We start from the raw sequence: 576,716 nt of genomic DNA, 5'->3' as shown, positions 1-576,716 counted from the left end.
ACTCCATCTTTTGACGGCTCTGTTCCTTTCCAGGTCTTCAAGCTACAGTTTGAGAAGACCGCAGCAGTGAACAACTGGAATGCGGAAGATAAAGTTGCTGCACTGTTCGTGGCATTGAAGGGGCCAGCAGCGGAAATCCTAGAGAATCCCGAAGGAGAGCGGAACAATGATGAAGCATTGATGGCTGCTGTAGAAGGACGATACGGAACTGAGCATAGGAGACAGATATACCAAATGGAGTTGCTGAACCGCTTCCAGAGACCTGGTGAAACATTGCAAGAGTTTGCGTCGGATATTGAAAGGCTAGCACATTTAGCAAATGCGGACGCACCCGTGGAATATACTGAAAAGGTAAAAATCCAGAGTTTTATAAATGGCATACGGGACGCCGAAACGAAGCGAGCTACATATGCGAATCCAAAAGTAACATTTGCTGAAACGGTATCGCATGCTCTAATTCAGGAAACAGCGTCGCTTCTGTGTAAGCCAGTTTTCAAAGCACGCCGTGTGGAAGTAGAAAGGCCAGAGTGGGTAGACACAATTTTGGAAGCACTGAAGGGATCTCAACAGAAGAATGCCGGAGTTATTAAATGTTTCAAGTGCGGCAACTCAGGTCACATTGCACGTCATTGCGATCTTGGTCCTAATAGTTCCAACAATGTGGGTGGCCGTAAACGCAAAGCTGGCGGAAATGAGCAAGAGCGTGTCGAATGTAAAGAACGAAAACTTACCCCGGCTATTGAATGTCCTGTGATATCTGTGTCGCAAATTGGTAGAAAATCGAGCAGTCTTACCGTCAGAGGGAATGTGGATGGCCACGAACGAATACTGACTGTAGATACGGGTGCATCTCATTCCTTGATCCGATCTGACTTGGTCAACAGGAGAGTAAAACCGTTACCTGGAGCAAAGTTGCGTACGGTCACTGGCGAGTATAACCAAGTTCAGGGAGAAGTGATATGTGAAGTATTGATTGGGAAGGTCATGGTTCTACACAAATTTGTTGTGGCGGAGATTGTTGATGAAGTTATATTGGGAGTGGATTTCGTGGTTGACCATGACATCAAGATCGATATGCAGAGAAGGGTGATGCGTTATGAGAAACAACATGTGCCACTTAACTTTAGTTTGGAAAAAGGGTTCAGCAGTAATCGGGTACTGGTGGAAAAGACTCGACAAAGACCACGGAAGTCAAAGGCAAATGTTGATAGATCGAATGGGCCAAATAAATCAAAATCAAAAATACCTGCGAGAGAAACACTGGCATTGACAAAACCTAAAAGACGCAGGAAAACGAAGCAACGAATTTCCGAGAAAGAATGCGAGTGTAGTTTCAAGCCGGAGTGCACTACTGTTGTGAAATGTGGGAACGATACCGATTATGCAAAGCAAATCCGTCTAGCGCAAGCTCTACGAAGTGGTTCATTGACCAAACAACAGAGTGTGAAGGAACGGCCCAGGGTAACGAGTAGTAAGATGAAACACTGGCATGACAAGAACCTTAATTCGGAAGGTTTCTTGGCGGGAGATTTGGTAATGTTAAACAACCCTCACCGGCGGAAAGGTGTTCCAGCCAAAATTCGGTGCAGTTGGGAAGGCCCGTACAAAGTTGTGAAGATCAGTGATACCATCTACCGCATACAAACCACTGGGAAAACACGGATTAGAAGAGTGGTACATTTGGAGATGCTAGCGGCAGTTAGATCGGGAGATTTGTCTGATCGGGACGATCAGACTTAGGTGGAGGGCAGTGTCACGGATATTAACATCACTAAGATATACCATCACTAAGGCGATGCCAAGGCCACGATAAGCAGTATTTACGTCAATAATCAAATCATGTATACACATATATAAGGCAGCCGAAAGATGTCACACACAGATGCATTTACTTATACGCCTATGTATGCGCGAGAGACTGTAAACTACAAACATTCACATCAATAATCCAATCATTATGTATCTACATAAACGAATAAATAATTGCGTCTACACATATGTACGTATACGAGCAGCGGAGCGGCAATGCACAAACACATGCATATATCTTATCTGAGTTGTCACAAGAGAGAGCAATAATTTGTGCACGTAGTTGTGGCTGGCGATTTTGTAGCCGAAACTAACTAGTAACTTCTGGAAATCGAAGAGCCTAGAAGTATGCAGCGTAAACTATAAAAGCGGGGCAGGCGAGTAAGAAGTAATTCAGTTTGATTTGAGTTGTCAAGCAGTTTGATTAAGACGATATCTAGCGAGCAATAGCAGTGTTATTTGAGTTATCAGTCAGTTTGGTTATTAAGCCAGCGAGTAGCAAAGTATAAGTGTTATTGTGAAGTACTTTAATAAAGGCCATTTTTCCATTATTCAATATTGGAGTTATTTATTCAACATTTTAGTGATTCGAACTTAGCAGAGGATTTGCAAGTAAATTCGTTACAGTATTAATGAGCGTTTCTTCTTTGGTTTTGCCCCAAGTGCTGCCGGAAAGAGATTTGAGGATTTCATCAGGGCTCTGAAATTTGGGTACAATTGCGGTTGCATGCTCTCCAAAATGTAGATCCAAGATTTTAGGGTGTAAGCCAGTCGGTAGCGTAATGCCGATGTCGGGATCAAATAGATTATACTGCACTGAGTGGTGGGTGACAAACGCATCCATTTCCGCTCTCGCGATCTTTTCTGTGGACGTTATTTCCAGAGCAGGTCTGCAGAGAAGATCTTGCTGTGTATTTGGTGTCTTGGATCGCTGCAATGCGGATGTTAGGCCGCTTTATGACATCAACTATCTCCGAAACTTCCCAGTCAACGCACTACAGTTTAGCTGCAGAATTCTGAAGTGCAACGGAGGAGATGTCGTCACTCTGAGGGTAAGTGATAGGTGATTACGTCTGAGTTGAGGGAGGTCAGGAAGCAATTGCTGTTGGGACTGGATGTACACGGGTAAACATTTGGGTACCCGGTGTGGTTGGGTTTGCGGCCTGGCAGAATGGCGCGAAGAAACCCGTCTGGGTTTTCCGTCTCTGAGACCAGAACATCTAGGAAAGTAGCATCGACCAAGGCAGGAGCTGCATTGGGCAGATGTCGCGAACATATATATTCTGTGCTGGCAAACGGTGTAATAGGTGGTAGGGACCTAAGAGTCTGTTTCTCTAACCTACTCGAGTGCTAGTCCCGGAAAGAGAGGGAGAAGAAGACCGGGGCGGGCGCTGATGCTCGGAATTGCTACCGACTCTACTACGGAGATCGTAGTTATGAGTAGGAGCGGCCGTATGAGCTGTTGGCGCCATGGGGCCCGAGCAGCAGCGGGTACTTGTTGTGGCTTGTTGAGTAGCGGGACAGCTAGAAGGTAGTGGGGCACTAAGGCGTAGGCTACGGGACGCCTTGGGCGTAAACAGCAAGGAGCCACAAAAATTTATAAAAGTTACAATGACTTCGGGTTTTGAGGTCTAGCCAAGAACGTCCTGTCCGATGCAACCGTCCCTTGCACGTAACATACTGACAAGAGTGTGACCGTTCTAAAAAGATTATTTTCCGACAAACACAGCAAAACCATTTCTCTGGACCGTGGTCAGGTACAAGTCCCGGATTGGGCCGATATCCTCCCGGAGCAGGAGAATATGGCGCAATCCCGCTGCAAGGATCTGCTGGGATGATGACAATTTGTGGGAGGGACGCACCAAATTAAATGGGGTTACACTGAAAAAAAATCGTTTTGCGTTTTCTTCATTTATAACGAAATCCAATGTGATCGATTATTGGTGCCTTAACCTAAGGATCGTGAAAATTTCATAAAAATGAAGACAACGCAAAAAATTACAAACATGTTCCACAAAAAGTAAGTCCCTTAGTCATAACGTATCCAAAACAATGAATAAAATCTACAAAAAGTTATTAAAAACACCAACTCAAGTATTTTTAGGTTATGGATATGGCAAGAAACCAAAAACCAATTGGTTGGCCATGATATGGTAATGGCGTTAGCGTTATGGTATGAACCCATTAAGGCCAAATTAAACTTCGCTAACCCTAACGCCATAGTCGTAACCATACCCATATCCATATCCATCTCCAATGTGATTGATTAATGGTGCCTTAACCTAAAAATCGTAAAAATTTCATAAAAAGAAGAAAACGCAAAAAATTACAAACATATTCCACAAAAAATAGGTCGCTTAGTCAAAACGTATCCAAAATGATGAATAAAATCTACAGAAGGTTATTAAATTCTCCAACTCAAATATTTTTAGGTTATGGATATGGCGAAAAAACAAAAACCAATTTGTCGGCTATGGTATGGTTATGGCACCATTAATCTATTATATTGATTTCCATAAGGTAGCTTCGATCAGCTGTTTTATCTGCTTATGGTTTTATGGATACAAGTCACAATTAATTGGCCCTTTAATCGATTACATTGATTTCCATTAGGTAGGTTTAATTAGCCCTTTTATCTGGTTATGGTTATATAGTTATAAGCCACCATTAATTGGCCCTTTACGTGAATGCATAAGATATGAAAAACAAAATTGTGTCTCGGCCATAAGTGTCATCTTTGAAATAAGTAAAGAAAGTGCTCGCGAAAAGAAACTTTTTTCTGTAGAGAAATTTTGCATTCCTTAAGTATTCTAAGGTAAAGTAAAGAATTACTATATAAAATAAACCATGCAATGGAGATTTCTTCAGATCCATATGAACTAAAACTATATCAGATGTTCAAAAGTTGTGATAAAGACCAATGTGGTTTTTTGGATGAAGAATCATTACGACGTTTATGTGGCCTCCTAGAGCTTCAGGACAAAAGTACAGTGCTTATTACTGATTTATCTGGAAACGGCCGTGTATCTTTTGATAGGTTTAAAGAAGCACTGTTAAATTTTCTGGGAGCTGAGCTAGAGTTGGATACAATAGAGCGACAAATACATGTGGACACATTCATGCGCAGCGCGAATTTTATACCTACAACCAAGGTCATCAATAGCTCTACCGCTACCAGTAGTAGCTGTTTGGCGAATCAAAAAGGTAAACAAAAATATCCTCATATTTCTAATAGACTCAATACAACCTTCGATAAAAACGTTGAACAATAGGCTTTTTAAAAAGACCCGCAACAAATAAAAAGAACCAACTGCAATTCACGATTTCGGGCAAAATATGGAAAAATGTAGGCTAGGTTTTCCATTACAGATCCACATTTGTTCTAATGGAAAACAAAGAATATATTCCATTGTATATTGAAATAGTGAAAAGGACTCTCAAAATTAACTATAGATGGCGCAGGGGTTTTGGATAAGCTCTTTTATTTTTGGCTTGTATCATTGTTTCCCTCCTATAATAATGTTGTAGTGATAAGGACGCGCCCGAAGGCCTTGGGGAGTGTTATCGATGTTGTTGGTCCTTTGCCGGAAGCAGATCCGGTACGTTCCGGTAACAAGCACCATCTCGGGAACGATTTTGTATGACCACATGCAACCTTCTAGGCCTTACCTAAGTATGTAGATGGTGTTCTGGGGATTTTGGCAAAATTTGGCTTTGATATGTGCCACCCTGTGGCACCCTTTGTTTAATTCTTCTTGGTTTGGATGTTGCGTTCCTAAATTCCACCGATGCCTGCCGACCAGACATAATTTGTGGTCCACCTTTTAAGACTTTGGGGAAGAATAGACCCTTCCAGGTCTTGCAGTAACGTGCCATGGTTGACGGTATCAAAAGCCTTTGACAGGTCTAACGCAACGAGTACTGTCCTATCGTGGGGGTTTTGATTTAAACCGCAATTTATTTATTCATTACTACGACATTTTAAGCCTAAAACTTAGACAATTTATAAGTACATTTTAATAATAATAGGATTTCTATAATTTGTGATTACATAGCTTAATTATGTATGTTGGCGGAATGCAATAGATTCCGATCAACGCATGTGACTCTCAGACTTATAAGGCACTTTTACTGGGAGGTTGGAAAGAACGTATTTCCAATCCTGTCCTGTTCCAAAACTTAAGATCACACAGTTTTAATATTTATGCTGTCGGAATGCATTTTAATATGCTAACACAAAAGCTAGCAGCTCAGCAGAATGAGCCACTCTTATCGGACGGTTGGAAAGGACGTGTTTCCAATCAGCTTTTATATAAACATAATTAATTTTAATACATTATTGTTTTATTATTTTTGTGGGAATAGACGTGATTCTCATGGACACTCCAACTGTTTGTCTGAGACGATTTTTTCGGGAACTCTTCCCCAATTTGATTGCGAGCGATATATTTGACCTTATGCAAAAGTCCTCTGTGTCTGTTTGGATGAGTAACATGAAATACAGATACAAAATATTGTAACGAATTTACTTGCAAATCCTCTTATTTGCCCTTCTGCTAAGTTCGAATTACTAAACTGTTGAATAAATAACTCCAATATTGAATAATGGAAAAATGGCCTTTATTAAAAAACTTCACAATAACACTTATACTTTGCAACTAGCTTGCCTAACAACCAAACTGATTGATAGCTCAAATGAAACTCATTCTTCATGCCTCAGCCTGTGCCGCTTTTATACTCTTCGGTTTCCTCGTTCACCCATTTCTCGTAAGGTCTAGTAATTTCGTGAACCTGATGCTTGTTTATGAGCTATATACACGTATATTTGCAATTTGTATCCATCCATATGCGTGTGTATATGTGAGCGGCTGATGATGACATGCGCTTGTGAATATCTCTCTCTGTTGCCCCGCATGTATGTGTGCAGACATAATGATTAATTTGTTTACGTACATACAAGTGTAGCAGCTTGCTTCATTGTGTTGTGGCTTTATTTACTTAGTATCAGATTAGTGATGGGAGTATCACTTAGTGTCACTGATATTCGCCACACTGCCCTCCACTTAAGTCTGATCCTCCCGATCAGACAAATCTTTCGATCTAACCGCTGCTAGCCTCTCCAAATGCCCACTTTCATTTTGGTTCGTGGTTTGCCAATGGTTTGTATGCGGTACACTACATCCGTTTTACACTGATCTACACTGATCCGTTTTACAACTTTGTATGGGCCTTCCCAGTTACACTGCAATTTCGGGGACAAACCTTTTTTTCGTTGTGGGTTGTATAGCAGCACCAAATCTCCTTCCTGAAACCCTTCCGAATTAATTGCTTTATCAGACTCCGACTAGCTTTCAGCGTGAACGGTTGTTGATTTTTTTTTTCTGTGCTCTCAATTCGTTTGACCTACACTAGTGCATTAACACACATAGGTAACAGTTACCTCTATTCTCTTGCACATAATTTTTTCAAACAACACGTGCTAAGGGTTTCAAGTGCTGGTGTAAATTTTTCATCATGGCCCGCCGGGCCTCTAACCTGGGAGACAACAGGTTTGCCCTGTTGGCAAATAGTCCGCCCTCTGAAAAAAAACGAAAAAATGTTAGCGAATTTCCTTCTCTACCTGATCCAGTTCAGGCTAGAACAAATCCAAAATACATTGTGGTATCCGCAATAAACGAAAACAAACCACTTACACATTTCTCATGCTTTGCAGTTGAAAAATCGCTCCAAATCATAAGCAAAGATATCATCAGCGTATCAGAGCGTAGAGATGGAAGCCTCCTGCTCCTTGTGGAAAATATACAGGTAGCCCAAAAATTCCTAGCAGCTAAACAATTAGCAGGAATTTGTGAAATAAAGTGTAAGTCTCACGAGAACTTAAACTTCGTAAAAGGTACAGTCTATGCTCCTTACCTAAGCCACGTGCCAGAAGATGAAATTGTGAAAAACTTGGAGCCCCAAGGGGTGGTCTCCGTGTACAAATTTAAAAAGTTCGACGATAAGTCAAAAGAGAGTGTTGTGGTGTTACTAACCTTTGATTTGTATAAATTACCAGAGTCTATCGATTTCTCGTGGCATAAAGTGAAAGTTAGGGAGTACATCCCCAGCCCCATGCGCTGCAAAACATGCCAGTTATTAGGACACACAGCAAAGTACTGTAAAAACGATCCCTTATGTGTAAATTGCAGTTTACCTCTCCATAGCGACAAGAATTGCTCACGCACAAAGTGCGCCAACTGTGAAGAGGAGCACCCCTCCAATTCAAACAAGTGTTCCAAATTTATACAACAGAAAGAAATTCTGAAAATAAAAATTCGACAAAAATGCACACTAAAGCAGGCAAGGTCACAGTACCTCGCACAATTCCCACAAACTTCATCACCCACTTCTTATGCTGGCGCAACCAAAAATCACCCTACAAAATTAAATCCACCATCCGCTAACAAAACTAGCACTCCTCCAGTAACCTCCAATCTCAAAGATATGCCAGGTACTTCTAGCACCCTATCTAAAGAAAACAATAGATTCTCCTTTACTGATCTCAAATCCAAAGAAACAGCAGCTCCATCATCATCCGATAGCAACAACACCACAACCACCACCTTCTCCAACACCTCAGCAACACCAACTTCCCAATATATTAGAAAACCAACAACAGTTAACATCATCTCGAATGAAAGCATAACCTTAACAACCGCACTATCACTGTTCGAACGCGACAACACCACTACAACTACCTCCACAACTACCTCCACAGACTCACCCTCAATATCAACAACTGCAAACAACGAAGCTAGTTGGGCTCAGTCAGCACCATCTACCTTCTCTCCCATCACAAACCTCACTAAACAACTTTTAGAACAAAACGACTATTACTCAACATACCCGGGATCTTCGGACTCGGATGTTGAGATGTCGAAATAACCCCCTCCTCCCCTTTTTCTTTTTTAGTTTTAGTTAAAACCTTTGCTCATTTTTACCAAATGCACTTTGGCATATTGCAATGGAATATGAAAGGACTTTTCAATAACTCACACGAATTAAAACTCTTAATCAAAGAGCACTCACCATCATCCATAGCGCTGCAGGAAACGCACCTACCATGCAACAAAACCGCAAATATCTCGAATTCGTATACATACTATTTCCACAATTTACCCCATAACACCTCTGGCAAACAAGGCATCGCGGTCCTTGTCAAAAAAGCCATCCCACACAAATATATCCCTGTTCAATCGCGACTTTGTTCAATCGCTATTGAAATCGATTTAGGCTTCCGATTTACTATGGTGTGTGTATACATCCCTCCACAGCAAACATTCAATCTGGATGACTGGATAACAGGTGATTTTAACTCGTGGAGTCCGCTATGGGGTTCAGATGTAACAAATCAGAGAGGAAGGACACTAGAGGATCTAATTCTCACAGAGAACCTCGTCGTCCTGAACGACAATGCGCCAACCCACTTCTCGTCGCACAAAACTCTAACTAACGTAGATTTTACAATGTGCTCGGCCGCAATTGCCCCAAAATTCACTTCATCAACATTAGAGTGCTTACACGGTAGTGACCACTTCCCTGTAATCACAAAACTCACGGTCGGCAGCTCAACCTCAGCTCGCCCCAAACCGAAATTCCAAACCGATGAAGCAGACTGGTCCAAATTTCAAACAATAGCCTGCCAAACCATTGTCGAAGCTAAAAAGTCGAATAACGTCAACAAAGAAGCAGCTACTCTGCACAGAGCCATTCGTACAGCTGCGCACTTTTCAATCCCGCAAACACATTCAAAGTTCCTAAAAAAGATTGTCCCATACTGGTCTAGTACACTCTCCACACTAAGGTAACATAAAAAGAATATGTGGTGCATTTATCGTAAAGGCCGAACAGAAGCCAACTTGTTGAACTATAAAAGAGCCAATGCTCTATTTAAAAGAGAAATGAAAGAAGTCAAGCGCAAAAGCCTCGAAGAGCTTACAGAATCCATAAACCCTTCCTCCAACCCCAGAAAAGTTTGGACCGACATCAGAATATTTACAGGCTCAAATGATTCACACTTCATCAAATTTATAGAAACGAACAGTGGGCCCATTTACGAATCAGATAAGATTGCAAACCATTTCTCAACTTTATGGTCAGATTATTCGAAAGACTCGAACTTTCACAAAGATTTCACGGACCAGAAATATGATATTGTAAACGAAGAATATCATATGCCTTATTCATCGATTAATAAACAGATTGAATGTCTTGTAACAACTTTTGAATATGACCTCACAATTGGCACCATGTCTGGTAAAACACCTGGCAGAGATAGAATATCTTATCCTATGCTCAAAAACCTCCCTATCCAGGTCAAAGAAAGAGTTGTCGACCTCTACAATAGTATAATCGATCAAGGTGTTATCCCTCAGATGTGGAAACATGCAGTTGTAATACCAATACTCAAAAAAAAAGGACTGCGTCACGGAGGTTTCTGGATATAGACCGATCTCTCTCCTTGCCTGTTTAAGCAAGGTACTAGAACGAATCGTCGCGAAGCGGATCATGTGGTTTGCACTTAGAAATAAGTGCATTAGCTCACACCAGACCGCGTTCAAAGAAAAGCAAGGAACAATGGACGCGCTCCTAGTTTTTGACAACTTTATCTCTAACGCTGTATCAACCAAAAATCATGTTTTCACGCTTAGCCTCGATTTGGAAAAGGCCTACGACAGGATTGGAATTCATCTAGGTCTGAGACAACTCGCCAGATGGAAAGTCGGCTCTAAAATATACAACTTCGTTAAAACATTCTTATTGAACAGAACATTCTCTGTTAAAGTTAACAATAGTTATTCAAATACGCGTAAGCTATACAACGGCATACCACAGGGCTCGCCCCTATCCGTTGTTTTATTTGTTATAGCATTTGATGAAATTAATAGTATATTCACTAAGTACAAAAGGATATCTCACGTTATCTACGCTGATGATGTGCTTTTATTCACAAAATGCAAAGAACACTCTAGTACAGAAAGATTTTAATGACATCCTTGTAGACATTTCCATCTGGTCAAAGTCGTCAGGTGCCTCTCTTGCACATGAAAAATGTAAGATATTCCACATTTGCAGAAAGCACATCTGCCCACCTATAAGTTTAAGCTTAAATAATGTAAATATTGCCAATAGTTCTAGTCTAAAATTCCTTGGAGTTATTTTTGATAAAAAGCTTACGTTTAAGGACCATTGTAAATATCTAAAAGAATGTCTAACAGTACGTCTTAATATTATAAAATATCTTTCGTCCAAGCACTGCTTGGTACACACTGCAACACTAATAAATATCACAAAGGCACTAATCGTATCAAAGATAGACTACGGACTAGCCATTTACGGACATTGCTCAAAAAGTAACCTAAAACTAGTTACCCCACCGTACCACACAGCAGCTCGAAGAAGCATCCGTGCTTTTCCTACGTCACAACTAAATTGCGTACTAGCAGAAGCAGGACTTCCATCTATAAGTGAGCGAGTAAAGCACAGCACGCTAAAACTCATCCCGAAGGTACTGTATGGCAATAACAGTTTGATTTACAATTTATCAGCAGCCGAAGCCAAAAGAAAGAGGCAACTAAGGCAACCCTCCCCGATAGCAAAGTGCGTGTTGTTGGTCAGAGAGCTGGGCTTAAACTCCACCCCTATAAGGCCTAAAAATAACAAACCTCCACGATGAATGGCACTTCTTATACACTGACGCCTCGAGATTAAATTCAGTCACTGCGTTTGCGGTTGTCGATGCAAACGAGAATACGTTAAAGGCAGGACATCTGCTTCCATTTTGCTCTCAGTATACACAGCTGAAGCCCTAGCGATATATTTAGCAGTGCAATATGCATCTGAAACCAAACAAAAATATATAATATGCTCTGACAGCCTATCCGCAATAAACATGTTAAATAACGCAAACAATAAATCTGATATTGCACTATCGGTTCGATCGATGTAAGCTGACAAAACAGAAATGATAAAAATTATGTGGGTTCCGGCCATGTCGGTATCAAAGGCAATGAAGCAGCGGATCAAAGGGCAAAGTTGGCCACAAATGAGCCATTGATCTCTTCCGAAGTAATGCTGGCTCCAGACTTCAGACGGCTTATTGCAAATCATCTTGGAGCAACCAAATTGAGTGAATGGCAAAACTTCAATCACCACTACAAAAATTACAACATAAGTGGAGAAAACCCAGTTTTTCCACAGAAAGTTTTATGCAGCGACTTAAAAGCGTTTATACGTCTGCGTATCGGCCACACTATAGTAACTCACAGCCATATAATTAAAAGAGAAACACAGCCGCAATGTCCGTTTTGTGCTACCCGGACATTGTCTGTAGTCCATCTTCTAGACGAATGCACAAATTTACAGAACGCTCGTGCCGAAGTTTTTGGAAACACCACTCCATCTAACTATTTGCGAAATATGGAACTAAAGAACATACAAACAGTAGCTAAATTCTTAAAATTGTCAAATTTGAAAAAAACTAGTTTAAAAAGACAAATAGATATAATATGTACACATATGCATATATGCATATGTAACTACCATTAATGATATAAGATTTAAGTAAAATACTAAGTAGTCTTAAGAAGAGCCGAAGGTCTGTGTTACTTGTGCTCCTTCTATTGTAATTTGGTGATTTATCACCTCTTTTCTATATAATAATAATAATAATAATAATAATAATAATTGCTTTATCGTACCTCGCTTTGCCTTACAAGATCGTGTATCTCTCTCAGCTCTTCTTCCAATACACCAGTGGATTTCTTGACATTCCTCTCCGCATCGCCACCTATCCCATACTTAAAATCAGCTGGCAGTCGAAGGTCATTGCCAAAAATTACTTTTGCAGGGGTTTGGCCCGTTGTCTCATGCACTGCTGATCGGTAAGCCATCAAGAATAATGGTATGCGGGTATCCCACTCCTTATGGTACTTGTCTACTACTTTCCTTAAATGCTCCTCCAAGGTTCTATTGAAACGTTCCACCATACCATCGGACTGAGGATGCAATGCAGTTGTCCGTGTTTTTCGAATCCCCAATGATTTACACATTTCTTGGAACACAGCTGATTCAAAATTCCTGCCTTGGTCAGAATGTAACTCCATTGGTACACCATACCTTGCAACCCATTCGTTTTTAACCACTTCTGCTACTGTTCCTGCTTCTTGGTTTGGGATTGGGTATACCTCTGGCCATTTACTGAAATAATCCATAACCACCAGTACGTACTTGTTTCCTCGGTTGCTAGTAGGAAATGGACCTGCGACATCCATAGCGATCCTTTCAAATGGTGCACCTGAAATCTACTGCTTCATCTGGCCATGACTTCGTGTTTTGGGCCCTTTCGCTCTGTTGCATACCTCGCAGTTGGCAATCCACTCGGTGACCGACCGACGGCAACCAACCCAATAGAATCTCTGCTTAATTTTCTCGAGCGTCTTCGTGATTCCAAGATGACCTCCACTTGGACCATTATGCAGCTCGTTGAGCACGTCAGGAATCCTCTTTCTGGGAACAACTATCAGTTTCTTGCATTTACCATCCTCACTTTCCCATACTCGATGAAGGCAACCGGATATCAATTCTAAACTGTTCCACTGTGCCCAATATGACTTCGCAATGGGACTCTCTGCTGACATCTGTTTGGTCTTTCGTTTCGTTCGAGCCCTTGCATAACACGTGACAGATCTGTATCTTCTAGCTGGCACTTTCTTAGCTGTTCCTTGTCCCATTCATCTGTACATGTTATAGTCATTAGCCGAACATCTATAATGTCTTCTTTAGCCTCGGCCTTTGAGCAGTGCTTGCATTCCAAACTACAAGGTCTTCGTGACATTGCATCAGAATTTCCATGGGTGCTACCTTTTCGATGCTCAATGAAAAAATCATAGCTTTGTAGTCGCTCGATCCACCGTGCCAATTGTCCTTCCGGATTACGGAACTGCAGAAGCCATTTCAACGCTGCGTGATTTGTCCTGACGCGGAATCGCTGGCCGTAGAGGTATTTGTGGAAATGTTTAATGCACTCTACCAATGCCAACAGCTCTCTCCGTGTAACGCAATAGTTCCTCTCTGGTTTTCCAATTGAACGGCTGTAATATGCAACTACCTTCTCCTGTCCATCGTGCCTCCTATAGCATATCCGCTCGCATCTGTATCTAGAATAAACGTTGCTCCTGGAATCGGATATGCCAACATTGGGGTAGTGCACAAACGCTCTTTCAATGTTTGGAAAGCTACTTCTTGCTCCTTCCATTCAAAAGCTTTATTTTTCCTTGTTAGCTCGTGTAGACTATGGGCTACGCTGGCAAAATTTGGTACAAATCGGCGGTAATATGTGCACAGCCCAACGAAACTTCTCAATTCATGCACATTCTGTGGTCTTGGCCAATCCTTTACTGCCTCTATCTTTTCATTCGCTGTACGGATACCTTCTGTCGTTACCTTGTGACCCAAATAATTTACTTCCTTTTTAAACAGCGCACACTTTTTGGGACTTAACTTCAGACCAGCGCCAGCTATTCTCTGGAAAACTTCATCTAAGTTTTTAAGATGTTCATCAAAGTTCTTGCCCAATACGATGATGTCGTCCAGGTACACCAAGCATATTTTCCAATGTAGTCCTTTCAATACCTGATCCATGAGTCTCTCGAAAGTAGCTGGTGCATTACATAGTCCAAAGGGCATTACTGTAAATTGCCAAAGACCATCTCCGACGCTGAAGGCTGTTTTCTCTTTGTCTTCTTCCTTCACCTCCACTTGCCAGTACCCGCTTTTCAAGTCCAGTGTGGAAAACCATTTCGTACCAGAGAGCGAGTCCAGAGTGTCGTCAATTCTTGGCAATGGGAAGCTATCCTTTTTCGTAACGTCATTCTACTTCCGGTAGTCCACGCAAAACCTCATTTTTCCATCCTTCTTCTTTACAAGTACTACCGGTAAGCTCCAGGGACTAGCTGATGGTTCGATGACGCCGCTGTCGCTCATTTCTTGTATAATTTGACTCACAACTTCCCGCTTCGTCAGTGGAACACTGCGTGGAGCTTGACGTATCGGCCTCGCGTCTCCAGTGTCAATTTGATGTTTCACAACATTGGTGCGGCCTGGTTTGGAACCATCCTGGTCAAATATATTTGCGTACTTTAGGAGCAGTTGCTTTGCCTTACTATGATAATCTTCCTCTAGCCCCTTCGTCCATGCCGTGATGTCATTTGAAAGATCAGTATTACTAGATGAAACGTGTTCCTGGAGCTGTTCACAGTTAATAACTACTTCGGCCTCTTGACATCTTCCCAAAATAGCTCCTTTGGTCAAATTGAATGGTGACTTGAACTCATTGAGTACTCTTACCGGAATACATCCATCTTGTTTTGTCATAGCCAGGGTTTTTCCTACAAGTATGTTCAGTGCTGATTTATTTGCTGCTTCGAACCCACTGCTTCTGATTTTGGTGGTATTTGCTGACTCTCTTCCACCAGCACTCGTTTACTGCTGTAGCCTCTCTCGTAGCCGAAATTAAGTGGCACATCCATGTTCTTATATCGCATCGTCTTGCTTTGCATTTCGATTTTGATGCCTTGGTTGATTAAGAAGTCCACTCCAATTATGATTTCATCAACAATACCCAGCACTATGGAGCTGTGCTGTACAAAATTAAAATCTCGATCGCGCTCAAGATGTTTTTATAAGGCGGACTTCATAAAACTCAACGAATTGATTGCTACTCATGACTGGTCAGATCTTTATTCGAGTAATGACATCGACTCAGCGACTTCATTATTTTACGGTATTCTTGATGGCTTCTTTGAAAGCTGTGTCCCCCTTCGATGTGTTAGTGCTGGAACAAGTAAACCACCTTGGTTCACAAGACAACTTATTAGACTCAATAATGTTAAATCTAAGCTTTATAAACGTTTCAAGAGATCAGGATCGTCTGCCGATTTTTCTAAATATTCGGTTGCTCGTTGCAACTTTCATTGTCTAAACCAACAATGTTATAAGTTGTACTTAAGCAGTTGTAAATTTCAATTTTTCAACAATCCGAAAAGATTTTACAGTTTTGTTAATTCCAAGAGGAAAACATCTGGTTTTCCAGCTACTTTTTCTTTTGGTTGCAAGAATGCTAGTTCTGATAATGATATTGCGGAATTATTTGCAGAATTCTTCAGGTCGACCTACTCATCTAAACGTTTTCAACCCGGTCAACACTCCTACAACTTGGAAAGTTTTAATTGCATTCCTAATCCAGTAATTGATAAGAATACTGTCCTTCAGAGCCTTCTCGGTTTGAAACCTATTTTTTCTCCGGTTCCAGATGGTGTTCCTAGTTGTGTACTCAAATACTGTGCAGTTAACTTATCTGAGCCGATACATAAATTATTCCAATTATCTGTGGAATCTGCCACTTTTCCATTGATTTGGAAGAAATCATTTATTATACCTTTACACAAAAAAGGTAGTAGGTCTAGTATCGAGAACTATAGAGGTATAGCTAAGCTTTCAGCTATTCCCAAAACATTTGAGCGAATAATTACATGTCAACTTCAACACATGTGTAGCTCCATATTATCGCCCTGCCAGCATGGGTTTGTGCCGCGTAGATCAACTACTACCAACTTGCTAGAGTTTACTTCTTTTGTAATGGATGGATTTTTAACAATAGGCAAACGGATGTGATCTATATCGACTGCAGTAAAGCGTTTGACTCTGTCAATCATGAGCTTTTAGTTTACAAACTTGATTTACTTGGATTTCCGAAGCATTTACTTGCATGGCTCGAAAGCTATCTCGCGAATCGGACTCAACAAGTTTTGTTTAAAAACAGCCTTTCTAGGTTGTTTGATGTAACGTCTGGTGTGCCTCAGGGTAGTCATTTGGGTCCGTTACTTTTTACCTTGTTTATAAATGACTTACCACAAACTCATAAATTCCCGAACTCTTATGTATGCGGATGATGTTAAACTTTGTTACTCATACTTGCCTTCAGAGTCTTCCCGTGTGGAGTTTCTTCAGGCAGACTTGGACTCATTTCAATGTTGGTGTACTGCAAATTTACTAGTTTTGAATTGCTCGAAGTGCGAACTAATGACATTTCACCGAGTGAAGCCAAGTTTGACATCGTATACGTTAACCAGCACGCCTTTGGAGCGTATATCTATCGTAAGTGATCTAGGCGTTCTTTTTGATCCTAAACTGACTTTTAATACGCATATTTCATCAATGGTAAGCAAAGCAACGGGTATACTCGGTTTTGTGAAGCGATGGGCTAAGGAGTTTAATGATCCGTATCTGACTAAGACCCTCAACACATCGTTGGTACGACCAATCTTAGAGTATTGTTCGTGTGTCTGGTGCCCAGGGTATCAAAACTTTATAAAGCGTATTGAGTCAGTACAGAAGCAATGCATTATATTTGCACTACGTGGTCTTAACTGGGATTCTAGTGTGCATTTGCCACCATATAAAAATAGGCTTCTCCTTATAAATCTGCCAACTTTAGAAAATCGAAGAACTTTACTCGGGGTAATGTTCATTCACAAGCTCACTATGGGCGAGATCGACTCATCTGATCTTGTTAGTCGACTAAATTTTGCTGTTCCTGGTAGAACGTCCAGGCACTTTGTGCCTTTTTATTTACCACTTTGCCGGCAAAATTTTGCCAAAAATAATCCACTGCGAAGTTGGTGTTCGCACTACAACAACTTGTATAACTGCATCAGTTTTGAATGTTCGTTTTCCGAGTTGCATAATTCAATACTGTCACGTCTGGCCTGATATCTTGTACTTTCTTTCCTATGTCTGGTTGAATTTAAATATTTTTAATTCTAACATTAATTTTATGTTTTATATATCTTAGTAGTCGACCACATTGTGTCTGTGTCCAAATAATTAAATTAAAATTAAAATTGTGTAGTACCATGACGTTCCCAATTGCTACTTCACATTCTACTTCTCCAATTACCTGGGTGTCCTCTCCCGTGGCTGTACGTAATCTTGCTCCAAGCAATGGTCTTATCTTCTTGTTGACTAAATCTGATCGAATGATGGAATGGGATGCACCCGTATCTACAGTCAGTAAGATTGCTTGACCTTCTTCCAATTTGCGAGATAGAGATTATGGGCTGTAGAGATATGGGCTGTCGCCCCTTGCGGCTGACTCTCTTTAGTTTAACGATTGAGTGGACTTGGAGATTTGCTCATCTCCTTCAGCTCTACGTTTACGACCACCCACATTGTTGGAACTGTTAGGGTTGGTGTTGCAATGTCGTGCAATATGACCTGGGTTGCCGCACTTGAAACATTTAATAACTCCGGCATTTTTCTGTTGTGATCCCTTCAGTGCTTCCAAAATTGTGTCTACCCAATCTGGTCTTTCCACTTCCACACGATGAGCTTTGTATGCTGGTTTACTCAATAGTGAGGCAGTTTCCTGAGTCAATGCATGTGATACCGTCTCTGCAAATGTTGGCTTTGGGTTTGCGTATGTGGCTCGCTTCGTTTCGACGTCCCGTATGCCATTTATAAAGCTCTGCATTTTTACTCTTTCGGTGTATTCCACGGGTGCGTCGGCATTCGCCAAATGTGCAAGCCTTTCGACATGTGACGCAAACTCCTGCAAAGTCTCATTAGCTTTTTGGTAGCGGTTTTGCAACTCTATTTGGTGTGTCTGCCTCCTGTGTTCGCTTCCGTATCGCCTCTCTAGAGCGCTCATCAATGTTTCGTAGTTGTTCCGCTCTCCCTCGGGAATAGTCTGTAGGATTTCAGCAGCAGATCCTTTCAATGCCACGAATAGTGCAGCAACTTTATCTTCAGCACTCCAGTTGTTCACTGCTGCGGTCTGCTCAAACTGAATCTTAAAAACCTGGAAAGGAACAGATCCGTCAAAAGATGGAGTTTTTACCTTCGTATTGCTTGCTGAAACAACTGGGCGAATTAGTTGCAACTCCTGTATATGACCTCGCAATGTTTCAATCTCGGCATCGATTTTGTTCTCAAATTGCAAAATTTTTGTGTCTTGCGCCACCATCTTCGAAGAAATACGGCCTTCTTGCTCTTCCAGTTGTGCAGAGATCTGCGCTGATATTTGTGCCGACATTTCGGATATTCGTGCCTCTTGTGCTTCAATCTTCGATGTTATACGGTTCTCCTACGATTCCATCTGTGATGACATATACGTTTTCTGTTCTTCCAGTTGAGTTTCCATCTTGGATGTAATTTGTGTCGACATTTCTGAAATACGCGTCTCTTGTGCTTCCATCATGGATGTTAAACGTGTCTCCTGCGATTCCAGCTGAGATGCCACTGTCGATGTTTGAGCAGATATTGCAGCCAATATCATGTTCAAGTATGTGCTCGTAACTGTATGCGATGTTTCGTTTTTCTCTTCAATTTTTGTTGTCTCGTCGACATCAAGATGAAAGACATACTCTTCCACGTTAATTCCTTCTGCTTCCATTGCCTCTCGTAGTCGTGCCTGAAGTTCGAGTTTAATGCCGGTTGTATTCAATCCACGGCTCTCCAACTCCTTCTTCAGTTGCTGGATCTTCAATTCACTGAACTTTGCCATGTCCTTGTTGTCCTCTGGAATTTATTCAACAATTCCTCTTCTGACACCAATTGTAACGAATTTACTTGCAAATCCTCTTATTTGCCCTTCTGCTAAGTTCGAATCACTAAACTGTTGAATAAATAACTCCAATATTGAATAATGGAAAAATGGCCTTTATTAAAGTACTTCACAATAACACCTATACTTTGCAACTAGCTTGCTTAACAACCAAACTGATTGATAGCTCAAATGAAACTCATTCTTCATGCCTCAGCCTGTGCCGCTTTTATACTCTTCGGTTTCCTCGTTCACCCATTTCTCGTAAGGTCTAGTAATTTCGTGAACCTGATGCTTGTTTATGAGCTATATACACTTATATTTGCAATTTGTATCCATATGCGTGTGTATATGTGAGCGGCTGATGATGACATGCGCTTGTGAATATCTCTCTCTGTTGCCCCGCATGTATGTGTGCAGACATAATGATTAATTTGTTTACGTACATACAAGTGTAGCAGCTTGCTTCATTGTGTTGTGGCTTTATTTACTTAGTATCAGATTAAAGATGGGAGTATCTTTTAGTGTCACTGATATTCGCCACAATATTTTATCTTATTGGAAGGGTTTTGCAATATTCTAATAAACTTGTTTTGAAACTGTTAAAGTTTTCACAATTTTTCACATGATTGGGAAGTTCATTAAATTATTTCAGGCCTTTGTAAAATAAATTTTGCTTGTCCATTTCTATTTTGAATCGAGGTAATCTAAAATTATTATTTTCCCTGATTATGTAAGAGTGGGTTTCATTCACATACACACGTTTTTCCCTTAGGTTGACTGGTAATTTAGCATGCTTGATATAAAATACAAATTTCATACTATAGTAAAATATCAGTTATTTCACCCAAGCGGGTTAGGGGGTTAGAATATACCCGCGGTAGGTATGCCTGTCGTAAAAGGCGACTAAAAACCAGATTCAAGGGGTTGTGTTTAGGCAACGTTTTGAGGTTGCCAGCGCAATATATAGCTTCTCCAAACCCAATTGTAAACCTCACCTTCGAGCGGCGAATCCCGTTTCATTAACAGATGAGGCTCTGGCGACCCCAGGCCCCTCATGGAACTTGGGGGGTGTGGAGGGATGGCCTGAAGGTTTAATGTGGCCATATAAATCGTTGCCGAGATGGTCGGGCTAGCACTTTAATGAAGATGTGTTACCGGAGCGTGCCGGATCTTTATCCGACAAAGGACCATCACATCGATAACACTCCCCAAAGCCTTCGGGGAGCAACCTTATCGCTACAACAACAACAACAACAACAACAACAACAACAACAACAACAACAACAACATCAGCTGTTTCACACTCGACCGGTTTAGTGCATCAATCATACTCGTTACTCTTTTCTATATATATAAAAACAAGTGTACATTTTGATTGTCACTCCATAACTCGAGAACGGATAGAAAGATTGCCATACCATTTTTAGTTTGGTATATAAATTTGCCTATATTAGTATTTACGATCGTTTTTTTCTGGAAGTAGACCAGAGACGGACTGTGACTGGGATTAGGACTAGGACTGGGACTGAGACTCGGAGTGGGACTGGGACTGGGACTCGGAAGGGGATTGGAACAAAATACATACCACCCTCTGGGACTGGAAATAAGGGATGAAGAAGAATAAGAATAACTTGAGAGAAGAGACAAGCGAAAGGAGAGAAGGAGACTGAGAAAGAGATAGAATGAGACGAAGATGGAGATAGATGAAGCGAAAAAGACGGAGGGAGGAGTAAATAAAAGGATTAGGAAAAGTGTAGAGGGGGGAGCGCAGAGTTAGACGGAAAAATCTTATTAAAATGTATGCAGATATACCAAATTTAGGACAGAACAACGCCTGCCGGTTCTGCTAGTTCAATATAAATCTCATAGCTTTCTTTGGCATAACTTGAACCTGTCTACTTGTGTTTCATTGGCAATAAAGAATATTGTATGGCAATATAAGAAGTGCGGTTTTATAATGGATCTATACACTTTCAACTTATATTCTTACTAATAAGTTTACATGATCTCTTCCAAAATCCAATTTTTTGCCCATTTTGGCAACAATATAATCAATATGATCCGCAAACCTCAGTTTATTGTCAATTTTAACTTCCCCAATGCTCGCATTCATTATTTTTAGATCTAAATTAAGTGATTCTTTATTGGTCGTCCTTGATAAAACCATGAACCATGTTTTTTTAACGTTAAGCTTGAGTTTATTAATGCAAAGCCATCTATATAATGAGTCCAAATCTTCTTGCATTTTGCTCCTTGCTATTGAAATGCCCGTTTCATTTACTTCAAGTAGCGCATCATCTGCAAACAACCTGATTTTACTATATTTCAGTGCTGATGATTGTGGGTCTTAGTCCACTTAATATTGTAAAGAATTTACTGCGAATCCTCTTATTTGCCCTTCTGCTAAGTTCGAATCACTAAACTGTTGAATAAATAACTCCATTATTGAATAATGGAAAAATGACCTTTATTAAAGTACTTCACAATAACACTCAAACTGTGCAACGAATAGCTTGCTTAATAACCAAACTGATAGCTTAAATGAAACTGACTTTCAAAATAATACTGCTATTGCTCGCTAGATATCGTCTTAATCGAAACTGCTTGACAACTCAAATCAAACTGAATTCCAGCGCCTCTACAATTGTCGCCTTTTATACTCTTTGATTTCAACCTTCGCATCTTCTAGGCGCTTCCAGAATCTACTAGTCCAGCAGCTCTCAAACTTCTCAGCTGTAACTACAATTGCACAATTTTATAGTTTTTCTCATTGCATACTTATAGGAGTATCTCAGATATATGCATGTGTTTGTGCATTGACTCTCCGCTGCTCGTATACGTACATGGTAAATATGTGTAGACGCAATTATTGTTTCGTTTATGTAGATACATAATGATTGATCTATGGATGTGAATTCAAGGCACTGCTTAGCATCGGCTTAGAGATGGCAGCACTGCTTAGTTTTGCTAATATTCGTAACAATATAAATACACCAATATTGTTTGTACTTTATAGAAAATTCACCACTATTTATTTTTGGTAAATAATTTTTACTGAAGATGATTTCTAATTGAAATCGAAATATCGACAAAATAAATAAATACAACATATATGGTATAATTAATTGCATTTTTATACTCAGTTGAGCAGAGCTCACAGAGTAAGATTTTGGACAATGGGCGTGGCACCGCCCACTTTTACAAGAAGGTAATTTAAAAGTTTTGCAAGCTATAATTTGGCAGTCGTTGAAGATATCATGATGAAATTTGGCAGGAACGTTACTACTATTACTATATATGTGCTAAATAAAAATTTGCAAAATTGGATGAAGAACACGCCCACTTTTTAAAAAAAAATTTTTTTTAATTCAAATTTTAACAAAAAATTTAATATCTTTACTGTATATAAGTAAATTAAGTCAAAATTCAACTCCAGTAATGATATGATGCAACAAAATACAAAAATAAAAGAAAATTTCAAAATGGGCGTGGCTCCGCCCATTTTCATTTAGTGTGTCTAGAATACTTTTAATGCCATAAGTCGAACAAAAATTAACCAATCCTTTTAAAATTTGGTAGGAGCATAGATTCTATGACGTTAACTGTTCTCTGTGAAAATGGGCGAAATCGGTGGAAGCCACGCCAAGTTTTTATACACAGTCCACCGTCTGTCCTTCCGCTCGGCCGTTAACACAATAACTTGAGCAAAAACCGATATATCTTTACTAAACTTAGCCCACGTACTTATCTGAACTCACTTTATCTTGGTATAAAAAATGGCCGAAATCCGACCATAACCACGCCCACTTTATCGATATCGAAAATTACGAAAAATTAAAAAAATGCCATAATTCTATACCAAATACGAAAAAAGGGATGAAACATGGTAACTGGATTGGTTTATTGACGCAAAATATAACTTTGGAAAAAACTTTGTAAAATGGGTGTGACACCTACCATATTAAGTAGAAGAAAATGAAAAAGTTCTACAAGGCGAAATCAACAGCCCTTGGAATCTTGGCAGGAATACTGTTAGTGTTATTGAATATATAAATAAATTAGCAGTACCCGACAGATGATTTTCTGGATCACCTGATCCACATTTGGTCGATATCGCGAGAACGCCTTCACATATACATCTAAGGGCCACTCGCTTTTAAAACCCTCATCAATACCTTTAATTTGATATCCATATCGTACAAACACATTCTAGAGTCAACCCTGGTCCACCCTAATGGCGATATCTCGAAAAGGCGTGCACCTATAGACCTAATGCCCACTCCCTCTTAAAATGCTCAGTAACACCTTTCGTTTGATACCCATATCGTAAAAACATTCTAGAGTCACCCCTGGCCCACCCTAATGGCGATATCTCGAAAAGGCGTCCACCTATAGACCTAATGTCCACTCCCTCTTAAAATGCTCAGTAACACCTTTCCTTTGATACCCATATCGTACAAACATTCTAGAGTCACCCCTGGCCCACCCTAATGGCGATATCTCGAAAAGGCGTCCACCTATAGACCTAATGCCCACTCCCTCTTAAAATGCTCAGTAACACCTTTCGTTTGATACCCATATCGTACAAACATTCTAGAGTCACCCCTGGCCCACCCTAATGGCGATATCTCGAAAAGGCGTCCACCTATAGACCTAATGCCCACTCCCTCTTAAAATGCTCAGTAACACCTTTCGTTTGATACCCATATCGTACAAACATTCTAGAGTCACCCTTGGTCAACCTTTATGGCGATATCTCGAAAAGGCGTCCACCTATAGAACTGAGGATTACCCCCTTTTAAAATACTCATTACCACCTTTCATTTGATACCCATATCGTACAAACATTCTAGAGTCACCCCTGGCCCACCCTAATGGCGATATCTCGAAAAGGCGTCCACCTATAGACCTAATGCCCACTCCCTCTTAAAATGCTCAGTAACACCTTTCGTTTGATACCCATATCGTACAAACATTCTAGAGTCACCCCTGGCCCACCCTAATGGCGATATCTCGAAAAGGCGTCCACCTATAGACCTAATGCCCACCTCCTCTTAAAATGCTCAGTAACACCTTTCGTTTGATACCCATATCGTACAAACATTCTAGAGTCACCCCTGGCCCACCCTAATGGCGATATCTCGAAAAGGCGTCCACCTATAGACCTAATGCCCACTCCCTCTTAAAATGCTCAGTAACACCTTTCGTTTGATACCCATATCGTACAAACATTCTAGAGTCACCCCTGGCCCACCCTAATGGCGATATCTCGAAAAGGCGCCCACCTATAGACCTAATGCCCACTTTCTCTTAAAATGCTCAGTAACACCTTTCGTTTGATACCCATATCGTACAAACATTCTAGAGTCACCCCTGGCCCACCCTAATGGCGATATCTCGAAAAGGCGTCCACCTATAGACCTAGTGCCCACTCCCTCTTAAAATGCTCAGTAACACCTTTCGTTTGATACCCATATCGTAAAAACATTCTAGAGTCACCCTTGGTCCACCTTTATGGCGATATCTCGAAAAGGCGTCCACCTATAGAACTAAGGATTGCTCCCTTTTAAAATACTCATTACCACCTTTCATTTGATACCCATATCGTACAAACACATTCCAGAGTCACCCCTGGCCCACCCTAATGGCGATATCTCGAAAAGGCGTCCACCTATGGACCTAATGCCCACTCCCTCTTAAAATGCTCAGTAACACCTTTCGTTTGATACCCATATCGTACAAACACATTCTAGAGTCCCCCCTGGCCCACCCTAATGGCGACATTTCGAAAAGGCGTCCACCTATAGACCTAATGCCCACTCCCTCTTAAAACGCTCAGTAACACCTTTCATTTGATTCCCATATCGTACAACTAGAGACACCCCTGGTCCACCTTTATGGCGATATCTCGAAACGGCGTCCACCTAGGGAACTAAGGATCACTCCTTTTCAAAATACTCATTAACAGCTTTCATTTGATACCCATATCGTACAAACATATTCTAGAGTCACCCCTGGTCCACCTTTATGGGGATTTCTCGAAAAGGCGTTCACCTATAGAACTAAAGCCCATTCCCTTTTAAAATACTCATTATCACCTTTCATTTGATACCCATATCGTACAAACACATTCTAAAGTCAGCCCTGGTCCACCTTTATGGCGATATCCCTAAATGGCGTCCATCCATAGAACTATGGCCTACTCTCTCTTAAAATACTCTTTAATACCTTCCATTTGATACACATGTCATACAACCACATTCCAGGGTTACCCTAGGTTCATTTTCCTACATGGTGATTTTCCTTATTTTGTCTCCATAGCTCTCAACTGAGTATGTAATGTTCGGTTACACCCGAACTTAGCCTTCCTTACTTGTTATTACTAATATATATGTGTGGCCTAGAGCTCGGAAATTCTTCTTGATATAATTTTTTCTCACATATAAAATATTTTATAGCACTCAACGCCAAAATGTATGCTAGCGTATTTTTTAAGAATTTTAGAATGAATGAAAATTTTTAATTGTTATAATTTCAAAACCGAAATATAAAAACTAACAAGAAAAATTCATTCAACTTCTTCAAAGTAGCTTTATATAAAGTCGAATAAAAATGTAACTAATATTAACATCATAAATTAAAATAACATAACCCTACAATACTCCCCCTTCCAGAGATTTAATATGAAATACGTTAAAAGTAACTTTCTTTTTAGTTTTTGTGTTAGGAAAAGTTGTTTCAATGAAAGCTGGTTTTAAACGATCAATAGGAATGGATTTAACTTCATTATTTATAATAACTTTAAAATATTTAACGTCTTTTTCTACAACTCTATAAGGCCCTTCATAAGGATGCTTAAAGAATGTTTATTTACAAGACAAACAAAAACTAAACGGCAATCTTTTAAATTCTTTGGAACAAAAACTCTAGTAGAATTTTGATGATGTTGCAGATTCGATTGAACATTTTCAAAATGTTTGCGCAAACTATTTAAAACATCCGATGAACTTATATTCTCTGAACTTGAAACAATAAGATCCCCGGCAAACGTAAATTTGGACCATAAACCATTTCTGCTGGTGTAGCCGAAATATCTTCTTTGAAAGTCGATCGCAAACCCAGAAGTATTATCGGTTACTCTTCATACCAATCTTTAGCACCATTTCTACCCATTATAGAGGATTTTAACTGCCTATGAAATCGTTCTACCATCCCATTGGCTTGAGGATGGTAAGGAGACGTCGTTATATGATGACTTCCAAGCAATTTGGGCAGTTCTGAAAACAAGTTCGATGTAAACTGAGCTCCCTGATCAGTGGTTATTTCCGAAGGAACTCCAAAACGTGAAATATATTCATGAAGAAACTTCTTTGCTATAGTATTCGCAGAGATGTCTCGTAACGCAAATGCCTCTGGCCAACGCGTAAACCTATCAACAATAGTAAATATATATCGATGTCCTCTAGGAACAGATAAAGGGCCTACAATGTCTAAATGAATATGTTCGAATCTACTCTTAGGTATTGGAATTTTGCTTACTGGTAATTTTGTATGACGATAAACTTTTGCCTCTTGACAATTTATACATTCTTTGGACCATAAATTTATTTGTTTGTTCATATTTGGCCAATAATATTGCTTAACAATCAATCTACGGGTAGCCTTTTTACTTGGATGTACAATTCCATGTAACATAATAAATACTGTTTTTCGTAAACTGTTTGGAATAAATGGTCTGGGATTTTCACCTGAATCTTCGCACCAGATATTGAAATTTTAATTAGTTTAATTAGTTTAAGATTATGGCAATTATGACTAGCAATTATTTCGGTCAAATCACTATCTTTTTGTTGTGCAATACATTAAAGTTTAGGTCGAAATTCTTAATTGCTTTTATTTCAAAAGTTCGTGATAATATATCAGCTACTACATTATCTTTTCCTTTAATGTACTGTTTATCGTTTTTAAACTGCGCAATAAATTCGAGATGCCTCGTCTGTCTTTGACAGCTTTTTAGAAAAGAAACCTATTGGCTCTGATTTGCCATTAAATTGTTGCTGTATGACACCACCAATCGCTGTATTTGATGCATCAACATTCAAAGAAAGTTTTGCATCTTTATTAAAATGATTCACTAATATCGTAGATGCAAATTTTTCTTTGATACATTCAAATGCTTTAGTTGATGTGTCGTCCCAAATTAATGCTTTGTCCCGTTTCTTATTCGTGTTATTAATTAAATTATATTGTATTTGTATATTCAGCAAGATTCGGAATATCTCGATGATAATAGTTTATCATTCCAATAAACTTTTGAACCTGTTTCAAAGATTTTGGAAGCTCAAAACTACGAATTTCTGCTACTTTTTCATCTGATGTTCTAATACCAGAACCAGAAATGTTGTGCCCTAAAAAATCTATATTACTAACTCCAAAGATACATCTGCTAGGTTTAATGTTTAAACTGTGTTAATCCGTATTCCGATAAACGCTCGAAAAGTATGCGCAGATCCCTTAAATTTTCCTTTTCATCCCTACTTGCGATAAGCAAATCATCAACGTATGCAAATACAAAATCTAGACTACTTACAACTTCGTTTATAAACCTTTGAAAAGTTTGGGACGTATTTCTCAACCCAAAGGGCATACGTAAGAACTCAAACATACCGAAAGGTGTCGTTATTGCCGTTTTATATATGTCTTCCTTGTCCTTTGGTATCTGATGATACGCTTTTACTAAATCAATTTTGGAAAACACGTTTTTGTTGCGAAGATTCATATTAAAATCATCGATATGAGGCAAAGGATAACGATCGGGTACTGTTGCTACGTTCACCCTACGAAAATCACCACAAGGACGCCAATCATTGACATCCTTCTTGGGTACTAGATGAAGAGGAGATGATACGGATGAATTTGTTGGCCTACAAATTGCAGATTTTAACAAAAAATCGAACTTGGCCTTTGCCACTTTGAGTTTTATAGGATCTAACCGCCTGTGCTTAGAAAAAGGAAGGCTTCCTTCAGTTACAAGCCTGTGTACCGTAGCATGCTTAACTGGCTTCATATATCAGAGATGGGAATTCTTTCAATATTTTTGAATATTGGTTATCAACAGAAAAAATTTTGGGAAGAGGGACGTTGCATAACCGTGATATAGTATTTACAGAAAGACTTGTCAACGGATCAACTAAACCTTTGTTTTTAATATCAACAAGTAACCCATATTTACATAAAAAATCCGCACCTATGATTGGTTTAGCAATATCCGCAATTAAAAACTTAAATGGAAATTCGAGCCGTAAACTTAAATTTATATTTAAAAGTTTTGTACCGTAAGTCGAAATTGTAGTACCGTTAGCCGCTGTTAAAATTATGTCAGATTTCTTACTACATGCAACTTTTGAAACCGGCAAGACTGAAATGTCTGCCCCACTATCAATAAGAAAATTAAATTTATTATCTTTGTCAAATATAAACAAGTGACGAGTTGAAACTTCTAAGTTTCCGTTGTTCGTCGGCGCAACAACGGAAGACTTTAGTTTTTTGAACTATTTTTTGAAAAAGCGCATGGCTGTTCACATCTCCTAGCCTTACTTCCGAATTTATAATGATTCCTGCAGAGCTAATTAGAAGCATCTCGGGATTTTGATCGGTATCTAGATGGACTTCTACCTAGCGGGATCTGCAATAATTCTGACTAATTTTTCAAAGTTTTTACAAATAACGTTATTGGTCTGAACAAAACTAGTTATGATTGCATTATCTCTTTTAGAATTTTGAAAACTGCTCACGGAAGCTATTTCATTCTTACTAATAACTTCCCACACATTATCTGTTAACTTCGTAAGCTCATTGGTATCGCTTGAGTTAGAACTGGTTCAAATAATGTTTAAATTTTTAGGAATCTTGTTCATCCATAGTTTTTTCAGGACCTCTTGGCTGAAACTGGTACCAGAATGAAGTACCAGAGACCGATAAAACTCCCATTTATGAGTCAGATAAAACTTTGTCTAATTTGGCATTTTCACTTAAAGAATCCCTCTCTATTAAAATTTTCTTTAAATCGGAGAATTTATTATTTTCAGGTGGATTCTGAATAAAATCTAGTATAGTCATAATGACTTTCTTGCGGAAGTGAAGCTATGACATACTCATATTTAGTAGTCTCCTGTGTAATATTTTTTCTGCTAAACTGCATCTCAGCATGGATGAACCATGCTTCAGGGCAGTTCGTCCAAAATTGAGGAAGCTTCACTGAGGTGGCGCATATTTCACTATTCTGATTCGCATATGGATTTACAAGGTCATCTAGAAAAGTAGGACCTTGTAAATCGATAAGTGAATCATTTGTATTACGTGTCGGTGTAGATGTATGTGTGTTATGAGGTGGTGTGTGATACATAGTATTAAATTTGCTACTCAAAAATCTCTGGAAGAAGCCCTTTACAATTTATGAAACCCTAATATATTGTAACGAATTTACTGCAAATCCTCTTATTTGCCCTTCTGCTAAGTTCGAATCACTAAACTGTTGAATAAATAACTCCAATATTGAATAATGGAAAAATGGCCTTTATTACAGTACTTCACAATAACACTTATACATTGCAACTAGCTGGCTTAACAACCAAACTGATTGATAGCTCAAATGAAACTCTACTTTCAAAATAATACTGATATGGCTCGCTAGATAGCGTCTTAATCAATACTGCTTGATAGCTCAACTCAAACTGAATTCCAGCGCCTCTACATTTGCTGCCTTTTATACTCTGATTTCAACGTTCGCATCTTCTAGGCGCTTCCAGAATCTACTAGTCCATCAGCTCTCAAACTTCTCAGCTGTAACTACAATTGCACGATTTTATAGCTTCTCTCATTGCATACTTTCAGGAGTATATTAGATATATGCATGTGTTTGCGCATTGATTCTCCGCTGCTCGTATACGTATAATCGTTTATGTAGATACATAATGATTGAATTATTGATGTGAATACACTTCACTGCTTAGCATCGGCTTAGAGATAGCAGCACCCCTTAGTTTTGCTAATATTCGTAACACTGCCCTCCACCTAAGTCTGATCGTCCCGATCAGACAAACCTCTCGATCTAAACGCTGCTAGCATCGCCAAATGTACCACTCTTCTATTTCGTGCTGTCCCAATTGATTGTATGCGGTAGATGACATCACTGATCGTCTTCACAACTCTGTACGCGCCTTCCCAACTGCACCGATATTTGGATGGAACACCTTTCCGCCGGTGAGGGTTGTATAGCAGTACCAAATCTCCCTCCCGGAAACCTTCCGAATTATTTTCCTTGTCGTACCTGTGTTTCATCTTACTACTCATTATCCTGGATCGTTCCCTCGCACTCTGTTGCTTGGCCAATGAACTACTTCGTAGAGCTTGCGTTTGACGGATTGGCTTCGCATAATTAGTATCGTTCCCGCGTTTGACAACAGTAGTGCGCTCCGGCTTGAAACTACCCTCGCATTCTTTCTCGGAAATTCGTTGCTTCGTTTTCCTGCGTGTTTTAGGTTTTGTCAATGCCAGTGTTTCTCTCGCAGGTTTTTTGACTTTGCTTTATTTGGCCAATTCGACCTATTAACCTTTGCCTTTGACTTCCGTGGTTTTTGTCGAGTCTTCTCCACCATTACTCGATTACTACTGAACCCTTTCTCCAACTTGAAGTGAAGTGGTATATCCTGGTTCTCGTAACGCATCACCCTTCTCTGCATATCGATCTTGATGTCATGGTCAACCAAGAAGTCCACTCCCAATATGACTTCATCAACGATCTCCGCCACAGCGAATTTGTGTAAAACCATGACCTTCCCAATTAGGACTTCATATATCAATTCTCCCTGGACTTGGTTATACTCGCCTGTGACCGTACGCAACCTTGCTCCAGGTAACGGTTTTACTCTCCTGTTGACTAAATCAGATCGAATCAAGGAATGAGATGCGCCCGTATCTACAGTCAGTACACGCTCCTTGCCATCCACATTCCCTCTGACGGTAAGACTGCTTGATTTCCTTCCAATTTGCGACACAGGTATCACAGGGCATTCAATAGCTGGATCTAGTTCTCGATTTTTCCATCTGGCACGCTCTTGCTCATCTCCTCCAGCTTTGCGTTTACGGCCACCCAAGTTGGAACTACCAGGACCAAGATCGCAATGACGTGCTATGTGACCGGACTTCCCGCATTTGAAGCATTTGATAGCTTTTTTACTCCGCTTTTGCGATCCTTTCAGTGCCTCCAATATTGCGTCTACCCACTCTGGTCTTTCTACTTCTACACGGCGTGCTTTGAAAACTGGCTTACACAGAAGCAACGCTGTTTCCTGAATCAGAGCTTGCGACACCGTTTCTGCGAATGTTGGTTTTGGGTTTGCGTATGTAGCTCGCTTTGTTTCGGCGTCCCGTATGCCATTTATAAAGCTCTGAATCTTTACCCTTTCAGTGTATTCCACGGGCGCGTCCGCATTCGCTAAATGTGCTAGCCTTTCAATATCCGACGCAAACTCTTGCAATGTTTCACCAGGTCTCTGGAAGTGATTCAGCAACTCCATTTGGTATATCTGTCTCCTATGCTCAGTTCCGTATCGTCTCTCTAGAGCGCCCATCAATGCTTCATAACTGTTCCGCTCGTACTCTGGAATAGTCTGTAAGATTTCCGCTGCAGGACCTTTCAATGCCACGAACAGTGCAGCAACTTTATCTTCAGCACTCCAGTTGTTCACTGCTGCGGTCTTCTCAAACTGAAGCTTAAAGACCTGGAAAGGAACAGAACCGTCAAAGGATGGTGTTTTTACCTTTGGATTGCTTGCTGAAACAGCTGGGCGATGTAATTGCAACTCCTGTATAAGACCTCTCAAAGCATCCACCTCGGCTTCGATTTTTTCCTCAAACTGCGTTATTTTCTCGTCCATACGCGCTTCGAGTTTTGATGATATACGCGCCTCCTGCGCTTCGAGTTGTACTGTTATGCGTGCCTCTTGTTCTTTCAGTTGTGTTTCCATCTTTGATGTAATTCGTGTCTCTTGGGATTCCAGTTGGGATGCTATACTTGTCTTTTGTTCTTCCAGTTGAGATGCCAGTTGAGATGTTATATCTGTCTTTTGCGATTCCAGTTGAGACGCCACTGTCGATGTTTTTGCAGATATTGCAGCCAAAATCATGTTCAAGTCTGTGCTCGTAACTGTCTGCGTAACTGTCTCTTCCATTTTTGTTGTTTCCTCGCCATCAAGATGAAAGTCATACTCTTCCACGTCAATTCCTTCTAATTCCATTGCCTGTCGTAGTCTTGCCTGAAGTTCGAGTTTATTGCCGATGGTATTCAATCCACGGGCTTCCAACTCCTTTTTCAGTTGCTGGATCCTTAATTAACTTAACTTCGCCATGTCCTTGTTGTGCTCTGCAACTTTGGAATTTATTTAAAAATTCCTCTTCTGACACCAATTGTAACGAATTTACTGCAAATCCTCTATTTGCCCTTCTGCTAAGTTCGCATCACTAAACTGTTGAATAAATAACTCCAATATTGAATAATGGAAAAATGGCCTTTATTACAGTACTTCACAATAACACTTATACTTTGCAACTAGCTGGCTTAACAACCAAACTGATAGCTCAAATGAAACTCTACTTTCAAAATAATACTGCTATGGCTCGCAAGATAGCGTCTTAATCAATACTGCTTGATAGCTCAACTCAAACTGAATTCCAGCGCTTCTACATTTGCTGCCTTTTATACTCTCTGATTTCAACGTTCGCATCTTCTAGGCGCTTCCAGAATCTACTAGTCCATCAGCTCTCAAACTTCTCAGCTGTAACTACAAATTGCAGATTTTAACAAAAAATCGAACTTGGCCTTTGCCACTTTGAGTTTTATAGGATCTAACCGCCTGTGCTTAGAAAAAGGAAGGCTTCCTTCAGTTACAAGCCTGTGTACCGTAGCATGCTTAACTGGCTTCATATATCAGAGATGGAAATTCTTTCAATATTTTTGAATATTGGTTATCAACAGAAAAAATTTTGGGAAGAGGGACGTTGCATAACCGTGATATAGTATTTACAGAAAGACTTGTCAACGGATCAACTAAACCTTTGTTTTTAATATCAACAAGTAACCCATATTTACATAAAAAATCCGCACCTATGATTGGTTTAGCAATATCCGCAATTAAAAACTTAAATGGAAATTCGAGCCGTAAACTTAAATTTATATTTAAAAGTTTTGTACCGTAAGTCGAAATTGTAGTACCGTTAGCCGCTGTTAAAATTATGTCAGATTTCTTACTACATGCAACTTTTGAAACCGGCAAGACTGAAATGTCTGCCCCACTATCAATAAGAAAATTAAATTTATTATCTTTGTCAAATATAAACAAGTGACGAGTTGAAACTTCTAAGTTTCCGTTGTTCGTCGGCGCAACAACGGAAGACTTTAGTTTTTTGAACTATTTTTTGAAAAAGCGCATGGCTGTTCACATCTCCTAGCCTTACTTCCGAATTTATAATGATTCCTGCAGAGCTAATTAGAAGCATCTCGGGATTTTGATCGGTATCTAGATGGACTTCTACCTAGCGGGATCTGCAATAATTCTGACTAATTTTTCAAAGTTTTTACAAATAACGTTATTGGTCTGAACAAAACTAGTTATGATTGCATTATCTCTTTTAGAATTTTGAAAACTGCTCACGGAAGCTATTTCATTCTTACTAATAACTTCCCACACATTATCTGTTAACTTCGTAAGCTCATTGGTATCGCTAGAGTTAGAACTGGTTCAAATAATGTTTAAATTTTTAGGAATCTTGTTCATCCATAGTTTTTTCAGGACCTCTTGGCTGAAACTGGTACCAGAATGAAGTACCAGAGACCGATAAAACTCCCATTTATGAGTCAGATAAAACTTTGTCTAATTTGGCATTTTCACTTAAAGAATCCCTCTCTATTAAAATTTTCTTTAAATCGGAGAATTTATTATTTTCAGGTGGATTCTGAATAAAATCTAGTATAGTCATAATGACTTTCTTGCGGAAGTGAAGCTATGACATACTCATATTTAGTAGTCTCCTGTGTAATATTTTTTCTGCTAAACTGCATCTCAGCATGGATGAACCATGCTTCAGGGCAGTTCGTCCAAAATTGAGGAAGCTTCACTGAGGTGGCGCATATTTCACTATTCTGATTCGCATATGGATTTACAAGGTCATCTAGAAAAGTAGGACCTTGTAAATCGATAAGTGAATCATTTGTATTACGTGTCGGTGTAGATGTATGTGTGTTATGAGGTGGTGTGTGATACATAGTATTAAATTTGCTACTCAAAAATCTCTGGAAGAAGCCCTTTACAATTTATGAAACCCTAATATATTGTAACGAATTTACTGCAAATCCTCTTATTTGCCCTTCTGCTAAGTTCGAATCACTAAACTGTTGAATAAATAACTCCAATATTGAATAATGGAAAAATGGCCTTTATTACAGTACTTCACAATAACACTTATACATTGCAACTAGCTGGCTTAACAACCAAACTGATTGATAGCTCAAATGAAACTCTACTTTCAAAATAATACTGATATGGCTCGCTAGATAGCGTCTTAATCAATACTGCTTGATAGCTCAACTCAAACTGAATTCCAGCGCCTCTACATTTGCTGCCTTTTATACTCTGATTTCAACGTTCGCATCTTCTAGGCGCTTCCAGAATCTACTAGTCCATCAGCTCTCAAACTTCTCAGCTGTAACTACAATTGCACGATTTTATAGCTTCTCTCATTGCATACTTTCAGGAGTATATTAGATATATGCATGTGTTTGCGCATTGATTCTCCGCTGCTCGTATACGTATAATCGTTTATGTAGATACATAATGATTGAATTATTGATGTGAATACACTTCACTGCTTAGCATCGGCTTAGAGATAGCAGCACCCCTTAGTTTTGCTAATATTCGTAACACTGCCCTCCACCTAAGTCTGATCGTCCCGATCAGACAAACCTCTCGATCTAAACGCTGCTAGCATCGCCAAATGTACCACTCTTCTATTTCGTGCTGTCCCAATTGATTGTATGCGGTAGATGACATCACTGATCGTCTTCACAACTCTGTACGCGCCTTCCCAACTGCACCGATATTTGGATGGAACACCTTTCCGCCGGTGAGGGTTGTATAGCAGTACCAAATCTCCCTCCCGGAAACCTTCCGAATTATTTTCCTTGTCGTACCTGTGTTTCATCTTACTACTCATTATCCTGGATCGTTCCCTCGCACTCTGTTGCTTGGCCAATGAACTACTTCGTAGAGCTTGCGTTTGACGGATTGGCTTCGCATAATTAGTATCGTTCCCGCGTTTGACAACAGTAGTGCGCTCCGGCTTGAAACTACCCTCGCATTCTTTCTCGGAAATTTGTTGCTTCGTTTTCCTGCGTGTTTTAGGTTTTGTCAATGCCAGTGTTTCTCTCGCAGGTTTTTTGACTTTGCTTTATTTGGCCAATTCGACCTATTAACCTTTGCCTTTGACTTCCGTGGTTTTTGTCGAGTCTTCTCCACCATTACTCGATTACTACTGAACCCTTTCTCCAACTTGAAGTGAAGTGGTATATCCTGGTTCTCGTAACGCATCACCCTTCTCTGCATATCGATCTTGATGTCATGGTCAACCAAGAAGTCCACTCCCAATATGACTTCATCAACGATCTCCGCCACAGCGAATTTGTGTAAAACCATGACCTTCCCAATTAGGACTTCATATATCAATTCTCCCTGGACTTGGTTATACTCGCCTGTGACCGTACGCAACCTTGCTCCAGGTAACGGTTTTACTCTCCTGTTGACTAAATCAGATCGAATCAAGGAATGAGATGCGCCCGTATCTACAGTCAGTACACGCTCCTTGCCATCCACATTCCCTCTGACGGTAAGACTGCTTGATTTCCTTCCAATTTGCGACACAGGTATCACAGGGCATTCAATAGCTGGATCTAGTTCTCGATTTTTCCATCTGGCACGCTCTTGCTCATCTCCTCCAGCTTTGCGTTTACGGCCACCCAAGTTGGAACTACCAGGACCAAGATCGCAATGACGTGCTATGTGACCGGACTTCCCGCATTTGAAGCATTTGATAGCTTTTTTACTCCGCTTTTGCGATCCTTTCAGTGCCTCCAATATTGCGTCTACCCACTCTGGTCTTTCTACTTCTACACGGCGTGCTTTGAAAACTGGCTTACACAGAAGCAACGCTGTTTCCTGAATCAGAGCTTGCGACACCGTTTCTGCGAATGTTGGTTTTGGGTTTGCGTATGTAGCTCGCTTTGTTTCGGCGTCCCGTATGCCATTTATAAAGCTCTGAATCTTTACCCTTTCAGTGTATTCCACGGGCGCGTCCGCATTCGCTAAATGTGCTAGCCTTTCAATATCCGACGCAAACTCTTGCAATGTTTCACCAGGTCTCTGGAAGTGATTCAGCAACTCCATTTGGTATATCTGTCTCCTATGCTCAGTTCCGTATCGTCTCTCTAGAGCGCCCATCAATGCTTCATAACTGTTCCGCTCGTACTCTGGAATAGTCTGTAAGATTTCCGCTGCAGGACCTTTCAATGCCACGAACAGTGCAGCAACTTTATCTTCAGCACTCCAGTTGTTCACTGCTGCGGTCTTCTCAAACTGAAGCTTAAAGACCTGGAAAGGAACAGAACCGTCAAAGGATGGTGTTTTTACCTTTGGATTGCTTGCTGAAACAGCTGGGCGATGTAATTGCAACTCCTGTATAAGACCTCTCAAAGCATCCACCTCGGCTTCGATTTTTTCCTCAAACTGCGTTATTTTCTCGTCCATACGCGCTTCGAGTTTTGATGATATACGCGCCTCCTGCGCTTCGAGTTGTACTGTTATGCGTGCCTCTTGTTCTTTCAGTTGTGTTTCCATCTTTGATGTAATTCGTGTCTCTTGGGATTCCAGTTGGGATGCTATACTTGTCTTTTGTTCTTCCAGTTGAGATGCCAGTTGAGATGTTATATCTGTCTTTTGCGATTCCAGTTGAGACGCCACTGTCGATGTTTTTGCAGATATTGCAGCCAAAATCATGTTCAAGTCTGTGCTCGTAACTGTCTGCGTAACTGTCTCTTCCATTTTTGTTGTTTCCTCGCCATCAAGATGAAAGTCATACTCTTCCACGTCAATTCCTTCTAATTCCATTGCCTGTCGTAGTCTTGCCTGAAGTTCGAGTTTATTGCCGATGGTATTCAATCCACGGGCTTCCAACTCCTTTTTCAGTTGCTGGATCCTTAATTAACTTAACTTCGCCATGTCCTTGTTGTGCTCTGCAACTTTGGAATTTATTTAAAAATTCCTCTTCTGACACCAATTGTAACGAATTTACTGCAAATCCTCTATTTGCCCTTCTGCTAAGTTCGCATCACTAAACTGTTGAATAAATAACTCCAATATTGAATAATGGAAAAATGGCCTTTATTACAGTACTTCACAATAACACTTATACTTTGCAACTAGCTGGCTTAACAACCAAACTGATAGCTCAAATGAAACTCTACTTTCAAAATAATACTGCTATGGCTCGCAAGATAGCGTCTTAATCAATACTGCTTGATAGCTCAACTCAAACTGAATTCCAGCGCTTCTACATTTGCTGCCTTTTATACTCTCTGATTTCAACGTTCGCATCTTCTAGGCGCTTCCAGAATCTACTAGTCCATCAGCTCTCAAACTTCTCAGCTGTAACTACAAATTGCAGATTTTAACAAAAAATCGAACTTGGCCTTTGCCACTTTGAGTTTTATAGGATCTAACCGCCTGTGCTTAGAAAAAGGAAGGCTTCCTTCAGTTACAAGCCTGTGTACCGTAGCATGCTTAACTGGCTTCATATATCAGAGATGGAAATTCTTTCAATATTTTTGAATATTGGTTATCAACAGAAAAAATTTTGGGAAGAGGGACGTTGCATAACCGTGATATAGTATTTACAGAAAGACTTGTCAACGGATCAACTAAACCTTTGTTTTTAATATCAACAAGTAACCCATATTTACATAAAAAATCCGCACCTATGATTGGTTTAGCAATATCCGCAATTAAAAACTTAAATGGAAATTCGAGCCGTAAACTTAAATTTATATTTAAAAGTTTTGTACCGTAAGTCGAAATTGTAGTACCGTTAGCCGCTGTTAAAATTATGTCAGATTTCTTACTACATGCAACTTTTGAAACCGGCAAGACTGAAATGTCTGCCCCACTATCAATAAGAAAATTAAATTTATTATCTTTGTCAAATATAAACAAGTGACGAGTTGAAACTTCTAAGTTTCCGTTGTTCGTCGGCGCAACAACGGAAGACTTTAGTTTTTTGAACTATTTTTTGAAAAAGCGCATGGCTGTTCACATCTCCTAGCCTTACTTCCGAATTTATAATGATTCCTGCAGAGCTAATTAGAAGCATCTCGGGATTTTGATCGGTATCTAGATGGACTTCTACCTAGCGGGATCTGCAATAATTCTGACTAATTTTTCAAAGTTTTTACAAATAACGTTATTGGTCTGAACAAAACTAGTTATGATTGCATTATCTCTTTTAGAATTTTGAAAACTGCTCACGGAAGCTATTTCATTCTTACTAATAACTTCCCACACATTATCTGTTAACTTCGTAAGCTCATTGGTATCGCTAGAGTTAGAACTGGTTCAAATAATGTTTAAATTTTTAGGAATCTTGTTCATCCATAGTTTTTTCAGGACCTCTTGGCTGAAACTGGTACCAGAATGAAGTACCAGAGACCGATAAAACTCCCATTTATGAGTCAGATAAAACTTTGTCTAATTTGGCATTTTCACTTAAAGAATCCCTCTCTATTAAAATTTTCTTTAAATCGGAGAATTTATTATTTTCAGGTGGATTCTGAATAAAATCTAGTATAGTCATAATGACTTTCTTGCGGAAGTGAAGCTATGACATACTCATATTTAGTAGTCTCCTGTGTAATATTTTTTCTGCTAAACTGCATCTCAGCATGGATGAACCATGCTTCAGGGCAGTTCGTCCAAAATTGAGGAAGCTTCACTGAGGTGGCGCATATTTCACTATTCTGATTCGCATATGGATTTACAAGGTCATCTAGAAAAGTAGGACCTTGTAAATCGATAAGTGAATCATTTGTATTACGTGTCGGTGTAGATGTATGTGTGTTATGAGGTGGTGTGTGATACATAGTATTAAATTTGCTACTCAAAAATCTCTGGAAGAAGCCCTTTACAATTTATGAAACCCTAATATATTGTAACGAATTTACTGCAAATCCTCTTATTTGCCCTTCTGCTAAGTTCGAATCACTAAACTGTTGAATAAATAACTCCAATATTGAATAATGGAAAAATGGCCTTTATTACAGTACTTCACAATAACACTTATACATTGCAACTAGCTGGCTTAACAACCAAACTGATTGATAGCTCAAATGAAACTCTACTTTCAAAATAATACTGATATGGCTCGCTAGATAGCGTCTTAATCAATACTGCTTGATAGCTCAACTCAAACTGAATTCCAGCGCCTCTACATTTGCTGCCTTTTATACTCTGATTTCAACGTTCGCATCTTCTAGGCGCTTCCAGAATCTACTAGTCCATCAGCTCTCAAACTTCTCAGCTGTAACTACAATTGCACGATTTTATAGCTTCTCTCATTGCATACTTTCAGGAGTATATTAGATATATGCATGTGTTTGCGCATTGATTCTCCGCTGCTCGTATACGTATAATCGTTTATGTAGATACATAATGATTGAATTATTGATGTGAATACACTTCACTGCTTAGCATCGGCTTAGAGATAGCAGCACCCCTTAGTTTTGCTAATATTCGTAACACTGCCCTCCACCTAAGTCTGATCGTCCCGATCAGACAAACCTCTCGATCTAAACGCTGCTAGCATCGCCAAATGTACCACTCTTCTATTTCGTGCTGTCCCAATTGATTGTATGCGGTAGATGACATCACTGATCGTCTTCACAACTCTGTACGCGCCTTCCCAACTGCACCGATATTTGGATGGAACACCTTTCCGCCGGTGAGGGTTGTATAGCAGTACCAAATCTCCCTCCCGGAAACCTTCCGAATTATTTTCCTTGTCGTACCTGTGTTTCATCTTACTACTCATTATCCTGGATCGTTCCCTCGCACTCTGTTGCTTGGCCAATGAACTACTTCGTAGAGCTTGCGTTTGACGGATTGGCTTCGCATAATTAGTATCGTTCCCGCGTTTGACAACAGTAGTGCGCTCCGGCTTGAAACTACCCTCGCATTCTTTCTCGGAAATTCGTTGCTTCGTTTTCCTGCGTGTTTTAGGTTTTGTCAATGCCAGTGTTTCTCTCGCAGGTTTTTTGACTTTGCTTTATTTGGCCAATTCGACCTATTAACCTTTGCCTTTGACTTCCGTGGTTTTTGTCGAGTCTTCTCCACCATTACTCGATTACTACTGAACCCTTTCTCCAACTTGAAGTGAAGTGGTATATCCTGGTTCTCGTAACGCATCACCCTTCTCTGCATATCGATCTTGATGTCATGGTCAACCAAGAAGTCCACTCCCAATATGACTTCATCAACGATCTCCGCCACAGCGAATTTGTGTAAAACCATGACCTTCCCAATTAGGACTTCATATATCAATTCTCCCTGGACTTGGTTATACTCGCCTGTGACCGTACGCAACCTTGCTCCAGGTAACGGTTTTACTCTCCTGTTGACTAAATCAGATCGAATCAAGGAATGAGATGCGCCCGTATCTACAGTCAGTACACGCTCCTTGCCATCCACATTCCCTCTGACGGTAAGACTGCTTGATTTCCTTCCAATTTGCGACACAGGTATCACAGGGCATTCAATAGCTGGATCTAGTTCTCGATTTTTCCATCTGGCACGCTCTTGCTCATCTCCTCCAGCTTTGCGTTTACGGCCACCCAAGTTGGAACTACCAGGACCAAGATCGCAATGACGTGCTATGTGACCGGACTTCCCGCATTTGAAGCATTTGATAGCTTTTTTACTCCGCTTTTGCGATCCTTTCAGTGCCTCCAATATTGCGTCTACCCACTCTGGTCTTTCTACTTCTACACGGCGTGCTTTGAAAACTGGCTTACACAGAAGCAACGCTGTTTCCTGAATCAGAGCTTGCGACACCGTTTCTGCGAATGTTGGTTTTGGGTTTGCGTATGTAGCTCGCTTTGTTTCGGCGTCCCGTATGCCATTTATAAAGCTCTGAATCTTTACCCTTTCAGTGTATTCCACGGGCGCGTCCGCATTCGCTAAATGTGCTAGCCTTTCAATATCCGACGCAAACTCTTGCAATGTTTCACCAGGTCTCTGGAAGTGATTCAGCAACTCCATTTGGTATATCTGTCTCCTATGCTCAGTTCCGTATCGTCTCTCTAGAGCGCCCATCAATGCTTCATAACTGTTCCGCTCGTACTCTGGAATAGTCTGTAAGATTTCCGCTGCAGGACCTTTCAATGCCACGAACAGTGCAGCAACTTTATCTTCAGCACTCCAGTTGTTCACTGCTGCGGTCTTCTCAAACTGAAGCTTAAAGACCTGGAAAGGAACAGAACCGTCAAAGGATGGTGTTTTTACCTTTGGATTGCTTGCTGAAACAGCTGGGCGATGTAATTGCAACTCCTGTATAAGACCTCTCAAAGCATCCACCTCGGCTTCGATTTTTTCCTCAAACTGCGTTATTTTCTCGTCCATACGCGCTTCGAGTTTTGATGATATACGCGCCTCCTGCGCTTCGAGTTGTACTGTTATGCGTGCCTCTTGTTCTTTCAGTTGTGTTTCCATCTTTGATGTAATTCGTGTCTCTTGGGATTCCAGTTGGGATGCTATACTTGTCTTTTGTTCTTCCAGTTGAGATGCCAGTTGAGATGTTATATCTGTCTTTTGCGATTCCAGTTGAGACGCCACTGTCGATGTTTTTGCAGATATTGCAGCCAAAATCATGTTCAAGTCTGTGCTCGTAACTGTCTGCGTAACTGTCTCTTCCATTTTTGTTGTTTCCTCGCCATCAAGATGAAAGTCATACTCTTCCACGTCAATTCCTTCTAATTCCATTGCCTGTCGTAGTCTTGCCTGAAGTTCGAGTTTATTGCCGATGGTATTCAATCCACGGGCTTCCAACTCCTTTTTCAGTTGCTGGATCCTTAATTAACTTAACTTCGCCATGTCCTTGTTGTGCTCTGCAACTTTGGAATTTATTTAAAAATTCCTCTTCTGACACCAATTGTAACGAATTTACTGCAAATCCTCTATTTGCCCTTCTGCTAAGTTCGCATCACTAAACTGTTGAATAAATAACTCCAATATTGAATAATGGAAAAATGGCCTTTATTACAGTACTTCACAATAACACTTATACTTTGCAACTAGCTGGCTTAACAACCAAACTGATAGCTCAAATGAAACTCTACTTTCAAAATAATACTGCTATGGCTCGCAAGATAGCGTCTTAATCAATACTGCTTGATAGCTCAACTCAAACTGAATTCCAGCGCTTCTACATTTGCTGCCTTTTATACTCTCTGATTTCAACGTTCGCATCTTCTAGGCGCTTCCAGAATCTACTAGTCCATCAGCTCTCAAACTTCTCAGCTGTAACTACAATTGCACGATTTTATAGCTTCTCTCATTGCATACTTTCAGGAGTATCTCAGATATATGCATGTGTTTGCGCATTGATTCTCCGCTGCTCGTATACGTACATGGTACATATGTGTAGACCAGGCATCGGCATTTAGTGGCACAATTGTGCACACTCAATTCACACGTATTCTTATTCTCTTTAGTTTAGTAGTCACTGAGCATTTGGCGCAGCAAAATCGATTGTGTGCGTCGCTTGCAATGTTGACGAATGTTATTAGCAAGCAACAAGCAAAGATCGTTTGTTAATTTTTTCAATGCGCACAAGCGAAAAATATTTAATGTTGACCAACCCTTTTGCGCAAATACAATGTATTTAATTGTATAAACCTTTTGCTTCCCATTGTGCGCGTTAAAAATACAATAACAAACGATCTTGTCTTGTTGCTTGCTAATAAGCGAATGAACTAAGCAACCCGATGCATCAAGTTATGTGCGCGATTATCGCGCCCTCACTAACACATTTGCATTTCCAAAATGCCGATGCCTGGTTTATACAATTAAATACATTGGCGCATATTCATAGTCGAAATAAAAGAGGGTTTAAATTTAGTTGCGGCTTTTTTGACAGATAGCTCATAGAAAATTATGTCAAAAAGCTGAAACTAAATTTAAAACCTATTTTATTTTGACTATGATTATGCAACATTGTATTTGCGCAATGGTCAACATTAAATATTTTTCGCTTGTGCGCATTGAAAAAATTAACAAACGATCTTTGCTTGTTGCTTGCTAATAACATTCGTCAACATTACAAGCGACGCACACAATCGATTTTTCTGCGCCAAATCCTCAGTGACTACAAAACTAAAGAGAATAACAATACGTGTGAATTGAGTGTACACAATTGTGCCACTAAATGCCGATGCCTGGTATAAACCTTTTGCTTCCCATTTTGCGCGTTAAAAATATAATAACAAACGATCTTGTCTTGTTGCTTGCTAATAAGCGAATGAACTAAGCAACCCGATGCATCAAGTTATGTGCGGGATTATCGCGCTCTCACTAACACATCTGCATTTCCAAAATGCCGATGCCTGGTGTAGACGCAATTATTGTTTCGTTTATGTAGATACATAATGATTGAATTATAGATGTGAATTCACGTCACTGCTTAGCATTGGCTTAGAGATAGCAGCACCCCTTAGTTTTGCTAATATTCGTAACAATATCAATTTAATTTAATATTTCTTATATTGAAATATTAAAATCAGTTAATATTATATTGATTTATAAATACATATACAATTATATTAAATAAATACTACCCTGCAGGAGAAGTATCTAACGTAAAAGTAAATTTAAGTTGCTTACCAATCAACTAGAGCTGTATATTTACTGTAAATTTTCATATACGCGGACTAACTATTTTTGTTCAACGATGGCCGGAATCCGGACAATTATGGTTACCTCTGCATGAGATGCCAACCATCTACTAACTAACTACTTTTCAACCAAAAAATAGCCAATGGCTACTTTTTGACTACATTTAAACCAGCTGGTAGTTAGTTTGTTTGAAACTATATATAAGCTTATCAGAAAGATGGTAGCTTCTTAGTATCTACTAAACATCAGATTTAAACCCACACCTTTAAACCAGCTAGTACCTAGTGTGTTAGATACTACATATAAGCTATTTAGAAAGATGTTAGTTTATTAATAGGTGCTAAAAACCAGATGTAAACCCGTTATTAAAAAAGTAATTTTTTTTATAAAAATTTACATTTTATTTATTAAATTCATTTTCATTGATATTTATAAAAACTAAATATGTATATGTATAAACGTAAAAATAAAAATTCAATATATTTACTTACAAAAATAAATAAATAAATTTTTTTAATGTATTAAGGTTTTGTTTAACCGTAGTAATAATTGAAAATAGATATATATATATTTGTAACGTAAAAAAATCCATTATATTTACTTACTAACATTAAATAATTCATTTTTTATGAATCTATTTTTTGACAAACAGTAGTAATATTTGAAAATGTATAGGGCTTATTCCATTTCAAGACACCCGGTCCGCGCAGGACATGATTTTTGATTTCGATGAAATTTTAATATGTTGTTCTTTGGTCAAAATAATGAAACACGGGCTATTTTTTGTTTGCCTCAAAAAAATTTCTTTTCGGATTTATCGGCAATTGAATTCCATAAAATGCAATCGGTATTTTATTCAACTATTTTTTCAATAACTTTGTCAAAAATTAACCGATTCTCATGACTTTTTCTTTGAAATTTTTGTAATTATATTTACTTTTATATACATAACTTTATAAACAATAGCATATAACTTCGTAAACACTTTCTTTTATTCTAATTTTAGTTATTATCATACCTATCGTTACCCTAATATAGAAAGGACCTAACACATATTTTATTGCTTTCAAATTTAATTTTAAATTTCAAATTTAATTTAAAATACATTCCTATGGCTCATTCCATTTCAAGACACCCGGTCCGCGCAGGACATGATTTTTGATTTCGATGAAATTTTAATATGTTTTTCTTTGGTCAAAATAATGAAAGACGTGTTTTTTTTTTTTGCCTAAAAAATTTTTTTTTCGGATTTATCGGCAATTGAATTCCATAAAATGCAATGGGTATATTATTCACCCATTTTTTCAACTGTCAATAACTTTGTCAAAAATTAACCGATTCTCATGATTTTTTCTTTGAAATGTTCGTAATTATATTTACTTATAGTTTAAAACAAATTTTTGTTTAGTATTTAGTAAAAATTTATGACTTTTTTCAAAAATTAAGTTCTCAAAAAACGTTATATTTTTTTTGCTTAAACTTTTTCTATATTGAACAATTCATATTTCAACTTGGCTAAATGCCTATTAGCCAAAACTTGTTGTTTTCGAGATATGAATTTTTTGAATATTAAACATTTTGTCCCCCACTTATTGATGCAATGTTCGTTATTACGTATGTAATAGAAATAGGCTGCAGTTATTACTTTTAATTTTGTATAAATGTATATCAATTGTATGCTGATTTGTATTGCATCAATATATGGCGAAATAAAGTTGAATATTCAAAGATTCATATTTCGAAAACAACAAGCTTTGGCTAATGGATATTTACCCAAGTTGAAATATAAACTGCTCACTCGATATAGAAGAAGTCTAAACAAAAAACAGTAACCGTTTTTTTTGAAATATTAATTTTTGAAAAAAAAAAGTCATAAATTTTTACTAAATACTAAGAAAATAATTTTTTTTTAGCTATATACAATTGTTATAAATTTATACAAAATTAAAAGTTATAACGAACATTTCAAAGAAAAAATCATGAGAATCGGTTAATTAATTTTTGACAAAGTTATTGTATGCTGTAATGCATTGCATCACTAAATGGGGGAAAAAAAGTTTAATATTCAAAAATGCATATCTCGAAAAGAACAAGTTTTGGCTAATAGGAATTTAGCTAAGTTGAAATATGAACTGTTCACTCAATATAGAAAAAGTTTATGCAAAAAAAAGATAACGTTTTATGAGAACTTAATTTTTGAAAAAGTCATACATTTTTACTAAATACTAAACAAAAACTTTGTTTAAAACTATAAGTAAATATAATTACGAACATTTCAAAGAAAAAGTCATGAGAATCGGTTAATTTTTGACAAAGTTATTGACAGTTGAAAAAATGGGTGAATAATATACCCATTGCATTTTATGGAATTCAATTGCCGATAAATCCGAAAAAAAAATTTTTTAGGCAAAAAAAAAAAACACGTCTTTCATTATTTTGACCAAAGAAAAACATATTAAAATTTCATCGAAATCAAAAATCATGTCCTGCGCGGACCGGGTGTCTTGAAATGGAATGAGCCATAGGAATGTATTTTAAATTAAATTTGAAATTTAAAATTAAATTTGAAAGCAATAAAATATGTGTTAGGTCCTTTCTATATTAGGGTAACGATATGTATGATAATAACTAAAATTAGAATAAAAGAAAGTGTTTACGAAGTTAATTCGGTGTTACGCTTTTTCTCCGCAGCTTTTCGTATAGATACTTTGTGAAAGTATCTTTTTTTTGTTACAGCAAATGCACGCCGGAGTTCAGTGGTTGGATCCGGACTATCAATTGCAGCCGTATGCAAAAAACATTATTGTTAATTAATAAGGCTAATATGTAAATAAAAATTACGTTACCTAATAAAGTATCGAAACACTGCCGATATTCCTCTAGTCCTTGCTTTCCGTGGATTCCATCTATGCTAATGGCGATGATGACTTCGGTGCTGAATACGTTATCTATTTTTTTTGTCAATTTCCTCTTCAGTAGCGTTTTTAGCGCTTTGATCTGCCAAAGAAATGAGACAAATTTATTATGTAAACAAAAGGGTGGGACTATTCAAAAAAAATTTTTTTTATTCGACAGTTATAAAAAATTCGAACAATATTTATTCAAATTATTTATCCGTATATTCGAATACTAATAAACAATTATTCGAATAGTTTTTGTTTTTATCGGCCTATTGATAAATGATTAAAAGTTCGATTCGAGCTCAGGCCAGAACAATAATTTTTTTCTAATGATAATTATTGTTATTTTTTAATTTTTCTAAATTTGAAAAATTGTATTTTGTTTTTTGAATAGTAAGTAGAACGCGTACTGATGATGAAGGCTTAGCACTCTTCAAAATGGATCTATCTGCGCAGCTATGGCAGGTTGTCTGAAAAATTTTCTACTTAAAATTCCAAAAACAAAATACAATTTTTCAAATTTAGAAAAATTAAAAAATAACAATAATTATCATTAGAAAAAAATTATTGTTCTGGCCTTGAGCTCGAATCGAATTGAATTATTCGAATAGTTGACAACAACACTACTGCTCTGCATACATTTGTACATGCACGCCCCAATTCTAGTGTGGTAACAACATTCTTCACCACGGTAACGAAATCATGTGGCAACTTTTACACCCTTTTGGTATTCTACTCGCGAAAGTAGCCGGATAATTTTTTACCCACAAAAGTAGGTGGTTACATCGAAATAACCACACAACAGCTGTTGTTTAGAAAAAGGCGAAACTGAAAAATAAAAAATTGTAAGCGCAAATAAGTAAAGTTAGTAAAAGAATAAAAGTGTTGCCTCTTGCTATACATATGTATTTGTTTACATTATGTACTTTCACAGAATAAATTACAATATACATATCTTTGAAGAAACTTATTATGCATAATATGCATATACATACACATCGTCCGGTTATTCGTTAACCTCGTATATACAAGTGAGACATTTTCGGTAAAGCGAACACGGTTACCACACCATGTTTTCATTTGGGACCAAAATTAATCGAAAAAAGGACCAAATTTTTGTTTTATTATATTAGTATTAAATACAAAATTTTAGGATGTTTCTACATAAAATTTTACTAAACATAGTGAAGAATTTCCTTTAATTCAAGCTGAACAAAGAAATATATGTGCATGCAACCAAAAAGTGTTTCTATATTTTGACATAGGATAAGTCTATGTCTTTCACCAACCAAACGTTGTGAACCTAGTGTTGGTCACAAAGCTCTTAGTTCTAGAATTATGTTGTTGATTGCAATGAAATAAAATATATAGTGCAGTTAGGTTTTAGTAAGAAGTGGTTCAAAATTTGCGTTCTGGTGTTGCCGAACTATGTATGTGGAAAAATCAGTAAATCATAAACGAAACTAGGCAATTTTGTTAGTACTATTTTTATAGATGCTTACTTTCTCCCTTAACGTTTAAACTTCATATCAGAGCCTATATTCAGTAAGTGTGAGTTTTGATCCCAGGTCTCAGGGGTTCTGTTAGCACCTACGGGAATAATTTTATACAAAACATTTCTTCCGAAATCAAATCTCTTTTGCATTTGCTTCCTTCTGTTTTCGAGTTAAAATATTTCTTGTGCCAAGATACTAAATTTTCAATTACCTCGTGTGGGTTAACACCACAATAGTCCTGGAATTCCTTGAACTCATTGAGCTGGGTGAGAAAGATTTAAATATCAACTTGCCAAACGAGAAGTAATGCATAGAATTTCTTTGTATAAGTTTTGAAAGTGTTAGGCTCATGGCAGAGTATACGCTATAAGCTATGCTAGCCGAGAAGTAATTTTTATTTTATATTATTACGAATATACTAAACAAAGGGGTACTGCCATCTCTAAGCCGATCATTATGTCTACACATATGTACGTACACGAAGCAGAGAAGCAGCGCACAAACACATGCAGATATCTTATCTGAGATATGCAATTATAATTGTGGAAGTGTCGCTCACAAGCACACGCGTATATGAGCTATACACGTACATCTGTAGTTATAATTATAACAGATAACCAACTAGTAGATTCTAGAACAGAAGCGCCTAGAAGATGGAACGAGGAAATCAAAGAGGCCTCAACAATAGAGGCGCTACAATCAGTTTTGATTAAGAACGCAATCTGTCGGGCAATAGTAGAGTTAGTTTCATTAAAGCTATCAATCAGTTGAGTTAAGCAAGCTATCAGTAAGCGAAGTATAAGTGTTGTTGTGCAGCACTTTAATTAAGGCCATTTTTGCATTATTGAAGATTGGAGTTATTTATTCAACAGTTTAGTGATTCGAACTTAGAAGAAGGTTGAAAATAAGAGGATTTGAAGTAAATTCGTTACAATATATATATTTTACATAGTGTTGTATAACCGGTCGAGATATCTAGCCGTTATTAATATTATTATAAAAAAAAAGAGTTTTTTTTTATTAGTCGGTTATTTCATCAACAATTAAGGACAATGTGTTTGCCAACACTTTTCTTTTTATAGCCTGGCCTAAATTATATCTTAGGTGAAATGTTATTGTTCTGGTACATTTTATTGACTGAGCAATTTTTTATGGTGAGAGTTCCATTGCAGTAAATTCAAAATTATACGGGGGCTAACGAAAGTGTGGCGAATTTTTGGGCAATATTGTAAATTTTTACCTGAGTGAAAAAGAAAGAAAATTACCAATCGTGTCTACTGCCTAAAAAGGAGCAAAATTGAAGAAAAGGGACCAGCGGACCAAATGGGGTTGGAAGGGACCATTTTTGGTCCAAATGGGCCTAAGTGGCAACCGCGAAAGCGAAGAGAACTACCTTTCCAATTTCTCCACAGATACTGGTGAGTTTTTCGGTAATGACAGCGTTACCACTTAGGCCAGAATCGCGGATAAAAGAACTGGCAACGATATTCGGTTACATAATGTTCTGGGTACTATTTTACTGGTAACGCTCAGGATCGGGGCGGCAAAGTTATATACATATGTACATACAATGATTATGCAGATACATGTATAACTTACATAAACTGCTTTGTTATCTTGGCATATTTTTTCGTATATTTCTTTCAACTCTTCTAATGACTTCAAAGGAAAAGATTTCAGCATATCGTCCGAAATTGAATCTTAGTATATAATTTGCTTTAGTAATATGATGTGTTCTGCCAACGTCTGGATAATAATCTTGTTTTGAGTTTCTACAACGCCTAAATGAATACAAATTTTCATAGTTTAGAATATTTAGACACATATGTACCTATGTGATTATTATGCCTATTTTTTAAACGCATATGCATTTGCATGGAAGATTAAATTTGTGCGCTTATCTTTTCATACAAATTTTAAGCGAAAACGCATATGCGTGTAAAAAATAGGCATAATAATATAATGTTAAATGATCGTTATCAAATTACCTCTAAGTTCTTGTATTTCCTCGCGAAGCATTTTGGAGCCTATACATTTTTCGCATTTATTATTTTCTGAAAAAGAAATAAGATGTATATTCTTATAGATGTATGCATATAGATATAAAAAATGTAATGCCCTAAGTGAATAACTGAATAATGTTAGTTAACTGGGCACTGTAAAAATGGGTCTAAGTCGATTTTTAAAAACATGGTTGGAAAAAGTGAAAGTAATATGTATGTATGTTCTTCTGAATAAAGTTTACTTTTCGACTCATTGTCAATAGGTTGATGTATGAAACAATGGTACTAAAAGAAATTGATTTATATAAGGGAGACACATGAGTTTATAATCAATTTGTTGAATGCTGTATTTATATATAGGTTGCGAAGTGTCATAATCAGCGATACATATACCTAGGGATGAGAAAGAATCAACAGGCTCTGTAAAGAAGCTCCTAACGTTTACTAATTTCCTTGCTAGAATTACCAAACCTGAGTCCATCTCGAACCTGGTGTATTATGCTTACTGGTATATTATGCTTAAAACAGCAAAAGCTATTTGACATTTGCGTGCTTAAATGGAATTCATAATCAAAACCTATTATTTGTCCATTTACTTCTTTTAATTTGTGCCTTTTAGTAGGCTGCAAAGTGGGTTCGCGTTGTACTTTTTTAAATATTTGCTGTAAAATTTTAGAGGGTTTCTTAACGTAACTTTTAAGTTTTTGCAAATAATTTTCGAAATCATACCCCGAAAAATTGTATAAGGGTCCAAAATGCTTAACGTTTTCACTTAAATGAAGCAACCCATGCACATTATACGATACGCTGTCTTCGCCAACAATTATTTGAAAATTTTGAACAAAAAGTTGCAAAATCTTGTGAGCTACAGAAATATTTTTTTCCCAAGTCCTTGGGCAAGAAAGCATTCGACAGGCAATGTGGAGTAAAAGAAACTGGTGATAAAAATCATCGCAAACATTTTCTTTTAAAACTAAAATACCAGAGTACAGAAGGAATTGCTTGAACTCTGTGGCCTTCCAGTGTACAAGTTCATCGAAAGGTCGTGGCTTCCGAACGAATTCTTTGGGAATATATGCACCAAGCGATTTTAAATGTGCAGAAATATTTAATTTATTAGAGTTACTAATTCTTGCACAAATTTTATTGTCTACTAATCGCATCAGCATCTTTCTCATCACCCCAATATCCACGAGATGCATTGGATCCAACGGGATCTGATCAATCATATCTATATACAAAGTTTCGAAAGGAGTTTTGCTGTTTAAGAAAATTCGTTTGTGATGGTTAGGATATTTCCTAGAGTCAAAGTCGGCTCCACTTATGAGCTCGCCGTTCTGAAGAGAATATGTAAGCACGTTATTTATTTTTTTGGCAACTTGGACAAATCTCGAACATCCATGAGAAGAAGTGTGGCCAGGAATTCCACAAACGAAGGCCTTAGCGGGCGCATCACAAACGATGGCTCTGATTCAATTTTAATCGATTTATTTTGAATAACAAACCCATTTTCTAACAAATCTTTAAATTTAACCACGTCCGCAAGAAAACTTTGGATGCAGTCTGGCTTGGCTTTACCCAGATACACACCAATAAGGAAAACTGAGATATTTGGTATGTTCACCACTTTCACCAAAAACCGGCCACAACTGTGCTTGGGAACTGCGGTACAATGGAAGTCCGTCAATATTCATATCGAACACGATCTCTTCGTATGTCGAAATTATTTCCGAAGCTTTTGCAATCTGCTGCTCCAATCCAAAATGAATATAAAAACCAGGAGAAACTGATTTTATATCCACGGGAGATGCCTTTTCCTCGAAAGAAAAAGTGCTTAGAGGAACATCTAAATTTTCCTCATTTAAGATTTGCAAAAGTTCTTCGAAGAACTTTCGCGAGGGATTATATTTAAAATATAAGGCTTGTAGCTTATCTTTTAATGATTTTTTTGGCTCAGTGTTTTGAAGTTCACAGTGAAAATCATGACCGGAAAAATGAGGCACCGAATCACCAAATGCCGATGCAGCTGACGCTGTTACTTCATTTGTTGTATCACTCACTGTTAGCCTATTTAAGTAAATTTCTTTTTTGTTTTTTTACTAACCTACGCTGATTTCTAACACTTGCACCTTTTTTCAACATATTTTAGCTTTTAATACTCACTTTTTTATAATTGATTCAAAATTTTCGCAAATGCGCGTCACTTTTGCAAATTTTAATTTTCTTTTGTTTGCATAAAACAGCTGATAGTTGTCATGGCCATCCGTGTTGCCACATTCACATTTTAAATAACTTTACCAATTTTGGATTCCTCTGCATGACTTAGGGTGTAGTTAGACGTTCTTTATTCGCCAGTGTGCTTAAAGTGCTCTATTTCCTACAATTGCTATAAAATAACTATTTATAAGCTAGTTGTTTTTTTGCAATTGACTTTTTTTTTACTGCAGGGTATACATACATACATACGTATATATATAGAGATTCTTAATTTAAAAGATACAGCTCACCATTTGGATATCTCCTTTTAATGTCGGAAGAGCGTGCAGCTGATTATGATTTTGATGCTTCAACTTGTTTTGATTTAATGTTGGAGGAACGGTTACGTTGTTTGCTACGCTGCTTCCGACTTCAGAAGTACACCAATTATATTCTTTGAAGTGCGTGGAGTATTACTCAAATTTTCTGGTTGTTCAGTTTGAGGTTCGTTTTCTGGAAAATATCCCTGTTGTTATTGTTGTTATTGTTGACTGTTTGTTGCAATATTAGCATTCATTTTATTGGGTACACCACAGTTTTTGGATCTAATGCCGATGTATTAATCGTATCAGAAATAATATTATTATTGTTATTCTCTTGTAAGTGTATTGGTAATGCCTGTTTTTGTAGTAGATCTGGACCTGCGCGAGTTGCAGATGATGATGACGCTTGTTCCTCTTGTTGCTGTTGTGCGTAATCGTGCTGTTGTTTTTGTTCTAGTTCTAGTGAGCGCGGTGGTAGTGATAGTAGTGCATGTTGCTTGATATGATAATAAATGCGCTAAAATAAATTGTTCCTCACTTCTCTACAGCTCCAGCTTCTTATTTATTTTCATCTTTTTTTGTTTTTTTGAGAAATCACAAAGTTCGACGTCGACTGACGTACGGTCGCCAATTGTGGGTCTTAGTCCACTTAATATAAATACACCAATATTGTTTGTATTTTATAGAAAATTTACCACTATTTATTTTTGGTAAATAATTTTTATTCACATATATAAATTGGTTAGGTATTTCAATTATTTTATACGATGTTTAAGGATTAAGTTGAAACACGACTTTTCTAGTCTTTAGATTTACCGGAAGTGCCGACCACTATATTTATTTTCAAGGTTTTACAATATTTACAATAGGGTTGCTTAACTTCTATTAACTTAAGCTACATGTACATAATGAGTTTATAACTCGGCCAATCTGCCAAGAGATCGGCCTCGATAGTAGATATATCTACTTTTTTTCTTTACATACGCATGTCTAACTAATTTCTAAAGGATCTACTTCAGAACCTCCATCCTTAAAGTGATTAGGTTTTTCTAGCCACTGTTGGATGCGGTGAGCTTCCACAAGCCCGTCATATGGTAACTGTGTCAACAGACAGTTCTCAATATCGCGGACGACATATCGATCATTCCCTAAGACTTTATGAATAGCGTACGGTCCCTTGTATTTATGTATAAATTTCTTATTGACTCTGGCAGTCCTATCTATATTTCTTATCATCACATAATCGCATACCTCGTATTTCTTACAACTAGTTCCATCCTCGAGCTGTCGTTTCGAGTCGTAATCCTGTCTAGCTTTGATAGCGGCTGATGCTTGTGCACGGATGGATGCTAAATTTCGATCATCATCAGGACATAACTTTTCTTGAAAATATTCAGTAAACTCATCGACTATACAACTCCGTTGTTCAACTCCAAACAAAAGTCAGCTAGGAGTATCTCGACACGTGCTATGTACGGAATTATTCATAGCATATTCTACTTTTTGTAACTTCTTACACCAGTCGGCATGTTTAATCGGATCGGTGATTTTACCTAACATCATCTTGAGGGTTCTATTAACCCGCTGCACTTGGCCATTCGCTTGAGGAGAGGCGGTGGACTTTCACGTGAGCGATATTTCGCTTAGACATAAAATCATTAAACTCCAGGGATGTAAAGCACGTACCACGATCACTAATGATCCGTCTAGGCCGGCTATAATAGCTGAAATATTTTTCGAGGGCACAAGTTACTTCTCGTGTACTGGTCGAATTAGTTGGGTACAGTTTCACAAACTTGGTAAAAGCGTCCACCACAACTATAATATGTTTTCTGTTTGAATTTATAGACGGCAGGGGACCGAAGTGGTCAATATGGAGCGTATCGAACGGCAAGGGAGATTTAGGGATGGGATATAACTTCCTCTCCTTGGAGCGAGGAGGGGTAGCATACATAAGGCACTTCAAGCAATTTCGGATAAATATTTCTTCGCATGTTGGGAAACCAGTAATACGTTACTAGCTTCTCAATAGTCTTATCGACTGACTGGTGACCTAATTTTTCGTAAATCAGCCGTATTATATTAGATTCCATTTCGCCCGGAATAAACAACGTTTTCCTTCCATTAGGCTTGCATTTGTATATAAGGCCGTCAATCAGCTCATGGTCCTTCACTGAATCATTTTCAAGACGGTTTCGAAGAATACTTATATTTTAATCGCGTTCCTGGGCGATCTGAACTTGAAATTCAACTTCCTCAATGTTAAGGACGTGTGCAATTTGCGCTCTAATCAGAGCATCGACATGTGCCATAGACGTGCCCTTTCTATGTTGTATTTTATAGTTATAGTTCTCAAGTTCGAGAGCCCATCTAGCAATTCTAGGGTTAAGTTGTTTCTTTTCAAGAGACATGGTTAACGGATTACAATCTGTAATAATTTTGAACTGCATACCCTCAAGATAGGTTCTAAATCTCCTTATTCGGATTCGGCACTGGAAGCAGTTTTTGAAAAGTAACATATAGGGTGAAATTTTTTGTCATCCTGTCGCTGTAAGAGAACTGCACCAAATCCAATGGAACTTGCGTCACAATGTAACTCAGTTTCCTTCCCTCGGTGATAAATAGCTAATACTGGGCTATTAGTAAGGCGATTCTTCAATTCATTAAAGGCATTAAAGCAGTTTTCATCAAATTTAAAGTCAGTGTTTCTTTTCAGCAGATTCTGTAGGGGTTTAGAAATCTGAGAAAATGACGGCACAAAACGTCGAAAATATGAAAATAATTCTATACAAGACTGCAGCTGCTTTTGATTGCTAGGTATTGGGAAGTTAGCGATGCTTCGGATATGGGATCTGTTTGGCCGGATTCCCGATTGGGTCACTTCATACCCGAGATAATCCATTTCCCGGTATCCAAATTTGCTTTTATCTAGGTTTAGTTTTAGTCCTCTCAAATACAATGTTTCCAAAACGGTTTTCAATAGAGTCCTGTGCTCTTCAAAATCGACTGTGGCGATAACAATGTCATCCATGTATATTATTATTGCTCTACGGTATACTAAATCTCGGAAGACTGTATTAATAAATCGTTGGAATACGGCAGGGGCATTCTTTAAACAGAACGGCATTTTCAAATATTCGTATTGCCCATTAGGGGTCACAAAGGCAGTGTCTGGAATGGATTCGGGTGACATTTCCACTTGGTGAGACCCACTTTTTAAGTCTAGTACGGAGAAATATTTTTTATTTTCTAAGAACTCCATGCAATCGTCAATAAGGGGCAACGGGTAGTTGTCCCTAACAGTTATTCTATTTAGAGGTCGATAATCCACACACATACGAGTCTTTCCGTTTTTCTTTCGTACCAGGACAAGCGGATGCGTATGGCGAATTGCTTGGTCTTATTATTCCTTCCGTCTGCAATTCATTTACTATTGATTGCACGTTATTTCTTTCAGCATAAGACAGAGGAGCACAATGGAACGGCACATCTGTTGTCAGATGAATTTTCATGTGGTATTTAAGTGGTTCGACCTCAACGTCGTTCTTAACATAGCTATTCTCAATTAATAGTTTCATGCAACTATATTCTTTCTTTGAAAGTTTAGGATTTATATCAAGACAGTTATTATCTGTTGCTATATCCGAATCTATACTAAAGATATCTGGAATGTCAGTATCATCAGGTACCATATAAGGGGTTACTAGTCTTAATATTGCATACAGATCCAGACGCCGCAGCATTTGGTACATTGAAGGCGTTAGTAATATTTGTTTGCTTGTTGACAATTGGGCGGATGTCGTAACCTGGCAACAATTGCTTTTTTTTACTTATGTATTGCTTATTGACACTAATTAATTTGATGTTAAATAAGTCTAAGAAATCGCGTCCCAAAATAACCGGCAGATTCATGTGTTCATCAGATAGTATTTTCAATTCCATTTCTTTTATTTTATCATGAAATTTAATATTACATTTAATATTACAAAGATATTTAATTAGATTTCCACCGATAGCTTTATATTTGGATTTTATTTCCGTCTTCCTTTTTATCAGCTGTTTTGGGACCACTGGTTTCCTTATAAAACTAACCGGGCTGCCAGTATCAACGAGACAAAATAAATTATTAGTTTCTACCCTTTCATTTAACTTAAACATAACTCTTACGTAGTTATATGCAGCAACCGTGGCGAATTCCTTATCAGCATCGACATCAGCTTCAGCTACTGCAGCCATTTCGTTTGACTACCTTTTTGGGGTTCGGGCAAGCTCGATGCTTGTGTCCCATCTTCCAGCATTTGAAACATGACCCTTCTGGTCTTAGCGGAAATGGGCAGTTAGGTTTTATGTGCCCATGTTGAGAGTAGTTGAAACATAATGGTGTCACTTCACTTTTTTGCCTTGCCGTTTCGCTTGTTTGGCTCTTATGTGCATTTTTAGTTTGTGGGCCGCTCTGGACAAAATATTTATTTTGATAGCGGCTTATGAGTCCTTTTAGCCCTTCAATACTTCGAGCCGTCAGCAAGAGGTTAGCATTTGGCACTGCATTCCCAATTCCGTCGATGGCAAAGTCAATTATTTCTCCTTCTGAGATGTTGGCTCGTTTGGCAATTGCTTGCATGTGAAGGACATAGCAATGCAATGTTTCGTCCTTTTTTCGCCATTTTCTTTGGGACAGCATTTTCTATATTTCTTGTCGCGTGACGGAGAAATTAAATTCTTTCATAACTGCGCTTTTTAAGTCATCGTAGCTTAATGCCATTGTAGTGTTCAGAAACACTCATGCCGTGCCGATCATGCAATGTCGAAGGGCAAGTAATTTGAAATTTTCGTCTGCAGAGGTTGAATCGAGGATCTCCTCTAAGTCCCGGATGAAGTGGTGGACAGGGTATGCCACATCGTCCCCACTAAATTTCGCCAACGCATGCTCGATGTCAGCAAGATCTAATCTGCGTTTATTTTTTACCGCGGTGTAATTTTGCAATTTCTCGATCTGCTGCATTAATTTCAGCATTTCTACTCTTTTCTGGAGCAACGGTATATCCTCATCGACCCTACCCAACATCATTTTCCCAGCGTTAGTAGTATTCACATTATTAATGCCATTAGGAGTAAAGTCATCGGCATTGGTGACGGCATTGGTAGCGGCAGCGGCGGTAGTGGCGGCAGCGGCGTTAGTGGCGGTAGAGGCGTTAGTGCCGGCATTGGTAGCGGCAGCGGCATTAGTGGCGGCATCGGCGTTGGTGACGGCATCGGCATTGGTAGTGGCAGAGGCGTTAGTGACGGCATCGGCATTTGTGGTAGTACTGGCATTAATTAGGGCATCAGCTTTAGTGGCAGCTTCGGCATTTTTTCCAACATGGGCAGTGGTAGCGGCCTCGACAGCATCCTCATTGTGCACAATACTGCCCAGCAATTTGCGTAATTGAGTTTTGGTGGCCGATTGTGGAAAATTCACATGCGCTTCAGTGAGCACATTTATAATTTCCTATCTCGATTGGTTCATTTTAAAAATTTTGTATCTCACTTACTTTTGAGGGGTAACCCCACACCTGAAGTTATAAAATGGTTAGGTATTTCAATTATTTTATACGATGTTTAAGGATTAAGTTGAAACACGACTTTTCTAGTCTTTAGATTTACTGGAAGTGACGGCCACCATATTCATTTTCAAGGTTGCCCTCTATTTTCATATCGATAGTTTTACAATATTTACAATAGGGTTGCTTAACTTCTAATAACGTAAGCTACATGTACATAATGGGTTTACACATATAAAATATTGTATAGCACTCAACGCCCAAATGAATGCTAGCGTATTTTTTAAGAATGTTATAATGAATGAAAATTTTTGATTGTTATAATTTCAAAATTGAAATATAAAAACTAACAAGAACAATTCATTCAAGTTCTTCAAAGTAGATTTATATAAAGTTGAATATAAATGTAACTAATATTAACATCATAAATTAAAATAACATAACCATACAATGATATGTTTATGTCAATGTTGAACAAGATTGGTGCTAATACCGACCCTTGTGGTAAACCTATGTCCACTTGAGCCTCGGATGAGACTACTGACTCGATGGTTGTTCTTTGTTTCCGGTCTGATAAGAAGCTTCTAAACCACTGCAATTTATTTTCTCTAATACCAATTTTTTGTAATTTATCGAGCATTATATTCCTATCAATTTCTCTTCAGGTCAATGAAAACTGCTGCTATATATTTTTTAGACTCAGTTCTTCTTTCCAGCTAAATATGACGTAATTTAACGCTGTCTCTCAGAGTGCCTTTCTCGGAAACCGGATTGTTCCTTTATAAGGATTTTATTATTTTCCAAGTAATTAACCAGTTGATTTTTATTACAGAAGAAACACGTGTACGATACCGAATCTTTAATAACGCCTTCTGAAAGTAACATCCACTTTAGCTTGCTATCTGAACTATATTCGGTATACAGGGCTGTCATGGAATCCAATTGTTGTCGGAATCGAATTTAAAAACGACAAAAAAATTACTTTGGTGTCGTTAAATCCAATATTATCGGTGGTGTCCACTACCATTAGGAAAGCCTCTGTGTTTATGCGATAGTATGCAATGAAACTGAAAATACACTATAAATATTTAGAAACCCACATTAAGTAATATTTTTAATTACACTGTCTCTGGCTACTCAAGTGGATTGCTGTGATCTCTCAAAACTTTCCTTTTGGCCTTCTCGCAGCTTTCTTCTTCCAATAACATAAATGCTACAACTGCTGATGCCATTTTGATGTCAATAAATTTGTTTATTTCTGTTTAGATGCACAAAACAATTATTTTATAAAATTTTGCCATAAAAATTAACATCAAAATTGCCGGTGCACCGATAACACTGCAAAAGAGCTGATTCGAACATCGCTTTTATTTACATTCGAAAAGAGCAAAACCAATACGGTTTTATGACACCAATTTTAATCAATATTGGTTTTTAATTCCGACAAAACCCAAAACCGACTGGGATTCCATGACAGCCCTGATAGTCACCCATTGTTCCAGCTTGTGAGTGCAACCGGTATTTCAGTTTATTGAATTCTGTCAGTTCTTGGCCATACCATTTATTTCTTGACTTTACCGTACTGTTTTTTTCAAACGTTAGTACTCCCATACAATCCAGTAAACAAGCATTTATATAGTTGACCATGTCGTTGACATCCATGCTTTTTATTAAACTGAGATCGCAATTTCTTAGTAGAGTCTTCAAGTTATCGGCAGAATAATTCTCCCAGGATGTTGATGAAATGACTCTTCGTAACGGGTTTGAATTAGTATAATAATATAAAGTAATAGCGAATGAAATAGTTTCGTGATCGGATATTCTGTGGTCTTCAAGATTTATGCAGGACAGTATATCAGCGCACAGTGGCGCCTCTGCCGTTAAAGCGTGGCAAAAATCAAAAAAATCATGAAAGCGTTCGCTAAATCTAATACATGTTTCTAATACAGAATTTCCCAGGGATCAAGAATATACAACTGTTTTTTTCACAGAAAATTATAGTTTACCACGTAGAGCCGCTCAAAGTTGACCAATTTTCAACATTGGGAAAAATTTGAAATTTTTCTTCTTTTTCGTTTTATTTAAAATGGTTTTGTGAGTAAATAAGGCGGCCGGTTATCGTTTTCTTGTATAGCAATTAAAGATAACTTAATTTAGGATTGAAACAAAAAAAAATTGTTTTTTTTTTTGTTAAAAGTTGGCGGATGTATCTGTTTTTCGAAATGCCTATTTTTAGGCCCTTTTTAAAACTTTGATGGAAAAAAAATGTTAAAATATGTGCTCCGTCAAATTAACAGTAGTTATTTGTGAAATATTCAGTTACCTAAATTCACAAAGTCCACCTGCGTCCAGCTGCAACTTCACTTTTTACATCAAATAAGGTTAAACAACCTTGGGCATAAATACGCGCCTGAGCAGGTATATATAATTCAGTACGGCCGTAAGGTCGTTTTTCTTATTGGAACTTGTTAACAACATACATTTTTTTAGTTACGAATTGTATACCTGAAAATCATTTTAATAATTTGAGTAGGTATATAAAGCTATCCATCATACAATGCACATTATCATTCGTCTTTTGGAGATTAAAGAACTAAGTATTCTGTATGTAATAGAAATAGGCTGCAATGACCAAAATTTGCTTTAGTGCAAGTCAAAGGACTCCACTATTCAAGCCCTACGTTACGCTAATCTTCTTAGCTTCCTCAGGGGCAGACTGCATTTAATAAATAATAGTATAATACACCACAAACAACAACGTTGAACATGAAACATGAAAATAGAAAATTATAGAACTTAAAATTGAAGAACTTTTTGTGTAAAGAACACATTAAGATAAAAAACTTACAATTTATGTGTATAAATATGTAATTATAATTTACATAATGCACAGTTGTCATTAATAAATAAATTAAATTCAAGTCAAAATTTAAAATGTTTAGATACCCTTCTGTTTAGGTATACTTGTCAAATTGGACTTTGATCCATAAGTAGAAAAAACCAACAATTATAAACATAATAAATAAGCGGATGAAATGTCATCAGTGTCCTCTTTCCTGTTTACAGTTCGGCTTCTGTTTTGCATTATTCGCAAGCTTTCCAGTGTCAATCTGACTTTTCCTCTTTTTTCTTTGTCTAAGATTTTCGCATTGCTTATGTCAGCTATGTGGCCAGTGGCTGTTGTATGTTGCGATAGTGCTGTGCTGTTTTTGTTGTTTTTAATGTCTGCAGCATGTTCTTTTAATCTTAAGTTCTATAATTTTCTATTTTCATGTTTCATGTTCAACGTTGTTGTTTGTGGTGTATTATACTATTATTTAATAAATGCAGTCTGCCCCTGAAGAAGCTAAGAAGATTAGCGAAACGTAGGGCTTGAATAGTGAAGTCCTTTGACTTGCACTAAAGCAAATTTTGGTCATTGCAGCCTATTTCTATTACATACATATTCAAAAAGTGTTGACCAGCTTAATCAAATCTAAGAACTAAGTATTCTGTTTACTTAAATAAAGTGAATAGTATTTTTGAATATAGTTCACATTTTCATATTTAGTTAGATACACTCGAAGCCAATTCTAATATGTATCTAGAAAACTCGAAACTCTTTGCGGTGTTTAAATCTACAAAGTCAAGACGGGACTTCGTTGAGGCTATTATGAGAGAATTAGCGAGTGAAACAAGCATTAAAGAAAATGAAGATCTGGAAGAAAAAATTTGTTTACAATACATTATGATAGAAAGAAAATGGAAGGACGTCTATCGTGACAATTCAAAACTTCTAAGTAAGCATGATAAGTGGCTAGCTGACAAAACTTTTTTGGACGAAGAAACGCCTAGCACGTCAACCAATCCAACTAGAGGGAGACCAACAAAACCCATAGAAGAGTGTTCTACCTACACAAGGAAAAGGAAGCTGTCTGATACCTGAGAAGAAACTTACACCAACGGTGCATACAATTTTAGCACATGGAAAAGATTTAATAGAGTACCAGTGCTTACCATTAAGAGAATTGTCTGAAGAAGCTCAAGAATCTAAGAACAAGGACTACGAAAGATATAGATGTATGAACACCTGCAAAGTATCACGAGTTAGACAAAACGAAGACCTTTTCAACATGTTAGCTATCTCTTCTGATCCAGTCATATCATCTATGAGGTATGTAAGAACACAAAAAGATCTTACAGATGCGTATAGCTCAGAAATGGTTGCTTTGTTAGATATATGTTCCAGTGACGATGACTATGTTAAGATAAAATCAGTTTCTCACTTCTTATCACAACAATGAAAAAGAGATTTACTAATCAGTTTTGTTACTTTATTTAAAAATAAGATATCTATGTACAAGTTATTTTTTTATTTCAAATAAAAGAATTAATTTAGTATTTTAAAATATATACTTTTCGTTATTGCATTTCTCTAAAGTTTATCAAATTTATTTTAAAGCTTAGGCATTTCGCCTTCAAACGAGTATTAAATTTTTATACGAATCAATACGTCTATCGAGTTTGGTACAAATTGGTAAAGCGGTTACTAAGATCAAACTTTTTAGCATAAATGGGCAGTGCCACTCCCCTTTTCCAAAATTCGTTGGCTGTTTAATCTTTAGCTGAAATAAAATTTCATTGAAACACTTTCAATAACTTTTAGTTATTAATAAAATACATATTTGGCTTGTAAATTAAAAAAAAAAAACATGTAAAATTTTTCGATGAATTTTGAAGCACCTTGTTATTGTGGCACCAAAAACGGACATTTGAGTTTTATAAGAGTATTGCCATTTAAAAGAAACAATACGTCTATCGATTTTGGTAGTTATTGATTACGTGACTACTTTGATACAACTTTTTATCATAAGTGGGCAGTGCCACGCTATCTTATCAAAATCATTAGTTTATCTTATTTAATGCTTAAATACGTCCTTACAAGACAAATCTCATTTTATTTTTTTTATTTTTTTCTAAAAACATTTTCTTTTTGCATTTTTCTAAAAATGTTCGAATTTTTTTGAATCACCCTGTATCTGTGACATTCTGAGCTTTCACACAATAAAACTTCAAGTAATTAGCTTTCATTTGCATTTCAAATTTTTTCTTCATTGGTTCAAAAGCTATGATTTTTGCAAAGAAAAAACTCAAAAGGCGCCACTGTGCAGCGTTTGCATATAATAAATCTATTTTTGTTTGGGAAGTTTCCGCGACTCTTGTATTGAAATTTATTTTTTGTTTCATTGCGCTACGTGCACAAATTTCATTCAGTTTGTAGCTACTGGAGGAGTAAATATTTAAGTTTTTATTGAAATCTCCAATTAGAAGGGAATTCGTATCTGATAGAATCAAGGCGCGATAACCTCCGAAGAGATCTAAGGCCGAGCTTCTCTTCCAATTTGCGTCGTGTTCCTCTTGATTTTCCCTACAAATTGGCCGGACGGGACCTACATGTTTTATGCCGACTCCGAACGGCATTTGCAATGCAGATGAGTTTTCACTGAGAGCTTTTCATGGCAGAAATACACCCGGAGCGCTTGCCAAACACTGCCGAGGGGCGACCCCGCTTAGAAAAATTTTCTTCTAATTTAAAAACTTTATTTCTAAAATTTTGATGTTGCTTTTCTCGGGGTGCGAACCCAGGGCATACGGTGTGGTAGGCGGAGCACGCTACCATCACACCACGGTGGCTGATTCTAATACTTCTGTTAAAACGCTCGCTACGTGATTTAGAAATTCACTGTCGCTAGAACTTGGAGAATGGTACAACACACCTATTTGCCACTTAATGACCATTTGCTTCAATTTTACTATAGCGCACCATGCATTTTTATCAATTGATCCATTAAACCAGACTTTGTACTTGATTTCCTTTTTCAGTAATAAAACGACCCCTCCCGTATGTCTAATATGGGAGTCGCAACGAATTAGTGTATACGGTGCAATATTAATTTCAGAATCAAGAATATCAGAAGTTATACGTGTTTCTGAACATAAAACAATGTCCGCGTCCAGTTCTTCTATCATTTTTTTCGAGCTTCGCTTTATTTGCTAACAAACTACTAATATTCAAGTAGACACATATCAAATCAAAAACATTTATCACTGGGCTAGTACGTCTTGGTTGCTAAAAACTAACTCGTTGTTTTTCCAGTTTAAGCTTCCTTTGATAAACTGGGAAGTCATGATCATAATGTTATGGTCTATATTGAGATAAAACCTAACTGGTTATTGGCATCTACGCAATTGCCACATTTATTAATGGGTATGCTCTCCTTGTAGTTTTCTACCCCATGTTCTCCCAGACATTTACTACGTCTCTGATTCAGGGTGTAATTGGCAGCTATGTGGTTAAACCCTAAACATATGAAGCACCTTTTTACAGTTTGACCGTTGTAAACTGGGCAGCGATACCATCCAACAGTAATTTTCTTATTTCTCAGGATGACCTCATAATATTTATGCTCTATTTCTATAACTGCATTCACATGTTGCTCTCTATTTTCTTTGTTAGAGCGTTTAGTCTTAATGTGGTTGTGCCTCTTTGGCGGTGATGGTAATTGGGGACGCGCTGAATTTATGTTTATGTGCGTGTCTGTTGGCCCGCCGTATAACCTTGTCACCCGTAGAATGCATTATATATTGTCGGCAAAAAGCGCTCGCGTATTTTTTCGCATCCGACAGAACTTTATCGCCAAAGGCGATGGAAATTTTGTCATTGTGCTTAGACGGAATCAATAGAGACTTTACGGTGGACCAAAGCTTACCCACACCGGTAGAGAGGTTACAATACCTTAAATCCTCCTCACATTTCGCCCGCTTGTGTTCATCCACAAGCAATCTTATGCGTTAGTTTATAACCCTTTTTTGGGGCCGCCGGGATCGAGCTGTCTTATAAGGCCACGTTCTCTCGCTAAATTTGCGGCCTCCGCTGGAAAATGAGGCCGGATTTCGGTAATTCTTCCGGCGATAATAAAACGAGCCGAGGCGGATTCAATGACCTTGCGGAAAGCACGTTCCCCTCGGCGAGAATCAGTAGGGATAGGGAGGGCAGCAAAGCGTAATCTGTAAAGGATTTGTACCATCCCACTTTCCATTTTTAAAATTTATGAAAGTCCGGGTTTCGGTGACGATTAAGTCGGCGGTTCGCTCGAGCGAAATAAGTATAGGCATGTGGTCAGATGACAGTGTTACCATCGGCTGCCAGTTGACGCAGTGTACGAGTCCTGCGCTCACGATTGATATATCTGGCGAACTGTGACAGCTTCTACCATACGATTATTGTGCAGAACGTCGTTTCTTCTATTTGATCCGCCAACATCTCACCCCTTCTGTCCGCCTGCAGGCTTGAATGCCATAGATCGTGATGGGCATTGAAATCGCCTAAGATAATGCCATTATCGCCAGTGAGTAGTGCTCTGATATTAGGGCGGTATCCACTGGGGCAACAGGTGGTAGGAGGGATGTAGATGTTGATGATTTCTAGGTTTACATCGCCTGACTGGACAGATAAGCGGTGTCGTTCTAAGACACTGTCTCTGCGGCCGATGCCGGGATCAAATACATTATATTGCACTAGTAGTGTATGATAAACGCGAGACCGCCTCCATTTCCACTTTCGCGATCTTTTCTGTGGACATTATACTCAGAACAGGTCTGCAGAGCAGATCTTGTTGTGAGTTTGAATCGCAGCGATGCGGATGTTATGCCGCTTCATGAAATCTACTATCTCCGTGATCTTACCAGTTAATCCATTACAGTTTAACTGCAGAATTCTGAAGTGCAGCGGGGAGACGTCGTCACTCTAGGGATAAGTGACGGGTAACTACGCCTGAGTTGAGGGAGGCCAGGACTCAATTGCTGTTGTGGCCCTGGGAATGGACGTCCCTGGGTAAGCATTGGGGTACCCGGTGTAGTTGGGTTTGCGGCCTGGCAACATGGCGCAATGAAACCCGTCGGGGGGTTGCCGTCGCGGAGACCAGATAATCTAGGAAAGTGGCACCGTCCAAGGCAGGAGCTCTATTGGGCGGATGACGCAAATATATATATTCTGTGCTGGCAAACGGCATAAAAGGTGGGAGGGACTAAGAGTCTCTTTCCCTTACCTACACGATCGCTGCCGGAAAAGAGGGGAGAAGAAGACGAGGGCGGGGCTGCTGCTCGGCATTGCTATCGACTCTACTACGGAGATTGCAGTTATGCGTGGGAGCGGCCGTATGAGATGGTGGCGTCGTAGGGCGCGAGCAGCAGCGGGTACTTTGGCTTTCTGAGCAGCACAGCTGCTGGAAGGTATTGGGGGCTCGCTGAGGCGTAGACTACGGGACGCCCTTGGGCGTGAACAGCAAGGAGCCACAAAAGATTTATAAAAGTTACGAGTGTCCGATGCAACCATCCCTTGCACGTGACACACTGACAATAGTATGACCGTCCTAAAAAGATTCTTTTTCGGCTGACGCAGAAAAACCATTTCTCAGGACCGGGGTCAGGAGAAGGACCCGGATTGGGTTCGATACCTTCCCGGAGCAGGTGATTATGGCGCAGTCCCGCTTCAAGGATCTTCTGGGAGGATGACAATTTGTGGGAGGGACGCAACAAATTAAATGGGGTTACACTGAAATGGCAGCCCTTGGTCGGGAAAAATCCCGAGTCGCTCCAAAACATCGAAGCAGCCGCCTTGGGGTAGTATTGGGAATGTAGGTTGCTTTGATTTCTGTCCTTTAATTTTAGCCATCACCGTTCTCTAAGCGAAACCCTAAGGGTCAACATCGGTACTTTCCATTTGTTCCTTGAAGCACGCTACCTTTCTTTTTTATAGCATTTTTTAGTGCTGTTCTTTGGGATTTGTAGGTACTGTGTAGCTCACCATATCGTAGTGATGAGCGTGTGTCCTTGTTGTTGTTGTTGCAGCGATAGGGACACTCACCGAACAACATTACTTTTAATAAATTCATTATATTTCTGTTTAAAGAAATTGACATTGCTTTCTATTTTGACCTCATGTGGAAACATATAACTGGAGTCCCATATAAAATAGAGACTCCCTTGCAGCCGCTGTTCTTTGAAAACTATGTCGGAAGTCATTTGTATTTCGTAATTGTCGAAATTGTTACATATCCCGGACATACTTAGGTGCGACCTCTGAGCATGCAAGCATCACAAGCCAACGTGTTTCCAATCATCCCTGTTCCAACTTTTGTTTGACCTTATTTTCGTTGTACACCCTATAATTTTATTGTTATAATAATGCTGTCGGAATGCAAGTGATTCCGATCAGCAACAGCAAATATCGGCTGAAAGTACCGAATTACAGCGAAATTAGTTGCTGGAACGGTCTGAAGTTACAGGTGGCGACATATTTTCTTCTCCTTAGAGCCGGATGCATTGTATTTTTCTGATTCCGCTATTACCTTTTCGCGCTCCAGTATCGGATATGTCATATAAAAATTAAAAAAAACTTTATCTTATTGGAAGGGTTTTACCAGTAAACTTTTTTAAAAATGTTATTACTATTTGTATATATTTTTTTTTCCACTTCTGTTTTGAAAAGATGTAATCTAAAATTATTGTTTTCTCTGATCACGTATGAATGTGCATCATTTACATATACATATAAGCTTTTCGCTGACCTATGTTGGCAATCTACCGTGCTTGATATTAAATACAAATTTCATACTGTGGTAGAAAATAAGCTGTTTTACACTCAACCAGTTTAGTGCTTATATCATGTTATTAATTGGAGTATCATACCTCATGCTACGTATAAAGCTCATAGCTTTATTTTGCATAACTTGTAGCTTATCTACCTGAGTTTCATTGGCAATAAAGAATATTGTGGGGGAATATATGAAATGCGGATCTATGATGGATTTATACAGCTTGTATTTTCTACTGATAAATTTGCATGACCTCTTCCAAAAAACAATTTTCTTGCCTATTTTGGCAACTACATAATCAATATGAACATTAAAAATCGATATTATAAGATTCTCTGTTCATTGCTCTGGATAATATACCATAAAATGCGTTTTATTAATATTAAGTTTCAGCTTGTTGTTACAAATCCACCTGTATAGGGAGTTCAAGTCTTCCTGCATTTTGCTCTTAGCTAACATGATATCCGTTTCACTTACTTCGAGTAATGCGTCATAGGCAAACAGCCATTTTTATACCTTTCATGAAAATGAAATGGTATATTAATTTCGTCACGAAACCGAAAATTGTAAGTCCTTAAAGGAAAATAGATAGACCCACCATTAAGTATACCGAAATAATCAGGTTGAAGAGCTGAGTTGTTTTAGCCATGTCCGTCTGTCCGTCTGTCCGTCTGTCCGTCTGTCTGTTTGTATGCAAACTAGTCCCTCAATTTTTGAGATATCTTGATAAAAGTTGGTGAGCAGGTGTATTTGGGTGTCCGATTAGACATTTGTCGGAACCGACCGGATCGGACCACTATAGCATATATCCTCCATACAACCGATTTTTCAGAAAAAGAGGATTTTTGTAATATCTTACCCAATTTAACAGATTGAAGCTTCAAACTTCACCATATACTTTCGTCTATTGAACATATTGTTGCCTGAAAAAATGTATGAGATCGGTCGTATATATAGTATATATCCCCCACAACCGATTGTTCAGATAAGGAACTTTTCGTAATTACTGCCCTATTTTAAGAGCTAGAGGCTTCAAATTTCAGCGAATGCTTACGTATATAGCATATATTGTTGTCTGAAAAAATCATAAAGATCGGTGGTATATATAGTATATATATGGTGGTATATATAGTATATATATATAGTATATATATATATAGTATATATATTTTCGCAAATTTTAGCCCCATTTTAACAGATAGAAGCTTCAAATTTCACCGAATATTTACTTATATAGCATATATTGTTGTCTGAAAAAATCATAGAGATCGGTTGTATATATAGTATATATCTCATACAACCGATTGTTCAGATAAGAAACTTTTCGCAATTTCTACCCCATTTTAACAGCTATAAGCTTCAAATTTCACCGATTGCTTACGTATATAGCATATATTGTTGTCCGAAAAAATCATAGAGATCGGTTGTATATATAGTATATATCTCATACAACCGATTGTTCAGATAAGAAATTTTTCGCAATTTCTACCCCATTTTAACAGCTAGAAGCTTCAAATTTCACCAACTGCTTACGTGTATAGCATATATTGATGTCTGAAAAAATCATTGAGATCGGTGATATATATAGTATATATCTCATACAACCGATTGTTCAGATAAGAAACTTTGCGCAATTTCTGCCCCGTTTTAACAGTTAGAAGCTTCAAATTTCACAAAATGCTTTCGTATATAGCATATATTGTTGTCTGAAAAAATCATAGAGATCGGTGGTATATATATTATATACTTCATATAAACTGTCATATTGACCCCTTTTTTACGGCTAGAAGCTTCAAGATTCATCAAATTTCATCAAATAGTTACGTTTACGTCATATATTTTTGAAATACGTGATTCGTAGCCATAGTTTTTACATGCAGACCACAAAAAACGTGAAGCTTTGCATCCTCACACAGATTACCTACCTATTTTTATACCTTTCATGAAAATGAAATGGTATATTAATTTCGTCACGAAACCGAAAATTGTAAGTCCTTAAAGGAAAATAGATAGACCCACCATTAAGTATACCGAAATAATCAGGTTGAAGAGCTGAGTTGTTTTAGCCATGTCCGTCTGTCCGTCTGTCCGTCTGTCTGTTTGTATGCAAACTAGTCCCTCAATTTTTGAGATATCTTGATAAAAGTTGGTGAGCAGGTGTATTTGGGTGTCCGATTAGACATTTGTCGGAACCGACCGGATCGGACCACTATAGCATATATCCTCCATACAACCGATTTTTCAGAAAAAGAGGATTTTTGTAATATCTTACCCAATTTAACAGATTGAAGCTTCAAACTTCACCATATACTTTCCTATATTGAACATATTGTTGCCTGAAAAAATGTATGAGATCGGTCGTATATATAGTATATATCCCCCACAACCGATTGTTCAGATAAGGAACTTTTCGTAATTACTGCCCTATTTTAAGAGCTAGAGGCTTCAAATTTCAGCGAATGCTTACGTATATAGCATATATTGTTGTCTGAAAAAATCATAAAGATCGGTGGTATATATAGTATATATATGGTGGTATATATAGTATATATATATAGTATATATATATATAGTATATATATTTTCGCAAATTTTAGCCCCATTTTAACAGATAGAAGCTTCAAATTTCACCGAATATTTACTTATATAGCATATATTGTTGTCTGAAAAAATCATAGAGATCGGTTGTATATATAGTATATATCTCATACAACCGATTGTTCAGATAAGAAACTTTTCGCAATTTCTACCCCATTTTAACAGCTATAAGCTTCAAATTTCACCGATTGCTTACGTATATAGCATATATTGTTGTCCGAAAAAATCATAGAGATCGGTTGTATATATAGTATATATCTCATACAACCGATTGTTCAGATAAGAAACTTTTCGCAATTTCTACCCCATTTTAACAGCTAGAAGCTTCAAATTTCACCAACTGCTTACGTGTATAGCATATATTGATGTCTGAAAAAATCATTGAGATCGGTGATATATATAGTATATATCTCATACAACCGATTGTTCAGATAAGAAACTTTGCGCAATTTCTGCCCCGTTTTAACAGTTAGAAGCTTCAAATTTCACAAAATGCTTTCGTATATAGCATATATTGTTGTCTGAAAAAATCATAGAGATCGGTGGTATATATATTATATACTTCATATAAACTGTCATATTGACCCCTTTTTTACGGCTAGAAGCTTCAAGATTCATCAAATTTCATCAAATAGTTACGTTTACGTCATATATTTTTGAAATACGTGATTCGTAGCCATAGTTTTTACATGCAGACCACAAAAAACGTGAAGCTTTGCATCCTCACACAAATTACCTACCTATTTTTTATTTTATATTTATCTTAAAAATCGTTTAGATATGTTCAAATTTCACCAAATGCTTACGTGTATAGCATATATTGTTGTCTGAGAAAATCATAGATACCGGTGGTATATATAGTATATATCCCATACAACCGATTGTTCAGATAAGAAACTTTGCGCAATTTCTTCCCCATTTTAACAGTTATAAGCTTCAAATTTCACCGATTGCTTACGTATATAGTATGTATTGTTGTGTCAAAAAATCATAGAGATCGGTGATATATATAATATATATATGATGGTATATATAGTATATATATATAGTATATATATATTTTTTTTACGATTTCGGCCCCATTTTAACAGCTAGAAGCTTCAAATTTCACCAACTGTTTACGTGTATAGCATATATTGATGTCTGAAAAAATCATTGAGATCGGTGGTACACATAGTATATATCTCATACAACCGATTGTTCAGATAAGAAACTTTGCGCAATTTCTGCCCCGTTTTAACAGTTAGAAGCTTCAAATTTCACAAAATGCTTACGTATATAGCATATATTGTTGTCTGAAAAAATCATAGAGATCGGTCGTATATATATTATATACTTCATATAAACTGTCATTTTGACCCCTTTTTTACGGCTAGAATCTTCAAAATTCATCAAATTTCATCAAATAGTTACGTTTTCGTCATATATTTTTGAAATACGTGATTCGTAGTCATAGTTTTTACACGCAGACCACAAAAAACCTGAAACTTTGCATCCTCACACAAAGTACCTACCCGTTTTTTATTTCATATTTATCTTAAAAATCGTTAAGGTATGTAGATCTGTTCACTATATATTTCTTATCTTATACATCCGATTATTCGGAGATTACGAACGGGATAAGATTATTGTTCAGCCCCATTCATGAAAGGTATGAAGTCTTCGGCACAGCCGAAGACAGTCCCGTTCTTACTTGTTTTGTTTTAACGTCGAAGATATATCATTTATTTGAATCAACAGTTGAACTGAACAGACGTGTTTTTCGTTGCTCGTTGGTCTTGTGTTGGTGTTTTTCTACTTAAATTCTTACACCTGTCGTTTCTATAATGGGAAAGTGCTCTATATGTAGTGATCGGTGCTCACCGGGCGATTTTCTATTTTGTGGTGTTTGTCACTCCAAAATTCATATAAATTGCACAAATTTATCCGAAAGTGCAATTCATTTTATCAATAACAATAACAATAATAATATAAATATGACAAGTGCGTTACTATGTTTTCGCGCTCTAAAATACAAAAAGCGATAAAAAGTGTCGGTGCGCTGCAGAGTTTTCTTGACTTGCTAATGCCTGGAGAGAGGTATACGGATGAGGTGGACAATAAGAGAAGTGAAATCCGTACGCGCTCAAAGACAAAGGTCAGTACACTTGAATTAATCAAAAAAACTAAAACACAAGGCGAAACAATGCAAAATAAAGCACAAAACAAATCACATCAACCAGTGCATAAGGGAGTGAATTCAGGTGACAATGATAAGCCGTGTTCATCATATTTTTTAAATGCGAGTGATATTTACAATAACAATAATGTCTCACCGAGACAGCACTTCTGACAACAACTATAGCGGATGCTGTACCTAATGGTGCTGGCTCTCCGTCGAATGTGCTCTCAGATGCCAAAGCTTGTCTTAGCAATCGTCACAATGATACAAACATTGACTTGCCGCTTGCTGCTGGAACTCGCTCTTTCGCTGCTGCCGCTTGCGCTGCGCCTGCACAACCAACAAATGCGGGTAAATCTGCAAGGGAGAAGTCACATGCAGTTGTGAGAGGGAGCAATAATAATGCTGAGTTGGATGTTTTTGTCAAATTCAAATAGATTCACATATCCTCTTTTAAGCCCTCTGTCACGGAACAGCATATTATTAAATACATCTCTGAACATGCTCTTATCGATGCTGATAAGATTGGTTGCTTTAGGTTAGTTAAGAGAGATGTCGATGTCAACACTTTGGTCAGAGTTGCTTTTAAAGTACGAGTGCTATCTAAGACTACAGTAAATCCCTTAATAACGATCTATGGCCCTCTAATGTGACGGTTAAATCGTTTCACTTTTTTCAAAAAAAAAAAAAAAAAAAAATAGAAATCGTGCCGAAGACGTAGTCTTAGCGGTTCAACGCACCTAAATATTTATTTTCATAATGTTTCTGGCGTGAGAACAAAATCTAGTATGCTTTTTAACATGAGCTCACATTCTGATTACGATGTTTTCATTATCGTCGAAACTTGGCTCAAGTCTGATTTTTATGATGGTGAATTTTTCGACTGCAACCTATAAAATGTGTATCGCAAAGACCGGGACTACTCTAAAACTGGTCTCTCACGTGGTGGTGGTGTTCTGATCGCTGTGCGCCGTCATCTCTGCTCATCGTTAATGGATTTCAGCGATAAGAATTCACTACTTGATCAGCTCTGTGTCTCTGTTCTGCGCATCCTACATTCTTCGTGCAAGTCCGGATCATCTCATTCATTAATTCATTTTTATTGAGCATTTTACTTATATCTATTTATGTACAAGTTTCGCAATATTACAAACTGTGCAACACAAAGTTTAAACATAAATAAAATCTCTATAAATAACTTGTTGATAACATTATTGGCATAGTACACAATCATGTTGATGATCACTTCTGTATTTTAGGCGACTTTAATTTTAATAATTAATGGTCATGTGTCAACAATAGTTCAAATCTAATTCCTACGAATGTTTCCAGTACCTCTGAGGTGTATCTTATTGATAATTTCTTAAATTTCAATCTATCCCAGATGAATAGCTTCTCCAATCAGTTATCTAGAATGTTAGATCTTGTCTTCATTAGTGATAATATTAACTGCATGGTGGCTGAATGTATGGATCCACTATCTAGCTCTGGTATACACCACATACCGCTTACGCTTGCCATAGAGTTTTACATTTACGACAGCATTACTGCCGATAATGAGTCTCCTGGTTCTTCTTTTAGACGTGGCATTTTTGATCTCATTTTTCAGGAGGTCTCCTTGATTGATTGGGAAGCTCTTTTTCTGGATTATGATCTTTCTGAGAGTTTTAATGTTTTTAAAAATACCGTGAATCAAATCTGTATTAATAATATTCCGAGCAAGAAAAAGAGTTGTTATAAAATTCCATGGTATACTAAAAAACTAAAGCGACTAAAGAATCTGAGGAATAAATATTTTAAAAAGTTCAAATCTACCAAATTGTTGGCTCATAAACGTAAATACCTTTTTTGCTCCAATAAATTCAAAGCGTTAGGCAAGAGGCTCCACAGGTCTTTTGTTAGCAACTATTAATCTGACATCAAAGTAAACCCCAAGGCTTTCTGGAACTATGTTAAGGCTAAAAAACTTTGCACGTCTATTCCTTCATCAGTCTTTTACAATACGGAGCGAGCTTCTGTACCTTTTGCGGCGGCTAATTTATTCGCAGACTTCTTTCGCGCCAACTTCGTGGCACAGTCTGATCTCCCAACGGTTTTCCCCTCATTAGTGGATAATCCTATTAACTTCGGCGCACTGACGCTGTCGCTAGACGATATTGTTAATGGGATTCAAAATATAAAATTGTCTACCCAGATATATATTGACGACTTATCGTCTTATCTTTTTGAAAACTGTTTGGCTTTTGCCACCCCACTCCTGCTAATTTTTAACAAATCTCTCGAGTGCGGCGAGTTTTTAGATGCATGGAAGATGACCCTCATCACCCCTGTTTTCAAACACGGTAACAAAAACAATGTTGCTAACTATAGGCCCATTGCCAAATTGCCTACCACATCTAAAATCTTTGAATATATTGTCAAACAGAAAATGTATTTTGCCGTTAGGCGTCTAATCATAGAGAATCAACACGGTTTTGTGTCTGGCAGATCTACTGTGACGACCCTGTCGATTTTCTCTGAATTCTGCCTATCAGCTTTTAACAGTTGCCTTCAAGTCGATGCAGCATATACTGATTTTTCTAAAGCGTTTAACAAAATCAGCCATTTAATATTGATCTCAAAACTGGCCAGTGTAGGCTTCCACCCAATTTATTTTCTTGGCTAAAATCGTATATTGCCCAGCGGAACTGTGTAGTTGTGTTAGAAAATGCGCGTTCGAACTCTTTTGTTGCCACCTTAGGCGCACCTCAAGGTAGCATTCTTGGACCATTACTATTTATAATTTTTATAAATGACATTTCGGTCTGTTTTAAACACTCAAACTTTCTGTTATATGCTGATGCTTTAAAGGATAAGTTACAATCCGATTTGGACAATGTCGCTGCCTGGTGTAATTCAAACATTCTACCGCTAAACGTTAGTAAATGTTTTCACGTAACATTTTAAAAATCTCGTTATCCCATATTCACGTCTTATACCATTTGCGGTTCTCGCCTCTCGACTCTTACAGAACTGAAAGATCTTGGGGTAGTTTTCGACTCGATACATTTAAATTCTACAATTGCTAAGGCCTATTCTCTTCTTGCTTTTATCCGGCGTTTTAGCTCAAATTTTACGGATCCTTATACTCTTAAGATACTGTTCACCTCACTTGTTCGCTCCAAGTTGGAATATGCCTGTTTCATTTGGCGACCCTATCATGAGTGTCATATCAAGAGGCTCGAAAGTGTGAAAAAAAGCTTTGTTCGCTTTGCGCTGCGTTCTTTGAATTTTTCCGACCCGATTCCTTCCTACGAAGCCAGATGTGCACTCATCAACCTTCAGTCTCTAGAATCTAGAAGAGTCTTGCTGTCAATGACTTTTGTTTTCGACATTATCAACGGTTCAATCGATGCGCCAGCTCTCCTCGAGGGTATTCGATTCCATGTACCAAGCAGGCCGCTTAGAAAGTTTATTCGGACCCTCTATGCTTCTAATGCTCATGCCTAATTATATTATATTTTATTTTTTTTGTATTTTGTATTACTTTTGTTTATCTCTAGGTACTCTGTAAGTATATTTTTGTACTAGACTGTTTTTGTAATTTGTAACTGATCAAATTACTAATTAAATAAATAAATTAATTTATATATATGTTAAATAGGACCGGGGCCAAAGCCGATCCTTGTGGCAATCCAATTTCTGGCATTACCTCATCCGAGACAACCGACTGAGTGGCTGTTTTTTGTCTTCGGTTACCTAAAAAGCTCTGAAACCACTTCAGTTCGTTGCCACTAATTCCAACGTTTTCTAATTTTGTTATCATTATATTTAAGTCTTTAGTTTGAAATGCTCTCTCTAAGTCGATAAAAACCGCTAGCATACTCTACTTTTGATTTAGTTCTTCTTTCCAACTCGATATTACGTAATTTAAAACCGTTTCACAAGAGTTCCCTTCTCTGATACCGGGTTGCTCTTTAATTAGTATTTTGTTCATTTCCAAGTAACTAACGAGCTGATTTTTTACTACTGTTTCTAGAATTTTATCGATATTCGGCAACGTCTTGATCGGTTTAAGATCTTCTGCCATTATTGAATTTTTTACTTTCGTTAATGGTACCATTGTTGATATTTTCTATGCGTCAACCGCATAGAAATGCCTCATGTTTGACACCGAATCTTTAATTACTCCTGATAGTAAGTTTGTCCATCCGATTTTATTTTTTAACCTGTTAGCTACAAATATGACACCATCAACCCTTACTTCTTGGAATTTCAAACATGTGCTAACCGTGCATTGCATACTGTCGATACTATCAAAAGCTTCGATTTCTCGTTTTATATCAACAAAAACGGAGTTAAGTTCTTCTGGTGTTTCATACGTTATACCTTTTACAATCACTATCAGCATCTTGTCTCGCACTTCAGTTAAGTTTACTGCTTGCTTAATTAGGTGCTTCCACATTAATTTACTATCAGAGAAATTTAAAGCAATACTATTTTCCATATCCTTAATCTTTTTAATTTTGATTCGTTTTTAAAATACTTTGCAACCGTATTATATTCCGCAAAATTCACCAGAGGATCTGGCTTGTGAGTGCAATTGGATTTTTAATTTGTTAATTTCGGTCAGCTCATGATCGTACCACTTATTTCTTAACTTCACTATTTTGTCATGATTTGAGATGTTAAAAAACCTATGCAGTGTGATAAGCAGGAATTTATATATTCAACCGAGTCATTGACATGCATATTTTATATACGCAGAAATCATAGTTTGTCAATAAGTAAATGAGGTTATTAGCTTAGATATATGAATTAGCAGGTTGTTGTTGTTGTAGCAGTGCTTCGCCCATCCAATAGGCGCGATCCATCACAAATTGTCATCAATATCCTCTAACGGGAGTCCAAGCAAACTTGAATTTTCAACAGAGGCCATGATTCCACATGGCAATTGTAGAGATGGTTGGTGCCATGTGGTTGGTGTCTGTGTGCCAGTAAGACATACTTTATGTATGTGTGGGTTGATTCTGGGCAGGTAAGAGTTTAACCTGTTACAGTACCCAGACCGAAGTTGGGCTAGAGTGACGCGCGTCTCCCTGGGGAGAGTGCGTTCCTCTTCTGCGAGTTCTGGATATTTTTCTTTGAGAACTGAATTCGCCGGGCAATTTCTGGCATAAATGTCCGACGCCTCTTTATGGATATCACCCGGGAGGTGTGGCCTCTTCAATCAGATGTCTGTTTGGATGCCCAGGTTTCTGGGCATTCAACAGAAACTGTTTGTTCAGCATTTCATTTCTCTCCCTAATGGGGAGTACTCTCGCCTCATTGTGTATGTAGGTGGTGTTCTGGGGATATAAGAAGACAGCCTGTAGCGGTTCTGAGAGCGGTGTTTTGGCAGGCCAGTTGTGTTTGTTGTTGTATTAACCATAAAGACACTGAAGGTTTTGGGGAGTGTTATCGGTGTTGATGGTCCTTTGGGTACTAGCCCGACCATCTCGGGAACGATTAATATGACCACATTAAACCTTCTTGACCATCCCCCTAGTTCCACAAGGAACTTAGGGTCGCCAGACCCTCGCCTGCTAAATATATGTATGATACATTAATATTTGTAACAGGATTCCCCTCGCATATGTGAGGTTGTCAATTGTGTTGCGGAAGATTTGAAGCTATAAAGGTTTGTATTGCGCTCATCAACCCCTTGATTCCCAGGTCAGTATTTTCTTCCAGTGAGTAACTTTAAGCCTTGGCTTTGTACGTGGTACTGAGCGTCTATTTTTTTTACCCCAAGTGCTGCCGGCAAGAGATTTGAGGAATTTATACGGCTCTGAATTTTAGGTACAATTGGGTGTAAGACAGTCGATAGCGTAATGGCATCGTCGTGGATTTCCAATATGGTCGAAATTCGCCGTCTCCATGTTGTAAATAAGGTCGCCGATGATTTGGTCGGTGATAATGTCAGGCTGCACGGTCGTCAATTCTAAAAATTCGGTCGTCAGAGTTAAAAATTAGTAGTCAATAACCAAGAAAAAAAAAAACCAATTTGCGAAACCCTCTTAACATAAGCTTCAAATTTAGGGGCGGACTTAACCAACTTTGTTTTTGTATGGGGACCAACCCAGTCTACTGCACAGCACATGTATTCGGAAAATTTATGTCAAAAACATCAACTTTTTCTTTACAACTTTCATACGAATACTTGTGTGGGTGGGGTTTATGCATCAAGTTTCCGATTGATGTTCTGCACAGTATCGATATACTAAATGTAGCTATATAATGTTTCCAAATTTGCTATAACTTTGCCATTTTTAAGAGCTTTGTTAATTGTTTGAACAATTCATTAAGCTTTAATAAAAGCAAACAGTTTAGGCAAAACACTTTCTTCTTGTACATATTGTAACGAATGCTGGCTCTCTGTCGAATGTGCTCTCAGATGCCAAAGCTTGTCTTAGCAATCGTCACAATGACACAAACATTGACTTGCCGCTTGCTGCTGGAACTCGCTCTTTCGCAGCTGCCGCTGGCGCTGCGCCTGCACAACCAACAAATGCGGGTAAATCTGCAAGGGAGAAGTCACATGCAGTTGTGAGAGGGAGCAATAATAATGCTGAGTTGGATGTTTTTGTCAAATTCAAATGGATTCACATATCCTCTTTTAAGCCCTCTGTCACGGAAGAGCATATTATTAAATACATCTCTGAACATGCTCTTATCGATGCTGATAAGATTGGTTGCTTTAGGTTAGTTAAGAGAGATGTCGATGTCAACACTTTGGTCAGAGTTGCTTTCAAAGTACGAGTGCTATCTTAAGACTACAGTAAGTTCCTTAATAACGATCTATGGCCCTCTAAAGTGACGGTTAAATCGTTTCACTTTTTTCAAAAAAAAAAAAAAAAAAAAAAAAAAAATAGAAATCGTGCCGAAGACGTAGTCTTAGCGGTTCAACGCACCTAAATATTTATTTTCATAATGTTTCTGGCGCGAGAACAAAATCTAGTATGCTTTTTAACATGAGTTCACATTCTGATTACGATGTTTTCATTATCGTCGAAACTTGGCTCAAGTCTGATTTGTATGATGGTGAATTTTTCGACTGCAACCTATACAATGTGTATCGCAAAGACCGGGACTACTCTAAAACTGGTCTCTCACGTGGTGGTGGTGTTCTGATCGCTGTGCGCCGTCATCTCTGCTCATCGTTAATGGATTTCAGCGATAAGAATTCACTACTTTATCAGCTCTGTGTCTCTGTTCTGCGCATCCTACATTCTTCCTGCAAGTCCGGATCATCTCATTCATTAATTCATTTTTATTGAGCATTTTACTTATATCTATTTATGTACAAGTTTCGCAATATTACAAACTGTGCAACACAAAGTTTAAACATAAAATCTCAATAAATAACATGTTGATAACATTATTGGCATAGTACGCAATCATGTTGATGATCACTTCTGTATTTTAGGCGACTTTAATTTTAATAATTAATGGTCATGTGTCAACAATAGTTCAAATCTAATTCCTATGTTTCCAGTACCTCTGAGGTGTATCTTATTGATAATTTCTTAAATTTCAATCTATCCCAGATAAATAGCTTCTCCAATCAGTTATCTAGAATATTAGATCTTGTCTTCATTAGTGATAATATTAACTGCATGGTGGCTGAATGTATGGATCCACTATCTAGCTCTGGTATACACCACATACCGCTTACGCTTGCCATGGAGTTTTACATTTTCGACAGCATCACTGCCGATAATGAGTCTCCTGGTTTTTCTTTTAGACGTGGCATTTTTGATCTCATTTTTCAGGAGGTCTCCTTGATTGATTGGGAAGCTCTTTTTCTGGGTTATGATCTTTCTGAGAGTTTTAATGTTTTTAAAAATACCGTGAATCAAATCTGTATTAATAATATTCCGAGGAAGAAAAAGAGTTGTTATAAAATTCCATGGTATACTAAGAAACTAAAGCGACTAAAGAATCTGAGGAATAAATATTTTAAAAAGTTCAAATCTACCAAATTGTTGGCTCATAAACGTAAATACCGTTTTTACTCCAATAAATTCAAAGCGTTAGGCAAGGGGCTCCACAGGTCTTTTGTTAGCAACTGTGAATCTGACATCAAAGTAAACCCCAAGGCTTTCTGGAACTATGTTAAGGCTAAAAAACTTTGCACGTCTATTCCTTCATCAATCTTTTACAATACGGAGCGAGCTTCTGTACCTTTTGCGGCGGCTAATTTATTCGCAGACTTCTTTCGCGCCAACTTCGTGGCACAGTCTGATCTCCCAACGGTTTTCCCCTCATTAGTGGATAATCCTATTAACTTCGGCGCACTGACTCTGTCGCTAGACGATATTGTTAATGGGATTCAAAATATAAAACTGTCTACCCAGACATATATTGACGACTTATCGTCTTATCTTTTTGAAAACTGTTTGGCTTTTGCCACCCCACTCCTGCTAATTTTCAACAAATCTCTCGAGTGCGGCGAGTTTCTAGATGCATGGAAGATGACCCTCATCACCCCTGTTTTCAAACACGGTAACAAAAGCAATGTTGCTAACTATAGGCCCATTGCCAAATTGCCTACCACATCTAAACTCTTTGAATATATTGTCAAACAGAAAATGTATTTTGCCGTTAGGCGTCTAATCAGAGAATCAACACGGTTTTGTGTCTGGCAGATCTACTGTGACGAACCTGTCGATTTTCTCTGAATTCTGCCTATCAGCTTTTAATCAGTCGCCTGATTTCAAGAAAATTGGAAAAACATCGACAAAAATAGTATTAAAGATTTGCTACAAAATAACGAAATGAAATAACTTTTAAGCGATATCAAAGATACTATTCTAAATTTCTCTAAGGAAGAGTTGAAAAAGAAAATTGTTAGAGATGACTATAGGGAATTATTGGAACTAACGTCTATGTGTCTAGGAGTAAGTGATGGCATAAAGTTTCGTGTACCACGGCCTACTCATCATGCTCGGTGGGAGTCTAAGGCACTGTATTGCTTAAAAATCTATTGATTTTGTGAACAGTTTAAACTAACGGAGTATGAAGAGAATTCGATAGCAAGTATACGCGCGTTTATTATACAATTCTATGTTAAGCTTTGGTTTAACTGTACCAATCCCCATAGAGCACCTCTTCAAGACTTATCTTTTATTAAAGAAATTTATAAACACAGAAATGTTAATAAAAAAATATCTGACATTGCAATAAAAAAGTTTTGTAACCACCTATGGTACCTGTCTGAAGAATGCATTGCATTGGCATTGTTCGATGATGACGTCTCTTGTACCATGAAGAAAAATATTGTGGAAAAACTCAAAAGCAAGGACTACTGCGACAAGGAAACAGAAAATTTAAAGAGGTTACACTTAAGGCCCAGTGAAATCAATAAATTCATAGAAAAAGAACTACACGATTTTGTAACAGGAAATACAATTGATTATTTTGGTCGGTTTGGGATATCATCTCAATTTCTGGAGGTAGATCCACTATACTGGGGGATACAGAAACCTATAAAAAAGCTAATGATACTGTTATAAATATAAAAGTAGTTAACGACACAGCAGAACGGGGAGTAAAACTTATGGAAGAATATAATAGAATACTTACAAATGACGAACAAGAAAAACAATATTTATTACAAGTTGTAATTGATTACAAAAAACAATTTGAGTCACATAATAAATCATCATTAATTAGATCCTAGGAAATAATATCATATTATATATGTACGTGTCAGCTAGAGTTTCACAAGATATACCCACTCAGCATTTAGATGATTCAATTTTGAATTTCTCTACATATATGTAAATACAATTTGATTACTCTTTCTGACTAAATAATGAGTTATCATACAATGGAAGAAAAGAAAAAATTAAATATGAATACTTTTGATCATGGTATAAATATTACAAGGAAACCCGGTGAGAGCCGAAATGACATTTAAAAAATTTTTAAAATTCTCACTGCTCTCACATTTTAATTTTTTTATTTTGGTTTTGATTTCATAATAGAAGTATAACAAACTGTAATATATTTGGTAATTCTATACGACAGCATGACACTCTTAATACACGTCCAAAAATATCAAGAGGGGTATCAAAAGACGCGTTTTGGATCCAGGATCGCGAATCCGTAAGCGGAGGTTAAAAATTTTGGGTATGTCAAGAGATATTTGCAAAAGAAATTTGGAAAATTGTCATGTGGTTGTTGTAATTTTGGTGATTTATTGGTACCCACAAAAAAAATTGTGAACGTAAGTGTTTTGCGCGGATATAGTTTTGGTCTCCAAACCGGTATTGGACCCACCCAAGGTAATTTTTTATAAGCGCGGCTAAAGGCCGCCAATGCAGAAAGGTGTTCTGCGCAAAAATACTATAGATACCACCCTCCGTTTCGGAGCACTCCGGGGTCATTTTTCGGGTTTTCGTTGATATCTTTTGAACGATCTAAAATTTGTATTTGCCGGCTTCGGATTATTGTTGTCGAAGTCAATACGAGTCTTTTGACACCTCTCTCGGTATTTTTGGACGCGTATTACCAGTGCCACGCTGTCGTTAATATTTTTGAGTTCCAACATTAATATTATGATATTTTATCCAAAACCGATTTTTTTATGTGTGGACATAACTTTTTTTGGATGGGAAAGAAATCTCAACGGTCAACCGCATTCCAGAATTTTCAATTCAAGAATTGTATTGTGGTGTCCCGCAGAAAGAAGCATCAGGCCACGATCCTCTTCTGAGGAATTTTCTTCAACAAGTTGTTTAGAAATTTATCTGCGTCTGCGCGACGAGATGAAAACCCTGACTTACTTCCAAGGTGTACGGAAGAGATACATATCTACTAATAATAACAATTTGGTGTGATATATATCTGAGGAGATTAAGGTCTAACTTTCCATCCAATTCGAAGGCTTACGTATCTTGTATTCGTTTTTCTACGAACTGGCTCACCTACATACATGTTTTGTGCCGACCCAAAAATTTATCTGATAAGGCGGACGAACTTTTGATGCCAAGGTAATGCCGAGGGACAATCAATACCATTTATACAAATTTTCTTAAATATTTTTGAGGAATAGGCCAACACGCTAGTTCTACACCACGGCGACATACTTTGACCGTTCAGCCGGTAAATTCAGCCTCCACGAACTATCATACTCCAACTGGACGATGATGTTTAGCTAAGCTGCGAAGAGCTACTGCGTTTTTGCTGGCGTGGGCAAGTTATGGGAAGATCTCCACTGGGTTCGGAGAAGGAGGTGGCGGAAGACTTTGATCTCTCTTGGTGCCCGCTGTTGGCGTCAGTTATCGCGAAACAGCGTTAGCTGGAGTGACTTGTTACGCAACGGCCGCATCTCCTAAGCGGTTAAGCGCCAATTAAAAAATTGATCTTCCAACCGCGGGGAAAAGGACCAAAACAAACCAAAGAATTCCTCCTCATTTTTTTCCGCAGTAGCGAGGGCACTTGAGACTGCTGAACTCTTATAAAGTGAAGTTTCGGCATATTTAATGGTTAAAGACGTGTCAACCAAGTGAAGAAGGATGAATGAAAAATCAATAGTTTAAGAGAGTGATTTAAAATTTTTTTTAAAAATCAAAAAACTATCATGGCCGCCAAGAAGAGTAAATGGTTTTACCTGGTAATATTTATACCATGCTTTTTATTATCAAAAACTGAAAAGCATTTTTCGATCACTTTTTGGAATCATTTTTGAAGTCCTTTGATGATTAAATTTTAATATTTCATAAAAGCCAACAAAAAGAATAATCAAATACTAGTATCGCCTGTGCTCGAAACTCGACCAACGTGTATTTTTTTCAACTCAGTCTATGCATCAAGTGTTGGAAATATAGCAGACTGGTCTAACTTACTTAACTTTTTCTGTAAAATTTTGAATTTTATCTAAGACTTTGTACTTTTTGATTGTATTTTCTTAAATTTTCTATAAACTTTTCACATGTAATTATAACGTTTTGGTATGGAGCTCCTTAAACAAAAATATAAAAATTATGTAAAATCAAATGAAATTGACATAGAATTATGGTGAAATTACTTGAAATTAAGTGAAGTGAACAAACAGTTCCATATAAAAACGCAATAAGTGCACTTAGACTATGTTCCGGGTTTAATGTGATCATTGTGGAAATATGAAGATTCTAATCTTCGGATAGAGCACTTACATAATTTGTCCAAAGATGGCGCGCTTTTGTGCAAGAAAGTAAATATCGATATTTGGAGAGATTGTTGGATTTACAAAAAACTTTTTCTATTAATTATAAACAAATAGAATAATATTTGTTAACAAAAATAGGCCTATACACTGCGGCTGATCTATACGAATCGATTCATATCACTTTTATATGATTTTACGTATGCTAACTATGCGAAACCGCCTGTCAATTGTTTGTATGGACATTTTGTTAGCGTATTAATATATAGATAGTGGGTAATATACTGCCTATGCCATACGGCCACTATGATGCCGGTTGCCGTTTTGACCTAAAATCAAAAATGTTTTTGGGACCTTTTTTTGTTTCGTTTAATATACAACGTGAAACTTTCCGATTTAGTCAAGTTGCATTTAAATAATAATAAACCAATTTGACATAAGAGAATATATAATAAAATAAAATAAGAAATAAAATAAATTAGCATAAAAGGCAATATAAAATTATAAATAAATCAGTTAGTTTCAACAAAAGTTAACTCATTATTTGCGATTTCATGTTTTTTTGTAAATAACTAAAATAAAAAACAAAGAATCTGTTAAATAAAGACTTATGTATTTAGGTGTAAGTGAAATTTGCCACAAAAAATGGGCAGGTCAGAAATTAATTCTATTTAAGATTTTTTGGTACGCTACAAATTTTTTGGAACAATTATTTAGGATTTTGGTAGAGGCTTTATAGGTAAGTGGCAACAATGGGAAACCATGTTTTAATCTTTCACCGTGTAGCGCGTACGCTAATGTGGCTTAGAGCACTTACATAATTTATCCAAAGATTGCGTGCTTTTGTGCAAGAAAGTAAATATCCATATTTGGAGAGATTGTTGGATTTACAAAAAACTTTTTCTTGTGCCTTATAGCACTTACATAATTTGTCCAAAGATGGCGCGCTTTTGTGCAAGAAAGTAAATATCCAAATGTGGAGAGATTTTTGGATTTTAAAAAAACTTTTTCTATTAATTATAGACAAATAGAGTAATACTTGTTAACAAAAATAGGCGTATGCACTGCGGCTGATCTATACGAATCGATTAATATCACTTTTATATGATTTTACGTATGCTAACTATGCGAAACCGCCTGTCAATTGTTTGTATGGAAATTTTGTTAGCGTATTAATATATAGATGCTTACCATTGATGATCAAAAACTGAATATAGTTTTTCAATCACATTTTGGAATCATATTTGAATCAAATGTATTTACTTTAGGTGATCAAACATTTATAATCATTTTTAATTCAGCTTTCTGAATCTTTTCTGACTATATTTGTTGACTGAATAATGAATTTTATACTTGTTAAAATTTTACTTTTCATTGAAAATCTTATTTTTTTTCACATACACAAATTTTTTCAATCATGAAGTTCAGAAAAAATATGTACATATATAAAAATTTTATTAAGATATTCTTCAAGACAATATAATGCAAATGCTGCTCGTGACCGAAGATTTCCCCAACCACTTCTCCACCTTCGGCTTCCCTGAAAATATATAATAGTTGGACAATACAAAGGTTGTGAGCTATTTGAACCCCAGGTAAGTGAAACTCTCTTGACACATGTATCTGGATATGTCTTAACATCCCGTACCGTATCGCATTTTAAGATATTGACGATCATAAGTTATGTTGTGTGTTGTAGTCGCAGGAGGGTGTATATCGGTCAAGTTTGTTTGCGAGTGACCTGTGGTTCAAATAGCTCACTTCCGCATGCCTTCTTCCCCTGATGAAATATGATTATCGTGTAGTATCTTATTTTGTATGAGATATGAAGAATAAATGCATCATAATCGCATTCAAAAATGATTAAAAAATCTCAACCAAAAGGATTGAAATATGTTCACGGATATGATCAGAAAATGACTGTAAAAAGCAGTAAAATATTACTCTAAAACAATTAAAGCTCAATTTTAAAATGATATCAAATATGAATAAAAAGCGTTTCGAAATAGGAATCATAAATGATTATTCAAGAATAATCACATTTAAGGTACATTTTTCTCCCGACGATACATTAATTTTCGAACAGAAAATGCTTTTAAATTTGAACGTTTTTATCATCTTTGGGTATGATATTTAAATGTTTTTTGATCAAAATTTTCAAAAAATGCTGGCTGGGTATCATAGATCTGCTTTCAGTACTAATAAGATTAGTGCACTTAGTCATGAGCCAAAAAATTGTGTCTAAATGTGTACTTAGTCAAGTACAGACAAATACTATGAGCCGGGTGGGCGTGAGCTTAACACCTGCTAAGCGACCATATATGTATACGATAAGCGAGAGCACAACGGCCACTTCGTCAAAATCAACGACATCTCTTTTGGTTTGATTTCGATGGTCCAACAGTAAGGAAGTGTCGCACGCGCGCTTAAAACAGAGTACCAAAGAATGCGTGGGACACGGACGCCCTAATACTCATTTTATGGTTAGTCCACTAATAACCTTAACAGATGAATAATTGCAGCTCACTGCTGGGTATGTATTAGAGATATACGCCGCCGCCGCCGCCGATTTTGACCGTTTTTCGCACGCCGCCGCCGAATGTAAAAAATATCGGCGCGGCGGTGGCGGCGTCCGGCGCGTTACTATATTTTCTACTCGTTTAAGACTGTTTAGGCCATTTATTGCTCATGTCGAAAATTGGGGTTTGAAAAATCACTTAAGCTTACATTAAAAAATCTGTTGTTTATTTGCGAAACTATACAATAGCGTCTGAAATGTTAATTTTGATTTTCACACTTCATCCTTCAAGACCCAAGTCTCCCGTTTTGACATTTCCTAAAGTTGGCGGCCCTATCCAAAACTAGTACCTTGGAGTGAATCACATTGGTTATAGCCTGTCAGCCAAGTTTAAATATCACCTACCCGTTACGGCTCCTTTTACAAATGTGAATACGTAGGATCATATAGTTACCAGGTGAGGTTTTGTCCTTCGCGAGAACACTCGAAAGTGGTGAAGCGAAAGCTTTCCCAAGACAGCCGAACTAATGACCGTGTATGCTACTACCCCAACGTCGTGGACAGTCGAACTAGTCTGAAAATTTAAGCTACGCGGCCATCCACAATGAGCTCTTATATCATAAAGCCGGAAAACAGCAGTTAACATCCTTCAACCTAAAATCGGTCGACTTTCATTCTAAAATATCGTTTTGATTTAACGAATACTATTGAAATCAATGTTGTGAACATAAACGTCTACAAACTTTAGTCTACATTTTAAAAATTTTATCCAGAGTCCTTGTAAAATTTTAATTATGTAGATGCGCCGAGGATTATACAATTTTCACCCATGAGTTACGCAATGACATCCACTTAGACTGCTTATGATTTCGAGGGCGGCATCCTTGGCCAAATAGTCACTGCCTAACGTTTCAAGGTGTTTCTCTGGTGTAGCACGGCAGCATATCGCGACAAAAACATCCGTTAAAAAGTCTTCGGAGCTACTTTTTTTATACAGACAAAAGTGTGCCCATTTTATGTATCTCTATTTCTCTTCAGCAGACGCAGCAGTACCAACTCCAAAGACCGGGGTTAGATTCGAAGTCTGTCTGGAGTAGGTGAACGAGGGACAATCCTTCCGCAAAGAGCTACTCCTGAAAATTTTTGAACGGTGTGCGAGATCTTGAGGCAAAACCCCGGTATCTTTCCGAAATGGCCAACCCGTTGATTTCCTTAGATACATATAAACAAAACCTTTCTTAAATATTATTTTTTTTAAATAGAAAAAATCAAGCTCTTTAAACTAATAGCGTTTTCTTTTCTGAAATAAATTGTTGCCTAAGTAAATGGTAAAGCCTTAATAGTGTTACTCCTACCCCAGAAAATTGTCAACATTTATAGTGCCTACAAAGAACATTTCATCTCACCATATTCATTCATATCACAAATCACACAAGAAGATTGCGCATTGCGCATGTAAACATTAGATCATCTCTTTTTTATGGGCAATTCTTACGTAATTTTCCTTTAGCTCTTGTTTTTTTCTCCCTTTCTTTCATTCGCTCAAACAGTCAACTGTGAGGTAGATGCGCAGAACGAAGCAATTTTGAACTCGTGAATGCGCAATCTGGTAGGTGATCTGTGCACTCATATTAACAGAGTATGTGTGGAACTCAAGAGCGAATTGAGAGTTTCACAGAGTTGCACTGCCACACCGCCATTTTATACAGGGTAAAAGTGTAACGCTTTTGCGTTGCGAGCAGGCAACAATTTTCACAAAAGAACGAAATACCCCGTAAAGGCGTTGCCTGTTTTTTAGAATAGATCAACAACCCTTGCTCGGCGTACAAAAAGCGTAACACTATAGCCAGAAAAGAAAACGCTATAAGAACACCGGCGCATGCCGGCGCGCCGCCCACGCCGCCGCCGTCGGTATATAATAGAGTCTACGCCGCCGCCGCCGATAAAGTGATCGGCGTAAACCTCAGGTATGTATATGTTTTAAATATGTATTTTCAAAAAAGTTTATAATAAAAAAAAAAAATTTAAACAAACTAATTTTCGTATACTCATTATATACATATTCTTGGAGTAATGACACCGTTTTTAAGGCATAATTTATTTTATAACTTTATTATTATTTGACCAATTTTTGTTGTTTTAGATTTATTTGATAGTCAAATATCTCTGGAACTTACTAATAACACGATAAATTACGTTTCGCCCATAAAAAATGAAGTAGGCTTGCCCAAATTTAAGAAATTGTAAAAATTCGTCATTTTTCAAGATTTCAAGCTCTTTGCGCCACCTCTAACTCTTTTTCGATTGACCTAAAACTTTGTATATTCTAGTTTTTAGGCTATTCGCATATTTCTAGGGGTGAGATCGAAAATCGGAACACTTTGGAAAATAAGGGCCACCCTATTGACATGTATATTTGTAGTTTATAGTCTCTCGAATAGCCATATGCGTGTGTATATGTGAGTACTACTTCGGATGATGATTACATCCGTGTGTGAGTTATCTCTTCGTTGCCTTGTATGTATGTGGGTAAATGATGATTAATGTGTTTATGTAGCTTGCTTTAATGTTGTTGTGCCTTTATTTAGTAGCCTTAGGGATGTGAGTATCAATAAGTGATGCTAATATTCGTCAAAATATTATATATTGCAACATACTACTATCTGAATCTAAATTGAGCTATTATTCTCGCATAAATGCTAAGATATTTGTTGGATTGAAAAACATTATTATAGCGGGATTTTCGGGTGAAAGACCTTTAACGGTGTCAAAATCGTTTTCGAAGTTCCATACAAAAAACTCGAGATTGAAAGTCGACAACTTCGCAAAATCTCAGACCCACTACAATTTTTCTTATTTTTACCTCACGGTTAACGGTTATCAATTATCTCTAATATATAAAATTCTTGTGTCACGGTGTTAGAGGCTGAAGTCCTCCGAAGCGGATGAACCGATTCTCATGAAATTTTGTGAGCATATTGGGTAGGTCTGAGAATCGGCCAACGTCTACCTTTTTTTCGCTACGTGGCTAGGGTCTTGAGATCAAAACGTGGACCCGGGTTTCTACAATATGGATATCAAGTGAAAGCTGTTGAGTGCTATAGTACAGGATAATTTTCATACAACTGGGAGGCTAGGGTCTCGAGATATAGCCCAAAACTTGGATCCGGGTACCCCTAGAATGTGTTTCTACAATATGGATATCAAATGAAACTGTTGATGAGTGCTATAGTACAGGATAATTTTCATACAACTGGGAGGCTAGGGTTTGGAGATATAGCCCAAAACGTGGACCAGGGTCCCCTAGAATGTGTTTATACAATATGGATATCAAATAAAAACTGTTGATGAGTGCTATAGTACAGGATAATTTTCATACACCTGGGAGGCTAGGGTCTCGAGATATAGCCTAAAACGTGGACCCGGGTACCCCTAAAATGTGTTTATACAATATGGATATCAAATGAAAGGTGTTGATGAGTGCTATAGTACAGGATAATTTTCATACCCCTTGGTGACTAAGGTCTCGAGATATAGGCCAAAACGTGGACCCTGGTACCCCTAGAATGTGTTTATACAATATGGATAACAAATGAAAGCTGTTGATGAGTGATTTAGTAGAGGATAATTTTCATACCCCTGGATGACTAGGGTCTGGAGATATAGGCCAAACGTGGGCCCGTGAACGCCTAGACAATGTTCTTACATTGTGGGTATCAAATTGAAGCTGTTGATGAGTATTTTAGTACAGGGTAGTTTTCATACCTATTGGTGACTAGGGCCTCGAGATATAGGCAAAAACGTGGATCAGGGTAACACTAGGATGTGTTTTTACACTATGGGTATCAAATTGAAGCTGTTGATGTGTGCTATAATACAGACTAAGTTTTACACCGCTGAGTGACCAGGGTCTCGAGATATAGGCCAAAACATGGACCCGGATACCCCTAGAATGTGTGTGTAATATGGAAATCAAATGAAAGCTGTTGCTGAGAGCTTTAACGTAATTTTCATTGTGATATTCGATTTAGTCGCATCAACCTGGCAAAACTGATAAATATGCATGCGAAGCCGAAATAAAGACAAGAATTAATAATACCTACATACCTATTTACATACATCCTATTCGATTTGCCTGAAATTTCGTATATAAATTTGCCTATATTAGTATTTACGATGCTTTTTTCCGGGAAGTATACCAGACACGGACTGGTATTAGGAGTAGGACTGCGACTGAGACTCGGAGTGGGACTGGGACTGAGACTTGGAATGGGACTGGAACAAAATACATACCACCCTCTGGGACTGTCAGTAAGAGATGAAAAAAAAATGAGAAAAAATTGAGAGAAGAGAAAAGAGAGAAGGAGACTGAGAAAGAGATAGAATGAGGCGAAGATGGATATAGATGAAGCGAAAAAGACGGAGGGAGGAGTGAATAAAAATATTAGAAAAAATTGTAGTGAGGTAAGGCAGAGTTAGACGGAAAAAGCTTATTAAAATGTATGCAGATAGACCAAATTTAGGGCAGAACAACGTATGCCGGGTCTGCTAGTTTTATATAAACGGCTGCACTCTGAATGCATATGGTTTTACAAAATTTCAAATGCAGCTTTCCCTGTTTCCCAACTCAGTGGTCTAGACTTCATCTGCTTCCAACCGACGGTGTCAACTGAAATACTTTTAGGACTAGAGCGTCTTAGTTCAATCGCATAACTTGACCTAGTCCTTGGGTTTTTATTCGCCGCACTATCGTCATATCTGCGTAAAGCTCATAGAGCTCATCATTATACCTCCTTCGATACTCGCCGTCGGCATCACGACAGGACCATAAATCTTCCGAAGAACTTTTCTCTCGAACACTCCAAAGCCATCTCATTTTCTCTCGACATCGTCCATGATTCCGAGCCATATATCAGGACAGGCAGGCGACTTGTAAATCGTGATTTTTTTTCGCCGAGAGAAAAATTTAATTTTCAATTGCCTACTCAGGTCAAAGTAGCAATTGTTGGCAAGAGTTATACTCTGTTTGATTTCTGACATTGTTTTTGCTGTTTGTGCTGGTTCCCAAATATACGAAATTATTCATAGTTAAGAATTTATATCCGTGAACAGTGACATCTGCCGATTCGTTCTTGGATGCCAGCAAGTGGCCCAACAATCAGGGCTGTCATGGAATCCAAGTCGGTTATGCGGTTTGTCGGAATTACAAACCAATATTGATTTAAGTTGTTGTCATAAATCCGTTTTGGTTTTGCTCTTTTCGAATGTAAATAAAAGCGATGTTCGAATCAACTGTTTTGCAGTGTTAGCCGTGCACCGGCAATATTGATGTTAGTTTCATTGTAGGACGCTTAACTCGCCCGAGAGTTCTGCCAGTGCTGCAACTAGCAGCTAAGCTACGATTTCTAGCTGAAGGATGCTATCAAAGATCAGTTGGCAAGGATTCTAGCATAATTGTAGGTAGAAGCGCGGTGTCAACGATTTTAGATGATGGGCTTCGTGAAGCCCATCGAAATATCTGGCTGTTTTTGCATAAATTCAATCAAAATACTGTTTTGCATTGAATTTTTATGCTTCCTCTATTATGAATGAAAATATATGTAAATTTACATTTATTTTTATAAAATAAACCTTCATTTACTTACATTTCTAGAAAATATCCAACTGCAAGAGAAAAACAACTATGAACAAGTAAGGAAGGTTAAGTTCGGGTGTAACCGAACATTACATACTCAGTTGAGAGCTATGGTGACAACATAAGGGAAAATAACCATGTAGGAAAATGAACCGAGGGAAACCCTGGAATGTGTTTGTATGACATGTGTATAAAATGAAAGGCATTAAAGAGTATTTTATGAGGGAGTGGGCCATAGTTTTATAGGTGGACGCCATTTAGGGATATAGCCATAAAGGTGGATCAGGGTTGACTCCAGAATTTGTGTGTACGATATGGGTATCAAATGGAAGGTGTTAATGAGTATTTTAAAAGGGAGTAATCCTTAGTTCCATAGGTGGACGCCGTTTCGAGATATCGCCATAAAGGTGGACCAGGGGTGAACCTAGAATTTGTTTGTACAATATGGGTATCAAAAGAAAGGTATTAATGAGGGTTTTAAAAGGGAGTGGTGGTAGTTGTATAGGTGGTCGCCTTTTCGAGATATCGCCATAAAGGTGGACCAGGGGTGACTCTAGAATGCGTTTGTACAATATGGGTATCAAACGAAAGGTGTTAATGAGTATTTTTAGAGGGAGCGGGCCTTAGTTCTATAGGTGGAAGCCGTTTCGAAATATCGCCATAAAGGTGGCCAGGGGTGACTGTAGAATGTGTTTGTACGATATGGGTATCAAATTAAAGGTATTAATGAGGGTTTTAAAAGGGAGTGGTGGTAGTTGTATAGGTGGTCGCCTTTTCGAGATATCGCCATAAAGGTGGACCAGGGGTGACTCTAGAATGCGTTTGTACGATATGGGTATCAAATGGTTAATGAGTATTTTTAAAAGGGAGGGCCTTCGTTCTATAGGTGGTCGTTTTTCGAGATATCGCCATAAAGGTGGACCAGGGATGACTCTAGAATATGTTTGTACGATATGGGTATCAAATGAAAGGTGTTAATGATTATTTTAAAAGGGCGTGGGGCTTAGTTCTATAGGTGGACGCCCTTTCGAGATATCGCCATAAAGGTGTACCAGGGGTGACTCTAGAATGTATTTGTACGATATTGGTATCAAATTAAAGGTATTGTTACGAATATTAGCAACACTCAGGGGTACTGCCATCTCCAGGCCGATGCTAAGCAGTGACGTGAATTCACATCAATAATTCAATCATTATGTATCTACATAATCGAATCAATAATTGCGTCTACACATATGTACGTATACGAGCAGCGGAGAACCAATGCACAAACACATGCATATATCTTATCTGAGTACATGCATATATCTTATCTGAGTTGTCACAAGAGAGGGCAATAATTTGTGCAAGTATTACTCAAATGAGAAGTTATAAACGTAGTTGTAGCTGGCGATTTTTGTAGCTGAAACTAACTAGTAAGTTCTGGAATGGAAAAGCCTGGAAGTATGCAATGAGAAATCAAAAAGTATAAAAGACGCGACAGTAGAGGCGAAGGGAGAGTTTCGTTTGAGCTATCAATCAGTTTGGTTATTAAGCAAGCTATTCGTTGCAAAGTTTGAGTGTTATTGTGAAGTACTTTAATAAAGGCCATTTTGCATTATTAAATATTGGAGTTATTTATTCAACAGTTTAGTGATTCGAACTTAGCAGAGGGTTGCAAATAAGATCAGTAAAGATATGTCCATTTTTGCTCAAGTTATCGTGTTAAGGGCCATGCGGAAGGACAGATGGACAACTGTGTATAAAAACTGGGCGTGGCTTCAACCGATTTCGCCCATTTTCACAGAAAACAGTTAGCGTCATAAAATCTATGCCCCTACCAAATTTCGAAAGGATTGGTAAATTTTTGTTCGAATTATGGCATTAAAAGTATCCTATACAAATTAAATGAAAAAGGGCGGAGCCACGCCCATTTTGAAATTTTCTTTTATTTTTGTATTTTGTTGCACGATATCATTACTGGAGTTGAATGTTGACATAATTTACTTATATACTGTAAAGATATAAAATTTTTTGTTACAATTTTACTTTAAACAAAATTTTTTTTTAAGTGGGCCTGGTCCTTCTCCGATTTTGCTAATTTTTATTAAGCGTACATATAGTAATAGGAGTAACGTTCCTGCCAAATTTCATCATGATATCTTCAACGAATGCCAAATTACAGCTTGCAAAATTTTTAAATTACCTTCTTTTAAAAGTGGGCGGTGCCACGCCCATTGTCCAAAATTTTACTAATTTTCTATTCTGCGTCATAAGTCAAGTTTCATCGCTTTATCTGTCTTTGGTAATGAATTATCGCACTTTTTCGGTTTTTCGAAATTTTCGATATCGAAAAAGTAGGCGTGTTATAGTCCGATATCGTTCACTTTAAATAGCGATCTGAGATGAGTGCTCAGGAACCTACATACCAAATTTCATCAAGATACGTCAAAATTTAGTCAAGTTATCGTGTTAACGGACGGACGGACGGACGGACATTGCTCAATCAAATTTTTTTTCGATCCTGATGATTTTGATATATGGAAGTCTATATCTATCTCGCTTCCTTTATACCTGTACAACCAACCGTTATCCAATCAAACTTAATATACTCTGTGAGCTCTGCTCAACTGAGTATAACAAATGAAATCCAATGGCATTTAACTGATTGGTTGGTTTCCGATAGCACCTAAAACACCTAAAACCGACACTAACTCCAATTCGAACATTAAACCGATAACATTGGATTTCATGACACCAAAGTAATTTTTTTGTCATTTTTAAATCCGATTTCGACAACAATTAGATTCCATGACAGCCCTGAATATCTATACTTACATATTTGACACGATCTAATGAGGGTGTGAAATTTCCAAGAGGACTTCTTACTACCTGGTGGTTAACTTTAGATTTTTGACAAAAAATACACGATTTAGTCCATTTAGCTACATCTTTGGAAATTGATGGCCAAATAAAACGATTTCTGAGTAAATTTACTGACGATCACACTCCGGGATGAGCATGTCCATGCATACTTTCGAAGAGAGGTTTTCGAAATGTTGGTGTAATATACGGACGCATGTTTTTTTGTAAAGACATCGCAACAGATTTCAACATTAACTTCTGGAATTTTCATTTTTCTTAACTCAAGGCTAGAGTCCGCTGAACTTAAAAACTGTTCAATTCTGAATCAGATTCTTGAGCCAGAGCTAACGCTTTATAATCTAACGGCGATGGCATTACTATTTCAGCCACTCTAGATAAGGCGTCGGCTTCAACATTTTCTTTTCCGGAAACGTGGCGAATATCGACGGTATGCTGACCGATCTAAACTAAATGCCTTAACTGCCTCGGTTATGCCTTTTCGGGCTTTTGTAAAAACGCGTATATATGTTTTTATATAAGGAACTTAGTTTTGTTTTTTTTTTTTTTGTACGAGGAGGAAGCCAGTGTGGGACTTTAACCGCACTAAACCTCCTACCGTCTGAATACCATTTACCCCTCGGTACTACCGTCAAATATTCCGTCGGGAGGTAGGTTGAACACTAAGCTCTACGTCGCATACTACGCATAGTTAAAGCTGGAACTGGCACGCCCTGCTTACTACCTCAATATGCTTGACACATACCACTTCTACGAATATTTGCAAGCATACCTTAAACACTGTGTTTACAGTGCTTGTGGCATGTTTGTGCGTTTGGCTACTTGTATTATAGGCTATTTTTTGTTTTTTTTTTTTTTGTTTTTTTATATGTATATGGGGTATTCCATCCCATTTCGACCAATTTTGAACCCGACCCCTTTAGAGTTGGCTGAAAGTTTTTCTTCTTTTTCTAGCTTACGAAAGACGTTTTTGAGAATTTTTTCAAATTTTTTCATCCAACTCAAAAAAAGTTATGAATTTTTAAAAAAACACCGTTTTTGTTTTCAAAATGCTATAACTTTTTCAAAAATTGACCGTTTGGGATCTTTTTTTTTTAATTTGTTTTTAAATGTACTTTTCGGAAAAAATACAAACAAATTTTTAAAGTTTTTGTTTTTTTAATTTTTCAGTTTTTCGAGATTTTTCGAATTTCGCCATTTTTTTTTTTCATAAAAAACTTCAATCAATTCAGCAATTATGCTGCAATTATGGTAATGTACGATTAAAATAACCAGGATTAATGACTGACACAGTAAACATGTAAGCTTTCTATAAATAATGTAACATATATAAATAAAAGAATACTTAAAAATCATTTTCTTACATTTTTTTGTTATATAAATAAAATTGATAAAAAAAATTTTATTTTTGAAATTTTTTTTTTCAATTAAATAAAAAAAAATATAATAAAAAATCGGCCCACTCCGGGATTAGTGGGGATGATTGCAGAATTGATTGAAGTTTTTTATGAGAAAAAAAAAATCTCGAAAAACTGAAAAATTAAAAAAAAACTTTAAAAATTTTTTTGTATTTTTTCCGAAAAGTACATTTAAAAACAAATTTAAAAAAAAAAAAGATCCCAAACGGTCAATTTTTGAAAAAGTTATAGCATTTTGAAAACAAAAACGGTGTTTTTTTTTAAATTCATAACTTTTTTTGCGTTGGATGAAAAAATTTGAAAAAATTCTGAAAAACGTCTTTCGTAAGCTAGAAAAAGAAGAAAAACTTTCAGCCAATTCTAAAGGGGTCGGGTTCGAAATTGGTCGAAATGGGATGGAATACCCCATATATATAAATAAATTTTTTTTATAATATAATAATTTTTGCGGATGGAGAGTCTCGTACAGACTCTTAAAGAGAAAGAAGAACAGGAAGAGGCGCGAACCAAAATCTCACTACTGATTAAAGATCACACAACAAGAAACAGCAATGGATAGTAAATAAAAGACACAGTGGAACAAACGCGGAAATTTCTGAGTAAAAATGAGAACATTAAGATTTTGACGGAAACAAAACGGTAGCAATGTTAGAAGATGATTACAATAACAAAATGACAGAAATATTGAATGATTTATCAACATACAGGATTCAAAGACAAGATCCAACTACGAGACTACAAAACATGAACAACATGCTAGTCGACAAACTTTAAAATGGGATTTATTTCAAAGGCAGAAAAATATACCCTCAGTACAACCACGGCACTACCACCAAATATTTATGGACTCCCAAAATTGCACAAAGAAGGTACACCATTAAGACCGTTATGCTCAGCTATCGGGTCGCCCTCATATGGATTATGTAAATATATTGTGAAGATATTAAAAAACATAACGACGAACTCTATTTATAATATAAAGAACATAGTTGAGTTTAAAGAAAGAGTGAACAATACTTTAATTTGCGATGATTAGAAATTAATTTCTTTTGACGTGGTGTCACTATTTCCGAGCATACCGATACAGTTAGCACTTGAGGTTGTAAGAGAAAAATGGACAAAAATAGAGGAATTCACGAAAATACCCAAAAATTTGTTTATGAAAATCTTAAGGTTTTGTGTTGAAGAAAACAGATATTTAAGATTTAGTGATAAAATTTACATACAGCTTAAAGGAATGTCGATGGGGTCCCCTACATCACCAGTAATCGCGGATATAGTTATGGAGGAGTTACTTAACCGAAAAATAGAAAAACTTCCACGTGTACCAAGGCTACTAACAAAGTATGTTGATGATTTGTTTGCAATTATTCAGGAGGATGAGGTAGAAAGAACACTTAATGCATTAAATTCGTTTGATAATAATATTAAATTTACAATAGAACTTGAAAACGATGATAGATTACCGTATTTAGACTCCATCGTGATAAAACGCGGAAATCAATTAAATATAAAGTGGTATCAGCATCAGGACGAATCATTAACTTCAATTCAAAACACCCGAAGTCTGTGATAATTAATACAGCGAAAGCTGTGTACGAAGAATGTTGGATATATCAGATAAAAGTTACCACAAGGAAACCAAAAAAGAAATTTTCACTTTATTAAAGAAAAATGATTTTCCCGAAAACCTTATAAAGACATTTATAAGAAATATAAATAACAGCAATCAACAAAACGAAACAAAAAAACCTACAAATTTCAAGTCTGTAACCTACGTTCCCAATCTTTCAGAGCGTTTAGCAAAGTCTGACTGCTACAATAAAAATACGTATAAAATAGCTCATAAACTGAAAAACACATTAAAACATATTGTAACGAATTTACTGCAATTACTCTTATTTGCAATCTTCTGCTAACGTTCGTATCGCTAAACTGTTGAATAAATAACTCCAATATTGAATAACGGAAAAATGGCATTTATTAAAGTACTTCACAATAACACTTATACTTTGCAACTAGCTTGCCTAATAACCAAACTGACTGATAGCTTAAATGAAACTGATCTATTGCCCGACAGATAGCGTGCTTAACTGAAACTGCTTGTAGCGCCTCTACCGCTGGTGCTTTTATACTCCGTGATTTCCTCGTGGCATATTCTAGGCGCTTCCAGAATTTACATAGTCACCGCCATATAATTATAACTACAGATGCACGTATATAGCTTCTCATATGCTTGTATTCGTGAGCGACACTTCCACAATTACAATTGCATACTTTTGGGAGCATCTCAGATATCTGCATGTGTTTGTGCATCTCTTCTCTGCTGCGTGTACGTACATATGTGTAGACATAATGATATATTCGTTTATGTAGATACAAGTGACTGTCTGCTTTGTTGTTGTTGTGACTTCATTTACTTAGTATCAGAATTTTTTTTTTTTTTTGCGGGGAGGCTGAAAAATGCCTAATGCACCATAATTGCTGCCGTCGCAGCAACCGTGTGTCCGTAGACTAAAAAAAAGCCCCGTTCTGAAACCGTCGCCCACCACGGCACCACTTTCGCATTACTTCAGGGTGGCGTTCCATATTTCTCATTTTTTAAGAGCCTACTGTTGTCACTGCGTCCAGGTTCCCGATATTTGCTCTGAGTGTTCATGTAATCGCCACTGCTTCGCATGCGCATTTCTCTGCGCTCCCTCTCAGCATCCATCAGGCGTGTCATTACTATAAATGCCATTTTGCTCACTGCAGTCCAGCACTCTTTCCTGTTGCACATATGTGATACTAAATTTCTCGTGGTAGGTTCCTCCCCAAAGACTTCATGCAAGGTGAGTCTTTCTTCGCGGAAACGGGGGCAGTGGAACATGACGTGTTCTGCGTTTTCTAACTCCGTGGTACACATTGGGCAATGAGGATCTTCCTATCTATCTATCCTACGCTTCCATAAATACTCTTTGAAACCGCCATGTCCACTCATTATCTGCGTGAGATGGTAGTTCAGTTCGCCGTGCTTCGGCTCATTCCATTGAGCTACGTTCCAAACTAGTGTGAAAGTCCAACGCCCTTTACTCGAGGCCTCCCACCGTTCTTGCCACTTAGCTACTGTTTGTGTCCTTGCTCTTTTCTTGTCTTCTTCAGATGGTCGCTCGATATTAGTGTTATACAGATCGGCCATTTCGCTTGCCAGTAAGTCCACTGGGATTTTCCGGGTTAGAACCAGGATCGCGTCGTCGGACACCGTCCGATAAGCACTTGCTATTCTTAAAGAAGCAAGTCGGTACGCTGCTAATATATATTTTTGATGGGTCTGTTTAGATCCATACCACACTGGTGCTGCGTATGGTATTATTGAGCTGGTTACTGTGGACAATAGCTGACGTGTAGCTTCGCTCGGACCACCAATGTTAGGCATTATTCGCCTAAGTGATCCATTAACTTTGGTAATTTTCTCCCCCACCGCTCTGAAGTGCTCTTTGAAAGTTAACTTAGAGTCAATGTGCACTCCTAAGTATTTTAAGGAATCCTTTGAGGTGATTGGTGATCCCGACAGTTAAGACTAACTCGTTCGCCGACCGTTTGGAGCTTACTAATACCACTTCCGTCTTTTGGCTAGCCAACTCCAGTCCCCTATTGGTCAGCCATTCCTTTATTCTTGCTACGGCGTCATTACATAATGCTTGAAGCAGGTCCAGTTTATTGGCCACTACTACCACTGCAATATCATCAGCATATCCCACAATTTGCGTGTTTTCTGGTAAATCAATCTTTAGCACCCCATCATACATTACATTCCAAAGCGCTGGACCGAGAACAGATCCCTGTGGGACGCCTCCTGTGATTTTGTACTCTTTTGCTCCTTGATCCGTGTCAAAAAGAAGTACTCTGTCTTTAAGATAGCTACCTATTATTCTGCGTAGGTAAGCTGGAGTGCCGAAGCTTTGCAGCGCTGCCATTATCTGCATCCAGTTCGCAGTGTTAAAAGCATTCTTGATGCCCAACATAATCAGTGCACAGAACCTCCTTTTATTTTGGCCTCCAGAGATAGCTTCTCTAGCTATATTGACGACTGTTTGTATTGCATCTACGGTGGATCTTGATTTGCGAAATCCATATTGACTATTCGATAAGCCACCTGGTCTTTCTAGAGTTAGCTGTAGGCGCTCACTAATTATACGTTCGAAAATCTTCCCTAGGGAATCCTACATACAAAGTGGCCTATATGAGGATGGTTGGTCCGGCTGTTTACCACGTTTCAGCAATAGGACAAGTCATTGTCGTTTCCACGGGCGAGGGAACACGCCTTCTTGCATACAGGCATTACAAATATCAGTAAATAATGTAGCCCTAGTTGTAATCGCGGCTTTAAGAGCTATGTTTGGTACTTCGTCGGGTCCTGGGGATTTGTTATCAGCAACTCTTTTTGCAGCGTCCAGCACCTCTTGCTCTGTAGTTTGCGGAATTTCCGTACTTTCTATATCCTCGCTTGGATAAACCCAGCGATCTTGCGCCGCGAAAAGTGTTTCAACAATAATATTCATCAGTATCGGGCACGTAGGTTGCTGTGATATCGGTCCTTTAACTTTGGCCATCACAGTTCTATAGGCTGATCCCCAAGGATCTAGTTCGACATTATCCAGCAGTTCCCTAAAGCATAACTTCTTGCTCTTTTTTATGGCATTTTTAAGTGCCTTTCTTCGTGCGACATAGGTGCTGTGTAGCTCTGTATATCATGGTGATGAGCGTGCCCTCTGCGCTATTCTTCGTGCTTTGTGACATTTTCTACGCTCTTCCGCAATTTCGTCATTCCACCAATATACCGGAGTGCGCTGTGCTTTTCCGCGACTTCTGGGCATGGCAGCATCACATGCCATACATAGCAACTTAGTGATTTGAACCGACTGGTCTTCCGCATGCGATTCTCGTACTATGGCGTCCTTCCAGATAATGTCAAATATTTGTGGGTCGAAAAGGTGCTGTTTCCATTTCCTACTTTGTCGATGTCTTGCTGCTACCGTTCGTGGAGTTTCGAGCAGTCGCTGTGTGTGTAGACGTTGCTTATGGACCATTTTGCTCGTCTTGCTATTTCGCTGCTAGCGAAGGTGAGATCTATAATGGATCGTCTGGTACCTGTATCGAAGGTATATATCCCTGGTTCATTTAGGAGTTCTAGCCTCAAAGAAGTAAGGCTTTCGAGAAGAACTCTTCCTCTTTCGTTGGTTCGTCTACTTCCCCACATAGACTAGGGATGGGAGTATCACTTAGTGTCACTCATATTCGTCACACTGCCCTCCACCTAAGTCTGATCGTCCCGATCAGACAAATCTCTTGATATAAACCCTGCTAGCATCGCCAAATGTACCACTCTTCTATTTCGTGGTTTCCCAATTGCTTATATGCGGTAGATGACATCACTGATCGTCTTCACAACTCTGTACGGGCCTTTGCAACTGCACCGATATTTGGATGGAACACCTTTCCGCCGGTGAGGGTTGTATAGCAGTACCAAATCTCCCTCCCGGAAACCTTCCGAATTATTTTCCTTGTCGTACCTGTGTTTCATCTTACTAATTATCCTGGATCGTTCCCTCGCACTCTGTTGTTTGGCCAATGAACTACTTCGTAGAGCTTGCGCTTGACGGATTGTCTTCGCATAATCAGTATCGTTTCCACGTTTCACAACAGTGGTGCACCCCGGCTTGAAACTACCCTTGCATCCTTTCTGGAAAATTCTTTCAGTCGTTTTAGTTCGTCCATTAGGGTTTGTCAATGCCAGTGTTTTTCTCGCAGGTACCTTTGATTTGGCTTTATTTGGCCCATTCGATCCATCAACCTTTGCTCGATCTACTTTCCTTGACTTTCGTGGTCTCTGTCGAATCTCCTCCACCAGCACTCGCTTACTGCTGAACCCTTTTTCCAAATTGAAGTTAATTGGCACATCTTGGTTCTCATAACGCATCACCCTCCTCTGCATATCGATCTTGATGCCATAGTCAACCAAGAAATCCACTCCCAATATAACTTCATCAACAATCTCCGCCACAACGAATTTGTGTAAAACTATGACCTTCCCAATTAAGACTTCATAGATCACTTCTCCCCGGACTTGGTTATACTCGCCAGTGACCGTACGCAACCTTGCTCCAGGTAATGGCTTTACTCTCCTGTTGACCAGATCAGATCGGATTAAGGAATGAGATGCGCCCGTATCTACAGTCAGTACACGTTCTTTACCATCTACATTCCCTCTGGCGGTAGGACTGCCCGATTTTCTACTAATTTGCAACACAGATATCACAGGGCATTCAATAGCTGGATCTAGCTCTCGATCTCTACATCTTACTCGCTCTTGCTCATCTCCTCCAGCATTGCGTTTACGACCGCCCACATTGTTGGAACTGTTAGGGTTGGTGTTGCAATAACGCGCAATATGCCCTGGCTTTCCACACTTAAAGCATTTGACTGCATCATTATTCTTCTGCTGCGTACCCTTCAATGCTTCCAAAATTGCGTCTACCCAGTCTGGCCTTTCCACATCCACGCGATGAGCTTTGTACGATCGCTTACTCAAAAGTGAGGCTGTTTCCTGTGTCAGTGCATGCGATACCGTTTCAGCAAATGTTAGTTTTGGATTCGCATATGTAGCCCGCTTCGTTTCCACATCTCGTATGCCATTTATGAAACTCTGGATTTTTACCCTTTCAGTGTATTCCACGGGTGCGTCCGCATTTGCAAGATGAGCCAATCTTTCAACATCCGAAGCAAACTCCTGCAATGTCTCATTTGCTTTTTGGTAACGGTTTTGCAACTCAATTTGGAATATCTATTTTCTATGCTCGCTTCCGTAACGTCTCTCTACAGCGGCCATTAATGCTTCATAGTTGTTCCGCTCTCCTTCGGGAATAGTCTGTAGGATTTCGGCTGATGGCCCCTTCAATGCTACGAATAGAGCTGCAACTTTATCTATCAGCAATGATAAGCGCTCCTCTTGTGCTACCATCTTGGATGTAATCTGTGTCGACATTTCTGAAATACGCGTTTCTTGTGCTTCAATCTTCGATGTTATTTCTGACGGCATTTCTGCAATACGTGTCTTCTGTTCTTCCATCTTGGATGTTATACGGTTCTCCTGGGATTCTAGTTGGGATGCCATATTTGTGGATATTTGTGATGACATTTCTGTTATGCGTGTTTCCTGGGTTTCCATTTTTGCCGATATCTGTGATAAAAAAGCCAATATCGCATTATTCTCGCCGCTTGCAACTGGACTCGGACTTCCGTTCTTCTCATCAATTTTTGTTGTTTTCTCGTCCCCATCAGGATAAAAGACATACTCGTCCACATCAATTCCTTGCGACTCCATTACTTCTCGTAGCCGTGCTTGAAGTTCGATCTTATTGCCGGTTGTATTCAATCCACGGCTCTCCAACTCCTTCTTCAGTTGCTGGATCCTCAACTCACTCAATTTTGCCATGTCCAAGTTGTCCTCTGGAATTTATTTAACAATTCCTCTTCTGACACCAATTGTAACGAATTTACTGCAATTCCCTTTATTGGCAATCTTCTGCTAACGTTCGTATCGCTAAACTGTTGAATAAATAACTCCAATATTGAATAATGGAAAAATGGCCTTTATTAAAGTTCTTCAGAATAACACTTATACTTTGCAACTAGCTTGCTTAATAACCAAACTGACTGATAGCTTAAATGAAACTGATCTATTGCCCCATAGATAGCGTGCTTAACTGAAACTGCTTGTAGCGTCTCTACCGCTGGTGCTTTTATACTCTGTGATTTCCTCGTGGCATCTTCTAGGCGCTTCCAGAATTTACTTAGTCACCGCCATATAATTATAACTACAGATGCACGTATATAGCTTCTCATATGCTTGTATTCGTGAGCGACACTTCCACAATTACAATTGCATACTTTTGGGAGCATCTCAGATATCTGCATGTGTTTGTGCATCTCTTCTCTGCTGCGTGTACGTACATATGTGTAGACATAATGATTTATTCGTTTATGTAGATACAACCCTTCAAAAAACGCGAGTACTCCATAAATAGTGTAAGGAATACTCCTTTAGGAGTATAGGAGTGTTCCAAAACTAATCTGTATTCATAAAAAAAATGTGCTCCAATTAACATTGCGATGTCCTAGGAGAGGAGTAGGTGAACCCACTCTCGCTTTGTTTGTGAGTATTCCATAGAGTACATACGTGAGAGTACTTTCCAAAGTACTGTCACTGTAGTACTCCATGGAGCACCCACAGAGGATCATATGCCAAAGTACTAAAGAGGAATTGTGTCGGAAAGAATTAGCGGAGTGAATTTAATTTAAAAAGAAAGTAAATAAAGAGGGGCAATATAACTTTTATATTTTATACTACGAATATTCTTATGTTATTTAGCATTTGCGTGAATAAAGAAACTAATATTTCTCTTTACTATAGTATGTATACATAAAAGCAGTGCGCGGTTGCATTTTATCTGAGTTACCATAGTAAAATTTTATTATCAGTTATTTGTATGCAATATTTTACTTTTGGAAACTCTGTTCGATCGTCATCGTGTCATGATCACGGTCGTTAAAAAATGAGCAATGATCGGCTGATGGTGGTCCGCAAACGTATTGCAAAGGAGTATTGTTAGAGTACTCCAACATGAAGAAAATGGAACACGTAATCCAATAATTTTTGCAGGGAAGTGACTGTCTGCTTTGTAGTTGTTGTGACTTCATTTACTTAGCATCAGACTAGGGATGTGAGTATCACTTAGTGTCACTCATATTCGTCACAATATTTTTAACAATACGAAAGCTAAAATACCTCACACGGAAAAGAGCAATGTTGTGTATAAAATACCATGTAATGGCAATGAGGGTGAATCATGTGATCAAGTCTACGTAGGGACGACCAAGTCAAAATTATAAACAAGACTAGCACAGCACAAGTCAGACTTTAAACAAAATCCAGAGTCAAATACTTATAAAACAGCTTTAATGGCCCACTGTGCGAGTAGCGGCCACTCTGCCAATTTAAACAATGTAACTATTCTCCAGCAAGAGTCTAACTATAGCAAGCGCCTCACATTGGAAATGCTGCATATAATTAACATACGACTAAATTACAAAACCGACGTTGACGGCTCCGCCCACATATTTAGACATTCAATAACTAACAAATCGACAGTAGTAAGCTCCGCGTCAAACAGAGCGGACGTGTAAAACAAAATGTATGTAATTATTTTATTGTCAATATTTTAAGTTGGTATTATAAATAATGTTATATTTGTTATAGTTCCCTTGAAGATGATTACCGAAGATTGTAATCGAAATATATCGGAACACAAAATTAAAACTTTGTTGTTTTTATTTTAAAATCAACATTTGACCTCGAGCCGGCAAAACTATCTCTGAGTTTTTCTTTATATTTTAATTTTTTTTTAATTTTATTCCGTTTTTTCCCCTTAAATATTTTTTTTTTCTTTTTACCGTATTTTCCCTTTAATTTCAATAGGTTTTTGTTTTTTGTTTTGCCAACAATACGTATCGACGGCTTTTCTACCCATGTACGTACTTCCACCGGAGGCCTTGTCTCCAATCCGTGTGTATACCCTGATTACATGTGAGGCTACCTCGTTTACACTCCTACTCGTTGTTTCTACAGTTGGATAGGCCATTGGAGACAAGGTTTCGATATGTGTATGTTGACTGCTTCTGGTCACACGGTTGAAGAGGCCTTGTCTCCAATCCGTGCTTTATTCATTCACCTGGGACAGTATTCGAACGGTTGAAGAGGCCTCGTCTCCAATCCCCCGCCTGGTTTAGTATTATATTATCTATATTTTTGTCTTTTCTTATTTTATGATTCTGACGCCGCTAATTGTACGGAGGCCTTGCATCCAATACGTGCTCGGCTCGATCCCCTCCACCTTTGCAATTTGTTCTCCACCCACAAAACTCGACTGTTCAATCTTCGCTGCTGCGCCGGAGCCTTTCCAAACACCGCAGATATTTCATTATTTCCGCTAATACATCGCATGCCGCGGACCATTTTACCTTGCTTTGTAGCATGCATCCAACAATTGTTTCAGGAGTATAATCCTCTCCAAAAATGCTGCGTAGTTTGCATCTCGAGCTATAGAACCTAGGACACTCGAAAAATACATGGTGAACATCTTCTACTGTATCGCCACCAATGCGTCTACCCATAGAGATGTTGGCGCATTAAGCGAGGGATACGTTAAAAGTGTTGCACCAGATAATTGCTTTTTATAGTTTTGAAAAGCTTCAGTAAGTTCCGGGGACCATGGAATTTTCTTATTATAACCCTTTTTATTTACACTATATAGTGTATGTAATTTGGATTCTTACTGTGCGGCTTTAGGAATGAAACGGCGATAAAAGTTTAACATCCCTAAAAGTCGTCGCAAGTCTTTAGTTGTTTCAGGTCTTTGTAATTTTGTATAGCCTCAACTCGAGAAGGTAAGGGCTACAAGCCATTCATTTTAACTGTTAAGAAGCAACATTGTTTAATGGCACCACTTGTCTTTAAAGATCTGTCACTCCTTTGATACGTGGCAAACTCTTACTCGGCTTTGTATTCAGCTACTTAAATTCATTACTAACTGTTATTTTTCTTTGTATATACTTATACAAATATAATCTGTACATATATTATATTACTTTACTTCTCATCAAACCGCGTTAACTGTTAAGAGGCAACATTGTTTAATGGCACCACTTGTCTTTAAAGATCTGTCACTCCTTTGATACGTGGCAAACTCTTACTCGGCTTTGTATACAGCTACTTAAATTCATTACTAACTGTTATTTTTCTTTGTATATACTTATACAAATATAATCTGTACATATATTATATTACTTTACTTCTCATCAAACCGCGTGAATAAACGTAGCATATATTTTGTACGTGCTAAGTTTGCACTTGATAGCATTTTATTTCATCAGGTTATGGGCCCAGATTGGCTTAAGATGACCGAAGAAACAATCCATATTTTCCACCGACTAAACAACAGAAACTACAGGTTGTGGAAGTTCAATGTCGATGCGGTATTAAAAGGCCATGGTTTACTAGGAATACAAGGGATAACCAAATTCAACGATTCGGCATCCCAAGATCAGAAGGACATGGATGAAGCGCGACGGTAAAGCAATGGGAATTCTTATATCTTCCATTGAAAAGGATCAAGCAAACCATGTACTAACATGCACTAGCTCAAGCGAAGTCTACCTCAAATTAGCCAATATTCACGACAAACAAAGTGAGGTAAAAGTTATGTGCCTTTATGAAGAATATTTTTCGCTACGAATGCAGGAAGACGAGTCAGTCGCAGATCATGTGTCAAAGGTGTCAGCATTGGCAGCGGAAATAGAAGCACAAGGAGAAAAGTTATCCGAAAATATCAAGATGGTACGAATCATAAGCAGTTTGCCACCAAGGTTCCAAAACTTCAAAACTGTTTGGTATAACGTAAAAGAAGGCAGAACTATAGACAATTTGATGGCAAAGTTACAGCTCGAAGAAGATCAACTCAAGAAGAGTAGTGACGGAGCTGTAAGCGAAGCAGCTTTCAATGCAAAATCTGAAAAACCAAAAAAGTCAATTGCCGAAAGAAAGCGAACGTCAAAATGCAACTACTGCAATAAAATTGGACATTGGGAGAGAGAATGTCGTGCAAAGAAAAAACAATTTAAAAAACGTGAGGGCGACAAGCAGAGAGACAAGAACGGTGATGAAGTAGCATTTACTGCATCAACGTCAGATGTTTTGTTAGCGCCGTACCATGACGTGTGGATCGCAGACTCAGGTGCTACCGAACACATGACTTCACATAAAGAATGGTTTACCGATTTAAAATTGTCAAATTCCAAACGATTGTTTACATTGCAAATAATGAGAAATTGCCAATCCTAGGTTGCGGCGATGTAAAAATTTATGCTCTTGTATACAACAAATGGATACCTCGCGTTCTCACTAACGTTCAATATGTTCCTCAACTAAAACAAAACCTGTTTTCTACAGGCTCAGCAACAACAAAAGGGTTTTCAATGCTGATGGAAACTAAACGATGTGTGCTGATAGACAAAAATAAAAACATGTTGGCCGCCGGTATTCGTGACTCAAAATCAATTTAGAATGTTATTTAAGCAAAGAACTGATTATAAAGCAAATTCGGCAAAGATCAATACAATGCAGCAATGGCACTGCATACTTGGTCACATAAATACAGCAACAATCAAAAACATGTGTGACAGAGGTTTAGCTGATGGCATAAATGTGACGGAACACAACAATTTCTTCTGTGAAGATTGCAAGCGAGGAAAAATGCATCGATCTTCACATGGAGCTGCAATACGACGCGAAGCACGCAAGTGCGAATATTTTCATATGGATTTATGCGGCCCTATGTCGGAATCTGGTATCGGTGGAGTTCGCTATTTCATGTTGCTTAAGGATGAATGCACATGCTTCAGGTACGTTTATTTTTTATCCAACAAATCTGAAGTTCTTCAAAAACTTAGATGTTTTATTTCTATGTTACGCAACATGACTGGCGAATCGGTAAAATACGTACGGTGCGACAATGGTACCGAGTTTATAAATAAAGAAGTAGCTGAGCTGCTGTCAAATAACATACACCCCGGAGCAAAATGGCTTTATTGAAAGAGACAATAGGACTGTTCAAGAATCAGCCCGGACGATGTTGTTGGCCAGCGGACTAAACAAATTTTTGTGGCCTGAAGCAGTGAGAACGGCCTTATACATTCTTAATCGATCAGCACCGGCTAGTCGGGCAAAAACGCCATTTGAATACTGGTTTGGCAAGAAGCCCGATTTGAGTCACTTAAAGGTTTTTGGCACTGAATGCATGGTTTATCTGCCCAAACAACTAGGGAGGAAAAAGTGGGATGCTAAAGCAAAGAAAATGTATCTAGTTGGCTATGAACCTTCAGCAAAAATTTTCGTTTGTACGATCAGGAGTCAGCAAAAATAATTGTTAGTTCCGATGTTGTTTTTAATGAAAAGGCAATTAGAATTGGGTCATTTAGCAAAGATGACGAGGGTGATACGAGTAATGAAAACACTGAACAAGATGAAAACGTTTCATCGTCTTTCCAGCCGCATATGTCCAGCACTCCGAAGAATTCTATGAAAAAAGAGACTTCAGCAACCGATATTCCAAATACATCAAATGGTTCTACGTTACAAAGTTATGTTCCTGATACAAGAGAGCATAATAGGTATGGCTTGCGTAAGGAAGTTTTACCACCAGAGCGATTTGGATACGATTACATGGGCTGTTTAGCAACTATTTCAGAACCAGATTCATATGAAGATGCCATAAATTCGGAACACGCCGTGAATTGGAGAGCGGCAATAAATGATGAAATCAATTCCTTTGAGCTTAACCAAACTTGGGAGTTGGTAGAAAAACCCCGTGATAAAAATATTGTGGGATGCAAATGGGTGTTTAAAATTAAATCAAACCCAAATCAAAAACCAGTGTTTAAGGCGCGATTAGTGGCTAAAGGCTATTCACAATAACCTGGTATCGACTATAAAGAAACATATTCGCCAGTAGTGCGATATGATTCAGTGAGAGTGGCTATGGCGGTAGCAGCCTTTGAAGGCATGGAGATGATGCGATTCGATGTCAAAACTGCCTTTTTATACGGAGAACTCCATGAGGAGATTTATATGGACATCCCACAAGGCATCAATGTCTCTCAAGCTCAAAATCAAGTTTTTCGCATTAAAAAGGGTCTGTATGGGCTTAAGCAGGCATCTCGTAATTGGAATTCAAAGTTTGTGGAATTTCTGCAAACATTTAAAATGCAGCAGTCTAATGCTGACCATTGTGTGTTTCACGGCAATATTGAAAACAGTAAGATTATTTTGCTTCTATACGTTGATGATGGGTCGATATTATCCCAAAACAAATCCGCTTTAAATTTATTCATTGGAAAACTATCGAACGAATTTCGTATCACTTATGGTGAAAACAACTATTATGTTGGGCTTGAAATTTATCGCGATATACCAAACCAATCTATAAAAATTAGCCAACGTTCTTACATAAAGAAAATTCTTCAACGCTTTAACATGGATGATTCAAAAGATATTTCAACGCCTAGTGACGGTAACACATATCTATCAAAACGTAGTGAGGAAGCTACTGTAAAGTACCCATTCAAAGAAACTGTTGGCTGTTTGACGTTTGCTGCTACAGTATCCAGACCAGATATATCATATGCCGTTGGTGAAGTGAGCAAATTTACAGAAAATCCCAAAAACTCCCACGTACAAGCTGTTAAGAGGATTTTTCGCACCCTAAAAGCAACCATGGACTACTGTATAGAATATAGGTCAGGTAATTCTCTTAAATTTGAAGGTTATACTGACGCAGATTTTGCTCGTGATGTTGATACAAGAAGATCTACAACCGGCTATGCATTTCTATTAAACGACAGCGTTGTGACATGGAGAAGCCACCGTCAAAAGACTGTTGCGTTGTCAACAACAGAGGCCGAGTGCATGGCCGCCTGTGAGGGAGCCAAAGAGCTAGTTTGGCTTAAACAACTTTTGGCTGATTTTAGTTATAACCTGGATTCCCCTACGGCTCTCAATATCGATAATCAGGGCACAATTCGACTAATTGGAAATCCGGGATTACACCATAGTACAAAGCATATCGACATAAGGTTACATTTCATCAGAGATCTGCAAAAGGCCAAACTAGTTGAGTTCAAATGCGTCAACACAGAACTACAACGTGCTGATATATTTACAAAGCCACTGACAAATCAACGCTTTAGGAATAATTTGCAGCTCTTAGGAATGTCGCCAGTCAAACAATGAGTGAGAGTGTTAAGAAGCAACATTGTTTAATGGCACCACTTGTCTTTAAAGATCTGTCACTCCTTTGATACGTGGCAAACTCTTACTCGGCTTTGTATTCAGCTACTTAAATTCATTACTAACTGTTATTTTTCTTTGTATATACTTATACAAATATAATCTGTACATATATTATATTACTTCACTTCTCATCAAACCGCGTGAATAAACGTAGCATATATTTTGTACGTGCTAAGTTTGCACTTGATAGCATTTTATTTCATCAGTAACCAAGTATCCTAGAAACTGAACTTCGGGTACAGCAAAAATCGATGTTGACGTATTTATAACTAGCAGAGTACCCGACGTCGTTCGGGTATAAATAAAAGCAGGACTATATAGACTAATATATTAGCCAAATCCAAACCCCAATTTGTATGGGAGATGCCACGCCCCTTCTTCGCTATCCCCAATTTTTCCCGAGGGGGTAGGGATTAATCTTATATATCTCCTCATCTAATTTCAGTCGTCTAGCTTCAATACTTTCAGATATATTGACGTCGAAAAATTCCAGTTGTATGGGAGGTGCCACGCCCCTTTTTTGTTATACCCAGTTTTTCTGGAGGGGGTAGAGATTGGTTCCATATAACCAGTCACCTAATTTTAGTCGTCTAGCCTTAATACTTTCAGATATATTGACTACGAAAAATTCCAGTTGTATGGGAGGTGCCACGCCCCCTTGTCCAACATTTTTTTTATATAGCCTACCATAGATTGACGCACTCAGGGTATGTCATGGCAAAATTTCTTTCGATTCCATTCTGCGGTTTAGGCTGCAAGTCCAAACATACATACAGACATAATTTCACAAATATATAGTAGAGATAACTCCAAACTCTCGAAACCGATCAAATAGAGATTTAATATGTTTGACATGGCCGTCTATATTCTTCAATGCAATCAGAATATCGTCTATACATATATGCATTACAGAAATCTAGTCTTTGATTAACTTGGTTGATGAAGCGTTGGAAAGGTTGCGCAGCGTTACACAAACCGAACGTCATACGAGGAAGCTCAAACAATCCTATTGGAGTAACTATAGCTGCTTTTTAAACATCAGAACTCTCAACCGGAATTTGGTAATAAGCCTTAACTAAATAACCTTTCTTAAAACTTTTGTGCCATGAAAGAGAAAACCAAAGTCATGTATGTGGGGAACGGGATAACGATCTGGAATTGTCACAGAATTTAACCGCCGATAATCTCTACAAAGTCGCCATTCTCCATCAGGTTTGGGTACCATGTGTAATGGACTAACCCAACAACTTTTTGATGGCCTACATATGCCTTGCTTTAACATGGCATCGAACTCACGCTTACAATTTGTAGTTTCTCAAGAGATAGTCTACGAGCTTTAGAAGACATAGGTGGGTCAGATGTTTGAATGTGATGCGTTACAGAATGTTTAATAGGTGTATTTTCATCATGCGTTGTGGTAAGATCCTTAAATTCTTCAAGTAATGGATATATAACAGAGTGTTCAAACTTGTGTGACTTAGGTGGTAATAAATAACCCAATATGTGAAATCGCATTACTAATAGAGTTTGAGACGTTATCAATTATGCTATTATTTTTAACATTATTAATCCGTAATGGTTGAGAAAGTCGGCGCCGATAGGTTTCTTAACATCTGCTAATATAAAAGTCCACCGAAAACTTCTTTTTGGGTCCAAACTTAATTTTAATGTTGTGTTTCCAAAGGTTTTTATTGGAGATTGATTTGCAGCAAATAGCTCAAGAGATGGTCCATTCAACCTTTCAATGGAAAGAGCAGGGAACACAGAGACGTCTGTGCCAGTATCAATGAGAACTTCTGTGTTTAATGAATTTTCTCTAACAAATAGGCGACATACATCTTGGCCAACCCCATCCGTCACCTTAGACGAGGGGCCTAATGGTTTTCCGAAATATTTTTTGAACGTAAAATATAATTACAAGGCTGCACGCACTTTTTAGCACTCACCGAACTTACAATGGTAATAGCAAGAAGGCTTACTTTCTCTTGCTATTGAGGAATTCGTTTGCTTAACGCGTTTGTTGTTATTACGGCTATGACTTCGAGAGCGATGTGAAAGCAGCTTAACTTGCTTCGTCAAAGCTTCAATGCGTAATTCCAAATCATGCTTTATGTAAGGAGTCTTGGAAACACTATTTATCTCCCAAGCATCTGATGTATCAGATATTTTATTTACCATAAGGGCGAGTCTACTTAAACTTTCAGTATATACAGATAAAATTGTTAATTTCACGTAACATTGCAGAAGGCTTCCTGTCACCCATTCCCATGTCACGCAGCAGTTTATGTAATCGTTTTTCCTCCGAGATTGCAATGCTTCGTACATGTTGATTTCAGGTGGGTTTAGAATAAGATCGCTGACTTCACCAAGCACACTCGCCTCCATGGATCCTACAGTGGTGTGAAATTTTGTTGCATCTGATAATATTCCAACCGTAATAAACTGGCTCTCCACTTGCTTGAACCATAGAGCTGGATTTGTTCTCCAAAATGGTGGAACTTTAACGGACACACGTGCAACCTCTAATGTCGAAGTCGGCTCATCTAAAAGATTCCTTTGATATACGGGTGTTTGCGGCAGTGCTGATGGCGGCTGTTGTAGATCTGAAATCAACGAATCTCCTGCCCTATTATTGGCGTCACTTCCTCTATTCGGTGTATGAAATATGTTTCCTGTCTAGGGTCACCAACAAATTTTAAGGTTGAATTATTACACAATTTTTTCTTAAATAAAAACACGTTATTTACTATTTAATTGATGGTCCGTTCTTTAAAATAATTTTGTTCAACTAACTGAGAAAATTTTCTTCTATGACAACAAATGAATTGAATTTTTTTTAAGCGAATAATTGTTAAAGTAGAAAATTAACAAGTAGGTATGTCACAAAACCAATGGGATCTCGCAAAGGCCACACGTACATCTTTATGATTTTTCGATCTTCACCAGAAGGGTATTCCTATTTACTGCTCCGTCATGTAGCCCAGATTCGACCAGACTCTGGTCAATTATCCTCTTGGATATTTGAGAATAATATCCGTTCTGAATTTTATGTTTTATGTTAGCAAAACTCTACGGGTATTTTAGGAAATTTTCGTTATCCTGCGATTAACTTCTGCAAAAATTTGTCGGGCCGTTATTTTACTTGCAACATTGACTACAGTTTTAGAAGGCTGGATATGCCTTAAGGCATTAAATATCATTTTTTGTTTGCATTTGATTTCCTTCAAAATTTCACTGCTCAACTGTCCAGCTTTACGAAGACAAAAATTGAGTTTCGAATGTCAGGTTGCGGATTTTTTCCTATTATTGTAATTTATTCAAAACAGTAAGTTTAATGCATATACTATATTATATGTCATACTTACGGCAACACAAATTGTCGAATATTATTTCATTGAACAACTATTTCTAATTACTAGTCTCACTTTACTTACATTGGGCCAAGTAGTGTGTGCATTGTGTGAGATTACATTAATATTACGTCCTTTACACAACAGCAAAACAAATCGCAATGAGTAGGAAATAGGGTGAAAAAGGAATATAATGGCTTTTAAGGGAAATAACGGTATATTTTAAAAATATGCCCATAAAGCGTTTATCAAAAAAGAGCGTTTCTAATTAGCTGACAACAGCTGTACATATGCAAATATTGAGTTTCGCGTCTTGCCGTCTTGTGAAAAGTTTTATTCCTTTGCACTAACATATATATAGTCTGGTAGTGTAGTTACGTACCATCAATATATTTCATATTACGTTTAAAGGTTTAAGCATTTTATTTTAAGTACGTGTGGTCCTCAACCGGCGAACGCCGCACATTTGAATTTTTGCTTGGTTTAGACGCGAAAAAGTAAAAATTTTCAAGTAATTTTTTTTGAAATTTGAATGCAATTTGTTTTTAAAATGTCCACAGTATATAATGGTAATTATCATTTCTTATAATTATTGTTCTGCATTCATAATTATTGTTCATTATTCAATCTGCTTTCAAAATGTGAGTTGTTGATGAAGCGCTAAGTAGTACAATTTACAGAAGTGAAATATCGCGTGGCTTAAAGTTAAATAAAACTTTGTGGTGAAACAAAAGCTAAAATATTTGTTGGTTATTTAAAATCTACACGTAATTATCTTATTTTGCAAGTGTTCAAAAGTTCTTTGGTTGAGTATTTTAAATTATGAGTTTTTAATGTGCATTATTTTTGGGCTGAAAATATATAAAACTGTGAAAAGAAAAGCCTGCCAAAAGTTTGAACCACGCTGTACCACAATAATTTTTAAATTTCTACAATAATTCAATATTATTGCATATAACTCAAATGATTCTTCATCTCCGAAGGTCCCCCTTTTGATATAATGACGATCACAAAGAGGGAGTTGTATGAGGTGTGGGTTGCAGAACGTGGCCAAAAGGAAATGGATAAAGCCGTTTTAGACCAAGTGTGTACTGTTGTAGGGAGGGAGTAAATAGAGATGGGATTTTATGATAAATGCTGCAGTAAAGTTCGAATTTTTTTATCAAACTTTGTATGAGATGGATTCTAGTGAATTACATCAAAGTTAATTTTCTTGGAAAGTTTGCTTCATGGTTTGAAGAAGATAAGAAATTTAAATATACATAGGTATGTTCCATTGTGAACAAAAGAACAAGATAAGGCTATAAGAAAATTTGTGTATGGGGTAAATTCAAAATTTTTGGAGGGAGGGTGCAACCCCCCACCCCCTTTCGCCTATCCTCACTGAAGCGGTGTAAGGCACACAAACATATACACTTGGTTTGAATGAAATATATTAATTTTTCAGCGAGTTATTAATTTTTCGCGTCTAAATCATGCAAAAATGCCACTGTGCGCCGTGGTGTGGTGGTAGCTCCATCTACCACATCGAAGGTGCTTTGTTCAAATCCCGGGAAAACCAACATCGAAAGTTTAGATACAAATTAGCTGAGGCCCAGTTTCTCGGATGTAAATGGCGCCATTTTTTTATATACATATATATATATATATACATATATACACATATATATATATATATATATATGTATAGCACCAAGGACCATACATCCGCTTCCCCCTGCAGCCAGTTCTATGTACCGGAGCGACTCGGAATTTTTGTTCCCGACCAAGGTGTAGGTTACAATTAAAATTCTTTTTTTTTTTTTAAATGTATTTCAGTATTAACTAGGATTTTTTGTTGGGCTATTTTGACCATTTGTCGTTTGATGCAAATAAAACTTATTTCATCTTTCAACCCGTCGTTTCGCTAGTCTCTCTAGCTTTTTCAAGGGTGATCTCTGTATTTAATAACAAAAACAAAAAACAATACATTAATGTGAGAAACATGAGTTTCAAACATTATTGATCACAATATTACATACAAACAAATATCACAAACAAGAGGCAAAAAACCCTGAATAATTGTATTTTATAACACATAAAACATTACATAAAGCACTCACATAATTGGACTATTTTAATTTTTGTTAAAACCTTAAAACTAATTCCGGTACAATTTCATAGTGGTATCATTATCATACTAATTTGTTTATTGTTAGAGACAGAGGGTGTAGGCGGCAGCAACGTCATCTCTATCTTCCTTTTTATATTCAGTTGAGCAGAGCTCACAGAGTATATTAACTTTGATTGGATAACGGTTGGTTGTACACTGTACAGGTCGGGTCGATTTGTGGGGAGGCAAAAAAATCGCCCATTGCTCTGTGAAAATCATATTCTAGGGATCAAAACAAGAAACTTTGCCCAAGGAACCATACCTCTAAAACGAATTCTGATGTCCCCCCCCCCCCCTGTGGGTCGTAGGGGCAAATTTTGAAAAATCCCACTTTGAAATGCCTATGTTTTTTCTTTTTGGAGTTTATTTTTCTCTTTAGAAATTTATTTAGTCAGAACATATGTAAATGAAAAAATGAATTTAACTTAGTAATAGAAAAGAAATTTGAAAGAATTTTTAGAAATTAGCGTTTTTACAACCCCCTTTTAAAACCAAGGCATCACTGTGATTGAAATCTTGGCAGGAATACTGTTCGTGGTACTATATATATAAATAAATTAGCGGTATCTAACAGATGATGTTCTGGGTCACCCTGGTCCACATTTTGGTCGATATCTGGAAAGCGCCTTCACATATACAACTACCACAACTCCCTTTCAAAAGCCACATTAATACCTTTAATTTTATTCCCATATCGTACAAACACATTCTAGAGTCACCCCTGGCCCACCTTTATGGCGATATCTCGAAAAGGCGTCCACCTATAGACTAAGCCCCACGCCCTTTTAAAATACTCATTAACACCTTTCATTTGATACCCATATCGTACAAACATATTCTAGAGTCACCCCTGGTCCACCTTTATGGCTATATCTCGAGAAGGCGTCCACCTATAGAACTAAGCCTCACGCCCTTTTAAAATACTCATTAACACATTTCGTTTGATACGCATATTGTACAAACGCATTCTAGAGTCGTCCCTGGTCCACCTTTATGCCGATATCTCGAAAAGGCGACCACCTATACAACTACCACCAATCGCTTTTAAAACCCTATTAATACCTTTAATTTGATACCGATATCGTACAAACACATTCTAGAGTCACCCCTGGTCCGCCTTTATGGCGATATCTCGAAAAGGCCTCCACCTATAGAACTAAGCCCCACGCCCTTTTGAAATACTCATTAACACCTTTCGTTTTATACCCATATTGTACAAACGCATTCTAGAGTCACCCCTGGTCCACCTTAATGGCGATATCTCGAAAAGGCGTTCACCTATAGAACTAAGGCCCACTCCCTTTTAAAATGCTCATTAACCCCTTTCATTTGATACCCATATCGTACAAACAAATTCTAGGGTCACGCCTGGTCCACCTATGGAACAAAGGATCACTCCCTTTTAAAATACTCATTAACACCTTTCATTTGATTCCCATATAGTACAAACAAATTGTAGAGTCAACCCTGATCGACCTTTATGGCGATATCCCTAAATGGTGTCCACCTATAGAACTATGGCCCACTCCCTATTAAAATACTCTTTAATACCTTTCATTTGATACACATGTCATACAAACACATTCCAGGGTTACCCTCGGTTCATTTTCCCCTATGTTGCCACCATAGCTCTCAACTGAGTATGTAATCTTCGGTTACACCCGAATTTAACCTTCCTTACTTGTTGTTTATCGTTTTGTCTCTCCTTTGCAATGTTCTCAGGCTTTCCAATGTGTACCTGGCCTTTCCTCGTTTGTTTTTGTCTATTATTTTTGTGTTGCTTAGATAAGCTGCATGCCCAGTTTGTGTGGTATGTTGACATAATGCTGTGCTTTGTTTTTTCTTTCGTATGTCTGCTTCATGTTCTGCAAGCCGAACTCCTAGTGACCGTTTAGTTGTTCCTATGTATATTTTGTTACATTTTTCGTTTTAGCTGCCTTTACATGTTATTTCATATATTACGTTGTTTTGTTGGATGTTTTCAATTGGGCCTGTTGTTTGTGTAAATATCGTCGCTAATGTATGGTTTGATTTGTAGGCAAGTGCAATATTGTGTTTGTTGTTGGTTAGTGCTTTGCTGAAATTCTCTGTGAGCTTCGGTATATATGTTATGCTAAAGTATTGTTTCGTTTCTTTTGCTTTTTGTATTGTTGTTTTATTTCGTTCGTTTTTTATTTCCATTATAATATATACATATAGCTCTGATCAAAGTGATTTTTTCAGGAAATCTTCTATGATATATTAGAATAAATATCACCAAGTTTAACGATTTTATATTGGAAATTAAGGGAGAAATTGCCAAAAATCTTTCTATCTGAACGATCGGTTGTATGGGATATATGAGCCGTTTATTTTGAAAGTGGCATAAGTCATTTCCAACCCATGGTCTTAAATGCATTGTTATTTTTGAACGAATGCATATATAGATGGTTCTACAATTATAAAATAATAATAAGAATTGCATCTTTTGGATATTGGACTCTAAAAAACTGGAGGCGAGGAGAGATACCAACAAATTATCACTGAACCTAAACGACATGAAATGACTTATGCCACTTTCAAAATAAACGGCTCATATACTGTTACGAATATTAGCAAAACTAAGGGGTGCTGCCATCTCTAAGCCGATGCTAAGGAGCGCCTTGCATGCACATCCATAGATCAATCATTATGTATCTACATAAACGAATAAAACATTATGTCTACACATATGTACGTACACGCAGCAGAGAAGAGATGCTCCCAAAAGTATGCAATTGTAATTGATGAAGTGGCTCTCACAAATACACGCATATGAGAAGCTATATACGTGCATCTGTAGTTATAATTATATGACGGCAACTAAGCAAATTCTGGAAGCGCCTAGAAGATGCCACGAGGAAATCACAGAGTATAAAAGCACCAGCGGTAGAGGCGCTATAATCAGTTTCGATTAAGACGATATCTAGCGATCAATAGCAGTATTATTGTGAAAGTCAGTTTCATTTAAGCTATCAGTTTGGTTATTAAGCCAGCTAGTTGGAAAGTATAAGTGTTATTGTGAAGTACTTTAATAAAGGCCATTTTCCATTATTCAATATTGGAGTTATTTATTCAACAGTTTAGTGATTCGAACGTTAGAAGAAAAGGCAAATAAGAGGAATTGCAAGCAAATTCGTTACAATTGGTGTCAGAAGAGGAATTGTTGAATAAATTCCGAAGAGTGGGAATACAACTTGGACATGGCAAAGTTGATTGAATTGACGATCCAGCAACTGAAGCAGGAGTTGGAAGTCCGTGGATTGGCTACTTCTGGATATAAATCCCAGCTACAAAAACGACTAAGTGTAGCTATGGTATTTGAAGGAATCTACAATGCTGAGGAGTATGTCTTTCATTATGATAGCGACAAAACAACAACAAAAATGGAAGAAAAAAACGAAACACCGCAGACAGCGACGAGCACAACATCTGTACAAAGATCGGCAATGGCATCTCAGCTGGAGTCACAGGAGGCACGCATTTCAGAAATGGCGTCGCAAATGTCATCTCAATTGGAAGAACAGAAGACATATATGTCATCTCAACTGGAAGCGCAAGAGGCACGTATATCTGGAATGTCGATAAAAATTTTGGAACAGGTATCATCGCAGCTCTTTGCGAAACTGGAAGAGCAGGATGCAAAAATTTTACAACTCGAGGACAAAATTGATGCCGAGTTAGAAGCGTTGAAAGGTCTTATGCAACAGTTAAACTAAATCGCCCAGCTGTTCCAGCGAGCAATCCGAAGGTAAAAACTCCATTTTTTGACGGCTCTGTTCCTTTCGAGGTATTCAAGCTTCAATTTGAGAAGACGTCAGCAGTGAACAACTGGAATGCTGAAGATAAAGTTGCTGCTCTATTCGTAGCATTGAAGGGGCCAGCAGCCGAAATCCTACAGACGATTCCCGGGAGAGAGCGGAACAACTATGAAGCATTGATGGCCGCTGTCGACAGACGTTATGGAAGCGAGCATAGAAAACAGATATACCAAATTGAGTTGCAAAACCGTTACCAAAAAGCAAATGAGACATTACAGGAGTTTGCTTCGGATGTTGAAAGATTGGCTCATCTTGCAAATGCGGACGCACCCGTGGAATACACTGAAAGGGTAAAGATTCATAGCTTTCTTAACGGCATACGGGACGTCGAAATGAAGCGAGCCACATACGCGAACCCAAAGCCAACATTTGCTGAAACGCTATCCCATGCACTGACTCAGGAAACAGCGTCACTTTTGAGTAAGCCCGCATACAAAGCTCATCGCGTGGAAGTGGAAAGGCCAGATTGGGTAGACACAATTTTGAAAGCACTGAAGGGATTACAACAAAAAAATGCCGGAGTTATGAAGTGTTTCAAGTGCGGTAACCCAAGTCACATTGCTCGTCATTGCAGCACCGGTCATGGTAGTTCCAACTTGGCTGGTCGTAAACGCAAAGCTGGAGGAGATAAACAAGAGCGAGTCAAATGTAAAGATCGAGAACTTGCCCCAGCTAGTGAATGTCGTGTGATACCTATCTCGCAAACTGGAAGGAAATCGAGCAGTCTTACCGTCAAAGGAAATGTGGATGGCAAGGAGCGTGTACTGACTGTAGATACGGGCGCATCTCATTCCTTGATCCGATCTGATTTGGTCAACAGGAAAGTAAAGCCATTACCTGGAGCAAGATTGCGTACGATTACTGGCGAGTATAACCAAGTCCAGGGAGAAGTGGTATGTGAAGTCTTAATTGGGGAGGTCATGGTTCTACACAAATTCGTTGTGGCAGAGATCGTTGATGAAGTCATATTGGGAATGGACTTCTTGGTTGACCATGACATCAAGATCGATATGCAGAGAAGGGTGATGCGTTATAAGAACCAGGATATACCACTTAACTTCAGTTTGGAGAATGGGTTCAGCATAGGGTACTGGTGGAAAAGACTCCACAAAGACCACGAAAGTCAAAGGCAAAAGTTGATAGATCGAATGGGCCAAATAAATCAAAATCAAAAGTACCTGCGAGAGAAACACTGGCATTGACAAAACCTAATGGACGCACAAAACCGAAGCAACGAATTTCCCAGAAAGAATGCGAGGGTAGTTTCGAGCCAGAGCGCGCTACTGTGGGTAAACGTGGGATCGATACTGATTATGCAAAGCAAATCCGTCCAGCGCAAGCTCTACGAAGTAGTTCATTGGCCAAACAACAGAGTATGAATGAACGAACCAGGGTATTGAGTAGTACGATGAAACACAGGTACCATGAGAACAATAATTCGAAAGGTTTCTTGTCGGGAGATTTGGTACTGTTATACAACCCTCACCGGCGGAAAGGTGTTCCAACCAAATTTCGGTGCAGTTGGGAAGGCCCGTACAAAGTTGTGAAGAAGATCAGTGACACCATCTACCGCATACAAACCATTGGGAAACCACGAAGTAGAAGTGTGGTACATTTGGATATGCTGGCAGCGTTTAGATCGAGAGATTTGTCTGATCGGGACGATCAGACTTAGGTGGAGGGCAGTGTTACGAATATTAGCAAAACTAAGGGGTGCTGCCATCTCTAAGCCGATGCTAAGGAGCGCCTTGCATGCACATCCATAGATCAATCATTATGTATCTACATAAACGAATAAAACATTATGTCTACACATATGTACGTACACGCAGCAGAGAAGAGATGCTCCCAAAAGTATGCAATTGTAATTGTTGAAGTGTCGCTCACAAATACACGCATATGAGAAGCTATATACGTGCATCTGTAGTTATAATTATATGACGGCAACTAAGCAAATTCTGGAAGCGCCTAGAAGATGCCACGGGGAAATTACATAGTATAAAAGCACCAGCGGTAGAGGCGCTATAATCAGTTTCGATTAAGACGATATCTAGCGAGCAACATAGTGTACAAGTACAAGTGTGTTGACTTCTTTCTGACAGGCACTCGCTTAAGTGGGCATAACGGGAAAATATGGGTTGCCATTGTTGTTTCGGTTGAAAACGGTCAACTAGGGTTCTGTGCAGAGACGTAAAAGATTGAAACAGGGTTTATGTAGTCACAAAAGTGTTGCTCCTGTTCCACAGCATTTTAATTTTATATCATGGCGAAAAGTGTTGAGTTCAGAGTTATTGATTTTCATTAAAAGTTTAATTTATTATGGAGGGTTACTCTTTTAAGTGTAAAAAGCAGAGAAAACGTAGTTTTTCAAATTATTGTGACAAACTTTTTAATTTGAATTTCTGTACCCAAGTTCACTATATTTGTGTAATACAAGAATCTGGAGGTCAATTCCTTAACTATGAAAAACTGAAAAATGTACACTTATTGAAAACTCATTTGCACACACAATTTACACTTTGAATTTAGTTATATTTTTATGCACAAAATTTTGAAACTAAAAACAAAATTTTCATTTGTCAGAAAAAATAAATAAAAACAGCCTAATGTCAAAAAACCCTATCGAAATACAAACTGGCTTGTTTGTTTTTAATGAACTACGTTGTATTTTTCTTGTATTTCCTTAGTTTTTTAAATATAGTTCACACATTTATACCAGTACTGAAAACTTATTGGCTCCCTCGACAAAAAATATAAGAGAAAATACAAGAAAAATACATAGAAAATAAAGTAGTGTCATATAGGAGTTTGATTTGTTTGCACTTACAGCACCATTTTATTTGCAGGAGACTTTTACAGCTACAAAAATTAAGGCGGATTTACACAGACGCTTTGGTTGTGTTGCATTCATTAATTCATCTGTCGGGCAAAGTATCGAAAAATTTACATAAATGCTTTGGTTGCGTGCCTACGCTTTGACAACGCCAGACGAAAAACAATGAAACGCCGTACGTTATCTTTGCTTTGAAGCGATCACAGCGTTTATATAATTTTGCCCTTATGCATTTGTGTAAACAGCCTTAGAAGTGAAATTTTTCCATGTTACACGTGTGCCGCTTTATATTTTGACTCTAATTTAAATAAATTTTGCTTTCCGTATGTTTCCGCATTGTTGCAGGCTACAAAACTTCTAGTATTCTTATTTCCGCGGAAATATATGCAACTATTTCATCTGTAAACTGTGTAGTAGTTTTATTAAACTATCAAATGCAACTCAGCTTGAAGTACTCTTGCGTACCAAAAATGCAACTCTAGACCTGAGATTTGCATCAGGTGAGCGAGGCTGTTTGTAGTTTTGACGTTTATCGCCTAGCTGACACACTTGTATAGGTACACTATGGCGAGCAATAGCAGTATTATTTTGAAAGTCAGTTTCATTTAAGCTATCAGTTTGGTTATTAAGCCAGCTAGTTGCAAAGTATAAGTGTTATTGTGAAGTACTTTAATAAAGGCCATTTTTCCATTATTCAATATTCGAGTTATTTATTCAACAGTTTAGTGATTCGAACGTTAGAAGAAAAGGCAAATAAGAGGAATTGCAAGCAAATTCGTTACAATACTATATATAGCTCCGATCTAAGGGATTTTTTCAGAAAATCTTCTATGATATATTAAAATATATATCACCGAGTTTCACGTTTATATTTTCTAAATTAAGGGAGAAATGGCCAAAAATCTTTCTATCTGAACGATCGGGTGTATGGTATATAACTATATATAGCTCTGATCAAAGTGATTTTTTCAGGATATCTTCTATGATATATTAGAATATATATCACCGAGTTTCACGTTTATACTTTCTAAATTGCGGCAGGAATGACCAAAATCGTCTTATCTGAACGATCGGTTGTTTTGGGAGATATATAGTGGTCCGATCCTACCGGATCCGACAAATGTCTAATATAATACAAAAATACAACCTTGTACCAAATTTCATTGAGATATTTCAAAATTTGAGGGACTAGGTTGCGTTCAAATAGACAGACGGACGGACCGACAGACGGACGGACAGACGGACATGGCTATATCTACTAAGTTCGTCGCCCTGATCAATTCGGTATACTTAATGGTGAGTCTATCTTCTATATTTACAAAGATCGGACCAAAGTTAATATACCATTTCATGTTCATGAAAGGTATAAAAACTCGTGCATTTGCCAAGAGTGAAATGACGCACTCTCTTTGGCTGGGAGTATATGTATGTATCACTTCACAAACACAAAGTTGTTTTTGTTGGACCGCTGTAGCTTGGGTTTGGTCATCGAAAAGAGTTAATCTTGCATTATTTGGGGGTTTTCATACACTTTATTCTAAAAATAAAGGGCTTTAATTTGTGAAAATGGAAAAAATAAAAAGCGCAGGCTGTTTATTTGCGCCAATACTTTCTTAAAAAAAAATCCATAAAAACCGGTTTGGTATCTACTTCCCGATATTAGCCGTTCCAAACATTTCCCATATAAGCATTTTTTTATAATTACTATAGATACCCAGTAAAAACTGGCATAACCGGTTGTAAGCAAAGAACACTGGCTTCACTCCTGATAGAACTTCCGCAAGGTGACTCCGATTTAAAAACTTAGAGATGCTTAAGAACTCAAATCTATTTCGTTTTGTTAAAGATAAAAACATAACTTATAAAAATTATTTCATTTCGTTTGTAGTTACAAAGAAAATTCTTTTTCTAAAAACGGATTTCAGTTATAATTTATTTAAATCTATACATCTTTTTTGTTTAACAAATATGAAAGAACGAAAATTTTTGATGTTACAAAATTCAACATTGAAAAATAATATTTCGATACATATTTAAAATTACTAAAATTCAAAATAATAAATTTAAAAAGTTAAATTAAATTAGTAAAATTAATCCATTACTAATACCTTACAATACCCCCCTTCCAGAGATTTGTTGTTAAATAAATTAAAAGTAACTTTCTTTTTCGTTTTTGTATCATTAAAATATGTAATATCAACCATAGCTGGTTTCAATTGATCAATTAGAAAACTTTTCATTTCATTATTTATTTCTACCTTAAAATTCTTAACATATTTTTCAATAACTCTATATGGTCCATCATATGGATCTTGTAAGGAGCGTTTGTTTAAAACTCGAACAAAGACAAATTTACAATCTTTTAAATCTTTTGGAACCAAAATACCTGTAGAATTTTTATGATGTTGTAGATTTCATTTAACGTTGTTGAAATGCTCACGCAAACTACTTAAAACTTCTGATGAAGTTGTATTTTCAGAAGTTGACGCAACAAGTTCACCAGGTATCCTTAAATTTGGTCCAAAAACCATTTATGCTGGAGTAGTCGAAATATCTTCTTTAAAAAATGATCGCAAACCTAAACGTACTATCGGTAACTCTTCATACCAATATCTGATCCCATTTCTAGCCATTATTGAAAACTTAAGTTGCCTATGAAAACGTTCTACCATTCCATTAGCTTGAGGATGGTAGGGAGACGTTGTAATTTGATGGCTTCCAAGAAGTTTAGTTAGTTCCGAAAATAAATTCGACGTAAATTGAGCACCTTGATCTGTAGTTATTTTCAATGGAATCCCTAAACGCGAAATGTATTCTTTAAAAAATTTTTTGACAATAGTAGCCGCAGAAATATCCCTTAACGAATATGACTCTGGCCAGCGTGTAAACGTATCAATTATAGTAAAAATATAACGATATCCTCTTCCGACAGGAAGAGGGCCCACAATATCTAAATGAATGTGTTCGAATCTACTCTTAGGTATTGCAATTTTTGTAATTGGTAGTTTTGTATGACGATAAACTTTTGACTTCTGGCAACTTATGCACCTCTTAGACAACAAATTAATTTGTTTATTCATATTTGGCCAAAAATATCTCTTAACTATTAATGTACGCGTAGCTTTCGTACCAGGATGTATGATTCCATGTAATGTATCAAAAATAGTTTTCCGCAAATTTTTTGGTACAAATGGTCTAGGATTTTCTCCTGAAACTTCACACACTATGCTAAAACTCAACAAAGGAATTGCTATCAATGCAAGATTTTGGCAAGTTTGACCAGATATTAATTCTTTAAGTTCGTTATCTTGCTGCTTGCTGTTGCTCTCTTTGTTAAATTTTAAAATTTAGATCAGCATTTTTGATTGCATCTACCTCAAAAGGTCGTGACAAAGTGTCAGCTACTATGATATATTTTTCTTTAATGTACTGAATATCGTTAATGAACTGTGCAATAAACTCAAGGTGCCTCGTTTGCCTAGGGTTGCGTTCTGTTTTCGAATTTAAAGCAAAAGTTAATGGTTTGTGGTCCGTGTAAATCGCCCTTCTAAAAGGTATCTAAAATGCTTGATATTTATTATTAGCCATTTAAATAATTCTCGATCGAATGCGCTATACTTCTTCTCTGAATGACAACAATTTTTCGAATAAAAACCTATTGGCTCAGATGTACCATTAAAGTGTTGTTGTATGACACCACCAATTGCCGTATTCGATGCATCAACATTTAAAGAAAGTTTTGCATCTTTATTCAAATAATTTAATAATACCTTAGATGCAAACCTTTCTTTAATACATTCAAAGCTCTTAGTTGAAGTGTCGTCCCATATTAATGTGTTATCGCGTTTTTTGTTTGTTCTATTAATTAAATTATATATTCGTGTACTCACAAGATTTGCAATATACCTATGGTAATAGTTTACCATTCCAATAAATTTGTGTGCCTGTTTAATAGTTTTCGGACGTTCAAAATTACGTATGGCTACTGTTTTCTCATCGGATGGCCTAATTCAAGAACTGGAAATATTGTGTCTTAAAGAGTCAATATTGTTAACACCAAAAATACATTTAGTAGGTTTAATATTTAACACATACTCGGAAAGTCGTCCGAAAAGTACACGTAGATGTGTTAAATGTCCTTCCTCATTTTCACTCGCAATAAGTAAGACATCAATGTATGCAAATACGAAATCTAGACCGTTAATAAATCTGTGGAAGGTTTGTGAAGTAAAGGATAAAGATCAGGTACTGTAATAACATTCAATCTACGAAAATCACCACAAGGTCGCCAGTCGTTAGCACCCTTTTTCGGTATTAAACGCAATGGAGATGCTATTAAGGAATTTGAAGGTCTACAAATTCCAGTTTTTAATAGAAAATCGAACTCGGTTTTTGCCACTTTAACCTTAATTGGATCCAAGCGCCTGGGCTTAGAAAAAGGACGGTTTCCTTCAGTAACAAGTTTGTGGACCGTAGTATGCTTAACTGGTTTCGAGTAATCTGGCTCAGCTATCAATTAGGAAAAATTTTTAATAATTTTGTATATTTGTTATCTACTGAGAAAATTTTCGGAAGAGGAACATTACAAAAAGAAGAGATGGTGTTGACTGAAAGGCTTGCCAACGCGTCAATTAAACGTTTGTTGCTTATATCGATTTGTAGACCATATTTATACAAAAAATCAGCTCCTATGATTGGTTTCGCGATATCGGCTATCAAAAACGTAAATGGAAATTTACGCCTTAACTCTTGGTTTTACCATACTCAGACGTACGTTATCTTTCTAGGGTAAAAAAATAACGTTATCTTTCTAGGGTTAATGTATTTCGGTATAGTTTGTTTAAAATCTTTTCAAATCTTTTTGTTTTAACAAATTTCAAAGAATGAAAATTTTTGATGTCTATAATTCAACATTGAAAAATAACATTTAGATACATATTGAAAATTACTAAAATTCAAAGTAATAAATTTATCAAGTTAAATTAAATTAATCTATTACTAATACCCTACACAAAGGCTATCATTTTAGTGTAACCCCATTTGATTTGTTGCGTTCCTCTCACAAATTGTCATTCTCGGAGCAGCTCCAGTCTATACCCTCTTTCTCCTGAATTAAACCTTACCGCGGTGCTTGGATGTAGCTCTGCTGCATGTGCCAGAGGCCGCATCAACTGCCCCCTTTTGCTGGCGCCAAACGGCGCCTTCAGCTAATGCGGCCGCTCAAACTTTGGCCTTGGACGATGTCACCTTCACAGATATTCCGGGCTTAGCAATTGCAACTGTACGACTGGCGCATTCGTTGCACCGCGCTGCTAAAAAAACAAGTACCAGCATATCAACACCAGGTACACCAGCACCCGTTGGACAGCACACACAAGCCTAAATCCTTAAAGGCGTGTCCACCCATCTCTAGCCCCCAAATGTATGACATGTGTATCAAATGGAAGGTATTAAAGAGTATTTTAAGAGGGAGTGGGCCATAGTTGTATTGGTGGACGCCATTTAGCGATATCGCCATAAAGGTGGACCAGGGGGACTCTAGATTGTTTGTACGATATGGGTATCAAATGAAAGGTGTTAATGAGTTTTTTTAAAAGGGTGTGGGCCTTAGTTCTATAGGTGGACGTCTTATCGAGATATCGCCATAAAGGTGGACCAGGGGTGACTCTAGAATGCGTTTGTACAATATGGGTATCAAACGAAAGGTGTTAATGAGTATTTTAAAAGGGAGTGGGCCTTACTTAGTTCTATGGGTGGATGCCTTTTCGAGATATCGCCATAAAGGTGGACCAGGGGTGACTCTAGAATTTGTTTGTACGATATGGGTATCAAATGAAAGGTGTTATTGAGTATTTTAAAAGGGAGTGGGCCTCAGTTATATAGGTGGACGCCTTTTCGAGATATCGCCATAAAGGTGGACCAGGGGTGACTCTAGAATTTGTTTGTACGATATGGGTATCAAACGAAAGGTGATAATGAGTATTTTAAAAGGGAGTGGGCCTTAGTTCTATAGGTGGACACCTTTCCGAGATATCGCCATAAAGGTGGACCAGGGGTGACTCTATAATGTGTTTGTATGATATGGGTATCAAATTAAAGGTATAAATGAGGGTTTTAAAAGGAGTGGTGGTAGGTGTATATGTGAAGGCATTTTCGAGATATCGACCAAAATGTGGACCAGGGTGACCCAGACCATCATCTGCCGGGTACCGCCAATTTATTTATATATGTAATACCACGAACAGTATTGCTGCCAATATTCCAATGGCTTTTGATTCCGCCCTGCAGAACTTTTTCATTTTCTTCTACTTAATATGGTAGGTGTCACACCCATTTTACAAAGTTTTTTTCTAAAGTTATATTTTGGGTCAATAAACCAATCCAATTACCATGTTTTATCCCTTTTTTCGTATTTGGTATAGAATTGTGGCATTTTTTTCATTTTTCGCAATTTTCGATATCGAAAAAGTGGGCGTCGGATTTCGGCCATTTTTTGTATCAATACAAAGTGAGTTCAGATAATTACGTGAACTAAGTTTAGTAAAGATATATCGATTTTTGTTCAAGTTATCGTATTAACGGCCGAGCGGAAGGACAGACGGTCGAATGTGTATAAAAACTGGGCGTGGCTTCAACCGATTTCGCCCTTTTTCACAGAAAACAGTTATCGTCCTAGAGTCTAAGCTCCTACCAAGTTTCACAAGGATTGGTAAAGTTTTGTTCGACTTATGGCATTAAAAGTATCCTAGACATATTAAATGAAAAAGGGCGGAGCCACGCTCGTTTTGAAATTTTCTTTTATTTTTGTATTTTGTTGCACCATATCATTACTGGAGTAAAATGTTGACTTAATTTACTTATATACTGTAAAAATATTAACTTTTCTTTTAAAATTTGACTTAAAAAACTGAGTATAAAAATAATATCTGTATATCCGAAATTCAAGAAACAAAGCTAACTCTCAGATCGGACCTCCGAACTTGCGATGGCTGCAACAAACATCCAAAGAAAATATCGCACAAGAGGTAATGCTGGAGGCATTGCCTTTATCACCCATCACACCGCGCAATATATATATTTCTGCCCAACATCAGCCGCAGGGACAAAACCTTAGAAAGTCAAAGTTAGCCAGGTGATGTTGACCTAGAAATAATTAACATTGATATTTCTCCTGTCACCTGCTGCCCAAGTGGCTAACGCTCTGATATCAGCGCGCTACCAAATGGCCATCTTATTCTTGGCGATTTTAAACCACACCACCACCTCAGGCATTCCAGCCTACCAGTCGACACCAGCGGCAGGCAGCTAGCACAGCAAATAGACAATACGACGTTCTGCTCGATAAACGGCGATGCCCCCACTCGTCAGCGCAGTGCTCATAAACTGTTTCGAATGGCAGCCGATGCTTACTCAAGCATCTGACCACCTGTCACAACAACACGACCGTAGAGACCTTTATATTAGGAATCTTAACTTGGATATTATGCCACAAACGAACACATACATGCAAAATTTGACGAGCATTCGAAGAACTGCAATATCTGCAGGTGGTTGTAAACTGTGGTCAACCGTCAAACCGCCTGGGAAACCAGCTAACGAAGGTGAGTCATATTGACCGATATCACTCCTTTCGCCAGTAGCGACGGCATTGGAAACCGTCCTGCTTCCCCCTTTTACTGCGAATCTTCGCCAAGCCACCCATTAACATGGCTTCTGGAAAATGCATAGCACTACCACCGCGCTAAAGGCCATAAGCACTCAGAGAAATTACGGACTAAATCACGAAAACACCCATCATAGAACGGTGCTCGTGACACACGACATGTCAACAACGACGCGCTACTCCAAGATATAGAAGGTTTACCCCTTCCCCTTGTCTAAAAATATGAACCGCAACCTCAAGCGATGTGTGCGTATTATCCTTAGCTCAAGTATGCAATTAATCCGATTCATCATTTTAGAGCTATATGGATTTAAAAATTAAGGACAATAAGCATATACTTTTCTTTCACCTCCATTTGCAGAAATCGTCTTCCGTCCCACCATTCACAAAAAGTAGTTTTAAGTAAAAAGTGGAGTTAGCAGCTTTTACCGCATCGTCGACGATATCTTGAGTTCAGATAAGCTCGTGTACCAGATATGTATATCTAAATTTTTGCTTAAGTTATCGTTTTAATGCACTTTAAAATGTTCAGCCTTATCTGATAGATCACCGATTTTATCAAATAAAGTTTTATTTAAAAAGCATCGAGTACGAAATATTCGAACAGTAAAGTTTTATGAATGGTGGCCACCGTGGTGTGATGGTAGCTTGCTCCGCCTACCACACCGAATGCCCTGGGTTCACACCCCGGGCAAAGCAACATCAAAATTTTAGAAATAAGGTTTTTCAATTAGAAGACAATTTTCCTAAGCGGGGTCGCCCCTCGGCAGTGTTTGGCAAACACTCCGAGTGTATTTCTGCCATGAAAAGCTCTCAGTGAAACCTCATCTGCTTCACAGATGCCGTTCGGAGTCGGCATAAAACAAGTAGGTCCCGTCCCGCCAATTTGTAGGAAAAATTAAAAAGGAGCACGGCGCAAATTGGAAGAGAAGCTCGGCCTAAAATCTCTTCGGAGGTTGTCGCGCCTTACATTTCTTTATATTTTGTTTTTTTTTTTAAGTTTTATGAAACAGGCCATAGTGTCAAGTATACATTGAGATTAACTTACACAATATCTTAAATTCAAACTGAAAAATTGAGTTTAACTGTAGTTTAAACTCGCACTATAACCGATCCATATATAGTTGCGGATTTTTTAGACGTGTGTATATGTATTTCTCTCAGTGCTAGTAATATTTTATTAACTGTACATAAACCTATTGTTACTCTAATTTAATATTAACGCAGGTGGTTGAAGCTAAATTTTCACGTACTTACGTTTTTTAATATGTCTTGGAGTTCCCAGGCATTTCAAATAACAAAAACAAAGGCATGTTCATAAAGAGATAAAACAACAAAAAATGTAGGATTTTGTTATGCGTAGGTAGGCGACTGACAAATATCATAGTTAAAAGAAATAGGTATGCTGGGTAAATGTTTTGGTCCATTTGGCTTTGCCTATAAAATAACATACTTACATATGTATGCATGCACATGTGCGTGCTTAGAAAATTATCCTTAATATTTATCTTTGTTTTGCATATTATCTTAATATGTATTCAATTCCGAGTTTTGAAGAATCGCAGTTTAGGTAGCGAATACTACATACATTCAAACATACTGCGCTGCTTTACCTGATTAAATTGAGATAACTCATAAATAGGATCTCTACGGCTTAAAATATTTAGTTAGTTGTTTGGGCGCAAAGAGAATACAACACGTTTGAAAATAAAACAGCGATAGTGATTTTATTAGTGAAAGACCGTACATAGCAAACAAAATAACAATGGGCACTCTTTTTTTTTACAAGAAGAAAAATAATTTTGACGAATCGAGTGTGGACGCTTTGGCAAGTGTTTTAGGTAACAATTGCTCTTAAACTTTTATTTTACAACCATAAATTAAAAAAATAGTAATAATTACACATTTTCTCTTTCAGAGCGAACACTAATCATAAAAGACACTCCTAACGTAACAAAATTTTCGGATAGCGATCATGCCACATCCGATCGCGAAGTTTCTCCAAAACTTGTGGTGGGTTCAAAAAAATATGGCAGACGATCACGACCAACGGCACAAAGTCTTAGTAATAAATCAATATCAGATTCTGATGATGATATTGATGAACAGGATCATAGACTATGCGACATAAATTTACAACATGGCTCATCTTCTGTGAGTAGAATCATATTTCGAATTTTTTGTTTTGTAATTAATTTCGCCATAACCAGGTGCAACGGTCTTCTTCGCAAACTGACATTCCCAGTAAGGGAAGACGCCGTCTTCCCACAATTAATTGTGGTGGTAAACTCAAACGTTGTTCTTCTTTGCCAACACAACGGAGTTTGCAACACAAATTAGCTTCTACACCATTAAATTCAAATATACAAAGGCCAATACTTGGACGGGACGTTGCATTATCATCATTAAAACTAGCTTCTAGCAGTAGTGTGGAATCATTAGGTAACACATTTCAATAATAACTGATGTACATATGTATATTTATTTATATATGAACAATAGACTGGGCCAGGCCAAATTTGCAATAGCCGCCAACCCAAAACCTTAAGTAATATTTTTGTAAATCTAAAATTCCTTCAAAGTGTTTCTTGAAGCTACGGGGGTAGTTGCGAACTTTTTTCTAGACTCAGTCTAATGCGCATATACCAATAATTTTCTTTTGGTAATAGATTCACCGACATTCAAAGAAACTGAATCGCTGCCTGTCCATAGAATATTAGATATATTTGACCAAGCAGAACTTTTTAATGGCAAGGGTATTTTGTTAGCGCTTGGCTTTGATGATGATGAAGTAAATGTAGCTCAGTTGAATAAAGTTTTGGAGGAAGAATTACGCCATCTAGAGGATGGTACGCATTTACCGCTTGTACGTGCATATATGGCTTTGCAGATGTCTGAAGTATCAAAGTTGCGTCAACATATTCACCAATTGTATGATGAAAACAAAAAACTACATGCCAGTAACAAAGACGCGAATCATAGATTGACATTGCTGGCTGCTGAGATCGATGAACGCCACGCATCCTTGGAGGATGCGTCAAAGAAAGAAGTATGTAACTATAATCTTTTTTGATGGCATATTTATAAATCTCTTCTTCTTATTTAGATACGCTTGCTTGAACAGCGGCATGCTACATTGGTTCGTGAATTGTCAACAAGAATGGCAAATGATCGTGAAAATTGGAGCAGTTTTACATCTCGTCTTGAAACGAAAGTTAAACAGCTTGAGCAAGAGGAAATTAAATATAAAACAGAATTAGAACTTGTTCACAAAGAGAATGGCGATCTAGAAAATGAACAACAAAAAATGCAGAAACAAATAGCAGAGCTTTTAGAAAGGAATGTTCAGCTAAATTTGCAATTAGCAGAATTAAATAAGGATAATTTAGTTAACAATAGTCCTAATGATAAGAGAATAGATGAGGGCGAGGATGTCGCAAGGCTAGTCATGAAAGTTTCGGAGCTACAAATAGATAATAAAAACTTACGAGATAGGACTGATGAGCTTGTAGCTGAAATCGAAAGCTTGAATTTGGAGTTGTTGCGTACGAAATCGAATTTCAAAAAATATACATCTACAAATAACACGAATGCATCTACAGCGACAGATGTTGTCGGTGCGGTGTGGGATGATCCGGAGCAGGTAGCAAATTTGACTGCTACGAAGCGCCGCGGTGACTCACCAAGCAAATCACATATCACAGAAGAAAGCCCACGCTTGGGTAAATTGCGGAAATGCACCGACCATACAGGCAGTGAGACAAGTGATACAAGCGGTGAGTGGATAGCATTAAACTCAGAGCTACGTGAGTCGGAATCACTTCATAATATAGGAACCGGCAATGATGCAGACTATTTAGAGCAAATTACTCAACTTAAGAAGAAAATAGTCGAATTAGAGGCACAACAAAAGAGCAATCCAATACCTTCCGAAGGTGTTTCAATAAATGAACGCTGCAAAGAATTGGAAGCTAGCTTGGAGCAGATGCAACGTGCTTATGAAGAGTGCGAAGATTATTGGCAATCGAAGTTAGCAGAGGAACGGCAATTGTTTGAAAAAGAAAGACAAATATATGAGGAAGAACAACAGGAGAGTGATAAAAAATTTACGGAGCTTATGGAAAAAGTACGCGAATACGAAGAACAATTCAGCCGTGATGGTAGATTGTCACCAATAGAGGAGAAAGATGCATTGGAGCAGCAGTATGCTGATCTAGAAGCAGAGGCGAATGAGCTACGTGAAACAGCGAGAATAATGCTTGACGAAAAGTGCAACGAAATCGAAAGTTTACAAAAAGAGATTGAGGATTTACGTACAAGGTTGGGAGAAAGTTTAGAAATATTAACTGGAGCATGTGAATTAGGCAATGAAGCTATGGCAGTAAGTGCTTTACACATCAATCCGGAGAAGCAAAGTCCAGCAAGTTCACCAATCAGTTACCTGTGGCATCAGGGTACAATACAAGAGCCAGCTAAAGTATACAGTACTAATTTGACGTCAACAGAGTCTCCTACTCGTCAAAGTAATCGGTGAGTGCTTTTTTCTTGCTGATGGTTTAGATCACCCAAGTTATTATTTTACTATTTAAATTAGGACTTTGTTTAACATATTATCATTTCATTTACACTGCCATCTCTTTTCAAACAGATCATCCATTCTAATGCGCATGGAAACTAAAAATCTCCTAAAAACTCATTTCAAATCGATTAGATAACTTATTTACCAAATAGTATGAAGAAATATACGTATATAATATAAAAACAATGACGGACTATGACAGATGTAAATAATTTAAAAACTATTTATTTGTTTTTACATTAGGCTATTAATACACATAACTTGAAAAAAAAAATAAAAAATAATAAAACCTGCTATATATTTAAAAGTTACGTACTTATTTGGCGCTTAACTGTTTAAACGATTTGGTCACCCAACAAATGGCGCCAGTCCCTTCTATTTTTTGCCAATTGGAAATTCTAAGAGATCTTAGATTGTCCGTCTCTATCTTTCTCTACTTAGATAGGTGGGTTCCGATAAGAATGCATTTTAAGCTGGATCATCGTTAGATATCTTTATCAATATTCGCATAACATGTCCTAGCCAACGTAGTCACTGGGTTTTGGTTCTATGAACCATAAAGCTCAAACATGCACTTCAATCGCTAAATCATCTTCTTCGGGACTCTCCGTCGCCTACGCAAAGATAAAAATGACGGAAATAGATGTCTTTGCATAAGTTCATAATTCCTGCTCTTTGAAAATGATTTAATTGGAATGTTAAGTAAATCTACGCGAAATAAATCTGTGTTACACTATAAAAAAGTTAATTAAAAAAATTTTTTTATGCTACACTGACGTATTCAGAAATACTTCATATGAGTTTACTATGAAAATTGAATTTGGATGAATATTTTTTTATAGTAATGTGAACTAACGTTATATTTTAAACTGATGTAAGGCAAATTTTGTATTTTATAAACATGTCGGAAATATGTTTTTGCTTTTTTATTTTATAAATTTTCCTTATTGAAAAACATTGATTTATAAGTGTTAAATCAACAGGACGTATATTGTATTCCACTATAAATAAAGTTTATTTTTTCACTACACTGATATAATCGGATAAATTATTAAAAATAATATTTATATATAATAGTAGTAATAGAATATACTTTTCTAAGGATATGATCATGAAAAATATAATTCTTTGCAAATATTTCGATAAAATCTTCAAAATGTAGCTCACAGTTAATTCCTATCTGAGCTCAGAGAGACTAAATTAATGAGTCGTTTTTCCCAATTCATGTACGAAGTTCATTTTTAATTAACGTCGTTTGGGAGAACGATAGTTCACTTGTGCCATTGACAGGTATAAACGTAAAACAATATTTGAGTTGACAAATGTAGACAGAAGATTACTTTCTTTGATGAAACGGTACAAAAAGAACTCAATGATGCCTTTTCCTGTTTTGTGTGAAGATTTGCAAAATGTTTTAATTGGATCAACTCGATTCTTAAGGTGTCTGCCAAATCTCTCGCCAGTTTCAGTTCGATTTCTGCTGATTCCATGAGCATCAGTTCACCAAAGAAATTTAATCTCCCATAACCTAGCTTGTAAAAGGCAATATTGTGTACAAGTGCTCCTATTAGTTCGTCAGTAACAGAAAAGAAAGCTTCCGTGCGGAATTTTACTCTGGTCTCTGAATACTTTTTAGCTATCTCTTCGTATGTATCGAATGCTGAGGCGTAGACTACGGGACGCCCTTGGGCGTGAATAGCAAGGAGCCACAAAAGATTTATAAAAGTTACGAGGACGTCGGGTTTTGGGATCTAGCCCAGAGCAACCTGTTCGATGCAACCATCCCTTGCAGGTGACACACATGTGTCCGTCCTAAGAAGATTCTTTTCCGGCAAACGCAGCAAAACCATTTCTCAGAACCGGGGTAAGGAGAAGGACTCGGATCGGGTTCGATACCTTCCCGGAGCAGGAGAATATGGACAATGACAGAGAAGGTGCTGAACACTCTCCTCCTCTTCTGTACATCTGCAGCTGCGACAGTAGTCGAAAGTCGTTACCCCCATTCTAGCACCATGCGTACCTATTAAACAATGCCCTGTTAGAACCCTTATCAGGGACGATAGAATTGATTTGTTTAAAATCAGAAGCGCTCCTGTGCGCCCCTTGTCATATGAGGGCCAGGTTAGCCTCGATGTTTCAGACGATGATATGGCTGACCATAGTCCATTTGCAATTCTTATAGTGCTTGTGTTCACACGAAGCCTGAAAGTGGCCATGGGTATACCTACCGAATCATTTCCCGGAATGATATGATCGGTGGTGCCTCTTCTGGCCAGTTCGTCTGCTCTGCAGTTGCCTTCAATATCCCTGTGCCCAAGTACCCATATAAGGCTGCTACTGAAGTGCTGAGCCATCTCGTTAAGAGATCTGCGGCATTCAGTGACCGACTTTGCGTTATCGACGAATAAGTCCAGGGCCTTTAATGCGGCCTGGCTGTCTGAGAAAATAAACACGCGTTTACCATCCTTAGGCATAGACCCGAGATGATTCACAGCCCTGTGTATTGCCAGCATCTTCGCTTAGTAAACACTACAGTGATCTGGTAGGCGAAAAGAGACCTCTAGAACCAGATCCGGTGATCCGGCCTGCTCCCACCTTCCCGTCAAGCTTAGAACCATCCGTGAATATGTTGATGGCACCCGATACCGTATGTTGACTGGTATTCCAGTATTGTCGCGATAGTATATATATACTATAGTTTTTTAAGAAGACGTTCTTTGGCGTGAAGTAGTCAGTTCGTACCGGTATTGGGACTGGGGCGTTCGTGCCCAAGATTGTTGCGTTTCCACTAGATCCACTTGACCAGAGACCTGTTTCCCTTATGTGTAGAGCGGCTATGTCCGCTATTTCCTTCGCCACCGGGTCAAGAGGTGGAAGGTATAGCATTGTGTTGAGTGCTTCAGACGGGGTGGAGCCGAGAGCCCCGGTAATGCAGAGCTCCGAACTCCTTGCACCTTTTGAAGCATTTTAAGATAGGTACATTTAGCTAGTTCAGGCCACCAGACCAAGGCACCACAAAGAAGAATCGGGCGCACAATGGCTGTGTAAATCCAGTAGGCCATCTTAGGGGAGAATCCCCAGGAGGTGCCAATTGCCCTCTTGCAGGTGAACAGCGCGGCTGCTGCTTTCTTGGATCGCTCCACTATATGGTCAGTCCCTAATAGCTTCCTATCCGGAATGACTCCCAAATACTTGACTTGATCGCTAAACGCTAAAAACATACCACCAATTCTTGGCGGTGTTAGATTTAGTACTTTATACCTCCTCGTGAAGAGGACAAGCTCGGTTTTATCCGGGTTGACTTCCAAACCTGTGGCTGTGGCCCAGTACGAAATTTTGGATAGTGGCCATTCCATTAGGTTGCAAAGAGTTTGCGGAAATTTCCCCTATATGGTGACGAAGATGTCATCTGAATACGCGATCACTTGGTGACCTTCTGCCTCCATGAGGCGTAGTAGTTGGTTGACGGTAACCACCCAAAGTAGCGGAGAGAGAACGCCGCCCTGCGGTGTGCCTCTGCCGACCGGTCTGCGGATCACGCATCCACCTAGCTCAGTTTTAATCTGCCTACGCATAAGCAGATTGTATGTAAAAACTCCACCAGGCACGCGTCAACCCCCGATCGGTCAGCGCCGAGGTGATGGCCTCCGGGAGAACGTTGTCGAAGGCACCCGCTATATCTAGAAATGCCACCAGTGTGTATTCTTGAGGTCAAGTGACCTTTCGTTAACGGATACCAGTGAGTGCAAGGTCGTGTCAGTTGACCTGCCCTTAGTGTCAAGTTGAGGTCAAGTGACCTTTCGTTAACGGATACCAGTGAGTGCAAGGTCGTGTCAGTTGACCTGCCGTTAGTGTAGGCATGTTAAGCTTGCGAAAGATGCGATGGCTCAATCCTCCTCCTGATGTAGACCTCTAGGAGTCTTTCGAGTGTTTTAAGCAGAAAAGAAGATAAGCTTATAGGCCTATAATCATTTGGTTTAGAGTGGGACGCTTTCCCTGCCTTGGGGATAAAGACCACGTTGACTTCTCTCCACGATGTTGGTACCTAATTGAACCTAAGACAACCTATAAACATCCCTTTTATCCAGGGCCTTATAAGTTCGGAAGTATACTGCAGCTGAGCCGGAAAAATTCCATCCGGCGATTTATAGGGCTTGAATGTCTGTAAAGCCCAATCAATCCTTTGTCACCTGCGATTTCGCTTATTAGCTGATCATTAGGTGACCCTCCGCTAACAATATTTGAAAACAAGCCCGCGCTTGCTGGGAAGTGTGTATCCATAAGCAAGTTTATGGTTTCAGCGCTGGAGTCCGTCCAGTGCCCATCCGGCTTATTGCTGAGTTGGAGATTTCGATAGCACCTTCCTTAAGCGGGAGGCCGCGGATGTGGATTCAATCCTGCCGCAGAAATCCCTCCAGGAGGATCGCTTTTCATTTTGGATTGCTTTTTTATATATATTTATTTTCGTTTTATAAGCAGCCCTTGAAGATTAATGTCCGTCATGCTTGGCTTTATTAAAGGCCGCCCTACATGACTTCCTAAGCTTATCAAGATCGGACGACCACCACGGTGGTTTGTGAGTTTCCATAACCTTTTTAGTCCGGCAAGCCCTATCTAAAGCATTCCTACATTTTTGACTGAAATTATTTAAAAGCACGTCCAGCTCCTCGCTTTCTGGGGCTCCCAACTCTTCAGATAGCTTTTTACCTATTATCTTCTTATAGTAGCCCTTGTTCGTTCTTCTAATATTTTGTATGTACTTAGGACTTGTGTGCGCCTGCGATATAGAAAAGCTTATATATCTATGGTCAGAAAAGGAGTGCTCCTTTAGAACTCTCCATGAAACGATCAGGTCACTGAAAGAGTCTGGGACCAGGGTTATGTCAAGGACCTCTTCGCGGTTCCTCGTAATGAAGGTGGGGTCATTTCCCCCTATGGCATTGGCATCGCCTCCGAGTAGGATGAAATCATTTCACGAACTCCCTGAAATTATCCGGTGGTAGTGAGCCTTGCTGATCGTCCACTAGGTAGAAGGAAGTCAGCTTGAAGCTCCTCCATAGCACCTCGACGCTAACCGCTGTGAGATCCCCGTCTCTAAAATTGGGTAGAAGAAAAACATTAAGAGTAGACTTGGCCAATATACATGTGCGAGGCTTACCCTTTTCCTGAGCGCTATAGAATTTATACGCTGGCGTCCGCAGGCCACAGATCCTATTGCCAGTGATCCACGGCTCCTGGACTAGTACGATGTCTACCGCACCTGACGACAGGTGCAGTAGGAGTGCAGCTGATGCTGCTTTGCAATGATGCAGGTTAATTTGGAGGACCCTGATCATAGAATGTTTGCACTCTCCTCCGCGAGCGCCGCATCCGAGTAGCCATCCCCAAGAAGCTGACCCTCAGAGTACAACTTCCTGAGAGCCAAGCTTCCAGCCGAGCCACTACCTTCCTGGCCCTTGTCTACCTCCATCTCGTCTTCACTGCGTGCGAGATTGAAGGTTGACAAAGGCTTCGACATCAGCCTTATAAAACTTAAGGCTTATATTTTTGAAGCTGTAGCTTAATTTGAAGTCCTACTTTTTCAGCGCTTCGACGCTAGCGTTGTCGAGCAACAGGACTATCTGCATCGTGGCCCGTTCAGATTTCTCCACGTTGACCACCTTCCAGTTCTTGGTCGGTAGACCCGGGTTGTACTCCTGGAGCAGCTCCAGAATGTCAGATGGGTCCGTTGGCGTCTCTGGAACCAAGGCTTTTGCCCTTGGTCATGAGGGGATATCACGAGCCTCCACTACCTTGAGGCGCGCGCCCGGATATACCTCCCCTACGGCGGCTATATAGAGGTTTACCGACCTGGCGTCGTCACAGGCAATTAGCTTAAAATTGCCCTGGAACCACCCTGCATCTGTGTAAGATGGCGGTGGACCAGGGTTGTCTTTTTTAACCTTGACGGCCACCGTAGCGGGCGCGGCCTAGATCCACTTCCACTGCTGTTTCGGGATCCTGCCATCATCGCTGCCCTCATCTATAATGCCAATGATCTGCCGAACTTTGGCAATTTCGGCGAAAGACCGCGTCCAACCTCCCTGCGTCTTGGCCCTTTTCGGTGCCGTGGGGTTGGATTCATCCATGGACCGCTGGCGTTTCGAGGTTTCATCACTCTCGACCCAGTCCAGCCTGAAGTCCGGCAGGATTTGTTTCGCCCAGACAAGGTCACGCTGCGCCTTCGCCCAGTCCTCCGCAGCCACTTCTCCCTCCCTTATCGGAGGATCAGGGCCCTTTTTCCCTTGGCCCTAGAGCCGGCCACCCCCACATCCCGGGAGTGCCCAGCAGCCAACCCACCAGACGCTTGACGCTGAGTGGCAACCATTCTGGTGGGGGCTACGGGATGGGCGACAGCCGCCCCAAAGGCATCCCGGCCGGTAGCCCCTCCCCGAGAGGCACCGACCTTTGGACTCCCTGGGATGGATTCTCTCTCAGCCCTACCCCGCCTAGATTGGCTCTTGGCCCTATAGCCAACCCCACCCGCTTCCCTATTACCCCCAGCAATCGACCCACCTGACGCTTGTCGCTGGGTGGAAGGCCTTCTGGTGGGGGCCATAGGAGGGGCGGTAGCGGCACTGATGGCCTCCCGGTCAGTACCCCCTCCATGAGAGCTACTGGCCCTCGGACTACTCGGACCGGATCTCGGCCGCTCAAATCTGCCGCCGAAGCGTTACAAGGTGCCACCACTAGGCTCAGCCCCTCTATGAGGGAGTTAGGGTGCAAAAAACATCCCCAACAACACCCCCATCAAAGGCACCCATTTAGGCTGTAATTTATCTGTGTTTTTATGGCATTTAGCGCGCTAGTAGTGCTATGCATTTTGCGAAAGCCGTGTTGATGGGTGGTTAGGCGAATATTCGCCGTGAAAAGAGGAGTAAGCTAATTTCCAATGGCTTTGCTGCTGGCAAAAAGGTCGATATGACTCGCCTTCGCCTTCGTCAACAACAGGTTGAAAACGTGCGTTAGGTAGTTTATTGCCTCAGCGCCAAGGTTTTTTAGCATTGGGCTTTGCTTGTGGAGGTGATGGTAATGGGTGTTTATGTTTATGTGCCCATCTGGTTTTACGACGTGTGACCTTGCCCACTGAGGGATGCATTATAAATTGTCGGCAAAAGGCGTTCGCGCATTTTTTCGAATCATAAAGTTTTGTTGTTGTCACAAGAGACCCGGCAATATAATTTTAAAAGACATTATAATTATTTCCATAAAGATTTTGATACATTTGATTCGAAACTTGATGACTCTAGTTCGATTCTCAGCTCGGGAGAATATAATTTAAGGTAAAAATACAAAGACATCTGATGAAATCTTTGGCACGATGGAAATAACTGTAATGTCAGCCGATATATTTAATTATTTTCAGCATTTCCGTCATAATAAAGCATAATAATTTAATAAAAACAACTATATAACTCATTAAAATTTACAAACGTATAAGATGAAAAGACGATAAAAATTCAAGATCAGTCCTTAAAGTTACAAAAAAAAAACCGTTCCATTTTTTTTATTATGCACATTTTCTTTTTTTACACCACTGTAGCGCAATTCCTCTCCCCTTTTACCAGTACACCGTCACGTTTCAATTTGCTCACATATGAACTAAAAACTGGAAAGAAACGTAAACAACAACACGACGAGCAATCTGACAGCATGGAAAGTGTAAACGGAGTAGAGAACAGCCGATCAATGGCAGTGTTGCTGATATCACTCTCTACCCTCTACTACTCTCAAATAAACGAACTAAAATCTGTAATAGCAAGGCTTAGTACATAAAAAGGAGGGCCCAAATCGTAACATCTTTCTTTTTTCACCCAGATCATTTTGATATATAGAAGTGTATATCTATTTCGATTAGTTTATGCCGTTACGAATTACCGTTATGCGAACAAAGTTAATATACTCTGTGAGCTCTGCTCAGCTGAGTATAAAAACACAAATATGCAACAAAATAACCAAATAAACAATAACAGCACAAGAAAATTTTGAAATGGAACAAGGCAGTTTAGATGAAGTGAACTGTCCTTCGCTGCACAGTACTTCAAGAGAAGCATTCCAAGCTGATCTTCACCCAACTAAGAAACAGCTCAATACACAACCCGTTGGGGAAACCGCAAGTTAAAAAACAAGTAAGGGCGGGACTGTCTTCGGCTATGCCGAAGACTTCATACCTTTCATGAATGGGGCTGAACAATTTTATCCCGTTCGTAATCTCCGAATAATCGGATGTATAAGATAAGAAATATCTAGTGAACAGATCTACATACCTAAACGATTTTTAAGATAAATCTAAAATAAAAAATAGGTAGGTACTTTGTGTGAGGATGCAAAGTTTCAGGTTTTTTGTGGTCTACGTGTAAAAACTATGACTACGAATCACGTATTTCAACAATATATGACGTAAACGTAACTATTTGATGAAATGTTTTGAATTTTGAAGCTTCTAGCCGTAAAAAAGGGGCAAAAAAATACAGTTTATATGGGGTATATAATATATGTACCACCGATCTCTATGATTTTTTCAGACAACAATATATGCTATATATGTCAGCATTTGGTGAAATTTGAAACTTCTAGCTGTTAAAACGGGGCAGAAATTGCGCAAAGCTTCTTATCTGAACAATCGGTTGTATGAGATATATACTATATATACCACCGATCTCAATGATTTTTTCAGACAACAATATATACTATACACGTAAGCATTTGGTGAAATTTGAAGCTTCTAGCTGTTAAAATGGGGAAGAAATTGCGCAAAGTTTCTTATCTGAACAATCGGTTGTATGAGATATATACTATATATACCACCGATCTGAATGATTTTTTCAGACAACAATATATACTATACTCGTAAGCATTTGGTGAAATTTTAAGCTTCTAGCTGTTAAAATGGGGAAGAAATTGCACAAAGTTTCTTATCTGAACAATCGGTTGTATGAGATATATACTATATATACCACCGGTCTCTATGATTTTTTCAGACAACAATATATGCTATACACGTAAACATTTGGTGAAATTTGAACATATCTAAACGATTTTTAAGATAAATATAAAATAAAAGATAAATATAAAATAAAAAATAGGTAGGTACTTTGTGTGAGGATGCAAAGCTTCACGTTTTTTGTGGTCTGCATGTAAAAACTACGACTACGAATAACGTATTTCAAAAATATATGAAGTAAACGTAACTATTTGATGAAACTTGATGAATTTTGAAGCTTCTATCCGTAAAAAAGGGGCAAAAATGACAGTTTGTATGAAGTATATAATATATATACCACCGATCTCTATGATTTTTTCAGACAACAATATATGCTATATACGTAAGCATTTGGTGAAATTTGAAGCTTCTAGCTGTTAAAACGGGGCAGAAATTGCGCAAAGTTTCTTATCTGAACAATCGGTTGTATGAGATATATACTATGTATACACCCGATCTCAATGATTTTTTCAGACATCAATATATGCTATACACGTAAGCATTTGGTGAAATTTGAAGCTTCTAGCTGTTAAAATGGGGCCGAAATCGCAAAAAAAAATATATATATACTATATATACCATCATATATATATAATATATATCACCGATCTCTATGATTTTTTGACACAACAATATATACTATATACGTAAGCAATCGGCGAAATTTGAAGCTTATAGCTGTTAAAATGGGGTAGAAATTGCGAAAAGTTTCCTATCTGAACAATCGGTTGTATGAGATATATACTATATATACAACCGATCTCTATGATTTTTTCAGACAACAACATATGCCATATACGTAAGCGTTCGGTGAAATTTGAAGCTTCTAGCTGTTAAAATGGGGCTAAAATTGCGAAAATATATGTATATACTATATATATATACTATATATACCACCATATATATACTATATATACCACCATATATATACTATATATACCACCTATCTGTATGATTTTTTCAGACAACAATATATGCTATACACGTAAGCATTCGTTGAAATTTGAAGCCTCTAGCTCTTAAAATAGGGCAGTAATTACGAAAAGTTTCTTATCTGAACAATCGGTTGTGGGGGATATATACTATATATACGACCGATCTCATCAATTTTTTCAGGCAACAATATGTGCAATATACGAAAGTATATGGTGAAGTTTGAAGCTTCAATCTGTTAAATTGAGTAAAATATTAGAAAAATCCTCTTTTTCTGAAAAATCGGTTGTATGGAGGATATATGCTATAGTGGTCCGATCCGGCCGGTTCCGACAAATGTCTAATCGGACACCCAAATACACCTGCTCACCAAATTTTATCAAGATATCTCAAAAATTGAGGGACTAGTTTGCATACAAACAGACAGACGGACAGACGGAGAGACGGACAGACAGGCGGACATGGCTAAATCAACTCAGCTCTTCATTCTGATTATTTCGGTATACTTAATGGTGGGTCTATCTATTTTCCTTTAAGGACTTACAATTTTGGGTTTCTTGACGAAATTAATATACCATTTCATTTTCATGAAAGGTATAATAATCCACCTGTACTTATACTCGTATGTTATAACATAAATCAGAAATTAATTTCTAACAAACTGAAAATATTTCCAAGCCCACAAAAGCTTTGCATTTACATTTATTATAAAAGAATATAACAAAATAAAAAACTCTTTGACACGAGAGAACATTAAGTTCTACACAGTCACTCCTAATGAAGATAAACCACACAATATTATAATAAAATTGAATAAATGAAGACATTTTTAGTTATTTAAACGAACTCAACTTAGACATTAAGATTATTAAACTTTCAAAATACAAGAATGGAAACTGGCTGATTCAGCACGACTATAAGTCGAATTTATTAGAGTTTTACAAAGTTTTTTAAAATATATACTTAATTGTAAAATTAATTTTGAGAAATTGAAACCTATGCTGCCAACACAGTGTAGAAACAGTCAACGATATACACATTTGGCAAGAAATTGTAATATGCCATACCGTTGTGTTAAATGAGTTGAGTAACATGGCGCAGGTGAATGCAAAATTCCATAAAAAGAAAAAAAAAATACCAAAGAGTATGTTTATACTAATCCTGAAAGAAGCCTGTTAGTAAAAAACATAGGTATTCCGATTAGTTGCATAAATTGTAAAACTGAAGGTCATCCTGCAGTTGATGCCACACTAAACTAAAACCCTTTGTCGAGAGCAATGGCCGTGGATGAGTCCTCTCCTTCGTATGCCTCAATTCAAAACCCTTATTCTAAGGTACAAAAAAGAGTTCCAAAGCGAATAAAATTAAACAAGTTTCTGATACTAAATTATTTCATACCGTAGACAAAGAATGTAGCAGATTATTATCGCTTTCACAATACAAATAAAAAAAAAAAAATTATGATGAGAAGTCGATAGCACTATTTAGTCTACTAACCGAGCTAAGAATAATATGAAGTAAAAACCTGAAATGTATATTTTTAAATGTTTATTCCTTAATACCTCGATATAAAAGACTTTATATATATATATATGTAAGGCGCAATAACCTCCGAACAGATTATAGGCCTAGCTTCTCTTTCAATTTGCGTCGTGCTCCTTTTAATTTTTCCTACAAATTGGAGAGACTTCGGAATGCGGACTCCGAACGGCATCTGCAAGGCAGACGAGTTTTCACTGAGAAGCTTTTCATGGCAGAAATACACTCGGAGCGCTTGCCAAACTAGTTTCTAAAATTTTGACGTTACTTTGTCCGGGGCGTGACCCCGCATCGTCGCTGTGGTAAGCGGAGCACGCTACCATCACACCACGGCGGCCGCACATAGAAGACATTACTTTAATTTATTTCTAAAAAATCATAAGCCTAACATAATATTATTCATTTAGAGAATATTGCACCTAAAATTTTCAAAACAAACGATGAAGAAATTACATTTGTATCTTTATATCGCCCAAAATACTTACTGAAAACTAGTGACCTTAATATGGTGTTAAATTCTGTAAGTACAGGTAAAGTAGTCATTGGTGGATACCTAAATGCTCGTCGACCCTATTGGGGTATTCATATAATAACCCCAATGGCAAAGTTCTGAGTAATTGGCTTCAGCAATGTCCCAATAAAATTTCCTACAAGGATATCTAAAAGTTCAGCATCCTTTTTAGATATATTTTCTGTAACCCCATTTGTTGGAATTGATTTCGATGTGCCAAATGGGTATCGAGACTGTTTGAGAACACTTCCATTTGAATCAGATCAGCGCGATTGAATTAAATGTATTGCCAGATCATAACGTACTCAATTTTTAATTATCTGAGAGGTTTAATTATGACAAAATTGATGTAAACAGATTAAACGATGTGTAATTTCCCAATCAATCGTAATGCCACAGAAAAAGAAATCAATTTTAGGATCACAAATTTAAATTCTGCCATGGATGCGTCCGTAAACTTTTGCGCGATACCTCCTACCGATCTTGTATATCTTTCGATCTTTATAGACGCGTTGATCCGCAACGTAAAGCCACACTCGCAGATATATCTAGAAACATAACTAAAATTATTAAAGATCAAGTAATTAAGGCTAAGTTCGGGTGTAACCGAACATTATATACTCAGCTGCCAAATTACAGCTTGCAAAACTTTTAAATTCCCTTTTTTTAAAAGTGGACGGTGACACGCCCATTGTCCAAAATTATACTAAATTTCTATTCTGCGTCATAAGGTCAACCCACCTACCAAGTTTCGTCGCTTTATCTGTCTTTGGTAATTAATTATAACACTTTTTCGGTTTTTCGAAAAAGTGGGCGTGGTTATAGTCCGATTTCGTCCATTTTAAATAGCGATCTGAGACGAGTGCCCAGGAACTTACATACCAAATTTCATTAAGATACCTCAAATTTACTCAGACGGACGGACACGCCTAAATGAATTTTTTTTTTCGCCCAGATCATTTTGATATATTGAAGTCTGTATCTATCTCGATTAGTTTATGCCGTTGCGGGGTACCGTTATGCGAACAAAATTAATATACTCTGTGAGCTCTGCTCATCTGAGTACAACAAATACAATTGAACGTAAACAAATATTGGTCCAACTATTTTACGAAAATACGGATGAATAGCCAAACTTACAAATAAAAGTTCTGTGTGGTTTAAATGCCAAGCAGCAAGTTCCAGATTTAACAAAAAATTGTAACAATGATATCGATTTAGTTTAATAATTTGGGAAAAATTTAAAAAACGTGAAATCAGGACGGACAAGGCGACAGCTGTTTCGATTATACCTTGTAAATCTATTCAAAGGCTTTTCTCCCAGGAGTGGGATTTGAACTCGCACTCCTACGATGGTTGAAGTGTTACAAACGCAAGGTGCCACAAGGTTCCCTGCTCGGACCAATGTTGTACACCATCTTTATTGCAGACTTTCCAGACCCACCAACAAAAGGTCACCCCGCTTCCTGTGATGTAAAAGTCCGTATATACGCAGATGACATTTTAAAGTTGGGATCTCAAAGGCAAATTTCTAAAGCTAATGATGAAATGAACTTCTACCTTAACAAACTAAATTAATACTTCATAAAATAGAAAATATCAACACACTCAAAAGTGAATGCATGATTATTAAGAGATTGGGAAAAAACGTGTACCCAAATGTTAAGAATATGTAGTGGAATCAATCTAAACCCGTACTCTGGGGGTACATTCAGGAAAAGATTCTCAAATAAATATTTATATAAAGCTTGCAAAATCGCGCGAATCTATAGCTTCTTGATCGAAGCATCTGAACAATTTGTTAACGGTTTGTTATATGTAGATAATGAACTAATACAAAACTATTTACTCAAACAAAATGATATAGTATTACAGAAAAACACCTATCACCTTTGTATATAAAAATATTAAAACAAAAGAAAACGTATACTGTTAACCAACAAAAACTTGTATATAATGTTGTACAATTTGTGGCAATAACACAATAACATAAATAAACTAGTCAATCACTAACAATTTTTACATTTAACAGCAGATAATGATATTTATTTTGAGCTGTTTTTTGGAAAACATTACTTTTAAATTTGCATAAAGCTATGCTATTGGGGCTGATCACATTCACGACGGCGGTGTAGCCGCCACATCTGTCATATTATTTTTACACATGTTCTTATGAGCGTCGTTATTTTCGGCGCGACAGAGCAGCACGCACGACAATCAATCACGAAAGCTGTTGTAGCCAGATTAAACCTAATTCTAATTTTGGGAAGCGACAGCGAGTGGCGTCCTTTTTATTTTGTCAATAAAAACTAAAATAGAAGTAAATAACAGATAATAAAAGCTAAAATCATTATTTTGCGCATTTTTTAAACATAATTAATATTTTTTTTGGACCTTTCATTTTTCTGGCACAACAAAAATTTTAAAAACTGATCTAATTTTTTGTTAACACCGCTATACAAAAAAATTAAAAGTAGTCAGATCAGGTAATGCGACTTACGTTTTCTATACATTTGGATGCGCTGAATGCAAATACGCTATAAGAATTTCCCCAAGTGGTCATGGCATGGCTTTAACGTAAAACACGTAAAAAAATCACTGCAGATTGATTTTTAAATAATGTTAGGGCCAAGCCAAGACCTGCTAGGCTAATTCTGTTGGCGGATTGGGATTCGGAGCATCACAGTACTTGGGAGGGTGCCGAGAAAACGGTTACTCACTTCCTATGCGAGTGCCCAGCCCTCGCGAAATTCGGTCCCGAACTCTAGGCAATTATGTGTTGCCGGACTTAAGGGCGGTGTCAAACTGCCACATCAAGGACATCAGTAGGTATTTTGTTTTAACTAAGTGGTTTGAGTAAAACAATATGCTGGGTACATCAGCCTAAAAATATAATTGGTTCCAGGAGGAAGTGCATCAAAAACGCGCCTAGAGCGCTACTTGGGCCCGGCTTCACAGCCGGGCAGCACAGCAACCAACCAACCAACTTGGGAAAACATCCGCGTCTGTGACTTATCGAAAGTATGTATGTAAATGAAAAAAAAAAAAAAATGTGCTAGATTCATTTTTCTGGCTCAACTTTGTGTGATTGAATTATACATTCGTGGAAATGGCACTGCAAATTATTGGGGTTTCCACGTGCGTAGGAAGCTCTAGATTTAAGTAGAACCTAGAGAATCTAAAGGGTAATATAACGAGGCCTCTAACACAAAATCGGAAAAATTGCACATTCATGGTTCTGGTTAGTGGTCGACGGTATGTAAAATTTGAAACTCCTAGATAAATGCACCAAACTATTAGCCTAAAGAATGTCTGTTGGGACGCCCAGGTTTCTGCGTATTCGACAGAAACAGTTTGTTCAGCATTTCATTTATGTCCCTAATGGGGAGTACTCTCGCCTCATTGTGTAGGTGAGGGCATAAGAAGACAGCCCGTAGCGGTTTGGAAGCAGTGTTTTGGCGGGCCTATAATTTCTTCCAGTGAGTAACCTCGGCCAGCCAATTGCTTTGTAGGTAAGTGATAATGCAAGTGCTGTCGGCAAGAGATTTGAAGATTTTATTACGGCTCTGGATGTAATGTAAATGGAAATGTAGATCCTGATCGAACGTCACATCCAGTATTTTTGGGTGTAAGACAGTCGGGTGCGAAAGCCATCGACGTGGATGTCCAACATGGTCGCCATTTGCCGTGTCCATGTTGTTAATAATGTCGCCGATGATTTGGTCTGGAGACATCAGGGAGGTAGCTGTTTGTTTTATTACAAACTTCATCGATGTGTGGGTCTGGACTTGTGGCCACAATTGTGCAGTCATCGGCGTAGGATACAAGAGTGACTCCTTCTGGTGGCGAAGGTAGCTTCGAGATGTAGAAGTTAAACAAAAGCGGGACATAGGGTACCACGCTGTGCTACGCCTTATTAAATGCTTCTGGGTTTAGATGTGATGTATGCTAATGAATTGCACCCATGCTTGCCGCCCAGACAGATAATTTGCGGTCCACCTTTTGAGACTTGGAAGAAGGGAGGAACCTTCCAAGTCATGCAGAAGCGTGCCGTGGTTGACCGTATCAAAAGCTTTGTATAGGTCTAGCGCAACGAGTACTGTTCTGTGGTAGGGTTTCTTATTTAATAATTTAATAATGTGGCAGGTTGAAGTCAGTGATCTTCGCCTTTTTGCTTTTGGTGTGCTCTTGTTGACCTTGCGCGTTTATTTTTGTGTGTTTTATGGCTACGTGTTTGTTCCCTGTACCTGGGGATTGGTTTTGCCGTTTTTAGATCAGCTTTAAAGGTTCAAATATCTCGTCGGAGCTGGTACGTACATACATCCTATTTTATATGTAGAGATAACTAAATCTACACAAAAAAAAAAAAAAAATTAAAAATTGATGTGCAAAGAATTCGCAATGGTTTTTTCTTTGGACTATTAGAGAATACTTGCGACTATAACATATGTAAAATTTAGCCCGGATGTCGGCGGATGTATGTAACTTTTTTGTCCCTAAAGTTAAAAATATAGAGAAAAAATACCTTTTCTTCTTAATAACGGAATGTTAAATATATTGAAAATACTCTAATTGCGAAAGAATTACTATTAAAAAATTATACTTACCTTCGAGCTTAGAATCCATCAAAAAAATTATATAAAAGTGTTCACTTAAAAGAAATATGAAGCTTAATATTCAACAAGAATTTTGCAAATTAATCAATGCATTTTACGGCCACTCCTGCCTTCTTACTTCAATTACTCAATATATATGAGAAAAAATATCAAAAAAAAGCAAAAATCCCGTTATTTTGTTTGTTTTCTTTCATTTCTCATTACACTTTTCTTGGAATAAGAACTTTGTTTTTGTCCAGCTAGCTTGTTCTACACGAAACACTGTGCGCTGGTGAGCATTGCCGCCATCCTCTGCACTCTCGTTACTTTACTCTTGTTAGATTCGATATCGAGTGCTGTCCACCATACGGAGACGGCGTAGAAGAGTATGGGTCTCACCACTGCCGTATAGATCCAATGGACTATGCGTGGCTGGAGACCCCACCTTTTTCCGATTGCCGACTTACAAGCGTAGAGAGCCATTGTGGCTTTCCTGGATCGTTCCTCCACATTCCGCTTCCAGTCAAGCTTCCTGTCTAGAATAACTCCGAGATATTTAACCTCGGAAGAGAGTTTGATTTCCTTCCCGTCTAGGGAGGGTGGGTAAATTCCGGGATACTGCGTTTGCGGGTAAAAAGCACCATCTCAGTTTTTTCACTGCTGATGCTGAGTCCGCATTCCATAGACCAAGTGTTTCTTAGATTAAGAGCATTTTGCCAGAGTTCGCCAAGCACCGGGAGGTGTTTGCCGGTAACTGTCAAGGCTATGTCGTCGGCATATGCAATGACTTGGCATCCGGTGGGCTGTAGTATAGATAACAGAGCGTCCACCGTCAGATTCCATAGTAGAGGAGAAAGAACGCCCCCCTGGGGGGTTCCTATGTTGGTATACCTTATTAACGATGAGCTGCCCAGCTCAGAGATAATGATTCTCTTGTTTAGAAGGAGCTCGACGAATTTCGCAAGAGGCTCTTCCACCCCTAGTGAACGTAGAGATTTTGTGACCGCTGGTGGGAGAACGTTGTTGAAGGCTCCTTCTATGTCGAGAAAGATACCCAGCGTAAATTCTTTAAAGGTAAGACCCTTCTCTATCTTAGTAGTGATAGCATGTAGAGCTGTCTCTACGGATTTGCCCTTAGAGTAGGCGTGTTGGTTGTTGGAGATTAGTGCCTTATTTGCCGATCGTCTAATGTAGGCGTCCAGCAATCGTTCTAGAACTTTTAGGAGGAAGGAGGTCAGACTTATTGGTCTGAAATCCTTTGGACTGTTGCCCGATATCCTGCCTCCTTTGGGTATGAAGACTACTTTTGCCTTGGTCCATTCCGTGGGGATATAGACCAGGTTGAGGCAAGCCTTGTAGATTTTAGCTAGCAGCGGGCTTATAAGATCGCTTGCAGCTTGCAATTCAGCGGGAAATATTCCATCCGTTCCCGGAGATTTGAAGGGTTTAAAGGACTTGATTGCCCAGATAACTCCTTTTTCGCTTACAATGTGGTCCAGGGGTTGAAATGGCCCTGGGTTAGATTGCGTGTTTAAGATGTATGGTTGAGCTCTGCATCCTGGAAAGTGAGTACTGATCTGGGTTTCCAGAATTTCCGTACTAGAAGTGGCTCATTCTCCGCTCGTTGTGCGAATGCAGCTTGGAGGTATGGGGTTTTTGGAGAGGACCTTTCGTAGGCAATTGGCCTCTGAAACTTCTTCGATGTCATTGCTGAAGTTCTTCCAGGAGTCCCTTTTGGTCTTCTGGATTAACTTCTTAAAAGATTTTAAGGCGTCCCTATAATGGGACCAGATTCCCGTGCGCTTAGCCTCGTTAAAGAGTTTTCTGCTGTTTTTCCTCTGCTCGGAGATTTCTTGGTTCCACCAATAGGGTTTCTTTTTACCCCTCACCTTAATCTTCGGGCAGGCTACTGTGAAGGCAGCGTTACAAGATTTGGTGATAAGATCTACTGCTTCTTCTATTTTTTGACGATGAGTCTAGCTCACCGAGAGAAGCAAATGTTGTGTCTAAAGGAGGCGCTTCATCAGTTGTTAGCGGTAGGCTCGGCCTACCGTGAGAAGCGTTCTTTAGGAGAGTAGAGGATAGGACTATTTTATAAAGGTTCCAGTCCGTACGTCTCCTATTCCTGTAAGCCACCTTAGGCGGTGTACGCAAGAGCACAGTGAAAATGATATACATATGATTAGAGTAGGAGTTTTCGTTGGAAACTCTCCAATTTTTGACAAGGTCAGAGAATGCCCCAGAAACTAGAGTAACATCTAGAACCTCCTTCCTGTTTGAGGTGATGAAAGTTGGTTTGTCTCCAGAGTTGCATATATTAGATTGTTACTTATAATAGAATCAAAAAGAGACTCACCCCTACTGTTAATATTGGTAGAGCCCCAAGCAGTGTGATGTGCATTGGCATCGGCCCCAATTATTATCGGGAACTCTTTACTGTGGGCCTCCCGTACCGCTTTGCAGAGCCGGCCCTGCACAGAAGTTGGGTGATCGTGCGAGAGATATGCGGACATCAGCCAGATTGTTTGACCCTGTAGCTCGAGGCTAATACAGGTAAAGTCCTCATCGCTAAAAAGAGATAGTAAAATAAATACTAGATTTTTCTTTACTAGAATACAAGATCTGATTATACCTCTCACGGGCGGTGTCACTAGCCGGTAGTCCTTAGAAAAGAGTCCACAGACCTTGCTGCCAACGACCCAAGGCTCCTGGACTAGAACGACGTCCTCATACGTTGTGCTGAGGCGTAAGATTAGGGCAGCCGAGGCTGCCTTAGAGTGGTGCAGGTTTATCTGCAGTACCTGCGCGCCCGTTACGGTTCGTTTGCGTCATCGACGTCCATACTCTGCTGTTCCGCATCGTTGGATGCCTCCTCTACGATAATATCGTCGAATTCGGCATCCGACGGGTCGGATTCCAGCAGAAGCTGCTCGTCCATGCCCTTAAAGAACTGGCCCGCAAACTCAGATACCGAGAGTGTATCGCTCTCGGCATCCGGAGTGCTGCGTGCCAGTTCGATATCGGCCCCATGTCCACTCAAGGTGTTGCATGGGTTCGTGAGATTCGTTGTGGCAGTTGCGGGTTCGCTCGAGGCGGTATCCCCAATCACCAGATCCTCCGGCGCGGTGGCGGTCCCTTCACCAGTGCCATGGGTAGCAGATCCACTCGGGGTGTTTCTGTCTGACCCCTCGCCCTGAGGTACAGGCTCACCCTCGTCCGGTGTTTCCTCCTTCGTACCATCCCTTCGAATTTTCAACGTAATGGAGTAGAAGCCGTAGCTTAATACTCCACCACATTCGTCAAGCCAAGGGAGAGAAGCCTCGTTTATGAGGAAGCCAACATAACGCTGCTTCGCCCACGTCTCGCCGACCCGGACTATCCTCCAATCGCTCGAAGGTAGCCCTTGATTCGACTCCGCGATGGTATCCAGGATCTCGCCAGGATCCACTATGCCGTCTGGGACCCAGGCCCAAGCTCTCGGTCTGTTCGGAATTTCTTCCACACCGACCGCATCCAACCAGGCCACAGCTGTCATAGCGAATCTATGGCGAGTTTGTAGAGCTTGCACGAGCGTTCATCGGCGCAGGAAACAAGCTTGACCCTACCCTGCTACCAGCCGGCATCACGGATAGTGGGAGCCGGCCCCGGATACTTGGTCATGATGTCCTTAAATATCTTGAGAAGGCCGTTAAGGACATCCTTCCAGTTATCCGGGGTTATGTTCCCATCCAGTTAACCGCGATTCCAAACCGCCAGCGTAAAGTTGGCCTTAGCCGCCTCGCTGAAGGTTTTGGTCAGGGCAGGGGGAGTAGAGGTCGAAGGCCGGTGCCTTTTGGCATTTCCCATAGACCTTTGTCTCTTAAGGGCCGGCATCTTCGGGTCAGAAGGTAGTTTGGTGGCAGAAGAGGAAGGGGGGATGGGGTTGTTGTTGCTGCTCTTCTTGGCAGCAATAATCTTCCTGGCCCAGGCCAGAGAACTTTTTTGCTCTGCCGTCAACTTGTCGCTGGGAGAGTTGCCAAGTTTCTCAACGATTTTGACGGCATTGCGAATGTTCCGCTGGTTGCGGACCGAAGTCGGAGTTCGCTTATTTGCCTTGGAACCCTCAAGGGGTTCAGCCGGCTTACGAGGTAGCTTTGCAGCGGTGGAGGCAGTACTTTTGTCCGTGGAGGATTTAGTGCTGTTACCAGCCACCTGCTGACAAGAGGTGCCCGGTACGGGCGTGGGACGGGCCTCCTGTGCTTGCTCAGTCGAACGTTGCTTTCCCTCTTTGGGGCTAGCTTTGCCGGCTGCTGCGGATTTGGACTTGCCCTGAAGAGGTTTAGTTCTTCCGCTAGCTTGCACAGGTGGCCGAAGGTTTGTTTGTTGCCGTGAAGGCCTGGTCGGCGCCGTCTGTGCGGTTCCCGACGAATTGTGGACTTTTTTAATGCCTAATCCAAGGGCGGCATCTTTACCCATGCAGGGATCCGAGGCCAGGTTTTTGTTGTTCATGTTAATCTGGTTCGTCAGCTGCCTACTAAGGTGAGACCGTTCGGCAGCCTGAAAGTTAAGGAATAGGAGAAACAATGCGGTCGACTGCGATAGAGCCCCATACCGCAGCAAGTCGCCGTTACTCCCGGGGGTGGACCGGTATCCGGGAGGCTCCATAAGAAGACAGTCGGATGCCCCTGACTGCAAACCATCAAATGGGCACGGAACACCCTGGATTAGGGGTGGACCACCTTTTCAACTGGGCGTGGTCCAGTTCCCACCTTGAGACCACGTTTAAAAACCATTTCCATATGCCTGAGCTATTAAGGAGCTGGGGCACAAATGGAAATGATTCCTAAACTTAGCTAGCACTGCCCTGGAAGGGGAAACTGTTGTGCATATTACCAGCCGGCACCCTCTGAAAGGGTTTAGCCCAAGGATTTGTGCCAGCCTGGGCCTAGGTTTAAGATGGTTTAGCATGAACGATGGCATCTTCAACGTATTTGCCGGTGATGGTAATTGGGGACGCGCTGTGTTTATACTTGTGTGCGGGTCTGTTGGCCGCCGTCTGGCTTTGTCAACCGTATAATACATTACATATTGTCGGCAGAAAGCGCTCGCTCATTTTTTCGCCAAAGGCGATGGAAATTTTGTCATTGTGCTTAGTCGGGTTCGATAGGGACTTTACGGTCGACCATAGCTTACCTACACCGGAAGAGAGGTTACAATTCTTTAAGTGCTCGTCCCACTTCGCTCGAGTGTTTTCATCTACAAGCAATCTGATGCATTGGTTATATCCCTTATTTGGTGGTCGCCTGGGTCGTGCTGTCTTATAAGGACACGTTCTCTCGCTAGAGTAGCAGCCTCCGCTGGAACATGTGGCCGGGTTTCCGGGATTCTTCCGGCGGGAATAAAACGAGCCGAAATGCATTCAATAACCTTACGGAAAGCATGTCCCCCTTGACGAGCATCAGTCGGGATAGGGACGGCAGCAAAACGATTGTCTGTTTAAGTTTTGTAATCTGCCCACTTTCCGAAAACGATTTATACCTTATCATATTAAGTTTTTTTTTTTAATTAATCGTTTAATTAACATCAATAGCGATGGATACTTTATGAATGTGTTTTGTTGGGCTAGACAAGGATTTGACGGTTGACCACGGTTTACTAACACCCAGTTCTTTAGATGCTCCCCCATTTGGCACGTTTGTGTTCAATTACCAGCCGCATACTATCCAAGTTAAGATTCCTAATATGGGGGTCTCTAGGGTCGAGTTGTCGGGACAGGTCACGTTCTCTTCCTAAGTTTGCCGGGAAACGCGGTATGATTTCTGGTATTTTATCGGCCGGAATAAAGCGTGCAAAATCTGAAGCGATGACCTTGCGGAACGCACGCTCACCTTGCCGGACATCAGTCGGAATGTGGAGAGCAGCAAAAGATTGATTTGTGAAGGTTGTGTACACTCAGAAAAAAAAACTTCTGCCGATTGAAGAAAAATGAGAATGGGATGACACTTTAGAAATTCTTCCTCATTCGCATGGAATTTTTCCTCATTTTGAAGAAATTTTGGTATTGAAAGGAGTATGGGCAGGTGAACAGATGCTCAGGTAAGCACTCGATGCAGTTTCTGAGCCCTGACAAGGGAAAGGTCGTATTTTCTACTTGCTCTGCTAGCTACCTGCCTCTGGTGTCGACTGGCAAACTGGAATGCCAGAAGTCGTGGTGAGCGTTAAAAACGCCGATAATAGGACGGCTTTCACAGAGTAGAGCGCTGATATCGGGGCGATAGCCACTTAGATAGTAGGTGGCAGGAGTAATAACCCGTTACAATTAAGTTGCAGAATTCTGAAGTGCAACGGTATTCGGTAGAGATGGGTGGATACGCCTAGAATGATATAGGCTTTGTCGTGATTATAAATATTCTAAGCTGGCTTACGTGTGTGCTTGTCGGAAAAGGAGGGTGGGACGGTGGTTAAAGCTTGTGGTCAGCATTGCTACTGTCCATGCTACGTAGATTGTAGTCATGGGTAAGAGCGGAGGAGACGTTTGGCGCTTGCAACTGCGGACAGTTGATATGGCCTGCTGGTCAGCGTTGCTACTAGAAGCTGGCGGAGGTACGCTTGAGAGTGAACCGCGGTACGTCCTTGGGCGCGAACAGCAGGTAGCCACAAAGGTTTTGTAGACATATCGTCGGCGATGAACGTTGGGTTCTAACCCAGACGAACCCATCTTTTACACGTGACACACTGGCAAGAGTATGACCGTATGAGGTATTCCTTTTCCGACATATGCAACAGATTCAGAGCCTGGGATAGGGGGTAGGTTCAATACGTTCCCGGATCAGGAGGGACGTAACAAATTAAATGGGGTTACAGTGAATTTACAGCCCTGGTTGAAAAAACTCCGAATCGCTCCGTTACATAGAACCGGCTACCGTGTGAAGCAAGCTGTTTGTTTACTTCCAACACCTCCGCCTCGACGCCACAAAATAAATATCTATCAACGATTAAGATATTGCTAACTTCTTTGCACAATAATTCAAATCTAACTATTCCGCTGAATTAATTTCTTCGTCTAATGAATACCCGTATCCACTTAACTCACTTAACGCGATTAATATTCCAGCAATATCTCCAGCGGAGCTTTTTACATATTTAACGTCTTTGAAGGAATTTTACAAATACGGTCCTGACCTAATTCCTACATGTTTTCTTAAAAAATGCGCTGAGCACATTTATCAGCCCCTAACTGATTTATTCAACATGTCCCTAAAACATGGTGTTTTCCTGCTGCTTGGAAGTAGACTTTTCTAATACCCCTTCACAAAAACGGCATTAGGTCATGTGTAGAAAATTATAGAGGAATTGCAAAATTGTCTGCCACACCAAAGGTATTCGAAGCCATTGTTACCAATCAGCTAACATTTTCCATTTCTACACTGATTGCAGACTCCCAACATGGATTCTGTAAAGGCAAATCTACGATTACCAACCTACTTGAATTCACAACTTATGCTTCTATTTAGAGAAAATCTTCACACCGATGCTATTTACACTGATTTCAGTAAATCATTTGATAAAGTTTCCCACTCCTTGCTTATCTACAAGCTGGACCGACTGGGCTTTCAACCTGGTGTCACCCAGTCGATATCTTCGTATCTCTGCGGTAGAACGCAACAAGTAATTTTTAAAAATACTCGTGTTCTCTCTGGCTATTTATTAATGATATCTGTACCACAATAAAATATTCCAAAATTTTAATGTATGTTGATGATGTAAAACTTTTAGGTCCTATGCGTCTATTGAAGAACGTCCCTTGCTTCAAGCGGATTTAAACTGCTTAGTTGCTTGGTGCAACACGAATTCAATGCCGCTGAACCTCAATAAATGTAAATTCATGTGCCTCTCTCGGATATCTTTGCCAGCAGCCTCTTACGTAATTAATAATGTTTGTCTTGTATCAGTAAATTTTTTTGTTGACTTGGGAGTCACGATGGATGCTAAAATTAGTTTCAACCTTCATATTATGACTACTGTCAATAAGGCTATGTGTTCTATCATTCGTGAAACGATGGTCTAAAGAACTTAGTGACCCTTATGTAACCAAAACCCTTTTTACCACATTAGTTAGACCGTTATAGAATACGAATCAATAGTCTGGAATCCGCGAAATCAAGTTCATGCAGATAGACTTGAGTCAAGACAGAAGCATTTTTTACTTTTCTCTTTAAGGAATTTTTATTGGGACTCTGCGTATAATCTTCCCCCTTCTTATACTAGTCGGTTAAAGCTTATCAATCTTCCAGTTCTCGCAAGTCGTAGAGAAATGCTAGGCGTATTATTTATGGCTAAACTACTGAATGGACTGATTTCTAGCCCCTTTCTTTTGAACCAATATGCTAGAATCGTTAACTTATTTAACGATTTTATATATGCATGTATAATTTCCAATTGTTATGTATAATACTCAGCTGATTATTTTTATTCTGTAGCTGAGCAGTTTTCGCTCTCGACGCTAAACAAACATCCGCCTATCAACAACTTGGCAAAAACAATATCATGCGGATGCGCCCCTCGTGTCGGTTGGGCGGGCTTTGGAGGGTATTAATCCGTTGGGTTTATTATTATTATTATTATTTTAGGCCGATATTTTCTTCCATTTTGCGTCGTACTCCTTTTAATTTTTCCTACAAATTGGAAGGACGGGACCTACATATTTTATATTTATATGTGTTTGTGCACCTCCACCACTGCACCTATGCCCCCGTAATTTTCCGCTACTTTCACGTTCTCGAGGTCATTTTTTACCTCCCTTGATTTTAGCGTATTAGGGTTATTGGCCTGAGGACTCCTCTTTTTAAGGCGCATATACATAAATACACCTACGCTCCAGGACATTTCCCAAGCTGTGAGTGTAACACTGCTTCGCACCTTCGTTCATCTTCCTCTCGGTGAAAACCAGAGTCTCAGCGTTAGCTCCTTTTAGTATCCCCGAGTAAGCTGGAGTCTGATCGTTACGTCTTTTTAGCTTATTAGCATTTACGTCTTTATTTTTTAAGCCATTACTGCCTTTCTCTTCATTTATGAAAGCTTTTGAGGTACATGGCTTTCCAGTACTTATACTTCCATCTTCGTTCCGCTTTGCAGATTTTAAGGTCTGATTCCTGTCATTCCGGCTAATTCGCTTCCTGGTCCTGGCACTTCTGCCTTTTAAAAGCATACATGTCAGGTTCAGCCGATCGCTGCCTTTTGCTTTTTTGGGGCTTCTTCCTCTTCTATAGGTCGTAGCAAAATTTGTCTCAGAATTGTCTTCGACATTCTTCCACTGTCTCTTGGGCCCATGCTGAGCGATAGTTATCGTCGTTGGTTGGGCCAACCACTGGACATAATTCCTAATAATGTCCGTTATTGTGACGGGATTCTCTGAAGCTCCCTATCTCGTTGTTACCGTTCTAACGCTAGTTCTTCGTCCGTTCTGGTAGACCGGTAGACCGCTCCCTTTCCGAACGCACTAAGTGCACACTATCATCGCTATCCCCCTCCGAATCATCGCTAATAGCTATTCCCATTTCCCCGGTTGCAACGCCATCGCCTTTCCCTTCTCATCCTTACTTTGTTTAGAAGTTTTTGAGTTCATCTTAGTCGTACGACCACCCACCTTCCCGACACTGCTCAGCGGTGTAATGATAAAAAGGGGGATAAAAAACAACAGCGCTCCTTACAACAGTATTTTTTCATGTGAATGAACAAGCCGAAATAAGTTTCAACTGCTAAGTCTGAAGTTTTTTTTATATTTACAAACGCAATATAGTGCGCGATTTTTACGATGTTCGCTTTTGCATAAAAACTTATGAACATGGGAAGTTTCATTGCGACTTTATTTAGGTGCTTGGTTTTTTCATACTCTTTGTGGCTATTGGGAATCTTGACCTTTTATACTTCTTGCTTGTGTTGTTTCCCCCTCATAAATGGTACACGCTAAAAACCACCGCCAAGATATTTACGATTCTGCATCTTTTGTTGTACTTTGGGGTTATAATTTGTTTCAGGGGTTGGCCACGGAACACTTACAAACTTGCAAACTTTTTTTAAGCTAAATCAATTAAGCGTATACTATTACTCAGTTTTCTTCTTTCATCCTTCAGCAATAATCTCACCACATCAGAAACAACAATATTCTGTACTACTCCCATTGATACCATTGCGCCAATCCAAAAGCCTATAGGATCTAAACAATCTGAATCGGAAATTGATGATGTATCTTCTACGGCATCAGGGAAAAGTTCTGAAAGTCGCAGTTCTACATCAACATATAGTGCACGCCAATCACAAAGTCCCAAACAAATCAAAACATCACCCAGTACCGAAAACAGCGTATCGAGTTTAGGTATGAAGGAGGAACTTAAACGTTTGAAGTTCTTTGAAATATCTTTAAAGGAACAGATAAAGAACTTGTCTTTACAACGAGATGGATTGGTTATGGAGCTGCAACAATTACAAGAAGCACGTCCTGTTTTAGAAAAAGCTTATGCTGTAAGAAATTATCATACTTATTTATCGTTTTCACAACTTTAAAATTTTTAATTTATACTTTTTATGCCAGCGCACCCCACATCCAAGTATTATACAACGTGTAAATCAACTAGAGCTGCGAAATCGTCATTTACAAAATGCCATAAAGCAACAGCAACATCAAACTGAATCCCTACTACAACGTAAAAGAAATACTTTAGTTTAATTATGTGTACGATTTTTTGTGTGTAAAATCATTGTATTTCAGGCTCATGGCAGCAATACCAAATGGAGCTCAACGAGTTACACAATAGAATTGAAACACAGGGATCCATGATTGCAGAGCAAGTACAACGCTTACAAAGTGCTGATGTTATGGTTAAAGATTTGTATGTGGAAAATGCACATTTGACAGCTACAGTTCAAAGATTGGAACAGCATCGTGCACGCATGAATATGATGCATCAACAACGTCAAAATGGTTTAAACGGATTACAGTGAATGCCTTAACAATTTTAATAATACAACATGTTACACAAATAAGTTAATTTAATAGAACAATAGGTTCGTTGTTTTATGAATAGGTAGTTCATATTTATTGTATGTATACAAAAGCCTTTATGATGTCCACAACAATATTGTTAATGTAAAGAGATCAAATTTCGCACAATATCTCGTATGTGTGTGGCACCTTATATTCATACTAAAAAAGTAATAGAGGGAAGGGGCGTATTGAGATCAGAGATGCTCAACCAACTACACAAATCAGTTCGGGTTCGTTAACACACGAGAATTACTTATCAAAATAATTTTATTTCATTTAAGAGTTAAAATAACTTTGGGAACAAATTCAGGCAACGGAAGGCGTACATTTTCATACTGTTTTTGTACGTTCATACCTTATAAGACTTTGCTATTGGAGACACTGGAGTGAGTGAGTCTTCAAGTTAATCGCATGCGATTTGAGCAAGGAAGTTCTTATGGGATAGATACTCATATACAGCTTAAATTCTTAAATTATAAGTCAGCGATTGGTGAACTTCCCCTGCAATAGTTGTTGAGATCATTTGTTTCATTTTCATCATATTGAAGTACTTTTGCATAATGCATCGTTATAAAACGTTAACTCTGTGCAATGATACTAGTATGTTCCAAATCTAATGTAACTTAAAACTAATAAATAAATACAAAACGCGATATACCTCCAAGCTTCTCTTCCAATTTGCATCGCGCTACTTTTTAAAATTTCTTATAAATTGACGGAACGGGACCTACATGTTATATGTCGAATCCGAACGGCATCTGCAAGCATATGAATTTTCGCTGAGCAGCTTGCCAATGAAAGCTGCAAGAAAAAACTTTGTTCTAAAAATTTTCATGTTGCTAAAGAAATTTACGTTGCCAAAAATTTGCTAGGAACTTGGAAAATATTTTTCCTGGACGCAAATATAACATATTCTTGTTTTTAAAAGGTTTTATTTAGGTTGACTTGACAGGCTGCACGGCTGGCCGTTGTGAAAGAATTTTGTAATTAAAATTTAAGTCACTTCCTGATAAGCTACAAGCTTGAAACTTCCCACATAGCATATGGAAGATCGACTCCCTCTTATGAGTGAAATATGATTTATTGAAAAAGCAACAACAAAATGTAAAGCGATCACAAAAAATTATTAAAATAAGATTCCAAATAGACTCTTAAATGTCTCAAGAAAGAATCGCAAAAGCTTTAAAACACAACAAAAATATGACTCGAAAAATACTTAATACTGATTAGAAATATAGGTTAAAAGAGGGTCATCAAGTGTAGTCGCGCGTAGGGTATCATTTTCTCCCGACGAGGAAGTCTTTTCTGATCAGAAAATGAGCGCATATATGCTTATTTTGATCATGCTGGAGACTCGAAAAAGACTCTAATATGATTAATAATTTCAAAAAATGCTGGGTGGGTTGGAATATAGTTCAGAACCCGATGACAAAGCTAGGTGGCGCAAGGATCGAGATATTCAAAAAAAATCGTATTTGTAGTCCGATTTGGTCAATATTTGGAACAAATATTACATACAGTCCGGTAGAAGTGACATCAAAATATTTTGGAGCTGGAGGAGGGACAAGCTACGTGGCGCAGAGTCGAGTAAAGTCTTTGGAAGGATTATGTATTGATGACTCAGATTGTAACAAATTGTCAGGAAAGAGACTCATTTTTATGAGTCACTAAATGAACTAAATATAATGAGAAATAATAGGCAATTAAATAAAGACTAAAAACTTGAAAATAAAATAATTATTTTTTAATTTAAACGGTTTTATTGAAAACAATACTTAAATGAAATAATAATAATACTAAAAGCTAGAAAATAATTATTAATAATATTAATAACTAGTAATCACACTCCTCATCAATCTAGGGCGTTGATCAGACAATTAAATAAAAGCGTTGGACGCGTAAAATTTCTATTGATAGTCATATATAAGACCAACTGAACCTTAATCAGGTTATGCTACGCCTCACATTTTTAGAAACATAGACACATATTTCAGTTACATCTGAGTATAATGCGTATTGAAATTTAGTAGTACTAATTTTATGCGCAACAATTTCAGAGGTGTATTTAAAGTTTGACGCTTAGCAGTCCAGATAAAGTTTAAGCGTAAACGTGTATAGATGTAAAAAAAAACACAGCTAATATGATTTTAATATATTTCAATCATAATAAAGTATTTCACTGAGGAGTACATGGTGACTACACCCGAAAGGTCTAGCCGGTATTCCATGGGTGACTCAGAAACAAATCGAAAGCTGAATTTTCTTTATATGAATTGGTATTAGGTTTTGAGCATTATGTCTGAAGTACTCACGATTATTGCAGGGTTGTTTACGTCGTCGACGAAATTAGTTTATTTTCAAAATTACGATAAAAACATGAATCAATTAAACACAAATGATTGATTTATTCAAATAAATTAAAATTGAGAGGACGATGCATCATTGGTTGATATGCATGAGGTAATAAGTTTTTTAGATAATAGGTAGAAGAGTTTGTTAATACTTCCTGAGATATTCATGACAAACATGACATTAACGACGATGTATTTTATACTTACACACTTAATATAAGTATATGTCGAACATTCCATGGAGAATCATACATTTTCGCCGATTTTAGAATTGCTCTTGTTATTAATTTTCAATTACAATATATTTTACATTCATCACAACTCACCATATCGAGGAAAAAGATTTAAAAATTAGTATCAGTTTAAGAAAAAAGGAAAAACAAAATTGGAAAATCATATAAGCACCACCCTTGCTTTCTTAGCAACAGTTTCTTATTCCTGCATGATAAATAGGTTAAAAATGCAGATTGTTAATTTCTGGAAACGTGTCTGTACGTGTCCCGTGCAAACATTGTTTACTCTATTGTTTTTTTGGAATAACACATTTTTAGTTTTCTTTTTGTTATTTTAATAAACTTTGACCCAAGTAGTACCAAAGTGTTTTTGTTCAAATAATAGTTTCGTTCAAATTTTACATGACTGTGGGTCCATCCGGTGAACTTTAGCTGTTCCGTACAAACGCATGCCCCTTTATCGCGAAGTTCACGCGGGAAAGTGTTCGCCTTCACTTCTCTTGTTCGGGTGAACTTTTTCCGCCTATCGGCAATTTCGGGCGAAGAAAAGTATACTTCGAAACAGCTGATGTTCTATTGTGAATTAGCAGTGAACAAATAATTTACTTACAATTGTGTAAATTTTATAACCAAGCATATATTTCCTTAAAATACAACAAAAATAGATATAAAAAATTTATAACATAATGAATAGTATTGCAATTAGGTTGGTATTGATTGAGCGCGGGGAGAATATAAATGTGAAGGCGATTCGGAGGCAATTAAGGGACAGTTCTAACCCTTTGGAGCTTTATGATTCACTGTAAGCTAAAAATACTATTTTCAGCACTTTTGAATAACAAGTAAATTTTTTTTCAATTAGATTTCGCCAATATTACAGGCTAAACAAGCCGGCATTCTAATATTTGCTAGATATTCTTGCCAACTCCTTGCCACCATTGAAGCAAAAATTTGGAGATCCACCAATTGTAAAGTTGAGTACATGTCTTCGTTTTTTCGCATAGGGAAAAGGCGTTGGAAAGGACCATGAAGTGGGCCTTAGCCAATCTTGTTTCAGTGAGGTGCTCAACATTTTGGAACCGTTGCTTTGTCCACAATGGATAACTTGGCCGACTGATACGTTGTCATAAAAAATAGAATTTACATACTTAGCAATACAGGAATTTCACTTTTTCCACTCAGCTTCCGATTGTGCATTATTTATTGATTTATTTCTAATATTAAAAGTACATATAATTATAAGAGTACCAAATTTTAAAACAAAAAATTACTTACCTTTTGTTTTCCCCTTGTTCGCCTGTAAAATATAAGTGAACAAATTTGGGTTTCCCCGCTGTTCATTTCGCTCGAACAAAGAGTTGCCGATAAGGTGAAATCTTTTTCGAACACGAAAAATTGTTCGCCACCCTCTGCGATAGGGTGAACAAAAACTGTGAATATTTTCGGGGGAAAATAAAACTCGCGATAAGAGTGATCTTTATTTTGGATTTTTCGATCACATATACAACTATTTCAAAAGCAGGTATCTATTTTTGTTTAGACATTGCCCATGATTCAATCACAAGAGGTTTGCTCGACAGACACATTTTTTGACAATTGAAGCCATTTTGCTCCCAAATCGAATTGACTTTCGTTAACTGTGTTGTTTCTTTGCGAATTTTCGAAAAATAGTAGTAGAAATAGGAAGCAATCAGTTTACCTATACCCGATATGTACTGAAGTGCATAATTCTTTAGAACATTTTTTTAATTTTCTGATGAATTTATTAACTATGCCGTGATCTATTAGTGTGGGTGAACATAGGTTTTATGAAAAGTACGGACACCAAGGAATCGTGCACTTTCGTAAACCTATGAACATACGAAACCTAAACCAAATCAAAATTCATGGTTCAACATCAAAAACTCGACTAGTAAACCGATTCGCGTAAAAATGTCATTAGTAACTGAGCACGTTAACTTATTCATTCCGTATGTTCGGAACATACGTCTCCATTTAAGAATTTGTGGAATCGTTTTACATTTGGAATATTATGTATATACTTATTTGGAATATTCGGACCTCGTGAGGTAGTATCAAATGAACGCATTCCGAATATTCTAAATTAACGGTTTATCCGAAACACTTCCACTTAATACTTAACGGAAAAGAGCTTTCCGAAATTTCAGAATAAAAAGGTGAATACGACCTGTGTAGCAGGGCCGCCCAAAAGCTTAACTCTTCTGTCAAAGTCAAGGTAGGAATATAAAATTCTAAGACAATAAGCCATTTTCTTTTATTTTTGTTTTTGTCAGTTCATTGCGGCTGCTGAGTAGAGTATCACCTCGTCGGCTGCCTGTTCAAAATCGTGCTATCTCAAAATAGTTTTCAAAAATTTCCCAATTCAGGATTTGTCACAAAACAGCCCTATATTAGAGTTAGATTAAAGAACGCTTCATCTCAGAATGCTTTTCATTAACTCCCTCTTATGACAAAATGCATTGAACTTATGCTCATATAGAGAGTTTTTGAAACAAATTTTGAGATAGTGCATTTTTGAATAAAATCGTAACGTACGGCATTCTTAAAACAATTTCTGAAAGAATGACCAAACCAACATAACTTTGTCAATTCTCGAAATATTTAGTAGAAAATGAGTTATTTCCCCAAAAACTTTTGGCATTTAAAAATTTATTATCACTACTTATATACTACTAAAGATACTTTTCTACTACAATTTTCACTGAAGGGGATTGAATTATTCCCCATTTTCCTTACTTCGTAAAAGCAACCCGTCCAGATTTTCCAATTTGGGAGTGTTAAAGATCTGTCATCATTGGAGAACAAACCTCTAGTAATTGAATCATGGACATTGCCGTAAAAAGTTTGTCTACAAAGTTATAGCTTGTTTGAAAAAAAATTATAGTTTCTCTTTAGTTTAGGTCGAAAACTGTAAAAATGCTACGATTCGCCCAATGGGATGCTTCATATTGTGACGAATATTACCATCTCTAAGCTATTGCTAAGTAACGCAACACGCAATAGCACGCAACAACAGAAAAAAACATTGAAGCGCGCCACAAATGTACATGGTCATACATACAAGGCAACGAAGAGATATAGAGATATTACGCGCACACACTTGTGGTCATCAGCCGAAGTAGTGCTCACACATACACACGCATATGCCTAGGAGAAACGCATAAACTGCAATGTACATGTATATAACTCATAGCCAAGCAAGGGATACAATTGTTCTGGAATATTGTTTCGCGAAATGACTAGACCTTAGGAGAAATGAATGAGCGAGAAAACTGAGAGTATAAAACCAGCGCGAGCTGAGGAATCAGTTTCAGTTTGATTTAAACACGCTTGCAGTTGCGAAGTGAAGTTTAATTGTGAAGTATAATTGTAATAGTCCCAAAGCAGTCTAATAAAAACCATTTTGAAATACAGAATATTGAGTGATTTATTCAACAGTTTAGCGATTCGAACGTTAGCAGAAGGTTGCAAATAACCGGAATTTCCTTAAGTTCTTTACAATATATATTTTGTTTTCGACGATGTCCAATGCAAGTGTCCAATATTTGTTGATATTCATTTGATGGGGCGACGTTCGGAAACTTTATTGGTACTTCATTGCTCCTTCCCGGAGCAGGAGGGTATGGAGCAGTCCAGCTACAAGAAGCTGCTCCGAGGGTAACACTGGTCGAAAAAAAAAATCCCGAATCACTCCGTTACGTAGAACCGGCTGTCGTGGGAAGTGAATATAAAAAAACATACTTCAATATTACAAATAACAAGCAATATATCAAAGTTTTTTGCATGAAATGCAAAACGATATCTAAAAAGTTGGGACCGTCGTGTTTTATGATCCGTGTTTGAATTCCATTTTTTTAATTTTAATAGCTCTAAAATTGCGAATCGGCTAGGGAAAATACGTAATACATAATTTTTTATAAATAGTTTGACAGTTTCATATTTATCTCTTGAATGAAAATAGTTTTAAATACGAGCTCGTATAATACGAGAGCGCCTTAGTTTTTTTGATACTTAAAATTTGAGCGTTTTCTGAGCAATTTTTTAAAATACTCGAAATATTATAAAATCAATATTTCTTGCTATACTTTTGGAGAAAAAACAATAAAAATGTGTTTTTTTTTATGAAAATAACGTTGTGTTGTGTGTGTAGTCTTGGAGATATTTCTGAAAAAATAAAAATTTGTCAAAAATTAATTAGAAGAATTAAAGCTACAAATACGAAATACGCCACAATATTTGTGTTACCCCTTTTTTCATAAAGATTTTGGTCCAAATGTAACATTTAATCGGTTACTAATGGGTAAAATTGCTAACATTTTGTTTTATGAGCTTTTACGTAAATTTATTTCATGCAAAATATTAACCATTTTTTAGAAACCATATGTAAAATAATGTGTGTGCCTTTATTTTGTAAATTTTTATAAAAACTTTTTCCGAGCTCTAGGCCATGTATATGTATATGATCGACAGTCGATCAGGTGCCCTCAAGAGTTCCTGAAGATGATTTCAGTTTGAAATCGAAATATCGATAAAAATAAATTGATAAAAACAAATTTGACAAATATAAAATTTATATGTAAAATAAGCATTTTTGATGTTTCAATTTACATATACATGGCCTAGAGCTCGGAAAAAGTATTTGTAAATAGTTTATGATAGAAATAATGAATTCTTTCAAGGCTTATGTTCCAGAACAATTTTTTGTTCGTAACAACGTGAGGAATTATAATTTCGACGCTATACAAATATACAAACATTCTTTTATGTAAAATGACATGCAGCGCCCGATATTGAGATCTATTCATTTTTTAAAGCAAATATTTTAGATTAAAGAAGTACTGCATAAACAAGTGTTTATTTGGCGACCTTTTTTCTTTATAAGTATGTTTAAAGCTGGCTTGATGTCCGTGGATCATAAATTAAAACGGAAGTTTTATTTATTTTATTCCCAATATATATCGATTACACAGGGTAATCGTCTTCAGAGGAACTATAAAAAACATAAAAACACAAAGAATAATACAATATGTATAATATAAATTACGTAAAACAAGATTTTAAACAATATTTTAAATATAAGTACTTTAAACATTAATTAGGTACATACATGAGTTACCACGTCTTCACTGCTTATCTGTTCGTTATTAACGCCTCGATTCTCAGCGTTACCGGTGAAATAGTTCCCAGAACATTATGTAACCGAATATCGTTACTAGTTCTTTTATCCGCGATTCTGGCCCAAGTGGTAGCGCTGTCATCACCGAAAAACTCACCAGTGTCTGTGGAGAAATTTGAAAGGTAGTTTTCTTCGCTTTCACTGTTGCCACTTTGGTCCATTCGGACCAAAAATGGTCCCTTCCATCCCCATTTGGTCCGCTGGTCCCTTTTCTTCAATTTTTTATCTTTTTAGGCAGTAGCCACGATTGGTACTTTTCTTTCTTTTTCACTCAGGTAAAAATTAAAAATATTGCCCAAAAATTCGCCACACTTTCGTTAGCTCCCATATAATATTGAATTTACTTCAATGGAACTCTTACCATAAAAAATTGCTCAGTCAATAAAATGTACCAGAACAATAACATTTCACCCAGGATATAATTTATGCCATGCATTAAAAAGAAAAGTGTTGGCAAACACATTGCCGTTAATTGTTGATAAAATAACCGACTAATCAAAAAAACTTTTGTTTCATAATAATATTAATAACGGCTGGATATTTCGATCTGTTATCAAGCACTATGTAAATATATGAAAATAAAAATTGCTTCTCGCCTAGCACAGCTTATAACGAGCACTCTGTCGTGAGCCTAACACTTTTAAAACTTATACAAGGAAATTCTATGCATTACTTCTGGTTTGGCACGTTGATATTTAAATCTTTCTCACCCAGCTCAATGAGTTCAAGGAATTGCAGGACTATTGTGGTGTTTAGCTACGCAAGGTAATTGAAAACTAAGTATCTTGGCACAAGAAATATTTTAACTCGAAGACAGAAGGAAGCAAGTGCAAAAGAGATTTGATTTCGGAAGAAATGTTTTGTATAAAATTATTCCCGTAGGTGCTAGCAGAACCCCTGAGACCTGGGATCAAAACTCACACTTACTGAATCTAGGCTCTGATATGAAGATTAAACGTTAAAAAGAAAGAATCTATAAGAATAGCACTAACAAAATTGCCTAGTTTCATTTATGATTTACTGAGTTTTCCACATACATAGTTCGGCAACACCAGAACGCAAATTTTGAACCATTTCTTACTAAAACCTAACTGCACTATACATTTTATTGCATTGCAATCAAACATAATGCTAGAACCAAGAGCTTTGTGACCAAAACTTGACAAAGTTTGTTGGTGAAAGACATAGACTTATCCTATGTCAAAATATAGTACGATTTTTGGTTGCATCCATATATATTCGTTTGTTCAGCTTGAATTAAAGGAAAGTCTTCACTATGACTAGTAAAATTTTATATGGAAACATCATAAAATTTTGCATTTTATACTAATAAAATAAAACAAAAATTTGGTCCTTTTTTTCGATGAACTTTGGTCCCAAATGAAAACATGGTGTGGCAACCGTGTTCGCTTTACCGAAAATGTCTCACTTGTAGATGCGAGGTTAACGAATAAACGAGACGATGTGTATATGCATATTATGCATGATAAGTTTCTACATAGGTATATTGTAATTTATTGAGTGAAAGTATATAATGTAAACAAATATGTATAGCAAGAGGCAACACTTTTTTATTATTATCTTTACTTAGTTGCGCTTACAATTCTTTATTTTTCAGTTATGCCTTTTTCTAAACAACAGCTGTTGTGTGGTTATTTCGATGTAGCCGCCTGCTTTTGTGGGTAAAAAATTATCCGGCTACTTTAGCGGGTAGAGTACCAAAAGGGTGTAAAAGTTACTACATGGTGAAGAATCTTGTTACCACACTAGAATCGGGGCGTAAATGTCTGTAAGTGTAGGAGCAATTTTCGATGTCCGATTTGTAATTTATACGTATATTTGTCGGTGTGTTTATAATATGAAGCATTTCAAGTGTGAATACCTTTCGGTAATTGTCTTGAGCACGGTTGCCACTTTATTCCGCTGGTCCTTTTTTTTTTTTTAATTTTGGTCCTTTTTGGGCGAGCCGTCACGATTTTGGTACTTTGATTTAAAGTTGGATATGATTTTTAGGCGCGCTTATGAAAGCTCAGTAACATTTGTTTGGATTTTTACAGTATTTGTTTTTAATACTTCCGCTGTTACTATTATATCAATATGGTCATTGTATTTAATTAGCAGCTTTGCTCATATTGCTTTATACAATGGTTTTGTTATTGATATTAGAGAAAAATTGTAAGGTTTACAAACGGCGATGGTTACTAGGACTTGTTTCTGAATTTCACTTTTCGGGAGCTGAGCATTGAACTCGAATCTCCAACATTCATACCAGTGCCTTTAGCTACTCAGCCATATGAATGTCCCGTTGCTCGCTTTACAGTTGGTTTCTATGAATTGGTTTGGATATGATTACGCATATTGTCACTTGCGAAGCGAATATATTTGGCGAGTCGAACATATTGGCGAATTCACATCAAATTTGCATTGTGAGTGGCGAATGAACTTATTCGACTGCAATGTGTCATTGCCATTCAAACAAATTTAATTAGTTCATCCGAATTTGACGTTTCTGTCATCTGTTTTTATTATTTATTTGTGCACAAACAGAAATGTAAAAAACAAATTTATTAAATAGTAATAAATAAAGTTAAAAATGTTTTATAACGTTGAGCTTTTTTCCGTTATTACCCGGATTATTGGTTCCACGCCCGTTATCACCCGGATTATTGGTTCCAAAGGACTGTCCTGTCGGGTTAGCGGCTTCTTGGAGGTTCAGTAGCTCATTCACTGATCTCTCTAGCGCAGATAAACTTCGCTGGGCGTACGGTCCTCCTACAGTGGCTACGGTCTCGCTGCGGTTTGTAGAAACCTTTTTCTTAAGCTTCAACTTATAATCTAACCAAACCTAGGACAAATATATTGGTAAGTATGAACTGACACGCAGAATACAATTCAGTTACTACTAGAGGCCTGCACGGATACGATGGTTCGGGTTATAACTAAGTAAAGCTTCTGACAATTATCACATTGTCAGTTACTTTGGAAACTTGCATCGTGATACCGTACGGTTACTTTTGAAACTAACTGGTCAAGTATCTTATCGGGTATTATCAGAAAAATAGTAGGCGGTGGCTCGGAGCTAGGATCTAACCAAACCTAGGGCCCATCTCTGCACCCTTCACAATGTCAGTAACATACCCGAGTAGATACATTAGCAGGTAAAGCTGCTTTACTCGAGTCGATTTCCTGGTAAATTTTCTCAAACAAAGTGCCTACTTGTATATGATGGTTGAATTGAGTTGGGAGTCAAAAAAACCATCAGTAATTCGACTCGTGTAAAACAGCCTTAAGTATCAAAAGTAACTCCAGTCAGTAACCGTTCGATGCTACGATGCCACGATTCTGCGATGTATACTTTTGTATTATTCGTGCAGGTATATTCTTCTTACCTTGTTCCACTCGCGCCCGTTACGTATTGGAGGACCTATGGAGTTAAGATCCGTGGCGAAATGGTCCCACAATTCTGCCCTGCTCCTCCTGGTCTCTCCAAAATTCCCCATGCCTCTGGCGACGTCTGGATTATTTTCCATCAGCTCGACCAGCTTTTGGAATTGCTGCGGCGTTGTTCTTCTCATTCTGAAAACTTCATTTATTCAAACCAATAAATAACTCAATTTAATTTAATGAATTACTCATTTTTATTTATTTATTCAATTTATTTACTTTTTTCAATTGAAAACATTCAAATAAATGCCAATGCGTCCTTTTCTATTTTCAAGCGCGAACAAAATAAGCATTCGACAAATTTTGACAGATTTGGCGAAGCGAATATGATTTTTTCGCTTGTGGCAATTCGACAAATTCATCTTCGTCACTCATTCGACTTTTTTTTGCGAATTCGCTAGCGATTCGCATCTCGCAATTCGAGACCGCGAAATTCGACAAAGTTTTCATTCGCTTCGCAAGTGACAATATGCGTAGATATTTAGGCGCGCTTATGAAAGCTTAGTATCATTACTTCCGCTGTTACTATTATATCAATACTAGCAGACCCGTCAGACGTTGTTCTGCCCTAAATTTGGTCTATCTGCATACATTTTAATAAGCTTTTTCTCTCTAACTCTGCCCTCCCCTCTTCAATTCTTCTTAATCATTTCATTCCTCCTTCCTCCGTCTTCTTCGCTTCATCTATCTCTATTTTCGTCTCACTATATCTCTTTCTCAGTCTCCTTATCCTTCCCTCTTTTCTCTTCTCTCAAGTTTTTCCCATTCTTCTTCATCCCTTATTGCCAGTCCCAGAGGGTGGTATGTATTTTGTTCCAGTACCATTCCGAGTTCCAGTCCCACTCCGAGTCTCAGTCCCTATCTAAGTCCTAATCTCATTCCCAGCCCGTCTCTGGTCTACTTACCCGAAAAAAGGATCGTAAATACTAATATAGCAAATTTATATACCAAATTTCAGGCAAATCGAATAGGACGTATGTAAATAGGTATGTGGGTATTATCAATTCATGCTTTTTTTCGGCTTCGCATGCATATTTATCAGTTTTGCCAGGTTGATGCAACTAAATCGAATATCACAATGAAAATTATTTTAAAGCTCTGAGCAACAGCTTTCATTTGATATCCATATTACACACACATTCTAGGGTTATCCGGGTCCACGTTTTGGCCTATATCTCGAGACCCTAGTCACCCAACGGTATAAATTACTCTGTACTAAAGCACACATCAGCAGCTTTAATTTGATACCCATAATGTAAAAACACATCCTAGTGTTACCCTGGTCCACGTTTTCGCCTATATCTCGAAACCCTAGTCACAAATAGATATGAAAATGACCCTGTACTAAAGCACTCATAAACAGCTTCAATTTGATACCCATACTGTACAAACATATCCCAGGATTACCCAAGTCCACGTTTTGATCTCAAGACCCTAGCCAGAACGGGATAAAAATTATCCTATGTCTGTCTCCTGGTTCTAAGCTACCCCTCCACCAATTTTCAGCCAAATATGTTCATCCGTTCCTTCCTCTTCAATCACTCTTTATCTATTAAAAAAAAGCGCATAAAAATCTGTTGCGTATTTTTAAAGGTTTAAGCATTCAAAGGGACAGAAAAAGCGACTTTGTTTTATACTATGTAGTGATGTACATCCATACATACCTATAAACCTACGAAGGAAGTTAAATAACGCAGCGAATGCTGTATATGTACATATGTATGTGTCGCATCATCCTCACTCAAAAGCAATTAGCGCGAACAGTTCACAGCGAACAACCACACAAACACATTTTTTGGTAAAAATGTTACTTTTGTTTAAACAATTTGGCTGATATAAGAAAGGAATCAAGTATTTTTTTGATGCAGATCGAAGGTAAATATTTTAAAGTTTTACTGAAAAGTATATTTTTTTAAATCCATCCATCCGTTTATGAGTTATAGCTGTGTAAACAAAAATTTTATGATTTTTTGCTACATTTTGGAAATTTGCCACGCCCCTGTAATATATATTTTCAAATTATATTAACTGCACCATCTCACGTAGCTAAGCTTTCAAATGCAAAAAACCGTTTTAAAATCGGAGCATTCTGTGTGAAGTTATGTGCATACATGGCATTTAGCGACTTTATTTTATAAGATTTACTAGCAGAACCGGCAGACGTTGTTCTGCCCTAAATTTGGCCTATCTGCATACATTTTAATAAGCTTTTTCCGTCTAACTCTGCCCTCCCCCCTCTACACTTTTTCCCAATCCTTTTATTTACTCCTCCTTCCGTCTTTTTCGGTTCATCTATCTCCATCTTCGTCTCATTCTATCTCTTTCTCAGTCTCCTTCTCTCCTTTCTCTTCTCTCTTCTCTCAAGTTCTTATTATTCTTCATCCCTTATTTTCAGTCCCAGAGGGTGGTATGTATTTTATTCCAATCCCCTTCCGAGTCTCAGTCCCAGTCCCACTCCGAGTCTCAGTCCCAGTCCGAGTCTTAATACCAGTAACAGTCCGTCTCTGGTCTACTTCCCGAAAAAACGATCGTAAATACTAATTTAGGCAAATTTATATACCAAACTAAAAATTTCATGGCAATCTTTCTATCCGTTCTCGAGTTATGGAGTGACAATCAAAATGTACACTTCTTTTTATTTTTTTTTTCAAATTTTGAATTTTTTCTAAAAAAAAATCCTAACTCAAGAATGGCTAAACCGATTTGGGATTTCAAAATCAACTAACCATCATCTCTCCTTCCTGTATCTTTCCTAAAAATTTCATGGCAATCTTTCTATCTGTTCTCGAGTTATGGAGTGATAATCAAAATGTGCACTTCTTTTTATACCCAGTTGAGCAGAGCTCACAGAGTATATTAACTTTGATTGGATAACGGTTGGTTGTACAGGTATAAAGGAATCGAGATAGATATAGACTTCCAAATATCAAAATCATCAGTATCGAAAAAAAAATTCGATTGAGCCATGTCCGTCCGTCCGTCTGTCCGTTAACACGATAACTTGAGTAAATTTTGAGGTATCTTGATGAAATTTGGTATGTGGGTTCCTGGGCACTCATCTCAAATCGCTATTTAAAATGAACGATATCGGACAATAACCACGCCCACTTTTTCGATATCGAAAATTTCGAAAAATCGAAAAAGTGCGATAATTCATTACCAAATATGCATTAAGCGATGAAACTTGGTAGATGAGTTGAACTTATGACGCAGAATAGAAAACTAGTAAAATTTTGGACAATGGGAGTGGCACCGCCCACTTTTAAAAGAAGGTAATTTAGAAGTTTCGCAAGCTTTAATTTGGCAGTCGTTGAAGATATCATGATGAAAATTGTCAGGAACGTTACTCTTATTACTATATGTCTGCTTAATAAAAATTAGCAAAATCGGAGAACGACCACGCCTACTTTTAAAATTTTTTTTTTTTTTTAATTCAAATTTTAAAAGAAAAGTTAATATCTTTACAGTATATAAGTAAATTATGTCAACATTCAACTCCAGTAATGATATGGTGCTGATATGGGATCCGCCCTTTTTCATTTAATTTGTCTAGGATACTTTTAATGCCATAAGTCGAACAAAAATTTACCAATCCTTGTGAAATTTGGTAGGGGCTTAGATTCTAGGACGATAACTGTTTTCTGTGAAAAAGGGCGAAATCGGTTGAAGCCACGCCCAGTTTTTATACACAGTCGACCGTCTGTCCTTCCGCTCGGCCGTTAACATGATAACTTGAGCAATCTTTACTAAACTCAGTTCACGTACTTATCTGAACTCACTTTGTATTGGTGTAAACAATGGCCGAAATCCGACTATGACCACGCCCACTTTTTCGATATCGAAAATTACGAAAAATGAAAAAATGCCATAATTATATACCAAATACGAAAAAAGGGATGAAACATGGTAATTGTATTGGTCTATTGACGCAAAATATAACTTTAGAAAAAAACTATGTAAAATGGGTGTGACACCTACCATATTAAGTAGAAGAAAATGAAAAAGTTTTGCAGGGCGAAATCAAAAGCCCTTGGAATCTTGGAAGGAATATTGCTCGTGGTATTACATATATAAATAAATTAGCGGTACCCGACAGATGATGTTCTGGATCACCCTGGTCCACATTTTGGTCGATATCTCGAAAACGCCTTCACATATACAACTAAGGGCCACTCCCTTTTAAAACCCTCATTAATACCTTTAATTTGATACCCATATCGTACAAACACATTCTAGAGTCACCCCTGGTCCACGTTTATGGCGATATCTCGAAAAGGCGTCCACATATAGAACTAAGGCCCACTCCTTTTTAAAACACTCATTAACACCTTTCATTTGATACCCATATCGTACAAACAAATTCTAGAGTCACCCCTGGCCCACCTTTATGGCGATATCTCGAAAAGGCGTCCATCTATAGAACTTAGGCCCAAGCCCTTTTAAAATACTCATTAACACCTTTCGTTTGATACCCATATTGTACAAACGCATTCTAGAGTCAACCCTGGTCCACTTTTATAACGATATTCCGAAAAGGCGTCCACCTATAGAACTAAGGCCCACTCCCTTTTAAAATACTCATTAACACCTTTCATTTGATACCCATATAGTACAAACAAATTCTAGAGTCACCCCTGGTCCACGTTTATGGCGATATCTCGAAAAGGCGTCCACACATAGAACTAAGGCCCACTCCTTTTTAAAATACTCATTAACACCTTTAATTTGATACCCATATCGTACAAACAAATTCTAGAGTCGCCCCTGGTCCACCTTTATGGCGATATTTCTAAAAGGCGTCCACCTATATAACTAAGGCCCACTCCCTTTTAAAACACTTATTAACACCTTACGTTTGATACACATATTGAACAAACGCATTCTAGAGTCAACCCTGGTCCACTTTTATAACGAAATTCCGAAAAGGCGTCCACCTATAGAACTAAGGCCGACTCCCTTTCTAAACACTCATTAACACCTTTCATTTGATACCCATATAGTACAAACAAATTCTAGAGTCACCCCTGGTCCACCTTTATGGCGATATCTCGAAAAAGCGTCCACATATAGAACTAATGCCCACGCCCTCTTAAAATACTCATTAACGCCTTTCAGTTGATACTCATATCGTACAAACAAATTCTAGAGTCACTCCTGGTCCATCTTTATGGCGATATCTCGAAACGGCGTCCATCTATAGAACTTAGGCCCACGCCCTTTTAAAATACTCATTAATACCTTTCATTTGTTACCCATATAGTACAAACAAATTCTAGAGTCACCCCTGGTCCACCTTTATTCGTCTCCACAGCTCTCAACTGAGTATGTAATGTTCGGTTACACCCGAACTTAGCCTTCCTTACTTGTTATATATATAGATAGATGATCATATGTATGTAATTAGCGAGCTTTGCTCATATTGCTCATATAAGGCATAAACTACATATACAGTGTATGTGCCTAAATGGTGAATAAAAGGAATAGAAACAAAAATGCAATTCTTAGAGACCAATTGTAAAGCGAGCAACGGGACATTCATATGGCTGAGTAGCTGAAGGCATCTGTCTTTGCACTGGTATGAATGTTGGAGTTTCGAGTTCAATGCTCAGCTCCCGAAAAGCTAGCTGATGAAGAAGTGAAATTGAGAGACATGTCCTAGTAACCATCGCCGTTTGTAAGCCTTACAATTTTTCTCTAATATCAATAACAAAACCATTGTATAAAGCAATATGAGCAAAGCTCGCTAATTAAATACATAAAAAATATCGTGTTGGAAGCAAAGTTGAAGTATTTCTTGAAAGCGATAACTTTACAGATGCACAACGACTTGCGGTAAAAAGAAAAAATATTTTAGACTGTTAGATTGTGATTTTAAACCTGATATAGACGTTTTAGCATTTTGGGAAAAAGTAAACTTTTATAAAAATGGTATGAACGAAAAGTGTTTTGAAGAATTACTTGGTTTTTTATATGATTTACCGAGTCTGCCACATAGTTTGGAGGCCGCAGATCGAAAATTTATTGAATTGTCTCTTATTAAAACCAAATTACGAAAAACCCAGGTCCTCATTACGTTTGGTCGATAAAAGACATACGCTGGTCCTAGAAAAGTTATACAATGAACGATATAAAACCGTTTTTATATATTATAAACATGCATGCCTTAAGTTTTTAAATATATGGTGAAATCCGCCAAACTTTGGTTTTTTTGGAGAAAACAATTTTTTTTTGAAACATGGTATCACGCAAATATCTTTTTGTTAGGGACATTGAGAGGCAAATAAGACCTATAGTGCATCGCCATTACTCGTCATACATAATGCCTCAAAAAAATGTAGTCAAAAGATCGAGCAAAATATATATAAATTGAGGTCGCAATGTCAACACTTCTGTACCGATTTTATCGAAATTTTAACAAAATATGGAGATATATGCAGCTGTTAGCTATGTAAATTCTTTTTGATACACGAGACCCGGTTTTGTAGATATCGGTAAAAATATAAAACCGAATAACCGCCAAATATTTTTTACTGCAAAGTTTGCAACACATTTATTTTAACACCTTTCTACCGATTCTTTTGAAACTTTAAAAACATATAGATATGTGAACGAAGAAGGTGTGTAGGTAAACAAGTTTTAATACCCGAGATCCGGTTTTGGAGATATTGATAAAAATATAAACCCGGAAAACCTTAAATTTTTTTTACTTATTTAAACACTTCTTAACCGATTGTGTTGAAATTGTATAAGCTAGGCTTTTCGAGTCGTAATAAATAAATAAAAAAATAAATAAATAAATAAAATTTTATCAGGATGTACATATCTATGTGGGGTATATTTAGGTAAAATTTTGTTGAGTAATTTAATTGGTATTTGTGTGTTTTCTATAATCTTCCATTTTTCTTTTACAATGTCAAATGCCAGCAGTGTTGGTATAAAATATATAATGAGAATACATCAAAGGATATAAGTTTTTCACTGTCATAAATATAGGTGTTATTAATTTTGTTCTTTAAATTCCTGTGTATTTTTAATATTGTAGTCCGATTTTGCCGTTACGTGTTTTAAAATATTTGCAACATATTTGCATAGATTATGTGCTGGTGATCCGTTATCGAGCATATTGGTGTAAGTGATATTCCTTCCTTATGCAATTTCGGTAGTTCATAAATTTATATTATTATTTATTTAATTTATATTATACATGTATTATTTTTCGTGTTTTTATGTTTGTTATAGTTCCTCTGAAGACGATTACCGTGTGTAATAGATATATATTGGGAATAAAATAAATATAACTTGCGTCTTAATTTCCCTCACTAGGGTAAGCACCTTGTCGTTGGTGTGAGAGCTTAGCCGAACTCCATAGCGCCGGACTATGAGGCGGAGCTGTTTAGGACTGACATATACGCCGTTTCTCCTCCTAGGAGGGCGGCGGGATGTCGGTGACCAAGAACTGCCAACCCCCTAATACAGGGTGTTATGCGGACCGTGCCTATTGGACGATTTGCAGCCAGGGGATAAATTCGGCTGTATTCGAACGGAGCCTACCCGATACCGGGCCACTTTGGGAAGTATTTGTGTCCTTACCACAGTAAGGGGCGCTACTGTGGCGGACGGTTCTTTCCCCGTATATAATACTGGACCGCTGAGCCCGCCTTGTCGGGCAGGTGGTCGTACGACCAAGATGAATGACTCATTACCTGATTGTAATAAGGACAATGATAAGAGGAGGACTGAGGCGCAAGCCAAGGACGACAAATACGCATTAAGCGATGCGTCGGACTCGGGGAGCGAGATTAGTTGATTCAATGATCTCCGTGTTGGAGAAGCACATAAATGAAAACGGATTAGAAGAGTGGAGAAGGGTACGGAGCAGAGGAAGTAAAAGAGCTCTCTCGCAGTACCGTGCAGCCCTAAGAATTGTACAACGCTTGGGAGCAGTGGTCGACCCAACAGAAGTGGAGGTCGAGCGCTTGGAATGGGCCCATGAGGCGGTAGAAGTAGGTCGAAGGCAGTTCAAAAGGTTTGTTGCGAGAAACCCTCGGTTCTGCAACCGGTACGAGGAGGAAGAAGCGTCGAATGGCAGAATGGAGAGGCAACATTCGGCAGAAGGCGACAAGCTTGCTTTCAAGAGGCGGCAAGGACCCAGTCCTAGAGCCGCGAGGCAGGGCAGTCGCATAGACAAGACAAGTAGGTCCAAAGCTATAAGACAGATGGGCCCCAATAGCGAGGTAGTAACTACCTCGAAAGCTGCTAGTGAGAGGGAAGTTCGGAAGTAGCAGATAAGCCAAAGTGAGATAACGCTAAGCCTCCGGCTTTCTCGGAGGTGCTAAATGGAGTTAACGCTAAGACTCAGGCTTTCTCGGAGGTGCCAAAGGGAGATAACACTAAGACTCCGGATTTTCCCTAGAAGATGTGTGATGTAGCAAAGCAGTCACTGACTGTGGCGCTGGTTGATCGTAGCAGTCCTTTCGGACAAATGACAATTGAAAGGTGGAGATCTGTGGAAGGGGAGCTTATTAGCTTAATGCTTAAGATGATGCGGGAACAACCAAGTACGCCCCTTCCAACCTTTGATTTTGGGGATGGTATAATGGTGTGAAGATGATAGCGTGCGACAACATCGCGAGCTTGCGGTGGCTGGAGGAAATGGTTCCAAACCTCCAAAGGCAAGCACGAACGCGCGGTTTGAGGTGGTGGATAAAGCAAAAATCCCCATGGTACCAAAAGTTAAGGTATGGATACCATGCGTGATGAAGTCAGCGGATACACTGCGACTTCTGCAGAATCAGGATCCGAACATACCGACACAGGATTGGAAGGCACTTACTGTATCTCGGCCTACAGAGGAAGGTCAGTTCTACATCTTCCAAATAAACAAGCAGGCGGAGGATATTTTGTACACGCAGTTTGGCAAAATGTCCTATGGCACTGGCAAAATTTACATGCGACTCAGGAAAAGAAGTCCCAGGATAAAAATCCTAACACGCTAGAAGTGGGCGAAGTCTAAAAGGACCTCAAAAGCCTAAGGGAAAAAGACAGGTAGAGGTCCCCGACGTCACCACGAAGGTGTTAGAAGAGGGCCAACCGCCAAATGATGCTATGACTTGCACAGAGGAACACCCGGCACAACAGTTACGAGAGGCTGAAGGGGGCCTCGAATACTCTAAACCAAAAGGGCAAGGGGAGGAAGACGACGTCACGGCGAAGGAGCTGGAGGGGGACAAACAGCCCAATGGTGCTGCGAGTACTACAGATAAACCTCCAACACAGTAAAGTGGCGTCGAGCGAACTCCTCCTAACCCTTGAGGAGGGTTCGTTTGACGTGGCGCTGATCCAGGAGCCGTGGGTCTCATCGGCAGGAAAGGCTTCTGGACTTAGCGCGCGCGGGTTTGGCGTTTACTACGCGCAAACGGAAGGACGGGTGCGAGCTGTAGTAATGGTAAGGAAACACTGAGGACCTCGTAGCGGTGCCCGTTGAGCAAAAGAATAAGCAGGCATTTATCCTGGCGTCCTGCTACATGGCCCATGTTGCGGAGGTTCCACCGACGGAGTGCAAAAGGCTAGTACAGGAGGAAGGGCGCAAAGGGCGATTGGTCATAGGCGCAGATGCAAATGTGCACTACAATGCGTGGGGCGGAGCAGATACGAACGAGAGAGGCGAATCTCTATTTTGTTACATCTTGCAAACCAATTTGCAGATAGCCAACAGGGGAAATTCCCTACATACATTGGCCCAACATCCAGCAATGTTCTGGATATTACATTGAGCTCCGAGCGTGATATATCAAGGTATGATTGGATGGTTTTTGATGGACCATCCTTCTCCGCCCATGCGTATATCAGCTTCAGCATCCCCCTAAAGAGGGTAGAGAAGGGAGGAACTTTTAGAAACCCTAGGCCAACGAACTGGACTAAATTCCAGAAACATGTAGAAACAAAACTGGGACAACCCAAAAAGGTTGCCAATGTGGAGAAACTGGAGGAGTGGAATGAATTCCTAACAAGGACGCTTATGACTGCGTATAATAAAGCTTGCCCTCTAAGAAGATTCAGAGTAAAAGCAAAGCCGCCATGGTGGAGCAATGAGCTGAGTCTTCTAAGAAGATATGTAAAAGAAATATTTAAGCTCGCAAAGACCGCGGAAAGCGAAGCGTGTCGGGACGAGTACAGGGATCTACTGAGGATCTACAAGCGTGAAATTTCCAGGGCGAAGAGAATCTCATGGAAAAGTTTCTGTACGGACATAGAGTGCTCCAGCGAAACAGCACATAGTCCAGGGATTAATAAAGAAAGAGAACGGGGAATGGTCACGTAATAGTGAGGAATCCCTTGAGGTGCTTCTCGACACACATTTCCCATCGGGAGACGGTTTAGACGAGCCAGCAGACATCACTCACACTTCGATCACGGAGCGGGTAGTGTCGGGCTTGGTGACCGATACCAAGATCTAATGGGCAGTGAAAACGTTTTCTAAGTTTAAATCGCCGGACCCAGACGGTATATTCCCGGCCATGCTACAAGTTTCAAGTATGGCGGTCGGGGAATGGCTTAAAATAATATTCGATGGGTGCATAAGGCTGAATCATGTACCGCACTCTTGGAGAACTGCTCGTGTAGCTTTCCTACCAAAGGCGGGGAAAATCGGTCACGTGTACCCAAAGACTATAGACTCATTAGCTTAACATCATTTCTGCTCAAAACCTTTGAGAGGCTGATAGATGTGTACACAAAGTCCAACGTGGATGAAAAGCTGTTCTCCACAACACAGCATGCGTACACCAAAGGAAAGTTGGTAGACACCGCATTGCATAGGGTGGTGATAAGCATAGAGAAATCCCTGGAATATAAGGAGTATGCTTTAGGAGTCTTCTTGGACATTACCGGGGCTTTCAATAATGTTTCTAAATGGGCGATTATGGATGGTCTTAATTACATTAAAGTACATCCCGCCTTAATCAGATGGATCGGCTGCATGTTAAATTGCAGAAAGATTTCATCACAATGGAGATTGTACGAGGCCACGAAACCAGTGGACAGGGGCACGCCGCAGGGATGGGTGCTATCACCTCTGCTGTGGACGCTGGCCATCAACCAACTGCTCAGGCGATTCGATGAGGGACCCGTAAAACTTACGGCTTACTCAGATGGCGTTGCGATTGTAATAAGTGGAAAGTGCCTTCCAACGATTAGTTCTTTGATGGATCGGGCTCTTCGGGATATTCATACCTGGGCATCTAATGCGGGTTGAAAGTCAAGGCGGAGAAGACGGATATGGTCTTGTTTGCAAAAAGGTACAAGGTCCCAAATTGGACCAGGCCTAAGTTAGGAGGGGTGACGGTAAGCTTTCATGGAAGCTCAACTTCGAGGAGAGGGTCAAGAAGGCCTCAACGGCACTCTATGCATGTAAAAGAATGCTGGGGTGTACGTGCGGCTTATCGTCCTCTCTTTCTCATTGGGTTTTTACAGCGATTGTAAGCCCTGTTTTATACTACGAAGTTCTTGTTTGGTGGAAAGCCACACAAAAAACAACATACCTCAAAAAATTAGAGGGGGTATGCAGACTATCGATGCTTAGAATTACGGGAGCCCTGAAAACAACCCCGACAGCTGCACTGTATGCCATTCTGCACATTCCACCTGTAGACCTGGTAGCAAAGAACATAGCATTAACAACCGCAACCAGGCTCGGTGCCTCGGGGCAGCTTGAGCGCCGATCATATCGCCATAGTAGTATAGCGCATCAATAACGAGTCGAACAGACTACCTGATTCCCTATCTGCGCTTCGAGGGAGATGTTAAGGCCACAATAGAGGTGGACGGTTGGCGCAAGGGTGCGCAAATGGCGGACGAGGCGATACATGTGTACACAGATGGTTCCAAAGTAGTAGAAACTCTGGAAGAGAATAGCTTAAGCTGCAACCGTGTTAACTTTTATATTGACAGTCAAGCAGCAATTAAGGCAATAATCTCGCATAGCACAGCATCTAAATGCGTGTTAGAGTGTAATCAGTCTCTGGAGTGAATCGGGACAGGGAGAAACATACATCTATATTGGGTCCCAGGGCATATGGGAATAGATGGGAATGAAAAAGTGGACGAACTAGCTAAAAAGGGCTCATCCCTTGAAGCTTGCTCAATTACACTGGGCGAGTTTATGAGAAGGCGAGAGGTGCACATGATCGACCAAGCTGGAAAGGCGTGGGTTCAAACGCGGGGCTGTAAACTGTCGAAGATTATGTGTAGGTCTTACAACCTTAGACTAACAAAGTTGCTTCTATCATTAAAAAGAGAGGGCTGCAGGCTCATGACAGGTATTCTGACTGGAGACGGTCTTCTGGGATCACATGCCTTTAAATTAGGCTTGGTCAGTGATAGCAGATGTAGGAAGTGCGGGTTGGAGGAGGAAACTATCGAGCACATTCTTTGCTCGTGCCCTGCACTTGCCAGGCTAAGACTTCAGCTATTAGGAGTGATACAGCTGTCAGATCTAGAAGCAGCAAGTGGCTTAAGTCCTAGGAAGCTTCTAGTATTTGCCTAGAGGACGGAGTTATTTTATAACATAGGTCGTGGTTTTTGATAGGGGTTTTCAGTTTGGTCGTTAAAACAAACTTCTGGTAATACTACGGACTCAATCAGTCTATGTGAGGCCCTCGTGGACCGGCCAGTTCAACCTAACCTAACCTACGTTTTAATTTATGATCCACGGACAAGAAGCCAGCTGAAAGCATACTTACGAAGTACTGCATATTTATATGTATAAATACTTAATTAAAGAAATAGATTTTATACACGGGATTCCACTATGTTGACTGTATTGTAAAATATAAGGTATTTTTAAATTATACGTACCTATATTTTTATTATTTCCTTGTCTTTTATTATTATTGTTATTTTTTTTCTCAGACGTTGTGGCAGCGCACTGCCCTTAAGTGCCCCAATGAAACCAGGCTAATCCTGTTCATTTTTTTTAATACATCATTTTTTATTTTTATTCTAATTTTTATTTAGGTTTGTAATTTATAATTTTTAATTTTTATTGTTACCGAGTTTTTAAGAGGCAGTGGCTTTTTAAGCGTCGAGATCTAAAACTGCTCAGTTATAGAGAAACTCATCAGCTAAGAAATATTGATACACAAATACAATAGATCAAAAGTATACATATGATTTTTTAATTATGAAGAGAAGATAGAATCATTTTCGAACGAAACATCAGTTATTCTCGAGTGAGAGTTATAATCTTCACACAAACAAAAGTTCGTTTAGCTGGAAATTGCTTCTGCATTTTTTAAGAATTATAGGTTTATAATGCCTTTGAACTCGGCATGGAACATTCAAGTTTACTTCGTTCAAAAGAAATGGGCTTGAAATCGATTCATTTAATAGTTTAGTTATAAATATTACACCTAGCATTTCTATACGACGTAAAGGGTAGGAAGATTTATTAGTTTTAACCGATTAGTGTAAGGAGGAAGATTATAGGGATTCAAGGGGTTGTGTAGCGCAATTTATAGCTTTTCCAACCCAATTGTCAACCTCACCTTAGAGCGGCGAATCCCGTTTCATTAACAGACGAGGCTCTGGCGACCCCAATCTCCTCATGGAACTTGGGGGTGGGGAGAGAGGGATGGCCTAAAGGTTTAATGTGGCCATATAAATCGTTCCCGAGATGGTCGGGCTAGTACCTTAATGGTGCTTTGTTACCGGAGCGTACCGGATCTGTATCCGGCACAGAACCATCACATCGATAATACTCACCAAAGCCTTCGGGGAGTAACCTTAGCTACAACAACAAAAACAACAGGAAAATTATACGAAGAGTCCCATTGCAGATTTTTCATGGCGAAAAGTAAAAACTGCTTTTGAATTGATTCTAGCCTATCCACATGAAGTTGGTAACCCGGATTCCAAATTATCGATCCATATTCTAATATCGGCCTTACCAATAATGTAAAAAAGGTTTTTGTAATGTAAGGATCACTAAGCTCTTTTGACCATCTTTTCAGAAATGCTAAAACTCCTCTTGCTTTATTGACAGTGGCGTTAATGTGGGGGTTGAAACTAAGCTTGCAATTCATTGTAACTCCCACGTCGACAAAAACATCACCCCTTATAGAGTTTAGCTATTAGCCGCTGGTAATCAGCCCTATTCTTGAATCCATCGTAGAAAATCTACGAATCAATCGGTAAAACTTTTTTTGTTTGCGGAAGGTAGCTATCAGCACGGAGTTGGAAAAGATTTTGACTTTCCGATGTGTCAGACCACATTTTCCAAAGTTTTGAAAGATGCCTTACTAATTTTCCAAACGCGGCTATGACCACAATTGATATACTTAGATATGACCAACGAAGAGAAACGTAGCGTAAAAAGGGAGTTATACGAAAAATATAGGTTTCAGGGTGTAATCATGTTTTATAGTTTTTGCAATAATTGTCATTATTATAAGACCCTTAAAAATTAAAATAAATATTTTAGTAATTTAATTTTAATTTAATTCTTTTAAGCCTTCTTCCAAATCTGTGAAGCTAAGTTGCCGATATGCATACGTATTACAAAAGCATTACTTTTTTCCAGTAAGCAGGAACATTGTTGGCGAGTTGTGACAATTTTTGACCTATTATAACAATAGATTGTAATTAAATTAGTATACATATTACTTTTAATAATATACTTATATTTTATTTGTTTAATATCCCTTTTTATTCTGAATTTTTAATGATTTTACTTTTTCCCGCAAACTGATATGCGTCGTAGAAAATGTGTACGAATCTCTACGATTTCAACGTTCGAGTGTGTTCAGTGACGGCTTTCTACGAATTTCGAACTTACGATGGATTCAGTAAACGTACTTTCGTAGAATTTACGAAAATCGAGTATACGATGGATTCAAGAATAGGGCTGAATATAATATCGGAAGATTTGTTTTTATATAAAAATTTTGAAACTGGAAGTACAGAAATTTCTGCTCCACTATCAATAAGAAAATTAACCTTATTATTCCTGTCAAATATAAATAAGCGGCGAGTTGTAACTTCAAAGTTTCCATTGTTCGTCGCTGCAACAACGGAAGAATTTAATTTGTTGAACTATCGTTTTTTGAAAAAGCGCATAGTTGTTCACATTTGCTAGCCTTGTTTTCAAATTTATAGTGATATCTACAGAGTCAGTTAGGATTCTCGCGCGAATTGAGAATTGGACCTATATCTGAAGGGAATTTTCGATTCCTACTTATCGAACGGGACCTTGAATAATTTTGATATACCTTTTTTAAATTTCCGATAGTTTAATAAAAACAATTTTTCGAAATTTTTGAATATAAGGTTAGTCGTTTGTACAAAATTGGATATTATTGCATTTTGCCTTTTTGAATTTGGGAAACTGTTGACTGAAGCTTTTTTCTGACATAAATCCGGTAGAAAATGTTTGGTCCTATCTACACCTTTTCTAGTTTAAGTTCAGAAATTTACAACTCAAGTTCAGAAAATTATAAGTAGGGTGAAATTCTGAACTTGAATTGTAATTTTCTGAACATAAACTGAAAAAGGTGTAGATGATGACGTGTGCAGAAAATTGTGACAGAATTTTGCAGAAAGCTGGTGGAATCTATTACAAATCGTTTGGATTCTGTTTCTAAAAATGATGGCTACCATACAAAGTATTAAATAGCATTTACTCAGAATTTCTTACAAATATCTATGAAAAAGCATAATACTTTTGTGAGCAAATAAACGTGTATTTTGATGAATCTTTATCGGAACTTCAAAACACAAGAACAATTTCTACCATGAGAAAGCGAGACCACTAGGATAGGATAGGATAGGTATAATTAGTGAGTTTGACATGTTTTTGTTTTAAATTTTATTTTTACATAAACCCTCTGTAACATACTGTAGACCACAGGCAACATACCATTTAACCTTCGTAAATTCACGCAGCAATTATTTTTTCGTTTTGTTAAGCATTGTAGACTGTAGTCTACGTTTCATTCTTTCAACGAAACATGTGCTTGCTCATAAAGTACCGTTAGCCTTTTCAAAGTAAGTGATATTGTCGGTGAAGTGAAACATTTCGTACACTGTGCAAGTGCTAAATATAAATAATATCAAAAAAAAAAAAAAAAAAAAAATAGTTGTGGAGAATGTTGTGGATATCTTTTGTAAAAATATACAAGGTAAGAGTTCAGAGTTTATTGTGACGCTATTTGTTTTAGATATTCTTACTTACTTAATTGGCACTTAACAGTCTAAACGGTTATGGCCGTCCAACAAGGCGCGCCAGTCGCTCCTTCGCTCCGTCAACCGGCGCCAATTGGTCACACCAAGGGAGTTTAAATCGTTTTCCACCTGGTCCTTCCAACGGAGTGGGGGCCGCCCTCTACCTCTGCTTTCATAGGCGGGTTCCGATAGAAACACTTTCTTGGCCGGAGCATCATCTTTCATTCGCATAACATGACCTAGCCAGCGCAGCCGATGCGTTTTAATTCGTTGGACTATATTGATGTCTCCGTATAGCTCATACAGCTCATCATTAAATCTTCTTCGGTACTCGCCATCGCCAACGCGTAGAGGTCCATAAATCTTTCGAAGAACTTTTCTCTCGAACACTCCCAAAGCCGCTTCATCTGCTGTTGTCATGGTCCATGCTTCTGCCCCATATAGCAGGACGGGTACGATAAGTGACTTGTAGAGTATGATTTTCGTTCGCCGAGAGAGGACTTTACTTTTCAATTGCCTACCTAGTCCAAAGTAGCATTTATTGGCAAGATTGATTCTTCGCTGGATTTCAGTGCTGATGTTGTTGATAGTGTTGATGCTGGTTCCCAAATAAACGAAGTCTTTTACTATTTCAAAGTTATGACTGCCAACAGTAGCGTGGTTGCCAAGGTGCGTATGCGCTGACTCTTTGCTCGATGACGATGCTCGCTGATGTTTTAGATATATCCTCAGTATTTTGTCGGTGCGTGGTGTTTAGTGTTTGTGTCTTGTAGGCTACATTATGTGAAAAGAGGAAATATCTTGCATGAAAACCGTGACTGCGTTACTTATTATTTTTTTAAGATGTCTCGTCGACTACGATCTCTCACTGACAGCGAGATCGCCTGCGCCCTCCATGACGATTACGCAAGTGAAGAGAGCTTCGACTTTGATGATGATAGTTTGGCTGACCCTGACTTTGACCTAGATTTGATCTCGGATTTCGGAGAGCTGAATGAAGACTCTTTTGAAGGCGAATTTGATGTGGATGAATTAGTAGAGTACGTGAACGATGACGGCCGTAACTTCATTCTTGAAGAAGCGGTAGAGGTCGTCCCATTTCGGTCAGAGATCACAAGTACTTCAGCTCCTCCATCAAAGCGACAAAAAACTGAAAAGCTACCGTCACTTTGGAAGAAAATGAGTTCAGAGCTGAGCTCAGAGCAGCTGTCGTTTACTGGAAACGATTCATTGACATCTGATATCTTGGAGCTTGAGACTCCCATTCAGTTCTTTCTTTACTTATTTCGACCAGAACTTATAAAAAAATTTTTGGATGAGACGACCCTCTATTTGGCACAGAAAGATGTAAACAAAAGTTTTAGAGTATCTGAGATAGAAATCCGACAGTTTATTGGCGTCGTATATCGTATGTCACTTGTCCAGCTACCCAGTGTAACCAACCATTGGAGTTCCATCCTAGGCACAACTATAATTCCACAGGTTATGTCTTGTAAAAAATTTGAAAAGTTACGGCAAAATCTTCATTTCAATGACAATAGCAAATGTCTTCCAAGGAGCCACCCTGACGTTGACAGAATCTTTAAAATACGTCCCGTTGCGGACTCCTTGAAAGAAGCATACGCGAAAGTTCCAATCGAAAGAACTTTCCACCTTTCCTAATCGCTAATAACTTTTCTGATAATTTTCTTTCCACTGTTGCTCATTGTTGCCTGTCGGCTACACTCCCCTTTTTATAATAGTATCCATACAAAATAAATAATTTAGAAATAAAAAAATAAAAACCGACTTTTTATTCACGAATCTATCCGATTTAATTGAAATAAATTTATTTCGTGGTGATGAGTTATAGAGGGTTAACATCTAAAAAAATAAAAACATTGCAAATAACACGGGAAAATTATTTCGGTCTCTGGTGTCTCACTTTTTTCACAAAAAACTTGATTCTAGTTGTGTTTTTATGAACAAAATTTTGAAACTAAAAACAAAATTTTCATTTGTCCGAAAAAATAAAAAAAACAACAACGGCCGAATGTCAAAAAAACCTTTCTAAATACAAATTGCCTCCTTTGTTTTTAATGAACTAAGTTGTATTTTTCTGGTATTTAGTTAGTTTTTTGAAATATAGTTTACACACATACACCAGTACTGAAAACGTATTAGGAGGGAGGGCGACAAAAAATATAAGAGAAAATACAAGAGAAATACAGAGGAAATAAAGTAGTGTCATATAGGTATTGCGGAAAAAAGAATTTAGATTTGAAATTTGAATAAATAATGTATATCACTAGTTTGAATCATTAGCTTTCATGCCACTGAAACTTTTTTACTGAATACTTTTGTGAGCCACTGTCCGCCTAAAAACGTCGGAAGATGTATACAAATACGTGTTTTAAAATTAATAACAATCTTCTAAAGGCTGATATTAAAAATTTTACTTCTGTCAGGAGCTATGCGCAAAAACAACTGTACATCTTATCTATTGTGGTTTTTGTATACATATTTCATATTTGAAGCTAAATTTTAAATTTTCCCTACGGATTGATACCGAAGTCTCTGATAGTTTTTAAAAAACATGTATAAATTAGTTGTGACTACATTTATTATAAATTGTAAACCCAAATTCATTAATCAAAAATTTTCTTTTTTTAACATACATACATATGAACGAAAACATTCTTAACTCTCAATAAAATAAAAATACGAAGTAATATTTAAACAAGTAAATATATAATCAAATAACAAAATCCCTACAATATTCCCCTTTCTTTTAAATTCCTTGTTGTTTCTATTGCCATTTATCAGATGCCTTAAAATTGAATTCCGGCCCCTGCCGTTGCAAATGTAGATGTTGTTGGTTGTTGTTGATTCTTGTTCAAACTCCGACAATAATGAAACGCTGTCACCTTGCTCAACCAAGTGGTAGCTCACGGCACGCAATCTTTTAATTTCTCTTTCCTCCTGTTTTTTTTGTTATTATTTGAGACTTATGTAATTCACATCACATATCGCAACACACAGGACGAATATCGTTTCTCTAGTTCTTGGTGGGGCTATTTGAACACGATAACAAGTTGGATAAGCACATGCAGAAAAAAAAAAATTAAAATTGAAAGTTTATTTTTCATACATTTGTTTTTATTTTTAATTGCACTGCCGCAGGTAAACCATAATTGTTTATCACAGGAATCAAACTTCTATCATTCCATCATGGATTTGAAGTATGACGTTGTATCCACGTTTAATTTAAAAAATGTTGTTTTTATACACATATATTTTATTTTAAAATGCATTGTCTTCCACAAATCATTTTCACAGTTTTATTTTTTGACATATGTATATTTCTTAAAATTTTTAATTAAAATAATCACTGCTCTGTTGATATGCGTTCGTCAAATGTTAAATTGTAAACCCAGTTCGCCCTGCAGAACTTTTTTATTTTCTTCTACTTAATATGGTAGGTGTCACACGCATTTAAAAGTCTTGAAATCATATCAGGAATGCTGTTCGTGGTATTATATATATAAATAGATTAGCCGCACCCAACAAATGATGTTCTGGGTCACCCTGGTCCACATTTTGGTCGATATATCGAAAACGCCTTACATATACAACTAAGGGCCACTCGGTTTTAAAACCCTCATTAATACCTTTAATTTGATATCCATATCATACAAACACATCATTATGGAGTCACCCCTGGTCCACCTTCATGGCGACATCTCGAAAAGGCGTCCACTTATAGAACTAAAGCCCACTCCCTTTTTAAATACTCATTAACAGCTTGCATTTGATACTCACGTTATATAAGCACATTCCAGGGTTACCCTAGGTTCATTTTCCTACATGGTGATTTTCCCTTATTTGACAAAAGATGAAGGAAAATCGTTCCAAACAACGTCACCCTTGGTCTACAATTTGGTCGATATTTCCCAAACGTATGTGATATGGAATTAAAAACCCCTTATAAACCATCTACGAAACCCTACGAAGCCAATGCAGCTAAGCTCTCAGCTGAGTATGTAATGTTCGGTTACCGAACATGGCCTTCCTTACTTGTTTTTTGTCGTATATGTTTGTAATTTTTTGCGTTTTCTTCATTTTTGTGAAATTTTCACGATTTTTAGGTTAAGGCACCAATAACTGATGCAAATTTGATACTATGGCGTTATGACTATGGCAACTTTAACTCGGGCTTAAGTGAGGGGGAGGCTCGCCACCTTATTGCTGCCCCACCCCCTCTCCTCAGCCATGGCTCCAACCGACCCGGTTCTATAGCTGCGTAGCATGGTGCCTTTTGGTCCAGATTTTCCTCGCAGCCAAGGAACCGGCAAGTGCATAGCTGGTGCACCGCTCTCCGGCACCATACTTTGGTTTGCGAACACGGGAGGGCCGAAGTCGAACGAACGAGCCAATCCCACTTCCGGAGGGAAAGGGGAGTTCCGTCATGTCACTGGTCACCCTTTGCTTGCGGGAGCAACGGATCGCGCCTTTAAGGTTATCTCGTCCGTGCCCAAGCTAAGAGAGGGGGGGGGGGGGGCTCGCCGCTGTACGGCCAACCGACCCCTTCCCCTCAGTCCTGGCTCCGGCAGTAGAGTGATCCGCCTTATGGCCACCCGACCCTTTCGCCTCCGACCAGGATCCGGCCGTAGACCGATTCACCAGCTAAAGGGGCTACCGCCGTGCCGTCAAGGTGCACTTCCCCTCAGACCACGGAGTTCCGGCTGGTACAAATCCGCGCCCAGCCCTGCCGTCATGCAGGCATGGAGGCGGTGGTGTCCCGTTAGCGAGCCAGCACTAACTATAATTCATTCCTCGCAGGTCTCCCTCGCCGCCGCCATTGAGATAGCGTCCGTCTACAGGGTGCCGCCATAACCGACAGCTACGCCCGTAAGAATCCACCACTGCTAATCCTCCTTAAAATGGTAATAAAGCCCAACATTCGAATAGACAATTCTCCCCGGCTACGCCACTGGTACGAGCTCCGTCGCCCTATTGTTGCCGTCACTACCACCTCGCCATTCTGCTGTTGCTGTGCCGATTCGCCACTGCTGCTACTGGCTGATCCCCTAACATATTCCTGCCATATCAGGCCATCTCTCTCCAACCACTGTCTTGGTATGGAAAGCTGCTGTCCTCCTTATCCTTCAAGCCGCGTGTGTGTGTGTGTGCATTCGTCATCATAAATATTGTGTTCTTATTAACTGGGACCCTCCTCCGCAGATGACAGTGCAAAAACAAATACAGCAAGCATCAACACTGCCGGGCGGGTTGGGCGAACACACCATCCGAAACAACAAACACACCGGTTCCCAAAGGTACGACGTTGGATATCGACGTTCTCAAGAAAGAGGGGCTGATAGAGCAGTGCAACAAGCATAGGATGCACGTGGAAGGACACACCGTCGCCGATCTACGCCACGTTCTGAGCTCGTACGTGCGATCATAGCGTACACGAAAATCTAGTGAATATCTGCTGAAAGAGTTGGAGAGGGAAGTAAAAGGGGACGAAGGAAAACCAGCCAAACTATTATCACCGACGTTAAAAGTTATGGATATCACCCCAACACCTCCGACCAAGTCGATCCTTACCATATCCCCACTCGCATGCGCATAACAGAGAATATTTAAACAAGTAAATATATAATTAAATAACAAAATCTCTACAACCTGATAAATGCATCGTTTTTCCAGCATGGCTTTAAACGAATTTTATGAAATAATTCTATGGCCTTTATAATATGTTGTCAGACTTGAAGGTAATATGTATGCGGTGTCGAGTGGAAACAAGTTGCTAAATATCGGACACCCTAATGTATATGTCTGTAAGAGCTACCAAGTAAAAAGGATGATCTGTCGAAAATCTACTATAAAAACCAAAACGAACCGAGCCACCCTGTGAATCCGAAATTGGTCCAGATAAATATCAGAATTAAGACGCTGTTGTTGTTGCATTTGTATATTAAATTATTTTCTGGGTTCTGCATCAGGCTTCATTGGAACCTAGCTTTAGTTAATCCTTTTTATACAGTGGCGTAGTGAGGGGGGAATGGGGGAATCTTGCACCAGGCGCTACGCACAGGGGGCGTCAATTGGTCCGCAAAGCGCAACTTCCTGGATAATTTGTATTTTTATTATAACTAATTTCTGGAAAAAAATTTCTTTTTTTTTAATTTGGAAAAAAATTTCTATACTAAAAAATGCATGCATATATCCGGAACACTTGCGACAGGTTGTGGAATAATTCAAAGCATATATCGGTTTTACTCACGTTCAGCGTTACGATGTGAATTATTAAAAAATGCTTTAACAGAGACTGTCAAACGTGAATCTGAAACACGATGGAGCTCCAGAATATAAGCGGTTAGCGTTATCGTCGATGGGCTAGAGAAAGTAGTAGAACACTTAGAACATTTAGCAGAGGACACTAACACCACAAGTGACACCAGAAGCGAAGCTACAATTCTGTTGCAAAATATACTAAATTTTAGATTCATAACATTAGTTAATTTCTGGTATGAAATCTTAAGTAGGATTGATCGTGTGCAGCTCAGATTACAAAATCCGGGGATGAATTCTAGAGAAGCGTATCATGATCTTAAATCATTGGCGAAGTTGGAGACACTCTCTGCGAAGAAGCAATAGAAAAAGCGAAGTCTCTTTGTGAAAAATGGGATATTGAAAATTCCCGGAGAATCGGCTAGAGATGTTGGTCTTTCTGCAAATGTAAAATTTCTCTCGTTTGAAAGGTATTATCGATCGTCTCCAACAATAAATACGTATAAATTACACGACTAAATGACCTTAATTTTAAATTTTGATTTCTCTTAGACGTTGGAAATTTGTTAAACAAGGATAATAACGACTTAGAAAGAAATTGTAAGAGCTTGGGTGAATTTTATAATACAGATTTCGATGGAAGAGATCTTTTTATCGAAATATGTGACTTTACTTTGCAGTGTGTGTTATTACTTTGCAGTAGAAAAGAAGTGACCCTAAAACTCCGTTAGAATTACTTACTTTTATAATCTGATTTTTTTGATGATTGAAAAATATATTTTGCCCTGGGCGCAAGAAAACCTCACGTGCTCTGGATCACGATCAAACCCCATTGGAACGATCAGGATCAGTACTGTCAAAGTTGGCAGCACTAAACGAATGTGTACACATCATAGGGTGGCTGTTATTTTCAACCTTTTTTCTCCGAGTCGCTTCATAACATTTTACTAAAAAAGTTAAAACAAATAATCAAGCCAATAACTAGTATTATTAGTTCTTTAACCCATGCCACAAATGCGATACATTTTCCATGTAAAATTGTATGGGATTTTGCACTTAAAACAAGCTTGAGTAATAATGCTCATCAAAAGGGTCCGCAGTTAAAATACGTCCAAAAATGTCGAGAGGGGTACCAAACGAAGCGTTTTGAACTAAACAACCATCCTTCCAAGGTTGATATAAAAAATTGTACTTCTGTCAGGAGCTTTGTACAAAAAGCAATTGCGCATTATGTTGTGGTACTTGTATATTTCTAATAAAACATGTATAGTTTTTCTATCATGATTTAATATGAATATAATGTAATTTTTTTATAGCTTTAAGGTCTAATTAATGGTGACTTATAACCATAAAACCATAACCAGATAAAACAGCTGATAGAACCTACCTTATGGAAATCAATGTAATCGAACCATACCATAGCCAAACAATTGGTTTTTGGTTTCTCGTCATAACCTAAAAATATTTGAGTTGGTGAATTTAATAACTTTTTGTAGATTTTATTCATTGTTTTGGATACGTTATGACTAAGAGACTTATTTTTTGTGGAATATGTTTGTAATTTTTTGCGTTTTCTTCATTTTTATGAAATTTTCACGATTTTTATGTTAAGGCACCATTAATCGATCACATTGGAGATGGTTACGACTATGGCGTTGGGGTTAAGGAAGTTTAATTAGCCCTTTAATAATTTGTTTTCAGGTTTAAAGTTAAAATTTATGGGTTGCCGAGTAGAAAAAATATGTTAAATATCGCATGCCCTAGTGCATATGTCTGTAAGTGTTACCAAGTACAGAGGGTATGATGTCAACAATTTTCCACAAAAAACCAAATCAACAGAGCCACCCCGAATACAGATAGATATCAGGATCCCAGAGTTGTTGCATTTGCATGTTAAATTTCTATCCGTATCTGGATCCCGCTTCATTGGAACGCAACTATTTTGTTGTTACAACTATAAAATATCTGCTCAGCTATTTAGTCCAAAGAAGTATGACATCAAAGATGTTTTATTTATCTACTGAATTTACTTACTTTTTCTTCATACACAATATTGTTGAATTTATGTACTAAGTATATTTGAATTATTGACTAGGCATAGACTTGTATCGTTCCCTTTACGTATATGTATGTATCTGGGGTTCTATGTGTGTACTGAGAAGCACTCGAATATTAATAAAATATAGTTTAAAAAACTAGAAAACATGCTCTTAATTATTTAGTTTTAGTATCTACAATCCACTTAGATATTTGATGTTCATAGCACCGTAGCATATAGGTTCATGTCCCCGCTATTAAGTTAAGTTTACAACTCGTTTTGTAGCGAGTTATTTAACCACTGCCGATAATTGACGCTAGATTGGTATAAATCTCTGTTTTGCGCGCCTAGCCTAGAGAGTTACAAACAAGCATACATACAAGTGAAGATAATATAAGCGTGTTAAAATGGATTAAAATAAAACAATGTAAAATCATTTGATTTTGAATTTTTATTTTTTAAGAACTCAAGCTTATACTTCTTTTTACGAAACGTTATAACTTGAATTAATATTCTTATAACCAAGGAATTAAACCCAAAAAATAGTAACCGTTTAAAACCATTTCATTTCCAAAATGGTTTCCCTTATTTAAATTTGAAAAAGAACGAAATGAACACCGTTTCAAAGGCTGTGGTTGTTGTATTTTTAAAGATTTTGTTATAATGACCGTATTTTTCTTAACCCACAAGCTAAGTTTACTAAGTTTAAGCCTAAAAATATACAAATTTAATGAACCACAAAATCGCAAACTCGGTTTTAAAATAAAAATTCTTAAAAGTGAGGCGCCTAATTTAAATTTTTATTAGAAAAATACTAATTGTTTAGACTTTTTCTTTATACGTATTTATGTACATAAATACCTATTTCTTTGTCAACAAACTTACATTCGTATTTTTATTCTTAACCCGAAACCGAAATAAATGTTGGAGAACGAAATCAGAACCGAAAACGAAACAGTATAAAAAACCAACCCGCTATATTAATCGGTTTAATCCCTTGCTTATAACATTTATGTTAGTAATGTGGAGAAAGAAAAATTGCACTGATGATGGCGCACCGCCTAAATCGGTTTGTCTCCAGACGTAATTTTACAAGGGAGGACGGAAAATCTTTCCAATATATATTAATTATCCACCCTGTGGGAAAATCAACAAGTCAAGAAAAATTAATGCGTACAACTTACTGAAATACAGATTACTTTAAATGTTTACCTAAAGTAGGGTTCCTTTAGTAGTGTGAAAGGTAAAGTTACAATGGCACTAACTAATTGTTTCCTGTAATTAAAAACGTATAACAAGTTATAATCAAAAAAGCATTTCTTTAACTTATAGGCTAAAAATTTGTATTGATGTTAAGGGATATAGACGGCGCGAAGTGAAAACTAAATTGACACACTTGGAATAACACATATGTATTTAGTAGTTATTAGAAATTTTAAACAATAAGAACAATTTCATCTCAGGTTGTGCTGATAGATCTACCAGAAAGCCATTTCTTTCTTCGCATGTGGCAACAATACATTCCTTCTTATGAATCAAAACAACTCCATGAAATCAAGAACAGCCTAAAAATGTGGTATTAATGTTATAAACTTAAAACTAAATTACTTTAGACGCCTTCTGCGAAAAATACGGGACGAATTACCGAAAGAAGAAGGGAACACTTCTCTGCCCTCCTAAATGGAGAAAATGGAGAAAGCGAATTCCCGCGCAAGGATGATGAACCCGATCACGCAATCGACCCGGACGAGTGTATGCCTGACGCTTAGAATTTAAGTGTTCTTTGCCCAGGTCACAAGAATGGGGATCGTGCAAACTGCACCCACTATCGCGGAATAACCTTCTTAATGTCGCATATAATGTCGTGTCAAGTGTGTTGTGGGAAAGATTGAAACACACAGTGAATCGGCTGGTTGGACATTATCAGTGCGGCCTCAGATCTGGTAAATCTACCATGGACCAGAATTGCAAAATTAGAAACACTAACAGCTCAGTAAGAATTGGGAAGTACCTCCCTCAGCCGTTCGAAACTAAACGAGCTTTCAGACAGGGTGACTCCCTATCGCGCGATTTTTTTAATTTGATGTCGGAGAAAATAATAAAAGCTGCAGAACTTAGCGCAGTGTTCTCACTGAATCTTTCTGTATTTCTGCCTTTGTCCAAAGTGACACAAGAGTTTGTCAAATAATCTTGCACCCAATTTACTGATTTTTTTCAGAGTTACAGATCAAGAAAACCAGAGCCGGAATTTACCATTGCCGTATGTGATTCCTAAGAAAGCTGGTTCTACATACCTAATTTAATTTAAATATTACCTGGAAGGAATAGGTTATCGTTCGGTTTCACTTTAACACAAACACTTTATGACTACACACGATATATTAAAAATCATCGCAAAAGGTCCTTTGATTGTAAAACCATCCACAGTAGCAACACCTATATAAGAGAGCTTAAAATGTAGCTTATTACCTATGTAAGAAATTTCATCTAAATTATTATATATACAAAATTGTAAAGAAACCAACCACGAAAGGTGGGTAGCCTACTCAAAAATATGTCTATTTAACCACGTCGTTTTCAATCCATATCTAGCGTAAGTACTTCACAAAAAAAAAATCCCATTTTCTCGGTAGCCTCTACCGACTTGGAAGCCGAAGATCCAACACCAAAATTTTGGAAACAAGTTTTTTCAATTAGAAGAAAATTTGTCTAAGCGAGATCGGCCCTCGGCAGTGTTTGGCAAGTACTCCGAGTGTACTTCTGCCATGAAAAGCTCTCAGTGAAAACTCATCTGCCTTGCAGATGCCGTTCGGAGTCGTCATAAAATAAGTAGGTCCTGTCCCGCCAAATTGTAGGAAAAATTTAAAGGAGCATGGCGCAAATAATCTTTTCGGAGGTTATGGCGCCTTACATTTACTTTTTTCTATCGACTTGAACGGTAGCAGCGCATCGGTCCGTCCGTCAGCCTATCCATCTGAGGAGACATCCTCACATAATTTTTTGCTATTACTCATTAAAAAAAATGTAATGTGATGAAAATCAACATACTACTTCTTCTAACCGCGACTAATAGCATTTTATTTTCTGAAAGAAATGTTTACCTAAATAAATGGTAAACCCTTAATAGGGTTACTCCTACCCAGGAAAAGCGGCAACTTTTATAGTGCATGAAAGGAACTTAAGGGGCTATCCCGTGTATCAGCTGATTCGTACAAGCGCGTTGTCAATAATAAGTTTATTTATTGGTCTACAAATTTAACAATTATTTAGACTAAATATACATAACTAGCAGACCCGGCAGACGGTGTTCTGCCCTAAATTTGGTCTATCTGCATTCATTTTAATACGCTTTTTCCATCTAACTCTGCCCTCCCCCCTCTTCACCTTTTCCTAATCCTTTTATTCACTCCACCCTCCGTCTTTTTCGCTTCATCTATCTCTATGTTGGTCTCATTCTATCTCTTTCTCAGTCTCCTTCTCTCTTTTCTCTTCTCTCAAGTTCTTCTCATTCTTCTTCATCCCTTATTGCCAGTCCCAGAGGGTGGTATGTATTTTTCTCCAGTCCCATTTCGAGTTCCAGTCCCAGTCCCAGCTCCACTCCGAGTCTCAGTCCCAGTCCGTCTCTGGTCTACTTCCTGGAAAAAAGGTTCGTAAATACTAATATAGGCAAATCAAATAGGACGTATGTAAATATGTATGTGGGTGTTATTAATTCATTAAATTCGACTTCGCATGCATATTTATCAGTTTTGCCAGGTTGATGCGGCTAAATCGAATATCAGAATGAAAATTACTTTAAATCCCTCAGAAACAGCTTTTATTTCATACCCATATTACATACACATTCTAGGGGTGTCCGGGTCCACGTTTTGGCTTATATCTCGGGACCCTAGTCACCCAGCAGCATAAAACTTGTTCTGTACTAAAGCACACATCAACAGCTTCGATTTTATAGCCTTAATGTAAAAACACATCCTAGTTTTACCCTGATCCACCTTTTGACCTATATCTCGAGACCCTAGTCACCAATAGGTATAAAAACTACCCTGTACTAAAGCACTCATCAACCGCTTCCATTTTATACCCATAATGTAAAAACACTATCTAGGCGTTCACGGGCCCACGTTTTAGCCTATATCTCGAGACCTTAGTCACCTACGGGTATGAAAATTACCCTCTACTAAAGCACTCATCAACAGCTTTCATTTGTTATCTATATTCTATAAACACATTCTGGGGGTACCCGGATCCACGTTTTTGCTTATATCTCGACACCCTAGTCACCCACGGGTATGAAAATTACCCTATACTAAAGCACTCATCAACAGCTTTCATTTGATATCCATATCTATAAATACATTCTAGGGGTACTCGGGTCCACGTTTTGGCCTACATCTCGAGACCCTATGCGTCGATCGCACCCAAATCTATGTGCAAAACCACGTGAGGTATACGCAACTTATGTGAAAGTTTGAACAAAATCGACCATCGCACCTCTTCAAACACCGGCTACAAACTAACACACATTTTAGGCTTTCTTTTTATATATACTGTCACGGATATTAGCATCACTAAGCTATACCATCACTAAAGCGATGCTATAAGCTCCATTACTGATACTTAGCATAGACTTGACTTGACTTGAGAACTGTCACTTACAGTTCTGTCAAAACTTGGCAACACTTAACTTGACTTAGAAGTCTGTTGAATTTTGATTTTCTATCTAAGTTCTAAGTGACGTTTACATTTTGAGATGCCATTTGTTTGTTTCCATGTCATTTTGTCATAAAAATTGACATTTATTTAAAAGTAAATTTCAAACCTGATTATGATGCCAGATTGTATGCGCTAAGTGGAGTATAATCGTGGCTAAGTTGCCAAGTTTACGCCAAGTCAAGTCAAGTCTATGCTAAGTATCAGTAATGGAGCCTTAAAGCATGCTAAGCGATATTTACGTCAATAATCAAATAATGTATACACATATATAAGGCTGCCGAGAGATGTCACACACAGATGCATTTACTTATACGCCTATGTGTGCGTGAGAGACTGTAAACTACAAACATTCACATCAATAATTCAATCATTATGTATCTACATCAGGGCCTTTCATTTCATAGCACAATTGTGCCCTCTCAATTTACACGCATATCATTCGCTCTGGCGTCGTTAATTTAGTTAGTCGCCACTTAGCACTTGGCGTAGCTACATCGGTGTTGGATATCGGCTGATGGGTATCAAAATATATATGAATAATTATGCGCGATACATATGCTTGTTGTTAGCTCGTTGCTGGCTAGTAAGCGAATAAATGAAAAATCAATTCACCAGCACGATCATCGCGACGATTGCGCTCTCACTAATACAGGCGCACTTTCAATTTTGAAAAGCCCTGATCTACATAAACGAATAAATAATTGCGTCTACATATATGTACCATGTACGTATACGAGCAGCGGAGAGTCAATGCACTAACACATGCATATATCTGAGAAGTTTGAGAGCTACTGGACTAGTAGATTCTGGAAGCGCCTAAAAGATGTATAAAATTGTGGAATTTTAGTTATAGCTGAGAAGTTTGAGAGCTCATGGGCAATGCTAGTAGATTCTAGAAAAATGTGAACGAGGAAACCAAAGAGTATAAAAGGCGACAGATGTAGAGGCGCTGTAATTCAGTTTGAGTTGAGCTATCAATCAGTTTGATTAAGCACGCGATCTGGCGGCCAATAGTAGAGTTTCATTTGAGTTATTAATCAGTTTGGTTATTAAGCCAGCGAGCAGCAAAGTATAAGTGTTATTGTGATGTACTTTAATAAAGGCCATTTTTCCATTGTTCAATATTGGAGTTATTTATTCAACAGTTTAGTGATTCGAACTTAGCGGAGGATTGCAAATAAGAGGATTTGCAGCAAATTCGTTACAATACGATTATGGATTTATTGTACAGCAGCATACAAAGTGAACAAAATTTATATTATTTTTTCTGCCCGAAATTTGGTCTATCTGCATACATTTTATTAAGCTTTTTCCGTCTAACTCAGTCCTCATCCCAGTCCCCGTTCGTATCTGGTCTACTTCACGGAAAAAAGGATCGTAAATATTAATATAGACAAATTTATATACCAATTTTCAGGCAAATCGAATAGGACGTGTGTAAATAGGTATGTGGGTATTATTAATTCATGTCTTTATTTCGACTTCGCATGCATATTTATCAGTTTTGCCAGGTTGGTGCGACTAAATCGAATATCTAAATGAAAATTACTTGAAAGCCCTCAGAAACAGCTTTCATTTCATATCCATATTACACACACATTCTAGGGGTGTCCGGGTCCACGTTTTGGCCTATATATCGAGACCCTAGGCACCCAGCGGTATAAAAATTACTCTGTACTAAAGCACACATCAACAGCTTCAATTTGATACCCACAATGTAAAAACGAATCCTAGTTTTACCCTGGTCCACGTTTTGGCCTATATATCGAGACCTTAGCCCCCAATAGGTATGAAGACTACCCCGTACTAAAGCACTCATCAACAGTCTCAATTTGATACCCATAATGTAAAAACACATCCTAATGTTACCCTGATCAACGTTTTGCCCTATATCTCGAGACCGTAGACACAAAAAAGTATGGAAATTAACCTGTACTAAAGCACTCATCAACAGCTTTCATTTGTTATCCGTATTCTATAAAGACATTCTAGGGGTATACGGGTCCCCGTTTTCGCCTATATCTCGAGATCCTAGTCACACAGAGGTACTAAAAATCCCCCATATCAAAGTACTCATAAACAGCTTCCATTTTATACCCATATTGTACAAACACATCCCAGGATAACCCAGGTCCACGTTTTGATCACAAGACCCTGGCCAGAACGGGATAAAAAGTATCCTGTGTCCGTTTCCTGGTTCTAAGCTACCTCTCCACCAATTTTCAGCCAAATCGGTTCATCCGTTCTTGAGTTATAAATAGTGTAACTAACACCACTTTCTTTTATATATATACATCGCTTTAGAAACTTTAAAAATAACAGTATTTCTCCACTATTTAATGGATGTTATTATACATACAAACCTTCCCCCTCAATCACTCTATCAATTAAAAAAGACCGCATCAAAATCCGTTGCGTAGTTTTAGAGGTTTAAGCAGTCAAAGGGACATAGGGACAGAGAAAGCGACTTTGTTTTATACTACGTAGTGATATGTATGTGTATTATTAAATCAGTTGTCGGGATGGGCTGAGATGCCGAGCCACAAGAACTGATTATTAGTAATCTCGGAATGGACATGATTTTAAGTATGTGATGTATATATACGCCCACTAATCAGGGCTGCGATGTCTGGCAGGTTGGAAAGGACGTGATTGCAAAACACCCACCCGAGCAACGGGAATTGATTATTAGTGCTGTCGGAATAAGTAGGGCTGCGATGTGTGGGAGGTTGGAAAAGAGGTGATTCCAAGCCAGCCGCGCAAAACTACTGGAGCTGGCGATACGAGTGGGAGTAAGTCCGTTAGCGCAAAAAGTTCATTACACATACACTGGCACACCGTCATTTTATGCAGGGTAAAAGTGTAAAGCTTTTGCGTTGCAAGTAGGTAGACATTTTCAAACAATACCGAAATACCCCGTAAATGCGTTGCCTGCTTTATAGAATTGAACGAAAGATATTTGCACCCTCTGCTAAAAGCGTAAAACTTTTTCCAGTAAAGAAAACGTTATGAGTCTTCTGCTAAAAATGGCATAATAGATATACTGTAGCGAGTTTTGGGAAATCCCTTACTATTTTTCAGCTTCTGTTAACGTTCGAATCTCTGAACTGTCGAATAAATAACTGAATTATTTAGTATATAAAAACGTGTTTCATTTAGACTAATTTGGGGTAGTACTTCACAATTGCAATTATCGCTACGGTAAAAGTATAGTTGAGGGGTCAACTGCTAACACGCTACCAAAAATATCGCGAGAGGTGCCAAAGACGCGTATTGACCTCGACAACAATAATCCGAAGGCGGAAAAGCAAAATGTTATACCTGTCCGGAGATACTTGCAGTTGAAGTTGGCGATTTTCATGTGGTTGTTGTAATGTTGTAGTACCCACAAAGAAAATTGTGAACAAGTGTTTTGCGCGGATATAGTTTTGGTCTCCAAGCCGGTGTTGGACCCACCCATGGTAATTTTTTATAAGCGCGGCCCAAGGCCCCCAACGTGTTCTGCGCAAAAAGAATATGGGTACCACCCCCGGTATCGGAGGTAAAATAACTCCATTTTTAAATAATGTTCTCAACTTCGTAGTTATGTTCAGTTTCATAACGATATTTATTTATGAATAAAAACAGAAATTAAATCAATATATTTAGGAAGATTTTCACAGTTAATAAATTACAAATTTAAGGCTTGTAGACAAAACTATTTTAAATAAAAAACTTCCAGAACTCAACTCTTTGAAATCGTCAATTCAACTCCCAATTTAATTTTATTCTTTCACCCGGCCTTCTACTCAAAAACAATTATTTGACAATCTTTTCAATTGCATACAGTACTTAACTTAATTTATTAATATATTAAACAAGTGATTGAAACGTAATGTAGATTTGCATTATATCATCCTCCTTTGAAAAAGAAGGATGCGACAAAGTGATCAATTTTGTCACGTCCTTCTTGCTTATTCAACTGCAAGATTAATTGTTTTGAATGAACGGATATGCATTATTAAGGGGTACCTTCCCTTCCTAAAATTCGATCATTCAGGACAATTTGTGTTAAAACAAAAAAAAAAAAAAAAACAAGTAAGGAAGGCTAAGTTCGGGTGTAACCGAACATTACATACTCAGTTGAGAGCTGTGGAGACAAAGTAAGAGAAAATCACCATGTTGTAAAAAGAACCTAGGGTAACCCTGGAATGTGTTTGTATGACATGTGTATCAAATGGAAGGTATTAAAGTGTATTTTAAGAGGAAGTGGGCCATAGTTTTATAGATGGATGCCATTTAGGGATATCGCCATAAAGGTGGACCAGGTCTGACTCTAGAATTTGTTTGTACGATATGGGTATCAAATGAAAGGTGTTAATGAGTATTTTAAAAGGGAGCGGGCCTTAGTTCTATAGGTGGGCGCTTTTTCGAGATATCGCCATAAAGGTGGACCAGCGGTGACTCTAGAATTTATTTTGTACGATATGGGTATCAAATGAAAGGTATTAATGAGTATTTTAAAAGGGCGTGGGCCTAAGCTCTATAGATGGACCAGGGGTGACTCTAGAATTTGTTTTTACGATATGAGTATCAAATGAAATGTGTTAATGATAATTTTAAAAGGGAGTGGGCCTAAGTTCTATAGGTGGACGCCTTTTCGAGATATCGCCATAAAGGTGGACCAGGGGTGACTCTAGAATTTATTTTGTACGATATGGGTATCAAATGAAAGGTATTAATGAGTATTTTAAAAGGGCTTGGGCCTAAGTTCTATAGATGGACGCCTTTTCGAGATATCGCCATAAAGGTGGGCCAGGGGTGACTCTAGAATTTGTTTGTACGATATGGGTATCAAATGAAAGGTGTTAATGAGTGTTTTAAAAGAGCGTGGGCCTTAGTTCAATAGGTGGACGCCTTTTCAAGATATCGCCATAAAGGTGGACCAGGGGTGACTCTAGAATTTGTTTGTACGATACGGGTATCAAATTAAAGTGTTAATGAGTATTTTAAAAGGGAGTGGGCCTTAGTTCTATAGGTGGATGCCTTTTCGAGCCATAAAGGTGGGCCAGGGGTGACTCTAGAATTTCTTTGTACGATATGGGTATCAAATGAAAGGTGTTAATGAGTATTTTAAAAAGGAGTGGGCCTTAGTTCTATATGTGGACGCACTTTCGAGATATCGCATAAACGTGAACCAGGGGTGACTCTAGAATGTGTTTATACGATATTGGTATCAAATTAAAGGTATTAATGAGGGTTTTAAAAGGGAGTGGCCCTTAGTTGTATATGTGAAGGCGTTTTCGAGATATCGACCAAAGTGTGAACCAGGGTGATCCAGAACATCATCTGTCGGGTACCGCTAATTTATTTATATATGTAATACCACGAACAGTATTCCTTCCAAGATTCCAAGGGCTTTTGATTTCGCCCTGCAAAACTTTTTCATTTTCTTCCACTTAATATGGTAGGTGTCACACCCATTCTACCAAGTTTTTTTCTAAAGTTATATTTTGCTTCAATAGACCAATACAATTACCATGTTTCATCCCTTTTTTCGTATTTTGTATATAATTATGGCATTTTTTTCATTTTTCGTAATTTTCGATATCGAACAAGTGGGCGTGGTCATAGTCGGATTTCGGCCATTTTTTACACCAATACAAAGTGAGTTCGGGTAAGTACGTGAACTGAGTTTAGTAAAGATATATCGATTTTTGCTCAAGTTATCGTGTTAGCGGCCGAGCGGAAGGACAGACGGTCGACTGTGTATAAAAACTGAGCGTGGCTTCAACCGATTTCGCCCTTTTTCACAGAAAACAGTTATCGTCCTAGAATCTAAGCCTCTACCAAATTTCACAAGGATTGGTAAATTTTTGTTCGACTTATGGCATTAAAAGTATCCTAGACAAATTAAATGGAAAAGGGCGGAGCCACGCCCATTTTGAAATTTTCTTTTATTTTTCTATTTTGTTGCAACATATCATTACTGGAGTTGAATGTTGACATAATTTACTTATATACTGTAAAGATATTAACTTTTCTTTTAAAGTTTGAATTAAAAAAATTTTTTTTTTAAAAAGTGGGCGTGGTCGTTCTCCGATTTTGCTAATTTTTATTAAGCAGACATATAGTAATAAGAGTAACGTTCCTGCAAAACTTCATCATGATATCTTCAACGACTGCCAAATTACAGCTTGCAAAACTTCTAAATTACCTTCTTTTAAAAGTGGGCGGTGCCACGCCCATTGTCCAAAATGTTACTAGTTTTCTATTCTGCGTCATAAGTTCAACTCACCTACCAAGTTTCATCGCATAATCCGTATTTGGTAATGAATTATCGCACTTTTTCGATTTTTCGAAATTTTCGATATCGAAAAACTGGGCGTGGTTATTGTCCGATATCGTTCATTTTAAATAGCGATCTGAGATGAGTGCCCAGGAACCTACATACCAAATTTTATCAAGATACCTCAAAATTTACTCAAGTTATCGTGTTAACGGACAGACGGACGAACGGACGGACATGGCTCAATCGAATTTTTTTTCGATACTGATGATTTTGATATATGGAAGTCTATATCTATCTCGATTCCTTTATACCTGTACAACCAACCGTTATGCAATCAAAGTTAATATACTCTGTGAGCTCTGCTCAACTGAGTATAAAAAACCGGACTAACTTATTTATTATTTATTATTATTACTATGTTAATACTATATTAGGTTAATACTACATTAAGTAATTTACAAATAATTACCAACTTATATTCTAAACATTATGTTAATAATTCAAATATTAAATTCAATTTGTATTAGTAAGAGTTTTTTTATAATTTTTATTAATCCAACAACTGAATCTAACTAAAATTAATCTAAAATTATATTTTAGTCTATGCTAAAACTAAAATATAAGAATATTTATTTTATCTTATGTATTCTATTTTTATGTACTAATTTTTTCTTTTTAGTTTTGTCATCAAAAATTGTTACATTTACACCATCGATTTGTGGTATGGTATAAGGTCCCTGATATATGTTTGTGTGTTTGTCTCTAGGTTGTTTCTGTATTAGAACTTTATCATTTATATTAATAGTTAGGGGTTTTGCTATTTTATCGTAGGCATTTTTATTTCTAATTTATTTATTTCTTATTTGTTGATTAATTCTTTTGCGAGTACATGTGACTTTTGCATACGATATTTTACCTCTTTTGCATAATTTTCAACATTATAAATTGGATCTATATTTTCCTTTTTTAATTCATTTGGCAAAGTAACTTTACTACCAAATACTAATTCAAAAGGTGTAAACTGATTATCAAAAACAGTAATTGTTGTTGTATGATTTTAATAATCGGGGATTGCCCATATTGCTTTTTCAAATGTATGAAAACATTTATTTGAAGCAATTTTTTAATTTTATAATTTATTTAATAATTTGGGAAAAATTTAAACAACGTGACATCAGGACGGACAAGGCGACAGCTGTTTCGATTATACCTTGTAAATCTCTTCAAAGCCTTTTCTCCCGGGAGTGGGAGTCGAACTCGCACTCCTACGATAGTTGAAATGGTTGTAAACGCATTCAGCTACATCATGCCTGTTGTGTAGTTCTTCCCAATTGCCTTCTTTTTGCATATTTTAATCTTTTACACATTGCATACTTCGTATGCAATTATGTGTTAAAGCTATGCTTGGTACGGCGGTTTTCAAAGAAACTTTGGTTTTTGTTGCTGTTTTCGTTCTATTTATAGAACTACAACGAATTAACCAATTTTGTCTGTTTGTATGATTTTAATAATCGGGGATTGCCCATATTGCTTTTTCAAATGTATGAAAACATTTATTTGAAGCAATTTTTTAATTTTATAATTTATTTAATAATTTGGGAAAAATTTAAACAACGTGACATCAGGACGGACAAGGCGACAGCTGTTTCGATTATACCTTGTAAATCTCTTCAAAGCCTTTTCTCCCGGGAGTGGGAGTCGAACTCGCACTCCTACGATAGTTGAAATGGTTGTAAACGCATTCAGCTACGTCATGCCTGTTGTGTAGTTCTTCCCAATTGCCTTCTTTTTGCATATTTTAATCTTTTACACATTGCATACTTCGTATGCAATTATGTGTTAAAGCTATGCTTGGTACGGCGGTTTTCAAAGAAACTTTGGTTTTTGTTGCTGTTTTCGTTCTATTTATAGAACTACAACGAATTAACCAATTTTGTTGTTGTATTATGCAAAAATGTAAAATATTTTAAATAAACGTCCCATTCGGGAAATGAATCGTCAAGGTAAGCTCTTAAATATTCGTTAAATACACGATGATTCCTTTCAATAGTACCAACAGTTTCATGATGATAAGGTGTTGAAAAATTATGCTCAATTTTCAAAATTTTAGTCAATTCCGCAAAAATTTCATTTTTAAATTCTGTGCCTAAATCTGATTTAATAGATTTTATTATTCCATAAATTAAAATAAAACTTTGAAAAATTGCAGATGCAACTGTTTTTGCACTCTTATCTGGAATAGCTATTGAAACTAAATATTTGCTTAAATCGCACATAATGGTAACTGCGAACTTATTCCCATTATTCGACTCAGGCAAAGATCCTATCGTGTCTATAACTACTATATCAAAAGGCTTGCAAGGTGTTGATGTAAGCACCATATTTTCTTTTGTTTTGGGCTTAACTTTGTTTAACAGGCATTTTTCACAATTTTTCACAAATTTAGCATTATCGCGCGTCATATTTTTCCAAAAATATTTTGAACGTATTTTCGCGTATAACTTCTTATTTCCGCAATGGCCACCTGATATTGGATCGTTATGATAAACTGTCATAAGTTTTAATTTCGTGTCTTCATCAGTTACCGTCTCTACTGGCTCTGTCAATATAATTATTAAATGTTTTAAAATTTTATTCCCGGCTTCTTTAAAATTTGCAATAGTAAAATGATGAACAATATTAACATCTTTCTGCCATTCAATATTCTTAATATTGTGATTGCCGGCATTACGTTCCAGCCTCAAAAGTAGCTCATCTAAATTCGCTATTTTGTTAACAATCTCAAAATTGAGTAGCTCGAGCTTTTTATCTTTTAAGTGCGCACATATTTCTATATTACTAATATCACCATTCTTATCATAATTTATATTCGACTTTATTCTCGGGATTTTATTTGAAAAATTATAAGCAAATTTGTTGTAAACTTGTAATGTTTCTGTCTGTATTTGTCGGTTATCGGTTTGTATCTGAATTTCCTCTTTTTCCTTTGTCATTGACCTTGTTTGTACTGTCAATATATGTTTAGTCGAATTTTGTAACTCATCTATAGTTATACGAGAAAGAGCATCTGCACCTACATTTGCTTTACCTTTTATATACTCTATAGTAAAATTATACTCAGATAACTCTAAACGTATTCTAGAGGGTTTTGACGTAGGATCTTTTATATTAAATAAATAAACTAACGGCCGATGATCTGATCTAACTTTAAAATGTGTACCATAAACGTATGGTCTAAACTGCTTAACTGCAAAATATATTGCCAAAAGTTCTAATTCGATAATTGCTTTATTTTGTTCAGACTTGTTAAATGCTTTTGAAGCGAAACAAATTGGTAAATCGTTACCATTATGATCTTGACTCAATATCGCACCACACCCAATTTTCGAAGCATCAACTGTTATTAGAAATTCTTTAGTGAAATCTGGATATTGCAAAAGTTTTGGAGACATTAAACTTTGTCTTAGTTTCTGAAATGCCAGCTCACACGAAGTATCCCAATTAAATTCAACATTTTTCCGACTCAAACGATTCAAAGGTGCCGCTTAACAAGCAAAATTAGGTACAAATCTCCTATAATAGTTGGTAAATGCAACGAATCTTCTAACTGCGTTTTTGTCACGCGGCTTAGGATATTTTTTAATTGCCTCTATTTTTGAATCGTCGGGTAACAAACCCTTTGCTGAACATTTATGCCCCAAAAATACTACCCCAGATCTAAGAAAATTACATTTAGTAGGGCTAAGCCGCAGATTAAACTTTCCATATGTTTCTAAAACTTTCTCTAAATTTTTTAAATGATGGGACTCACTACATCCAATGATCGTCTATATACATAGAGGCTTTATTAGGTGCAATTCCGGAAAATGCTATTGACATCATTCTTGAAAACGAGTTAGGAGCAACATTTAGTCCAAATGGTAAAACTTTCCAACGAAAAGACCCACGATCTGTATTAAATGATGTTATATCTCTCGAATCTTTATGTAATGGAATTTGATGGGAACCCGAAAAAAGATCCAAAGTCGAAAAATATTTAGCTCGACCAAATATTATCAACACGTGCCAAAGGAAATTTATCTGCAATAAGTTTTTTATTGACTGCTCTAAAGTCTACACACATTCGAAATGCTTTTTGTTTAGTTGGGTCGTTTTTCGGTACTAATATCAATGGGCTGTTATAATTTGAACAACTTCCTCCAATTAAATCATTTTTTAACAAATTATCAACTTGTTTATTTATTTCAGTACGTTGTGAATATGGCAATCTATAATTTTTAATGTACGCTGGTGTTTTTTCCGTTAGTCTTATTTTTTGTTCGTAAAATTATTAATCGTCTTTAAGTCTGTTTTTAGAGCAAAACTATCTGAATATTTCAAACATAAGTCAAGTAATTTATCTTTTGCATACGAAGGTATTTGTTTTACTAAAACTGACTTAAGCTCTTCTAAAAAAAAAAAATGTAAGGCGCGATAACCTCCGAAGAGATCTAAGGCCGAGCTTCTCTTCCAATTTGCGTCGTGCTCCTCTTGATTTTTCCCTACAAATTGGCCGGACGGGACCTACATGTTTTATGCCGACTCCGAACGGCATCTGCAAGGCAGATGAGTTTTCACTGAGAGCTTTTCATGGCAGAAATACAATCGGAGCGCTTGCCAGACACTGCCGAGGGGCGACCCCGCTTAGAAAAATTTTCTTCTAATTGAAAAATCTTATTTCTAAAATTTTGATGTTGCTTTGCCCGGGAGTTGAACCCAGGGCATACGGTGTGATAGGCGGAGCACGCTACCATCACACCACGGTGGCCGCCAACTTACAACGCGACTTCAGCTCTTTTATGCGTTTTAAATCAACAGATGTTTCATATATGCGATAGATATCAAAATTTTCTATGTCCTCAGTTTGAATATTGAAGTTTTTAACATACTTCACTTCATCAGTAGTATTAATAATTTTTAAAATAGGATTTTTTCGTATCAATGACACATTTTGCGGTAAAAACAGCACTACAAAGTTCATGAGAATCGACAAAAACTGGATTTTCCGATTTATTCAGACTAAAAACACGAAAAACTTCACATCTTGGTGGAATTAGAAGAGTATCTGTTGAAGTGCTATGCAAAATTGAAATATTAACTCTTTCTCTCCCTAGTCCTATCGTTATTGTATCATTCGCATAATTTATTATACATTTGTTTGCTTTTAAAAAGTCTTTTCCTATTATACCATCCGAAGGAATACTAAAGTTGTCATCAACAACATGAATAGTCAGAGGAAAAAATATATTTGAAACTACTATGTTCGTACTAACTGTGCCTAAAGTTGTTACTGTATCTGTTGTTACACCTGTTATATTCATTACATTACTGTTATCTACTATTACGTCACTTGCTAAACTAGACATTTTTATAAGTGAAATATCTGCCTGAGAATCTACGAGAAAAGAACATATTTTATAAGAATCGCTACAGTTGCCTTCGTTGAAGTCAGAATAATTTAAATTTAGACAATATATTGATTTAAAAGTATTTAATCTAATAGCACCTGCTCCCTCAGTGTTCGCTCCTGAGAGGCTTCGACATTTAAAGAAGGAACATTGACTGAATTTCTGTTTTTAAACGCTGATTATTTGAATTACTGTGTCTGTAAATAAGACCGATTGTTATTTCTATTGTAACTGTTGTTGTAATTATTGGACCTATTGTTGCCGCCATTATAATTAGTATTTCGAAAATGTAGATTATTGTTAGGTCTAGTTGCATTACCATTGAATCTAAAATTGCTATTGTATCCGAAATTATTATTACCTCTAAAATTCCCGCGAAAACTATTAGATCTTATCGGACGTGACCGATACGTTAACACCTGCCGCTCTTTTACCTCCTGTTCACGCTCAATAATCATTTTAGCAACAACATCCTTTGAATCCTTAAAATTTGTTGATGCAAGGATAAACTTCACCATATCTGAACGGCTGTTCAACCTACAAACAGTAACAGTTTGCTCAATCGCCATCTCATGAGCTTTTGCCTGTGTCATACCTTCAATGATCAAAGAGCGTTCTAGCGAATCAGAAAGATCTTCTACTTGTTTTAAAAAATCAGTAAAATTATTATTGTTTACCCTTAAGACCGCAATTTTACCCGCAACAACCTTCGAGTTATCTGGCTCAATTCTGCTATGTAATGCGTCTTTAATCTGGCTAATCAAATCTATCTGTGGAAAGCAGAACACGTAGAAGGATGACACTAGAGGGACTGCGCATACAACAAAAACTACCAACAACGATTAACTTCAAAGAGGACGTTGATAATATTAATTGTGCCTATGCGACGTCAATAACAAAGAATGTCTGGAGGTGACAAGTGCAATATTGTTTTTAATGTTAATAGACGGTATTTTAATGTAGCAAATGTCGGTGTGATTTTTAATTATTGTTCTTATTTGTTTATTATTAATATGTGTACTTATATTTTTAAAGAAATGTGACAAAAACCACTGGTTTAAACAATGTAAGTGATTTAATATTGCACATTAATACCAATTATTGTATATGTAACATATATGTTTTTCGTATTTAATAAATAGATTCCCTGAGGAAGACACGAAAATGTGTCGAAACGCGTCGGAAATAAAAAAATAAACTTGTTTTATTTAATTAAATCGGCCTAAAAGCTCCAAATTCATATTAAATCTATTTCCGTTGGTAGAGCTTCGCGAGCTTTGCCTTCGAGTTTCGACTTTAAAAATGATATAAATATAGGAGTTAAAGATACATCAGTTAAATCTTTTACTAAATCAATTTTATCTATAAACGAGACAAGTGATAACGGATCACCGCTATAGTTTTCTCGAATAATCGAGGCACAAGTACTAATGAATGATTTCTTTTGCTCAAGAGTAGCCATATTTAAATAGTATTCGAAGTAAAATAAGAATTAGAATTTGAAGTTAGGTCAAAATTATAAATCGAACTAGAAGATGAAGTTTGCGTAGAATGATTTGTGTTATCAAACCCTAAAAAGTCTTCAAATAAAGAATCTCTATCTGCACTAAATTCTATTCTAGCATTTGAAAATGTGTGTGGACTATTAGAATCGTACATGTAAAAGAAAAACAAAACAAAAGCAAACTGTGATATCTAAATTGAATATTGAATATGTAATAGTAAAAGAATTTTCGTGTAATTTATCGTAATAAAATGAAATTTCCACTGAGCTTACAAAATTTTGAAAAAAAAACATTGTTTCGGAGACATTAAAATTTTAATACTATATATAACGTACGCACCGCTTCAAATAAATTTTTTTATATTACTGACGCATCGCTTTCAAGTCACATCTTTGAAAATTGTATCGCTTTATTTCAAAAATAACATATTCATTTTACGCACACACTGCTTTATATAAAAAGCTTGAATTAAATTAAAGTAAATTTTACCACGTGTGAATATAGGACAGTAGGGCAAAAGTAAATTTTCAAAAAGAAAAATTAAATAATTTGAATTCAATTATTTATTTCAATTATTTTGTTTTAATTTTGTCTTCAAAAATAAATAAAAACAAAAAGAAATATTTTAAAATTTTCATCAACACCAGCCCACTGTCATTAACACGTACACTTGTACATACATATGTTAATATATTTTAATATTTTTGAAATACAATTTTAATAAAATGTTAATTATTATTATTAATTAAATTTATTTCTTTTAATTTTTATTTCTTTTATTGTTAAATATTTAGATAAATTATATTAGTAATAGTTTGTATGTAAATATGTAATGAGTACATGTGTGATGGTAATTTAATAAATATGCAAAAGTGTAAATAATATAAATTAATAAAATTTTAATTAAAGAAAAAATGTATTTTATTTTTGCTAAACTACATGTTTCGCACACTGTGCGCCATACCCAATGCTGCAATCATTATTATTTTCGCTGTTGTTGTTGTTGTTGTAGTAGTGTATGATTTCCGCTCGTAATATGTTGTTTCATCGTTGTTAATATTCAGTGCTGACTTGTCCCATTCAATAGTTGACTACTCTGTTGCAGTTCAGTTGAGGGACATTATTGATTTCAGTAGCTTTCTTTTTCCAAAATTCTTCCACTAATTTTCACTTTCATTTCGTTCCACACTTGTTCACTGAATACGTTAATATTCATATTCATATTCCGGTTTCGTTTTGTTCCGCTCACGACTGTTTACTGAATATTTAAAAATTTTTTTTTTTTGACATTTCCATTTTCGTTTATTTCCGCCTCTTTTTATACCATGGTTAATATTAGTATTTCTCTCAGTTCCTCTTTTCGTTCACTTAATATATTAATATTAGTATTTCTCTTCGTTCCGCTTTCGTTCACTTAATATGTTAATATTAGTATTTCTCTTCGTTCCGCTTTTCGTTTTATTCTACTGTAAACAGTATTCACAGATTATTGTTACAGTTCAATGATAATTTTTTTATATATGAATATATATATATTTAAGTTTTCTAAAACGTGGATATTAGTTCATATATTAGCTCTTATTAACTTATTTATTTTGTAAAATCTTTATTTTCATAGATTTGTTTGTAAGTTTTAAAGTTAATTTTGTGTTTCGATAGAAGAAAACTTTTTTCAATTTTTTCTGCCTTTTTTTACGCCACAACACATATACATTTATTAATTTGCATTAATTCATTTTTGCAACTCTTCAACCTGAATAATTTTTCCTTCATAACTTTTCTTATTGTAGGGCTCCGGCCCACGGTCGCCATAAAAGAACTCCATTTTTAAATAATGTTCTCAACTTCGTAGTTATGTTCAGTTTCATAACCAGTGTTGCCAGGTGATGAAAAAAAAGAAGCTAGATTGGCAAAAAAAAAAAGGTTAGAAAAAGCTAAATTTAGAAAAAAAAGAACCAGCAATTTTTTTGGTTAATTCATAAAATTTTTTTTTATATTTTAGTTTACACATTTGTAAATAAAAACTTATAAATATAACTTAAACATAACTTCTTGTTTCAAAACATATCAGGTACATTTTCCTTGACTAGCACATGGAATTGCTTTAAATGATTGCATATGTGTATATACACAAAAAAAAATATTACAAACTAATTATTTATATAAAATATTCCCCGTCTGAAAAATCAGAAGAGCTTAAGTCTGCGTATAAAGTTTGGCTATTTACCATAGATATGAGATCATCGGTAATTTCAAAATCATTACAACATTTAGATAAGCGTTTTAACGCGCATCTAATATTAAGCAGCGCATTAAGCATTTTAATTTTTAGTTTGTTCCTTAATTCGGTTTTCAGAATTTTCATGCCACTAAAAATTCTTTCAACGTCCGCGTTACTGAGTGGTAATACTAAAAAACTAAATATGAATTCGACAAGTTCTAAAAAAGGTGGTTCGTTTAATGCATTTTTATGTTCTCGGACTTCCGAACAAATTCCATTGTGGAGTGTACATTTTTCCATTGTTTAGTTATAAGTTTTCGCCACTGCAGCTCTATTAATGCTATTTGACTTGAGGAATGACTATACTTCTCTTTTTCAAAGTAAGAAAATACATCTGGCTTTGAAACTTTCAACGAATTTTCAGCAGAAAAAGAATTAATCTTTTGTAGAGAACTCATATTATTAGGTATTAGGTGTTCACAGGACCTATTTAAATTATTTTATTTTAGAAATTATTAAAAATACATTCGGATTAAAAAAGGCTAGAAAAAAGTCACGAAGCTAAACCCAAAATTTCGAGGCTAAAGGCAAAAACAAAAGGCTAAATCTAGCATCGAAAAGGCTAACCTGGCAACACTGTTCATAACGTTATTTATTTATGAATAAAAACAGAAATTAAATCAATATATTTAGGAAGATTTTCATAGTTACAAATTTAAGGCTTGTAGACAAAACTATTTTAAATACAAAACTTCCAGAACTCAACTCTTTGAAATCCTCAATTCAACTCCCAATTTAATTTTATTTTTTCACCCGGCCTACTACTCAAAAACAATTATCTGACAATCTTTTCAATTGCATACAGTACTTAACTTAATTTATTAATATATTAAACAAGTGATTGAAACGTAAGGTAGATTTGTATTATAGAGGGACCCACGGGTAATTTTTCGGTTTTTCGTTAATATCTTTTGAACGAGTTAAAATTTTTATTTTATTTTGGATTATTGTTGTCGAGGTCAATACACGTCTTTTGACACTTCCCTCGATATTTTTGGTAGCGTATTAGTAGTCAACCCCTTAACTAGACTATTACCATCGCTACTTCACTAATAGCGTGTTTAAATCAAACTGATTCCTTATTCCTCGGCTTGCACTGCTTTAATACTCTTTGTTGACTCGTTCGCATATATCTCTTAAGGTCTAGACTTTTCGCGGGCAGCTATTTATTTATTTCTCCTGTTTGTATCTGATATTCGCGTTTTGTTTTCTAGTTATATGCGTGTGTATGTGTGAGTAACAAATTCTGCTCTTAGCTGTTCCTTACATGTATGTATGTATATATGTGAAATATTCTATTTTCTGTTAGCTTCGCTGTTTACATGTATGCAAGGCGAATTCAGTAGAGGTGGTGTTATCCCAACAGCTGATTGCTTCTTCTTGATAATTTTCCATACAAAGCCTTGTACAACAATATGTCAGTTAATCGAAATCAATGAAATTTTTCTTTTGACTTGACATTCTTCTGCACGGCGAATTGGTTCAATTCGCTTTGCCACCACCTGGTATTGATTCGCCTTGCATGTATGTGTGGTGCTTGCTTTGATGTTTTTAGGTACATACATACATAAGTGTGGCTGCTTGCTTTATTAGTGTTATGCATATATTTTGTAGCAGCACAGTGATGAACCGAAATGCTTATATTCGCCACAATGCAATCACCCCACTTTTTATATATGTATGTATCAAATATAGTTTCAAAATAAAATATAGTTCTATGATAATTAAATACTTAACCTTTATGAGCTAGAGATATACGATGCCGATTATAGTCGTTTTTTCCACGCAGTCGCCGAATGTCAAAAATATCGGCGCGGCGGCGGCGTTCGGCGCGTTACTATATTTTCTAATGTTTTAAGATTGTCTAGGTCATTTATTGTTCATTTCAAAAATTGGTCCGATATGGTCGAAAGGGGTATCGAGGGATGCGCATCACTGCCAGTTATAATATCCAGTAGCGAAATTTAACACTTTATAACCGTTCAAAAGAAAAAAGAGAAGAGAGAAAACAGGCGCTTTCAATGCCAGCTTAACACGGATTTTTCATCACCAAATTCACCAAGTTATTAAAACAAAACACTAAAAGAAAAGTTATATATTAAATTTATATGCTCCCTTTCCATATTTTTTTTCAAAAAATTAAAAAAAGAACAATGAATTTAAATAAAATGACCCAAGTCGAACATGTTTCCAAATTGTCCTCAAGTTGGTAAGAAAGCAAGTTACCCGAAAAAGGTGCCGATTTTTGAAAGAATAAGCGAAATAAATAAATAAATAAATGTAAGGCACGATAATCTCCGAAGAGATTTTAGGCCGAGCTTCTCTTCCAACTTGCATCGTGTTCCTTTTAATTTTCCCTACAAATTGGCGGGACGGGACCTACATGTTTTGTGCCGACTCCGAACGGCATCTGCAAGGCAGATGACTTTTCACTGGGATGCTTTTCATGGCAGAAATACACTCCGAGCACTTGCCAAACACTGCCGAGGGTCGACTCCGCTTATACAAATTTTCTTTTAATTGGAAAAACTTGTTTCTAAAATTTTGATGTTGCTTTGCCCGGGGCATGAACCCAGGTTCTTCGGTGTGGTAGGCGGAGCACGCTACCATCGCATGGTTTGAAAAATCACATTATTTGCTTAACTATAATATTGTAACGAATTTACTGCAAATCCTCTTATTTGCCCGTTTGCTAAGTTCGTATCACTAAACTGTTGAATAAATAACTCCAATATTGAATAATGGAAAAATGGCCTTTATTAAAGTACTTCACAATAACACTTATACTTTTCAACTAGCTGGCTTAATAACCAAACTGATAGCTTAAATGAAACTGACTTTCAAAATAATACTGCTATTGCTCGCTAGATAGCGTCTCAATCGAAAACTCAAATCAAACTGAATTCTAGCGCCTCTACATCTGCGGCCTTTTATACTCTCTGGTTTCCTCGTTCGCATCTTCTAGAATCTACTAGCATTGTCCATGAGCTCTCAAACTTCTCAGCTATAACTACAATTGCACAATTTTATAGTTTTTCTCATTGCATACTTATAGGAGTATCTCAGATATATGCATGTATTTGTGCATTGACTCTCCGCTGCTCGTATACGTACATGGTACATATATGCAGACGCAGTTATTGTTTCGTTTATGTAGATACATGATGATTGAATTATTGATGTGCATTCACGTCACTGCTTAGCATCGGCTTCGAGCTGGCAGCACTCCTTAGTTTTGCTAATATTCGTAACAATATAGCGTTTGAAATGTTAATTTTGATTTCCTAAAGTTGGCGGCTCTATTCCGTACTAGTCCCTTGGAGAGAATCATAATGGATATAGCCTATCAACCGTCTTTTAATATCACCTACACGATACGGATTCTTTTACAAATTTGAATACGTAGGCACATATTTTAACCAGGTTAGGCTTTGTCCATCGCAAGAACACTTAAAGTGGTGAAGCAAAAGCTTTCACAAGACAGCCGAACAAATGACCGGGTGTTCTACTACCCTAAGGTAGGGATAGTCGAACTAGTCTGAAAAATGAGGGCGGTCATCCTTAATGAGCTCTTATATCATAAGGCCGGAAACAAAAAGTATTGAAAACAATGTTTCGAACATAAGCGTCTGCAAATTTTGGCCTACATTTTAAAAATTTTATCCACGGTGCTTGTAAAGTTTAAATTATGTAGATGCGCAAAGGATTATACGCGTTTCACCCATGAGTTACGCAATTATATCCACTTAGACTGCTTTTGATTTCGAGGTCGGCATCCTTGGCCGAATAGCTACTCCCTAACGTTTGAAGGTGTTTGTTTGGTGTAGCTCGGCGGAGCTATATTAGAGCTTCTGGGAAAGGGACGACGAAAGTATGAGTCCGAAGTCGCAGTCCTATAGCTTCTGTGCTGGCATATGGTATAAGGGCAAGGAGGCGTGGTAGCGACTGGTGGTCGGGATTACTACTGTTCGCAAGTCGGGAATTGTAGCTCATGGAAATAGCCGAAAAAACTGAAGGCGCCCTTTGGCGCGATCAACAATAGCAAGCATTAATGATAATCGTTAAAACTGTGCCACGAGAGTGATGACTATTAGATAATTGATAGCAACCGTAAGTCGCCTTTCTGCGTGACCAGCATGGAACCAAAAATTATTTAAGAAATCGTGCCGACGACGAGTATTAGTGTTAGCCGAGAACATCTCCTTCAGTGAAACTACGCTACAAAAGTGTGACCATTTTAAGTATTTCTCCCTTCCTCCGCAAGGAGATATTCGTGAAATTTTTTGAACGATGCACGAGATTTTTCCGAAATGGATCTTTCCGAAATGGCCGAAAGGTCGATTTCCTTAAATATTTATAAACAAAACGTTTCCAAATATTATTTCTTTAAATTTTCGTATTACAAGCCTTCCTGATACTCATCCGCAACTTTATGATATTGTTTCAGGTCGTCAAACATACCAGTATGTTTCCATATTAGTTGTGGACAATGTGATACTCTGAAGTCCAGCCATTCAGCATGGAGGTTTAAGCCGATCTATTTCTCGGCGTGTCGGTCCCGCCGCCGCCGCCGGTATATAATAAATCCTACGCCGCCGCTGCCGATAAAGTGATCGGCGTAAACCTCTATTATGATCCCGGTAATCTACATATGTAGCAAATTCGGAAAAAAGTCAAATAAAATAAAAACTTCGAAAAAAAACCAGGGGCTGAGGTTGTTAATAGCTTCCTAATTATTAATTCTATGTCGATTAAGTGCATAAAATCATTTTAACTGTAGTTGAATTTTTAAACTGTTGTTATCCTCATCGCCACTTGAAAAAAAAACACCATCTATCAGCCAGTAGTCACATAGACACCATATGAAATGTATGGAAAATTGCATCATATTGTTGACTTAAATTTCTTGAAATATAACGATCAGTTGTATGGGATAGGTATATACTATATACATATAGCTCCGATCAAATTGATTTTTTCAGGAAATCTACTATGATATATTGGAATAAATATATTGTTGTTGTTGTTGTAGCAATGCTCGCCCCACCTAATAGCCGCGACCGATCACAAATTGTCATCAATATCCTCTAACGGGAGTCCAAGGAAACTTGCCGTTTCAACAGGGGTGGACCATAAGGAAAGGGGTGTTAGAGGCGTTGGTTCCACATTACAATTAAAGAGATGGTTGGTGTCATGTGGGGACACATTGCAAGCAGGGCATACATTTTGTATGTCGGGGTTGATTCTGGATAGGTAAGAGTTTAACCTGTTACAGTATCCAGAACGAAGTTGAGCAAGAGTGACACGCGTTTCCCTGGGGAGTATGCGTTCCTCTTCTGCGAGTTCTGGATATTTTTCTTCAAGTACTGGATTCACCGGGCAATTCCCGACATAAAGGTCCGACGCCTGTCTATGGAGTTCACCAAGGACCTGCTTGTGTTTTTCCGCTTCATACGGCTGGGTTCTCAGGTGCCGTATTTCCTCAAAATGCTTACGGAGATGACTCCTTAGGCCCCTAGGCGGTGCTGGTTCGTCAATCAGATGTCTGTTGGGATGCCCAGGTTTCTGGGTATTCAACAGAAACTGTTTGGTCAGCATCTCATTTCTCTCCCTGATGGGGAGTATTCTCGCCTCATTATGCAGATGGTGTTCTGGGGACATAAGAAGACAGCCCGTGGCGATTCTGAGAGCAGTATTTTGGCAGGCCTGTAGTTTCTTCCAGTGGGTGGTTTTTAGGCTTGGCGACCATATGGGTGACGCGTAGCACGTAATCGGCTGGCTAATTGCTTTGTATGTGGTCAAGAGCGTTTCTTTATCTTTTCCCCAGGTACTGCCAGCAAGGGATTTGAGGATTTTATTACGGCTCTGAATTCTTGGAACAATTGCGGTTGCGTGCGCACCAAAATGTAGATCCTGATCAAACGTCACACCCAAGATTTTGGGGTGTAGGACAGTCGGTAGCGTAGTGCCATCGACGTGGATGTTCAATATGGTCGACATTTGGGGCGTCCATGTTGTAAATAAGGTCGCGGAAGATTTAGTCGGTGACAATGACAGGTTTCGCGAGGCGAAAAAACCGGAGAGATCAGGGAGATAGCCGTTTATTTTATTGCATAGCTCATCGATCTTTGGGCCTGGGCCTGTGGCCATTATTGTGCAGTCATCGGCGTAGGAAACGATTGTGACTCCTTCCGGTGGTGAAGGTAGCTTAGATATGTAGAAATTAAACAAAAGCGGGGATAGGACACCACCCTGTGGCACCCCTTGTTTAATTCTCCTTTGTTTTGATGTTTCGTTTCTGAATTGCACCGATGCCTGCCGACCACCCAGATAATTTGCGGTCCACCTTTTAAGACATGGGGGAAGGGTAGACCCTTCCAGGTCTTCCAGTAACGAGCCATGGTTGACCGTATCAAAAGCTTTTGATAGGTCTAACGCTACGAGTACTGTTCTATGGTGGGGATATTGATTCAAACCGCAATTTATCTGGGTGCTAATGACATTTAGCGCGGAGGTAGTGCTATGGAGTTTTCTGAAGCCATGCTGATGAGGGGCTAGCTGCAAATGTGCTTGGAAATGAGGGAGCAAAATGGCTTCAAGCGTCTTTGCCACTGGCGATAGGAGAGATATCGGACGATATGACTCACCTACGTTAGCTGGTTTCCCAGGCTTTAGTAGCGGGACCACCTTGGCCATTTTCCATTTCTCGGGTATGACAAAGGTGGAAAGAGACAGGTTGAAGACATGCGCTAAATATTTGAAACCCTCTTTCCCTAGGTTTTTAAGCATCGGCATGGCTATGCCGTCTGGGCCCACTGCTTTGGATGGTTTAGCGCGACCAATGGCGAATGGCGTCCTCAACCTCTCTAGCGGTGATGGTAATTGGTGATGCGCTGAGTTTGTGTTTATGTGCACGTCTATTGGCTGTCCGTCTATCTTTGTCGACCGTAGGATGCATTATATATTGTCGGCAGAAAGCGCTCGCGCATTTTTTCGCATCCGACAGCACCTTATCGCCAAAGGCGATGGCAACTTTGTCTTTGTGCTTAGTCGGATTCGATAGGGACTTTACGGTGGACCAAAGTTTACCTACACCGGTAGAGAGGTTACAACCTCTTAGGTGCTCTTCCCATTTCGCCCGCTTGTGTTCGTCCACAAGCAATCTGATGCGTTGGTTTATATCCCTTATTTGGGGGTCGCCTGGATCAAGCTGTCTTATAAGGTCGCGTTCCCTCGCTAAGCTCGCGGCCTCCGCCGGGAAGTGGGGCCGGATTTCGGGAATTCTCCCGGCGGGAATGAAATGTGCCGAGGCGGATTCAATGACCTTACGGAAGGCACGCTCCCCTTGGCGGGCATCAGTCGGGATAGGGAGGGCAGCAAAGCTGCTGTCTGTTGCAGATTTATATTCTTCCCACTTTCCTTTTTTGAAGTTTATGAAAGTGCGTTTTTCGGTGACGATGAAGTCGGCGGTACGCTCGAACGAAATAAGTATGGGCAGGTGGTCGGATGCCAATGTTACCATCGGCTGCCAGTTGACGCAGTTTACGAGTTCTGCGCTCACGATTGAGATATCTGGCGAGCTATGACAGCTTCCTACCATACGTGTGGGGGCGTCTCCGTTAATTGTGCAGAACGTCGTTTCGTCTATTTGATCCGCCAACATCTCACCCCTACTGTCCGCCCGCAAGTTTGAATGCCATAGGCCGTGATGGGCATTGAAATCGCCTAAGATAATGCGATTGTTGCCAGTGAGTAAGGCCTCGATATTAGGGCGGTATCCACTGGGGCAACAGGTGACAGGAGGGATGTAGATGTTGATGATTTCTAGATTTGCATCGCCTGACCGGACAGATAGGCCTTGACGTTCTAAGACATTGTCACTGCGGTCGATGCCAGGATCAAATATATGATATTGCACAGAGTGGTGTATAATAAACGCGAGGCCGCCTCCATTTCCGCTCTCGCGGTCTTTCCTGTGGACATTATAACCAGAGCAGGTCTGCAATGCAGATCTTGCTGTGAGTTTAGTCTCTTGAATCGCAGCAATGCGGATGTTGTGCCGCTTCATGAAATCGACTATCTCCGTAATCTTCCCAGTTAGTCCATTACAGTTGAACTGCAGAATTCTGAAGTGCATGAGGGGTGACGCCGCCTCTCTAGGGGTAAGTGAGGGGTGACTACGCCTAGGTTGTGGAAGGCCAGGACGCGATTGCTGTTGTGGCCTTGGGACTGGGCGCCCTTGGGCAAGCATTGGGGTACCCGGATGATTTGGGTTTGCGACCTGGCAACATGGCGCGATGAAACCCGTCGAGGGGTTGCCGTCGCGGAGACCAGAACATCTAGGAAAGTGGCACCACCCAAGGCAGGAGCTGCATTGAGCGGATGTCGCAAACCTATATATTCTGTGCTGGCAGACGGTGCAAACGGAGGCAGGGACTAAGAGTCTGTTTCCCTGACCTGCACGATTGCTGCCAGAAAAGAGGGGAGGAGAAGAAGACGGGGGCAGGGGCTGATGCTCAGCATTGCTACCAGCTCTACTACGAAGGTAGTAGTTATGAGTGGTATCAGCTATTTGAGTTGTTGGCGCCGTGGGGCGCGAGCAGCAGCGGGTACTTGTTGTGGCTTGCTGAGCAGCGAAGCTGCTGGAAGGTAGTGGGGATACGCTTAGGCGTAGACTACGGGACGCCCTTGGGCGTGAGCAGCAAGGAGCCACAAAAGATTTATAAAAGTTACGTGGACGTCGGGTTTTGGGATCAAGCCCAGAACAACCTGTCCGATGCAACCATCCCTTGCACGAGACACACTGAACAGAGTATGACCGTCCTAAAAAGATTCTTTTCTGGCAAATGCAGCAAAACCATTTCTCAGGACCGGGGTGAGGAGACGGACCCGGATTGGGTTCGATACCTTCCCGGAGTAAGAGAATATGTAGCAGTCCTGCTGTAAGGAGCTGCTGGGAGGATGACAATTTGTGGGAGGGACGAAACAAATTAAATGGGGTCACACTGAAATGACAGTCCTTGGTCGGGAAAAATCCCGAGTCGCTCCGGTACATAGAACCGACTGCCTTGGGAAGCGTTGGAATAAATATCACCAAGTTTAACGTTTTTATATTGGAAATTAAGGGAGAAATGGCTAAAAATCTTTCTATCTGAAGGATCGGTTGTATGGGATATATATTATATATAGCTCCGATCGAAATGATTTCTTCATGAAATCTTCTATGATATATTGGAATAAATATCACCAAGTTCAACGTTTTTATATTGGAAATTAAGGGAGAAATTTCCAAAAATCTTTCTATCTGAACGATCGGTTGTATGGGATATATACTATATATAGCTCCGATCAAAGTGATTTTTCCCTTAGTGGGGAAGGAAACGGATCAGAGGGATTAAGAGAGCACAGTACCGTGCAGCATTGAACATTGTTTTTCGCGCCAAAAATAATGACACTCATAAGAACATATGTTAAAATAATATCACAGATGTGGCGACTACACCGCCGTCGTGACTGTAATCAGCCCTAATGGTTTCACATGTAACATAAATAAGCAATATAAGTGTGTTCGATATACATATTTGAAATAATTATGACAGTTTCAGTTCATAGTTTTTTGCTTTATTTGCTTTTCAACGAAATATTAGACATACATTTTTGGTGGAATGCTCAGCAATTTCTGGGTGGAGCTCAGCAAATTATAGATGGGGCTGGGCCCAATGGTTCCGCCATGGGATAAGTAAAAACCATAAATGTATTAGCACTTTAGCAATACTGCTGTTGTTATTTGGCGGCTCGAGCATACCCAAACTTTATATTCTAAAATTCAGGAAGCAACTCATCTATTAAATGAAATACCCTTTACATGCAATTTGCCAGTTAAGGATTGGTATTTCTCTTCTTTTTAAAATTTTGTCCTTATTTGTTTTGTGACGGACTTTTCCTTGACTTTGCCGGGGTTGGTCTCAGTCCGTCCAGGGTTCCTGGAAGTAGAAATTCCTAACGGTCCTTCTGAAAGAATAACTCTGTTTTGTTCGATACAAAACGTTATAAAAAATTATTTATTTGATAAAATTCTACTTTTCTACTCCTAGGCTGATTTCCTTGCTCTATAAGAGGTGACGGAGGTGATAAAGCCCTCGGCCAACCTCTGCGGTCGAATGGAGTGATAAGGCCTCCAGACGAGTATACTCTAAGTACAAATGAAGTGAGAAGCCTTCAGGTGTACTCTTGGTCGGTAGTGATAAAGCCTACCGACTCGTATGCCTGTCTCCTAATCTCTGAATTTCAATGCGAACTCGTCGCCCTTATATACTAATTTTTGCACGCAGGCAAACGGTTATTTTATAATAACAACTTTGAACTAATGGTATTAACAATATAAAACAACTGTTAATCCGGTAAATATTTCCTTCCCATGAATTTCCATGCACCGTAATGCTCCTTATTGAATACAATGCCTTTGTACTTGCTCATACTGTGCTTTCCAGGCTTTGGTTTATATATTGTGTGTTTGTATATTTGCTTGTGGTCACCTGATTCTAATGTTGTGTTTTGCTTTGCCCAATGCTTCTGCCTTCTGTTGTATGGCGTGCGTGGTGTGTTGTATGCTAGTGCGTAAATATGTATAACGAAATTTCAATTAGTAGCGGCGCTTATTTTGACGACTTGCTGCTGATCTCCGTTCACTTAAGTTATTATGTATGTTGTATTTGTAACTGGGTACATTGGATTTTGAGTGTGCAAAGGGTTGATCGACCGCTGCATTTTTATGTTTTGTGCGTATCTACTTTCCAAATATTTAATGCATGTTAGGGTGATCCTATATTCAAAGTTTATGTTTGCCAAAATGTAAATATTTGACTTGCGTGCAAAAGTGCGCAAGTATAATTTGCTCTTCAATTTAATAATTATAAATTCAATGTACAACATAATATATGTATTTAGGGCATAATTCATAAAGGTATACATATGTATATTTCTGGTGCTTCATGCAAAAAATATATATAAGTGATAAAAATTCAAGTATAAATTCCAAGTTATTTCCAAAGTGATAAAAATTCAAGTATAAATTCCAAGTTATTTCCAAATATATGTTATTTGCAAAAATATATAGATATGTGTATGTTGTGAGGATACAAAGTCCTCGGCTTTAGGGTCCTCACACTCCCCCCTCACCTTCCGCAATGAGACCCACCGTCACCAGGTCGGTGCGCGTGATCCGTACGCGGAAGTGGTGTTCGCTCATGCTACTTCGTCGTCGCTGCCGTCGCTGGCCATCAGGCTCAATATGTCGCTGTTTTTGTCGTTGAGGCTGCCGTTGACCCCGCTGGCCAGACGGCTTAATTTGTTGTTGTCGTCGTTGTCATCGTTGAGGCTGTTCGCATATCGCCCTTCCTGTCGGCAGTATGTGTGATGCCAGTCTATAAAATAAATGAAAAACTGGTGGATTTTCCTTAAGGTGTTCCCACCATGTGTGGTGGATTTAAAAAAAAAACGTGGTATATCATGCGCATAGTTAAAGAGTATGTTTACGGGATATTTATGTAATTGTGGTTAGAGTTTACCGAGTTTTTATTGGTTGATCCGACTTCCGGGTACTTCTTGATATGAAATTTCTTCGTGTATAATTTGACACTGTCTCGGTTGGGCATGTCCGTTACTACCGATTTCATCCGGATTGAAGTAGAATCTTACAAAATAGTCTGTAATTCCGCAGTTGTCTCGGGGTGTGTGTTCGTTTAAGGCTGCCATAGCGAACTGCCTTCCCAGGTGTAATCTTGTTCCATGCGCCGGTTCTCTGGCGATCTGTAATTTGTTTTCTGGAAATATTCGTACCTGATTCTCCGCAATGTTTTGTACTTGACCGTCTCTGTATGCTATCAGCTGTTGACTTGTACCTTGGTTCTCTCCGTGTTGTCTCTCGGTCTCTTCGCTGACTCGTGTGAGCGTACCGCAAATGGCTACCTCGCTGTTATTTTTCTGTTGTTGTACTTCGGGCTTGTTGTTTGCTGTTCGATTGGACGGTGTTGACGCGGTTTGATCTTCACTAGCGTCCTTTTTGTGTCTCTCTTTATGACTTTGCTTCCTGGATTCGTTGTTGTCGGCGGCGTCGGTTGCGTGGTATGCTTTCAGCTCACTTAGGTGGGCTGTCCTCCTCCTTCCTCTGAAGACTTTGTCTAGCTCTACGATCACTGGTGACACAAAGTTCATTACCCGGTGAGGTCCACTGTACCTTGGCGCTAGTTTGGCTGCAAAGTTATCTGCCGCTTTTGACAGCTGATGTTCCTTTACCAGCACTAGGTCGCCTATCGCCGGTCGCCATTGCCTTCTTCTTAAATTGTAATATTTCGCTTGCTCCATGGATGCTCTCTCTTGCTTCCGTCGTACCATCTCGAATATTTCTTTCATCCTCGTTGACTTCTCTCCTGGGTTCGATAATTTCTCACCTGTACCAAATGTCTGCTCATCGTAAAGGCTGTTGGGGATTCTCGGTTCCCTCCCTTGTACTATGTATGCTGGACTGTAACCTGTCGATTCACATACACTTTTATTCAATGCCAGCGTTATCTCTGGTAACAACTCATCCCATGTCTTCTGCTCTTTTCCCGTAAATTGTGATATCATCCTCTTGATGTTCCTGTTTGCCCTCTCCGTCGGGTTCTCCTGCGGTGTGTACGGTGCCGTTAATTGGTGTTTAACGCCAAGTTCCTCTAAAAATCTCTTAAAACGTCTGCTGATAAACTGTGCTCCGTTGTCCGTAATAAATACTTTTGGGACGCCGAACCGTGCCAAAATCCTCTCTCGAAATCCTCTTATTAAACATTCTGTCGTTGCCTTTCTGATTGGTATTACTTCTACCCATTTTGAAAATTTGTCTAAGAATACTAGTGCCATTGTGTTTCCATGCTTCGATCGTGGCATTGGACCAACAAAGTCTGCACAGACTGTTGCCCAAGGCTCCTCTGCAATCTTCGTTAGCATCTTGCCTGCGGCTGGCTGTTGACTCGGTTTGTAAATTTGACATGTGTGACACTGCTGTACGTACTTTCTTACATCCCTGAACATTCCTGGCCAATAGTAACGTGTTGTTGCTCTTGCTATCGATTTTCGGATGCCCATATGCCCTGCGCTCGGTGTGTCGTGGATCTCCTCTAGCACTCTGCGTCGCTGTGAAGTCGGGACACACAGCTTCCATGGCCCTGCATCTTCGCCATCCACCTGACTTCCTATGCGTCTGTACAACTTTCCTTCCTCGATAACGTACTCTGGGAATTTCTCCGGGGTCTTTCTTACATCTTCCATCTTTGCTTTAAGCCACTTGCACTCGTCTTTTCCGTCATCCACCGTCAACGTACCCAACTGCTCGTCCATCGGTTGCCTTGATAATGCATCTGCCACAACGTTCAACTTTCCTTTTCGATACTGTGCGTCGAATGAGTATTGCTGTAGTTCCAGCGCCCATCTCGCAATCCGACCAGTCGGGCTCTCTATCGCATTCAACCATTTCAACGCTAGGTGATCTGTTATTACTGTAAACGTGTATCCTTCTACGTACGGCCTCATTTTTCGTATTGCCCACACTATTGCCAAACACTCCTTTTCTGTTGGTGAGTAGTTCATCTCTGCCTTGTTTAACCTGCGGCTTGCGTATGCTATTACTCGCTCTTCGTCGCCTGAACCTTTCGTAAGTACTGCACCAAGACCAAAATCACTTGCATCCGTCTGTAAACTAAACTTCCTCGAAAACTCTGGACAAGCGAGTACCGGTGCCTGCGTCAGTGCTGCCTTGAGTGCTTCGAATGCTGATTGTTGCTCTTCAGACCACCTCCACTTACTACCTTTCTTAAGCATAGATGTTAACGGGTGTGATACTTGTGAAAAATCCGGCACGAATCTTCTATACCATGACACGACTCCTAGAAAACGTCGTAACTCTCGTATATTCTTCGGTGGTTGCAGTTCTTTGATGGCTGCTATCTTGTCTGGGTCGGTATGGATGCCTTCCTCGCTAACGACATGACCTAGATATTTTAACCTTTTCTTAAAAAACTCACATTTTTCCTGGTTTATCCTCAGGTTCGCTCTATGCAGCCTTCGAAATACTTCTGTTAAATGTGCAATGTGCTCTTCCAATGTTTTGCTTGTAATGATAATATCGTCGAGGTATGCAAACGCGTATGGCTCCAGTTCTGGTCCTATGACACGATCAAGTGCTCTCTGAAAAGTTGCTGGAGCTGAGTGCAAGCCAAATGGCATCACCCTCCATTGGTATAGTCCACGCCCAGGTACTGTGAATGTGGTGTATTGCTTGCTGCTTGCTTCCATAGGTATTTGGCAATATCCATTTTTCAAGTCGAGGCTACTAATAAATCTCGCGCTTCTTAATTTGTCCAAGATATGTTGTATACGTGGTAAGGGGTATGCGTCTGGTACTGATCTTGCGTTTAGTTGGCGGTAATCTACGCAGAGTCTCCATTTTCCATTCTTCTTCTTTGCCAAAACTATGGGTGCGCTGTGCGGGCTATTCGATGGTTCGATGCAACCTTTTTCGATCAGCTCGTCGACTTCCTTGTTGATAATTTCTTGCATTTTCGGATTCTTCGGATAGTACCTTTGCTTAATTGGACGGTCGTCTCTCATAACTATTTTGTGTGTGGCCACGTTGGATACTCCTGACATCTTTGCAAATACCTGTAATTCTTGGCTCTCTATCGCATTCAACCATTTCAATTTTTGGCGCCCGAGCAGGTTAAATAGAGCAAATTTTATGATAAACTTTCAAAGCATCAGAAACGAAGAGGGAAACAAGGTTCACACACTTCTGAGTTAATACGACGAGGATATAAAGCAAAACAATGGTAAAGGTATCGTGGGTATACTATCTCACTCGAGAGGATCTGGTAGCCTACAGCACGGAATTTGGGCTAGAGGATGGCGGAACGGTTGACGAGCTAAGAAAACGATTGGCGGCATTCATCCAAGAGGAGAAGGATAACGAGAATTTACGGGATCGATTCACAGAGTTGGCGATTCTGCACGCGCGGCTAACAAATCCACAAGCGTCAAAGACAAGCAACGAACTAAATTCACCAGGAAATGATAAACAGGCAAGTGGTGCACCCAATCAATTGGAGGTCGGACAACCGCCGGTACATTTTATTCAGCAGCCTGGTATGTACGCAACGACAAATTATATTCAACAGCCTGCCACATATGCAACGACCATGTACAGAGTAAGGAAGTGGGGATTAAAGTACGACGGAGGCAAAGATTCCCTAGGATTCATCGAAAGAGTGGAGGAGCTAGCAGATGGGTATGAAATCAACCGCAACACAATTCCAAAAGCGCTGCCGGAGTTATTGAAGGACAAAGCATTGGTATGGTACAGGAATAACAACCGGCATTGGCAGGAGTGGGACGCCTTCAAGAAGGACTTCCTGAAGTTCTTCCTAAGCTTCCGATACTTAGAGCAATTGGAAGATGAAATTCGTATGCGCGTACAACGACAAGGTGAGTTATTTAAAGATTATGTCTTGGCACTACAAGGAATCATGCGTCACGCGGGCTACACCGAGGAGCAGAAATTAACCCGCTCCTACAGAAACTCGCGCAAAGAGTACCAACTATACATAAAGCGAAGCGAGGTCAGCAATCTTGAGGAGCTGGTAAGTTTAGCTCAAGACTATGAAAATATTATTCCTGACAGGGAACCAATGCGACCAACCACAAGGCCATTCATACCACGGCGGCAAGAAGGTCAGTACCAGTGTCTCCAGGCAGAACAAAGACAGGAAGAGCGAGTGAACCAACAACAGCAGAGGTCAGAGCCACAACAAGAATATGTAGATACAAGAACGGCCTGCAGACGATGCGGAAGAGGTGGTCACTTCTCCTACGGGTGCCGAGGCATAAGAAGAGAATTTTGCTGGATTTGTGGTAAGATAGGCGTGCTCACTCGTGATTGTTGTAGGAAGCCACAGGGAAACGACCAGAGACCACATTGGAACCGGGGGATGGGGTCTTCGGAAGTGCAACCTCGGAGAAATTAAGCATGTTCAAATACACAAACGGCCGCATATTGGTAACAGCGTATGTGAACGGAGAAGCAGTAGCAGCGATTGACACGGGAGCGACGAGGAGCTTTATAAGTGATGCAATGGCGAGAAGATTAAAAACTGGCAAATTCAAGGAAGTAAAGACGCGAGTAAGAATGGGCGATGGCAGAGCAATAATAATCAAAGAAGCGGTAGATGCAGAATTAAGAATGGGTGGTAAAGTACAGAGGAACGAGATGCTAATCCTACCGGGACTGGGCGACGATGTGGTAATTGGCACGGACTATCTGGCGAAGGTAAACTTGGAGATGAGATGTGGTGGTAAAGAAATAACGTTGAGAGTAGACGAAGGGAAGCAAGAAGTAGTGACATGTACAACTATGGTCGAAACGAATAGCGAAGATTTCAGGGAACACGACCCAATGGCGGCGATAGCAACTAGCAAGACAGAGGATTCGGTGAGTAAATTTCTGAGCCAAGAATCAGGTGATCACAAACAAATGTACAAACACACAATAATTATAGCAACGGCTGGAAAGCGCAGGATGAGCAAGTACAAAGGCATTGTATTCAATAAGGAGCATTATGGTGCAGGGAAATTCATTGGAAGGAAATATTTACCGGAATAACAGTTGTTTTATATTGTTAATACTATTAGTTGAAAGTTGTTATTATAAAATAACCGTTTGCCTGCGTGCAAAAATTAGTATATAAGGGCGACGAGTTCGCATTGAAATTCAGAGATTAGGAGACAGGCATACGAGTCGGTAGGCTTTATCACTACCGACCAAGAGTACACCTGAAGGCTTCTCACTTCATTTGTACTTAGAGTATACTCGTCTGGAGGCTTTATCACTCCATTCGACCGCAGAGGTTAGCCGAGGGCTTTATCACCTCCGTCACCTCTTATAGAGCAAGGAAATCAGCCTAGGAGTAGAAAAGTAGAATTTTATCAAATAAATAATTTTTTATAACGTTTTGTATCGAACAAAACAGAGTTATTCTTTCAGAAGGACCGTTAGGAATTTCTACTTCCAGGAACCCTGGACGGACTGAGACCAACCCCGGCAAAGTCAAGGAAAAGTCCGTCACAGTTTATTGAACAATATATATCTACTATATCAATACATATTCTCAATATAGTGATATACAATTTATTTATTCAACAAATGTGTGAAAACTGCCCATTTTTTTGTTCTGTTTAAAATATTCTAAGAATTTACACAATTAATTTTATTGCGATCTTAACCTGCAATTAACGGCCAAAATTAAATTCAAAATGTATATTTTATGCATTCAAAAAGTTTAAAAAATTGCTGCGCACAGAAATTGGCTGTTTTTAAAAATAAAAATTTAGTTTAAACATTTTTGTCACATACATATATAAATTTTCCATTCAAATATACATACATACATATGTAAAAGTGTTTGAGTTTTGAAAATGTAGAAATGGTAGACAAATTTTCATACATATTCATATGAAAGAAAAATGTACATTTCAAAACCCATAGTTACTGAATAGGGCCTCAGGTCCGTTTTTCGCTCTTATTTGGAATCCAAATCTATAAATAAAGCTTTGGTTGTAAAGATGGAGATTCGGGCTATTAGCGAGCTTTGGGCAATTTTGGTCGTAGTGCTTTTGTTTAGCTATATTTTATTAAAATAATATGTTAAAAATAAACGATTGTGAGCACACAAAGAAATCTATTTGTACTATATTGTGAATATTTGCACTGCATTGCCAGTTGCTATTGTACGCTAGAGGCAGCGCAAGCTGTAAAGTTAATAGAACAGCTGATTTCTGTTGGTATTTGATAAGAGGCTTTTATATTGGTTGCGCAAGATGCGCATGGGTCAGGCTCGTATGTTTTATAACAACTCCGACCGGCATCTACAAGGCAGATGAATTTTCACTCAGAAGCTTTTTATGGCAGAAATACTCTGGTGCATAGTCATAGTTAAGATAAAATAGATTTTAAATTTAGTTGCAGCTTTTTGACATAAATTTCTATGACCTATCTGTCAAAAAAGCTGCAACTAAATTTAAAACCTATTTTATTTTGACTATGACTATGCGCCACTGTTTGCAGAACCACTGCCGAGGGGCTATTCCGATTAGAAAAACAGTTTTCTAAATTTTCGATATTGCTTTTCGGGAACTTGAACCCAGGGTCTTCTGTGTGGTAGGTGGAGTATGCATTTCGTAAAAAATAGATGCAATATCTAAAAAAATATACTTTTGAAAAACTAATTAGAAGTATCCTGCCAGGATATTTACAGGGAAGCCACTCTAAAAACATTTTGTATGCGCCAAATTGCATATTAAGTGTATTTTAACATCAAATTGATGGGTCGCTGTTTAGTCGGATTTTAAAGAAGACCTTATGGTAAAAGGCTTACTATGCATAGCATGAGCTAACAACCCTATACGTAAATCTACATATGCATTTTTCGTAAAGTTGTGTCCCAGAGAGATGGTTTCTTCTATAAAAACCCTATATAAGTCCTATTTCATATGACTTATCAGTTTAATAAATAAGGTTACAGGAGTAAAAAAATATAAGGTGTAGTATAGCGAATTGAAAATTAACTTACAATAATAATGGTGAGCGAATGGTACGACAATTTCCAGAATTGTCCAAATATTGATTTGTTCAGCAACGTGGTACTTAGTTAAATAATTCGATTGTCAAAATTGTAAAAAAGATTGCTTTCCAAATTATACCGGCGATTCCTGATTTTTGTGTGATTCTTGGTGTTGTGGGTTTAGTGAAGCAATTAGCGACATTAATGTGATGAAGATATATCGGCCGCTGTTATATTTGGTTTAAACTTTATTGGTGATTTAAAATTTGGTGGCGGCGTTTGATTAGAGTGTGATTGAAGAGTAAGATAATCTTTAGATGTCAAAGACTCCGTTGCGTAGAACAGCGTTTGTCTATGCGAGGGGTAAATTTGTTTTGTTGTTTGCAATGACACACTTTCCGCTGTTTGAGTTTCTAAAACAGTATTTTTTATTTTAATTAACTTTGTTGAAACTCTAGAACTAGTTGTTCCTGATGCGGATCGTTCTTCAATTCTAACATGTTCTTCATCTGTTTGGATTGATGCTTGTGGCATAAATACAGAAGGACTTGTAGTATGTGAGGCGGTTGTGAGTTTCAAGGGTTTTACTGTGAAATCATCTTCATCGTAGTAATAATCCTCCTCTTCTGAGAATTCCTGAAGATGAATAACAAAATAATGTTTATTGGGTATCAACTATTTATTTAGACATACTCGTATTTAAAATAATTTTTAATATTTACATACTTGACTAAGGATATTGCTGCCCATTTCTATAATAGCCAAATCCCTGATGTTGATACGTATGTTGTATTGACCACTTTGTCTTTGGTTATAAATAACTTTGGCGCCTTCATTAATTTTTGAAGACACGTCATCAGTAACCGGTTGTCCGGTGCTTATCTGTAGCAACAGCCACGATGCTAAGAAAAACCTTCCAGCAGCAAGTTTGAGCTCAACCAGTTCTGAAGTTTTCATTTGTGCTAGTATATATGTGTGTGATTATAAGTTAAGGTTTACGAATATGGTGTTTTAAATCCACTGAATGTAAAAAGCTACCAATTTATTATGCGTGCGCCCTTTGTGTTTGTCGCGTGAAGACTAAATCTTAAAGCGCATATGCAATTGGCTATATACCTTAAAAGCCGTGCCACAATGACATTTTTCATATCGATGCATTTAACACAAGCTTATGCATTCCAGTAACATCGCCACAATCAACAAAGATGTTTGCGTTTATAAATATTAAAGAACTTCAGACTTAGCAATTGAAGTTTATTTCATCTTGCCCATTCACATACATAATTTCGCGAAGCACTGTTATAAACATTCTCCTTATACAACAAAAATACTTGCTCCTTATACAACAAAAATACTTGTTCACTGCTACAACAACAACTTGCTAACATACATATTTTGTGTCGTATTCATTTGTTATATTGCAGTTTTTAATTGCGAAAAATGTTAGAAAAGTAACCAACGAGTGGGAAAAATAATATGCCAGCACCCTTAGCCAAAACAGAAGTTGCAAGCTGGCTACTTTTTCATGTTAGATGGCGCCAGTGTCGTTCAGTCTACTGTTCTCCATAAAAATACGTGCAATCTGCTCATAATGCATAAGATTGAGTAAAAAGCATCTATATGAAAAACTACTTATGTGACGGGGTTTTAAAAGACAAGACGTTCTATTATAGTGAAAAGCAGGGTAAGAACTACATTTGTTTAAAGCCGTAGTTAATAGCCAAATAAACTGCAGTAAAATGAAATTTCCGTAGCAGCAGTTCTCTCCGCATTTTTGCTTCCCTGCCAGGAATTTTCTTATAGATTTATCGTTTATCGCCAATAATTCGATTCGTTTTGTAGTTACTAAGGCGATATAACATCATTTCACAAACACAAAAATACTTGAATTGATTTTTTTCCAAACAAGCAGATATTAAGAAAATGACTACCGGTAACATTTTTCCCTCACTATAACAGGCACCTTGTCGTTGTTGTGAGGAATTAGCCGAAATCCATAGCGCCCGACTTTGAGGCTAAGCGGTTTAGGGCCTGCATCTACTAGGTTTCGCTGTCAAGAACTGCCAGCCTACTAATCCAGGGTGTTATGCAGATCGTGCCTATTACTTACTTACTTACTTAATTGGCGCTTAACCGTCTAAACGGTTATGGCCGTCCAACAAGGCGCGCCAGTGGCTCCTTCTCTCTGCCAACTGGCGCCAATTGGTCACACCAAGGGAGTTTAAATCGTTTTCCACCTGGTCCTTCCAACGGAGTGGGGCACGCCCTCTACCTCTGCTTCCATAGGCGGGTTCCGATAGAAACCCTTTCTTGGCAGGAGCATCATCATTAATTCGCATAACATGGCCTAGCCAGCGCAGCCGTTGCATTTTAATTCGCTGGACTATGTTGATGACTGCGTATAGCTCGTACAGCTCATCATTAAATCTTCTTCGGTACTCGCCATCGCCAACGCGTAGAGGTTCATAAATCTTTCGAAGAACTTTTCTCTCGAACACTCCCAAAGCCGCTTCATCTGCTGTTGTCATGGTCCATGCTTCTGCCCCATATAGCAGGACTGGTACGATAAGTGACTTGTAGAGTATAATTTTCGTTCGCCGAGAGAGGACTTTACTTTTCAATTGCCTACCTAGTCCAAAGTAGCATTTATTGGCAAGATTGATTCTTCGCTGGATTTCAGCGCTGATGTTGTTGCTAGTGTTGATGCTGGTTCCCAAATAAACGAAGTCTTTTACTATTTCGAAATTATGGCTGCCAACAGTAGCGTGGTTGCCAAGGCGCGTATGCGCTGACTCTTTGCTGGATGACAGTAGGTGCTTCGTTTTGTCCTCATTCACCATCAAACCCATCTTTACCGCTTCTTTTTCCAGTTTGGAGTAAGCAGAACTAACAGAGCGGGTGTTTAGGCCGATGATATCAATGTCATCAGCATATGCCAGTAATTGCACGCTTTTATAGTATATTGTTCCAGTGCGGTTAAGTTCTGCAGCTAGTATAATTTTCTCCAGCATCAAATTAAAGAAATCGCACGATAGGGGGTCACCCTGTCTGAAGCCTCGTTTAGTTTCGAACGGCTTGGACAGGTCCTTCCCAATTCTAACTGAGCTGGTGGTGTTCCTTAACGTCATTTTGTACAACCGTATAAGTTTTGCGGAGAAACCAAATTCAGACATAGCGGGATATAGGCAGATCCTTTTCGTGCTGTCGAAGGCGGCTTTAAAGTCGACGAAGAGGTGATGTATGTCGATTCTCTTTTCACGGGTTTTTTCCAAGATTTGGCGCATTGTGAAGATCTGGTCGATGGTAGATTTACCAGGTCTGAAGCCGCACTGATAAGGTCCAATCAGCCGGTTCACGTTGGGCTTCAATCTTTCGCACAATACTCTTGAAAGGACCTTATATGCGATATTAAGAAGGCTGATACCACGATAGTTGGTGCATTTTGCAGTATCCCAATTCTTGTGGACTGGGCAAAGAACACTTAGATTCCAACCGTCGGGCATGCACTCGTCCGCCCATATTTTGCTAAGAAGCTGCTGCATGCGCCTTACCAACTCCTTGCCGCCGTACTTGAATAGCTCCGCAGGAAATCCATCAGCGCCCACGGCCTTGTTGTTTTTCAATCTGGTAATTGCTATTCTAACTTCGTCATAATCGGGCGGGGGGACATATATTCCACCATCATCGATTGCGGGATCGGGTTCTTCATCTCTGCGCGGTGAATTGCTGCCTCCATTTAAGAGAGCAGAGGCGTATTCCCTCCATAATCTAAGCACTCTCTGGACATCAGTTACAAGGTCGCCGTTTTCATTGCCCCGGAGTTTGCCCCGGTTTTAAAACCTTCCGTCTGTCGCCGTATTTTATGGTAGAATTTTCGGGCGTTATTCCTGGTGGCTAGCAGCTCAAGCTCCTCGCACTCACGCCTTTCTGCTTCTGCTTTTTTCTTCCTGAAAAGGCGTGTCGCTTCCCTTTTCAACTCACGATAGCGTTCACACACTCCTCTTGTCGCGCTCGCTTTTAACGTAACCCTGTACGCAGCGTCTTTTCTTTCGGTTGCAACGCGGCATTCTTCATCGTACCAGTTGTTTTTTCGTGGCCGCCGGTAACCAATTTTTTTCTCGGCGGCAGTACGAAGTGCTTTGGAGATATGCTCCCACTGCTCCTGTATTCCTTCAGGATGAGTTGTGCTCTCATAGAGCAGGTGTGAGAGTCGAGTTGCGAAATCATTGGAAGTCTGTTGTGATTGAAGCTTTTCGACGTCTAGCTTTCCTTGTGTTTTTTGTTCCTTGGTTTTAGCCGCGTTGAGGCGGGGGCGTATTTTGGCTGCAACGAGATAATGGTCCGAGTCGATGTTAGGTCCTCGGATCGTGCGCACATCTAAAACACTGGAGGCATGCCGTCCGTCTATCACAACGTGATCGATCTGATTGCGAGTATTTCGATCAGGAGACAGCCATGTAGCTTGATGTATCTTTTTATGCATGAACCTCGTGCTGGATATGACCATGTTTCGAGCACCGGCAAAGTCAATCAGCCTCAGTCCGTTAGGAGAAGTTTCATTGTGTAGGCTGAACTTTCCGACTGTAGGGCCAAAAACACCTTCTTTGCCCACCCTGGCGTTAAAGTCGCCAAGCACGACTTTTATATCATGACGGGGGCAGCGCTCGTATGTGCGTTCTAATTGTTCATAAAAAGTGTATTTCACCTCATCTCTTTCTCCTTTGTTGGCGCATGGGCGCAGATGAATGATATATTAAAAAATTTTGCTTTTATTCGGATAGCGGCGAGACGCTCGTCCACAGGCGTGAACGCCAGCACTTGGCGGCAAGGTCTCTCTCCCACCACGAATCCGACGCCGAAACTGCGCTTATTCGTATGGCCACTCCAATAGATGTCACAATTTTTGATCTTCTTTCTTCCTTGCTTCGTCCAACGCATCTCTTGCATGGCGGTGATGTCAGATTTTGGTTTGACGAGGACATCAACCAGCCGGACATCTGCACCAATCCCATTCAGGGAGCCGACGTTCCAGGTGCATGCCCTCAATTCATTGTCCTTCAAACGTTTGCCATGGTCGTCATCAATAGAGAGTGTATTTATCCGAGGCTTGTTGTTATATTTCATTGGAGTATGGTTTTACGTGGCGGGTCCCAAGCCCAGCGCACAACCCGCTCAGCGGGGGTGAAAATATTACTTGGCACGTTTATATAGCGAGCCGCTTGCAGCCGCACCTAGAGGTGTACAGACGCTGCCGATGAGATCTCCTCCGGCTAGCCCTTGAACCGATTATATCAGAGTGGCGTAGCCAGGTTGTCGCCTTCTCGCATTAGCTCACCGCTAAACGGATGTTTAGGGGCTACCCAGAGGATACTTGGCCGCAAGCGACCGGCAGTAGTGCGCTGCTTGAACCGCATGCAAAAGTATCGCTCTGGCCATTCCCAGGTGAATGGCGGTCAGAAGCTTTCCCCACTTTCGTGGACTTCTACACACGGCTCCATCCTCCCTCCCTACTACTTACTTACTACTTAACCGTTTAAACGGTTATGGCCGTCCAACAAGGAGCGTCAGTCGCTCCTCTCTGCCAACCGGCGCGAATTGGTCACACCAAGGGAGTTTAAATCGTTTCCACCTGGTTCTACCTCTGTTTCCATAGGCGGGTTCCGATAGAAACACTTTCTTGGCTCGAGCGTCATCTTTCATTCGCATAACATGGCCTAGCCAGCGCAGCCGCTGCGTTTTAATTCGCTGGACTATGTTGATGTCTGCATGGAGCTCGTAAAGCTCATCGTCAAATCTTTCTTCGTGCCTATTAGATGATTTATATTCAGAGGGTATTTTCGGCTGTATTTGAGCGGAGCCTTCTCGATACCGGGCCGCATCAGGAAGTATTGAGATCCTTACCACAGCAAGGGGCGCTGTTGTGGCGCACGGTTTTAATACGCATTTTTAACATTCGACCACTAAGCCCGCCTTGAACTCAAACACTTTAAAACAAAGTAAAGATGAGAAGAAAAGGTCGATGGCGTCGCAAGCCGGGGAGGAGGAAATCGCTTCCAGCGATTTGTAAATCTGGGAGTACCCCAAGGTTCCGGTCTTGGTCCAATATTGTTCCTAATATACATCAATTCAATATTTTCCCTGCCATTTAAGGGCAAAACCACCGCGTTTGCAGATGATTTGGCCATTGCGTACAGTACAACTAGTGAACTTGAATTAATATGTGACATTAACTTTGATTTGCTTTTGCTGAGAGCTTGGTTTGCTTCACACAAACTACTTGTTAGTAATAAAACGAAACTTATGTATTTAAGCCATGTTGCCAAAGAACTACCTAGCTGTGGTATTATATTTCATGCCGAAGGATGCCTTCGTTTTAACTCACACAATATGGAGTGCACTCAGAATGTTGCGATAAGTTCTTTCGATTGCAATATTCAATGCAGTGACAACTGTTTCATAGTTGATGTTGACAATCGTGTGAATTGGTCTGCGCACATCCATACATTGAAACAGTTTCTATTCTACTAGGCAGTTCTATCGTCTCAAAAAGTGTTGAACTGTATCTACTTTAAAAACTGTTTACTACGGCATATTCCAATCGAAACTTCAATATGGTATCAGCAGCTGGGGTGACGCCTCGTCAAATAAACTGTCACCAGTTGCAATGATTCAAAAGGGAATTATTAGACGTATCTGTAGTGCAAACTATAGATCTCACTCTATGCCGCTTCTTAGGAGACTGGATATACTACCGTGTCGTCATTTGTATTTATATAAAGTCTTGAGTATTTTTTTATTCGTTCAGGTTATTGGAGAGCTTTCCCTCAGAAGTCTATAACTTACGGTAGGAATATACTTCCAATTGTACATATTCCGTATTCTAGAACGTCACACTTTAGTAGCTTTTATATCTACACGTCGCGCAAATTCTTCAACTCCCTTCCTAACACTGTACAGGTTATTAGAAATTTTAACTTCTTTCAAAAAACAGTTAAACTGTATCTGCTTGGACATAATCATTATGAACTGGAATCGCTGCTGAGGGCGATATTATAAAAAATATTATAAAAATTATTTTACCTGAAGTTCTTTTTAATAAATTTTTTAGTGTATTAGTAACTTTAATGTTTTATGAAAATATTTAATGTACACACGAAACAGCATATCATTATTTAAATTGGCATTAGTACTATTTTAATCTTAAAATAATAAATGTCATCTATCTACCTTTCTTAATCTATGTTATAGTTAATGTGTTGAATACAATATGGAAATTTAAAATATGTACATAGCATTAAGAAAATGATTACTAAATGAATGAATGAATGAATTATTCGGACGCGGATAGCGATGAAAGATAAGTCGCTAATGAGCTTGCTAAAGTAGCGGTCTACTAGCCTGGACAAAGAACTAACGTTATAACGGGAACAACGAGATAGGGAGCTTAAGAGAACCCTCTCAAAATATCGGACAGCATTAAGAACTATGCAACGCTTCAGTCCAGTGGTTGGCCCGACCAACGTTGAAATCGATCTCTTGGCGGTGGAGTGGAAGATTGTTGAAGACAGTTCATTGAGGAAGAAGCCCCGAGAGGTGAGAGGCAGCTATCGGCTGAACATGACAAGCCTGCTTTTAAAAGATTGCAGCATCCCCAACAGGCAGATGTCAACTGAAAGGTGGAGATCCGTAGAAGGTGAGCTGATTAGTATCATGCTCAAAATGATGTATGATGAACCAAAGAGACCGATACAAGTCTTCGAAACAGCTGGATCGGGCAATGGGGTTAAACTGATGACCTGCACCAACAAGGCGAGCTAAGAATGTCCGCAGAGAGTTGTTAAAGACCTTCAAAAAACAAGAAGGTTCAAGGTTGAAGGTGGTGCATGGTGAACTGATCCCCACGATACCAAAGGCCAAGCTTAACATGCTGCAGCGGCAGAACCCGAATATACCATCACGGGATTGGAAGGTACTTCATGTCTATCTTGCACTTACAGCTTGGGAAAATGTCCTGGGCGCAGGTAGTATTTTTGGGCGCTTTAAAGTCCTCAGGACAATAGCACAAATACGCTAAAAGCAGGAGAGGTGGAAAAGGAACTCGAGAACCTGAAAATAGTGGCAAATGGCAGGAGCATAGGCGTAGGGGCAGAGGTGTACAAGCAAATCACTGGCGCTGAGAACCTTAAAAAAACACAATATGCTAAAAGCAGGAGAGGTAGAAAAGGACCTCGAGGACCAGGAAGTAGCAGAAAAAGGCAAGGGTATTGGCGCAGAGGAGGTGCTGGAAGTGGACAAACAGCTCAATGATGCTGCGAGTCTAACAAAGCCGCTTCGAACAAGGGAGGGAGAAACGGACCTCCATACTCTGAAAACATCATGTTTATTGCTTTTTTTGTAGTTCTATTACACAATCTAGATCAAAATTTATAAAATTGTGTTTACCAGTTTCCAAATGTAATGCACGGTTGCACGAAACGAAAAACTGAGTTGATTCGAATATTGGCTACCTACCAACTTTGTTGCATGCATTAATCGCACGCCCGTTTAAGTTGTTCAATTTTCCGATATTGAATGGAAAAATTGATCAATAGTTGCGTTCTAATGAAGCCTGATCCAGATACATACCGATAGAAATTTAACATGCAAATGCAACAACGACGTTGTGATCCTGACATCTATCTGGATCAATTTCGGATCCACAGGGTTGCTCGGTTGATTTTGTTTATTGTAGAAAATTTTGACAATTACCTTCTTTACTTGATAGCGCTTATCAACTCGACACCCATACCTTTTTACCTTTCGACACTGTGTGCCCTTTGACCTATCAACTTTCCGACAAAATTTTGCTAAAAATAATCCCTTGCGTAATTGGTGCTCGTACTATAACGATTTGTATAATTGTATTAGCATGGAATACCCTTTTATTGCTTTGCATAATTCAATACTCCCATATCCGATCTGATTTTTAATTAAAAAAAAACAAAATTCCCTTTTTGTTTAGCGTTTAATTTAATTATTAAAGTTCTTATATATTTAATCTTAATGTTAGCTTTTAAATTTACAAATATTTCTTACCGAATTATATTATTTTTAATAGTCGACCGCGTGTGTCTATTGTTGACTTTAAATAAAATAAAATAAAATAAAATAAAATAAAATAAAATAAAATAAAATAAAATAAAGAACTGCTTAGGGCGACCCCGCTTAGAAAAGTCTTTCCTAATTGAAAAAACTTTTTCCTGAATTTTCGATGATACTTTTTCCGGGGATTGAACCAAGGATCTTCGGTGTGGTAGGCGGAGCACGCTATCACCACACCACGGCGCACAGTGGACTGGATTTGGCTTTCAGTGGACTTAGGGAAATGAAAAAAATATTATTTAATAACACAAAAACTTTGATGGGGATCGATTTTAAATCTCATTAGATGTTGTTTTTATGTATGAGTATTTTTTCATAAGGTCTCAAAAAAAAGTTATAGCAAATAAAAAAAAAATTTATGTATGGGAAAAATCACATTTTTACCGTTAACTCATTTTCCTCACATTTCCTCAAAACTTGATTAATTTATTTATATAGTTAGGGTTATATACTATGCAATGTCATAAACAAACCAGCAAAGATGCCGCACTCCGGAATTGTTGTATTTAATATCGAATTTGAAAAAAAAGTTTGATGACGTAGCGCTTTTGAAGTTTTTCGATTTATTACATTTCTCTCATATTTCGCTACCAGTGTTCGGAGTATTTAAAACTGTTACCTGAGTAAACGACTACGGCGGAGTAAAAATAAAATTTTCAGAGTATATTTTTTTCCTTTTTGAAAGCGGGCGAACAACTAACATCAAATTGATTTGGTGGCTTGGCAATCCCTTCGATTGTGTTGTCGTCATGAAAAGTTTCTCAGAAAAAAGTTATCTGCTTTATCAAATGCACATGGAGTCGACCTAAAACGTGTATGATTACCAAATAATGCTCCCATTAGCACACAACATTCTGGAAGAAAAGTGGGCTCTATCTCCCCGGATATATATCACGAAAAATATGATTATTATTTTTGGTTTATCATACATTTTTCGTACTCTTTTAATGACAGAAGGTTTCAAGACCGGGGCAGATTTCTGTAGGAATGATAATGGCGACTTGGAACTGGCGTACGGAGTGTGGGGGAAGACAAACCCGATACCCCGATTGCCGATGATGAAAAACACGCTCCGGCATCCAACTTTGGCGAAGGGAGAATGTCAATATTACGGCTAAAAAATCACAAGGTGCCAAGTATTGACGGGATACCCGCCGGGCTGTTCAAACATGGAGGCGAAGAACTGGTATAAGATAAAGAAGCAAAAAAAAATGTGGGCTTGCAGTAAATGTGGACAAGACGAAGTACTTGCTGTCATCGTGGCCTTTGTAGCACGTCACTGTTGACGGATTCAAAATTGGAGACTGTGAAGGATTTCGTCTATTTGGGAAGCAGCATTAAAAGCAAAAACAATGTCGGCCTAGGAATCGCACGGAGAATAACTCTTGCCAACAAGTGCTTCTTTAAGCAATTGAAAAGTAAAGTCCTGTCTCGACGAACAAAATTCGCGCTCTATAAGTCACTCATCATACCTGTCCTGATGTATGGCTCGGAATGATGGAAGGTGTCGAGAGAAGATGAGATGGCTCTTGGAGTATTCGAGAGAAAATTTCTCCGGAGGATTTATAGTCCTATCTGTGATGTCGACGGCGATTATCGAAGGAGGTATAATGATGGGCTATATTAGCTTTTCGCAGATATGCCAATAGTGCAGCCAATAAAAACAGAAAGCTTAGCTAGCTAGGTCATGTTATGCGGATGAACGAATACGCTCCGGCAGTTTGTAAACATAGGAAAGAGAAGACCTTCACTGAGTTTGGAAAGCCAGTTGGAGGAAGCTTTGACCTCGCTTGGTGCTTCCAATTGGCGACTGTTATAGCAAAACAGGGTTAGCTGACCTCACTGACTCAACGTACTTCATTTTTATATAATACTTCAAGGAGAGCAGTATGTTTAATTTTGGCAGTATTTACAGATCGCGTCCGGACAAATTTTTTGCTTGCATTTTACTCCTTCTATTCTGATTCAATACGAAAAATGTGAACAAACATGTCTTAAGATACGAACAATCATTTCGTCCTATCGTCACTTGTAAACAATCAGCTTTTCATACGTACATATGCATTGAAAACTTCAACCAAAAGATATTAGGTAGAAATACTATTTAGTTTTCAACTCGACCCAAATAAATCTTTAAGATAAAAAATGTAGTAGGAGGTAAGAGCGGAGCAAAAGACTCCGATTGGAATAAAGTCTGAACACTGGGTCGGCAATGAAACATGTTGTCAAAAGCGTGACGTCACGCCGAGAAATTTATTTCCCAGCCAACTATGATTTTTTTGCTCTCTCATTTTTAAATGCGGGATCTGTTTATTGGTTCATGATGCAATGTACTCGGTTTCATGGTTCGAAAAGGTTCACGTTTTTTTTTGTTTTTTTATTTTTTATTTTAGTATTGCGAATCACTTTTTAATTTTGGGTAGAATTTAAAAACAAAAATATTTATTTTTTTTTTAATGTTAGTATTGCGAATCACTTTTAATTCTGGGTAGTATTTAAAAAAAACATTTGACAATTCATATTATACATTTAATTTTTTTATATTTAAGTTATATTTAACAATCCAAAAAAGTTTCAAATCAAAAATTTAGCTATTCCAGCTTGTTTGTTAATTTTACTTTTTTTTGTTTATATGATGCTTACTATTCCAGCTTGTTCGCTAGTACCAAAAGAGTAATTAAAAGCAAAAAATTATTCGATCGGCCAATAGTCCATGAAATCTCCAAATATATATATAGGTAAAAAAAAAACTAAAAAAAAACAATTTTTATTATTTTAAGTAAATGTTGCGTTTCATATGTAGTATTTATATTCGTACCCAATTAAAATTGAGAAATTAAAATATTTAGTTTTCTGTATCATAGTCGAGGTTTTTGCCGTATGAGTAGTAGAGATTTCACTTCTTCGGATATTTCCTCATGCTTACTAGGTAATTTCGATCTCCTCGATGAAATAATCTGACCCATTTGACTAACAAATTATTTAAAATGTCCTCATTTGTGACTTTGCGGCTGATATTTCTTGCATTGTCTCGACGATATTCTCTAAAATCTTTATTTCTGGATTCAGCGACTTCCTCGGACAACTTTCCAATAGGAATGTTACCAAAATGCTCTATTATTGAAGCTCCATGTACTAAAATTTTATGCACACTTGAAGGCATGTAATACCATTCATATAGTTCGACGTAAACTCGAATGGTTTCTCTGGCGTACATGTTGAACTTTTGTACATCTATTGCACACCCACATGAAAGTGCCCATAATATTGTAGAGAATCTTTGAATGAGATATTCACTAACACCAGTTATAGAGGCGGTAGTTTTAATGTCAGCGAAAAATCGTCTAGCGCTTTTTCCATCATTCGTTGTACCGTGTCCTTGCTTTACCACGTCTACCAATAAACCAGTCTGATTTCTGAAAGAATCCTGTACTGCTCTCCGCTTTTCTTCCAATTTAGATTTATTATCTCCTTTCGCTATCCATGATTTAAAGTCTAATCGGTAAGATATATGAAGAATACACTCCGAACAAACCGAGTTCTCGCATGCAGAGTTGACATCCCATATTTGTAAATGTCAGTATCAACGTCTATATTAAAAATTAAAGTGAGGTCATTCATCTATTTTGGGGTAGCCTTACATATGTCACAACGTTGCGTGGATGTATCACTCAAAATTGATGAAGCTCTTCCATCAATCATGGTTAGTACTAATGAGTGACTGTCTTTAAATTTTTCACATTTTGTTTCCGTTAAATTGTCGATTTCGAATTGAATCGCACTCATTTCTTGAGTAATAGTATATTTGTTTTCTTGCACAAATTTGAAAGCTTGTGGGTTAGACCTTGATACATATTTTTATTGAGAAATAGTAAAGATTATTTATTTTAGTGAAGCCAAAATTGCTAGAAGTTGGAAAAAATACCTAGATGTTGTAATAAATATAATACAATACTGAGTGAAAAAGCACTCCTTATGTATAATGCTTGTTCTCCTTGAAGTAATTGTCAGCAGTTGTCTAGTAGCTTGTCGTTTTCTGTCAGATATATAATTAATTTTCTAGATGTTAGATTGTAACGCGATTGTTTGAACATATTTTTTGAAAATAAATTTACCTTCAGGAGAAGATTATATTTTCAGGTGTGGGGTTCGAAATAAACTTCGCCCATGCAATATGACAGAACTAGCAGCTTAAAATTAGTTAAGAAATCGGAGGAAAATGAACCGTATGACGCGAAACCAGATAATGACTGCACTATCAGAATTAAGCGTTGCATTTGATAAAGGAGCCACCTTAGTACAATTACGTGCACTAAATGAAAATATACAAAGTGGTACCCCACTACAGCAGCTAGATGCCCCGCAGCAGCCAGCACAGCAGTCAGCAACTTCACAGCAGTCAACAATTTCACAGCAGTCAGAAGTCGTACAACAGTCAGCAGATTTGCAACAGCTTCCAAGGGAATTGCAGCAATAAGGCGACCTACAGCAGCCAGTTGTACCACAGTTATTTTCAAATGAGCAAGTTTTAGAGCTCGAAACATCGAATCCGTTATCCGTCAGCGCCTACGAGAACTAGCCATTGCGCGCGAACGACGTGAGTTGCATATGTTGCAGCAGGAATTAAGCTTAGGCAATGAAAAGTGCATAGATCTTGCCGTGCTTGATGCTATGGTTGCCAAATTCGATGGTTCTGAATTGCAAGATGTACGAAAATGGATTAACGACTTGGAGAACGTGTTTGAGGCATACAACTACATTAAACGAGATAAGCCGGTGGCGGCGCGGCACTTAATGACTGGACAGGCGAAACGCTTTATATCAGTACGGACATATGGTGAGCTGAAGTATGCAATACTTAAAGAATATGAAAGAGCATTTTCAATGCAAGACGTATTTGCCAAGTTGATAGCGCGAACAATAAAAGTCAACGAAACTGCACGACAGTACATCGTCGAGATGCAGCTTATCGCAAGCCGAGCAAATATTCCGGATCTGGAGTTAATCGACATAATAACTGAAGGTCTTCACGATAAATCAGTGCAAGTGTCGATGCTGTATGGGGCTACCTATTTAGCCGAACTTAAAATGTTAATGGAGCGCTATGAGGAAAGGAAACGAATGAAACTACAACCAGTAAATGTAGCGGTAACGGACAGCAAACAAAAGGATGCAGTTGTTTGCGGTACTCAAAGCAGCGCAGTAAAGCAGGAGAAAGTGCGGTGTTATAATTGTTTTGCATATGGGCATTATCAAATTGCTTGCTCTAAGCCCAAGCGCAACCCAATTGTTTTTTTTGTTTGTAATGAGTTGGGCCACACTAGATTTCAATGCCCAAAGAAGAAAAGGATTGTCGTCTTTGCAGCAGCAGTTGAACCAGTAGAAAAATTGGAGGAAGATAGAGAAAATCGTTTAGTACGTAGGGTGGTAGAGCAGTTAACTGCAAAAAATTGGGTGAGTGTTGCTTTTTATTTGCAAGATAAGTGCACTGTACCAATTAAACGTTACATTCTTTTTGATACCGGCAGTCCGATTAGCTTTGTGCGGAGGTCATGTTGTTGTTAAAGACAAAATGGAGGCAACAGAATATCGGGGAATTGGAAACAGGCGGTTAAATACATTTGGATTTGTGAAATGTAAGGTTATATTTAATGATACGGAATTTGATCACAATTTTTAATTTTACCTGATGACCAAGCTATAGTGCCTTGGCTATTCGGACGGGATCTTCTAAGCCGAATGGGCGTTTGTTTATATAAAACACTGAATATTAAATATAATAAAAATAAATCATTTTCTATTTAATGGTAATTTCCGATCAGTTTTATTAATTTATATGTAGTTTTTCAGCTTTACTGATCTATTAGGGTCAAGTGCAAATAAAATGTGATTTATTCCACCATTCCATTCCACCTTTAGCTCAATAAAAAAAAATGAATCCAAGGATTGCTCGGTGGACGCTATCTTTGGAAGAGTTTGATTTTAAGATTAGGCATCGGTCAGGAGAACAAATGGCACATTTGGACGCTTTGAGCAGGTCGACATGTGTATCTGCAGTTGAAGAAAGTGAAGTAGATGTGAACCTTCAAATAGCTTAAATAACGGATCCAGTGATAAAAGAGTTAAAGAAAAGATTGGAAGAGGCTGAGGTGGAGGGATTTGATATGGAGAATGGACTGGTGTTTCATGTGGAGAACGGTAAGCGACAGCTTTTCGTACCTAGAGATATAGAGAACAATGTAATTCAACTAGTACACGAGACTTATGGACAGTTAGCGGTAGATAAACGCTTCGACCAAATTAAGAAGCATTATTGGTTCCCTGGTATGAGAAGGAAAATCAAAATATTTCTGGCAAATTGTTTGAAGTGCATTTATTGTTCAGGCCAATCTAGGAGCAATGAGAGGTGTCTCTATAGTATTCAGAAAAAACCCGAACCATGGGATACTCTCCATATTGATCATTTTGGTCCCTTAGATACAGTCAGATCAAAGCACAGGCATGTATTGGTAGTCGTCGACTCATTTACTAAGTTTGTTAAATTATATGGTGTAAACACTAGTACAAAAGAGGAAATATGTGCATTACGCAGGTATTTTACAGATTACAGTCGCCCTCGACGAATTATAAGTGATAGAGGGTCTTGTTTCACATCTGCTGAATTTGAGGAGTTTTGCATTCGACATAACATTAAACACTTATTAAACGCAGTATCATCTCCACAATCAAATGGGCAAGTAGAACGAGTGAATCGAACCTTGAATAGTGTATTAGCAAAACTGTCTGATCCTATTGACCATACTGTTTGGAAGAAAAGACTTGATGATGTTGAGTTTGCTATAAACAACACAGTTCACAGTAGCACTAAACAGACTCCCAGTACATTGTTGTTCAGGGTGGAGAAGCGGGGAACCGTTGTGGATGAGCTAACTGAATACCTTCGTGAAAATTATATCGGTGAAAATATAAGCTTGTCTGGATTCAGGGAGCAGGCGGACAAAGCTGTTCAGTCGTCCCAAAAGAGAAACGAGCGGTATTTCGACCGAACACATAAACCTGCTCGTAAATTTGAAGCTGACGGATTTGTTGTAATTAAGAATGTAGACAATACTGTAGGTTAGAACAAGAAACTCATTCCTAAGTATAAGGGTCCGTATGTCATTAAGAAGAAATTAGGACACGACCGTTACGTGGTGACTGATATAGAGAATTGTCAGGTTAGGTTGAACTGGCCGGTCCATGAGGAACTCACATAGACTGATTGAGTCCGTAGTGTTACCAGAAGTTTGTTTTAACGACCAAACTGAAAAGCCCTATCAAAAACCAAGACCTATGTTATAAAATAACTCCGTCCTCTTGGCAAATACTAGAAGCTTCCTAGAACTTAAGCCACTTGCTGCTTCTAGATCTGACAGCTGTATCACTCCTAATAGCTGCAGTCTTAGCCTGACAAGTGCAGGGCACGAGCACAGAACGTGCTCGATCGTTTTCTCCTCCAACCCGCACTTCCTATATCTGCTATCACTGACCAAGCCTAATTTAAAGGCACGTGATGCCAGAAGGCAGTGTGCAGTCAGAATACCCGTCTTGAGTCTACAGTCCTCTCTTTTTATTGATAGAAGCAACTGTGTTAGTCTAAGGTTGTAAGACCTACACATAATCTTCGACACTTTATAGCCCCGTGCTTGAACCCCTTTCCCGCTTGGTCGATCATGTGCACCTCTCGCCTTCGCTTAATCTCGCCCAATCTAATTGGGACGTCTACGGAGAAAGCTTCAAGGGATGCGCCGCTTTTAGCTAGTTCATCTGCTTTTTCATTCCCATCTATTCCCATATGTCCTGAGACCCAATATAGATGTATGCTTCTCCCTGTCCCGATTCTCTCCAGAGACTGCTTACACCCTAACATGCATATAGATACTGTGCTATGCTAGATTATTGCCTTAATTGCTGCTTCACTGTCAATGTAAAAGTTAACACGGTTGCAGCTTAAGCTATTCTCTTCGAGGGTTTCTGCTGCTTTGGTTACGCTAATATTTCCGCTTAGAAAACGCTACAGTAATCCGGCAGCCTGTAGGATATGCTTATTTCCGGATCAGCGCAGTATACCGCAGACCCTACTCCTTCCACTACTTTGGAACCATCGGTGTACACATGTATCGCCTCGTCCGCCATTTGCGCACCCTTGCGCCAACCGTCCACCTCTATTGTGGCCTTATGATCTCGTTCGAAGTGCAGATAGGGAATCAGGTAGTCTGTTCGTCTTGTGATTGATGACGCTATACTACAATGGCCATATGGTCGGCGCTCAAGCTGCCCCGAAGCACCGAGCCTGGTTGCGGTCATTAATGCTTTGTTCTTTGCTACCAGGTCTACAGGTGGAATGTGCAGAATGGCATACAGTGCAGCCGTCGGGGTTATTTTTAGGGCTCCCGTAATGCTAAGCATCGATAGTCTGCATACCCCCTCTAATTTTTTGAGGTATGTTGTTTTTTGTGTGGCTTTCCACTAAACAAGAACTCCATAGTATAGAATAGGGTTACAATCGCTGTAAAAACCCAATGAGAAAGAGAGGGCGATAGGCCTCACGTACACCCAGCATTTACATACATAGGGTGCCGTTGAGGCCTTCTTGGCCCTCTCCTCCACAGCAGAAGTGATAGCACCCCTCCCGGCGGCGTGCCCCTGTCCACTGATTTCGTGGCCTCGTACAATCCCCATGATGATGCAATCTTTCTGCAATTTAACATGCAGCCGACCCATCTGATTAAGGCAGGATGTACTTTAATGTAATTAAGACCATCCATTATCGCCCATTTTGCAACATTATTGAAAGCCCCGGCAATGTCCAAAAAGACTCCTAGAGCATACTCCTTATATTCCAGGGATTTATCTATGCTTATTATCACCCTATGCAATGCGGTGTCTACCGACTTGCCTTTGGTGTAGGCATGCTGTGTTGTGGAGAGCAGGTTTTCATCCACGTTGGACTTTATGTACAAATCTATCAGCCTATCAAAAGTTTTGAGCAGAAATGATGTTAAGCTAATGGGTCTATAGTCTTTGGGATACACTTGACCGATCTTCCCCGCCTTTGGTAGAAAAGCTACACGAGCAGTTCTCCAAGATTGCGGTACATGATTCAGTCTTATGCACCCATCGAATATTATTTTAAGCCATTCCACAACCGCCCTACTTGAGACTTGTAGCATGGCCGGGAATATACCATCTGGGCCCGGCGATTTAAACTTAGAAAACGTCTTCACTGCCCACTCGATCTTGGTATCGGTCACCAAGCCCGGCACTACTAGCTCCGTGATCGAAGTGTGAGTGATGTCTGCTGGCTCTTCTAAACCGTCTCCCGATGGGAAATGTGTATCGAGAAGCACCTCAAGGGATTCCTCACTATTACGTGACCATTCCCGTTCTCTTTCTTTATTAGTCCCTGGACTATGTTTCCCTTTGCTAGGACTTTTTTCAACCGTGCTGTTTCGCTGGAGCACTCTATGTCCGTACAGAAACTTTTCTTTGAGTTTCTCTTCGCCCTGCTAATTTCACGCTTGTAGATCCTCAGTAGATCCCTGTCAGGTTACTCAGATTCCTTATAACAGTGTCATTGACTCGAGCAGACTTCGACGTTGGATGCAGTCCAATCCATGTGGTGAGAATCTGAGAGAGGAAGGCAAATTTATTAATTTCCAATGTAATGATAGTGAATGTACTGACTATGAGTATTTGGAGGAGAACAAGGATTTATCGCCTGAGTCAATCGCGGTCGATTGAGTTGTAATAAATATAATACAATACTGAGTGAAAAAGCACTCCTTCTTGATAATGCTTGTTCTCCTTGAAGTAATTGTCAGCAGATATATAATTAATTTTCTAGATGTTAGATTGTAACGCGATTGTTTTAACATAATTTTTGAAAATAAATTTACGTTCAGGAGAAGATTATAATGTACACATATGCACATTAGGGTATGTCGATATGAAACCCGGTTACTAAAAGTGTCATAACTTTTTATACCTTTCATGAAAATGAAATGGTATATTAATTTCGTCACGAAACCCAAAATTGTAAGTCCTTAAAGGAAAATAGATAGACCCACCATTAAGTATACCGAAATAATCAGGATGAAGAGCTGAGTTGATTTAGCCAGTCCGTCTGTCCGTCTATACGTCTGTTTGTATGCAAACTAGTCCCTCAATTTTTGAGATATCTTGATAAAATTTGGTGAGCGGGTGTATTTGGGTGTCCGATTAGACATTTGTCGGAGCTGGCCAGATCGGACCACTATAGCATATATCCTCCATACAACCGATTCTTCAGAAGAAGAGGATTTTTGTCATATCTTGCTCAATTTGTCAGATTGAAGCTTCAGACTTCACCATATACTTTCGTATATTGCACATATTGTTGTCTGAAAAAATTGATGAGATCGGTCGTATAAATAGTATATATCCCCACAACCGATTGTTCAGATAACAAACTTTTAGTAATTACTGCCCTGTTTTAAGAGCTTGTGGCAACTCCCACACAAGGGTCATTGGCAACATACGTCTGGCAACTATCTATCACCTATGACAGATGACTGACACTTCCTGTTCTCTTTTTATTATTATTCATTCTGCCATGTGCACGATCAACAACTAACTTTTGTGTATTGTAATTTATATTGAAATATATCTGTTCAATCAGTTGTAGAATATCGCGTTGTTCACTCTTTCATTTCCGCACCAAAAACTGGTGACCCCGAGAAAAGAATATTTTGCCAAAATCAAATATTGGACGTGAATGAAAGCAAAATGCCTACCAGTGAAGAACTTGCTGAACAAATTGAATCGCTCAAAATTCAATTAAACGAGGCATTGTCCATAAGTGCACAGCAGTCGTCAGGACAGAATGGATTCTCCTCGGCAAACCAAATAACATCTGTCTCGGAAGTCAAATTCACGCAGTTTTATGAAAACGACCCGGAACTATGGTTCGTCATCGTAGAATCACATTTTGAGGCACGAAAAATAACCTCAAATAAATCAAAATACTTGCACACTGTCGCAAACTTATCAAGCAAAGTAGCTCTGCAAGTGAGGCAATTGCTACTTGAACCATTCAACGACGAAAAATACGACAAACTGAAGCAACAACTCATATCAATCTACTCAGAAACGGCAACAATAAATAAAATTCGAGAAGTTGATTTCCAACGAGCCGCTGGGTGACATGAGGCCATCACAGGCGTTACAAAAAATTAAATCCCTCGCATCGAAAGACGTTGGCGATGATTTCATCAAAAATCTATGGATGAAAAAGCTTTCACAAACAACGAGAACTGTTTTGGCCGCATCAAAGGATAAGTTAGATGACCTCGCACAGATCGCCGACCGAATGTGGGAAGTTTCAGACAAAGTAACCATTACCAGCGTTGAAAAAACCGCGCCATTGGAGCAAACGTTAGAAATAATCCAACAAAAATTAGACAAATTATCCAATCGGCTAAGCGCAATCGAAACGCCAAAGCGATATACTCGGCGAGAACACACCGCATGGAAAACGGTGCCGGTCAACAAACAAAAAGCGAAGCGACAAAGAAGATGACGATAATAGCGACGTATGCTGGTATCACCGCAAACTGGTAGACAATGCGAAAAACTGTCGTTCACCATGCTCGTTCAAAGCAAAACAAAAAAACTAACGTGTGCAGTTTCGACACAGGCTTCGACGCTATACACGACATCTAAACGCCTGTTTATCCACGATAAACTAACCGACACTGACTTTTTAATAGATTCTGGTGCTGATCACTCTATACTAAGACCAACTCATCGTATGAAAGAAAAATTACGTAGCTGCTACAACAATGCCAAAGTAGAAGAGTACGCACAATATTACGCGGCAAATGGTTCGCCAATACAAACATATGGCAAACGTCTTTTAACTGTAAGCCTTGGATTACGACGCGAACTTCCATGGAATTTCACTATAGCCGATTGCTCTACTTCGATAATTGGAGCAGATTTTTTAAACGAATATGGATTGCTTGTTGACATAAAACGCAAACGTCTGATCGATCCAATGACAGGGTTGTCTTCGAAGGGTGAAGTTCTTGCAACGTCTTTGCAACAGGTAACCATAATTGATTCAACAATCAAATGTGCGTTTCTGCTAACAGAATTCAAAGACTTGCTCGACGATAAACCATCATTTCGGGTAAAAGAGAGAGCGAACGTAACACACTTCATCGACCCGACTGGTCCTCCAGTAACTGCAAAAGCAAGACGGCTATCACCCGAAAAATTGCAGACAGCGAAAAAGGAATTCAACGAGCTGCTTCGACTGGGAATTTACAGACCCTCTAAATCAAATTATGCTTCGCCACTCCACATGGCGCAGAAAAACAATGGCGACTGGCGGCCGTGTGGGGACTACCGCCAATTAAATGCCCGTACCAAGCCGGACAAGTATCCAGTACCCCACGTGCAAGACTTTACGAATATACTGCATGGAAAAAAGATATTCAGCCGCATCGACTTGAGAAAAGCATATCATCAAGTCCCTATCGAAGAGTCACATATCCCGAAGACTGCCATCATAACCCCATTCGGCTTATTTGAATATGTTTTTATGGCCTTCGAACTCCGAAATGCATCACAAACATTTCAACGGTTAATTGATGAAGTGCTTCGTGGACTTGACTACGTTTTCGCTTACGTGGATGACATATTCATCGCGTCAGAGTCGTACGACCAACACGTACAAGATATCCGAGGCGTATTCAGCCGGTTGCGCGAATTCGGACTTCGCATCAACGCTGAAAAATGCATCTTTGCAGCAAATAAAATATCATTTTTGGGACACGAAGTAACACCTGACGGTATCAAACCCGTACCAGAAAAGGTGGAAAAAATACTATCCTTCAAAGAACCGACGATTGCGAAAGACTTAAAACGATTTATGTTGAAGATTAACTTCTACCGTCGGTTCATCAAAGATGCTGCCGAGACACAACAACGATTACAAACACTAATAAAACATAACAAAAAAAAAAAAAACGATAAAACACCTCTCGTGTGGACTGAGGACGCGAGGGAGGCTTTTAAAATAATACAAGAAACAACTGGCAAACGCGTCGGTACTCGTGCATCCAGCAGCTAACGCTAAATTAATTCTGGCAACAGACGCCAGCTCTACTGCTATTGGGGGAGTGCCTCATCAAGTTGAGAATAGTCAGCACAAGCCACTGGGATTTTTTTCGAAGCGGTTAAGCAAGACAGAGATCCTGTATCCCACGTACGATCGAGAATTATTAGCAATTTATCGCTCAATAAAATACTTTGAGTACCTATTGCACGGACGTGAATTCGAAGTACATTGCGATCATAAGCCATTGTCATTCGCGTTCACAACATTCAGCGAAAAAATTATTCCAAGACGTGCAGCACAATTAAGTTACATCAGCGAATTCCCAACACACATTCGCCACGTCCCAGGGAAAGATAACGTCGTTCCAGATCTACTATCAAGAATTGATGCAATCGGAGGAGGCGAGATAAATTTCGAAGAAATGGCCGCTGAACAACAAAACGACACCTCTCTCAATACATTGCTCAAAAACAAAAGCACCAGTGTCCGACTGAAACAAGTAAAAATTCCTGGATCGGAAGCAGAACTGTTCTGCGATGTTTCTGGTAATTATATTCGCCCTTTTGTTCCTAACAAATTTCGAAATCTCGTTATAGGCAAATTGCACGACCTGAGCCATCCCGGAGTACGCGGCACAACAAAACTTGTTCAGCAACGATTTGTCTGGGACAATTTACGCAAAGATTGTAAACAATTCGTCCGTAATTGTTTAAAATGCCAAAAAGCTAAGGTACATCGACATACGAGATCACCCATTGAACATTACGATATCACATGTGACCGATTTGAACACATTAACATCGACCTAGTAGGGCCACTACCCGAATCTAAAGGCTTCACGTATTTACTAACGTGCATCGACCGAGCCAGCCGTTGGCCCGAAGCCCTCCCCATCTCAAACATCTCCGCCGAAACAGTCGCAGACACATTAGTATCAGGGTGAATCTCCCGATTTGGTGTACCAAAAAAAATAACGACAGACCAAGGCCGACAGTTCGAGTCCACCTTGTTCAATGAGCTGAATCGATTACTTGGGGTAAAACACTTGCGAACGACAGCATACAACCCGAAAGCAAATGGTATTATCGAACGTTGGCATCGCTCATTAAAATCCTCATTAAAAGCGAAACTGGAAAATTACGACTGGATCAAAGAGTTACCTCTCATTTTACTCGGACAACGCTCGGTTGTAAAAGACGACCTGAATACCAGGACAATTTTTCAATGAGGCGACGAAGAGTACAAAAGACAGCGATTTTATCAACTCTTTCAAACGAAAAATGAACAACATCAGACCTCGTGAAACCTCCTTCCACGATTCACCATCAATTTTCATACATCCGGATCTTCCGAATGCCAAGTATGTATTTGTGCGAGTCGATGACCACAAAACACCACTACAAGCTCCATACTGTGGCCCATTCGAAGTACGAAAACATGGAAAAAAACATTTTAAACTCAATATCAACGGAGAAAACAAAATCGTGTCAATAGATCGTCTGAAACCCGCATTTACTGAAAAGCAAACCGACGAGCCAATCTACGAGTTAAATTGTCAAAAGCAAGATAAAATAGAGTCACAGGCACCAGTAAAACAAACTAGATCAGGGAGACAAATAAAAATTCCTGATCGGCTGGGTCATTAGCGGGGGAGTCATGTGGCAACTCCCACACAAGGGTCATTGGCAACATACGTCTGGCAACTATCTATCACCTATGACAGATGACTGACACTTCCTGTTCTCTTTTTATTATTATTCATTCTGCCATGTGCACGATCAACAACTAACTTTTGTGTATTGTAATTTATATTGAAATATATCTGTTCAATCAGTTGTAGAATATCGCGTTGTTCACTCTTTCATTTGCGCACCAAAAGCTAGAGACTTCAAGTTTCAAAGAATGCTTACGTATATAGCATATATTGTTGTCTGAAAAAATCATAGAGACCGGTGGTATATATAGTATATATCTCATACAACCGATTGTTCAGATAAGAAACTTTTCGCAATTTCTACCCCATTTTCACAGCTATAAGCTTCAAATTTCAACAATTGCTTACGTATATAGTATACATTGTTGTGTGAAAAAATCATAGAGATCCGTGGTATATATAGTATATATATACTATAAATATATTTTTTTTTTTTCAATTTCAGCACAATTTTAACAGCTAATCTTATACATCCGATTATTTGGAGATTACGAACGGGATAAGATTATTGTTCAGCCCCATTCATGAAAGGTATGAATTTTTCGGCACAGCCGAAGACTGTCCCGTCCTTACTTGTTTAAATTAGTTTTTACGAAAAAATGTTATATAACAATTAATTATGGAAAAATATTACAGAATTCGAAAATGTACATTTAAAGTCCTAAGTCCCAACTTTTCAATTTCGGTCCATTTTGCGGCGGCCGCCGAAGAAAAGTTAGGTATCGACATTAAAGCCCCGATTCTGGTGTGGTAACAACATTCTTCACCACGGTAACGAAATCATGTGGCAACTTTTACACCCTTTTGGTATTCTACCCGCGAAAGTAGCCGGATAATTTTTTACCCACAAAAGTAGGTGGTTACATCGAAATAACCACACAACAACTGTTGTAAAGATAATAGTAAACAAGTAAGGGCGGGACTGTACTTCGGCTGTGCCGAAGACTTCATACCTTTCATGAATGGGGCTGAACAATAATCTTATCCCGTTCGTAATCTCCAAATAATCGGATGTATAAGATAAGAAATATATAGTGAACAGATGTACATACCTAAACGATTTTTAAGATAAATATAAAATAAACAAGTAAGGAAGGCTAAGTTCGGGTGTAACCGAACATTACATACTCAGTTGAGAGCTATGGAGATAAAATAAGGAAAATTACCATGTAGGAAAATGAACCTAGGGTAACCCTGGAATGTGGTTGTATGACATGTGTATCAAATGGAAGGTATTAAAGAGTATTTTAAGAGAGAGTAGGCCATAGTTCTATGGATTTACGCCATTTAGGGATATCGCAATAAAGGTGGACCAGGGCTGACTCTAGAATTTGTTTGTACGATATGGGTATCAAATGAAAGGTGTTACTGAGCATTTTAAGAGGGAGTGGGCCTTAGGTCTATCGGTGGACGCCTTTTCGAGATATCGCCATTAAGGTGGACCAGGGGTGACTCTAGAATGTTTTTGTACGATATGGGTATCAAATGAAAGGTGGTAATGAGTATTTTAAAAGGGAATGGGCTTTAGTTCTATAGGTGAACGCCTTTTCGAGAAATCGCCATAAAGGTGGACCAGGGGTGACTCTAGAATATGTTTGTACGATATGGGTATCAAATGAAAGCTGTTAATGAGTATTTTGAAAAGGAGTGATCCTTAGTTCCATAGGTGGACGCCGTTTCGAGATATCGCCATAAAGGTGAACCAGGGGTGGCTCTAGAATGTGTTTGTACGATATGGGAATCAAATGAAAGGTGTTACTGAGCATTTTAAGAGGGAGTGGGCATTAGGTCTATAAGTGGACGCCTTTTCGAGATATCGCCATTAGGGTGGGCCAGGGGTGACTCTAGAATGTTTGTACGATATGGGTATCAAACGAAAGGTGTTACTGAGCATTTTAAGAGGGAGTGGGCATTAGGTCTATAGGTGGACGCCTTTTCGAGATATCGCCATTAGGGTGGGCCAGGGGTGACTCTAGAATGTTTGTACGATATGGGTATCAAACGAAAGGTGTTACTGAGCATTTTAAGAGGGAGTGGAAATTAGGTCTATAGGTGGACGCCTTTTCGAGATATCGCCATTAGGGTGGGCCAGGGGTGACTCTAGAATGTTTGTACGATATGGGTATCAAACGAAAGGTGTTAATGAGCGTTTTAAGAAGGAGTGGGCATTAGGTCTATAGGTGGACGCCTTTTCGAGATATCGCCATTAGGGTGGGCCAGGGGTGACTCTAGAATGTGTTTGTACGATATGGATATCAAATTAAAGGTATTAATGAGGGTTTTAAAAGCGAGTGGCCCTTAGATGTATATGTGAAGGCGTTCTCGCGATATCGACCAAAATGTGGAGCAGGTGATCCTGAAAATCATCTGTCGGATACTGCTAATTTATTTATATATGCAATACCACTAACAGTATTCCTGCTAAGATTCCAAGGGCTGTTGATTTCGCCTTGTAGAACTTTTTCATTTTCTTCTACTTAATATGGTAGGTGTCACACCCATTTTACAAAGTTTTTTCCAAAGTTATATTTTGCGTCAATAAACCAATCCAGTTACCATGTTTCATCCCTTTTTTCGTATTTGGTATAGAACTATGGCATTTTTTTCATTTTTCGTAATTTTCGATATCGATAAAGTGGGCGTGGTTATAGTCGGATTTCGGCCATTTTTTATGCCAAGATAAAGTGACTTCAGATAAGTACGTGGGCTAAGTTTAGTAAAGATATATCGGTTTTTGCTCAAGTTATTGTGTTAACGGCCGAGCGGAAGGACAGACGGTGGACTGTGTATAAAAACTGGGCGTGGCTTCCACCGATTTCGCCCATTTTCACAGAGAACAGTCACCGTCATAGAATCTATGCCGCAACCAAATTTAAGAAGGATTGGTAAATTTTTGTTCGACTTATGGCATTAAAAGTATTCTAGGCAAACTAAATGAAAATGGGCGGAGCCACGCCCATTTTGAAATTTTCTTTGTGTTTTTTGTTGCATCATATCATTACTGGAGTTGAATTTTGACTTAATTTACTTATATACAGTAAAGATATTAAATTTTTTGTTAAAATTTGAATTAAAAATTTTTTTTTTTAAAAAGTGGGCGTGTTCTTCATCCAATTTTGCTAATTTTTATTTAGCACATATATAGTAATAGTAGTAACGTTCCTGTCAAATTTTATCGTGATATCTTCAACGACTGCCAAATTACAGCTGGCAAAACTTTTAAATTACCTTCTTGTAAAAGTGGGCGGTGCCACGCCCATTGTCAAAAATCTTACTAATTTTCTATTCTGCGTTATAACGTCAACCCATCTACCAAGTTTCATCGCTTTAACCGTCTTTGGCAATGAATTATCGCATTTTTTCGGTTTTTCGAAATTTTCGACATCGAAAAAGTGGGCGTGGTTATAGTCCGATATCGTTCATTTTAAATAGCGATCTGAGATGAGTGCCCAGGAATCTACATACCAAATTTCATCAAGATACCTCAAAATTTACTCAAGTTATCGTGTTAACGGACAGACGGACGGACGGACGGACATGGCTCAATCAAATTTTTTTTCGATACTGATGATTTTGATATATGGAAGTCTATATCTATCTCGAACCCTTTATACCTGTACAACCAACCGTTATCCAATCAAAGTTAATATACTCTGTGAGCTCTGCTCAACTGAGTATAAAAATAGGTAGGTACTTTGTGTGAGGATGCAAAGTTTCAGGTTTTTTGTGGTATGCATGTAAAAACTATGACTATGAATCACGTATTTCAACAATATATGACGTAAACGTAACTATTTGATGAAATTTGATGAATTTTGAAGCTTCTAGCCGTAAAAAAGGGGCAAACATGACAGTTTATATGGGTTATAAAATATATATACCGCCGATCTCTATGATTTTTTCAGACAACATTATATGCTATATACGTAAGCAATTGTTGAAATTTGAAGCTTATAGCTGTTAAAATGGGGTATAAACTGCGAAAAGTTTCTTATCTCAACAATCGGTTGTATGAGATATATACTATATATACCACCGATCTTTATGATTTTTTCAGACAACAATATATGCTATACACGTAAGCATTCGTTCAAATTTGAAGCCTGTAGCTCTTAAAATAGGGCAGTAATTACGAAAAGTTTATTATCTGAATAATCGGTTGTGGGGGATATATACTATATATACCACCGATCTCATCAATTTTTTCAGACAACAATATGTGCAATATACGAAAGTATATGGTGAAGTTTGAAGCTTCAATCTGTTAAATTGAGGAAGATATGAGAAAAATCCTATATATATGCTATGGAGAATATATACATGCTTCCGAAAAATGTCTAATCGGACACCCAAATACACCCGCTCACCAAATTTTATCAAGATATCTCAAAAATTGAGGGATTAGTTTGCATACAAACAGACAGACGGACATGGCTAAATCAACTCAGCTCTTCATCCTGATTATTTCGGTATACTTAATGGTGGGTCTATCTATTTTCCTTTAAGGACTTACAATTTTGGGTTTCGTGACGAAATTAATATACCATTTCATTTTCATGAAAGGTATAAAAAGTGTTGCCTCTTGCGATACATATTTGTTTATGTTATGTACTTTCACAGAATAAATTACAATATACCTATGTAGAAACTTATCATGCATAATAAGCATATTAGACTGGGTCGATTTATTAACCGATCTCGCGCCATTGATTTTTCGATAGGATTTGGGCTTAGGAAAAAAAAGTTCCACTACGCATACCCAAAAAAAATATTTTCGAGCCTGCGAAAAAAAATGACGAAAGGGTAAATTTTTCGACCAAACTTTCGTACATACAAATTGACCCAGGTTAATGCATATACACATCGTCCCGTTTATTCGTTAACCTTGTATCTACAAGTGGACATTTTCGGTAAAGCGAACACTTTGAAAAAAAGGACCAAATTTTTGTTTTATTTTATTAGTATAAAATACAAAATTTTAGGATGTTTGCATATAAAATTTTACTAAACATAGTGAAGACTTTCATTTAATTCAAGCTGAACAAATAACTATATATGCATGCAACCAAAAATGGTACTATATTTTGACATAGGATAAGTCTATATGAGCCGTTTATTTTGAAAGTGGCATAAGTCATTTCATGTCGTTTAGGTTCAGTGGTAATTTGTTTGTATCTCTCCTCGCCTCCAGTTTTTTAGAGTCCAATATCCAAAATATGCAATTCTTATTATTATTTTATAATTGTAGAACCATCTATATATGCATTCGTTCAAAAATAACAATGCATTTAGGACCATGAGTTGGAAATGACTTATGCCACTTTCAAAATAAACGGCTCATACATTTCACCAACCAAACGTTGTCAAGTTTTGGTCACAAAGCTCTTGGTTCTAGCATTATGTTGTTGATTGCAATGAAATAAAATGTATAGTACAGTTAGGTTTTAGTAAGAAATGGTTCAAAATTTGCGTTCTGGTGTTGCCGAACTATGTATGTGGAAAACTCAGTAAATCATAAATGAAACTAGGCAATTTAGTTAGTGCTATTTTTATAGATGCTTACTTTTAACGTTTAAACTTCATATCAGAGCCTAGATTCAGTAAGTGTGAGTTTTTATCCCAGGCCTCAGGGGTTCTGCTAGCACCTGCGGGAATAATTTTATACAAAACATTTATTTTGGCTTAACACCACAATAGTCCTCGAATTCCTTGAACTCATTGAACTGGGTGAAAAAGATTTAAATATCTACGTGCCAAACAAGAAGTAATGCATAGAATATCTTTGTATAAGTTTTAAAGTGTTATATTATTTTCACACAGACGGCTTATTGAATAATAAAGGCAATTTTCTACATTAAGACGCTTATTGAGCTCAATCTTCCCTACAAAATTCGAATCTATTATTATTTCATTAGTAGCTAATCGAATGCCTAATGAAGTCAAAAGCACAATGCAACTCTGTTGGCAGCGTTCCACTTCCGTTTCCGCTTCTTAGTTTTTGCTGTGTTCAGTGCTTAAAAATGTCATTTGTCAAAGCAAATGTCATTGTCTGCATGGCGGAACGATACAAGGTGGCCACATCGAACAGCTGAATATAACCTTTTTTATTTGATTTGATATATCAACTACCGGCGCAGTACGATTTTGACATTTGTCCATCGAATTTACAAGTACATGGAATTTTTTTTGTTTGTAGGTATGTCACCATGCTCCCACCTTGTATCGTTCCGCCATGATTGTCTGTCTCATCCTTCATACTAATCGAGCAGTTACTTCTGTGTGAAAGCAAAAAATTTACGATTTCATTGGCAGGTGAAATGAGATCATTAAGTTTCTGTGTGAAAACAGTATTAGGCTCACGGCAGAGTGCTCGCTATAAGCTACACTAGGCGAGAAACAATTTTTATTTTCATATATTTTACATAGTGTTGTATAACCGTTATTAATATTATTTTAAAACAAGAGTTCTTTTTGATTAGTCGGTTATTTCATCAACAATTAACGACAATCAGGCAGGTTCTGTAATTCACTTTCGAGTGAATATCAAGCAAAATCATTTTGAATTCGACTAACGGTGTTCTGTGTTTCACTTCCACTGTTTTATTTTCACATTTTTTTTCAAAATGAACGCCCTGTGATTTGGCATGTTCTAGAAAACGAATTCACAAGATAACATTCGGTTAGCATTCGCTTCAATTTGAATTGGTGAATTTGGCAAGAGAAAACATGTAAGTTAAATCGCAATAAACACACGCCAATTTAATAAATTGACGTTGAATACTTTAGGGGTAAGCATAAAAATGTACGCCAAGAAACAGTTTTACTGCAATTTATGGAGAAGCACCCACATATTGCAAAGGGTTTCATTAAAGGTGACAAGTTGAAAGTGGATGCACTATGGGCGGAGGTGGTAGTGGAATTGAACGAGCATGGCCCACCTCATAAGGATATTTCTGGCTGGAAAAAGGTGCAAAATTAAATTTTTTCTGTATAATTTGTGTATTTTCTTATACTTATTTAAATTTGTACAATTGGCAGGTTTGGATAGATTGGAAAGCCTTTATAAAAAGGAAACTCGTTCATAATAGCAAAGAAGCTAGGGCAACTGGAGGTGGACCATACAACAAATATGTACTAACCCCAACAGAAGATGCAATTGCCCGTTTATGTAACTTGATTACTTCTGTGAAAGGTGTTCCAAACACAAAAGACTACGGGGCTGCAGAAAGCGAGACACCTTCAGATTCATCAAGTGATTATGACCAGCCATCTACAAGTAGAGCTGCTGCATTATCTCGCTCGCGAAGGTCTGATCCTTCTGCAACTGATTGCCTTAAGGCCAACATTGACGAGCAAACAAAACATATGAAAAACATTGTAAATGGTTTAAAAGGATGTATTGAGGCAACTGTGTATGTGAGCGGAGCAGTTGAAACTCTCTGTGAAGCAGTAAAGGCAACGACGACTGCTATACGTGAAGGCAATGCCGAAAGAAAGAGACACCATCTTGAAATGGAAAGACAGCGGCAAACGGAAAATGAGCTGAAACAAAAGGAAAATGAACTGACTGAACTTAAAATACATTTAAAATATAACAAAAGCGGAAACAATAATTAGATTCTTAGTTTGTAATTTATGTAATGAAGTATCAAATTTTAATTTATTAACTGACACCTGAAATGTGATTAATTTTGTGTACCTGAAATGTGATTTTAATATAATAATTAAAGTATTTGCTTTGTGTTTTCTACTTTCACGAATTTCTATGAAGGTGACTGGCTATGTTTTCTCTAATTAATGCAGCTTCGTCATAAAGTATAGAATCGTTAAATATTTCTTCGGCAAGAGTATCTTCCTGATTTTCTATGTCAACATCTACGATTTCCTGGACTTTGTAGTGTATACAAATGTTGTGTAAAGCACAAAAACATTAATTATTTGTACAACCTTTTCCGGTTGGTATTGAAGAGTACGAGCTAAACATCTAAATCGGCTTTTTAACACCCCTATAGTTCTTTCAACTATATTGCGTCCTGAACAATGTTTTTGGTTAAACGTATGCTCTGCTGTGTTAGCTTGTGGATTTCTGAACGGTGTTAGCAGAAATGGCTGAAGTGGATATCCGGCATCACCCAAAAGCCAAGAACCACGTTCTCCATTCTCATAACGGCGTTGGAAGGAGTCATTAAGCATTTTACTTACACTCCATATCAAAGCATCGTGACTTGACCCAGGGTGACGACCATCAACACTTCTAATAACCATATTGTAATCACATATCTGTAATAATTTACTTATTTAAATTATTTTTTATTTTTAGATTTTATATTTGTATACTCACAATCATTGCATTCATGCTAAAATAACCCTTACGGTTATAAAATATGCTGTGATCTTTATTAGGTTTAGTTATTTGTATGTGCGTCCCGTCTATGCAGCCAATTACTCCAGGAATCCCAAAGTGTTGCTGAAAATGTTGCTTCGATTGAGTCAGTTCGCTTTCTGTCATTCGCAACTTAATCCACCGGGGACACAAATATTTTTTCAAAATACGCAGCACTTCTTTTAACACCTTTGATACCGTGCTTCGCCCCATAGCGATGTAGCTATCCTTACCCACAGCTTTTTGGAAGCCACCTTCGGCTAAAAATCGCAATGTTGCAGCCATTTGCAGTGTCGTTGGAAGCGAAGTGTGCTTTATATGTGGCGCAGCAATATTTAAGAGCATAATGAATGCTTCGTTGCTAACACGATAGCTGGACACGAAACTATAATGAGAATCACTATGTAAAAAGCAGAATACACCGCATGCCCTACAAACTTATACTAGGTTCAAACACACACCAAATTGGCAATTTATACTATTTGGGCAATTTATTACGCAATTTGTCATATAATAAATTGTAATAATAAATTGCCAATTTAAAAAAAATTGCGTAATAAATTGTTTCAAACTGCAAATGCAACATTGTAAAGTGTGTTTATTGAGTATATTTAAACGTCAGTTACGCATGGCTGAACTATATGGTTGGCTCATCTCATCAGCTGATTTTATGTCTTTCATTTCACTGGAGTAGGGATTTTCAAAAGAAGATGGCAAACTCAAAATGAAACCAAAACATTGAACACATTTTCTTACAACACACAAAAATTTCATAGTTTTATGTTTTCATTCCATTTCATTCGCCTAATAATGTGCGTGTTTATTTTGACAGTCTGAACAAAGGTATGTTCTTGCTGTAGAGATGAGCCAACCAGCTATCAAATTACTATTGTGTAAGCTATATCGAGTTGCATGAACAGCACTCAATTCAAATCGAAATTTCCTCAATTTATTTTTCTGTTTGAACATAGTATTACGCAGATTCCGGCACATCTAATGGATTTGAGTGGTCACGGAGTATATTTCTATGAAGAGCTTCTTCTCCATTTCTCTCATTTTCCAAAATAATAAACGAAAGCGTTGTTATAGCACTCATTTTTTATTTTAAGTTTTATTTTTCCCTAAAATGTATTATTTTTTCTTTATCAATTGACAACTGTCAAATGCTAAGTTCATTTTAAGGGTGAATTTAAAACGAGCTCTAAAATGAACGAAACATTTGTTTTTCAGAACACCAAATTTAAATTCACTCGTTTTAAGATTCATTTTCATATTCACTTTCACTCGAATCTTTTTAATGCCTGGCATAAATTATATCCTAGGTGAAATGTTATTGTTCTGATACATTTTATTGACTGAGCAATTTTTTATGGTGAGAGTTCCATTGAAGTAAATTCAAAATTATATGGGGGCTGACGAAAGTTTGGCGAATTTTTGGGCAATATTGTGAAGTTTTGCCTGAGTGAAAAAGAAAGAAAAGTACTAATCGTGGCTACTGCCTAAAATGGACCAAATTGAAGAAAAGGGACCAGCGGAGCAAATGGGGACGGAAGGGACCATTTTTGGTCCAAATGGACCAAAGTGGCAACCGTGAAAGCGAAGAAAACTACCTTTCAAATTTCTCCACAGACACTGGTGAGTTTTTCGGTAATGACAGCGTTACCACTTGGGCCAGGATAAAAGAACTGGTAACGATATTCGGTTACATAATGTTCTGGGTACTATTTTACCGGTAACGCTCAGATTCGGGGCGTAAGTCTAAAAACAAATTATTTAGGCCATACAATTTTACATAATATATTCATTTTAAATCATGATAGAAAAACTATAAATTTTTTAATTACGTATCTACAACAAAATATGAAATATACAAGAACCACAACATGATGTGCAATTGCTTTAGGCACAAAGCTCCTGGCAGAAGTAAAACTTTTAATATCAGCCTTGGGACGATTGTTATTTAGGTCAAAACCATTTCCGACATTTTTGGACGTGTTTTAATTGACACCTTTTTCTTAAAAATTAGTGCTATAGCTTTTTTTAAGTGCAAAATCCCATACTATTTAAATGGAAACTATATCGCATTTATGGCATGGTTTAAAGAACTTATAATACTAGTTATAAATTTGATAATTTTGTTGTTAAGTAAAATTTTATTTTGCAATTTGGGGAAAAAAATTTTAAAATAACAGGCAGCCTATTATGTGTACACAGTAGTTGAGTGGTGCCAAATTTCACAGGACTGATCCGGATCGTTCTTATGAGATTTGATCGTGATCCAGAGCTGGATGGATTGGAAAGCAATAAATGTAAACGGCTTTGTTCTATAATAAATGAATGATTAAATTTAATTTGAAAGCTAAGAGTGATAAATATATGAATGATAAATCAATACAAATAGTATTAACTTCAAAACTGCTCAAATGGACGTACCATATGAAAGCAAGCACTGGAATTTTAGTGTCTGATGAAAACTAGCTTTATTTACGTGTGACGAAAAGTAGAAATTTCATTTTGTGCCTGACGCAAGGATGGATTTCACTTTGCAGCTGACGAAAAGTATCAATTTCGTTTAATGGCTAACGGAATCCTTCTGCGGGTTAGGGGCTGTAGAATTTGCCTGTGGTACGTATACTTATCGTAAAAGGCGATCATAGTACCATGAAGCCGATTACCGTCATCTTATTGGTGACGCTTAAAAACGTAGCAAATGGACGTCATTTTATTAGTTACGCTTATAAACAATGCTAACCAGTCCTGTTTAATCAAAAGAGAGCAGTGAAGACGTGGTGTATCACCTGCGCGGCCCTATTCACGTTCGTTTAAAACTGTACAATGTATCGTATATGCTTGCGTTCAGGCCTTAGTTCGTGCTTTGAGGACTCGCAAGGGTTGTGGTTTCATATCGCACTTCGGCGGTTGTCTTCGGATTTTTCCTTAATGCGATGAATCCACTTCCGGGGAAGTTGACAATAAAACTTTGCAGTCTCTTCTTCGCTGGAGTTGGAAATATAGCATCTTCCGCGTAATGCGGTCACTTCAGCCCCCGTATCAGAAAAAAAACATTTTCTTGGGAGTAATGCAGTATTTTTCCTTGGAAAGTTGGCATATAATTTACTCTTGGCCCGCCCACAAGGGTAAACTGCCTCTTTACTTATTCTAACCTAAGCATAAATATTGCAAAGATTCTTCGGAGGAGGGTCAAATAAAGTGCCTATCGTTTGTGGATAACAATTAATAATTGTAAGAGTGGGTTTGTGCTCATCCTTCTTTTTGAAATGTTTGCAACTGCTATGCTGACCGAAGGCATCTGATGTAGAGTTAATGTGATCAGTACCTGCGATTAATGTAGATGTATGTATCTTTTAAAGATGACGTCGAAATAGTTATTTACAGCAAATGGACATTTCAATCATGATGCAGGTTTATCCTGGTGCCTAGAACAGGTTGTTCACTTTAGAGGTTTACACCGATAACTCTATCGTCGGCGTAGGCACTATTATATACCGGCGGTGGCGGCGTGTGTGGCGCGCCGGCTTACGCCGGTGTTCTTACTTTAAAAAGCTTGATTTTTCTATTTAAAAAATAATATTTAGGAAACCCCGGTCTAAGGACTGGTACTGCTGCGTCTGCCGAGAAAAGTTTAAGTACTTAAAATGGTCACATTTTGTCTGTATGTCTCGTACAAAGAGTAGTTTCACCGAAGGAGATGTTCTGTGTTAACTCCTAATACTCGTTGTTGACACGATTTCTTTAAATCATTTGTGGCCCCTTGCTGGTCACGCACAGAGGCGACTTACGATTGCTATTAATGGCCCTTTAATACTCATGGCTCTCGTGGCACAGTTTTAACGATTAACACCAACGCTGACCTATTGCTGATCCCGGTAAAGGGCGCCTCTAGTTTTTTAGGCTGTTTTAAGAGCTATAATTCCCTATGTGCGAAGAGTAGTAATCCTGTCCACCACCAGTCACTACCACGCCTCTGGCCCGCTAACCACATGCCAGCACAAAAGCTATAGGATTGCGACTTCGAGCTCATACCTTCGTCGTCACTTTACTGGAAGCTCTAGGTGTAATACCGAAGACTTTCTAACTGATTTTTTTGTCGCGCTATGCTTCCGAGGGTGTATGATGGTAGCGTACTCCGCCTTCCATACCGAAACCATGGGTTCAAGAGCCGGGCAAAGCAGATGCCGTTCGGAGTCGGCATAAAACAAGTAGGTCCCGTCCCGCCAATTTGTAAGAAAAATTAAAAATTAAGAGAACGACGCAAATTGGCCTGAAATCTCTGCGGAGGTTATCGCGCCTTACATTTATTTAGTTATGCTGCCGAGCACTACTAGAGAAATACCTTAAAACATTAAGGAGTAACAATTCGGATATTATTTCGTAACTTATAGGTGAAAATAGTATAATCCCACATAATAAATTTTACAAGACCCTGTAGACCAAAATGTGCAGACGTTTGTGCTCGAAACATTGATTTCAATAGTCTTCACTAAACCAAACGATATTTAAGAATGAAAGTCGACCGATTTTAAGTTGAAAGATGTTAATGTTAGGCTCAGTCCAAACTGTTGTTTTCATGCCTTTTGTTACAAGAATTTATTATAAATAACCCAGTAGCTACAGTTTTCAGCCTAGTTCGACTGTCCACTACGTTAGGGTAATAGGACACCCGGTCATTTGTTCGAGTGTCTTGGGAAAGCTTTTGCTTCACCAATTTGAGTGTTCTTGAGAAGGACAAAGCCTCACCTGGCAAATACATGTGCGTACGTATTCACATATGTAACAGGGGTCGTAACGCGTCGGTTATATTTAAACTTGGTTGGTAGGCTATAAACAATGTGATTCACTCCATTGGGTTAGTTGGGGACATGGCCGCCAACTTTAAGAAGTGTCAAACCAAGAGATTTGGGTATTGAATGATGAAGTGTGAAAATCGTAAGGGCAAGTGATTTTTCAAACCCTTCTCATACATCTCGTACATATATCTTCAACTTAAGAATGAGGTGAGAATCATTTCAAAGGAGTGTTTAAACCCCTGGAACCTACTAAAGGATTGTGCATCACTGATTTCGCTTATTATTATTTTTTTTAACAACTTAAGGACAATTTGAAAACATGCTCGACTTGGGTCATCTTATTTGAATTCATTGTTCCTTATTGATTTTTAAAAAAATTATGCAAAGTGAGCATTTAAATTTTTTATACAACGCTTCTTTTAGTGCTTTGTTTTAATAACTTGGTGAATTGGGTGATGCAATTTCCGTGTCAACCTGGCATTGAAAGCGACTGTTTTTATACTCAGCGTGCTTTGCACACAGAGTATATTAACTTTGATTGGATAAAGGTTGGTTATACATGTATAAAGGAATCGAGATAGATATAGACTTCCATATATCAAAATCATCAGTATCGAAAAAAAATTTGATGTTCGTCCGTCCGTTTGCACGATAACTTGAGTAAATATTGAGATATCTTCACCAAATTTGGTACACTAGCTTATCCCAGAATAGATTGGTATTGAAAATGAGCGAAATCGGATGATAGCCACGCCCACTTTTTATATATATAAAATTTTTGAAAACACAAAAACCTGATAATTTAGTAAATAATACACCTAGAATGTTGAAATTTGACATGTGGGCTGATATTGAGACTCTTGATAAAATGGGTGTGGCACCGCCCACTTATGATAAAATCAATTTTGCAAGAGGTTGCCTTTACTATAAGTAATGATTTGAAGAAAAATTAACGAAATCGGTTAAGGACCACGCCCACTTTTATATAAAAGATTTTAAAAAGGGTCGTGGACGAATAAAATAAGCTATATCTTTGCAAAACAGAGCTTTATATCAGTGGTATTTCATTTCCCAAGTGGATTTATAACAGTAAATAGGAAAAACTTCAAATTTAAAAAAAATGGGCGTGTCACCGCCCCTTTTATGACTTAGCAATTTTCTATGTTTCGGGGGCCATAACTCGAAGAAAAATTAACGGATCGTAATAAAAATGGGTACACAACTTTTTCCTATGGCAGGAAATATTTCTAGGAAAAATGGACGCGATCGGTTAAAGACCACGCCCACTTTTAAATAAAAGATTTTTGAAAGGGTCGTAGACGAAAATAATAAGCTATATCTTAGCGAAAAAGAGCTTTGTGTCAATAGAATTTTACTTTCTAAATTGAATTATAACATTAAATTGTAAAACATTAAAATTTTTGAAAATGGGTGTGGCACCGCCCCTTTTATGACTAAGCAATTTTCTATGTTTCGGGAGCCATAACTGGAAGAAAAATTAACACATCGTAATGAAATTCTGTACACATATTTTCCTTATAGCAGAAAATATTTATAGTAAAAATGGACGGGATCGGTTAAAGACTACGGCAGCTTAGATATAAAACAAATTAAAAAGGGTCGTAGACTAGAATAATATGCTATAACTTAGCAAAAATTGTTTTGAATCAATGATATTTCACTTATCAAGTTTTACTGTAAGAGGAAATGGGGAGACATTTTTCTTTTAAACGAGCGGTGCCATGTGTTATGTAGAAAAGTAATTTATCTGAAATGAAATGTACAATTGAAGCTCACGCTGAGTACATAATGTTCGGTTACACCCGAACTTAGACACCTTTACTTGTTTTTAAATAACTTTTGAATGGGTTAAAAGAGCTAAATTTGATTCTTATAACTGGCAGTGATGCGCATCCGTTGATACCCCTTTCAACCATATCGGACCAATTTTCGACATGAACAATAAATGGCCTAGACATTCTTGAATGAGTAGAAAATATAGTAACGCGTCGAACGCCCCCGCCGCGCTGATATTTTTGACATACGCGGCGGCGTGCGAAAAACGACAAACATCGGCGGCGGCGGCAGAATTTATCGGTGGCGTATATCTCTAGTTCACATTAAAATTGAGGAATTGTATCATATGTCTACTGAGCTCTAGCATTAAAACATGTTACAGCTAATATTTGTACTTGGAATAGAATAGTAAAGGAATTCAAGGTGGAGTTGCCTTCCAAGCGGATGCAACTATCCTTAAAATTGCAAGAGCTTGGGTATCGTTCCAAGGTAAGACATTGTGGTCGAAACATCCGATTACAAACTAATTTGAAACCAATAATACGGCTACGAAGTACTGAGGCCAAAAGCTGGGCCATTGATCATGCAACTAGATCCGTGTTTGACACCGTGAGGTTGAGTCTTGCTTTTTATATGATGCTCCATAGTAATGTAAGACATACCGGCAATAAAAAGTGTATATATATTTTTTAAAGTGAATAAAAGCGAAACTTATAAAAATATCCGTATAAGTGCAGTAAAAACGGCAGTAAAAGCTGGACTTGTAATTTTTTCCCTTAAAATATGGACTTAATATATTTTCCCTAAAACACGGACATACCTGATCCTTCAATGGACACCTCGGGGGAATGCGCGTGCATATCAACTAATATGAAGCTAAGTGTCACCTTGATACCTGATACCAAAAAAATCCGCAAGCGATTCTGAAATTATTCCCAATTCGTTCCGATTTAATCCTTTAATGTTCAGGATACTGTGCCGAAGTATTCCCAAAATGGTCCAAGAATATATGAGACAGTTCCATTCATCTCAAAATTGTTTCAAAGTCCGTCCTTCTCTTACGCATGGACAAAGGTGACACTTATATCATCCTAGCTTTACCCGGCGTACGTTGTAACGCCCGAGATTGAATGAATGTTGCGTTATTTTTTCGGTTTTGTTTGTTGATAATTTGGTTTATTGTTCTGTAAATTGAACTGAATTTTGTACGCATATTTGGTGAAATTTTCGTTTATTGTAATGCATGTGGGTACACAATATTTTTGGTTTTTTCGTTCGGTGCAAAAATAAACAAATTTTTTGGCGTTCCAACTCTAGAGCAAGCAACATATAGCTGGCCATAGGAAAAGCACGGACTATCTAAATTTAATCCTGCAACAGTAAGCGATTGTCCTTGAGGTTTGTTGATTGTAATTACAGGAAACTGTAAGCGCGTAAAATTTAATGGCAGATCTGTAGGAATCATTGGGATCCGCGGTATTAGCACATCTTCACCTTTGCTTTTACCGCTGATGATTGTTGCTTCGATTACATTCGGCATTAATTTCTTAACGCAAAGTCTGGTTCCATTGCACAATTTTGGTGGGTCTAAATTCCGAAGAAGCATGCTTGGTGAGCCAATTTTCAAAGTTAATATATGCGCAGGCATTCCAGGTGGTTCTAAAGAGTTTAGAAATTCATGCCCCTATTACCGTTTACAACTCAACTCTGTTTCAGTTGAAAGTTTGCAATTTGGTATTACAGATTACAACTCAACCTGTCAAAGACAGTCGGTTGAAGTTGCTTGGGCTAACAACTTTTTGTCGCATTACCACCGTTTACAACCTTGTGTTGGTGTATTTGTCAAAGACATCAAAATCTGGCAACTGATTAATAGCAGTTGTCTCATACAATTTTGCAGTTGTTTTGAAAAAATGTAACGTTTTACAAAACGGTTCACTACCTAATTTTTAAGAAAAATTTTTAAAGTTGGTATCAAAATACATGTTTCGATCTCCGTTTTAAGAATCCGAAAGCAAAAATTACAAATTTCATTTCTGTCATATCATTTCGGTTCAAATTTTCATGTGGTTGTTGTATTTTGCCATATTTTTATTAAACACTAATGCAGGTGTTGGACCTACCCAGGGTTATTTTTAAAAATCGCGGCCGAAGGCCGCCAACGCAGAAAGGTGTTCTGTGCAAAAAAACTATGGATCGGGCCTCATATTTCACACCCTCTCGGGGCCATTTTATGGGTCTTTGTAAATATCTTTCGATAGAAATAAAATTTTTAATTTCCGCTTTCGGATTCTTAAAACGGATGTCGGAACGTGTCCTTTGATACTTTTTGAAAAAAATTAGATGGGGCACCTTCTTGTAAAACGTTGCCGGAAGAAAATTTAAAAAAAATGGAAAGCGAGTAATTAAACCTCTTTTAAATTAATTTAAACAAACTTTATAATCAGCAATTTTGTACACATTTAGAGAAAAAACAAGTTTTCAACCGAGGATTACATTGAACAACTTTTTGACTTTCTGGAGCGACGTCCCAAAGTTGGACGAGGCAGGGCTTAGTTCGTATGCAGCCAAAATAGGTGAAATTATGCGAACGTGAGTCCCATTGATACTACCCGCTACTCCTGGGAGTCCTGTTTTAGAGTAAAATGCGGTTTTTGTAGCGCCTTGCTCTGGATTTGGGTTTTAATCCACTTCGCACAAATATGCTCCTCAATATCTAAAACCTCTTTATTAACTGTAGATGTTGTCCAGTCCAAAAAGTAAAATCATTTCTATAGCATTTTTGAAAGCTGCTGTCAGCAAGGAGTGTAGTTTTAAAATAGGGGTACAGCCGTCCATCGAGCAATATTCTTCCTTACTTAACAGAAAATAACGTACAAATCTGGAAAATAAATTCATTGGCACTTAAACGTTTTCTGACTTGGTGCTCGGTAGTTCCAAGGGATTGGAGTGATAATGCTAATTTTTTCCGTTTTCGCGACATGTCAATTTTGTCACCAAAATTTTGGTCGTTATAAAATAAATTTAATATTATTTAATTGATATCCATTTTGCTATTAATAAAAAAATCACTTTTGCAAATGCTTAAATTTCCGCCACAAATTGGTCAGCTGCTCATTTATCTGTCAAATCATCACCTTTTTAAGTTGGCAATATCAATTCAACTTCAACTCAAATAAGTTGTAATTCGTAATACCAAACAGGAGTTGAGTTGTCTTAAAGTTGAGTTGTTTTGATTGCAACCCAACTAAGTTGAGCTGTAAAGCGTAAAAGGGGCATTAGTTGGATAATTCACAATTTGATCTTCTTCTGTAACTGTGTCGATCGATTTATATTTCGTCACTTCACCAGGAATTTGGTTTTGAATGCGATCATTGATTTTGTCAACATGCTCATTTTTGGGAGCTAAGATTGCTCGTTCGTATAGCCAAAAAAAATTTTTATTTAAAATTCTTAATTCCGAAATATGAAAAACCTTCGCCTTGATCGAAGGAACCTTTAGCCGAAATTTGGGGATGATTGAAGTGTTGAAAATACGTTTCCCAAGCGAGCACACACACACACACAGAATTTGATTTTTATATATATAAGTTAAGGATTCTTTTATTAAGAATTCCAAAAAAATATATTTTTAGGGTCTTTACGACCTTTATTGAGTCACATCAAAAGTAGAACTAACTTTACAAAAATCATTAACTTATAACTACGCTTAATTAATTGGCCGACTCCGCTGGCGTTGCTGCTGCGTTTTGCTATTCCGCGAATTAGCCAACTTTAGTTGCGCATGTTGGGCTTCCTGTTTAAATGAATTGGAGCTTTAATTTGCTGACGTCGCGTCTGGCAATTTTGTGGGAAAGTATTGAACTTCCGCTCTAAATAAATTCAAGCTAATTTTGCTGACATTGCTTCTTGAGCTTTTATGTGAAATATTGTGCAACGATTGTTGCATATCCGCTTTACCTGTATTTATTATTGCTTATTAATCATTTATTGTTGTAGCAATTGTTAACATATGCCATGTTAACACTTCCCCTCTTAAAAACGTTCGTCCCGAGCGTTGTCAAAAATAAGGTAAGTTATTAAAATTTATGTATGTGGGCTGCTCGTTTGAAAAATCTTTGATCTTACCTAGAGTGATGCTTGGTGCAGGTATTTGGTTAATGTCAAGATTTGATGAAATTACTATCTTGTTTTTGGACTTCTTCCAGAATTTGCAAAAAATTATTATGATGATTAAAGTAGTCACAACTGCTCCAAGTGAAAGTGAGCTGTTGGATATAGTTGCTACTTTAAGAAGATTTATTCTGTGTATATTCTCTATGTGTAACTCTTTTAGAGCCTTGAGGGAGAGTAACTCAATTCGATTCTTTTCGATTGGTGCAGGTTGCAAGACTGCTGGGATAGCGGGAAATGGTACTATGTCATAGTTAATGTACGTTTGACTATTAATTTTCAGCGTTGAATTATGAAAGTTGATAAGTTGTGTTCCTGATATATTCTTAAGCTCGCCGTCTGTGAATATCTGTCCTTTAAAGCCATTAAGGAGTAATATACCCGATTTTATTTCTTCGATTTGGGGAATGTGGTGGCCGTTGCTTTTAGTTCAAGTTGAATTAAGACTACTTATTATCCTAGGCATACAAGTTTTATTACTTATGTCAACTAAATGATTCTGTCTACAAATTTCTATTTTCTTATAGCTATCGCAAAGTTTTTTTATTCCGTAAATTTCTTTTTTTCCTCTTAATATTTTTTCGAATTCTATATCAATTATAGTGTTGTCTGCTTTTACAACAGGTCTTAAAATAATTTTTTGAAAATTTTCTTTAATAACTAGTGGTATTTTTACCAAGTAAAAAATTTTCATATTTTGATTAATAACATTTATATTGGCAATCTCTAGTGCCTCTTCCGCATTTTTAAACGGTATTTTCTCATATTCGAGTTTTTCCATAGCAATTTCAATTTCAATTTTATTTAACAATAGTGTATTCAATATGTCTTTTTTCGCCCATTGTATGGCGTATTTAATATTCGTCAATTCTTCCTTAATTAATCTTATTCTATTTTGCAAGTTGGTTATTGTTTCGTTTTCTACATAAATATCTTTCCTTATGTTATTAAAGAGATTATTTACTATATTTGTAATATTATTAATTTTTTCATTGAAAAGTTCATTTATAATTACTTGTTTATTATTATTATTGTTAATTTCGTTAAGATTATTTGTTATTACTTCAAGATCTTCATGATCTGGGCTTCCGGCGATGCATTTCCATGCCGTCCCTAAAATGTTTATAGATTTCTTTTGTTTCTTTTCAATTGGTTTGATCGTGTCTAATATCTGGAGGGATTGGGTTAGCTCGTGTATTAAGGTGGGATACAGGATGTTATCCTTAGGTATGTCCGATGAAATAAATTTGTACATGTCTGTCAAAAATTGTTCGTACTTGTTGAGGTCAATTATATGTATAAGCCTAAAGGCACCGTTCTGTATTTTTACTAGTCCGTCATTAATCGTCACTAGTTGCGAGTTCGTATAGTCGTAAATGTCTACTGTCGCAGTGGCACAGTAAATTAACAGGAGTCTGAAAATGAAAGGGTAAATTTTTAATTTCTAATATTGCTTTTATGGACTACTTTTCCTGTTTCTGTTAAAATGGTTGAGTTTCTGTCTTCCTTTACTACTTCTTTTCTAAACTTGGGGGAAATTTTCGTACCTAACCGTTTATTGAATTTCACATATACGGTTTCTCCTGGGTGAAAAATCTTTATGGGATGCCGGGTTTTATTATGATAAGAAAGATCTTTAAGCTGTTTATTTCTTAACTGGGAGATGTTTTCTTCCCTCGCTCTTTCGAATTGGCTTGGGTCAGTAGAGACTGTTCTCCCGAAAAACACCTCTATTGGTTTCTTTTTTGTTGTTGAGTGAATTGTATAATTATATTCGTAGACAGAGTTGTCGAGAAGTTCGGCGAATGAAGAGAAGGTGCGTTCTGCTTTTAAGCAACGCATTATTTCTGTGAGGGTCGAGTGGAATCGTTCCACTTGACCGTTAACGGAACTGGTATAAGGCGGTGTTTTGAAAACTTGTATGTTTAAAGTGTCCTCCATTAAAAATCTTATGGAAGCTGAGTTCAGGGATGTTTCGTTGTCTATTATGACATATTGGGGTACACCAAATTGAAAAAGTATTTCACGGAGAGGTTCCTTAACGTGTTCTATTGCTCTGGATTTAAGTATTTTGGTTTGAGCATATTTTGAAAATTTGTCTATTGCTGTCAGGACTATGTTTCGGTCGGTCATGTAAATGTCGATGTGCAAAATTTGTCCTGGGAATTGAGGTATGGGAGTTTCTCCTAATTTTGGTTTACTGGGGTGTCTATCATATTTATTTTCTTTACAGGTTGAACATTGTTGAATTATTCTTTTAATTTTTGTAGTCATAGATGGGAAGTAGAAATTTTCGAGAATTTGAATTTTATTTTCTCGACAATTTCTGTGAGCTCTTTTGTGGGTTTTGATTATGATTTCTTCCTGTTCTTGTTCGTCTGTCACGTCCTGGACTTGCAGTTGTGTAAACCTGATCTTATAGTTGCTAAAGTGGATTGGGTATATTTCCTGAATTTTTCCAATAATTCGTTCTTCTGTTTTAATACAGTTAACTACGGAGGGGTTGAGGTATCTTTTAAGGCGGTCTATCAAAATTTCTGGGCTATAGTCGGGTTCCTCTAAAATGTGCCTGTGGTAAGTGGGAAATATTATTTTAAATTGGTACGTTGAAGTTTCAGCTACTTTCAGAAATAGCTGATTTTTGAAAACATTTATTGGGATTTCGACGTGAGGAATTAAATTATCCGATGAACTCTCGTCACTATGTTGAGTTGTGGATAAGGAATTAATTGGTTCAGGTGGCATTCTTGAAAGGGCGTCAGCTACAACGTTAGTTGTGCCAGGTTTGAAGTGGAGTTCGTGATTATATTCCTCTAAAATGGATTTCCAGCGTTTCATTTCAGAGTTGTTGTTTTTATTGCTAAGAGCCTGGGTAAGGGGTTGATGATCTGTAAATATTTTTACTTTTGCTGAGCCGTAAAGATAGTTCCTGAAATTGTTTAGGGCCCATATTATAGCTAAAAACTCTTTCTCGTTTGTAGCATAGGCTTCTTCTGTTTTGTTGAGTGTTCTTGAAATGAATGCGATAGGTTTTTTATCCTGAGAAAGGACTGCACCAATCGCATAATTAGAGGCATCGGTTGTTAAATGGAAATCTTTGCTGAAGTCGGGGTATGCGAGTATAACATCGTCAGACATAAGGGATTTTTTTATTTTATCGAAAGCATCTTTTCCTTCTTCATTTAATTCGATATTTATTTTAACTGATTTGCTTTTAGATATACGCCCTTCTTCCCCTCTTAAGAGTATCGTTAGGGGTTTAGCCAACATGGCGTAATCTTTAATGAAGCGGCGGTAGTAGCCGGAAAGGCCTAAGAATGAGCGAAGTTGCTTAATGGTTTTTGGGTAAGGTATTTTTGATATTGCTTCAACCTTTGCGGGGTTTTTTGTAATTCCTCTTGAGGAAATAATGAATCCTAGGAACTCTACAGAGTCCTTGAAAAAATGGCATTTATCGAGTTGGATCTTCATGTTAGAGTCTTCTAGAGTTTTAAAAATTTGCTGTAAGTGGAGAGCGTGCTCTTCTTCAGAGTTGCTGAAGACGACTATGTCATCGATATAGACGTAGCATAGTTTGCCGATGTGATGACGAAGAATGTCATCTAGGGTTCGCTGGAATATTGACGGGGCATTTTTGAGTCCGAATGGCAATCTCGTGAACTCGTACTTGCCATTATTGATTGAGAAAGCCGTTTTCTCAATATCGGATTCCTTGAGCGGGATTTGATGAAATCCGCTTTTTAGGTCTAACACGGAAAAAAATTTATTTTTCCCGAACTGAGACAATACTTCATTTATCTGAGGTATTGGGTAGCGGTCTGCTACAGTAATCGCGTTAAGCTTGCGATAGTCGATAACGACTCGATACTGCTTGTTTCCTTGGGAGTCAGGCTTTTTCGCTACCACCCAAACGGGTGAGTTGTAAGGTGACCTTGATGGTCGAATAATGCCGTCGTCTAGCATTTTATTTATTTGGGATTCAACTTCGCTTTTAAGCGACATGGGGTAGGGATAGTATCGTGTATAAACAGGAGTATCTTTATTGGTTCTGATATCGCCTACGACTTTAGTGGTGTATGTAAGTTTATCGTTGGGTTCCGCGAAGAGACTAGAAAATTTTTCTACTAGATTATTGATTTTACTTTTCTGACTTGGTGACATGTTGTCTTCCTTAAGGTCAATTTTGTTAATTGATCCCGAAGCTAACTGTTTTATCCTAATTCTTGTGTTTCCTTTTATTTCCATAAAGTCATCCTTGACGTGGATCACAGCTTCGAGTTCCTTGAGGCTGTCGTTTCCAAGTATACCATGGAAGGATTTTATTGTGGGGAGGAGGTAAAATTTCAATTTGTTATCGGTGTTAAAAAGATTGAGATAGGTGTGTTCTTTGATTTCGATGTCTCCCGCTATTGATTTTGCAAAAAAAATTTTGTCGTTTCTGATTGGATTGGGAACAATGGAGGGCTGTATATAGTTTTTTGTAGATCCTGTATCTATTAAAAATTTTACAGTTTCTCCAATCTTCAGTTTGCACTGGAAGTAAGGTAGCGAAGAGTGGTTCATCCTAAAAAATGTAGGTCTGTTGTGTCTAGGTAATTGTCCTTGTGTTGTTCCTCGCAGTTGTCAGGAGTGGTATAAGTTTCGTCGTTGTAATAATCTGCATTTGTCTGATCGTCATTTGTCATGGTAGGGGAATATTCCTCAGGTTGGTCGGCATCTATATGGAAGTTCCTTTGGATTTTGTTTGGGGGAACTGGTGCTGGAGGGTTTCCGGTAGGGGGTCTTTTGTTAGTTGGGTCATTAGGACGCGGCCTATTCATATAATTTATGTTGCGCGTTCTCAGCGACTGGTCTATATCCATGGGTTCTGGACGGGGCTGAGGCTTCTGAAAGGGCCTCGGTGGTGGATAGTTTGGTTGCTGACCATAATGATTAGCTGGTTGTGGACGTTGGCCTTGACCACTTACCTGTGGTGGTTGGTATGGGTTGGTTGCGTACAACCTGGGTTGGGGCATGTATGCCAATTCTGGGTAGAATTCATTATTTAGCCTTCTAGGAGGCAAAGGTGGTCGAAATTCCTGCGGCTTTCTACCTTGGCCATTATTGCTTAGAGCATAATGTGACCTGAAATTCTGATTTTCTAGTTTAAGGCACAGGTGGAGTGCCTGAGGGAGGTCCGCCGGTTCTCTCATTCCTAGGAGTCTGGGGAGATATCCTTTGAGGCCACGGACAAAAGTGTCTAGGGCTTTATCCCTATAAGTGCGGGTTAGTAGGTGCATGGCTTCTGTGCCGACTTCCATGCAGCCTAGTTTATTTAATATTAAGGACAAATGAGAGTATACCCGTTGGTAAAACTCTTGGATCGTAAGGTTACCCTGTACGAGTGAAGTCATTTGGTACTCGAGGGTACCAAGGTCGCGCTTGTCCGCGTAATGGAGTGTCAGGCATTTTGATATGGCCTGCCAGTCTAATGGATGTGTTGTACGACTCCAGGGCGACATCGGCGTTGCCCACAATTTTATTTCGTATGACATTAAGTATCCCATAGTATTTGGGAGTTCCTCTTTGAGGCTCGTATATTTGGAGGATTCTGTCCACACTTTTCCTCCAAGATGTGAATTCTCCTGGGTTTCCAGAGAATTCCCGAAGACATCTTACGACATCCGGAATTTTGCCAAGTTCGGAAACATTACCGGTTAAATTTGTATCGATTGTAATGTCCGTAAAGATCGAAAAATTCGCGATAGGATTTAGGGCGGCTTGAACTAGGTTCCGCCCCTCGGTTTTCAGGATGTTGGTGACAAGTCCTGAGACAATATTTGTAAGTTCTTCCATTGAAAACGCATTGGGGTTACGAGGAGCTTGCTGACCAGAAGGTGCAGCTGGAGCTTGGGGTGCGTTCAAGATTGGTGGACGAACGAGGTTGTTTGGATTCATTTCAACTGTTAAATTTATTTGATATAATTAATTTCTTTTATTAATAGTGAAATTCAATGAACCGAACCAATTGAAAATCTAAAGTATAAAACCTTTCTTTAAGTTTTCCACAAGAAGTGATAAATTTAGTTATTTAAATTTTGGTAATTGATTCACTTTTATCATAAAATTTTCTCGGTGTTGTCACTAATTATTCACAAAGGGTTAATTCTACACTCTTTTTACTTTACTTTTTATCAATCTAGCTCTCAATAGAGGCTTGTTACTATTCCTAAAATTTTAATTCTAAGGCGAATACTTTTTTCGCAGAGTTTGCCTTGCAATTTTTCGTTTATCCAATAAAATTTCTCGAATTAATTTTTCATTTTACTTTTAACTTCAAAATAAGATTTTTTTTCAACTACACTTTTCAAACGATTTCCTTAGTAATCTACTATTCATTTACTTAAAAATTTTTATTTCACAAATTTCTTTCACTTACTTATTTCGAAACTTAACTTACATTGCTAGCTTCTCCATTTTTTTGGGGAAGGTTCTTCGCGTACCGGCTGACGACTGGGCGTCTCCTTTTTGTCCTTGGTCGGTCTACTGGGGGGCCGATATACGCTGCTTCTATTCTCTGGCCTCGGTTGCTGCTTTCGTTGCTTCTTTCGTTTTTCCTTTTCTTAAAGTATTCCACTCGAATATTGCACGCTTTCTTAATCGCGCGATTTTACACGGTTTTTTGTTTAGTGTTTTTCGGAACGGAATCTAAAGGATTTAACCACTACTTTCTGCAACCCGCGAACAACCGTAGGCCCCACGTTGGGCGCCAGTTAAGGATTCTTTTATTAAGAATTCCAAAAAAATATATTTTTAGGGTCTTTACGACTTTTATTGAGTCACATCAAAAGTAGAACTAACTTTACAAAAATCATTAACTTATAACTACGCTTAATTAATTGGCCGACTCCGCTGGCGTTGCTGCTGCGTTTTGCTATTCCGCGAATTAGCCAACTTTAGTTGCGCATGTTGGGCTTCCTGTTTAAATGAATTGGAGCTTTAATTTGCTGACGTCGCGTCTGGCAATTTTGTGGGAAAGTATTGAACTTCCGCTCTAAATAAATTCAAGCTAATTTTGCTGACATTGCTTCTTGAGCTTTTATGTGAAATATTGTGCAACGAGAGTTGCATATCCGCTTTACCTGTATTTATTATTGCTTATTAATCATTTATTGTTGTAGCAATTGTTAACATATGCCATGTTAACATATATATATATAGATAGATGTAAATAGACTGAAGCTAACACATTTTTTTAACGGCGGCAGATTACTAAACGTCCAAAAGGAATAACAGCCAAACTCAACAATGCAGTCAAACTATGATCTTTGATATTAAAATTTTACATAACCACTGTAAAAATTTTTATGAGGATCAAAAATATAAAGTTGGAGTGGAATAAATATGATTTCGATATTATCTTTACATAAGGTCCGGTTTTTTAGTAGTTGATTAAGCTAGGCTTAAACTAAGTTTGCTTAGTCAAACTACAGAGCAGTTTTTCAGCCACAGTTTAAGGCCGCCTTTTGGGAAGGCTTTTTTGTATGGAGACATTGGTTTATTGTTATCTAGATAATTAGCTTATGTGAGGTCCCCGTGGACCGGCCAGTTCAACCTAACCTATCTAGATGGATTTTCCTTACCGAACAAACTTAAAACAAAATTCTGAAGCCTTGATATCCAACATCATTTTCTAATTAAGTATTCCTAAATCTGATAGTTCTCAAGTTGATATCCAACATCATTCTCCAATCACTATTCAACTTTTAAGAAATTTTGTAATATTTATAGTTCTTAAGTTGATCCCCAACGTCATTCTCACATTATTCCTCAACTTTTGAGAGATTTTGAGAAATGTACAGTGTTCACAACATCAATAATAATAACATCAAAGACAACAGCTATATTTAGTGATGCGTTATGAATTAAAAATAAATTTATAATAATTTCATTTGTTTAAAATTAGAGAAACACACTTGAGTAAAAGTTGGGAGCTATCTTTTTTTCAACTAAAGCAACAGCAGTTTTTGCTTTATAAAAAATTCCCTTTTTTGCTGAGAACGCTATGATGCTCAAGTTGAGCCACTGATTCGAAACAACTCTTGAGATTTTAGAAGTGTTCTAGAAATCAATATGAGTTCTAATAGTACTCAGGCCCAAAAGCTTATTGTGTATATTCGATGCCATTGCGAACGAACGTAAATAACTGATAGGATAACTAGAGATTAACCCTGCCAGATCGGCAGCTTAAGCTCAGTATAAACTTCAGTAAAAGGTTAGTATACTGTAAAAAATATGTTACGGATGTTTGGTCAAGTGGATCTCTTAGGCTGCATCGGTACAATTAAACCGGATGGATATGGCTGTGGGGATTTCGAGACTCCGCCGGCCACCTGTGGTCTGATCCTGTATAAATGGGCCTCGAGCCAGCTCAGCAAGCGGACACTACGTCTTGCAGGGTAGCATGATCCTTCTGTTCAGAAGTGGATGGCAGGAGGTCTGCCGAAATGATTGGAATCAGTAAAGCTTATCTATCAATGGTGATTTGGGTTTTGACAGGGCACTGTGCAATGGGAGTCCAATATATTGGAAACCCTATCCTGCTGCAGCTGTGTAAAGGATGATGATTTCACAGCTTTTTCGGTCGCGACTTACTTGGATATCCAGAGGATTTCTATAAGGTTGAGATTGGTCTCATTAGAAACTATATAGTTGCTACCCTAAGTAGCTGTAACTATGTCACCGTTATTTTTTGTGGTACCACAATGCACTTTCATGCTACTCAAGTGAGCGTCCCCTACCAGGGCAACTGACCTAGCCTAATCATTGCGTGGTTGCCTCGTTACAATTGCCTTGTAAACGTTGAGACACAATGGACCGTAAACATGTTGTCGCAAAATGATTCTAGTCATTATTTGCCGCTTAACCGCCTAAGCGATTCTCGCCATTTTATAACAAGTCACGCTAGCTATCCCTGTTTTGCGTCAACTGACGCCAATTGGGAGCACCAAGGGCGGTCAAGCCTTCCTCCACCCGCCCCTCCCAACTCACTGGAAGTTTCCCCCTTTCTCTGCTTCCAAACTGCGTGTCGACTGAAATACTTTTTGACCGGATCTTCTTCGTCCAATCACACAACATGACCTAGCCAGCGAAGCATTGAGGTTTTTATTTGCTGAACTATCGTCATATTTGCGTAGAGCTCTTACAGATCAACATTATACCTCCTTCGATACTCGCCGTCGGCATTACGGACAGGAACATAAATCTTCCGGAAAACTATTATCTCGAGCACTCCAAGAGCCATCTCATGTTCTCTCGACACCGTCCATGATTCCGAGCGATACATGAGGACAGTTATGATGCGCGACTTTTGGACCGTGACTTTTGTTCTTCGAGAGAGTACTTTACTTTTCGATTTTCAAAGTAACACTTGTTGGCAAGAGCTATTCTCCGTTTGATTTCTAGGCTGACATTGTTTTTGCTGTTAATGCTGATTCCTAAGTAAACGAATTCCTTCACATTCTGGAATTTATATCCGCCAACAGTTACGTGGCTGAGGCTCCGAAGCTCCTCACGTTTTTTCCTTCTAAATAGGCGCTTCCCTTCCTTCCCGCCTCACGATAATGCTCCAATATACTGCGCGTTGCCATGCACTTACGCAGCGTGGCCCTAAAAGCAACGTTCTTCTATTCCAAGGCAGCGCGACATTCCTCATCGTAGAAACCTATGGTACCAGCAGCGGTGGTATGTAATGAGAGAAAGACATGCTTCCACTGATCGGTCACATCGTTAGGTCGAAGATTGCAAACTTTCCTTGCGTCACTGTGCGCACATTCTTTGCTGCGAAGGGGCGTCTATGAATTTTGGCTGCTAGAGGTAACGGTCCGAGTCGATATTTGCACCTCGTAGAGTACGCACATCCAGGACGCTGGTACTATGTATGTCTGTCATCGATCACTACGTTATCGATTTGGTTTCGTGTTCTTCGCTAGCGAAGTAGCTTGGTGTATGTTTTTATGCTGGAGCCTGCTACTGCATATGACTATATTTCGAGCCACGGCGAAGTCAATCAGCCTCAACCCGTTGGAAGATGTGACACTGTGGAGGCCAATTTTCCGACCGTATGATCTTAATGTCATTACGGGACGGAAAGTCATCGTGTGTCTTTTTTTAATTAATCATAGAAGAAGTCCTTGTCCTTTTCGTTCTTATCGTATATAGGTGTGTAAGCAGGGAGCGACACCGCTTAAAACAATTTTTTTTCTAATTGTATTCGCTGTTAATGCTGACGCTGGGAACCAGTACTATCGATAGCGATCGCTAGTGAGCGATTGCGGTATATGGAGTTTTGGCTAACAGAACGTGTGATATTTACTATTCATATTGACGACAATACGGTCAGGCTTCAACTGTATTTCGTCAGTAATGTTGCAAAGGCGTGTTGCTATCATGTTGTCGGTGCTCACCGATGTCTTTTGTTGTTGACTGCACCGCCGAATGCTTGTTTTGTTCACATCGGAATCAGTTTCCTCTGCGGCATTCAACGTTTCGTGTTCGTAATGCAATCGGATGTGCATATAAGAGAATTTTACATTGTTACAAAAGTATTTTATTGTTTTTAATTACTGATATTTTTGAATTTATTTTTCTATAACTTTATAACATAACATGTTAATGAAGATCAAATAAAAGGTGTACTTTATTCACTGATTCCGCAATATATTTTCCTCTACATATAATTGCATACAGATTAAATATACATAAGTACGTACGTGTGTTTCGTATTTATAAATATATGTACGTGTGTAAAGATATGTGGTCGAAAAATCGCAGATTTAAAATTTTTGTGAATGAAATTTGGCACAAACGCATCGCAATGATTAAAGTGTGTGGGTGAAACAGAGATGTGTACGTGGTATTTTGGTTCGTTTTCGTTGTTTCGCAATTATCCTACGCAGCAAAAAGAATACATTGTTAAGAAAATAGTAAAAGCTGTGTGTGAATTACATATGTACATGCAATAAGTACAAAGGTATTGCGTCAAAGGCAGACTGGCGTTAATCTAAGGTGTGCCATTCCATATACTATTTTATTGCATTGCTTACGCATGCGAAAAGATGCTTCGTGAATGGTGTGGCTGGTGTGGCCGAGATGGATGTTAATACCTATAGAACTACAAAGCCATTTAAATACAAAATGTGAATTTATTTTCATACATACATACGGGATGGAATTTTTATTGTAACGGTAGCGAGAGTTTTGAGCAAAACTTTTATTATTTTGATGAAAAATGTTAAAGTGATGATTAGATTGTATTAATGAAGCGGGCATTGCCCTCATTGCTTATGTATGAAAACATGGTAATAGTCTTGAAGATGGGTCGATTGCTAATACGCGTTCAAATATGGCGTTCATATCGGGAGAGCTGTCAAACGACGCTTCTTGACTTCAGTATTATCAATCTGAAAGCGGATAATAAAAATTTTAGCTCGTTCTAAAGATATTAACGAAGACCCGGAAATGACCTCGGGTCTCTTCGAAACAGGGGGTGGGATCCATAGTATTTTTGGGCACAACACCTTTCTGCGTTGGCGGCCTTGGGCCACGCTTATAAAAAATTACCCTTGCCGGTCAACCAATAGGGTGGGATCACAATTAAATCCGTGCAAATTCCCTTTCTACCCAAAATTTTGTCAGTGCACAACAACATTACAACAACTACATGGAATTTGACAACTTCAACTGCAAATATCTCTGGGCGGGGATACAATTTTTCATTTCCGAAGTCAAACGCGTCTTTTGACAACTCTCCCGATATTTTTTGACGTCTATAAGCAGTCGACTCCTGTTCTAGACTTTTACCGAAAACATTTAATTGAAGCAATTCTTAAAAATTAAAACAACGTGACACTATGAAATTAATACAAATAGACAACATTGGTAAATTCTTTGTATTTCTATAAATATAGCAATGCAAATAGGTATCAGTTTCTTTGAAACCACCAACCACCAACAACAAAAAGCGTAGCTTTGACATATGAAAATATACAAATTATGTTCTGTCCAAAAAATAAACTATGCAAAGTTGGAAATTGGGATGAGTTTACAACGACTAAGGCATGGCGTGGCTGAATGTGTTTGTAACAGTTCAACCATTGCAGGAGTTCGGGTTCGAGTTCCACTCCCGGGAGAAAAGCCTTTGAAGAAATTTACGAGGTATAATCGAAACAGCTGTCGCCTTGTCCGTCGTGATGTAACGTTGTTTAAATTTTTCATAAATTATTAAACAATGAAATATAGTCAGATAAATTACAATTAAAAATAATTAATTAGTAGTGCCAAGGAAAGGTCTGAGAAGAGCTTAACGGGCGCGACATTATAAAATTTATAAAATCACGAAAATCATTTTACCATATACATATGTATATAAATTTAAATTTTTTCCAATTGATACCATGTTTAAAGAAAAACACTTTTTAATATTTTCTGACTTAGTAGCCTTATAAAATGAAACTTTTTTTTTTTAATGTATTTTGCGCAATATCTACACGATCGGTGCTATGCATGTATATGAGAATAAAATACATTCTATCTTTATAGTTTAAAATAACTCCTTCCCCTTTGATGCGCATATTGGCGGTAAATATATTACGGTAATCCAGGTCCAAACTTTGGTCAATATCTCTAAAACGAAGACCTAATGGTGTTTCTTTTCTGAAAATAATGTCGCCCATTGGTTTTTCACAGCTCTTTGGACAATTTGTGCGTTTCTTCCAAAAATTTGTTTCCACTAAATAAGAAAAGGGGCATCCTTACCTACAAATACATCCACTTTTCAAAGTTCTGGGTGACCTAGTTCAAATGTGGCCATATAAACCGTTACCGAGATGGTCAGGCTAGCACCTTAATGGAGCTGTGTTACCGGAGCGTACCGGATCTGTATCCGGCAAAGGACCATCACATCGATAACACTCCCCAAAGCCTTCGGGGAGTAACCTTATCGCTACAACAACAACAACAACAATCTAGTTCAAAAGCTAGAATTTAAGGGTGCAACATAGGCGTAAAATTTGTTTCAGAAAAGAAAACGCCATAACATAGAAGAATTACGAACTTGAAATCGCTATTATTTTTCCGTTTTCTGCTTGAATAATAGAATTCCGGTTTTAAAGCTTTGACCTAGTAATCAAGGAAAATGTACCAAATGTACCAGCCGAAACACGTATAAAAGGTGAGAAAATAATTATTGAATTGAAAAAAAAAGAAACAACGTGACATCCGTCCGTAATCGACTGTTTCGCAAGTCGTCTTGCATTAAAATTCGAATTGTATTTTAATCGTTCTCTAACATAAATGTTTGGTGGGCACAGCGAACTCTTTTGTAGGGCGTTTACTTCACTACAAAAGAGTGACGTAAGCTTAAGCAGAGTGGCCAGTGTATACATATGTATGTTTGTACGTATATTAGAGCGGGTCAAATTGTATGGATGGATTTTTTTCTATCAGGAGTATAGCAAAAACGTAATCTACAGATGATTCTAAGAAAAATTGCTGAAGACATCGAGGTCCCGATTTTTGCAAAATAGATATTTTGCCATATGAATGTAGGGTTTGGCTAAAAAATCTTCATAGCTTCTGATAGAATTATAGGAAAAATATCATATTGGGCTTAATTTAAAGGTATTTGACGTAAATTTCAGAATCTGTATTAATATCTATAGTGTTTTTGAATTTTAGTAGAGATATCAGGATTAAATTATGACAAATTAGCTTAAAATGAACTTTTAACTAATATATTATAATTTTTAACAAATTTCTTATGGACATTTTTTTTCTTTACAGCTAAAATAAGTTCAGAACATTTCCAAGAACTTTCATTCAGACAGTTTTTCTTTTTTCGAATTCGTTTTAGTAGAAAAAAATTTTCAAAAAAAAACAATTTTTATAATTTTAATGCAATTTATTTTTTTACTTAGAATTGACCATTTTAACGTATTTTTCAAAATAAAAGTAATTTTATGTTGTTATTTTTTAAAATCTTTTTTGCTCTCCATTCGTGGTTGTTTTTCGGGACTTTCTGCAGTAACAGCCAAAACACCTTCACGTTTTTTTTTCTATAACACGTTTGGAAACAGATGTTAACAACTGTACATTATCGATGGCTAACCAAAGCAAGCTGGGTATTACGTCTATATACAACAACTAAGACACCATCGGAAAATTTGAAAACTCTGAATATGATATTTTTCCTATAATTCTATCAGAAGCTATGAAGATTTTTTGGCCAAACCCTACATTCATATTAGAGGTTTACGCCGATCACTTTATCGGCGGCGGCGGCGTAGGCTCTATTATATACCGGCGGCCGCGGCGTGGATGGTGTTCTTACTTCTAAAAGCTTGATTTTTCTATTCAAAAAACTAATATTTAGGAAAGGTTTTGTTTGTATGTATTTTAGGAAATGAACGTTTTGGCTCCTTGCGGAGGGATTGTCCCTCGTTCATTTACTCCAGAGAGGCTTCGTACCTAACCCCGGTGTTTGGAATTGGTACTCCTGCGTCTGCTGAAAAGAAAAGATACATAAAATGGTCACACCTTTATCTGTATATCTCGTGCAATGCGTAGTTTCACCTGGAGTTAACTCCTAATAATCGTCGCTGACACAATTTCTTTAAATCATTTGTGGCTCCTTGGCCACAGGCACAAAGGCGACTTACTGTTGCTATTGAAGGTCTATTAATACTCATGACTCTCGTAGCACAGAGCGCCTCCAGTTTTTGCGACTGTTTTTAAGAGCTACAATTCCTAGAAGCTCTGGGTGTAGCTCCGAAGACTTTCTAACGGATGCTTTTGTGGCGCTATGCTGCCGAGCTACATCAGAGAAACATCTTGAAACGTTAGGGAGTGACTATTCGGTCAATGATGCCGCCCTCGAAATCATAAGCAGTCTAAGTGGATGTCATTGCGTAACTCATGGGCGAGAATCGTATAATCCTCGGTGCATCTACATAATTAAAATTTTACAAGGACCCTGGATAAAGTTTTTAAAATGTAGACCAAAGTTTGCAGATGTTTGTGTTCACAACATTGATTTCAATAGTCTTCGTGAAATCAAAACGATATTTTAGAATGAAAGTCGACCGATTTTAAGTTGAGAAGTGTTAAGTGCTGTTTTCGGGCCTTATGATATAAGAGCTCGTTATGGATGACCGCGTAGCTTCAGTTTTCAGACTAGTTCGACTGTCCCCTACGTTAGGGTAGTAGCACACACGGTCATTATTTCGACTGTCTTGGGAAAGCTTTTGCTTCACTACTTTGAGTGTCATTGCTAGGGACAAAGCCTCGCCTAGTAAATACATATATGTGCCTACGTATTCACATTTATAAAAGGAGCCATAACGTGTAGGTGATATTTAATTTTCGTTGTTGGGCTATAATCACTGTGATTCACTCCAAGGGACTAGTTTTGGATAGGGCCGCCAACTTTATGTCAAACGCTATTGTTTAGTTTCGCAAATAAACAACAGATTTTTGAATGTAAGCCCAAATGATTTTTCAAAACCTTCTCATACGTACATATATCCTCAACTTAAGTATGAGGTAAGAATCATTTCCAAGGAGTGTTTATGCCCCTAGAACCTACTAAAAGAGTTTGCATCACTGATTTGGCTTATTCTTTCAGCCAATCGCAATATAAAATTTAAAAAAAATCGGTACCTTTTTTGCTTTTTTTTAACAACTTGAGGACAATTTGAAAACAATTTGAAACGCCTTGGGTAATTTTACTTGAATTCATTGTTCAATATTTTTTTGAAAAAATATGCAAAGTAAGCATATAAATTTATTGTATAACTTTTCTTTTAGTGTTTTGTTTTAATAACTTGGTGAAATGGGTGATGTAAAGTCCGTATTAAGCTGACATCGAAAACGTCTGTTTTTTTTAAATAATTTTTGAACAGTTAGAAAGAGTTAAATTTCGCAATTAGTTTGTTATAACTGGCAGTGATGCGCATCCGTTGATACCAGTTTCGAACATATCCGACCAATTTTCGACATGAACAATAAAAGGCCTAAACAGTCTTTTTAAACGAGTAGAAAATATAGTAACGCGCCGGATGCCGCCGCCGCCGCCGCGCCGATATTTTTGACATTCGGCGGCGGCGTGCGAAAAACGACCCTAATCGGCGGCGGCGTTTATCGGCGGCGTATATCTCTAATTCATATGGCAAATATATATATTTTGCAAAAATCGGGACGGATGGAAACAAAATTTGACCAGCCCTAATGAACATACATAAATACATATTTGTAGGCATATGCCGTCATCCAGTGAGTTTTACAGCTCCGGCTCACGCGCAATTCTCACGGGAATGCTCTAGATCATTGAGAGAAGCAGATGTCGTGATATTTTCGCACACGTGAAATGTGATAGGCAACTGTCGCCGCTGTTTTTCATTTAACTCATATGGCGAAAGGCTAAGAAGCGACATCTATTTTTGAAAAGTAGGTTTATTAAAGGCAGCGTTTTCAAACTAAAGACAAGTAATTAACAACTTATCTGGCTCACAAATTGAACCAGACTTATTTCTATCTGGATTTATCTGGCTCAAATCGTTGTTGCATTTACATGCAAAATTATTTATCTGTCTCAGGCTTTTGCCACTGGATGATGGCTATAGGTAATTCTTTTATAATGTTAGAAAATGCAACGTATAATACAAAAGAAACCACATATGCATTTGTATGTAAGTTCGCAAGGAAATACTAAACAAAAAAGACCTTTTCGTTATGATTTAGTGGAAGTACAAAAGAGTTAAGTTGATAAGCTGCAATAGTGACGCGGCTGAAATGAAATGGCTAAAGGACGTTGTTCCTGACCGCCAAGGGCAAGGCAGAGTTTCATGCTAGCCCTTAATTCTCACGATTCCATGTGTGGTGAGGTCGGTGGACGCATTGAACCTTTTGCAGAGTCAAAACCAGATACACCAACACGGGATTGCGAAGGATATGTTGTACTAAGTGCTTAAGAAGATTACCATAGTGAAGTAGGGAGCTGAGTCTTCTTAGAAGGCAGTAAAGTTGGTCAAGTAACAATGAAGAGTACCTCGCGCGCTTCTCGACATTTATTCATCTCATCGGGAGAGGATGTGGGAGAGATGAAATACCGTAATTGAAAACTACGATCCCATTAGTTTATATATATCGCTGAAATTTCAATCAGTTTCTTCAACCGTTCTGTAATTTCAGACTTGTATTGCCACAATTAAGGGATGCGCCAACCTTTTCTACTGGGTGGTGTCACACCACCTTTTACCCCAGCGGGTTAGGGGGCTTAGAATATACCCGCGGTAGTTATGCCTGTCGTAAGAGGCGACTAAAATACCAAATTGATTCAAGGGGTTGTGTTGCGCAACCCTTTGAAGGGATTGCTAGCGCAATATATAGCTTCTCCAACCCCATTGTCAACCTCACCAACCCGTGGCGAATCCTGTTTCATTAACTGCCGAGATCTGGCCACCCCTAAGAACTGTGCAGGTCTCCTGATGGATCTGGGGGGTCTTGGAGGGCGTTACGGCCTAGAAGGTTTCATGTGGTCATACCAAATCGTTCTCGAGATGGTCGGGCTGGTAACTTTATGGTGCTTGGTACCGGAACGTACCGGATCTGCATCCGGCAAAGCACCAACAACATCCATCCCCAAGGCCTGCGGGGAGTGTCCTTATCGCTACAATAACAACAGCCCATTAGTTTAACAGCTTTTCTATTCAAAACAGAGATTATCGGGATCATATTTCACAGTTTTTAATATCACATTCGTGGGATAAGTCGAGTTATAAATGGTTACTTATCTTATGTCCATTTGGTGGGTAACCAAATATTTAAATATTTATTTTTTAAAAATATTATTTTATTTATTTCTGAGTTTAAATATTTTCAAACTAATTAGAATTTTCTTTTTTTGAAGTTATTCAAAAATTTTAAGTTAACACGAAAACTCAATTAAAAATTATATTAAAAATTAAAGTAAAGAATACAAAGTAGTTAACACTATAGTCCATATGTCTATAAGTGCAACTTAACTTGTTAGAGGGCAGGTAAATGAAAAGTTCATGCTGGCAAAAGTCGCGGAAAGCGAAGCCTTCAGGGACGAGCATAGGGATCTTTTGAGGATCTACAAGCGCGAAATCCACAAGGCGAAGAGAGCCTCACAGAAACATTTCTGTGCGCACATCGAGTTCTACACCGAAACAGCGGCTGAGGAAAGTCCCAGCTAGGGGAAGAAGTATAGTCCAGGGACTAATAAAGAAAGTCAAGGGAGAATGGTGACGTAGTAGTGAAGAGACCCTTGAATAGCTTCTCCACGGATATTTCCCATCGGGAGATGATGCAGAAGAGCCAGTAGACAATACTCATACTTAGATCACGGAGCCGGTAGTGCCGGGCTTGGCGACTGATACCAAGATCGAAAGGGCGATAAAGACTTTCTAAGTTTAAATTGCCAGGCTCAGATGGTATACTCCCTGCCATGTTACAAATCTCGAGTAGAGCGATCGTGGAATGGCTTAAAATAATATTCGGTGGGTGCGTAAGGCTGAATAATGTACCGCACTCTTGGAGAACTGCTCGTGTCGTTTTGCTACCTAAGGCTGGGTAGATCAGTCATATGTATGCCAAAGGCTACAGAAACTTTAGCTTTACATTCTCTCTGCTAAAAACCTTTGAAAAGCTATTAAATGTGTATATAAAGTCCAGAATGAATTTAAAACTGTTCTCCACAACACAACATGCGTACACCAAAGGCAAGTCGGTAAACTCGGCTCAGCGTAGGGTGGTGTTAAAAATTGATAAAGCATGTTAAGTAAAAAAATACATATATCAATTAAAAAAAAACAGAATGCTGAGGTATACATGGGGTTTATCGCCCACTCTCTGTGAAGTCCTTGTTTGGTGAATGGCAACTAAAAAAAGAACGTACATTGAAAAATTTGAAGTGGTATGTAGGCTAGAATGCTTAGCATTACGTGAGCCCTGAAAACAACCCCGACGGCTGCACTGTATGCCATTCTGCACATTCCAGCTGTAGACCTGGTGGCGAAGAACATAACGCTAACAACTGGAACGAGACTCAATGCCTCGGGGCAGACATTTCGACTTTAGTAGTATAGCGTCATTAAATATTGACGGAGGTAACGAAGGCGTTTCAATCAGATTGGGCGAGATGAAAATAAGGCGGGGCTGCAAATGTTCGACCAACCAGGAAAGGCGTGGAACCAAGCACTGGGCTGCAAAGTGTCGAAGATCATGTGCAGGTCTTACAATCAGATATTAACGAAGTTACTGTTATCGTTGAAAATAGGGGACTGTAAGCCTATAATGGGTATTCTGACTGAACATTGCCTTCTGGCGTTACTTACTTTTAAAATAAGGCATAATCAGTGATAGAAGATGTAAGAAGTGTGAGCTGGATGAGTAAAGCTTACGGCTTTAGTAGTATAGCGTCATCAAATATTGATGGAGCTAAATGCAAATGTTCGATCAACCAGGAAAGTCGTGGAACCAAGCACTGGGCTGCAAAGTGTCGAAGATCATGTGCAGGTCTTACAATCCGATATTAACAAAGTTACTCTACTCTTATCGTTGAAAATAGGGGACTGTCAGACTATGATGGGTATTCTGACTGAGCACTGCCTTCTGGCGTCACTTACTTTTAAATAAGGCATAATCAGTGATAGCAGATGTAGGAAGCGCGGATTGGATGAGGAAACGATCGAGCACGTTGTGCTTGTGCCCTCCGCTCGCAAGGTTAAGGCTGCAGGTGTTAGGAGTGGCACAGCTATCGGATTTAATGGACGTTGTGACAGCGCACTGCCCTCAAGTGGTCCAATGAAACCAGGCTAATCCTGTTCATGCCAATTCGTTGTAAGGCAGTGGTTTGCTAACCGTCGAAATCTAAAACTGCTCAGCTACAGAGGAGACCTTATCAGCTAAGTAAAATAAATGACGTATTAGTAATTAATATATGTACATATGTACATATAATGGATAGAATTAGTAGAAATTGAATTCAATATGGTAGTGAATACAGTTAGTTACTACTAAGAGAGGAAAGAACATATTTTTTAATGCAAAAAAGCGAGTCCGAAACATCAAACGTGTTAGAGTGGGAGTTGTAATTCTGACACAAGCAGCGAAAGGGCTAATTTAATTCAAGATTTGTTCTACAGTGTTTTAGGTACACCAAGTAGCATAGGTCTTATGAAGCGTTTAATATTTGCCAAGAGGACGTAGAAAATTGGCGTTGCACCGCCGACATTTAGGAGAAGAAAATTTAAAAGGTTTGTAAGCCGTAAATCAGAAGCCGTTAGTATCACTTTGTAGAATTATGGTTCCGACTATTAAAGTACGCTTACACAGCCATCGATTTTGATTGCCCGATGCCGATCGTAATCGTCGGACAAAAATAAACACATCGCTCATTTGCTGCAACGTCGTCATAACCCAAAAAACATGACACAAACGTACCCAATATCATGATCTATGTTGTATAAAAAAATCTTCGTGATCAGTTAAAAATTTAGCACGTGGTATAAAAATGAAAATATGTCTTTATATGCGCAACATATGGCAGTTAAAATCTTTGAATGGATCTCCTGGAAAATTGTGTTTTTTTGAGTTATGGCGACGCACAGTGGCGTCTTTTGAGTTTTTTCTTTGCAAAAATCATAACTTTTGAACCAAAGAAGACATTTTAAAAATTTAAAAAGCAAATGAAAGCTAATTATTTGAAGTTTTATTGTGTGAAAGCTCAGAATGTCACAGATACAGGGTGCTTCACAAAAACTCGTTAAAGTCGAAAACTTTTAGAAAAATGCAAAAACAAAATGTTTTTAGTAAAAAAAAAAAAAAAAATGAGATTTGTCTTATAATGACGTATTTAAGCATTAAATAAGATAAACTAATGATCTTGATAAGATAGCGTGGCACTGCCCACTTATGATAAAAAGTTGTATCTAAGTAATCACGTAATCAATAACTACCAAAATCGATAGACCTATTGTTTCTTTTAAATGGCAATACTCTTATAAAACTCAAATGTCCCTTTTTGGTGCCACAATAACAAGGTGCTTCAAAGTTCATCGTAAAATTTTACATTTTTTTTTTTTAATTTACAAGCCAAATATGTATTTTATTAATAACTAAAAGTTATTGAAAGTGGTTCAATGAAATTTTATTTGAGCTAAAGATTAAACAGCCGACGAATTTTGGAAAAAGGGAGTGGCACTGCCCATTTATGATAAAAAGTTTGATCTTAGTAACCGCTTTACCAATTTGTACCAAACTCGATAGACATATTGATTTCTATAAAAATTTAGTACTCGTTTGGAGGCGAAAGGCCTAAGCTTTAAAATAAATTTCGTTTTGTCTAACTCGTGATACTTTGCAGGTGTTCATACATCTATATCTTTTGTAGTCTTTGTTCTTAGATTCTTGAGCTTCTTCAGACAATTCTCCTAATGGTAAGCACTGGTACTCTATTAAAACTTTTCCATTGCTAAAATTTTATGTACCGTTGGTGTAAGTTTCTCCTCAGGATACTTTTGATGCAGCAACTCTGTAATTTTAGATGCATATTCTCCAAATTTGGGTCTATTAACTGGTTCATGGTAGTTTAAAATATTTAAAATTACTCCCAGTCTTTTCACAATATCTCTATCAACTCCTGTTATGCGAGCAGTCACTTCATTCTTTTCAAAAATATTCTTGAGGAGTTACCATCATTTGTATTTCCATATCCATACTTTGGACAGTCAACTCTAAGGCCAATCTCTTTATAGAATGCATCCTGAATAATTTTTTTTTCTCCTGTTTTGTTTCTGCTTACAAGTTGTATTGCCGTCGAAAACGTCTCCTTGTTGTGGTAGTGTATAAGCCAGCTTCAAAACAAATTTCATACATCTTATCCTAGCATGCAAAGGAGATATTCCATACTCATAATTTAGTTCGTCAGTTATTGAATCATCACGATTTTCTAAGTCCTTTTGGCTCTTCTTACAAATTGGACATTTCATTGTAAATGTCGTATTTGTTATTAAGTTCAAAACTTTTCCATCGACCATTGTTAGAAGAAAATCATGCTTTATTGTAATGACATTCCCCTCTTCAATTTCAATTATTGTTGGTTCTAATTTGGCAATTTAATTTTTTATATCACTCACTGTAGCTTTTATGAGTTCCGAAGACTCCTTCTCGTATTTAAATAATATCGAGCGGCACAATATAGTTGATGACGGACGTGGATTTTTCCAATATTCTTTTAGTCGTAATGGAACAATAGAAGCCATAAACATATTACTATCTGTAATTGTTTCATCGTCTACATTTATTCTTTGTTTATATGCGCCTGATGATCCATCACAGCCCACTTATTTATCAATGCTAGCTCCTTTGGCAGTGATTTCAACTTTTCTTCAGTAAAACTTTGAAGAAGTCGTGTAGACGTATGATCCATTAGGTTTTGTAGCTCAATTTCAGCTGATACTTCGGTTATTTTGGCATATAGAGGAACTGCTTCTTTCTTGGCTTGATTAATTTTTGTGTATCCAGGTAAAATATCGGCATTACGTTCCAATAATGACTTACGCAATATAATTTATTTTTCTTCGTTAAACCGATATTTATAAACAGCGCCAAAGCTTCTTCGGGAGTGTATTTCCTAGGTAGCGCATTTGGTGGTGTGGGAATGCTGTTTATGATACTCATCAGTCGCACTGGACTTGCTACCGCAACTGCTTCTGTTATATGAGACTTCACGTTTTCTTCGTCTTTTTTATATTTAATAGCCAGTGCTTCTGAAAGATGAGTCGTGGCCATAGCTTTTGTGGTATCAGACAGCTTCCTCTTCCTTTTGTCGGTAGAACACTCTTCTATGGGTTTTGTTGGCCTCCCTCTAGTTGGATTGGTTTACGTGCTAGGTGTTTCTTCGTCCAAAAAAGTTTTGTCAGCTAGCCACTTTTCATGCTTACTTAGAAATTTTGAATTGTTACGTTAGACGTCCTTCCATTTTCTTTCTATCATAATGTATTGCAAACCAATTTTTTCTTCCAGGCCTTCCTTTTCTTTAATGCTTGTTTCACTCGCTAATTCTCTCATAATAGCCTCAACGAAGTCCCGTCTTGACTTTGTAGATTTAAACACCGCAAATATTTTGGAGTTTTCTAGATACATATTAGAATTGGCTTCGAGTGTATCTGACTAAATATTAATCTGTGAACTATATTTAAAAATACTATTCACTTTATTTAAGTAAACAGAATACTTACTTCCTTAATATCCAAAAGATGAATGATAGTGTGCATTATATGATGGATAGCTTTATATACCTACTCAAATTATTAAAATGAATTTCAGGTATACAATTCGTAACTAAAAAAATGTATGTTGTTAACAAGTTCCAATAACAAAAACGGCCTTACGGCCGTACTGAATTATATATACCTGCTCAGGCGCGTATTTATGCCCAAGGTTGTTTAACTTTATTTGATGTAAAAAGTGAAGTTGCAGCTGGACGCAGGTAGGCTTTATGAATTTAGGTAACTGAATATTTCACAAATAACTACTGTTATTTTGACGGAGCACATATTTTAACATTTTTTTTCCATCAAAGTTTTAAAAAGGGCCTAAAAATAGGTATTTCGAAAAACAGGTATATCCGCCAACTCTAAACAAAAAAAAAACAATTTTTTTTTGGTTCAATCCTAAATTAAACTATCTTTATAAAATTTTTTGATCTAGGCCAAGGAAAATACCTTATTTTTGTACTTATTCAGAGCTGTATTGGTCGTTGAGCTTAAAGCAAAAAACTTAATTTTTCTTTTCTAACTCCGACGCGTTTCGATACGATATTGTGTCCTCTTCAGGGAGTAAGTATCTTTATTTAAAGCAAGAAAACACAATTATTTAATATTTAAAACACTTACAGTTTTTCACTTACATACCTTAATAAATAGTTACACAATTTTTTAATGGGTGCATTTACATTTATACAAATATTTAAAGACTTAACATATAAAATTAAACATCCACACTCTATCCCAGCTGTTCGTCATTTGTTTTGTATCACAGATTTGTAAGCGCAATTTATTCCATCAACATCTTCTTTGAAGTTCATTGCATATTGTATTTGTTGTTGGATACGAAGCCCTTCTATTGTTACTCTTTTCTTCGTATTTCCTTCTATGTCTAATATTTGAGCGTTATCAAAGTCAGCTGTATGATCGCTCTTTGTCAGGTTTTGAGCCAACGCAGTGGACATCTTTTTGTTTTTCGCGTCTGCTTTGTGCTCGCTAATTCTAATTCCCAAAGCTCTCTTCGTTGCGCCTATGTATACTTTATTGCAATGTTCTTCGTCATTACCATTGCAGTTAATTTGATATATTACGTTGTGTTGTTGGTGTTTCTTTATTTTGTCTTTGATTTTTGTAAATACCGATCTGAGTGTGTGATGTGGTCGAGAGGCAAAGTTTATTTTGGTGTTTGATATGTATGTGGTTAATGTTTTGTTATCTGTTAAACCTGGTAGGTATGCTATGCCAGTAAATCTTTTGGGTTGTATGTTTGTTGTTGCATTTTTACTGCTTCTTTCATTTCTATCAATATTTGTTGTAATCCATTATTCTATAAGTGCGTTAGGGTATCCGTTTTTGTATAGAATACTTCTAATTTTCATGTTGTTTTCTGGTCTGAACTCCTGGTCGCTGAGTTTATAAATTTTGTCGCTAAAGTTTTTGGCAGTATTTCTTTTCTGTGACCAATTTGCTGAACGCGTTAACAAAAAAATAAAATTTCGAAATGTAGAATTTGGAACTTGGAACTTCGTAAGCCGATATCTATTTTTTGGAGGCTAAGTTCAAAAAATCGGAGATAGTACTTTGCTCACTTAATCCTCAATCTATACAAAAAAGTGTGTTTTGTCCAATACCCAGAAAAAAAGTTGATTTTGTCGCATAACGTTATTATTATAAATACGAAACAACAGGTTTGACTCACTTATTTACTTTGACTTCCCCTATTCGTGATATTTGGCATATCTTTATTAACTTTTCAATGCAAACTCTGCAATTTTTCCATGAGTTTCAGGTCTAAGTATAATAAGAATCAGGCAAAATAACAGTCGGAAAAAATATTGAAAGTGCTATAACTTCATTGTTTATTATTTTAGTAATATGGTTTCAAAGCAATATTTTCTTGAATTTTTAAGTACTTTCGTTTGGCAAGGAAAACAGCATAAATTAAGGGGTGGGGGGGGGGGGGGGGTAAATTTCCTTAGCTGACCTAATCATGTGAAACCGACTTCATAGCTTAAAAGGACATTGAACGGAAATGTGAAGCTTCTCAAGGCCAAAATAATGACATACCAATTTTAAAAATCGGACGTCAAATAACCAAGTTACAATGAAAAACCATTTTCGGCTGTATTTCGAAGGATCAAAAAAATAAAAAAAAAATTTTACGAAACCCTCTCAACATAATCTTCAAATTTAGGGGCGGACATTAGCAACTTTTTTTTGTATGGGGACCAACCCAGTCTAATGAGCACGCAAATATTTTACTGCGCTATTTGCATCAGTTCTTGTGAATAATTTTGAACCAATTTAAAAAAGTTTTAAGTAAACGATAGCATACCGAAATCAGTTTTTTTGTGGCAGTATTATTGGCATATTGGAAAATTTTTGTTGTAATTAGTCGTTTCGGTAAATTTTCGTCAGTATTTCAAGTTCGATATACTGGAAAAAAGCAAGTTTCGTAATTTTATGTTTTGTTTACATTGTTTTTTAAAAGAGTTGTTTACGTGAAATGTGCTTTATTTTTTTTTACAATATGTTATGAATTGTTTTGTACAAATATAAACTGTAGCTATTGTATTATTGGAAAAAATATACCAACTTCTATCACTATTTTAATTTTTCGTCTACCAACATTCTCTTTTTAAAAGTCCGTGCATTGATTTCAACCGATCACCAAATTCACTGCCGATAAATTCGCGCGTGTTCAGTTTTGTCCGATTCTGTTTATTAAATTGCGTGCATTTACTGTGAAAAATTAATTGGTCGTGCGATGGAAAAGTTAATTAATTGTGTGCAAAGAGGAGCTCTTTATGGGATAAGCACATAAAAGCATAAACGCAAGCGTATTTTTACGAAAGAGTAAAATATAAGATAAACAAGTAAGGAAGGTTAAGTTCGGGTTACATACTCAGTTGAGAGCTATGGTGACAACATAAGGGAAAATAACCATGTAGGAAAATGAACTGAGGGAAACCCTGGAATGTGTTTGTATGACATGTGTATCAAATGAAAGGCATTAAAGAGTATTTTATGAGGGAGTGGGCCATAGTTCTATAGGTGGACGCCATTTAGGGATATCGCCATAAAGGTGGATCAGGGTTGACTCTAGAATTTGTGTGTACGATATGGGTATCAAATTAAAGGTGTTAATGAGTATTTTAAGAGGGAGTAATCCTTAGTTCCATAGGTGGACGCCGTTTCGAGATATCTCCATAAAGGTGGACCAGGGGTGACCCTAGAATTTGTTTGTACAATATGGGTATCAAATGAAAGGTATTAAAGAGTATTTTAAAAGGGAGTGATCCTTAGTTCCATAGGTGGACGCCGTTTCGAGATATCGCCATAAAGGTGGACCAGGGGTGACCCTAGAATTTGTTTGTGCGATATGGGTATCAAATTAAAGGTATTAATGAGGGTTTTAAAAGGGAGTGGGCCTTAGTTCTATAGGTGGACGCCGTTTCGAAATATCGCCATAAAGGTGGACCAGGCGTGACTCTAGAATGTGTTTGTACGATATGGGTATCAAATTAAAGGTATTAATGAGGGTTTTAAAAGGGAGTGGTGGTAGTTGTATAGGTGGTCGCCTTTTCGAGATATCGCCATAAAGGTGGACCAGGGGTGACTCTAGAATGCGTTTGTACAATATGGGTATCAAACGAAAGGTGTTAATGAGTATTTTAAAAGGGAGTGGACCTTAGTTCTATAGGTGGACGCCGTTTCGAAATATCGCCATAAAGGTGGACCAGGGGTGACTCTAGAAACTGTTTGTACGATATGGGTATCAAATTAAAGGTACTAATGAGGGTTTTAAAAGGGAGTGGTGGTAGTTGTATAGGTGGTCGCCTTTTCGAGATATCGCCATAAAGGTGGACCAAGGGTGACTCTAGAATGTGTTTGTACGATATGGGTATCAAACTAAAGGTATTAATGACGGGTTTAAAAGGGAGTAGTGGTAGTTGTATAGGTGGACGCCTTTTCGAGGTATCGCAATAAAGGTGGACCAGGGGTGACTCTGGACTTTATTTGTACGATATGGGTATCAAATGAAAGGTGTTAATGAGTATTTTTAAAAGGGAGTGGGCCTTAGTTCTATAGGTGGACGCATTTTCGAGATATCGCCATAAATGTGGACCAGGGGTGACTCTAGAATGTGTTTGTACGATATTGGTATCAAATTAAAGGTACTAATGAGAGTTTTAAAAGGGAGTGGTGGTAGTTGTATATGTGAAGGCGTTTTCCAGATATCGACCAAAATGTGGACCAGAGTGACCTATAACATCATCTGTTGGATACCGCTAATTTATTTATATATGTAATACCTGCCAAGACTTCAAGGGTTTTTTATTTCGCCCTGCAGAACTTTTTCATTTTCTTCTACTTAATATGGTAGGTGTCACAACCATTTTACAAGGTTTTTTTCTAAAGTTATATTTCGCGTCAATAAACCAATCCAATTACCATGTTTCATCCCTTTGTTCGCATTTGGTATAGAATTATGGCATTTTCTTCATTTTCGTAATTTTCGATATCGAAAAAGTGGGCGTGGTCATAGTCGGATTTCGTTCATTTTTTTTACCAACATAAAGTGAGCTCAGATAACTTCGTGGACTAAGTTTAGTAAAGATATATTGGTTTTTGCTCAATTTATCGTGTTAACGGCCATGCGGAAGGACATACGGACGACTGTGTATAAAAACTGGGCGTGGCAACAACCGATTTCGCCCATTTTCACAGAAAACAGTTAGCGTCATAAGCGTTATGCCCCTACCAAATTTCAAAAGGATTGGTAAATTTTTGTTCGACTTATGGCATTAAAAGTATCCTAGACAAATTAAATGAAAAAGGGCGGAGCCACGCCCATTTTGAAATTTTCTTTTATTTTTGTATTTTGTTGCACCATATCATTGCTGGAGTTGAATGTTGACATAATTTACTTATATACTGTAAAGATATTAAATTTTTTGTTAAAATTTTACTTAAAAAAAATTTTTTTTTTTAAAGTGGGCGTGGTCCTTCTCCGATTTTGCTAATTTTTATTAAGCGTACATACAGTAATAGGTGTAACGTTCCTGCCAAATTTTATCATGATATCTTCAACGAATGCCAAATTACAGCTTGCAAAAGTTTTAAATTACCTTCTTTTAAAAGTGGGCGGTGCCACGCCCATTGTCCAAAATTTTACAAATTTTCTATTCTGCGTCATAAGTTCAACTCACCTACCAAGTTTCATCGCTTTAGCTGTCTTTGGTAATGAATTATTGCACTTTTTCGGTTTTTCGAAATTTTCGATATCGAAAAAGTGGGCGTGGTTATAGTCCGATATCGTACATTTTAAATAGCGATCTTAGATGGGTGCTCAGGAACCTACATACCAAATTTCATCAAGATATCTCAAAATTTACTCAATTTATCGTGTTAACGGACGGACGGACGGACGGACATGGCTCAATCAAATTTTTTTTCGATGCTGATGATTTTGATATATGGAAGTCTATATCTATCTCGATTCCTTTATACCTGTACAACCAACCGTTATCCAAACAAACTTAATATACTCTGTGAGCTCTGCTCAACTGAGTATAAAAAGCTAACGGCCGATAATCGGTTGCAATTTTAAGGCAAGGTGCACACGAGGCTACACGTCATAGACGCTGCAGGCGAAATTTCTACGCTTTGATGCCGAACACATGTGTTTGAATGAAGAGCTGCATACGAGGCGTCAGCTGCATGAAAGCGACAAAGCATTAAATTTTCGTGTAGCTAAGCGTACAGAAATGTTGGTCGCTGAGCGTACGTACGCTTGAAAAAAAGGAAGAACAAGATGTTTGTTTACATTTTTTTGTATGCAAATTTGTGTAATTAGTTAAAATATGTTACTTTAGTTAATAAAAGAGCGTGAAAGGTATATTACCAAAGCGAGAAGAGTATTAAACACCACAACAACTTGGTTAGACATTGTTGGAGCGTTTAAAAGGCTAAAAAGTCTTGGAAACTACAAATCACGCTTTTCTCTAGTCCGCGGTAGTTTACAATTGCCTTTCATAGTTTACAAAGGATATAGCTGAAGAAATTTAATTTTTTATTTTTTTCAATAATTGTTTGCTTTTTGTAGCGACGCTCGAAAGTAGCTTCGTGTGCAGATCTTGAGGCGTAGAGAAATTGTAGCTATATGAAATATCTTGTACGCGTCTATGATGCGTAGCCTCGTATGCACCTTGTCTAACTGAGCCCGGCCGATTTTATCAGCTGATTGCAATTTTTGGGTTTATTGGTGGCTGTGTAAGCGAACCCTTATATTTAAATCCGATTTACAAAATTGACAATATATATTTTACATTTGTATACTTATGACACGTAAATACATTACCATTTCGCTCCTTTAAATAAAGCTCTTCACAAAACTTTTAAAATCAAATTTGAAAAAAGAGACGGAGTTTAACGAAATTTGTTAAGAACATTGTTTCAATGATATTAACTGTTTTATAATATATTTCAATTTACATATTATTTAATGTTAGTAACGTTCCTACTTAAATATATCTTTCATGTACATATATGAGCACACGTTGGCTCAGGGCCGTAGAGAGAAAATCAGGGCCCGGGACTAAACAATTTACGGGCCCCTATAACACATCCACTAATACATTTGATTAACTTGAATAAATGACGTCTCATTCATGAATCATTTTTGATAGATTACATCAAAAAAATTTTTGCCACATCAGCTAAATGATTTTTGAACTATGGTAGGTAGGTTGAACTGGCCGGTCCATGAGGACCTCACATAGACTGATTGAGTCCGTGGTGTTACCAGAAGTTTGTTTTAACGACCAAACTGAAAAACCCTATCAAAAACCAGGACCTATGTTGTAAAATAACTCCGTCCTCTTGGCAAATACTAGAAGCTTCCTGGGACTTAAGCCACTTGCTGCTTCTAGATCTGACAACTGTATCACTCCTAATAGCTGGAGTCTTAGCCTGGCAAGTGCAGGGCACGAGCACAGAATGTGCTCGATCGTTTCCTCCTCCAACCCGCACTTCCTACATCTGCTATCACTGACCAAGCCTAATTTAAAGGCATGTGACGCCAGAAAGCAGTGTCCAGTCAGAATACCCGTCATGAGTATACAGTCCTCTCTCTTTAATGATAGGAGCAACTGTGTTAGTCTAAGGTTGTAAGACCTACACATAATCTTCGACACTTTACAGCCCCGCGCTTGAACCCACGCGTTTCCCGCGTGGTCGATCATGTGCACCTCTCGCCTTCGCTTAATCTCGCCCAATCTAATTGGGACATCTACGGAGCAAGCTTCAAGGGATGCACCCTTTTCAGCTAGTTCGACCGCTTTTTCATTCCCATCTATTTCCACATGCCCTCGGACCCAATATAGATGTATGCTTCTCCCTGTCCCGATTCTCTCCAGAGACTGCTTACACTATAACACGCATTTAGATGCTGTGCTATGCGAGATTATTGCCTTAATCGCTGCTTGACTGTCAATATAAAAGTTAACACGGTTGCAGCTTAAGCTCTTCTCTTCCAGAGTTTCTATTGCTTTGGTTACGGCTAATATTTCCAATTGGAAAACGCTAAAATAATCCGGCAGTGTGTAGGATCTGCTTATTTCCGGATCAGCGCAGTATACCGCAGACCCTACTCCTTCCACTACTTTGGAACCATCGGTGAACACATGTATCGCCTCGTCCGCCATTTGCGCACCCTTGCGCCAACCGTCCACCCCTATTGTGGCCTTAAGATCTCCATCGAAGCGCAGATAGGGAATCATGTAGTTTGTTCGTCTTGTGATTGATGACGCTATGCTACTATGGCCATATGGTCGGCGCTCAAGCTGCCTCGAAGCACCGAGCCTGGTTGCGGTCGTTAACGTTTTGTTCTTTGCTACCAGGTCTACAGGTGGGATGTGCAGAATGGCATACAGTGCAGCCGTCGGGTTGTTTTCAGGGCTCCCGTAATGCTAAGCATCGATAGTCTGCATACCCCCTCTAATTTTTTGAGGTATGTTGTTTTTTGTGTGGCTTTCCACCAAACAAGAACTCCATAGTATAGAATAGGGCTTACAGTCGCTGTAAAAACCCAATGAGAAAGAGAAGGCGATAGGCCCCACGTACGCCCCAGCGTTATTTTACATGCATAGAGTGCCGTTGAGGCCTTCTTGACCCTCTCCTCCACGTTGAGCTTCCATGACAGCTTACTGTCTAGGATGATTCCTAGATATTTTGTGCAAGGTTTCTCCTGTAAGGTCACCCCTCCTAACTTAGGCCTGGTCCATTTTGGGACCTTGTACCTCTTTGTAAACAACACCATATCCGTCTTCTCCGCATTGACTTTCAACCCGACATTAGATGCCCAGGTATGAATATCCCGAAGCGCCCGATCCATCAAAGAACTAATCGTTGGAAGGCACTTTCCACTTATGACAATTGCAACGTCATTTGCGTAAGCCGTAAGTTTTACGGGTCCCTCATCGTATTGCCTGAACTGTTGGTTGATGACCAGCGTCCCTCCCTGCGGCGTGCCCCTGTCCACTGATTTCGTGGCCTCGTACAATCCCCATTGTGATGTAATCTTTCTGCAATTTAACATGCAGCCGATCCATCTGATTAAGGCAGGATGTACTTTAATGTAATTAAGACCATCCATAATCGCCCATTTTGCAACATTATTGAAAGCCCCGGCAATGTCCAAGAAGAGTCCTAGAGCATACTCCTTATATTCCAGGGATTTCTCTATGCTTATTACCACCCGATGCAATGCGGTGTCTACCGACTTGCCTTTGGTGTACGCATGCTGTGTTGTGGAGAGCAGCTTTTCATCCACGTTGGACTTTATGTACACATCTATAAGCCTCTCAAAGGTTTTGAGCAGAAATGATGTTAAGCTAATGGGTTTATAGTCTTTGGGATACATTTGACAGATCTTCCCCGCCTTTGGTAGAAAAGCTACACGAGCAGTTCTCCAAGATTACGCACCCATCGAATATTATTTTAAGCCATTCCACGACCACCCTACTTGAGACTTGTAGCATGGCCGGGAATATACCATCTGGGCCCGGCGATTTAAACTTAGAAAACGTCTTCACTGCCCACTCGATCTTGGAATCGATCACCAAGCCCGGCACTACTAGCTCCGTGATCGAAGTGTGAGTGATGTCTGCTGGGCCTTCTAAACCGTCTCCAGATGGGAAATGTGTATCGAGAAGCACCTCAAGGGATTCCTCACTATTACGTGACCATTCCCGTTCTCTTTCTTTATTAGTCCCTGGACTATGTTTCCCTTTGCTAGGACTTTTTTCAACCGTGCTATTTCGCTGGGGCACTCTATGTCCGTACAGAAACTTTTCCATGAGTTTTTATTCGCCCTGGTAATTTCACACTTGTAGATCCTCAGTAGATCCCTGTACTCGTCCCGACACGATTCGCTTTCCGCGGTCTTTGCGTGCTTAAACATTTCTTTTACTTGTCTTCTTAGAAGATTCATTTCTCCACCATGGCGGCTTTGCTTTTCCTCTGAATCTTCTCAGAGGGCAAGCTTTGTTCTACGCAGTCATAAGCGTCCTTGTTAGGAATTCATTCGACTCCTCCAGTTCCTCTACATTAGCAACCTCTTTGGGTTGTCCCAGTTTTGTTTCTACATGTTTCTGGAATTTAATCCAGTTCGTTGAGCTAGGGTTTCTAAAGGTTCCTCCCTTCTCTATCCTCTTTAGGGGGATGCTGAAGCTGATATACGCATGGTCGGAGAAGGATGGTCTATCAAGGACCATCTAATCATACCTTGATATATCACGCTCGGAGCTCAATGTAATATCCAAAACATTGCTGGATGTTGGACCAATGTATGTAGGAACATTTCCCCTGTTGGCTATCTGCAAATTGGTTTGCAATATGTAACAAAGCAGAGATTCGCCTCTCTCGTTCGTATCTGCTCCTCCCCACGCATTGTGGTGCGCATTTGCATCTGCACCTATGGCCAACCGCCCTTTGCGCCCTTCCTCCTGTACTAGCCTTTTGCACTCCATCGGTGGAACCTCCGCATCATGGGCCATGTATAAGGATGCCAGGATAAATGCCTGCTTATTCTTTTGCTCAACGGCCACCGCTACGAGGTCCTCAGTGGTGTAATTAGGCAGCATATATGAATGCAGCTATTTCCTTGCCATTACTACAGCTCGCACCCGTCCTTCCGTTTGCGCGTAGTAAACGCCAAGCCCGCTCGCGCTAAGTCCACAAACCTTTCCTCCCGATGAGAGCCACGGCTCCTGGATCAGCGCCACGTCAAACGAACCCTCCTCAAAGGAGAGGAGGAGTTCGCTCGACGCCACTTTACTGTGTTGGAGGTTTATCTGTAGGATTCGCAGCACCATTGGGCTGTTTGTCCCCTCCAGCACCTTCGTCTTGACGTCGTCGTCCTCCCCTTGCCCTTTTGGTTTAGAGTATTCGAGGCCCCTTCAGCCTCTCGTGACTGTTGTGCCGGGTGTTCCTCTGTGCGAGTCACAGCACCATTTAGCGGTTGGTCCTCTTCTAGCACGTTCGTGGTGACGTCGGGGACCTCCACCTGTCTTTTTTCCCTTAGGCTTTTGAGGTCCTTTTCGACTTCGCCCACCTCTAGCGTGTTAGGGTTTTTATCCTCGGGACTTCTTTTCCTGAGTCGCATGTAAATTTTGCCAGTGCCAAAGGACATTTTGCCAAGCTGCGTGTACAAAATATCCTCCGCCTGCTTGTTTATTTGGAAGATGTAGAACTGACCATCCTCGGTAGGCCGAGATACAGTAAGTACCTTCCAATCCTGTGTCGGTATGTTCGGATTCTGATTCTGCAGAAGTCGCAGTGTATCCACCGACTTCATCACGCATGGTATCCATACCTTAACTTTTGGTACCGTGGGGATTTGCGCTTTATCCACCACCTCAAACCGCGCGTTCGTGCCTTGCCTTTGGAGGTTTGGAACCACTTCCTCCAGCCACCGCAAGCTCGCGATGTTGTCGCACGCTATCATCTTCACACCATTATACCATCCCCCCGAATCAAAGGTTGGAAGGGGCTTACTTGGTTGTTCCCGCATCATCTTAAGCATTAAACTAATAAGCTCCCTTTCCACAGATCTCCACCTTTCAGTAGTCATTTGTCCGAAAGGATTGCTACGATCAACCAGCGCCACAGTCAGTGAACTCTTTGCCACATCACTCATCTTCTCGGGAAAAGCAGGAGTCTTAGTGTTATCTCCCTTTGGCACCTCCGAGAATGCCGGAGTCTTAGCGTTATCTCGCTTTAGCGCCTCCGAGAAAGCCGGGGTCTTAGCGCTATCTCCTACTTCCTTAATTGGAATTTCCCTCTGACTCGTAGCTTTCGAGGTAGTTGTTACCTCGCTATTGGAGCCCATCTGTCTTACAGCTTTGGGCCTACTTGTCTTGTCTATGTGACTGCCCTGCCTCGCGGCTCTAGGACTGGGTCCTTTCTGCCTCTTGAAAGCAGGCTTGGCGCCTTCCGCCGAACGTTGCCTCTTCATTCTGTCATTCGACGCTTCTTCCTCCTCGTACCGGTTGCAGAACCGAGGGTTTCTCGCAGCACACCTTTTGAACTGCCTTCGACCTACTTCTACCGCTTCATGGGCCCTCGATCTCCACTTCTGTTGGGTCGACCAATGCTCCCAAGCGTTGTACAATTCTTAGTGCTGCACGGTACGGCGAGAGAGCTCTTTTATTTCCTCTGCTCCGTACCCTTCTCCACTCCTCTACTCCGTTTTCATTTGTGTGCTTCTCCAACACGGAGTTCATTGAATCAGCACTACTCTCGCTCCCCGAGTCCGACGCATCGCTTAATTCGTATTTGTCGTCCTTGTATTGCGACTCAGTCCTCCTCTTTACATCGTCCTTATTACAATCAGGTAATGAGTCGTTCATCTTGGTCGTATGACCACCTGCCCGACAAGGCGGGCTCAGCGGTCCAGTATTATATACGGGGAAAGAATGGTCCGCCACAGCAGCGCCCCTTACTGTGGTAAGGCCATTAATACTTCCCGAGGTGGCCCGGTATCGGGAAGGCTCCGTTCGAATACAGCCGAATTTATCCCCTGGCTGCAAATCGTCCAATAGGCACGGTCCGCATAACAGCCTGGATTAGGGGGTTGGCAGTTCTTGGTCACCGACATCCCGCCGCCTTCGTATGAGGCGAAACGGCGTAGATGTCAGTCCTAAACAGCAGCACATCAGCTAAATGATTTTTGGACTAAGAGCTGACAGTAAAATTAACACAGAATATTTACTATAAAATTCTCTTTTAACAGCCACAATTTGTTTCAAATAATATTTTCTAGTTATTTGGTAACATTTTAATACATTTCTGATAAATTTAATGATGATTATAAATTTAAGTTATTCAATATAGAAGGTTCGGATATAAAAGAGTGGCTTTTCTTGCTTTTTTCGCTGCAAAATTGTTTATAATAATATCAAAATTTAACTGTCTTGCCAAAACGGATTCAATACAAAGCGTGGCAAGTCCTGAAACTCGCTCTTGAGATCATGGTATAAATATTACAAGGTAAACCCGGTGCGAGCCAAAATGACGTTTAAAAAAATTTTAAAATTCTCACTGCTCTCACATTTTTATTTTTTTATTTTGGTGTTGTTTTCATAAAAAAATATAACAAACTGTAATATATTTGGTAATTCTATACGACAGCATGACACTCTTAATACATGTCCAAAAATATCAAGAGGGGTATCAGAAGACGCGTATTGGATCCAGGATCGCGAATCCTGAAAGCGGAGAGAAAAAATTTTGGGTATGTCAAGAGATATTTACAAAAGAAATTTTGGAAATTTTCATGTGGTTGTTTTAGTTTTGATGATTTTGTGGTGCCCACAAAAAAAAAAAAAAATTGTGAACATAAGTGTTTTCCGCGGATATAGTTCTGGTCGCCAAACCGTGGTTGAACCCACCCAATGTAATTTTTTATAAGCGCGGCCAAAGGCCGCTAATGCAGAAAGGTATTTTGCGCAAAAATACTATGGATCCCACCCTCGGTTTCGGAGCACTCGGGGGTCATTTTTCTGTTTTTCGTTAATATCTTTTGAACGATCTAAAATTTGTATTTTCCGCCTTCGGATTATTGTTGTCGATGTCAATATGAGTCTTTTGACACCTCTCTAGGTATTTTTGGACGCATATTACCGGTGTCATGCTGTCGTATAGAATTACCATATATTTTTGCGTTCTAACAATTATATTATGATATTTTATCCAAAACCGAATTTTTTATTAGTGGAAATAACAAGAAAATAAGAAATCTCAACGGTCAACCGCATTCCAGAATTTTCAATTCAAGAATTGTTTTGTGATTTCCGGCAATAGGAAAAATCAGGCCACGATCCTCTTCTGGGGAATTTTCTTCAACAAATAGTTTAGAAATTTATCTACGTCTGCGCGACGAGAAGAAAAACCCGACTTACCGCCAAGGTGTAGGGAAGAGATACATATCTACTAATAATAACAATTTGTTGTATATATCTGAGTTGATTAAGGTCTAGCTTTCCATCCAATTTGAAGGCTACTTATCGTGTATTCGTTTTTCTATGAACTGTCTCACCTAAATACATGTTTTGTGCCGAACCAAAAATTTATCTGCTAATTCGGACGAATTTTTGGTGCCAAGATAATGCCGAGGGACAATCAATACCATTTATAAAAATTTGACCGTTCAGCCGGTAAATGCAGCCTCCACGAACTATCATACTCCAACTGGACGATGATGTTTAGCTAAGCTGCGAAGAGCCACAGCGTTTTTGCTGACGTGGGCAAGTTATGGGAAGATCTCCACTGTGTTCGGAGAAGCAGGTGGGGGAAGACTTTGATCTCTCTTGGTGCCCCCTGTTGGCGTCAGTTATCGCGAAACAGGGTTAGCTGGAGTGACTTGTTACGAAGCGACCAGTATCTCCTAAACGGTTAAGCGCCAATAAAAAAATTTATCTTCCAACCGCGAGGAAAAGGACCAAAACAAACCAAAGAATATCTACAAGATCATTTTTTCCGCAGCAGCGAAGACACTTGCGACTGGTGATCCCTTATAAAGTGAAGTTTCAGCATATTTAAGGGTTAAAGACGTATCAACCAAGTGAAGAAGGATGAATTAGAAACAATAGGGGTGGTCTCCAACATTCGTTCTTCTTTCCCTTTCCAAAAATAGCACGTGTTGAGGCATCCATGATATTGGTAACTAACTTTTTTTCCATATACATAAAAACCGATTTCAAAACTTTTCGAAATATTTTTTCACTTAATTCATAAACATTTTATTTTTTTTTTGTATTAAAAAAAATGAGAATGTCAAACCAACCAATTTTTTTTGTGTTTACTTTGGTTTGGCATTTCCACAAAGTTTAAGAGAGTGATTTTAAAATTTTTTTAAAAATCATAAAACCATTATGGCCGCCAAAAAGAGTAAATGGTTTTACCTGGTAATATTTATACCATGCTTGAGATGAACACGATCTGCACTAGCTACAGTGACAGGTATAGTGCAAAAGATAATTGTATACAGATTTGGAATATAGATGGCATTTAGCCATTCCAATGGTGACAGACCTTTATCAAAATTTGCGTAAATGTGTTTCAAGTGAATTATTTCGCATTCTAAGCTTTGAGAAATGTCCGACTTGTATTTTTCGACAAATTTTGCTGCGCTCGCTCGAACCGTAGTTTCATCCATGTCTTCGAAATGCCAAAAAAGGAAAACGCCTCGCTCAAATTTCTCATAGCTGCAAATTGTTCAGAAATGCCAGTGATTACCGAATCAACGATCACTAGGAATGTATTGTTTTTAAAATCAGACTGAATCATCCGTAATCATTTCATTTAAATTATCTTCAGAACGTCTTTTGGGTTTTCTCTTTCGAATGTCCGGAAACTTTGGCGAGATGTTCAATTGAATAGCAACTGTTTTGCATTCGTTTAAAATTCTGCGTTCCTTATCGGTATCGGAGTAAGCAAGTTTGTAAGCAATTGAGTGGAACTACTTACTGTATCCAACAAAACTATATATTAGAACGAAAAAACGGGTCTACCACGTTATCCCCAAAATCAAAATCCCCAAATCAAAAGGGTTGGGCTCGAAATCCCCAAACACAAAATCCCCAAATTCAAAATCCCCAAACACAAAATCCCCAAAAACAAAATCCCTAAATTCAAAATCCCCAAACTCAAAATCCCCAATTTCACATTTCTTACATTTGATTTATTTCATTGCATTTCCAAACAAAAGTTTTTTGTATTATGTATTTCCGACCAGTTCTTGTTAAATCTGAAGGTATATTATTAGGCTTTTCCGGCCTAAGTTTTTTTTTAAGTGCGAAATAAAATTACATTATTCCACTTTTCTAACCCAACGTTTCGCTAATAACTTTTTAGCATCATATTTGTTAAATCTGTTACAAACAACAAAATACACAAAATGTTAAATTACATACAAAATAAATTGAGTTTGGTTAATCCGTATGAAAAATCAACTAAAAGCAGATAATAATACATAAAAACCAGCTTACAATATTGCACTCTGCCGAGGGTTTTTCCTCTTTTGAAATAATTAAAAACTATTGTTTTTGAACATACAACACTTTTGAAAAACATAAAAACATTGAACATTTATGGACAGTAAATCAATACCACCTTAACGCTATGGCAATCTCGTCAATACTAAAAACAATTTTCCTAAACACGTAATGTAAGCAGATGCTATATTGTCTGTATCTTCTTTATTGTTAATCGTCTTTTCTCTTCTTTCCATGATCCTCAGGCTTTCTAAAGTGTATCTTGTTGTTTCTTTCCGTTCCCTGTCAATAATCTTCGCATAAGTAAAGTCAGCTGAGTGTCCACTTGATATTATGTCTTGTGATATCACTGTACTGTTCTTTTTTTTCTTATATCCGCTTCATGTTCGCCCAGTCTAACACCTAAAGGACGCTTTGTTGTGCCAATATATATTTTGCTGCATCCTTCGTTTGGTTTTTCTTTGCAAGTAATTTCGTAAATGACGTTGTTTTGTTGATGGATATCTACAGGACAGTTTGTTCTTGTAAATATCTTTGACAAAGTGCGGTTAAACTTATAGGCAAGTGTTGTGTTTGTTGTTTTTATTATGCCGTGATCAATATTTTCAGTAAGTTTGGGTATGTATGTGACGCTGTAAAACTTTTTCGCTGCTTTCGTTTCTAAATTTGTTCTTTTGTTAGGTTGGTTGCTGGATTTCATGATTTCTTGGTTTATTAACTCTCGTATTAAATTATTACGATAATTGTTGCTGCGTAAAATATTATAAATTTTTTGTATATTGTTATTATGAAAAGTTTTGTGGCTTAAGGTCCAAATTTTATGTATGCAATTTTTTGCTGTATTAATCTTATATTTGGTAATTTGACAATTTATGGTCCCCTGCTACAAATTGTCAAATTACGTTGGAGATATTCTACAAGCTTTAATATCGGAAAAATACAATGTTAAGAATTCGTTCAATCTAAAAGATAGATTAGCCAATATAAGGTTATGTGATGATGAAGTTCTAGTGTCCTTTGATGTCGTTTCATTGTTCACTAACATACCAACAATGTTAGCATCGAAAATAATTATAGGAAAATGGAACCAAATAAAAGAAAAAACCAATATTCCAAAGCCGAAATTCCAGGAGATATTAGATTTCTGCCTTAAAGATAATAATTATTTTATGTTTGATAATAAGCTTTATACGCAAACGTTTGGAATGCCTATGGGCAATCCAATTTCACCTACAATCGCTGACATTGTTATGGATGACTTACTCGACAATGCTATTTTGGAACTTAAGCAACGATTTGATATAGACATAAAATTTATATGTAAATATGTGGACGATCTCTTGGCTATAGTTAAACGTAACGACGCGAACATTATTCTAGATATTCTGAATAAATATCACAAAAAACTGCAATTTACAATGGAAATGGAAGCCAACTCCAAAATACCTTTTCTTGATGTCTGCATCCATAGGGAGAAACACAACCTTTTTCTTGACTGGTATACAAAACCTACCTCTTCTGGACGCTTAATAAACTACCTTTCCTCGAAGCCGACCAAATATATGATTAATACAGCAAAAAATTTCATACATAAAATTTTGGCCTTAAGTCACAAAACTTTTCATAATGCCAATATACAAAAAATTTATAATATTTTACGCAGCAACAATTATCCTAATAATTTAATACGAGAGCTAATAAACCAAGAAATCATGAAATCCAGCAACCAACCTAACAAAAGAACAAATTTAGAAACGAAAGCACCTAAAACGTTTTACAGCGTCACATACATACCCAAACTTACCGAAAATATTGATCACAGCATAATAAAAACAACAAACACAACACTTGCCTATAAGTCAAACCGCACTTTGTCAACGATATTTACAAGAACAAACTGTCCTGTAGATCTCCATCAACAAAACAACGTCATTTACGAAATTACTTGCAAAGGAAACCCAAACGAAGAATGCGGCAAAATATATATTGGCACAACAAAGCGTCCCTTAGGTATTAGACTGGGCGAACATGAAGCGGATATAAGAAAACAAGTAAGGAAGGCTAAGTTCGGGTGTAACCGAACATTACATACTCAGTTGAGAGCTATGGAGACAAAATAAGGAAAATCACCATGTAGGAAAATGAACCTAGGGTAACCATGGAATGTGGTTGTATGACATGTGTATCAAATGGAAGGTACTAAAGAGTATTTTAAGAGAGAGTAGGCTATAGTTCTATGGATGGACGCCATTTAGGGATATCGCCTTAAAGGTGGAGCAGGGCTGACTCTAGAATTTGTTTGTACGATATGGGTATCAAATGAAAGGTGTTACTGAGCATTTTAAGAGGGAGTGGGCCTTAGGTCTATCGGTGGACGCCTTTTCGAGATATCGCCATTGAGGTGGACCAGGGGTGACTCTAGAATGTGTTTGTACGATATGGGTATCAAATGAAAGGTGGTAATGAGTATTTTAAAAGGGAATGGGCTTTATTTCTATAGGTGAACGCCTTTTCGAGAAATCGCCATAAAGGTGGACCAGGGGTGACTCTAGAATATGTTTGTACGATATGGGTATCAAATGAAAGCTGTTAATGAGTATTTTGAAAAGGAGTGATCCTTAGTTCCATAGGTGGAAGCCGTTTCGAGATATCGCCATAAAGGTGGACCAGGGGTGTCTCTAGAATGTGTTTGTACGATATGGGAATCAAATGAAAGGTGTTACTGAGCATTTTAAGAGGGAGTGGGCATTAGGTCTATAGGTGGACGCCTTTTCGAGATATCGCCATTAGGGTGGGCGAGGGGTGAATCTAGAATGTTTGTACGATATGGGTATCAAACGAAAAGTGTTACTGAGCATTTTCAGAGGGAGTGGGCATTAGGTCTATAGGTGGACGCCTTTTCGAAATGTCGCCATTAGGTTGGGCCAGGGGTGACTCTAGAATGTGTTTGTATGATATGGGTATCAAATGAAAGATGGTAATGAGTATTTTAAAAGGGAGTAATCCTTAGTTCTATAGGTGGACGCCTTTTCGAGATATCGCCATAAAGGTGGACCAAGGGTGACTCTAGAATGTTTGTACGATATGGGTATCAAACGAAAGGTGTTACTGAGCATTTTAAGAAGGAGTGGGTATGAGGTCTATAGGTGGACGCCTTTTCGAGATATCGTCATTAGGGTGGGCCAGGGGTGACTCTAGAATGTGTTTGTACGATATGGGTATCAAACGAAAGGTGTTACTGAGCATTTTAAGAGCGAGTGGGCATTAGGTCTATAGGTGGACGCCTTTTCGAGATATCGCCATTAGGGTGGGCCAGGGGTGACTCTAGAATGTGTTTGTACGATATGGGTATCAAATGAAAGGTGGTAATGAGTATTTTAAAAGGGAGTAATCCTTAGTTCTATAGGTGGACGCCTTTTCGAGATATCGCCACAAAGGTGGACCAAGGGTGACTCTAGAATGTTTGTACGATATGGGTATCAAACGAAAGGTGTTACTGAGCATTTTAAGAGGGAGTGGGCATTAGGTCTATAGGTGGACGCCTTTTCGAGATATCGCCATTAGGGTGGGCCAGGGTGACTCTAGAATGTGTTTGTATGATATGGGTATCAAATGAAAGGTGGTAATGAGTATCTTAAAAGGGAGTAATCCTTAGTTCTATAGGTGGACGCCTTTTAGAGATATCGCCATAAAGGTGGACCAAGGGTGACTCTAGAATGTTTGTACGATATGGGTATCAAACGAAAGGTGTCACTGAGCATTTTAAGAGGGAGTGGGCATATAGGTGGACGCCTTTTCGAGATATCGCCATTAGGGTGGGCCAGGGGTGACTCTAGAAAGTTTGTACGATATGGGTATCAAACGAAAGGTGTTACTGAGCATTTTAAGAGGGAGTGGGCATTGGCTCTATAGGTGGACGCCTTTTCGAGATATCGCCATTAGGGTGGGCCAGGGGTGACTCTAGAATGTTTGTACGATATGGGTATCAAACGAAAGGTGTTACTGAGCATTTTAAGAGGGAGTGGCCATTAGGTCTATAGGTGGACGCCTTTTCGAGATAACGCCATTAGGGTGGGCCAGGGGTGACTCTAGAATTTTTGTACGATATGGGTATCAAACGAAAGGTGTTACTGAGCATTTTAAGAGGGAGTGGGCATTAGGTCTATAGGTGGACGCTTTTTCAAGATATCGTCATTAGGGTGGGCCAGGGATGACTCTAGAATGTGTTTGTACGATATGGATATCAAACTAAATGTATTAATGAGGGTTTTAAAATCGAGTGGCCCTTAGATGTATATGTGAAGGCGTTCTCGCGATATCGACCAAAATGTGGACCAGGTGATCCAGAAAATCATCTGTCGGGTACTGCTAATTTATTTATATATGCAATACCACTAACAGTATTCCTGCCAAGATTCCAAGGGCTGTTGATTTCGCCTTGTAGAACTTTTTCATTTTCTTCTACTTAATATGGTAGGTGTCACACCCATTTTACAAAGTTTTTTCCAAAGTTATATTTTGTGTCAATAAACCAATCCAGTTACCATGTTTCATCCCTTTTTTCGTATTTGGTATAGAATTATGGCATTTTTTCATTTTTCGTAATTTTCGATATCGATAAAGTGGGCGTGGTTATGGTCGGATTTCGGCCATTTTTTTATACCAAGATAAAGTGAGTTCAGATAAGTACGTGGGCTAAGTTTAGTAAAGATATATCGGTTGTTGCTCAAGTTATTGTGTTAACGGCCGAGCGGAAGGACAGACGGTGGACTGTGTATAAAAACTGGGCGTGGCTTCAACCGATTTCGCCCTTTTTCACAGAAAACAGTTATTGTCCTAGAATCTAATCTTCTACCAAATTTCACAAGGGTTGGTAAATTTTTGTTCGACTTATGGCATTAAAAGTATCCTAGACAAATTAAATGAAAAAGGGCGGAGCCACGCCCATTTTGAAATTTTAATTTATTTTTGTATTTTGTAGCACCATATCATTACTGGAGTTGTAGGTTGACATAATTTACTTATATACTGTAAAGATATTAACTTTTCTTTTAAAATTTGAATTAAACATTTTTTTTTTTAAAAAGTGGGCGTGGTAGTTCTCCGATTTTGCTAATTTTTATTAAGCATACATATAGTAATAAGGGTAACGTTCCTGCCAAATTTCATCATGATATCTTCAACGACTGCCAAATTACAGCTTACAAAACTTCTAAATTACCTTCTTTTAAAAGTGGGCGGTTCCACGCCCATTGTCCAAAATTTTACTAGTTTTCTATTCTGAGTCATAAGTTCAACTCATCTACCAAGTTGCATCGCTTAATCCTTATTTGGTAATGAAATATCGCACTTTTTCGATTTTTCGATATCGAAAAAGTGGGCGTGGTTATAGTCCGATATTGTTCATTTTAAATAGCGACCTGAGATGAGTGCTCAGGAACCTATATACCAAATTTCATCAAGATACCTCAAAATTTACTCAAGTTATCGTGTTAACGGACGGACGGACGGACATGGCTCGATCAAATTTTTTTTCGATACTGATGATTTTGATATATGGAAGTCTATATCTATCTCGATTCCTTTATACCTGTACAACCAACCGTTATCCAATCAAAGTTAATATACTCTGTGAGCTCTGCTCAACTGAGTATAACAAAAGAACAGTACAGCGTTATCACAACACATAATATCAAGTGGACACTCAGCTGACTTTACTAATGCGAAGATTATTGACAGGGAACGGAAAGAAACAACAAGATACACTTTAGAAAGCCTGAGAATCATGGAAAGAAGAGAAAAACGATTAACAAGAAAGAAGATACAGACAATATAGCATCTGCTTACATTAGGTGTTTAGGAAAATAGTTTTTAGTATTGACGAGATTACCATAGCGTTAAGGTGGTATTGATTTACTGTCCATAAATGTTCAATGTTTTATGTTTTTCAAAAGTGTTGTATGTTCAAAAACAATAGTTTTAAATAATTTAAAAAGAGGAAAAACCCTAGGCAGAGTGCAATATTGTAAGTTGGTTTTTTATGTATTGTTATCTGTTTTTAGTTGATTTTTCATACGGATTTATCAAACTCAATATATTTTGTATGTAATTTAACATTTTTTGTATTTTGTTGTTTGTAACAGATTTAACAAATAAACACATACCCCTGATGATGCTGAAATGTTATTAGCGAAACGTTGGGTTAGAAAAGTGAAATAATGTAATTTTATTTCGCACTTAAAAAAAAAACTTAGACCGGAAAAGCCTAATAATGTACCTTCAAAAGTTTTTTGTTTTTCTTAATTAACAACACATATCTAACATAAAAATAACATATTATGATTAAAGGATACAGAATTCAAGTTAATTAAAACGAATTTAACAAGAAAGTAAAATATTGGGAGAGGCTCAAAATCCCCAAAAACAAAGTCCCCAAACACAAAATCCCAAAAAAAAAAAAAAAAATCCTCAAATTCAAAATCCCCCAATTCAAAATCCCCAAGTGCAAAATCCCCAAATACCGAATCCTTCAAGTTTAGGATCGGCCGTTAGTTATTTTTTGTAAGCGCGGTCATGGGCCGCCTACGTAGAACAGAAATACTGGGGATCGCGTAGCCAGTGTCGGATCGGCTAAGGGTTATTTTTATGAAGCCCGTCCGAAGGCCTACGCAGAAGGGTGTACTACGCAAAACGATGTCACCGTGGCGGTAGCCACGCTTAGTGCACACGTCCGGAATTGGCACGACGTAGACCAGGGTTATCTTTTATAAGCGTGGCCGTAGGTCACCTACGCAGAAAGGTTTTTTAATACGGAAATACTGGGGATCGCGTAGCCGGAGTTGGATCGGCTAAGGGTTATTTTTATTAAGCATGGCCGTGAACCACCTCAAAAGGGGGCTCTGCACAGAAATACTGGGGATTGCGAAGCCGGTGTTTCAAAATTTCTTTCTGAACTTGCTGTTTAGGAAATAGAAATATCATAGTCAACTTTGAGCATATCCATGAATGTGTGCATACATATTAAAAAAAAAAAAAATAGTTACATTTGAAGTATTATACGAGTATCGTTCGCTTGTGCTTGTGTTAGCAATTAGTGCTTGAACAATCTTTTTAATTGATAAATAAAATGGAAATCAAAATACAAAAGTCCAACAAAGGGAAAGATTTGTTATTTGTTGATGGATATACTTTCCATCTGCATTCCAGAAATAAAGAGCAATATCGTTGGTCGTGTGCGGAAAGGAATTCTCTATTGTGTAAAAGTGTGGTACTGACAACATCATCGAATAATCAAGAGCATTCAATTAGAAAAAGCCCCACCGAACACTCGCACGATCCCCGAAGCTTTCATTTGGCCACGACAAATGCCAACGCTAAATTAAAAGAATTATCCAATTCGTCATGACTTCAACCTTCCCAAATCATTAGGGAAACTGTAGTAAATTGTGAGCCAGAGTGTAGGGTTTACCTTCCTTCAAAACGAGCACAAAAGCTTAAAGTACGACGTATTCGAAAATTGCATGACGTATGTAGCGAGCCAATTAGTTTGCAAGCCATAAACATACCCGAAGAATTAAGAAATTTAGAAGGTGAACCATTTTTTCTAAGTGAATGCTGTTTCGGTGATGAGAAAAACATAATATTGGGTACAACGTACTCATTAAAAGCCTTGGGTAGTTCGCAATGCTGAGTAATGGATGGTACATTTTATGTGGTGCCAACTATATTCCGACAGCTTTTCACAATTCAAGGCCTAATCGATGGTCAGTTTGTGCACCTAATTTTTTGCTTAATGAGCAAAAAATCAAAGCAAACATACGAAGAGTTTTTTCATCGGTTATGTTTGTTGGCTTGTTCAAAAAATATATGCTTAAATCCCACTAGAATTATTTCCGATTTTGAAAAAACTATAGCATCTGCTGCAAAGGAATATTTTCCTGATGCGAAGTACAAAGGCTGTTTATTTCACTTTGGCCAGAAAATGTGGAGACGCATACAAAAAGAGAGACTAACTCGAAAATATGGGAATGATTGCAATTTCAGTATGCACATACGTGTGCTAAAACGCCTGGCAATTGTACCTACAGAGGAGGTGTTGGTGAATTTTAAAGAGCTGGTTGCCTATACTGAGGATTATGACTTTAAAAACATTGGTGCTTGGTTTAGGGTTAACTATTTAACAGGAAAACCCGGATCTAGCAATCCGAAATATGATCCTGAGTTTTGGAGTGTAGCAGATACCTCCAAAGAAAACTTTCCTCGGATTCAAAACTCCATAGAGGCCTGGCACCGAAGACTTAAAGTTATTGTTGGCAGAAACAAACTGTGGTCTGTACGCAATAATACGAGAGCTGGGAAAAGAAATGATTTTAATAAAGACAAATTTGGAAAAGCTCCAGTCAGGAATAGAAATACCTATAAAAAAGTAAATTTGAAACGTCGCAAAAAAATTTAAAAAATTGTAAAAAATCGTACCAAACTAGATAAAATTAATTATTTACGAGCTGTTGCAAATAATATTTTAGGGTTGGGCTCGAAATCCCCAAACACAAAATCCCCAAATCAAAATCCCCAAATTCAAGATCACCAAACACAAAATCCCCAAATAAAAAATCCCCAAATTCAAAATCCCCAAACTCAAAATCGCCAATTTCACATTTCTTACATTTGATTTATTTCATTGCATTTCCAAAGAAAAGTTTTTTGGTTTTATTAATTAACAACACATATCTAACATAAAAATAACATATGATGATTAAAGGATACAGAATTCAAGTTAATTAAAACGAATTTAACAAGAAAGTAAAATATTATTTGCAACAGCTCATAAATAATTAATTTTATCTAGTTTGGTACGATTTTTTACAATTTTTTTTATTTTTTTGCGACGTTTCAAATTTGCTTTTTTTACAGGTATTTCTATTCCTGACTGGAGCTTTTCCAAATTTGTCTTTATTATAATCATTTCTTTTCCCAGCTCTCGTATTATTGCGTACAGACCACAGTTCTTTCTGCCAACAATAACTTTAAGTCTTCGGTGCCAGGCCTCTATGGAGTTTTGAATCCGAGGAAAGTTTTCTTTGGAGGTATCTGCTACACTCCAAAACTCAGGATCATATTTCGGATTGCTAGATCCGGGTTTTCCTGTTAAATAGTTAACCCTAAACCAAGCACCAATGTTTTTAAAGTCATAATCCTCAGTATAGGCAACCAGCTCTTTAAAATTCACCAACACCTCCTCTGTAGGTACAATTGCCAGGCGTTTTAGCACACGTATGTGCATACTGAAATTGCAATCATTCCCATATTTTCGAGTTAGTCTCTCTTTTTGTATGCGTCGCCACATTTTCCGGCCAAAGTGAAATAAACAGCCTTTGTACTTCGCATCAGGAAAATATTCCTTTGCAGCAGATGCTATAGTTTTTTCAAAATCGGAAATAATTCTAGTGGGATTTAAGCATATATTTTTTGAAGCAGCCAACAAACATAACCGATGAAAAAACTCTTCGTATGCTTGCTTTGATTTTTTGCTCATTAAGCAAAAAATTAGGGGCACAAACTGACCATCGATTAGGCCTTGAATTGTGAAAAGCTGTCGGAATATAGTTGGCACCACATAATATGTACCATCCATTACTCAGCATTGCGAACTACCCAAGGCTTTTAATGAGTACGTTGTACCCAATATTATGTTTTTCTCATCACCGAAACAGCATTCACTTAAAAAAAAATGGTTCACCTTCTAAATTTCTTAATTCTTCGGGTATGTTTATGTCTTGCAAACTAATTTGCTCGCTACATACGTCATGCAATTTTCGAATAAGTCGTACTTTAAGCTTTTGTGCTCGTTTTGAAGGAAGGTACACCCTACACTCTGGCTCACAATTTACTACAGTTTCCCTAATGATTTGGGAAGGTTGAAGTCCTGACGAATTGGCCAATTTTTTTAATTTAGCGTTGGCATTTGTCGTGGCCAAATGAAAGCTTCGGGGATCGTGAGAGTGTTCGGGGGACTTTTTTTAATTGCATGCTCTTGATTATTCGATGATGTTGTCACTACCACACTTTTACACAATAGAGACTTCCTTTCCGCACACGACCAACGATATTGCTCTTTATTTCTGGAATGCAGATGGAAAGTATATCCATCAACAAATAACAAATCTTTCCCTTTGTTGGACTTTTGTATTTTGATTTCCATTTTATTTATCAATTAAAAAGTTTTTTCAAGCACTAATTGCTAACACAAGTACAAGCGAATGATACTCGTGTAATACTTCAAATGTAACTATTTTTTTTTAATATGTATGCACACATTAATGCATATGTTCAATGTTGACTATGATATTTCTATTTCCTAAACAGCAAGTTCAGAAAGAAATTTTGAAACACCGGCTTCGCAATCCCCAGTATTTCTGTGCAGAGCCCCCTTTTGAGGATGTGGTCCACGGCCATGCTTCATAAAAATAACCCTTAGCCGATCCAACTCCGGCTACGCGATCCCCAGTATTTCCGTATTAAAAAACCTTTCTGCGTAGGTGACCTACGGCCACGCTTATAAAAGATAACCCTGGTCTACGTCGTGCCAATTCCGGACGTGTGCACTAACCGTGGCTACCGTGACATCCTTTTGCGTAGTACACCCTTCTGCGTAGGCCTTCGGACGGGCTTCATAAAAATGACTCTTAGCCGATCCGACACTGGCTACGCGATCCCCAGTATTTCTGTTCTACGTAAGCCGCCCATGACCACGCTTACAAAAAATTACCCACGGCTGATCCTACACTTGAAGGATTCGGTATTTGGGGATTTTGCACTTGGGGATTTTGATTTTGGGGATTTTGTGTTTGGGGATTTTGAATTTGGGGATTTTTTTTTTGGGGGGATTTTGTGTTTGGGGATTTTGTTTTTGGGGATTTTGAGCCTCTCCCAAATCAAAATCCCCAAAATCAAAATCCCCTAAATCAAAATCCCCAAACTCATAATCCCCAACACAAAATCCCCATTTTATGTGTGAAATAAATTCAAATTAGTTTTAAAATCGCCGCGACCAAAAAAGGCTAATAATCCATACCAACTTTCTGCATAGGCGGCCTTCGGCTGCGCCACGGTGATGTCCTTCTGCGTAGTACACGCTTCTGTTAGCTTGTTCGAATTAGAGCGACTAGCAGTCCTATATATGGATAAGTAAAAATATGTATTGCCAAAACGTGAATATACAGTTATACATACATAAATATGAATGAAAGAGGAAAGAGATATTGCTACTTTTTACACGGTCGTGATGTTTGTCATAGCACTGGGATTTTGTGTTTGGGGATTTCGATTTTGGGGATTTTGATTTTGTGGATTTTGATTTTGGGGATTATGTGTTTGGGTATTTTTTTCTTTGGGGATTTTGTGTTTGAGTATTTTTTTTTTTTGGGATTTCGTGGCACTCCGCGAAAAAAACTCATTTGATTGGAAACATCACTCAACATTCTGAATTTTTAAATACCACCGACGCCACGATAAAACATGGAGTTAGCAACAAAATTACAGTAGAACGAAAAAACTGAAACGAATGCAAACATTGAAATTTTAAAATGTATTGAAAAAGTATGGAGTTAGCAGGTTTTATTTTTGATATTTTTTGGGGTTCTGCACATTTAACGCACACTTTTTTTTAAATTATGTGTCGAAATCCTCCCCCATTCTATTAGTTTCAATAAAATAATTTTTAAGTTAACGGTTTTATTTAAAACAATACTTACATACATTAAGTAATAATAATACTAAAGGCTAGAAAATAATTAGGTAGGTCCTAGGTAATAGTCATCACACTCCTCATAAATCTAGGGCGTTGATCAGACAATTAAATAAAAGCGTTGGGCGCGGACTGTATTTAATATTTGTTCCAAATATGAGCCAAATCGAACCACAAATAAGAGTATTTTTAATATCTCGATCCTTGCCGCACCTAGCGGGATTTGTTTTTCATAATGCGATTTCTATTCATGTATGTATTATGTGTTCCAAATATGAGCCAAATCGGACCAAAAATACAATTTTTTTCTTATTATTATTGCATTGTCATCGGGTTCTGAACTATATTCGAAGTTTCAAGCTTGTAGCTTATCGGAAAGTTAGTTAAATTTTAATTACAAAATTCGTTCACAGCGGCCGGCCGGCCGCTACACCGAGTCAAGCTAAATAAAACCGTTTAAAAAGTCGTTTAGAGTGAAAAGTGGATTTAGCATTTTTTACTGCGGCGTCGACGATGTATTGAAAATTTTTGGAGTTAGCAGTTTTTCCTAATATTATTATTTTTAGTAATTTGCGAACATGAAAAACGTTTTCGTTTACAACCATGTACAGAAATCGTCCTCAATTCCATCAGTATCAAAAATTTCTTTTGAGTGAAAAATTTTAGCAGCTTTCACCTCGGCGTCGACGTTATACATATAAAGTCAGAAATAATAGTATCTACGCACATTGCAGTAGAGGTAATATTGATTTTTCAGTGTGTTGGTGCAACATTATGCCTTGAATTGTGTTGTTAAATAAGATGCACAAAACCAATAAACATTCCATAATGCGTTAAGTGTTCGCAAAATAAAAAAAGAAAACATACACCAACAAGCAAAATTTAAAAGGCGGCTAACCTGACTGTAAAGTAAAAGAGCTATGCTTCTCACATACTTAATCGTGTTGTTGCAGTGCAAAGTGTAAGCGCGGTCGAGCTCATTGAAGGCCAACGACAGTAAAAAAAATAAATTATTTAGAGGCTAAGACAGGCTACCAACCATATAACAAGCATTTGCTATATCTCGGAGCAGTAAAAGAAGTAGCAATAATATAAAACAAGAAGAAAAATCTAAACACCAAGAGCTTCGTACATCAAATGAAAGCAAAAGCAATAACTGCGGTGGGAGTACCTAATAAAAAGATCAACGATTTGCCCAAACTCAAATAAACGAACATACACTACAGAAATATGGGATGCAACAACAACACCATCAACCACATAACTAACAACGAAACCATCAAACGATGGTTCAACCAGCAATGGCGCATCCTTACACTATTTGTTGTGTTTTGTTGCAATGCTTCACTGCCAGTAGCAGCCTCCACTGTCAGTAAACTCGTTAACGTCAGCTCAGAAATCATCCCACATGGTGCTGGCTTTATCACAACCGTTGATATTAGTGACATGGCCAAGAGGTCTGCTGATATGTTAGAAACGCCTCAAGTGCTCCGGCATAAAGAATATTACTCGCACCGCATTGATACTTCTATTAATGAGAGGAAACGTACTAAGTTACACCAGCAATTTAGTGGAAACTACATTAGCTCAATTCAAAAAGACGCCAATAGCAACACCAGTAACAAGTACATACATTTTCAGTCACAACTACAACCAAAAATGGCAAACCATTTGCGGCACCATAATCATAGCAACAATCCTTTGGATCCAGCCAATACATGGAAACCACATCCTCGTCATCAACATCATCATCAGCAACAACAAAATGAACAACTTAACAAAACTAAGCCACCTTTCTCAATACACGACAAAATTACTCCAGAAATATCGCAGATTCGATCTGTTATAACAGAAGCGCCACTTGGTGATGCTCTCGCCGCAAAGAATGATTTACCAGTCCAATATATAATACCGCATCGCTTTTACGATCGTAACGGCCTCTACGATCGTGCCAAAAGTAATGGCTGGCGGAGAACTGACTTCGAAAGTATGCGTCTCCAGAATAAAAAAGAAATGAGTAGCAAAAGAATCACGCTGAATTTAGATGCCACTTCAGATGACGAAACAGTTAAACACGCGGACATTTCTAACAACAAAACAGAAAATGATGGCTCCAGTGGTAGTAAATATAGCTATGATAAGGGCTCAAATCTTGAAAAGCTAGACAAAAATGATAAAATTTTTGAATATGACATGGGCAGTAATAATGAATATGATGATTACTCATACGAAGATTCAAAAGTCGAGAAAGACGGAAGTACAAATGAATTTCCTTATGGCGGTGAACGACATCCAGCTGTCAAACGATTTACAAATCCATTTGACGAAATACGTTTACCACCAAAGCACCGCGCCAATCCACAGCCTTATTTGGTAACGCACCGGCGCTTTGGCAAAGATCGAGCCAACTCCGATGATGATGATTCAGATTTCTCTAAAGAGAAATGGCAGCGCATTGAACAAGAGCACCATCGCAAACAACAAGAACACCACCGGCAAATGTTGGCATTGCATGCACGTCATAATGGCAAGTACAGACCTTTAGAGGCAGCTATAACAACAGCACCAGCAATTGTTTCTGTGCCGACATTAACCGTTAAGCAACAGCGCAATATTGATAATGTAAGTGCAATTTTTAATACCCACACACACAATATATGTATATATTTTAAAAACTTGGCTTATGACTAATATATAACATACATATGTTCATATGAGGATGGGCAAAAAAACTTGAATTTTAATTTTCTTCAATTGAGCACAGAAAAAAAGGTGCGCCTGTAAAATATACCAGTAATCACTATTTTCTCTATCCATGCTTATATGAAAATTATTTATTTATTTAATTAAGTCTATGAATTGTAATCCTTACAGACTATAATACAAAGACAATTTAAAAGTACTTATGCCTAAAAGTAATCGGTGTACTTAGAGAGCAGAGTTCAAAATATTCATAAATTCAGCCCTTTGTATAGAAAAATTTAGAGCAGCGGAATTACTTATTGAGTTAAGTTACCGAATAGCACACGTAATGGGAGCATTGCTTGCGTAATTTGTTCTAAAATAATCGCAATAAAATGGAAAGAAATTTCTGAGAGACCTCTAGGGAACATTAAATCGAATTCATTCCAGCAAATATGGGCAATCAATGTAGCCATTAATAGGTTCCCTGTCCCATATAACAATATCCGTGAAGTGCTCCACGTCCAACGATTTTTTTCAAGATTCGTAATTACGTTGAAACAAATATTGAAGGTATACGCTTTTTAAAGATAATAGTAACAAAAATACACAAAAACAACAAAAAAATTTGACAAATTTTGACGAATTTTTAGGAAGTATTTGAAAATCACCTAATTTTTTTTAACTTTTCAGTTTACAAAGTCTATACAGCCACGTCCCATACTAAAAACAGAAATAACTTACCACGTTTAAGTAATTTCCGTAGTATAAGGTATATATAAGGTTGCTCATATATAATACATGAGCGTATCGGACACGGTACAAAATTGCTAACATGAATCATATATGATACATGGGAAGGGAACCTGTTAATAATATTAAATGTGAATGACAAGCACAGTATAGATCTACGATTTTCCAAAGACTGGATGCTTAAAAAAGTAAAAGACGTGCAGAGTAGGAAGGAATCGGCTCCGAAAAGTTTAACGGCCGAAGGGCATATTTGAGGAATATTTTTTGAATTCTCTCTATTCTACTAATGACCGTTTGGTTGCTTGGTATCCAAATGAAGACAGCATATTCAAGATGAGATCTAACGTATGACGTGTAGAGCAGCTTAAAGCTATAGGGGTATGAGAATTTTGAGGAATTGCGCAATATAAATCCGAGCATAGAATACAATTTTGATGTTACGTAGTTAATGTGATTAATGAAAGAGAACCTTTTGTCGAAGACAACACCCAGGTCTTAAATCTCATCAACATATTGAAGTTAGATATACTGTATTTTGTCGACAAAATGTTAGAAGGCATTTATAATTTATACGTGTTTAAAGAGAGACTGGAATTCTGGCACCATTGGTGAAGCTTATTTACATCATCCTGCAGCTTTATGGCATCTTCTGGCGATTTAATAGCTGATATTATTTTTAAGGCATCTGCATATAGTAAACACTTTGCAAACGAAAAACAACTGCTGATGTCATTAATAAATAAATAAATAAAAGTGGACCTAGTATACTTCCCTTTGGAACGCCAGAAATCGCAAAAAACGGACTAGACAGTTTACAAAAGAAACGTTGAATGAAAACCGAGACAGCTTAATTTTTTAATCAGAACTGTGTGAGGAACTCTATCAATAGCTTTGGAGAAGTCAGTGTAAATGCAATCAACTTACTAACATCCTAACAGGAGAGACTAAGCGCACCGAAGTTCAGGATAGGAACGGCATTCATTGAAAAATCAAACGCTTTATTATTATCATCAGGAAAAACAATTTATTTAAAAACCTCAGCAAATAAGTTGGTTGCCTCACTTAGAGATCGCGGAGACTGATCATCAAGGAAAACTCCGGAGGGTACACTGGAACCACCTTTTTTTTTGACTTTATATAGTTCCAAAAAGTTTATTGATTCGATTTAATATTCGACTCAATATTATGAATATAGTTATTGTATAGAAAATTATCTAAATGATTAAATATTGTAACGAATTTTGGGAAATTCCGCTTATTTGAAACCTTCTGCTACCTAAAAGTTACACATTCACACGCACAGTGCTCGACTCAGTTTCAAAAAAAAAAAAAAAAACTTCAAAATTTTGTATTTATCTTAAATTTTAAAATGATCTAAGCTTTTTATTTATATTAAAGGTTTTACCTATTTTTGTCAAAGTTCTTTTACCAATTTCATGCGTTTTTAAAGCATTTTCGTGTGCTTATACGTTTTGACATTACATTCCGTACACATTCGTATTTGCCATTCCCATTGTTTCTAAATTCGTAAACAATGACCGCAGTTATTCGGTGTGATTTTTCTAAAAAACTTATTAGTTTTGTGAAATTTTGTACTTAATCTGTGGTGTTGTGGTGATCAAAAAGGTTTTATGCAACAATACTTTGCCTCACAACGCGACAATGTATTTGATAATCACGGTTGCCACACTATGTTTTTATTTGGGACCAAAATTCATCGAAAAAAAGGACCAGATCTCAAAAAAAAGGACCAAATTTTAGTTTTATTTTATTGGTATACAAACAATTCGACAAATTACTAGAGTGTCGTATTCATTGTAAAAGGGAAACATTTTGGAATGTTTCCATGGTTTCCTATATAAAATTTTAATAAAGGAGGCCTTGGCTTTATTTCAAACTGCACAAACAAAAATAAAGGGTACGTTTAGGTATTACATTTTCACATTTCTAGGATAAGTCTATGGCTTTCACCAACCAAACGTTATGAACCTAGTTTTGCTTGATTGCAATGAAATAAAATGTATAGCGCAGTTAAGTTTTAGTAAGGAACGGTTATAAAGTTTGCGTTGTGGCAAACTCAGTAAATCGTAAATCAAACTAAGCAATTGTGTTAATGCTATTTTTATATATGCTTACTTTTTCCCTAACAGTTTAAACTTCATATCAGAGCCTAGATTCAGTAAGTGTGAGTTTTGAATTCAGATTAAGAATCAAGCGTCTTAAAAGTTTCAACTGTGTATAAAATGAACCGGATTTATCGGAGTTTCCAAGCACATACGGGAATAATTTCACACAAAAACTTCTTCCGAAATCAAATCTTTTTTGCATTAACTTCAAAAGCTGAATATAAAAATACATTTCTTAATCGCAATTCGTTCCACATTTATAAAGCTATCTGTATTTCTGCCTTACTTCCAGTTAAAAAATTTCTTGGCACAAGTATTAAGTGTCCAAGTATCTTAAGTGGCTTTACAGTACAATAGTCCTGGAATTCCTTGAACCCACTGATCTGCTTTGAACAGGGTGAGAAAGACTTAAATATCGACGTTTCAAACGAAGAGTAATGATTTCAAAATTTTTGGATCGAATTTTTTTGTAAAAAATTTAAAAGTTATTACTGTTTGTTTGGAACTAATTTGGTTTCATTCTTTTACTTAGTTTTCAGTTCATTGTCATATTTCTTAGATACACTCGTGTATTTTAGATACATGTTTTTTGCTCGACTAGTCACAAAAATATATCACGAAAAGAGTTTGATAACCTATCGAAATATCTATCTACTAAAACAAGTCTTTTTCTGATAAGTCCGCTATTTCCTCAAAAATTAATAACAATGTATTTGCCCGAAAATTTAACACTTCTCTTTTAAATACCTCGCCTAGGTTATCTCCCAGGTGAAATGTCATTGTTCTGCTACATTTTGTTGACAGAGCGATTTTCGTGGTAAGAATTCCATTGAAGTAAATTGAAAACTATATGTGGGTTAATCATATATGTAATACTCCTATATTGCTAATAGCAAATGCTCGCAATGTGTTTTGAATTTGAAATCAAAACAAGACAGTCTATAAAATGTTTGTGATTGTAGCAGCATAAGTGTGACAAAAAAATTTAAATTTAGGTACATTCGACTATTGAATACAAAAACAACACCGTTTAAACAGCAATATATCGGCACTCTGATGTTTGGGAATGTACCTAACCTTTGTAGCAATATAGGAGTATTACATATATGGGGTTAATAAATTTGTGTCAAATTTTATGAGCAGTATATTGAATTTTTTTGGAGCCCACCGTGGTGTGATGGTAGCGTGCTCCGCCTTCCACAACGGATGCCCTGGGTTCAAACCCCGGGCAAAGCAACACCAAAAATTTTAGAAATAAGGTTTTTCAATTAGAAGAAATTTTTTCTAAGCGGGGTCGCCCCTCGGAAGTGTTTGGCAAGCGCTCCGGGTGTATTTTTGCCATGAAATGCTCTCAGTGAAAACTCATCTGCCTTGCAGATGCCGTTCGGAGTCGTCATAAAATCATGTAGGTCCCGTCCGGCCAATTTGTAGGGAAAATCAAGAGGAGCACGACGCAAATTGGAAGAAAAGCTCGGCCTTAGATCTCTTCGGAGGTTATCGCGCCTTACATTTATTTATTTATATTGAATTTTTGTTTCAGTGAAAAAGAAACAAAAGTACCAAAACCTAACCGAACAAGTAAAGGTGTCTAAGTTCGGGCGTAACCGAACATTATATACTCAGCGTGAGCTTCAAATGTACATTTCCTTTCAGATAAATTACTTTTCTACATAACACGTGGCACCGCCCGTTTAAAAAAAATGTCTCCCCATTTCCTCTTACAATAAAACTTGAAAAGTGAAATATCATTATTCAAAACTATTTTTTACCAAGTTACAGCTTATTATTCTAGTCTTCGGTCCTTTTAAACTTGTTTTATATTAAAGGTGCCGTAGTCTTTAACCGATCCCGTCCATTTTTACTAGAAATATTTTCTGCTGTAAGGAAAATATGTGTACACAATTTCATTACGATATGTTTCTTCGAGTTATGACTCCCGAAACATAGAACATTTCTTAGTCATAAAAGGGGTCGTGCCACGCCCATTTTAAAAAATTGTAGTGTTTTCCAATTTAATGCAATTTAGAAAGTAAATATCTATTGATACAAAGCTCTTTTTCGCTAAGATATAGCTTATTATTTTCGTCTACGACCCTTTTAAAACTCTTTTATATAAAAGTGGGCGTGGTCTTTAACCGATCTCGTCCACTTTTTCTACAAATATTTCCTGCTATAGGGAAAATCTCTGTACCCAATTTTATTACGATCCGTTAATTTTTCTTCGAGTTATGGCTCCCGAAACATAGAAAATTGCTTAGTCATAAAAGGGGCGGTGCCACGCCCAACAAATCGTAAACGTCCCAAAGATCGCAAAAAGACGTTCGAATGCTCTTGAAATTTGCTCCTTTTTTAAATTAAACGTGGTTTTAAAGATATTTTTAAATATTTCAAGATTATTAGCTCATTTTAAAGTAAAAGGATGAAAAGTGGTAAAAAAAGTCCTTGCTCACTCGCACTTGACTCAATTGCCAAAATACAGTTCTTTTTCTTTTGGTTTAGGTAAGGTTGAACTGGCCGGTCGATGAGGACCTCACATAGACTGAATGAGTCCGTAGTGTTACCAGAAGTTTGTTTTAACCAACAAACTGAAAACCCCTATCAAAAACCAGGACCTATGTTATAACATAACTCCGTCCTCTTGGCAAATACTAGGAGCTTCGTAGGACTTAAGCCACTTGCTGCTTCTAGATCTGACAGCTGTATCGCTTCTAATAGCTGGAGTCTTAGCCTGGCAAGCGCAGGGCACGAGCACAGAACGTGCTGACCAAGCCTAATTTAAAGGCATGTGACGCAAGAAGGCAGTGTCCAGTCAGAATACCCGTCATGAGACTACAGTATCTCTTTTTAATGATAGAAGCAACTTAGTTAGTCGAAGGTTGTAAGACTTACACATAATTTTCGACAATTTACAGCCCCGCGCTTGAACCCACGCCTTTCCCGCTTGGTCGATCATGTTCACCTCTCGCCTTCGCTTAATCTCGCCCAGTCTAATTGGGATGTCTACGGAGCAAGCTTCAAGGGATGCGACCTTTTAGCTAGTTCATCTGCTTTTTCATTCCCATCTATTCCCATATGCCCTGGGACCCAATATAGATGTATGCTTCTCCCTGTTCCGATTATCTCCAGAGACTGCTTACGCTCTAACACACATTTAGATGCTATGCTATGCGAGATTATTCCCTTAATTGCTGCTTGACTGGCAATATAAAAGTTAACTCGATTGCAGTGTAAGGTATTCTCTTCCAATGTTACTACTGCTTTGGTTACAGCTAATATTTCCGCTTGGAAAACGCTACAGTAATCTGGCAGCTTGTAGGATTTGTTTATTTCCGGATCAGCACAGTATACCTCAGACCCTACTCCATCCACTACTTTGAGACGATCTGTGTACACATATATCGCCTCGTCTGCCATTTAAGAACCCTTGCGCCACCTTTGGTGGACGGTACCTCTATTGTGGCCTTAAGATCTCCCTAGAAGCGCAGATAGGGAATCAGGTAGTCTGTTGGTCGTGTGATTGATGACGCTAAACTACTATGGCCGTATGGTCGGCGCTCAAGCTGCCCCGAGGCACCGAGCTTTGTTGCAGTTGTTAACGCTATGTTCTTTACACAGGTGGAATGTGCAGAATGGCATACAGTGCAGGCGTCGGGGTTGTTTTCAGGGCTCCCGTAATGCTAAGCATTGATAGTCTGCATACACCCTAAAATTTTTTGAGGTAGGTTGTTTTTTGTGTGGCTTTCCACCAAACAAGAATTCCATAATATAGAATAGTACTTTGCAATGAGAAAAAAAAAAAATCGTTTTTAATTTCTTTTGTCGGGCGTTTTAAATAACATAATAATTGTCATATAATTTATATAATAAAATTAATAAAATAAAATAGTATTATCCAGGTCTTTATAACTTTTTATTGCGCATCATGCGGCTGCGTTGAAAATCCTGGGGCTTATTATGAATTTTTCTGCTACTATTTCGAGTTTTTTACAGTATTAATGTTGACCTAGTTTGTTGATATGTTCTAGTTGAATGAATTCTAATAAAGAATGGATTTGTTGATGAATCAGCCGATATTTTCGGGAACCTCCGCAAATTTCAGCGAACCGAAAAAATGGGTATCTGGCCTCGAACGAAAGGAAATTAAACAAGTAAGAACGGGACTGTCTTCGGCTGTGCCGAAGACTTCATACCTTTCATGAATGGGGCTGAACAATAATCTTATCCCGTTCGTAATCTCCGAATAATCGGATGTATAAGATAAGAAATATATAGTGAACAGATCTGCATACCTTAACGATTTTTAAGATAAATATAAAATAAAAAACAGGTAGGTACTTTGTGTGAGGATGCAAAGTTTCTGGTTTTTTGTGGTCTGCGTGTAAAAACTATGACTACGAATCACGTATTTCAACAATATATGACGTAAACGTAACTATTTGGTGAAATTTGATGAATTTTGAAGCTTCTAGCCGTAAAAAGGGGCAAAAATTAGAGTTTATATGGGGTATATAATATATATACAACCGATCTCTATGATTTTTTCAGACAACAATATATGGTATATACGTAAGCATATGGTGAAATTTGAAGCATCTAGCTGTTAAAAAGGGGCAGAAATTGCGCAAAGTTTCTTAACTGAACAATCGGTTGTATGAGATATATACTATATGTACCATCAATCTCAATGATTTTTTCAGACAACAATATATGCTATACACGTAAGCATTTGGTGAAATTTGAAGCTTCTAGCTGTTAAAATGGGGAAGAAATTGCGCAAATTTTCTTATCTAAACAATCGGTTGTATGGGATATATACTATATATACCACCGGTATCTATGATTTTCTCAGACAACAATATATGCTATACACGTAAGCATTTAGTGAAATTTGAACATATCTAAACGATTTTTAAGATAAATATAAAATAAAAAATAGGTAGGTAATCTGTGTGAGGATGCAAAGCTTCACGTTTTTTGTGGTCTGCATGTAAAAACTATGGCTACGAATCACGTATTTCAAAAATATATGACGTAAACGTAACTATTTGATGAAATTTGATGAATTTTGAAGCTTCTAGCCGTAAAAAAGGGGCAAAAATGACAGTTTATATGAAGTATATAATATATATACCACCGATCTCTATGATTTTTTTAGCCAACAATATATGCTATATATGTAAGCATATGGTGAAATTTGAAGCGTCTAGCTGTTAAAAAGGGGCAGAAATTGCGCTAAGTTTCTTAACTGAACAATCGGTTGTATGAGATATATACTATATATACCATCGATCTCAATGATTTTTTCAGACAACAATATAATCTATACACGTAAGCATTTGGTGAAAGTTGAAGCTTCTAGCTGTTAAAACGGGGAAGAAATTGCGCAAAGTTTCTTATCTGAACAATCGGTTGTACGGGATATATACTATATATACCACCGGTATCTATGATTTTCTCAGACAACAATATATGCTATACACGTAAGCATTTAGTGAAATTTGAACATATCTAAACGATTTTTAAGATAAATATAAAATAAAAAATAGGTAGGTAATCTGTGTGAGGATGCAAAGCTTCACGTTTTTTGTGGTCTGCATGTAAAAACTATGACTACAAATCACTTATTTCAAAAATATATGACGTAAACGTAACTATTTGATGAAATTTGATAAATTTTGAAGCTTCTAGCCGTAAAAAAGGGGCAAAAATGACAGTTTGTATGAAGTGTATAATATATATACCACCGATCTCTATAATTTTTTCAGACAACAATATATGCTATATCCGTAAGCATTTTGTGAAATTTGAAGCTTCTAGCTATTAAAACGGGGCAGAAATTGCGCAAAGTTTCTTATCTGAACAATCGGTTGTATGAGATATATACTATATATACCACCGATCTCTATGATTTTTTCAGACAACAATATATGCTATATACGTAAGCATTTGGTGAAATTTGAAGCTTCTAGCTGTTAAAATGGGGTAGAAATTGCGAAAAGTTTCTTATCTGAACAATCGGTTGTATGAGATATATACTATATATACAACCGAACTCTATGATTTTTTCAGACAACAATATATGCTATATACGTAAGTATTCGGTGAAATTTGAAGCCTCTAGCTGTTAAAATGGTGCTAAAATTTTCCAAAAATATATATATATATACTATATATACCACCATATATATACTATATATACCACCGATCTTTATGATTTTTTCAGACAAAATATATGCTATATACCTAAGCATTCGTTGAAATTTGAAGCCTCTAGCTCTTAAAATGGGGCAGTAATTACGAAAAGTTCCTTATCTGAACAATCGGTTGTGGGGGATATATACTATATATACGACCGATCTCATCAATTTTTTTAGGCAACAATATGTGCAATATACGAAAGTATATGGTGAATTTTGAAGCTTCAATCTGTTAAATTGGGTAAGATATTACAAAAATCCTCTTTTTCTGAAAAATCGGTTGTATGGAGGATATATGCTATAGTGGTCCGATCCGGTCGGTTCCGACAAATGTCTAATCGGACACCCAAATACACCCGCTCACCAAATTTTATCAAGATATCTCAAAAATTGAGGGACTAGTTTGCATACAAACATACAGACGGACAGACGGACATGGCTAAATCAACTCAGCTCTTCAACCTGATTATTTCGGTATACTTAATGGTGGGTCTATCTATTTTCATTTAAGGACTTACAATTTTCGGTTTCGTGACGAAATTAATATACCATTTCATTTCCATGAAAGGTATAAAAATAGCAATGCTCACCACTCCATTCGCCATAGTCCTCACATCCAGCCAGTATTTCTGTAATTACTTCCATTTTAATAAAGCTATTCTCCCGACAATGAGTAAGGGTTGTAAAACAACCAAATCTACTTTTTATATATCAAATATTTCCTATAAATATATTCCTTCGATATTCCGATACCCAATTGTCAATTGAATGTTATAAAATAACTCCGTCCTCTTGGCAAATACTAGAAGCTTCGTAGGACTTAAGCCACTTGCTGCTTCTAGATCTGACAGTTGTATCGCTTCTAATAGCTGGAGTCTTAGCCTGGCAAGCGCAGGGCACGAGTACAGAACGTGCTCGATCGTTTGCTCCTCCAACCCGCATTTCCTACATCTGCTATCGCTGACCAAGCCTAATTTAAAGGCATGTGACGCAAGAAGGCCGTGTCCAGTCAGAATACCCGTCATGAGACTACAGTCATCTCTTTTTAATGATAGAATCAACTTAGTTAGTCGAAGGTTGTAAGACTTACACATAATCTTCGACAATTTACAGCCCCGCGCTTGAACCCACGCCTTTCCCGCTTGGTCGATCATGCGCACCTCTCGCCTTCGCTTAATCTCGCCCAGTCTAATTGGGATGTCTACGGAGCAAGCTTCAAGGGATGCGACCTTTTAGCTAGTTCATCGGCTTTTCAATGTTGACATTATAGATGTATGCTTCACCCTGTTCCGATTCTCTCCAGAGACTGCTTACGCTCTAACACACATTTAGATGCTATGCTATGCGAGATTATTCCCTTAATTGCTGCTTGACTGGCAATATAAAAGTTAACACGATTGCAGTTTAAGAAATTCTCTTCCAATGTTTCTACTGCTTTGGTTACGGCTAATATTTTCGCTTGGAAACCGCTACAGTAATCTGGCAGCTTGTAGGATTTGTTTATTTCCGGATCAGCACAGTATATCTCAGACCCTACTCCATCCGATACTTTGGGACGATTTGTGTACACATGTATCGCCTCGTCCGCCATTTGAGAACCCTTGCGCCTACCGTCCACCTCTATTGTGGCCTTAAGATCTCCCTCGCAGCGCAGATAGTGAATCAGGTAGTCTGTTCGTCTTGTGATTGATGACGCTAAACTACTATGGCCGTATGGTCGGCGCTCAAGCTGCCCCGAGGCACCGAGCTTGGTTGCAGTTGTTAACGCTATGTTCGTTGCTACCAGGTCTACAGGTGGAATGTGCAGAATGGCGTAAAGTGCAGGCGTCGGGGTTGTTTTCAGGGCTCCCGAAATGCTAAGCATTGATAGTCTACATACCCCCTCAAACTTTTTGAGGTAGGTTGTTTTTTGTGTGGCTTTCCACCAAATAAGAATTCCATAATATAGAATAGTACCTTGCAATGAGAACAAAAAAAAAAATCGTTTTTAATTTCTTTTGCGGGCTTTTTAAATAACATAATAATTGTCATATAATTTATATAATAAAATTAATAAAATAAAATAGTAATATTATCCAGATTTTTAGGTCTTTATAACTTTTCATTGCGCATCATGCGGCCGCGTTGAAAATCCTGGGGCTTATTATGAATTTTTCTGCTACTATTTCGAGTTTTTTAGAGCATCAATGTTGACTTAGTTTGTTGATATGTTCTAGTTGAATGAATTCTAATAAAGAATGGATTTGTTGATGAATCAGCCGAATTTTTCGGGAACCTCCACAAATTTCAGTGAACCGAAAAAATGGGTATCTGGCCTCAAACGAAAGAAAATTAAACAAGTAAGGAAGGTTAAGTTCGGGTGTAACCGAACATTACATACTCAGTTGAGAGCTATGGTGGCAACATAAGGGAAAATAACAATGTAGGAAAATGAACCGAGGGAAACCCTGGAATGTGTATCAAATGAAAGGCATTAAAGAGTATTTTATGAGGGAGTGGGCCATAGTTCTATAGGTGAACGCCATTTAGGGATATAGCCATAAAGGTGGATCAGGGTTGACTCTAGAATGCGTTTGTACGATATGGGTATCAAATGAAAGGTGTTAATCAGTATTTTAAAAGGGAGTAATCCTTAGTTCCATAGGTGGACGCCGTTTCGAGATATCGCCACAAAGGTGGACCAGGGGTGACCCTAGAATTTGTTTGTACATTATGGGTATCAAAAGAAAGGTGTTAATGAGTATTTTAAAAGGGAGTAATTCTTAGTTCCGTAGGTGGACGCCGTTTCGAGATATCGCCATAAAGGTGGACCAGGAGTGAGCCTAGAATTTGTTTGTACAATATGGGCATCAAACGAAAGGTGTTAATGAGTATTTTAAAAGGGAGTGGGCCTTAGTTCTATAGGTGGATGCCGTTTCGAAATATCGCCATAAAGGTGGACGAGGGGTGACTCTAGAATGTGTTTGTACGATATGGGTATCAAACGAAAGGTGTTAATGAGTATTTTAAAAGGGAGTAATCCTTGGTTCCATAGGTGGACGCCGTTTCGAGATATCGCCATAAAGGTGGACCAGGGGTGACTCTAGAATGTGTTTGTACGATATGGGTATCAAACGAAAGGTGTTAATGAGTATTTTAAAAGGCAGTAATCCTTAGTTCCATAGGTGCACGCCGTTTCGAGATAACGCCATAAAGGTGGACCAGGGGTGACCCTAGAATTTGTTTGTACAATATGGGTATCAAAAGAAAGGTGTTAAAGAGTATTTTAAAAGGGAGTAATCCTTAGTTCCATAGGTGGACGCCGTTTCGAGATATCGCCATAAAGGTGGAGCAGGGGTGACCCTAGAATTTGTTTCTATAGTACGGGTATCAAAAGAAAGGTGTTAATGAGTATTTTAAAAGGAGTGGGCCTTAATTATGTAGGTGGACGCCATTTCGAAATATCGCCATAAAGGTGGACCAGGGGTGACTCCAGAATGTGTTTGAACGATATGGGTATCAAACTAAAGGTATTAATGAGGGTTTTAAAAGGGAGTGGTGGTCGCATTTTCGAGATATCGCCATAACGGTGGACCAGGGGTGACCCTAGAATTTGTTTGTACAATATGGGTATCAAAAGAAAGGTGTTAATGAGTATTTTAAAAGGGAGTAATCCTTAGTTCCATAGGTGGACGTCGTTTCGAGATATCGCCATAAAGGTGGAGCAGGGGTGACCCTAGAATTTCTTTCTACAATATGGGTATCAAAAGAAAGGTGTTAATGAGTATTTTAAAAGGGAGTAATCCTTAGTTCCATAGGTGGACGCCGTTTCGAGATATCGCCATAAAGGTGGGCCAGGGGTGACTCTAGAATTCGTTTGTGCAATATGGATATCAAACGAAAGGAGTTAATGAGTATTTTAAAAGGGAGTGGACCTTAGTTCTATAGGTGGACGCCTTTTCGAGGTATCGCAATAAAGGTGGACCAGGGGTGACTTTAGAATATGTTTGTACGATATGGGTATTAAATAAAAGGTGTTAATGAGTATTTTAAAAGGGCGTTGGGGCTTAGTTCTATAGGTGGACGCCTTTTCTAGATATCGCCATAAAGGTGGACCAGGGGTGACTCTACAATGAGTTTGTACAATATGGGTATCAAATTAAAGGTATTAATGAGAGTTTTAAAAGGGAGTGGTGTGAAGGCGTTTTCCAGATATCAAAATGTGGACCAGGGTGACCCAGAACATCATCTGTTGGATACCGCTAATTTATTTATATATGTAATACCTGCCAAGATTTTAAGGGTTTTTTATTTCGCCCTGCAGAACTTTTTCATTTTCTTCTACTTAATATGGTAGGTGTCACAACCATTTTATAAAGTTTTTTTCTAAATTTATATTTCGCGTCAATAAAACAATCCAATTATCTTACCATGTTTCATCCCTTTTTTCGTATTTGGTATAGAATTATGGCATTTTTTCATTTTTCGTAATTTTCGATATCGAAAAAGTGGGCGTGGTCATAGTCGGATTTCGTTCATTTTTCATACCAAGATAAAGTGAGTTCAAGTAAGCACGTGAACTAAGTTCATTAAAGATATGTCGATTTTTGCTCAAGTTATCGTGTTAACGGCCATGCGGAAGGACAGACGGACGACTGTATATAAAAACTGGGCGTGGCATCAACCGATTTCGCCCATTTTCACAGAAAACAGTTAACGTCATAAAATCTATGCCCCTACCAAATTTCAAAAGGATTGGTTAATTTTTGTTCGATTTATGGCGTTAAAAGTATCTTAGACAAATTAAATGAAAAAGGGCGGAGCCACGCCCATTTTGAAATTTTCTTTTATTTTTGTATTTTGTTGCACCATATCATTACTGGAGTTGAATGTTGACATAATTTACTTATATACTGTAAAGATATTAAATTTTTTGTTAAAATTTTACTTTAAAAAAAATTTTTTTTTTAAAGTGGGCGTGGTCCTACTCCGATTTTGCTAATTTTTATTAGGCAGACATATAGTAATAGGAGTAACGTTCCTGCCAAATTTCATCATGATATCTTCAACGACTGCCAAATTACAGCTTGCAAAACTTTTAAATTACCTTCTTTTAAAAGTGGGCGGTGCCACACCCATTGTCCAAAATTTTACTAATTTTCTATTCTGCGTCATAAGTTCAACTCATCTACCAAGTTTCGTCGCTTTAGCTGTCTTTTGTAATGAATTATCGCACTTTTTAGGTTTTTCGAAATTTTCGATATCGAAAAAGTGGGCGTGGTTATAGTCCGATATCGTTCATTTTAAATAGCGATCTGAGATGAGTGTTCAGGAACCTACATACCAAATTTCATTAAGATACCTCAAAATTTACTCAAGTTATCGTGATAACGGACGGACGGACGGACGGACGGACATGGCTCAATCAAATTTTTTTTCGATCCTGATTATTTTGATATATGGAAGTCTATATCTATCTCGATTCGTTTATATATGTACAACCAACCGTTATCCAATCAAACTTAATATACTCTGTGAGCTCTGCTCAACTGAGTATAAAAATAGCAATGCTCATCTCTCCGTTCGCCATAGTCCTCAAATCCATACAGTTTTTCTGTAATTACTTTCATTTTAATAAAGCTATTCTTCCGACAATGAGTAAGGGTTATAAAGCAACCACATCTACTTTTTATATATCAAATATTTCCTATAAATATATTCCTTCGATATTCCGATACCCAATTGGCTTATTATCTTTAAATTTAATATATACATTCATATATAGGTTGATTGCATAGATCTAACTGGATATACATATATTAAAATTTTAAAAAAATTGTGTGGTACTGCCTACTTGCTAAAATAGATTTTCATATGCTTTCGCCAGCGATATCTTCAGAACGGTTAAAGGTTAAATTACGAAAATTGGTTAAGGATGCCTTTTTCAAAGCCGATAGGCTCCAGCAAAAACTTCTCAAATCCAAAGACAATCACTTCCATTTTCTATATAAAAATACAAAAATACGAATTGGAGGCACATTATCGTGTTATCTCTGTAATTTGTAGAGATAAAATGTTGAAATTTTAACCTAAAATAAATATTAAACGTTTTGATGAAAAAATATTCTGACAACGCCTACCTACATACCCACTTAAAACGCTTTGCATATGGGGAAATCCGCCAAACTTTGGTTTTTTTGGAGAAACAGATTTTTTTTTGAAACATGGTATCACGCAAATATCTTTTTGTTAGGAACATTGAGGGGTAAATTGGAGCTATAGTGCATCGCTGTTACTCGTCTTACATAATGCCTCAAAAATATATATTCAAAAGATCGGGCAAAATATGTACAAATTGAGGTCGCACTGTTAAATATACATTTATTTCAACACATCTGTACCGATTATATCGAAATTTTAGCAAAATATGGAGATATATGCAGCTGTTAGCTATGTAAAATTGTTTTGATACACGAGACCCGGTTTTGTAGATATCGGTAAAAATATAAAACCGAATAACCGCAAAATATTTTTTACTGCAAAGTTTGCAACAGATTTATTTTAACACCTTTCTACCGATTCTTTTGAAACTTTAAAAACATATAAATATGTGAACGAAGAAAGTGTTTACGTAAAAAAGTTTTAATACCCGAGATCCGGTTTTGGAGATATTGATATAAATATAAGACCCGAAAACCTTAAATTTTTTTACTTATTTAAACACTTCTTAACCGATTGTGTTGAAATTTTTATCAGGATATACATATCTATGTGGGTTATATTTAGGTAACATTTTGTTGATACCCTTAACCCGGTTATCGGCAAAAATATGAAACCGGGTAACCGTCAAATATTTGAACCCGTTTGTTAATTTTTTCTCTACACCACAGAAGTATACCATTAATTGCCTCATCTTGGAATATTCACGCAAGGAAAGTTATTGATGTTTGTACATGGGGCAAATATACGTTTCTTTTCATTTACTTTTAAATAAAACCTGGTTTAAAAAGAAATTAAAAAATGTTTTCTACACTTTTTGACGATTGCCAGTTTTTGTCGGAAATTTCGTATATTTGCCCCATGTACAAACATCAATAACTTTCCTTGCGTGAATATTCCAAGATGAGGCAACCGATTTAAATGAAATTTGGCACATAATGTATCACCTTCTAAGACTTTCTCCCTAGGTGTTGCCACTCAGAATGTTTCACAAGGTTGCCACCTATTCGAAATACAAAAAAATTGCATGAGATATGCCTATATGGGTATCAAACGAAAGGTATTTCACTCCGCATTAAAATAGGGAAATTTTTGAGTAGGGTTGCCACCTATTCGAAATTAAAAAAAAAATTTCATGAAATATGCCGATATGGTATCAAATGAAAGGTATTTCACTCCGCATTACAACAGGGACATTTTTGAGTAGGGTTACCATTTAGTATTGCCACCTATTCGAAATTAAAAAAAAATTGCAGGAGTTACGCCGATATGGATATCAAACGAAAGGTATTTCTTTTCTTGAAGTTATTCAAACATTTTTAAGTTAACACGAAAACTCAATTAAAAATTATTTAAAAAAATTAAAGTAAAGAGTACAAAGTAGTTAACACTATATTTACTCCCCCTCCAAGAAAATTTAAAACAAACTAATTATTAACTAATATTAAATGTAACTGTTTTTTGTTTTTTGTTGTTTAATGTATTTGTATTTATATTTAAATTAGTGTTAATAAGTATGTTTGCTGGTTTAAGTAAATCAATTGAAATATTTTTAATAGTATTTTTGTATTGAATTGTAAATGTTTTATGTTTCTTAGAGATAACTTTAAAAGGTCCTTCATAAGGTGATTTTAAATTAGATTTACGAAGAACTTTAACAAAAATATACTCACAATTTTCTAATTTTTTAGGAACGAAAAAGTTTTCTATGTTATGATAAAAAACTTCAGAAGGAACAAGCAAAAAATATTTTCATTAGAAAAATCATGTTCTTTATTACTATTTGAAATAATAATTCACCAGGTATTCTAAGCGTTTGGCTATAAACAAGTTCAGCAGATGAACATTTTAAATCTTCTTTAATAGAAGTTCGTAAACCAAGTAGAATGAATGGTAAAATGTCAGACCAATAAACCGAGTCGTTTGATGCTATAATTGCTGCTTTTAAAGTTCGATGAAATCTCTCTATCATGCCATTTGCTTGGGGATTGTAAGGAGATGTATGAATTTTATGAGAACCTAATAGTTTAGTTAATTCCGTAAAAAAATTTTGAAGTGAATTGTGAACCTTGATCTACTGTAATATTTAATGGTATACCAAATCGTGGTATATAATTTTGAATAAAAGTTTTTACTATAGTATTTGTTGAAATATCTTTAAGTGGATAAGCTTCAGGCCAACGTGAAAATCTATCAATAATTGTTAAAATATAAGAATTTTCATTTGAAACTGGAAGAGGTCCAACAATATCCATATCAATATGTTCAAAACGACCTGATGGTATTTGAATTTTTTGAAAGGAGATTTAGTATGTCTTGAAATTTTGGATTTTTGACAATTGATGCAAGATGAAGTCCAATCGTTACTTTCTTTACGCATGTTAGGCCAATAATATTTATTTTGAATTAATTTTCTAGTTGTTCTTATACTTGGATGAGATAATGAGTGAATTTTGTCAAATATAATGCTTCTCATAGAATGTGGAACATAAGGTCGAAAAGGTTGTAGAGAAACATCAACCCAAATATTTAAATTAATAACTGGAATATGAATTTCTTTTAAATTATTTTTAGAATTTTGATGAGAAATGGTTGTTTGTAAAAATGTATCAGTTTGTAGTTCTTTATATAAAGTTTCTAAATTTATATCTTGAGTTGAAATTACATTTACTTCTGGAATACGGAAAAGTGTGTCGGCAACTATGTTTTGTTTTCCACGTATACATTGAATATCATTTGTAAATTGAGCAATGTATTTAAGATGACGTAGTTGACGAGGAGATCTATCTACTTTAGAATTTAGAACATGAATTAAAGGTTCATGATCAGTATAAATTGTAAAAGTTCTACCTTCAAGAAAATGTTTAAAATGTTTAATTGAATTATAAATTGCCAAAAGTTCACGATCAAATTTTGACTATTTAGTTTCTGTTGTAGTTAATATTCTTGAAAAATAAGCTAAGGGTTCTAGTATATTATTGCTAGTTTGTTGAAGAACTGCTTCAATAGCATCATTTGATGCATCTACTGCTAATGATAAAGTACCATTTTTGTCGAAATGTGTAAGTAAAGTATTTTTAGCAAAAAGTTTTTTAACATTTTCGAAAGCTGTTGTGGTTTCATTTGTCCAATTTAATTGTTTAAGTTTGTTTTTAATTGCATGTGTTAACATTTCGTGCAGAGGACTAAGTTCTGTTGCTAACATTTTAATATATCTGTGATAGTAATTTATCATACCTAAACATTTTTGTAACTTATTTATAGAAATTGGTTTTTCAAAATTTGTTATGATTTCAATTCGATCTAAAGATGGTTTAATACCTTCGCCTGAAATTTCGTAACTTAAGAAATTTAATTTATTTACACCGAGAGTACATTTTGAAGGTTTGATATTTAAATTATATTCTTCAAGTCTTTTGAAAACTGATTTTAAATGATTTATATGTTGATCTTCGTTATCACTGGCAATAAGAATGTCATCAATGTATGTAAATACAAAATCGAAATCAGAAAATACTTCATTAATAAAGCGTTGGAAAGTTTGAGCACTGTTTCGTAAACTGAGAGGCATTCTTACGAATTCAAACATTCCAAAAGGGGTATTTATTGCAGTTTTATGAATGTTTTCTTCTGCCATGGGAATTTGGTGGTAAGCACGCACAAGAAACAATTGTTTGTTTTTTAAATCAATTGTTAAATCGTGGATATGTGGTAAAGGATACCGATCTGGTGTAGTAATAAAATTAAGTCTTCGATAGTCTCCGCAAGGTCTCCAATCGTTTGGTTCTTTTTAAGGAACGAGATGAAGTGGAGATGCAATAGGAGAATTTGAGGGTCTGCATATACCCGTTTTAACTAAAAATTCAAATTCAGCTTTTGCAATTTTAAGTTTGCTTGGATCAAGACGTCTGGGTTTCGAAAATGGTAAAATACCTTTTGTTTCTATCCTGTGAACCGTATGGTGTTTAACTTTTTTAGTATAATCTGGTTCTCAGGTAATACATGGAAATTCATTAAGTAATTTTGAAAACTTATTTTCGACAATAGGAATTTTGAGTGGGATTCAAGGGGTTGTGTAGCGCAATATATAGCTTCTCCAACCCAATTGTCAACCTCACCTTCGAGCGGCGAATCCCGTTTCACTAACAGACGAGGCTCTGGCGACCCCAAGCTCCTCATGGAACTTGGGGTGGGGAGGGAGGGATAGCCTGAAGGTTTAATGTGGCCATATAAATCGTTCCCGAGATGGTCGGGCCAGCACCTTAATGGTGCTGTGTTACCGGAGCGTATCGGATCTGTATCCGACAAAGGACCATCACATCGATAACACTCCCCAAAGCCTTCGGGGAGTAACTAATCGCTACAACAACAACAACAACAGTGAGAAAATATCAGAAAATCCAGAAGATCCAGCAACTTTAATTTTTGTAGTAGAATCCATTATTTCTTTATTTTTAATATTGACAATAATTCCGAATTTTTCTAAAAAGTTTGCTCCTAAAATGGGTGTATCAATGTTCGCAATAATGAATGGAAATGCAAAATCTCTTCTTAAACCTAAATCAATTTTAAATAGTTTTGTACCGAAAGTTTCAATTGAAGAACCGTTTGCTGCAGTCAAAGTAAGATCCGTATTTCTTTCATAAATTTTAAATTTAGAAAAAGGAATAACTGATACGACTGCGCCGATATCGATAAGAAAATTAAGTTTATTGAATTTATCAAATATGAATAGGCGACGAGTAGGTTTAATAATAGTTCCATTATCCGTCACCGTCATAATGGATTGTTTCAGTTTAAATTTTTGCTCGGAATTTAAATTATGATTTTGATTAAAATTGCATGGGGTATATATTTAAGAGCGTTATTTTTAAATTTTTTGTGATACCAACAAATATTTGTTTGTGAATTAAAATTACGATTGTTTGAAAAATTTCTGGATCTTGAAAAATTTCGAGATTTAGATCTGTTTCTATCTTTAGATCTTGAATGGATTTGTAATTGATTAATATCATTAGAAATTTTATTTAAATTTTGATAAATAGCCGTAGATAATTCAGTTAAATTTTTAACGCATTGTTCTAAAATATTAATATTTATACTCGAAACTATAGAAGATTTGGAAGAATGAGGTTTGTTGATTAAATCAAAAAGTGTGTCAGCTAAAATAATTACTTCATCTTTATTTTGATTTTTACTAGAAGTTAAATGGATTTGTATTTCTTGTGGCAATTTACGAATCCATAATTTGAAAAGTAATTCTTGATTTACAATGGAGTCAGTACCTATAGGTGATTTCATAAATCTGAATAATTCAGATGGGGAACGATCGCCAAGTTCAGTTTTTGAAAATAATTGTTAGAGGCGTTTTTCTTCATTAAGAGAAAATATTTCACATAAAATTTTTTTCATTGTATCATATTTATTGAAAAAAGGAGGAGGGTTAATAACGTTTAAAATTTTAGATATAATATCTCGTTGAAGAGTAACTAAAACATTTTGAAATTTTAAATTATCATCATTGATATTGTTGGTTTCAAATTGTCCTTCAACAAGTAAAAACCAGGCATCGGGAGATTCTTGCCAAAATTTTGGTAATTTAATAGATTTAGTAGAAGAAATATTTGTAAAGTTAGCTTGTGTTATGTTAGAGATGTTGTTTTGTGTTGTATTAATGTTAGAATTTTCAGTTGTATTGTGAGTCATTATGTTATTTGTATAGTTGTTATTTTGACTTTCCGAATTTGTAAAATTACGAGTTCGTATTGGTGAAAGTAGAACCATATTGTAACGAATTTACTGCAAATCCTCTTATTTGCCCTTTTGCTAAGTTCGAATCACTAAACTGTTGAATAAATAACTCCAATATTGAATAATGGAAAAATGGCCTTTATTTAAGTACTTCACAATAACACTTATACTTTGCAACTAGCTGGCTTAGTAACCAAACTGACTGATAGCTTAAATGAAAACTGATCTATTGCCCGACAGATAGCGTGCTTAACTGAAACTGCCCATAGCGCCTCTACATTTGCTGCCTTTTATACTCTCTGATTTCAACGTTCGCATCTTCTAGCCGCTTCCATTTCCAGAATCTACTAGATGCCATCAGCTCTCAAACTTCTCAGCTGTAACTACAATTGCACGATTTTAAAGCTTCTCTCATTGCATACTTTCAGGAGTATCTCAGATATATGCATGTGTTTGTGCATTGATTCTCCGCTGCTCGTATACGTACATGGTACATATGTGTAGACGCAATTATTGTTTTGTTTATGTAGATACATAATGATTGATCTATGGATGTGCATGATATCACTGTTTACCATCGGCTTAGAGATAGCAGCACCCCTTATTTTTGCTAATATTCGTAACAATATGAAAAAAAAAAATTAAATGAATAATTTGAAAATTAGAAAATATTTAAGAATTTTTTTGGAAAGGGAGTTAACAATTTAAATAAAATATTTAATTTTATATAAAAAATTAAATAATTTATATAAAATTTTTAAAATATAAAAATAATCTTAAAATAAATTTGAAAATTTAAAAGGTCTAAAATTATAAAATTTTAATTTATATTATAATTGCAAAATTTTTAATTAATTATTAAAATAAAAATTGTACTTAAATAAAATTAAATTTAATAAAAAAATATTAAAAGTAATAAATAGTTGATTGATGATTGTAAAGATTTTAAGCGAATCAATTGCGTTTTTTTGACGTGATAATCATAAAATACATCGTTGTTGCTTTTATGCCATGGCTTTGTTATGCAATGGCTTTGTAATTAGTGAAGAGGACGTTAAAGGTTACGAATGATTCCAACAAATGGTATACAAAATGACGATGTTCCGTTGAATGTTAAAATATTGCGATATATGAATGAATTGTAGGGAGGAATTAGTGGCATTATCCTAATGAATTTTGAGTTTAATATATACGACAGCAAATAATGTGCGTTAGTCTAGTTCAAATATTTTCACATATTTTTTCAGTTCTTCAATGCCAAGAGTATATGTTGATTTAAATATCAGATAGGACGTGAAAATATTTTGTCAATAGTTTAGCGGTTCTTTAAAATTACTTTAAGCTTCTTAGTTTTGTTATTAATAAACACGATTTTCGTTTAGGTACACAATTTCTTGGTTTCTTTTATTAAAATTAAGCGGCAGTTTGATTTAAATTTATTGAGTTTTGCATTGAATAATTCTTATAGATATTAAATTTGCTTTATTTTATTTTTTAGTATGTTAATTTACAAATCACATATTTGTTTGTTAGAGCTTTGTTAGTGGTGAGGGTTTTTGTCATAGCACTGATGTATTGTGATTATAGTATTTTTACTAGACCCATCAGACGTAATATATGTATATCCAATTAAATTATTTCTTCAGAAGTTGGTTCAATTGCACGATCGCCAATATATTTGGTAATAAACCAAATATTTATTTTATTTTTAAAAATTTTTTTTGTTTATTTTTGAGTTTAAATATTTTAATACTAATAAGAATTTTCTTTTTTTGAAGTTATTCAAAAATTTTTAAGTCAACACGAAAACTCAATTAAAAATTATTTTAAAAATTAAAGTAAAGAGTACAAAGTAGTTAACACTATAGGGGTTGCCATTTAGGGTTGCCACCTATTCGAAATTAAAAAAAATTGCATGAGATATGCCGATATGGGTATCAAACGAAAGTTATTTCACTCCGAATTACAATAGGGACATTTTTGAGTAGGGTTACCATTTAGGGTTGGGGTAGTTAGACGAAATAGTACTCTACTTACTCATATTCTGTTAAAGCTTTAAAGGAGAACATTAAAGTTAAAAATCTTCGTAAAAGAATATTACACATAATTTGACTTAATTTTCTAAATTTCATACACACTAATAAAATTGAAATGCAATATCAAGGCACTGTGGCAAATTCTAGCAAAATATATTTAAATGCATATTTTTGGCAAATATGAAATGAATAATTGCAATTTCTCACAGATTACTATTAGAAAGATTTCTCGCCGTAGCAAAAAGATATCTCACCAAGGTAATTTTCTACCGTTGAACACTAGAGGCATGTGTTCAATTTGAAAACGACATCTAACCATTTAACTGCTTACCAAGAGATGGCGCTAAGGCAATTAAGTTAACATTTAATTAAACTAACTGATAGTTGTCATTCGTGAAATTTGCAAGTTTTTGGAATGTGATAAAATGATGAGACTTTCATACTGTATAACTAAAAAATGTTTGAAATTAATAATTCGGCGCATGAAGATACTCGACCTAAATAACTTAGTTATCGATTTCACTAATTGCCATAACAATCCCTTATACTATAGGCTGGAATTACCGATTTCAAATTTTTCATTCCAGTTCATTTTGCGGTTAGTGTTTGATATGTTTTTGAAATCTATTTTTAAGGAAATCAAATATTGGTAAGAAAAATATATAATATTTGTGCATATAAAAAAACTAGAGTTCGATTAATGATGACATGTAGAACAAAGTAAGTTATGCGGCATACTCGAAGATTGCCGAGCAAAGCTCGGTCGCCCAGGTACTAATATATTATTTAAGGAAAATCGCCAGTCAATGTTTTCATCGAGCTGTGCATTTTAAAGATCTTTTTACGTTCTGGTTTTGTTTTCACTTACTTACTTAACCGTAGAACGCATAACCGGGTACCCGTGTGTCCAGTTGTGACTTTAAACTACTTTAGTGAGAGAGCCACTGTCACTAGAGTGTTGAATCTTCTAATCTAGGAAACTACAGTATTTCTGTATCGTTCAATGCTTGTAGGTTTCAGTTGAGGGGTTCCCCAGATATAAGTTCCCAAAGTCAAGACCTACGCGAGCGCATAACCGGGTACCCGTGTACCCATCAAATATCAAAAAATTCATTTGTTTTAATATTAAATTTTTATTGCGGATTGTAAAAATATATTAGAAAACATGAATCTTGAAACAAAAAATATTGTATTTTGTAGACATATACTAATTTTTCTGCTCGCAAACGGTGCAGATACAATTTGTCACCGAATGTACTAGGCACATTGGTTTTTTGGAGATGCTGCATGCTTTTCGCGTTTTCCTTCTTCGTTTGGGGTTTTCAGTGTAACATAGGCAGCAGAATCTAGTTACTGGTTTTCTCGAGCTTGTCGCAGTAAGTAAGTAACTCCCTGCTCAGCACACAATCTTTAATAATTTTTACTTAAGAAATTGTTACTGTGCATTTATAACGGTAAAAACTTATAAATGGACATATGGGTACCCCCGTTATGCATTTGCGTGGTATTTTTTGGCCATGCGTTCTACGGTTAATTGGTGCTTAACCGTTTAAAGGTTATGACCGTCCAACAAGGCGCGCCAGTTACTTCTTTTATCTGCCAACCGGCGCCAATTGATTATTGATAAATCTTTCGAAGAAATTTTTCTCGAACACTCCCAGAGCCACTTTATCTGATGTTGTCATGGTCCATGCTTCTGCACCATATAGCAGGATGGGTACGATAAGTGACTTGTAGAGTATGATTTTCGTTTGCCGAGAGGCTTTACTTTTCAATTGCCCACCTAGTCCAACGCAGCATTTATTGGCAGAGTGATTCTTCGCTGGATTTCTGAGCCTTTTCTGCCTCTGTTTTTTTCTTCCTGAAAAGGCGTATCGTTTCCCTTTTCAACTCGCGATACCGGTCACACAATCCTCTTGCTGCGCTCGCTTTTAACGTAGCCCTGTAGGCAGCGTCTTTTCTTTCGGTTGCAACGCGGCGTTCTTCATCGTACCAGTTGTTTTTCCTTGGTCGCCGGTAGCCAATTTTTCCCTCGGCGGCAGTACGTAGTGCTTTGGAGATATGCTCCACTGCTCCTTCATTCCGTCGGGTTGAGTTGTGCTCTCAGTGCAGGTGTGAGACTCGAGTTGCGAAATCATTGGCAGTCTGTTGCGATTGCAGCCTTTCGACGTCTAGCTTTCCTGTGTTTTTTGTTCCTTGGTTTCAGCCGCGCAGAGGCGGGTGCTTATTATGGCTGTGACGAGATAATGGTCCGAGTCATCAGGTCCCAGGATCGTGAGCACATATAAAACACTGGAGGCATGCCGTCCGTCTATCACAACGTGGCCGATCTGATTGCGAGTATTTCGATCGGGGGACAGCCATGTAGCTTGATGTATCTTTTTATGCATGAACCTCGTGCTGGATATGACCATGTTTCGAGCACCGGTAAAGTCAATCATTCTCATTCCATTAGGAGAAGTTTCATTGTGTAGGCTGAACTTTCCGACTGTGGGGCTAAAAACACCTTCTTTACTCACCCTGGCGTTAAAGTCGCCAAGCACCACTTTTATATCATGGCGGGGGCAGCGCTCTTATGCGCGTTCTAATCGTTCATAAAAAGCGTCTTTCTCCTCTGTCGGTGTATGGGCGTAGATGAATGATATACAAAAAAGTTTGCTTTTATTCGGATAGCGGTGAAACCTTCGTCCACAGGCGTGAACGCAAATTCTTAGCGACAAAGTCTCTCTCCCACCACGAATCCGACACCGAAATTGCGCTTATTTAAATGGCCACTCCAATAGATGTCACAATTTTTTATCTCCTTTCTTCCTTGCTTCCTCCAACGCATTTCTTGGTTGGCAGTGATGTGAGATTTTGCTTTGAGGAGGACATCAACCAGCTGGGCATCTGCACCAATCCCATTCAGGGAGCGGACTTTCCAGGTGCATGCCCTCTAATCATTGTCCCTAAAACGTTTGCCGTGGTCGTCATCAGAAAAGGGTTGTCTTTTTATCCTAGGCTTTGTTGTGTTTTTCATTGGAGTGTGGTTGGACGTGGCGGGTCCCAAGCCCAGCGCACAACCTGCTCAGCGGAGATGAAAATATAATTTGCATATTTATATAGCAAGCCGCTTGTTCCAAGACAGACGCCCGCTTGCAGCCGCACCTCATGGTGGACAGACGCTGCCGATGAATGATCCCCCAGCTAGCCCTTAAACCGATTACGTCAGAGTGGCCTAGCCAGGTTGTCGCCTTCTCACATTAGCTCACAACTAAACGGATGTTTAGTGGCTACCCTGAGGATACTTGGCCGCAAACGACAAGAAGTAGTGAGCTGCTTGAACCGCATGCAAAGGAATCGCTCTGGCGATTCCCAGGTGAATTGCGGTCAGAAGCTTTCCCCACTTTCGTGGACTTCTGCGCACTGCTGCACCCTCCACCAATTTCACATAATAGCACAAAACAACATTTTCACCAATTTCACATAATGACACAAAAAACATGCAGGTCAAAAAATATCTAATTTGCTTTTTTCTTTTGATATGAGCTTTCATTGCAGTGCAAATAGTTTGAACACAGAATTAAATATGGTTTCTTAGTGAGTACTCCTCTGTATGTAATGTGTAAAATAATTCATTTTTTTAGAAATAATTATATGTTTGAAGCCAACCTTTGAATTCTATTACAGGGACTGTGACTTCGTCTTTTACTTCTTTTTTGGTTATTTAGGTATTGCAATCATTGAAAGAAGAAATCTTTTGAAGTCAACTGAAGTCATTCGCAGTTCCTTGAACAAATTTTCGTGAGGCAGTATCGGGGACATTCGATTTATGATCCAAAAGCATTTTTACTTTAATAATTGTTTGTTTACCATTTATGTTTATTTACCCTATATGTTTATTTACCATTTATTTTACCTGAAATGTTCTATTCTATGGAGCAAAGTAAACAGGACGAAACTTTCAGAGATAATTATTTAGAAGAGTTATTCCCAGGCTCATAATTGCAATATGCCGCCGTAACGGGCCCGAATTCATTATACGATTAAATTAAAGGTTTGACTTTAAAAAGAACAACTGACCACTTTGTGTTAAAAAAAATAAATAAAAGCTTTGAGCGATTTAATTCCGAGGAGATTTTGGCATGACAACTGCTTGAGCTGATAGACTTGGATGAGAAGATATTCATGGCAGGAATACACCTGAATGGCTTACCAAACCACTAACGAGGGCTAGCCCCTTTTAAAAGAGCTTTTCTCAAATATTTTGATGTTAGTTGTGCTGTGGTGGAGAAAAAAAATATATCTTCGTGTCTTCCTGTCCCGTAAATACGTACCTCAACCTTCAGAAAGTACGTACCTTAATCTTCAAAAACAAAAAAGAGGTTAAACCGGAAACTTCACGTTTAAGGGTTTTGTATATTTGACGAGATCTACGCCTTAAGGTATGTCTATTAAAAATTTATTTTCACTGTCACGCAGTGTAATTTATATTTTATTTCAGTAATGGGAATCACCACTCCTAAAACAAGTCACACTATAAGGGAATTTAGCGTGTATAAAGGATGTGGAATATTTCAATTGCATTGTACTCTAATAAAAATGGAGTGGATCAGACTTGAGACCACTAAAGCTAGGCAAAGCAGGTATGTGTACAAAGTTTTGTATTTTAATTGCATTTTTATGTTATTTTAGTGAATGAATCCACAGACGGGTGGGGTGGTGTTGACTCCAAAAATTTGTTTGGAAAACAAATAAGCAAGGTGAGCCGGCCTGAAGGGAGGGGTAAAAAAATCTTTGAACTGAGGTTTTCAGAACGAATTCAAGTATAACAACATAGAGGAAAAATAAAGAACACAAATAAAGTTTAAAAACAAGTCAGGAAGGCTAAGTTCAGGTGTAACCCAACATTACATACTCAGCTGAGGGCTTTGGAGACAAAATAAAGGAAAATCACCATGTAGGAAAATGAACCTAGGGTAACCCTGGAATGTGTTTGTATGACATGGGTATCAAACGGAAGGTATTAAAGAGTATTTTAAATGGGAGTCGGCCATAGTTCTAAAGGTGGACCAGGGGTGACTCTAGAATGTGTTTGTACGATATGGGTATCAAATTAAAGGTATTAATGAGGGTTTTAAAAGGAAGTGGCCCTTAGTTGTATATGTGAAGGCGTTTTCGGGATATCGACCAAAATGTGGACCAGGGTGACCCAGAACATCATCTGTCGGGTACCGCTAATTTATTTATATATGTGACACCACGAACAGTATTCCTGCCAAGATTCCAAGGGCTCTTGATTGCGCCCTGCAGAACTTTTTCATTTTTTTCTACTTAATATGGTAGGTGTCACACCCATTTTACAAAGTTTTTTCTAAAGTTATTTTTTGCGTCAATAAACCGATCAAATAACCATGTTTCATCCCTTTCTTCATATTTGGTATAGAATTATGACATTTTTTTCATTTTTCATAATTTTCGATTTCGAAAAAGTGGGCGCGGCTATAGTCGGATTTCGGTCATTTTTTGTGCCAAGACTAAGTGGGTTCAGATAAGTACGCGAACTGAGTTCAGTAAAGATATATCGGTTTTTGCTCAAGTTATCATGTTAACGGCCGAGCGGAAGGACAAACGGTCGACTGTGTATAAAAACTGGGCGTGGCTTCAGCCGTTTTCGCCCATTTTCACAGAAAACAGTTACCGTCATAGAGTCTATGCCTCTACCAAATTTCAGAAGGATTGGTAAATTTTTGTTCGACTTATGGCATTAAAAGTATTCTAGACACACTAAATGAAAAAGGGCGGAATCACGCCCATTTTGAAATTTTCTTTTATTTTTGTATTTTGTTGCACCATATCATTACTGGAGTTGAATGTTGACATAATCTACTTATATAAAGAAAAGATATTAAATTTTTTGTTAAAATTTGACTTAAAAGAAAAATTTTTTTTTAAAAGTGGGCGCGTTCTGCATTCGATTTTTTCTAATTTTTATTTAGCACATATATAGTAATAGTAGTAACGTTCCTGCCAAATTTCATCATGAATCTTCAATGGCTGCCAAATTACAGCTTGCATAACTTTAAAATTACCTTCTTTTAAAAGTGGGCGGTGCCACGCCCATTGTCCAAAATTTTACTAATTTTCTATTCTGCGTCATAAGGTCAACCCACCTTCCAAGTTGTATCGCTTTATCCGTCTTTGGCAGTGAATTATCGAATTTTTTCGGTTTTTCGAAATTTTCGATTTCGAAAAAGTGGGCGTGGTTATAGTCCGATATCGTTCATTTTAAATAGCGATCCGAAATGAGTGCCCAGAAACCTACATACCAAATTTCATAAGATACCTCAAAATTTACTCAAGTTATCGTGTTAACGGACAGACGGACGGACGGACATGGCTCAATCAAATTTTTTTTCGATACTGATGATTTTGATATATGGAAGTCGATATCTATCTCGATTCCTTTATACCTGTACAACCAACCGTTATCCGTGGTAAATAGATTTGTACGTATTAGCTTCACTTGTATGTATGTTTGTTTGAAAAAGCCCCGTCACATAAGCATTTTTTCATATAGATGCGTTTAACGCAATCCTATAAATTATGTGTAGGTTGCACATATTTCTATGGATAATGGTAGATTGAGCGTCACTGGCGCCACCTGATATGAAAAAGTAGCCAACTTCCAAACTTTTGTTACAAGCAAAGCATAAGAAGAAGAATTTGACATTTGCTTTGGCTAAAGGTGCTGGCACACTTTGCAAGTGAAATTATTTTTCCCACTCGTTGGTAACTTTTCTAACATTATTCGCAATTGAAAACTACAATATAACAAATGAATATGACACAAAATATGTTAGCAAGTATTTTTGTTGTATAAGGAGAATGTTTATAGCAGTGCCTCGCAAAACTTTGTATGTGAATGGGCAAGGCGAAATAAACTTCAATTGCCAAGTCTGAAGTTCCTTCATATTTATAAACGCAACATCTTGGTTGATTGTGGCGATGTTTCTGGAATGCATAAGCTTGTGTTAAACGCATCTATTTGAACATTTTCATTGTGCCGCGGCCTTAACTCTCTAGGCGGTAGACCCATCTAGCGGCAATTATTGAGGACTCGGTGAATGAGGACAAAACGAAGTACCTGTTGTCATCGAGCAAAGAGTCAGCGCATACGCGCCTTGGCAACCACGCTACTGTTGGCAGCCATAATTTCGAAATATTAAAAGACTTCGTTTATTTGGGAACCAGCATCAACACTAGCAACAACATCAGCACTGAAATCCAGCGAAGAATCAATCTTGCCAATAAATGCTACTTTGGACTAGGTAGGCAATTGAAAAGTAAAGTCCTCTCTCGGCGAACGAAAATCATACTCTACAAGTCACTTATCGTACCCGTTCTGCTATATGGTGCAGAAGCATGGACCATGACAACATCAGATAAAGCGGTTCTGGGAGTTTTCGAGAGAAAAGTTCTTCGAAAGATTTATGGGCCTCTACGCGTTGGTGATGGCGAGTACCGAAGAAGATTTAATGATGAGCTGTACGAGCTATACGCAGACATCAACATCGTCCAGCGAATTAAAATGCAGCGGCTGTGCTGGCTAGGCCATGTTATGCGAATGAAAGATGACGGTCCAGCCGAGAAAGTGTTTCTATCGGAACCCGCCTATGGAAGCAGATGTAGAGGGCGGTCCCCACTCCTTTGGAAGGACCAGGTGGAAAACGATTTAAACTTCCTTGGTGTGACCAATTGGCACCGGTTGGCGGAGCAAAGGAGCGACTGGCGCGCCTTGGTGGACGGCCATAACCGTTTAAACGGTTAAGCGCCAATTAAGTAAGTAAGTAAGGTTAACTAGAAAGATCACGGAGATAGTCTATTTTATGGAGCGGCATCCGAATTGCTGCGGTCCAAGAGATAAAACTCACGGCAATATCTGCTTTCAGTGCAATATAATCAATTTGTTCCCGACATCGGCCGAAGGGACAGTGTCCTGGAACGTCAAGGTATATCTGTTCGGTCAGACGATGCCAATTTAGAAATTATCTACATCTCTCCTGTCAACTGCTGCCCCAGTGGATGCTGCCCAGACATCAAGGCACTATTCACTGGCGAAAATCGCATTACATACAAGGCAACGAAAAGATAACTCACACACAGGTGTAGTCATCAGCCGAAGTAGTACTCACGCATACACCCGCATATGGCTATAAAATAGACATAAACTACAAATATACATGTATGTATATAGCTAATAACCAAGCAAGAGATGCAATTGTTCTGGAATGCAGTTTCGCGAAATGACTAGACCTTCGGAGAAATGGGTGAACGAGAAAACAGAGAGAATAAAACCAGAGTAAGCTGAGGCATGACTAATCAGTTTGATTTAAACACGCTATCAGTTGTGAAGTATAATTGTACTATTCCCAAAGTAATCTAATAAAGACCATTTTGCATTACTGCATATTGAAGTTATTTATTCGACAATTTAGCGATTCGAACGTTTGCAGAAGGCGTAAAATAAGCGGAGTTTCCCTAAATTCGTTACAATATGTATACACGCTCATCGCTTGTACATATGAGCATGCAAATGTGGGATTTCTGTGGTATTGTTTTTGTGCAAAGACGGCAGTTATATAAAAATATTTTATTTTCCCTCGGAACCATTCTCAAAAGATGTGTTTAAAATTTAAACAAAAACCGACTTTTTCGGTAGCCACTTTCGACTAGATCGGTGGTAGCGCCGAGCGTTTTTTTATGCCCTATTTAAGTCGACCGAAAAATCTTCACACGTTTTTTTATACTCAGAGTGCTTTGCACACAGAGTATATTAATTTTGATTGGATAATGGTTGGTTGTACAGGTGTAAAGGAATCGAGATAGATATAGACTTCAATTTATCAAAATCATCAGTATGGAAAAAAAATTTGTTTGAGCCATGTCCGTCCGTCTGTGCGTCCGTCTGTCCGTTAACACGATAACTTGAGTAAATATTGAGATATCTTCACCAAATTTGCTATACGAGCTTATCTGGACCCAGAATAGAATGGTATTGAAAATGAGCGAAATCGGATGATAACCACGCCCACTTTTTATATATATAACATTTTGGAAAACACAAAAAACCTGATTATTTGGTAAATAATACACCTAGAATGTTGAAATTTGACGTGTGACTGATACTGAGCCTCTTGATAAAAATTTGAAAAAAACTTTTTTAAATGGGCGTGGCACCGCCCACTTGGGATAAAATCAATTTTACAAATATTATTAGTCATAAATCAAAAATCTTTAAACCAATTGTACCAAAATTCGGCAGAGAGGTTGCCTTTGCTATAGGGAATGCTTTGAAGAAAAATTAACGAAATCGGTTAACGATCACGCCCACTTTTATATAAAAGATTTTTAAAAGGGTCGTGGACGAATAAAATAAGCTACATCTTTGCAAAAAAGAGCTTGATATCAATGGTATTTCATTTCCCAAGTGTATTTATAACAATAAATAGGAAGAACTTCAAATTTAACAAGTAAGGACGGGATTGTCTTCGGCTGTGCCGAACCCTTCATACCTTTCATGAATTGGGCTGAACAATAATCTTATCCCGTTCGTAATCTCCAAATAATCGGATGTATAAGATAAGAAATATATAGTGAAAATATGTACATAACTAAACGATTTTTAAGATAAATATAAGATAAAAAATAGATAGGTACTTTGAGTGAGGATTTAAATTTTCAGGTTTTTTGTGGTCTGCATGTAAAAGCTATGACTACGAATCACGTATTTCAACAATATATGACGTAAACGTAACTATCTGATGAAATTTGTTGAAATTTGAAGCTTCTAGCCGTAAAAAAGGGGCAAAAATTAGAGTTTATATGGGGTATATAATATATATACCACCGATCTCTATGATTTTTTCAGACAACAATATATGCAATATTCGTAAGCATTTGGTGAAGATTGAAGCTTCTAGCTGTTAAAATGGGGCTGAAATTGCAAAAAAAAAAAAATATATATATATACAATATATACCATCATATATATATTATATATATCACCGATCTCTATGATTTTTACACACAACAATGTCCTCAGCGCACCACCTACACAATAAGGCGAGAGAACTCCCCATAGGGGAGAGAAATAAATTGCTGAGTAAACAGTTTCTGTTGAATACTCAGAAACCTGAGCATCCCAACAGACATCTCATTAAAGGGGTCACACCTCCCAGGGGCTTAAGAAGGCATCGCCGCAAGCATTATGAGGAAATTTGGCACCTGAGATCACAGCCGTGTAAAGAAAACACACAACCAGGTCCTCAGTGATATCCAGAAAAAAACGTCGCACCGAGAATTGCACAGCGAACCCAGTTCTTAAAGATACCCTGAACTCCCAGAAGAGGAAAGCACCTATCCAAAATCAACCTCGACACACTTAATGTATGTCCTGTCCCCACATGACACCAACCATCTCTTAAATTGCAATGTGGAAGGAATGCCTCTAACACCCCTCTCACTTCCACCGCTGTTGAAACTGCAAGTATCCTTGGACTCCTGTTCCTGGACATTAACCGCTGCAACAACAACAACAACATTTATAATGATCTGATCAAATTTTGGAAATTGTGTATGTTGGATTTTTTCCTATCTTGGTAATCTTACGTAAAAAGTAATGTTTATAAATATATAGTTTTTTGGATTATCAATGTTTCTTCTGGTGTTACTCAGGGTGGCCATCTTAGTCTCAGTTTCTTCTTGTTGTTCATAAACGATAAATAAACTGTCAAAGTAATGATTCGATTATTTTATGCAAAAAAAATTTGCAAGAAGTAAGAAATGGAGTCAAAGTAAATTAAAAATAAAAAAAAAATTGTGCTCAGTAAAGGTCAAAGATTGGAGCTTTGGTCGCGATATTATAAAATTGATAAATTTTGGGGAACTCATTTCCATGCCATACACTGTAAAATTTGTCCCTCATTAAACCGTCTTACCATATCTAAGTTTGAAGTGCATCCATTAATAATGCGAACACTTTAATTTATTAGCATTTTAAAATGTTACGGTCGCGACATCTCGTTGTTACGGTCGTGGCATAGTTAGTTTTTTAGGTATATTGGGCGCCAGGTCCAAACTTTGGTCAATATCTCGACAACGACAGCTTACATAGAAATATGATTATTACTATCAAAATCAGTACGCTTGGTATAGTTGAAACCGTCCCATTTCCCCCTTGATTAAAAAAATCAGATTTAAGTAGAAAGGCTTCATTCAGTCTCAAAGGATTTCACCAAATGTTACGGCAGTGACAAGTGTAAAAAGTTAGAAACAAATAAAATGGCTTATTGTTATAGTCAAAGATAATAAATATAATAAGAGTCACTAGTCCGCTGCCAGTGGCGAGTAACTCGCTGGAAATAAAAAAATTGGTGCCTAATGTTTTCTATGAGGGACATTTTTGAATTGTCTCCCATTTATCCATGCAGTGCAGGCACCTTATGCAAATGTGATTTTTGGAAAGAGAATTAATTAATTAATTAAATACAGTCCGAAAAATAAACACAAATACCCCACGAAAATGTATAGAAGACATTTTATGCACATCTCGCTCAAAAAAAAAAAAAAAAAAACCGGCGACTACCTCATAGAAAACATCGAGCAAATGGCTACAAGTACCGAGTACCGTCTCTTATTATATTTATCCTATGGATCGAATAATAAACTCTTTTATTCGGCAGGTATTTGTAATTCGAATAATATTTTTTCGATTTTTTTATTCGTTTGCTCGAATAAAATTATTTTTATACACTTCTTTATTATTCGAACTTCTTTTATTCGAAAAGCGCGGTACGCTATTTGATTTGCAAAAATATTACATCACTAAATAAATGCACAACAACAAAAACATTAAAGCAAGCTACATAAACACATTAGTCATCCACATACATACAAGGCAACGAAAAGATAACTCACACACAGGTGTAGTCATCAGCCGAAGTAGTACTCACGCAAACACCCGCATATGGCTATAAAATAGACATAAACTACAAATATACATGTATGTATATAGCTAATAACCAAGCAAGAGATGCAATTGTTCTGGAATGCAGTTTCGCGAAATGACTAGACCTTCGGAGAAATGGGTGAACGAGAAAACAGAGAGAATAAAACCAGAGTAAGCTGAGTCATGACTAATCAGTTTGATTTAAACACGCTATCAGTTGTGAAGTAGAATTGTACTATTCCCAAAGTAATCTAATAAAGACCATTTTGCATTACTGCATATTGAAGTTATTTATTCGACAATTTAGCGATTCGAATGTTTGCAGAAGGCGTAAAATAAGCGGAGTTTCCCTAAATTCGTTACAATATGTATACACGCTCATCGCTTGTACATATGAGCATGCAAATGTGGGATTTCTGTGGTATTGTTTTTGTGCAAAGACGGCAGTTATATAAAAATATTTTATTTTCCCTCGGAACCATTCTCAAAAGATGTGTTTAAAATTTAAACAAAAACCGACTTTTTCGGTAGCCACTTTCGACTAGATCGGTGGTAGCGCCGAGCATTTTTTTATGCCCTATTTAAGTCGACCGAAAAATCTTCACACGTTTTTTTATACTCAGAGTGCTTTGCACACAGAGTATATTAATTTTGATTGGATAATGGTTGGTTGTACAGGTGTAAAGGAATCGAGATAGATATAGACTTCAATTTATCAAAATCATCAGTATGGAAAAAAAATTTGTTTGAGTCATGTCCGTCCGTCTGTGCGTCCATCTGTCCGTTAACACGATAACTTGAGTAAATATTGAGATATCTTCACCAAATTTGCTATACGAGCTTATCTGGACCCAGAATAGAACGGTATTGAAAATGAGCGAAATCGGATGATAACCACGCCCACTTTTTATATATATAACATTTTGGAAAACACAAAAAACCTGATTATTTGGTAAATAATACACCTAGAATGTTGAAATTTGACGTGTGACTGATACTGAGCCTCTTGATAAAAATTTGAAAAAAACTTTTTTAAATGGGCGTGGCACCGCCCACTTGGGATAAAATCAATTTTACAAATATTATTAGTCATAAATCAAAAATCTTTAAACCAATTGTACCAAAATTCGGCAGAGAGGTGGCCTTTGCTATAGGGAATGCTTTGAAGAAAAATTAACGAAATCGGTTAACGATCACGCCCACTTTTATATAAAAGATTTTTAAAAGGGTCGTGGACGAATAAAATAAGCTACATCTTTGCAAAAAAGAGCTTTATATCAATGGTATTTCATTTCCCAAGTGTATTTATAACAATAAATAGGAAAAAATTCAAATTTAACAAGTAAGGACGGGACTGTCTTCGGCTGTGCCGAAGACTTCATACCTTTCATGAATTGGGCTGAACAATAATCTTATCCCGTTCGTAATCTCCAAATAATCGGATGTATAAGATAAGAAAATCCAGCGAAGAATCAATCTTGCCAATAAATGCTACTTTGGACTAGGTAGGCAATTGAAAAGTAAAGTCCTCTCTCGGCGAACGAAAATCATACTCTACAAGTCACTTATCGTACCCGTCCTGCTATATGGGGCAGAAGCATGGACCATGACAACAGCAGATGAAGCGGCTTTGGGAGTGTTCGAGAGAAAAGTTCTTCGAAAGATTTATGGACCTCTACGCGTTGGCGATGGCGAGTACCGAAGAAGATTTAATGATGAGCTGTACGAGCTATACGCAGACATCAACATAGTCCAGCGAATTAAAATGCAGCGGCTGCGCTGGCTAGGCCATGTTATGCGAATGAAAGATGATGCTCCGGCCAAGAAAGTGTTTCTATCGGAACCCGCCTATGGAAGCAGAGGTAGAGGGCGGCCCCCACTCCGTTGGAAGGACCAGGTGGAAAACGATTTAAACCCCCTTGGTGTGACCAATTGGCGCCGGTTGGCGGAGTGAAGGAGCGACTGGCGCGCCTTGTTGGACAGCCATAACCGTTTAGACGGTTAAGCGCCAATTAAGTAAGTAAGTAAGTAAGTATAAGATAAGAAATATATAGTGAAAATATGTACATAACTAAACGATTTTTAAGATAAATATAAGATAAAAAATAGATAGGTACTTTGAGTGAGGATGCAAATTTTCAGGTTTTTTGTGGTCTGCATGTAAAAGCTATGACTACGAATCACGTATTTCAACAATATATGACGTAAACGTAACTATCTGATGAAATTTGTTGAAATTTGAAGCTTCTAGCCGTAAAAAAGGGGCAAAAATGAGAGTTTATATGGGGTATATAATATATATACCACCGATCTCTATGATTTCTTCAGACAACAATATATGCAATATTCGTAAGCATTTGGTGAAGATTGAAGCTTCTAGCTGTTAAAATGGGGCTGAAATTGCAACAAAAAAATATATATATATAGATACATCATATATATATTATATATATCACCGATCTCTATGACTTTTTCACACAACAATATATACTATATACGTAAGCAATCGGTGAAATTTGAAGCTTAAAGCTGTTAAAATGGGGTAGAAATTGCGAAAAGTTTCTTATCTGAACAATTGTTTGTATGAGATATATACTATATATACCAGCGATCTCTATGATTTTTCCAGACAACAATATTGTCACGGATATTAACATCACTAAGTTATACCATCACTAAGGCGATGCCAAGGCCACGATAAGCAGTATTTACGTCAATAATCAACGTCAAAAACAAACGGCTACGAGAGACAATGGAAGCAGAAGGAATTGATGTGGAAGAGTATGTCTTTCATCTTGATAGCGAGGAGACAACAAAAATTGAAGAGAAAAACGAAACATCGCAGACGGTTACCAGCACAGACTTGAACATGATTTTAGCTGCAATATCTGCTCAAACATCGACAGTGTCATCTCAACTGGAAGAGCAGAAGACATATATGGCATCACAACTAGAATTGCAAAAGACAGATATAACATCTAAGATGGAAACACAACTAGAAGAACAGAAAACGCGTATGTCAGAAATGTCGACACAGATTACATCGAAGATGGAAGCACAAGAGGCACGGATATCCGAAATGTCGGCTCAAATTTCAGCACAGATATCATCGCAGATCTCTGCTCAACTGGAAGAGCAAGAAGGACGTATTTCCTCGAAGTTGGAGGCGCAAGATACAAAAATTTTACAGTTTGAAGAAAAAATCGAGGCCGAGGTGGATGCTTTGAGAGGACGTATCGAGCAGTTGCAACTAAATCGCCCAGCAGTTTCAACTAGTAATCCAAAGGTAAAAACACCATCCTTTGACGGTTCTGTTCCTTTCCAGGTCTTTAAGCTACATTTTGAGAAGACCGCAGCAGTGAACCAATGGAATGCTGAAGATAAAGTTGCTGCACTATTCGTGGCATTGAAAGGGCCTTCAGCGGAAATCTTACAGACGATTCCAGAGTACGAACGGAACAGTTATGAAACATTGATGGCTGCTGTAGAACGACGTTATGGAAGCGAGCATAGGAAACAGATATTCCAAATTGAGTTGCAAAACCGTCACCAAAGAGCGAATGAGACTTTGCAGGAGTTTGCTTCAGATATTGAAAGATTGGCTCATCTTGCAAATGCAGACGCACCCGTGGAATACACTGAAAGGGTAAAAATCCCAAGCTTCATAAATGGCATACGAGATGTGGAAACGAAGCGGGCTACATATGCGAATCCAAAACTAACGTTTGCTGAAACGGTATCGCATGCACTGACTCAGGAAACAGCCTCACTTTTGAATAAGCCAGTGTTCAAAGCACGCCGTGTGGAAGTAGAAAGACCAGAGTGGGTAGACGCAATATTGGAGGCGCTGAAAGGATCGCAAAAGCGGAGTGAAAAAGTTATCAAATGCTTCAAATGCGGGAAGTCCGGTCACATTGCACGTCATTGCGATCTTGGCCTTAATAGTTCCAACAATGTGGGTGGGCGTAAACACAAAGCTGGAGGAGATGAGCAAGAGCGAGTAAGAGGTAGAGAGCTAGATCCAGCTATTGAATGCCCTGTGATATCTGTGTCGCAAATTGGTAGAAAATCGAGCAGTCTTACCGTCAGAGGGAATGTGGATGGCAACGAACGAATACTGATTGTAGATACGGGCGCATCTCATTCCTTGATCCGATCTGACTTGGTCAACAAGAGAGTAAAACCGTTACCTGGAGCAAAGTTGCGTACGGTCACTGGCGAGTATAACCAAGTTCAGGGAGAAGTGATATGTGAAGTATTGATTGGGAAGGTCATGGTTCTACACAAATTTGTTGTGGCGAAGATTGTTGATGAAGTTATATTGGGAGTGGATTTCTTGGTTGACCATGACATCAAGATCGATATGCAGAGAAGGGTGATGCGTTATATGAACCAAGATGTGCCACTTAACTTTAGTTTGGAAAAAGGTTTCAGCGGTAATCGGGTACTGGTGGAGAAGACTCGACGAAGGCCACGAAATTCAAAGGTAAAGGTTGATGGAACAAATGGGCCAAACAAATCAAAACCGAAGGTACCTATGAGAGAAACACTGACATTGAAAAGCCCTAACGGACGTACTAAAACGAAGAAAGAATGCAAGGGTGGTTTCAAGCCAAGGCAGACTACTGTTGTGAAGCGTCGGAACGATACTGATTATGCAAAGCAAATCCGTCCAGCGCAAGCTCTGCGAAGTAGTACTTCATTGGCCGAGCAACAGAGTGCGAGGGAACGATCGAGGATAATGAGTAGTAAGATGAAACACAGGTACGACAAGGAAAATAATTCGGAAGGTTTCCGGGAGGGAAATTTGGTACTGTTATACAACCCTCACCGGCGGAAAGGTGTTCCATCCAAATTTCGGTGCAGTTGGGAAGGCCCGTACAAGGTTGTGAAGAAGATCAGTGATATCATCTACCGCATACAAAGCATTGAGAAACTACGGAGTAGAAGAGTGGTACATATGGCGATGCTAGCAGCGTTTAGATCGAGAGATTTGTCTGATCGGGACGATCAGACTTAGGTGGAGGGCAGTGTCACGGATATTAACATCACTAAGATATACCATCACTAAGGTGATGCCAAGGCCACGATAAGCAGTATTTACGTCAATAATCAAATCATGTATACACATATATAAGGCATCCGAAAGATGTCACACACAGATGCATTTACTTATACGCCTATGTATGCGCGAGAGACTGTAAACTACAAACATTCACATCAATAATTCAATCATTATGTATCTACATAAACGAATAAATAATTGCGTCTACACATATGTACGTATACGAGCAGCGGAGCGGCAATGTACAAACACATGCATATATCTTATCTGAGTTGTCACAAGAGAGAGCAATAATTTGTGCACGTAGTTGTGGCTGGCGATTTTGTAGCCGAAAATAACTAGTAAGTTCTGGAAATCGAAGAGCCTAGAAGTATGCAGCGTAAACTATAAAAGCGGGGCAGGCGAGTAAGAAGTAATTCAGTTTGAGTTGAGCAATCAATCAGTTATTGATTAAGCACGCGATCTGGCGGCCAATAGTAGAGTTCAATTTGAGTTATCAATCAGTTTGGTTATTAAGCCTGCGAGTAGCAAAGTATAAGTGTCATTGTGAAGTACTTTAATAAAGGCTATTTTTCCATTATTCAATATTGGAGTTATTTATTCAACAGTTTAGTGATTCGAACTTAGCAGAGGATTGCAAATAAGAGGATTTGCAGAAAATTCGTTACAATATATACAATATACGTAAGCATTTGGTGAAATTTGAAGCTTCTAGCTGTTAGAATGTGGCTGAAATTGCAAAAAAAAATTTATATATACTATATATACCATCATATATATATTATATATATCACTGATCTCTATGATTTTTTCACACAACAATATATACTATATACGTAAGCAATCGGTGAAATTTAAAGCTTATAGCTGTTAAAATGGGGTAGAAATTGTGAAAAGTTTCTTATCTGAACAATTGGTTGTATGGGGTATATAATATATATACCACCGATCTCTATGATAATTTCAGACATCAATATATGCAAATACGTAAGCATTTGGTGAAATTTGAAGCCTCTAGCTCTTAAAACAGGGCAGTAATTACGAAAAGTTTCTTATCTGAATAATCGGTTATGGGGATATATACTGTAACGAATTTACTGCAATTCCGCTTATTTCAAATCTTCTACTAAGGTTCGAATCACTAAACTGTTGACTAAATAATGGAAAAATGGCCTTTATTAAAGTACTTCACAATAAATAGCTCTACTATTTCCCGACAGATAGCGTATTTAATTCAAACTGATTTTAGCGCCTCTATTGTTGAGGCCTTTTATACTCTTTGATTTCCTCGTTGCATCTTCTAGGCACTTCTGTACTCGAATCTACTAGTTGGTTATCTGCTATAATTATGACTACAGATGTACGTGTATAGCTGTCATATGCGCGTGTATTTGTGAGCGCGACACTTCCACAATTGTAATTGCATATCTCAGGTAAGATATCTGCATGTGTTTGTTGCTTCTCCGCTGCGTATATGTACATATGTGTAGGCATAATGATTGAATTATTGATGTGCATTCACGTCACTGCTTAGCATCGGCTTAGAGATGGCAGTACCCCTTAGTGTTACTAATAGTCGTAACACTGCCCTCCACCTAAGTCTGATCGTCCCGATCAGACAAATCTCCCGATCTAAACGCCGCTAGCATCTCCAAATGTACCACTCTTCTACCCCGTGGTTTCCCAATGGTTTGTACGTGGTAGATGGTATCACTGATCTTCTTCAAAACTTTGTACGGGCTTTCCCAACTGCACCGAATCTTGGATGGAACAACTTTCCGCCGGTGAGGGTTGTATAACAGTACCAAAGCTCCCGCCAAGAAACCTTCCGAATTATTGCGCTTGACGGATTCGCTTTGCATAATCAGTATCGTTCCGACGCTTCACAACAGTAGTGTGTCCTGGCTTGAAACCACCATTGCATTCTTTCTGCGAAATTCTTTCCTTCGTTTAGTGCGTCCGTTAGGGCTTTTCCATGCCAATGTTTCTCTCACAGGTACCTTCAGTTTTGGTTTGTTTGGCCCATTTGTTCCATCAACCTTTGTTCGATCTACTTTCCTTGACTTTCGTGGTCTCGGTTACTGCTGAACCCTTTTTCCAAACTAAAGTTAAGTGGGACATCCTGGTTCTCATAACGTATCACTCTTCTCTGCATATCGATCTTGATGTCATGGTCAACCAAGAAATCCACTCCCAATATAACTTCATCAACAATCTCCGCCACAATGAAGTTGTGTAAAACCATGACCTTCCCAATTAAGACTTCACAGATCACTTCTCCCCGGACTTGGTTATACTCGCCAGTGACCGTACGCAACCTTGCCTCTGGTAATGACTTTACTCTCCTGTAGACCAAATCAGATCGAATCAAGGAATGAGATGCGCCCGTATCTACAGTCAGTACACGTTCTTTGCCATTCACATTCCCTCTGACGGTAAGACTGCTCGATTTTCTACCAATTTGCGACACAGATATCACAGGGCATTTAATAGCTGGATCTAGCTCTCGATCTCTACATCTTACTCGCTCTTGCTCATCCCCTCCAGCTTTGTTATTAGGACCACACCTGCTGTTGCAACCACTAGGATCAAGATCGCAATGACGTGCAATGTGGCCGGGCTTACCGCATTTGAAGCATTTGATAACTCTTCTACTCCGCTTTTGCGATCCTTTCAGCGCCTCCAATATTGCGTCTACCCACTCTGGCCTTTCTACTTCCACACGGCGTGCTTTGAAAACTGGCTTACACAGAAGCGACGCTGTTTCCTGAGTCAGAGCTTGTGAAACCGTTTCTGCGAATGTTGGCTTTGGATTTGCGTATGTAGCTCGCTTTGTTTCGACGTCCCGTATGCCATTTATAAAGCTCTGAATCTTTACCCTTTCAGTGTATTCCACGGGTGCTTCCGCATTCGCTAAATGTGCCGGCCTTTCAACATCCGACGCAAACTCTTGCAATGTCTCACCGGGCTTCTGGAAGCGGTTCAGTAACTCCATTTGGTATATCTGTTTCCTATGCTCAGTTCCGTATCGTCTCTCTAGAGCGCCCATCAATGCTTCATAGTTGTTCCGCTCGATTGATTCCTTCGGGAATCGTCTGTAGGATTTCGGATGCTGGCCTCTTCAATCCTACGAATAGATCTGGAACTTCATCTTCAGCATTCCCGTTGTTCACTGCTGCGGTCTTCTCAAACTGTAGCTTAAAGGCCTGGAAAGGAACAGAACCGTCAAAGGATGGTGTTTTTACCTTTGGATTGCTTGCTGAAACAGCTGGGCGATTTAATTCCAACTCTTGTATACGACCTCTCAAAGCATCCACCTCGGCTTCAATTTTTTCCTCAAACTGCGTTATTTTCTCGTCCATACGCGCTTCGTTATACGCGCCTCTTGCGCTTCGAGTTGTACTGTTATGCGTGCCTCTTGTTATTTCAGTTGTGTTTCCATCTTTGATGTTATTCGTGTCTCTTGGGATTCCATCTGTGATGACATATACGTTTTCTGTTCTTGCAGTTGAGTTTCCATCTTGGATGTTATCTGTGTCGATATTTCTGTTATACGTGCCTCTTGCGCTTCCAGTTGGGATGCCAATTGTCTGCGATGTTTCGTTTTTCTCTTCAATTTTTGTTGTCTCGTCGACATCAAGATGAAAGACATACTCTTCCACGTCAATTCCTTCTGATTCCATTGCCTCTCCTAGTCGTGCCTGAAGTTCGAGTTTAATGCCGGTTGTATTCAATCCACGGCTCTCCAACTCCTTCTTCAGTTGCTGTATCTTCAATTCACTGAACTTTGCCATGGCCTCGTTGTCCTCTGGAATTTATTCAACAATTCCTTTTCTGACACCAATTGTAACGAATTTACTGCAATTCCGCTTATTTCAAATCTTCTACTAAGGTTCGAATCACTAAACTCTTGAATAAATAACTCCAATATTGAATAATGGAAAAATGGCCTTTATTAAAGTACTTCACAATAAATAACTCTACTATTGCCCAACAGATAGCGTACTTAATTCAAATTGATTTTAGCGCCTCTATTGTTGACGCCTTTTATAATCTTTGATTTCCTCGTTGCATCTTCTAGGCGCTTCTGTTCTCGAGTCTACTAGTTGGTTATCTGTTATAATTATATATGCGCGTGTGTTTGTGAGCGACACTTCCACAATTATAATTGCATATCTCAGATAAGATATCTGCATGTGTTTGTTGCTTCTCCGCTGCGTATTTCAAACAATTCAGACAAAGCCAATTTAAAGCGCGATGCATTGGGCTCATTTTTAATAAAATTAGGTAATGAGTTCCATACTTTGATAGTACTGACAAAGAACGTCCTCTATGATTAGAGATATTTATGGCGTGGAACGATGAGGCTACAGGTTCTGTCAGATATAGCAAAACACAAATTTCGGAATAGGTATTCTGGTTGTTTTTTATAAATTAATTTATTCAGGAAAATTAGATTGCGATAGTTTAGGAAGGTAGTAAGACTGCAGTCTATATCACCAAACACTAACCCTCCAAACGAAATGAAAGGAACTATTAGTGATCTGACTAACATTAATTTGACATTTGAAGGAATGAAAGCAGCTGTGTACCACAATTTACTTAACACAAAATAAATTTTTGATAAAACGTAGCTAATATGATCAACACAGTTAAAATTGGAATTAATTTGAAGCCTAAACTACTAACGACCGACTCGTACTTAATGGTAATATCCTGTAGTATAACCGATGGCAAATTCTCTACTAGTTGCGGAGAGTGCTAAATGCAAATAGCTTTTGTTTTAGACGCATTTAGATTTAAATTATTATGACTCGACCACGAAGGGATGCTTCCGAGATCCGCGTTCATCCTACAAACCAAATCTTCAAATAAGCCAATAGGGCGAGATAAATATATTTGTGTATCATCAGCATATAGATGTATTGAAACACTTTTACAGCATTGAGTAATATCGTTAATGAACATACTGAACAAAATTGGTCCAAGTATAGATCCCTGAGGCACCCCGAGTACAGGCACTTCGGCTCAGAGCAACCACTTTGCTCTGGATCATTGAGAGACTTGAGAAGCAGATGTCGTGAAATTTTCGCACACATGAAATGTGATATGCAGATGTCGCCGCTGTTTTTCATTTAACTCATACGGCGAAAGGCTAAGCAGCGACATCTATTTTTGAAAAAGTAGGTTTATTAAGAGCAGCGTTGCCAAACTAAAAAGAAGTAATTAACACATTACCTGGCTCACAAATTGAATCAGACTTCTATCTGGATTTATCTGGCTCAAATCGTTATTGTTGTATTTACATGCAAAATTATTTATCTGGCTCAGGATTTTGCCACCGGATGATAGCTATTGTTGAGTTGTTGCCAGAATATAACCCAACAAACGAATTATCTTTGAATTCTTTTCAATTTTTAAAAAGGGTTGAAATGTTAAAACGTGCTTATGGGTGGCAAGAAAGTGCTGTGATTATAGCTGTACAACAAAAACTGCGTGGATCCGCGAAACTGTGGGCCGATTCGCAGCAGTGTGTTTTTGTGAATTGGGCACAATTTGTCAACAAATTTCTAACAGACTTTCCCAGTTTCGTAAATGAAGCTGACGTACATATAAAACTTTCGCGTAGCAAACGGCAATATAACGAAACGCCGGTGGAATATTTTTATCGAATGCTAGCATTGGGTAAGAAAGGTGGGTTACCAGCAGTGTTGTCACTCTACCACTATAGTGGTAGATCTACCACTATTTAGACTAAAATCCGGATCTACCACTCCTACCACTTTTTTTTAAAAATCTACCACTTTTTTATTTGCCTGCATTTGACTATGTTCTTTAAGTTGCTCACAATGACCTAAAATTAAGGTTTTTAAGTATGTTGAAAATTAAACGTAAAGCACACTCTGTATAAGTTTTTCAAATTTTCACCAAAGAAATGTGTGATTTTTATAACACTTACGTACCTTCGAAAGAACTTATAAAATTGTATGTAAAATTTAACTTTATTGATGGGAAATTCGTGCCAAAAACTGTGTAATAATCTGATTTTTCGACTGCTGAGTGGAATATCGCCGTATCTATCGCCGCCGTTTCGAAAACGCCCTATCCCAGAAAATTTTGGAATAACGCCCTATTTCAGAACTTGTTTCAAAAACGCTCTATCTCAGCTTAAATTTAATAAATTTGTGACATAAGTTGGGACGTTTATGAAAAACATTTTGGGCGTTCTTCAATCGAGTTCTGAGATAGGTCATTTTCAAAAGAAAAAGTGAAATATGGTGTTTTTGTTCTCGAACTGGCAGCCGAGATACGAGCGATATTCCACTCAGCCGTCGATTGCAATACCCGATGGATGCCTTCTATGTCACGGATGTAAGTTGTAAGATTTAAAAAATAAATTGTTTTAATGCACAAGTCCATTTCATTAGATTCGGGCTATTGGTATTCGTTGGATACCATTGAAGTAATTTGTTATTTTAAGGTTTCTTAGTAGTATTATTATATGTTTGAACTATGTGTTATGAAAAATGGAATATTTGGATACTGTAAATTAACTGTAGTCGTATCCACACATGGTTTGTTAAAGTTCTTGGTCGGTAGTTCGCATTTGATCATCAGTTTCAGTTGTTAAGGTTTTTGTAGTAGAAAAATGTTCAAAGATTAGTTCTTTGATACTTATTCAAATAGTTTATTAAAAAAAAAACGCCTAAAAACTACCGACTATTAACTTCAGAATTAAAAACTAGGTGAGAGTCCCACTATTATTAGTTATATTTTTATACACAGTTGAGCAGAGCTCACAGAGTATATTAAGTTTGATTGGATAACGGTTGGTTGTACATATATAAAGGAATAGAGATAGATGTAGACTTCCATATATCAAAATAATCAGGATCGAAAAAAAATTTGATTGAGCCATGTCCGTCCGTCCGTCCGTCCGTCCGTTAACACGATAACTTGAGTAAATTTTGAGGTATCTTAATGAAATTTGGTATGTAGGTTCCTGAGCACTCATCTCAGATCGTTATTTAAAATGAACGATATCGGACTATAACCACGCCCACTTTTTCGATATCGAAAATTTTGAAAAACCGAAAAATTGCTATAATTCATTACAAAAGAAAGATAAAGCGACGAAACTTGGTAGATGAGTTGAACTTATGACGCAGAATAGAAAATTAGTAAAATTTTGGGCAATGGGCGTGACACCGCCCACTTTTAAAAGAAGGTAATTTAAAACTTTGCAAGCTGTAATTTGGCAGTCGTCGAAGATATCATGATGAAATTTGGCACGAACGTTACTCCTATTACTTTATGTACGCCTAATAAAAATTAGCAAAATCGGAGAAGGATTACGCCCACTCTTAAAAAAAAATTTTTTTAAGTAAAATTTTAACAAAAAATTTAATATCTTTACAGTATATAAGTAAATTATGTCAACATTCAACTCCAGTAATGATATAGTGCAACAAAATACAAAAATAAAAGAAAATTTCAAAATGGGCGTGGCTCCGCCTTTTTTCATTTAATTTGTCTAGGATACTTTTAACGCCATAAGTCGAACAAAAATTAACCAATCCTTTTGAAATTTGGTAGGGGCATAGATTTTATGACGTTAACTCTTTTCTGTGAAAATGGGCGAAATCGGTTGATGCCACGCCCAGTTTTTATACACAGTCGTCCGTCTGTCCTTCCGCATGGCCGTTAACACGATAACTACAGCAAAAATCGACATATCTTTAATGAACTTAGTTCACGTGCTTACTTGAACTCACTTTATCTTGGTATGAAAAATGAACGAAATCCGACTATGACCACGCCCACTTTTTCGATATCGAAAATTACGAAAAATGAAAAAAATGCCATAATTCTATACCAAATACGAAAAAAGGGATGAAACATGGTAAGGTAATTGGATTGTTTTATTGAAGCGAAATATAACTTTAGAAAAAACTTTATAAAATGGTTGTGACACCTACCATATTAAGTAGAAGAAAATGAAAAAGTTCTGCAGGGCGAAATAAAAAACCCTTAAAATCTTGGCAGGTATTACATATATAAATAAATTAGCGGTATCCAACAGATGATGTTCTGGGTCACCCTGGTCCACATTTTGGTCGATATGTGGAAAACGCTTTCCCATATACAACTACCACCACTCCCTTTTTTTTCGTTTGATATCCATATTGCACAAACGAATTCTAGAGTCACCCCTGGCCCACCTTTATGGCGATATCTCGAAACGGCGTCCAACGATGGAACTAAGGATTACTCCCTTTTAAAATACTCATTAACACCTTTCTTTTGATACCCATATTGTACAAACAAATTCTAGAGTCACCCCTGGTCCACCTTTATGGCGATATTTCGAAAATGCGACCACCTATACAACAACCACCACTCCCTTTTAAAACCCTCATTAATACCTTTAATTTGATACCCATATCATACAAACACATTCTAGAGTCACCCCTGGTCCACCTTTATGGCGATATTTCGAAACGGCGTCCACCTATAGAACTAAGGCCCACTCCCTTTTAAAATACTCATTAACACCTTTCATTTGATACCCATATCGTACAAACATATTCTAAAGTCACCCCTGGTCCACCTTTATGGCGATATCTCGAAAAGGCGAACACCTATAGAACGAAGGCCCACTCCCTTTTAAAAATACTCATTAACACCTTTGATTTGATACCCATATCGTACTAACATAGTCTAGAGTCACCCCTAGTCACCTTTATTGCGATACCCCGAAAAGGCGTCCACCTATAGAACTAAGGCCCACTCCCTTTTAAAATACTCATTAACTCCTTTCGTTTGATACCCATATTGCACAAACGTATTCTAGAGTCACCCCTGGCCCACCTTTATGGCGATATCTCGAAACGGCGTCCACCTATGGAACTAAGGATTACTCCCTTTTAAAATACTCATTAACACCTTTATTTTTATACCCATATTGTACAAACAAATTCTAGAGTCACCTCTGGTCCACATTTATGGCGATATTTCGAAAATGCGACCACCCATACAACAACCACCACTCCCTTTTAAAACCCTCATTAATACATTTAATTTGATACCCATATCGTACAAACACATTCTAGAGTCACCCCTGGTCCACCTTTATGGCGATATTTCGAAACGGCGTCCACCTATAGAACTAAGGCCCACTTCCTTTTAAAATACTCATTAACACCTTTGATTTGATACCCATATCGTACAAACATATTCTAAAGTCACCCTTGGTCCACCTTTATGGCGATATCTCGAAATGGCGAACACCTATAGAACGAAGGCCCACTCCCTTTTAAAAATACTCATTAACACCTTTCATTTGATACCCATATCGTACTAACAAAGTCTAGAGTCACCCCTGGTCCACCTTTATTGCGATACCTCGAAAAGGCGTCCACCTATAGAACTAAGGCCCACTCCCTTTTAAAATACTCATTAACTCCTTTCGTTTGATACCCATATTGCACAAACGAATTCTAGAGTTACCCCTGGCCCACCTTTATGGCGATATCTCGAAACGGCGTCCACCTATGGAACTAAGGATTATTCCCTTTTAAAATACTCATTAACACCTTTATTTTGATACCCATATCGTACAAATGCATTCTAGAGTCACCCCTGGTCCACCTTTATGGCGATATTTCGAAAAGGCGACCACCTAAACAACAACCACCACTCCCTTTTAAAACCCTCATTAATACCTTTAATTTGATACCCATATTGTACAAACACATTCTAGAGTCAACCCTGGTCCACCCTTATGGCGATATTTCGAAACGGCGTCCACCTATAGAACTAAGGCCCACTCCCTTTTAAAATACTCATTAACACCTTTCGTTTGATGCCCATATTGTACAAACAAATTCTAGGGTCACCCCTGGTCCACCTTTATGGCGATATCTCGAAATGGCGTCCACCTATGGAACTAAGGATTACTCCCTTTTAAAATACTCATTAACACCTTTCATTTGATACCCATATCGTACAAACGCATTCTAGAGTCACCCCTGGTCCACCTTTATGGCGATATCTCGAAAAGGCGACCACCTAAACAACAACCACCACTCCCTTTTAAAACCCTCATTAATACCTTTAATTTGATACCCATATCGTACAAACACATTCTAGAGTCAACCCTGGTCCACCCTTATGGCGATATTTCGAAACGGCGTCCACCTATAGAACTAAGGCCCACTCCCTTTTAAAATACTCATTAACACCATTCGTTTGATGCCCATATTGTACAAACAAATTCTAGGGTCACCCCTGTTCCACCTTTGTGGCCATATCTCGAAACGGCGTCCACCTATGGAACTAAGGATTACTCCGTTTTAAAATACTCATTAACACCTTTAATTTGATACCCATATCGTACAAACGCATTCTAGACTCAACCCTGATCCACCTTTATGGCTATATCCCTAAATGGCGTCCACCTATAGAACTATGGCCCACTCCCTCATAAAATACTCTTTAATGCCTTTCATTTGATACACATGTCATACAAACACATTCCAGGGTTTCCCTCGGTTCATTTTCCTACATGGTTATTTTCCCTTATGTTGTCACCATAGCTCTCAACTGAGTATGTAATGTTCGGTTACACCCGAACTTAACCTTCCTTACTTGTTTTATTTGATAAGGTCTAAAGCCTATACAGTATACACGTAATCTTCATACAGATGTTTATATGTATGTTGTTAATGCACTTGAAGTTATGTTCGTTTTAGTCGTTGAATAATATTAATTTGAAATAAATTGGTTTTAATGTTTTTGAAAATTCTACCACTATTTTCAGGAGATCTACCACCCTTTTTTTGAAAACCTACCACTAAAAAGATTTTAGAAGTGACAACACTGGTTACCAGATGATAGTATCGCGCGACATATCTTAAAGGGTATAAGCGATAGCGATTTAAAGAGGAAAATATCAAATGAGTACGTACGATGTCAGGACCTATTAAAATATTATTATGAGCTATAGTATATATAACGATATAAACCAAAATAATAAATCAAAAACATGCTAAAATGCTGCCGTGAATCATAAAAGTGTACAAAATACAACAAGCGTAAAAGCTGTGAATCGAGCAAATAACGTAAAGTGTGATAATTGTACCAAAATGGGACATTTCGCTATTAATTTCCCAGAACCTCAAAAGAAAGCTAGATACACAAAGCGCCAGCGTATTACGCATAAAAGTGAAGAGTGTCCTAGCGTAAAGAAATCTAACGTGAACACAATTCAAAATTCAGTAATTTCGAAAAATGAATGTGACGGTATAACCAAACAGATATGTGAAACGGTCATTTTACAAATGCTTTTGTAGACCCCGGTAGTACGCGTACACTCGCGCGTAAAACGTTTTCGGAGAAAATTGCTAATTTTGTAAATGATATAACTGTATTACGTGGGTTTGGAGGTGGCGAATATGTGTCTACACGAAAAATTAATTTATCGCTAATGGTAGATAATCGCAAGATTCCCACCGATATGGTTGTTGTCAGCGACGATATGATAAGCGAAAACGTTCTTCTCGGCAAAGATGTACTGTGCGGTTCAGATACTCGTCTCGTAATCGAAAATGCAGAGTGTCGCGTTGAACAAATCCGCAATATAAGTGTCCCTCAAAATTTAAAAGAAAACGAAGCAAAAGACTTTGAAAGTTTAATGCACACGTACCGTGAACTTTTCGCGAATAATATTGCCGACATTGGCAAGTGTAGTATAGCTAAGATGAAAACAGATTTAATATCTAAATCACCAATTCAACTAAAACCGTATCGTATTCCGTTTTCAAAACGACCAATTGTATCACGTATAGTAACCGAACTACTCGAAAATTACATGATTTTACATGGCCTAGCCAGCGCAGCCGCTGCGTTTTAATTCGCTGGACTATGTTGATGTCTGCGTATAGCTCGTACAGCTCATCATTAAATCTTCTTCGGTACTCGCCATCGCCAACGCGTAGAGGTCCATAAATCTTTCGAAGAACTTTTCTCTCGAACACTCCCAAAGCCGCTTCATCTGCTGTTGTCATGGTCCATGCTTCTGCCCCATATAGCACGACGGGTACGATAAGTGACTTTTAGTGTATGATTTTCGTTCGCCGAGAGAGGACTTTACTTTTCAATTGCGTACCTAGTCCAAAGTAGCATATATTGGCAGGCAAAATAGCCTATTGTTTTAGTCGAAAAGAAAAACAAATAAGACCGTATTTGTGTAGACTACCGCTGTCTGAACAAAATAACGTCAAAACAACCATTCCCCATGCCGAACATGGAGGAGCAATTCGCGCAACTCGCCGGTAATAAATTTTTCACATCGCTTGACCTCCGTATGGGCTACCATCAAATTGAAATCGAAGAAATATACCGCGTTCGTAACCTCAGATGGTCATTTCGAATTTAATCGTATGCTTTTCGGTTTGGTCAATGCGCCAGCTACGTTTCAAAATATTATGAACTAGCCTTTACCCGCGGCCCCGTCCACAAGGAGAAAATGAAATATATGGGCAATTCACGTTAGCCTGCTTATCAAGTTATCTCTTTAAAAAATTTTTTCTGTCTGATGCATTTAATTTTGTAATTGAGAAAAAAAACGATCTAAATGAGCTGATAACCTGATAGGATCCCCAAATGATCCCGAAACTATTCAGAAAAACCACGAAATGACCCCGATGATATCTCGGGCGGATCCTGAAAACCATCCAGAAATGCCCCGGAATGGTTTCCAAAAGTTCCCGGAATAGTCCCAAAAAACCCGAAATGACAACGACACGATTCTAGACTTATCCAGAGAACCACACAGAAATGATCACTGAAGGGTACCAAAATTTCCGCGAAAAAGTTCCGAAATGACCCTGACGGGCTCCCAGACGGATCTCAAAAACCAACCAGAATATATACAAGGGGGGGGGGGGGTTCCTAAGTCATCCAGACATAGTCCAGAAAAAGCTCCGAAATGACCCCGAGGGGATCCACAACGGATCGCGAAAACCATACAGAAATGATTCCGGAAGGGTCCCAAAATAATCCCGAAATAGTCTGGAAATGACCCAGATGGGATGCCGCACGGATCCAGAAATGATCCCGGAAGGGTCCCAAAACTATCCCAAAAAAGTAACAAAAAATCCCGAAATGACTCCTACGGCATCACGGAAGGATCCAGAAATTACCTGGGAAGGGTCCCCAAATGATCCAAAAATAGTCCCGAAATGGCCCTGATGGTCCGGCAATCCATCAAGAAATAATGCCGGAAGGGTCCTGAAATGATCCCCCTCCCGAAAACCATCCAGAAATGATACCGAAAGGGTCCCCAAATGATCCCGTATCAGTCGAGAAAAAGTCCCGAAATTACCCCGATGGGAACGGGACGGATCCCGAAAACCATCCAGAAATTTTGCCGGAAGGGCCCCAAATGATCCCGAAAAAGTTCCGAAATGATACCGACGGGATACCGGACGGATACCGAAAACCATCCAGATATGATGCCGGAAAGGTCCTCAAATGATCCCCTAATAGTCCCGAAATGACCCTGACGGGAGCACACGATCCCTAAGATCATCCAGAAATGATGGCGAAAGGGTCCCCAAATGATCCCGTATTAGTCGAGAAAAAGTCCCGAAATGAACTCGACGGGGTCCCGGGAGAATCCCGAAAACCATCTAGAAATGATGCCGGAAGGGACCCCAAATGATGCCGGAAAGTCCTCAAATGAACCCCCAATAGTCCCGAAATTACCCCGATGGGTTCCCGTAAAGATCCCGAAAACTATCCAGAAATGATGCTAGAAAGGTCCTCAAATGATCCCCCTAATAATCCCGAAATGACCTCAACGAGATCCCGGACGGATCCCGAAAACCGTCTAGAAATGATGCCGGAGGGTACCCCAAATGAGCCCCTAATAGTCCCGAAATGACCCTGACGGGATCACGGACGGATCCCAAAGACCATCCAGAAATGATACCGAAAGGGTCCCCTAATGATCCCGTATTAGTAGAGAAAAATTCGCGAAATGACTATGACGGGATCCCGGTCGAATCCCGAAAACAATCCATAAATGATGCCGGAAGGGACATCAAATGTTCCCGAAAAGGTCCTGAAATGACTCCGACGGGATTCCGGACAGATCCTGAAATCCATCCAGAAATGAGGCAGGAAGGGACACCAAATGATCCCAAAAAAGTCCCGAAATGACGCTAACGGGAACCCGGACGGATCCCGAAAACTATCCAGAAATGATGCCGGAAAGGTCCCCAGATGTCCCCAACTAGGCCCGAAATGACCCTGACGCGATCCCGGAATCCCGAAAATCATCCAGAAATGATGGCGAAAGGGTCCCCAAATGATCCCGTATTAGTAGCGAAAAAGTCCCGAACTGACCTCGACGGGATCCCGGACGGATCCCGACAACCATCTACAAATGGTGCCGGAAGGTACCCCAAATGATCCCGAAAAAGTCCTGAAATGACCCCGACGAGATCCCGGACGAATCCGGAAAACCATCCAGAAATTATGCCGGGAGGGACCCCAAATGATAACGTAAAAGTCCCGAAATGACCCGACGTGATCCCGGATGGATCGCGAAAACCATCCAGAAATTATGCCGAAAGGGACCCCAAATGATCCCGAAAAACTCCCGATATGACCCCGACGGGATCCCGGACGGATACCGAAAGTCATCCAGAAATGATGCCGGAAGGGACGAAAAATTACCCAGAAAAAGTCCCGTAATGATCCCGGAAACTATCAAGAATTTATCTCTCAAAGGTACGCAAATGATCCCGAAGATACCCCGACGGGATGCCGGATGGATCCCGAAACCCATCCAGAAATGATGCCGGAAGGGTCCTCAAATGATCTCGAAATAGTCCCGAAGTGATCCCGGAAATGAGTCCCCAAAATAACCCCGACGGGATCCCTGACGGATCCCGAAAACTATACAGAAATGATCCCGGAAGGGTCCCAAAATGATCCCGAAATAGTTCCGAAAAAGGCCCGAAATTACCCCGGCGGGATCCCGGACGGATCCCGAAAACCATCCAGAAATGATCCCGGAAGGGTCTCAATATGACCGTAACGGGATTACAAATAAGGTGAAGCTAATTATAAAACCATGTTAATAAGCCAGCAGGCGCGTTGAAGCGATGAAAAGTTACAAAGAAACATACAGGTAAAGCTAATAAAAGCGTGCTAATAAAAACAATTGAAGGAGGGCGGATGGTGGGAGGAGACGGATCGCTTTTCGGTCGTTTTTCCAAAATTGTTTAGATCTCGATCTGTATGGCACAGATACCACAGATATCACTTTGTAAGCCCTCGACTTATTTGACGTATTGAGTTTATAATATTGTTGGTCAGTAAAGGTAAAGTCATAATGTGTAAAAATTATTAAAAAGTAATTTTTCGAAAGGGTCGTGGGACCCCCATCCCCCTTTCCATGTTCGTCTGTGTCCCAAATTTCATCAAAATCCGTGTAGCCGTTCTGGCGTAATTCAGTCACAAAGACGAAAAAATATAATAATTAATTATAAATGTTCCTAGGGGGCGTGGACCACCCCCCCTTTTGAAAAATATATAGCTAGTAGATCCTTCTAGATTATTGGCTATATGTGTGCCAAATTTCATCCAAATCCGTCCAGCCGTTCTTGCGTGATTGAGGTACAAAGCCAAACGTCTGGACATACAAACATCCAAACATCCAAACTTTCCCATTTATAATATATATTAGATTAGATTAGATAAAACTGCATCAAAAATGAATCACCGCGAATTGTTAATTTACCTAGACGATATAATAATACCTAGCAAAACAATCAACGAAGATTTGTTACGTTCAGAACGATTCTTTCAAATAATTAAAGAAGCCGGACTTAAACTGCGTGCTGACAAATGCAAATTTCTTTCAACCGAAATCGAGCATCTTGTACACGTTGTCAGCGAAGATGGAATCTCACCAGGTGAACAGAAAGTAACTGCCGTTAAAAACTTCCCGACTCCAACCAACATAACCGAGGTAAGAAGATTTTTAGGCTTGACAGGGTTTTTTTTTTTAGAAAATTCGTTAGAAATTCTTTGATTTTTAAGTCCTTGAAGAAATTATTGACCAAAGAAGGCCAAACAAATTTCATGTGGGGTGCAGAACAGCAACATTCGTTCGAAACCCTGATAAGCGCTCTTACCAACGACCCAGTTCTGGTATTATACGACGTCAACGCTCATCATGAAGCCCACACTGACGCAAGCAGTTTTGGTTTAGCGGGTGTTTTGTTACAATATGTTGACGGCAGTATATGGCAACCCATTTGCTATTACAGTCGCCATTGTACCCAAACAGAGAGCCGCTATCAAATCTATGAACTTGAAGTCCTTGCTGTAGTTGAAACTCTAGAGCGTTTTAGAACCTATTTGCTAGGAAAACATTTCCGAATTATCACCGACAGCTCCGCCATCGCCATGTCAAGGGCAATAAAGAATTGAAAAAGAAAATATCTCGCTGGTGGCTCAAATTACTCGAATACGAGTTTGAGTGCATATATCGACAAGGCAACCGGTTACAACACGTCGACGCTTTAAGTCGAGCACGAGATCAATTCGCAAAAGAGGTAGAACCAGCCGGTTTTGTCTTAAATGTAATGACTGATATTAATGATTGGTTGCTTACCATGCAACTTCAAGATGAAAGGCTTCGCAAAATCATTACCATTTTAAATGGAAATTCACAATCGACGCAAGAACAAAATATAAAATCTGAGTATCAGTTACGTAATCATCGATTGTACCGCAAACAACTCGATGACCCAAAGTTTGTTGTGCCAAAAGGTGTACGCTGGCGAATTGCTGAATTGTGCCTTGACCAAGCAGGCCACACGGCCCTAGAAAAAACCCTTGAAAGTATAAGCAAAGCATACTGGTTTCCCCAGATGAGAAAATTTCTTTGAGGCTATATAGCAGCATGCATTAAATGCTGTTATCAAAAACCATGTACCGGTAAAATCGAGGGTAGCCTTCATTACGATTCGGTCAAACCAATACCGTATTATCAAATTCGTTTGGATCAGATAGGTCCATTTACACGCAGCAAACAAGGAAATTGCTATGTCCTTGCTATATCCGATAAATAAAAAAATAAAATAAATGTAAGGCGCGATAACCTCCGAAGAGATCTAAGGCCGAGCTTCTCTTCCAATTTGCGTCGTGCTCCTCTTGATTTTCCCTACAAATTGGCCGGACGGGACCTACATGTTTTATGCCGACTCCGAACGGCATCTACAAGGCAGATAAGTTTTCACTGAGAGCTTTTCATGGCAGAAATACACCCGGAGCGCTTGCCAAACACTGCCGAGGGGCGACCCCGCTTAGAAAAATTTTCTTCTAATTAAAAAACCTTATTCATTCATTTCATTCATTCATTTATTTATTCATTTATTTAATGCACATATAAGACATGGTCTTTTACAGTGTCATATTTGAAATGTTTACTTAATACTAGTTCAAATTTATTACTTATTAATATATTTAATATTAGTTACTGACAGAGCAAGCTTCAAAAAGTGAGATCAATTCAAAAAGTGAGATGAAGTAAGACAAAATCATAGATATTTTTCATAAGTTCATTAACAAAGGATCTGGTGTACAGCTAATTTGAAGCGCTTAGGATTTAGTTCTGACTTTACTTTATTAGGCAACACATTCCACAATTCCACAGCTCTAACGAAAAACATTCTGGATGTCACCGAGTACTTAAAGTGCGGTATAATAAGGTTGCAAGTACGAGTTGACCGCGCAAACAAAAGCTTCGAAAACAGACATTCTGGGGAACGCGAGTAAATAATTTTATGTATAAAAAATAGTAGACGGCGATCAAAAAACGAAGATAAACTACATTCAAGAATCGTTCTTGAGAAGCTGGAAATATGATCGTATTTCCTTTTAAGAAAAATATATCTGGCGCAATTATTAATTATAAGTTGATATTTCCTCATGGAACCTTTATCAAGGCAACCATATATCAGCTCATGGTACGATATTATTGGCAGTAATAGAGTTTTAACAAGTTTAAGCTTGGTATCTTCACTAATAAAATTGGCCGTTTTCCATAAATGTCTCAATATATAATATAACCTACTAATTGATGAATTTACATGATCAGCGCAAGTAAGATGCTTATTTAATATGAAGCCAAGCGTTTTAACAGTCTTCTCAAATTTCACAACATTCCCATTAAGTATTATTGGAGAAACGTTATCCAAATTATAAGAATAATGAGAAATGGCAATCGCCTGTGTTTTAGATGCATTAAGACAGAGCTTATTATTGTTAGACCATTGATTTATAGCTTTTAGGTCTTCATTTATTCGACAAACAAGATCCTCCACTAACCCCAGAGGTGCCGAGAGGTATACTTGCGCATCATCAGCATAAAGATGCATAGATACATTTTGACAACATTTCTCTATGTCATTTATATACAAGCTAAATAAAATTGGACCAAGAATAGAGCCCTGAGGTACACCAGATTTCACCGGCAATGAGCTGGATTTACTATCTCTACACACTACCCTCTGATACCTGTTTGTCAAGTAGCTATTTATGAGCCTTGCAGCATCCCAACTGAAACAAAAGTATGTTTGAAGCTTATGAATAAGAATTTTGTGGCAGACAGTGTCAAAAGCCTTGGAGAAATCCAACAGTGCAAGAATTGTCAGGTCACCGTTATCAAGGGAAGGCCGTATATCTTCCATTACCTTAAGCATAGCCGTTGAACAGCTATGACCCCTACGATAACCTGGTTGGTTTTGTGAAAGGAGATTTTCTTTTGTCAGATAGTTCATAATTTGGCTCAATAAAAGTTTTTCAAAAATCTTTGATAGACACGGAAGAATACTGATAGGCCGAAAATCAGATGGTTGGGAGGCATTAACTTTTTTCGGAACAGGTACAATATTAGCTACTTTCCAAGCATCAGGAAAATTTAAGGAAGTTAGTGAAAAGTTTAGAATATGTGTAAAAGGCGCAATAATATAAGGTAAAATTAATTTAATGAATCTTAAACTGATCTTATCCTCTCCCGTAGCGTTCGATTTTATTGAAAGAATGGCTTGTATTATTTCAGCCTCAGTTATATTTGAAAAATTAAATATTTGACCAGGATCATTAGAAGAATCCTCACTCGAGTATATATATGGATTATCCCCTTCTGGTAATTTCACAGCAAAGAAGTCATTCATAACATCAGCGTCAACCAAGCATTCGGAGTTAAGATTTGGCTTAACACCAAGTTGTTTTAAGTTACTCCTGAGAATCTTGGGCCCTAGGCTTACATCAAGTTTGCGATGGAAATAACACCTTTTGGCCTCCCTGGTGATACTAGTAGCTCTATTTCGCAATATTTTGTAAGCCTGCCAATGTTCGATTTTAGACGTTTTCTTCCAAAGCGAATGGCTTTTATGTCTTGCTTTTATAGCCTGAAGTACTACGCTATTGAACCATGGCTGTTTATTATTCTTAACTTTAATTTTTCTAAGTGGAACATATTTATCGAACAAGTAATTAACTAAGAACGAAAAATATTCAACTTTATCATTAATATCTGCAGAAAACCAACAGTCGTTCCAAGGAAGTGCAGATGCTTCAGTGGCTAAGCCTCTGATATTTATTTTCTTGAAGTCTCGAAAATTTATGTAGTTTTCTGAAACATTAAATTCTGAGTGCATAACTAAATTATAGCTTAGAAAAATTAAGTCGTGGTCGCTAATACCACTCAGGGAAATTTGGTCAAAATGTAAGACATTACTCATATCAGAAACGCAAAAGACGTCTAGTAAACTTGGTCTACAATGGGGACCAAAACGAGTAGGTAGCTGGTTTACAACTTTAACCCCAGGCCTGACATATCTTCAAGCAAGTTTTCGGAACGATTATTTTCAACAAGCAAATCTATATTTAAATCTCCACACAGTAGTATATGTTCGTAAGTGGCACTATATTTATGTATACATTGAAAGAGGTCATTTAAGTCATGCGACTTATTTGGATTATACACGCATACAACAAGGCAACGCTCGTAATTATTGTAAAATTCCACCATCAAAAACTCTACAGAATCGGAATTATCTGATTTATTTATTATTTTACACTGCAACGTCCTCTTGTGGTATATCGCAATACCTCCACCTCGCTTACCTTGCTGTCTGTCATTTCTAATCACACAATAGTCAAGAAACTGGTTATCATTATCATTCATGTCATGTTATTTCTAAAATTTTGATGTTGCTTTGCCCGGGGTGCGAACCCAGGGCATGCGGTGTGGTAGGCGGAGCACGCTACCATCACACCACGGTGGCCGCTATATCCGATGCCTTCACGAAATTTTCAATAGTTAAAGCCGTACGCGATACGAAGACAATTCACGTCCTAAAAGCGCTTAATGAAATATCAGCGTAGTTTGGGTTGCCATCACATATAGTCTCCGATAGAGGAACGTCCTTTACATCAAAATCGTTTGGAGAATATTGCAACAAAAATAATATACAACACACGAAAACAGTAGTACGAACGCCACGCGCAAATGGCCAAGTTGAGCGCGCAAACCAGAAAATTTTAACATCCCTACGCACAACTATGGATAATCCGAAAAATTGGGATCTTATACTTAGAGGCCTACAATGGTCCGTGAATTCTCGTCGAAATGCAACTACGAAATTCAGCCCAAACGAGCTTGTTTTTGACTTCCAACTTCGCGATTTAGTAACGAATCAACTGATTGCCGCTGTGCATGAAGACATCGATGACGAATGTTCCGAGCTAAACTCTGAAGAAAAACGGAAACAAGCAGCTATTAATATTGAAAATGAACGCGCAAAGTGAAAGAAACGATTTGACCAACGGCATCAACAACCTAAGGTTTATGCTGAACAAGACTTAGTTGTAATTGAAAATGAAGCAGTTTCTACTAGGATTCGCGTAAACTTGAGCCGAAGTTCCGAGGACCGTATATTGTTCGTAAACTTTTGGGGAACGACCGATTTTTGTTAGAATACACACCAGGGTATCAGGTCAGCAACAAAACGTTTAATTCTGTATACTCCTCCGATAAAATGAGGCCCTGGTGTAGCAATAGACCAGAACTAGAATCCGACGACGAAATCGAGACGATTTAGGTCAGGAAGGGCCGAGTTGTCATGCCCACAAAATGCATCCTTACGCAAGCCTTGGCCTAAATACGACCATGTCCTCATTTCTAAACACATACAACCGAGCGGCATTGAGTACGAGTGCATCAACTGCTTTTCTAATTTGTGATATTGGTGCTATAACTTGTAGCAAGTAAGCTCGTTGATGATTGGACTTCAAAGTTTGGCTTACCACTGCGCGTTACTTCTGATCAGGGACGGCAGTTTACATCCTCACTTTTTTCTGAGCTAACAAAACTTCTGGGAGTGAACCACATTAAAACAGCAGCTTATCATCCGCAAGCAATTGGTTTAATAGAGCGTTGGCATCGTACATTAAAGGCGTATTTAATGTGTTTTAACACTACCAAGAAATCTCAACATCTACCTCTCATTCTTTTGGGACTTCAGTCTACGTATAGACCAGATATTGGCGCCAGCCCTGCTGAAATGGTTTGTGGTACTTCACTACGGCTGCCAGGCGAAATATTTACTGGCAGTAAATTTATTCCACAACCTGAATTTGTAAAAAACTTAACAGATATAATGCGATCAATGCGGCACATCGTGATATTAAAACGCCTTTTATCAACCACAATTTAATAAATTCAACGCATGTTTTGTTCGAAATGATGCAATTTCTCCTGCACTTACTCCACCATATAAAGTGGGGTACACTAACACCATACGCAATAAGGCCATATGGCGTTATTTCCAATTGGTTTTAGAAATAACAGCATATGACGTTATTTCCAACGCAGATTGGAACAGATGGTTGCGCATGCAAATAAATAAATGCAATAGGTTGGTAGGAAATCACAGCTGTTTATAAGTTTGACGTTTAAGCTTAAGATATCACACTTTTCATATCCACAATGCACGTGTTTTCTGTTAATTGTTAAGTATAACCATTGAATCGATTGAACAAAAATGTTGTGCAAATGGAAAATAATTTAATTTTCGAATATGTGCTAATACCGGGATTTAGAAAATCTTGTAAATTATTATATATAGCAGCAGAAAACGAACTTTTCAAATACAAGTACTCTCGTTATTTGGATTAAGGCCAACTTGTTACTAATAAATTAAAAACTGAAAATTACCTTCTACTAAAGCACTCATCAACAGATTACATTTGTTATCCATATTCTATAAACACATTCTAGGGGTACTCGGGTCCACGTTTCGGCCTATATCTCGAGACCCTGTACGTCGATCGCAACCAAACCTATGTAGTAACCACCGCGTGAGGTTTGCGCAACTTGTGTGAAAGTTTGAACAAAATCGACCGACGCATCTCTTCAAACACCGGCGACCAACTAATACACATTTTAGCCTTTCTTTTTATATATATAGATTTTTATTTTTTACACTTCACTATAATATTAAAAGGAAATGCAGATTTTCGTTACTTTTGAAATTCGGTCAAATGTCATAGTACCTCTAAATCGCGGGCCCCTCAGAAACCCCCACCCTTTCGGCGGGCCTGGTGATGTGCTATACTTGATAGCATTCGCTATAATATTTTTTATTGATAAGCATGTTGTTTAATTAAACACCAACCAATTACACTTAAGTATATCCGCACCCCTGAAAATGTGAGTGCCGGTGCGTATATGTAACATTTTATTATTACGTATAAAGAAATAAAAATAAAATAATATTGCGACCATAAATTGAGATATAACCAATCCTATATTTCAAGTTAGATCAAACTACATACGGGGTGCAAAACAAATTCAAAATCGGTTCAGTAGTTTAGGAGTCCATTGGCCTCAAACATAGTCACACGTGTTTTTTTATATATTTATATATATATATATATATATATAGGAGTAACTTGGCAGATCAACGTTAATTCGCCAGCCGCGCGGCGCATGTTTCGCGTCCCGCGCCGTTCCCTGCCGCGCCGACCGTCCGCACGAAACTATGTTATCTTCTTTAGATATAAATTTTGGAAAACGCAATAAGACCATCATGGTGTCTTTATTTCCATTGACAGTTGGAATAAGGCCATATCAAAATTATGGCTTTATTTCCAACTGCAACGGGAAATAAAGCCATTACGGCCTTATTGCGTATGGTGTTATTGCACCCCACCACCATATAATGCTCCGTATAAGGTTAATCGGCTCATTCATTTTTCCGTAAATCTTCCCGCTCTTGCTCCTATTCAAGCCTAAGTCTCACAATACGCTTCCTTAATCTTCCTGTTAACCTCTTTTTACTATTATGTCTCAAACCATTACCCTAATTCGTACTTATTTACATATTTTGTCCTAGTTTCTAGACAGAGAGAATACCCCTATAATTTTGTTTATAATATTCAAAATTTTCATCGCGAACTCAATTTCTCGCAAGATTCTGGTAAAGCTCCCAAGCATTGTGAATTCATACAAGTGAAACATCTTTCTATTCCTCCATTGCCATATCTACCTGTCAAATAATAGCTGACAGGGAGAACGGCTGCCGCGAATGGTCAGAGAATGGAAGAAAGGTTTGTTTTTTGCTCGCGGTTATTAAATTGAAGTGCCATGAATTGCACATTTGTGTTTCAAATCAGCTTTTCTTTTAAATGTGTATATAGAAAATCAGACTATATATTAACACGCATTTCTAAAATCTAGTTAATATATTTTACGCTCACTGCGCTCTCTACTTTGTACTTATGTATGCTGTGTACTATATGTATGCACATACATATTTACGTATGTATATGGCGACCGCCGTGGTGTGATGGTAGCGTGCTCCGCCTGCCACCCCGAAGACCCTGGGTTCACACCCCGGACAAAGCAACATAAACATTTTAGAAATAAGGTTTTTCAATTAGAAGAAAATTTTCCTAAGCGGGGTCGCCCCTCGGCGCTGTCCGGCAAGCACTCCGAGTGTATTTCTGCCATGAAAAGATCTCAGTGAAAACTCATCTGCCTTGCAAATGTCGCAACATAGGTACTTTCGTACAAAGCTGTCGCAACACCTTTTTTTGTTCATTTGACTACTAAACCGGTCAATTACGAATCAACGATTTCTGCGCAGTTGATTCAACATCTTGTTGCGATGGATAAAAATTTACAGAAATTTCGGTTGAATTGACCAGTATTTCGGTTGATTTTACCAGTATTTTTCTTTCAGTGTAGTGTTAGCATGGTTAGCCTAAAGAGGGAAGTTCAATGGAGTACTAAATTTTTACCGTTTTCCTACAGAAACTTAATCGGATCACGATTCTATTTAATGAAATAATTAAGTTTCCCTTTTCATACAGGGCCTTTTGCTTCATTAAGCGAACATCTGTCAGCAGCCCCAAAAAAATATTTCGTTTTTACAAAAAATAGTTAAAAGCAGCCGTTTCCTTCTTTTACAATGAAAATGAAATGCAAGCGGAACTATCCATAGATGTTGCACATAACAAATATGTGCCTGTTTTCGAAAAAGCAAAATTATTGACAATAAAATTCGAAGCACCAAGCAAAACCGACTGGATTTTTCACTCGATTAAGGCTTGGTTTCCTCCAAAAGCGGTTACGACCACCAAAGAGCGGCTGGCATACTCACTGTTTTCAGCGGCACCGTTTTGTTGGAAATTACGAATAGTTACGGCAGACATTTCGCAAAATTTAATTTTGCATTTTTGCTTGTTTTTTTCTTTTAGTCTTTTTATTATTTTCATTAAATAAACGTACCTACAATAAAAAAATTTGTATTCAAAAATATTTTTTTTTATAAATAGTTTCAATTATTTAATTTAATTTATTTTATAATAATTTGACAAAATGTTCACCGTTTTGATAATAACCATGAACCAAGTAACAGATCCCGCATTAAAATTTGAAAGATCAAAAAATCATAGTTAGCTGTGAAATAAATTTTCTCGGCGTGACGTCACGCTTTTGACAACATGTTATATTGCTGACGCAGTGTTCAGACTTTATTCCAATCTGAGTATTTTGCTCCGCTCTTACCTCCTACTACATTTTTTATCTCAAAGGTTTTTTGGGTCGAGTTGAAAACTAAATAATATTACTACGTAATATGTTTTGGTTGAAGCTTTTATTGTATACGTATGAAAAGCTGATTGTTTGCAAGTGACGATTGGATGAAATGACGTGAATTCATTGTTTGTGTCTTAAGACATGTTTGTTCACATTTTACTCACAGTTTTTGTACTTTTTTCGTTAGAAAAGAAAAAAATGTGTCCGGGCGAGATCTGTAAATCCTGCCAAAATTCAACATATAGCACTTTTTGAAGTTTTATATAAAAATGAGGGGGGCACCAAGAGAGGTCTAATCTTCCTCCAAATGTCTTTCCCAACTCAGTAAAGGTTTTCACTTTTCTCTGTTTACAAACTGCTGCAGCGTGTTCGTTCATCCGCATAACATACCCTTGCTAGCGAAGCTCTTGGATTTTCAATCTCTGCACTTCATGTCTGCGTAAAGCTCATATAGCTCCTTCGATACTCACCGGTGACATCACGGATAGGACTATAAACCTTCCGGAGAACTTTTCTCTCGAATACTCTAAGAGCGATCTCATCTTCTCTAGACACCTTCCATGATTCTGAGCATACATCAGGACAGGTATGATGAGTGACTTGTAGAGCGAGAATCTTGTTCGTCGAGAGAGGACTTTACTTTTCAATTGCCTAAAGAAGCACTTGTGGGCAAGAGTTATTCTCCGTTTGACTTCTAGGCCGACATTGTTTTTGCTTTTAATGCTGCTTCCCAAATGAACGAAATCCTTCACAGTCTCGAATTTATATCCGTCAACAGTGACGTGGATACTAAGATCAAGATGACAGCAACTACTTCGTCTTGCCCAAAATTCACTGTAAGACCCACTTTTTTTATTCTTTATCATATACCAACTCTTCGCCACCATGTTTGAACAGCCCTGCCGGTATCCCATCATTACTTAGCACCTTGTGATTCTTTGGCCGTGATACAGGATGCCTCGGAGTGTTTTTCATCATCGTCTTCCCCCACACTCTGTACGTCAGTTACCAGGTCGCCATTATCGTTTCTACAGGAATCTGCCCCGGTCTTGACACCTTCTGTCATTAAAAGTGCATGAAATATGTATGGTTAAAAATAATAATAATAATATTTTTTCGCGATAAATATCCGGGGAGAGAGAATGTGGTGTGTTAATGGGAGCATTAATTGGTCATCCTATAACGTTTTAGGTCGACTCCATGTGCATCTGAAAACGCAGATAACTTTTTTGCTGAGGAACATTTCATGGCAAAAGCACAATCAAAAGGTTTTCCAAGCCACCAAATCAACTTGATGCTAGTTGTTCGCGCGCTTTCAAAAAGGAAGAAAAAATATAGTCCGAAAATTTTATTTTTACTCCGGCGTAGTCGTTTACTCAGGTAACGGTTTTAAGTACTCCGAACACTGGTAGCGAAACATGAGAGAAATGCAATAAATCGAAAAATTTCAAAAGCGCTACGTCATTAAACTTTTTTTTCAAATTCGATTACAAATACAACAATTCCGGAATGCGGGATCTTTGCTCATTCGCTTATGGATAATAACGGTGGCAAAAACGGTGATGAACTAGTTTCTACCGTCATGACGGCCGTAATATTTTATGCCCTGCCGCCATATTACGTTACGGTGAACATCACCGTTTCCTTAGTTTCCACATAATTACTTTTACACTGCAACATTTTTAACAACATACTGTACCGTTATGCAACGGCCGCTATATAGCGGCAACGCTTCCGAGGAAACCAAGCCTTTAGGCATTGAATAAAGCAATAATGATGAGATAATTAAGAATTTGTTTTTGTATGGAAGATTGAGTTCAATTAGGCCTTTAATGTAGAAAACTTGACTAATTGTTTCATTAAGGCTCTGTGTAAAATTGCCATTACGGTATTTATTTTGACCATGCCTATCACATACAAAGAAAAAAGCTAAAAAAATATTCATCTATATTGGAGTTTCCTATTGACTCCACTATATGGTTTTACCGCAATGACCTGCGTGCTCTTGTTTCGTGTAGAAATGACTCCGCAGCTAAAGTGCTGACTAGACTGAATGTCCAATTCAGCATCTTCGAAAAAACCCATGTGCAAATAGAACGTAGTAACAGTGTTTCAGAATATGCCTCAGTAATGAGGAAACCACGTTGTCAGCTACCAGCTATCCCAGTTTCGCGATAATTCACGACGATAAGGGAGGTCAAGTCTTCCCCCACCTGCCTATCCCAACACATAGGAAATCTCTCCCGCTTCCTCTGCTCCCAAACTGCGATGTCTATTGAAATACTTTTTTGCTGTAGCGTCTTCGTCCATTCGCATAACAAAACATAGCCAACAAAGCCGCTTATTCGCTGCACTATCTTCATATCTGCGTACGGCTCACACAAGCTCATCATTATGCCTCCCTCGATACTCGTGGTTGGCATCACGGATATGACCATAAATCGACTTGAGTATTTATCAGGCTTATTATGATAAATTGTAGTTTGTTCAAAAACCATTCCTTCTATTTTGCCTTGATGGGATTGTCGGGGATCCAGAATGAAATATTCCTCGCTAGTCTATTCCTCTGGAAGCTATACACCTACCTACTTTACAGAGTAGCTGGGAATTGCTACATGTAATGTGTATTACAAAATTAATCAGAGGCATTTTAAACAGCCCAGTTTTGCTTAGTGAGAGGAACATAACTTCAGGTCATTTAGACATTTTCAATCACTTTTCGCACGAACTTTTCCAAAGTTTGTGTCAGGAATTAAACAAACAAAGCACTCATATTAATAACTGACACTCGCACTTTCTAATTCATATTCTATATTTATTTGCTTAAATAATTAAAGACATTAAATTGCACGAGTTGCTTGGAAACACATCCTGTCCAACCCCCCACGCCATGCAGCCCAACCTTTTGTATGATTATTGTAAATCTGCTTCTTGGAATCACGCCCATTCCGACATTATTATTAATCAAAAAGATATTGAAGACTAATCATTTAAAACCTATAAGCATTTATCTCGGAGTCCCGTCCATCCCGACATCATCAACAATACAAATCTAATATTATCTATTTCTATAAGTTATGCTATGTTTTTTTATATGTAAGCATCTGTTACCTAATTTTTTGAATAGAATTGCATGTCTAGTCTGTAAGATTTGATCTATAAATGAAATAGATAAATAGAAATCCACAGCTCAAGTTCCGTATGGATCCAAAAAACTTAGATAACTCGGCTTTTGAGAAAAGATGCGATAAATATCACCTTGTACAATTCCCTTACATCCTAACATATTATCTGGTGTCTATCCTCAATAATGTATTAAGATGACACAAATCATTACGGAAATGTGTCCTTTATATGGAAGTAGGCCCCAACACTTGCCAATGGCCATTCATCGGCATAAAAGGTGGCTAAGCTCTGCCCTCTGCAAATTAGCGCTTGAAAAATTTTAGCGAAGTGTAAAATTTTTTTTTACTTTTATTCATTTACATATATTCCATAATTTAGCAGATTACCCCGCAGAACTTTTCGCAGTGTGTTCCACCTACAATCCAAAGTAGTGGAAGTACCATTTTAAAATATGTAATAATGCAATATACCAGTCGTCTACAAAAATGTTTGAAAAACACTATTGAGAAAATGATTTAAGTAATCGAACAGGTGATCGAGGCTGTTTACTATTGCGAACGTTTTTATCAAACATTCGCCACTTGTATGAATTCATAACGCTCGCAAGCTTCTCGACATTCAAAGAAGTCGCTCTATTGGCTGTATTCCGGTATTTTTTTTTTTATACCTTTCGTGAAAACGAAATGGATATTTAGGTGTCCGATCAAACAACTGTCGGAACAGGCCGAATCAGACCAGCATAGCATACATATATCCCCCATACAACCGATTTTTCAGAAAAGAGTTTTACTGTTACATCTTCCTCAATTTGTCAAATAGAAGCTTCAAATTGTTTTGTATATAGCACATGTTGTTGTATAAAAAAATCGTTGAGATGGTTGTCATACATATATAGTATATATCGCAGAAAGCCAATTGTTCAGGTAAGAAGCTTTTCGTAATATCTGCCACATTTTAACAGCTAGATGCTTCAAATTGCACCAAATGCTTACATACATTGTTGCCTCAAAAAATGTCAGATATCGATCGCATATATAGCATACATCCCACACAAGCGATTGTTAAGATAATAAACTTTTCTTAATTTCTACACCATTTTAAGCTTCAAATTTCACCAATTATTACTTATATAGTATATATTGCTGTAAAAAATCATAGAGATCGGTCGTTTATATATAGCATATATCATATTCAAACCGATTGTTCAGGTAAAAGGCTTTCCCTAATTTCTGCCTGAGTTTAACAGCTAGAAGCTCCAAGTTTCATCAAATATTTACGTACTCGCTATATATTGTATAGATAAGTGAATCATTGGCGTAGCTTTTTCATGCAGACAACAATAGACGTACAACTTTGTTTGAGGAGTACCGATCTATTTTGTTATTTTATACTAAACGAAAATGTCGCTTATGTACATCTCTACTCTATATTCTGGTGAATATTAGCATTTCTAACATCACTAAGCTGTTAGTAAATAAAGACAACGACAGTAAGCCATTTGCACACATATATAAAAGGTAACGAAGAATATTTCACACACATAACCAGTAGCTTGAGGCAAAGAGATAATTTCACATACACATATGTAGTCAGCAGATAATAGCGAAGAAGAAAGAGCAACAATTAAACATCACGTTATTATCAGCTAAGAGCAGAAATTGTTACTCACACATACATACGCATGAAGCTAGAAGAAAAGCACAAACTACAGATATAAATGTATATAACTAAATAACCAAGTATGTTAACCAACTGTTGCAGAAGCCATGTTCGTTAAAAGTCTAGACCTTAGGAGAAATAGGTGAACGAGGCTAACTGAGAGTATAAAAGACACGCAGTGCAAGCGATAACCAATCTCTTTGCTTTTAACACGCTTTTAGCGAATATTGCTATATTGAATATTTGAGTTTTTTAATCGACAGTTCAGCGATTCAAACGTTAACAGAATGTGCATAATTATCCGGAATTTCCCAAAACTCGTTACAATATATTACACATCTTATACAGCCAATTATTCGGATATAACGAATGGGATAAGATTATTGATCAGCTCCATTCAACCGTCTCCGTATTTCGCTTGTGCTTCAGAAGAAATAGCAAGTTCTATATAAAACTACCAGTAGCGCTTAATTTGAAGCTCGCAGGATTTACGAGTATTTCAGGATTGGAGACGCAGGAACCGAGACTCGCGAGAAATTGTTTCTCAAGAAAAACTCGTGAATACGAGAGTATATACTGTCACGAGAACATACCTACCAAATTATAGCGTATATTTATACTTATGGCGTAGGCATATTGTATGTATATTCGTATGCACATATATATAAGTTCCACATGTGCATTTACATTTACTTCATTACTCAATAAAGTCAGTCTTTAACTTGCACTCAGCGTCTATAGTTATACGGTCAGAACCCTATTTGGTTATAATTCAGGACGCGTCCTACCGGCAAGAAAGTAAAGAGATTCGTGAACAATATCGCCGATAGGTGGAGCTGGGGATATGAAGAAGATTCATACTTATGAACTTATGAACTAATGTGATTCATATTTAGTGTATGTTTTTCTATATGGCACAAATATAGCTAACGTCGAAAAAGTAATGGTTTTGGTTTCGGTTTCGGTTACGCAAAATGAAACGGGTTTAAATGGTTGCCTTTACGGTTTCGGCTTCATCCTTACTTACCAGTATAAGTTGCCAGCGCCGAAAGGTCTTTCAGAACTTTATCAAGAATAAAAGACTATCATCGTTCTTGTTCACCTAAGAGTCCAGGATTAGGATTGGCAAGTTTGTATTTGGAATCTGAGTTAACAAGGAAACTGGAATTTGATGATATAATAAAAGCGTTTGTCTCAACCAAAGCAAGGAAGGCAAAATTTTAAGCGTATCCTTAGTCATTTTAAACCCTTTTGAAGGCTACGATAAGAAAAAATTTAAGCTTCTTCGAGTTGCGTTTTTTTTCAGATCGGCTTCGTATTTTTCTGCAATTCATTGTTATTATTATCAAATTATCAATTCTATATAATGTGTTCCATGTTAATCTCACAAGCCACTGCGAGGGGCAGAATTAAAACTAGTACCATCTCTTAATGCGATAGGTCTGCGTTGGCTCGGAACTAGGGTCTTATCGCGGCTTTGATATGTATGTTACAATAGTTTTTGTAAACTTTTTTTGTTGTTTTTTGTGCATATATACTGGTACAGATAAATACCGGTTTTATCATACTATTTAATAATCTATTCTTTCCGCAGAACGTTTACAAACATCTACATCACGGTTCAGAGAATAATCGAACCCCGCCTCATTAGGGCCTGCAGATGACCTCAACAGACCGTAATACAGTGACAATGGTTCCCAATCTGATTATGTGAGTATATGAAGTGGTATTATTTTCCTAATACATTTGCTCGGTAGGTAGGTATGTTAGTATAATGGCTGCAACCCAAGTAGCCAATGTGGCTATTTTGTTAAAAGACTTAATGTTAAGTCGGATACATGTTTGAATCAGCCAGTAAATTCATAGATATTTGAAATCCCAATATTCCCTGCCCCAGCTTTTCCAAAAAGGGATTTTGAAGGATCTAAGGAGCGTTCTAGCTAAGTGTGCGTACAGTCTCTTTTTTAATTACGTCTTTACAGCTTCTGTCGAGGTCATTATGCGGGGTACCAGGTGATTCATCAGGGGATATTTGCCGGTGCATAGCTACACGATTGGTGACTATTCAGTTGACCAGAGTGCAAACTTCTTGATTTAGGGGTCAAAACAGACCTTGAAAAAGATTTTTATAAACTTTTCTAAACGGAGGTAAAGAGCATGCATTTGTCAAACATTGGCTTAAGGAATTCAATGAGCTTTACGTCACCAAAACTCTCATGCCTCATTAGCTAAACTACTCCTAGAAATTGCATCAGTATTGTGGAACCCGCGTAATCAGGCTCATTGCGATAAATTGTAATCGGTTAAAAAGCAATTTTTCCCTTTCGCGTTGAGAGACTTACTATGGGATCCGTCAGGCTTTTCAAGGAACGCACTCATATGCAAATGCAATCAGTTCTAGTCACATTAAATGATTTTAAATTTCTAACACAGCCAATGAATAGCTTTTTGAATAAAAACTAAAAAATCAGGTCTGGAGTCCTTTTTTAGGAGGACCGACTTTGAGTAATTTACTGACTTCATTTCTTCAATGAACTCTCGAATCAATTTGCAAATAAAATATATTTATACAAATTGCATATCATTTTAAACCTTAACAACGTTGCATATTATCATCAACGAGGTTTTTATTTCAAATCTCCTGAATTATTAGATTTGACATTTTTTGAAGTGTACCAACTTTTTTCGATGGTTTACTTTTATAGTCTTTTGGTTGACATACATTTTTTATTTGACAATTTTTCCCAAATTCGAATTTTTTCGAAGTTATAGCACTTTTGGTTTTGCTAAACGAGTTAAACTTTTCTTTATAACTTCTGATAGCGACGGCCAATTTTGTCCATCTTTGCCACAAAATGTGTTATTAAGTTCAGTCCTGTTTATGTTTTTAATAAAGGAAAAAATATTTTTTTAGAAAGTTATGGGGTAAATAATAATGTTTGAAACTTCTCCATGACTTTTTGATATTTTCACTCGTTTCTTAATGAGTTGCTGTCAAAAACAAAATTATGAACATTTTTTAACGGACTCAAGTTATTTCAACTTTTCTTGCAAAGAGCAACAGTTTTTTAATAAGTTTCAACTGTTCTAAATCGCAAAGCACTCGACACATGAATTTAAGTTAACATTCATCAACACATACTTTTCAAAGTTTTTTTTTTTTAATTTTAAAGTTTTCTGAAATATTCTAAATTGTAGCTGAGTTACGCAGAGGTGCGTTTTATTTAATGTATGCCTCTTTTATATAGGATAGCGGTGCAAGATGGTAATGGTCACAGATCTATCGACAATATAGGTTATAAATTCACCTTCAATAGATGGCTCCGATACTTCAACAATCTGGGATGAAACTTTGACAAGATATTGTAAATTTTTGCCTGACATTCTAATGATAATTTTGTTTCAAGTAACAGATAGTATCTTTCTCGCTTTTGAATTATCAATTAATCATTTACCTCTTCCACACAAAAAGGTTATCAAATCTTTTAACCAAAGGTTTCCCCAGAGTTGCACTGCTTCATGGAGATAATTCGTTGCATTTGGTTCCTCCCATATTATGGTTTGTTCTAATTGTTGCCAGCGTAGGTAGAAGGAAACCTCACACCGTACTATCATCTTTTTGTAAAAAATTGTATAGCATTAGCGATTGGTTGCAGCAATTGCAAATATTCCTGCATATAGAGTGGCGGACAAAAGTCTACATACACCCCCTATTTACGCTGGATGGAGAGACTAATAATTTATCTATAACTGTGATTATACCGTTTTGTTTAAATCTATTTTCAAATCGTAAAAAATAAATAAATTTCTTACATTGTCATAAAATAGCAAAGTTGTGGGAAGGAAACATTATAAAAAAAAGTTGACAAAAGCCTACATACAGTACACAAATAACCTTTTTAGCTTCACGTAACACTAAATTATATTGTTTTTTAGTATTTATTCGGTCCGCCGTTAGCATCTGTAAGAGATTGAAGCCGTCGTGACATTGAGGCTAGTAAATTTGTAACCTCTGAAGGTGTTATATTGTTCCAAGCTTTTATGATGCGTTCTTTGAGGACAGCAGCGCTAGGAACTTGGGTTTTTCCTTAAGTTCAATAATAATAAATATGGGTTTTGGGGTGGTGTATTTAATTGTACTTGGAGCATGATAGAGAAGCAATATGTACCGTGGGCTTTGGATCGTTATCTTGCTGAAAGATCCAACCTGCACCGAACTCCAGTTTTTCCACCGATGGTTTGGAATTATGTTCCAATAAAGGCTTGTATCTAAAATGATTCATATTACCTCATTAATGTAATTTTACCAACTTCAGATGCCGAAACAGCTCCTCAAACTATAACACTGCGGCCACCATGCTATGCAGGTGACATAAATTTTTGGGATCAATGGCAGTATTTTTCCTTCTCCACAGTTTTATTCTTCCATCGCTGCCGAAAATACTGAACTTTGACTCATTTGTTAACGAAAGTTTTTGAAAAAAAAATCCATCCCCTTTTTCCTGTGTCCTTTCGACAACTCGAAGCGAAGTTTACGGTTTTTTTCAGAAGTAATAGGCTTTTGCGCGGTGTTCTGCTGTTGTAGCCATTCTTGTTCAGAGCTCTTTAGACTGTTCTTCGATGGGCACAATTGCCTGATAAGTTTGCTATATCTTCATCTTATTTTGGAGCAGAAACTCTTGAATTTTTGTTCACTTCTTTCGAAATTAATATGATGTCTCAGCGAGATAGTTTTCTCGGATGGTCACTGCGCTTCGAATTTTCGGTAGAACGAATTTTTTCAGAGTTTCTTACAATGGGCTGTACTCTTGCTCGACTCAAGTTTACAATTTTTGCAATTTCACCCCATGATTTTTTTCTTTTCTGGGCTGTAAACCCAAATTTTTTTTACGTCATAATTGGCCATGGGTGAAACATGAGTTGGTAAGATCGACTTTTGCTACAGCTTATGACTTTTTTTGCATGATACATTCATATTTGTAACAGGGTTCCCCTCATGTAGGTGAGGTGGACAATTGGGTTGCGGAAATACTGAAGCTATAAAGGTTTGTATTGCGCTTTTCAATCCCTTGAATCCCAGCTAATGACAGTCCTTGAGCTTCATTGATAGTAAATTGGGGCATTTAAAATTGTTTTGTTTTGTTTCCCATAAAATGAATTGATTCAATTACATTCGTAAAAGTTTTGTGATGAAAAGCCTTGTCCCACTACATAAGCGTGGAGAATTCAAACAACGAAGCCTCAATATTATGGACCCTTTTTTAAGGATCAATCGATGAGGAGGAATTCCTGATGACTCAAAAGAGTTAAGAAACTCAACCGGATATTAACAGCTTGGTATTCTTCACGACTGTGTTAACAGAGTGATAAGTTGTCTCGGTCCTAATGATATAAACATCCTCACTTTAAGGTGCCAAAAATGCCCTTTCTCGAAGCCATTTATATTTGGAATTTAATATTTGGAAAAAACATTAGCATTAATCAGGTGATGTCATAATTTCGCAAAAACTTGAAGGAAAAGAAATCAAATCTGACAGTAAAGAAATAGATTCAATATTTGGAAAAAAACATTTGCTATTAAAGCTCATATAAATCTTTACTGAAGGTTCGTATTGCGCTTATCAATCCCTTGAATCCCAGCTAATGACTGCCCTTGAGCTTAATTAATAAAATAAATAAATGTAAGGCGCGATAACCTCCTAAGAAATCTAAGGCCGAGCTTCTCTTCCAATTTGCGTCGTGCTCCTCTTGATTTCCCTACAAATTGGCCGTACGGGACCTACATGTTTTATGCCGACTCCGAACGGCATCTGCAAGGCAGATGAGTTTTCACAGAGAGCTATACACTTGGAGCGCTTGCCAAACACTGCCGAGGGGCGACCCCGCTTAGAAAAATTTTCTCTAATTGCAAAACCTTATTTCTAAAATTTTGATGTTGCTTTGCCCGGGGTGCGAACCCAGGGCATACGGTGTGGCAGGCGGAGTACGCTACCATCACACCACGGTAGTTCAGTAACTCCAATTGTTATATCTGTCTCCTATGCTCAGTTCCGTATCGAGCTTAATTAATAGGAATAGAAAATTGTAGGCATTTAAAATTGAGAAGGCATATCTATCGGTATCAATGAAATCCTTGGCTTTAAACTTTTTTATTTTCGAAATTTTCCGATAAAATGAATTGCTTCAATGACATTCGTAAAAGTTTTGTGAAGAAAAGCCTTGTCCGTTTACAAAAGCGGGGAAAATCCAAATAACGAAGCATAAATATTATCGACCCCTTTTTAAAGACCAATCGATGAGGAGAAATTCGTGATGGCTCAAAAGAGTTAAGAAACTCAACCGGATATGCACAGCTTGGAATTCTTCCACGACTGTGCTGATAGAGTGATAAGTTGTCTTGTGTTAACATCCTCACTTAAAGGTGCCAAAAATGCCCTTTCTCGAAGTCATTTATAGTCTATCTTTAATTCAATATATGGAAAAAACATTAGCATTAATAAGGTGGTGTCATAATTTCTCAAAAACTTGAAGGAAAATAAATCAAATCTGACAGTAAAGAAATAGGAAATTTGCCATAATTAATTTCAAGAAGTTGTTTGGCAATAGCTGCTGGTGAAGTGTTTCCTCCAAAATGCGCTCTCATATTTCTAAAGAGAGTAAATTTTTGTACGTAAAGCCATCGATAGACGAAAAAGCACGCATTTACTTCATCTGCGGCTGTTCCACCAAGTAAGAGGAAAGCACCACCCTTGGGATGATCATTACACCTCAAATCATTAAGGTTTTGGTCTAAAACTTCCAGCGACTATTTATGAGTCATGATGCTCTCATCCCACATACTCACTTTGGCCCAACCGTTTGCTTATGTTGCAAATCGGTGTATCAGATGTTTGCAGACAGTGGTAATTTAAATGTGGAGTGAGCTGTATGCAAACACACAAAGGGTATCCGCGGTACCAGAGGAAGTAACTGCCATAGTGATTTCTCTTTTCGCTCTGACATCAATTAGTATCAAATTTAGCAGAAATGTTTTTTTCCGGTTCCTCCAGGTGCATTCAAAAATACCAACCCTAAAGATAACAAACCCCAAAAGAATACTAAAGGAATAACAGCCAAACCTAGCTCTGCCTTCAAATTTTACGTGTTAAAATAACTTAAGTTTTTACGGCAGCCAGAGTTTCGAAAAATCCCATTTATTTTTTTTCTCAATTTCATATATTACAGGTGCTGTTAGGACTTAACGTCATATATGTAGCTCCATACCAGTTTTCATTATTCTACCATTACTAAATCCAGAGATATGCAGTATGAAATATTCCATTTGTATGCGAGGTTCCACGCCCCTTCTTACTCGCCCCTTATTTTCTTAGCGGCTTTAGAGATTGATCTCATATAACTCTTTACTTAATTTCAATGTTCTTGCATGAATACTTCGAGATAGGTGCCTATGGTAGGTGCCACGCCCATTTTTTATATTGAAGTTATGTTTAGCCTATGACCATCCGTGGATTGGTGATCCATATTTGGTTGTAATCGGCCGATGCGTTTAGGAGCAACCCGATTTATACCTACGTACAAACATATTTAATTCGAATTTTATATTTACATATATATGTGGATAGAAGATGTAGATGTACTGAAGTTAACAAACTTGTTTGAACAAAATTTTTAATTGAACTTTAGCTGTTAAATAACCTTTGTTACTGGTTGGTTTAATTGTGTGATTAACGCTCTAGATTGATGAGGAGTATGATGACTAGTACCTAGGACCTACTTAATTATTTTCTAGCTTTTGGTATTATTATTACTTCATGTACAGAAGTATTGTTTTCAATAAAACCGTTAAACTTAAAAAATTGTTTAGTTATTTTATTTTCAAGTTTTTAGTCTTTATTTAATTGCCTATTCTTTCCACTCTATTTAGTTCATTTAGTGACTCATTATTACAAGAACTCTTTCCTGACAATTTGTTACAATCTAAGTCCTCAATACATAATCCTTGCAAGACTTTACTCGACTCTGCGCCACGTATGCTTGTCCCTCCTCGAACTCCAAAATATTTTGATGTCACTTCTACGGGCTGTATGTATTATTTGTTCCAAATATGAGCCAAATCGGACTACATAGGTCGCTTTCTATTCATGTATGTATATATTATGTGTTCCAAATATGGACCAAATCGGACCACAAATACTATTTTTTTGAATATCTCGATCCTTGCTGCACCTAGCGGCGATTTCTTTGTAGGTCTTTTTCTATTCTTTTATGTATTGTGTGTTCCAAATATGAGCCAAATCGGACCCCAAACTTAAGTCTAGCCAATTTTGTTATGTATCCAAAATAAATATATCCACTATTTTCGATTCCGTTATGGCTATGCACTGGCTGTTTACATACAAGTACATTGGTTGATGTAACGGTATACCGCGAGCGATTAGCTAGGCACAGGTAGATGCATACCCACCCGCAAATTATCATGTCTATAAATGTATCCGACGAATACCTTGCAGGGGAGTAAGTCTTGTTTTACGACAAAACAATATGCTCAAACAATATGTATGAGTATTACTACTTAGGTTGATAGCTTCACTTCCAACTGGAGCGATCCTCTAAGTTGTCATTCATCATCATGATCAGTTGCCTAACCAAAGGTTGTTATATCCTCTATAAATTTATTAAAATATGTCCATGTGCATGAGGTTGAAACTTCTTTTAATTGCTTATCCTATTCTAGGATATTTCCTATAAAATTATATGTTTTGCATAGTGAGCCATGTTTTTAGTATTAACAGTGGAATTTCCAACCACATTTGTTTGCCTATCATACATTATTTTTTCAACATGGTTGAATATTTTCTATAGCAGCGGTCGATTGCTAATACGCATCCTAAAACACTCGGCTTGACCTCAGTATCAATAATCCGGAGGAGGAAAACAAAAATTTTGAGTCGTTCAAAAGAAATTAATGAAAAACAAAAAAGCTTATTTATGCTAAAGCTCAGTCGCGATGATATGAAACCGATATTACTAAAATAAAGCTAACAATATGATAAAGTTTGATTACAAAACAATTATGCCCGGTTTTTCATTACAAATTTTATTCAGTTTGTCAGTTAAACTACGCTTAAACTTATTCTGCAGTTTTTCAGCCTACTTTAACTGAAGTTTAAGCTGATATTAAGCGGCCGATCTGGCAGAGTTAAACTCTAGTTAACCTATCAGTTATTTGCGTTTGTTCGAAATGGCGTCGAGTATACCCAACAAGCATTTGGGCTTGAGTACCATTAGAGCTCTTGCTGATAACTAGCATATGTCTAAAATCTCAATAGTTGTTACGACACAGTGGCACAACTTGAGAATCATAGTGTAATCAGCAAAATAGGGAATTTTTAATAAAGCGAAAAATGCTATTAAGTTGAAAAATGATACTTCCCAACTTTTGCTTATATGATTGGACTCATGTGCAAGATTCCAATACTACAGTATTTTCACGAAAATAAAATAAAATATATATGATTTATTTTTGATAAACTACGCTCTATTACTGCTATCAATCAGGTGTTTATTACTTTCTTACTTACTTAATTGGCGCTTAACCGTCTAAACGGTTATGGCCGTCCAACAAGGCGCGCCAGTCGCTTCTTCGCTCCGCCAACCGGCGCCAATTGGTCAAACCAAGGAAGTTTAAATCGTGTTCCACCTGGTCCTTCCAACGGAGTAGGGGCCGCCCTCTACCTCTTCTTCCATAGGCGGGTTCCGATAGCATCATCTTTCATTCGCATAACATGGCCTAGCCAGCGCAGCCGCTGCATTTTAATTCGCTGGACTATGTTGATGTCTGCGTATAGCTCGTACAACTCATCATTAAATCTTCTTTGGCACTCGCCATCGCCAACGCGTAGAGGTCCATAAATCTTTCGAAGAACTTTTCTCTCGAACACTCAGGTGTTTATTTCTCACAATAAATAGCTGTTGGCTTTGGTGGAGTTTTTTTTTCAACTTCACCTCAACTCGATATCCAACGTAGGATATCAACTGGAGAAACGTGTTGAATATCCGTTTGAGTACTGTACATTTCTCAAAATCTCCCAAGGGTTGGGTAATAATTCGAAAATATTAATGACGTTGGAGATCAACTCGGAAACTTTTAATTTTACAAAATGTCTCAATGCTGTATAGTGATTAGAGAATGAAGTTGCATATCAACCCGAGAACTACTTGGTTTAAAAATAATTAAATAATGATGTTGGATATCACTGACGCAACTAGATATATATTTCGCTGGAGAATTTTTTTTCCATGGTTGTTGGGTAAAGAAAGTCCAGCTGTTGCCTTATCTACAAATTATCTAGATAATAAAAAAAAACCAATGTTGCCGCACAAAAAAGGATACCCCAAAGGCGACCTTAAGCCATTGTATGGGAGGTGCCACGCCCCTTTTCAGAATCGAAATTATTTTTAGCCTACGACCATCCTTGGGAGCTTTCTAGTGGGAGGTGAAAATTTGGTTGTGATCGGTCGATCCATACATAATTTGAATTTTATATACATATATGGGTCATTATTTTACAAATCGAACAACTTTTGAAATTTCATAATTTTGATTCGGCTCAAACTTTTTTTTAAGTTGCTCGGAAGAATAAGCAGATACCTGTATCAGGATTTCTTCGAAAAAAAATTTCTTTTTCAGAGATCTGCATGTGCTCAGATTCGATTGGTAAGCAAACTTGCCCACATTCAAAATGCTATATCTTTGGTTACACTCGTCGCATCTTATTAATTTTTGTTTTATTTTGAAGGTAACAATATTTACTTTATAACTGCGTTAAAAGGATATTTAATTTTATAAAATCAAAATAATGAATAAAAATTAATTTTTAAATAATTATTACATACTGTTTTCCCCCACGAATGTTTTCGAAAAAATATATATAATATGCGATACACTTTCATCTAAAAACCCCTAAAAACTTCGTATTCGAAAATAGAATTTAATAATTTCTAATAATATAGGATTTAATAATTTATAATAAATTATAATACTTATTTTTGTAAAATTAAGATTTTACAAGTTATTTTTATGTTATTATATTTTATTATTATAAGTAGAAAATGAGCAAGGTTTATTGAACGTATTCGGTCTAATATATAAATAAACTTATACCATATCAGTTTTACAAAAATAACAAACTCAGTCTTGAAGACGGCAATTTGTGTACTAATTAATTACTACAAACCGTTAAAACCAATTTAACAATAATTTTTAATTTCATTTAAATGTATGCATATTTCATAATAATTATTTCATAACTTGAACTTCAGCTGAATGATTATCCAAAGAAAGCCACTGCTTTTACTGTACGCCGCTTTTCATGCAAACTAGCACTTCAATTTTTGTGATATTGTGATAAAATTTGGTGAGCGGGTGTATTTAGGTAATCGATTAGACATTTTTCTGAACCGACCGGATCGGGCCACTATAGCATATATCCTTCATACAACCGATTTTTCAGAAAAGGGAATTTTTGTCATATCTTCCTAAATTTATCAGATCGAAGCTTCAAACTTCCCCATATGCTTTCGTATATTGTACATATTGTTGTCTGAAAAAATGGATGAGATCGGTCGAATATATAGCATATATCCCCCACAACCGATTATTCAGATAAGAAACTTTTCGTAATTACTGCCCCAATTTAAGGGCTAGAGGCTTCAAATTTCAACGAATGCTTACGTATATAGCATATATTGTTGTCTGAAAAAATCATAGAGATTGGTGGTATATATATTATATACCCCAAATACACTGTAATTTTTGCCCCTTTTTTAAGGCTAGAAGCTTAAAATTTCGTCAAATATTTACGTTTACGTCATATATTGTTGAAATACGTGATTCGTATTCATAGTTTTTACATGCAGACCACAAAAAACGTGAAACTTTGCATCCTCACACAAAGTACCTACCTATTTACTTATTTTATATTTATCTTAAGAATCCCTTAGGTATGTACATTTGTTCACTATATATTTTTTGTGTTATACAGCCGATTATTTGGAGGTTACGAATGGGATAAGATTATTGCTCAGCCGGTCGCGGATCGGGTACAATTTTTCAACTTCTCCTCCAAGCGAAATGCAAAATTGCGCCCTCTTCTTCCAAAAGTTTTAATTGAGAGAACAGGATTTTTTCAAAGTTAGTAACATTTGTTCAATTTTTTACGAATTTTTACTCACGCGAAAGAATTTAATAAGATATTAAAAACATCCTTTTTTAATGTTGATGTTTCCGACAACACAAAAGTTTAAGTTGTTTTGGAATGGTTTCAAATGAAAGTTTTACGAAAGTTAATTAGTTTGCAGGATGTAACAAAATAGAGAATCACCTCTCGTTCGTATCTTCTCCTCGCCACGCATTGTGGTGCGCATTTGCATCCGCGCCTATCACCAACCGTTCTTTGCGCCCTTGGTCCTGTACTAGACTCGCGCACTCCATCGGTGGAACCTCCACAGCATGGGCCATGTAGCAGAATGGCAGGATAAATGCCTGCTTATTCTTTAGCTCAACGGCCACCACTACGAGGTCCTCAGTAGTGTAGTTAGGCAGCATATATGAATGCAGCTGTTTCCTTACCATGACTACAGCTCGCACCCGTCCTTCCGTTTGCGCGTTGTAAACGCCAAATCCGCGCGCGCTGAGTCCAGAAACCTCTCCCCCCGATGAGAGCCACGGCACTTGGATCAGCGCCACGTCAAACGAACCCTCCACAAGGGTTAGGAGGAGTTCGCTCGACGCCACTTTACTATGTTGAAGTGCAGCACCTCCGTCATGACGAGGTTGTCCTCCCCTTGCCCTTTTGGTGTAGAGTATTCGAGGCCCCCTTCAGCCTCTAGTAAATGCCGTGCCGGGTGTTCCTCTGTGCGAAGCACAGCACCATTTGGCTGTTGGTCCTCTTCTAACACCTTCGTGGTGACGTCGCCTACCTCCACCTTTACCTCTTAGGATTTTGAGGTCCCTTTCGACTTCGCCCACTTCTAGCGTGTTAGGATTGATATCCTCAGGACTTCTTTTCCTGAGTCGCATGTAAATTTTGCCTGTACCCCAGAACAGTTTGTCAAGCTGCGTGTACAATATATCCTCCGCCTGCTTGTCTATTTGGAAGATGTAGAGCTGACCTTCCTCCGTAGGCCGAGACAATCCGACTTCTTCACGCATGATATCCATACCTTAACTTTTGGTACCGGGGGGATTTGCGCTTTATCCACTACCTCAAACCGCGCGTTCGTGCCTTGCCTTTAGAGGTTTGGAACCACTTCCTCCAGCCACCGCAACGGCGCGATGTTGTCGCACGCTATCATCTTCACATGATTATACTACCCCTCCCCCCCTTCTTCCGAATCAAAGGGGCTTACTTGGTTGTTCCAGCATCATCTTTAGCATTAAGCCAATAATCTCCTTTTCTACAGATCTCCCCCTTTCAGTAGTCATCTGTCCGAAAGGACCGCTACGATCAACAAGCATCAGAGTCAGTGAGTCTTAGGTTACCTCCTTTTAGCACCTCCGAGAAAGCCGGAGTCTAACCATTATCTCCCTTTGGCTTATCCCTTACCTGGAACTTCCCTCTGACTCGCTGCTTTCGAGGTAGTTGCTACCATGCTCATCTGTCTTACAGCTTTAGGCCTACTTGTCTTGTCTATGCGACTGCCCTGCCTCTTGAAAGGCAGGCTTGTCGCCTTCCGCCGAACGTAGCCTCTTCATTCTGCCATTGGACGCTTCTTCCACCTCGTACCGGTTGCAGTACCGAGGGTTTCTCGCAGCAAATCTTTTGAACTGCCTTCGACCTATCTATATTGCCTCATGAGCGCATTACAAGCGCTCGATCCCCACTTCTGTTGGGTCGACCACTGCTCCCAAGCGTTGGACAATTCTCAATGCTGCACAGAGCTCTCTTGCTTCCTCTGCTCCGTACCCTTCTCCACCCTACTACTCCGTTTTCATTTATATGCTTTTCCAACACGGAGTTAATTGAGTCAGCACTATCCTCGCTCCCCGCTCTCGCTTAACGCGTTTTTGTCACCCTTGGTTTGAGACCCAGTCATCTTATCAGCGTCATTATTACAATTAGGTAATGAGTCGTTCATCTTGGTCGTACTATCACCTGCCCGACAAGGCGGGCTCAGCGGTCCAGTATTATATATGGAGAAGGAACCGTCCGCCACGGTAGCACCCCTTACTGTGGTAAGGCCATCAATACTTCCCGAGTTGGGCCGGTATCGGGTAGGCTCCGTTCGATTACAGCCGAATTTATCCCCTGGCGGCAAATCGTCCATTGGGCGCGATCCGCATAACATCCAGGATTAGAGATTGGCAGTTCTTTGTCACCGACATCCCGCCGTCCTCCTAAGGGGCGAAAGGGCGTAGATGCCAGTCCTAAACCGATCCGCGTCATAGTCGGGCGCTATGGAGTTCGGTATAGCCCTCACACCAACGACAAGGTGCCTACCTTAATGAGGTAAATTAAAATGTCACTCAATCGAAAATCAATTATGAAACTAATAAGTACTTGTAACCAATATTGCAAGTATGACCTCAATCCCAATCACCATTTCAGTACCATTGCGATTTAAAAAATAAACTTTTCATGATTTTGTTGGAGTAAGCAAGATTTATTTTTAATAATTTTTATTCATTATGGACAATAAACACAAAATTGTCTTCTACAACCATGTGCAGATATTGCCCGTTTTTAAATTAACAATAGCTCCGAAATGGTGTTTAGGATTAATGAAATATGGGTGAAAATAGTTTTCTATCCGTGATCGTATGTTACGATTCCATCGCAGATTTTACCACGGCGTCGACGATATGAAGGATTTTAAATTGATATAGTCACATATACGTACATATATTAAGAATGTTTTGAGAACAATCAAATATGGCTGCTAAGCTTTGTGCAACAATATCGCATGCTGTTTGAAATCTATTAACAAATGTTTTATGGTGTTTTCTTTTCTACACGAAAAAGTCGCCTTCACGCCAACCCTTCAAAAAGTTGTGTTCTGTTGTAAAATCAGCTTAGCTTCAATAGAGGGCATTATTATCTTTTCTCAACAACATACCCCTAAAAATGGCCAAAAATGCAACATTACTTGCCCTCTCTGCCATTGACGGTGCAGAAAACCGGCCTGCAATTAGCTGATGAATCACACGAAGCTGAAGCGAATGCTACATATATTCGTATGTGTCTCATAATGCCTCACTCAAAAGCAATTTGCGATCACAGTTGACAGCGAACAACCACACGAACTGCATTTTTTTTTGTAAAAATGGTTACAATTTTTGTTCTTTTCAAGTCATGCAGGGTGGCACTGAACATTTTAAGTGGTTATAATTTCACAGAGCGAAGTGAGAATCTCAAAAATGTTTGCCGCTGAAAGTGGCGACATTTTCGTGTAGAAAAGAAACCATGTGTACCATGTGTTACCATGTGAACATTTGAATATTCTTTCTCTAAATACTTACAAGTATGTTTTGTTTACGTTTATGACTTGCACCTGCTGATTTTCAGGTCATGATACGCCTAAATTCTATGCAAATACATATACATAAGGGTTATGATTTTTTTTAGATTTAAAACGCTGTAGTGGCACACGATGAACTTTTGTATAAAAATCACGAAAATAACAATAATTTCAATAAATTCTAAAAAAACTTTACGCGCACATCGAAATTTGTATCAGTATGATAATTGATAATTGATGCTGGGTGACACCGATGTTGTCGGAAACAAAAAATCCATTAGGTGACGCAGAACAAGGTCGAGAATGTGATGTTGACAGCCTATGAACTGAGGTGCCTCTAGCTCGATTTTTCGGAACTCTGTTTGGAGTTTGAAAACTACCCCATTCTTGCTTCCGGTATTTACTGCAGTTGTGTCAGATATAATCATCTTGATATTTCTCCATGCATTATACTCACCCCACAAGGAACGCAAAGGAATAAAGATGTCCTTAGTTGATCCGCTGTTGCAAGGCAAAACTCCAAACTGTATAGTTCTTTTAGAATTTTTGAGACAAACCGCCTGATATTCCTTATTTTGTATTCTTTTTCCATCAAAGTGCAGACAAAATTCCTCTTCAGAGAGAAGCTCTTTAATCCGGACTTTTACATTTTCTGCATCCTTGATCACTCGACGCCAAATACCCGATTGCAACGGTTTTGGAACTTTTATTTCGTCGTTAGCTAATTTTTGAAGAACTGTTGCCACTTTTCTTGTTGACACATGCAATTCTGATACCACCTTCGCTGCAGATTTTGTTGGTTCATACTTCCGTTTCATGGGGACGCACTCTTCCACATCGTTCCAATCGGTACTGTTAATATCTTCTTCAGAACTATCATGGTCGGTTGTAAAATACAGTACTTGGTTTGTTGACTTATCGGATTTCCTAATTCGTTTAGATGGATGAATTGATTTCTTTGAAGCCTCTTTCTCAGTTGTGTAACCTACTCGGCCGAATGATTCGATTTGCTTCTGATAAAGCTCTTTGTCTTCCCTGCACAGCCAATTTCCGGTCACTTTCGTAATATCAAAAAGAGTTTTCAAGTTTCTCTCAAATTTTTCGCTCTTTCGCTTTCTATGAGCTTCAAACGATATTATTAACTTTCCAACCTTAGCATAAACCTGTGGCCTTGAGAGAGAAGGGAAATTGAGCTTCCGCTAGAGCGTCAACAATTCTTTTGCTATTTTTATACTCAGTTGAGCAGAGCTCACAGAGTATATTAAGTTTGATTGGATAACGGTTGGTTGTACATATATAAAGGAATCGAGATAGATATAGACTTCCATATATCAAAATAATCAGGATCGAAAAAAAATTTGATTGAGCCATGTCCGTCCGTCCGTTAACACGATAACTTGAGTAAATTTTGAGGTATCTTGATGAAATTTGGTATGTAGGTTCCTGAGCACTCATCTCAGATTGCTATTTAAAATGAACGATATCGGACTATAACCACGCCCCCTTTTTCGATATCGAAAATTTCTAAAAACCGAAAAAGTGCGATAATTCATTACCAAAGACAGATAAAGCGACAAAACTTGGTAAATGAGTTCAATTTATGACGCAGAATAGAAAACTAGTAAAATTTTGGACAATGGGCGTGGCACCGCCCACTTTTAAAAGAAGGTAATTTAGAAATTTTGCAAGCTGTAATTTGTCAGTCGTTGAAGATATCATGATGAAATTTGGCAGGGACGTTACTCCTATTACTATATGTACGCCTAATAAAAATTATCAAAATCGAAGAAGGACCACGCCCACTTTAAAAAAAAAATTTGTTTAAAGTAAAATTTTAACAAAAAATTTAATATCTTCACAGTATATAAGAAAATTATGTCAACATTCAACTCCAGTAATGATATGGTGGAACAAAATACAAAAATAAAAGAAAATTTCAAAATGGGCGTGGCTCCGCCCTTTTTCATTTAATTTGTCTAGGATACTTTTAACGCCATAAGTCGAACAAAAATTAACCAATCCTTTTGAAATTTGGTATGGGCAAAGATTATATGATGTTAACTGTTTTCTGTGAAAACGGGCGAAATCGGTTGATGCCACGCCTAGTTTTTTATACACAGTCGTTCGTCTGTCCTTCCGCATGGCCGTTAACACGATAACTTGAGCAAAAATCGACATATCTTTAATGAACTTAGTTCACGTACTTACTTGAACTCACTTTATCTTGGTATGAAAAATGAACGAAATCCGACAATGACCACGCCCACTTTTTCGATATCGAAAATTACGAAAAATGAAAAAAATGCCATAATTCTATACCAAATACGAAAAAAGGGATGAAACATGGTGAGGTAATTGGATTGGTTTATTGACGCGAAATATAACTTTAGAAAAAACTTTATAAAATGGTTGTGACACCCACCATATTAAGTAGAAGAAAATGAAAAAGTTCTGCAGGGCGAAATAAAAAACCCTTAAAATCGTGGCAGGTATTACATATATAAATAAATTAGCCGTATCCAACAGATGATATTCTGGGTCACCCTGGTCCACATTTTGGTCGATATCTGGAAAACGCCTTCACATATACAACTACCACCACCCCCCTTTAAAACTCTCATTAATACCTTTAATTTGATACCCATATCGTACAAACACATTCTAGAGTCACCCCTGGTCCACCTTTATGGCGATATTTCGAAAAGGCGAACACCTATAGAACGAAGGTCCACTCCCTTTTAAAAATACTCATTAACACTTTTCATTTGATACCCATATCGTACAAACAAAGTCTAGAGTCATCCCTGGTCCACCTTTATTGCGATATCTCGAAAAGGCGAACACCTATAGAACGAAGGCCCACTCCCTTTTAAAAATACTCATTAACACCTTTCATTTGATACCCATATCGTACAAACAAAGTCTAGAGTCACCCCTGGTCCACCATTATGGCAATATCTCGAAAAGGCGAACACCTATAGAACTAAGGCCCCCTCCCTTTTAAAATACTCATTAACACCTTTCGTTTGATACCCATATTGCACAAACGAATTCTAGAGTCACCCCTGGTCCACCTTTATGGCGGTATCTCGAAACGGCGTCCACCTATGGAACTAAGGATTACTTCCTTTTAAAATACTCATTAACACCTTTCTTTTGATACCCATATTGTACAAACAAATTCTAGGGTCACCCCTGCTCCACCTTTATGGCGATATCTCGAAACGGCGTCCACCTATGGAACTAAGGGTTACTCCCTTTTAAAATACTCATTAACACCTTTCTTTTGGTACCCATATTGTACAAACAAATTCTAGGGTCACCCCTGGTCCACCTTTATGGCGATATCTCGAAAATGCGACCACCTATACAACAACCACCACTCCCTTTTAAAACCCTAATTAATACCTTTAATTTGATACCCATATCATACAAACACATTCTAGAGTCACCCCTGGCCCACCATTATGGCGATATCTCGAAACGGCGTCCACCTATGGAACTAAGGATTACTCCCTTTTAAAATACTCATTAACACCTTTATTTTGGTACCCATATTGTACAAACAAATTCTAGGGTCACCCCTGGTCCACCTTTATGGCGATATCTCGAAAATGCGACCACCTATACAACAACCACCACTCCCTTTTAAAACCCTAATTAATACCTTTAATTTGATACCCATATCATACAAACGCATTCTAGAGTCACCCCTGGTCCACCTTTATGGCGATATTTCGAAACGGCGTCCACCTATAGAACTAAGGCCCACTCCCTTTTAAAATACTCATTAACACCTTTCGTTTGATGCCCATATTGTACAAAGAAATTCTAGGGTCACCCCTGGTCCACCTTTATGGCGATATCTCGAAACAGCGTCCACCTATGGAACTAAGGATTACTCCCTTTTAAAATACTCATTAACACCTTTCTTTTGATACCCATATTGTACAAACAAATTCTAGAGTCACCCCTGGTCCACCTTTATGGCGATATTTCGAAACGGCGTCCACCTATAGAACTAAGGCCCACTCCCTTTTAAAATACTCATTAACACCTTTCTTTTGATACCCATATTGTACAAACAAATTCTAGGGTCACCCCTGGTCCACCTTTATGGCGATATCTCGAAAATGCGACCACCTATACAACAACCACCACTCCCTTTTAAAACCCTAATTAATACCTTTAATTTGATACCCATATCATACAAACACATTCTAGAGTCACCCCTGGTCCACCTTTATGGCGATATTTCGAAACGGCGTCCACCTATAGAACGAAGGTCCACTCCCTTTTAAAAATACTCATTAACACTTTTCATTTGATACCCATATCGTACAAACAAAGTCTAGAGTCATCCCTGGTCCACCTTTATTGCGATATCTCGAAAAGGCGAACACCTATAGAACGAAGGCCCACTCCCTTTTAAAAATACTCATTAACACCTTTCATTTGATACCCATATCGTACAAACAAAGTCTAGAGTCACCCCTGGTCCACCATTATGGCAATATCTCGAAAAGGCGAACACCTATAGAACTAAGGCCCCCTCCCTTTTAAAATACTCATTAACACCTTTCGTTTGATACCCATATTGCACAAACGAATTCTAGAGTCACCCCTGGTCCACCTTTATGGCGATATTTCGAAACGGCGTCCACCTATAGAACTAAGGCCCACTCCCTTTTAAAATACTCATTAACACCTTTCGTTTGATGCCCATATTGTACAAAGAAATTCTAGGGTCACCCCTGGTCCACCTTTATGGCGATATCTCGAAACAGCGTCCACCTATGGAACTAAGGATTACTCCCTTTTAAAATACTCATTAACACCTTTCTTTTGATACCCATATTGTACAAACAAATTCTAGGGTCACCCCTGGTCCACCTTTATGGCGATATCTCGAAACGGCGTCCACCTATGGAACTAAGGATTACTCCCTTTTAAAATACTCATTAACACCTTTCTTTTGATACCCATATTGTACAAACAAATTCTAGGGTCACCCCTGGTCCACCTTTATGGCGATATCTCGAAACGGCGTCCACCTATGGAACTAAGGATTACTCCCTTTTAAAATACTCATTAACACCTTTCTTTTGATACCCATATTGTACAAACAAATTCTAGGGTCACCCCTGGTCCACCTTTATGGCGATATCTCGAAACGGCGTCCACCTATGGAACTAAGGATTACTCCCTTTTAAAATACTCATTAACACCTTTCTTTTGATACCCATATTGTACAAACAAATTCTAGGGTCACCCCTGGTCCACCTTTATGGCGATATCTCGAAAATGCGACCACCTATACAACAACCACCACTCCCTTTTAAAACCCTAATTAATACCTTTAATTTGATACCCATATCATACAAACACATTCTAGAGTCACCCCTGGTCCACCTTTATGGCGATATTTCGAAACGGCGTCCACCTATAGAACTAAGGCCCACTCCCTTTTAAAATACTCATTAACACCTTTCGTTTGATGCCCATATTGTACAAACAAATTCTAGGGTCACCCCTGGTCCACCTTTATGGCGATATCTCGAAACGGCGTCCACCTATGGAACTAAGGATTACTCCCTTTTAAAATACTCATTAACACCTTTCTTTTGATACCCATATTGTACAAACACATTCTAGAGTCACCCCTGGTCCACCTTTATGGCGATATTTCGAAACGGCGTCCACCTATAGAACTAAGGCCCACTGCCTTTTAAAATACTCATTAACACCATTCGTTTGATACCCATATTGTACAAACAAATTCTAGAGTCAACCCTGATCTACCTTTATGGCGATATCCCTAAATGGTGTCCACCTATAGAAATATGGCCCACTCCCTCATAAAATACTCTTTAATGTCTTTCATTTGATACACATGTCATACAAACACATTCCACGGTTTCCCTCGGTTCATTTTCCTACATGGTTATTTTCCCTTATGTTGTCACCATAGCTCTCAACTGAGTATGTAATGTTCGGTTACACCCGAACTTAACCTTCCTTACTTGTTCTTAATCGATTTTCTCGACCCTTTTCTTCATCGAACAAGCCTAAAAATCTACCTACGATATGACTTCTTAAAGACATTTTACACATAACCCCATCCAAATCTTTTTTGACTTCAGGTATCATGGGACGGCGCTTTGTAGTTAATTTTAAATTTTTTTTCCATATTTCTGCTCCTGATTCCACTAATGAGTTTGGCTGTTTATTTTTGAACATGTTTTAAATCTAAAAATATAAAAAATATGATGATAAATGTATTTTAAGAATTTTGTAAAAAAGGAATTTTTAAGTAATTTTCGTAAAAAGGCACTACTTTAGGTGCAGAAATCTATTATTACAGAATGTTTTTACTAAGAACTTTTTTCTATGTTATTACAGTAAAACATATTTGTGCCCTCTAAGCTGATTCGCATCGTTTTTAGCAGGCATGCTTAACCAACGAAACGATATCATTTCTTTACGATAATCAACGTTAATAAAAGTCATTTCGTTTCGTTTATTAACGTTAAGATCGTCAAATTAACGAAATGATTTCGTTTCGTTTTCTGCCATATCAAAACGAAATCAAATCGTTTATGTTGATTATTAATTTCAAACTATGCTGGCAAAGCTGATTGATGGCGGAGTCATTAAAGGTGAAAGCATTAGCCAAGCTTATTGCAACTTTTCTCATGAATTTTGACAGTACGAACATTTCTCAGAGTATTTTTGACATTACCACCAACGAATTACACAAACAAATTACATAGAGTTTGTGTGTGTATGTGCGCTCGTTGTTGCCACCTTACGGTCACCATGGCTATAGCATTGCTAGCACAATTCAAACATAAAGTATCACGTTTTTGTTAACGTTTTTAACGCTAACGAAAGCTTTTCGTTTCGGTTAAAAACGAGATACAATTTATCTTGATAATTTCTTTATCGATAATATTTCGAAGTGTTTCAACGGAAACGGTGGAAATTTTTTGATAAACGATTAGCTTAACGTTAAGGTGCATCCCTGGTTTTTAGTATAAAAATTGTTGACAAGTAGCTCTTTCGGTAGATTGTTATACTAGGTACTGGGTATTGCCACGCAGCCGCCTTGTAAAAGAAAAAATAATTTGCGCGTAACGTTTTTTCACAATCTAACAAAAATTTTACCAATAATGTAATAAGTAGACAAAAGTTCATCGCATGCCACCACAGCACTTTGGAAATTCAGAAAAGGTGCCAAAAATCATAACCCTAATATATATACCCAGTTGAAAAAAGAAGAAGCAAGGAGGATTTATAGGAGCTGTTCTTCAGTATTTATTTATTTTATGAATTAAAGCGTTTTAGTTTGCTCAAACAGAGAACTTAGGTACATCGCAAGTCTCACGAGTTGTTTTTCAACAGTGACCCAACTTAAGAATCATAGGATTCTCAACATAGGTTACTTTTTTGTATAACGATAAATTTCAATATGCATCTGAAGTAAACTGACCTCAACTTCAACTGCATTTGTAGCTTTCATCGAAAAACCAGTAGGAAGTAAAACAAATATGCCCTTCTAATATATCATACAAACTTGATTAGAAGAGCCCCCTAAAGCTCTTGACAGTAGAATTCATGATGTATTACTAATGTTACCAAGTTATTATTTGTCAGGGGATATAATAGCACCGCGGCAGTCGGCCTAGAACAAGAAGATGCTGATCCGATCGAGCCGGATTCATATATTATAAATTACAATACATAACTTTAACATTCCGTGAATACAAATAGTTTCTTTTAAAAAAGACCTGTTTCATTTTTTTTTAACAAATTAAACATACATATATTATGGAAACATCAACAATAGCTTAATAGTTTAGCATGGTCTTACTTATGGAAGCCAACACCAAAGGTACCCAAATGATATTCACCTACTGGTTTGTGTGAAAAAAAGTACTAAAACTACCATATTTTACTCCTGAAAAATGCAAAAAAAAAAAACAAAAACCAACAACACTTTGTTGGGGACAAAAGAACAAAGAAGAATTTAAAGCGAGAAAATTTACGGCTTACATCACCTGGTTATTCCACCATGGCTCTAACAAAAGAGCTGGTGCAGAAATTTGTGATCTACATAGATTGCTATAGTTTAATTTTGAGCAGACTCATGAAACAAAAAATAGAGCAAGAACTCATCTGTATTTAATTGGCGAGACTTGCTCATATTGCTTTATACAATTGTTTGTTATTGATATTAGAGAAAAATATTCAAGGTATGTTTGAGCTCTAGGCCAATATGTACATATGTTTATTAAAATACAGCAAATGTGTTTAAACAATGTATATATATTTGTCGAATGGTTTGTCTTGCCAATATTTCGGCCTCAATCTGAAGTCATCTTCATTAGAGAAAAATTGCAAAGTTTACAAACGGAGATGGTTACTAGGACATGTTTCTGAATTTCACTTCTTATCAGCTAGCTTTTCGGGAGCTGAGTATTGAACTCGAATATCCATACTATACATAGTGTAAGGGCAGATGCCTTTAACCACTCAACCATATTTTTCTAATATCAATGAAAATAATAATAATTGTATATTCCGATCAGTTCTCTTTTTAAATAAAATTTATAATAACAGGCTTTTCTGATCTAAGTCCAGCGTGCAAATAAATCTAAATTATTCCACTATTTTCCCAACGTTTCGCTAATCCTTGTTAGCATCTTCAGGGGGGCATTTATTTTAAAAAATCCCTGCCACAAACAGAAGTTAAAAGCAACAGATAGTTAAATAAGTAAGCAATTTTTTTTTATAAATTTTAATAAATTTTATTTGAAAATAATAATAATTAGGCAATTTATTTATTTATTTATTTCATTCAGTCTAAAAGTACATGCTTTCTTACAGACTTGTTAAAAATAGAAAACAATTTAAGCTTAAACTTACATAAGCTTGTTATTAAAGTTAAGAGCACTACTGAATCGATTTGCTAGATGTATAGTCCTAGTTATAGGTTCATTCATAGCATAATTTGTTTTATGAGTTATTTCGATAAATAATCTGTTATGCCGAAGATCACGCAGTGGAATATATGGAATGAACAAATTAGATAAATCGAAGCAATTTATGCTCAAGTTTATTACTTTATAGGCAAGCATGAGTGAGATACAAGTTCTTCTGTGGTGCAAAGCCTGAATACCAAGCAATTTGCGCCTGCTGGTATACGATGGGAGTCCGGGCCAGTGAAGCATCCGTAAAGCAATTTTCGTAAAAATTTTTTGAACTCTCTCAATTTTATAGGAGTTAGATTCATAGAAAGGATTCGATATTACTGAACAATATTCAAGGCGACTTCTGACCAAGGAGATATAAAGTGCCTTCAACGTCATAGGGTCCTTAAAGTCACCGGTGTTTCGTCTAATGAACCCAACCATTGCAAAGGACGGTGGTAGGGTAACGGAAGGATTAGTACGGCGGTATGGAAGTAGTGGCGGGATCAGCACGGCGGCGGTATCAGCACGGTGGCTGAACGGCGGTAGGATAGCGGACGGCAGCGGCGGCACCAGATGGGCAACAGCAGCAGCGGAGGGGTACGGAGCGCATACCAGGGCGAAGGCGGACGGAGAGTTATGCTGGTAAAGGGTTTTACCTGTACAGCGGCTGGTCGTTCCGGTAGGGGTAGTCGTCGGCGGGATAGGACGGGTCGGTGGTAGGCGGTATCGGACGGATCGGTGACCTACGAGAGACTGCGAGGACTCGGCTAGGGGAAGTGTATCTTAAGGGCACTGCGGTAGCCCCTTGTGCGCACGTATCGGTTCACGGCCGAAGCCAGAGTCGTGGAGAGGAGGTCGTGTGGTCGGTCGGGTGGTGGGTCACTCCTCACCGAACCAGGGCGACGGAGGGAGATAGTCCAAAGTCACCACTCCTGTCGTCCAGGCGCAGCAAGGGGTGACTCGCGCCACGGCCGCACCCTCTTCTCACCTGCTCGCTAGTGGGAGTGGTCAGATATGGCTTAGGCATCCGCTCCGGCTGTGTCTTTAAAAAGACAACCACTCCCACTGGCTCACCTGCGGAGGAGGACTGAATTGATGGCAACATTCAGTCGTCTTTATGAAGCACTTAAGAAATGCACCGCTACTTTGGCATTTCTGTTAATATTGCCATTTACTGCCGATCGTCATATGATGGTTGCCTTGTTGCTGTAACTGCCTCCTATCAACTCTAGCAATAGCCTAAAATTATGCTATACATACTATATTAAAAGCAGGCACAGTGGCGGTAAGACAATAGCGTTGGAAAAATGAGGGAAATTAAAAAATGACAAGTGACAATGGAAAGATTTCGCTCATTTTTTTTTGCTTATTTTTTTACTTTTTTTAATTTTTAGTTAATAAATAAATAATCTAAATTAAAAATGGGGATTTAAAATTTTGATTAGTAAACGTATACAGAAAAAAAGTGTAAATTCCCTTATAATACTAATAATTATAATACTAATTTTTTTCTATTCCGATGAAGATAAACTAATTATCTCGGTGAATAATTGAATGATTGCCACTAATATGTTTGTAAGCGCCATTTTTTCCAAAGTAATTTCTTTGCAGACAGTTAACACTCTCGCGTATCATGGGATCCTGAAACTTTTTAGTTTTCATCAGTTTTGAGTGGAACAACCGCTGTAATTGCAGCTGCCCAAGGACAATTTCGAAATAATACTCGTAGCGCAAATGATGGCAAAAACGTAAAATAAATTTGATAATTTGCAGGATATGAATAGTAAAATATTTAAATTTTGGGTACAAGAATATACTTCTGTAAATAAACAATATAAAAAGCTTTAATTTGTATTAAAATTAGAATTTTAAGTTCTATAATAGGAAGAAAATTTTTGTGTAGTAGCCCAATCGTAAACTAAAGATTTAATTCATAAATTTATCTTAAATGCTTTTCCTTATATTTTAATAAGTAAATAAAGTTTCGGAAAAAAATTAATATATCGCACACCTAGATCAACACAGAGCTAACTTAAGAATCGTAAATTTTGAAGTTATGAGTAGCTCCGCGGTTCCCTGTTCAATACCCACCTAACTGTATATATTGTAACGAATTTTGGGAAATTCCGTTTATTTGCAACCTTCTACTAACGTTCGAATCACTAAACTGTTGAATAAATAACTCCACTATTCAATAATGCAAAATGGCCTTTATTAAAGTACATCACAATAACACTTCTACTTCTCAACAGATAGCGTGCTTAAATCAAACTGATTACTGATTACCCAGCTTTAACTCGTTTTATACTCTGCGGTGTCTCGTGTGCATACTTCTAGGCGTTTCTATTTCTAGAATTTACTACTCGGTTACCAGCTATAAATTTCTCAGCTATAACTACAGATGCAAGATTATTATAGCTTCCCGCGTAGCCATATGCGCGTGTATATGTGAGTGATACTTCCACAGATGATTGCCTACTTTTGGGAGTATCTCAGATATATGCATGTGTTTGTGGGTTGCTCTCCGCTGCTTGTATGGACATATGTATAGACATAATGATTGATTTGTTGATGTGCATACAAGTCACTGTTTAGTATTGGCTCAGAGATGATAGTATCCCTTAGTGTTGCTAATATTCGTCACAATCAGCCCGGTTCTAAACGAAATTTCCGTGCGATTTTTTTCCTTCTCCCATTCCTCGTATTCTAAATAAAAATTCCTTGTGAGTTTTTTCACTTCTCCCTTTCCTCCTATTCTGAACAATGTTCGAAAAAGCGGAAACCGGTTATGGGAGAAAAGTAGGTATTATGAATGTGAGGGAGAGGGAGATTTCTCTGCCATTTCATAGGAGTTTTTTCACTAGTTAAATTAAAGGGAATGCATCAAAATAGTTAAAGGAAATTGGTTCTTTTAAGAAAAAGCACTTATTTGTACAAATTTGTGCTAAAATATGTATTTACATTCTACCACAATATTCTCACTTAAACAACAACAACAACGACAACAACCACAATATTCATTATTTTAACTCAAAAAGTATATCATAAGCAACGGAAGAGATCTTCGTATATTTGATGCAGCCATCCAGAAATTGCGCAAGGATTTTTTAAGAAGGCTTAAATGGATTTTGGCATATGGCGAAAGGCGAACTCAACTCAACTTGGCCGCCAGAAAATTGCTTTGCAGAATGAATGCATGCAACTCCGGCGGATTTGTGTTATCCCGCCGTCTTCTTCTTCTTATGCTCCTCTGTTGATGTTGCTGTGGCACCAATTCATTACTTATTCCAGTGAATACCACATGAAATGCAATAATGTGCATTGTTTATACCTTATTTCTTAATTTCAAACAAATTCGCAACAATAATTAAATTTTTCAATTTTTTAAACAAAATAAGAAATGCGCAACGAAATTTCAAGTGACAAAACAGCTGACTTCGAAAATTCGAAATTCCTATTCCCCAATTATTCTTCTCCCTTGGAGAAAAGAATTGGAGGAATTTTTCCGCGGGAATAAAAAAATCCGCAATCCGCAGAACAAAATTCCGCGAGAATATTTAGAATTGGTCTGAATATATATATTAAACTAACAGTTTCATTTGGTGGCTGACGGAATGTATCAATATCGTTTTCTGACTGACAAAAACTACAAGAAAATTGCTAGTTTTGTTTTATTGCTAATTTGCAGCGTCTAGGGTTCTAAAGGAAATTTATTGGAACAGTTGAATCTGGCGACTCTGCAAAATATAATATAAAGAACATATATGATTATCGAACACCATTTAAAAAAAAAAACGAAAAACAAGAAACTAAATTTGAGTGCTTGTTTTCATCATCCAGAAAACGAAAGTGTTAGTTGTCGTCAGCCACCAAGTGAAACTGCTAGTTTTCGTCAGGCACTAAAATTCCAGTACTTGTTTTCGTATCGTCGATATGTGCTCGTAGATATAAAGTATTAAATGAAAAAAATATTCCTACTTATATAGAGTTTTATGTGTTTCGTTTGATCCATGAATATTCGAAAATTGCATCTTGTAATTGCTGCACTTAAAACGCAATTAATAATGAATTAGACAACATTTGCTAAGTGCGAACTTGTTGTGAATTTCTTACAAATGCATTTGGCACCGGATGCGTGCATAAAATCACTAATTGTAAATACCGTAAAATATGTAAGTAGGTAAGCATGTACTACATGTAAATGTGTACATCAACGCCGGACTATGGGGTAAATTGAAAAAACAAAATCTCAAAATCTAATTTCCCAGCAACGCCCAGAAGGTAAATTTTATGCCGACATGAGAGAAAGCAGTTATTGTCGAAAAAATTCCAAATTTCAAGTATTGAAAGGAATCATTTTTCAATCCTTTACACTCTCTTCATTATAAAAAAAAATTAAACGTTTATTTTCCTTAAAAATCAAACCTTTTATAGATTTTGAGATTTTTATTCCCTTACAAATAAAATATTAATTTCAAAGAATTTTGAAATACTATCGTAAAATTCACAATGTTTCTGATATGAAAGAAGACGAATGCAATTCAAAGTTTCAAAAGCTAGTATTGAAACCCCGTTTGAAAGCGTAATTTTGCTATGTTTGAGCTGTTTTTAATTGTAAATAAAACCAGAAAACAGTTTTTTAATTCCAAAACATATTTTAACGCATCTGAAAAACGCCCGAAAACCGCACTGTTAAGCTGACTAACTTTTTCTTAAAAAAGAAGAAGTCTGACACCAACTTTTACGTTTGACAAAACAAACAAAACAATTACTTTTTTATTATACTCAGCGTGTTTTGCACACAGAGTCTATTAAAAAAATATACATAACGGTTGATCGTAACGAATCGAGATAAATATAGAAATATATAAATATTAGGGCCGGTCGATTTGTGGGGAGGCAAAAAAATCGTCCATTTCTCTGTGAAAATCATATTCTAGGGATCAAAATAAGAAACTTTGCCGAAGGAACCATACCTCTGAAACAAATTCTGATGTACCCCCCCCCCCCCCCCCCCCCCTTTGGAGTTCTTTTTGGAGTTTATTTTTCTCTTTAGAAATTTATTTAGTCAGAACATATGTAAATGAAAAAATGAATTTAACTTAGTAATAGAAAAGAAATTAAAAAAAATTATTAGAAAATAGCGTTTTTACAACCCCCCTTTAAAACCAAGGCATCACTGTGATGCATTTGCATGTCGTAAACATAGTTGTGTTGGTTTTTTATTCAACCGTTTTAAAAAATGAAGGTATCACTGTGACACAATTGCAGATCGTAAAATTGCTTGTGTTGTTTTTGTTAAGCCACCACAAGACACAGCAGGTAGAATTGAAATTGCCCCTACCCAAAAGTTCGACCCAAAGGGGAGGGGGGGCATCAGAATTCATTTTAGAGATAAGGTTCCTTCGGCAAAGTTTCTTATTTTGATCCCTAGAATACGATTTTCACAGAGCAATGAGCGATTTTTAAATCGACCCGCCCTAATAAATATATATACATATATCAAAATGCTTAGGATGAAAAAAGGAATCACGATAACTAAAGTAAATATTGAGATATCTTATTGAAATTTGGTATATGAGTTTATTGGCCCTCATATCCCTTCGCTATTTAAAATGAGCGCAATCGAATGATAACCATGCCCACATGCTCATATAACATTTTATTAAACACAAAAAACCAGATTATTTGGTAAATAGTACACCTAGAATTTTAATATTTGATGTGTGGATTGACATTGAGATTCTTGATTGAAATTTGAAAATTTTTTGAAAATGGGCGTGGCACCGCCCACTTGTGATAAAATAAATTTTACAAATATTATGAGTCATAAATCAAAAATCGTCAACCATAAGAAAACTCGGCAGAGGGGTTGCCTTTACTACAAGGAATACTTTTAAGAAAAATTTACGAAATCGGTTAAGGACCACGCCCACTTTATATAAAAAATTTTTAAAAGAGTTGTGGACGAAAGAAGTTAGCTATATCTCATATAAAAAAGAGCTTGATGTATTTCTTTCCTCAAGTGAAATTATAACAAGAAATAAAATAAAATCCAAATTTTTTTAAAATGGGCATGGCGCCGCTCGTTTTACGACTGCACAATTTTCTATGTTCCGGTAGCCATAACTCGCAGAAAAATTAACGCATCATAATAAGATATTTTTAATTTCCTTATTGCGAAAAAGGGTTTAATATCAATGGTATTTTATTTTCCAAATGGAATTATAACAAAAAGTAAGAAAATATTAAAATTTTTGAAAATGGGCGTGGCACTTCCCCTATTTTGACTCAGCAATAACTCGAAGAAAAATTAACATATCGTAGTAACAAATATATATTGAGAATACATACTTTCGTTCTAGTAAAACCGGACGGGTTCGGTGAAAAACCACGCCCACTTTAATATAAAAGTTGTTTAAAAGGGTCGTAGACTAGAACTTAGACACCCTTACTTGTCGGTTTTTAATGCTAATGTATAAAAAAATTAAGCAATTTTAAATTTTTACTTTATTAAATATTATAGGAAAAATTTATTCAATACGACATCAGGACGGACAAGGCAGTAGTACGGATTCAAATCTCACTCCCGCTAGAACAGGCTTTGAAGATATTTACTAGGTATTGTAGTGTACACAGCCAACAATTTCAATGCCAAATATTTAAATCAGTTAATATGCTACTCAGTAACAAAAAGGGTCTAAACTTTCATCAATATAAAAAAAGGCATCTGATAATTGTTGCTGACATAGCCATTCACACGATTTAATACAGGTGTGTGTACAACGCACAACCAAACCAAATTTGCATTCCAGCAAATTTGCGGACGTTGCATTTCTCACAGAAGTCACAACTCAACACAGGTGTGTATGTACATATTTTGTGTGGAGTTGTATGTAGGCATGTAAATTTGTATGCTTAAGGTAAATATATATGTAAGTATGTATGCTTAAAGTAAATATGTATGTAAGAATATGTTTAATTTAGTATAAATAAGCTGACAATATTTGAATAAAGAAGCACTAAGCATTCGCTCATTGATGTTGATACCTCACAAAACCGATTATTTCATTTTTAATCTTTTATATGGCGAACCTGCCTATGATTCTGGTGGCTGATTTTTCAGTCTAATTTCATAGCTGGCAAGGATACGCCTTTTATATGGCGATCCTGCCTTGATTATACTGGCTCATTGGTAAGGATTATACTGGCTGATTACAGCCTAAGCCTTGTAAAAGAAAGAAAAAAAAAAGAGAAGATGAATTAATTCGGGCACCAACAATAAAAATTGCGGCAATTGAAAAACTTCGACAGAACATACACTAAAATTGGAACGATACAGAGAAGATTAGAAGAAAGTTGACACCGAGATCGTGAAGCGTTCCACATTTTTAATGGTGATAAGATGATATCAACAACAGGACTGGCAGCATATTATATATTATAAGTATAATAAGTATATTAGCTTAATTATGAAGTCATTTTGACAATTTAGATATTCGGGTAACCTAACGGCTGTCTATGACAAGCAAAAGTTTAAATTTCTGCTGTAAAAACTTTTTGTCACTAATTATTGTGTTATGTTCCCAGAAGAGGACATACAAAATCAAAGTAAAGTGCTTAGGTCGTTTTCATAAAACTCTTTAAATGTGAAAAAGACATCTCACAAAAAAAAAAAATTTTTTTAAGCCCAAAATGGCATCGAAAACAAAATGAAAAAAAAAATAGCATGGGAATTAATTTTTAATAATTAAACAAGAAAAAATAAACTGTATTTAACTATTCATCATTTGAAAAAAAAAAAATTATGTCAAAAATGTTAAATTAAACAAATTTTTCCTTAAGGACAAACATTTTTGGAAATAAACCTTTTAAAAAATAACTTTTATAATGCTAACTAAATAAGGAAAAAATAATAAAAGGAAAAAAGAATGCTTAATATAATAAACATAAAAAACAAAGAAATAAGCATAAATTAGCATTTTTCCCCCACCCCCCCAAAGGAAAAGGAATACATTTTTAATTTCTCTTTAATTTTCTCTTTCAATCATATCATTTCTTTAAAATGTCTTCGTGGACAAAAATTAACCCCATAGCTGGTTACGAGTTAGGAAAAAGAAACTCTGAAACATCAGAGAATAGAATATTAAAATATGAACCACCAGCTGAACCAGAGCCAAAAATTAGCCCAAACAATTCAGATATTTGGCTAGCAGTTTTAACCTGCGTAATCGTGCTATTGATATAATATTCAAGTTTAGCACCCTAAACCCTCTAAACTCAACCCAATTTCGATAAGAATAGTAAGCAATTACAAATGAATCACTGCAAAATGCCTCACTCAATAGAAGAATTTATTAAGACAGCTTCATTAGCACTGTCTAAGTTCAAGAATTTGCTAATTCACAGTAGTAGTTTCCATAGAAGTTAATTAAAATACCATCTATGAAGGCTCTCAAGGTAGAAGATTTATACCACAAACCTTTCGCAACATAATGCTTGACTAAAAACTTACGTAAGTGGAAATATGCAAAGTACCTAAAGTTACCACAAGATCGGAAACTTAAAAACCAGCCAGAATGAAGAAAATAAAAAGTCACAAAGAGAAACTTATTATAAATAAAGCGCTTAATAAATAAATTTGCAATTAGACATGTCACGCTCGTTTTCATCCAAAAGGATAGAAAAATTGTAGCGTAATACAAGCAACCACATTGTTGAGGAAGTTATTGACTTAGGACAATATTCAACCAAGCTTAAAAATGCCGGAAATCTAGGACTTGTAAAAGAAAAAGACAGTTGTCCCTCAGGAGACAAATTGGTCAAGAATAATGAATACTCGGGTTAGCATATTTAAAAATAAAATAGGTTCCCAAGTTCTCAAAGATCTAATATTTGCATTAACCCCAGAAGTTATGCATGTGACAAATGTCGACAGAAATTAAAGTTCTTCATAAATATCATGACGATCCCATCTGGGAAGACCACCCAGAAAATCGCATGACACATAAGATCTAATAAAAATATTGCTGGAAAATATGAAAAATGGTATAAGAAAAGATATGAAAAATTTTTGCATCCACTGTACCCATTGGTTTAACCACTTATCACTATATAGCTACTTCTTGCTCTAGCAGCAACTGAATCTACTCGATCTACTGTATATCATACGCTCAAAGATCCCGTTTTTAGATCAATGTCAATTTTCAGCCAATGATGACTGTAACCTTCATCCTATTCTATACGTTTTAATATTAATAACAATGCAAAAGCTTTGTTTGATAGAAATAGTCAGCGTAAGGAAAACTAAATCTCCTATATTTAGTCGATCATACGTTATATAGCATATATATAGGGTCCTGTGGAGTAGAAAGTAAGGAAGTCTAAATCATTTATCTTAATTATTTTTTTTAGAAATATAAATATAAGTTTGGCCTGCTTAATCTAGGAAAACCTAGCCTTTTAGAGAGGTCATGAGATAGATAGTAGATATATAGGGCCCTGTAGAATAGGAAAAGTAATTTTATTAATGACCTGCGGAATAGATAATATCAATAAGAAAAATAATTTTATTGATGGCCTGCGGAATAGAAATTATCAATAGGAAAAATAATTCTATTAATAAACCTGTAGAATAGAAAATATCACTAGGAAAAATAATTTTATTATGACGTGTAGAAAAGGAAATATAATTTTATTAATAACGTGTAGAATAAAAAAAAAAACAAAAAAATATATCAATAGGAAACATTATTTTAGTAATACCCTATAAGGTAGAAAAAATCGATGAAAATAATAATTATACTCTAATACCCTATAAAGTAGAAAATATTGATAATAAAAATAATGACACTTCAATCCCATCTAGAATAGGAAATGAGGATAAGCAAAAATTCCCCAGTAACATAACAATAAGAAAATAACAATACACAAAAATAGACTTAAATTAATAGAATAAGTAAATTTTCAACCTAAAAACATAAAATACAAATATAGAATTAATTTATACTTAACTAAATAAAAATAGAATGCTCATGTATTCTCCAAATGCATAAGCATTCTGAAAAAAGGGAGATGTAGTGTACACAGTCAACAATTTCAATGCCAAATATTTAAATCAGTTAATATGCTACCCTGTAACAAAAATAGTCTAAATTTTCATCAACACAAAAAAAGGCATCTGATAATTGTTGCTGACATAGCCATTCACACGATTTCATACAGGTGTGTGTACAACGCACAACCAAACCAAATTTGCATTCCGGCAAATCTGCGGACGTTGCATTTCCCACAGAAGTCACAACTCAACATAGGTGTGTAGGTACATATTTTGTGTCGAGTTGTATGTAGGTATGTAAGTATGTATGCTTAAGGTAAATATGTATGTAAGTATGTATGCTTAAAGTAAATATGTATGTAAGAATATGTTTAGAATAATTTAGTATAAATAAGCTGACAATAGCCGTGTTTTTTAACACGCGTATATCCGTTTACGCTTAAACTTTATATTGACTGTTAGTCGACAAACTATAAATACACCTCTGAAATTGCTGCGCATAAATTTTGTCCTACTAAATTTCAATACGTATTATACTCAGATGTAACTGAAATATTTGTCTTTGTTTCACCCTCTACACTAATTCTATGTATTCTATGTGTGTCCACAATTCATCGCAACTGATTCAGCTATATGTTATACCCTATGTCCATCAGAGCGTTGCGTCTCCGCTTTACGATACACCCTGTTGCTGTAGCTAGTTGTTTAACCACAGCCGCTAGATGGGTCTCCTAAGCATTATCTAAGCGAAGATAGGCGTTTTTTAACACGCGCAAACGAAACGTATACGCGCGTGTTAAAAAACACGGCTAATATTTGAATAAAGAAGCATTAAGCATTCGCTCATTGAAGTTGACACCTCTCAAAACCGATTATTTCATTTTTAATCTTTTATGGTATACATGAAACAATTGTCGCCTTGACCGTCCTGATGTCGCGTTGAATCAATTTTTCCTGAAATAATTAAAAATGTAATAAATTATAATATTTGAAGGCAAATAAAAATATTTTTAAAATAATTAAAAATTAAATTTTTCATTTTCAAAATTATACTATATTATTTAATAGATTTGCAGCTTCTGCTGAAACCATGGAGTTTCTTTGGACGTGAGTGTGTAAATAACGCGATATTGCGGGCGTAATTTCTTTTTGTCAATGAATAACACTATTTAATATTGGAAATATATTATTTGCGAAACATACCTCAAGTTTTAGGTCTAGTCGACCCCCTAAACCCCCTTTTCATAAGCGGAGATATATGTGTACTTTCATATGTGTATCTTTGCATATGTCTATTCTTTTGTCTGTTTTTATGTCATTCATTTTTGTGCTTCTAACAATGGTCAAATGTTAGTTTTATTGACAGTATCTGAAAATAGTACAAAATTAACCAAAAACTTGAATTTGTTTTGAGTAACCGTTTTCTTTCTGTCACTATGTACAAAAGAGTAACAGCAAGTTAACTTTTTAACTGAGAGTCAACCTGACATAAGGGGTTAAACTCATATATTTTTGACTAATTTATTTGTTTAAATTTGAGCTAAAAAATAGCCGTTCTAAACGTGGCACAGTGTTTCGTGTAGAACAAGCTAGCTGGACAAAATTATTTTATGAGATTTTCCGTTTCATATGCAGTCATTTATTACAACTACGTCATTTTTTCAGCAATATATCCTTTTTTCCAAAATTTTACTTCATATGCATACATTTGCTTATTTCATATACAGTAACTCATGTGAATAAGTGACATAAATCCAAAAAAATTTAAAGGAGTCAAGAATATTACTTTATTGTACTTAAATTGAATGGACTACAAATCTCAATACTCTAAAAAATTCTAAAAATTCGGAAAAAATTAAAATTTTTTATGAAAATTCATCGAATTCTTCAAACATTTTTTAAATATAATTTAGTTTTTGTTATAGATCGTGACACATTTTCTTATGGAAAATAAGTTAAAATATGGAAATTCGTCGAATTTTTCAAACATTTTTTAAATACAATTTAGTTTTTGTTATAGATCGTGACAAATTTTCTTATGGGAAATTAGTTAAAATAAATTTGCAAAAGCGAAAATTGTAAGAATTGTCCAAAAAGGGGTGTCTACTTATTTATGTGAGTGACTGTACATATGTCCATACATGTTTTGTATTTATTTGAATATTTATCTTGGCACTACAATTTTTACAAAATTATTTTATAGTACCAGTCAGGAATGTAAAAGTGAATTACAATAATAATAATAACAATGTAAATATTTAAATTAATTATGTGAAAATTACTTATTACAAAAACTTAAAAGTAAAGTATCATACAAAGTAGAAAAGACAATAAATTTAAATTAAATAAAACCTGATCCAACAAAAAGTTATATGGTACGTTATCTTCTGTTTGTTTAGAAAAAATAAATCTAATTGGACCACAATACATGGTAGAAGAAGGTCGAGGATTCTGCCAAACAATGTTACCTTTTTCATCCTGTAATTGAAGAGGAACGAAAGAAAATATAAACAAAAACTCATCAGTGTCAGAACTGCATGTAAACTTTTGCTTATATGTACTATGGTCAGAGCTTCCATCGAAACCCCATTTGCCGATTAAAGTATACGTCAAGTTTGTAGGTAATAAACTAACAAAAACTTCTTGATTTGCTAGAACTAAACGCTCAACAGTTTTATCTAATACGGACTGGACTTTAATTTCCGCACGTGTTTCACCCACATCAATTTCATTTGGATAGCATTCTGCCTTAGCTTTTCTTAGACTATAAAATGATGGATAAACTTTATGGCCTGCCTTGTTGCTCCACTTCCGAGTCGTTTTGTACCTATGAGTCGTCGACTTGCTATCTACGTAGTATGCTAAAGCTTCTACATTGCTCAAGCATATTGCATCTGGCTCACATGTCATCTTTTTCCGGATATTTGAGTGGTTTCCTGTGATTTTTTTATAATGTTAGCAACATTTCTGTTGCCGGACATACGCGTTGATACTTCTGCCGCATAAAGTAATTCACCAGGACTTCTAGATTGTAAGAGGTCATCCACTCGACGCCGTTTGGTTTTTTCACTGCAGCTAACAAAGTCCTTCTTTCGTCTTCCGGGGCCGAGGTTACCTGAAGAAGTGGTTGGCTGTTCTGATAGCAACTTTGAGAACACCGTTATTGTAAATGTGAAGTCTGGACCCGAAAGTCACTCCGAGTTTTTATTCAAAAATCGCTCCTTATGTCTTCCAGAAGTGTTCCAATTTTGATCCAGCTTCGACGAATATGCCGATATTTGTAAGCTTAAACTTTTTATCGAATACTCGGCTGCTTCGCTTAAATCGTACTTAAGTACAACAAAACTCAATAATTCTTTATATCTGATTTCCTTCGAATGTTGAACCCAAATGTCAAAAAACTCCGTTCTTGGTACGGTTATAACTAAACTGCTTTGTGTTGTTGATTTTCCGACAGGGTGAATAGTTGATGATTGTTGTGCTGCCATTTTGAGTGTCGTTGATCGTTCTGATTTGTTATCAGTTGTGCAGTATTTATACTACATTCAGGTATTGGCGTAGATGCTAACAAATGGGGTTCTTTTGTGTAGCGTTCCAATGTGGTTTTACCTGCATTAGGATTGCTTTGTATGTACCTGTTTTTATGCCTTGGTGACTGATGCGGTAGGTTGTGGCAGGTTGAAGTCAGTGATCTTCGCCTTTTTGCTTTTGGTGTGCTCTTTGTGACCTTGCGCGTTTATTTTTGTGTGTTTTATGGCTACGTGTTTGTTCCCTGTACCTGGGAATTGGTTTTGCCGTTTGTAGATCAGCTTTAAAGATTCAAATATCTGTAGAGATAACTAATTCTACAAAAAAAAATTTAAAATAGATGTGCAAAGAATTCGCAATGGCTTTTTCTTTCCACTATTAGATACTATTTGCGACTATAACATATGTAAAACTTAGCCCGGATGTCCGCGGATGTATGTAACTTTTTTGTCCCCAAAGTTAAAAATATAGAGAAAAATACCTTTTCTTCTTAATAACGGAATGTTAAATATATTGAAAATACTCTAATTGCGAAAGAATTACTATTAAAAAATTTTACTTACCTTCGAGCTTAGAATCCATCAAAAAAATGATATAAAAGTGTTCACTTAAAAGAAATATGAAGCTTAATATTCAACAAGAATTTTGCAAATTAATCAATGCATTTTACGGCCACTCCTGCCTTCTTACTTCAATTACTTAATATATATGAGCAGAAGTATCAAAAAAAAAAAAACAAAAATCCCTTTATTTTGTTTGTTTTCTTTCATTTCTCATTACACTTTTCTTGGAATAAGAACTTTGTTTTTGTCCAGCTATCTTGTTTTACACGAAACACTGTGCGTGGGAGTAAGAAGCTATAAACAATTTTGCGTTCAAAAACTCACAAATATAATTAATTCATTGAAATTTGGCTGAGATATTCCAATTTGACCATTACTAGTCTACAAATATTTCGTACTGCTTTTTTCTGGGTCTGCGTATGAAATCGTTGAGCACACCAATAAATCCTAAATTAATTTTTAAAGTTGGTATCTTGTTGGAATCAGAACTAATTTTAGATTTTCTCAAATAATCCTTTGTACATATATATATACATACTTAAACAAAGAAGTTAAGAAAAAAATATAAAACAAGGTGCAAAAATTTAAATTTTCTCTTCTCCAAAAACCAATTACAAGTTTATACACTTCTAGAACTACAGAGTTCTACAGGCATGAGAATTCTTATACTTGTTGCACCAAGAGCAACCCCCCTCTATACACATTATATGCCCTTTTAACATTGGCATGTCAATGTAGTTGGCGTCCTGCTACAAGTAGCAAACTAAAGACCTTGTGAAATATCACACCCTTGGCCTTACAGCAATGGTGCTCTGCCACACACTGCAGACTTTATGGTACGTTTTTTTTCCAACATCCCCCACATTGTAAACTTAATGCCTTTGAGAAATATGCACCGAAGAGATTTGAAAATGGGCATGGTAATAGGACTATGAGAAAGTGATTGTGGAATTGGGTATATTGTCACTGCTAGAACAACAGGGGCTGCTCAACACACGTCATATAAGTTTTGTTTGTAGACTAAACGGTAAAAAGATATAGGGCAATATATGAGTGAACCTATTAAAGGGGGGTTAACGACACGAACTGAGTTATTTTAGTTCTTTAAAGATTTACATCTAACTATTTAAGATATGAGTTTCAAGTGCATGCTTGGAAGTAGAAAAAAGTTTGTAATTTTTTGGTTACGGAGGCGACACAAGGATAAGGGTGGGGTCAATTTCTAAAAACTCAGTTCCCCAAATTTGCTCATATTTATCTCAATGCTAAATAAAAGAAAAGTATAGAAAGGAAGGACGTTATTTTTTATTAGTAAAACAGCCAAATTAGCACAACCGATACAGCGCTTTCACTTCCTTAATATTAGTTTAGTTTCATGTTTCTCCACAAATATCAGTACAAAATTGGGTAATCCTGCAATTGAATTGCAATTTATTTTTAGAGAACTTCATGATAATCCAGAGATCTGAAACTTTGAACAGAGTTTGAGGCTTTATAAGGTTGTAATATTTATGATGAAAGAGTTTGTATGATGGGACAGGGATCGATATATTTACAAAGTCCATTTACAACATGTGGAATCTTGCCACACTATTTGAGCAACTTTCCATAGAGCTAGATTCCTGAAACTAAGAATATACTCCAAAACCCGATGACAATTCAACATGACGTAAAAAATCTTCGCTTAGTGGTCCAGGGATCGCGAAATTTTAAGCGAACCTCGAATTTGTGCTTTCGAGTTTTAAGGAACTTCCCGATAAATCAAAGACTTGAAACTTTTCGCGAAACTTTGAGCTCTGTTAGGTTGTAATATTAATGACCTCGACGACATAAATCAAGGGGACAGGGGAAGGACACGGACGTCACGAAGAAGGTGTTGGAGGAGGATATACAGCCAAATGGTGCTGCGACTCGCACAAAGATACATCCCACACAGCACTTACGCCTCGTGTCGCTATTTTGAACCATATGGCACACCAATTTGGTCCTTGCTAGACCATCCTTCTCCAATCATGCGTATATTAGCTCAGAATCCAACAAAAGAGCGTAGAGAAAGGAGGAACCTTTGTGAAATTTCCAGGGCGAAGAGAGTCTCAAGGGAGAATATATGTGCCGACATATAATGCTCTAGCGAAAAGTCGCAGTTGAAGAAAATTATAGGAGGGAAAGCATATACCACGGACTAATAAAGAAAGATAGCGGGAAATCATCCCCTGAGGCGCTTTTCGACACACATTTCCCACCGAGAGATAATTCAGAAGAGCCCGCAGACAGCACTCACACTTCGATCACGGAGCGGGTAGTGCCGGGCTGGCTGACCGATACAAAGATCCAATGAGTGGTGAAGACTTACCCCAAATTTTAATCGCCGGGCCCATGTGATATTTTCACATCCACGCTACAAACGTCGAGTAGAGCGGTCGTGGAATGGCTTAGTATAATATTCGGTGGGTGCATAAGATTGAACTATGTAAATACTCACTTTCTATATTAGATATAAAATTTGATAAAATATTCCATCTTTTGATACTATGCCCCTATGTTTTATTGTCTTTAGGTGTCTCACTTTAACTTTGGAGCAGAACTTATAAAAATATACTTTTCAAATAAAATAAAATACTCAGGCACAATACCAAAAAATATTTTTGAGCTAGCGGCCTGTTGGCCGGGGCCCTCTTGGGTCGGGACCCTTGGCATTTTGACAGCCCTTTCACCCTATTGTTACGCCACTGCACTGTATAATTTGCAGTTAAACCCAGAAATAACAAGTAAGGAAGGATAAGTTCGGGTGTAACCGAACATTACATACTCAGTTGAGAGCTGTGGAGACAAAGTAAGGGAAAATCACCATGTTGTAAAAAGAACCTAGGGTAACCCTGGAATGTGTTTGTATGACATGTGTATCAAATGGAAGGTATTAAAGAGTATTTTAAGAGGAAGTGGGCCATAGTTCTATAGATGGACGCCATTTAGGGATATCGCCATAAAGGTGGACCAGGCCTGACTAGAATTTGTACGATATGGGTATCAAATGAAATGTGTTAATGATAATTTTAAAAGGGAGTGGGCCTAAGTTCTATAGGTGGACGCCTTTTCGAGATATCGCCATAAAGGTGGACCAAGGGTGACTCTAGAATTTATTTTGTACGATATGGGTATCAAATGAAAGGTGGTAATGACTATTTTAAAAGGGAATGGGCCTTAGTTCTATAGATGGACTCCGTTTCGAGATATCGCCATAAAGATGGACCAGGGGTGACTCTAGAATTTGTTTGTACGATATGGGTATCAAACGAAAGGTGTTAATAAGTGTTTTAAAAGGGAGTGGGCCTTAGTTCTATAGGTGGACGCCTTTTCGGAATATCGTTATAAAAGTGGACCAGGGGTGACTCTAGAATGCGTTTGTACAATATGGGTATCAAGTGAAAGGTGTTAATGAGTATTTTAAAAGGGCGTGGGTCCTAGTTCTATAGGTGGATGCCTTTTCGAGATATCGCCATAAACGTGGACCAGGGGTGACTCTAGAATTTGTTTGTACGATATGGGTATCAAATGAAAGGTGTTAATGAGTATCTTAAAAGGACGTGGGCCTTAGTTCTATAGGTGGACGCCTTTTCGAAATATCGCCATAAAGGTGCACCAGGGGTGACTCTAGAATTTGTTTGTACTATATGGGTATCAAACGAAAGGTGTTAATAAGTGTTTTAAAAGGGAGTGGGCTTTAGTTCTATAGGTGGACGCCATTTCGGAACATCGTTATAAAAGTGGACCAGGGGTGACTCTAGAATGCGTTTGTACAATATGGGTATCAAATGAAAGGTGTTAATGAGTATTTTAAAAGGGCGTGGGCCTTAGTTCTATAGGTGGACGCCTTTTCGAAATATCGCCATAAAGGTGGACCAGGGGCGACTCTAGAATTTGTTTGTACGATATGGGTATCAAATGAAAGGTGTTAATCAGTATTTTAAAAAGGAGTGGGCCTTAGTTCTATAGGTGAACGCCTTTTCGAAATATCGCCATAAAGGTGGACCAGGGGTGACTCTAGAATTTGTTTGTACTATATGGGTATCAAACGAAAGGTGTTAATAAGTGTTTTAAAAGGGAGTGGGCTTTAGTTCTATAGGTGGACGCCTTTTCGGAATATCGTTATAAAAGTGGACCAGGGGTGACTCTAGAATGCGTTTGTACAATATGGGTATCAAATGAAAGGTGTTAATGAGTATTTTAAAAGGGCGTGGGCCTTAGTTCTATAGGTGGACGCCTTTTCGAAATATCGCCATAAAGGTGGACCAGGGGCGACTCTAGAATTTGTTTGTACGATATGGGTATCAAATGAAAGGTGTTAATGAGTATTTTAAAAAGGAGTGGGCCTTAGTTCTATGTGTGGACGCCTTTTCGAGATATCGCCATAAACGTGGACCAGGGGTGACTCTAGAATTTGTTTGTACGATATGGGTATCAAATGAAAGGTGTTAATGAGTATCTTAAAAGGGCGTGGACCGTAGTTCTATAGGTGGACGCCTTTTCGAAATATCGCCTAAAGGTGGACCAGGGGTGACTCTAGACTTTGTTTGTACGATATGGGTATCAAATGAAAGGTGTTAATGAGTATTTTAAAAGGGCGTGGACCTTAGTTCTATAGGTGGACGCCTTTTCGAAATATCGCCATAAAGGTGGGCCAGGGGTGACTCTAGAATTTTTTCGTACGATATGGGTATCAAATGAAAGGTGTTAATGAGTATTTTAAAAGGGCGTGGGCCTTAGTTCTATATGTGGACGCCTTTTCGAGATATCGCCATAAACGTGGACCAGGGGTGACTCTAGAATGCGTTTGTACGATATGGGTATCAAATTAAAGGTATTAATGAGGGTTTTAAAAGGGAGTGGCCCTTAGTTGTATATGTGAAGGCGTTTTCGAGATATCTACCAAAATGTGGACCAGTGTGATCCAGAACATCATCTGTCGGGTACCGGTAATTTATTTATATATGTAATACCACGTACAGTATTCCTTCCAAGATTCCAAGGGCTTTTGATTTCGCCCTGCAAAACTTTTTCATTTTATTCTACTTAATATGGTAGGTGTCACACCCATTTTACCAAGTTTTTTCTAAAGTTATATTTTGCGTCAATAGACCAATACAATTACCATGTTTCGTTCCTTTTTTCGTATTTGGTATATAATTATGGCATTTTTTTTTTTCATTTTTCGTAATTTTCGATATCGAAAAAGTGGGCGTGGTCATAGTCGGATTTCGGCCATTTTTTACACCAATACAAAGTGAGTTCAGATAAGTACGTGAACTGAGTTTAGTAAAGATATATCGATTTTTGCTCAAGTTATCGTGTTAAAGGCCGAGCGGAAGGACAGACGGTCGACTGTGTATACAAACTGGGCGTGGCTTCAACCGATTTCGCCCTTTTCACAGAAAACAGTTATAGTCCTAGGAGCTAAGCCTCTACCAAATTTCACAATGATTGGTAAATTTTTGTTCCACTTATGGCATTAAAAGCATCCTAGACAAATTAAATGAAAAAGGGCGGAGCCACGCCCATTTTGAAATTTTCTTTTATGTTTGTATTTTGTTGCACCATATCATTACTGGAGTTGAATTTTGGCATAATTTACTTATATGCTGTAAAGATATTAACTTTTCTTTTAAAATTTGAATTTAAAAAATTTTTTTTTTAAAAAGTGGGCGTGGTCGTTCTCCGATTTTGTTAATTTTTATTAAGCAGACATAAAGTAATAAGAGTAACGTTCCTGCCAAACTTCATCATGATATCTTCAACGACTGCCAAATTACAGCTTGCAAAACTTCTAAATTACCTTCATTTAAAAGTGGGCGGTGCCACGCCCATTGTCCAAAATTTTACTAGTTTTCTATTCTGCGTCATAAGCTCAACTCACCTACCAAGTTTCATCGCTTAATGCGTATTTGGTAATGAATTATCGCACTTTTTCGATTTTTCGAAATTTTCGATATCGAAAAAGTGGGCGTGGTTATTGTCCGATATCGTTCATTTTAAATAGCGATCTGAGGTGAGTGCCCAGGAACCTACATACCAAATTTCATCAAGATACCTCAAAATTTACTCAAGTTATCGTGTTAACGGACAGACGGACGGACGGACGGACGGACATGGCTCAATCGAATTTTTTTTCGATACTGATGATTTTGATATATGGAAGTCTATATCTATCTCGATTCCTTTATACCTGTACAACCAACCGTTATGCAATCAAAGTTAATATACTCTGTGAGCTCTGCTCAACTGAGTATAAAAATAAACGTAAAATGATTACTATTTGAACTGAAGATAAGTATATATGTACATAAGTATGTTTTACTTGTCTTGGGTAAAAGTGATCAAACCACATTCAATATCCACTTTCCAATAGATGCATAAACTGTGTAGTGTCATCGTTCCGCCTTTATAAGATTAATGGTATGTTGAAATGTATGTATGCTTGTTCGTATGTACATAATTCTAATTAATAGTATTTGTTGTTATAACATAGTAATCGTTTCTGATTTATTGCTTCATTTATTTCTGCTGTCCCATCATAATAGTATTGCAGACCACCTAACTGATAAACGAAAACTAGCTTCATACTGGCGTTACTGACAGGAAAGATGCGAATTCAATAAACCAGGCATGCTTAACCAACGAAACGATATCATTTCGTTACGATAATCAACGTTAATAAACGAAACGAAGTCATTTCGTTTCGTTTATTAACGTTAAGATCGTCAAATTAACGAAATGATTTCGTTTCGTTTTCTGCCATATCAAAACGAAATCAAATCGTTTATGTTGATTATTAATTTCAAACTATGCTGGCAAAGCTGATTGATGGCGGAGTCATTAAAGGTGAAAGCATTATCCAAGCTGATTGCAACTTTTCTCATGAATTTTGACAGTACGAACATTTCTCAGAGTATTTTTGACATTACCACCAACGAATTACACAAACAAATTACATAGAGTTTGTGTGTGTATATGCGCTCGTTGTTGCCACCTTACGGCTTCACCATGGCTATAGCATTGCCAGCATAATTCAAACATAAAGTATCACGTTTTCGTTAACGTTTTTAACGTTAACGAAAGCTTTTCGTTTCGGTTAAAAACGAGATACAATTTATCTTGATAATTTCTTTATCGATAATATTTCGAAGTGTTTCAACGGAAACGGTGGAAATTTTTTGATAAACGATTAGCTTAACGTTAAGGTGCATCCCTGCAATAAACATATTCATTAATCACATTTGTTCGACGTTCTTTTCGGTAGAAGAAAACATTTTTTTGTTTAGATGTTCATCAGCTCCACGGTTGCCACTTTCGTACATTTGAACTAAAAATGGTCCCTTCCAACCTCATTTGGGGATAGATATAGACTTCTATATATCAAAATGATCTGGGCGAAAAAAGAAATTTATTTAGCCATGTCCGTCCATCCGTCTGTCCGTAAACACGATAACTTGAGTAAATTTTGAGCAGGGACGGAAAATAATAATTTTTTTTTTTTTCGGAGTAGAAAACTCCTGGTCATAAAATTGTCGGTGAAAATGTTTCAGTTCCCAGGTATCCCTATAGCAATATCATGTCGAATCATGCATCCTATTTATTTTTCGAACTTTTTCAATACAAGTCCACATATAAAATAAAATCTTTATTTTTATTTTTTGAGTCCGATAGAACTAGTTAAACTCGGACTTTTAAAAATAAAATTCCGGAAATAAAAGTTAAATCCGGACTTTTATTTTTTCAGGCCAAAATAAAAGTCCGGCTTGATAACACCGATAAGCCGGGAAATAAAAAAAAATGTTTAATTAATTTTAACTTTTATTTCCGGACTTTTATTTTTAAAAGTCCGAGTTTAACTAGTTCTATCAGACTCAGGTAATAAAAATCCGAAAATAATGTTTATCTTGATCCAAATATATTGAAAGTCCAAAATTAATAGTTTTGCAAGGAATTATATTATAAAAGGAATAACAGTTTCCGCCCCAGGTTTTGAGGTATCTTAATGAAATTTGGTTGTAAGTTCCTGGGCACTCATCTCAGATCGCTATTTAAAATGAACGAAATCGGACTATAACCACGCCCACTTTTTCGATATCGAAATTTCGAAAAACCGAAAAAGTTCTGGAATTTATTACAAAAGACGGATAAAGCGATGAAACTTGGTAGGTGGGTTGTCCTTATGACGCAGAATAGAAAATTTTTAAAATTTTGGAAAATGGGCGTAGCACCCCCCACTTTTAAAAGAAGGTAGTTTATAAGTTTTACAAGCTGTAATTTGGCAGCTGAGTATGTAATGTTCGGCTACACCCGAACTTAGCCTTTCTTGCAGTATCCATGATTTTGGTATTTTTATTTCTTTTTCTTTCTTTCTTCAATGGAATTCGTACGACAAAAATTGCTGTCAATAAAATGTAGCATAACAATGACACTTCACCGAGGAGATAATTTAGGCGAAGCATTAAAAAGAGAAGTGTTGGGATCTTTGGGCAAACACATTATCGTTAATTTTTGATGAAACAACGGACTTATCAGAAAACAAAGTCTTGTCTTAGTGTCTAGATATTTCGATCGGGTACCAAACACTTTTCGTAATTGATTTTTGCCACTAGTCGAGCTAAATGAATGTATTTTAAATACACAATGAACTGAAAACTATGTAAAAGAATGAAGCTAAGTTGTTTTATATTAAGTGTACTTGGGTTAGTTTAGGTTGAACTGGACAGTCCATGAGGACCTCTCATAGACTGAATGAGTCCGTAGTGTTACCAAAAGTTTGTTTTAACGACCAAACTGAAAAACCCTATCAGGAACCAGGACCTATGTTATAAAATAACTCCGTCCTCTTGGAAAATACTGGAAGCTTCCTAGGTCTTAAGCCACTTGCTGGTTCTAGACCTGACAGTTGTATCACTCTTAATAGCTGGAGTCTTAGCCTGGCAAGTGCAGGGTACGAGCACAGAACGTGCTCGATTGTTTCCCCCTCCAACCCGCACTTCCTACATCTGCTATCACTGATCAAGCCTAATTTGAAGGCATGTGATGCCAGAAGGCAGTGTCCAGTCGGATTACCCATCATGAGTCTACAGTCCTCTCTTTTTAATGATAGAAGCAACTTTGTTAGTCTAAGGTTGTAAGATCTACACATAATCTTCGACACTTTACAGCCCCGCGCTTGAACCCACGCCTTTTCCGCTTGGTCGATCATGTGCACCTCTCGCCTTCGCTTAATCTCGCCAAGTCTAATTGAGATGTTTACGAAGCGAGCTTCAAGGGATGCACCCTTTTTAGCTAGTCAATCCGTTATTTCATTCCCATCTATTCCCATATGCCCTGGGACCCAATATAGATTGTGACGAAGCTTTTCCTAGCCCCGGTGCTTCTTCAATAAGTGCTGGGGTAAACTCGCCGTGCCCAAGGTTCGCTTACAGTAAATTTGTATTTCGGGGCACCTTGCAAATCGTTTTCATATAAAATTCACTTTATTGCTTTGACTCTATATACTATAACTATAATATAAAATATAATAAAAGAAAGATGTGTATGTATTCTCACTTCGTGTGATGCTTGCTCTATGATTAGTGGTGGGCTAACGGTCCCTCGTGTTCCGTTAGGAGCGTTCCGTTAGGACGCCTTGCTGGTCGCTGCCTGGGTATGTGTAAATGTATCTCGGTGACGCCTTGCGTCGGCGTGTTTCTCTTACGGTTAGCGACTGCGCTGTCTCTGCTGCGGCTTATGTCGGTGCGCCTGCGTTAGTGTAACTCTGGGATGGTTAACGTTGTATGTTTGCATGGCTCTGTTGCGGCCAGCGTCGTATGCTTGCGTGACTCTGCTGTGGCCAACGTAGTATGCTTGCGTAGCACTTCTGCGGCCAGCGTCGTATGTTTGCGTAGCTCTGTTGCGGCCAGCGTCGGTTGTTAGCGTGCTGTGCTGTGCCTTGCGTCGGCGTCTGCTGTTATTGCTGAGCGATGCTCCGCCGCGCCTTGCGTCGGCGTCTAACTGTATGGCTGAGGCGATGCTCTGCCGCGTCTTGCGTCGGCGTAGGTGAGCGGACGTCACCTGTTCGCCGGTGCGCGTTACTGTGGAGGGAGGGGAGGACCTTTGCCTACTCGGGTGTGAACAACGTCTCAAGCGGTGTTTTGTGGTACAACCGACACATTCACCACTGGAGCCCCGACTCACTCCTATGAAGCGATCTCTCTTGGTGGTACAACGGACACATTCGAGCTGCGCTTCACTGGTAGCTCCGGTCACGACCACAGCTCCGTGCTAACTAAAGCTGGAGACATTGGTGCTTTATCGGTAACCGTATCGGTAACCTTATAACAGCTGATTCGACCAACCTTATGAGAATCAATGCAATCGATTATTGGTGCCGCTAAGGTCGTAACCGTATCGTAGCCAACCAATTGGGTTTTGGTTTACCGTCGTAACGATAAACAGCTGATTACGTTTGGGATACAGATACAGCGATACGACATACGGCACCAATGACTCCGGCTTAACTCTTGTGTTTATGGTTGTTGTGTTTGGTGTTGCTAACTCCAATGGTTCCGTTTCCATGGTTACCGTGTTGCGTTGCGATCATTCTTTTTGTTGCTGAGACTTGTTAGTTTGTCGTGTTGCTATTAAGTGTTCTGATCTCTAGTTGTGTTGCTGAGACTTGTTGGTTTGCCGTGTTGCTAGGGCCTTTTGTAACTGGCTGTTGTGCTAATACTGTGTTAAATATGTTGTGGGATCGTTTTGTGTGGGCCAAATTAATGAGGTTTTATTTGGTCCTCACAAGATGTATGCTTCCCCCTGTCCCGATTCTCTCCAGAGACTTCCTACACTCTAACATGCATTTAGATGCTGTGCTATGCGAGATTATTGTAAATGTACTTACCATTCACTTAATTTCATACCGAGAGATATTGAGAGTTTGTAATGGACAACGTACCAAAAAAAAGTAGCACCTTTAAAATTTTTGACAAAAAAATTCTATGCAAACATTCACCCACCTCAATGATTTCAAAGAATTCCAGGACTGTTGTGGTGTAAATCCACGCAATATATCTGAAAACTAAGTGTCTTGGCTCAAGAAATACTTTTACTGGAAGTAAGACCAGGCTGGCTCTACCATAATGCAAACTACGCGACCGCCTAGGGCACCAAGTTCTACGGGGCACCAAATTCGATAAACACTTTTGTACTGAAAATCCTTTTTGCAAAAAAAACAAAAGAAATTTTGTAGGGGCCCTATATTTAGTTTCATAAAAAAAATGAAATTTTCACCATAACGCTAGTGGAGATTGAACGTAATTTAAAATCTTCGCGCGCAACCATAATGTGCAGCAGCGCTCCTTCACAAAGACTTGGAAATCAACTGACAACACTGCGCAACTGGCAATCATGTGTGATTCTCCAGCTCTCGCGAGTTTCGACTTGGTCAGACGTGCACATTTTTGTTGTTTCGTGAGCTGTTACAATTCATAAAAAACTACAAAAATTGTATCCTGATCGCATTGTGAAAGCCATATATTGTGTTCATGGCGTAGTGAGGGGGAATAAGGGGGGCATCTTGCCTCAGGATTCGAAAAAATCGTGGTTGATGTGAAAACAGTCGCTGAGGATCTTGGTGTAATTACTAATTTTGAATCGTCGAAAAGACCACGGAAAAGGACAAAACAATTTTCGTATGAAGGAGATGACGAAAAAATTGTAGATGAAAAGCAAGAATTCAAAATAAATTTTTATTTTTCTATTTTGGATACTGCTATCAATCCCATCGATGAGCAATTTCTGTAACTGAAAAATATGAACTCTGTTCTTGGATTTTTGAACAATGTCCACAATTTGTTGAATGAGAGTAAAGAAAAAATTTTGAAAAGTCGCCAGAATCTAGAAAAAGCTTTAACATTCAATGAATCGAAAGATATAGATGCTGGATATTTATGTGATGTGTGAATTACAAGCTATCGCACGAAGAGTCCCAGAGTCATTCAACCCTCTTGATGTTCTTAATTATATTTTACAGCACAACTTGTCTGGCCTCATGCCCAATTTAGTTGTAGCTATACGAATTTTGTTGATTCTACCAATGTCGGTTGCGAGTGGCGAGCGTAGCTTTTCGAAACTGAAATTAATCAAAACATACTTGCGTTCGATCATGACTCAAGAAAGGCTTGTAGGTTTAGCATTGCTATCAATAGAGCAGGAAATTGCGCAAAAATTAGATTTAAGTAAAATTATATCAACTTTCTCTGAGTTGAAGGCGTGGAAAATGAAGTTTTAATAAAATCTAAGATAATTAAAAATACTTTTGTGTGTTATATTTTCGTTCTTTTGTTAAAAAAATATATATTTAATTTGCAAAAGAAATATTTTTTATTTATTTTATATTGGGCCAGGTCGTAAAGTTTAATTATTAAATTGTGGAGCTTTTCGGCCGATTTTTTGAAATAAAACCATCGTTTATTTTATCTTCCAAAAAAATGGCTACCCTAATGCAGTAATAGAAGCATTTATAACTGCAGCAAAAAACAAAACGAGAAACTGCAATATCAATACAGAAAGTGAAGATAACAACAACAAAATATACATTGGCGTCACATATGTACCTCAACTAACGGACAACAACACTTTAGGTAAAATTATCAAAAGCAACAATTTAAGCTACGCACACAAACCGCATCACACAATTCGCAGCATATACACAAAAACAAAGGACAAAATTAATAAAGAACAACTACACAACGTAGTGTATGAAATACAGTGCAAAGGCAAACAAGGAGAAAGCTGCAATAAGGTTTACATTGGCACAACAAAAAGATCGCTTGAAACAAGGGTAAACGAACATAAATCCGATGCCAAAAACAACAAATACACTACAGCATTATCGCAACACCTGATAGAAAATAACCACACAGCTGATTTTAACAACACAAAAATATTGGATGTGGAGAACAGAACAAGAAGAAGGATGACGCTAGAAGGGTTACGGATACAACAACAATTTAACAAAGCAATGAATTTTAAAGAAGACGTTGACAACATAAATTGCGCATATGCTACTGCGATCACACAAAATGTTTGAGCCTGGACAAGAGAAGATGTGCGGTGTTTTTTATATATATATAATTTTCCATTGATTATACCCAGATGTGATATTTAAATAATTGTTAACTTAGTAAGTGCAATAGGGAAAAAATGTTATTTGATTCAATGTATAATGTAATTCGATTAATATAAATATCTTGTTTTTCGTATATTTATTAAAGCCTTCCTGAGGAAGACGCGAATATGCGTCGAAACGCGTAGAAGATAAAATAAACGATGGTTTTATTTCAAAAAATCGGCCGAAATATTTTTTGTTTTATTGACACTAAGTTTGAATTTAATATTTCTGATCTCCAATTTATTTCTATAAATACGGGAGAAAGGGGCCGCAAATTATAACTCGCCTTACTTACTTACTTAATTGGCGCTTAACCATCTAAACGGTTATGGCCGTCCAACAAGGCGCGCCCGTCGCTCCTTCGCTACGCCAACCGGCGCCAATTGGTCACACCAAGGGAGTTTAAATCGTTTTCCACCTGGTCCTTCCAACGGAGTGGCGGCCGCCCTCTACCTCTGCTTCCATAGGCGGGTTCCGATAGAAACACTTTCTTGGCCGGAGCATCATCTTTCATTCGCATAACATGGCCTAGCCAGCGCAGCCGCTGCGTTTTAATTCGCTGGACTATGTTGATGTCTGCGTATAGCTCGTACAGCTCATCATTAAATCTTCTTCGGTACTCGCCATCGCCATCGCGTTGAGGTCCATAAATCTTTCGAAGGACTTTTCTCACGAACATTCCCAGTGCCGCTTCATCTGCTGTTGTCATGGTCCATGCTTCTGCCCCATATAGCAGGACGGGTACGATAAGTGACTTGTAGAGTATGATTTTCGTTCGCCGAGAGAGGACTTTACTTTTCAATTGCCTACCTAGTCCAAATACTTATAACTCGCCTAGGGCCCCAAACTCTCTTAGGCTGGCCCTGAGTAAGACAGAAATACTTTTCGAAAGCGATAATTTTATAAATGTACCGTTGCATTTAAAAAATATACTTTTATATTCAGCTTTTGAAGCGAATGCAAAAGAGATTTGATCTCGGAAGAAGTGTTTTGTGTAAAATTATTCCCGTAGGTGCTTGCAGAACACCACAAACTTCAATAACAACACTGTTAACTAGTTTGTCGTACCTATTTACATATAACGCAGTTCCGTTATTGCACAGTTGAAACTTTCAAAACGCTTGAATGTGAGTTCAAAATTCACACTTGCTGAATTTAGGTTCGGATATGAAGTTTAAAGAGCGGTACGCAGATCACAAGAAAGTAAAAATTCCATATAAAAAACGCTCAAGAAATGTTCAAGAAAATTCCTTGTGGTAAATTTTCTTGAGGTAGTACGCAGTTTACAAGAAATTTAGTGCGCTACTTTACTACTATTTTTCCATAAAATTTGCATACGGTAACACCGGTTTCCGCAAGAAATATGTCAAGTGCCATATATTTCTTGAAGAAAAAAGGTAAACAAATTGGAAAAATAAGCTAAGCACATGGTTTTTAATTTTTCTGCAATAAATAATTATTATTTTATTTCAGAAATGGAAATAATATTAGCCGCAGCACCAAAACGAAAAAGCGGATAGCGAATTTCACGGCGGAGGAGAAACGGGCACTTATAAGGGAAGTGACATTCTTTACATTTCTTTTGTTTATGTGCTCTTCTCTCCTTGCTTGTTTCACTATTCACCGTGGATATTTAAACGTCAAAATTACTTCCATACACCATTTTTTACGCAAGAAAAAAGGCAAAATTTTCCTTGAGCAATTACTTGTGATCTGCGTACCGCTCTTAAACGATTAGGGATAAACTAAATATCTACAAAAATTGTATTACCATAATTGCTTAGTTTCATTTACGATTTGCTGAGTTTACCATAGCCTAATTTTTTGAACCGTGAAATTCACTATGCGCTTTTTGCGTCTTGGTGCTTCAGCTATTGTTATTTCCATTTCCGAAATAAAATAATAATCATTTATTGCAGAAAAATTAAAAAACCCTGTGTGCTTACCTAATTTTTCCAATTTGTTTACCTTTTTTCTTCAAGAAATATATGGAACTTGACATATTTCTTGCGGAAACCGGTCTTGCTGTATGCAAATTTGATGGAAAAATAGTAGTAAAGTAGCGTACTAAATTTCTTGCAAACTGCGTAATTCTTCAAGAAAAATTACCACAAGGAATTTCCTTGAGCATGTCTTGAGCGTTTTTTATATGGGATTTTTACTTTCTTGTGATCTGCGTTCCGCCCTTAAAACCTAACTGCGCTATACATTTTATTTCATTTCAATCAAGTAAAACTAGGTTCACAATGTTTGGTTGGTGAAATACATAGACTTATCCTAGAAATGTGAAAATGTTATACCTAAATAATTAATGTAGTATTTGTATGTTTCCAATATTTCTTTTCTATTTATTGAAGTAATACGCTAAGCTGATGATATCTATTCTGTAGGTAAGCAGCTATGGAATCGTAACATACGATCATGGATCGAAAACTATTTTCACTCATGCGATAAAAATTAGGCTATCCAACTATTTAAAAAAATAATATGTTATGGATCTAGTGAGTACGCGTTCTCCCTCATCCTTCATATATTTCAATAATCACATACACCATTTCGGAGCTATTGTGTTAAAAAAAACCGCATTCGATCACGGATCATATGTTACGATTCGGCCCCAAAATTAGCCTGGTTTCATTGAGCCACTTGAGGGCAAGGCGCTGTCGCAGCGTCCATTAAACAAAAAACGGTAAACATGATTATTTTTGTGCAGTTTGAATTAAAGCCAAGTGCCTTCTTTTTGTTTATTAAAATTGTATGTAGGAAACTAAGGAAACATTATACAATTTTTACATTTTACAACGAATACGACACTCTCGTAAATTTCCAAATTGTTTGTATACCAATTAAATAAAACAAAAATTTGGTCCTTTTTTTGTGATTTGGTCCTTTTTTCGATGAATTATGGTCCCAAATGAAAACATGTTGTGGCAACCGTGATCAGTACATCACCACTTTCAAGTTTTATACACGGCTGTACTTGTACATAGGGTGTTATAATATTGATTGGACAACGGTTGGTTCTATAGGAATAAAGGAATCGAGATATATATAGACTTCCTTATATAAAATCATAAGTATGTAAAAAAAATTAATTACACCTTGCCTGTCCATCCGTCTGTCCGTCCGTTAACACGATAAATTGAGAAAATCTGGACCCAGAATAGATTGGTAGTGAAAATCAACGAAATCAGACGAAAAACACGTCCACTTTTTCCATATCGGAAATTTAGAAAAATGGAAAAAATGAAATAATTCTAAAACGAATACCGCTAAGCTAATGAAATTTGAACGGTGGATTGGTTTTATGACGCAAACAATAGATTAAAAAAAAAATTGGAATATTCAGAAGAAGAAAATTTGGAAGTTTAACAAGCTGTAAATCAAAAGCCGTTAAAGATATTACTTTGAAATTTGGCAGAGACACTATCTTTGCCAATTTTTATATAGACTGACTGAAGATAATCAAAATCGGTTAAAGACCAATCCGAACGAAATTTGGCACAAACATTTTTCTACAATAAACAGGCACGCTCTTTAGTACAATGGAACTTGTGTTTTTATGTTTATTGTTCTGTTAAATCTTTATTTTAAAATAAAAAGTTTTTTTGTAGGGAAATCCCACATCTAAAGGAAAACTATATTTTTACCCGCTCAAGTTCATTAGTGGTAGCCTGTGTATCCTTTTTGTTTATTTCTATCATTGCGCAGCATTATAACACTATTAACCACAAAAAGCAAACAACATTAGCGTTTCAAGTCCACAGCTGGGTATGTAATTTTCGGTTTCACCCGCTCTTAGACTTTCTTACTTGCTATATTTTCATATCGACAACGTCGTAGCAAAATTGGTAATAAGCTGAAGCTGCCGCATATTGCGCTCTTGCCTCCTTCTTTGTTCCCGCCTTTCACTTATCGTTTGTTTGTATTGATATCAATCAAAGGAATACATGCTCATCTCTGATATTTTCTTCATGTTAGCCTGTTTAACGGTTAACTATAGTGAACAAAGGCTAGGCGCGCAAAGGAGAGTTATACTATGTTCAAACAGAAAAATAAATTGACAATTTCGATTTAAATTGAGTGGTGTTCATACAACTTAATTTAGCTTATACAATAGTAATTTGATATCTGGTTGGCTCATCTCTACAGTAACAACATGTCTTTGTTGAGACTGTCAAAATGTGCGTGTTGGTATTAGGTGAATGGAATGGAATGAAAACATAAAACTTTGATATTTTTGTGTGTTGTAAGAAAATGTGTTCAATGTTTTGGTTTCATTTTGAGTTTGCCATCTTCTTTTGACAATCCCTACTCCAGAGAAATGAAAGACATAAAATCAGCTGATGAGATGAGCCAACCATGTAGTTCAGCCATGCGTAACTGACGTTTAAATATACTCAATAAACACACTTTACAATGTTGCATTTGCAGTTTGAAACAATTTATTACGCAATTTTTTTTAAATTGGCAATTTATTATTACAATTTATTATATGACAATTAATAATAAATTGCCCAAATGGTATAAATTGCCAATTTTGTGTGTGTTTGAACCTAGTATTAGACCTATCTAGCGGCAATTATTGAAGTGGTTAAATGACTCGCTACGAAACTAGTTGTGCTTAATAGCGGAGACACCTACCTGTGTGCTACGGTGCTATCAACATCAAATATCTAAGTGGTTTGTAGATACTAAAACGGCATCATATTTGCGTGTTTTTTAGTTTTTTTTAACTATATTTATACTAGCAGACCCGGCAGACGTTGTTTTGCCTTAAATTTGGTCTATCTGCATACATTTTAATAAGCTTTTCCCGTCTAACTCTAAGTTTGAACAAAATCGACCGACGCATCTCTTCAAACACCGGCCACCACTAACACACCGAAAAAAATGTGGTCATGAAAACTAACATTTTACAATGTTATTTGCAATGTAAACGAAATAGTGCTAATTTCACATTTAAAATGGTTAAAGCCACGTTAATGTAGTCACTTTTAAAATAAAATTATCAAAGTGATATTGCAATGTACTACGTTGCAATATCAAATTTTAATGTAAAAATTACATTATAATTTTATCCGTCGACATTAACATTAAATTGTGGAAATAATTTGATATTTTGCTGCATTAACAATGTATAATGTATTTTCTTCGCAGAGTTTTACATTAAATTGTTGATATGATATGAAATTTTGTTGGCCTAACAATAAAAATGTAAATATAACTACGTGTTGGCGGCCACCGTGGTGTGATGGTAGCGTGCTCCGCCTATCACACCGTATGCCCTGGGTTCAACTCCCGGGCCAAGTGTAGTGTCAAATTGGGTTACTGCATTTAAATCTGGCAACTCCCCCTCTAATAAAAAAAGATGCAGCCATGCATGTATGCACTTGGCATTACTGGGTGAGAGAGTCGAATGACGGAGAATTCTGATTGGCTGAATCCTCCGTTAGTCGACTCTATCACGCCATCGCATCATAAGATTTTCCCGTTATGCGTTTTTGCATACCGGCAAAGTTGCTTTGAAGCGTCAGTATTTTTTCTACAGTTTTCAGTTTGAAATAAGCCGGTGAACGCGTCACTTAAGCGCGCATTAAAGACATAAGTGAAGGTAGAAATAAAATATTGAAAATAGTTTGAACTAAGAAAGAAACTACAAGTAAAAGTGGTTTTTTTATAATTGACTAAAGAAAGAAAAGAGTGTGTGTTTAACTAAAGAAACGATAACTAAAGAAATTTTAAATAAAACAAACTAAACCGAAAGAAATTAAAAATAGTTTTATTGCGGGTGTGTGTCGGTGCGCTGGGGGCTGCAAGCCCAAAGTTGAGTGGCATCAGCATGCCACTTTACACAAGCAACATCAAAATTTTAGAAATAAGGTTTTTCAATTATAAGAAAATTTTTCTAAGCGGGGTCGCCCCTCGGCAGTGTTTGGCAAGCGCTCCGGGTGTATTTCTGCCATGAAAAGCTCTCAGTGAAAACTCATCTGCCTTGCAGATGCCGTTCGGAGTCGGCATAAAAACATGTAGGTCCCGTCCGGCCAATTTGTAGGGAAAATCAAGAGGAGCACGACGCAAATTGGAAGAGAAGCTCGGCCTTAGATCTCTTCGGAGGTTATCGCGCCTTACATTTATTTTTTTTTTTAACTACGTGTAATGTACTTTCTTCGTCGTTTGGTATGATGCAATAATACGAACGCATGATCGCGTCAGTTCGTGTCGACATGCCTTCCTTGTACGCCGCGTTTCGGTGAGAAATTTTTAGAAGTAACTAAATAATAGTAAAATAATAAGCAAAAACACTCAGTAATTGTTAAAAATGGAAGAAACTTTGATTCCCATTTTGTTGAGTTCAAAAGACGACATTGTTTTCGCTGTTGAAAATACGAATCATCCAATTGACGCCGAGCAAAATTTGGAGGCGATTGATAGTGATCAGAAAGAATATTACCAGTTAAAGGAACTGCTCAAAGAGTTAAATGTCGAGTACACTTTGGCAGCATTTACCGGTAAGTAAATAATATTAATTAAATTCATTCATAAATAATATATTTTGCAGAACACATGTATGTAGCTTGCGGATTCACCTACAATAGGCTAAAATATTTAAATAAGGACAAGTTGGAGCAGATCTTTCCTGGAAACGGATATATTAGCCTCAGGGCCGAAATCAGGGAGAAAATTGATGCTTGAAGAACAAGAATGGTAACATATATTTTTTCTTTTTAATATAAAATATATACAACATGCATATCAAATTTTATAGCTCAGTGGGCAGTTTGAGTAGTTCCCAAGAATGTGAGAGTAGCTGTATTACTTCAACATCCTTAGCGGTAATCGACTTGTCAATTATTAACCGTTCTTTTATAAATTGAGTTACTTAATGGCCGGTAAAAATATATATCAGTTTTAATTTTCTTTGATTTTGATAATTATTTATAAAAATAGGCCTTAAGCTCAAAGAAAATTAAAACTGATGTTCATTTATAAATGTATATGCTTTATATCCCTTTAATTGATTAGAGTGTTGGCAGGATTCTTAAATCTTCCGCAGCTGGAATAAACATTTTGAATTCATACTGCGAGAAAAAAAACTTGATCATGTTCTGAATGTTATTACAGAAAGAGATATACCATACCGCAGCCATTGCAAATGCAAAAAATTTCACAAGAAATCGCCGAAATGTTTCCTTCGTAGAGCAAATATATTTATTACATATCTAGGAAAGAGAGTCGGAAGGCAAATCCAGGTGGTCTTCTGTTTAATCGATTTAATAATTTAAATCGGAAGCCTTTTAGAAGCAACAAACATTCAGAATCCCCAAAAGAAACAACCAACAGTGTTGGAAAAGTTGAGGCAGTGCCAGAAATGATTTCAAAGCAGAATAAAATGAATTTTTTGTCTGGTGATGAAAGCGCAGCAATGGATCTTTGGATATCCACTTATGAATTTCGAAAGAGTGAAATCCAGCGTTGTTCAGCTTTGAGAGAAATTTGTGATGGATGGCCATTTTTCAAAAAAGCATCTGCTGCGATATATGTATGTATATATTATACATATATTTGACAAAATACATACATACGTTATTCAGTCTTAAAAACTGTTTTTTAATTACAGGTGGAGTACGACTACGACATGATGTAACCCAACACTAAATATAATTTAGTTAATAAAGGGTCAAATATCAGGAATAAGCTATGCGCTCTGTATGAAGCCCACATTAAAGATAAACAGTATATCGACTTATTTCAGTCGCTGAGTTTGGATGTGGTTGAAAGTATGTTTTTTATACTCAGTTGAGCAGAGCTCACAGAGTATATTAACTTTGATTGCATAACGGTTGGTTGTACAGGTATAAAGGAATCGAGATAGATGTAGACTTCCATATATCAAAATCATCAGTATCGAAAAAAAATTCGATTGAGCCATGTCCGTCCGTCCGTCCGTCCGTTTGTCCGTCAACACGATAACTTGAGTAAATTTTGAGGTATTTTGATGAAATTTGGTACGTAGGTTCCTGGGCACTCATCTCAGATCGCTATTTAAAATGAACGATATCGGACAATAACCACGCCCACTTTTTCGATATCGAAAATTTCGAAAAATCGAAAAAGTGCGATAATTCATTACCAAATATGCATTAAGCGATGAAACTTGGTAGGTGAGTTGAGCTTATGACGCAGAATAGAAAACTAGTAAAATTTTGGACAACGGGCGTGGCACCGCCCACTTTTAAATGAAGGTAATTTAGAAGTTTTGCAAGCTGTAATTTGGCAGTCGTTGAAGATATCATGATGAAATTTGGCAGGAACGTTACTCTTACTACTTTATGTCTGCTTAATAAAAATTAGCAAAATCGGAGAACGACCACGCCCACTTTTTAAAAAAATTTTTTTTTTTAATTCAAATTTTAAAAGAAAAGTTAATATCTTTACAGCATATAAGTAAATTATGCCAACATTCAACTCCAGTAATGATATGGTGCAACAAAATACTAAAATAAAAGAAAATTTCAAAATGGGCGTGGCTCCGCCCTTTTTCATTTAATTTGTCTAGGATGCTTGTAATGCCATAAGTCGAACAAAAATTAACCAATCCTTGTGAAATTTGATAGAGGCTTAGCGTCTAGGACGATAACTGTTTTCTGTGAAAAAGGGCGAAATCGGTTGAAGCCACGCCCAGTTTTTATACATAGTCGACCGTCTGTCCTTCCGCTCGGCCGTTAACATGATAACTTGAGCAAAAATCGATATATCTTTACTAAACTCAGTTCACGTACTTATCTGAACTCACTTTGTATTGGTGTAAAAAATGGCCGAAATCCGACTATGACCACGCCCACTTTTTCGATATCGAAAATTACGAAAAATGAAAAAAATGTCATAATTATATACCAAATACGAAAAAATGGATGAAACATGGCAATTGTATTGGTCTATTGACGCAAAATATAACTTTAGAAAAAAACTTGGTAAAATGGGTGTGACACCTACCATATTAAGTAGAAGAAAATGAAAAAGTTTTACAGGGCGAAATCAAAAGCCCTTGGAATCTTGGAAGGAATACTTTACGTGGTATTACATATATAAATAAATTAGCGGTACCCGACAGATGATGTTCTGGATCACCCTGGTCCACATTTTGGTAGATATCTCGAAAACGCCTTCACATATACAACTAAGGGCCACTCCCTTTTAAAACCCTCATTAATACCTTTAATTTGATACCCATATCGTACAAACACATTCTAGAGTCACTCCTGGTCCACCTTTATGGCGATATCTCGAAAAGGCGTCCACCTCTAGGACTCAGGCCCACTCCCTTTTAAAATACTCATTAACACCTTTCATTTGATACCCATATCGTACAAACACATTCTAGAGTCACCCCTGGTCCACGTTTATGGCGATATCTCGAAAAGGCGTTCACATATAGAACTAACGCCCACTTATTTTTAAAATACTCATTAACACCTTTCATTTGATACCCATATCGTAAAAAAAAATTCTAGAGTCACCCCTGGTCCACCTTTATGTCGATATCTCGAAAAGGCGTCCACCTATAGAACTAAGGCCTACGCCTTTTTAAAATACTCATTAACACCTTTCATTTGATACCCATATCGTACAAAAAAATTCTAGAGTCACCCCTGGCCCATCTTTATGGCGATATCTCGAAAAGGCATCCACCTATAGAACTAAGGCCCACTCCCTTTTAAAATAATCATTAACACCTTTCATTTGATACCCATATCGTATAAGCAAATTCTAGAGTCACCCCTGGTCCACCTTTATGTCGATATCTCGAAAAGGCATCCACCTATAGAACTAAGGCCCACGCCCTTTTAAAATACTCATTCACACCTTTCATTTGATGCCCATATCGTACAAACAAATTCTAGAGTCACCCCTCGCCCACCTTTATGGCGATATCTCGAAAAGGCGTCCACCTATAGAACTAAGGCCCACACCCTTTTAAAATACTCATTAACACCTTTCATTTGATACCCATATCGTACACAAAAGTTCTAGAGTCACCCCTGGCCCACCTTTATGGCGATATCTCGAAAAGGCATCCACCTATAGAACTAAGGCCCACTCCCTTTTAGAATACTCATTAACACCTTTCATTTGATACCCATATTGTACAAACGCATTCTAGAGTCACCCCTGTTCCACGTTTATGGCGATATCCCGAAAAGGCGTCCACCCATAGAACAAAGGCCCACTCCCTTTTAAAACACTTATTACACTTTTCGTTTGACACCCATATTGTACAAACGCATTCTAGAGTCAACCCAGGTCCACTTTTATAACGATATTCCGAAAAGGCGTCCACCTATAGAACTAAGGCCCACTCCTTTTAAAATACTCATTAACACCTTTCATTTGATACCCATATAGTACAAACAAATTCTAGAGTCACCCCTGGTCCACGTTTATGGCGATATCTCGAAAAGGCGTCCACATATAGAACTAAGGCTCACGCCCTTTTAAAATACTCATTAACACCTTTCATTTGATACTCATATCGTACAAACAAATTCTAGAGTCACCCCTGGTCCATCTTTATGGCGATATCTCGAAAAGGCGTCCATCTATAGAACTTAGGCCCACGCTCTTTTAAAATACTCATTAATTCCTTTTATTTGATACCCATATCGTACAAAATAAATTCTAGAGTCACCCCTGGTCCACCTTTATGGCGATATCTCAAAAAGACCTATAGAACTTAGGCCCACTCACTTTTCACATATCGTACAAACAAATTTTCGAGTCAGGCCTGGTCCACCTTTATGGCGATATCCCTAAATGGCGTCCATCTATAGATCTATGGCCCACTTCCTCTTAAAATACTCTTTAATACCTTCCATTTGATACACATGTCATACAAACACATTCCAGGGGTACCCTAGGTTCCTTTTACAACATGGTGATTTCCCTTACTTTGTCTCCACATCTCTCAACTGAGTTTGTAATGTTCGGTTACACCCGAACTTTGCCTTCCTTACTGGTTAATTAAAAAAATTAATTTTCCTTTCTATTACTAATTTAAGCTTTTTTATGTTCCAGAGATTGTATTCTTATGATGTTGTTAAACGCTGTATTAAAACCAACCTCTCGACATAACATAAACATTGGCGGAAAGAGGATTATGCAGAAAATCCACATTAGGGGAAGCAATACACAAAAGTTTTGTACACATAACTGCATAAATTATATGCAGATATTTCGAGAAAAAACATGCGAAAATCTTTGGAGAGAAAAATTACAATTCAGCCATATATAATAGTAGTAGGTCCAAACTTATTAGCACTAAACGAATTGTATATTTGCGCTGACCACATATTGCTTAAGTTTAATTCTTTCGTGTCAGCAATAGATATTTGTTTCAAGGTTTTTAACCTTAATTATCCAACTGAGTCAATATTAATGTGGTATTTTTTGCAAAAGCAAATCTATGAAATTTCTACTTCTTTTGATATTCACAGGTTAGCTTTATTATAATTTTTAAATGCTTTTAAGAGAGTATAGACTTGTCTGCGTGTAAAGCAGAAATATTCCAAAAATGTGAAAATTTTCCTTTAATATACACTCAAAGACTAATATTAAAAGAAAAGACGTATTATTTATTCAACAAGGAGTTTCCACTGTTACCTCAAATATAGTACAAGCTCTAAAATCAAACATAGTAGACAACGTACCTGTAATAGATAAAAATTAATTTATAGAATTTTTAAAATTTTCCGCAAATCCGTTTGAATGAATAAAATCGGAGCATAAGTTATTAAAAGACTTGCCAGATTCAGACCATTTTTTTTTATGTTAATAATGAAATCACAGAAGTTATTCTTAATGGCCAACCTACGTTAGGTGCAAGCAACGTAAAATGTTGTATAATGCCTATAGAATTTCAATTTCGCAAATTTTTTGAGCTTCCTGGGGTGTTGGATACCGTGTTACAAAACATAAAAGTTCTTACGCCATTCACTGATATAACGCATTTTGTTAAATCAGAATCTTTTAAGCAGAAAGTAGAATTTTACAGGGAAAAACAATTATACAATTTTTTGTTTGTTTAGATAGCTTTGAAATCAATAATCCACTAGGTAGCCATGAAAATATCGATTCAATATGCGGGGTATATTATAGCTTTCCGGTGCTGCCACAATATCTACTCTTGAATTTAAATTACATATTCATAGCGGCTAATTTTAAAAGCAATGATCAGAAAAAATTTGGTAGGTAATAATCCATTCTTGAAATCCTTGGTTTCTATATTTAAAGCATTTGAAGAAAATGGATTGCTCATAAACACACCGACAGGAAATTTACGAATACACTTTGTACAATGTAATGTCTTTGGGGATAATCTAGGCTTGAATGGCATTTTCGGGTTTAATTCATCATTTAATTCAAATTATTATTGCCGTTTCTGTAATAGACGCAAGATAGGTATGTCATATGATTGTGTTCAGTACCCTGAATTATATAGAAATGAACAAAATTACAATGCTGCATTGGCAACAAAAAACTTTAAGGCAACAGGAGCAACATCTAATTGCTTATTTAATGTATTAGCCACATTTCATGCTACGAAAAATTATGCAGCTGATATAGTTCACGATTTATTTGAGGGAGTGTGCAGATATGACATGCGAAATTTTAAAATATTTTATAACTAAAAAAAAGTTATTTTCAATTGAAGCGTACAACTATAGAAAGCAAATGTTTAATTATGGCGAAACAGAAATTGGAAACTAATCCCCACCTTTAGTTTTACTTCAAATAGCCAACAATAAAATTAAAATGTCTGTTCGCGAAATGATGTCATTTATTCGGGAGTGCCCCTAAATCCCCAAACACAGAATCCCCAGCTAAAAAAATCCCAAATACATAATCCCCAAATTTAAAATCCCATAACCAAAATTCCAACACAAAATCCCTGCACTTTTTTGGGGCTAAATCCCCAAACCTTTTTTGAGGAAATATCAAAAAACCTCGAACACAAAATTACATATAAACATAATTACGCATTTATATACATGTAAGTATGATAAAATATATAAGCATAAAGTAAAATGATGGGGAATAACCTACCGGTACACGTTCTATTTGCATTGTTTTCATATCTTCTTTCTGTTCTAACCATGTTAATGTTATATTGCGAATTTGACAACAACTTCTGATGTACATCAGTGTCACAGAGGCTTATACTGTTTTCACACAGAAACTTAATGATCTCATTTCACCTGCTAATGAAATCGTAAATTTTTTGCTTTCACACAGAAGTAACTGCTCAATTAGTATGAAGGATGAGACAGACAATCATGGCGGAACGATACAAGGTGGGACCATGGTGACATACCTACAAGCAAAAAAAATTCCATGTACTTGTAAATTCGATGAACAAATGTCAAAATCGTACTGCGCCGGTAGTTGATGTATCAAATCAAATAAAAAAGGTTATAATCAGCTGTTCGATGCGGCCACCTTGTATCGTTCCGCCATGCAGACAATGACATTTGCTTTGAAAACTAAGAAGCGGAAACGAAAGCGGAACGCTGCCAACAGAGTTGCATTGTGCTTTTGACTTCATTAGGCATTCGATTAGCTACTAATGAAATAATAATAGATTCGAATTTTGTAGGGAAGATTGAGCTCAATAGGCGTCTTAATGTAGAAAACTGCCTTTATTATTCAATAAGCCGTCTGTGTGAAAACAGTATTAGGTCTTCAACTACCTTGCATAGGTCGTCGGTTCAATGCCAGATCACGGATTTAAATTTTATTTTTTTTATTTGATTTTGGAAGGCGGGGTTTATAAATTTATTATTAATAATACTGTGAAAAAATATTAAAAAATTTAAATGAAAAACCTAGATCTGGCAGTAAACCGACGATGAGAAATATCGCAAAATTTGCAAAATATCATTCATAGCTGTTGAATAGAAGGAAACTACGAAAGCAAACTGCAAAAGTTCTCAAAATAATTGAAAACAGGAAATTTTAAAACGTTACAAATCTCCATCGCCTAAATATCTTCTTGGAGAAAAAATTCCGTTAAAGTATAAGTTTTGTTTGTCAAATGAATTTCTATCGCCTTATTAACTTCAAAATGTATCGAATTAGTTACTTCTTGGCGATAGACGATAAAATTATCAGAAAACTGCGGGCAGGGTTTTCATATTTCATATTTATTTGTTTGTTTGCTCCCTTAGTACATTAAGACGCTGAGTTTTTTTTGTACGTTTTACATATAAATTACAGAGTTTACTGATATTAGAATATAAAATAACTTAAATTAGAAGAAACCTCACGTCGCGCACAGCATTAACAAAGAACAATCTAGACCCCGGTAGAGATAGAAATCGTGGTACTACAATATTATTAGTACGGGAGATGTTACAAAGCTGAGGTTTTCATAAAGATAGCCGGGTTTCTGGTACCTAATAATTTTAAATAAAAAAATTACGTTCCTAGTCTGAAGGTAATTTTCCAAGCTCCTTCCAAGAATATTTTTTGTGTAGATGGAGATGTGATCAAACTTTGTCTTACCGTATATAAACCTCGCAGCATTTTTCAGAGCTAGGTTTAATTTCCTATTGGATTCTGAGTCGAGATCTCCATATACTAGTTCGAAATAGGTGATTTGTGGGACAACGAGAGCCTTACTAGTTTAATTTTTGTGTTAACTGGAAGATAAGAACAGCCAAGCCACAACCTCCTAAGAATATAATATATTTTCGAAATAGCAAAATTAATGTGGTTTATGCAAGTAAGCCGGGAGTTCATCCTAAACCCAAGATTAGTCACAGCCGAAAGAAAAGGTATTTTGGTTTCATCCAGTACTATAGATGGCAATTCATTTAAGTCATAGGAGTTGAAGGATATTGGCAGGACTAGTGTTTTTGCCGGATTTAGGCTAAGTCAATTCACCTTGGCCCAATTTGATATAACTTTTAGGTCATCATTCATTCTACATACTAAATCTTCGCATAGACCAATAGGACGCGAAAGGTAGATCTGAGTGTAATCCGCACACAAGTGTATAGATGTATTTTGGCAACAGCTGACAATGTCATTTATAAAAATAGTAAATAAAATGGGGCCTAGGATAGAACCTTGAGGCACACCAGAAGATACTACGCTGCGTTGCGAGATGTTATTGCCACACACAGTCTGCTGTAACCTATCGAAAGATAACTCCTAATTAATTTTATAGACGTTGTGTCGAATCCAAAATAATGTTATAATTTAAGTAATAAAATCTTATGTTTCGACAGTGATGACAAGATACTGATAGGTCTGTGATTTCCTGCGGAGTCATACGCATTTCCTTTTGCGGTCGGAGTGACACTTGATACTTTCCACTGTGAAGGAAAGGTGGATGACGCTAAAATAAAATTAAAAATAGGCGTAAGTGAGGAAAGCACACAAGGCAGAATTAGCTTTAAAAAGCGTAGATTAATACCGGCCACACCAACAGCGTTTGATTTGATGGCGTAAAGGCACCTAACTATATCCTCTTCGGTTACTGAATTAAAAGTAAACTCTACAGAACGATCGCATAAGAGATCTTCATTTATTTCATACAATGACTCGTGTCCATGCGCCCTATTCATCCCGATAAAGTAACAGTTCATATCGTTTGCGTCAATCGTACATGTTACTCTATCTTTTCAGCCAACTCCTAGTGACTTAAGGTTTTGCCATAAGTTTTCAGTGGAAATACCATCAGCAAATTTGTTCTTAAAATATAACGATTTAGCTGGGCGAATTTTCGTCGTTGTCTTGTTTCGCAAACTACTATATGCGCTCCACCGTTCCCGAATAGGATTACGCCTCCAGTACTTGTACGCTTTTTCTCGATCCTTAATGAGGTTTAAAATGGGTTTAGAGAACCACGGCTTTCTGCTATCGGCGATTCTTATACACCGAGTAGGTACATATTTTTCGAATAAGCTTGTAACCATTGTTGTGAAATAACTTATTTTTTCATCAACACTTGGGAGGAACCAGCAGAAATTTCAATCCATTGTACTAGCTAGACTTACTAAGGCAAGCATATTTATATTCTTAAAATCACGAAAAGTGAAGTTGGTCATTTGACGCGCCTTATTAAACATAATATTGTGACGAAAATATTTTTGGAAACTGAACTTTGGAATATATGTCATTGTGAAAATGTATTAGTTTTAGTTTTTTCTTGAATTCGTTCGTTAATAAAGAATCAATGTTTCTTACATAAATTGTATTCACGATTTATTCGATTGGTAATCTAGGGATACATTTATTTTAAAACCCGTAACAATTGGTGTCAGAAGTGGGACTGGTGTTATCGAACCATCCGCCAATCCTTGGTGCTCTTCCGTAGTACTCGCAAAAAAAAAGATGGACAAATTAGGTTCTGCGTCGACTACCGTATACTCAATGATGTCACCAAGAAAGATAGTTACCCTTTGCCGAGAATAGATGATACACTGGATTCACTAACTGGAACGGAATGGTTTTCAACTCTTGATTTAAAGAGTGGCTATTGGCAAGTAGAGGTTTACGAGGCAGATAGGGAAAAGACAGCATTTAGTGTAGGCGAGGGTTTGTGGCAATTTTCAGTTATGTCTTTCGGCTTATGCAATTCCCCTGCCACTTTTGAGAGGCTTATGGAGCACGTTCTTAAAGGACTTCACTGGAAAACTTGCTTGGTTTACCTCGATGATATAATCGTCCTAGGGAAAAGCTTTGATGATCATCTAAAGAATTTGGAAGATGTATTACAAAGAATAGCTTGTGCTGGCTTAAAGTTAAATCCAGACAAGTGTTCGTTTTTCAAAAGAGAGGAAAACTATTTGGGACATAAGGTAACGGCAGAAGGAGTATCTACTGATGATCATAAAATCAAAGTGGTAAAGGAATGGCCCAGGCCACCGAATCTGCATGATCTAAGAAGCTTCCTTGGATTTTGCACGTATTATCGTCGGTTTGGTTACAAACTTCGCCGATGTAGCTAGTAGTCTTCATGATATGACTAAGAAGAACTAACACTTCAAGTGGGGAGAAGATCAGGAGGTTGCCTTTCAGACCTTGAAGGAGCGATTATGTACTGCACCAATGTTGGCATACCCTATTCCTGGAGTGAGGTTTATATTAGACACTGGTGCGAGTGGTTATGGTATTGGAGGAGTCTTGTCGCAAGTGAAAAGTGGGCAGGAAAGAGTTATTGCTTATTATAGCAGAACTATAGGAAAGCCCGAGAGAAATTACTGTGTTACGCGCAGAGAATTACTTGCTTTAGTCGAATCTATTAAACATTTTCACAAGTATCTTTATGGACAACGTTTCCATGTACGGACCGATTATGCAGCATTAAAGTGGCTACTTCAGTTCAAAAACCCCGAGGGACAATTAGCTAGATGGCTTGAAAGACTGCAAACTTATGACTTTTCCATAGAACACCGTGCGGGTAGCGCACATGGGAATACGGATGCAATGTCCCGTCGACCATGCAATCTGGAATGTAAACATTGTTCGAGAGCCAAAGTTAAAGAAGATGTTATTGATGTGCGGTTAATGAGTATTGAAGCAACTGAAGAGTGTAATGCGACGAATTTGCGTAAATCCCAACAGGAAGACGTTGATTTGGCTTTGTTAATGAAGGGCATGGTCATAAACAAACGGCCAACAAAAGAGATGCTATCGGAAAATTCTATTGCAAAAGCATATTGGGCGCAGTGGAGTAGTTTAAGGATGGTATCTGGTTGAATTTATCGAATATGGGAAAGCGAAGACGGCCAAAGCTCCAAATCGTTAATTGTTGTTCCAAAAGTGCGAATAGCAGACGTTCTTCAGGAATTAAATAATGGGCAAAGTGGAGGGCACATGGGAATCACTAAAACATTAGCCAAAATTAAGCAGATATTTTATTGGGTTGGCTGTCATCAATCCGTTGCTGAATGGATTGGTAATTGCAGTGAATGTATGGCAGCTAAGGGCTCGAAGCATAGAAGTCGTGGACAGATGAAGCAATTTAATTCAGGACCTCCTTTTGACCGAATCGCCATGGATGTAGCCGGACCGTTTCCAACCAGTAGCTCTGGTAATAAGTATGTGCTTGTGGTTATGGACTATTTTAGTAAATGGCCGGAGGTTTATCCGATTCCCAATCAGGAAGCCACAACAGTAGCAGAAGTTTTTGTGAAGAGTTGGATATCTAGATTTGGTGTGCCTTTACAGGTGCATTCTGATCAGGGCAGAAATTTTGAGTCCGCTGTATTTAAGGAAGTGTGCAAAATTCTGGGAATTCGGAAAACTCGTACAATAGCCCTTCATCCTCAATCCGATGGCTTGGTGGAAAGATTTAATAGGACACTGGAAGAGCATTTGAGGAAAGTGGTGGAAAAAGAACAGCGAGATTGGGATGCTCACATTCCTTTGTTCCTAATGGCATATCGTTCTGCATTGCATGAGACCACCGGTCAGACTCCAGCCACGGTGATCTTTGGCAGTGATCTTCGTTTACCTTCGGATTTAAAATTTGGTTCAAGTGTCATACCGAGCAATGACAACAATGATTATGTTAAAAAGCTAAGAGAAACAATGAATGAAATCCACGATCAAGTGAGAAAATTAACAAAAATCATGAGAGACAAAATGAAAGCGAGGTATGATAAAGCAATCAATTATGAAGGATTTGGGCAAGGTGATTTGGTGCTGCTCTACAATCCTCAGCGTAGGAAGGGGCTATCGCCGAAGCTACAGTCCAATTGGGAAGGGCCTTATAAAGTTATAAAAGCAATAAACGACGTAGTGTATAGAATTAAGAAACTTGAAGGAACCAGAACTAAAATGAAAGTGGTCCATTTAGAAAGACTGGAACCATTGGGATTGAATACTAAATCTGATCGGGGCGATCAGACTTAGGAGCAGGGTATCAAGAGGGAAATATCGCAAAGAGCATACCCTGAATTCGGGATATCTGCTTTAAACCAGGTCTCAGTTACACAAACAAAATCAATTTCCGTTTTATTAAATATATGACTCAAATAGTCGAGTTTGGCCACCGTCAAACTGCCAGCATTAAAATGGCAGATATTTAAAACTCGGTTATAATCGCATACTAATTTAAACAGGGATGCACCTTAACGTTAAGCTAATCGTTTATCAAAAAATTTCCACCGTTTCCGTTGAAACACTTCGAAATATTATCGATAAAGAAATTATCAAGATAAATTGTATCTCGTTTTTAACCGAAACGAAAAGCTTTCGTTAACGTTAAAAACGTTAACGAAAACGTGATACTTTATGTTTGAATTATGCTGGCAATGCTATAGCCATGGTGAAGCCGTAAGGTGGCAACAACGAGCGCACATACACACACAAACTCTATGTAATTTGTTTGTGTAATTCGTTGGTGGTAATGTCAAAAATACTCTGAGAAATATTCGTACTGTCAAAATTCATGAGAAAAGTTGCAATCAGCTTGGATAATGCTTTCACCTTTAATGACTCCGCCATCAATCAGCTTTGCCAGCATAGTTTGAAATTAATAATCAACATAAACTATTTGATTTCGTTTTGATATGGCAGAAAACGAAACGAAATCATTTCGTTAATTTGACAATCTTAACGTTAATAAACGAAACGAAATGACTTCGTTTCGTTTATTAACGTTGATTATCGTAACGAAATGATATCGTTTCGTTGGTTAAGCATGCCTGAATTTAAATGCCACCCTAAGACTTTTCTTGTTCATGTGTACGCTACTGTCATTGTCCAAACCGAGAGCAAATAAGATATGCTTGTAAGTTGGCAGTTTTTAAGGGAAGCTGTAGACTAAGGAAAGAGGTGAGAAGAATAGTAAAAGAAAGCACCGTAAAAACATTTTTCCTCTTGAAAATATACATAAATATATTTGTGTGCTAAAATGAGCATTTGTGGCCATAAATTGAAACCAAACAACATAATAAAGATACATAAATAATAACACTAGATCTTTGCTCATGTAGCTGCTGCAATACAATCAATGGTTGTTGTATCATACACTCTCACAGCTTCAGCATTTGGATGCTTTCTCACATAAACATGCCCATGTATTGAAAATGCGCTTACCAAGCGCTTTTGTTTTTTCAGCTGTGATGCGTGATACATAAGATTCCTGTTCTTTTTCGTCAAACATTCATGCACGAAGAGCTTCCCATCACCAGTGTTGCCAGGTTAGCCTTTTCGAGGCTAGATTTAGCCTTTTTTTTTTGCCTTTAGCCTCAAAATTTTGCGTTTAGCTTCGTAACTTTTTTCTAGCCTTTTTTACTCCGAATGTATTTTTAATAATTTCTAAAATAAAGTAATTTCAATAGTTCCTGTGAACACCTAATACCCAATAATATGAGTTCTCTACAAGGGTTTAATTCTTTTTCTGCTAAAAATTCGTTGAAAGTTTCAAAGCCAGATGTATTTTCTTACTTTGAAAAAGAGAAGTATAGTTATTCTTCAAGTCAAATAGCATTAATAGAGCTGCAGTGGCGAAAACTTATAACTATACAATGGAAAAATGTACACTCCACCATGAAATTTTGGTCGGAAGTCCGGGAACATAAAACTGCATTAAACGAACCTCCTTTTTTAGAACTTGTCGAATTCATATTTAGTTTTTTAGTATTACCACTCAGTAACGCGGAGGTTGAAAGCATTTTTAGTGGCATGAAAATTCTGAAAACTAAATTAAGGAACAAACTCAAAATTAAAATGTTTAATGCGCTGCTTAGTATTAGATGCTCGTTAAAACGCTAATCTAAATGTTGTAATGATTTTGAAATTACCGATGATCTCATATCTATGGTAAATAGCCAAACTTTATACGCAGACTTAAGCTCTTCTGATTCTTCAGACGGGGAATATTTTATATAAATAATTAGTTTGAAATATTTTTTTTATGTATATACACATATGCAATCATTTAAAGTAATTCCATGTGCTAGTCAAGGAAAATGTGCCTGATATGTTTTGAAACAAGAAGTTATGTTTAAGTTATGTTTATAAGTTTTTATTTACAAATGTGTAAACTAAAATATAAAAAAAATTGTATGAATTAACCAAAAAAGTTTCTGGCCTTTTTTTAGCTTCTTTTTTTCTAAATGTAGCCGTTTCTAACCTTTTTTTTTTGCCAATCTAGCTTCTTTTTTTCATCACCTGGCAACACTGCCCATCACCTGTAACCAGTGTTGCCGTTGATGACCCTAGAGGGTCAATCTGACCCTTTTTTTGAGCCAGGAACCCGGACCCTACTTTTTTAAAAAGGTACTATATTTGACCCTTTTTCAAAATTCGTGGCACTTTTGACCCTTTTCCAATTTCAAAACTGTAATGAAATACATATTTTTTAGTTTTTTCTTAAAAACTAAAGAAATTTTCTTGTTCCTATTTTACTCTTACATCGGCACAAAAAAACTATAAAACACACACAAAAAATGAGCGATATATATGAAGCCAAAAAAATGCAAATTGAACCATGTTTAGGCAGAGAAAATAAAATGGCAAAAGCTGTGGCCATCGCTGAAATAAAACTTGTCATGAGGATGCTTGCCCAGAATCACTCTTTTAACTCAATGCCCCGAATAGCAAAATTTAATGCTTCTATATACACAGATTCGGCAATTGCAAAGAAGGTGAGTTTTTTAACAAAACTTGCTAAAAATAAATCACCTAAAATATAGATTTTTGCAGGTGACTTGCGGTAGGGGTGTTGCAGTATTTCTGGTACAAGAAAGTTATCAAATTCTAGTTCAACAAATGAGACAAACTCGGTTTAGTCTTATAGTGAACGAAACTACTGACATATCGACCACCAAATATTTAGTTTTGATCGTAAGACAATTCGATATGGAAACGGGTAAGTCCACGGAGTGTTTATTTCGCCTTGTTGAGTCCGAAAATAGTCAGATTATCACGTTATACAACTCCATAATTGCATCTTTGAAAGAAAACGATATTTCAATTTCTAATTTTTTTGGATTTGCTTCTGACAACGCAGCTACAATGGTTGGAAGAAAAAGTGGTGTAGTAACACTTTTAAAAAATAACATACCGAATATATTTCATATTGGATGTATGTGTCATACGGTTGCTTTGATGAACAATGCAGCACTAGTCCATGTACCGAAAGATGTAGAAGAATTGTGCAAGAATATATATAATTAATAGCGCAAACAGAAAACGTACTTTTAAGCAACTACAAGGTATTTTCGATGTGCCAGAACACAATTTACTACGACTTTGTAACACGAGGTGGTTATCATTTGAATCAGTGGCCAACCGCATCGTAGAGCAGTGGTCTGTCTTGCAGCACTTTTTAATTTTAGTAAAGTTTGAGAGTCGATCTGATGAATGATATGAATCTAAATTTTCAAAGCGTGTCTTCCAAAATTGTATTTTTAGTTTCGACGACGAAAGAGTTTTTGCGCAAAATTTTTAAAAACTTTATAAAAAAGGAGTATATGATTAACGATGTTGATAAAATTAAATACGAAAATGTTGAATGTATTAAAATTTTAAGTGAAATATACATAGGGCTTAAAGCTGAGCATGTAATGCTAAAGAAAATTTTTTTTTGAAATTAAATACGTTAAGGGCAATATTTTAAAATATTAGCAAAAACTGTGTTACGAAATACTGCAGAGAGTAGACATTTCCGAAAAAAGACTTAAAGTGTTGAGTTATTTGGATCCATTAGTGATAAAATCAAACGAGGATGTACCAGTTTTGGATTTCATACATGAATATTCTCATTTAACAGAAAATCCCGAAGAAGTTGTTGAGGAGTATAAGCTTTTAGAATGCAAGGCAAATGATAATGCATACAAAACATGTTTGAACAAAACGAAATAGAAATGTTTTGGCAGAGCGTAGGGAATATTAAAAACAATTTAAATTAGAGTTTATTTGAGAATTTGTATTTTTTTGTTGCAAATATATTAACGCTGCCACATAGCAGTGCATCGGCAGAACGATTATTCTCAAAACTTTCACTATTAAAGAACAAGGTAACAAACCGTTTGCAAGTTATTATGTGTAAATCAGTGATTTTAGCACTAAATTTAGTTGACAGTGAAGATTTAGATTCCTGGGTACCGGAGGAAAATTTTATTGCCAAATATATGTCATGTAAATTTTATGTCAGTTATATTATAACTTGTAGAATATAGACATAAAACTAAATATGTTTGCTTAAAGTTTAATAAAACAATGTTCCTTAACTGTGTTGCATTTTTTATAAGGCTGTGAATTGCTTCAAGCATCAAATAAATTGGCAAAAACTTATATAAATGTGTTTCTATCTAAAAAACAGGGTGACCCTTTTTTCTGTTGGGACCCTTTTTTGTGACCCTTTTTGAAATTTTTCAGCGCCAACACTGCCTGTAACACCAACTTCGCGGAGAACAAGCTCTTTCCTCCCAGTTTTAAAAACTCTGCTGATTGCTTTAAATAGCAGTGAACGATCATAGGCAGAATTTAATTTGTAAATAATAGGGGAGTGATTATTGTTTTGGGCGTACGAAAAGCTGAGCGAATGGAAAGTGGAGTCAAATTTATGTTGGTGCACAGCTGTGAGAACATCGCTGTTAGGTTTTCGTCACTTTGCTGTGGTACGCCAAACACAATAACATCTGTCGACGCCAACGCATTTTCAAACTCATCAACTTGTTCACAAAGAGTTTGGATGTTTGTTGTTCCATTAACATTTTCGTAATTAAGTTTCTCAAGCTTGCTAACTCGGTCATCCAAATTCCTTATATCTGTTTTCATATTTTTCAAATCAGCAGCAGCATCAGAAATTCTTTGCGTCAGTCGCTCTTCGCTCTCCTTCAGCTTCACGAGAATGCTGTTCATGGCATCTTCCACTTGTTTTTCAATCCTCTTTAGCAAACTCATCGCTGTCGAACTGTTAACTTCGATCGATGAAATTTTAATATGTTGTTCTTTGGTCAGAATATTGAAACACGTGTTTTTTTGCCTCAAAAAATTTTTTATTCGGATTTATCGGCAATTGAATTCCATAAAATTCAATCGGTATTTTATTCGCCTATTTTTTCAACTTTCAATAAATTTGTCAAAAATTAACCGATTCTCATAATTCTTTAGCCAAATCGCGTTGTTTTCGAAATATGAATTTTTGAATATTAAACTTTGTTTCGCCATATATTGATGCAATACATATCAGCATACAAGGCGATCAATGCCAAATGCTTAAAATTAATTAAAATATCACATTTATTATTGAAAACATTCATTTGTTATTATTTTTCAGAATTACAGTGATTTTGTAACAGGACATGGCAAAGGCTGTTGTGACGGTATTGGAGGTTTAGTGAAATATTTTGCCATATTCGGAAAAATAATAACAAATAAATGTGTTCAATAATAAATGTGATATTTAAATTAATTTTATTTTGACCAAAGAACAAGATATTAAAATTTCATCGAAATCAAAAATCATCTCCTGCGCGGACCGGCTGTCTTCAAATGGAATGAGCCTATATTAATTGAAGCAGAGCCGCGAATAACGGTTTAAAAGCCAATTTTCACAAAACGTGTTTTTTGCAGATTTCTGTTACAGTTACTCTCTTGCATCTTTAAAGCATCAAATAAGTTAATATTACGTACTGAAGGGCAATTAAAAAGCAATGTATAGCGTTAAAATACGATTCCTCTTTATTAAGGAAATTCATTTCTATTTATACAAAAGTTCTTAACATACACATACATACATACTTACATGAATGTTTACATACTAGAAGTGCATGACTTAATAATGAAAAATGGTTTGTAAGCAAATTATTGTATTGACCTACATATTGTCAATATGATCCGCGCGTAAGCTACTTGGTATGACGAATCAATATATTGGGCGATTTGGCAAATGCGAATGAACTCATGGTGGTTATCTGGGTCAGTTAAATATGAACGTTTGTTTGTATGTATATTTGTGCATTTGAAGTATTTTTTAATATAAATTTAACATTTAATATGTCAACCCTGCATTACATAATAGTGATTGTTTTACATTTTTCGTGTAAGTTTTGCATTAAAATGTTATTAATTTTACATTTCTTAATGTAATATTAATAATGTTATAATGATAATGGCTTAGTATCAATTCTAACAATGTTGGATGACTTTTGTAAACAAAAAATGTTATTTTTAGGGTAGTTTTTGGCACATTGTTGGTTCAGTGCACACATTTTAGCCTTTCTTTTTCTATATATAATTTTACATATGTATTTATTTACATATCTCAATTTCAAGGAAACATACCGAAACTTGAAGCTTTCGATATGTTTCAATTTGATGAACTTTGGTAACATAACGGTTGATTGTAACTGCATAAACGAATCGAGATAAATATAGACTTCCATATATCAAAATGCTCAGGATGAAAAAAGGAATTGATATAGCCTTGTGCGTTCATGCGTCCGGCCATCTATGGTCACGATAACTTGAGTAAATATTGAGATATCTTATGGCACTCATCTCCCATCGCTTTTTAAAATGAGCGGAAAACGCCACCTTTTTAGATAAATAACATTTTGAAAAACACAAATAATACACCTGGAATGTTGACTTAGGAGCTTTTAGTAGAAATATTTCTTATTATAAGCCTAACATGTGTATCGAATTTTGTTACGAGGGATTTATTTCTTTTAGGCTCTAGAAATATAGTGTATTGCTTGGTCGAAATAGGGGCGTGACACCTCCCATTTAAAAAAAAGTTTCCCCATTTTCTCTTACAATAAAGATTGGTAAAATATAGCTTATAGTTCTAGTGTAAGACGTTTTAAACATCTGTTTTTATAAAAGTGGGTGGTCCTTAACCTATGTCGTCCATTTTTACTAGAAATATTTACTGCTATAAAGAAAGTATGCATTCTTAGTTTTATTACGATCCATTAATTTTTTTCGACTTACGGTTCCCGAAACAGAAAATTGCTTAGTCAAAAAAGGGTGCCACGCTCATTAAAAAAAAATGAAACTTTCTCCTATTTGTTGTTATATAAAAATGAAGATGTTTCGCCTCCTTCCTCTGGCACCACTGGTCACGACATATTTTGTGCCAGTTAGCTTTATACTATTTCTTTTATGAAAGTTTCATTTCGTTAAAATGTTATTTTTTGTTAAGTTTTGAAATAAAAATTAAAAATGTATACGTTTTACTTGCATTATTAGTTAATAAATGAAAGTATGTTTGGCTTTTTACTTACACCAATATAGGCCAAAAACATCGACAGGTAATCATTTCCCAAGGCAGCCGGTTCTATGTACCGGAGCGACTCGGAATATTTCCCGACCAAGGGTTGTCATTTCAGTGTAACCCCATTTAATTTGTTGCGTCCCTCCACAAATTGTCATCCTCCCAGCAGCTCCTTGCAGCGGGACTGCGCCATACTACCTGCTCCGGGAAGGCATCGAACCCAATCCGGGTCCTTCTCCCGACCCCGGTCCTGAGAAATGGATTTGCTGCGTTTGCCTGAAAAGAATCTTTTTAGGCCGTTCATACTCTGGTCAGTGTGTCACGTGCAAGGGATGGTTGCATCGGATAAGTTGCTCTGGGCTAGATCCCAAAACCCGACGTCCTCGTAACTTTTATAAATTTTTTGTGGCTCCTTGCTGTTCACGCCCAAGGGCGTCCCGTAGTCTACGCCTCAGCACCACCAGCTCATACGGCCGCTCCCACTCATAACTACAATCTCTGTATTAGAGTCGGTAGCAGTGTCGAGCATCAGCCCCCGCCACCGTCCTTTTCCCTATTTTCCGGGCAGCAATCGTGTAGGTCAGGGAAACCGACTCTTAGTCCCTACGACCTTTTGCACCTTTTGCCAGCACAGAATATATATGCTTGCGTCATCGGCCCAATTCCGTTCCTGCCTTGGACGGTGCCACTTTCCTAGCTGTTATGGTGTCCCCGACGGCAACCCCCTGACGGGCTTCATTTCGCCATGTTGCCAGGCCGCAAACCCAACTACACCGGGTACCCTAATGCTTACCCAGGGACGTCCAGTCACAGGGCCACAACAGCAATTGCGTCCTGGCCTCCCACTACTCAGGCGTAGTCACCCGTCACTTACCCCTGGAGTGACGACGTCTCCCACGCTGCAATTCAGAATTCTGCAGTTAAACTGTAATGGATTAACTGGTAAGATCACGGAGATTGTCCATTTCATGAAGCGGCATAACATCCACATCGCTGCGATTCAAGAGGCTAAACTCACAGCAAGATCTGCCCTGCAGACCTGTTCTGGGTATAATGTCCACAGAAAAGTTCGCGAGAGCGGAAATGGAGGCGGTCTCACGTTTGTCATACACCACTCAGTGAAATATAATATATTTGATCCAGACATCGGCCGCAGGGACAGTGTCCTGGAACGTCAAGGCATATCTGTCCGGTTAGGCGATGTAAACCTAGAAATCAGCAACATCTACATCCCTCCTGTCACCTGTTGCTCCAGTGGATACCGCCCTAATATCACAGCACTACTCACTGGCGATAATCGCTTTATCTTAGGCGATTTCAATGCCCATTACAATCTATGGCATTCAAACCTGCAGGCGGACAGCAGGGGTGAGATGTTGGCGGATCAAATAGAAGAAATGACGTTCTGCACAATAAACGGAGACGCCCCACTCGTATGGCAGGAAGCTGTCACAGTTCGCCAGATATATCAATCGTGAGCTCAGGACTCGTAAACTGCGTCAACTGGCCGCCGATGGTAACATTGGCATCCGACCACCTGCCTATACTTATTTCGCTCGAGCGAACGATAAACTTTAAAAAGGGAAAGTGGGATGAGTAAAAATCCTTTATAGACAGTCGTTTTGTTGCCCTCCCTATCCCGACTGATGCTCGCCAAGGGGAACGTGCTTTCCGCAAGGTCATTGAATCCGCCTCGGTTCGTTTTATTCCCGCTGGAAGAATTCCCGAAATTCGGCTTCATTTTCCGTCGGAGGTCGCAAATTTAGCGAGAGAACGTCAGATTGCTTGTGGATGAACACAAGCGGGCGAAATGGGAGGAGCATTTAAGTGGTTGTAACCACTCTGCCGGTTTGGGTAAGATTTGGTCCCACGTAAAGTCCCTATCGAAAGCCTTTGGCGATAAAGTGCTGTCGGATGCGAAAAAATGGTCGAGCGCTTTTTGCCGACAATATGTAATGCATTCTACGGTTGACAAAATTAGATGGCGGGCCGACAGATGCACACATAAACATAAATTCAGCGCGTCCTCAATTACCATCACTGCCAAAGAGGTTGAGGATGCTATCGGTCATGCTAAACCATCTAAAGCAGTGGGCCAAGACGACATAGCCATGCGGATGCTACTTAAAAGCCTAGGTAAAGAGGGTTTCAAATATTTATCACATGTCTTCAACCCTTCCACCTTTGTCATCCCCGAAAAATGGAAAATAGCCAAGATGGTCCCGCTACTAAAGCCTGGGAAACCAGCCAACTTTATGCCATTATGTTCCCCTACTTTAAAGCAAATTTGCTACTAGCATATCATCAGCATGACTTTAGAAAAGTAAATAGGAAAACCACCGCGCTAAATGCCATTAACACACAGATAAATTGCAAGCAAAACCCCCACCATAGAAAAAACAAACAACAAAACATATGTTCTGTTTGTAATGTGTCCCCACATGACACCAACCATCTCTTTAGCTGTATTTTGGAACCAATGCCTCTAACAGCCCTCTTATTATGGTCCACCCCTGTTGAAACAGCAAGTTTCCTTGGACTCCCGTTAGAGGATATTGATGACAATTTGTCATCGACCGCACCTATTAGATGAGGCGAAGCACTGCTACAACAACAACAACATCGACAGGTAATTTCAAAACCGGCCACATCCATATATTTTAGCTTCAAATCCGGCTAACTCCAGAGCTTGGTTTCAAAACTAGCCATCTCTAATTTATTTGAATAATTTTTAGGTGTAATATACGAAACCGATTGTTTTGTATTAGTAATATGTATTTACATTATCATCACAAATATCGAAATAATAAACACAAATAGTTTTAGTCATTGGTTCGTTAAACGCAGTTTTTTGAATTTTTCTCAAAAATGACTTGAGTGGAGATGGCCGGTTTTGAAAATAGACCATTCAATTAATAAACGAGGTGCGTTTGCATAGCAATTTGTATTCCAAATGTCATTTGGCATACAGGAATAAAATGAAGAGGGCACGAGCCAGTGGCGCAGTGAGGCTTTCTCGCGCCCGGGGAAAATATTTTTATCATTTCAAACTTTTCTTTTTCCACACTTAATAATGTTAGGTCACTTAGGCGACCTTGCCCCATCATTGATCGTAAATATGTCAAAATCAGTTTTAATTTGCTGAATGAAGGTTCGCAGCTAGTAATTGATACTGAGATAGTCAAGAGTATTTGAAGTGCCACTCGCAAGTTTGGAAAAACATCTTCTCCAAACGAGATTATAAAAGTAAGTAATTCTAAGGGAGTTTTAGGTTCAATTTCTTTTCTACTGCGAAGTAATATTTTGAAAACACATATTTCGAAAAAAAAGTTCAGTTCTCTGTTTCTGTCTTAGTCGGTATTATCCTTGTTTAACAAATAACCAACGTCTAATAGAAATACAAATCTAAAATTAAGGTCATTTAATCGTGTAAATCTTGTATATATTTCTTGTTGGAGCCGATGGAGAACACTTTTCATAAAGCGAAAAATTTCACATTCTGCGGAAAGACCAACATCTCTAGCCGATTCTCCGAGCATTTTGCGGCGCCTTCATACACGTTTTACTAATTTTTCACAAAGAGACCTCGCTTTTTCTATTGCTTCTTCACAGAGAGTGTCTTCAATTTCGTATAGTTCAGTGGCTATTGATTTAAGATCATGATACGCTTCTCTAAAATTCATCCCCGGATCTTGTAATCTGAGCTGCGCACGATCAATCCTCCTTAAGATTTCATATCAGAAATGAAATAATGTTATGAAACTAAAATTTTATATGTTTTACAACAGAACTGTAGGTTAGCTTCTGGTGTCACTTGTGGTGTTAGTGTCCTCTGCTAATTGTTCTAAGTGTTCTACTACATTCTCTAGTCCATCGACGATAACGCTAACCGCTTGCATTCTGGCGCTCCATCGTGTTTCAGATTCACGTTGGCAGTTTTTGTTAAAGCATTTTTTAATAATTCCCATCGTAACGTTGAACGCGAGAAAAAAAATGAGGACACAAGTGCAAACTCCTCAAGCAGCCAGAAAAAACGAAAAAATCAAGACGTCGGCACATTTCTAATTTTTTCCATAGATTCAATGACAGAAGCAGTAAACAAAGGTTGCCGGTAAGTGGCGGAACTTAGTCCTGATGAGCGGGAAGAGAGGAAACTGTTTTTCCTAACGCACTTATTTGAAAAAGCGCGAAATTCAACAAATGGGGGTGCTAGTATTAATTTTTGTTTCTAGTTTTAAAGTATGTTTTGAAATTGAATTAATTCCATATTTATTTTTAAACATTAACTTTTTTTTTTTTTTTTTGGAATCGGGATTGTCTTTTTGGATGACAAAATTTTAAAAACTTTAAATTAACTTTCATATATGTATGTAATACTCCTATATGAGCCTTTTATTTTGAAAGTGGCATAAGTCATTTCATATCGTTTAGGTTCAGTGGTAATTTGTTTGTATCTCTCCTCCCCTCCAGTTTTTTAGAGTCCAATATCCAAAAGATGCAATTCTTATTATTATTTTATAAATGTAGAACCATCTATATATGCATTCGTTCAAAAATAACAATGCATTTAAGACCATGAGTTGGAAATGACTTATGCCACTTTCAAAATAAACGGCTCATATGGCTAATAGAAAATGCTCGCAATGTGTTTTGAATTCGAAATCAAAACAAGACAGCCTAAGGAATTTTTGTGATTGTAGCAGCATAAGTGTGATAAGAAACAAGTAAGGAAGGCTAAGTTCGGGTGTAACCGAACATAACATACTCAGTTGAGAGCTATGGAGACAAAATAAGGAAACTCAATCTGGGGTAACGCTGGAATGTGGTTGTATAACATGTGTATCAAATGAAAGGTATTAAAGAGTATTTTAAGAGAGAGTAGGCCATAGTTCTATGGATGAACGCCATTTAGGGATATCGCCATAAAGGTAGACCAGGGCTGACTCTAGAATTTGTTTGTACGATATGGGTATCAAATGAAAGGTGTTACTGAGCATTTTAAGAGGGAGTGGGCCTTAGGTCTATCGGTGGACGCCTTTTCGAGATGTCCCCATTAAGGTGGACCAGGGGTGATTCTATAATGTGTTTGTACGATATGGGTATCAAATGAAAGCTGTTAATGAGTATTTTGAAAAGGAGTGATCCTTAGTTCCATAGGTGGACGCCGTTTCGAGATATCGCCATAAAGGTGGACCAGGGGTGTCTCTAGAATGTGTTTGTACGATATGGGAATCAAATGAAAGGTGTTACTGAGCATTTTAAGAGGGAGTGGGCATTAGGTCTATAGGTGGACGCCTTTTCGAGATATCGCCATTAGGGTGGGCCAGGGGTGACTCTAGAATGTTTGTACGGTATGGGTATCAAACGAAAGGTGTTACTGAGCATTTTAAGAGGGAGTGGGCATGAGGTCTATAGGTGGACGCCTTTTCGAGATATCGTCATTAGGGTGGGCCAGGGGTGACTCTAGAATGTGTTTGTACGATATGTGCATCAAACGAAAGGTGTTACTGAGCATTTTAAGAGGGAGTGGGCATTAGGTCTATAGGTGGACGCCCTTTCGAGATATCGCCATTAGGGTGGGCCAGGGGTGACTCTAGAATGTTTGTACGATATGGGTATCAACCGAAAGGTGTTACTGAGCATTTTAAGAGGGAGTGGGCATTAGGTCTATAGGTGGACGCCTTTTCGAGATATCGCCATTAGGGTGGGCCAGGGGTGACTCTAGAATGTGTTTGTACGATATGGGTATCAAATGAAAGGTGGTAAGGAGTATTTTAAAAGGGAGTAATCCTTAGTTCTATAGGTGGACGCCTTTTCGAGATATCGCCATAAAGGTGGACCAAGGGTGACTCTAGAATGTTTGTACGATATGGGTATCAAACGAAAGGTGTTACTGAGCATTTTTAGAGGGAGTGGGCATTAGGTCTATAGGTGGACGCCTTTTCGAGATATCGCCATTAGGGTGGGCCAGGGTGACTCTAGAATGTGTTTGTACGATATGGGTATCAAATGAAAGGTGGTAATGAGTATTTTAAAAGGGAGTAATCCTTAGTTCTATAGGTGGACGCCTTTTCGAGATATCGCCATAAAGCTGGACCAAGGGTGACTCTAGAATGTTTGTACGGTATGGGTATCAAACGAAAGGTGTTACTGAACATTTTAAGAGGGAGTGGGCATTAGGTCTATAGGTGGACGCCTTTTCGAGATATCGCCATTAGGGTGGGCCAGGGGTGACTCTAGAATGTTTGTACGGTATGGGTATCAAACGAAAGGTGTTACTGAGCATTTTAAGAGGGAGTGGGCATGAGGTCTATAGGTGGACGCCTTTTCGAGATATCGTCATTAGGGTGGGCCAGGGGTGACTCTAGAATGTGTTTGTACGATATGTGCATCAAACGAAAGGTGTTACTGAGCATTTTAAGAGGGAGTGGGCATTAGGTCTATAGGTGGACGCCCTTTCGAGATATCGCCATTAGGGTGGGCCAGGGGTGACTCTAGAATGTTTGTACGATATGGGTATCAACCGAAAGGTGTTACTGAGCATTTTAAGAGGGAGTGGGCATTAGGTCTATAGGTGGACGCCTTTTCGAGATATCGCCATTAGGGTGGGCCAGGGGTGACTCTAGAATGTGTTTGTACGATATGGGTATCAAATGAAAGGTGGTAAGGAGTATTTTAAAAGGGAGTAATCCTTAGTTCTATAGGTGGACGCCTTTTCGAGATATCGCCATAAAGGTGGACCAAGGGTGACTCTAGAATGTTTGTACGATATGGGTATCAAACGAAAGGTGTTACTGAGCATTTTTAGAGGGAGTGGGCATTAGGTCTATAGGTGGACGCCTTTTCGAGATATCGCCATTAGGGTGGGCCAGGGTGACTCTAGATTGTGTTTGTACGATATGGGTATCAAATGAAAGGTGGTAATGAGTATTTTAAAAGGGAGTAATCCTTAGTTCTATAGGTGGACGCTTTTTCGAGATATCGCCATTAGGGTGGGCCAGGTGTGACTCTAGAATGTTTGTACGATATGGGTATCAAACGAAAGGTGTTACTGAGCATTTTAAGAGGGAGTGGGCATTAGGTCTATAGGTGGACGCCTTTTCGAGATATCGCCATTAGGGTGGGACAGGGGTGACTCTAGAATGTTTGTACGATATGGGTATCAAACGAAAGGTGTTACTGAGCATTTTAAGAGGGAGTGGACATTAGGTCTATAGGTGGACGCCTTTTCGAGATATCGCCATTAGGGTGGGCCAGGGGTGACTCTAGAATGTTTGTACGATATGGGTATCAAACGAAAGGTGTTACTGAGCATTTTAAGAGGGAGTGGACATTAGGTCTATAGGTGGACGCCTTTTCGAGATATCGCCATTAGGGTGGGCCAGGGTGACTCTAGAATGTGTTTGTACGATACGGGTATCAAATGAAAGGTGGTAATGAGTATTTTAAAAGGGAGTAATCCTTAGTTCTATAGGTGGACGCCTTTTCGAAATATCGCCATTAGGGTGGGCCAGGTGTGACTCTAGAATGTTTGTACGATATGGGTATCAAACGAAAGCTGTTACTGAGCATTTTAAGAGGGAGTGGGCATTAGGTCTATAGGTGGACGCCTTTTCGAGATATCGCCATTAGGGTGGGCCAGGGGTGACTCTAGAATGTTTGTACGATATGGGTATCAAACGAAAGGTGTTACTGAGCATTTTAAGAGGGAGTGGACACTAGGTCTATAGGTGGACGCCTTTTCGAGATATCGCCATTAGGGTGGGCCAGGGGTGACTCTAGAATGTTTGTACGATATGGGTATCAAACGAAAGGTGTTACTGAGCATTTTAAGAGGGAGGGGGCATTAGGTCTATAGGTGGACGCCTTTTCGAGATATCGCCATTAGGGTGGGACAGGGGTGACTCTGGTATGTTTTTGTACGATATGGATATCAAATTAAAGGTATTAATGAGGGTTTTAAAAGCGAGTGGCCCTTAGATGTTTATGTGAAGGCGTTCTCGCGATATCGACCAAAATGTGGACCAGGTGATCCAGAAAATAATCTGTCGGGTACTGCTAATTTATTTATATATGCAATACCACTAACAGTATTCCTGCCAAGATTCCAAGGGCTGTTGATTTCGCCTTGTAGAACTTTTTTATTTTCTTCTACTTAATATGGTAGGTGTCACACCCATTTTACAAAGTTTTTTCCAAAGTTATATTTTGCGTCAATAAACCAATCCAGTTACCATGTTTCATCCCTTTTTTCGTATTTGGTATAGAATTATGGCATTTTTTTCATTTTTCGTAATTTTCGATATCGATAAAGTGGGCGTGGTTATGGTCAGATTTCGCCCATTTTTTATACCAAGAAAAAGTGAGCTCAGGTAAGTACGCGGGCTAAGTTTAGTAAAGATATATCGGATTTTGCTAAAGTTATTGTGTTAATGGCCGAGCGGAAGGACAGACGGTGGACTGTGTATAAAAACTGGGCGTGGCTTCCACCGATTTCGCCCATTTTCACAGAGAAAAGTTACCGTCATAGAATCTATGCTCCTACCAAATTTGAGAAGGATTGGTAAATTTTTGTTCGACTTATGGCAATAAAAGTATTCTAGACAAACTAAATGAAAATGGGCGGAGCCACGCCCATTTTGAATTTTTCTTTTATTTTTGTATTTTGTTACATCATATCATTTTTTTTTGACTTAATTGACTTATATACAGTAAAGATATTAAATTTTTTGTTAAAATTTGAATTAAAAAAAATTTTTTTTTAAAAAGTGGGCGTGTTCTTCATCCAATTTTGCTAATTTTTATTTAGCACATATAGAGTAATAGTAGTAACGTTCCTGCCAAATTTCATCATAATATCTTCAACGACTGCCAAATTACAGCTTGCAAAACTTTTAAATTACCTTCTTGTAAAAGTGGGCGGTGCCACGCCCATTGTCCAAAATCTTACTAATTTTCTATTCTGCGTCATAACGTCAACCCATCTACCAAGTTTCGTCGCTTTATCTGTCTTTTGTAATGAGTTATCGCACTTTTTCGGTTTTTCGAAATTTTCGATATCGAAAAAGTGGGCGTGGTTATAGTCCGATATCGTTCATTTTAAATAGCGATCTGAGATGAGTGCTCAGGAACCTACATACCAAATTTCATCAAGATACCTCAAAATTTACTTAAGTTATCGTGTTAACGGACGGACGGACGGACGGACGGACGGACATGGCTCAATCAAATTTTTTTTCGATCCTGATTATTTTGATATATGGAAGTCTATATCTATCTCGATTCCTTTATATATGTACAACCAACCGTTATCCAATCAAACTTAATATACTCTGTGAGCTCTGCTCAACTGAGTATAAAAATTTAAGTTTTAGGTACGTTCCATTATTGAATACAAAAACGTTTAAACAGCAATATATCGTCACTCTGATATTTGGAAATGTACCTAGCCTTTTATAGCAATATAGTAATATTACATTTATTTTAACTTTACAGTCTTAAAATGAAGTTTTGATTTTTGACATGAATTTTGGTTTTTAAATCTTTAAAAATGAAATGTGATGCAAGTTAAAAAGCTAAAAGGCTGAAATATTTAATTTTATTTTAATGATGTTAAGATAAAAGTCTATTAAAACGAATTTTGACTCCTACTAATTAAACTAACTTGGATAGCAAAAAATTGTTTATATATATGTAAGTCCATGAAAATGAATTTCGATTTAAGTGAATAAGAAACCTCAAATAGTTGGATATTTTAAGTTAAGATAAAAGTCCATAAGAATGAAATGTGCTTTACAGTAACTAAAAAACAACTTGTGATAGTAAAAAAAGTAATATCAGGGTTAATAAAAAGACCTGAAAAGTTTGTCATATGGGCTTTAAGTCTGCAAATACCAATATAAAACAAGTAAGGACGGCATTGTCTTCGGCTGTGCCGAAAACTTCATACCTTTCATGAATGGGGCTGAACATTCGTAATATCCAAATAATCGGCTGTGTAAGATAAGAAATATGTCGTTAGCTTAATGTGAAAATGTGCTAAGTCACTTTTTGCGAATTTTACAGGAGACGAAATGAACTGATTAATTTTTGAAATAACCTTTTTTTTAAAACTGTGAATGAGGATACCTTAGTTGCAATACTTTTGAGTGTAGAAGCTTTGAAAAAGATAAAAAAAACAAGTAAGGAAGGCTAAGTTCGGGTGTAACCGAACATTACATACTCAGTTGAGAGCTGCGGAGACAAAGAAAGGGAAAATCACCATGTTGTAAAAAGAACCTAGGGTAACCCTGGAATGTGTATGTATGACATGTGTATCAAATGGAAGGTATTAAAGAGTATTTTAAGAGGAAGTGGGCCATAGTTCTATAGATGGACGCCATTTAGGGATATCGCCATAAAGATGGACCAGGCTTGACTCTAGAATTTGTTTGTACGATATGGGTATCAAATGAAATGTGTTAATGATAATTTTAAAAGGGAGTGGGCCTAAGTTCTATTGGACGCCTTTTCGAGATATCGCCATAAAGGTGGACCAGGGGTGACTCTAGAATTTTTTTGTACGATCTGGGTATCAAATGAAAGGTGTTAATGAGTATTTTAAAAGGGCGTGGGCCTTAGTTCTATAGGTGGACGCCTTTTCGAGATATCGCCATAAAGGTGAACCAGAGGTGACTCTGGAATTTGTTTGTACGATATGGGTATCAAATGAAAGGTGTTAATGAGTATTTTAAAAGGGCGTGGGCCTTAGATCTATAGGTGGACGCCTTTTCGAGATATCGTCATAAAGGTGGACCAGGGGTGACTCTGGAATTTGTTTGTATGATATGTGTATCAAATGAAAGGTATTAATGAGTATTTTAAAAGGGAGTGGGCCTTAGTTCTATAGGTGGATGCCTTTTCGAGATATCGCCATAAAGGTGGGGCAGGGGTGACTCTAGAATTTTTTTGCACGATATGGGTATCAAATGAAAGGTGTTAATGAGTATTTTAAAAGGGCATGGGCCTTAGTTCTATAGGTGGACGCCTTTTCGAGATATCGCCATAAAGGTGGACCAGGGGTGACTCTAGAATTTGTTTGTACGATATGGGTATCAAATGAAAGGTGTTAATGAGTATTTTAAAAGGGCGTGGGCCTTAATTCAATAGGTGGACGCCTTTTCGAGATATCGCCATAAAGGTGGGCCAGGGGTGACTCTGGAATTTGTTTGTACGATATGGGTATCAAATGAAAGGTGTTAATGAGTATTTTAAAAGGGCATGGGCCTTAGTTCTATAGGTGGATGCCTTTTCGAGATATCGCCATAAAGGTGGACCAGGGGGACTCTGGAATTTGTTTGTACGATATGGGTATCAAATGAAAGGTGTTAATGAGTATTCTAAAAGGGCGTGGGCCTTAGTTCTATAGGTGGACGCCTTTTCGAGATATCGCCATAAAGGTGGGTCAGGGGTGACTTTAGAATTTATTTTGTACGATATGGGTATCAAATGAAAGGTGTTAATGAGTATTTTAAAAGGGCGTGGGCCTTAGTTCTATAGGTGGACGCCTTTTCGAGATATGGCCATAAAGGTGGACCAGGGGTGACTCTGGAATTTGTTTGTACGATATGGGTATCAAATGAAAGGTGTTGATGAGTATTTTAAAAAGGAGTGGGCCTTAGTTCTATATGTGGACGCCTTTTCAAGATATTGCCATAAACGTGGACCAGGGGTGACTCTAGAATGTGTTTGTACGTTATGGGTATCAAATTAAATGTATTAATGAGGGTTTTAAAAGGGAGTTGTACATGTGAAGGCGGTTTCGAGATATCGATCAAAATGTGGACCAGGGTGATCCAGAACATCATCTGTCGGGTACCGCTAATTTATTCATATACATGTGTAATACCACGAACAGTATTCCTTCCAAGATTCCAAGGGCTTTTGATTTCGCCCTGCAAAACTTTTTCATTTTCCTCTACTTAATATGGTAGGTGTCACACCCATTTTACCAAGTTTTTTTCTAAAGTTATATTTTGCGTCAATAGACCAATACAATTGCCATGTTTCATCCCCTTTTTCGTATTTGGTATATAATTATGGCATTCTTTTCGTTTTTCGTAATTTTCGACATCGAAAAAGTGGGCGTGGTCATAGTCAGATTTCGGCCATTTTTTACACCAATACAAAGTGAGTTCAGATAAGTACGTGAACTGAGTTTAGTAAAGATATATCGATTTTTGCTCAAGTTATCGTGTTAACGGCCGAGCGGATGGACAGACGGTCGACTGTGTAAAAAAACTGGACGTGGCTTCAACCGATTTCGCCCTTTCGTCATAAAGATGGACCAGGGGTGACTCTAGAATTTGTTTGTACGATATGAGTATCAAATGAAAGGTGTTAATGAGTATTTTAACAGGGCGTTGGCCTTAGTTCTATATGTGGACGCCTTTTCGAGATATCGCCATAAAGTTGGTCCAGGGGTGACTAGAATTTGTTTGTACTCTATGGGTATCAAATGAAAGTTGTTAATGAGTATTTTAAAAGGGAGTGGGCGTTAGTTCTATAGGTGGACGCCTTTTCGGAATATCGTTATAAAAGTGGACCAGGGTTCACTCTAGAATGCATTTGTACAATATGGGTATCAAACGAAAGGTGTTAATAAGTGTTTTAAAAGGGCGTGGGCCTTAGTTCTATGGGTGGACGCCTTTCCGGGATATCGCCATAAACGTGGACCAGGGGTGACTCTAGAATTTGTTTGTACGATATGGGTATCAAATGAAAGGTGTTAACGAGTATTTTAAAAGGGAGTGGGCCTTAGTTCTATAGCTGGATGCATTTTCGAGATATCGCCATAAAGGTGGGCCAGGGGTGACTCTAGAATTTTTTTGTACGATATGGGTATCAAATGAAAGGTGTTAATGAGTATTTTAAAAAGGAGTGGGCCTTAGATCTATATGTGGACGCCTTTTCGAGATATCGCCATAAACGTGGACCAGGGGTGACTCTAGAATGTCTTTGTACGATATGGGTATCAAATTAAAGGTATTAATGAGGGTTTTAAAAGGGAGGCCCTTAGTTGTATAAGTGAAGGCGTTTTCGAGATATTGACCAAAATGTGGACCAGGGTGATCCAGAACATCATCTGTCGGGTACCGCTAATTTATTTATGTATGTAATACCACGAACAGTATTCCTTCCAAGATTCCAAGGGCTGTTGATCTCGCCCTGCAAAACTTTTTCATTTTCTTCTACTTAATATGGTAGGTGTCACCCATTTTACCAAGTTTTTTTCTAAAGTTATATTTCGTGTCAATAGATCAATACAATTACCATGTTTCATCCTCTTTTTCGTATTTGGTATATAATTATGGCATTTTTTTCGTTTTTCGTAATTTTCGATATCGAAAAAGTGGGCGTGGTCATAGTCCGATTTCGGCCATTTTTTACACCAATACAAAGTGAGTTCAGATAAGTACGTGAACTGAGTTTAGTAAAGATATATCGATTTTTGCTCAAGTTATCGTGTTAAAGGCCGAGCGGAAGGACAGACGGTCGACTGTGTATAAAAACTGGGCGTGGCTTCAACCGATTTCGCCCTTTTTCACAGAAAATAGTTATCGTCCTAGAATCTAATCTTCTACCAAATTTCACAAGGGTTGGTAAATTTTTGTTCGACTTATGGCATTAAAAGTATCCTAGACAAATTAAATGAAAAATGGCGGAGCCACGCCCATTTTGAAATTTTCTTTTATTTTTGTATTTTGTAGCACCATATCATTACCGGAGTTGTAGGTTGACATAATTTACTTATATACTGTAAAGATATTAACTTTTCTTTTAAAATTTGAATTAAAAAAATTTTTTTTTAAAAAGTGGGCGTGGTCGTTCTTCGATTTTGCTAATTTTTATTAAGCAGACATATAGTAGTAAGAGTAACGTTGCTGCCAAATTTCATCATGATATCTTCAACGATTGCCAAATTACAGCTTGCAAAACTTCTAAATTACCTTCTTTTAAAAGTGGGCGGTGCCACGCCCATTGTCCAAAATTTTACTAGTTTTCTATTCTGCGTCATAAGTTCAACTCACCTATCAAGTTTCATCGCTTAATCCGTATTTGGTAATGAATTATCGCACTTTTTCGGTTTTTCGAAATTTTCGATATCGAAAAAGTGGGCGTGGTTATTGTCCGATATCGTTCATTTTAAATAGCGATCTGTGATGAGTGCCCAGGAACCTACATACCAAATTTCATCAAGATACCTCAAAATTTACTCAAGTTATCGTCTTAACGGACCGACGGACGGACGGACGGACATGGCTCAATCGAATTTTTTTCGATACTGATGATTTTGATATATGGAAGTCTATGTCTATCTCGATTCCTTTATACCTGTACAACCAACCGTTATCCAATCAAAAGTTAATATACTCGGTGAGCTCTGCTCAACTGATTATAAAAATCATGTATGCTAACCAGCAGCTATTTAATGACTTAGCACAATTTCCTCACTCAAAACAAATTTTTCTCCTGACTTAGCACGTTTCCCCATCACTGCTCCCCTTTAATGATTGAAATATAACACTAAAACTATATATTTCACAAAAAATACTATTTATTTGTCAAACTATTTCTAACTATTGGCGGCCACCGTGGTGTGATGGTAGCGTGCTCCACCTACCACACCGAATGCCCTGGGTTCACACCAGAGATCTGCTTTCAGGACTAATAAAATTAGTGCACTTAGTCTTGAGCCAAAAAATTGTGTCTAACTGTATACTTACAGGCCTATTCTGTGCACTTGACAAATTCACCATCTTGCTTATTTGTCAAGTTTGATTATTTATCAAGTATTTTCTATTCTGTGTCAAATATAAAAAGCTCTTTGGTTGACAAGTTGTCAATATCTTAAACCCTCTTGACAATTAAAATTTGCGCTAAAAATTACGTTATTGCGTGTTTGTGTCTGAATTAAAATGGAAGAAGACTTATTACTTTTGCTGTTATTGTGTGAAGATGAGGAAAATGAGGAAAATAGAGATCGCTCGAGGTACTTAAAATCCCTGAGAGATGCCAGCAATCCATTTGCCTTAAGTGAAAATGTGTTCGTTCAACATTTCCGTTTGACCCGTTCTTTGTGCCGTCGCCTTATTGATGACTTGGAACCGCACGATGATCAACAAACCTCCTTGCCAATAACGATCCATGTTCTATCGGTATTGAACTTCTTTGCTAATGGATCGTACCAAACATGCGTGGGCAACAATTACACTATGCCTATGAGCCAGGCGTCTTTTTCCAGAAGTTTGAAATCTGTGGCAAACCTAATTGTGAGAGTTAAGGGCAGTGAAATCGAGTTTCCCCGCACAGTCGAAGAAGAGAATATTGTTAAAACAGGGTATGCGTGCTAATGAAATTTTTCAGATAAATCTATAACGAAAATCTTTGTACTATTTAAGGTTTTTCCGGAAATTCGGCATAAAAAGTACAATAGGTGCAATTGATTGCACCCACATTGCCATTGTTGCTCCGCCTTCAAACAATGTGGAGCGTCCGCTAAGCCAATACCTAAACCGAAAAGGCTACTACAGCATTAATGTTGAAGCGGTATCTTCTGCTTTTGTAAAAATATTTACAATTTATTAAATTTAATTATTTTAAGCTATGCGATCATCGCTTGCGTTTTACATTTCTAAATGCCAACTTTCCAGGAGCGACACATGACTCAGGCATATGGGCAACGTCTGACATACGCGAGTATTTGATACGCAAGCATAACGCCAGTTCTACTTCCAACCAAAGGGAATCATGGCTCATTGGAGATCAAGGATACCCTTTGGAACCATGGCTTCTCACACCAGTTGCAAACCCAAGTACCACGAAAGAACGGAAGTTTAATAAGATACATGCATCTGGAAGAAATTGTATAGAAAGAGGATTTGGTGTTGTGAAGTCGCGTTTTAGGTGCTTGCTTAAGCATCGAGTGCTATATTATTCTAACGAAACAGCTGCTGCTATTATTACGAGCTGCGTCATATTGCACAACATCATGGCAAAAGCTGGTATGGCAGAGGACGTAGATATCGTTGAAGATGATCATGAATTCGAAAGAGATCCAAATGACTCTACTCAGTACACCCGCGAGGGAGAGAGAACACGGTCTAGATACATATGAACTCTTTAAAAACTGCACATGTAAATATTTCATTTCCCAAAATAAAAAGCATAATATTACTCATAGCTAAAAATGTCCTTTTCGACTCTATATTTTTGAAAGTAGGGATACAATCACCGAGAGCTTTAGGTTCATGGTTTGCAAATGTTACTCCAGTGTAGAAGAAATTTGGACGTCTGTAAAGAACACACAAACAAAAAGTTATGGGCGTGCATAGCCCTTCATTAAAAGACGTTTATATTTAAAAAATTTACTTGCGTGTATCTATCGAATTTGACCCCTTCCCTAATCATTTCAGCTCCTTATTATTTTGCCCCTTCACCTCTCCTTTTTTTTCTTTTTGTTCGCTTTTACCAATTGTTTTTGTCAATAATGACAAACAAAGTAATTGACAATAAACAAAAATCCAGCATTATCAGTGATTTGCACCAGATGGCGCAACACTAAATAAATAAAGTTGGTAAAAAGGAATAGAAGTAGCAAATTTGCCAGTCAAACAAACCACCGCTGTATAGCTAAATGGTTAGCACAGCATGCCTAAAGCGTACTGATGATGAAGGCTTAGCACCCTTCGAAATGGATCTATCGCGCAGCTATGGCAGGTTGTCTGAAAAATTTTCTACTTACTATTCCAAAAAAAAACAATTTTTCAAATTTAGAAAAATTAAAAAATAACAATAATTATAATTGGAAAAAAATTATTGTTCTGGCCTTGAGCTCGAATCGAACCTTGAATCGTTCGCTTTTACCTTCTCATATCGTCCTTCTCTTTTTTATCTTAACCTTTTTCTATCTTCATTCATATATCTACCCCTATCACAATCCGTAGTCCTAATCATATAGACACACACAAGATTTTTATATGTACATAAATATGTATGTATTCTATATTAAATTTTATTTATAAAAACAAAATAAAACAATTACATAAATGTAACAACAGAAATAATTCATTTCAATAGCTCTCACAGACAAACTAAAAATTTAAAAATAAAAATAAAGTTATATATGTATCTTAGTGAAATAATGTAGAATATAAAGTTTGACTTTAGTAACTTTTTATTATGTTTTATTTTATTTCGTTTAATTCATTTTATTTTATGATATTTGAGTTTTTTTATATATTATTTAATTTATTTTAAAATATTAAATTTATTTTGTTATAATTCTCATTTATTTTATCTTATTTTTAACAAATTTTTCTTATTTATTTCATTTTTCATTATACTATTTTATTTGATTACAATTTTTATTATTTTATTTCATTTTTCATTATTCTATCTTATTTGATTACAATTTTTATTATTTTATTTCATTTTTCATTATACTATCTTATTTGATTACAATTTTTATTATTTTTTACCATTTTTCATTATACTATCTTATTTGATTACAATGTTTCTTATTTTATTTCATTTTTCATTATTCTATCTTATTTGATTACAATTTTTACTATTTTATTTCATTTTTCATTATTCTATCTTATTTGATTACAATTTTTATTATTTTATTTCATATTACAGTTTTTCTTGTTTATTTCATTTCATTTAATTTTACTTTACATTATTTTACCATACTATTTTTTTATAATTTCATTTTTTAAATTTTGATTGGAAAATAAAAGTCCTTGGTAAAACAATACTGTAAAGGCACTAAAATATGGGTATTTGTTATATATGCATAACTTTTATTTTCCGATTGAAATTTGTTTTCCAATTAAAATAAAATAAACGAAAAATAACTAGTTATTACTAGCAATTTGTATAGTAAAATAAAATATTATTAGCAGTCCCTGCCTTTAACATGTGTATAGAGAAGTTTTACGGACTATTATTATACTAACTAGCATATTTTTATAAGGAATTCAGTCTTTGGTTCAATTATAATTAAAGAAAATTACTAGTCCGTAAAACTTCTCTATTCTTAAGTTTAACTTGGTTTTAAAACTTTGACTAGTTCAGTCAAGCAGCTCGTTAAAGTTGCGATAGCTTGAATCGTTTCACGATGCTCCTGACGCTGTTCCTCTTCTCTTCTTTCCCGTCGTTCTTCAAAACTATTCCGTTTGCTTATATTGCTCATTAGAGTACTGATAAGTTTGCTTCGTTCTGCGCGAGACATACGGACTGAGCTTCCATTCAAAACTCCAGCATTCTTGAAGGAAAAAATTTCAGTTTAAAAGTGTCCGATCTATGTACATATTTATATATTAGGGAGGCCAAAAAAATTATTTTCGTTATTTTATTGGTATACGGAAAAGGAAGTATGCATACTGATCCAATATAAGTTTTCAATATTAACGGGACAAAAATCCCATAGCAGTTTTTCCTTTACTTCTATGAACATCATTATATCGACGTGCCATACGAAAACTAACAAAAGAAATTTTGTGTCTGACAAAACTAATAATTTCATTTTATGTCTGAAGAAAACTAACTACCTAAAAGTGTTAGTTTTCGTCTGACAAAAAAATAAAATTGCTAGTTTTCGTCAGTCACAAGTCGAAAATGTTAGTTTTCGTACAGAATTTTGAGTGTGAGTTTTCGTATGGCACGTCGATATCTTACTACTGATAGATCATTCAACAAATTTCTACTCAAAAATTGCAGAAAGTATAACGCTCTACAACAAATTTTGTCGAGCGTTCAATTTCGAGAAAATATATGTATGTATAAACCAATCCAAGAAAAGGAAAACCATATTTTTGCCCCACCCTAACATATATGAATTACTTACTTCAGTCTCTGGCTCAAGAGGTGTCACACCAGTCATCGATGGTTCGAAACTTGCTGATTCAGCATTAGTCTCCGGCGATGATGGGCTCCACATTGCTACAAATAAGTCTGATGCATGGTTTTGCTGCGGCAAAACCGTTGGCGAATTCAAAGGACTCCTCGCAAGGATACGGCTTGGACATTGTGTATCACTCTCAGCTGGTGACGGACTCTGGAATATGGACGATGTTCTTGCTGGTAGTTCTTGTGGTGGCGAGTTCAGTCCACTACTTCCTAAACCGGCACCATCAACCGCTAATAAGCCAAAAGTAGCCAAAGCGCGATCTTCGAACTCATTAAGTGATTTCCATTGTGGACCACCACCAGTAACCCTTTGGCTCATTTTTATACGTCGTGCACGTGTACGTAACTGGCTCTTCCATACTCCAAGCGTCTGTATGTAAAAAAATTATACGCAAAGGCATTAACTAATTTGGTTACATTTTACAAGACGGTTCAATGCTTATTATTGATCAAAAATGATGTTGCTACCAAAAGACGCGCCTTGACTCCAGTATCAATAATCCGAAAGTGGAAATTGAAAATATTATACATATATATTATACATATAAGTTATTGCCAAAAAATCCAAAAATTAGAAAAGGTCGGTCTAAAACCGGGGTGTAATCCATACTTTGCAAAAGTCTAGTTGAGGGGTCGACTGCTAATACGCGTCAAAAAATATCGAGAGAAGTGTCAAACAACGCGTCTTGACATCAGTATTGATAATCCGAAGGCGGAAAATAAAAATTTTAACTCGTTCAAAAGATATTAACGAACAACCGAAAAGAGACCCGCGGGTACCTCCGAAATAAGAAGAACACCTTATAAAAAATAACCCTGGGCTACGCCATGCCAAGTCCGGGTGTGTGGTATAACCGTGGCTACCGCCACGGTGATGCACAATTTTTTTTTGTGGGTACAGCACAATAACAACCACATGAAAATCGCCAAATTCAACTGCAAATATCTCCGGACAGAGATAAAATTTTTCTTTTCCGCCTTCGGATTATTGTTCTCGAGATTAATACGCGTCTTTTGACACTTCTCTCGATATTTTTTGACGCGTATTAGCAGTCAACCCCGCAACTAGACTATCACTATTTTTTATAAGCGCGGCCGAAGGCCGCCAACGCAGAAAGGTGTTATGCGCAAAAATAATATGGATCCTATCCCCGGTTTCGGAGGTACCCGCGGGTCTGTTTTCGGTTTTTCGATAATATCTTTTGAACGAATTAAAATGCCATACTTTTTATGTATGCTTGTAAATATCTCTTCACACAAATATATTTTTTAATATCCGCTCTGATTGATAACTCAAATCAAACTCTACTATTGGCCGTCAGATCGCGCGCTTAATCAATAACTGATTGATAGCTCAACTCAAACTGAATTACAGCGCCTCTACATCTGTTGCCTTTTATGCCCTTTGGTTTCCTCGTTCGCATTTTTCCAGAATATACTAGCATTGTCCATGAGCTCTCAAACTTCTCAGCTATATGCATATTTTTGTGCATTGACTCTCCGCTGCTCGTATTCGTACATGGTACATATGTGTAGACGCAATTATTTATTCGTTTATGTAGATACATAAAGATTGAATTATTGATGTGAATGTTTGTAGTTTACAGTCTCTCGCGCGCACATAGGCGTATAAGTAAATGCATCTGTGTGTGACATCTCTCAGCTGCCTTATATATGTGTATACACGATTTGATTATTGACGTAAATATCGCTTAGCATGGCCTTAGTGATGGTATAGCTTAGTGATGCTAATATCCGTGACAATATGCTAATTTATATTCAGAGAAATCTATTCTAGCTTTCATTGTTGTTAAGGACTCCTCTCCTAAAATCATATCAAACTCCGTTAATCCTTTTATTTCATAGAATAATAACTCATATCCTACCAATAAAATCTTTTTTGCACTTTTTATTTGATTCGAACCATTCAGAGTTCTACTTTCAAACGGTTTAACAAAAATCTTTTTCCTTCTTTAATTTCTATATTTATATAATTTTGTGTTGTGTTGCTTGAAGACACGGCAAGTCATTTATTCTTCTAAAAAGTTCCCTGTAATTCATATTCTTAATCATCTAAGTTTACCTCTAATGAGTTCTGGTCATTATTGTGCGTCACTTGATTTATCCTTTGAATTTTATTGGGATTGAAGTTCCTCGATGAGGGTTGATGATCCCTCTTGATTGGTTCTCCTCTCTGGAAGTTCATTGGTTCATTGTTCCTGCTCTTTGTCGATCAAAATTATTTCTATAAATTTGTTGTTGATTATAGGTATTTTTTTGGGGATGGTTATAGTTGCTGTGATTAGTATTTTCATAACTGTAATTCTGATGAGATCTATCCACATACATGGGTTCTGGTGGACCGCCTCCTACATTTCCTCCGGTGTATTGGACTGCTGGTTTATATGTAATGTATTCTCTTCTTTCTTCACGTTGGTTATACCTTGGTGTTTCTTCTTCATTACTTTGTTTTTGATATTCGATGTCTGCGGCAATAGCATATGCTGTTTCTAGGTCTGTGGATTTATACTGGTAGAGGGTATGTTGGGTGAATATGTCTCGTAATCTGCTTTTGAAGCATATTCTTGCAATTTCTTTAGTTTTTTCCTGAAATCCTTCATTAAGCTATTTGGATAATCAATCTCACACTTAGTTAAAGTTTGATTCATTTGTTGGTTAATTCTGCTGTGAAATTCGGATAAGGATATTTTTCCTTGTCTACATTTTTTTCATTTCTTCCATTATGCTAATGTAACTCTTGGAATCTGCGTAGTTGTAGTCGAGTCGATTTAATATTGCTTTAAGATTTAATTAATGGAGTGTTATGGTTTTTTAATAAACATAATGCAGCTCCTTTTATTTTTGTATATCGTATTAAACAAAGCACGTAATTATATTCTATGGAATTTACAAAAGGTTCCAAAGGTTTCACTAAATCGGTTATAACACAGTCCACGGTCCATACTCGTATGGATTTCCATCAAATGGCGATATTTCTTTAAATATCTGGATGTTTATTTGCGAAGCCACCGTGGTGTCATGGTAGCGTGCTCCGTCTACCACACCGAATGCCCTGGGTTCACACCCCGGGCAAAGCAACATTAAAATTTTAGAAATAAGGTTTTTCAATTAGAAGAAAATTTTTCTAAGCGGGATCGCCCCTCGGCAGTGTTTAAAAAGCTCTCCAAGTGTATTTCTGCAATGAAAAGCTATCAGTGAAAACTCATCTGCTTCGTAGATGCCGTTTGGAGTAGGCATAAAACAAGTAGGTCCCGGCCCCCAATTTGTAGGAAAAATTAAAAAGGAGCACAACGCAAATTGGCAGAGAAGCTCGGCCTAAAATCTCTTCGGAGGTTATCGCGCCTAACATTTATTTATTTTTTTTTTATTTGCGAAGCTTGTGTTATTCCAGGTTGTACTGGTTCATATTGTTCAATGTTTACTCCCATAGGATTCCTTGACTGCCGGGTTTCAGCGGCTAATTTCCCTAGCTGCTGAGTAAGTGCATCAATTTGCTGCTGCATATTTGGTTTCAAAAACCTTTGGAGATCGAAAACAGAATTTCTCTTGTTCCTTCTCTTGTCCAGATTGGAATTTATTCTCTATGGTTTACTTATTCAAAACCCGTTGAACTAATTTGTATAGAGTTTTTTATTCTTTTATATTATATCCCTTTTATCTAGGATTTTTTCCACTATCCTTTGTATCAGGATTTAACACTTCACATTTATTTTTATTCAGGATGCTTAATTTTTTGGAAGGCATCCCGGTTGAGCCCCCAGTTAAACATGTACTTTTAATGTATTAATAAAAAAATATATTTTGTTCGTATCAAAAGTGTACATTGACTTATATTGTACACAGCGGTTGTATTCCGACTGTCGATTTCTTAAAGAATAGATCTATTTATACATTATTGTTATCGCTTTCATAACAATGAATATGATACGTTATCAAGGATTAACTTATCGCCTCATTATTATTTCTGTTGACTACTTAATATCTATGGAATGTGATACGTTATCATGGATACAGTGAGTGTACACTATTAACTTACGTAGTGGAACTTTTTTTCCTGAGCCCAAATCCTATCGTAAAAACCGATGGCGTGATATCGGTTAATAGATCGACCCAGTCTAGTATTTATGTTTGTTTGTAACTCTCTACTAGGCGCGCAAAGGAGAGTTATACACAAATAAATATAGTTTTAAAAAAACTGAAAAATATGCTTTTATAGTATATGAAACTGAAAAGTGAAAAATAAATATAGTTTAAAAAAAAAACTAAAAACACGCTTTTAAATAATATCGAACTTAAAGTTAAAGATAATTTTCGAAATAAGTTTAAAACAATAATGAACAAAAAATAGTAGTATTGAAAAAAGCGTGGGCGCTTTGTGCCATAATGATAAAAATTATTGATATGACCTTGTGGTCGAATCCTTTATCATAAGCCCGATAAAACAAAAACAATTGTTAAAGTTTTGCTTCAGTTAAAGTCCAAAAATAATAAAAAAAATTGTACAATTTTTACAGTCCAAATCGTGGAATGCTCCAGTAGCAGTTATTGTGAAGAGCGGGTGGAACATTATCACCTTGGCTGGGTGCTACCTCCGTTTAAGACGACGTAGAAGACTTCCTTCTAGAGTCAGAGCACTCTATGAAAATTGGTTACCTACTTTTCATTCTGACAGATATTTGACCCCGGCTTAAATTTTTCCAATTTTTCGTCGAATTTTTGGTGTCCTCATTTTAAATTTTGCTTTTACTCTATGCCGTATTTTTCGATCGGGTGATAGTCATGTAGGTTTATGGACCTTTTAATGTTTAAACTTTGAGCTAGATATGAAAACATTTCGGTAAACAGCGAAGTCGATAGTCCTCAATCCATTAATTAATATCTGAAATTTCTGTGTAAGTGTATTTTTATGAATAATATATGTATGTACATTTTTTTATCGCCAAGTACATGGGAAAGAGCGGTAGATGCTACGGATCTCGAATTTATATGCGTGTTCTATATGTGCATTTTTAATTTTTATACAGTAAGTGGGCGTGATAATCAACCGATTTTGTGATTCTTGCCTAGGACAATTTTATTTTGAAAAGGAAAGATGGTTATGAATAATAACACATCATCTTCAACGGGTTTTGAAGTCGATGCAAAGATTTTCAAAAAATTCGAGCGGCCTTAGTAGGCGTTGCCATGCGCTTCTTTCAAGATCGTTAAATACAGTTTTTAAGTCAACTTTACTAAGCTGATCATATACAATTTTAGCTTGTAGCTTTATAAATGATGAAAGTTCCCCGTTGAGTATTGAATTATCACAGAATTACATATATTTAACTTTAAAATAATATCTATTTTTTACAGGAGTATTAGTCGCCGTCACAGAAAGTAGTGTGTTGAATTTCATCACAATATATTTTTTAAATGATAATTATTGCAAAAAAATAAATAACTAGGCTGACGGATAGATAACATTATCTTTTCTTTCGGTTGACTTAAGTAGGATAACAAAAAAAATCGCAAGGCGCTACCACCGATCAAGTCGATAGTGGCTACCTAGAAAATCGGATTTTTTTCGAGAACTCTTCTGGTCACTTATTATTGCTACTATTTTACAAAATGTATGTAGTAATTTTATTTAAACTAAGAATCTTTCATGACTCAATATTACAAATCACCTAACGTCAACTACTCAGTTAATTCAAGGTATATTCTTCCTTTGATATTACAGGATTACACCGATAGTATTAATTCCCAAAACTATGTGCCGGGCACCTTGACTCGGCAAAAACAGGAAGAACTCGGAACTTTAGCCGCTGTGCAGGAATCACGCCGCTCACATGTGATTAAACAGAAGCACGAAAAAGGTATCATTAAAACAAGTAAGGAAGTCTAATTTCGGGTGAAACCGAACATTACATACCCAGCTGTACACTTGAAATACTGTTGTTGCTTTTTTTGTGTACTTAATAGTGTTAAAAGGCTACGCAATAATACATATACATATGGTTCTATTCTGAACTAATTTTCGTTTAAAAGAAGCAAAAAGGATACAGAGGCTAACACCAATGACCTTGAGCGAGTAATAATGCAGTTTTTTTTAGATATGGGGATTTCCCTACTATTTATTTTAAAATAAAGATATAACAGAACAATAAACATAAATACACAATTGCCATTGTACTAAAAAGCGTTATTACAAAAAAAAAGGGCAGCGTTATTAAAGAAATTTTCCAAATTTTACTAGAAATAGCTTATTACCTGCATCTATCCACTTTTACAAGGAGGCGATTTAACCGATTTAGTCCATTTTTACTGAAAATATTTTCTGTTAAAAGGCATATATATGCACCAAATTTTTCGTCGAGTTATGGCTCCAGAAACACTGGGAAATGCATTGTAAGAAAGGAGCACTGCCACGCCCATTTTTCAAGATTTGATTTGGCACAAAATACGATTGGTACAAATCTATTTTTCGCTAAGATTTAACTTATTATTTTTGCCTACGACCCCTTTTAAAGTTATTTATATAAAAGTGGGCGTGGTCCTTAACTAATCTTATCCATTTTTACTAGTAATATTTCCTGCTATAAGAAAAATATGTGTACCCAATTTTGTTAGATATGTACATTTTTCTTCGGGTTATGGCTCCCGAAACATTGACAAAAAAGGGGCGGGGCCACACCCATTTTCAAAAATTTTAGTGTTATAATTCAATTTAGAAAATAAAATTCATTTGATACAAAGCCCTTTTTCGCTAAGATATAGCTTATTATTTTCGTCTACGACCCTTTTAAAAATCTTTTATATAAAAGTGGGCGTGGTCTTTAACCGATCTTGTCCATTTTTTCTAGAAATATTGCCTGCTATAAGGCAAATTTTTGTACCCGATTTTATTGTGATCCGTTAATTTTTCTTCGAGTTATGGCTCGCGAAACATAGAAAATTGCTTAGTCATAAAAGGGGCGGTGTCACGCCCATTTTTTAAAATTTCAAGTTTTTCCTATTTACTGTTATAAGTTCACTTGGGAAATGAAATACCATTGATATAAAGCTCTTTTTTGCAAAGATATAGCTTATTTTATTCGTCCACGACCCTTTTAAAAATCTTTTATATAAAAGTGGGCGTAGTCCTTAACCGATTTCGTAAATTTTTCTTCAAACTATTCCTTAGAGTAAAAGCAACCTCTCTGCCGAATTTTGTTACGACAGGTTTAACGGTTCTTGATTTATGATTAATAATACTTGTAAAATTGATTTTATCACAAGTGGGCGGGGCCACGCCCATTTTGAAATTATTTTTTTTAATTTTTATCAAGAATCTCAATATCAGTCTACACGTCAAATTTCAACATTTTATGTGTATTATTTACTAATAATCAGTTTTTTTGTGTTTTCTAAAATGTTATATATATAAAAAGTGGGCGTGGTTATATTCCGATTTCGCTAATTTTCAATATCAATCTATTCTGGGTCCAGATAAACTAGTTTACCAAATTTGGTGATGATATCTCAATATTTACTCAAGTTATCGTGTTAACGGGCAGACGGACGGACCGACGGAAATGGCTCAAACAAATTTTTTTTTCGATACTGATGATTTTGATATATTGAAGTCTATATCTATCTCGATTCCTTTATACCTGTACAACCAACCGTTATCCAATCACAGTTATAATACCCTGTGTACAAGTACAGCTGGGTATAAAAAACTAAAAACCACGGTTTAAAATAGTATCGAACAGAAAATTAAAAAAAAAATTAAAGATAAGTTTAAAACAATAATGAACGAAAAATACTAGTATTATTGTGAAAAAAAGCATCGGGCGCTCTATATACGAAAAATGTGGCACAAAGCCCCCACGCTTTTTCTACAATAATACTAGTATTTTTCGTTCAATATTGTTTTAAACTTATTTTGAAAGTTGTTTTTAACTTTTTAGTTCGATATTATATTATATTATAAACGTGTTATTTAGTTTTTATACTCAGCTGAGCAGAGCTCACAGAGTATAGATATTCATTTTGTTCGCATAGCGGTACCCCGTAACGGCATAAACATATATATCATAACAAAATATATATCAAAATAATCTGGGCAAAAAAGAAATTCACGAACACGATAACTTGAGTAAATTTTGAGGTATCGTAATGATATTTGGTATGTGAGTTCCTGGGCACTCATCTCAGATCGCTATTTAAAATGAACGAAATCGGACTATAACCACGCACACTTTTTCGATATCGAAAATTCGAAAAACCGAAAAAGTGCATTACCAAAGACGGATAAAGCGATGCAACTTGGTAGGTGGGTTGAACTTATGACGCAAAATAGAAAATTAGTAAAATTTTGGACAATGGGTGTGGCAACGCCCACTTTTACAAGGAGGTAATTTTAAAGTTTTGCCAGCTGTAATTTGGCAGTCGTTGAAAATGATGAAATTTGGCAGGAACGTTACTCTCATTACTATATATGTTCTAAATTAGCAAAATCGGATGGCGAACACGCCCACTTAAAAGAAAACATTTTTCTAAGTCAAATTTTAAGGAAACATTTAATATCTTTACAGTATATAAGTAAATTATGTCGACATTCAACTCCAGTAAAGATATGTTTCAACACAATACAAAAATAAAAGAAAGTTTCAAAATGAGCGTGGCTCAGCCCTTTTTCATTTAATTTGTCTATGGGTTCACACCCCGCGCAAAGCAACATCAAAATTTTAGAAATAAGGTTTTTCAATTAGAAGAAAATTTTTCTAAGCGGGGTCGCCCCTCGGCAGTGTTTGGCTAGCGCTCCGAGTGTATTTCTGTCATGAAAAGCTCTCAGTGAAAACTCATCTGCCTTGCAGATGCCGTTCGGAGTCGGCATAAAACATGTAGGTCCCGTCCGGCCAATTTGTAGGGAAAATCAAGAGGAGCACGACGCAAATTGGAAGAGAAGCTCGGCCTTAGATCTCTTCGGAGGTTATTGCGCCTTACATTTATTTATTTATTTAAGACCATAGCTTCTATGACGATGACTGTTTTTTGCGAAAATGGGCGAAATCGGTTGAAGCCACGCCCAGTTTTTATACACATTCGACCGTCTGTCCTTCCGCTCACTCGTTGACACGATTACTTGAGTAAAACCCGGTATATCTTTACTAAAATTAGTTCACGTACTTTATCTTGGTATTAAAAATGGCCGCAATCCGACTATGACCACGCCCACTTTTTCGATATCGAAAAATTAAAAAAATGCCATAATTCTATACCAAATACGAAAAAAGGGATGAAACATGGTGATTGGATTGGTTTTTTGAAGCAAAATATAACTTTAGAAAAAATTTTGTAAAATGGGTGTGACACCTACCATATTAAGTAGAAGAAAATGAAAAGTTCTGCAGGGCGAAATCAAAAGTCCTTGGAATCATGGCAGGAACACTGTTCGTGGTATTATATATATAAATAAATTAGCGGTACCCGACATATGATGTTCTGTGTCACCCTGCTCCACATTTTGGCCGATATCTCGTAAACGTCTTCACATATACAACTAAGAGCCACTCCCTTTTAAAACCCTCATTAATACCTTTAATTTGATACCCATAACGTACAAACACATTATAGAGTCACCCCTGGTCCACCCTTATGGCGATATCTCGAAAAGGCGTCCACCTATAGAACTAAGGCCCACTCACTTTTAAAATACTCATTATCACCTTTCGTGTCATGCAACCCATTCCAGGTTTATCCTAGGTTCATTTTCCTTCATGGTGATTTTCCCTTATTTTGTCTTCAAAGCTCTCAGCTAAGTATGTAATGTTCGGTTACACCCGAACTTAGCCTTCCTTATTTGTTATACCCAGCTGTACTTGTACACATATGTATAAAACTTTGATTGCATAAGGTTGGTTGTACTGGTATAAAGGAATCAATATAGATATAGACTTCCATATATCAAAATCATCAGTATCGAAAAAAAATTTGATTGAGCCATGTCCATCCGTCCGTCCGTCCAGCTGTCCGTTAACACGATAACTTCAGTAAGTATTGAAATATCTTCACCAAATTTGGTACATGAGCTTATCTGGACCCAGAATAGATTGGTATTGAAAATGAGCGAAATCGGATGATAACCACGCCCACTTTTTATATATATAACATTTTGGAAAACACAATAAACCTAATTATTTAGTAAATAATACACCTAGATGGTTTGACGTGTGGACTGATATTGAGACTCTTGATACAAATTTGAAAAAAAAAATTTAAAACGGGCGTGGCACCGCCACTTGGGATAAAATCAATTTTACAAATATTATTAATCATAAATCAAAAATCGCAAAACCTATCGTAACATAATTTGGCAGAGAGGTTGCCTTTACTATAAGCCATGATTTGAAGAAAAATTAAGGAAATCGGTTAAGGACCACGCCCACTTTTATATAAAAGATTTTTAAAAGGGTCGTGGATGAATAAAATAAGCTATATCTTTGCAAAAAAGAGCTTTACATCAATGGTATTTCATTTCCCAAGTGAATTTATAACAATAAATAGGAAAAACTACAAATTTTAAAAAATGGGCATGGCACCGCCCCTTTATGACTAAGCAATTTTCTATGTTTCGGGAGCCATAACTCGAAGAAAAATTAACGGATCGTAATAAAATTGGGTACACAAATGTTCCCTATAGGAGGCAATATTTCTAGAAAAAATGGACCAGATCGGCTAAAGACCGCGCCCACTTTTATAGAAAAGATTTTTAAAAGGACCAGATTGTTTAAGGATCGATTAAATCGCCTTCTTTTATATAAAAGATTTTGTAAAATTGCGTAGATGCAGATTATAAGCTATTTCTACACTCAAAAAAAGTGATCATCAAGGCGATGCCATTTAGGCATCAATGTGCAATTTTTGCATATCTTTTTTCGTCATCAATGATCTTATGTTATTGACATTTTCGAAATATTAGTTTGATAGTTGTATTTGTCAAGTTAATAGACTACATACAAATGTAATGCGTTTTATAATCAATCTAGTATTAAATGTTATCATAATGAAACTAGGAAATTTATACAGGCACCATTTTGATACATTTTAAGGGCGAAACAAATATTTTCCATGGGCAAATCAATATTCAAGATACAAAATTGATACTTTTAATTATACTTTTTATAATATTTATCGTTGCATTGATACCACGAAAATGATACCGTTTATAGTTTCATTTTTGCACATCGTGTATAAAAATGATAGTGATACTTTTTTTGGAGTGTAGTAAAAGTTTGAAAATTTCGTTAATAACCCTGCCCATTTTGTTTATAATTATTTGTTTCATCCTAAATCCCCTGCTCCACCAAATAGATTTACTGAAAGTAATAGCATCTTATATTTATGTCCCCGCCAATACAATAAGTGTCCAACGCCTATATTGTATAAACAGATTCTATGGTAAACATTTAGGCCAATATCCCCAAACCTAAGTGGGTTTTTGAAACAATAACCCTCCCATATTGATACCTTCTTCAATACCTTTTGATTGATATCCACATTGTCACCTTAACTCACAAGACATTTTTCGAAACTGCGTTTTTCACAGATTTGATATGAGTGCTATTTAAAGACGAAATATAGATAAAAGCTTCATAAAAAACCTTTAATTGCCGACTAAAGAAAGTTTGAGAGTTAGAAATGAGTCGGTTAAAAACTATATCATTTAAAAATCCAAAATTTTATTGATATTGAACAATGAAATTATATTATACAATATTAAAATGGAAAAAAGTCGAATCACAACTAGTCCTTCCCTTCCTTATTAATAGGAACAGGAAATATTTTCAGTAAAAATGGACTAAATCGGTTAAATCGCCTTCTTTTATATAAAAGATTTTGTAAAAGTGCGTAGATGCAGGTAATAGGCTATTTCTAGTAAAATTTGGAAAATTTCTTTAATATCCCTGCCCTTTTTTTTTGTAATAACACTTTTCAGTACAATGGCACTTGTGTGTTTATATTTGTTGTTCTGTTATATCTTTATTTTAAAATAAACGGTAGGGAAATCCACATATCTAAAAGAAACTTGCATTATTACCCGCTCAAGGTCATTGGTGTTAGCCTCTGTATCCTTTTGGCTTCTTTTAAACGGAAATTAGTTCAGAATCATATGTTTAAGTACACAAAACAAACAACAACAGCATTTCAAGTGTACAGCTGGGTATGTAATGTTCGTTTTCACACGAACTTAGACTTCCTTTCTTCTTTTAAACTATAATTATTTTTCACTTTTTAGTTTCATATACTATACAAGCGCATTTTTTAGTTTTTTCTTTTAAATTATATTTATATGTTTGTTAAGCGGCAGTTACCCACCGACGTGTGCCGTACGTACGGACGTTTGTCGTACGAAACACGTTTGACCGAACCCTCAAGCCCGTAGGGATCAATGTGTGCGTCTGTGTACATGTACATAACATATTTGTGTGTGTATTGTTTACAGATAAGCACTGTTGCCATTGGCCAGTTTGCATGCATGCTTATGGAAACATCATTTTATTTTTGATGTTGTAAAAGGCTGGAATTAATATTAAATAAATATAAATAGATTGCATATTTATAATCTGCACTTTTACATAATTATTTCGAATTATTTTCACAATTTTTTAAACTTTAATTAGGTTTTTTTGCATAAACCTGCAAACGGTCAAAAATTAGCGCACAAAAGTTTACTAGGCAACTCTGTCTAGTGAGAGAGCGATCAGCTGACACGTTCTTACGGAAAAAATCAAAATTGTTTTGATTTCTACGTTCCGGGCTACGTACGTACGAGCGCTGCACGTCGGTGAGTTTTCGTTTAAATTGCACATTCATAAGATAGGTCGTGTCAGCTGACGCGTTTTTTCTACGTACGTTCGTGGGTAACTGCCGCTTAACACTCCTTTGTGCGCCTATCCCAGAGAGCTACAAACAAACATATATACCAGGGGTCGCCAAAATTCAAACTGTGGCTGTGTGAGTAAAACTAAAATCATCTTATTGGTAGTGGTTTAGTTGTTGATGAAAAATCAATGAGGTAGGACGTATGCACGCATGTTTGTTAACACACAAAAAGTAATTCGTAAATATGCCATATAAATACTACTTTATTGCTTGAGTCTAAGGCAAGGTGCACACGAGATTACGCGTCATAGACGCTTACAAGATATTTTATGTAGCTACAATTCATCTACGTTTCAAGATCTGCATACGTAGCTACTTCCAAGCTACAAAAAGAAAAATATTTCTAAAAAAATTAAACAAATTAGTAAATGCTGTATAATTGCCATTATACAAAAGTTTATTGTGTATAAAATTAAAAAGGAAAGTTTTCACTATATATTTATAGCAACAGAAGCGCGGTACACAATTTTGCAAACGAAAAATTGTAAACAAACATCTTTTTCTTGCTCTTTTCTAGGCGTATTTACGCCTAGTGACCAACATTGCTGTACGCCTAGCTACATGAAACTTTCATGCTTTGTCGCTTTCATGCAGCTGACGCCTCGTACGCAGCTCTCCATTCAAGTATATGTGTTCGACATTAAAGCGTATAGACCAGAGCCGGCCACACAAATGCTAAAACAATTGCATAAGTGTGTATAAAAATTGAGTACAACTCCCCACAGTGTGCTAAAAGAAAATGTGGACTGTGAAAAGGGACTAATCCTGACTATATTTGCTTATATCCGTATAACTAAGAACGCGGAGGTCGAGGTAGACAGTTAAAACTTTTTTATAAACGAAGGTATGTTTTTTCTTCAAGGCAAAATTTATTTAAAAAAATTCACTTTTTCATTAAGAAAGAACAATAAAACAAAGTAAATGTAAAGATAGAAATATATATTTTCAAACCATAAAGTTAATTATAAAAAAAAAAATTTATAAAAATTAATAAAACAAAGTAGAACGCATAAAAAGTTACTTATATTAAAATGTCAATATTTATTACATCGTATATTTATTTGGCTCGTACAAAGAACTATAAGACAATGTAAAAGTAAAAATGTTTTCACACTATTAAGTTTTAAAAAATTGTGTGTTCAAAGGAACTTAATAATACTAACTAAAATGTATTAAAAGTCACTTTAAAATTGCAGCATATTGTTTTTATTATGTGCCCAAAAAGTAGCATGGACTTTTCCTTTTGCATTCATTGCGGAAAAAATCAAAATTGTTTTGATTTCTACGTTCCGGGCTACGTACGTACGAGCGCTGCACGTCGGTGAGTTTTCGTTTAAATTGCACATTCATAAGATAGGTCGTGTCAGCTGACGCGTTTTTTCTACGTACGTTCGTGGGTAACTGCCGCTTAACACTCCTTTGTGCGCCTATCCCAGAGAGCTACAAACAAACATATATACCAGGGGTCGCCAAAATTCAAACTGTGGCTGTGTGAGTAAAACTAAAATCATCTTATTGGTAGTGGTTTAGTTGTTGATGAAAAATCAATGAGGTAGGACGTATGCACGCATGTTTGTTAACACACAAAAAGTAATTCGTAAATATGCCATATAAATACTACTTTATTGCTTGAGTCTAAGGCAAGGTGCACACGAGATTACGCGTCATAGACGCTTACAAGATATTTTATGTAGCTACAATTCATCTACGTTTCAAGATCTGCATACGTAGCTACTTCCAAGCTACAAAAAGAAAAATATTTCTAAAAAAATTAAACAAATTAGTAAATGCTGTATAATTGCCATTATACAAAAGTTTATTGTGTATAAAATTAAAAAGGAAAGTTTTCACTATATATTTATAGCAACAGAAGCGCGGTACACAATTTTGCAAACGAAAAATTGTAAACAAACATCTTTTTCTTGCTCTTTTCTAGGCGTATTTACGCCTAGCGACCAACATTGCTGTACGCCTAGCTACATGAAACTTTCATGCTTTGTCGCTTTCATGCAGCTGACGCCTCGTACGCAGCTCTCCATTCAAGTATATGTGTTCGACATTAAAGCGTATAGACCAGAGCCGGCCACACAAATACTAAAACAATTGCATAAGTGTGTATAAAAATTGAGTACAACTCCCCACAGTGTGCTAAAAGAAAATGTGGACTGTGAAAAGGGACTAATCCTGACTATATTTGCTTATATCCGTATAACTAAGAACGCGGAGGTCGAGGTAGACAGTTAAAACTTTTTTATAAACGAAGGTATGTTTTTTCTTCAAGGCAAAATTTATTTAAAAAAATTCACTTTTTCATTAAGAAAGAACAATAAAACAAAGTAAATGTAAAGATAGAAATATATATTTTCAAACCATAAAGTTAATTATAAAAAAAAAAAATTTATAAAAATTAATAAAACAAAGTAGAACGCATAAAAAGTTACTTATATTAAAATGTCAATATTTATTACATCGTATATTTATTTGGCTCGTACAAAGAACTATAAGACAATGTAAAAGTAAAAATGTTTTCACACTATTAAGTTTTAAAAAATTGTGTGTTCAAAGGAACTTAATAATACTAACTAAAATGTATTAAAAGTCACTTTAAAATTGCAGCATATTGTTTTTATTATGTGCCCAAAAAGTAGCATGGACTTTTCCTTTTGCATTCACTGTTGATTTTAGTGAGTGACAAGCGAAAGCAAACGATCGTGATAACACATCGTTAGTGTCGGTGTGAAAATACGAACTCAAGGCCGCGGTACAATGACACTTTTCATATAGATGCGTTTAACACAACCTTATGCATACCAATAGCATCGCTACAATCAAACCAAGATGTTGCGTTTGTAAATATGAAGGAACTTCAGACTTGGCAATTGAAGTTGATTACGCTTTGCCCACTCACATACAAAATTTCGCGAAGCACTGTTGTAAACATTCTCCCTATACAACAAAAATACTTGCTAGCATATTTTGTGTAGTATTCGATTGCTATATTGCAGTCTTTAATTGTGAAAAATGTTAGAAAATTTAACCACCAGTGGGAAAAATAATTTCACTTGCAAAGTGTGCCAACACCCTTAGCCAAAGCAAATGTCAAATTCTTCTTCTTATGATTTGCTTGGAACAAAATTGGGGAGTTGGCTCAATATCAGATGGCGCCAGTGTCGCTCATTCTACCATTCTCTATAAAAATAAGTGCAATCTACTCATAATGCATAATCATGTGTTAAAATCATCTATATGAAAAACTGCTTATGTGTCGAGCTATCAAATTGCACAATGTGCAATTTTGACCGGCTTTGTACTAAAATGTAAACATTTTCCCACTTGGTAAATTACCCAGTAAAATAACAAGAAAGCTGTGAGCAGCCTAAGCCATTTTTGCCAAGGTTTAACATATTTACGCTCCACTGGAGTGAAATTATATGCTATGACCATGAATCACTTCTGAACCATAAAAGATGTATACATATGTAAGTATTTTATGGAATTTGAAACTTCTAGCCGTTAAAATGGGCAGAAATGGGTTACATACAATTTTTTTCAGACAACAATATGTGCAATACACGAAAGCATATGGTGAAGTTGGAAGCTACAATCCGATAAATTGAGGAAGATATGGCAAAAATCCTCTTTTCTGAAAAATCGGTTGTATGGGCGATATATGATTTAGTGTTTCGATCCGGCGGGTTCCAACAAATGTCTAATCGGACACCTAAATATACCCACTCACCAAATTTTATCAAGATATCTCAAAAATTGAGGGACAATTTGCGTTCAAACAGACAGACTGACAGACCGACAGATCCTGATAATTTCAGTACACTTACTGGTGGGTCTATCTCTTCTCATTCAATTACTTACAATTTTTAGATTCGTAACACACTTAATATACCATTTCATTTTCATGAAAGGAGTAGGTTAGGTTAGGTTACGTTCAGGTGGCTGCCGTCCACATCGGAGCGGCACACTTAGGCCTTTATAGGCCCATTGTGAAACCACACGGGATTTGTTCCTACTCTCCTAATCAGACCACTTCGTGGAGTTTGTGTCAGATCTGCAAGAAACATCTTGCCCATGAAACGTTGCCTTGAGTTTTGCCGTGGGGCTTCCATCATGATGCTTCCACGTAGCTCCCGCTTCCATCAGTAGAGCCTCCTTTATCTTGAGCTTGCAGGTGGAATGCCCAACCTCTTCCAGGATGGCGAAAGTGGAAGGGAGGTATCCTTTCTTGCAAGCTCATCCGCCATCTCATTACCTGGTATGCCCTTATGTCCCGGCACCCATACCAGATGCAGAGTAAACTATTCAGCCATCACGTTAAGTGATCTGCGAAAGCCTACTACAGTTTCAGAATTAGCTGTGACAGAATCAAGGGCTTGCAGTGCTGCTTGACTGTCCGAGAAAATATAAATGTGCTTCTGAGAGACTGCCTTCTCCCTAAGGAAGCCCGGCCTGAAATACGCTACAGTGATCCGGAAGGCGAAACGATCTTTGTATCTCCAATCGTTCCGAATAGACACCCCTTCCTACCCTTTTATCCAGTTTAGATCCATCTGTGTAGATCCAAATGCTGTTAGTGGGCCAATCAGGGTCATTCACCCACTGTTCCCTCTCAGGGATTAATATCTCGTATCCCTTGTTAAAGTTGGTATGTGGTTTGCAGAAATCTGTCCATTCTGGTATGCAGAATCTGCCGAGAATTTCAGTATGTTTGCAGTGCGACCATGTGGTCAGTTTCCTCAGACCGATAGCTGCACATGCTGCATATTTAATGCCTACTATATCTATGGGTAGTAGGTTCAGTATTACATTCATAGCTCCGTTGGCGTGGTGCGAATGGCTCCGCTTATGCATAGTAGTGCAGATCTTTGCACCTTTTGAAGAGCAAGAACCGTCGAGGATTTATTCAGGGCGGGCCACCATACCGCCACCCCGTATAGCAATATTGGCCTAACTATGGCCGTGTATATCCAATGTACTATCATAGGGGACATACCCCATTTCCGTCCAATTGCCCCTTTACGTGTGTAGAGGACAACCGTGGCATTACGGACACGTTCCGTGGTGTTTTATGTCCAGTTCAATTTCTTATCAAGTGTGAGCCCTAGATAGTTGGCGGACTCGCTCAACTTAAGCACTGTGTTTGCTAGCACTGGAGTTGAGAGACGTGGTATCTTATACCTCCTCGTAAAGAGCACCAGCTCCGTTTTATTTGGGTTCACGTTCAGACCATTATCAGCGGCCCATACTTCTACCCTTCTTAGTTCCACCTGCATCATATCGCAGAGATTTTTTGGGAACTTCCCACTTATCACCAGGGCAATGTCGTCAGCATACGCTACAGCTTTACAGCCCCTCTCCTCCTCCATGTCGCTTAGCAGCTGATTCACCGCCAAGACCCACAGTAGAGGGGATAGAACTCCACCTCGGCGAGTTCCCCTACTGACGAACCTGCTCTCCGATACCCCTGCAAGATCTGCCTGTACTACCCTGCATATCAGCAATTTGTGCACAAGCTCCACCAGCTGAGATTCGATGCCCAGCTCAGTCAGTACCTTAATAATTGAGTCGGGTTTGATGCTATTGAACGCTCCTTCTATGTCTAGGAAGGCTGCCAGGCAGTATTCTTTGAAGTAGAACGATCTCTCTATGCACGATGTAATTTCGTGCAACGCCGTTTCCGTTGATTTACCCTTCATATAGGCGTGTTGTGCTTCAGAGAGTTGGTCATTCACTGCCTCCGTGATATATGTTTCCATTAGCCTCTCCATCACCTTTAGTTGAAACGAAGATAGGCTGATGGGTCTGAAGTATTTAGGTTTCGCGTGGCACGCTTTGCTTGCCTTGGGAATATATAACACTTTAGATCCTTTCCATATACGTGGGATGTGGTGCCACGACACCTCCTATTATAGCGTATAGCTATGAAAGGTGTAAAAAGTTAAGTTCCCCTTCAATCTGAAACATGTTGTATTCATATGTAAGTAGAATATGCCCGCGGTTGTTTAACCGGTCGTAAAGGCGGCTATAACACCATGATTTAACCCAATCCATGAGTAGTGTATTACTCGAAAGAAGCAATGTGGACGCGGCGTATCACTTGTGCCACCCTATCACGGTCATTATTAACAAGTAAGGAAGGCTAAGTTCGGGTGTAACCGAACATTACATACTCAGCTGAGAGCTTTGGAGATAAAATAAGGAAAAATCACCACGTAGGAAAATTAACCTAGGGTAACCCTGGAATGTATTTGTATGACATGGGTATCAAATGGAAGGTATTAAAGAGTATTTTAAAAGGGAGTCGGCCACAGTTCTAAAGGTGGACCAGGGGTGACTCTAGAATGTGTTTGTACGATATGGGTATGAAATGAATGGTGTTAATGAGTATTTTAAAGGGAGTGGGCCTTAGTTCTATATGTGGACGCTTTTTCCAGATATCGCCATATAGGTGGACCAGGGGTGACTCTATAATGTGTTTGTACGATATGGGTATCAATTTAAAGGTATTAATGAGGGTTTTAAAAGGAAGTGGCCCTTAGTTGTATATGTGAAGGCGTTTTCGAGATATCGACCAGAATGTGGACCAGGGTGACCCAGAACATCATCTGTCGGGTACCGCTAATTTATTTATATATGTAATACCACGAACAGTATTCCTGCCAAGATTCCAAGGGCTTTTGATTGCGCCCTGCAGAACTTTTTCATTTTTTTCTACTTCATATGGGTGTCACACCCATTTTACAAAATTTTCTATAAAGTTATTTTTTGCGTCAATAAACCAATCAAATTACCATATTTCCATCCCTTTTTTCATATTTGTATAGAATTATGGCATTTTTTTCATTTTTCGTAATTTTCGATTTCGAAAAAGTGGGCGCGGTTATTGTCGGATTTCGGCCATTTTTTCGTACCAAGATAAAGTGAGTTCAGATAAGTACGCGAACTGAGTTTAGATATATCGGTTTTTGCTCAAGTTATCGTTTTAACGGCCGAGCGAAAGGACAGACTGTCGGCTGTGTATAAAAACTGGGCGTGGCTTCAACCGATTTCGCCCATTTTCACAGAAAACGGTTACCGTCATAGAGTCTATGTCTCTACGAAGGATTGGTACATATTTGTTCGACTTATGGCATTAAAAGTAGTCTAGAAAAAACTAAATGAAAAAGGGCGGAACCACGCCCATTTTGAAATTTTCTTTTATTTTTGTATTTTGATGCACCATGTCATTACTGGAGTTGAATGTTGACATAATTTACTTTTATACAGTAAAGATATTCAATTTTTTGTTAAAATTTGGCTTTTATAATTTTCTTTTTTTTAAAGTGGGCGTGTTCTTGATCCGATTTTTCTAATTTATATTTAGCACATACATATATAGTAATAGTAGTAACGTTCCTGCCAAATTTCATCATGATATCCTCAATGACTGCCGAATTACAACTTGCAAAACTTTTAAATTCCCTTCTTTTAAAAGTGGGCGGTGCCACGCCCATTGCCCAAAATTTTACTAATTTTCTATTCTGCGTCATAAGGTCAACCCTCCTACCAAGTTTCATCGCTTTATCCGTCTTTGGCAATGAATTATCGCATTTTTTAGGTTTTTCGAAATTTTCGATATCGAAAAAGTGGGCGTGGTTATAGTCCGATATCGTTCATTTTAAATAGCGATCTGAGATGAGTGCCCAGGAACCTACATACCAAATTTCATCAAGATACCTCAAAATTTACTCAAGTTATCGTGTTAACGGACAGACGGACGGACGGACATGGCTCAATAAAATTTTTTTTCGATACTGATGATTTTGATATATGGAAGTCTATATCTATCTCGATTCCTTTATACCTGTACAACCAACCGTTATCCAATCAAAGTTAATATACTCTGTGAGCTCTGCTCAACTGAGTATAAAAACTGTACTCTAGGGCAGCAGGAAAAGCAGTTGTGATCTGTTTACTCTGTATCATAGATACTTGTATGCTCATATCCTGGCCTTGCATTCGGCTCACTAGCGGATGAATCGCGGGACGAGTTAACTTTTAGACAAGACAATAAAGCATACCCAATGGAGCTATGCAGAATCTTCGGAGTAATGCAGTCTCTTCCGCTCTCGAAGTTGACAACAATGTATTCTCATCGGAGTAATGTGGTCTCTTCGTTAGAAAGTTGGCAATAAATTTCGCTCTTGAAGGCTAATATCAACAAGTTCTGAGCAGCCTCTTTACCTATTCCAAGCCATGCATACATTTTTCAATTGATTCTGCCATCAACCATCCCCAGTTGCGCGGAGATACCTGATTAATAAATATTTGGTAAACCAGATGCCTATCGTTGGTGGATAAGTTATGTTAGGTTGAACTGGCCGGTCCATGAGGACCTCACTTAGACTTAATGAGTCCGTAGTCTTACAGGTTTGTTCAACGACCAAACTGAAAATTATCAAAACCAGGACTTATGCTATAAAATAACTATGTCTTCTTGGCAAATACTAGAAGCCTTCGAGGACCTATGCCACTTGCTGCTTCTAGGCCTGACATCCGTGCCACTCCTAATCGCTGGAATCTTAGCCTGGCAAGTGCAGGGCTCGAGCACAAAACGTCGATCGTTTCCTCCTCCAACCCGCAGTTTCTACATCTGCTATCACTGGCCAAGCCTAATTTAAAGGCATGTGTCGCCAGAAGGCAGATTCCAGTCAGAATACCCGTCATGAGTCTACAGCCCTCTGTTTTTAATGATATGAGCCACTTGTTTAGTCTAAGGTTGTAAAACCTACACATTATCTTGGACGCTTTGCAGCCCAACGCTTCGTTCCAGATCTTTCCCGCTTGGTCCATAATATGCACCTGTCGCCTTCTCTTAATCTCTTTATGGAGCAATCTTTGTGGGATGCGCCCTTTTGAGCTAGTTCATCCACTTTTTTATTTCCTTCTATACCCATATGCTCTGGGACCCAATATAGATGTGTGCTTCTCCCTGTCCCGATTCTTTCCAGGGATTGCTTACACTATAACACACTTGTATATGCTGTACTATGCAAGATTATTGCTTTAATTGCTGCTTGGCTGTCAACATAAAAGTTGACTCGGCTGCAGAGAAAGCTATTTTCTTCCAGGAATGCTTTGGTTACGGCTGCTCCTCCCGCGTGAAAAACGCTACAGTGATCTGACATTCCGGATCCGCACAGTATACAGCAGATCCCACTTTTTCCACTACTTTGGAGCCATTGATATACACTTGTATCGCTTCGTCCTCTATTTGGGCACCTTGATAGCTGCATACTCCCTTTATCTTTTTAGATATTTTGTGCAAGCGTAGGCTTGGTCCAATTTGGTACCTTGTACCTCTTCGTAATAATGTATAACAATTGATAATTCAAAGAGTTGGGTATGTGCTCAATCTTCTTCTGGAAGTGTTTGAAACTGCGTTAGGTTATGCAGAGCGGTGGCAACGAATTTTGTGCAAATGTAATGAGTAGCTAGGATTTTATGTCGTAGAGGTGAACAGACATTTTGATTCGATGTGACGTAAAGGTTGTAATCACATCCCTTAATTGTGATGCAGGTTATTCCTGGTGCTCAGATAAGGTTGCTCACAACCATTAATTCTGGATTTGTTTCTTGGCCAAAGGATTAAAACATGAGGGAGCAAATTATTTACGCTTAGATTTGAATTTGGGTATTGGTACTAATGGTGGAGTTGCCGTGCAATCGGATGCCATTATACATAAAATGAAAAGGTATTAGATAGGCCATCTTACTTAGGTTAGACCTTGTGATTGATAAACCGATTATAAGCTTATTTAGTACCAAAGATCGTGCACTGAAATGTTTGGCAGCGAGCATAGCGTCTTCGTTGTGTGTATGACACCTTGGGATTGAGCCATATGTGTCAGGTTTTCACGTTAAGTATACATATAATTAGTCTTTGTTTTCCATGGTATAACATTTTTGGACTTATTGGGGGATTTCTGAAGTTTCATAAAGTTTGTCGTTTTGCTAGCAGCGTTGCCATGTAAAGCAAAATTGTAGTATTTCGGGATGGGAGTTTCTTTCAGGATGAAAACATAACAGCCATAGGAAACAATATTAATATGCTTTACTACGATTTATGTTCATAGATATCTATAGAAAATACAGCAAAACATGCAATTTTACTTTAAAAACAAGTAAGGAAGGCTAAGTTCGGGTGTAACCAACATTACATACTCAGTTGAGAGCTGTGGATACAAAGTAAGGGAAAATCACCATGTTGTAAAAGGAATCTAGGGTAACCCTGGAATGTGTTTGTATGAAATGTGTATCAAATGGAAGGTACTAAAGAGTGTTTTAAGAGGAAGTGGGCCATAGTTCTATAGATGGACGCCATTTAGGGATATCGCCACTAAGGTGGACCAGGCCTGACTCTAGAATTTCTTTGTACGATATGGGTATCAAATGAAAGGTATTAATGAGTATTTTAAAAGGGCGTGGGCCTAAGTTCTATAGATGGACGCCTTTTCGAGATATCGCCATAAAGATGGACCAGGGGTGACTCTAGAATTTGTTCGTACGATATGAGTATCAAATGAAAGGTGTTAATGAGTATCTTAAGAGGGCGTGGGCCTTAGTTCTATATGTGGACGCCTTTTCGAGATATCGCCATAAAGGTGGACCAGGGGTGACTCTAGAATTTGTTTGTACTATATGGGTATCAAACGAAAGGTGTTAATAAGTGTTTTAAAAGGGAGTGGGCCTTAGTTCTATGGGTGGACGCCTTTTCGGGATATCGCCATAAACGTGGACCAGGGGTGACTCTAGAATGCGTTTGTACAATATGGGTATCAAATGAAAGGTGTTAATGAGTATTTTAAAAGGGTGTGGGCCTTAGTTCTTTAGGTGGACGCCTTTTCGAGATATCGCCATGAAGGTGGACCAGGGGTGACTCTAGAATTTGTTTGTACGATATGGGTATCAAATGAAAGGTGTTAATGAGTATTTTAAAAGGGCGTGGGCCTTAGTTCTATAGGTGGACGCCGTTTCGAGCTATCGCCATAATAGAATTTGTTTGTTCGATATGGGTATCAAATGAAAGGGGTTAATGAACATTGTAAAAGGGAGTGGGCCTTAGTTCAATAGGTGGACGCCTTTTCGAGATATCGCCATAAAGGTGGACCAGGGGTGACTCTAGAATATGTTTGTACGATATGGGTATCAAATGAAAGGTGTTAATGAGTATTTTAAAAGGGCGTGGGGCTTAGTTCTATAGGTGGACGCCTTTTCGATATATCGCCATAAAGGTGGACGAGGGGTGAATCTAGAATGTGTTTGTACGATATGGGTATCAAATGTAAGGTGTTAATGAGTATTTTAAAATGGCGTGGGGCTTAGTTCTATAGGTGGACGCCTTTTCGATATATCGCCATAAAGTTGGACCAGGGGTGACTCTAGAATTTGTTTGTACGATATGGGTAGCAAATTAAAGGTATTAATGAGGCTTTTAAAAGGGAGTGGTGGTAGTTGTATATGTGAAGCGTTTTCCAGATATCGATCAAAATATGGATCAGGGTGACCCAGAACATCATCTGTTGGATACCGCTAATTTATTTATATATATAATACCACGAAGAGTATTCCTGCCAATATTTCAAGGGTTTTTTATTTCGCCCTGCAGAACTTTTTCATTTCATTCTACTTTATATGGTAGGTGTCACACCCATTTTAAAAAGTTTTTTTCTAAAGTTATATTTTGCGTCAATAAACCAATCCAGATTACCATGTTTCCATCCCTTTTTTCGTATTTGGTATATAATTATCGTATCTTTTTCATTTTTCGTAATTTTCGATTTAGAAAAAGTGGGCGTGGTCATAGTCGGATTTCGGCCATTTTTTACACCAATACAAAGTGAGTTCAGATAAGTACGTGAACTGAGTTTAGTAAATTATGAATTTTTTTTTTTTTTTTTTTTTTTTTTTTTTTTTTTTTGGCGACCTTTTATTTTTAAATATGTATATATAGCTGGCTTTAGGTCCGTGTTTTATAATTGAAGAATTAAAAAATACCCTTTGATTCTTCTTTTAAATCGATATATTTCGATTGCTCAACGGCAATCATCTTCAGGATTGTATGTAGCAACTAACAAAAATAATAAAAATAACAATAAACAAATTTTGCATTTTACATTTCACATAAATACATACTTTTATTAACACGTCTTCTTTGTCCGACGTGGAGTATGGTACTGTTTTTTAGTGAGCAGGTGTTTGTAGATATGTGCGCTGTGATCTACGTCGCTCTTATAGTTCAGTCGTGTGTTAGTCGGAATATTAATAATGTGTAACATTTCTAGTGTGAAGCGTTTGTTATAGTGTTGTTCCTGTTGCAGTATTTTAGTCTCATCAAAGTTTGGTGTGTGGCCGCTGTCTGCACAGTGGGCCATGAGTGCTGTTTTTTGATTATTAACTTGATGGCAAAATTTAAAATCAGACTTATGCTGTGAAATTCTCGTTTTGAGTTTGGACTTTGTAGTACCTATATATATATTATTGCACGTTTCATCGCTATTGCCTTTACATGGTATCTTGTAAACTACATTATTTTTTTCCATTATTGGTATTTTCGATTTTGTTTTGTTAAATATGTTTTTTAAAGTGTTCGTAGGTTTATGCGCAATTTTTGTAGTTTCTTTATCATAGCAGTCAGATTTTGCTAAACGTTCTGATAGCCGCGGTACATAAGCCACCGACTTGAAAATAATGGGTTTATCGGGAGTTTTTGGTCTATTTAAATTTTTGGTTTTTCTTAATAAAGTTTTTATGGTTTTTTCGGAAAATCATTGTTTCTTAGTAATGTGAAAATTTCTTTTTTAACTTCTTTGTGGTATACTTCATCTGAAGTCTGCAACATTTTCCGTATACAGCCCTTTGCTGTATTCATAATCATTGTTTTCGGATGTTTTGAATTAAAGTTTATAATTCGTCCTGATGCTGTAGGCTGAGTTTAGTAAAGATATATCGATTTTTGCTCAAGTTATCGTGTTAACGGCCGAGCGGAAGGACAGACGGTCGACTGTGTATAAAAACTGGGCGTGGCTTCAACCGATTTCGCCCTTTTTCACAGAAATAAGTTATCGTCCCAGAATCTATGCCCCTGCCAAATTTCACAAGGATTGGTAAATTTTTGTTCGACTTATGGCATTAAAAGTATCCTAGACAAATTAAATGAAAAAGGGTGGAGCCACGCCCATTTTGAAATTTTCTTTTATTTTAGCATTTTGTTGCACCATATCATTACTGGAGTTGAATGTTGACATAATTTACTTATATACTGTAAAGATATTAAATTTTTTTTTAAAATTTGACTTAAAAAAATTCTTTTTTTAAAAATTGGGCGTGATCGTTCTCCGATTTTGCTAATTTTTATTAAGCATACATACAGTAATAGGAGTAACGTTCCTGCCAAATTTCATCATGATATCTTCAACGAATGCCAAATTACAGCTTGCAAATTTTTAAATTACCTTCCTTTTAAAGTGGGCGATGCCACGCCCATTGTCCAAAATTTTACTAATTTTTTATTCTGCGTCATAAGTTCAACTCACCTACCAAGTTTCATCGTTTTATCCGTCTTTGGTAATGACTTATCGCACTTTTTCGGTTTTTCGAAATTTTCGATATCGAAAAAAAGGGGCGTGGTTATAGTCCGATATTGTTCATTTTAAATAGCGATCTGAGATGAGTGCTCAGGGACCTATATACCAAATTTCATCAAGATACCTCAAAATTTACTCAAATTATCGTGTTAACGGACGGACGGATGGACGGACATGGCTCAATAAAATTTTTTTTCGATCCTGATGATTTTGATATATGGCGATTCCTTTATCTATATCTATCGCGATTCCTTTATACCTGTACAACCAACCGTTATCCAATCAAAGTTAATATACTCTGTGAGCTCTGCTCAACTGAGTATAAAAACGGAAAAAACTTAATTAGGTACGAAAACTTATGTTATAGTATAACTCTATCCTCTCGGAAAATGCTAGAAGTTTTCTAGGGCCTAGCTTAATTGCTGCTTCGAGATCTGATAACTCTGCCACACCTAATAGTTGTAGCTTTGTCCACGCAAGCGCAGAACACGAACACAGAACTCCTCAGCCGTCTCTTCATGCAGCTCGCACTTTCTACATCTGCTGTGACTGGCGAGGCCTAACTTATAAGCATGTAGTGGCAGGAGAAGGCAGTGCCCAGTTAGTGTGCCCATCGTGAGGTGAATTTTTTGCAACTTATTTTACCCAGTATAATGTCTACATATATGCACCTTTTTTTAGTTAAAATATATCTTCCAAATGCGTGCAAGTATTAACAATAATAATGTTATTGCACTTCACGTCATCAGTGCTACCAAAAGGTAGTGGTGTAAGTTATAAGTACACCATCGGCTCTTACGTCAAACATCTTCATTAATAATTTTTGAGTGATAGTCATGTCCAATTTGGAGGATTTTATTAGCACTTTTATGTTATCTTTTGATATATATCCCATATTTTGAAACATAAAGTCGTCTACAGCAAAGCGATTTAGCAATAATTTCATGATATGTGGGACATCAGGAAACATAAAAATTAGTTTGGAACTGTCAGAAGGATGTATGAAGAAAAGGTTAATCCCGTTTGCATTTTTTCAGGACGAAGATTCTGTAACAACCGTATAGCGAATTACGTGCAGTTCATGTATAATTAGATTAGTATTTGCTGTTATCTTCGTATCAAAATTATAAAATACTGAATGCTTCCAATTCCAATGCAATAATCCCCCTGTGGGTTAGGGGTTAGAATATGCCCACGGTAGGTATACCGGTCGTAAAAGGCGACCATAATACCATGGGTACCCAATCCATGAGTAAGGTGTTTTACTCGAAAGGTAGCAGGGTGGACGCGGTGTATCAGCCTGTGGGACCCTAGGCAAGGTCTTTATAAAAAGTGCTACCGCGGGAGCAGGAGAAGCCAGTGTGATCTGGTGCACTGCATCGAACGATGCTTTGTACTCAGGTCTCACCTCCTGTCCTGGGATGGCCCCCTTGTGGGAGCATCGCGGTGGCTGTGGTTTCAAACAGAGTTCACTTATGACACACGCTCTGAGTAGACTTGTTTTCCCTTGGGGACCCAAGACCCACATCCCTTAAATTGTGACAAAATGCTGTACAAAAGTCGACGAAAGATGGTGAAAGAGCGCATGTCTATCGTCAGCCAAAAAGCAATCGATAATTGTACGAGTGGGCCGGTGCTCATCTCGTCTTTTGAGATGTTTTGAGGCTGCTTTAGACTGCGCAAGCGAATAGAAGGCGTTCGCTGTGTGGATGGCCACACCCTATATGTGGCAAGATTTGACGTTGTCAAATCACTGCAGTGTGGCGGACTGCAGTGCAAAGATGTTGCTGGGGCAGGTACTCGGTACTTACAGGTCTGTGAGCGGAAAAGGTTGGCCACATCCCTTAATTGTGGTAGGAGTGTATTTGGAGGCAAATCGGTGCATAATTGTTGTGTAATTGAGTGGAAATTGGAGCGAAATTAGTAGCGAAAATGGAAGCCAATAGAAGACGATATGGCACACAATGTTTGTCAACGTAGTGTGGCCTCAAGCGATGTCGAGGGGCATTGTTGAGGCGGGCACTCGGCACTCACAGGTCTGTGTGCGGAAAAGGTTGGTCACATCCCTTGATTTAAATTGTGATGGTGTTTGGTGTTGAAGACGGCGCATAATTGGATGCCAAGCTCACTTTGTTTGTCAACGTAGTGCGGCCCTTTAAGCAACATCTAAGCAAAACCAAGCGCCGCCAAATATCTCAATCTGGTTAACTTGTTAACCAGATACCGAGATATCAAAATCAATGAAAGAGGGATAGTCCTCCTCGGCCAAACCAAGGCTGGTTGACTTGAACACCCCAGCTCACCGCATTGGTACCAACTTGTTGGGCCGAAGATCAACGGACATTGATCTGTGTTTTACACCGGAGGTAAGTCTTCACGACAGGGACTCCCGTAATACACGTTCTTTCGTCCAATGCAATAACCGCTCACTAGCGACCTGACATTTTGCTATGGAGACAAAATAATGTAATTTTTCTAATCAAATGCACCCAATTCAAATGTACGCATCTAGTTTTTTCTTTTTTATTTAAAACCAGCAGACCCGGCAGAAGTTTCTCTATCCTAGCTTTGATCTATCTGCATAAATTTTAAGTAGTCTTCCCCTCTCTCCCCTTATCCTTATCTTTTTACTCACTCTTTCCTTTTTACTAATCTCTTTCTCCTTTCCTCTTTTCTCTTCTCTCTAGTTATTCTTGTTCTTCTCCATCCTAGTCCCAGTCCCACTCCCACTTCCACTACCACTCCCACTCCCACTCCCAGTCCCAGTCCCACTCGGTCCTTGCCCCACTTCCCGAAAACAAGTGTCATAAATATTAATCTAGGCAAAGGGCTACCTATATGCCAAATTCCAGGTAAATCGAACCAAGAACAGGATTTCTTGGAAAAGATCGGTCCCTGGTTCTCTTCCCGGAAAAAATATCGTAAATACTAATCTAGGCGAAGGGCTACGTATAAACCATATTTCAGGAAAATCGAAACGTGAATAGAATGTGTCCCTGGTCCAGTTCCCGGAAAGAAACTGCAAAAGAACGCTATCCTATCTTTCAAGCAGAATCAAACTGCACACGGTGTACAAATTGGATTGAAATCGATTAAGTAGCTTAGGCGTCTATGGCGGACAAACAATGTTACACGAAATTTATATGTATTGAGATTACAACTGATCACCGTGGTGTGATGGTAGCGTGCTCCGCCTACCACGGTGCAGATCCTGTGCTCACGCTCCGGGAAAAGCAATGTGAAAATTTTAGAAGTAGTTTTTTCAATTAGAAAAAAATTGTTTAGGCGGGGTCGCCCCTCAGCAGTGTTTGGCAAACACTCCGAGTGTATTTCTGCCACGAAAAGTTCTCAATGAAAACTCATCTGACTTGCAGATGCCGTTCGGAGTCGGCATAAAACGAGTTTGTCGCGTCCCGCCAATTTGTAAGAAAAATTAAAAGGAGCATGACGCAAATTGGAAGAGAAGCTCGGCCTAAAATTTTGTCGGGAGTAATCTCGCCTTCATTTACTTATGTTTATGATTACAATTGGGACTGTTATGTTGGTACTCTCAAAAGCCTTTTGGTCTGTTTTTTGGTACGAAGAAAAATATGTGAGCGTCAGCATGAGGAAAAATTTAAATTTATATCACTTTTTGGCATATACGAAATGGAGAAATGTTGCATATACGAAACGGGTTTAACAACAGATATAAAAACAGCCGTGCTGCCACCTTGTATGGTTCCGCCATGGTACTGCTCACTTAATTTGTTTTTGTTCTCTAATTGTAATTTTTCCAAGCAAGCGGAAATAATTTAGAATTTATATAATAAAAAAGGCCCAATATTAATTGTACCGAAGAGTTTCGTCTCTCGATGAGACAATGAAACAGAATTTTCAGGCGAGATTTGTCGACATGTACTCGACCTTTAAGCAAAGCAACTCGCCATTGTTCATTAATCCCAGATGATAATTTTTGATGCTGATAAAACTTTGGCCTTTGCTGAGTTTTTTGCAATATTACATGACTTTTCTTCAATATTAATGCTGAATGAGCTGTACTATTAGGCCGTGTCATTCCTAACCTGAATAATAAACTACCGCACATGAGGTAACACATGCATTCAATCAAGAGTAAAGCTTGATTATGTATCTTCTCATTAATCGAAAGGTCGGGATTTCTGGAACTGACACGAATTTGATGTAAAGTACCTTCTGAAATATTATCCTTGTATTTGTGCCGCAGTTTCATAGGAAAGCATGTCAAAATAACGATGTCCGAAATAATGTGCATATGCAGAGACAATAGCTTCGTCGATTGTCGTATCTCAATAGAAATCGATTTCTTGTAAATTGAGTTCTTCACATGCAGCACGTTATGTTGGGAATGTTGTACCATCAACAGTGCGAAGTGGCTCAAATGATGCAGGTTTACTATCAACAACCACAAATAAAAACATTCATCATTGGATGAAATATATATATTCCAGGCATGCTTAACCAACGAAACGATATCATTTCGTTACGATAATCAACGTTAATAAACGAAACGAAGTCATTTCGTTTCGTTTATTAACGTTAAGAACGCCAAATTAACGTTAATTTGACGAAGTCATTTCGTTTCGTTTATTAACGTTGATTATCGTAACGAAATGATATCGTTTCGTTGGTTAATCATGCCTGATATATACGACCAACATTGCAAAGTGTCTTGAACGTTTTGGAAATAAGTGGTGAATATGGAACAATCCAACTGTTGTCCACAACGAAACCACTTCCTTTCACTTTTGTTGTGATAGTTCGGCTGTTATCATCGAATGATCGACGCTACAACGGATATCCATCGTTTCAAGCGGCGGTCTCCGCCGTTAATTTCCGTGAATATCTGGCACACTGACGTCGAACATGCAAGGTGACTGTATTTTGACGAAGATAAACTGTATAGAGAGCTGCTAAAATTACATATGGATGATACCAAAATGTAAATTTTGGAACTTAGTAAGGCATACTACATAGCATATATAGATGTCGTAAGTTTACTAAAGTAAGCACAAGAGTAAAGACACTGTATACACTCATTGACTCTAAGTTTAGTGTTTTCTTTACTAAATTCGCAATTGACGGACAAAAGGAATCTTTGTGACGAGGAAAATATGACGCACATTCTGATTGTGCACTTTAATTTTTTTTTAACGTGCCTTGATTTTTTTCAACATTTGTCAGACACCATGAATGTTAAACTTTTGAAAGAAATTGCTATTCAACCGAAATTTAAATTTTGATTTGAATATGTCTGTACTCTGAAGATTTGACTATAGGATAATGCGAGAAGTTTTTTCTGAATATTATAATTTATAATGTAAAAACTACGTTGAATGCGGATAATAACATGAATGTGTGAATCGTGTATTATTTTCCTCTTGCGCTTTTAAACAAGCCAATTGCCCCTTTAACATTCCCTTTAGATCTTGTTATCATAGACTGAATAAAAAAATAAAAACTTAAAAAAAATATCATAAATTTTTCAGCTTTGGCCGGTGAACATGTTAAACAAATCCTCAGCGAAGCAACATGTAGAATTCCGCAAAGACGCGTTGAGCGCATACAACAGGATCCATCAAAAGTTTACATGCCTCACTGCACGGTCCTTTATCGTTGCACCGATGAAGCTGGTTGTTGTCGTAGTAATCGTCAAACATGTGCACCAAAACAGATAAGGAATATTGATTTGTATTTTTATGTAAGTAAAAACTATACGTTATTTTAACTCGTTTCATTTTTGTAAGGTAAAATCACAGACCATTTAATAAGGCTAAGCTTGAACTGAATATTTAGAAATCTGCCAATCCTTCTTATATCCATTTGGTCCCATATATTTAGGTTTGTTCCGCTGGTTCCGTACACACCAAGCCGCACAAGACATCACTTAGGCTTGCTAACCGTCCTTCGCTCGGGAGGACAGTCTTCCCTTACCAAAAAACGTCTACCCAATATACTCAAAAGCCTCATTGAAATACAGCTTATTGTTTTAAGTTGACAACTTATAAAACTACTTTGAGTATACACATTCATGTGGCAACGTTGAAATTTGTGCACGAGACTTGTCAATCCAGGGATGTACCTTAACGTTAAGCTAATCGTTTATCATAAAATTTCCACCGTTTCCGTTGAAACACTTCGAAATATTATCGATAAAGAAATTATCAAGATAAATTGTATCTCGTTTTTAACCGAAACGAAAAGCTTTCGTTAACGTTAAAAACGTTAACAAAAACGTTAAAAACGTTAACAAAAACGTGATACTTTATGTTTGAATTGTGCTGGCATATATAGGCATGGTGAAGCCGTAAGGTGGTAACAGCGAGAGAACATACACACAAACTCCATGTAATTTGTTTGTGTAATTCGCCGTGGTAATGTCAAAAATACTCTGAGAAATGTTCGTACTGTCAAAATTCGTGAGAAAAGTTGCAATCAGCTTGGCTAATGCTTTCACCTTTAATGACTCCGCCATCAATCAGCTTTGCCAGCATAGTTTGAAATTAATAATCAACATAAACGATTTGATTTCGTTTTGATATGGTAGAAAACGAAACAAAATCAAACTTTGTTTCGTTTATTAACGTTAATTATCGTAACGAAATGATATCGGTTCGTTGGTTAAGCATGCCTGTGTCAAACAGCCTGTGTCAGCAGAGCAGCTGATTTCTTCTTTTTTTAATTAAACGTTTTTATTTAGCTTGACTTGACAGGCCGCCCGCACGGCCGTTGTGAACGAATTTTGTAATTAAAATTTATGTGACTTCCCGATAAGCTACAAGCTTGAAACTTGGAATATAGTTCAGAACCCGATGACAATGCAATAATAAGGAAAAAACTCCGTATTTGTGGTCCGATTTGGATCATGTTTCGAATATATAATACATACATGAATAGAATGGCGGCCACCGTGGTGTGATGGTAGCATGCTCCGCCTATCACACCATATGCCCTGGGTTCCCACCCCGGGCAAAGCAACATCAAAATTTTAGAAATAAGGTTTTTCAATTAGAAGAAAATTTTTCTAAGCGGGGTCGCCCCTCGGCAATGATTTTGCAAGCGCTCCGGGTGTATTTCTGCCATGAAAAGCTCTCAGTGAAAACTCATCTGCCTTGCAGATGCCGTTCGGAGTCGGCATAAAACATGTAAGTCCCGTCCGGCCAATTCGTAGGGAAAAGCAAGAAGAGCACGACGCAAATTGGAAGAGAAGCTCAGCTTAAGATCTCTTCGGAGGTTATCGCGCCTAGAAAGAAACCTATGAAGAAAAATCGCCGCGAGGTGGCGCAAGGATCGAGGTATTCAAAAAAATCGTATTTGTGGCCCTATTTGGCTCATATTTGGAACACATAATTCATACATGAATAGAAAACGGCCTGTGAAAAAATCGCCGCTAGGTGGCGCAAGGATCTAGATATTCAAAAAAATCGTATTTGTGGTCCGATTTGGTCCATATTTGGAACACACATGCATGAATAGAAAGCGACCTATGATGTCCGATTTGGGTCATATTTGGAAGAAATATTAAATACAGTCCGGTAGAAGTGACATCAAAATATTTTGGTGTTCGAGGAGGGAGAAGCATACGTGACGCAGAGTCGAGTAAAGTCTTTGCAAGGATTATGTATTGAGGACTTAGATTGTAACCAATTTGTCAGGAAAGAGTTCTTGTAATAATGAGTCACTAAATGAACTAAATAGAATGAGATATAATAGGCAATTAAATAAGGACTCAAAACCTGAAAAAAAAAATAAAAAATGTTTAGTTAAATGCTTTAATTGAAAACAATACTTACATGAAGTAATAATAATAATAAGAGCTAATTAGATAGGTCCTCGGTACTAGTCATCACACTCCTCATCAATCTAGGGCGTTGATCAGACAAGTAAATAAAAGCGTTGGACGCGTTAAATTTCTATTGATAGTCATAAGTAAGACCAACTGGACCTTAATCAGGTTTTGCTACGCCTCACATTTTTAGAAATTTCACGCGCCCAACGCTTTCATTTAATTGTGTGATCAACGCCCTAGATTGATGAGGAGTGTGATGACTAGTACCTAGGACTTACCTAATTATTTTCTAGCTTTTAGTATTATTATTTCTTAATGTAAGTATTGTTTTCAATAAAACCGTTTAACTTAAAAAAATTTTTTTTAATTATTTTGTTATCAGCAAATTAAAATTTCAACATATCCACCTTTGGCGCAGTATGCTTTTGACATCCAGCTCATTGATTACCAAAACAAAATAAAACACAGTTGAATTGGCTGTGGGTGCGTAAGATACTGCCGGTGATGTTCTCAGCTTCAAATCTATAATTATTCATAAACAATTTAATTGCTTTATAATCAGAGCTGCTCAATCCCTATATATCTATAGCACCTTTGTTTTTGTCCCTGAACAGACACATATCGTTAGCTTAATGTGAAAATGTGCTAAGTCACTTTTTTTTGAAAAATTTTATTTTAATGCAGTTTTAAAACTGAATTCAAAATACATCGATCACAAAAAAAAATTTTTAATTTTTCATTTTACGTGCTGTGGGCAATGATCTGTAAATGTGCTAAGTCGTTAGCTGTTAAAAAGAATGTGCTAAGTCAACCTTTCAATAATATCAATCTGAACTACTAGTCATTTCTTTGTGCGCCCATTTTATTTATTTATTTAATTCATTCAGTCTAAAGGTGCATGCTTTGTTGTAGTTGTTTTTGTATTAACGATAAAGACACTCCACGAAGGTTTTGCGGAGTGTTACCGATGTTGCTGGTCCTTTGCCGGATATAGATCCGGTATGATCCGGTAACAAAGCACTATTAAGGTATTAGCCCGACCATCTCGGGAACGATTTATATGACCACATTAGACCTTCTAGGCCATCCCGCCTCGGCTGTCAATGAAACAGGATTCGGCACGGTTAGGTGAGGTTGACAATTGGGTTGGAGAAGCTATATAGGGCTGGCAACCCCTTTGAGAGGGTTGCGAACACAACCCCTTGAAATTGGATTCACCCCATTGAGACATGCCTTTGGTGTTTGATAAATGCTTTGCACTGACCATAATCTACTTCAATTCTTACATGTCGATAACTACATGCTTTCTTACAGACTAGTTAAAAATAGAAAACAATTCAAGCTTAAACTTATATGAGCTGTTATTAAAATTAATAACACTACTGAATCGATTTGCTAGATGTATAGTCCTAGTTATAGGTTCATTCCTAGCATAATTCGTTTTACGAGTTCGATAGATAATTTATTATGCCGAAGATCACGCAGCGGAATATATGGAATGAACAAACTAGATAAATCATAGTAATTCGTGCTGAAGTTTATTACATTTTAGGCAAGCATGAGTGAGAAAAGTTCTTCTGTCATGCAAAGCCTGAAGACCAAGCAATTTGTGCATGCTGGTATATGATCGGAGGCCATCTGGCCAGTGAAGCATACGTAAAGCAATTGTTGTAAACATTTTTTGAACTTTCTCAATTTTATAGGAGTTAGATTTGGAGAAAGGATTACATATTATTGAGCAATAGTCAAGACCACTTCTGAACAAGAATATATAAAGTGCCTTCAACGTCATAGGGTCCTTAAAGACACTGGTGTTACGTCGACTGGACCCAACCATTGCAACAAGTTTTGAAACAATGAAGTCAATGTGACTAGAAAAAGAGATTTTGGAGTTAAAAATTCCACCCAAGTCTTTACTCTCTTGGCAGCGATTAAGAGATTTAGCATTTAGTTTGTAGATAAAGAATCTGGCAGTTGTCTTTATGGAATAAGACACAACACATCATTTGTTTTAATTTGAAAATACATTATTGTCTGCGCACCATTCGGCAAAAGAGTCCAATTCAGAACCGTTAGAAATAGTTTGACAAATAAATAGTATTTTCAGTGAAATATATAGTTTTAGTGTTATATTTCCATCATTAAAGGGGAGGAGTGATGGGGAAGCATATTGAGTAAAAAATGCTAAGTCAGGAGAAAAAATTTGTTTTGAGTGCGGAAATTGTGCTAAGTCATAAAATAGTTGCTGGGTTAGCATACATGATTTTTATTTATCTTTTTCAAAACTTCTACGCTCAAAAGTATTGCAACTAAGGTATCCTCATTCACAATTAAAAAAAAAAGGTTATTTTAAAAATTATTCCTTTTTTTCGTCTCCTGTAAAATTCGTAAAAAGTGACTTAGCACATTTTAACATCAAGTTAACGATATACAAATTTGTTCTTCAAAAATAAAAAAAATCGGTACAAATAACATAAACATAGTTATAAAAAACTAAAAAACACGCAAATATTGTGACTTTTTATAAGCTTTTATTTACTTTCACTTGGCTGTTGTCTGTAATCAAATATTGCTAGTTAAATTTGATACACTTCCCGGTGTCCGATTGAGCTGAAATTTTGCACACATGTATAACTCCGATAAATGTAAGGCGCGATAACCTCCGAAGAGATCTAACGAGCTTCTCTTCCAATTTGCGTCGTGCTCCTCTTGATTTTCCCTACAAATTGGCCGGACGGGACCTACATGTTTTATGCCGACTCCGAACGGCATCTGCAAAGCAGATGAGTTTTCACTGAGAGCTTTTCATGGCAGAAATACACCCGGAGCGCTTGCCAAACACTGCCGAGGGGCGACCCCGCTTAGAAAAATTTTCTTCTAATTGAAAAACCTTATTTTTAAAATTTTGATGTTGCTTTGCCCGGGGTGCGAAACCAGGGCATACGGTGTGATAGGCGGAGCACGCTACCATCACACCACGGTGGCCGCCGATGGAAATGCAATATTACTTAGCGATAATTCGACAAATTAATCGATAACAGAGTTATCGGTAAAGATTTGTATTCACAAGGGAATAAAATCCTAAGTCCCAAAGACGCAGGTAACTTCGATTTGTTTGTGTATGCAACAAACGTAGAAGTTAGGCTGTTATCGCCAATGGTTGCATACTTTTTGTTGCATACTTTTCTGCGCACTTAATTTTATTTTACAGATTTTTGGCGATGGAACAGAGCAGAGATCTGCAATCAGTAGTTGTAAACTGAACGCGACATAGGCAAAGTCACAATAAAATATGATTTTAAGTTAGTTAACACTCGAATAGAAGAACTTGACTGTTCAAAGTTGACTTCGGAAGAAACCTTATAATGTTGCTGCATTAAAAGAGCGGGATAGGATGAGAAACGTTACAAATAACTAAGTAAAGATTACACAACTAATTTAAACAATATTTTACCCTACTAAAAATTTAAAAAAATCATATTTAAAAAAGCTTTTCTAAGAATAAGCTTCTATTACTTGTTAATAAAACGAACTAAAAACTAAAAAATAAAATTAGAGAAAAAAACTTTTTTAAAATTAAAAATAAGCTTTTATTGTTGGTTAATAAAATTAACCTAAAAGTAAAAATAAATTGACTGTAAAGAAATATAACACTTTTTAAGTTCATTGTAACCTTTAACGATAATTAGGCTTTTTCGTCTGCGACAAAAAAATTCCATATTGTACATAATTATATTTTTTTAACATTAAACATTTACACCTAAATTATTAAATCTTACAGTTCATATCACAGCCCTAATTGTTCTAATAAGAAGCGTGTTAAATTTTGATGGTATAATTAAGAACATTGAGGACCTCCTTTTCTTGCTATTACAATGTAACACGCTTTTATTAGAACAATTAGGACTGTGATATAAACTGTAAGATTTAATAATTTAGGTGTAAAGTTTTAATGTTAAAAATGTATGATTATGTACAATATGGAATTTTTTTGTCACAGACGAAAAAGCCTAATTATCGTTAAAGGTTACAATGAACTTAAAAAGTGTTATATTTCTTTACAGTCAATTTATTTTTATAAGCTTTTATTTTCTTTCATCTTGCAAGTTAAATTTGATAAATTTCCCGGTGTCCGATTGAGCTGAAATTTTGCACACATGTATAACTCCGATGACAATGCAATATTACTTTGCGAGAATTCGATAAATTAATCGATATTTAAACGTAGCGATCCGTATCAGTAATTTGGTTGAGAGTCTTTTTCATCCTGACACCGCGTTAGCGTTGAACGCGAAAGATTTGACAACCGAAGATGCTGATATCCGAAGTGAAGCCACTTTTGGCAAACACATACGATATGTTTTCTCGAAAATCTGTATATTCATATGTATGTATGTATGTATTTAACGTTTTGTTGTTGCAAGAACACGTGAACATGTGTATGTACATATATACATATTCATTGGAATGAGTTGAACAAAGCATGGGGCGCATTCCAAAAGCACAACTGATAGCAAGAAAAGGAGGTCCTAAATGTTCTTAATATACCATCAAAATTTAACACGCTTTTATTAGACCAATTAGGACTGTGATATAAACTGTAAGATTTAATAATTCAGGTGTAAATTTTAATGTTAAAAATATATAATTTTATATTTTTATATAAAAACTTATCAAGTACATTGAACTGTTTCAAGTATAATAAGCAGATTGAAAATAAGTGTTAATAAATACTATTTTTTTTTTTGTATTTCAATGAAAAAAACTATAAAATATAACACAAAAAACCCTAAATCAACAATTTTGGTGATTTTTAAACTTTTTTTTGTCTTTCAGCAACACAAAAATTTTATTTTTGAACATAATGAAGTGAACAAGAGCTTATGAGTTATACATTCGTGGGGTTAATTTCTACCCCATGCTTCAGTTTTTTGCTTACAACTGAGTTTTGCTTGTTGCTTATACATATGTTGAAATTCCGTTTATTCTCAGTTCTTGTTATGCTCTCGCGGCGTGCGCAAGTTTATTTCGTTAAGTGGAATAATAGATGTTGTAGGTAGACGCTGGGGTAGATAATTACCCCACGAATGTAGTTACGTATTTTTTTTAACTTTTGATAATCGTTTATTTTTTTAACTATTTAGTGAAAATAAAGCGTTTTTTGACCGAAGAAGAAATATCACAAATTTTTGAAGTAGAGGAGTTATCTCAACTTCTCGAGGCTGACCATGGCACCGAAGCTGGACCAAGTCAGCCAAAGAGATCAAAAAGTGCCCGTTGCTTTATATGTCCTCGTTCAAAAGACGTGAAAACAACTAAAATCTGTTCAAAGTGTAATAATTTTATTTGTAAAAGTCATTCTAAAGATACACAAATATTTACACAATGTGACAATTGAAATCAGTTCCTTTTTTATGTTGTGTTTGTAAGATTTCACTGAAGACTGAATATGCGAAAAGACCTCATGTCAGAATTTTTATGTAATTTGGAAAAGATTTTTTGTTTTACTGTTATTTTTATTTATATTTTTTTAATACCAATTACCAACAAAAAGTTTTTAGAATCACTTCTGAAAAATTTTTTTTGACAAAGGTAATGAATTATATTTTTAAGAGTAAATTTTTGAAGGTGTACGAAGATACGCAATTTTTTGTTTTTATTGCAACATATTTAAATAAAAACAAGTAAGGAAGGTTAAGTTCGGGTGTAACCGAACATTACATACTCAGTTGAGAGCTATGGTGACAACATAAGGGAAAATAACCATGTAGGAAAATGAACCGAGGGAAACCCTGGAATGTGTTTGTATGACATGTGTATCAAATGAAAGGCATTAAAGAGTATTTTATGAGGGAGTGGGCCATAGTTCTATAGGTGGACGCCATTTAGGGATATAGCCATAAAGGTGGATCAGGTTGACTCTAGAATGCGTTTGTACGATATGGGTACCAAATGAAAGGTGTATATGAGTAACCCTTAGTTCCATAGGTGGACGCCGTTTCGAGATATCGCCATAAAGGTGGACCAGGGGTGACCCTAGAATTTGTTTGTACAATATGGGTATCAAAAGAAAGGTGTTAATGAGTATTTTAAAAGGGAGTGATGCTTAGTTCCACAGGTGGACGCCGTTTCGAGATATCGCCATAAAGGTGGACCAGGTGTGACCCTAGAATTTGTTTGTACGATATGGGTATCAAATTAAAGGTATTAATGTGGGTTTTAAAGAGAGTGGTGGTAGTTGTATAAGTGGTCGCCTTTTTGAGATATAGCCATAAAGGTGGATCAGGTTGACTCTAGAATGCGTTTGTACGATATGGGTATCAAATGAAAGGTGTTAATGAGTATTTTAAAAGGGAGTAATCCTTAGTTCCATAGGTGGACGCCGTTTCGAGATACCGCCATAAAGGTGGACCAGGGGTGACCCTAGAATTTGTTTGTACAATATGGGTATCAAAAGAAAGGTGTTAACGAGTATTTTAAAAGGGAGTAATCCTTAGTTCCATAGGTGGACGCCGTTTCGAGATATCGCCATAAAGGTGGACCAGGGGTGACCCTAGAATTTGTTTGTACAATATGGGTATCAAAAGAAAGGTGTTAATGAGTATTTTAAAAGCGAGTGATGCTTAGTTCCACAGGTGGACGCCGTTTCGAGATATCGCCATAAAGGTGGACCAGGTGTGACCCTAGAATTTGTTTGTACGATATGGGTATCAAATTAAAGGTATTAAGGAGGGTTTTTAAAGGGAGTGGTGGTAGTTGTATAGGTGGTCGCCTTTTCGAGATATCGCCATAAAGGTGGACCAGGGGTGACTCTGGAATGCGTTTGTACGATATGAGTATCAAATGAAAGGTGTTAATGAGTATTTTAAAAGGGAGTAATCCTTAGTTCCACAGGTAGACGTCGTTTCGAGATATCGCCACAAAGGTGGACCAGGTGTGACCCTAGAATTTGTTTGTACAATATTGGTATCAAAAGAAAGGTGTTAATGAGTATTTTAAAAGGGAGTGATGCTTAGTTCCACAGGTGGACGCCGTTTCGAGATATCGCCATAAAGGTGGGCCAGGTGTGACCCTAGAATGCGTTTGTACAATATGGGTATCAAGCGAAAGATGTTAATGAGTATTTTAAAAGGGAGTAATCCTTAGTTCCATAGGTGGACGCCGTTTCGAGATATCGCCATAAAGGTGGACCAGGGGTGACCCTAGAATTTGTACAATATGGGTATCAAAAGAAAGGTGTTAATGAGTATTTTAAAAGAGAGTGATGCTTAGTTCCAGAGGTGGACACCGTTTCGAGATATCGCCATAAAGGTGGACCAGGTGTGACCCTAGAATTTGTTTGTACGATATGGGTATCAAATTAAAGGTATTAATGAGGGTTTTAAAAGGGAGAGGTGGTAGTTGTATAGGTGGTCGCCTTTTCGAGATATCGCCATAAAGGTGGACCAGGGGTGACTCTAGAATGCGTTTGTACGATATGGGTATCAAATGAAAGGTGTTAATGAGTATTTTAAAAGGGATTTATCCTTAGTTCCATAGGTGGACGCAGTTTCGAGATATCGCCATAAAGGTGGACCAGGGGTGACCCTAAAATTTGTTTGTACAATATGGGTATCAAAAGAAAGGTGTTAATGAGTATTTTAAAAGGGAGTAATCCTTAGTTCCATAGGTGGACGCCGTTTCGAGACATCGCCACAAAGGTGGACCAGGGGTGACCCTAGAATTTGTTTGTACAATATGGGCATCAAACGAATGGTGTTAATGAGTATTTTAAAAGGGAGTGGGCCTTAGTTCTATAGGTGGACGCCGTTTCGAAATATCGCCATAAAGGTGGACCAGGGGTGACTCTAGAATGTGTTTGTACGATATGGGTATCAAAGTAAAGGTATTAATGAGGGTTTTAAAAGGGAGTGGTGGTTGTTGTATAGGTGGTAGCCTTTTCGAGATATCGCCATAAAGGTGGACCAGGGGTGACTCTAGAATGCGTTTGTACGATATGGGTATCAAATGAAAGGTGTTAAAGAGTATTTTATGAGGGAGTGGGCCATAGTTCTATAGGTGGACGCCATTTAGGGATATAGCCATAAAGGTGGATCAGGGTTGACTCTAGAATGCGTTTGTACGATATGGGTATCAAATGAAAGGTGTTAATGAGTATTTTAAAAGGGAGTAGGCCTTAGTTTCATAGGTGGACGCCGTTTCGAGATACCGCCATAAAGGTGGACCAGGGGTGACCCTAGAATTTGTTTGTATAATATGGGTATCAAAAGAAAGGTGTTAATGAGTATTTTAAAAGGGAGTAATCCTTAGTTCCATAGGTGGACGCCGTTTCGAGATATCGCCATAAAGGTGGACCAGGGGTGACCCTAGAATTTGCTTGTACAATATGGGTATCAAATTAAAGGTATTAATGAGAGTTTTAAAAGGGAGTGGTGGTAGTTGTATATGTGAAGGCGTTTTCCAGATCGCGACCAAAATGTGGACCAGGGTGACACAGAACATCATCTGTTGGATACCGCTAATTTATTTATATATGTAATACCTGCCAAGATTTAAAGGGTTTTTTATTTCGCCCTGCGGAACTTTTTCATTTTCTTCTACTTAATATGGTAGGTGTCACAACCATTTTATAAAGTTTTTTCTAAAGTTATATTTCGTGTCAATAAACCAATCCAATTACCTCACCATGTTTCATCCCTTTTTTCGTATTTGGTATAGAATTATGGCATTTTTTTCATTTTTCGTAATTTTCGATATCGAAAAAGTGGGCGTGGTCATTGTCGGATTTCGTTCATTTTTCATACCAAAATAAAGTGAGTTCAAGTAAGTACGTGAACTAAGTTCATTAAAGATATGTCGATTTTTGCTCAAGTTATCGTGTTAACGGCCATGCGGAAGGACAGACGGACGACTGTGTATAAAAACTGGGCGTGGCATCAACCGATTTCGCCCGTTTTAACAGAAAACAGTTAACATCATAAAATCTATGCCCCTACCAAATTTGGAAAGGATTGGTTAATTTTTGTTCGACTTATGGCGTTAAAAGTATCCTAGACAAATTAAATGAAAAAGGGCGGAGCCACGCCCATTTTGAAATTTTCTTTCATTTTTGTATTTTGTTGCACCATGTCATTACTGGAGTTGAATGTTGACATAATTTACTTATATACTGTAAAGATATTAAATTTTTTGTTAAAATTTTACTTTAAAAAAATTTTTTTTTTAAAATTGGGCGTGGTCCTTCTCCGATTTTGCTAGTTTTTATTAGGCGTACATATAGTAATAGGAGTAACGTCCCTGCCAAATTTCATCATGATATCTTCAACGACTGACAAATTACAGCTTGCAAAATTTTAAATTACCTTCTTTTAAAAGTGGGCGGTGCCACGCCCGTTGTCCAAAAATTTACTAATTTTTTATTCTGCGTCATAAATTCAACTAATCTACCAAGTTTCGTCGCTTTATCTGTCTTTGGTAATGAATTATCGCACTTTTTCGGTTTTACGAAATTTTCGATATCGAAAAAGTGGGCGTGGTTATAGTCCGATATTGTTCATTTTAAATAGTGATCTGAGATGAGTGCTCAGAAACCTACATACCAAATTTCATCAAGTTACCTCAAAATTTACTCAAGTTATCGTGTTAACGGCCATGCGGAAGGACAGACGGACGACTGTGTATAAAAACTGGGCGTGGCATCAACCGATTTCGCCCGTTTTCACAGAAAACAGTTAACATCATAAAATCTATGCCCCTACCAAATTTCAAAAGGATTGGTTAATTTTTGTTCGACTTATGGCGTTAAAAGTATCCTAGACAAATTAAATGAAAAAGGGCGGAGCCACGCCCATTTTGAAATTTTCTTTCATTTTTGTATTTTGTTGCACCATGTCATTACTGGAGTTGAATGTTGACATAATTTACTTATATACTGTAAAGATATTAAATTTTTTGTTAAAATTTTACTTTAAAAAAATTTTTTTTTTAAAAGTGGGCGTGGTCCTTCTCCGATTTTGCTAGTTTTTATTAGGCGTACATATAGTAATAGGAGTAACGTCCCTGCCAAATTTCATCATGATATCTTCAACGACTGACAAATTACAGCTTGCAAAATTTTAAATTACCTTCTTTTAAAAGTGGGCGGTGCCACGCCCGTTGTCCAAAAATTTACTAATTTTTTATTCTGCGTCATAAATTCAACTAATCTACCAAGTTTCGTCGCTTTATCTGTCTTTGGTAATGAATTATCGCACTTTTTCGGTTTTTCGAAATTTTCGATATCGAAAAAGTGGGCGTGGTTATAGTCCGATATCGTTCATTTTAAATAGCGATCTGAGATGAGTGCTCAGGAACCTACGTACCAAATTTCATCAAGTTACCTCAAAATTTACTCAAGTTATCGTGTTAACGGACGGACGGACGGACGGACATGGCTCAATCAAATTTTTTTTCGATCCTGATTATTTTGATATATGGAAGTCTATATCTATCTCGATTCCTTTATATATGTACAACCAACCGTTATCCAATCAAACTTAATATACTCTGTGAGCTCTGCTCAACTGAGTATAATGAATGTGTTTTTAATTAAGAGGTATCCGCTGTTTTATTTTATACTCAAACTTTTTTTTTTAATTCGATGTCTTGAAAAATATGATAAAAAATGTATTGGGGTAGAAAACTACCCCACGAATGTAGTTACGTAAGTAAATATAGCGAATGTAGTTGAGGGTAAAGCTTTACAAGTAATAGTTTTTCAAGCGTTTCATCACTTAAGTTGTACCCCCTTCCATCCAAAATGAAATTCAAAGAAGAGAATGATCTTTCTACTGATACTTGCGTATCAGGGACACCAAGAATGACTACGGCTAATTCAAACAGATCAGGAGATATAAAGCGAATATTTTGATAATAAGTCAAAATGTCTTCATATACCGCCAATTGTGTATGAAGGCTTTCAAAATTGTCAACTTCAGCAAACATATTAGTAAGTCCGGAAACTTCATGATGAGGAATTACGGCTACTAAATTTTGATCCATCTCATCCAAAAAGGTACTGAGTTTCGAGCTTTGGTGAGCATTTATGAGCTCCTGGTCAACAGAGAGGCATATTTTAACCATTTTTTATAGCGCCCCGAGAGTTTTTACAACTACTACTAATTTTGAATTTTGAATTTCAATATACTGCCGGTTAATTCCTAATATTGAGCAGTCAAGCGGCATCAATTTTAATTGACACAAATATTTTTCCAACCATATTTTTATTTCGGAGTTGATTATATTCATATTAATGGCTTTGAAGATGGGAACCACTATCTCCCTGATCCCTTCACTGTCCAATTGCGAGAACGGCCGCCCATCTTTTGTTATAATTTTTATTAACGAATTCTTAAAGGACTCTGGTTGTATAGAGTATGAAATTTTTTTTTTTTTTGGTGGTTCGAAATTCTTGCAATTAGACCTGAAACCGTCTAAAAATTTTCCGTGCCTCGTTATTAAGTGGCGTTTTAAATTTGTCCAATGTTCGCCCGCCAATTTACTTTTCCACATTTTACATTGCGAATTTTTTCTTCCTCGATATATTGGAAAACGTCTCTAATGGCATTGTTTCCCCCAGCGAGTTAAGGGGGTTAGAATATACCCGCGGTAGGTATGCATGTCGTAAGAGGCGACTAAAACACCAAATTGAATCAAGGGATTGTGTAGCGCAACCGTATCCTGTTTTATTAACAGCCGAGGCTCTGGCGACCCCAATTTCCTCATGGAACTAGGGAGTGGGGAGGGCGGTATGGCCTAGAAGTTTTAATGTGGTCATATAAATCGTTCCCGGAATGGTCGGCCTAGTACCTTAATGGAGCTTTGTTTCCGGAACGTTCCGGATTTATGTATATCCGGCAAAGGACCATCAACATCGATAACACTCCCCAAAGCCTTCGGGGAGTGTCTTTATCGTTAATACAACAACAACAACAATGGCATTGCTTGCTGCAACCCTATCCCTGCCATAGTGTATTTGCACTATATGATATTTACCCAGCTTATATATGCTTCAAATGTTTTTCTCAGGAAAATTGTCTATAATATTATTTTCGTTTGAGTTGTTCAAGTTTTTCAAAACAATAATCAGAGAAAGAACGAAAACTGTAAGGTTTTTTCTGAGAAAAAAAAAATTTTTTTTGTCTTTGAATTTTAGCTTTCAACGAATATCTGAAAATTGGGGTTAACTTTCATGTTATTTTTAAAACCTTTTAAATTGTTAATAGATATTTTTGATTTCTGATAATAAGTATCGATCTCTGAAAGAAAAATAATTGGTTGCTTTATACAACTTAAAATACTTATTTCTAAGATTTTTAATCGTTTTTAACCTGGTATTGTACCAGGGTAATTAATGTATTTTACTTCGAAGAAGGGATAGATTTCTACTAAATATGAAAACAGACTTCCAGTAAAAATTTGCATCTTTGAAATTGTAGGAGGGAATATTTTGAGTGGTATTGTTGTTAGGTACAAATTCAATAAATTCTATTAATAAAGATAAGGGTACGTGATGCATGTCCGGTTTGCAGATAGGAAATTGACACTCAGATAAGTGAGAAATCAAATTTTCATCGACAAAAATAAGATTCAGTATGTTATATAGCTGGTTCACAAATGAATTAATCTGAGCAAAGTTGGCACTAAAACGATTATCTAAAAATATATTTCATGTGGATGATTGACATTCGTAGGTGTTCATAGATTGTCATTTAGCAGTTTTGACCAAACAACCCGGTTCAGATTAAAATCACCCAAAACGCAAAAGTAACTATTTACGTTTTTTCGTAAACTTCAAATATATTATTCACATGCGCGCAGTACAAAGACTCAATACTACAAGGCGGAATATACGAAACACAAATAAACAGCTTTCCAAACAGCCCACAAATAGAGACACACATTTGGTCTAGTAGCGAGTTAGTATTGGGGAGCTGAACGAAAGAGGAAAGGAGGAAACGTTTTACGGCAATTAGTACCCCACCACCTCTTTGACATCCCGTTTTTATTGGATCTCTAACCTTGCGTTAGGTATGAAGCAAAGCAATATCAAAGAAATCTGCGTCAAAGAAATCGTTGTTGAGCCAGGTCTCAACTATGACATACACATCATATTCACAGCGTGAGGTGACTAAGAAAATATCCTTAGCTTTAGTTCTCATCCCCGAGATATTATGGTAGTAAATATTTATATTATTAAAAATTGAATTTCCCGGATTATTTACTAGGGGTTAAGCGTTTGGCCCCTTGGTAGCGCAATCAGTAGAGAAGTCTGAGGGTTCATTTGGACCATTCTATATGCCATGTTAGAATATACTATATTTGTTGCATTTTTATAGCAACTTTGATTTCTTTCTGGTATTCATCCGCAGGATTCTTTCTTATTCCACAACATTTCATTTCCTCTGCGAGTTCATCGGTTTTGGTTATATATTCCTCTTTTTCGATTAGCACAGTGGCGTTTCCTTTGCCCGCTTTCATTGTGGCAATATTGTTTTTCGTAAGTTTATGCTGTAGATTCTTTATTGTTTTCTCTTCTGCATTACCATTTTGCCCTTCCTGTTCTTTCACCTCCTTGTTTATTATTTCCCTGTATATTTTTCTTCAGTGATACCACAGGAGGAACAAGAGCACGTAAGACACATGTGCGGGGAAATAGTAAACAAGGAAGTAATCACACAAACATCCATTTTGACAATACCTACTCATGTACCTACGAACTATAAATACAATACAAACGACAACAGATCAGAACGAAAATCGACTCTGATGATGGCACAATGCCGAAACCGGTTTGTATCGAAACCCAATTTGACAAAGTATGACGGAAAATCGTTCAAATATACATACATCAATTATCCACCCTGTCGGATAATTAACAAAACAAAATGTGTCTATTTTTAATGTATGAAGCTTCTAGTATTTGTCAAAGGTCCAGATTTTTAACTAGGTTTTAACGTTTGGTCGTTGAGCAATAATTATTATAATCGATTAAAACATGACGATGTTTTGATGATTAGAGTGCGCGCATTAGACGAAGAACGGGTTTTAAACAATAACTTGAAAACTTGGGGGTGTTAGACAATTTTGAAACACATTATCATGATGTACTCGTCAAGACCAACGTACACTTGGTCGCTCAAAAATTGTTTTGATTTTTTTTTTTTTGTTGTAGCACTGTGTAATATAGTATTGTAACGAATTTACTGCAATTTCTCTTATTTCAAATTCTCTGCCAACGTTCGTATCGCTAAACTGTTGAATAAAGAACTCCACTTTTCAATAATGCAAAATGGCCTTTATTAAATTACTTCACAATAACGTACTTAACAGCACTGCTATTGCTCGCCAGGTGGCTTTTTAAATCAAACTGATTGTCGCGCCTCTACTGTTGCTGCTTTTATACTGTGTGATTCCCTCGTTGCATCTTCTAGGCGCTTCCAGAATTTACATAGTTACTGGTATATAATTATAGCTACATATGCACGTGTGTAGCTCTCATATGCGCGTGTATTTGTGAGCGACATTTCCACAATTATAATTGCATACTTTTGGGAGCATCTCAGATAAGATATCTGCATGTGTTTGTGCGTTGCTTCTCCGCTGCGTGTACGTTCATATGTGTAGATATAATGATCGAATTATTGATGTGCATACAAGTCACTGCTTAGCATCGGCTTAGAGATGACAGTACCCCTTAATGTTGCTAATATTCGTAACAGTATTTTGAATATCACTTCCAGGTTCGCAGCGTTAACGAAAAACGAGGAACGGTTGAAAGATTGACTTTTGTGAACCACACGGAATGTCATTGTGTCGAAAGATCCAAGCTACAAGTAGACGAGTATCAAAGCTTGTCAATGTATGGGATATCGGGCGACAGAATATACAGTGGTGAATCACTACCACGGGCTACCATTTTGAACTGTATTTGCCCAAAGTTATATGAGAAAATATTGCAAGAAGATGGTTTTTGCCGCTGCGATTGTTCTTCTGGAAACACCGGATGTGACTGGCTTAAGCGAGGCATGGAACATTTTTCTATGATTGATCGCAAGTGAGTTCATAAATATATTAATTATTGTTTTCTTCAAACTTACTAATATCAAAAAAATATACATATTTCACAGATGTATATCCGATGGTCGCTGTAAACAGCCCACATGTGAACATGGTAATTATATTCAAAAGTACGGCCGATGTCCACGACGAGAGGAACATTTGTCGGTCGCAACGACTGATCCACTAATGTTGGCAACAACTAAACTATCGGGAAATGATTATCATTTAAACAATGAGTAATGCAGGTTTTTCGGTGCTGCAATGAAATTTAAAATTAAGTATTATTAACTTTTAACGCTAGTAATTTATTCGAGAAAAAAACAGAAAGAATCCAATTTGTGAAATTTAGGTATCGATTTAGTCACAGAAACAAATGCAATCTTGAAGAACTTCTACATAGAATTCATAAAAATATATTCCCAAATTCTCTAAATTACTAGGAAAAAAATGGTGAAATGAATAAATGTATTTGAGAATTTCGAAAAAAAAAACAGGTTTAGAGTACGGGCGGGCGGCAGAGAAGCGCACTCGCAGCAAAGCCTGCTAGGAAAGTGCTGGAGGGCGACAAGCTGAAAGTCGTAAGGTAAGCAATATAAGTATTCATATATTAATCACTTCTCTAAAATGATTAGCAATTTTTAATTACGAGTAAAGCCCTGTCGTTAGCATTCCGGAAAGAAATTCACTTCTAGTTTACTACAAAAAATCAGTTGATAACTGGCGCCTCAGAAAGCGGAAAAAATCAAACCGATATAGATTTTAAATAAGTAAATACAGGGCCGATATACCTCAGAAGATATTTAGGCCGAGCTTCTTTTCCAATTTACGTCGTACTCCTTTTTTAATTTTTCCTACAATCTGGGGGGTCGGAAAAAACTTTTTTCAAAAAGTTTGATGCTGCCTTTCCTGGGAATCGAACCCAGGATCTCCACACCACAGCGGCCAATATTCTTGAAAATAAAGTGTTGATATAAAAAATTTGTAGCGTTCACATATATTTTTCATATCAATTGGTCTAAAAAATGGCGGAAGAAAACTGAAAAAATCTCTTGTTGACCTTCAATACACCACATCTCCCCGTGCTTTTTATTGAAACTAGTATCGCCCTTGGTCGAAATTCGACCAACTTGTATTTTTTTCAACTCACTCTATGCATCCAGTGTTGGCGTAGTGCAATAATGCGTTAATAGTTGAGCATTGAGTGGAAATATAGCAAACTGATCTATCTTGCTTAAAGTTCTCATTAAAATTTTGAATTTGACCTAAGACGTTATAATAAATTTACATAGAATTGTGGTGAAATTACTTGAAATTGAATTGAAAATTTGCTTTTTATACACTACCCGGGAGATATGCCGTTGGCGCGCTAGCGAAGTTAGTTTTGGGTGCTCGGTTCCCCAGTAGGCTTATATCACCAATATAAACTACATATATCGCCCATTTACTTCAATAGCGTAATAATTCAAAAAACACGAATTTTTAGTTAAGAACGAAGAAATGTGCTAAAGGAATTTAACCTGTTTCACACCACCTATTAGGTATGCAATTGGCGCCTTACTATTACATATGTATTTATAATTAATTAAATAAAATTATAATTTGCCATTAATTGTTATAAATGAATTTAGTTAGTTTCAACAAAAGTTAACTCATTATTTGTGATTTTCTTGAAAACAACTAAAATAAAAAACAAATAATCTGTTAAATAAAGACTTATGTATTTACGTGTAAGTAAAATTTGCCACAAAAAATGGGCCGTTCAAAAATTAATTCTATTTAAGGTTTTTTGGTACGCTACAAATTACTTTGGAACAGTTTTTTAGGATTTTGGTAGAGGCTATTATAAGTAAGTGGCAAAATTGGGCACCATATTTGTATGTACGTGAAACATTTGTGCTTTCGAATTTAGCAGGGAATCATAAAGGTTTAGGTCTTTGAAATTCGCATTAGAACACTTAGATAATTGTTCCCAAAGATGGCGCGCTTGTGCACGAAAATTAATTTCGATATTTGTATGAATTGTTCGAATTTACAAAAAACTTTTTCTATTAATTATAAACAAATAGAGTAATATTTGTTAACAAAAATAGGCCTATGTACTGCGGCTGATCAATACGAATCGATTCATATAACTTTTATATGATTTCACGTATGCTAAGTATGCGAAACAGCCTATCAATTGATTGTATGGAAATTTTGTTAGCGTATTAATATATAGATAGTGGGTAAAATACTGCCTATGCAATACGGCCGCCATGATTCCGGTTGCCGTTTTCACCTAAAATCAAGGGACGTTTTTTTTTTCGTTTAATATACAACGTGAAATTTTCCGATTCAGTTAAGTTGCATTTAAATAATAATAAACTAAGTGGAAATAAACGAATATATAATAAAGTAAAATAAGAAATAAAATAAATTAGCATAAAAGACAATATACAAAATTTAATGTTATATTTTTGTAAATTTTTTGTTTTTTGTTCAGTATAAGACGTACTTTATTTAAAATGAGGATTAAAGTTGCAAATGCAAAAACATTTTCGGGCAAATTTGCCATTAATTGTTATTAATGAATTTAGTTAGTTTCAACAAAAGTTAACTCATTATTTGTGATTTCATGTTTTCTTGAAAACAACTAAAATAAAAAACAAATAATCTGTTAAATAAAGACTTATGTATTTACGTGTAAGTAAAATTTGCCACAAAAAATGGGCCGTTCAAAAATTAATTCTATTTAAGGTTTTTTGGTACGCTACAAATTATTTTGGAACAGTTTTTTAGGATTTTGGTAGAGGCTATTATAGGTAAGTGGCAACATTGGGCACCATATTTGTATGTACGTGAAACATTTGTGCTTTCGAATTTAGCAGGGAATCATAAAGGTTTAGGTTTTTGAAATTCGCATTAGAACACTTAGATAATTTTTCCAAAGATGGCGCGCTTGTGCACCAAAATTAATTTCGATATTTGTATGAATTGTTCGAATTTACAAAAAACTTTTTCTATTAATTATAAACAAATAGAGTAATATTTGTTAACAAAAATAGGCCTATGCACTGCGGCTGATCAATACGAATCGATTCATATAATTTTTATATGATTTTACGTATGCTAAGTATGCGAAACAGCTTGTCAATTAATTGTATGGAAATTTTGTTAGCGTATTAATATATAGATAGTGGGTAATATACTGCCTATGCAAGACGGCCGCTATGATGCCGGTTGCCGCTCTGACCTAAAATCAAAAAAGTTTTTGGGACGTTTTTTTGTTTCGTAATTAGCATAAAAGGCAATATAAAAAATGTAATGTTATATTTTTGTAACTTTTTCTTTTTTGTTCAGTATAAGACGTACTTTATCTAAAATGAGGATTAAATCTGCAAATGCAACAACATTTTCGAGCAAATTTGCCATTAATTGTTATAAATAAATTAGTTAGTTTCAACAAAAGTTAACTCATTATTTGTGATTTCATGCTTTTTTGAAAACAACTAAAATAAAAAACAAAGAATCTGTTAAATAAAGACTTATGTATTTACGTTTAAGTGAAATTTGCCACAAAAAATGGGCCGATCAAAAATTAATTCTATTTAAAATTTTTTGGTACGCTACAAATTATTTTGGAACAATTTTTTAGGATTTTGGTAGAGACTATTACAGGTAAGCGGCAACAATGGGTAACCATACAATTTTTTAGGATTTTGGTAGAGACTATTATAGGTAAGCGGCTGCAATGGCGAACCATATTTGTATGTAGGTGAAACATTTGTGCTTTCGAATTTAGCGAGTATACATAAAATTTGAAATTCACATTAGAAAACTTAGACAATTCTTCCCAAAGACGGCGCGCTTGTGCATAAAGGCTAGGTCTTTGAAATCAGATTAGAAAACTTAGATAATTGTTCCCAAAGATGGCGCGCTTGTGCACGAAAATGACTTACGATATTTTTATGAATTGTTCGAATTTACAAAAAACTTTTTCTATTAATTATAAACAAATAGAGTAATATATGTTAACAAAAATAGGCCTATGCACTGCGGCTGATCAATACGAATCGATTCATATAACTGTTATATGATTTTACGTATGCTAAGTATGCGAAACAGCCTGTCAATTGATTGTGTGGAAATTTTGTTAGCGTATTAATATATAGATAGTGGGTAATATACTGACTATGCACGCTATGATGCCGGTTGCCGTTTTGACCTAAAATCAAAGACGTTTTTGGGACTTTTTTTGTTTCGTTTAATATACAACGTGAAATTTTCCGATTCAGTCAAGTTGAAGTTAAATAATAATAAACCAATTTGAAATAAGAGAATATATAATAAAATAAAATAAGAACTAAAATAAATTAGCATAAAAGGCAATATAAAAAATGTAATGTTATATTTTTGTAACTTTTTTTTTCGTTCAGTATAAGACGTACTTTATCTAAAATGAGGATTAAATCTGCAAATGCAAAAACATTTTCGGGCAAATTTGCCATTAGTTGTTATAAATAAATTAGTTAGTTTCAACTAAAGTTAACTCATTATTTGTGATTTCATGTTTTTTTGAAAACAACTAAAATAAAAAACAAAGAATCTGTTAAATAAAGACTTATGTATTTACGTTTAACTGAAATTTGCCACAAAAAATGGGCCGATCAAAAATTAATTCTATTTAAAATTTTTTGGTACGCTACAAATTATTTTGGAACAATTTTTTAGGATTTTGGTAGAGACTATTACAGGTAAGCGGCAACAATGGGTAACCATACAATTTTTTAGGATTTTGGTAGAGACTATTATAGGTAAGCGGCTGCAATGGCGAACCATATTTGTATGTAGGTGAAACATTTGTGCTTTCGAATTTAGCGAGTATACATAAAATTTGAAATTCACATTAGAAAACTTAGACAATTCTTCCCAAAGACGGCGCGCTTGTGCATAAAGGCTGGGGTCTTTGAAATCCGCATTAGAAAACTTAGATAATTGTTCCCAAAGATGGCGCGCTTGTGCACGAAAATGACTTACGATATTTGTATGAATTGTTCGAATTTACAAAAAACTTTTTCTATTAATTATAAACAAATAGAGTAATATATGTTAACAAAAATAGGCCTATGCACTGCGGCTGATCAATACGAATCGATTCATATAACTTTTATATGATTTTACGTATGCTAAGTATGCGAAACAGCCTGTCAATTGATTGTATGGAAGATTTGTTAGCGTATTAATATATAGATAATTACATATAAAAGTCTCTTAGTCATAGGCTAACTTATTTTTCGCTGAAATTAGTTAACTAGTAGTTATGTAGGTGACAAGTAATGCAGAACTACACCCCTGACCATTTCTCGGTCATTGTCATGCAAAAGTAGTAAGCCCTTTAAAAAATAAATAGATTATTGGAAACCAACCTATAGTTATTTAACGACCACCGTGGTGCGATGGTAGCTTGCTCGGCCTACCTCACCGACGATCCTGGGTTCCTGCCCCGGGCAAAGCAATGTCAAATTTAATTAGAAGACATTCTTTCTAAGCGAAATCGCCCTTTGCAATGTTTGGTAAGCATTCCGAGTGTACTTCTGCCATGAGAAGCTTTCAGTAAAGACTCATATGCCTTGCAGGTTCCGTTCAGAGTCGGCATAAAACAATAGGGTCTCGTCCCGCCAATTTGTGGGAAATATTAAAATGAGCACGACGCAAATTGGAAGAGAAGCTTTTTTTTAACTTTAGCCAATAGTTAGCTTCTGAGCAATATTTATCTAATTAACGGATGGAACTATAGTGCATGATACATATAATTCTGAAGCCCTCGTTTTTTGATATGTGACTTCAAACATTGCACATAGCTATATTAACGTAAGTACTGTTAGAAGAAGGAAGATCCCGTAACCACCTCGAAGTATGAAGAACGTTTTTTTAGGAAATACGAAACAACTTTTGTAAAAGTGAGCTTTCCTGGGGAGTATTTCTTGCTCTCACGTCCTGATCGCAACAATATAAAAATTTACATAGTATGGCAAAGAATATTAAAGAGTTGTTTTGTAATTTATATTTAAAACAAAGTGTTTTTAAATAAAAACAAATAAATAAAGCCTTGGCGCGATTTACCTCCGTGAAGATTTAGGCAGCTGCAAGGTAGATGAATTTTCACTGAGAAGCCAAATTCTCCATAAAACTATCGAGCGGCGACTCAGCTTAGAAAAGCCTTTTTAGTTTGTTGCGTTTTCGTTTTAACTGAGCAAAGCTTACGCGAGTTGAAAAGAGAAGTAAGACACCTTTGCAGGAAGAAAAAAGCATAGCCAAAAAGGCGTGAGTGCAAGGAGAAAGCTTTAGGGCAAACTCCTATACGCCACTATTTCTGCATTTGGTTCTTCGGGAAAACCACATATACGGCTACGCAAAGTGACGTTGATCAACACCAGCAACACCGAGCCGTTTGAAACTCCTGCAAAGTCTCATTCGCTTTTTGGTAACGGTTTTGCAACTCAATTTGGTATATCTGTTTTCTATGCTCGCTTCGACAGCGGCCATCAATGATTCACAACTGTTCCGTTCGTACTCTGAAATAGTCTGTAAAATTTCAACTGCAGGACCTTTCAATGCCACGAAAAGTGCAGCAACCTTATCTTCCGCATTCCAGTTGTTCACTGCTGACGTCTTCTCAAACTGAAGCTTGAATACCTGGAAAGGAACAGAACCGTCAAAAGATAGAGTTTTTACCTTCGGATTGCTCGCTGGAACAGCTGGGCGATTTAGTTGTATCTGTTGCATAAGACCTTTCAACGCTGCTATCTCGGCATCAATTTTGTTCTCGAGTTGTAAAATTTTTGCATCCTGCTCTTCCAGTTTCGCAAAGAGCTGCGATGATACCTGTTCCGAAATTTGTGTCGACATTCCAGATATACGTGCCTCTTGCACTTTCAGTTGAGATGACATATATGTCTTCCGTTCTTCCAATTGAGATGACATTTGCGACGCCATTTCTTAAATGCGTGCCTCCTGTGACTCCACCTTAGATGCCATTGTCGATGTTTGTGCAGATATTGTGCTCGTCACTGTCTGCGGTGTTTCGTTTTCTTCTTCTATTTTTGTTGTTGTTTTGTCGCTATCAGAATGAAAAACATACTCCTCAGCATTGATTGCTTCAAATACCATAGCTACACTTAGTCGTCTTTGTAGCTGGGATTTATTACCAGTAGTAGCCAATCCACGGACTTCCAACTCCTCCTTCAGTTGCTGGATCGTCAATTCACTCAACTTTGCCATGCCCAAGTTATATTCCCAATCTTCGCAATTTATTCAACAATTCCTTTTCTGACACCAATTGTAACGAATTTACTGAAATTCCTCTCATTTGCAACCTTCTACTAACGTTCGAATCACTAAACTGTTGAATAAATAACTCCACTATTCAATAATGCAAAATGGCCTTTATTAAAGTACACGTATACTTCGCAACTGATAGCTTGCTTAAATCAAACTGATTTTCGTGCCTCAACTGTTGCTGCTTTTTATACTGTTTGTTTCCTCGTTGACAAAGTTCTAGGCGCTTCTATTTCTAGAATTTACTAGTTAGTTATCAGCTATAATTTCTCAGCTATAACTACAGATGCACGATTTTATAGCTTCTCTCATAGCCCATGCGCGTGTATATGTGATGCTTGCAAAAATGATTGCATACTTTCGGGAGTATCTCAGATATATGCATGGGTTTGTGCGTTACTCTCCGCTGCTTGTATGGACATATGGGTAGACATACTGATTGATTTGTTGATGTGTATACAAGTCACTGCTTAGTATCGGGTTAGAGATGTGAGTATCCCTTAGTGTTACTAATATTCGTCAAAATATTCTAAAATTTTAATGTAGGCCGACGACGTAAACTTTTTAAGTCATACGCGCCGGTTGAAGAACGGCCATCAATGCTTCATAACTGTTCCGTTGGTACTCTGGAATAGTCTGTAAGATTTCAGCTGCAGGACCTTTCAATGCCACGAACAGTGCAGCAATCTTATTTTCCGCATTCCAGTTGTTCACTGCTGACGTCTTCTCAAACTGAAGTTTGAATACCTGGAAAGGAACAGAACCGTCAGAAGATAGAGTTTTTACCTTCGGATTGCTCGCTGGAACAGCTGGGCGATTCAGTTGTATCTGTTGCATTAGACCTTTCAACGCTGCTATCTCGGCATCAATTTTGTCCTCAAGTTGTAAAATTTTTGCAACCTGCTCTTCCAGTTTTGCAAAGAGCTGCGATGATACCTGTTCCGAAATTTGTGTCGACATTCCAGATATACGTGCCTCTTGCGCTTCCAGTTGAGATGGCACATATGTCTTCTGTTCTTCCAATTGAGATCATATTTGCAACGCCATTTCTTAAATGCGTGCCTCCTATGACTCCAGCTGAGATGCCATTGTCGATGTTTGTGCAGATATTGTGCTCGTTACTGTCTGCGGTGTTTCGTATTTTTCTTCCATTTTTGTTGTTGATTTGTCGCTATCAGAATGAAAAACATACTCCTCAGCATTGATTCCTTCAAATACCATAGCTACACTTAGTCGTCTTTGTAGCTGGGATTTATTGCCTGTAGTAGCCAATCCACGGACTTCCAACTCCTCCTTCAGTTGCTGGATCGTCAATTCACTCAACTTTGCCATGTCCAAGTTGTATTCCCAATCTTCGGAATTTATTCAACAATTCCTCTTATGACACCAATTGTAACGAATTTACTGAAATTCCTCTTATTTGCAACCTTCTACTAACGTTGGAATCACTAAACTGTTGGATAAATAACTCCACTATTCAATAATGCAAAACGGCCTTTATTAAAGTACACGTATATTTCGCAACTGATAGCTTGCTTAAATCAAACTGATTGTCATGCCTCAACTGTTGCTGCTTTTTATACTGTTTGGTTTCCTCGTTGACATATTTCTAGGCGCTTTCGAGAATTTACTAGTTAGCTATCAGCTATAACTACAGATGCACGATTTTATAGCTTCTCTCATAGCCCATGCGCGTGTATATGTGATACTTGCACAAAGGACTGCATACTTTCGGGAGTATCTCAGATATATGCATGTGTTTGTACGTTACTCTCCGCTGCTTGTATGCGCATATGGGTAGACATACTGATTGATTTGTTCATGTGAATACAAGTCACTGCTTAGTATCGGCTTAGAGATGTGAGTATCACTTAGTGTTACTAATATTCATCACAATATTCTAAAATTTTAATGTATGCCGACGACGTAAAACTTTTTAAGTCATACGCGTCGGTTGAAGAACGTCCTGTTCTCCAGGCAGATTTAAATTGTTTAGTTACTTGGTGTAATGCGAATTGTATGCCGCTCAACATAGAAAAATGTTAATTCGTGTGTTTTTTACGTGGGAACGTACAGCCAGATTGTTACACAATTAATGGCCAAACTTTGGAAAGCGTTGATGGTTTTGTCGACAAAGATTTTTGAGCAAAGATTCCTTCCAAGCAGAAGGAAAAACTCCACATTTTAGGGACAGGTTGAATACATCAGTTAGCGGCTGATAAATGCTAAACCGCTTTTATTAAGAAAGCAAGTGGGAATTAAATCAGGACCGTAGTTGTAAGATTCCTTCAAAGACGTTAAATATGAAAAAACTTCAGTAGGAGATATTGCTGGAATATCAATTGTGTTAATTGAGTTAAGTTGAAATGGATATTCATTTGAAAAAGAGTTAATTTCAGCGAAATAGTTGGACTTCAAAAATTGTGCAAAGAAATTAGCAATATCTTGGTTGTCACTAGACAAATCTTCCTGGTATTTTAAAGCAGACGGAAACCCTTTAACCCTTCGTTTAGAGTGCGCGAAACCATAGAAAGCTTTCGGATTGCAAGTTATTTTCCTTTTCATCTTGCAGATGTATGTATTATAGCACTTTTTGTTTAATTCAAAATATTTATGACGCAAAATGGAGTACTGTAAGTAATCGGAGTGAGAGCCCGACCTTTTGAATAATTTGAGGAAGCGCGATTTTCTCTTAAGGACCTCAGCTCTTTAGTGAACCATATTTGGACTGGTTCGGTAGACACACGTTTTCGCTTAGGTACGTGTTTTTCCAAAATACCATAAATGATGGTATAAAAGTCAATATCTCCACCATATTTGGGCCAAGCCAAAATTAGCTTTCGCAAAGTCAAATCTGAAACTAGAGTCGTATTTAGATACAGCGCTACTCAGAGAATTTGTTTCGAATTCGTATGCTATTTCCAGGGAAGGATGGGAAGAGTATTCAGGTACAGTTAGAGGTTCACATCGGCTAAGAGTACATTTTGATGTATCTTCAACAAATACCAAATCAAGGGTCCTCCCGAACATATTAGGAATTATATTTATCTGTTTAAGGCAAAGTTCTGCCATTTCGATAAAAATTCGTTGTTCGAAAGCTTTGAAGCAATAGGTACAATATCATCGTCAGATATGGTCCATAATATATGCGGGAGATTGAAGTCCCCCAGGACTATTATCGAATCAAAGGGCTTCAACATTGAATTAACAATTTTCAGCTGGGAGATATGATCCGTATACACCGAAAGATCAGAAGAAGGTGGGATATAGCAGACGGCAATATAGACACAACCCATTCCGAGCTTAATTCTAATGCATTTGAATTCTGTAGAATCGATTACGGGTAAATCAACCTCAGCTGATGGTACAGAAGAATGTACCGCAAGCAAACTCGACCTCCAATTTTATTTAAGCGGTCATATCTGTATATTTGGTAATAATGGCAAGGAATCGAGTTAAATACATGAGGTTTAAGCCAAGTTTCAGTTAAAGCTATAATGTTGTAATTGCAGTTAAACGATTTCAAATACAATTCTGTTAGTTTAGTGTTTAAGCCTCTAACATTTTGATAAAACAAATTAAGGGCCGATTTAGCATTCAGTTTTTTTATGCAGTATTGCTATGAGGAAGTGTAGCGATATTTAAGGTATTATTGTTACGCCTACGCTCGAATTTCCTCACGAAAGCACCAGGCGGCCAAAAATAATTATTTAATATAGTCTCAAAATGTCAATCCTAAAAGACGAAATATCTATAGGGTAGTTAAAATTGAATTTTCGAACTGTCACGTTATCAAATTTGAGTTTAGCGATGTTGTACGACTTTAGGTCCTCTTCTGTAGTGTTTTTATCAAATCTTGACACAAAAATAGATTTTTTAATAGGGACAACAATAAGATTACTAGTCGGCGGTTCGGATTCCGGAGAGAGGTTTTGGGGATCCTGATTACTTTTTATAGAAGATTTTTTAGGCTTTGTTATAGAAACATTGGATGAAGAGGGCTGAGCCGTTAAGGGATTTGGGAATGCCAGATTTATTAAATCGTAGTTGGCAGTGTAGTAACTACGGGTGCAGGAACTTCTACAACGGCATCAAGTGTCGGGGCACTAGAGGAAGCACTGGTAGGACGACGGTTTCCATGTGGAATGTTCGCGTTTGTTATGTCATTCGGGTATTTGAAAGACTTACATAAGTTTTCGTATTGTGTGAATTTCTTGGACAGTGCGTCTATCTCTCTACCTATTTCAGAGAAACCATGGCAAGCCTGTTTGAAAACTTTGAAAAGATCAATCTCAGTTGGTCTACATTTCAAACAGGAACAACGAACTCCCTTATAACTATCGTTGAGTGCGTCAACCACTCTTGCTGACAAACTGGCACACTTCATATGGGCGAGCCCATCGCAAATCCAGCATGCCACGAAGGGATGGGATTCACTTTTTATCAAACATTTAACATATATGCAAGACATTTTAATATAAATAAAGAGGTGAAAAAAGAAATTAGTAGAACAGCGAGAGTAAATTGTTTAATTGAAAATTAATTTATAAACAGCAACGCGGGTTATAAGAAAAAATAAATAAATAAAAACAGTTTGAAATTAGCCCAGTCTAACAGGGATACGCTTTGAGCAGTTGAGATACACTCTGATAATACTGAACAAACCGCCCAAACAGCTGTGACAATGAAGAAAGAGAAATGAAATGTGTACGCAAAATCAAAAATAACAAGTAAAAGTGTCTAAGTTCGGGTGTAACCGAACATTATATACTCAGCGTGAGCTTCAAAGGTACATTTCATTTCAGATAAATTACTTTTCTACATAACACGTGGCACCGCCCATTTAAAAAAAATGTCTCCACATTTCCTCTTACAATAAAACTTGATAAGTGAAATATCATTGATTCAAAACTATTTTTTGCTAAGTTATAGCTTTTTATTTTAGCATACGACCCTTTTAAACTTGTTTTATATCTAAGTTGCCGTGGTCTTTAGCCGATCCCGTCCATTTATACTAGACATATTTTCTGCTACAAAGAAAATATGTGTACACAATTTCATTAAGATATGTTAATTTTTCTTCGAGTTATGGCTCCCGAAACATAGAAAATTGCTTAGTCGTAAAAGGGGCGGTGCCACACCCGTTTTCAAAATTTAATGTTATAATTCAATTTAGAAAGTAAAATTCTATTGATACAAAACTCTTTTTCGCTAAGATATAGCTTATTATTTTCGTCCACGACCACTTTAAAAATCTTGTGTATAAAAGTGGGCGTGGTCTTTAACCGATCTCGTCCATTTTTTCTAGAAATATTTCCTGCTATAGGGAAAATTTGTGTACCCAATTTTATTACGATCCGTTAATTTTTCTTCGAGTTATGGCCCCCTAAACACAGAAAATTGCTTATTCGTAAAAGGGGCGGTGCCACGCCCATTTTTTAAATTTATATTTATATTTATTTCTCTCTTTTTTGCAAAGATATACATAGCTTATGTTATTCGTTCACGACCCTTTTAAACATCTTTCATATAAAAGTGGGCGTGGTCCTTTTTTGATTTATAATTAATAATATTTGTAAAATTGGTTTCATCACAAGTGGACGGTGCCACGCCCATTTTAAAATTTTTTATCAAGAGTCGCAATATCAGTCCACATGTCAAATGTCAACATTCTAGGTGTATTATTTACTAAATTATCAGGTTTTTTGTGTTTTCCAAAATTTTATATATATAAAAATTGGGCGTGGTTATCATCCGATTTCGCTCATTTTCAATACCAATCTATTCTGGGTCCAGATAAGCTAGTTTACCAGATTTGGTGAAGATATCTCAATATTTACTAAAGTTATCGTGCTAACGGACATGACTGAATCAAATTTTTTTTTTCGATACTGATGATTTTGATATATGGAAGTCTATATCTATCTCGATTCCTTTACACATGTACAACCAACCGTTATCCAATCAAAGTTAATATACTCTGTGTGCAAAGCACGCTGAGTATAAAAACAATTACACTATGAAAATTGAGGCCTATCAACAGCAACAACACAATGCAAAAACACTCGGCAATTCAATTGTATGTAAATATGTTAATAGGTGTGTGTATATGCAAAATTTAGGAAAATATTTAATTTTTATATTGTAATGAATTTAGGAAAATTCCGCCTATTTGCAACCTTCTGCGAACGTTCGTATCGCTAAACTGTTGAATAAATAACTCCAATATTCAATAATGCAAGATGGTCTTTATTAGACTACTTTGAAAATACTCCACAATAACACTTATACTTCGCAACCAATAGCGTGCTTAAATCAAACTGCTTACAGACTACTCAGCTTCTGCTGCTTTTATACTGTGTAGTGTGTAACCATATGCGTGTGTTTATGTGACATGACATGCGTTTGTGAGTATCCCTCTGCTGCTTGTATGTATGTGTGTATATGATTAATTTGTTTACGTACATACCATGGCGGAACGATACAAGGTGGCAGCATGGTTACATACCTACAAACATATATAAAAATTCTATGTACTTTGTTTTTGTAAATGCGATGGACAAATGTCAAAGTCGTACTGCGCCGGAAGTTGATGTATCAAATCAAATAAAAAAAGTTTATAATCAGCTGACCCATGCCGTCACCTTGTATCGTTCCGCCATGGTACATACAAGTGTGGCAGCTTGTTTTATTGTTGTAGTGGCTTTATTTACTTAGTACCGGATTAGTGATGTGAGTATCACTTAGTGCTACTAATATTCGTCACAATATTAAAAATTCAACTAAACAATTGCAACTTAATTAAATTTCTTGATGTAGCACACTCAATGATTACACTTCACTACTTATGTCAACAACAAAACCAATCTTAACCACATTAAGCAATATAAAGAAGTGTACATTTTGATTGTCACTCCATAACTCGAGAACGGATAGAAAGATTGCCATGACATTTTTAGGAAAGATACAGGAAGGAGAGATGATGGTTAGTTGATTTTGAAATCCCAAATCGGTTTAGCCATTCTTGAGTTATGATTTTTTTTTAGAAAAAATTTAATCTAATATATAAAATTCTTCTGTCACGGTTTAGAGGCTTAACTCCTCCGAAACGGCTGAACCGATTCTCATGAAATTTTGTGAGCATATTGGGTAGCTCTGAGAATCGGTCAACGTCTACCTTTTTTCGCTACGTGCCTAGGGTATTGAGATCAAAACGTGGACCCGGGTACCCCTAGAATGTGTTTATACAATATGGATATCAAATGAAAGCTGTTGATATGTGCTATAGTACAGGATAATTTTCATATACCTGGGTGACTAGGGTCTCGAGATATAGGCCAAAACGTGGACCCGGGTACCCCTAGAATGTGTTTATACAATATGGATATCAAATGAAAACTGTTGATGAGTGCTATAGTACAGGATAATTTTCATACAACTGGGAGGCTAGCGTCTCGAGATATAGACAAAAACGTGGACCCGGATACACCTAGAATGTGGTTTTACACTATGAGTATCAAATTGAAGAAGTTGAGACTCGGAATGGGACTGAGACTCGGATTGGGACTGGAACAAAATACATACCACTCTCTGGGACTGGCAATAAGAGATGAAGAAGAAGGAGAAAAACTTGAGAGAAGAGAAAAGAGAGAAGGAGACTGAGAAAAACATAGAATGAGACGAAGATGGAGATGAAGCGAAAAAGACGGAGGGAGGAGTGAATAAAAAGATTAGGAAAAAGTGTAGAGGGATAGGGCAGAGTTAGACGGAAAAAGCTTATTAAAGTGTATGCAGATAGGCAAATTTAGGGCAGAACAACGCCTGCCGGGTCTGCTAGTTAATTTATTAAAAATACAAGAGCACAGATATAAATCAACTTTACAGTTTAACGTCTGCGTCTTTAAATGAATCCGAAAAACACCAAAATGTCCGGTTATATTTCGGTGCACCTAACTTTTTATTCGATTTTGTGTAATTTTTTTTAAACCACTCACAAGTTTTTTTAAAATCCATATCGTGAAAGCTGGCCCTTAATTCACTATAATAATCAAAAACATTTTCCGAAGGAACAAATGATAAACTTTTCAGCATGCGAATTGCTATGCTGAAACCTTCATCATTGCCGTATTTTTGACAAACCCCTTTTTCTGAACTCGTCTGCAAATGATCTGGCTGATGTGGAACAAACATCCTTTGTATTGAGCATCAGGAAAATATTCTTTGCCACAGTCGAGATGGTTTGCTCAAATCTGTTATAATCCTTTCTGGATTTAAATTAATATTTTGAGCTAAAGCCAAATTAAATAGCTTGTGAAAGAATTCATTATACGCTTTCTTTGATTTTGTACTCATCAAGCAAAAAACTATAGGAAGAAATTGACCATCAATTAGCCTTGAATGGTGAAAAGCTGACAAAAAGGTGTCGGCACTAAACACAATTTTCCATCCATCACCAAATACTGTGATCTTCCTAATTCCCTGAACGAATCCCATGCGCCCATAATAATATTTTTGCCTCCATCAAAATCCCTATCACTCAAAACGAACATATTTCCTTCCAAGTACTTCAAGTCCTCTAGTATGTTTATGTTCTATAGGGTTTCTGGTTCTCTGCTAGTGTTTGTTGTTTTTCGAATACGACTTTTTTTAGAATTTTGCGCCCGTTCAGATGGACATTCTACAATGGCTTCTCTTATAATTTGGGAAGGTTCCAGAGGAGATGATGATCCCAGATCCTTCACTTTATTAATGGAGTTAGAGATTACCGAAGGATGGGCTCTTGGATCGTGATTATGCGTGGTAGGACCCCGGTGAACAACATATTCACTATTGTTTAGTTTTGTTATAACATAGACTTTGCACAGCAGGGATTCCTTTGCGAGCACGAGCAATTTTTCTTATTTTTTGAATGGAAGTGGTCATCAAAACCATTCAAAAATATTTTGTCGTTGCTTTATTTGATTTGATAAGAACAACTTCCATTTTTTCTTTTTAATGTAAATAATAATAAGCGAAATATTCACTTTAAAAGGATATTCAAACAATGTAATTGCAATCATGTAGACGAACTGTGATAAATATAGAATCAGCAAATCATGCAAAAATCTATATGGTAAAATGATTGCAAAGAACGTAACGGTACAAATCCTTTTGCAGTTTGCTTTCGTAGTTCCCTTCTATTCTATATTAATGATATTTTGCTAATTTTGCGATATTTTCTCATCGTCGGTTCAATGCCAGACCTAGCTTTTTCATTTAAATTCTTTAATATTTTTTCACAGTAGTTTTAATAATAAATTTATAAACCTCGCCTTCCAAAATTAAATTAAATAAAATAAAATTTGAATCCGTGATCTGGCATTGAACCGACGACTTTGCATGGTAAATGAAGACCTAAGCCTCTGTGCCACTGATGTATATGAGAAGTTGTTGTCAAATTCGCAACATAACATTAGCATGGTTAGAACAGAAAGAAGATATTTTATTTTTCATTTTACTTTATGCTTATATATTTTATCATACTTACATATGTATATATAAATGCGTAATTATGTTTAAATGCGTCAGAACTTTACTTTATTATTTAATTAAAATTTTTGTGATTTCGTGTTCGAGGTTTTTTGATATTTCCTCAAAAAAGGTTTGGGGATTCAGCCGTGCGTGATTTTTTGTTGGGGATTTTGGTTATGGGAATTTAAATTTGGGATTTTTTTTAGCTAGGGATTCTGTGTTTGGGGATTTTTTTTTTGGCATTTAGGGACACTCCCCTAAAAATTACTAAGGAGAGTCAAGAGAAAAATTGCAAAGTTTACAAACGGCGAGGATTACTAGGACATGTTTCTGAATTTCACTTCTTCATCAGCCAGCTGCTCGGGAGCTGAGTATTGAACTCGAAATCTCAAACATTCATACTTTATGCTAGTGTAAAGGCACACGCCTTTAACCACTCAGCCATATGAATGATCCGCTGCTCGCTTTGCAATTGGTCTCTAAGTATTGCCTTTTTGCTGCTATTCCTTCATTTACCATTTAGGTACATACTATTTCTACACATATGCTTTGTAATCCTAATTGTGCGGAAAAATTTCAGGCAGATATAATTGCTATAATAGTGAATATCGGAACTACTGGTTACAAAAGCACTACTATAAAAATCCAATGTTATTAAACTCTTAAGCGCGCCTATAATTAAATTATTGTGCAGTGGATTTAATTTATAACAAAAACAATCTTTAAAACTTTAAAAGTGATACAAATGACCGCGCGCATATTTATAAACACCTACTAACGAATAGTCAGTGTAAAACTCGGCGTCAAACAGGGAGCACTTGAACTTTAATGTATGTACACATTAATGTTTTTGATGTTATTTATATTATCGTTTATGTCATGGTTTTGTTAATTGATTGTATGTATTTTAATTAGTTTGACCCTGAAGATGGTTACCGTGGAGTAACCGAAATATATTGGTGTAAAAAACAACAGCTTTCCTCAATTGAAAACTTAGGCAACAGTCCACAGATAGCTGAACTTTGCGGCAGGTGAAGGCTTTTTCAACATATCTGAAACCATTTTCTCGCCGCTACAAAACAAGCATTTGACTTTGCACAAGATCCTAGAAGAATAGATTTTGGTATTAATGTGTTTTGCTTGGCTACTGAGTTTTCCTCTTTGATTAAATTTAAACAGCATTCTTTATCTTCATATATCACAGTGGGTGATCATTGTTCAATGTGAAAATCTGCAAGTAATTGTTAATCCATAAGGTATTTTTACACACTTCAGATAATGCTTCAAATTCAGGTTATGTTCACGAAAGTGACACGCACGTTTGCTTTATACAGGACCAACTTACAGTTACACCATGATCGTCCCCATCAGACAAATCTCTCGATCTAACCGCTGCTAGCCTCTCCAAATGAACCACCTTCTATTTCGTGGTTTCCCAATTGTTTGTATGCGGTAAATGACATCACTGATCCTCTTCACAACTCTGCACGGGCCTTCCCAACTGCACCAAAATTTGGATGGAACACCTTCCCGCCGGTGAGGATTGTGTAGCAGTACCAAATCTCCGTCCAAGAAACCTTCCGAATTATTGATCATTTTCCTGGATCGTTCCCTCACACTCTGTTGTTTGGCCAATGAACTACTTCGTAGAGCTTGCGCTTGACGGATTGGCTTCGCATAATCAGTATCGTTCCGACGTTTCACAACAGTAGTGCACCCTGGCTTGAAACCACCTTTGCATTCTTTCTGGGATTTATTGTAGTGTGTCCATTAGGGTTTGTCAATGCCAGTGTTTTTCTCGCAGGTGCTTCGGTTTTGATTTGTTTGGCCCATTCATCCCATCAACCTTTGCCGATTTACTTTCTTTGACTTTTGTGGTCTGTCTTGAATCTCCTCCACCAGCACTCGCTTACTGCTGAACCCTTTCTCCAAACTGAAGCTAAGTGGTATATCCTGGTTCCTATAGCGCATAATCCTTCTCTGCATATCGATCCTGATGTCATGTTCAACAAAGAAGCCCACTCCCAATATGATTTAATCAACAATATCTGCCACAACGAATTTGTGTACAATCATGATCTTTTCAATTAAGACCACACATACCACTTCTCCTTGGACTCGCCAGTGACCGTACGCAACCTTGCTCCAGGTAATGGCTTTACTCTCCTGTTGATCAAATTAGATCGGATTAAGGAATGAGATGCGCCCGTATCTAGAGTCAGTAAACGCTCCTTGCCATCCACATTTCCTCTGACGGTAAGACTGCTCGATTTTCTTCCAATTTGCGAGATAGATATCATAGGACATTCAATAGCTGGGCCAAATTTTCGATCTTTACATTTGAATCGCTCTTGCTTATCTCCTCCAGATTTGGGTTTACGACCAATCAAGTTGGAACCACCAGGACCGGTGCTGCAATGACGAGCAATGTGGCCTTTCCACTTCCACACGGCGTGCTTTGAAAACTGGCTTACAGAGAAGCGACGCTGTTTCCTACATCAGAGCATGTGATACCGTTTCTGCGAATGTAGGTTTTGGGTTTGCGTATGTCGCTCGCTTCGTTTCGCCATTCCGTATTCCATTAATAAAGCTCTGGATTTTTACCCTCGGTGTATTCAACGGGTGCGTCCGCATTTGCCAAATGAGCCAACCTTTCAATATCCGAAGCAAACTGCTGCAAAGTCTCATTAGCTTTTTGGTAACGGTTTTGCAATTATATTTCGGGTATTTGCTTCCTGTGTTAGCTTCCGTATCGCCTTTCTAGAGCGCCCATCAATGTAATTCGTAATTGTTCCGTTCCGTCTGGAGTGGTCTGCAAGATTTCAGCTGCAGGTCCCTTCAATGCGACGCGCAGCAACCTTGTCTTCAGTATTCCAGTTGTTAACTGCTGACGTCTTCTCAAATTGAAGCTTGAATAACTCGAAAGGAACAGAACCGTTAAAGGATGGTGTTTTTACCTTTGAATTACTCGCTGAAACTGCTGGACGATTTAGTTGTAACTGCTCGATACGTCATCTCAAAGCATCCACCTACCTGTGCCTCCAGCTGAGAGGATATGCGGGCCTCCTGTGCTTCCAGCTGCTCCGTCAACTGAGATGTCATATATGTGTTCTGTTCTTCCAGTTGAGATGCCATATATGTGGATTTGTTTAATACGCGGTTTGGTTTAATGTAGTTCATATATCTTTATTAAAGATTTAGGTATGTATTACATATAACATATAACACGTATTTGTATAAGTATAACTTTATGAGCTGCGTTCTGGTTGGTGCCAAAGTGTCAACTGTTCGTTCGTTCGTTTGCTGTCTTCTCATAACGTGGTCATCGTCAGTCGCTCTTTCGTCCTCCCATCTCTCCAATTATCTTGTCCGTCTCTTTTCGTTACAGGGTTGCATTCCTTTACGTTGCTGTCACTGTGTTTAAGCTGCGTCCACTTCTTGTTCTACGTCCGTCTGTCACTCCCACATTCGGCCCTCCTGACTTAGGGTTCGACCCGAATCCTGGACGCCAAGGCTTGAGATATTCTGCCACTGTGGAGGTAGAATTAGGTCCCTCCACTTCGTCTAACTTTTCCACTCTGTAACGGCCGTGTGGCCGCTTCTCAACGATTTTATACGGTCTTAAGTATTTCTGTTTCAATTTTAAATTCGTACCAAATTGAGTGCGCTTTACAGCCACTACGTCGTTGATTTCGTAATCTACATTCTCCTTGCGTTTCCGATTGTAATTCCGACGGTTTTCTTCTTGAATTGCTGAAATACCCTGCTTGGCCAATCTTCGAGCTTCATTGCGATCGGCTTCTACCGACTCAATTGCTTCATTCTCCAAGATTTCGTCTAACGGTGGTGATTCCGACAACCTCATGTCACATCCTGTTAATAGTTTAAACGGAGCTACTTTCGTACTTCTCGGAGCAGAATTGTTTATGAACTGCTGAACTTTCCCAATATGTTTGTACCAATGTTCGGGATTATCCTGCGACAGCTTTGCTAACATGGGTATGACGATTTTGTGTATCCTTTCGACCTGTCCGTTTCCTCTCGGTACACCGGTTGTGATTAGCACGTGTTGTATATGGTTTTTCTTGCAATAATCCTCGAAAGCGTGCGATGTAAAGGCGGAACCCCTATCGGTAACGATTCTTCTGGGATTTCCAAACGTAGCTTCCTGCTTCGTTAATCGGTCAATCACTGCATCAGCACCCGTGTCCTTTGTGGGGTAGAGCCACACAAACTTCGAAAATGCATCAACAACAACGAGGATGTAGTTATATTGTTTCCGAGTAGCCGCGAGTGGACCAACGTGGTCTATATGGAAAGTCAACAAAGGTTTATCTGCCTTCTCTATGGGTACTAAAAACCCATCCTTTTTGCCCGATTTGGCATTAACTACTATACAAGCTATACAGCTGTTAACAATTTCTGCGACCTTTGCCTCTATGCTAGATATATAAAAGTCCTTTTCAATGCAGTCTTTGGTCTTCTTAACAGAGAAGTGTCCTTGACGATGCGCCATCTCAATTACTTCTCTCTCCATCTGCGTAGGTACCACAATTAGCTGTCGAGCCGAATCTTTGTAAAGAACATCATTGTATATATAAAAATCTTCGTAGTTGTTCGCCTCCAAAATCTTACGTACTGCCTTCGTCCAAGGGTCCTTCATTTGTGCCTCTCTAAGTCGATGTCGCAACGATTCTTCTATAACCATACATTGCACTCTACTGAGCGCATCTACATGCCTCATTTGCGCTCCTCGTCGGTGTTCGATCACGTAATCGTACTCTTGGAGGTACATAGCCCATCGTGTCACCCTCAGCGGAACGTCCTTTTTCTGTAACGTCATTGTGAATGCGTTGCAGTCAGTGATTAGCCTAAATCTTGACCCCAATACATATACGCGCCATTTTTTAAGCGCTTGGACTATGACGAGTACCTCCAATTCGTAGGAATGATACTTTTGTTCGGCGGCTGACGTCTTGCGGCTCATGAACTGTACCGGATGTAGTTGCTGGTCTTCGGAGTTCTTTTGGAGAAGAATGGCTCCGTATCCATACATAGAAGCATCGGTGTGGATTTCGGTAATTGCCTTGGGATTAAACATCGTGAGAACTGGTGCTTGGATCAGGGCTTTTTTCAACTGTTTAAAAGATTCTAAGGCTTTGTCGCATATTTTAAACTCTTCGGTTTTCTTCAGCATGTCTGACAACGGTTTCGCAATCAAGGCATAGTTTTTGATGAAACGGCGAAAGTAAGACATTAAGCCTAAAAATCTTTGTAGTGATTTTTTCGTCTGGGGTAAAGGAAAATTATCTATAGCTTTGGTCTTGTCGGTGCTAGGTCTAATCGTACCGTTCTCGATTATATACCCAAGGAATTGTATCCTTTTTGCCAGGAACTGGCATTTTCCCCAATTAACCCTCAAGCCCTTGTCGCTCGCTAGCTTCAATACCTTCCTCAATTTCTCTACAGCTTCTTCCTCAGTCTTAGCCGGGATCACCAAATCATCCATATAGGCAACTACTGTCCCATCCCTAATATAATCATTCAAAATTGCATGAATGTAGCGACAAAATACTGCTGGTGAATTACAGATACCAAAAGGTACATACTGAAATTCATACTGGCCACTATGAGTTACGAACGCTGTATATTTGCGGGAATTTTCATCCACTGGTACATGGAAAAACCCATTTGCCAAATCTAAAGTCGTGTATACATTCGCTTCTCTAAGCCTCTCTAGTGCGTCATCGATTAAAGTCATAGGGAAGTTATCGCGTATAATTTTCGAATTCAACTTACGATAGTCGCAACAAAGTCGTTTTGTGCCGTTCTTCTTTGACACGAGTACCACAGGTGAGGCATAGCTCGAAGAGCTTGGGCGTATTATGCCTTCATCCAGCCACTGTTCTACCTGTTTGTCTATAATTTTTTGTTCTTCGTATGACACCCTTCGCGGCGGTTGATAGACAGGAACTTCGTCAGTAAGGATGATTTTCATGTTCACTGGAGGGCTATTATCTTTCTTTGGCTTGTACTCTTCTATCATTTGCCTTACCACGCTAGCCAATCCCTTATTAAGGTGAGCTAAATCATAATCTGTTTCTTCCCCGATAACATTAAAACATGAGTTTGAAAAAATATTTGCCATCGGATCGTCGTCTTTTGGCACAACAGCTTTTGCTACATCTTCATTATCGACGTTACTCGACGCCACAGTTCTATCTCTAAATTCAATGTTATCGTCTCGAACCAGCATATCAAAATATTTAAAAATGGAAGTACCAAGAATAATTTCATAGCTTATGTCACCTGCTTCTACTACGTGAAACGTCAAGTTTACTGGGCTTTTATCTATTAGTACCTTTATTTCAAAACTACCCCTAGTCGATATTCTGGATGCACCAATACCAAACAGTTGCCGTCTTTCTGGAACCAGTTGAATAGATTTATCCAACTTGTTAAATATGTCGCATCGCATTAAACATAAACTACAGCCTGTATCGATTAGAGCCCATACGTCCATGTTGCAAACATTTATCTTTTTAAGTTTTAAGTTAGTTTTTGGTGCTTCACCAATTGAATTAACGTGACTCTGTTCGCGCTTTGTGCCCGTACCCTGTTGATGTTCACGCTTTGTGCCTATACCCTGTTGTGTTTTGCATTCAAAAGACCTATGTCCAATTTGTTGGCATTTGAAACATTTAAATTCTCTATGTCTGCAATCTTTCGCTAAATGCGAAAATTCGCCACATTTAAAACATCTCTTTTCGATTTTTGTTGGCAAAGTAGAATTTATGTTTTCTTGTTTGGGTCTATTATATGGCTCGACCTTCTTAAAATTATCCAGTCGTGATTCCTGCTTAATCTTTTCGTAAATGACTATTTGCTCTTTTAGCTCACTTATGGTTTTTGATAAAGTACAGCCTTACTGAATTTAGAACCAGGAATACCATCAATAAAGTATTCCAATAAACTTTCTTCATCTAATCGAACCGATTTGCCTATCTCCATTAACGCATACAGATACTCGCGATATGATTCGCCTTGCTTCTTGTGTCTTTTCGCTAATATTTTGTGAACATCAGCTGAGGACAGCTTACTACCAAACTCTTTACTGAGACACAGTTTCAAAGAACTCCAATCCCGTAACCCAGTTTGACTACTTACGAAAAGTTTAGCAGCACCACGTAACAATTGTTTTGCATATATAAATTTGTGAACTTCGTTCCAGTTTACGATTTCGGCATTCTCTTCTATTTGCTCAATCC

The 576,716-nt window shown here is 37.5% G+C and overlaps 5 protein-coding genes and 1 long non-coding RNA gene across 21 annotated transcripts; 2 read left to right on the top strand and 4 right to left on the bottom strand.

Moving 5' to 3' along the window:
- The first annotated feature begins 4,561 nt into the window (after positions 1-4,561).
- Nin (blastoderm-specific gene 25D) lies at positions 4,562-167,182 on the top strand. 3 transcript variants are annotated; one of them, XM_067766513.1, is made up of 8 exons: positions 4,562-5,013; positions 134,653-134,888; positions 134,945-135,176; positions 135,404-135,783; positions 135,841-137,264; positions 164,026-164,413; positions 164,484-164,595; positions 164,661-167,182. In XM_067766513.1, the coding sequence occupies exons 1-8, from the start codon at positions 4,662-4,664 to the stop codon at positions 164,891-164,893; spliced, it is 3,357 nt and encodes a 1,118-aa protein (XP_067622614.1). In that variant the 5' UTR covers positions 4,562-4,661; the 3' UTR covers positions 164,894-167,182. The 3 variants fall into 3 exon arrangements, with proteins under 3 accessions (XP_067622614.1, XP_067622616.1, XP_067622615.1); XM_067766514.1 differs by lacking the exon at positions 4,562-5,013 and adding an exon at positions 134,421-134,575; XM_067766515.1 differs by lacking the exons at positions 164,026-164,413; positions 164,484-164,595; positions 164,661-167,182 and adding an exon at positions 137,383-138,007.
- Positions 46,766-53,317, bottom strand: LOC137240368 (uncharacterized). Its single transcript, XR_010949708.1, has 5 exons — positions 53,059-53,317; positions 50,881-50,946; positions 50,492-50,673; positions 47,343-47,493; positions 46,766-47,267 (listed from the first exon to the last, which is right to left on the bottom strand). It is a non-coding gene; the product is annotated as an uncharacterized lncRNA (long non-coding RNA).
- A 34,382-nt stretch (positions 167,183-201,564) lies between the features above and the next one.
- Positions 201,565-240,575, bottom strand: LOC137242476 (uncharacterized). 2 transcript variants are annotated; one of them, XM_067769762.1, is made up of 3 exons: positions 240,287-240,575; positions 239,570-240,196; positions 201,565-201,833 (listed from the first exon to the last, which is right to left on the bottom strand). In XM_067769762.1, the coding sequence occupies exons 1-2, from the start codon at positions 240,515-240,517 to the stop codon at positions 239,762-239,764; spliced, it is 666 nt and encodes a 221-aa protein (XP_067625863.1). In that variant the 5' UTR covers positions 240,518-240,575; the 3' UTR covers positions 201,565-201,833; positions 239,570-239,761. The 2 variants fall into 2 exon arrangements, with proteins under 2 accessions (XP_067625863.1, XP_067625864.1); XM_067769763.1 differs by lacking the exon at positions 201,565-201,833 and adding an exon at positions 220,403-220,536.
- A 30,647-nt stretch (positions 240,576-271,222) lies between these two features.
- On the bottom strand, positions 271,223-281,699 carry LOC137241772 (putative nuclease HARBI1). The gene is made up of 5 exons (XM_067769183.1): positions 281,685-281,699; positions 272,920-273,063; positions 271,901-272,327; positions 271,762-271,839; positions 271,223-271,258 (listed from the first exon to the last, which is right to left on the bottom strand). Exons 2-5 carry the CDS (start codon positions 273,036-273,038, stop codon positions 271,223-271,225), a joined length of 660 nt encoding a protein of 219 aa, XP_067625284.1. The 5' UTR covers positions 273,039-273,063; positions 281,685-281,699.
- Positions 281,700-293,238: 11,539 nt separating this feature from the next.
- On the top strand, positions 293,239-553,112 carry LOC137240365 (uncharacterized). 13 transcript variants are annotated; one of them, XM_067766505.1, is made up of 6 exons: positions 293,239-293,303; positions 334,088-335,975; positions 508,889-509,039; positions 535,223-535,434; positions 552,303-552,616; positions 552,690-553,112. In XM_067766505.1, exons 2-6 carry the CDS (start codon positions 334,584-334,586, stop codon positions 552,859-552,861), a joined length of 2,241 nt encoding a protein of 746 aa, XP_067622606.1. In that variant the 5' UTR covers positions 293,239-293,303; positions 334,088-334,583; the 3' UTR covers positions 552,862-553,112. The 13 variants fall into 13 exon arrangements, with proteins under 13 accessions (XP_067622606.1, XP_067622608.1, XP_067622603.1 ...); XM_067766507.1 differs by having other exon boundaries at positions 293,241-293,303; positions 334,111-335,975; XM_067766502.1 differs by having other exon boundaries at positions 293,241-293,303; positions 334,023-335,975.
- LOC137242475 (uncharacterized) lies at positions 502,246-503,513 on the bottom strand. Its single transcript, XM_067769761.1, has 2 exons — positions 503,087-503,513; positions 502,246-502,504 (listed from the first exon to the last, which is right to left on the bottom strand). Exons 1-2 carry the CDS (start codon positions 503,465-503,467, stop codon positions 502,283-502,285), a joined length of 603 nt encoding a protein of 200 aa, XP_067625862.1. The 5' UTR covers positions 503,468-503,513; the 3' UTR covers positions 502,246-502,282.
- Positions 553,113-576,716: the final 23,604 nt, after the last annotated feature.

This window comes from Eurosta solidaginis, chromosome 2 (assembly GCF_040869045.1).
Source record: "Eurosta solidaginis isolate ZX-2024a chromosome 2, ASM4086904v1, whole genome shotgun sequence".
NCBI lineage: Eukaryota > Metazoa > Arthropoda > Insecta > Diptera > Tephritidae > Eurosta > Eurosta solidaginis.
The sequence above is the reverse complement of the archived record's forward strand: the minus strand, read 5'-3'. Positions and strand labels throughout refer to the sequence as shown.

Bases quoted from the DNA above. Each gene is read 5' to 3' on its own strand.
- Nin (XM_067766513.1), top strand. From the start codon at position 4,662: ATGGAGATTTCTTCAGATCCATATGAACTAAAACTATATCAGATGTTC. The intron at 134,889-134,944 runs GTGAGTAGAATC...CGCCATAACCAG, and splicing joins TACAACATGGCTCATCTTCT to GTGCAACGGTCTTCTTCGCA. The intron at 164,596-164,660 runs GTAAAAGAAATA...ATTGTATTTCAG, and splicing joins AACTGAATCCCTACTACAAC to GCTCATGGCAGCAATACCAA.
- LOC137242476 (XM_067769762.1), bottom strand. From the start codon at position 240,517: ATGAAAACTTCAGAACTGGTTGAGCTCAAACTTGCTGCTGGAAGGTTT. The intron at 240,197-240,286 runs GTATGTAAATAT...ATTCATCTTCAG, and splicing joins GCAGCAATATCCTTAGTCAA to GAATTCTCAGAAGAGGAGGA.
- LOC137240365 (XM_067766505.1), top strand. From the start codon at position 334,584: ATGGGATGCAACAACAACACCATCAACCACATAACTAACAACGAAACC. The intron at 335,976-508,888 runs GTAAGTGCAATT...TTGATATTACAG, and splicing joins AACAGCGCAATATTGATAAT to GATTACACCGATAGTATTAA. The intron at 535,435-552,302 runs GTAAGTAAAAAC...TATCACTTCCAG, and splicing joins ATATTGATTTGTATTTTTAT to GTTCGCAGCGTTAACGAAAA.
- LOC137242475 (XM_067769761.1), bottom strand. From the start codon at position 503,467: ATGAGCCAAAGGGTTACTGGTGGTGGTCCACAATGGAAATCACTTAAT. The intron at 502,505-503,086 runs GTAAGTAATTCA...TTTTCCTTCAAG, and splicing joins CTCTTGAGCCAGAGACTGAA to AATGCTGGAGTTTTGAATGG.
- LOC137241772 (XM_067769183.1), bottom strand. From the start codon at position 273,038: ATGAGTGCTATAACAACGCTTTCGTTTATTATTTTGGAAAATGAGAGA. The intron at 271,840-271,900 runs GTGAGTATACAA...AAATTATTACAG, and splicing joins TTAGCATGAATGCAATGATT to ATATGTGATTACAATATGGT. The intron at 271,259-271,761 runs GTAAGTAAAATG...ATCACATTTCAG, and splicing joins ACGATGCTTTGATATGGAGT to GTACACAAAATTAATCACAT.